General features: G+C 40.6%; 38 protein-coding genes, 2 long non-coding RNA genes and 1 other non-coding gene across 98 annotated transcripts in view; 8 read left to right on the plus strand and 33 right to left on the minus strand.

The window, feature by feature from the left end:
* nrxn2b (neurexin 2b) overlaps positions 1-39070 on the minus strand; it is a 609692-nt gene extending 570622 nt beyond the window's left edge. The window contains 1 exon segment of the mRNA XM_051075715.1: positions 38640-39070. The gene's annotated coding sequence lies outside the window, so the exon portion shown is untranslated.
* A 32779-nt stretch (positions 39071-71849) lies between these two features.
* LOC108882038 (uncharacterized) lies at positions 71850-185069 on the plus strand. Of its 2 annotated transcripts, none has more exons than XR_001960727.2 (3): positions 71850-72013; positions 72624-72795; positions 184936-185069. It is a non-coding gene; the product is annotated as an uncharacterized LOC108882038 (long non-coding RNA). The 2 variants fall into 2 exon arrangements; XR_001960726.2 differs by lacking the exon at positions 184936-185069 and adding an exon at positions 98211-98493.
* On the minus strand, positions 164936-199778 carry LOC108882034 (RAS guanyl-releasing protein 2). Of its 4 annotated transcripts, none has more exons than XM_018674263.2 (17): positions 199201-199778; positions 188193-188326; positions 187801-187903; positions 187455-187511; positions 186964-187095; positions 186354-186504; positions 184968-185141; positions 182135-182251; positions 181428-181709; positions 177760-177834; positions 177383-177505; positions 175946-176061; positions 175709-175850; positions 171176-171212; positions 168457-168615; positions 167795-167857; positions 164936-166499 (listed from the first exon to the last, which is right to left on the minus strand). In XM_018674263.2, exons 2-16 carry the CDS (start codon positions 188260-188262, stop codon positions 167799-167801), a joined length of 1797 nt encoding a protein of 598 aa, XP_018529779.1. In that variant the 5' UTR covers positions 188263-188326; positions 199201-199778; the 3' UTR covers positions 164936-166499; positions 167795-167798. The 4 variants fall into 4 exon arrangements, with proteins under 4 accessions (XP_018529779.1, XP_018529776.1, XP_018529775.1 ...); XM_018674260.2 differs by lacking the exon at positions 199201-199778 and adding an exon at positions 189969-190075 and having other exon boundaries at positions 177383-177502; XM_018674259.2 differs by lacking the exon at positions 199201-199778 and adding an exon at positions 189969-190074.
* A 470-nt stretch (positions 199779-200248) lies between these two features.
* Positions 200249-208428, plus strand: alpk1 (alpha-kinase 1). Of its 5 annotated transcripts, none has more exons than XM_018674256.2 (14): positions 200252-200403; positions 201012-201254; positions 202023-202177; positions 202268-202466; positions 202709-202768; positions 202867-202953; positions 203036-203112; positions 203223-203318; positions 203405-203509; positions 203666-205499; positions 205954-206101; positions 206182-206344; positions 207023-207209; positions 207328-208428. In XM_018674256.2, exons 2-14 carry the CDS (start codon positions 201134-201136, stop codon positions 207537-207539), a joined length of 3444 nt encoding a protein of 1147 aa, XP_018529772.1. In that variant the 5' UTR covers positions 200252-200403; positions 201012-201133; the 3' UTR covers positions 207540-208428. The 5 variants fall into 5 exon arrangements, with proteins under 5 accessions (XP_050931675.1, XP_018529772.1, XP_050931673.1 ...); XM_051075716.1 differs by having other exon boundaries at positions 200278-200407; XM_018674258.2 differs by having other exon boundaries at positions 200283-200403; positions 201015-201254.
* A 1220-nt stretch (positions 208429-209648) lies between these two features.
* LOC108882036 (ependymin-2) lies at positions 209649-211741 on the plus strand. Its single transcript, XM_018674266.2, has 6 exons — positions 209649-209816; positions 210040-210074; positions 210186-210320; positions 210553-210739; positions 210836-210923; positions 211034-211741. The coding sequence occupies exons 1-6, from the start codon at positions 209750-209752 to the stop codon at positions 211161-211163; spliced, it is 642 nt and encodes a 213-aa protein (XP_018529782.1). The 5' UTR covers positions 209649-209749; the 3' UTR covers positions 211164-211741.
* Positions 211742-212510: 769 nt separating this feature from the next.
* On the plus strand, positions 212511-214478 carry epdl1 (ependymin-like 1). The gene is made up of 6 exons (XM_018674267.2): positions 212511-212704; positions 212892-212926; positions 213110-213244; positions 213329-213521; positions 213675-213762; positions 214059-214478. Exons 1-6 carry the CDS (start codon positions 212638-212640, stop codon positions 214180-214182), a joined length of 642 nt encoding a protein of 213 aa, XP_018529783.1. The 5' UTR covers positions 212511-212637; the 3' UTR covers positions 214183-214478.
* A 940-nt stretch (positions 214479-215418) lies between these two features.
* Positions 215419-216908, minus strand: cskmt (citrate synthase lysine methyltransferase). Its single transcript, XM_018674265.2, is given in 3 exon segments — positions 215419-216080; positions 216082-216167; positions 216710-216908. Coding segments are annotated over 3 exon segments (765 nt in total). The 5' UTR covers positions 216792-216908; the 3' UTR covers positions 215419-215483.
* A 621-nt stretch (positions 216909-217529) lies between these two features.
* nectin4a (nectin cell adhesion molecule 4a) lies at positions 217530-237704 on the minus strand. Of its 3 annotated transcripts, XM_018674251.2 has the most exons (12): positions 237062-237703; positions 233366-233563; positions 232587-232754; positions 231037-231315; positions 230463-230580; positions 226952-227106; positions 226672-226831; positions 226251-226326; positions 225807-225869; positions 224459-224659; positions 221671-224308; positions 220193-220243 (listed from the first exon to the last, which is right to left on the minus strand). In XM_018674251.2, the coding sequence occupies exons 1-11, from the start codon at positions 237114-237116 to the stop codon at positions 223916-223918; spliced, it is 1866 nt and encodes a 621-aa protein (XP_018529767.1). In that variant the 5' UTR covers positions 237117-237703; the 3' UTR covers positions 220193-220243; positions 221671-223915. The 3 variants fall into 3 exon arrangements, with proteins under 3 accessions (XP_018529769.1, XP_018529767.1, XP_018529768.1); XM_018674252.2 differs by lacking the exon at positions 224459-224659 and having other exon boundaries at positions 237062-237704; XM_018674253.2 differs by lacking the exons at positions 224459-224659; positions 225807-225869; positions 226251-226326; ... (5 more) ...; positions 233366-233563; positions 237062-237703 and adding exons at positions 217530-218115; positions 218367-218561; positions 218926-219010; positions 219346-219464; positions 219634-219732 and having other exon boundaries at positions 220182-220243; positions 221671-221827.
* Positions 237705-238051: 347 nt separating this feature from the next.
* Positions 238052-245773, minus strand: fcer1g (Fc epsilon receptor IgFc epsilon receptor Ig). Its single transcript, XM_018674250.2, has 5 exons — positions 245575-245773; positions 241052-241143; positions 240390-240434; positions 239203-239226; positions 238052-239099 (listed from the first exon to the last, which is right to left on the minus strand). Exons 1-5 carry the CDS (start codon positions 245639-245641, stop codon positions 239046-239048), a joined length of 282 nt encoding a protein of 93 aa, XP_018529766.1. The 5' UTR covers positions 245642-245773; the 3' UTR covers positions 238052-239045.
* A 108-nt stretch (positions 245774-245881) lies between these two features.
* Positions 245882-254067, minus strand: ndufs2 (NADH:ubiquinone oxidoreductase core subunit S2). The gene is given in 15 exon segments (XM_018674249.2): positions 245882-246245; positions 246402-246459; positions 246864-246947; positions 247277-247372; positions 247747-247876; positions 249349-249468; positions 249554-249639; positions 249767-249844; positions 250128-250160; positions 250162-250203; positions 251081-251193; positions 251557-251677; positions 252206-252396; positions 252905-253008; positions 253912-254067. Coding segments are annotated over 15 exon segments (1401 nt in total). The 5' UTR covers positions 254019-254067; the 3' UTR covers positions 245882-246207.
* A 402-nt stretch (positions 254068-254469) lies between these two features.
* On the minus strand, positions 254470-285130 carry kirrel1a (kirre like nephrin family adhesion molecule 1a). 2 transcript variants are annotated; one of them, XM_018674247.2, is made up of 15 exons: positions 284835-285130; positions 270603-270752; positions 267098-267247; positions 266850-267007; positions 266580-266730; positions 266096-266201; positions 265723-265871; positions 265396-265523; positions 264233-264359; positions 263854-263954; positions 261598-261814; positions 260899-261006; positions 260542-260669; positions 260147-260224; positions 254470-257094 (listed from the first exon to the last, which is right to left on the minus strand). In XM_018674247.2, the coding sequence occupies exons 1-15, from the start codon at positions 284878-284880 to the stop codon at positions 256408-256410; spliced, it is 2484 nt and encodes an 827-aa protein (XP_018529763.1). In that variant the 5' UTR covers positions 284881-285130; the 3' UTR covers positions 254470-256407. The 2 variants fall into 2 exon arrangements, with proteins under 2 accessions (XP_018529763.1, XP_018529762.1); XM_018674246.2 differs by having other exon boundaries at positions 260147-260260.
* Positions 285131-287390: 2260 nt separating this feature from the next.
* trnar-ucu (transfer RNA arginine (anticodon UCU)) lies at positions 287391-287464 on the minus strand. Its single transcript has one exon. It is a non-coding gene; the product is annotated as a tRNA-Arg (tRNA).
* A 2092-nt stretch (positions 287465-289556) lies between these two features.
* On the minus strand, positions 289557-307648 carry il13ra1 (interleukin 13 receptor, alpha 1). Its single transcript, XM_018674243.2, has 19 exons — positions 307291-307648; positions 305672-305832; positions 304771-304930; positions 304498-304597; positions 303488-303636; positions 303256-303386; positions 303023-303158; positions 300393-300492; positions 299748-299832; positions 297210-299660; positions 296276-296412; positions 295924-296047; positions 295654-295753; positions 293433-293653; positions 293048-293175; positions 292570-292694; positions 292201-292297; positions 292051-292126; positions 289557-291687 (listed from the first exon to the last, which is right to left on the minus strand). Exons 1-10 carry the CDS (start codon positions 307361-307363, stop codon positions 299544-299546), a joined length of 1212 nt encoding a protein of 403 aa, XP_018529759.1. The 5' UTR covers positions 307364-307648; the 3' UTR covers positions 289557-291687; positions 292051-292126; positions 292201-292297; positions 292570-292694; positions 293048-293175; positions 293433-293653; positions 295654-295753; positions 295924-296047; positions 296276-296412; positions 297210-299543.
* Positions 307649-308926: 1278 nt separating this feature from the next.
* dock11 (dedicator of cytokinesis 11) lies at positions 308927-369371 on the minus strand. The gene is given in 54 exon segments (XM_018674242.2): positions 308927-310475; positions 314934-315072; positions 315258-315358; positions 315594-315784; positions 316553-316763; positions 317264-317410; positions 318493-318606; positions 319512-319634; positions 320074-320180; positions 321120-321177; positions 322660-322875; positions 324105-324218; positions 324682-324864; positions 326177-326314; positions 326573-326688; positions 328199-328344; positions 328722-328769; positions 329184-329250; positions 329598-329718; positions 331299-331387; positions 332667-332742; positions 333283-333396; positions 334158-334339; positions 335832-335943; positions 336397-336480; positions 336643-336789; positions 337327-337398; positions 337738-337863; positions 338000-338069; positions 338159-338280; positions 338487-338576; positions 338703-338786; positions 338998-339110; positions 339208-339331; positions 340709-340801; positions 343945-344010; positions 344190-344374; positions 345286-345362; positions 345592-345714; positions 346202-346284; positions 346424-346546; positions 350233-350511; positions 352066-352206; positions 352469-352552; positions 353843-353922; positions 354857-354896; positions 354898-355041; positions 356634-356768; positions 357295-357390; positions 359029-359095; positions 359784-359866; positions 360747-360836; positions 362602-362718; positions 369087-369371. Coding segments are annotated over 54 exon segments (6246 nt in total). The 5' UTR covers positions 369192-369371; the 3' UTR covers positions 308927-310385.
* A 1109-nt stretch (positions 369372-370480) lies between these two features.
* On the minus strand, positions 370481-373730 carry haus4 (HAUS augmin-like complex, subunit 4). Its single transcript, XM_018674241.2, has 9 exons — positions 373528-373730; positions 373127-373266; positions 372663-372794; positions 372196-372336; positions 371846-371942; positions 371558-371703; positions 371344-371474; positions 371146-371214; positions 370481-370882 (listed from the first exon to the last, which is right to left on the minus strand). The coding sequence occupies exons 1-9, from the start codon at positions 373592-373594 to the stop codon at positions 370696-370698; spliced, it is 1110 nt and encodes a 369-aa protein (XP_018529757.1). The 5' UTR covers positions 373595-373730; the 3' UTR covers positions 370481-370695.
* Positions 373731-375428: 1698 nt separating this feature from the next.
* On the plus strand, positions 375429-391517 carry fxr2 (FMR1 autosomal homolog 2). Of its 5 annotated transcripts, none has more exons than XM_018674239.2 (18): positions 375429-376149; positions 379123-379175; positions 380173-380266; positions 380929-381000; positions 382158-382175; positions 382451-382599; positions 382855-382948; positions 384098-384214; positions 384385-384555; positions 384665-384743; positions 384968-385077; positions 385643-385729; positions 387665-387884; positions 387995-388174; positions 388720-388914; positions 389095-389202; positions 389458-389546; positions 389644-391517. In XM_018674239.2, exons 1-18 carry the CDS (start codon positions 376099-376101, stop codon positions 389752-389754), a joined length of 1998 nt encoding a protein of 665 aa, XP_018529755.1. In that variant the 5' UTR covers positions 375429-376098; the 3' UTR covers positions 389755-391517. The 5 variants fall into 5 exon arrangements, with proteins under 5 accessions (XP_018529755.1, XP_018529752.1, XP_018529753.1 ...); XM_018674236.2 differs by having other exon boundaries at positions 375430-376149; positions 384968-385125; XM_018674237.2 differs by having other exon boundaries at positions 375430-376149; positions 382161-382175; positions 384968-385125.
* Positions 391518-396248: 4731 nt separating this feature from the next.
* LOC108882018 (RNA-binding protein 4.1) lies at positions 396249-402311 on the plus strand. 4 transcript variants are annotated; one of them, XR_001960723.2, is made up of 6 exons: positions 396353-396461; positions 396989-397415; positions 397532-398167; positions 399976-400053; positions 400404-400492; positions 400577-401040. XR_001960723.2 is itself a non-coding variant. In XM_018674232.2 (4 exons), the coding sequence occupies exons 2-3, from the start codon at positions 397007-397009 to the stop codon at positions 398143-398145; spliced, it is 1023 nt and encodes a 340-aa protein (XP_018529748.2). In that variant the 5' UTR covers positions 396353-396461; positions 396989-397006; the 3' UTR covers positions 398146-398167; positions 398477-399164. The 4 variants fall into 4 exon arrangements, 1 of the variants encoding a protein (XP_018529748.2); XR_001960725.2 differs by lacking the exon at positions 397532-398167 and having other exon boundaries at positions 396251-396461; positions 400577-402311; XR_001960724.2 differs by lacking the exon at positions 397532-398167 and having other exon boundaries at positions 396249-396461; positions 399976-400492; positions 400577-402311.
* A 339-nt stretch (positions 402312-402650) lies between these two features.
* Positions 402651-404233, minus strand: tifa (TRAF interacting protein with forkhead associated domain). 2 transcript variants are annotated; one of them, XM_018674234.2, is made up of 2 exons: positions 404067-404233; positions 402651-403915 (listed from the first exon to the last, which is right to left on the minus strand). In XM_018674234.2, exon 2 carries the CDS (start codon positions 403902-403904, stop codon positions 403314-403316), a length of 591 nt encoding a protein of 196 aa, XP_018529750.1. In that variant the 5' UTR covers positions 403905-403915; positions 404067-404233; the 3' UTR covers positions 402651-403313. The 2 variants fall into 2 exon arrangements, with proteins under 2 accessions (XP_018529750.1, XP_018529749.1); XM_018674233.2 differs by having other exon boundaries at positions 402651-403944; positions 404067-404228.
* Positions 404234-405188: 955 nt separating this feature from the next.
* On the plus strand, positions 405189-409045 carry LOC108882017 (RNA-binding protein 4B). The gene is made up of 4 exons (XM_018674231.2): positions 405189-405331; positions 405861-406279; positions 406402-407054; positions 407445-409045. The coding sequence occupies exons 2-3, from the start codon at positions 405871-405873 to the stop codon at positions 407031-407033; spliced, it is 1041 nt and encodes a 346-aa protein (XP_018529747.1). The 5' UTR covers positions 405189-405331; positions 405861-405870; the 3' UTR covers positions 407034-407054; positions 407445-409045.
* A 2051-nt stretch (positions 409046-411096) lies between these two features.
* Positions 411097-412771, minus strand: LOC127143265 (uncharacterized). The gene is made up of 5 exons (XM_051075609.1): positions 412446-412771; positions 411992-412333; positions 411825-411866; positions 411597-411707; positions 411097-411435 (listed from the first exon to the last, which is right to left on the minus strand). Exons 1-5 carry the CDS (start codon positions 412573-412575, stop codon positions 411278-411280), a joined length of 783 nt encoding a protein of 260 aa, XP_050931566.1. The 5' UTR covers positions 412576-412771; the 3' UTR covers positions 411097-411277.
* Positions 412772-414462: 1691 nt separating this feature from the next.
* Positions 414463-417692, minus strand: LOC108882004 (uncharacterized). Its single transcript, XM_051075737.1, has 6 exons — positions 417533-417692; positions 415358-415681; positions 415191-415232; positions 414978-415073; positions 414801-414835; positions 414463-414637 (listed from the first exon to the last, which is right to left on the minus strand). The coding sequence occupies exons 1-6, from the start codon at positions 417690-417692 to the stop codon at positions 414515-414517; spliced, it is 780 nt and encodes a 259-aa protein (XP_050931694.1). The 3' UTR covers positions 414463-414514.
* Positions 417693-428486: 10794 nt separating this feature from the next.
* LOC108881984 (uncharacterized) lies at positions 428487-429930 on the minus strand. The gene is made up of 4 exons (XR_007814552.1): positions 429244-429930; positions 428958-429068; positions 428795-428829; positions 428487-428697 (listed from the first exon to the last, which is right to left on the minus strand). It is a non-coding gene; the product is annotated as an uncharacterized LOC108881984 (long non-coding RNA).
* Positions 429931-434732: 4802 nt separating this feature from the next.
* On the minus strand, positions 434733-436157 carry LOC108882007 (uncharacterized). The gene is made up of 5 exons (XM_018674222.2): positions 435984-436157; positions 435538-435882; positions 435300-435410; positions 435140-435174; positions 434733-435037 (listed from the first exon to the last, which is right to left on the minus strand). Exons 1-5 carry the CDS (start codon positions 436021-436023, stop codon positions 434885-434887), a joined length of 684 nt encoding a protein of 227 aa, XP_018529738.1. The 5' UTR covers positions 436024-436157; the 3' UTR covers positions 434733-434884.
* Positions 436158-438087: 1930 nt separating this feature from the next.
* Positions 438088-453265, minus strand: LOC108882014 (uncharacterized). 4 transcript variants are annotated; one of them, XM_018674230.2, is made up of 7 exons: positions 453124-453265; positions 439705-439904; positions 439436-439603; positions 439259-439348; positions 438972-439079; positions 438792-438823; positions 438088-438634 (listed from the first exon to the last, which is right to left on the minus strand). In XM_018674230.2, exons 2-7 carry the CDS (start codon positions 439745-439747, stop codon positions 438512-438514), a joined length of 564 nt encoding a protein of 187 aa, XP_018529746.1. In that variant the 5' UTR covers positions 439748-439904; positions 453124-453265; the 3' UTR covers positions 438088-438511. The 4 variants fall into 4 exon arrangements, with proteins under 4 accessions (XP_018529746.1, XP_018529744.1, XP_050931591.1 ...); XM_018674228.2 differs by having other exon boundaries at positions 439259-439603; XM_051075634.1 differs by lacking the exons at positions 439259-439348; positions 439436-439603; positions 439705-439904 and adding exons at positions 445116-445460; positions 445562-445761 and having other exon boundaries at positions 453124-453262.
* On the minus strand, positions 450576-452391 carry LOC108882009 (uncharacterized). The gene is given in 6 exon segments (XM_018674225.2): positions 450576-451015; positions 451118-451152; positions 451276-451386; positions 451514-451589; positions 451591-451859; positions 452030-452391. Coding segments are annotated over 6 exon segments (684 nt in total). The 5' UTR covers positions 452070-452391; the 3' UTR covers positions 450576-450862.
* A 702-nt stretch (positions 453266-453967) lies between the features above and the next one.
* On the minus strand, positions 453968-456204 carry LOC108882013 (uncharacterized). Its single transcript, XM_018674227.2, is given in 6 exon segments — positions 453968-454651; positions 454809-454840; positions 454989-455096; positions 455360-455615; positions 455617-455705; positions 455820-456204. Coding segments are annotated over 6 exon segments (663 nt in total). The 5' UTR covers positions 455860-456204; the 3' UTR covers positions 453968-454513.
* An 861-nt stretch (positions 456205-457065) lies between these two features.
* On the minus strand, positions 457066-459855 carry LOC108882005 (uncharacterized). 2 transcript variants are annotated; one of them, XM_018674217.2, is made up of 6 exons: positions 459466-459855; positions 458951-459295; positions 458715-458750; positions 458278-458382; positions 458057-458091; positions 457066-457964 (listed from the first exon to the last, which is right to left on the minus strand). In XM_018674217.2, exons 1-6 carry the CDS (start codon positions 459623-459625, stop codon positions 457836-457838), a joined length of 810 nt encoding a protein of 269 aa, XP_018529733.1. In that variant the 5' UTR covers positions 459626-459855; the 3' UTR covers positions 457066-457835. The 2 variants fall into 2 exon arrangements, with proteins under 2 accessions (XP_018529733.1, XP_018529732.1); XM_018674216.2 differs by having other exon boundaries at positions 458278-458385.
* Positions 459856-465293: 5438 nt separating this feature from the next.
* Positions 465294-468005, minus strand: LOC127143264 (uncharacterized). The gene is made up of 6 exons (XM_051075608.1): positions 467895-468005; positions 467363-467704; positions 466736-466771; positions 466498-466605; positions 466278-466312; positions 465294-466186 (listed from the first exon to the last, which is right to left on the minus strand). Exons 1-6 carry the CDS (start codon positions 467947-467949, stop codon positions 466028-466030), a joined length of 735 nt encoding a protein of 244 aa, XP_050931565.1. The 5' UTR covers positions 467950-468005; the 3' UTR covers positions 465294-466027.
* Positions 468006-470588: 2583 nt separating this feature from the next.
* Positions 470589-472154, minus strand: LOC108882010 (uncharacterized). The gene is made up of 5 exons (XM_018674226.2): positions 471849-472154; positions 471337-471681; positions 471099-471209; positions 470940-470974; positions 470589-470837 (listed from the first exon to the last, which is right to left on the minus strand). Exons 1-5 carry the CDS (start codon positions 471886-471888, stop codon positions 470685-470687), a joined length of 684 nt encoding a protein of 227 aa, XP_018529742.1. The 5' UTR covers positions 471889-472154; the 3' UTR covers positions 470589-470684.
* A 219-nt stretch (positions 472155-472373) lies between these two features.
* On the minus strand, positions 472374-474336 carry LOC108882012 (uncharacterized). Its single transcript, XM_051075646.1, has 6 exons — positions 474219-474336; positions 473760-474101; positions 473568-473612; positions 473322-473429; positions 473147-473181; positions 472374-473032 (listed from the first exon to the last, which is right to left on the minus strand). Exons 1-6 carry the CDS (start codon positions 474262-474264, stop codon positions 472931-472933), a joined length of 678 nt encoding a protein of 225 aa, XP_050931603.1. The 5' UTR covers positions 474265-474336; the 3' UTR covers positions 472374-472930.
* Positions 474337-479307: 4971 nt separating this feature from the next.
* LOC108882006 (uncharacterized) lies at positions 479308-482542 on the minus strand. Its single transcript, XM_018674220.2, has 6 exons — positions 481820-482542; positions 481334-481675; positions 481205-481243; positions 481001-481099; positions 480834-480871; positions 479308-480713 (listed from the first exon to the last, which is right to left on the minus strand). Exons 1-6 carry the CDS (start codon positions 481872-481874, stop codon positions 480543-480545), a joined length of 744 nt encoding a protein of 247 aa, XP_018529736.1. The 5' UTR covers positions 481875-482542; the 3' UTR covers positions 479308-480542.
* A 128-nt stretch (positions 482543-482670) lies between these two features.
* LOC127143266 (uncharacterized) lies at positions 482671-484453 on the minus strand. The gene is made up of 6 exons (XM_051075647.1): positions 484230-484453; positions 483703-484047; positions 483498-483539; positions 483275-483382; positions 483144-483178; positions 482671-482919 (listed from the first exon to the last, which is right to left on the minus strand). The coding sequence occupies exons 1-6, from the start codon at positions 484273-484275 to the stop codon at positions 482818-482820; spliced, it is 678 nt and encodes a 225-aa protein (XP_050931604.1). The 5' UTR covers positions 484276-484453; the 3' UTR covers positions 482671-482817.
* A 6018-nt stretch (positions 484454-490471) lies between these two features.
* Positions 490472-493612, minus strand: LOC108881994 (uncharacterized). Of its 2 annotated transcripts, none has more exons than XM_051075615.1 (6): positions 492934-493612; positions 492448-492789; positions 492319-492357; positions 492115-492213; positions 491955-491989; positions 490472-491834 (listed from the first exon to the last, which is right to left on the minus strand). In XM_051075615.1, exons 1-6 carry the CDS (start codon positions 492986-492988, stop codon positions 491664-491666), a joined length of 741 nt encoding a protein of 246 aa, XP_050931572.1. In that variant the 5' UTR covers positions 492989-493612; the 3' UTR covers positions 490472-491663. The 2 variants fall into 2 exon arrangements, with proteins under 2 accessions (XP_050931572.1, XP_018529725.1); XM_018674209.2 differs by having other exon boundaries at positions 490473-491834; positions 491955-491992; positions 492934-493607.
* Positions 493613-493784: 172 nt separating this feature from the next.
* Positions 493785-515639, minus strand: LOC108882002 (uncharacterized). 11 transcript variants are annotated; one of them, XM_051075641.1, is made up of 9 exons: positions 515297-515444; positions 515107-515147; positions 509151-509454; positions 506416-506520; positions 505886-506233; positions 505681-505722; positions 505458-505565; positions 499761-499795; positions 493785-494033 (listed from the first exon to the last, which is right to left on the minus strand). In XM_051075641.1, the coding sequence occupies exons 4-9, from the start codon at positions 506459-506461 to the stop codon at positions 493932-493934; spliced, it is 681 nt and encodes a 226-aa protein (XP_050931598.1). In that variant the 5' UTR covers positions 506462-506520; positions 509151-509454; positions 515107-515147; positions 515297-515444; the 3' UTR covers positions 493785-493931. The 11 variants fall into 11 exon arrangements, with proteins under 11 accessions (XP_050931598.1, XP_050931596.1, XP_050931594.1 ...); XM_051075639.1 differs by lacking the exons at positions 505886-506233; positions 506416-506520; positions 509151-509454 and adding exons at positions 513132-513479; positions 513662-513766 and having other exon boundaries at positions 514803-515147; positions 515297-515631; XM_051075637.1 differs by lacking the exons at positions 499761-499795; positions 505681-505722; positions 505886-506233; positions 506416-506520; positions 509151-509454 and adding exons at positions 505266-505300; positions 512927-512968; positions 513132-513479; positions 513662-513766 and having other exon boundaries at positions 514803-515147; positions 515297-515630.
* Positions 515640-522247: 6608 nt separating this feature from the next.
* On the minus strand, positions 522248-528746 carry LOC108881983 (uncharacterized). 5 transcript variants are annotated; one of them, XM_051075613.1, is made up of 7 exons: positions 528622-528746; positions 528141-528482; positions 527946-527987; positions 527657-527698; positions 523136-523246; positions 522987-523021; positions 522248-522534 (listed from the first exon to the last, which is right to left on the minus strand). In XM_051075613.1, the coding sequence occupies exons 1-7, from the start codon at positions 528680-528682 to the stop codon at positions 522412-522414; spliced, it is 756 nt and encodes a 251-aa protein (XP_050931570.1). In that variant the 5' UTR covers positions 528683-528746; the 3' UTR covers positions 522248-522411. The 5 variants fall into 5 exon arrangements, with proteins under 5 accessions (XP_050931570.1, XP_050931569.1, XP_050931568.1 ...); XM_051075612.1 differs by lacking the exon at positions 523136-523246 and adding an exon at positions 527415-527525; XM_051075611.1 differs by lacking the exons at positions 522987-523021; positions 523136-523246 and adding exons at positions 527266-527300; positions 527415-527525.
* A 1178-nt stretch (positions 528747-529924) lies between these two features.
* LOC108881999 (uncharacterized) lies at positions 529925-555832 on the minus strand. 17 transcript variants are annotated; one of them, XM_051075616.1, is made up of 7 exons: positions 555784-555832; positions 555304-555645; positions 543472-543513; positions 543183-543224; positions 542943-543053; positions 542794-542828; positions 541971-542223 (listed from the first exon to the last, which is right to left on the minus strand). In XM_051075616.1, the coding sequence occupies exons 1-7, from the start codon at positions 555827-555829 to the stop codon at positions 542101-542103; spliced, it is 741 nt and encodes a 246-aa protein (XP_050931573.1). In that variant the 5' UTR covers positions 555830-555832; the 3' UTR covers positions 541971-542100. The 17 variants fall into 17 exon arrangements, with proteins under 17 accessions (XP_050931584.1, XP_050931585.1, XP_050931580.1 ...); XM_051075627.1 differs by lacking the exons at positions 541971-542223; positions 542794-542828; positions 542943-543053; positions 543183-543224; positions 543472-543513 and adding exons at positions 529925-530177; positions 534449-534483; positions 547594-547704; positions 555104-555142; XM_051075628.1 differs by lacking the exons at positions 541971-542223; positions 542943-543053; positions 543183-543224; positions 543472-543513 and adding exons at positions 529925-530177; positions 547594-547704; positions 555104-555142.
* Positions 550121-552191, minus strand: LOC108881998 (uncharacterized). The gene is made up of 6 exons (XM_051075633.1): positions 552140-552191; positions 551624-551965; positions 551424-551462; positions 551184-551294; positions 551035-551069; positions 550121-550373 (listed from the first exon to the last, which is right to left on the minus strand). Exons 1-6 carry the CDS (start codon positions 552183-552185, stop codon positions 550251-550253), a joined length of 696 nt encoding a protein of 231 aa, XP_050931590.1. The 5' UTR covers positions 552186-552191; the 3' UTR covers positions 550121-550250.
* Positions 555833-557099: 1267 nt separating the features above from the next.
* LOC108881982 (immunoglobulin kappa light chain) lies at positions 557100-558544 on the plus strand. The gene is made up of 3 exons (XM_018674195.2): positions 557100-557147; positions 557258-557623; positions 557988-558544. Exons 1-3 carry the CDS (start codon positions 557114-557116, stop codon positions 558425-558427), a joined length of 840 nt encoding a protein of 279 aa, XP_018529711.1. The 5' UTR covers positions 557100-557113; the 3' UTR covers positions 558428-558544.
* Positions 558545-560074: 1530 nt separating this feature from the next.
* LOC108881987 (signal-regulatory protein beta-2) lies at positions 560075-561920 on the minus strand. Of its 4 annotated transcripts, none has more exons than XM_051075531.1 (6): positions 561779-561920; positions 561334-561690; positions 560885-561229; positions 560596-560712; positions 560449-560486; positions 560075-560342 (listed from the first exon to the last, which is right to left on the minus strand). In XM_051075531.1, the coding sequence occupies exons 1-6, from the start codon at positions 561894-561896 to the stop codon at positions 560220-560222; spliced, it is 1098 nt and encodes a 365-aa protein (XP_050931488.1). In that variant the 5' UTR covers positions 561897-561920; the 3' UTR covers positions 560075-560219. The 4 variants fall into 4 exon arrangements, with proteins under 4 accessions (XP_050931488.1, XP_050931487.1, XP_018529715.1 ...); XM_051075530.1 differs by having other exon boundaries at positions 560440-560486; XM_018674199.2 differs by having other exon boundaries at positions 560449-560489.
* A 2902-nt stretch (positions 561921-564822) lies between these two features.
* Positions 564823-567131, minus strand: LOC108881992 (uncharacterized). The gene is made up of 5 exons (XM_018674205.2): positions 567016-567131; positions 566179-566865; positions 565530-565652; positions 565394-565416; positions 564823-565076 (listed from the first exon to the last, which is right to left on the minus strand). The coding sequence occupies exons 1-5, from the start codon at positions 567068-567070 to the stop codon at positions 564957-564959; spliced, it is 1008 nt and encodes a 335-aa protein (XP_018529721.1). The 5' UTR covers positions 567071-567131; the 3' UTR covers positions 564823-564956.
* Positions 567132-569551: 2420 nt separating this feature from the next.
* The window catches only part of LOC108881991 (uncharacterized), a 3106-nt gene continuing 541 nt past the window's right edge, over positions 569552-572116 (minus strand). The window contains exons 1-6 of the mRNA XM_018674204.2: position 572116; positions 571690-572034; positions 571230-571574; positions 570249-570380; positions 570118-570149; positions 569552-569997 (exon numbers count right to left, since the gene is read on the minus strand). The exon at position 572116 is cut by the window's right edge and continues 541 nt beyond it. Coding sequence (XP_018529720.1) covers positions 569878-569997; positions 570118-570149; positions 570249-570380; positions 571230-571574; positions 571690-572034; position 572116 — 975 coding nt within the window. The 3' untranslated portion in view covers positions 569552-569877. The remainder of the gene's footprint in view (positions 569998-570117; positions 570150-570248; positions 570381-571229; positions 571575-571689; positions 572035-572115) is intronic.

Genomic DNA, 572116 nt, shown 5'->3' on the forward strand with positions numbered 1-572116 from the left:
TTGGAGACACTTCGAGAGGTGTGTTTCTCCCCCATTCAACACATTTCTTTTGTAGGGTTCTGTTGTGATTATCTTACATCACATATTCAAAAATCAATTTTTGACTGACATCAAGTTAAACGACTCCTTAAATGACTTCCTTGAATGGAGGCTCAACATTTAAACATATTTACTTGTGTTTAACCACAATACAGAAAAAATAAGCATGACATCAATTTAAATTTACATTTCACTAAATGTATATTCAGTTCACGTAAATCGTGGCTGATTGTCTGAGTGTTTCTAATCAGCCTTGTGTAACAGAACTGCCAGAAGATAACTTAATAGTATTCGTATAGGCTTCCAGCATGCACAAGCCATATGTTGTTTGAAACTTGGATCTGTGAGTAGAATGTGATTTAACTGTTTGGTTTACTAAAGCATTAGTTCAGCCATGGGTATAAAAGCTAAAAATATACGCACACACACAAGGAAAAAACAACACATCTCATGCCAAGCTTCCACCCACCTGCCCACCCATATACATGCAAAACATGCCATTTATGCCACACACAATCACTGCACAGCATGACTGTGTTTGTGCCAAACACACTACTGTGCTGTCTGTGTGTTAAAACAGATAATACAGGAGAGGAACATAAGCCAAACCCAGCAGCTGTTCTCAACTCCATGCCTGGGGGCTGATAAGGGGAGGCACTGAGACCTGTGACCCCAGATGCACAGTCTCATTCTGAGCAGAGAGAGCATCACAGGGTTAGCCTCTCTGGTCATGAATTATTCCACGTCCATGCCTCCCTGAGTACCTGTAGTCGGCTCTGCGGAGACAGAGTCAAGGGGCTTTGACTGACAAAGCCTTTGATCCCACAACAGCCACGCACTCCTATGATCAACGTTTCTCCGAAGGAGGGAAGACCAGAGCTCTCGTGACACTTTCTCCCAGTGAGCTCTCTCTATTTTACTTCTTCCATCTGTATCTCTCCATCCATCTCGCAGTCTTTGTCTGAACTCTGAACTTTAGCCATCTGTGTTTCCTCCTGTTTTTCAGTCTGCTACCTCACAACATCAGCTTTGTCTTGAACTGACTATGAATTAAACAGAGACCTTTGAAATTAGAACTTAAATGCATCAAACTACCTAACCACAGTCTAAACATACTTTGTTGCCTTTATTAGCTTTAACTGTAGCACTGTGGAGGTCATAGCGCTTGAATCTCCATCCATATCTGGACACTATGCTCAGTATTTGTTAGTATATCATCTTACTGATGATCCTAAATGCATCCACAGACTACCTGTTATAATGAGGCCCTTTTCTGACCTAGTCCAACCAAATATCTATCTGTCCCCGACACTATCTGCAGTAGCCCTTTTTCAGACTCATCATTGTCCATGGATATGTCCTATGTTCATGTTGCTGGCGTATTCTAGATTATACACTCACCAAGCACTTTATCAGGAACACCATGTTAATACTGGGTAGGCCCATGTGAACTCATGTCACATTAAGTATGATATGTATATATTTCTTCATAATACAACATGAAGAGTACACTTACAATACACTGAAAAATAATTAAACCACAAAACTCAAATTATGTTTGACAGATGAGCTGCTCTGCAATAATAAAGGCTGTGTCATAGGTTTCCTTAAATGATTCCCTAGTGTTTGGCATAACATACCAGCCAGTGTATATCTGTTGTGACAGGAAAATTTGGACAGGATTTGAACAGCCTCTCTCCATCAAAAGCATTAATATACTGCATAGCAAACACCAAACATAGCCAACAGCAGCACTTTAGAGTTGTAGTACACACACAAAATACAGCAGAAATACAGGCAACGCAGCCGTTTTTTTAACCCAAAGTGACCCTGTTCAATTTGCTTGCTGTCAGTATGGCTTTCATTAACTGAAAGAACTGGCTGCTATTTATTTGTTTGTGGCTCTCTTACTCACTGTGTGTTAGAAAAAGGTTCCAGGTTTGTTCTTTTGTTAACAGAGCACAATATGTTACAGTAAACAAAGGATCAGAAAATTTACTAAATATAGCCAGTATATCCCTAGTGACAAGTGTATCTCTACTATATGAATGCAAATAAGTATATACTTGGAAATACAAACTACATATTCCCAGCAAACATATACAAATACACAATGCTTGGCCCACATGCAGTGTGTGTGTAGAGAAAACAGTCCAAAGGTATCTCCATAGGGAGGGAGAGTGGAAACGCTGCACTTGGCTAAAAATGGGGTGTGGGCGTAGTTGGCCAGGCATCAGCATTTCTCCCTGATAGTATGATACTATTACACAGTTACTATCAGCTCACAGCCCTTGGTTTCGTTCGTTCTTCACTTGCATGTTAGCCCTTATAGCTGAAGGGGCTCTGTCACAACCCCAACCCCAGCTGCATAGCAGGCAACAGGACAGGGCTAGAGGGGGTCCACTTGAGCTGCTGAATTGGAAGCGTTGCCAAACACAAAGACAAAAAGGCACTGGGTGAATGTGTGGGCATATGCTACCATTTTGGAACATTTATCTGGTGCAAGCAAAAATTACACCATCTCCTTTTGTACCTCCCTTAAACCCCTCTGCTATTCAACTTCCCATTTGCACATCATGCTGTGTCACCCTCTTCATGAGCACCACCATCCCTGGATAATCTCATCTGTGAATCAATGAGATTCTCTCATTGCAACCACTAAGGTCTATGGCAGGCCAATGATTACACAAGCCAACAGCCACCACTGATGACAACTTGATGAAGACAGTTTATTTATTATGATAAATAATATATATAAGAATAATAACAATGAAAACATTGCGTAGAGTGATTAATTGTTGATGTAATTTTGCGTGATGTAATTTAGAGATTAGGGATAGACCGATTATCAGCGCCGATATTCAGCATTTTGATGCATCTCGGCATCTGCCTTTTTTTTTTTTTTTTAATCTAAGGGCCGATAAGAGATCAATTTAAAACTGGGTTATTTTGGCTGTGATGCAGCCGCGCCTCTCTGTCTGCAGTCACTACTCTGTCTCCAGCATTGTTCCACCCACAGCACCATCTGATTGGTTACACGCAGAGCAACGGCACGTGTAACAACCAATCAGCAGTGAAAGCTGTGCATGCACAGTGCTCTCACACACACAGTGGAGAGGAGAAAAAGCTTTGACGGGTGGAGAAACTCCGAGTTGCTGCTGACCCTGGGAACTCCCTGCACTTTTTGTTTTTGTTTGAACTTAAAACAAAGATAAGTGAAAGATAAAATAACATTTCAGTGATATTGAAATTTTGGACAACTTTATTTACTGTAGAAAACTTTAGAGAGCTATTTAATTGTTTAAGTTTTCATTTAACTTTCATTTAACTTTAGTTTGTATTATTCAAAATTTTGATGCCAATATTTTCACTTTTACTGCAAATGAATATCGGCTCTAAATATCGGTTATCGGCCTCCTTGACCACTAATAATCGGTATTGGCCCTGAAAAAACCATATTGGTCTATCTCTATTAGAGATGCTTGTAATTAAATTAAGATATGAAACACAGATATATGGTCACCTTTTTGCCCTTTGTTCAATTTTAAGATATACTGTGCATTAGTGTGTGCTGAACTGTTAGGTGTGTACTTCATCCTCACACATCATAGCCAAGTTTCCATCCATTTTCTCAGCAAAAAAAAATGTGAATTAATGCACATTTGCATTCACTATCGTTATGCAAATATCATGAGTTGGTTCATCAAGATAAACAACTATGTCAATAAACAACTGTGCCAATTCTTCAGTCGGGTACCATTCAACCATTGCAGAGGAAGAGGGTGCAACGAAATGATATAATTAAAAGAGTTCCAGTCAAACCTCAAACAGTGGAAAACAATGTAGGAAACACGTTGGAACTATGGCATTTATGTTCGTTTAATGTACATATTCTAAAAAGGTTGTAGTCTCCTCATTCCTCCGCACAGATCTGGTATTTTCATCTGCCACTATATTTAGTCTCCTCGGCAGAGCATAACTCTGAGTGATGTTTAAATCACATGCTTTGTGTGTGTCCTGATTTGTTCACCAAGTCTGTTTCAATTGGATTGCATTATGCTGTTATCCACTTCAGCCTTGCATAAAAACATTTTAAAGATATTTTGAGGATTTTTCTTTTTTATGGATAAATTGAGAATGTAAAGCCTTATATAGTTTTCTCTCCCTATGTGCTGCTGCCATACATAGAAACATAATGGAGTTCTAACCAGTTAGTCTCCTAGAAGTCTTTTTGAAATCACTGTCAGTAATGTGAACATGTCAAATGAGAGGCAAAAAATTACAGACATCACACAAGCTTTCCATATTGGGTTATTATTCAAGTATGACCAAAAACAGGTGTGTCAGCTTGCGCTAGTTTGTAGTGGAGGAATAACATCATTTCACACCATGTAAACTGTGTGTTTTAGACTTCCAAGGCTGTTTTGTCTGTTTAAACTTTCATGCTGGTCTACCACCATCACTGTTTTTATTATCATTGAACCATAAACTGACCATTTCTGTGCACCGAAGACCACCTTCAGAGACCATGAAGAGGCAGACCTCTTACTATCAAACACAGTATACTAACAGTACATTTAATTCTATAAACCCAAGCCCTGCATGATGATAAAATTGCTTTAAACTGGTGTCAGATAAGATGAAAAAATTCACAAATTAATAATAAGATGAGGGGAATAACAATCCCTTCATCATATCATCATATTTTACCCCTTTTTAATGTTACAATTAACTTCAAGGTGGACACAGTTTGTTAGCATCAAGACAGTCCTTATATTAATTTCATTCGTCATCCAGACTAAAGACTTGCCACACATGAGCTGGAAATGATGGGCTCAATTTTGCAGATGAGGAAGGGTCAATTACAGTGTAATGCAGCATCCCAGTGGAGTTATTATGTTTATATTGCCAGTGATAAGTCAGGGATGATGCTGTCTGTTTTTATGACTCCACACCCAGCATCAGCAAAGCAGTAGTAAAACTTGCCCTTCCATTTGAGTGTCACAAACACACATACAGTGTGTTTGTGTTTCGTTCTCATGGGAAAACAGACAAATACAGAGGAAGATGGGTCCCTAAATGCAGAAAAGAAACATGAATAATTCATTTGCTTTAAGTCGAGTGCATATAACGTCCATGTGTGTGCTTGCATGTGTGTTCACAGATGATACACAAACAAGAGCATCTAAAGATGTCTTTCTTTTGCATTCCTTCATGAATCTCTGCCATCTGCAGCAAGTGAAGCATCTACGTCAAAGAAAAAGAAACAAGTGAAATTTTGCATGAGGCAGTTAATGAGGCAGAGAAAGAAAGTGAGAAGTGGGTGGGGGTAGAAAATGAGGCAGAGATAGACAGAGCACAGGTTGGTGTGCTGATCCGATGTGTCTGTGGCCCCCTGAGAGAGCTAAGCCTATTAGCTAATAAAGAGGAAGTGGATGAAAACAAGGCAGAGGTGGCCTAATCAGGTTGGCCTGAGGTATAAAGGCTTAAGTAGTAGTGGCTGGAGACCCCGAAACATGTAAGACAAGGACCTCGCTCACAGTCAGTCGCCCTCAACACCTCTTTCCTGAATCTGAAACCCATGCGGTGTAACAAAGTCTCTGCTTTGTGAAACCCAAAGGAGCTTCTCTTTTAATTATTGCAGTAGTCTGTAATGGTCAATTCCCATGTTTCCATTTTCTCATTTCACCAGCAGAGCAGACAGGGTAATAGAAATGAGGCTACAGCGTTGAGCATGGATACTAGCCTTAAAAAACCATGTGCTGTGACAAAGATGGAAGCAGAGACCCCACTAAGCAGTTCTTTACACTTCACTGGCATTGTGCTCACATAGACTCACTAGTCTGAAAGGTGTGAATTTTTGGCCATATCTATATGCCATTATCTGACATAAATGATGGTGGGCTCTAGTATAGATGACACTATAGATTTCTAGTGTGATCATTAAGCACCAAAGATGTGTCTGGGATTAAAATGCATTTCTGTGTTGCAGTAAATTGTGTTGAGAGATGTACTTGATAAGGCCGCCTTGCTGGGCAAAGAGACTGCTATCATGAACCAATTATACATAAACAGAGATGTCAGCCGATAAGGAAGAGGCCAATACGACTCAGCATAATTGATTTTACCATGAAGTCTTTTTCCTCACGTCATTCTGAGTATGGAAAAATAAATAACTGCTCACTATGTCACATTGAATCTATAACAATACCTTGGCTCGGGCAGTGAAAGCATACTACACCAGGAAAAATCTACCTTCATAACAGTTGTGAAAAGGCTGTGCATGTGATCCATGTGTGGTTGTGTGTGCTTTGTGTATTAGTCCAGAGACATAGGTGAGGCGACACAGACAACACCTGTCAGGGCTGGTGGGAGGTGCCAACTGACAGGCCAACAGCCTGTAAAATATGTAAGGTACAGAAACTGCAGAAACTGCAGGGCAAACCACCAGCAGGGACAGACGCTAAGGCAACTATATTTATCCAGGCCACAAACAGAGATACAAACACAGTTATGGAAAGACAAATTTGTAATAGACATAAATATAACTGCAGTATCTACACAGGCTGTGTGCATAGACATCCAGAAAAGCACATCCCACCTACTTGAAAGACTAAAGCGCACTAACATTGTGTGGACAGTTGAGTGTCACTAATTCTGTCGTGCATATATTAATATACTACTGAAGAGGAAAGAGAATTAGATCGGGCGCACAACAAAAAGAGAAGTGCATGGCACTTTTAAGTCCCAGACAGGAGAAGACACTCAGTGATCTCTGGCAACGTAATGCATATTTCAATAGTAGTAAAAAGAGAAAAAAAATAAAAAGGAAAAATGTCGTCTTTTTCGCTAGGAAGGGCTCTGTGAAGAATTTGTCCCTGCACGCCCCTTCAAAGCAGACCTTGAAAACCATTCGAGACCAACCCTCCACGCTTGGAATCTGTGAATAATTTCGATTGGATGAAATAGAGGACAGCAATAAAAAAAGAACTTTCCAACTTTTGACTTTGGGTCAATGATTGATTTGGCATAGTCACTGGAAAAGAAGCGACCATTAAAAATTGACACGGGTGTGTCTGTGGCAGACGTTTCATGTATTATTTCAAGAGGAATGAATAACTTTTATATCAGCAGAAGGAAATGAATTATTGAAGGGCCTTAACCATCTCCTTCTCCATCTTCTCCCTCCCATCTCTTCATCTGTCCCACTCCTTGGCACAAGTGGCAGTGGGGTCTATTGAGGACCTTGAGTGCATCTAGGGGGATTTGGAGGCCAGGTCAACACCCTGGGCTCTTTGTCATGTTCCTTGAGACATTCCTGAGCAGTTTCTGTGGTGTGGTGGGAGCGCCATCCTGCTGGGGGAGGCCCCTGCCGTCAGGGAGTGCGTTTGCCATGGGGAGGTGTGCTTGGTCTACAGCAATGTTAAATTGGGTGGCATGTATCAAAGCAACATCCAGATGAATATCAGGCCCCATGGTTTCTCAGCAGAACTTTGTATTGTAAAAAATTATTAATGTTATTCACTTCACCTTGCATCTATTCTTACAAAGCTCACAATGTTCAGTTTTTTGTGATAGGGAAACTTCAATCATAAGTTTATTATTGAGCCTCCTGGCCACATATATGCAAAGGACATAATAAAAAAATAGACATAATGTAATTCCTTACATCCATATTTCCATTATACTGTACAGGTGTACCAAATGACAATTGTTTTTTTGTTTTTGTTTTTTTACCTGTTGCCCTGTTGCTTGTTCCTTTATTTATAACCTCCCTCAAAATGAGACAAAACAACTAGGTACTCACACAATAGTCCTGTGCATGTTGCCAGAAAAGGATATTGATGTATTCATCCACATTACTTCCCACATTCAAATAGATTTCTCTCTTTTTAATTTGAATTTTGTCTTCCTAGGCCTCACACCATGTGTCTCAGTCAAGTAGAAACAAGTATGAGGTGTGAAGACATGGATGGCCAGAATCTGTCTTTTGCAGTTCAGTACTCATATCAAACTGTCCACACAATATTACTATGGAGACAGGGTCCAAAAGGGGCCTTCCCAGAAAGATATACAATACACAACCCAGATTCCACACAGTTTACACCTAACACTGAAGCAGTAGCATTCTTGCCATCTCCCCTTCATCACAGAGTTTTTACTTATCTCTTCAACAAGAGAAAGCACTCAGTAAGTGTATACAACGGTCTGCTGATAGTGTTCTTTTATGACAATCATTATAATTATATTTTAAAGTGCTTCCATGGCAACCACAAGCCAAAAACACTCCGGACCCTGTCATTTAAAATGCCAGCTGCAGTTTCAAACTACCTTTATGTCATGGAGACAATTCAAAACAAATGCATTCCCAAAACCTATCGTCTTAGCTGTTACAGTCTGTCTGCTGGAGAACAAGAAGGTATCAATCTGCTTTGCTTTTTTCCTAGAAGTTCAACTGCTCTTGTTTTTGGGGTCTTATTTCCCCTTTTTTTGGTCATCATCTTTCCCCTTACAGTGCTTACAGTGTGTTTTTCGGGCCTAAATCATTTGTCACCCTCCAACTGATGTGAAGCATTTGTTTCTGCAACCTGTGAGTATGTTTTCTAGGAGATCTCGGAGCTGTATTTAATTCCCATTCTGTGCTTGCCCTGTTGAGGATGAACACAAAAACCTGTCACCATTGGACATGACTCACCCCCTCATCTCATAACTGATAAATCACACACCTGCCTCACATCAGTTATGCCATTTAAAGAACCCTCAAAGAGCCATGTTGTACTTTATTTTTGTATAAACTCTGCCCTGCTCTGTACATTGATTGATTTTCTGGTAGTCCCCCCATTCATATGTTTGAGTTCAGTTTTGTTTGTCTGTTTGCTAGTATGAACATTATATATATGAGGTACATACATACATGCAATGCATCATTGGCTCAAAGATGTCTTTTGCAATTAACTGAGTTCTATCTTATCAAATTTTCAAGCTATGGCCACAGGTTGTGAATATTAATTTCTCTTTATGTACTCTCACCCTACAGATTTCAGCTAACTCTTTAGAGTTCAGATTGGATAAAATGCTGTTGGAAACTTTTTGGACATTTGGTTAAATAAACTATATTTAGCCTTTTTTATACTGTGCTTCCCAAAATCTAATCTTCCATGCTGATTTATTGTTATTGTCATTTTAATTCATAGACTGTAAAAGACTCAGAGGACCTTTAACAAATCATGTCTTCTTTTCATACTTAATTACTAATGGTGACTCAATTAATGATTCCACGACCTCTTATCTGGACTCCTCCAATTCACCTCATCCTCTGAATATTTTCAAACACAAACTGAGAGAGGGAGAGAGGGAACAGAAGAATCAACTTTCCCTATTGCCATGTTATCATAAAGCCAAACCATAATTATTACACAAGATGACAGTGATATAGGAAAAGCAAAACGTAAGATAGGTGTGTTTCTCAACCAAATATGACAGAATGCTTGCAACAAGGTGCTAATGTATTCAGTCACTGAGAGCTAATTTCCAAGAACAACTCATTTGAAATTGTACACATACAGCAGTTAGTGATACAGCAAGGTTCTCTTCAGCACAGTGTTCACATCTATTCTAATCTACTTATTGTGCATTTCTAAAAGTGGAAAATATGTCCTTGTTGCTTATTTTGTAAGCCATGTTCAAACATTAGGGTGAACTCATGATCTGGCTCTAGTCGCTATTGGTAAAGAATTAATTCTACTAATGTTTGATTATGTGGGCTTTCCAACTTTCATTAAACTGTGCTGCTGTGAGAAAACTGGGTTACTCTACAGTCCCATTCCTTGAGGAGCAATTACCATTTTCTATCCTTGTCGAGAATATTTAGCTGATTCACTCTACATTCACCATTATTCAAACTGTAAAACAGTTTTAATGGGATCAGTTGAGTAGATGTTGCAATAGCTCACTGGCTAGCTTTACAGATGAAACAACAGGACACCGTACAATCTGCAAGTGAATTCTTGTACAATGCAAAAAACTTTTTATCGTACTTCTTGAAATCTGTGTTCAAACAAATCCATATTGGTTATGTAGCCTGTAAAGCTGCTCATTCATTCATGCAAATCTTTTCTCGCTGGAGGAGAAGGATTAGGGAGGTAGATGAAGTCTGGCTGTGGGATGTGGGGGTACTAAAGATGATGTCAGCTTTGTAACCTGAGCCTCTGGCCAAAGATCCCCTAGTGGAGGAAAGCCTGGGATCAATCCAGGGGTTCTATTACCCTGCCTGCATAGGTAATGTCAGGAGATGATCCCTACTGGCAGGCTTTGTATGAAAGGCAAGGCCAACGGAGGATCAGACTGAGGAGAGGAGAGGGAAAAACTATAGAAAAGGACAGCAAGGAAAGCACTTCATTTTTGCCATCAGTTCACTTTTGAACAAGGTATTGTTGTGTCAGTAGGAGGAAGGGAAAATTAAGCCATTTCCATGCTGATTACTAAAACTTCCCTCCTAAAATAAACATCCAGACACAGCAATCGGAGTTAATACTACCTCTGTTGCCTCAGAGGAAGTACAATGCTATTTTCATCACCAATGCTATTTTCATCACCTGCCTGCTGTGGGTACAACGTCACCTTAGTAATACTCTGAAAATGCCACTGGCCTTGCCAAATAATCACGCACACTTAAATCTCAACACACACACATCTACTGACACACACTGCAGGGTGAAACATAACACTGTCTTGCCCCAATAGAGCAAGTGCAAAAGTGATAACAATGGCTGGATAATAGAAAGAGGAGTACTTACAAGTTCTTATCTCTCACTCTCCGTCTGCAGCTTTCACTCTCCCTTTCTGTCTCTTACCCCTCCTCCCCTCTGCCCTGTTGCTGCTCATGTAGATGTGTGCATTGGGGGAAACCTGAGGAGGATCCATTACACTTTCAGTCATTGATGCTGCCTTTCATGTGTGCAGGCTACAGTTCATGTATGTGTGTGCACATGCACACTTGTCTGCCTTTGTTTTTCTAATAGAGCTCAAGTAATGTATCATTTGGCTATACTGAGCCGTAAAAACATCCATACCAGTCAAACAATTGTCTAGGGACATCCAAGTCTAAGTGAAAACTAGGGGAGGAAGTAAGTAAGTACCATGTGGGTAGAAATGGATCAACCAGCGGAGGGTTCATGGTTCTGTCTGCACGCAGAGTGTGGGTTAGTGGAGACAACAGAGCTCATAAAGACAAAGACTTTCTCTAACTAGGTTACAGGATTTTTCTCTTTGCCCATTAGCCTGGTAATGACCTTTTATGACTTCTCACAGTACTACATGCTTCCCTATCAGTATTTCTCACCATGTGTTCTTCCTGTCAAGGTGAGGAGGAAATGTTTGAAAGCTTCATCTTCACAACAAAAGAAACAGGAAAGATCATTCATATTTTTTGACTGTAACAGTGTATTCTTTGGCCAAAATCACAAAAACACATTTTCTTACAAATGACTTGGTATCAAACCTTTCAACAAAAAACATAATTCCCACTGTAAACATCATGTTTCTATGAATAAAGACTGCTGCTGTATGTTTTCAGTGCACAGAGACAAAAAAATGTACTTGTTACAGACATCAGCCCATCAAACTGAAACTATCTGCATTGCTAAATTACAAGTTGGGGCATGTGGGAAAATGTTTTTGTGATTTGGGGGAAGTGACCCTTTAAGCTGATGACAAATGACTTCACCATCATTATACAGAAATCCAAAAAAAGAAACCATGATGTTGGCGCCTATGTGGGGAAAAAACAGTTTTGCCGAAAAAGTATTACTTACAGTAGTTCAAGTGATGTTACACTTTCTTTACCCAGCTGTGGTCAGTTTGATTGAATGTACCCTGTGTAGCAGTGTGGCGTTCCACAGCCCTTTTGACATGAGTGCACTACACTGGAGTCAGCAATAAGATGATCAGATCAATAGCAGGCCTGCAGATTACTTGCGTCTGTGTGTGCGTGTGTGTATGTGCACGTGTTCTCTCTCCATCAATCCACAGCTGGATAGCTGCTTATTCTGCCCTAAGGCTACATCAACTTCAGTGGCTCACCATGGGAGAGGGGCTCCAAACCAACATCGATACACAGCATGCTGAGACACAGGGAGAATGACTGATTGAATGAAACCTTAGAGTGGTATTTGAGAGCAAAGCCTCTGACAACAACAGCTCAGGCTGTCAGCCTTCCAAACAGACACAAAGCCCCTACACAAAGCTCCAAGGTTAAAAGGAAGAGGAAAAAAAGAGGATGATTTTGTTTGAATAAATGTTATTACTATTAGCTGGGAGGTGAAAAAGGCAGACAGCTCATATATCAAATACACTGCAGTGTTCTGAGGGTTTAATATTGTCAACTACAATGTTTGCTCTTTAAAGGACTAATCTGCTTGCTGTATGGTGCTGACAGCAGAAACACTGTAAATCCACTGGTGGCCATAACTCTTTCACTACTGACTAGGAGTGTAACAATTCACCAAATCCAAAGTTCAGTTCAGACATGGATTTTTGAGCTACAGTTTGTCCTATACTCCTTGAATATATGTGTGCACAATATCCACATCAAACACTATCACAAGTCTGTACATTTGCCATGTGTATTATAACAAAAATACTCGTGTACAGAATAATTTGCACAAATCTGTACAGAAACAGTGTGGTGATGATGGGGATTCAATCTTTACTCAGACCAAAAGGAGGAGATTGACTTTTTTCTTTTAGGGCAGGGCTGTTCTGGAATCACAATACTTTTCATCAGCATTCAAGCAGGCCTCCTGCAACACATTAATAAATGAGTAAAATTGATTCAACATTTTGTTTCCATCCATCCACTTTGTTGTTATCCAGTGTCCAGCTAGGCTCAGATCGAGCAATATTGGAATGCCATCATCATTTTGTAGATCGTAAACATTAAATGCAGGAATTATGAATGAGATCTGACTCTCTCCGGTCTCCATCCCTTTGCTTCTTTAAAAACTGTCTGAACCACTTCCAACGCGGCTGGAGCTAGTTAATCCAAAAGAGACTAATTGCACAATAAATATGGGACTTGCTGCACTGTATTACAGGACAGTAATACAGAGTTCAGCATTGGATTTTGCTATTCTGTCAGTTTTACCCTGAGCAGATTATTCTCTTGTACTGCTTTCTGAGGGGCAGCGCATAAAGACCATGATAATTTCACTCCCATTTAGTGTGCAAATGTCTTGTGGCTGAACAATGAATTTCCAGTACCTGTGCCAAAAATTAAGAATTAGAGGAATCAGACACTGAGAATGCATCACTAATCCTGCTTCTGCTCTATGATTATATCCTACAGGAAATAATCTGAATCTAAGGCAAAGATAGAGTATAAAAGATGAAGGACAGTATAGGCTGGAAATTGCATTTTAATTGGTAAATTTATGAACACTCCCAGAATAGTGAACTAAGTGCAAGTGCACTACAAATCTTAGAAAAAACACTTTGTATTTGAGAGTAGTTAATACTGATAGTTTGAGAAGTACTAACACTTGTGAAAGGAAAATCAGCACACATTTCAGAAGCTCTAACTTTCATGATTTCATGATATGGCTGAATGACAGTGATTATAAGACGGCACACATTATCCTTGTAAATCAATCCAGTAATTAATCATTGGTTGCTTTTTGAATTGTAAATGAATTTCCCCTATCTCTACCTGAAAAGCTGCCGCTCAGGTAGCTTGAAAAGCTCTTCAATGTAACAGCAGTGCTGAGCCTGGATATTATCCAGTCTTTTAAAGAGGTTTTGGCTGTAGAGCCAAACTACACTTTCATAATCCAATACTTATCTAATTAAAGACAAATATAGCTTCAATCCAAGTCTACTAGCCTCATTATGTTGTACTTAGCAATTACATCATCACATTTAACACATTTATGGCTTGTATTTGTCTGCAGCTTTGTCAGAATTACATTTCCAGGAAATAGAGGATCAAACTGTACCTCAGTGGTTGTTTAAGTGACCATCCTGTTCCTGATATAATGGACTCCTTTTTATCCTGCTCTCCAAAGAACTCCATTATCAGCTAATTATGACTAACAAATATGTCTGTCTGTCCTAGTGTATATGTGCATCCCAAAGGAAAACAAGAGTGGACTACTGACACTCCCTTGACCTGTTTCACTTTTCACCACATATCTGGTACTAAAGATGTTTATTGTGTACAGTTCTACATCATCTTAGAATATAAACTCAAAGTATAATACTGTGTCTGCTTTGTTTCAACTGTATCCAAAACAATCTTAAGTGAAAATACTTAATTAATCACAATAATTAGCAAGGTGTCCTGAAACACTACTATTAAGGCTAACATATACCAACAGTAGCTAACAAAATGATGACACTGGATTTAATCAAACCTAATAAATTGTGACTAATTGTTACCAAAATGTTTCAATGCAGTAAAGTGTGAAAAAAAAAAATCCTCTACTCCCAAATTTGAGCTTCCATGTAGCCTCACTGTTACACACGATGTCCTTCCAAACGTTTTTCTCAAGGCCTGACAACCCCAAAAATCTACTACATGCATCTCCTGACCAATGTCATTTTGAATACATTTTGAATACTTTGGAAATGTTACTACCACATGCCTCTCCTGTAGAGTATTTCACTAAAGTCGTCAAAGAATGCTGAGGGAACAATACCGTGGAATACCAAAAGCTAGCTCAGTACACCAACTGAGCAGTACTGTTCATTAGCAATGGAAAAATATGGATATGATGATCCGATCATCCTCTGAGAAAGGAATGCTCCCTCCCCTGGCTGTGACACTGCTAACTAAATGCCAGAATCACCTGAGGACTCCCATAGGAAGATCAGACGAAGCAGGAAGCCATCTGAGGTAACTGAGCTGGTGTAGCCCTTGTCGTCATCCTTTGTTGTTGTGCTGCCAGCTAACTGCTAGCCAGCATCACAGGGGACTGGCACTGAGAACAGACAGTGGGAGAGCGGTGATGCCCAAGTTCACGCAGAGTGACAGCTAATGCCTTTTGAAAAAGTGGCCGCGGTGCCACCAAAGGGAACTAGGGGATAGGCAGTGAAAAGTTCAGCCGTCTCATCTCAGCTTACCATCGCTCCCCCTGCACTAATCTGACAGCTGCTGTACGCGAGCCTGCCTGGGCCTGTTTCTTTCCATGCTCTCTCCCTCTTTATCTTTACATTCAAATTTACGTCCTCACTTTCTTTCCTGAATTCACATTTCCTCTTTTTTGCAGCCTCCTTCCCTTAGTCCCTCTTACAGTGTCTCTTTCCTGACACTGGATCAATACCATTTCTTCCTCCCTCTGCAAATGAATTCAAGAATAATGTCAACTGACTGCGGGGCAGAATACAAGGGAAAAAATCCCATTGCTCATTTCCTTGTATCAATAGGCTATGATGTGTTGGATGAGGTTTTAGACCGTGTTTCTTCCAAAAAACAAGTCTTCAGGGGAGAACAAGCCTGAAAGCTCATCGACATAATCTGATGAGTCCAACTACCTCTGTGGATACAAGTCTATGGTCTGTGTCAGTCATACTGAGGCAGGATAATTAAAGATCAGATTAAACAGAATGGTCTACCAGAATAATCTTCTGGTAAATCATATGACGTCATCATGCATTCTGATGAGCCTTGCATTACCTCAGTCACTGCAGTGACACACACAGCTCATTAAACTGATTGAAAGGTTACCTAAGTTAAATGGCTTGAGTATAGCACTGCTGATTGATAAATTCATTGACTGATTGATTTTAGGGAGTGGTACCACTGTTTCCAGTCTGAAAATGCTGATGCAGTGCAGTCACTTGCTCAAGCAGTCAGACCATATTGATTCATTCTTTTTTGCCTCTGATGGAAAAGCAACTTAAGTGCACACCCACATACTGTATATACAAGAGGACCAGTCATGTGCGTTGATAAAGACAAATATCAATTAATATATGATACAAATATTCTATCTCTGTTGCTATCTCTCCCTCCCTTCCTTTTCTCTTTGCTTGCATTTCAGCTCTCAGCCCATCTAGACTATCCACTGAGGGACTGCTAACAAGATGTTGCCTATTAGATCCTGGGATGGTGGAAGTCTTTAACTATGATGTGTCATCAACATGCCGCCTTTATAGCAGCTCAGCAATTGGAATATTCCCTTCCGCTTCTCCAATAGTCGGCTAATTGAGGACGAGGGACTGATGATTAATTATCCCGTCCCTGTGCACTGTTTACCTAGATGATCGCTGCTGATGAGGGGTGATTAAAATTGAACTGCCACTCATATTCAGGCTTGGTGTCAAGCATTGTGCAGATGTGTTGATATCAGCTATTTTGTAACTCCCTTTACCATGGGTGCCTGTCGTAAAACACTGCTGTGATTCTATGATGCCAGTAATATCACAAGGAATGAACAGAGAACTGCCAAGAAACTGAGCTGACAGATGATATTGACATGTTTCACTCAGATGGACACGCTGAATCCCCTCTACACAAATGTTGGCATCTGTCTTCCAGCCATTTCCACGAATAGCACAGCAGTGGGCCTACTGTATAGATTAATTAAATGCATCCTTTCTGGCATATCACACCAGGCACACACGTTTTCGTATTTAATTCTCAAACAAAAGATATCATAATTTTTTATAGATAAATCTATTTCCAGTTTCTATTACAGCATATATTACATCCATTACAGGCAAGGCTTTTCTGCAAAAAAATCATGCATTTTTAATTAATCCTTCAAATGAAGTCAAAACATAAAATAAATAAAGACTGTGGAGGGCTTCCTCATCTCAACAGTGATATGCAAATCAGTTGGTATAAGGTGCACACCAAGGACACAAACAGGGACTTAATGGATTCTAATTGGCCTTCCATCTTCTTTCCATCTGCAGACGGAAACATGTTGGCCAAAACCACAAGTCTCAAGAAGAGTGTGGCCTGGCCCCCGTTTTTGGCCATTAGGCGTGTGATGAATGTCCCCAGGAACGCCACACAGGAAGGGACATGTCGCCCAGGCGGCCATAATGACTTGCTGCATATCATATAAACAGATCAGTCATTTGCCAAACCAAACAGTGCCAAACTGTGGGTGACACAACCCAGAGAGGGGAAAGACAGCCTGTGCTTGTTGGTTGCTTGGTTTAGTTGGACCCATTATTTGAACGGTAACACTATGCATTTCATTTTTCATTACAAAAAATACCCTAGCCAAATACACAAAATACTGAGTCACTGTAGAATATCTACACAGGATCCCAGCTCCTTCATTAAGACTCCCACACACATTCGCACACAGTCATACAAATGGAGCAGATGTTTACTGTTATGATCAATTTGTTTTTTATTTTATTCTGTTGTATTTAGAAGCTCTGGCAATATTCACCTAACATTCATGGAAGAGTGAATTTAATTGACCTGAACTGGAAAAAGAAAGATGAACAAGAAAAATGGCTGGTCTTACATTCACCTGTTTTTATGTACTTTATGAAATTTCTTGAAAATATTGCAAAACCATTTCCATGCTTAGCTGAAGTTGGTTTATCAACAAAAAGAAAAAGCAACAAAGTGCAATGAATACAGACTTAGCATGCAGGCTTAGAAATCATGAGACACAACTTTTAAGTCCACTGAAGCGACTAAAAATAGCAGCAGATGAAAACATATCTGTGTGGAGCATTAATGAGACTGTTAAATAAATATGCACCAAACATAAATGCCATATTTCTATCATGTTTTCCACACTGAGTTTAACCATTTGAGGTTTGACTGGAACTTGTCTAATTCTGTCATCTTGTTGCACCCTCAACTTCTGCAATGGTGTTAATGTAGAACTGGAGCATGAGTGCCATCAGCTGTTTACCCTGACGAAGCAACTCCTGACATTCAGATAACAGCAGTGGATGGAATCTTGTATTAATGCATATTTCCTTTTCCAGGATTTCTCAAAATTCTGTCAAAATTTGCCCTACATTTGGATGAAAATCCAACTACAGACAGGGGGAAAAGAGACAGAGAGAGACAGAGTGACTAGCCTCTTGTCCCAACTGCTGGATGTAGAACAATTAAACACAAGGGCCCGTGAGAGTCAAAATGCCCCTTAAGCTGCATTTGCCTTGAAATAAGACAGCTTTAACACACTCAGTGGGTGAGGAGATACACAACAGACAGTCAGAGAAACCATGGGAAAAAGAGGAGAGAGAAGGTTGGAGAGGCCTGTTGTTGAGAGAAAGCCAGAGGGACTGTAAAGCACAAGCTTTTTATTTGAATATTTGAATATTATTTGAATATCAAATGATAGCAATTTTCTCTGCCCGTCTATCCTGCAGGACTCTGTAGCACAGAGTGCTTTTGTGGAAGTCACAGTTACCACAGTGAATTTAAGCACCACTTTACATGGCCCCTCTGACAATCAGCTCCAACCTCCTGTCTTGCCAATTTTTTCCTTGTTTCCCTTCCACTTCCTCTTCCCTTTTTGCCTCCTCCTCTTCCTGCTTCTCCCCTCTCCAGCTAAGTGTCATAATTCCTTGCTTGTTAACATAGTTGAATGAATTTGTTGTCATTAAAATGGTACTAGAGGGCTCAAAGGGAGTGAAGTATAACAGCTTCACACTACAACCAAGATCTGGTGGGATGGGAGTGTGCTGCTAGATATATTTGATAAAGTAAGTGAAGATATGTAATGATGAATTAAAATAATGCATAATTCCCATAATTCCCCTGTGACTCAACTTTCTCCATCATGTAAACCACACAAGGTTTCAATTTAGTAGCCTTCATTCTTATTAGTAATCATGCAAGATGTGCATTAATTCACAAAATGCAGCTTAACACTCCTCACACTTACATTTTTCATTTTCAGTCTATGTCATTTTTAATGGACTCGGCTGTTATATCGCTCACATATTACACATTCAGTTGCAATCCACAGGTTAGATTAGTCCAGTCATGCAGATCCATTCCATATGAGTGAACTCTCACTTGATAACAATCAAAGACATCCAATTCACACAGCTAAGTGCATGACCAACAAGGCGGCCTGTTCGTGCTAAATTATGCACAATGACATCTTACACATGCATTTGTCTGCTATGCCGTGGGGCCTTAAATGCTTGGCCTCCTCTGTGTGAGTGTGTGTGCACTAAAACCCAAACCACAGTGGTGTCTCGACACTGTTCTCGGAAATGCTCCCGACCCATCTATGATTTAATCCTCATTATACACGCCGACATCCTCCACAGTACCACCGTTTCAAACCACAGTCTACCAAACCGATTGTAGGCTATTACAAGTGAATGTATTACTGCGGCCGCATTGTGTGAGGCAAAAATGTGTCTTAAGCATATTTTGTGTGATCCGCCGCTAGGTTGGAATGCAAAAAGACAGCCGATGAAAGCAGCCAATGAGTGAATGCAAAAAGCAAGGACATGCAAATGCAGATTCCCTGACACATCCAGCAGGGCAGAGGAAATGCCTATAAGAACAAAAAATGCAGCTGAGAAGAACTGTAAAGGAATTAGATGGGTGGGTTCCAGTATATTATCTGAGTGATGTAAATCAGCAAACACAGTTGATCAGGGGAGGTAAAGTGCTGTTTAGCTGATATCTCTGGCAAATCTGCATGCATTTTTTTCAGTCCTCAGATGGCTATGCTAAACTATGCTAAACTGACAGAAGGCCAATTGAAATAAATGATGGTGCCCCAGCATTTTCAGCTGTAGCCAGCATCTGTGGGCACCCACTGTGTGTGTGTGTGTGTGTGTGTGTGTGTGTGTGCGCCTTTGTAGGACTGTGGAAGAGGGAGAGACACTGATCTGTGCGTACACACCGGCACAAACTGGTGCTAACTCTAAAAAGTGAACAAGTATGTATCTTTAATGCACCCATGGTTCTTTTAATACAACATATTTACTTGTTAATACACACAGCTACCCTCTGCTGAATGAACCACACCAGTTTTCAGCCTCCCTATGTGCCCCAAGAGCTCTGATTGATGGACGTGTCCGACAACCGCTGAATAGTCCCAGATTTACAAGGCGCCTGATGATGAAGCAATCATCACCACATCCAGAGCTCTGACGTAAATCTAACAGCCAGCCAGGCCATCACACACACACACCACATGTGGCACAGGGGCAGGGTGAGGTAACCTGGTGGGAGAATACCAAGTGGATTAATTTTGATCTCAGAAGCACAAACATCCACATTTTCTCCCACAGAAATACACTACTACCTCATCCTTAACAAGTACACACACTTCCATGTGCAATTCTTCCTGACCTCCTTTCCCAAATAATGAGCAAGTAGTGTTGCGTTTGAACTCAGCGTGCTAGGCTAGGCTAATTCAATTATAAAGCCTTCACATACAAATGGGCAGAAGCTCTGCAAAAGGCACCCTACATTCTGAGACATCCCTTCCCTGTAAACAAGAAAAGATGATGTTTCCTGCCCACAGGCTAGGATCCATGAATACTCCCTTACATATGCTCATACTCACACACAGGCAAAAAGATGAGCAAATCTACTATTGGACACACTGACTCACAAAAACCCTTAGGAGCATTAAGGTGGTGCAAACTAAGGCACAGACATACTGCAGCACAAACACCTGAGTAAGATGACCCCGAGTTCAGAGAGGAAACCAGTGAAGCATACATCCAGAAATGATTGACCTTTTAATTTGGCACCGCTGGGCATGTTTTATGTTCAAGATGCCGCCTGTCCAGTCATGACATTACCGTGGCTGAGCCACTCGGTTTGAGGCACTGATAATGCTCTCAAAACCCTGCTGTCTTTTTTTTTTTTTTTTATGGTAACTCCAAATGCACTCTACCCTTAGATCAAAAACCATAATTTATTCTGAAAATTGGCCTGTCATTTGGTCATTAGTTTGTCTGTTATTTCTGACCTTCAACACCTTACTGCAAAAAAGGATGCTGTTTGCTATCTGTTCCAATGAAATTCAATGAGGGTTTCAGGGCTAAATCATGAGACCAAAATATTGCTGTGGTAAGGACATTTCAGGTACTCATTACACTTCAATACCAATATCAATAGAATTTTTGTTTAATCTTGATCCCACTGTGAATTTGGTCTGGTCTGCTAATGAAAGCAGAGTTAATACTTTACTCAAAACTGTACTACTGTTATCTTAAATTGTGTCATATGAACCTTAAAACAAAGCACGAACAATGACTGATTCAAACCAAAGCACAGACTTGTTAGGAGCACAGCATGGCACATATGCGCACATTATGGTGCTCAAATTGATTCTTTACCTCCACTCTCTCAAGGACACTAGTGCTAGGGGGCAGTGAACTTCACACTGCAATAATGTGTGACATTAAAGTCACAAAGCTGTAAAACCCATATTGACCCCACTCCGTTACTGTAATGCAGTAAAAGTAGCATATACTACAAAGACTTTCAAAATGAGACATCCACCAGTCATACATGGAAACACCCACTCCCATTAAATGGCTGCTGGTATAAAAGTGAAGCCCATTGCAGGTGACTCAGAATATGGGTACCACTCAATGAGTGGCCTGTACAGTACTACAAACTACTAAACAAACAACCAATACATCAAACTTCCCCAAACAAATAAAATTAAAACCACATTTTTTAGTTAAACAACAGTTAAACAGTTATTAACATTTGCCTGACTTATTAAACCATTTCATTTTTCAAAATGTTATCAGAAATGACGTTTGGGTGAATAAGTGTGCCAACACATCATAGCTCCACTTTACTTCACCCTGTGCAGTGGCCTACTTAACCACAGGTGTAAATACCTATGTTTATACCAGAGAGTCAAATAGTTACTCATATTACAGGACACTGTAGTTTTTAAATCACTTTAAATATTATAGACATTATCGACAAAGACCTTAACGCCGCTTCATCAAAGAAAACAAGTAAAACAACTTGATTCTCCTCAGTATGCTGACGCTAACTGCGTCAATGTTCAACAACCCTACACCACATGCTAAAACGCTTTAATTTGATGACTTTATGAAAGAAATAATTTTATTAACTCCACAAACCATGATGTAAAGTGTCATAAAACACAAAGGCCTATTTTTTTTCTTTTTTATCGTAATGAAAACAAGATAAGACGACTTAATGAAATTAACACTCACCAGATTGACGAGTTGTTTCATATCCTCCTGCGCAGTTTTTGCAGACGTTATATTCGTGCTTGACGTTCTCAACAATTAAGCTAGGAATCTGGGCACTCGCTGCTGCTGCATTAACACCGAACATTTCGCACTTACACTGTTCACCTGAGCACAAAATACATTCTGTTAAACTCTTCGCTAAATCCTCCTCCATGGTTTCTCTTCTCTTGAATTTAGTTGTGTTTTCTTCTCCCCGCTTCCTCGCGTGCCAAATTACACCAGAAAAGTTTTTGCTTTGAGACGTAAGGTGAACTTGGACTTTACCACTCTAGGAAGTGAGGGGGGCACCCATTTCACTTGTTAATTGACAGTAGCAACTCTTGGGTCCCAGCTGTTTGAAGGCACCATTCGTTTCATGTATTGTTTTTTTGCACAATGAGAATTCAAAGGCTATTGTGCATATTTCAACAGTATTTTAGGATTACATCCTCCAGAAATTGAATCTTCTCTGTTTGTAACACTATGGTAGCTTCCTAAGTGGCTCTCTCAGGTGAAATGATCAGGTCAAATGAAATAAATCACATTGCTGGCTTTAAGTAGTTGGCAGTGGATGTTCATGGTCACTAAAAAGATAGTCAGGGAATTCTGTCTAGAATTGGTTTAATTCTCATACTCTGGCCATGCCTTTCTATCGGTCCATCATGTCAGAGTCAACCATGTCAATTCCATCACACAACCAATGCATATTTTAAGTGCTCTACTGTGCTGAAAAAGAGAACTCTGGAGGGAAAAAAATATGAAATCAGAAAATGGTTACATGCATGCCTCATGCTAACCAGGGAGAGACAGCAAGGACGACAGATCTCTTAGCAATTTCAGAAAGGCAAGCTGCCTAAAGCTAGCTCTGACATACCCAGTCCTCTGCCTCCCCTCTCCTCCCCCTCTCAGGAGTCAGAGGCAAGGAAAAGGCCTGAAGGGTTGAGAAAGCCATGCTCTGCAGTAAGCAGTAACATGTTTAGCATTTAACACTGCACAGGAGGTAAAGGTCTCTGCATTGAGATTTAGTCTCTCTCTTTCTCTCTTCATCTGTCTGAGCTCGCTATCTCTGCCTCTCATCCTTGGCATGAACACAACCATGAATGATATGCTCCTGTTCGCGTTGCATCCAGAGGTATATCCTGTGCCCTCTTGGCATCTTGTGACTGATTGTCTCTCTCCTGTCTATCCCTACTGGCCCTCATTCTTCCCCTCTCTTCTCCTCTTAATGGGAATGGATGATAGCTGCATTCTCCTCACTCCTCCACATCAGTTCCCACAATGGCCCAACTTCCCCCGCACCCTGCAGCTCACCATCCCATCTCTCTCTGGATACTTCCCCCTGAGTTTGCAGGCAGCCTATTTGATGCAGCGCAGTCAGTGGAGCATATGAATGAAGGATGGAATGGTTTGGTAGTGATGGGCTGATGGAGGAGGCAGGCAGACAGACTGGAAAGGAAAGCCTCAACTCACTTGTGGCATTCATCTGGGTATTAGTATTACCACGGGACCTTTCTCTTCACTAACCTGTGACTTGGAGCTGGAATTTCCTACAGAAATAATAGATTTGGGCTAGAAATTAAACATATTCCTAATATATTGTATAAGACAATCTAAGGAGATATACAACCTGAGGGGACACAAACCAAAGGTCATGATTTGGATTCAAACCAACAAAATGGTAACCAAATTGCATATGAGCCCCAAGCCTGAAGAACAATTTGGCTCCCCCCAGGAAATGACTGCTAGAGGTGAATTTTGCTGCCACCTGTTTTCCTGCCTCCATAAACAAGTGCATTAGCCATTCCCAAGGCCTCAGTAAATTCATTAAAGCAGCAGGGAGTGGACCGGGGGGAGACAGATAACCCCTCCCTCCAACTGACTGACAGCCAAGGTGAACCAATGTCAAACCACAGGTTGCTCTCTGCACCCTCAGCAGACTTCATTTCCTCTCTGTCTCTGTCTGTCTCTTTTTCTGGTAGGCTCTCACTGCGTTAAGTGGAAAGAGGAACATTTTTCTCTTGCCCTCTTCCTCCCCTTCTATTTCTTCCTCCCTCATGCCAAATCATCTCTCCTCCTCCTCCTCCTCCTCCTCCTCCTCCAAAAATCACTTCCATTACCTTGCCTCATTCTCTCCTCATTTCTTTTTATTGTTATCACTTCTCTTTCACCTTTACCTAATTTCCCCACTTCTTCCACTTGTCCATCTCCTCTGACTCAACATACTAGCCCAAGCTAGCATTGATTAGAAGCTGTCTGTGCTCCTGACAGCCTGCACTTTTCCCTTTGTAACGTGTGTAGCTACACATCGGCAGCATAACTAACTCACTCCATGGTAAACAGATCCACAGGCACAAACACACACACTTGGGTCACTGCAAGAGATGGTGAACTATCATATTCTTCCTCATGATAATACACTTTATCTCTTAAGAATCAGCATGCATGGATACATTCATTTTATTGCTGTTGCACAAAACCTCCAAATACTTCAAATCTTAAAGAAATTCTACAACTACTACTTTAAAAACAATTAAAAATATCAAATATACACTGCAAAGAAAGAAGTTGACATTTTGAAGCTACAAGGTTACATCTATTGGCTAGTGCCTCACACAACTGGGAGTGTAACAGTAGAATTAGTCTTGTTTCCTACATCACCTGCACAACAAAAAGTTAAGTGTAGTAATGATCAGTGTAATTGCTCTAACTTCCCTTCAGGATGTTAATGTTTAATGATCACTGATGTGTGCAAAGTGCTACGATAAGAAAGAGAAGAAGCACTAAGGCGACAGATTGCATTTGTTAGCACACACAGCGCAAACATAAATACCACCTTAAACGCTCCCTTGCCTTTACCTTCATTGCACCCTTTCACCTTTCTCTCTCTCTCTCTCTCTCTCTCTCTCTCTCTCTCTCTCTCTCATTCTCTGTCACTGTGACACCCAGCAGCTGTCCCTGTGCCGTGCCGTGGCCTATCAGGACCATCTGTAGGGGTGGGAAAGGCATCAGCTGCCACATCAGCACACTGACTTCACCCTTCCCGAGGTCACAGTTGGTGCCAGGGGACATCAACAGGGCACATGCATGCACAAAATGTATACACATATACTGATATGCATATGTATTCATATGCATATAAAACTCTCTCTAAAATGACTTGTAGGCAGTGTGAAGGATGTGATCATTCTTGCTGAAACGGGCATTGTTGAAATTGTTATGCAACTGTGCAAAATGTATTTAATCCTGCATGATTAATACTTAAGACAGCATTTTCTAATTTGATGAAATCTAATCTACTTAGATACATTCTTGCGCACTCACACACCCAGACACATATCATGGTGTACTGTTATTGCACACTGAGCATAACTGCTACGCTGTGATACTCCATAAATCACTATAGTATTTCCTTCACTGGAAAACCTCTGAAGTTGCACATGCCATCAGACAAAATTTATGCACTTCAAAAGAGCTTACTTAGATATTTCGCAGCTACCTTAAGTGCTCTAAGAGGCTTGGGCTTAACATTCCATGACCTCATCACTACATTTACACCATGACCTGTCGCAAAACCAGGAGTCCAAACATCAAAGGGCCAGTCAGCAGTTCCCGCTCTAAGCCTTGATTCTGCTGGTCTCAAGTCTGGCTTGAGTTTGTTTTTTTTAAAAAAGAGGAAGAAAAAAGCAAAGCAAAAGTACGGTGAGGAAGAAAAGAAAAGGGTGGGTAGGAAGGTGTGTGTGTTTGTGGGGCTGGGGTCGTCCTGCACAATCATTACTAGAGGGGCTGAGGACTGTAAATCAGACATAATCATAGTAGTCTTATCCCACAAGGACTGCAAGCCCTTCCCACTGGCTTCACACAAGTCAATAATGAATAAAATCAGCAGCTTAAAACTCCACAAGCACAACACAGACATACAAAAAAACAGCCTTTGTAATGTAATGTAAAAATGGGCCTGACTGGGTCGTTTCATGGCTATTTACTCTGTGAGACCTGCCATTAATTTCTACAACAGTATAAACACTGTCAGGAAGGTAAACAACAACAGGGCCAACTCAGACTCAGAATTAGAGGGAGAAAAGACAGAGAGGTGGAGGCAGAGAGGGAGAAACAGATTGGAACATAGTTCAGATGTGTGCAGTTCAAATCTGCCTTAACACACACACATACACATACTGGGACACATACATACACAGCTCTAATCCATCACAAAAAGCCAGAGCAGCAGTCCTTCTGCAGTGAGCTGTCCAGGGAGCTTTACCAACAACAAACTCAGAGTACACACTATGCCTATTGCTCATACTCACACACAAAAAGAAAGTGAGCACTGTTGGAAAGTGTGTGGAAGTAGGCGCTGAAAGAACAGCTCCTCTGTGACACTGTAGTACAAAAAAAAAATGGCAGAGGGAGAGTGAGCAGCAGTCCAGGATCTGGAGCTATCCAAGGTGCTGAAACCACCCTCACTCCCTCTGAGAAAGTTGGTTGATTTGGAGGAGAGATGGGAGAGTGGAGGGAGAGTGGGCAGAGGAGGGGAACTGTCCAAGGTAATGAATCAACAGCACGGCTCTCCTTTCAGCACTGGAGCAAGCCACTGTTAGACTGTTTACTTATACCTCTGAAACTATGTGACTGACTTTCTCATGCTGCTATGAATAAGAACTGGTGACTGAATCTTCTGTTGCAATCCTCTGTTGCAATGTTCACAAACAGAATGGACGTCTGACAATGTGCAGCTACCTACATTCTGATATTAGAGTAGAATTAATAACAGTAGAAAAAAGTATCAACAGTAAAAATAGAAATGTTGTTCACCTCATATTGGGTTAAGTGTTAAATAAGCTAGACTATAAACATATATATGGGAAAGAGACATATAAGTAGTTTTAACAATGCAATTATATTTCATGAATAAGAGATGGTTATGTTAATTCAGTCTGCAGAATGCTGAATGCTATAATGCAACCATTGCCAAGGCTAACAAGGGCTACTGAAAGTGAAGTACAGATTGCAAATGCATAGATAAAAAGGCTTAGTAGCACAGCACTATCAGAAGTGGACATACTTTATTTTCCATTAATACTGCACTGTGTATCGACTCTGTAGAAAGATTTCTATTTAAAAAGTTGGTTTCATGTTCTCCAGAGCTGCAGTGATGAAATATGAGTGCAACAATTTACACTGGACCAATCGATGTTAGGAGTTTTGTAGCACAATTAATAGTCTAAATTTAATTCATTATTGATATCTACACTCAATGAACAACCAACTATCTGTTAGACACTGCCTTTTAAAGATAGAGAAATTTCAAAGTTAAAGGTATTGACTCTGTTTTTCTACGTGAATGATGTTTTAATCCTGACCTTAACCTGCTGTGTAATGCAGCATATCTTAAATGAAGATGTGTCTGTTCCAAAGAAAAGGCAGCGTTAACCTGACTAAACTAGTAGTCTGGCTTTGTGAGACAGGCAGACCAGCGTGGGAGACATGAAACAACTCATGTGGGTAGAGAGCTGTCCGTGGTGCTGAATTGACAGCAGCTCATAATACAATGGCAGCACTGGGAGCTGTCTGTGAAGTATGTGGTGCTGAAGTATGCCAATGGACCGTGTGCACAAAGCATGTCCTTCCTTGATGGTCGTGGAGTCCTTGCGGCTTATCCCGCAGTGCATCTTGCACCCATTGTTTCTGGTTCAGCTGCACTGCTCTGAACTGGAGAGGCTGGAGGTGGCAATACACTGTAGAATGTGCCATAAGCACTTGATGACATCAAGGAAGGTCACTGAAATACTCAGAGCTGACACTCTAAGCATTTCACTGTAGGTAGTGGGCAATAGAGATCTAAACAAAAAATAAATGAATGATATTAAGAAAGGTGTGAAAAGTATTCTGGATATATTCAGTTAGGGTTGCTTTTACAGATGCACCAAATAGACAAATGAGGCTTTGTTGAGAATCTTCTTTTAGTTTCCACTTCACCCATCGTGGCCTTGCAAGGTTTCAGCCTTGAGCTAAGCATTTTCTTTTCAAGTAGGCTGATTTACACTTCTCTCTTCACTCAAATATCAATGCAAATGCCTTCTACAGTCCACTTCTACAGATTGGATGAATACACCACTTACTGACCTCCAAATGATCCTAACTTCCAAATTTTCAACTGTAAAAACTTTTTTTTAAAATTCCCCCCATTCATAAATCTGTATCTGAATAAATGTAAGGTAAAATATTGTATATTGTAATTGTATATTAGTAAAAATAGTAAATATTATGTTAGTGAATATTAATGCAGCCAAAGAATTGAGATAATAATCATTCCATTCCAAATCTCACATTCCTATTTTATGTATTCAGACATCATCAACTAGAGAACAATGATGTCTTCTACTATTAATAATGGATGATTTTTAAAGTGCTGATGTGATCATTTTGCAAATCTATGAAAACCCTTGGAAACTGTGAACAGAGCCCAGTGTGCTGTGAGAGCGCAGGGACCTCATTCCTGTTTCTTTCCTCCCCATGAACACAAAAAAGAATAAGCCAGGAAGAAGATGGAGATGTTAATGCTAGTGGAGAGAACAACACACTCACTCTCTCTCCTCATTGACTTGCTCTGGGCCACACAGGTGTGACTAAGTCTTATAGATTCATGGCTGATGGCAGAGCTGGGTTAGCGAGTGAATAGTGGGTAACTGGAGCAAAGTGCCCGCCTTGCAGATAGCGGCATCCTTGGAGAAAATGGCTTGGCAAGAGAGAAAGCTTTCGATCGATAATGGTGGGGCTGACACACAACACAGCATCTGTGTTTTGAAGGACCTCAGAGGTCTGCTGGGTTACTATGATCTGCCCGTGTTTGTCTTTTTCCCTCTCTTCTTCTCCATTCGCATTTTTCTTGTGTTCTCTGTTCGAGTATCTCTCTCTGATTCTCTGTCAGCCTAGAAGCTATTCACTGTGATAATATTGATCTTTCCTTTTACTGTATGGTGGACAGTATTACTCAACTGAATTTCAGGTGTAATATTTGTTCTGTGAAGGTAATATTGATTAGGTTTGTATTGCACTTCAACTGGGCAAGAAGGCAATCTCATACCTCAAAATTTAAATATCTGAGGTAAGTACTGACTCTGAATATTCTCTGTACCCAAATCTAGAAACCCTGTTTAAGGTATCTGCAACTAAAAGAATAATAAAAAATAATAATAAACATTTTTAGTAAGATCAGCATCACAAAACAAAAAGCAACATTATAGCTCTCAGCAATTAGGCAGAAGGAAAACAAAACATTAATAAGAAAAGGGAGGTGGCCTTATGAGTAACACTTCAAGCAACCAAACTAGCAAGAGGTCCATGAATACATAACTAAAATATTATAATTACATACATTTATACACAAAACCAGATAAAACAAAACAAAAGCACCCAGGGTTATACAGATTGTCTAGTAATGATGGAAGCAACATCTGGCCAAATATAAGTTAAGCAAGGGTCTCAGAGTTTAAAAAATATTTTTTGAATGTAATATGATGATCAAGAGACACATGCTCAAGTCCAGTACCAGTCAGTTAAACACTGTTCGTTATCTGCAAACCAGTTGCACAAAGGGATAGAATTTGAAGGAGCTTTCCTCTAGACTTACATGTAAAAACTGCAAAAAATTACTGATATACCAAATAATAATAATAATAATGATAATAACAACAACAACAATAATAATAATAATAATAATCAACCAAACATCAGTAACCAAGATCAAGCTCATGTGATACTTCATTCCAGATTTTCTCAATTTTGTAACAGTACCTCAAACAGAGAGTGAGGCTGCCAGTCTCTACTTTACATATAGGACATGATGTGTAGGAGTCAGCCTTGAAACTTACTGCACTGACTTGGGGATATATAGTATATGCACTGTAGAGTATCCTGAGCTGTGAGGCCTTGGCTCTTTTTCAGACACTTACAGATGCTGAATACAGCAGCATACTCCTGCATCTCCTTTGTTGTCTGTTCATTGAACTCTCTGTCCCAAATCTTTCTCAAATGGTCGGTGTTGGCACATGAACAGTCCCTAAGGTGACAGTGTGTCTTTAATCCTTAACTTGCTGGTATCTTAAAAAATCCTGTTCAGGGATATGGTGTCTCTCAGATATTTGACTAAAAGACATTAGAGTAAGTCTTTCAAACACATCACATAGACAGCTCAATCCACTGGAAGCTCATAAACTGTGAGGCTATGATACTTTCAAAAGTCAGGACTGTCATATATTGGACAAAGGACTGAGGTCAGTTTGCTCTACCTTGAAGATGTCTAACTACTCTCTATGCTTTCACAGCATTAATAACAATAGAACTGTCACAGGCTCTTCAAACCTGATTTAGATTTTTGAGTAATAGCACATTTTTAAAGGGTATTTTGATTGCTGAGCCGCAGCATCAGACCATACCGAATTGGGATTCACATGCATCCAGTCGGTGAGCGCTCAGTTGGTATTTTCCGACACAAGGCAGATTCAGACCACCTTCCTTGACCTGAATTTGTAGTGTAGAAATTTTCAGACGTGCTTTTTTGCTCAGCCCACATGAAAGAATGGAAACCTGCCATCCAAGGTTCTTTTTATTTTCTCTGAAAAGAGAATCTGAACTGTCTGGACAGGGTAGAACACTTTTGTCTTGGGACAAAATCCATTTTAATAGTGCAATGCAGCCATAACCAGGAAATAAGAAGGCTATTCCATATATCTGCAACTTTATGCTAACTTAACCCAAGAAAATGCCAAGAAATCTTGTAATGTGTCCTCCATTTCAGAAAACTGAAAAAGGGTAACAGACCGACAGGCCACAGGAGCGGTGAAAATCCCCAATACATTCCCAGGGATTCGCTCTGTCAAAACAGGCACAGGCATCTCTGCTGCTAATACCACTCTCTCTCTCTCTCTCTCTCTCTCACACACACACACACACACACACACACACACACACTTCCTGTCGCCCACACTCTACAGCTTGCTGTACACCAGGGGCCATGTCAAATCGCAGAGTTATTCCAGGGACTCGCTGGAGAGTGGGAGGCACAAGTCACCATACATGCCAGTCCCTGGACACCCAGGCCAAATGGTGTGTCACACCAGCTTGGAAGAGAGGGAAAACACTGATGAATCCTGGACTGCTCCATTTAGAAATGGGAAAGGGACAGAGAAAGAGTGAGACTGAGAAAGAGAGAGAGAGAGAGAGAGAGAGTGCGAGAGAGATAGAGAGAGAGAGACTTGGAAACCTGGTACGTGCTAAACCCCCACAATTAGCACCATTGATGGGAAGAGTGGCTCTGATCCCAAAACAATCAGATCTGGGCTTATTTAATTTCTGGGCCATGCTGTGAGAGGCTGCAACTTTGGACATTTTTAGATTGTTGACACCAAACTAGGAGTGTTGTACAACACTAATTAATTGAAATAGAATTGGCTATAATAATACTGTCTGCTGTACAATGATATGGCACTCTACAGCTTAGCATCTGTGATGTCACTGCTGTAGTATTTGAACTACACTTGACAATGATTCACCTGTCAATCACTAAATCTGTCCTGGAATGCAACATCATTTTGTAGGTGTTGTTATTATTATTATTATTATTAATTAACTATAGCCAGTAGTGAATGGGAGTCATGTGCTGAGTAGTGAACAAACAGTGTACATTCTGAATGGTTCGTTGATTCATAATCTAAAAGGAGTGTAAGAGAACAACTTATGCAACACTGGTGTACTGAACAGCTAAAAATGTCCAAGTACGGAGAGAAGCGCGGTCCCAACGACTAAAGAAAAGCCTGCACTGCATCAAAGCAGTTAGTCAGCAAGTCCCACTAAAGCTATCTAAATGGATGGTTGGATTGAAACGGCTGAACAGAGATGGAGAGAGGGACGGATGGTCTATGACTCTGCAATCCTTCTCTCTGCTTTCCTCCCCCTTGTTTCCTCTTACCATCATTTTGACACATTCAGCCTTCACGTCTTTACTTTTCCTCCTCAAACTGCAGCCAAAGTGGCAGATCGGTGGCAAATGTGACATGGGCCTCTTTTGTTCCTGACAAACGGGAAAATGGCAAAAAAAAAAAAAAAAACTCTGCCTCAACATTAGAGCAGCTATTAAAACCAACATTTAGAGCAGAGCATATGAAAGTTTAAATGAACACCTTAGCTGTCAGATATTCTATTCAAAAACAAAAAACAAAGGAAATACAAAGGAAGTACAGTTTGTGTTTGAAAGGAAGGTGCATAACAACTATAAAAAAACAATAAAGCTTTATGTGATTGAATTTGAGTGCCCATTTTATTCCTGTGTCTTCTTTGAATCACAAAATGGTGTCAGCAGTCATCGCTCAATTGAGCTTCTCTATTCCTGGCTCATTACAAATGAGAGAATAGCGCTGGGTAATTGTTTGACCCTGCCTGCTCAACCTACGTCCTTGGCTGCTGAGAGCGCTCGACGTGAGAGTTCTATGGGATAAATGGTGGCCGTTCCCACACTCTGCCCCGTGGCCGTCTGCAAACAGAGCACCATCGTATCGGTGACAAGAGAAGCCTGATGAAGGTACGCTGGCTGCACAAACCAAATGCAGGCCCAGGCAACAGCAGCACCACCTCTCTAAAAGGACCCATTGTGCCCCGCCAAAGCCTTTTCCTCTCTGCACTGAAGTGGTCATTGTGGCTTGCAGAATAGCCATCTCTCTCCATCTCCTGGCAAGGAAAGTGCTGTCGTGCTGGGGCTGAGTATGGCGACAGTCGCAGCAGTGGACAGTATCTCAATATCATGAACCCCATCAGCCCCCGAGTGCCCCCTGTTGCTTGGCCCATTCTTCCCACAGGTGGTGACAATCCTAGACCTAATTTCAGCCCAGTGAATAGAGCACAAGGAACAGGTGCATTCTGGTATTGGAAATAGCTACATTTCAGAATTGAGCTAGAGGTAGAGTTGTAAGCTTGGGAGTTTTTAGCATGTATAGCTCAACTTTGGACATCTCATATTGATTTGGCTGCAGGGGTGGTTCTCTGAAAATATATTCATCCATGACAGAATGGACGAAAGCCTTATGGATTTCTTGGAGAGGGGAATAAACTGTGGTGGAGCACAACAATTCTCTCAAAGTATACTTGACTGAGAGCAATGTTTATAGTTTTTCAAGGTGCTCTGCTGAGAGTCAGCTGAGGAGTTGGCAGGAATTAAAAACAAAACAAAACACAGACACTAAAATTATTGAAAGTGTGCGTAGCTCATCTAGCTGTATGTACAACTCCTGTACAAATCAGTGTGAGGGAACACAAGCACATTCAAAGAGAACTGATGGCTCTGAACTTTCCTTGCACTGTCTATATTAAGTGCATCTTTGAAAATTGCTTTGTGTTGTTCCAGTGGAAAAACAGTCTCATAATATGCTTTGTTGACCATCGGATAAATTAATTAAACTTTCCCTAAGAGAAAAATAAAATATTGCTTTTCATGGATTAGCATGCATTTTATCACATAAGTGACTGATGGTAATGTCCAGCGCTTGGCTTTGGAAGTAAATGCTATTGTGTACTTAGGTATGCAAGTGTTATGCAAACAAATTGCATGATTATGCAAAACTAGAAATAGTGTGGATGAGTGATATCCCACAGCATAAGGATTAGTTACTAACACCCACTCTTCAATTATGAGCATAAAACTCTTATGTGGGATTTTTTGTGTCCCATATCCCTGTTATGCAACCTGCTCCACTTTGAAATAGGATCCTTTCACTGCTAACCACATGTTAGCGTACCCTGGAATGGATGGGTACAGTTCATACAAAGATGGTGACAATTTTCCTGTTTACATGTTGATGATGCAAAGCTAAATGAGGCTCAGAACAGTTCTGAAAGGCTTTGCTATGCAAACAGCCACGAGCCTTTACTACTGACTCCAAGAGGAGGGACTGTCTTCAGGTTGCAGGTGAACACGATACATCATCATCAACAGTGAGGTTACATCGGTTCGTTTTGTCCAGAATGTGCCCTTCCAAATGGGGAGGTAGGGAGTCTGGAGTGGTATTTTTAAACCTGAGAAACAGCAGCTGCCTTTGCGCTGGAGTAATTTAGGTTAAACAGCTCACTGGCGGGTGCTAAAGAGATATGTCCAACACCTGAAACATAAGCCAGTCCTGAAGAATTCTCGGGCCAAGGGTTCCCTCAGGTTAGGCTGGGCGACACCTGAGGGAGATGACATTTTGAGGTGAAGCCAAAAGCAGATAGAAGGTGCAGACCTGACAAAGTAGCTTTAAATGTCTGTTTTATTTCTCTATTATTGATACTCCTCTATTCTCTTTATGAAAATTCCAGCTCAACTGTGGAAGCAGGGATCTCGCTTGAGCCTCTTAAAAGGCGAGCAATATGGTAATGCAAATATTTCAAATCAGGCTCTCACTTGAGGCTACAAAGAACATCTTCATTAATTCATTGGCAGTGGCTGCTTTTGGGGGGTTACTCAGATATGAAAAAAGGGGGCTGGGATTACATTACTTTCAACTATTTGAGGGAAGAAAAAATCCCTCATCCAAGATTCAGATATACTTGCGAGCTCTGCTGAAAGAATTCATGACCCAATCTTTATGGAATACAGTAGAGTAAGTGGCACAGAGCCAGGATTTTCAGCACCCGGGTCTCTCAACTCTTTCTCAATTAGAAAGACCAACGGCAGGTTGTTAAAAGCTGCATGGAGCTTTGAACTCAACTGGTGCCATCACTCGACAATTTTATGTCTTTTTCTCTGCAGCCGATATCACGACAAGAGATGGACTAACTCTGACATCCTCAATAATAAATGTCCTGCCAGAATGACTAATATTAGTCCCTATCCAGACACGGATATGCTACCGCCATGGCCACACAGGAGGAAAGGGCGTAACTTGATCGGATCGATAGGCCGTACTGTATCCTCTCTCCCCTCCTGTTCTTCACCGTCTACCGCCCCTTCTCTTTTTCTCGCCAATCCATCCATGCAATCACGCAGAGACAATGAAGGGTTCTTCACTCCATCTCTCCATCATAGGCTCCTCCACCAATACTCTGGCTGCTTAATCAAAAGAGAAAAGCAATAGAAGGGGTAGGGGAAAGAGCAGGCCAGGCATGTCTTCCCTGATCATGGCCCCTACAGCTAAAATGGAAGGTGTGTGGAAGAGAAGAAGAAGGAAGAAATCTTTCACTTTCCTATTGCGTTTTCTCTCCTTTTTTTATGCAAGTAAATGTGTCTGTCTTCTATATAGCTCCCCTAAGCTCCTTTAACCTCTCTTCTCTCCCAGTCTGTGGGCGAATGGTGGACGAAGGTACGGGAAGATGGATGAGGGCCAGGCGGCGAGCAGCAGAAGAGTGAGTTAATGAGGCAGATTGCTCTCTTTGCCGTCGTGCAAGGGATTACAGGAAGATTACCCATTCTGATTCTCTTCTCTTCCAATTTCACTCTGTCGGTCTCTGTGGTGGTAACCTGGAGGGGCACAGCGGGGTGGGGAGGGGGCGTGGGCTATATGTGAGCGCCCGTGTTTTAATAGAGGTGAGATAGAAGACAGTGCCTCGGCTCTCTGTCAGGGGAGAGTGACAGCTGCTCAAAACACTGACCTGCGAATGGATAGAGTTTCTGACTGATGCCTCCTATCTGACAGCTGCTTTGAGGGCTGGGCTTGGCCTGAATACACCCATCATGAGACTGAATATCTTATAACTCACAAGAGACCCGTCTCCTTCATCAAGTTTATTCTCAGAGATTAATTCAAATACACAAAAATCTATAGATTCCACCTGCAGAAATGCACATGGCGGGCGCTTTGCAATAAGTCACAATATGCATTTGAAAAGGTGTTGTTTTTGTGTGACGTTCAAATGGCATGCTGATTGCGTGTTGACCCAGAATGATGGCATTTGAGTTGAAAGGCTGGAGATTTGTATTCAGGAAAGTTGCTGGAAGCCTCATGTCAGAGGGATGAGTGAAAACAAAGAGAAGCACAGGACCTCGAAACCACTTTTTGCACTCACCGCATAACAAACACTGAAAAGGTCTGGAGACATTATTCAAATTGCAGGGGAATTTGCAATTATTATAAGTCATCTCAACCCACAAAGGCAATGTTAAGCACCCTTCATGAAGTACACTGAAAGCTCTGAGAACAAAAGTGGAATCATGTATGGGCCCATTTTCTGCCAGCAGTGTCTGCTCAATGTGTGTTATTATAAAGGAGAGAAGCTCTTTAGGTATTTCCAAAGCCATTGTCAAAACTAGTCGTTAGACTGAGTCGATGGCGGAGTCATTTTTGTGAGAGTTTCTTTCAGTCAATTGGGAATTAAGAATTGGATGCTAAATTGCGCTTGAGAAAAGCAATATTGGAGCTCTAATTCTTTGCGTGACTGATGATGAAGTTGCCTCTCCTGTAAACAAGCTGAAAAATAGACTTTTGACCCAGTGGGCCGGTGAGGTCCTTCAACGTAGCTTTATGAGTCCGCACTCGTCTGGCCTGGGAAAGTAACCAGGACATGAATCACATCATCCTGCCTGATTTCTAGCACAGGGCTTCATTTCCATTAAGAGGACAGCTGGCTCGATAAGCAGTACCTCTTCCTGTGTGTGTGGTTCAGCCAGTCATCCTTACAGTATTGTATTTTCCTTTAAGGTCTTCAAGCAATGAATCAAGGCCAATCAATCAGAGCTAGGACACCTCACTGTATTCATCAAACTTCATGTGAAAATCCCCTTTGTCACTGTTTGTAAGCAAATGCATTAAAATGAAAGACTAATTGTAGTAAACAGTACTATCTGTACTAATTACTGCCATTTTCCTGTAGTAAAGGTCTGCCCACGTTGGGATGGAGAGGTGGCTTTTAAGAGATCACCGTGCAAATAATGTGAAAAATGACAACTCGCTGGTGTTATATGTATTGTGAAAACGTAAAAAGTTCACAGAGCTTTAGTATAATAAGACAGAAAAGGTCAGCTCTCCCACTGGCGTTTACACGGACTCTCCTTATGTGGCGTCTGCTCTCATCCTCTCTCTGCTCGCGTCCTTCCCATCCGTCTCTGCCTCCGCGCGGGCGGAACTAGACAGCATGTGCTCGGTTTAATTATTGGAAGTGCAACTAAAACCCACAAACCCCCCGACTTGTGTATCTCATAATCAGGGATCCACCGGCGTGTGCCCGCTCGTTATTTATCCTCTGGGTCGGGGATTTTGTGTAGAGACACCGTTACGCACCCCAGTGGGCGTTTGGCGACACGGTGGCGCAGGAGTCACATACATACAGTCGCAGTGTAGTCGGGCTCGGTGTAGAGAGCCCCCACTCCTAAATATCCATGTACTGCACGCGCGCGGTTTCTTAACGCATCGTGGTGATCGCGTTTACTTGGGGAAAACACTTGGAAAGATAACATTAACACCACAGAGGGTCCGATCACAGCCATTCCACACCTCAGCAGCCAATTACGATGCAGCTGTTCAGTAAAGAAAGTATACCCTCCGGTGGCCTAATTTCCCGTGTCATAAAGATTTTATTTTTGGCATTTAAGAGAGAAATATAAAAATAATGACATGAAAATAATAACAAACCCACTCTACGAGGCCGAGATTGTGAATCGACTCTCTAGTAGGTGAAATTTCAGAAAAAAAAAAAACCATTTCAGGGATTTGGAGAGAAGGAGAAGTGTGTACAAGTCAGCGGGATGTGCGTGTGGAAATGAGGCTACATGTATTATCAATAGGTCACACAGCGTGGCTCACTCACTACAGTTCAGGCTCATATTTTATTCCAAACTGGAGGCAGTTGAGATGAAACCATACCTCGGGTGTAGTGAGTGTCGGAACCTGTAAGAATAATCCCTCACAAGTCGTCTGGACACTGCGTAGCCTCCACAAACACACATCCACAGCTTTAAAAAAAAAAAAGCGCATAAAACTGACTTTCTCTTTCATTGAGAGCAGTGATTTTTTTAAAATACTGAATCCTCACACTCTGACACTGCTGTCACGCGTGGTGGCTTCAAAACATATATGTCAATCATTTCCACCCCCCACCCCCCTCTTCTTACACGGATTCAACGTGTCTGCTCCCAGAGCCGCAGAAAACAAACAGCAGACCTCAAATCCACTCGCCTCTCAAATCTCCTCCAAATATTGACCCACTACGCATCGTTTGCCGCCGGCTCCCTCTCAACAGAACAAAGCCAGCAACTGCTCATCATGATTGGGCTGTGTTGGTGTATCTTTTTTCAAATTATTATTTTTCCATGTTCCCCGACATCACCTGTCATCATTCTGAGGTGTAAAAATGATGACAGGTGATAAGACAAATCCTCACAGCCGGAAAAAAAAACACACACACACACACACAGAGAGAGAGACGCATATTGTCACCACAGCAAAGAAGAGAAAAGTCCTTACTTGTGTTTTGCGGCAATCCCTCCGATATTATTCTCCAGACTTGAGGAGGTTTGTAAAAATCCCTGGGTATAGCCCGGGTGCAGTTTCTTCTTCTTCTTCTTCTTCTGTTTTTTTTTATCCAGAGCGTTGAGCAGACCAGAAAGCAGGTTTTTCTTCCCCCCTCTCTCCTTTAAGACAGATGTGAACGGTCCTGGCCGAGTCGCTCCACCTGCATCCCTGCTGTCAACGCAGCAAGAAGCCAGAAAATGCAACTTCAGCCTCTTCTTTTCAAATTAAACCTCCCTTGGTTGATACGTATCGCCGGAGCTTTTATTGTGAAGCTTCCGCCGCCGCGTTTCTGGTAGGATGCTTCTGGGCGCTTTGACGCATCTCCACCTGCATCCACTGGAAGAAAAAAAAAAAAAAAAGAGGAGACACAGCGGCATCAGCAGCAGCGGCAGCGGCACCGCACTGAGGAAGGCCGCCCACAGAGACACGCCCCGCTCCGGCTGGAGACGGCTACTTCACCCTGGGCGAGGGGAGACGGACGGGAGGGCGGTGCTGGCTGCTTTTCCGTCCAAGTACAGTCGCTCCTAATAGGCAGTAAAGATTTTAGAAATGTCTAAATAGGGTACTCAAAGAAGATGAAAGTATGTGTAATTACCAACCCAGAAAAGGAGTGATTTCAAGTGGAAAATGCCACCTTGATCAATTAAAATCATAGAAGGAGATGAATTCAAGGGGAAAAAAATCAATATTATAGGCCCATTAAAACCAACAAAATGTACCCAAATAACAACACTCATACCACATATTCTAATAGCTGTGAAGGACTGTCACAGCTGCCTCTAATAATGATATCAAAGATGCCAGCCTAGCCTATTATTTGCAAGTTGTGGACCTAATTATATAAACTACGTTGTCTGAGTCAAAATGGAGCAAATAGTAATGAGTCACGGACTTATGTTTTTTGTTTTTTTAAATGATATAACTATCAAGTGCAGTGTTGCTATTATCTGCTAATGACTGCCCAAACCCTCAAACATTCCAGCAGGCAATTATGTAAACAAAACAGTGGGTCCATGAGCTCCTTTTGATCATCATCATAAAGGAAAAAAAAAAAAAAAACAGCTTAAAAAGAGATTTTCTTCCATAGACGATTTAATAATCAGTTTATTTACTTGGATACACAGATACATTTCCCTCATTAAGATTTATGATGGCCTAAAAAGGTGAGTAAACAATATGATACAGATGAAGAGGAGGGAGTGTAGAGTTTAGCTGAACTTAAGTACATGGAGACTTATATCTGCACGTCCCTGGACTTCTCATAAGCCATTTAAGTGCCACTGTGGTATTCAAGATAGTTTATATTGAACATATATCATACTCTGTGATCTTCAGAGTTCACACAATTCAATATCTTAAGTGTTACTTCAATATTCCAAATAGTGGTATAATTTCCCAGTTCATAGTAAATGTCAGCCAGTCAAATTTCACATGCGTGCAAAGCTAAGGAACAGTTGAGAGGCAGAGCTGTGTGTTCAAGTGGAACTGGACTCATTTGCTGAGATAATCTGAATATCAAAAACTTCATAGTGTCTTTCTGTGTGCCGACTGGATTCAGCTCTGTAGCGCCAGTTCTATTCTGGGTTAAACACATTAAGTTTGCATCCTATATGTAAAACAGCCCTGAATCAATAGCTTGAATGAAAACCAGCAGGGCTTCGGACAGTGCCGGGGTTTAACAACCACTGTTGTAGCATATATATATATTTTTAGACAACAAGTGGGATCAGCTTTGATCAGCCAAGCCATTCCCTTTCTGCTGCACCATCACCTGTTACCCAGAAAGACTGGCCCATCGCTATTGCTCCTGGCAAAAACAACGTGTCACCTGCACAAGTGGGAGCATTTGATCTGGGCAGAGGAGGGGTGGGGGTGGGGGTCATTTGAGTCAGAGAGACCATTTGAGGCTGAAACTGCATTTCTCTCCTGCTCTCACTTTCTCTTCATTTCCTCCCCTCTTCGTGTCAGACACCGGGCTGACAAAGTTCCTCATTAGTAGCCTTCCATGGCCTCACTGTGGTCTGTTGCTCTGTCTTGCCTCAGTGGGAGAGCAACTGACTCGGCTCATCATGTCCCCCATCATGTCAGCAAATTGCCATGGAAAAAGTCTTCATTTCAGCCTGTTCCGTTCATTTACAGGATATATTTTCTTTAGTCAGAGTAGCATTGTCTTTCATAGGAGCACATATGGCACTGAGAATTCTACAAGTTCACCAGTTATTATATTTCCACAGAAATATACATGTTAGCATTCAAAATCATCTAAATAAAAGGCTAGTTTACGCTATGGTGGGTGATCAATCAGAAACCGTTGGGAACCATTGAACACACAACTGACACATAAGTCAATAATGTGTCTTTGGAGTACTTTTACAGTGTATCCCATCCATCCAGCCATCAGCGTGCTCTGCCTTAAAGGTTTGTCTACGTCAGAGGCGAGCTGTGTGCCAAAGGAGAAATCACAGTCCCAGTCAATGAACCTGGAGGGGGTGCATCAATCACTGGCTTATTGAGCAGCATGGTGCGAGAGAAGCCTGTCAAAAGAATATTGGCACCTCTCAGACTTAATTTCTCAGGCCAAAATATCAGATTAAAAAACAGTATTGGTAGGGGGGTAGTGGCCCATTGTCATGTTACAAAGTTGGGTCATTATAGTTTCAAGTTTTTAAAGTTCTGCCTGCATCTGTATGTTACTTCCATTTTTAGGTTTTATTTAATGTAATCTCAGTTGTTACTGTTTTGTCCAACTTAATTCACATTATATATTGCCAATCTACAAATAAATTGAACTGTTATTAAAATGAACTATTCATTTTTTATCTTGAAGCACATTAAAGCAAGTTGCACGATCTTTGGTTTTGCCCCACAACATGGTCCAATTTTGCAAATGAGCTTGTCTGGCCTTGACTGTTCATTTAGACAAGAAGTTGAGAAAATTACATTAGCGCTTCCTGGAGGATGGTTGAGGAGAAGCTGGTCTGTAGTTTTCTAAACTGTGTCTGTTACATATGTGTCCTAAAACAATCGCCTTTTCTCTATGATAACTTATGCACTATTAGAAAAAACCAGTGAATGAGATAACTGTTTTGAAACCCAGAACCAACACCAACAATAAAAGTGTTCTGTAGGATGATTGTTAGCTGTTGATTGTTAAAAGCCCTGGTGTAAAATTATCTTTAACAGCTCAAACAATTTCTAGTTTTGAATTATAAATATATGTATATATCAGTTATTTTCACTCTTGTTCACCCTCAACAGTGACTTTATATGTGATTTATATGAAATTGTTGTACCTGTGTAGTTAGTCTATTTCTTGTCCTATGCAACTCAGGAAGAGTATCTGTTACGCTGATGCCAGAAACTGAGGATACAAATCAATAAATTAATGAATCTTCTTTTGGATGTGAATGTTTACAATGCAAATGACTGGTTCACTTGGTTGTACCACAAGTTTTCATTTGCAGCAAATCCTACACAAGGTTATCTCAGTGGATGATTGTTATACTTGTTTTTATTCTTTACATAATATGGTGGTTTCTAGCCTGAGGGGGTGGAATTCTCCAAGGGGTCTTATATAAATCTGAGAGGTCACAAGCTATCTAATGGGGGAGGAGAGGAGGAGAAACACCTCAGATATTCATTGTCTGCAACTTCCTCTAATTATTATTTTTGAGAGATACTTGATAGTTTTACCATTGGAGTTATGGATTACCATGGAGTGGGACGTCAATCTCACAAACCATAGGCCTGTTGAAGGCTTTGTTTACAAAGATACCGCTCTCACAAATCCACAGTGTCTTCTGATATACATAAGTTATCATCTGAGGGTGCTCTTATGTATATGCCATTTGTTAGAGCCCTGGCTTTCACAAAACTACAGGTCTCTGCAGTGATCGTTAGATGTGCACTTCAATCAAATGTGAGTCAGTGCTGTTTGGTGAAACGAGGGTTTCCATTCAAAGGCGACATCTAAAAATAAATGAAAATATCTCACAGTAGACAGATGTCAACTGAGTGTATAACACACCAAATATCATCAAATAACCGCCAGCCTGTTATCATGATCTGATTTGAATCCAATAGAGATTTCATGGCTTTTAAATATCAGTATAACTCATTTCAGTCGTATGTCTTCCAGCGCCTTGATTTAATATTCTCTACATTTAAAGCTGGCTGATATGATAAGCTTTCACTCATGAGTAATTCATTTCATTGTTGGAGGACCCCGTGAGGTTGTTGTTTTTTCCTCTTTTTCTCCATTGCGCTAATTAAAACTAATTGAATTGAATTGATGGTACCGAGCCCCTGAATCGCAGAGCCACCATCTCAGTCCTGCTCATCCCTGAAATGAGACAAATCAAGTGTGCCGTGTAATCAGACATGAAAAAAAGTCAACGCGCCAAAGAAGCCATCTCCCTTGTTTGTTGTTATTGTTGTGAGCACATTATCGCATTTCCATCAAACTCACAAATAATAACTTGGCATAAAAGAGAAGAGGGAGCGTTGTTTGAACACAAGTAAATTTGGTTACCTTAGATGTGACAATGGTTGTTATAGTCATAAAAAGTCTCCTGGGGTGTATTTAGTCTTGGCTTGATATCAGTACTGCAAGACTTACAGATTAAGTTTGGAAAAGTCAACTTCATCACAAGGTAACATTTTAATGTAGAATGCAACTGTGTGGCTCCAACACAATTACAGAATGCAGACTTATGTAAACTGATGATATAAATTTACTTGTTTACCTGTTTAATTGTTTATTATCTCTTGAAATGCTTGTGCTGTGTAGGTGTATGCATATACAATACTAACAGACTGTATATGTAAAATGTTATAATGAAGTGCGTCTAACCTCTACATTATATTCAGGTTCACAAAGAACAGCACTAACATGATGTAAAAAGATGTCAAGTTTAGGTGACAGTTGTTAAGTAGTGACAGACAGATCTTTACACAGAAGTTAAGTAGAAGTTATATTTAATATATTCAGTTTTGATTATTACCTTCTTGCCTGAAAAGATTATGCACGGTCTCTTACTTTGACATATCTGTATGATTCTCCTTTATTTTCTCCTATTTCCTCTCTATCAGACGCACTTTCACTGTTTCTTTCCAATAAAAGCTGAACTCAGCGACCTTGGTAGACAATATAATCAGTTCAAGGCATGTATTTACATCCTGTTGTGTAATGAAGATTAATATTTTCTCTGCACCATCTTGTTTGGATAAAACAGTGAGGACAACATATGTTGTGGCATGTAAGCGTTGTAATCAATTGTAGCTTCCTTTGTCACACACTCTTTAAATCTGCAGCTCTTAATAGTTATAATATATAGTTTTTGATCACTTTATGAGCAACTCCACATGTAAAATTAACTCTACATTACAGCTGAGATGTGTGTTAAGAAATATAATGTCATTGGTGTTCATGTGTGAAAAGAGGATGGGATGGCCACAAGCAGTGTGTACATTATGTTGTCAATCAAAATCCATCAGATAGAACGAAGCTCGTGTACAATCATGCAGTTGACAGGGTCACCCCAAGCTCACAGGGAAGCTGAATCTTGAGGACAATCTACAACACAACACATCTAATCAGGTTAGAACTTTACTGGACAAGCCCATAGGCCTAGAGGATGCAGTAATGCTCAGCAGGACAGGTTTCAGGGAAGGAGCGCTCGCAGATCAATGTGTACTTACTGTAAAGTGAAAGTGTTGCTGTTATGGTGAGAAACCTAAAAGCCTCCATTCAGATCATTAACTAGCAAGGCCAGGCATGTGGGTTTGGCAACTGAGACACAACACTTGTCATGGAAATTGATCAATTTCTACAGCGTGTGGGAAGGATGTTGATTAATGGTCAACAAATGATGGAGAAAAGGCAGAGATGAGGTTTGTGCGCTGACAACATGAAGAGAAATGAGAGTTGAATATTTTAGTTACAAATGTGTATTGTTGCCTCTTAGGCAAATCTGGAGAGTGTCCTCCTGAGAAAAATGACAGCATCAGTCATTCCAGCAAATGCCTATTAACAGCTTTATGTTCAAGCCCTATAGCGACCATCATGACACTGAAGGAGAAAATAAAACAATGTTGTTATTGAGCTACAAAGTGTCACAATGGGGTCTATGGACCCAGGGGGCGAGGACCCAAATGCAGACACTGACCAGGCTTCAGCAGTTCAATGATTTATTCTGAAACAAAGAACAACAACAGACGGACTGTTGGGTAGCCAAAGGTCCACACAGGGAGAAGACAAGGAACAGATACAATAACCCAACAGCCAAACAGGGGAGAGATGGGACCATATATACACTGGAGATGATTACAGATGAGACACAGGTGAGGGATGAGAAAAGTTTAACCATGGCGATATCAGATCAGAACATTTCTATGTGTTATGAAATAGTAACTGAAAATAAGAGAGAGGAAGCGCAGGCAGAAATCACTTTAAAGTATCGATGTTACTTTACTAAGAGGATATGAAGGTGGCCTTGATGTTGGTCTAGTTTCTAACTAGATAAAATCTCCATGCTGTCTGTGCACGTTGCAAATGTTTAGCAAGTTTCATAAATGTTTGGAAGTTCTAAGATATTTATTTAATTGATTTGATGATCAGTAATGAGAAAATATTTTATATGGTGTTTTCTAAAAGAGAGAAGAGAAAAGAAAGACGAGATTGAAGACTGTAAATTGCAGATAAGGAGGAACAAGTAAAAAAGCAAATGGTTTTGGCAAACGAATTAACTGCCTCTTTAACACAAATTGTGTTACATAAAAGTTTACAGCTATCAATACTGATTCAAGTTTAGCTCCTCCTGCTGTGCACTCTAAGGATCCTTTTCCAGGAACTTTCTGCCTCTTTGTTACACTTACTACTCCACCACATGGAGAAAGGCATTGTTGTACCAAAAAGGAACACTGCTGATTGGTCCCAGGTAGACAGTCGCTGTAAATCAACAAGCATTACTGTCAGCAGGATATCTTCTGAAGTTTTGATGGCATGAGATTCTAAGAAAAGCAGAGAGGAGAATTAGATGTGTGACCATAAGCAAACTGCACTGACTCACATTTGATTGAACCATAGTCTGGATTTGTCTGAGGTAGCATGAGAAATAATAGGAGTGATGGAAAAACTCAAAACACATCAATTATCTCTGTCAAAAAAATGAAATTGGCAAAGCAGCACTTTATTCAGTCAGTCTTTGTAGCCATCTAAACTGCCTCTGAGATATGAATCTGTAGTGTTCAAGGGCATTGTGGGAGAACTGTGTGATCAGCATGTATGGTGAGGGAAAAAGCGGGCATGCTCTGCTCCCTAAAGGCCTATTCATGATTAGATGATCAGGCACGATGGCTCCAAACATATTTACCCCATGGAGCCCTTTGGACATGGTGCGTCTGTGCATGTGTGTGTGTGTGTGTGTAATGCCACAGTGACAACATCAGCATATCTGCAGATAGCAGCCCCCTACACAGGAGATACAGCAAAGAGACACCACTGGAGATGTGTATCTGTTGCATGAATTGTGTGTTTGCATGTGAAATGCATAACAGTACTTTTATATTTGCTTAGATCAGACAAAGAATGAAACATGGGATGGATTGTAGTAAAGATCACACACAAGACTGCATCCTGCAAGCATAAATCAGCATGTGTGTGGTTTATTAATGAGTGTGTCTTCAGTCCCTGTGTGTGCTTCTTTCTACATCATGTGCACAGATCTACATCAGGGGGTGCTATTTTCCAGGGGGTCCCCCTGGTGATTGCTGTTGTGGACAGCGGTGTGTTGTGTTTGTGTTTGAAGAGCTTTGGGGTTGTGGGTAGGGGGGGGAGCCTGGTGCAGGAATCGCCGCTATCGCCGCCATCACGCCTGACTGCTGATAAGGGACACACTTTACACACAGTGTGAGGGTAGGCACTTATTCCCCCTCTCTTTTATCCCCCTGAGATGGAGAGCGCCTGCCGATGGCGAACAATGCTGCTTTTGTGCTGCGCTATCAAGGCTGAGAAAATCAGCAGAGAGCTCCCTGCTGCCCCTCCTGTGAGCCAGCATGTCTACATGTACTGGTATTTGTATACATATATGCATACACACACTTTTACTCCAGCATTATTTTGGAAAATTTCCTTATTTCCCATAAGTCTTAGCAAGAGTTAGATATGAGCACTTGTGGAGGCTTTTGAAGGACGTTATTTGTTTCTCCTTGTCACAAACTTGGTATCAAGCTAGGCTAAATACCTCATGCAGCCACCTCTGTATTGAACGCGCATATGAAATTGGTATTGATCTTCTCATCTAACTCTCAGCTAGACAGCAAATAAGCAAATTTCCCCAAACTGTCTGAGTATTCCTTTAAGAGATTGGACTGGGGTTTACCCTTGAAACATATCAGCAGCTTTACTGCAAAGTGTTGATAAATTATTTTGGTTATTTGAAATCAAATGTAATTACTTTACTAATTCTAGAGGAAATAGAACAGTGGAAGTTGAATTTATAAATTCAAGTATGTCCATGATTTATATATGATTATGCCAAATAATTTATCTATATATATTTACAGTACACAGTACAGTTTAAGTCACCTGCATAACTGCTGCAATATAGGGATGCTCAGCTTCACCTTGTTTTTGTTGGTTCAGTTCAGTGTTCAGTGTCAGGGCTAACACTATGCATACAGAGTGAATGTAAGGTTTAAGCTTCACAGATAAATGAGGAATGGGGCGTACAAGTAAGTCAAACTTGTATGTGTGTATGTGTGTGTGTGGAATCAAAGAGAAACTGAGATGGCCTCCTTTACTCCTGATTGCAAGTCACTCCTTCAATCTCTTGCTCAATCTTCCTCTCCCTCTCTTTCTTTTTTTTCCTTCTCTCTCCAGGCCATCTCTCACTTAATCTCCCATTCTCTCTCTCCACCTTCAATCCAGTTTAATTTGCTTGGCTGGCACGGGAAGTATGCATTTATGTCAGCCAGGCATCTGCAGGGGTAACTGATGGCGCAATAACCATAGGGAAACAATGCTCTCAAACAGGAGGGAGTAGGTATCGCTATTGAACCATTAAATAAGGGAACGCTCAATGCTCTGTGTGACTTTCCAGGAGGGAAATGACTGTCTTTTCCCTCCAAATGACTCCACTATCTACAGTAGGACTGGCCTGGATCAAAGTGTAGAATGATGAAGTAACCTCTAATTTGTGAGGTTTTGCCATTGTACCCTGTGAAGCCCATTTATGATGGAGGATTAGTTTGAGAGTGTGTGAATATACAGCACGCATGACTGCAGCTGATGTATTGAGGGTGACTCCATTTTGACTCAGCAAAGGGATGCATGGATCCACATCTTATGTTTTCACTGTAGGTGTTGGTCAAGGAAAACGAACAAGAAAGAGAAGATGAGTTAATATGATGAACGCTTGCATTTCCACACCAAAGAGAGACTCAGGTTAGGTTAATGTAACATTTAACTTATAGCCATAGGGAAAGCTATGCTGTCAGCTATCCTCCAGTTCATCTAAATTAGACCACTTGTGAGCAGACTGCTTCACTGACTAACAGAAAAAACACATCAAAGCTACAGGTCAAAACATTTTAAATTCCACATTCACATTAGTTTAACTGTTGCTAACTGTCTGCAAGGAAACATAAAAATATATGATCTATGATATGTTTGGAACCTAATTAGAGGCAGTATTCCAGAAAAGTCACTGGTTAGTTTTCTCTCAGTCGAATCAGAGATGAGATAAACTGCACCAGACTGCAACACTTCTGTATACCATTTCACCACAGTCTTGTGTTCTTGAATTTAAACTTCAGAAACAAGTTGTGATGTAAATCAGTGCAAGCTGTTGATATGCCCTGTACTTATCGCCTGCAAGATTTCACACTTACTTCAGCCTATCTGGAAATTGGACTTGTTTGGAGCTACACACTGTAATAATATGGTTAAAGAGATAATGATATGAAACATTTTCTTTATCTCTTCTTCTAGACATGCTGCATTTCCACCCACACTTTACTTATTCCACACTGAGGCTCTAATTGAATATAATTTGTGCTGGTTTTACCACATACATGTATATGAACAACTGTTTGCTTGGATTATATTTTTATGAGAATCTAATGTGTAAGTGTTTGCAAATATTACATTTTTCTTGATACAATGTATTACCTTTAAGTTGTGAGACACTGTGTGCACAATGATTAGTCTTTTCTTCTGTCATCAATCATCCTTTTGTAACCAGTTATTGTTTTGGTATATCTCAAATGCTCTTCTTTAATAAGTACAGAGAAAAAAAAAAAAAAACCTTCAGATATGATTTGAGTGACTGCCAGTCTTTGTGAAGTATTAACTCTACCCACAAATTAGTCCTAATCGTGCCGTTTCCACCTCGGCCGGGATTCTCCTGCCAGACTTGACACTGAGCAGGAAATTCACATTGAGCCTACCTGCAAACTGACACTTAGGAAAATGTGTCTGGAAAAAGTTGTCTGTTTCACTTATTTTATTCTACACTTCTTTTAAGAAAGGGACAAATGCACCATTCACCCACAATATGATGTATTTACAGTGTGATAAATGTGAGTAAAGGTATTTTGAGAAAACTGCTAAATGAGGTGAAAAGTTGCCAGCACATTGCATCATATCTTAAGAAACAAACAAACAAACAAACAAAAAACAGATATATGGAAGCTGCAAGACTTAAAGTCCCAGGCAGGTGTAGCATCATGGTCCTGGATTTTCAAGATTTTGTCATTTCTAGGAATCAGGGTTTGTTGTTGTCTTGGAAAAAAATAAACACCTGAAATATCTGGTGCTCTTAAAACACCTCTAATACTATACTAAAAACACTCTGAGGTCACAAAATTCAATTCTGTGGCTAATATGCTTTTTAAATATTGAAACCGGAAATGAAGCAAGGATAGGATCTTAATAATCCATGCTCATTATAGTCCAAAATTAGTTATGACTTAATTACAGGTGGTCTAATCACTGAAGGAAAAACCACCCTAAAATACTATAAAAGAACTATTGGCAATGTATATTTCTTTGTTGTTGTTGTTGTTAGCTCAGTGATGTATTTTTCTTATTCTCTTTGATAACTGTAGAGATGCAGATAATGTGGACATCACGTTGACAGCAGACATGGGTCTGACAGCAGCTTTCGTAATCAAAAACATCAAGTTAATGATAGGTTCTTGTGTCAAACAGCAAAAGCTTTGTTGTAAAACATCATTTTACACTGATAGTTTTTTTTTTTTTTAACTTATCATATCATCATATTATTGCTTTTTCAGCTATGCTGAGTACATTCATACATTTTTGTCCACCGTTCGTTTTGTGGCACTGGCGATCACATCACTCCACAGTCTCTTAGTTCTCTCATTTCCTCAGTTCTCCTTTACAGGAAACTGTAAACCACAAGACTCCCTGTATGTGCAAGTAATCAATTATATGGTAATATTAAACCGGCTGGTGAATGTATTACTGCGCGCAGTTCATGTAGGATACCTTGATAATGCTTCTCTATTTCCCAATATCACTTCATTTGTCCATTATAATTGAAATGACATTTCCCATGCATCCAGTGGCTGTGAGTATCTGAGTGTTAATAAGATGATGTTTATGTATGACTACCATATCAAATCACTTCAGATGCTCATTAATGGATCCAGTAGGATTTCATATATACTGAGCCATCCCACTCCTGGCAGCCATGTGGCAGTCACAGATCGACAGTGATTTGGCCTTTGGCCTGGTGATGTACTTATACAAATAAATGTGATGCATTGTTTAGCTACAGTTATGCCCACTAGCAATAAGTATTTACTGACTTGAACTACATGCATGCAAACTGTGTCACTCACTTACATGTTTAAGGACTCACTTCACATTTGTACATGTAGTTTTTAAGTCAAATTACAGCCTCAGTCATATTGTGAGACACGCTCTGGCAGGTTCTTTTTCCATGCTCTTGTACAACGTGCTATAATTGTCTATTAAGTACTGGTGAGTATTTCTGAAAGGCATAGATGGTGGGTAAGGAAACTGAGCCAAGTGGGTTTTTAGAGTTTTATTGGATCTGGTTTGAGGTGCAGGAAAGAAATGGAGAGACGGTGCCAGAGGAGGAAGATATGGGGAGGCGATGCTGTTAGGTTTTTATCTGTCATTGTGTCATGAAATGGAATTTCAACTTAGTTAGAGAGCAGCCAATGTGCTTACAGGTACGGTGCGTCTGACACTCACATACTCACGAGTCAGAAAATCCTGGGGAAACTTCTACATCCACTTTAGTGAGCATACTTACCGTTAGTCTCTCCCTAAAATGATGTTTAATTCAGTTTCATCTCTTATTCTCCAGTGCAGTTTTGATGTGTATAGCATGCACGGCAGCAGTGCTAGTGCTGTGTGTGAATGTTAGAGTGTTTTTAAGGAAGACTCTGTGCTCATCTCCATACTTAAAAGATATTTCTTGGATGGGCCTGAGAAGCCTAAACAACAAGGCTCTCACTGAAAACATTTATTTACTTTTGGAATTACAGTATGCCATTTCTTTTTGCACAAGGCGAGGAAAAGCTGGATGCTCAGAAACAACCCTCGGTTATTTTCCTCCCTGCAACGTGTAGTGTTTTCTTCTTGCCAGCTCCTTAGAAAAGAAAAGAAAATGGCTGTGAATAACGGTAGGGGGTAGAAAATCCCCATTGAGTGTAATGGGTCTCTCCTTTCAACTACAGCAGATATAAAAATATATGTTCAGCATGTGCACAAATGTGTACAGAGGAGAATAGTCGGAGCTGCTCTCTGTGTTTTTTTGTGGTTGACTTAGGTTTGCTCCACCAGCAGGAGACAAGGTCAGTGCCCGAACCCTAGAGCATTCTGTTTCTGGAAATGAGACATCTTCACACCCCTGGCCTACTTGTGTGTGTGAGAGTGCCTCCAATCTCTCCTTCTCCTTTCCTCTGTCTCTTTCACTAAGTTTCAGTTGCAAGAATATTAGACTCATGTTTGAGTCAACCAGAACTTCCAAACTTCCATAGGATTTGCCACGTTTGTGACACATTAGAACAAATGGTGTCTGACAAACATTAATGATGACATAGAAGGAACATAGTCTTGAGTGCTGCCATACTGTGATTTATATATAGTGTATGCTATGCATATTTTCAAAGATAATGATTAGAGTTTTTTGATGCCCTCAGTTACTGTTGCCAAGATACAGTTTTCCATTCTGGCCATGGTACATATATAGTTTATATATACAGTATACAGATAATATGAGCAGAATTACCACAAGAAAACTGCAGTAATGTCTGTGACAATGTGTTTTGTCATTTCACAGAGAGGCAAACAACAGCAGGCTTCTCATTCTCGATGGCAGCTGTGGATTTTATCGGGTGAATGATGAGAATGAGAATCTGGAGAAGGAACTTAAATATGTACTTCCATCCATCCATTATCTATAGAGCTTATCAGAGGGTCACAGGGGAGCTGGAGCCAATCCTGCCCAGGGTACACCCTTGACGGATTGCCAGTCTTTCACAGGGCTGACATACAGAGACAAACAACCATTCACACCTATGGGCAATTAGAGTCACCAATTAACCTAACCTGCATGTCTGTAGACTGTGGGAGGAGGCCGGAGGGTGCCCAAGCAGGCACAGGGAGAACATGCAACTCCACACAGAAAAGCCCCAGGCGAAAACACCTGGACATGTGCTTTTATTATAGTACTGTATTATCCATAAAAATGTGACTGAAATAGTTTTTCTTCCTATACTCACTGGAATAAAGCACATTTTAATAAACAATGCAGTGATTAGATTTATCCATCCATCCATCCATCATCTATACCGCTTATCCGTTAAGGGTTGCCGGAGGGGCTGGAGCCTATCCCAGCTGTCATTGAGTGAGAGGCGGGGTACACCCTGTACAGATCGCCAGTGGATCTTAAGAATGACCTTAGATGGTGACCTACATTGTTTCAACATGTGGAGAAATCCAAAGCTTGACTGGCCTGCCATGCCTGGTTATTATTACCAAGCTATGTTCAGTAGTGGGGTTTACAAAATAGTTAATTCCCAGCCTACATCCATAATGTGTATGTATTGATAGGGTAACTGAAAATGGCAAGTCCTAATAAAAAATAATGCTTTATAATAAAACTTTTTTTTTTCTTTTGGCCTCTTCAAAGCTCAAGGATATTCTGTTGATGAAGACATCTTGTAATACACTTTAAGAATAACAGCCTTGTGGTGTTGCATTTATTAATTGCCTTTCATGGTTATTTGGTCATGCAAGACAATAAAGGAAAATGACAATGAAACAGAAAAACACATAAACCTGTCTAACTAATCGGCCTGTATAATGTAACCTTTTTTTTTCCCCACAAAGCTGATTGATGAACGGCCGACTTCCTTTCTTGCAGCGAAGATCAAAATATTTTCTTGACAGTCAGACGGCAGTGTTTCTTTTCCCTCCGCTCCTTTCTTCTTTTTCTTTTTTCTCCCTCCTGCTTTCAGACACAGTGTGGAGGCTTTCTAATAAGATCCATAAAGACTGTGGTTTTGTTCGTGTAGTGTCATGAGGGAGCGGGGTGCATTTCATGCTCCATGGCTTTAAACAGGAATAAACAGGTTAGTGTAGTACATGTTTGCATTGTTTTTCCCCAGCCCGGGTGTAACTATGACCCTGTTATTCCACTATAAGGGAGACAAAACTACAGTCAGCTGGGAGATATGAGAAGTTTGTTTTTATATCTAAAGAGAAAAAATGATAACAGCACTATACTTGTGAGGATTGCTTTAAATTCTGAGCATGTTGTTTTCAAAATATTAGTCAAAATGTATTATTTAAAAATACAACTGGTATATCAGTCAAAATTGTAAATCAGCACTGCAATCAGAGAGTGTCCCACTCTCCAAGTGAGATGATAGACTGATTCATGACTGTTGTAATTTGAAATGTACTTTGGTGTCAGATATGTCAGATCACGGCTGGGAAATCTCCACACATAGGAAGCGAAACTTTAAGCAAAACCTTTATAAATATATAATATAATGTATAAAACTGATATTAAAAGCCAAGGAACAGACACAGCTTTGACAAAATAAGATTTTTGTGTGAGTTTGGTGAACCTGTTGAGTAAAAGTGTCAAGTCATTTTTCAGTTCAAGTGACACTACAAACCCAAGTAAAAGTCTGTTGAGCCTTAGCTGAGTTGGTTTAGTTAAGAAGCGGTGACAATGACAGTAAGTGTTGACTGAGTGAATCACTGTATTTCTCTCTCTCTCTCTCTCTCTCTGTGTTTGTGCATCCACACCTGATCTTTGACTCCTCCTCAGGAGTTAAAAAGCTAACCTTTCTTCAGCAGGTTCCCCATAACAGGTTTGCATAACTGCTCATTATGCTAATTAGAAGTTATAATGAATGCAGCAAAGTGCTAACACTTCCCTCCCTCATGTTGAGCTGTATGTGTTTTCTAAAACCACCCCCATGTTCCACTTGTTTGTCACTTTTATAGAAAATGCCACTTTTTGCATCTGTGTCCAAATCACAAAGACGAGAGCAGCTTGACTTTTTGAAGTATTTACTATCTTACAATATGACGAATAAAAGAAGGCTATCCGGCCAGACTCTTTTGATGAATGTATTTATTTTGACAACAACCACATTCTGTATTCTTCTGTATTATATCACCTTTCCTCCCAGTTATTTGAACAATCCAGTTTCAAGGGGGTGTTAGGTGTCTGCACGCCAGCCACTTCCTTTAACCTGAGAATGAGGACTTTAACCTGGAGGCCATAACACAGGCGGAGGACCAACTCCAACTCCCCCCTCCCTCAAAGGCGGTGACCAGGAGTTGCTAGTGCAGCAAGATCCCCATGCCCCTACCATTTCTTAAAAGCGACAACAATTTTCATCAGTTAATCATTTAAGTCGTTAATTGAACAAAAATGCTCTGTATATGTAAATTGAACGCCTCTTGGTTTGGACTGTTGGTCAGATGAAATGAGCAATTTGAAGATGTCAGTGTGTCAGCTAATTTTGTTCCTCCCATCACATCCTGACATTTTATGGACAGCTTACCAAATTAATTGTTAATCAAATTAAGCCTTAATTAGTTGCAGCCCTACCCAGAGCTATTCCACCTAAACCCTGCTGCACAAGTAAAGTTCAGAGAATCTCCACAAAAATCAGAGATATGCTGTATATCATTATTATATTATTTATTATCATTTACTCATTTTTTGTCCTATTCCACTTGTCCTTAGTCCTGTTTACTACATATCACTACACTCTCTCTCGCTTTGAACCACTTTCATCCACCCTCAGTGTGGCTCCTACAAATAAAGAAGTATGGTTATACCACTTGCTCTGCCATCACATTAGAAAGAACAAGCACCGTAAGAATGATGAGGCTTTCAAGGCAGCCACTGTGAGAGGAAGACAGGAGTCTGGAGAGTGGGTCGGCTGGGTGATGGTGGTGGTGGTGGTGGCTCTAAGATTGGTAGCAGAGGCGAGATGAAAGGGATACTTCACTCACTCACACACACACACACACACACACTGCACTGTCAGAGAAACACCACTTGCAGCAAGCCGCAATATCCCCATGCCAAATGTTAGCCTTAAGTAAGTGAAAGTTTGTGCACTGGAAGGGTTGTGTGCATGTGCGTGTGTGTCTCTGTATACGTGTCCATTTTATTTTGACCAGTGGTGTTAGTCCAATATCATGCCTCCCACTCTCTCCTCTGTCTTAGTGAAACTGCTGATGCTCAGTGGCTGCCTGCCTGACTGCTTGCCATTGGCTCGCCTGGGCAGAAGATCTCCTTGGTGCAGCATTTTCCTGGCTCATCCAGAGGATCACTGAGGATTGGAGGTTGTGTCTCCGAGGCCGGTGAAAGACCCTCAGGGCACCTGTTCAAAGCTCCAGAGACATGGACCGCTCTATGGGCTGCTGTCCCCGGGGCCCTGGGCGCCTTTCCAGAGGATTAGCAAAGGGAGAGTTAGCCTGCCAGAACCAGAACGAAGAGAGCCTGTGTGGGCAATTGAGTCTCTGGGGATCCGTTGTCTTTAAGTGGGTCCAGTGGTAACCTTAAGCCAACGACGCTGAGCCTACATGCCAAGGTTTAAATACAGGCAGTTATGGTAGCATCAACCATAGAAATAGAACAGAAAGAAAAAGCATATAAGTACACAGCAGAATTCAGGCTCTCACACAGGCAGACTAATCGTACTAATCATACTCTTTCTTCATTATATCCCTTGGTGAGAGAATAAGGCATCAATGGTGAACTGAGGGCACTGCTACAGATCATATGTGAACCACAATCTCTCCTCTCCTCTCCTCTGTGCAATACAAACAGCCACATTATTGAAAACAACAAATATTTTTGGCAAAACAATTCCCTCCGCAGGCTGTGAGCCTTATTACCTTGGACGTCCTCTCTTGGTGGCGCAGGGGGAGTTTGACAAAAAAAAAAAAATTGATGCGAGATCCAGAGCAGAGCCTCGTTCCTCTTTGTTTCTTTAATTTCCTTCCTCAGAGCTCCTGTGCTGAAACAGAGCCAGAGAGTGTTATTGGTATGATTATTCTGTTGCACTATGTAGCAGAGAGCTGTGGCAAAATGAGCTCACAGTTGCAACTATCTCTGGCCTAACTGAGGAACAGCCGCCCCTACGGACCAACTGATAGTGGCTGCTGTATATGAGATTCACTCTGGCCTCTGGCAACTGGCCTCATAACTAAACAGGCTGGGAGGGGCACAAAGTCCAGACTGGAGTCGAGGTTGAAAAGCTGCTTATCATGCAGTTGGGTCCCCAGCCTTGGGGTGGAGGGGGGTTGGTTCAGGGTCAATGTTTCCATGGTGATTGGATATAGGTTATTTGTTTGGAGGCAGTGTTCGTCCCCTCTATGTCACACCTCTCTGAGGGATGGATGGCAGCTACAGAGCTTCATGGACTTGATGAATACCACAGAGGATTCAGTTACACACAGTATCCACTCATAGATAATCTGATACACACAATGTAATTCTATTGTTATATTTTGATTAGATAAATAGCAGTTATGCCTCACAGCACCTTTAAGTCATTGGTAGGAAGTGGAGGTTGATGTGACTTATACCATTTGAGCTGATGCTGGCAAGCGACCACACTGCTTAAAGCCCCTGTGGCATTTCTGACTTTGGGGACTCCTAGAGGTAGTATTAGTACAAACAACAACAACCTTCAACAGCACATATACTGCACCAGTTTTTCTTCAGGATTGTCTGTGTACAAATGTCCCTGACATTTTATGCACAAGTTACAGACTTGTAGCTCTTGGGCTGCTGTTCTAAATCTGAACTTGACCTCATTTCTCTGTGGAGGGGGTGAAAGAGAAAACAGAATTTACATATGAACATCAATTTAAGTACTAAATGTTTGATGTCCCACCACCAAGACGGATTCAGGATATTTTGTCGTCTAGCACTGATCTAGGACGATCTTGTGATGTGGCACAGTCTTGGCTGGCCAACATTTTAGTCAGTCTGCTGATCAGAAAATTTACTGCAGAAAGAGTGCTGGGAATGGTAGGCAATCGTCTTTGTGACTTATAGCATGGGAAAAAAGGTCAGACAGGTGTGAAGTAACAAAAGTGACTCTAACAAATTACTTCAACAGTGAAAGGTCTCCTGCATCAAAGTCAATATAAACCGTGAAAAATCAACGTCGACGCAGGATTTCACCCTTACTCACCGGCTGTAGTGCTATTGAGCAGCAGTCTACAGGCTGCATATCTCCTGGCTGCCATGAAAGCACAATATCAGCAGAACACAGAAATCTCCTCTGACTTGTATACTCTACAGAGCGAATGATTTAATGATACTGGAGCGTCAACAAGAAAATTAATGACAGTTCCAATTGCTACCACCTTTTAATGCTTTAACACCAGGAAGATTTATTAATACTCCTACGGAGAATGTGTGAAGACTAGTCTTCTAGTCATATCTAAAATATGCTAAATAATCATCTTAATTATCAGATCATTAACTTGGTGTGACCTCTGTGATTCTGTCAGAGCAAGCAGAAACTCGAGTGTTCATGGTTGCTGTGTTTGACCGTTTAGAATTGGAAAAGCAATATACAATCTCAGGGATAAATATTAGTATTAAGAAAACAAATAGCACATGTTTTATGGATGGCAACTTTATGCTTGCAGGTGCAGCTGGCCCATGAGCAGAACCTACCCTGTGAAACGATCCTATTAAGGAGAATCACAGGTGTAGGAGGAGACGACTACATGCATGAGTGGCCGGTGGAAGCCTTCAACGTGTCAGAGCTTTCACGGTCCCCCACCAGCCTGGTTATAGATCTCACCAAGGCTGTGGTTTGTGGCAGCTAGAGTTTAGCGTCAGTGCTAATAGCCTGGTGTACTGAGCCTTGGGAAATTAGCTGTGCGCTGAAGCATGCTGCAAGAAGCTTGGTGAACCTCAGTCGGAGGAAGAGCAGTCACACATAGGTCAGAGGAATCAATGTCCTTTAGGGACCCAGGGGCCAAGCTTGAGAGCACTGAACTCTATCTAACCTCAGCCAGTGGCTATGGTGTAATTTCACTGGTGCAGTTGATGGAGATGGGGTGAGAACTAGCAGGGGGGTGAATTAAAAAAAAAAAAAGAGGATAGGGAGGTGTGCTTGGCTGCAGGACACTATGGTTGAGATTTTGAAAAGATGTTAAAAGTCTTTTCTCCAATTGAAACAAACAAAAACACATGCAATCAAGCCCTTCACTTTTAAAGATCAAACTTAAGCCCTTCTCAATTTCATGTTTTATTTGATATTAATCTGACTACAGGTCAGAAGTGGCAGTAAGAAATCAAACAGCACACATTTTAACTTCTTGGTTGGAATAATAATAAAAAGAAGTAGATAGTATTTTGGAAAAGAATTGCCAAAGTACTTCATTCCAGTAGCAAACAAAAGAGACTGTTGTAGGTATGATTTTCAAAAGTCAAATTTCTCTGATCATGACTATGCACATAAAACATAGCTACATCTAAATTGGGACATTTTATTGCCCCAGAAACTGTCATCCAACTCTTAGATTAGCTCTAGGCTACTGGCTGCTCACTAGCTCAATGCAGCAAATGGCTAAAGTGTAAAGTCTTTGATTTGGAACAAAAATTCTTTGTAATTTATGTATATAAGTGTTTATACTACAGCTTTGCTTCTGTAGATTTGACCTCAGCTGTGACACTGATGGGTTATACTTAATGTAAGGAGTGACCATTTTGTCTTTGTGCTGCATTGCAGCTGACATGCTGTCCATGACAAACAGCTGACAAATGTGGCTGAATAAATGGCCAACAGTCAGCTGAATTTTCCCAGTAGAGTGTTGGTGAGCGAGTTGTCCCCCAAGCGAGTGACCTGGGTCTGGTCGAGCTCGGTCACCCGAGGAAACCCTGCGAGACTGCCTCCACTCAGCCATGAAGCACCAGGGAGGTGACTGGGGCACGGACACATCAGTAGGACTGCAGCTCCCATAGGCCACTGGGGTTAGAGATCATAGTCGCAGACAGGATGTGAGGGAGTGTTTACAGTTTGGGGAAGGAGCTGATGGAAATGAAGAATGATGGTGGCAGAGGGGAAGGATGCTCTTGTCTCACTGATGCAGAGAGACACTGTACTAGAAGCAAAGTGCACACTAGAGAGGCTTGGACTGATCCCAAGGAATTAAAAACATTCAGTGTCTTCACACAGCGCTCCACTCATGGCACATGGTGGAAAAGCCCCTGGCTCAGCATTCAGCACCGACAGTCTCCATTTATTTCAGAATAAAAGTAATTGAATCAGGGGAGACACAACAAAGGACTTAAAGCAGATGTTGTATTTTAATCATCCAAAAATTATTTGTCTGTGACCCTATCAATTACATTTTTAGTTATGTACTATATAAACTACAGAGAGTATGAGTGGTTCATATCCTCTACCTTGAAAGATTGGTTGACTGAATGAATCTCTGTAAGTTCAATGGATACTGAAGAAGAGGTTAGCTGACTTCCTGCTATAAGTTTGTAGTTGGATCTATGATAACTTCTGCATGCTGTCGTTGGAGTCAACCATATTACCTGTCAGTAATGCAAACAATAATGTGTATCAATCATATAAGCTGTCCAACAACCCCTCCCATCCATACACACATTCAAACCACTCCACTCCATATGTTTGGGCATGTCAGTCTGCCTGCGTGCATGTGCACACTTAGCATGTGCACGTGCGCTTTGCAGGAAGCAGCATGCCATAATTAGCTGTACTGAGAGCAGAGCGCGGCACTCCTCTGCTTACAGTAAATGTGCTAATTGTGTGAGGAGCGGAGGGGTTGGTTGGGTGTCTCAATCACCCTCATACTGTATATTTCAAACATGACCGCTGGGGTTTCTTGTTTGAGAAGGACATTGTGGGAAAGGTCAGTACAGTCTGAAGAAAGTGGAGCATGCTCAGAGCTATACATATCCTCGCTGAAAAATGTATCAGCTCCAGACTGGCGCCGCACTTAGCAAGATGCCTCCACCCTGCAGTGAAACTATCTGTCTATAACTTCTTCAACTGCTGTTGTTTTGAGTTCTCCTCAGGTTTAGCAAAGATTTGAAGAAGATAAAAACCTTTGGGAGATCGTCTGATTCTTTTTTCTTGGCACGTCAGCTTCAGTTATTGAATTAACATTACAGCACTTGGCATGGGAGCATGAATGAGTTTCCCCTCGTAGTCTTAGCAATCAATTACATCTTTTACCATCGCTTCTCATGAAACAAGAACCACATATGTTTCAAATCTCAATGGGAGCTATTTACCAGAGATACAAAACTAGACAGGCTCATTTGCTATGTGCATTGTTTTTGGCAGTGTGATTAATAAGCCAGACTTATCGAGCTGGCATTGCTAACAAGAAGAAAACAACAAAAAAACCCAACGAACAGATGTTAATATCCACGTGGCGAAGATTGCTTCCTGAAACAAACTTGACGAACACACAAGGAATTTTATTTTAATTCTAAATTTGTGCATTTTAAGTTTGTACATTTTAAATGTCTCATTCTTCCTGCAAGAATATTTTTTTCAACTTAAAAAACAGACAAATTACGTGGCATATTTGAAAAACAGCACTACCACAAATCATGTAGTCCAACCCTAGCTCTGCCTCTCTCTACATTTTCCCCCTCTTACTCAACTGAGAATTGGCATCAAAAAGTTCAAACATCCACCATGAAGAAACTTGAGGCGACAGCCGAGCCAAATGTCAAGAAAGCAGGTCAGAAAGATGTTAGTCAGATACTTGGGCAGATTGTAAAATCTGGGCAGAGAACAAGGATGACAAATGTTTCACTCACCCAAAACAGCAACCTTTCAGATGCCCCTGAGAAAAACATTTAACCTGCATTCTTCCAGTGCAGCTGCATTGGTGGCTCAAGTTTAAAGCAGTCGAGAATGGTGCAGGGTTATACAAAGTTTAAATCTGGAGTGGATGAGGAATTTGTCTCTTCCTGTGTGACATATTTAAGAAAGCACAATAAATCAGCAATAAAAATATACATTCAGATAATGAATCCATTGCATTACAGGCAATTTTGTTTCACTGAATTTGTGCATTTTAAAAAGTAGTTGACCCAAATAATTGTAAAACATATTTTCGCACTTTCCCCCTAGTGGTAAGTGGTAACTGACCCATAAACATCATAGTCTGAGCAAAGAAGCCTGGCAGATTTCGACATGACTCAATCCCTGTGTTCATTTCGATGACATTGTCAGCCACTGGCCTCACTGTATTCATTGAAAACACTTAGCCCACGACGGGAAATCAAACTTCTCCGCTCAGCCAAGCACATCATGTGGATGTGTCTGCCTGTGGAGGAGAGAAAAGCAACCCTCTTGTTGGGATGACAGGGGTGACATTGCTCTGAGGCTGCCATTTCTAGCAACTCTCCTGTCTGAAAGCCGCCTTTGATTGACTGATATAAATCTGATTTCTTTTTTCTTTTTTTGCGTGTGATAAAGCACAGGATTACCATGCATTCATTTGCATGTCCGTGCGCTGGAACAAACACTGCCAGCTGAGTGTGAGTACGTGTCTGTGTGGACTTTTTCTCTCCCATCTGGCCTTTGGATGATGAAACTGCTGCTCCTGCGTTCTGACACGACCTGTCCCTTCACATCAGGCCTCTGTGATGGAGACTGTCAGCGTGGCACACTCGCATTTGTCCCTGACTCATACATCTCCCTTACACACATGTACACTCTTGTCTCTATCTCCCTTACACACACACGTTGCCCCGCCCGACTGTCAATCACAGCTCCTGAAAAAGTGAGACAAACATCTCTGCCAAATCCACAGAGAGAGACAGCAGGTGTTTGACACCTTGAACAGACCTGAAATTGGACACACACATGCATGCACATGCTCACTGTACAAGCAGGGGGTCAAGGTCAGGTACGGTCAACCCCCACATTTCCTCCTGCGTTTCTTTTCCCAGCAATTACATGAGTGATCAGAGAAATGTGCGTCCATGCACAAACATAACAGATATGCCTGCAAACACATTTAATCACACATGTATGGGCACATTTCTTCTTTTGTTATGATACATGGCTCACTTGTGAATACTGCCTGATTGAAGCTGTGTGTGCTCTTAAGCTAATGGCCGATAAAAGTACCTTTTATCTCCTGGCAGCTTGCTGCTCAGAGCTTTTCCTCTTTCTCAGTAGCACTGTCTGAGAGGAGGAGCAGTGATGGCATGGAGGAGGAGGGTAGGGAGAAGATGTGGTGTCAAAGCAGAGGGAACTCTAATACAGTATTGGAGATGAGTTAACAGTAACACAGGTTTGGTCCAAAGGAGATGAGACAGAGTGATATTTAAAGAGACAATTCTTTTCTACAAATGGAAGATCAGAAAGCTCCAGTGGAGGGCTGAGGAACTGAAGGAAGAATCTGGCTTTGGTTGATATGTTTTGCTTTTCAGAAACATTTTGGATGACTAATGCTGTATCTGTTTGATCCAGTGTCTACAGATGAGGAAATCATTCTGCCAAAGCTTTGTGTCTCATGTTCTTTACATATTCTGCTCTGTTAGGGCAGATTGGGTTATTTTCTGATGCTGCTACAATATAGCACATGAGTCACGTGCTATATTACATGACTGAGATGAATGATTTAGTTCCAGCACATTTTTGTTATTCAGGGCTCACTGGCGCATTAAAGGTGCTACATGGTAGTTTTTGGCTAATAGAAAAGAAATTGCTAAATAGCCAACATGGGCCATGGTTAGCTGGTGTGCATGCTAACTTCAATAGAAGGAAAGTGATAGAAATTGAAGAGATAACACTTGTTATAGTTGGTTGTTATTCACTGCTGGAGACACCTCTTTGCAAATAATGGAGTGAAGTTTTATGCTGAAATGGCAATGTTTCCTGTTCAATGGCAAATAAACAACTGTTGCTAACGGTGGCTATGTAGCAATCGCAAAAACTTTAAAGTAATTCTAAAGTTATTTTGTAGAGAATTGAGAAGCTGGTTGCTAGCTGTCGCTCTTGTGTGTCAGAGGAACAATTTCACCACATCTTTGCATCTTTATAGGTGAACAGATGTTCAAAGCTCCTAGAAGCGAACAGTGGCTGAAAATATAGTATCTTCATTTATATAAGCTGAGTTGGCTGTTGAGGCTAGGGTTCAAATTAGGTGGCTGTTAAACACTCTGAGCTGAGGTTGTCTGAAGATTCACTGTATGATACACATTGACACAAAGGCTTGGGCTCTCTTAAGGTTACAATGATTTTTCTGTTAGTGAATAGAACCAGAAGTGATTTAAAGAACAGTCCAAATCATTACAAGTACTGTGTCTAGCCATGCCAATAGTTTGGACTTTATCTGCTGAGGTTTGGATATATCTGTCACTGAAACCACAAAAGGAAATTGGAGGCAAATGGAATTTAATCTATTGTGCAGACATTTAAAAATGCAATTTAAAAATGTTTTTACTCAGATAATCCACAGACCTTGCTGTGGACATTTTACCTTTCTATACCTTTCTCAGGCAACAGTTCCCTATAAACTCATTAAGTTTTTATCTGTTATGTTTTCTTTCAAATATAACAGCTTCAATTCAGCAGTAAAAATCTGACATGTTTACAGATGCTTCATGGCTAAGGGTTTAATTGGCACAGTAGTAGGAAAGCAATTTACGGTTCTGGTGAGTGAAGTTTAAGAGTTTTAGAATGTTGTATGAACTCTTACCCAGCAACAACTAGTGAATAAATATAGATTCAGTGGCATGCGAGTGTCATGTGAAAGATGGAGAAGCAGAGGTGAGATCTCTGCCTGTTGTAAATATCACCTCTTGTGTCCCAGCACACTTCAGATGTCACCTGCTCCTCTGATCATGTTTCCTCATTAAAAACCCTGCTAAGGTGCACCATGTTCAGGGTTCAGGATCTAAACTGCAGCGGGTTCTTTCTGTCCCTAATATCTCACCCCTCCCTTTCATTGTCAGCTATGAATAAAATATTCCCTTTTCACGCAGGTTTTGTCATCCGTTTGATGTGCCGCCTTGCTTCTCATTGGAAGACAAAGCAGCGAGCGAGAGCAGGCTTTGAGGTTTTTGATAGCTCATGTACAACCCTGATGGATCGTTCCTCGTGGTGGCAAAAGCTTTAATCAGTGCTCCTCCAATATGTTGGAAAGGGGCGGTTTTGAAAAGGAGGGAGAGACAAGAGCTTGAAATAGTTATGAAACAAACAAACACGCATGCTTGTTTATGTTATCAATGCAGACTTGCCTCAGGTTCCCACGGGCACCAGTGCATTGAAGTCAACAAGATGGCTGCCATTTGAAGTGTGTGAAAATGTGATGGGTGGATTGTCTCGCAGGAGCATGCATACACACAGTACACCTCTCTCACTGACAGTTTGAGAGGTGTCGTGGAATCAAGGATGCAGAGAGGGGGCAGGAGAAGGCAAGTTTCTGTCCAGTCCTACTAGTCTCTGTATATGACTGACATCTAACATATAACAAGAGACGTATTGTATATTTGCCCACTTTTTCTGTCAGTCAGTCCCCTTTTATTGTGGCTGAAATGTGATGTGCTATGTGTCCGGTTTGTTAGGAACCACCGAGGTGAGTGATGTCAGAGCTTTAAAATGATATATCAAAAGAAAATGGCAGGTGTATTTGTTGGAGGATGGTGTCAATCCACTTACAGTAGAGCTGTGAGTTAAGTCTACAATTTACTCCAACGTGGAGGGTGGTGAAATCTCAGCTTTGTGATCTGATATCTCCCCCTGAGTCAGACCCTCAGAGACCCAGTGAAGGCTGTGATCATCCAGGACCCCCTGTATGTCTGCAGACTCCGCTTCACAGCTTTGCTTTCCCACACTCTTTTTTGTGTAATTGCCACAAGTCTTCTGTAGTGAGGTGGTGTGTTTGTACCCGTGATATTCAAAGATACCTTGTTACTGGTAAAGAGAAGCTTCATTTCAGAATCTGATCTCAAGTGTTAGAATTTTTCAAACAGGCTCATTTGCTGCATGCTTCTAGCATTATCACAGGGCTGTCACTCACTGTTTATTCTATTGATTGACGGTAACAGTTTCCTTTGCTGACAAAATTCCTGTTATTTCACACTTTATTTGACGATTTATGGGTCAAATGCTTCACTATATTGCAGCAACCCAAGGCTAGGAATGCCCAATTCGAAAAAAAGCGTGTGCGTTAATCGGAAGAGGCACAGCTCTCCTCTTGCTCTTTGAAGAGGTGACCTTTTGGAGAAACAATGATTTCATCAAATGGAAAATGGAACACGATATTGATTAAGAGTGAGACCAGGAGAAGATAGAGACACTGATGGAGACAGACTTGATGAGCTGCATGGCTGAACATCATTTAAAAGTCATACAAAAGACATACTGTAGCAATCAACAGATTAATCATCATGACTATGGTATTGTATGCTACGAAGCAGTAATGCTGGACTTTATTTTGAGGCTTAAAGTAGCTGTATTTTTGATTTTGATTAATGAATGAGATTTTTAATATTATTCTTTATTCTGGGAAAAATGCTTATCACCATGACTACTCCACAGCCCTTCCTATTCTTTAAGCAATATCATGGCTGAGGAAAAAAAAAAAAAAGTACACGGCATCTATCTAATTTCGCATGAGCACATATCAGCCCTCCAGGCAGATCAATTTTCTGCCCGACCTCATCAGGTTTAAAGAGGTGAGACTCTGCTCTCAGTCCATTAAGCTCATTAGGAAATGAGTGAGAAATGCTATGTGAGAAGGGAGTAATCTGAGAGGGTATACGGTGTGATATCTCTGCTTTAAAACCTTGCTGCCTCTCTCTCTCCCTGCCTCGGTCCTGTCATCCATGGACACTCTTATGACACATAAATCTCTTAGATTACTACAAGCATGTACAGTGTTCTTTTCATCTGGTATGATGGAAGTTTCTGCCTGACCGCCAGCCACTCAACAGCCCCAAAAGGAGAGAAGTTATGTATTCTTTGTTTTTTCATTCATTTGATAGTAGTATTCTTGTCATTAATTATAAAGTGAAAGGCCTATTCAATTCAGAATCCCCCCTGCCACTGAATTAAATACAGTGGGTAAGCCAGATAATACAAAACCTGACAAAAATGATGCAAATTGGAGTTAATGAGAGATCTGCTGGTACGGTGCTCTTATCTGTACCTTGATCATAAAATCCCAGACACAAAGGCCCCAAAGCTTTGGCATGACCTCCCTGATCCCAGATCAGGCTTACAACTTCACTAATGACTTTCAAATCTGGGCTCGTATTATTTTTCGTGTGTTATTTTATTGGAATGTGATTTGAACTTGTTATTTCCAAAATCTAAATTCCTATTATTGTAAGACATTTTAATCTTGGTTCAATGCTCTTTGTTTTTTGTATCTTTTTTGGACTTGCCCTTTGAAAAGAGCTGCCCAAGTACTGTACACCAAGCGCTGTGTCAAGAGGATCACTGCTGATTAGGGGGCTGGCAAATACTGGCTAACTAGCATGCAAACTAGTACAGTATTATTCACTTTTGTAGCACTGTTTGCACTGGTTCCTTTATATCATTTTTAATAAAGTGCTGACATTATTTTGTCAACTCCCTGTAGCTGCAGGAACTCCCACACCCCCTTTATTACATAAATGCTGAAAGAAAAAAGTACAGGAATAAAACTAAACAACTGTGGTCTGCATGAAAATGAGAAATATTAAGATATAGGACATCGGGCAAAAATATGGTACTGTATCAGTAATATTATAACACTATGAGTAATTTCAGTCTGGAAAGATCAGCTTTCATAAACCTATTCCAGTCATGATAGGTATTTGTTTTTCTTTAAACAGCAGGCAATGAATAAGATGAAACAAAACCCTGCCCTTCATTTCACCCTGCCTATACATGAGGAATAAACACTGTCTTCTAATAATGTGCATTTGTTTAAATACCATTAACCATTTAAAGGGAATAAAGACAACAAAAAGGAGAGATAGTGAGGAAGAGGGAGGAAGATAAGAGGAAGACATATAGACGCCATGGTGAAACAAACACATAGCAATTACACTGGCTTTCTGCAAACATCCCTGTGAGTTATCTAATTATGATTCAAGGTCATATACATTACAAAGAATAAACAAAAGACATATTTACCAACTTTGAACTCATGTTGCAGTCACAGCCCTAATTGAATATAATGCATTTCTCAGTGTATTTCATTACAAGAGCCATACTCTTTCATCCATACACGTGCAAACATAATAAGTGAACTGCACAGACGCTCTGGGTCCAATTCATATGCTAAATAGGGAAATGATGGTAAAGAAAAGGTAATTAGAGAAGGAATGGAGGAAGGAGCAGGGGAGAGGTAGTGAAAATTAGAAAAGTGGAAGCACTGAAGCGGAGCAATTGAGGCATTTTAGAAAGAGCCAATTGCACGTACACACACACACACACACACACACACACACACACACACACCAGATGCAGAACAATAGCATCTCCAGGGTTGAGTCCAAGACAGATGTTCTTCTGCAAAGCAAATGCCAGCACATTCTGTAATATTATTAATGAGCAATCAAATGGTATTTCAAAAAATAACACATTATTACAACACCTTCACATTCACCCAAATTATCATAAAAAGCGTCCACATAACACACAGCCTTACCACACTCCCGGCATGTTTGCATACAGCCGGCAACACCTGATGGAAATGCCAGTCTTGATCTGGCAATCTGGTGAAAATAAATTAAGAAAGACGTCAGTCGTCTGTTGAAGGTCTGATAAGGCTGCCATCCCTCTCCACACAGGCCTGTTGCCTATTGCCATTCTCCAGCTGCATGGAAGCATCAGCACAGATAACAATATCCTCTCATGTTGCTCTACTCATCAGCTGAGTCTGTCCTTCTGTCAGGTGAGCATTGTATCTTGTGTTTTTCTGTTTTCTTTTGCAGATTAATTAAACACTCTGTGCTTGGTGTTTCCTGAGAAAAAGAACATCCTCTGGTGCATTAAGCAAAAAGTTTATCCAACCCAGAGCCGAGGTTTTGCTTAATTAAGTGGAAAAACAAAGTGCAATAAAGCTTGTGTTGGTTACATTTTAAGTCTAACAAGTGACACTTGAGTTGTCTTTTATTCACAGATGTCTAACAGATGTCTGAAGAACATCTGAACAACCACAAAGTCACTTGCTTTGCTTGATTAAAGTAGAACTTTGTAACAGAAATAAAGCCCTCTCCCATGCAGCCAAAAATGCTTTGGTGCACGTTAAGTGAAATATTTTGTGTCTCTGGTAGCAGTAGCTGTTACTTTGATAAAAAAAAAAATATGACAAGAAGTGCAAAGTTAGCATGAAGACAGCAGCTGTGGATTAACAGACAAAGAAATTTTCACTTTGTAGTTAATGGAACAGAATCTATTCAGTTTCAGCTTCCCTATTGGCTCTTTTCACTCTATCAGTGTCACCTGTGGTTTTACTTAAATGCGTATAAGCTCATCCTCTAAAACTATATACAGTACATACACAGTCCCCATTCTTATACCAGCCCAGGATCCTAGGAATTACATCCATATTAGCTGATTCCAGACCTCAGGATTGATGTTTGGTGCCAATGTTCAGTACATATACAGGATGAGGTGCATCCTTTATGTAACTTTGCAGAAAGTAAAGGTGTGTTATCTGAAGAAGTACAGTCATTCCTGAGCTCTCTCTCTACTCTGTGATGTTGATTCCTGGAGGTCATATACTGTCACAGACCTGCAATTATCACTGTGAAATACTTTTACCACACTGTAACCATATCCAAGTGTTCCAGCTGCCTCATGATCACCATACTTTAACCATCTTATTTGGAGACTAAATACCAGCATAACAAGATCTTTTTAGCAAGTACCCAATAACAAAATACATTTAGATTCCAGTGACAAAACCCCCTTGCCATCAAAGGAATTATTACTCAGTCGATTCATTTCTTCTTTCCGTCAGACTCTTACAATTTGACTGCATATAGTTTCAAATATAAATGACTCATTTGCCCATATTTGGAGTATTCTCTGAGCACTTAAAGATCACCATTACTCAAGGTGCAGATGTGAGCTTCTCTGCAGCACTTGCCCAGTGATGGATAAAAAAAAATATAGTGACACCATCTCATGAAAGCTGGCTGGAGGATGTAATGGTATACCTCAAATGCAAAGTCATACTAATCATGGCTCAGCAAGAATGTTACATAAGATCTGGCAACAATTTCTACTCTATTTTATTACTATTTTATTCTATTTTTTTTAGCCTTCCTCCAGAATTTTTTCGGCAACCCAAATCTGGTTCAGTCCTGCTATTATTCACACCCTTGAGTCTTGCGGTTCATTTCTTTTTCCTTTGGTTGAAGGTTGGAAAAACCTGGAATCTACAAGGTTCAAAACTCAGGAACATGAACAGAAATGATAAAGAGAAGAGAACTGAACAGACAAACTGACAAAGCGTGGCAATCAAACAGGTGGAAAACACACTGGGGCAGGAAGTAAAAACAAGCAATTACTACAAAATAAAACAGGAAATAATAGAGTCCTGAAAGTCACATAGGAGTAGATCTTTACAGTGTACCCTGATGGAAAATAACCACGCCAATAGGTGAGATTCTAAAATGCAGAAGAGAGAACAACTGTGACAGAGTTACTCACATATTAAGGAGAACTAATACCCCTCTCAAAAGGAAAACTGCAAACATGAAGCCAATGTCAGACCAAACGCTAAAATTGAAATCTTAATTTAGTCTAATTATCAGACTAAGTTTCATCTTCCACAGCTCATAATTGGCCTCTCCTGTATGTTGGAAAGTGTCTTTTTCACTGCCTCTCCCTGAGCCCCTTTGATGGCCTAATGATTACTTCCATTTTATTGTGAATGCTACAGGGGAGATTGTGCACCCTGCCATGATAACAATTTTCAGGCACTGTCATGCTTTGTAAGTACCAATCCAATGTTGTGAAGCATATTAAATTTTGCACATTCTGTCTTGAAAATGGGCTTTAACATGATTTTTTTTGTGGCATTTGGTACACAGAAGAAATAAAAATCTACCCACAGTAGGCTGTGTGATGCTGTGCCAAATGCATGTTCCAGGTCTATTGCACAGCATGTTTTTGGCTGGATAATCTGAACACCCTGAGAAGCTAGGTAGTCTTGTATTTTATTCAGATGAGTCAAGAATCTGCCTCATAATTAGTTTTTTCCACTTATAAGTAATTTATTTGCCAGTGTGCTGTCACTTCACGTACAAAAAGCCTACTGATAAAAATTGAGTAACTCTTCCTTCAGCATTGCAGTTGCTCCTGGTCTGAACAATTACCAGATATTTTCTTCTTCTCTCATGCACCTCACATAAATCTCCCAACACCTGGAGCACTTCTTTTAACCTTACTGCAGACAATACAGGATCCTGGAGATGAACTCTTTAATGTTTTACTGGATTTTGCATCTTTTTTTCATGTTGGTGAGCTAAATTCTCCTCAGCGAGAAGTGATTTTTGACAAATTTTCAGGGATCCTTACAGAGCTCTGTCCCAGCTGACATGTTCTTTTTCATTTCTTTCTGTGATTCTCCCCCTCTTCAAGGATATGAAATTGTTCGAGCTTTCTTGAAGCTCACTTACACCTTTATTCTCATCTTCTGATACTTTTCTCCATTATTTTTTGAGTTTCATTCTCTGGCACACTAGGACTCTCTATTTCTGTTATGACTTGAACTTCCTTAGTTCTGAGATTGCTCACTTTCTTAATAGGCTCCAAACTTTTCTGTTTCATAGCCTCATATCCTCTTTCATAGATAGAATTACCTGTTTTATCTTGTTTATTCTCGACTGCTTTCCTGATTTGTTTCATTTTTTGTAGTGTATGGGATGGCTATTAGGTGGACTTCCTGTCTATGTACTTCATTGACGCTGCTTTACGACAGAATTACATGGGGTTAAGATGTGCTGTGTGTACTAGGAGACAAGATTAAGAGTCTAGAACCATTCCAGTGCTTCCCCAGGGGAGCATGAATGGCAATCAATCAATAGAGACATTTCACACAAAACCTTATGATGATGCTAGAGTAAAATTTGGGGAATCATCAAAGTCAGTAAGCTGCATCCTCTTGAAATGTTTGTGCAAAATTTAATGGCAGTCCATGTAGTACATGCCCAGATATTTCACAGGTGCTATACAGCAAGTAAGGTGATTACCAAAGTTATTAGGATTTGTTTTTTAAGCACACCAATATTGCCATTCCCTGTAAAAATATTGCTAGTGTGGCTAAAAATAAATTAAGGTCACTGTAACCCAGGTTTATGAATCGTTATATGAAATATATCTTGAATAGAAAAGGGGAAAACAAAGACATCTGATTAGTAAAAACCGTTAAGAAAATGTAATTGTGAAAAAAAACAAGAGATTTTATATATGATGAATGCAAAAGGACAACTTAGTCTACAAATAACACAGCTATTCCTTGATTAATGTCAAATTTAATTTTTTGAAACGTGTGTGTGAATTTAATATGCTAGATCAGTCAGCCAATCAGATTAAAGCTCCGTCTGGCAATCTGACAAAGGTTATAGGTTCACTTCCTTTTTGACCTGCGGAAGAGAGTTGTTACTGTGACGAGCGATAACCATTGGCCTTGGATAAAACTGATTTGAAGTTGGACAGAACAGCTCTAACAACTTCTGAGACATAACTTACCCGTGTGATTATAACCAGAGGGACCTGTTGGCGCTGATTTTAGAGGAAGAACCTCTTTGGTGAGATACGTTTTAATTACGAAGCGCTAGCCGCTAACTGCTAATGTCATTTTCCTTTGCTATAAGTGTTAGCCTTGCTATTTTGAAGTGGGAACATCCCTTGGTTTGATGCAATATGTAAGCGTAGCTTATGTATTTAATCTTTGTGCTATTGCTGTGCTCTAAATGGTTATTTTTTGTCATCATGAGCACTTAAAGCTGTACTTCGCAGGTTGTGGGGAATGTTTGTGTGTGTGGGACTGTAAGCCGCCGCTGCACGAAGTATCAGTCTGTTATTAATATTGTGTACATGTCACCGTAGGCCGTCATTTGAAGGCGCAGGGTGTAAAGCAAACATCTTTTTCGGTGGGTTGTTGCTTTAGCTATTTTATGTCAATTGTTATGTGACTGTAGTACGGAATGTTTTTGTAATGACTGTAGTAACTTTGACTTAGAGCTAAATTTATTAAGTAGCGTTCTCTGGAAACTTGAGACAAATGTATTCTTAAATTGTTATTCTTCAGGTCATGTAGAGTACAATGAGATACTTTGGCAATGTATATTCTTAGTATTATGGTCCAGTATCCCAGAGTAGAAGCTTGAATGTGAGTTCTGACCTCACCCACTGTAGGTCAGGTTTGTTGGACCTACCTGGAGTTTGAGCCTGGATACTGCTGGATGTTTGATGGCGAGCTACAGCCCCGCAGATCGGAAACACAAACTCAATTGCATGCAGAGGATTTGAGGCCCTGGACTTTGAGGATTTCGTCTACATACACATGACCAACTCACTCTACTACACGGTAGGACAAACAATTGCCATTGCAACAGCAGCATGAACAGAACTATCAGCTAGATCTGCATAAGTGTTGGACATCGGTGACATTGGTGAATTTTGAGTTTACACACTATTTGTAAATAATAATTTAGCTGTTTTGTTTTTCCATTACCTGGGTTGATTCTGGTGTATTGTTTGGTCTATCCTGGTTCTGTGGTCGATTCCTAGCAGCTTCTGATTTTCTGGCCATATTAAGTAGCACAACCTATACAACCTTTAATGTCCTTTGCCATTTTTAGCAAATAGGGTTACATTACATTTCTTTCACCATACATACTTGCTCTTTTTTATGCTTGCATTTTTAAGCATTTTTTTTTTTTTTGGATGATTTAATCTATTGATCATTTAAATGTTTTCAAGGTGCATTAAATAATTATTGTGTATTTCCAAATTTATCAATAATTAGAATTCAGTCACTGGAAGTTATGCATATCCTTATTGTCCATTGCCAACATTCAGTTCCATTGCATAAACACACAGTATTTATGAAGCATGGCTTAAGGTAAGAATGTTGAGGAACAGAGGAATAATTCTTCTCCGGGTCATCTTTTACACAGGATGAATGCTGTAACAGAGCTTAAAGGACTCACTGTAGCTGCAGTGCTAAGCAGGAGGTAGACCACATACAGTAAAACCAGTGCTCTAAATACAGATCTCCACAGCTCCTCCAGAAATGTGAGATCCTCTTACAGTAAGCCTCTCGCACACAGTTTTCTTCTGAGTGATAACAGTCCAAAATGTTCCATCTTGTGTCAGTGGAGGACCTAACCTGTCCTCCTGTCAGATACTGTATATTGGTTGTCAATAGCATCGGGAGCTGTGACACAGTGCAGACTGGTTTGTCCATCAGTCTCGTGACATACGACATAAGATGCTGATTCTCCTCAGCTAACACAGTGGCACTGCCTTATTATTACTCTGGCCTTGATGCATTTTTGCTCTGACTTGTTAAACCAAGTGCATTATAAACACATTTAGTCAGATTTATTTTCATATCATTATGCCGTCTTAGCTGCCAGTAATTGGTACTGGCCAAACTGCAGATACACTGAATAATTATTTAGCTATAGTTCAGTTTATTTGGTCAAAAGATTATGGATGGGACTTGTAAGTGACCATATGGTTTTATTAACAAAGCTAGCCAATTAACGTTTGCTTTAAAACTCATCCCCTTATGTGTCCTTCAAACACACTGTGTATTACTGTGCTCTGAGCAGCAGACTAAGCTTATGCAGTTTACCTTTATCTTTGCGGACAAGGGTAAGACAAGGGCAGAAATATTAAAGCAAAACTGTCCGTCTGTCATAGTGGTTTACTTTATTGTTCTGCTGATCTCTTTCTGTGCCCCTTTCTATCTCTTCCTGTCTGTCTATCTTTCTGTCCTGTCTGCGTTGTGACTACCGCAGTTAGTGGATTGCTGTGAAATGCCAGCTGTCAGAGTGACAGACGCAGTGTCACCTCTGTGCAGCCACGTCACTGAGGCAACAAGCCGTCAACATGTGCACGGGTGTATGTGTGAAAGAGGGAGGGAGACAGAGGAGTGAGAGAGAGAGAGTGCGTGGGTGTTTGTATTGCTATACCTTGAGAGGACAAGTTAATGTTTGTGATGTCGGTTTTTTTAGAGGATGCAGGTTTGGATGAAATTAAAGGTAGAAATTAAACCTGTATTGGTTGAAGGGCAGAGATAAAAAGTGTGTAGTATAGTGATATCTGTGTACAGTATATAGCTGATAAAGAGGGGAAGGAGTGATACATAGAAACTAAGAGCATTGTGAGGAAGCACAGTTTGAATGACAGAGAACGAGAGTGGGAGAAATTAAAAAAAAAACAGAGGAGAAATGCAGAACAGAAGGTCAAAAGATCAAACTAAAAGAACAAGAGCTGAATAAAAAGAGAGAAATAGAATGTACTCTTGAAAAGCTAAAAGAGAGGGCAAAGTAAAGGGATTAGAGTGACTAAGTGAGAACAGGAGATAGGGATGGCAGTGAAGTAGATGGATTAAAAACAGTAGGAAAAAAGGGAGGATAGATGGTAGGATTTGTTATGGTTGAAAAAGGAACATGAGCCACTGACCAGCAGCAGAATGTGAAGGTCCTTTCCAACCCTAGCCTAAGAGTAACACCACTCTCATATATAATCAATGAAGATAATGGAGGTATGTTTATCCCGTGTTTTATCCCTATATATATATATATATATATATGTATATGGCGACTATAATCTGTCTCTGCGTTCAGTCAGACTCAGAAAAAAAGTGAAATGGATTATGAAAAAATCCCATTCATTTGGAAAACTGTAGGACACTGATTGTTCTTGTGTATCTGTATCTCTACAACCGAGGTGGTGAATGCATAGAGTTACAGCCACATTTATGGGAAATACACCAGATTGTGACATACTGGAATTATTAAGTGTGAATGACTTATTATAGAAACAAACAATACATAAATACACAAACTGGCCTCATATTTTTGGAAATGTGTCTGTTTACAGATCATAATGCTTTTCTTATCTGATCTTTCAGTCATACTCATACTTTGTTATTATTTTTTGTATTCTTTGCTTTCCTTTGTGCAGTACCTTAAAAACAATCAAAAGAAAGGTGCTACATTCAAGAAAAGATGATTAGTCTTGTTTTTATTTTCATTTGCAACAAGTAATTGCATTTTTTAGCGCCAAGCAATAGGAAATGTATTTTATCAAGTAACTACAAGTGACATCAGTATTTTTCCATTAAGTAGCAATGTTATATTTCAGCTGTAAAAGGATGAATCACAGTCTTATCAGAGTTTCTTTATAAACTACTCAAGAATGTATAATTAAAGGCACGGAGGCATCATGACCATAATAATAGACCAAACATTCAGTACACTTTTATAAAATCTCTTAATAAAGTGTTTCAATTAATCTAGGTCATACAATAATTGATGCAACAGTAATAGGATAATATACACTCACCAAGCACTTTATTAGGAACATCTGTACGCTTATTTATACACTTATGCTTATTTGTGCAGTTATCCAATCAGCCACTCATGTGGCAGTAGTGCACTGCATAAAATCATACATCTAGAAGTCAAGAGTTTCAGTTAATGTTCACAAACATCAGAATGTGTTCTGTGACTTTGACTGTGGCATGATTTTTAGTACCAGAAAAGCTGGTTTGAGTTTTTCTGAAACTGCTGATCTCCTGGGATTTTCATGCACAGCTGTCTCTAGAGTCAGAATGGCGAGGAAAAACAAAAAACATCCAGTGAGTGGCAGTTCTTAGGATGGAAACTCCTCACTGATGAGAGAGGTCAGGGGAGAATGGCCAGAGTGATTGGAGCTGACAGAAAGGCTATGGTAACTCAGATAACCACTCTTAACAACTGTGGTGAGCAGAAAAGCATCTCTGAATGCACGACACATCAGGCTTTGTGGTGGATGGGCTACAAATGCTGGAAGACAATGTCGGGCTCCAGTCCTGTCAGCAAAGAACTGAATTCTGAGGCCACAGTGGCAGCACAGGCTCACCAAAACCAGACAGCTGAAGACATGAATCCACCTTCCTTGTGTCAACAGTCCAGGCTGATGATGGTGGTGGTGTAATGTTTTCTTGTCAGTTTGGGCCCCTTAATACCAAAATTTACATCTTCTAATGGATACTTCCAGTATGAAAATACACCATGTTACCAGATCTGAATCCAATTGAACACCTTTGAGATGTGATAGAATGGGAGATTGGCAGCTTGAATTTGTAACTGACAGATCTGCTGAAATGATTTGATGCATCATATCAACATGGACCAGAATCTCAAATGAATGTGTCCAGTATCTTAGTATCTTGCCACCAAGAACTGAGGCTGTTTTGAGAGCAAAGGGAGGCCTTACCTAGTATGTGGTGTTCCTAATGAAGGGCCTAATAATAAAATGGCCATTTGCGTAAACTTGTTTTAATATTGCCTTGTTTACATATTACCTGGAATAGATGAAGAAGAGTTCATGAAGACTGATTTTGTCCTTTTATACAGCAATCATTTAGCCTGACAATGTTTGATTTACTTCTGGAACAGGCAGCCAATTTATCGAGAAGCTATTTCAAAATAAAATTCCTCCAGAGTCCATGTTAAGTGTTAACCTAATATTTTTGTATGACATTATGCCCCATCTGGGAAATCATTTCTGGGGGCAACATGATGAGAATAGAGTCAAATCAATTTTCTTCAGCAGGAAATGGAGGTGCATAAATAATGACAGAGCTCTGGGTAGGAATGGCTGATCCCACAGTGAAAATCTGACAATGATTTTAGTAATGATAAAGAATAAATAAATAACCAGCATAACCTTTTGAATAACTTCTGAGTATTACAAGCCATACACTGTGGTGTGGTGATTGTCCACTTGAGATTGAAATCTTGGACAAAACTGGAGTAACAAATTTCCTGCAAATTCTCTGGTGGCATTTGGCTTATTCATGAGCGCCAATCACTCCTGGGGTACCTGACCTGGCCCTCCATGAATACTAATGACCATAAAATGATAGGGCTGCAATCCACTTCCTTAGCAACCAAACAGAAGGGGAGAGTAGATATGAAAATAAGGCGACTGGGAAGTCAACAGAATGCCCCGACACCTCTCTGTGGTGTCAGACGACAACATTTTCCCCCGGGGTCTTGGAGAAAACCAAATAGCTTTTATTTACCTGGGAAATGCCGAGGTGCAGATACGTGCAAAATGAGGAGGAGGGGGGTGCGGGTGAGGAGACGGAAGGAGAGTTCCAGAGAGTGAGAGATAATGATGAAAAGGCTTTTTTAGCCCCAAGAAGGCAATGAGTCATCCAATCGTGCGTCCTGACTCACTGCGGCTTGGATACAGCCACAGCCTCAGGACGTCTTTGGTCACCGTGGTTACTGGGCACTTGGGTTACAACATACTGGAGAGGGAAGTAGGGTGGAAACTCATGTCTATATTTACATGTATGTTACAATACATACTTCCGCAGCATTAAGATACTAAAGCATGCTGAGGAGTATGTAGGTTACCTAAAAGCAGTAGGCAGCGTTTATAATTGCTCTGCAGCTGACTGTTATTTCAGTCTCAAGCCAGCGGGGAGATGCGCTGTCAGTATTGATGGACAGACACTGAATGACAGCCCCGCCTTCCTCTCCCTCTGTCTTTCTTTTCTCTCTCCTTCTCTCTCTCTCTCCTACTGCCATTGGCCAGCATCTCCATCTCTCTCTCTGTGTTCCAGGGCCTCATAATGAAATTCATTACTGTTACAGATAGGAGAGTAACACCCGTTTAGAGATCCGTGTAGAAAATCAATCACAAGCTGGTTCAGTGTGGGGAAAGTTCACTGAGGTTTCTCCCTGTGTAGTTGTGGTTGGTGTCTGTGGCCTCTCCAGCTTTGGTATTTGCCCTTATCAGAAGCGGGATTTCTTGCATTGGCAAGATGATACTTTCTTTGACCTTGGGCGCCTCTGGTATGTGTCTGCCCAAATAAATATAGAGAGTGTTAGGGAAACCATTTGATTTAAGAGAATGAGGAATAGTACTCAGGTTGAGTGCTCCACCTGCATTGATTTCTGAAGTAAAAAAAAAGGTAAAACATAGGCAAGGTTATGGTCTGGCTCCTTGAAATAAACTAGAGATAGAGAAGGAGATTAGAAGTCAAAAGTTTACTCATTGAATCATTTTTCATTGAGCCAAAGGGAACTGACAATGAAAGATGCACTGTTGCATGTGATGAGTGACTCATTCCCTCTTAAAATGTTATGTAAACAGTAATATACTTTTGTGTTTTCCCTGTATATTTTCCTCTTCAATCTTATGAGCTCATGATTCATCTTGTAGCTGGTTGGCTCAGTTCAAGGCTGGAATGGAGAAAATGATTATGTGCTTTCTGGGCCTCTGAGAAGGATGACAGGCATATTCAAGTTCTGCTTAGGTGGATGCTCACTGTAAGCTTTATATTAGCCATACATTGTGACCACAGGACCTTGTTTATACTGGACTCAATATTTTTTTCTGATTATTTCTTGGCTTGGTCTAACAGTAAGCAGCACTCTCCATAAGTGGTGACTCAAGTAAAATTTTAATGATTGAATGAAATATGTTTATGTATAGTTGCAAAAACTGTCCAATAATATTATTGATATTTAGATGAACAGTTAAATCCAATGTGTTTGATTCTACCTTAAAGGTTAAATGTCTGGAATATGTTATAGTTTATAGAATTGCATTCACAATGCATCTTGTCTGGATCATCAGGATATTTAGGTTAAACAAATGACGTAAGACAAAAGATGAATAAAAAACAAATGACATTTAAGTTTAGTCAGAATCAAGCAGAACAAGTTTAATAGCTTGATATTTGCAGCAAGCAAAAGTTGTCAACCTACACTGCTTGCCTTCAGTAATAGACTGAGTATATTCTAAAAGGGCTGGATATACACCATAACTGATGCAGACATACATAGATAGTAGAATTGCATATGGTTCTCAAAGTATACTTTCTGCATCCACATAGCCACAAGCATCTGTGTAATGTAAATTTGAACATCTGGCCATGTCCACGGGTGTCCGAGGGGGTCAGAATTTATGGATTTATGCACTTGTGTAACCATTTCTTTCTATGCAGACACCCAGCGTCTGTGTGTGAGTTTGCTATATGAGACCATGGCTGTTTTTGAGTACATCAGTTGCTTTATTTCAGGTCTGAAAATGCGCCACTGGTCTGGAATTCTCCACAAACATCAAATAGTCTCTGAAATACTTTTGGATCTCCTGATTTAACAGACTGACTGGAATTGAACCACAGATGGAATAGCTTGTCACAGAATAAAAAGAAGATATGCTATCAAACAGAGTTTGAGCCAAATTCATAGGTCCTTTCTTCCATTCATTTTCTGAGCAAAATAAAGTTACAGTATGTTGTATCGAAAATGACATGCTGACTTTCATTTCTCTTCCACAGCTCATTCAAGAATCACTCTTGTATCAAAGATAAACTTTCAATGCTGCAGAAAAGACTCACAAACAGGCAGGATTTTCTACATATGAATAATTTAGGCTGCAGAGTGTTCTTACTGGGGAAAGCACATTACTTAGTTTGACTAATTGTGAAATACATCTTGCTAAAACTGACACAATTGTTATCCAAACTGTCAAAAGTTACAGTAAACAGATGCCAATAGACACTGTACCACTTTGCTTTGGGTTGTTGTATCAGAATGTGTAGCCTTTTTAAACAGTTTTGAAATGTGAGAACAGAAAATATCAGCAAACAAACCATTTTTTTAGTTTCTTTTGATTTGCTATGTGATTGGCTACATATCTGTGCCACTACCTGCCTCCTATCGATTGAGATATTGCATTGAAAATCAGTCCTTTGTAGCAACCATAATTTGCAGAGAAGAAAGAGAAGAGGCAATGGTAAGCAATAATAAAAGAATGTAATTGCCACAGTAAATCAAGACTTTCTGCCTCTTTAGAATGTTAAACACTTACTGCACAAGCATGTAAATTCATAACAGTACGACAGTGTGACAGATTTTATTAAGAGTCTCTTCCTTGAATAGGATCGGCGGAAAAAGTCCTTGAAATCGTAGTCCGGCAGAGACAAAGACAGGCCATTCTTAATTCATTTCTTTTCTTCAAGCTCCCCATCTCCATCTGAAGAGCTTGTCTGAGTGAAATGACCCTGCTTTTCAATAACCATGACTGTAAATGTGTGATTCAGAATCCTGGCCTTATCAGCTCCCTAAGACTAAAATAGGGTCCATCAGTCTGTCTGCTTAATGCTCACCCCAGCACCTTCAGGGACAGTCCTGGAAGTTTGTCACCACTTGTCAGTTCTTCCATCAAATCTCCCAGAGGGTTCAGCACTCACAAGCTAAAACTATATTTCTTTTCCTTTTTAAACCCTATTGTAAGTTGATGTGATGATAAGAGAGCATGACAGGTCATGACGCTTTTTATTAGCTGTATTTTCTTGTTTAAGAGGAAGGGATAAAGACTTTTTTTTTCTGAGTGACACACCTATGACTGTGTGTGTGATTGATTCATTTGCTGCAAACACATTCTTTCAGATCAGTGCTAAAAGGAAACAGTAGAAATAAATAGTAAAAGTAGAAAATAAAAATAGAAGCAGATTGTAACAAGTATATGATGAACATATGATGACATGAATTGAACTTGAAAGTTTGTAACAGGGCTAGATGATGGGTAAGGACAGAGAAAAGGAAAACACACACAGTCACAGTGGCCTTATCATCCACGTTTTATCCATGATTGAGGATGGGAAAAAAAAACCCACAGCCCTCAGTTGAGTGGTTTGTTTATGTGCTGCTGCAGAAAGTGGCTGCATTTACTAATCTCCCTGATGTTGCCTTCTCTTTACTATTCCCCCGGTATTTTTCTGACTCAGCCTCTGCAGGTGGTAGTTAGCTGGCGTAAATAAATGACACATATTCCTTCGGCAAATGTGTCAAGACAAATTGCAAAATATGGAAAAATTCAACAGACAAGGCAAGCATTTAAAAAGTTTTCTGTAGCATAAAAAATATTCCATAAACATCAAGGTGTGAAAAACACAACCGTCTCCAAACATAATTGCCGGCTCACTACTGCATTCAAAAAAGGGTAGAGCAGAGGAAAGGTCCTTTTGAGCAAATATTTTAATGAACTATTATATCAGAGCTTTACATGCAATTTAAAAAAAGAACGCGTCTCCATAATTCACAGTAATTCTTAGACTTTAAGTAATGATAATGATGTTTTGACAAACAAAAGTGTATCCATTTAACAAGCTGAAAGTTAAATCGCTGCCTCTTTCTACTATATTTGTGTATCCTTAATGTAAGGTACTCAATATATGGTAGGAAAGCACATCTAATGCACTTGTACTGCAGGAAGTACTCATTCTCTTTCATTTCTCCTTCGTTTCCATGGAATTTGGGGAGAACAAGCACCTCAGTCATGTACCTGATCATGTATCAGTGAAATCCTGCGGGCTAACATACTCTCCATCCGTGGCTATGACTGCCCTTTGAAACTGTATCAGTCATTGCTCACATTTGCATTTGCACTCTAAGGTCATCTCGGATTTGTTAGGAAAGGTCATCTGTGTTTTGTCGTCTGCTTCAGATTTACATCTCCTCACATAATCACATATGTCGCCCTGGAATTCTCTGACGAGAGAAGTGCGGGACAAACTGAGGTGTCCGCGCTGAATATGCATGAATGTCACACATTGTGTTCCGGATGCATAGGTGTCAATGATTTCCTCCTGAGTCATTATCATAAACTGGGATTTATTGCAATAGTAGCACGGCTGCAGCACTACATGATTACCCAAAGCAGTGGCACATAATATTCTAACCTGCATAATCAGAATCTCCCTCAAGAAGCAATATTACTTGAGATGTTCTGACGCTTGGTGTTGTTTCAATTCAACACTCTACCTGAAGTCTGGAGGGGGAGAAATGCCTGTCAATTTTCATATCGCCTCTTGATTTATTTTGTGCAGTTATTAAAGTTCACCTCCCTCTGAGAATTTCCATAATGATCTCTCTTACGGTGGTGTATATGAGGCACATAGACTGCCTGGGCCTACCAGCACGTCTCTTATTAAATCTGTTGAGCTGTGAATTTACTCAAAGGCATGTATGATTAATGAAGGTAAGGATGCAATACAATATCTGTGCCTGTGTCACAACTTCACTACCCACAGCTTTGCTCGGATTGGGAGGAATGCATGGGTTTCTCTTATCTTATCAAGAGCATTTCAAGGTACAGTAGCTTGAATGCTGGATCATTCAATACACAGAATGAGATACAGTGTTGATAATTGTGCTTCTTGTTCGGAGGTGGTAAGTGGGATGACCCCTGACATGCCACCATCTGGCTCTGTGGCCGCCATAGAGGTTATATGTTTGGCCAAGATGTTAACTATCGTTTTCAGGTGTGCATTCATTGCTGACACACTTGAGAGGCAGTGATGAACAACCTCAGCATTCAGACAACATACAGAGGGCCACACACTGTGAATAATTCCCCTTTGTGTTTTCAAGGCAGAATGGTGTCTGCCACCACATACGTGCCACTATAAAATGCTGAAAACTGACTTTTTCCTCCTCCTTCTTGTCTGCCAGTCATCTCTCAGCAAGAGTTCAATCCCATGTGGAGGAGAGAAACAAATTAAGCAATACATAAACGCTCAAGAATACATATCTGCCACGGTGGGCTCTTGCTTCAAATCTGTCGGCGCGCCTTGGGAGACTGGCGGAGCTCTTGCTGGGACATAAACAGATGAAAACATCCAGACATACAGACGCGCTCTCTGCAAGATCCCTGAGCCCTCTCCCCCTCCCCCTCCTCTTCACACCCCACCCTTGATACAGGCTGCAAGTCGCAGCGACTGATGCTTTGTCACTCCCCGGTCAATAAAGCCAGAGCCCCCTGTGGCATCCCACTCTGTCACCTTTTAATTACAAACCTTTAATATTTAAACAGAATTGAGGGAAAAAGTTCAAGTCCAGATGGAAAGAAACACAAACTTTATAACGTACTCTTTTTAATCTGTCTGACTTTCTCTGGACTGGATGCGCTACTGAATCTCTGCTGCTTCATTCCTCACTCCACTCTCACCTTTATTCTTATCTTTGTCACCCTCATCTATCCTGCTGGCCCAATTTCTCATCTTTCGCTGTCTCCAACTTGCAGCTACGGGTTCATAAAGGAACGACAAACAGACAGCTCTTCGCAGATGAGTGTATGGGGAGAAAGTCAGGGCACTCACCTGCATCCATCAACGTTACTCTGCACAGTTGGCGAGCCCCCGCCAGCATCCTGACATCACAGTGGGAGTTACAAATGGATGTGACACTCTTGTTCCTTTTCTCTCAGCCTTTCTCTCTTTGCTTGCGTGCCTCCCTAGCCGCAACGTTCCCTGAAATACAGTGGGTATCTTTCACAGCTGCTGTTGTGAAGACCTATTTTCAGTCTTTAACCTACAGCATTTTAGAGATGTGAGCTTTTACCTCTGTCTTGGATATCTGCGCCTTGTTCCTGGAATTTTGGTTTCGTCAGCAAAGATGGCAATATCACATATCTCTCTCTTACAGTCTGAAGATGTTACAGTATGTGAATATTTGGATTCTGACTGACTGCGAAGGATAATGGGTTGACCTTCAGGTTTAATAAGGTTTGATTCTCATAAGAGCAAATTATTGTGCAGACAAGAGGCTTGAAGATGCTGTGTGGGAAGAGGTAGAGCTGTAGGATCCACAAAAGGTCATGATTACAGTTATTAAGGAAACATAGACAGAGGAAGTGGATAATATCACCAGCTTTCTGTTGTGAAACATATTTCTGCAAGGAAATTAACAGGTTGTTGCTGCTGTGGGTAAACTGAATCATTTAAGTATTCTTATGTAAAATGTTTTACCCTCTGCATTTGTTGGGATAGCAATAATGGTGATTATGGTGTTAACAAAAATGGAAAGGGTGTGCTGTTTTCTTTCCTTTTAAAGTCATGGATTTAAAGGGAAACATGGTTAACTCCAAAAGGATGCTGTGACTGTGATAGCTCTTTCATTAAAAAAGTGCTGCTCATGAGCATAGTGTCAAGTCTCAGAGGTTCCTGCAGCTCATGAATGCGCCACAGGAGAACAACAAGTGTCAGCTACGCATACAGAGTAGCCTGGAGTTAATTTTTTTTTTTCCGTGTCCCATTTCTTCCTTTCACTCTCACCCTTCTGCTGAGTGTGCACTCACCTGAAACATAGTGATGTGTCCCAGTTAAAAACTTGTCAGTCTTTCAACTCCCTGTCCAAATGGAGATTTTTACTTGGCAGTGAGTGTTACCTGTGACACTTTGCAATGTGCTAAAAAAAAAAAAGAGGCACTGCAAAGCAAGATTAAACATGTGATCTGCTGTGATGAACACACAAAAGGAAGGAAAAAAGATGAAGAGAACTTTTTTGAAATATCATTTTGTACTTTTATTATACTACCTTAAGCTTTTGTAAAACACTGTCATTTTGTAAAACATTGTCCATATATTTGTTGAAAGGTAGCAATTACTGGTGCAGAGTGCATAATATTTTTGTAACTGTGAATGGCAGCCACTAATTTGATATTTGTCACTGTTTAATGATGATGTCTTCTCAGATGATCTGCCACAAAACTGCAACAGGTCTTTCTTCATGATCGTTTTTATCTATACTCCTATACTAAATAATAATAATAATAATAATAATAATAATAATAATAATAATAATAATAATAATAATAATAATGATAATAATATTACCTATTCTCTAAGGGGTTATTGAAAGTAATCCTTTAATCAAGCTTGTCAATCATCAAAATTGATACAATATGACAGTGAGGTGTCAGAAAATCAATTTTCTTATGATCACACAGCAATGACAGTGCTCTGGCCTTGCATTACCTTTTTAAGTTTACCAGAATCTTATACAACTGCAGGCTTCCTAACAATTCTCCTCTCACCTCAGCCTCTTCCCTCTCTGTAGGGAGGGGGGGGTGTCCACGCTTGGGAAACCAAATCAAAAAAACATTAGGACCGACACTCAGGGCTTCAGTGGAGCCAGGTAGACACAGCAACAGTGATAATATTAGAAAAAGTTCCCAAAAGAGGCCATGGGTAATTGCAAAATACAATGTAGCACTCTTTTAATGTGAAACTCTTGTGTGTTGTCATAAGAAGCCAGATGTTTACTGTAGTTTAGCTTTTCATGGCTGCTTGTCTAATGTTTTGCTAGCTGTTATACAAACACCCCATAGACACAGATGTTGTCTGATGTAAATTATCATCTCCCTCCAGAGTTAAAAGTAATTCTGAAACAGTGGAAGAACCTTTTAGATTATGGGCTACATCCTAATTTGTGCCTCTACCTTTCCCTAGAGTTCTGTTGTTCATGATGAATGCTATAGGGGGGAATCTGGATCCCCAATGGCGCCAGATGGTTGCCAGTTTCCTGGTTGCTGTCTAGTCAGCTGTTCACAGAGCAGCCGATTGCGCATGTGGGGAGAACAGGCTAACACCCAAAGCCCCTCGCTCACTGACAGATGCAGTGGAGCATGAGTCATACAGTTTGCATCCAACTACATATTCTACTGTACTTGTTAAGATGCTAAAAAACTTCCCTTAGTATTGGCCTCTAGAATCATCACAACCTCTCACCACAGCAGCAGCACTCTCAACAAGTCCTCTTGTCATCTTAATATTGTTATAGTCCTTTCTACATGTAATATGAGATTAATAGTTTTTTTTCCTGCAGTCTGTTGATGAATGTTCTGTAGCACATTCATGTCCTGTTCCAAGTGAAGCAATCAGTTAAAGCTAGCACTGACATAAGGTAGCATACTGTTTAGGGAACAGGATGTACAGGCTGCATTTAGAAGCAATGCTCGCAATTAGAAGCATATAACCTGCTCTCTGCAGCTCATGGACACTGTTATTGAAAGCTAATAGTCTTCTCCAGTGAGTCAGATAATGCCATATTGGTCTTCTGTTTTTAGTGGTTAGTGTTTCTGACAGCAGTAAGAAAACTGAACATCACGCTGAGGTATCTGTCAACATTCATGTCCACCAAAGGAGAAAAATCCTATTTTTAGCAGAGCACAACATCTGTTTATACTCACCTTGCTCATTTGTTTATTAATTACAGAGTTAACGTTAACCTTATCTGTCCATCTGACTTCATCGCTCCCCACACTGAAGGTTGGAGTTCTTGGAGATTGGGTAGTGACAAGAACCAGTTGCCACCTCCCTCAGGGAAAATTAGAATTGCACTTAAATGAAATGGGATAAATCCTATTGTCTTTTCGCTTGCAATTTCTGATTTTCTCTCATTTGACAGATGTACAGATGCCAACACTAACATTCTGCCTGCAGCACTACAAATGGAACAAAGGGAACAAACACAAGTTTAGCACTTCTAGAAAGGCTCCTGTCCTTGAGTTCACAATGTTATTGGAACATGAAATGTCAGGAACATAGAGAGCCTGTGTAAGTGAGCCTCCTCAGACACAGCCAATTTATGATTTAAAAAAAAAAAAAAAAAAAGTTTTATCCAGCAGTCTTGCAACTACTGACTGAGCAGAGTTCAATGTGTGGGCTGTCACAACAGTAGATAGCACCAGGGTAAATCTCCAGTTCTCCAGTTTTAGCTGGTTATTGTCACTGTGGTGTTATATGTATGCAAAATTGCACTCATGTATATGCACATACTTGCAAACTTACAGGCATATACAGGAGGCAGCTCACAATCTAAAACCTTCCAGATTTGGGGCTCCTCTCAGGAGAGACAAACCAATTAAAAACGACAGTGGAGTCTTATCCGAGTTCTGTCTTTGTGTTGCTCAAAAATCTCCCCTCCTCATTTCCTTCTCCTCACCCCTCCTCTCCTTCTCGTCATTTGTGGGAGCTGGTCTAGTTTTAAGGCCAGGGTACGGCGGGGCGGGGGTAGGTAGGGGGCCGTCTTTTGTGTCTTTGTTGCTCAGGATATTTGAGTGTAATTGCTACACTTGGTGCTAATTAACGGTCTAACAGAGATAAGCTGGCAAGAGACTCAGAGCAGTATCTGTGCGGATTCACTGATAAAGGGACACTTTCAAGAGGAAGCAGAAACCCACATGACAACCTATCAGACGTGGACTAACTGAGAAGGAACACTCCTTTCATTATAATTAGGTGGGATACACAGGTTTTAAGAGAGCAACCATAAAAAGTTTTTGTTTACGCTCTATTTTGTTTGGAGGTACTTTAAAAGAACTATAAGCTGTTGGTGGACTCCAACTTTTGCTTGGTTTTGATTGTCGGAGCACTTGAAGGAGAACATATGATGTATTCCTTAATGTGAGTCATTGGTTCTTGGGTTGAAAAGGTCAAAAAGTCATCGGGAAGCTATATGACTCTGCAGAAAAACAGCTGTTGTCGCTGCTAAATGTGTTTTAAAATCCCTATCAAAGCTGCTGCTTCTTCATCTGAGAGGACTTCTGAAGTTAAATTCCTTTGAGGGCAAGAAAGAAATACACATACAGATATACAGAGACACACAAGCCACACACACACACACACACACACACACACACACACACTCCAAAGAGACATTGTGGTGGGTATGACAGCCAGGCATAGTTCAGTAGTATGTTTTAGCTCTGTATCATCCCCGAGAAGTTCAGAGGAGTTAATCCGTCAATGACGACAGAGCCTTAATATAGAGGCCAAGGAGGAGAGGGAATGTGTGCTGAGGGATTATGGGTAAGCAGATGAGCAAACATTAAACATTATAACAGTAAACACTGACGGATTGGGTCTTGCAAAAAAAAAAAAAAAAAAAAAGGACTGAAAAAACCAGAGGGATCGGAAGAGGAGCTACAGCTGAATTTGGAGGGGTGGGGGGTGGTTTGATGAAGTGGTTCCCCCTGCTGTTTGCAAATGTGAAAACATTGTTTTTCACGAGCACAATTTTTGATAACATAGCAATCTGGGAGGACTCATCCGCAGCTATTTTCAGTCATTACAAAGCAAATTATAGCTGAATGTCAAGGCAATTTCCACATAATCACTGGTGTTGCAGAGATAGACATTGGTCCCTACTCCTGTCCCTTTTTTTTCTGCTGATGGCAGTACATTTCACTCTGCAGTTGAAACCTAAAGTATAGCTCCATTCTCTCAGCCGGGGCCTATTATTCCTTGCCTCGGTCCTGTAGCGATTCAATTCCACAATCAGTCTGTTGAACTTGGCATCAACAAAGAAGGGCCCATTCCCAGTGGACTTTCTCTTTCTCCTTCCTATCTTCTGTCTTTCACTCACACGTCTTCCTCTCAACAGTGCGTCTTTCCCTCTCTCTCCACAATCGGAAATGATAATGGAAACGAGCTGTGGCACGCAGATTATTTTTGTCACATTTTATCTCCATAGGGGGTTCATTTTAGTGGCTGCGATCATTATCTAGGAATGGAGGGTCCCGTGTGCGACGTGACATGACAACCGCTGCCTAATTTGGTACTAGCTTGCCACATATCAGATAAATCTCCAGATTCTTGTGTTTGTGCTGATGAAGGAGATAGAAATTAAACATTTTACGCTACTCTGCTCATGATGTATTTACCTGCAAATAGGGCACAGGTGAGGCCATGGGCACTTGAAATGATTGAGTCCCAAACTTGGTAGAGAACCAATTACGAGGTAGCACAACAATGATGCTGTGACAGGAAAGAGAGGCGGGGGAGTGCCAATGATAGACAGGTGAATTGCCCCTGAGGCAGGGGAGGTAATATTTGTCCCCGTAGCTCACTGACAGGGTTAGGAAACAAATGTCATCGACACAGCACAGAGGAGAGCAGCCAGGCAGCTGCAGGACTCTGGCAGACAGACCGAAAAAGGAAGGGAGTGTCTGTTGTGGCAAGGCTGCATAAAAAAAAGTGTTTCTGCACCTGTTTGGAGGCATGTTAACATGTGTGATCACTGTTTTGGTGCACAGGCAGTCGTATTCTATCACACTTAAAATCCAAACGCTCAGAAAAAAAAAAAAAGATCTTACCATCTGTCTCTCTCCTACCTGCAATGCCCCCTCCTTCCCCTCCACCAAGCCACTCGTTTCACGACTGCTCTCCCTGCAGCGTTTGTGTTTACTCGTTCTGCGGCAACAGTTTCCCTTCCTCGCTCCTCTTTCCACTTCCATTCTTTCCAACCCACTGGCTGGGGCCTTTAATCGTCAGTGGCACCTGTCCCCAAGAGCCGTAATGTCCCCCATCCATCAGTTGGGGATGACGGGCTGCATGCCTCAACCCCCCGTCGCCCCCTCCGACCAAGGCAGGTGGGGAGGGTTCACACTCTACCAGACCAGAGCAGTTGCAAGGTATGTGTATTGTAGAAGCTGACGCTCATGGTCACTGGATCTGGACTCTTAATCATTGAGGCCTGATGTGTGTGTCTCACCCCTCCCACCTCAACCCTTACAGCCCTTCCTACACATCCCCAGGGGGTGAGGATGGGGGACGGTGAAGGAGGGAGGGTAGAGGACACCGAGGACTGTCCCTGTAAAGGATGATTCATCTGCAAGCTCTGTGGCATCCACTAATGCCCTGATTGATGCTGGCGGTCAGCAGGAAGTCATCCACGTTTCTGTGAGCATTGCTTGTCAAGTCATATCAATATATTGGAAATTAATTACACAAACAAATTTACTCTAGAATTGATTAATGGTAAGGTAGCTTTCATTAGGAGACTTTTAACTTGAAAAGATTCTAATGAGTTTCTAATTGTGAGATATCTTATAAAACTTACAGATTCAGTGTGTGTAAATATCATTGTATGATGTGATTGATATGAGATTAAACTACAATTTCAGCCTTTCCACTCTGTTACAGAAGGAGTTCTGAGGCTAACATTCATAGTAAAATTATGATTTATTACAACTTGGGTCATATTTTCCATTTCCACCATCAATCCCAACTGTTAATGGAGCATTGCATTAGTTTTGGCAAAGCACTGATGTTGCACTTGCAAGAGTGTTTCATTAAATCTAAATGTGTAAGCACGGCCACTTTTCAGGCGTAGGTGAGCTAAGTTGGTGTCTATATCACCACTAGCAAGAAAGAGGAAGGAGACATTTTGAAATTCATCTCAGATGTCCCGTGTACTATTAAAAGGCTGACACTGATGTCCAGTGTTTGCATTATATTGTTAACAGAGAGACAGAGGACATTATATGACAGCAAGCAGCAGGTGAACAACAGCTCTCGTGCTGCTGTTGGCTGAACAGTATGTCACATTGTTCAGCCAGTAAGTGCCTGATAAACTCTGACCGGGCCATCCTGCAACCGATCCTCACTGACATCCTCTCTGGATGGAGATGATTGAAAATCCTTTAGGACACAGTGCAAATATGCTTTGTTTGGAGGTAAACCCAAAGTTTGGCTAACTTTGGTGTTTGTTGTCTCACTTCACTGGTTTTTTGCCTTGTTGGATTTAGCTGTTGCCATGTTGCTGTGTTTCTATGCCATAAAAACTTTGTTAGTACAGGAAACATTCGACTCCAGAAGCTTAGTGTTGGTATGTAAATTGTAGATAGATCTTAAAAGTGATGTTATATATTATAGTATAAAAAATTACATTTAGTATAAACCCACAAGTACCTGTATATAGTCTACTGTCAGGCAATTCAAATGACAAAGTAATCATAAACAAAAAAAACAACAACGTGATCAAGGCTGATCGGGTGTTAAAGAATTAGATTTTATTTCATCACAATTAGAGGTGTGTGTGAAGCATTTTTCAGAGGTATCTTCACTTTCATCTGCTCTCTCACAGAAATCACATAAATAGATGATAAAAAGCTCATTAACTGCTGTCTGCAGTGAAATGAGCGCCAACACCCTCGCCATTCGCTACACTACATGTCGCTCAGCTGTAATTGGAAAATTCAGCACAAAAAAAAAGAGATAATCTGACAACATGCCAGCATGAGATGTTTCTCTTTCTCACTCTCACTCTCACCTTCTTCTCTATCTCTATATTTAGACCCAGGAGATGAACAGGAAAACGTTTGCGGTAGGAAAAGTGTTTGCTAGAGACATACTTGAAAAAACATAAGCTTGGTTGGATATACTTAGAGGCAGAGAAGCATTTTTATGTCCTTTCTTCCCTTCTCATTACCATGGGGACTCCTCACCATCAAAGGTCTTTGTCTGCAAACTGCAAACCATTTTACCATGTGCATGTACTGTAGCAGGGGTAATAATCCAAGCTGCTGTCTGATCCAACAGAGACTGTGTGACAAAAAATATATAGCCTTAATATATGAACATGAGAACTAGAGACCTGTGGGATTGTTCAAGGACATACTATAGCTCATAGAGAAATGTGACTGTCTTAAAGTTCCATCTGCCTATCAACAAAGTGGAGTCAACCTAGGAGATTTCAGTTAGACTTGTGTTTTACTGTAATTTTTTATCATGTAAAATGCCTGTGAGAAGACACTAAAGGCCCTGAAGGTGAAGTCATACTTAAAATTTGTTGGGATCACCAAACTCCAAAATGCTTGTAAAACCATAAATGTGTAAGTTGTTCCACTATGACACATGCAACAGACTGTGATTGACTATGTCAATCATCCATTGTCATCCAGAGAAAACACCTGTGTAGGTGCTGTACCAAAAGTTACTATAATTCAAAATTATCTGATGTTTGATGTAGGGCTGGGTACTGAACTTCGGTTCTGTTATGGCACCGACCCGGTATCCAAAGATGCTCTGTGTTTCGGTGCCCAGGAGTTAATTCACGTGATCAAGATCTGATAATGCTGCCGGTGATTGGCTGTAACATTACACGCGGTAGAGGCATGCAGGAAAAATAGCCCTGGTATGATGGTATATGCTATTAAGTGATATTAAGATAGGACTAGTTTTTGACTGTGGACCATGAAAAAACTTTTATTTGTGCCTCCATTGCTACTTTTACTTTACACATTAATGGCTGCAGAAAGCATGCTTAGCACTCAGGAATACATTAAATTCTGCAGGTTTGCAAATCTGGATGGAATGTTGGAAGAAAATAAGCATTATCACCATTTAAACAGATTAAAGTCAGCTTATAGAAGTATAAATCTTTTAACTCTCACAGATTTTGTAGAATTTCAGTGTTGTAGCTGCATTAAGTAGCACTAACTCTAATTATACCATGGTGCTGGCCAGTTTATTCTACATAGTGCATCATAATTTATGAACTCAGGTTATATTTTGCTTGTGGACTATTAATCTAACCAGCAACTACACAGCTGTTATATAAATGTATACAGGACATGTAATATTTCTCTCTGAAATAGAGCAGACTACTGAGCAAGAAGAAAGTCTCACAGTAAAATAAATACAATTTAAAAGTTAATAAATCCTTAAAAAATATTTTTGCTTTATAGCACATTTAAAACAAATTCATTCTTAACATGTGCTTTGGACAATGGGAAAAAAGTAGAGCATTGTTTGTGGTTTGTGCCTTTGTTTTCCAGCTGAATACATGACCTTACAGAAATATCCTTTCATCATAACATATCTTACTACTCAAATATACCCATGTGACAAAGGCTGCAGTTTATCCAGTCGATCGACTGTCCAGTCAAATTCTACACCATTATTATTATTATTTTTTTCTTGTTAAAGCTAAAAATACTGCCTTTCACAGTCTTCTGTTATCCTTGAATGCAGGGACCAACTCGTTCACAAAATTGCTCGGCACTTATCTCAAAGTGTTGGCTTCAAAAACAAGCAGCAGTTTTTAACAACAAAGGCAGTCATCAGGCAGACTGGCTTTCATAAAGTGGAATAAGAAAATGCATCAGAAATGTGTGTTCTACGCAGCCACATGTATTTGAATAATGCACTTTTACAATCAATCAAGGCCGTGTTGTGGTGTGTTTTTCTGGAAGGCACGCAGGATGGGTAAAAGAGGACTAGAGAAGTAGAATTTGACTATTGATTAGTATGTGGACAGAAAATACCAGTCAAACTTGGTGTCTAAATACCAAAACAACAAACAAACCACATGTCAATACATGCTATGCTCAAAAGGTTGTCAAAAATACAGAATCCTAGCCACCATCAGTTGTCATTTTCTGGCTGCAAGCTAGCCATCCTTTATCTGCTGCAAGTGTTGATTCTAATATATATTGCCCAAAGAGGGAAACATGGATCATGCACGCAATTTGAGAGGATTTCTCACAAATCACATGTTTAATGGTGAAAAAGGATCCCCTGAATGGCTGTGTGTGTGTGTGTGTGTGTGTGTGTGTGTGTGTGGTGACTGCTCCTCCCTGGGCACCAGCTAATGTGTTGTCAGTGGGGTTTTTAAAGGCAGGATCACTTTCCAGTGCCCTTCAGGAGCCACTCAGATGTGTGACCTTCACCACCACAGGTGCCTCGGGTCCTGACTCTCCTTTCAGATTCACTCACTGCTAGGTAGGATGACATGTGTGTCTGTGTGCTGTTGCATAATTGCCACAGCAATTTGTCCTCGAAAGGGTAACACAGTAAGAAAAATCCTAAAAGACTTTTTGATTCTTACAACATCTAAAAGAGTGTATTTTAAAATTAGTGCTCAGCTTGAAGCCTATGATTAGACCCAGCGTAAATGTAGGTTAGAGAATGTTAATAAGGGTCAAGACCAGAGTTTCTGAACCATGTTCTGAACTGTGAGGTCGCTGAACTCTTATAGATTAAATCATAGTGTTGCTATGGTGACATGTTCTTCGCGGCTGTATTACTATATACCACTGCTGATATTCTTTTTCACTCTTGGGTAACATTTTTATGAATAAAACGTACCCACAAATGGAGTGGAACACAGTATCCTTATGCAGTAATTTGGGGATTATGCTAATAATGCAATTAGCATAAGAGTATGAAAATATACTAGAATGAGACCCATAGTTTTGGGAACGACACAGCTTTTCAGCTTTTCAAACTTAAAATTTCTCTGTTTTAGCAGCACTAATGACATTCAGTTTACCTCCTTTTGTTTGTGCAGCAGCAGAAATGTCAGATACCTAAAAGCTTAAGCAAATGAATCCAAAACTATTTGCACTGTACCACTGGAGAAGGTATGTCTTTTTCTAATGCGGCTGAACTGACCTTTTATTAAATCTTGATGCTTGGCGCAGTGCCAGCAACAGTGACTTTAGTGCATACATGCAGGAAGTGTATATCAGTATTTGAAGTGTACATCTGTACACTCTCATGCATGTGTGGCTGCCTCCTGCTGACTGTTGCCTGGGGCACAGAGCATGGGAATGTGTCTGCCTGGTGTTCGCCGAGCAGCCAGAGTCAGTTAAAAGCAGCGAGCGCTCAAGGTCAACCTCCATCAAAGACCGAAGCCAATCAGGCCTGACACGACCCTGCCATTGCCACATGTCCGGGCACCGGTGCCGCAGCCAAATCCTTTCTCTTCCTCCTCCTCTACTTCCTCCTCATCCTCCGTCTCCCTGACTCTCTCGTCCCGTTCCCCTCCCTTCCACCCACGAAAGCGCTGCTTCTGCCAAAAACCTGCTGCCCTCAGCACTGGTGGAGGCATGTCTCTCAGTCTGTCTCTCACACTAACACACACACACTTGCTTACTCACTGGTTTGCTCATGCGCAAACACACAGACATACACACACCTGCACGCACACTCACAAAAGCACTCCTACATATTTCTCCACTCGCAGGTTATCCCTTTATCCTCTGTCTCGTTTTCTTTCCCTCTTCTGTTTCTTTTGGTCTCTCTTTCACTCTCTCTCTCTCTCTCACTCTGTGACCACCATTGCTCGACTGAACTGCCCACCACGTTGTCCATGAGCTTATTGTTTTTGACAGCTGAGTATAAACACAGAGCCTTTGCTTAAGTTAATCAGAGTACACACTGTGCAAGCTCCAGACAGGAGTTGAGAGTCTTTTATTCTTAAACAAACAGCTCTGCATCCTAACCACCCCAGAACCAATCAGGAGAAATTTCACTTTCTGTCAGGTGTTGGGAGGTCTCCGTACACCTCACTATCTGTTCTTTCACAATTGTTACTTCTCTTAGGCAGTATTTCTCCTTTGGAATCAGAATTTTAGATGGCAGTAAATTGGTGCCATTTGGCTTCTGGAGACATTTTCTTCCTTGGCTTTCTGTGGAGGCTTAAAAGGAGTCATTGTTAAAAGTTACCTAACCTGACTCAAGCCACACATTCATGGAGGAAAAGCTCCAGTACTCAACCGGCATGCTTTCACAGGCTGTTGGACGCTTCAAATGGAGCTCTGTCTGTCTGCTCCTGTGGGTGGAGATGATGCAGTAAATAATACCCAGTGGTGATATCCAAAACGAAGACAACACACACTCTGGCTGTGCGAACAGTTACAGCTACAGTAATATAACACCTGACTGAAAATGATTTCAAACTAGTGTTCTGACTATTTGAGCTTCTCTCTCGGGATGAGCTTCCAGTGCTCTAAAGTGAGGTAGCTCATTTTGTCAGGTGGGAAAAATCCATTGTCAGTACGTCGGCACTGTTACAGTTTTTCACAGTAAAAAAAAAAAAAAAAGAAGAAGAAAGAAAAGGAGAACAACAGAAAAGTACATGGTACATTTGTTCCCTGAACCAAACAAGGAGGCGGACTGGAGGGAGTCTTTTCTAGCATTGAATAAAAAGGATGGATGAGGAGCTGAATATGTGCAGCTGATTTAATGGTCTCCCAAATTGAGTGACCCCTTTCATTAAATTTTTTTCTCATCTATCCATCATGTTTTAAAGCAATCCATCACTTCAAAAAGAGCATTAAACAGTCAAAAATAATTAAGCTGCTGTAATTTATTTAAAACACCTAAGGGATGTTTTTCAAATGCTATAATTTTGATGCATTGTGTATTTTATTTATGGGCCATGCTTCAAGCCCAAGCACATGAGGACCAATCTGGAAGCTGCTGAATACAGCTATGGAATCAGTGTAGAATGTAGCCAATGCATACAATGATGTTTTTGTGATGATTTCTTTTCAAGTTAAAATAATAATATTAATCCTATTCTATGACAACTTGAGTGTTATTTTAATAGTTTTAGTCATCATTCTTATTGGTGATAATAACATTATGCGTACTAAATTACTGAGACTAAATTGTTGAGATGTTGACACCAGAGATGGTGGCTTCAAAAGAAATGCACTTTGTTTAAGCTTAGTGAAAGGATGTGGTTTCAGTTAAATGTTAATTAATGATACCTCCTGCCTCAAATCACTGTTGACTTTTTCCACATTTCCTACAAATATTAGACCATAATCTTATCTAAAACTAAACTAAGTGCTGTGAGTGTCTAATAAAAAACTGCAATCATACTTTAGTTGATATTAGTGGATATTATATTGCAAGACTAGATATTGTAGGCAAACCAATGAAATATGTTGACAGTGAAGATTTTACTGTTTGGTATCAGCATTTTGAAATTTGCCAGATTAGGCTCATCAACTAACTTATTTGTTTGTGTTATGTTTAAGTTTGAACTGCAAGTAAAGTGATCCCTTTCATTAAATTCTTAGCAATTCTTGTCCTGATGGGACTTTGCAATAGTATTGTATTCACTTTATTATTTTCTAATAATAAATAATATTATATTATATTTATTTCTCAGATCTCATGAATTACTTTGGTAACAATGTTATCATAACTGACAGAAATGATGAGGACTATGAAAGCAAGAATGTACCCTATGGTCACCCTGGTAGCTCACCTAGAAGAGTTCAAGGCTGAGTCCTTACTGCAGTGGCCTGGGTTTGAGTGCAGCCTGTCAACACCTCTTTCTCCCCTGCCTTTCCTGTCTCTCACTATTATCACTATCAAATATAGCAGAAATACCTTGCTAAGGTAGAAAATCCTCAAAGCACTTTGATCCAGCATAAAACATATTTAATTACATTGATAAACCATAAGCAATAATCTGGCTAAACTGTTTACATCTTACCCTGTCAGTTTTTTGAATTGCAATGTCGCTATATTCTCAGATTTCAGCAACATCCAAGTACACTGTTACTGTAGAGTTACTGAAAAGAATTGGGGCCAAAGCTAAGGAAATGATACCCAAATTGTAATAAGCCAGAATTTTTTAGACAGAAACGAACCACTCTGGCATAACAACTGGTCCATTTAAACTGGAAACGTACATCATATTGCTGTGACCACCTGCAGGCAATGGTGCAATTAGGGGTGGTGAATTTCAGCAAGTACTAACTGGAGGCCTGTGTACACTGAAGCGATCAAAGCCTAGTTTGCTGCTTTTTTAAATGTTTTATTTTTTTGGGTCACACACCCACCGTATTGCCTTTGAGAATACATTGATTTTGATTTCATTTGGACTATACTGCCGGCTTAACAGTACTTATGACTTAGGGTTTAAAACCAATTTCTGGGCAGACTATTACAGAGAGAATTCCCCCATCTCTTAGAAAAGCAGACTTATCTAAGTGTTCAGTGTTAGATTCATGTGTTAAATCTTTGCCTTGATGTGGTTAGACAAGAACAGCTGCTATGAGCTCCCTAATGAATTGAATACTGGCTTGTGATTTAGGAGATTCACTTAACCATGCTGCGTGTGTGTACGTGGGTGTGAATGTGTGTCTTACTCATTTCCTTATTTCTAAGTGTGCCTTCTTCTGCCCGCATACCGCTGAATGCGTGCCCGCATGTGCGTAGTGTGTGTGTCAATCAGTGCCCCTGTGCGTGTGTTTAATGCTGTGGTCCTCCCATGTCTGCGTGCTCGCCAATGATAACTGATAAACAAAGTGGGAGAATAATAACCCTCCCTTTCTCTCTCTCTCTCTCTCACCCTCCCACTTTGTCTCTTCCCTCTGTGATGACAGCGCTGTCTGCTGGAGTATGCTGCTTCTTGTCTCTCGGCACATTGTGTACCCATTAACAAGGCCCTGTGTGCAGCCCAACCCCCTCCTCCCCACCCCCCACCTCCCCACCCCAATCCTCATCTTCCTTGCCTCTCAGTCGTCACATCCACTGAGCGCTGACACATCCCGGGTGAAGCTAAGTGCTCTGCTGCAGCGTGCTTGCATGAGGGAGCAGCGGCCCAGCCCGGATAAGGAACGGGCAGGGGGAGTGGGACGATGGAGGCGGTGGCACTCTCTTAAGTATAAAACCTTATTAAAAGATTAAATTTGACAGAGTTTGGGTTTGTTCCTTCCTAGGCCAGACAGCAAGACCATTAGCATAGGGGAACACTGCATGGTGTGCTACTTAGTCTCTATTAATAAGCTGAGCTAGAATTGAGAAAAGGTGGTTATAGTTTGGCAGTGGGTGGAGTCCTAATAGATAGTAATGTCCTTGGCTTTGTGATGTGTAGCGTCAAAGGATTTAATTCAGTTTCCATTGTTGGATAGTGTAGTGTAATTTGCTCCAGTGACAGTGTCTGGAATCAGAAATGGTTCCTCTGTGCGGACACCTAATGCACCCAAAGAGTTTTTTATTCTTGATCTTCATCTTCATGGATTTCTCATATTTCGAAATGCATTTTTAAAGCTGCAATAGTGAGAGCACACTTCTTCCATATAAAGTTGGATTTACTGATGGTTGAACCTGCTGCACAGTAGTTGCATTTTTCTCTGCCTGCAAACCCCATCTCCACAGGATGAATACACCATTTAGGCTTGAGGAACACAGACATAAGTCATAGGTATATGAAAGTGAGAGTAGCAAGATTTACATATACAGGTAACAGCTGCAGCTAAAAATAAATAGAACCATTAGCCCCTACATCAGTGAAAGCACAAGTAAAACAATGACATTAATAAACATTGTAATGGACAAATTACACATTAGTTATTATTTATTATTATTACTTACTTACATACAAGTAATTCTACCGTTAGCTGTTGATTAACACCTGCTCCTAAATTAAAAATTTCCTTTTGCATATTACTTTGCTTGACATTTTCATTATTACTGCCGCCTTTTATTGGAATACGCTTAAGAATTCAACAGTGAAATTTTGTGTTTTGCACTGCAGCACCACAGGGAGTATGAAGCATATTCAGGAACAGATCAAGGACTGTGTATCTGGTGAAGTCTCACTGTCTTGCACAAAGACAGTTTAACAGGGTGGATGTTTGCTATTATGGTCTGCTTGTCTCATGAGCATACAGCTGAAGGACAGTTTCTCAACTAAGAATACCGCCATCTGTCCCTATTAGGTTTCTTGTATTCACATATGTTTAGGGACCTAAACACCAGCACATCATAAAAACAGCATTTCTTTGTCTAACAATGATGATATGATATTAACAGTTTGTTGCCCTGTAAGAAAACAGTTGTAATAGATACAAGAGTTAGTAACTAAGGAGGGTTCAGTGGGAAAAAAATACTGTACCTGCTTGCATACCACTAGAAATTCTCGTGTGAGTATATAGGGTCAATATGACCTGATATGAATTTGAAAAACCTGGAGTAGTGTGATCACATTATACACCAACACTAAAAGCCTCTCTCTCATACACACACCGAGACACAAACACGAGTACATAAACATAAGTACAGATACATACATACTTGTGTCTCATATGTCGATCTTGTAAATACAAGGCTTATCAAGCAGCATGGGATAATTGCATAAAAATGTAGCGTAGTTTCTCCAAGTTCCAGGATTCTTTTTAGTAAATAGGCAAACTGGAATTAAGATTTGTATGAAAGTTTTCCGTAAATGAAGCATCCACATCCACTCTACTGAGTGCAGTGAATTTGTTCAGTATCACATCATCGGAAATGGCCCAGCTATCGACTGTAATAAGAGTTTACAGAAGACTGATGGATAGAATGATGACCTTGGATGATGTCTTTTTATTTTTTTGCTGCTAATCTCCTCATATGCATTCTGTGTGACCCTCTTATTCACCTTAAACTGCCAATGACATTACTGCGCTGCTGTAGAATGTAGCATGCATCTACTACTTAACAACATGGCATACAACACCTCCCTCCAGTTGTTCACTAGTATAAACAACTACGTCAGATAGAGGCCATGGATAGAGCCACTCTTGCTGCAGATGTGTACTCAGTCAGATTGAGAGATTTGCGATTTTGGAGTACAGTCAACTTGAAAGTGACTCAGAAGAGGCATATAATCTGCAGTGTTATCTGTGACAGGATTCAAAGGCAGCAATGAGAGGGGACCCCAGGACATTATGGGGACTAAGTAGCTCTATCTGGCCTAGGATGGATCAGCACATGGTGGGGTAGAGACGCTTTGATCATACAGTACACACACACACACACACACACACACACACACATAAACTGTGCAAAGAAAGACGATGATTGCTGCTTCACTCTTCTTGTGCAGTTCATTCCAGGTCTTGAATAACTTGTTAAAGAAGCATATATGAAGCATGTAAGCTTTACATCTTATTTTGGAGTGTAATTTAACACTATTTACGTGAGCACAATAGCATATTATCTACATTTAAGGAAGAGTGGTGCTAAAAAACAAAAGAGGCTCGAGCGATTATCACTGCACTGCTGCTTGTTTAGATGCTTGCTTTCTATTCTCTGAACATTCTCATCTTACCGAAACAAAAAGACTTGTTTGTGCCTTTGATCCACTGTTTTGTGTACACCGAGAGGCACTTTAGTGCCAGCTTCTTCCTCAGCGGGAGAAACTTGATTCCTGTCACATGCAAAAAGTCACAATGTTGAGTTCATACAGTACACAGCCAATCAGCAGAGTGCTCCTTTTTTTTGAGAAAGTTTTATGCTGTTTCTGGTGCTTTTCAAGTTCTGTTGAGTGGAGTAGAAGGAGGAGAAGAAGTGAGAAAGAAATCAGGGATGGCGTTAGACAGGAGTCTGCAGCTGGACCCAGACTCATAATGACGTGAGGACATGGTCTGTGCCTTAGCCTGCAGCACCACAAAGGGACCAATGTGTTGGGTATTTTAAAAATGTATCATAAAATGACACAACTGGGGCCTCATCCATTCTGCATGAGCCACACACAGGGAGGGATTTTATAGTTTACATGAAAAATAGAGTGAGTTGTTCTAGAATGAAAGAAGAGGAAACCACCTCTGGAGGCATCTCAAGTGGAGTTTGATGCCTGAGCAGGACACTCTGCTGTGGTCCCGTGATACAGAACCATCACTTGGTTTTCAGGTTTTGGGATTTACTTATTTGCCTGTACTCTTTTGAAGCACACAAATCCCCTGCCCATGGGAATATGATGATATTTCCTCAACAATGAAGACAAACAAACAAAAAAAAAAATAAAAAAAAATGAACAAACCTTTTAAGACCTTCAGGCATCACAAAAGGGGATGTTTGTTTCAGGATACTGAGAGTGAGCAAACAATGATTAAATGTTGAGGCCAAAATGGAACAGGAACAAAATACACAGTAGGAACAGTGGGATGAACATCCAGATCTGGCTCAGGGCAACAATAGCAACTTAGTCTTTATTGTCACTGTAAACACAAGAAAAACTCAATGAAAGTGGTAAATGAGAGTAACTGTTTTTCTACAGCCACGCTAGTGGCTCTTTAAGGCTGTACAGTGGTACAGTGGCACTCATAATGACAATGCTAACATGGTGTATTGCTCACCATGTTCAACAAATCCACAAAAACACTGTTAAGAATATAATCATTATGGGGATTACTACCATAAGTGTAAAAAAGGGGTTACATTTGCCTTAATTAATCACTGATTTAATGCACCACTCGACAAGCACGTTAAGTGACCTATATCGAACACACCCACCGGTTCACGCTGGATCTACCTGACATGCACATATTGGAACTTCTACCGTCAATGAGGCATGCACAACCTTTCTGCCATTTTTGGCAATGACACTTGAGCACTCAGCAAGGAGCGCAGCAGGACAGAGGCTGAGTGGACTCGATATGCATGCATCTCATTTGCATTGAGAGTGAAAGAGCATGACCTGCATTCTGTGTGTGCGTGCCACAGCGCTGCTGTTGTGCATTAAATCAAGCCTAGGCCAAGAAAACTGAGTTACTCCAGGTCCCATGTAATGGTGATTATAACATTGACATTAATTCTAAAGAAAAACATACAGAATATACCAAACTGCAATTCGAAACAACTATGTATCATTGTTGCTAAGAATTCTGAGGTGCTTGGAAAAGACAAAAGACATGACTATGCACTTGCTCCTCCTCAGACCCCCTCGGCAAACGCCTGATAATACAAGACTCAGTGGACTGAAGTGATTGAAACTTATCTGTTTTTATCCTCTGTTCTTTCACAAATAGCACATAGCTGTGGTGTGCTATTTTGACAGCTTGATCAAAGAAGAAAGGAATGAATGTTTCAACAGCCCTCACACAACCCAGTTCCTACAAAACACAAAACAATATGGAGTGCCAATCAGTCAAGTCAATGGAGTGCATTACAAAAAAGTTTCTATCTGACATCATGTAGCCTGTAAGTTCAATTCTTAAACATAAGTAAAAGAAAATCTACATTTTCTCTAGTGCAGTGTTTCTCTTTCAGGGACCTTTCTGCTATTTTGCTCTGCATTGGCTATTTTTGTAAAACTGACTGTGCCTTCACTCACATTAAAATAGCATTTCTGTTCACCGCACACATCATCAGCTACAAAAGAAGTATTACTCTGACATACAGTGAAAAAAGACTCAGCATGATCCACTGCTGTGCCATGATGAGTGCTCCAGCCCTGCTCCTCTTCAGGCCTCTTGGAGGTGAAAGATGGTGGGTGTCTCATACAGAGCCATCTGTTATGATTATGGAGACCCTGAAGGGGTGAGCGGTGACTAAAGTGGGCTTCTAATTGAATTGGGTGTAGAGGTAATCTTGTCAGAGTGCCGGGGTGGCTGGCACCACTGCCAACAACTCCTCCACAGGCTTCTCTTTACCCCCATGCTGAAATAATGTACGACAGTACAGTTATGGTAGATATATATATATATATATATATGTGCTGTAAGGTATGTGTATGAGTGGCTGTGGAGGAGAGGTGTGTGTGGTACAGTAAATAAATAGCCAAAAGAGTCTAGATCCTTCCTGTCTGACAATTAGTTGAGGGCGAAAAACATGGATTTAGATTTAGACTTGAAATAACTCTGTACAGGCATCATTTACAATAATCTCCTCATATTTTATCAGATCATAACTTTGATGGCTGAAACTTTTTTTGACTCCAAGCCACCTGGCAGTTACAAATGAGAGGATGAAACATTAGTTTATAGTATGTAGGTTATGTGAATGGGCTCCTCAGGGTTGACTCAGATGACCTGGATTGAGGTCTGAGAGCAGTATCAGAAACAGAAAAAGATGTTCTGCTCAAGTTAGTGAGAACATTCTTCAGGTTTGGTTGTGTGTTAAAGCGGATCTTTTAGGTCAACCATGTTGGCCGCTGTTTGCAGAGAATCAAAGTGAAACCAGACAATAACATTACATGCTGTTTAAATGCCTTGATGAATGAATGGTTGGCAAAATGTCAAGGTGCTAAAATTTTACTAGCCAGGACAGTAATCAGTGTATAATCAACTACTCAACACAATTATCATCTCAATAAAATCCCAACACACAGTTATTCAACCTGTGAGTTTCAGCTTTATTTATTATTCTAAATAAGGATGAAAATATGTGCACTAATAGATCAGGGAAAAACTTTGCTGAGAAAAATACTGTCCAAGTTCACACACACACACACACACACACAGACTTCCCTCTGCAGGGCCATTTTCTTTAAGTATAAGACATTGGAGAGATTAGAATACGGAGTTATATAATATTCACTGGCCACTCAGAGAAGTTTCTTATGATTAATGTGTGTAGCTCTCCTGCACCACTGTCCATGCTTGACCTTAATGTCAGCTCATTACCAGCTTAATTGAAAGCAGAAAGTCAGACGTGTCCCATGTCCATGCACAACTTTTATGATTCGTGAACAAGGTTTTCTGTCATGCACATACACACACGCACTCATTCCCGCGGTTATTACTCTTCATCCCACAGTTGGAGGTTTGAAGAGGCCTCCTCATTAATGTCCCACAAGTGTGTGTGGGAGTGGGGTTGCAAATTGCTGACAATGATCATAAGCCAAAAGATTGTTTGTACAGCTATGGTACACACTGTGATTTTAGATAGATATCCATAAAGAATATTTCAGAATACCCAAGTCATTGTTTAAAATTAAATGTACCATTACTGCAGAACTTGTCAGAACCTGGAATATTTGGTAACCCTTTATATTTGGCTACACTTATTCACCATTAACTAGTTGTTTCACATGCATATTGGCTCTTTATTAGTCATTACTAAGCATGATCAGATTCTACAGCTGCTTTGGCCCATACAGCTACAAAGCATATTAAAATCATAATTCATGTTCAACAACTTCCTCACTTACTATCAGTAAGAAGTAATAAGGAGGTTATTGAGGGAAAACTTTTAATGGCCTAGTAGCTGTAGAATATGATCGTGCAGAGTAATGGATTAATAAGTGCTTAATAATGACTAATGAAGAGCCAATGTGCATGCTAATAAACAACTAGTTTATGGTGAATAAGTGTAGGCTAATATAAAGTGTTACCAAATCCATATTTAATTAATACTCTAAGTTGTTGGAGCCAACCAAGATGGCCCAACAGGAAGTAGGAAATTATTTTTGCTACCCCTTCTTTTTTTCCTTTATCTGTCTCCTTCTCCCATCCATTCTTACCATTTTTTATTGCCCTGACCTTTCTGTTTATTCTTTACCTCTCCATCCTAACCCCCTTTTCTTTTCAACTTCCTCTCATTCCATCTGCCTTCTGTTATCTCTCCATCTTTCTGTCCTTCATCTTCTTCCTTTCCTTTACACACTAAAAAAAATGGAGACATTATGGAGACATTGACCTATTGATGAAGAGAAAGAGAAGAAGTCAGCTTGTCAACAGAGGTCTCATATAAAGTGTCTTGGAAAGTCAAAAATTCAAATGGCACATGTGTTACTGTATATGTTAAAACATGTATCAAAGGTATGACAAAAGGGACCATGCACGGCAGCAAACAAGGCAGAGATATATAACCTGTGAAAGCTGAACATTAGGGTGATGTAAAGAAAAGTTTTTGTTTGCCAAAGACATAGTTAGATCAATATTGGAAGAAAAAGCGAACGCAATGGATAGACAGGCAACATTTTTAAATGTATGGGAGTCATTACCAGTGCCTTGCCTAACCCACTAAGAAAAAGTCCTCTCCTCTGGAGCTTTCCGTGGTGCCAACTTGTGTTTGATGCCGTCTAGATCACAAAAGCATCATATACTAAACATCCTGCATGCTCAGCAGCAGCTTACTCTGTTGTAACAACCCAATATGATCCACCTCAACCAGATAACTATCTTCAATCTAGTAATGTCATATAGCGTGTAATAATATATCAGTCAGAGCGGCATGTGTCATGATTTGATCTGGCATTTTGACTGTGGCAGTTCCACACTTCCTGATGGTGTACAGCAGGTTTGTGTACGCTGTGTTTCTACTGAGCAAGAACATACACACACAATCACTTTCATTGTCTTTGATGCCGATTGAAAAACTGAATTTGTTTTTGGTTCAGTTTGGTGGCAAAGGGTGAAATTTCAGAGACCTCAGGTGATGATGTATGCAGGCCTAAAAAACAACATGGGCTGAATGAGTGATGATCACAGTCATGAACTGCAGAAGTAACAACTGAAGTATTTAATTCAGGATATTTGATATCCTCACAACCAGTGTAGCCTAATGTAAAGTGTTACTGAATATTTTTCTTCCAAACCTTCATCATTTTATCTGACTAATGTAACTGCTTGTAATGAAGTTGGTAATTATTATGGCATAGATGGAAGCATAAATGTTTTGTACAAATGCTGAGCCCTACAAATAATTTAGTGCAGTATGATAAAAACATTTTCTGTTATTTTGGGCAAAGAAACAGAAACACCTCCAATGTACTCAGAATTTCATCTGCACTTGAATCTGACCTTCCTGGAAGTGTGCAGACTCCCGGGAGGCTGTTACCCAACTTGGGGGAACTATTTTTTTTATTTATTTTTTTTTAACAAAGTACCAATGGCCTGACTCCAAGCTGCCTCATTCATGTGGTCCAACTGGGGTCTGCAGAGGCCACACTGCATTGTACTAAGTGAATAGTGCAAGTCATCCACAGGAGCATAATGCAGCAGTAGCTGAATGAGGCGGAGGTCCTTACCCTGAACTTTCTGCAATGAAACCCTTTTCATTTCTTTTCCGTAAAGTGACCTTCATAACAATGGCTTCTGTGGGGATGTCAAGCTGGGTGTGGAGAACAATGGTCAGTGGGTTGGCCAGATAAATGTGCTATTGATAAACCCTTCAGGTTTAAATCACGGCTGGTTTCACTCTATTCAATTTATTCATCAATTTATAATATTTTCCTTTAGGTCACACCCCTTGAATGTCATTTTCACTGCCAGTCTGTATTGTCATGTTGTGTTCTCAGCTTTTGTCCCATGTCTTTTTGTTTCGTTTATAACTATCTAGTGAATAATTGTTCTTAAATTAAGACTATTTATTTGCTTCCATTGGGAAAATTAATAATTATCGCAATTTTGATACACATTCTTTGGCTGATCTTGTAATTTTTCAGTTTCTTCTTGATACTCCCACCTGTGATTAGTGAGCAGAGATGTAGAATCCACAATTAACAGAAAGCTGTTACTCCTCACAAAAGGCTGGGTTAATTTAGAATGTTTTAATAGCTTAGTTATAGTGAAAAAAAAATCAGGTTTTAACAGCACCATGGCTCATTAAACGCTGCACTGGTTTGTTTTCATTTCTGGTTAAAACAGAATCAAAGTTAGTTGTGTGTAATTGGTCTTGTGCTCTGAAAAGGCACACTTCTTTACCACCTATCTCTCCTTGCCATCATCAATATAAACGAATACTAACCTTGTTATTCAGCCAAGCCTCACTTTTTCACACTTCGTTGCTCATTATTCCCTTGCTTTATTGGACCACTTTTACAGAATGGATTCCATGGCTGACCAGCTTGGCACACTGGTCCCTCTGAGGGCAGATGTGCCTTAGACTCACCAACATCTATAAAAGATGACAGGTTGAATAACTGAGGTGTAGTTCTGCTGCCCTAAGCAATCCTTACACCACCACTAATTGATAGGAGCATTTAAAACTGAGAATAATACCACAGTCTGAATGAAGGGGGGCACCTGCGGGGGTCTGTGCCACTTATAAATGAATGCATAGTACAGAGGAATATTCTGATTGGGAGTTTGGAAGCCCTCAAGCACCGGAGTGGTGTCCCTTTTTTTCTTTTCTTTTTTTTTCTTTTACTTATTTGAAGAGAAAGGCTGAGGTTATTTCACAGTGAAGGGCACCTATTTTCCTCACATGGGTAGTTTGACATGGACAAATAGGAAGAGATACACGGAAAGAGAGCAAGAGAGGCGACTTAAAAGCAGGAGTAAAAAGGCAGTGGGAAGGGATTATGGTGATTTAAAACCTCTCCTACCTCCACATCTCCTCCCTGTGGTTTTCAGAGACGGACTGGAACGTAATGAAGACAGTCCATCAGTCCATCCAGCTCTTTATTTGAGCTTTCCATTTTACACAGTAGCAGCGATTAGGCTGGCATGTGTGAGCATGGGAAGAGAATGAAAGGAATCAATTTCTTTGTGTCTCTGTAGGTGTGTAGCCGTGTGTGTGTGTGTGTGTGCGCGCTTACAGCCCATTGTATGTTTTCTTTGTATGTACGTATGCATGTCCACATAAATCTGTTCTTCATCTCTCGGTCTCCTCACTGTTTTTCCTCCCGCCGTCCTGCCCTCCCCTCTTAATGGCTATAGGCAATCGACTGAAACGGCAGGCTTCAGCAGGAGCAGGGAGAGAAGAAGCAGGCAAATTAATGATCCTACATCACCGCTCAGATAAGAGCTGAGACATACTCCCCCCCCCAAAACAGGCGAAAAAACAAAACAAAGAAAAAAAACACATCCACCTGTCTTAGATTATCTCTCTCCAGTCTTTCACTCAATATACTTTCCTCTCTCATCCCTCTCTCTCTTCTTCCTGTGTTTAATGCATTGCTGCCCTCACCCTGAAAGTGGACATTTATTTTGTTGGGGAAAAAAAAAAAAAATCACAGGGAACTGTCCACTCTAATGGTGCTGAAACACAGGACTTACAGTCATGCCATTGGGTGACACAGTGTTTACAGGGAAAGGCAAACATTACACCGGACTGATCATCATTACAATTTCAATGACACAGTTTTTACCTTGAAAACAAAACACTTAGGGAAGATGCCAGAAGCAGTTCAGATGACCCTTTTTGATATTCACTGCCACATTCTCACATATCAAAAAACCAACTCTTCACTTTTGCTTACCTGCTCTGCACCAGCAATTACATTCCACATTACTGCAGTCACAAATGAAAGGCAGCGCATCAAACACTAATGGCTGCTTCAGTAACTCTCCTGACAAGTGCTGAAGCTGGCTGCTTATTGTCATTTGTCAGTACACTCGTAAATAAAGCACAAAGTCACTCAGTGTAATGCAAATGCTTCTTTTCAGAGTAGTTCTGCCTGTAAACATGATGAGGATAGAGCCAAGCCGGTCTGCATGCAGCCCTCTGTGGTAGTGTATTAAGCAGAGGGAGCCAAGAGAGAGCCCTGTGGCATAAATTGATTGCTAGAGACATATGTTGGCAACGCTGTATTTCACTCTGTGTGAAATCTCCCCTATGGGGCAGACAGGGTAAAACAGGGAGGGTGGGAGTGGAAGGAAGGGTGCAGCGGTTGTGGATGGAGCTGGAAATGAGGATGAGGAATGAGCTTCCAAGCAGGCAGATGTGTATGTGTAGCATTTGTGTGTACATGCATGCAGCATGTGAATGTGTGTGTATGTATGGTGGTACGCAAATGCATTGCCTTGCACAAATCCTGATCTGTGTGTTGGTGCTTTTGTGCGCAAGTGCGATGTCTACACACAGAGCAGACCTTGATGATAAGCGAGTCATCTTACCATGCTGAGTGGGCCATTTAAAAGACAGCCATTTTTCTGGCAGCTCCGTGGAGAGAAGTATGATGGAGGGGGAAGGATGGACAGGGAGGATGCAGAGAAGCGTGTGTGTGTGTGCGTGTGTGCAAGAGAGAACATAAACAGCCAGTGGGGACAGGGCAACAAGGAGTAGAATTCTTCATTTTTATGCACTTCATACATGAGCATACATATTCATACCAGCTCACACATAACCCCACAAACATGCAAATTACATATCAACACGCAGCCCCACCCACACACACACACATACAAAGACAAGCATGGAGGTAAATTACATATCCTTTTCACCCCACTTGATCCACCCACCCACCACCACAGACCACATGCTGTGCTTCCATTAGCTGCACTTTCATGCAAGCATCCTTCATCATCCACATCTTCAAGAGCTGAATTTTGAAATTTGCCATTCTGATGTTGTCTTTGATAATATACTCACGTTATAAGACATGTTTCTAGACATATTAAAATATATGGCACTGATATCTGGGTATGTTGGTAAGTCATTTAACTTTAAGGAGCAACAACAGTGACTTATCTAGGTATTTACAAAGCGCATACAAACACATACCCCTGAGCATGACTGTAACTGCAGGAAGCAGGTTGGACAGAGGCCCTGTGATTTGTAAGCACACTGCAGAGGTCATTACATGGGCTAATCACCTGTGTTTATCATGTGTGGCACTTAGAAACTAAGAGGGTCTGCGGAGTGATCTATGAGAAAGGTGGAGGGTTGTTGTGGGAGATGAATGCTGCATTCAGGTCACATGGAGTTTCCCCCTAAAAATGAGCTGTCACCGGGAACGAAAGCATTCAAGCGTCAGCCTCCTGGTGGCGGTCACAAGGGGAACATGTGAAGATGTTTTGGATGCTGCATAAACAAATGTGCTGACTTAAGCTGCAATGAGTTTAACAAATCCAACCACTTTATATTTTAGTCAGCAAGTGGTATCCCTTTTTAAATTTACTGTTGTAATAATGCAGTTAATACAAAATACATACACATGCAGGTCGTGTTTTTTATTTCTCTAATATCTGCTCATGGCAACTAAAGCATGTCTAAGTACAATTTCCAAGTACTTGTACTTTACTTCAGCTTTTCCATTTTATTCTACTTTACTTTTACTATACTTTCACTACAATGGGCTATGTTCACAGCAGACATTTTGACTTGTCATGTCTCAGTATAGACTGATAAGCCACAACACTAAAACCACTGATGGATGAAGTGAATAACATTGATCATCGTGTTACAATACAATGTTCTGCTGGGAAATCTTGGGTTCTAACATTCATCTGGATGTTACTTGGATGTGTAGCACCCAACTAAACAACAGGACAATGTTCCCACCACAGCACAAAAACTGCCCAGAAATGTCTCAAGGAACACGACAAAGACCCTGGCCTCCAGGTCAACACCTTGATGGGGGAGGCCCGTCATTGGGGAGTGTTGTTGCCATGGGCGGGGGTGGGGGTGTGCTTGGTCTGCAACAATGTTTAGGTGGGTGGTACGTGTTAAAGTTACATCCAGATGAATGTCAGAACCCAAGGTTTCCCAGCAGAACATTGGATTATAAAGAGATGATCAATGTTATTCAGTTCAGCTGTCAGTGGTTTCGATGTGGCTGATCACTGTATTATTTTCAGTGATTTTTCCTACCATAGTGACTCAGTAAAATAAGGTCTGGAGTAAAAGCAAAGTTTACCTGTTACTTGTCAGGGAAAGTAGTAAGAATAACATAAACTCTATGTTGTGAATTTCTAACAGCACCCAGTTCAAGATCAGAATTATTACTTCTGTAGACAACAAAATAGATAGGTTTAAACAGATGTGAACATTAAGTGTGGAGTGGTAAAATCCCCCAAACAACAGATGTTGGGTTTACTGCAAGAGAGATGATCCAATTACAAAAAAAAGTTGGGGCACAGTGAAGCGCAAAGACAACATATGGAACGGTGAGTCGTCGTCTTTGTTGGACAAAACACTTTCCTCTGGAGTATGAATCAGTGGATGGTGTGCGTGTGTGTGAAGGCGGAGATAAAGCAACTGGTATAAAGATGTGGAAGAGAGAGGAAAGGTAGTGTCAGGACATGGATGTGTGAGGGGGTGGGGGGTGATGAGGAAGGAGAGAGCTTGTGTTTGAGATCTAGACAAAAAAGGCATGAGGAGGTGAAAGAGAAGTACAGGTAAAAAGAACGACGCAAGGTGGTGGAAGCGAGGAGATGTTGGCAAAAGCACCAAAGCACTCAGAGGAGAGAAAGATGTTCACACCTTTTCTGTTGCTTTTTCTTTTTTATTTTTAAAACTCGCTCTCTATCAGCTGTCGCTATCATGGATCCTCACGCAAAGGGGCAATTTCAAGGGCAGGACCACACAGACAAGATTTTTCTTAGTCTTCTGTGACTAATCAGTCTTAAGCATGGTTGCCAACTTTTTTAGAAACTGTTTACAGGTGACTAAGCTCAGATCAGTAGCTGACCATGAATTTGGATGTCTCTTCTGTCTACAGAGTGTCAGTGAATATATCCCTGCAGAATTAGCTGGACTAGCTCTGTCAACGACGGGTGGAAGGTTTTTCTCCCACGGTTATAATTTCCATTTTATAAAAAAAACGCAGGCGATAAAGAGCGCTTTGTGAAATACCCCCCAATGCCCGCACCGGCATAATGAAAAGCAGAAATCAATGGGAAAGGACTTACTCTGTTCATTCCTCATTGGCCATGTGAGCATATGTGTGTACTCTCTCTGTGTGTGTGTGTGTGCATCTCAAAGCGTACAGTGCCCACATTTGAGTGTGCAGAAAACCCAATTAAAAAGCAGAATCAAAAGTGGAAATCCATAAATGAACACCATTTCAGCCAGTCTGCCTTTGTGCTACTGAAGGCAGCAGCATGTGTTGTGAGTCACTAACACTGGTTGTGACAGTATTCAGTCTGTGCACTTGCAGCTGCCAGACACAGGTTAATTTTGATCCTACTTCATCGCATTCTTCTAGCTCGAGGGAAACAAAAAATCAGGGATAACAACATTTTTTTAAATAAAGGGAACACGAAAAACAGCTTCTCTGTTGTTTCATGACAGGAAAACGCTCCCATTGTTTCCCATAAAGCTGATTGCTTGTAATGCTCTCAGCATTCACACTATAGTTCTTCAAATCTTTATTCTTATTCTTCTGTACGTTTTTCGGCATCTGACTAGTCCCGCATACTTTGTGCTATTAAAACCATTCAGGTATCAAAATGTTCAGCTCATTCAGGACATTCCTGCTTGTATACAACTTTTTTGTACTATTTATAATTTTTGTAATATTTAGCTTTTTCTGCAATATTCTTCTCATTCAAATGAATGGACCGAATGTTCAAATTCTGCAAAACTTCAGCCTCTTTAAACCTTTACTACTTCAGCATACTTTCACCTAGAAACTTCATTTAAACTTTAAACTGCTCTCAAGAAGTTCAGCTCTTAAGCTTCCATTCACCTTTTTGATATCTTGTACAGTTTTTGAATGACAGCAGTTATATTCATGCTCATTTCTGGCAATTTCTGAGTTTATAATGGGTGTGTATTGTGCACTTAATGAATATCACAAATTCCAGAGGTGGGTTGAGCCACCTCTCAGTATTGTGTGACTGGGAATGAGGGCCAGCTTACTGCAGCTGCCTGTACACAGATGATGGACATTTGGTCATTAAGACCTCGTCTGCTCTCTGTGCTGTTTACACACACACACACACACACACACACACACACACAACTGAGACCTGCACATTTACACACTGGTCATTTTGATTGGTAATTTACCCACACACACCTCTCCTTTTAACTGTTTATCCCTCACCTCCTCTCTCTCTCTCTCTCTCTCTCTCTCACTTGCGCACATACACATCATGCATACTTTCTGCTATAGAAACCATTCAATTATCAAGAGGCTTAAACTATTACCCTTTTTACATTTGTGCTTAATCAACTTTCTTCAACTCTCTACACTTTTTAAAATGTTCAGCTTTGCTATTGCAATTTTGCTATTCAACTGAATAGTTCAGCTGTTGGTTTTAACTTTCAGCTTCTGCATCTACCCTCTCTCTCTGCTAATTTCCACCACTTTAATCATTGCTTCAGAAATTACTTTTGATTTCCAACTGACTTCCAACTTCTATGTTTTTTTTTCTTCATTTCAACAATGATTTCAGCATTTCCAGCATTGTTTCCAGCATTCACACGCAATTTCCACAGGAAATGCATTTTCTAGTTGCTCTTGTCATTTTCTTTACGATAGAGCTACTTAATGTGCATCTTGCGTCCAAAAGTGGAGTTCCAAACACTCAAAGAGCATGCTTTCTTTCCACGATGCCCTATTTGATATTTGTTAAAACATTTTACTTTATTCTGTGGTTGTGTGTAAAGTGGATTTCTGGCGTGTTCACATGTTAGCAAGACAACAGCAAAACATATGAATGCTTGTAGTGAAGTAACTGAGGAGACTTTGGTTTTGAATTTTCTGCTAAATTAGAAAATTGAAAAAAACAAACATCTGTTTCTCAGTATAACAAGAACAAATGAATAATCACTAATGATCACAATTTCTAGACTCTAGAAAATGAATTTAACAATATACCATATTTTTAGCCTCAGTGGGAAATCAATGCTATTTTGTTAGTCATTCCATCTTAACAACTCTTAGATAAATTACCACAAAATTTGACACAGACATTTATGTTCTCATTCATGTTGCCTTGCTAATCAGTTCTCTTTTTCTGAGCACCATCATCAGTGTCTTGCTGATGTACAATAATGACATTTCCATCATTTTTCATTGGTTATGAGAACAGTGTACTTATCTCTGATCTAGGGTCACTGCAACATCATGCTAGAAAGTTACTTACTGAATTTGACAACTGTAGTGCATACTATGTTATATGATATAAAGTCAGTTAACGGAGGTCAGCCTTTAAATTGTGATGGATGTTTAAAACAGATAAGTTTGCTAATGTTTCTCAGTAATCTCATGAATTAAGTACAAAACTAAGAACCATGTTGTAATAAACTTGAATTATAAGCAAGAAGTTTTTAAAAAATCATAATTCCATGTTAATCAAGCTGCATTATTGTAGTACAGATAGGTGTCACCTTGCTTGCGTAGATGTGGTCTGAATGTGGAAAATATAAGAGCGCTTTAGTCTTCCTTGAAGGACATGATTCAGGTGAATTTAGTCGTTTCCCTTAGTGATTTCTCATTAAACCAGTCACAAAGGAGGAGGTGCAGACAAACAGCAGAAGATGAGTGAGAGATGGATTTTTAAGCTTTCAGACAACTGGGATATGGTTTATGCATACATATATATGTTTAGATGTGTATGAAAGTGGGTTCACATTCAGTACACAGGAGGCGGACAAATACATACGCTCCATATACCAATAGACGATCAAGGTATTGTTTCACAAGAAGGTGGTTGAAATGCAATCTAATATTTTGCACATGCATGCACATGTAGTTGCACACACGTATAAAACGTACAGTGCACTTCCCAATAGCATATTTCCCATAACACCAAACCTATATATATGCTTAACATGATACATAAATCAATTTAATGTAACTTCATGTCTGAGTGGCTGCATGCCATCCGAAGCACAGCCAGCAATCAGGCATGTGCCACCGAGCGAGCACGTCACCGTAGACATCACATGCTTCTCCTCAGCTCAGTCTTTACATCTTATGTCAACTGGACCACCATCTGAGGAGCCATCAAAATGCTGAGTGTAGATATACTCTTTCCTCACCTGCGTCACACATGAGTTGGTTGGAGGCCATTTGTCACTGATGAACCCCTCAGGCACAGAGCACACCAAGGAGAGATTCATTTGATGTACGTCTAACATGGTTCTTCCATCGGTTGAAGGCTGCAACTGTTTGACAGCGCGGCTGTAGCTTTTGTAGCAGAGATTGAAAAGACAGCCATGTCTGTTCCATTTTTACCCACATTCAACTCATTCACCTTAACATATATAATATTGTAAAAGGCTCCCTGTTGTATTATTCAACTCAGGGTTTTCAAAGCTTTTTCAGTGGAATCCTTGTGATTTAAAAAGTAATATCAAAATCATCTCTTTTATGTTTTTCCCCGTTTTCTGAGGCCTTAAATTAATTGCTGTCATTGCTGTCATAAAAGTGTAATATCTAGCATGATACCTGCTTGTGCTTTCCAAGAATCTAAAGAACACCACACGCCATTATTTTTTATACATCATGAGCTCCTGTATACTGTTGTGTACGTGTATTGAATTGTTGGCTGAAGTATTTCTAACACCCTGCTGTTTTTAACTGCAGTATATCCACACTTTGCCTGTACCCTACATGTGTGCCCCAAACCTGCATAGTACAGCCTCAGTCTTCTACTTTAAAACACTGAGCAAGCTCATTTAAGCAGCTGGTGCTGAAATGCTTTGCTCAGTGGAGCAGTGACTTCTTCAGACATGAATGAATCAGGAATAACTTCGGTTCACACTCTGAGTTCTTTCATGGTTGGTTATTTTAACTAAGTTAACCAGGCAACTTTTAAGTCTTAAAGTCTGTTCCTTCATACTATGACTAAAATAAATGATTTTTTATTCAGATATAAAGTATTCTGTTTAGCCAGCAGGCACAAAATCACTATTGGTTTGTATGAGGTTTGCGTGTGAATTTATGTATATATATATGTGTGTGTGTGACTAATATAATATTATAGTAAAATAATTACAACAGCACAAGACATCACACTGAATAGATGATGAATGTGTAGATGGATGGATGAATATCTTCTGAATCACCCCTTGAGCTAAACACATTGAACCTCTATGCAACCAAATGTTCCTCAGGGCTGAGGCATTCTATAGACAAGCATATTATATGTGGAGCATTAAGCACAATCTCATTTCCACATGATCTTTGGCATATAAAACATTGCTTTATATACAAAATTAATGTACTACTTTATAGAACCATGTGACACACTGTTGGCTGGAAATTTTGTGACCAATTAAAATCTGAGGACTGAAATCATCGATGAAAAAGCTCATCTAAAGATTGAGTTTCAAAGCAGGCCTTTGTTTTACATTATTTATTCACAGAGGGCTACTTTTTAAGGTAGCCCTCCCACCGTGTGCCATTGTGTCACACTGTGTTTCAGTCTTTTACAAATAGAACAGTTTGAGAGTGTCTGACAGTAAATACTGTGCATAGCGAAAGCATAATTGCCAAAGCACCCGTGATGCAATGTTGTGACAACATCAGTGCTGATAGGGGATGAGAAGAATCACTTGTGTGTTAAAATTGCCATTCAAACTTGGTCAATCAATCGTGGCAGCCATTTAAATGTTAATGGTTAAAAATGAACTGCTACAACGTTGGTGGACGAGTGGTGCTCCGTAGCCAATGCGGTGTTTATTCTCGAGCTGTTTAATTGCTGACAAGGGCGAGCACCTTCAAGCAAAGTGACTACAGAACAAGAGACATTGACAGCTATTTTTTCAGCTGAGAAATCACTGAATAAAAAAATCAATCTGGCTAAGAGAGGTCCTGCATTTATCATTATATGACAGAGATATATGTCACGCATGGGAACGGTGCACATAAAACTCATTATCATATGTCACGTCAGGCATGGGGTGTGAGTGCAGTTTCGATCTGGTGAAAAATATCACAGCGTGATTTCTAGTACACAGTGTTTAAAATGTCAAAGAAAGCCAAGCCCTCCTCGTGAATCGCACACCCATGCGGTATGTCAGAGTCAATTGAAATCAAACAGGAATAGGAAATCCCAACAACAAAAGCACTTCATATTAATGGCCATTTCATATTAGAAACGAACTACCATTACTTTCAGGCAGCGAGTCGTGACAAGTGTCCAGAGCTTTCAATATAAGCTGCAGTGGACGGGGATGTGTTTCAGAAAGGATGAGGGCTGAACAAGAGAAATCCATTAGCCTCACCCACTAAGAAGACTGTCATATTTTTCTTTTGTACCATAAACTACCTCTATATCCCTTCCCTCTTCTTTCACTCAGCATCTTATTCCTTCTAGCTCACCACTTTAACTTTTATACCACCTCTTTCAACTAAATGCTTTGCACCTCCCAACCTTTTCTCACTTTTCTCTTTAATCTCATCACATTCCTCTTTCTCCCATTTGTTTCCGCTGCCTGAGGAAGAAATCAACTCTGATCCCACCCGGGTTGCACCTTCACCTCCTGTGTTCATTCTATACTTATCTATGCTTCGGATTGACAAAATAAAACTGTGCCCAAACAAAAACTCAATGTTAAGGACAACTTATGGAGCTGAGTCAAGCTCTGAACTAGACTGTTGTATAGCTATACTTGTATAGTTGTGTTTGCTAGTGTTAGTTATGTGCAGGTTAAATCTTTAGAGTCCATCTTTTAGTGTGTAATGAGATGTGACATTGTCATTTAGAGACAAGTGAAGAAACCTAGGTGAAACTATTGACTGCAGACTAACAAAGAATGTCAGTTATGTCTGTAGATCAGATAGAAGCATACATGTCTTTACTAGAGTTGTGCATAAAATGTGTTTATGTGTAAAGAATTGTTTTGCAAATGAATAATATGGCAGTTCCATTATACACTCCCTGGCCACTTTATTAGGTACACCTATACAACCCAATTTAATCCAGTACAACAGCTCTGTCACATATTCTCCCTTTATCAAGGCTGAGCTGCTGGATTTCACAGGTGTCCCTAAAATTGACCACTGTGTGTGTTTGTTTGTTTTTTTAAATATCATAATATATTTTTATTATATTTATTTATATGCATTCACAATTATATTCAGTATTTAGTATATTCATATAACGAGGTTTATCCTTTTTTGCCATCATTTTTTAATCCACCTTGGGAGCCTTTTGAAAATGAGATGATACATCTCAAGGAATTTATCCTGCTGTAATAAATATGATAGAAAATAGGGAACCACCACAGTCAGCTGTGTTCATCTTGATGAATATCTGTCCATGTCACATAATTCCACTAGTAATTGTTGAGATATTTCAGTCTGGACCTAAGTGGTGGACCAACCAACATGCTGACATTAGCATCCCTTGGGTAGAAATAATACACATATATAATCATCCTTGTTATCACAGTAAGTAAAATAAACCACTCCATGTGGCCTTTAACTAATTTTTATGTGGAAGGATAATTAAGTATAAAATTGCTTTGCTCCCACTCAGTAGCAGTACATCTTGTTAGTGTGCTCAGTGCTCTTGTGGTGTAAAAGGTACGAGTTAATACAAAAAAGATTGCATTATATTTTTAACCTCACAATTTTTCTGTTTTGTTTGTCTGTTAAGCAAAACAAGAAAATGTCAAGCTGTAGTGTTTTTGTAATATATCAGTCGTAACTGATAACACACTGTGTTCCCACATCAGAGTCAGAGTTGTTCACCATGAATATGCCCTGTGCAGCTTAGACTAAAATTTTACTTAAATGTCAATACTATACCAGAGAAATATCTTTTAGTCCTCTGCTGCTGTAATATAAATATTCCAGATTTGATGCCTCTGCTTGTGCAGTCCTCTCTGGCCTCCCCTCTTTGCTCTCTCCTCCTCTGTGCCCCAGCTCTGCATGTCGCTCTCCAGTTCCATGGACACCATGGGAGAGAGAGCTAAGCTGAGACAAATAGGTGGGTGGTGGTAAAGAAAGACACAGAGAGATAGAGAGAGAACCAGGTCCTAAATCAGTGAGGGTTGGCTCGATCAGACACCTGAATCATGACTCCAAATTGATAGTTACATAATTGATAGGCTACGTGAGACAGGTAGGTTATTAAGTCCAGTTCAAAATCACAGGATTTTGCTCTTGACTGCTACAGCTCATCTGACAGGTGAACATGTGAAGGAGAAAGACTTTAATTGGAGACTCACGCAATATAAGTGTAGATGCATGTAGTTTAATTTCAAGAGAAGTACACTGGCGCTGCTGCTAGACTTTTGATTTCTGCTTTGGCCACCCATGCATTGTATGTAGAAATGCTGCTTTCTGTTTCAATGCTGTAAGCCACTTTAGATTGAAGGGAGGATTGTTTAGAATGAGATTATTTGTGTTTATTTGCTCCCCTTGTTGATGGCACTGAGAGCAGAACAACTTGCCATGTTTCATGTAGGATGGCAGAAAATAGATATTGCGATGCTTTCTCCAGGACATGATTACAACAGTCGGGCAATGCAATAGGATGCAACACGCACACAAAGAAAAGCCTGTGCTCGCAAGCAAGAACAAAAAGGGTTAACTCCACAGTAAACAAGCTGTAATGAAAGAGGTGGATTGCCAAGACAGAGAGATGGAGAGAAAGAGAGAGAGAGAGTGAAAGGGAAGAAGGGGCAGGAAGGATGTTCAAAGGGTTTGTTCTAGCATTTGAAAGGGGAATTTACAACAGGCAAGCAAGCAGCACACAACAGCGGGGCTTTGAAGTGCCTGGCTATGTGTGGTGATGCTGGTGCTTATATGCCTTGATTAGCTGGAGAGAGTTTCACACCCCCCGCTGCACATGTTGTTGCTGTGATACTCTCACCGAGCAGGGGATGTGGTGATAGTCAGGGGCTCAGCTGGAGCTGTCTTCATAGGTGTGTGTGTGTGTGTGTGCGTGTGTAGGCATGGACTGTGTGGATGTTCCTATAAATGTCTGCAGCGTTTGAGGGTGTACAAACGAGCATACGTGTGCATGAGCAACACATGTGGGTGGAGTATAGCAATGGAGTGTAATGGTGGAGAGTGCATGGACTGTATACGCGCGTGTTCGCGAGCCAGACTGTCGGCATAATTGGATTGACAGCTCCCACTGCGGAGGGTGCAGCAGAGTCAACTGGTGTGTGTTCCTAGAGAGCTCCCCTGATGCCCTCTCCTCCTTCCTCTACCTCCTCCTCGTTCCTGTTCTCCTCTTCCCTCCCACCTCCTTCTGCTGTGATCCTAATCAGGAGAGAAAGGCCGGCGAAGGAGCTTCAGCTCGTGGTCACTGGCCATCTTCCTCCCGTGGAAGTGGAAATAAGACAGCAGATGAGAGACTTCAAGTACGAACAGATATATCTTGAAAACAGAACATTTGTTTTAGATTTTGAGTTTTATGTAAAAAGTAATGTTTTATCAACTCTGAGATTAGGCCTGCAACAGAGACAGCACTACATTAAAGGGTGATTCTGCTGATTCTTATCACAGCGTGGATCTTATTTTCCATTGCTTCTGTCAAACTTCAAGGTTGTTTAAAACCATTCTGAACAGGTCCCATATTGCAGCGATTAACTTGGTAAGAGCAACTTTGCTATCAGAAATACACAAAAAAACACTTTCAAACACACTCTCCTGATATACAGTCATAGTGTTGCACTCAGTTGTACGCAAAAAGTGACAGAAATATTTCTGTAAAGAATGAATTAAGAGAGCTTTAGGGAGAAGTTCAAACCCTGCCAACTGCCTCACCTTGGCACACCTGGCCAATCGCTGCGTGAAGTGGGTGTGAATGATGGATTGCTGGTTTTGAAAAGTTCCAGAAGTTGTCTGATGCAGCCCCCTTAATCCAACGGAGGAATGGTATGGGGTAAAGAGGGTTCAGGGGAGTTTTCCTAAGTCTACTTTGAGGTCCTAGTTTGGTCCAGTCCAGCTGAAAATGCATCTTCCTCATGGTTCATTTATGACCTGACTGTGGATCAGTGACAAACCTATCGGACATATATGTGAATTCAAATGTCAAATGAAACAAATGTTCCTGATTCGTCGTTGAACTGTGTAAAACCTTCAAATGCAGTGTGCTTTGACCTACTGTCAGAAACAAGAATGTCAGTCCATGTCGCATGGCAGCTGCAAGATAGATCATTGATAATGTCCAGTGAACAAATGAACAAACTTACAGGTGTGAACGCTTCCCAAGATAGATATACACATTTCAAGTTTATATCCTGCATGCTTCAAATTGTGAGTTGGAGCATCGTCATCATGGGCAGAGAATGATCATTAGAATCTCTGACATCAACAACTTTGTAACTCGCAGCAGATTGAGCCCACACATCTCTGTGGGCTGTTGCTGCTAAGTTACATACATGAAAGAGATGAGATAACTAAATTAATAGATATACCACCAGATATAGCATCCAAATACATTGGTAAGGTCTGCTTCTATATTTATTTGTATACTTTATAGCATGAATGAGCTTGGAGAGTGTGTGTGTGTGCATGTGCATGTCAGTGTATGTTTATACATGGCTGGGTTTGTGCATATTGCTCTGTGAGTTTGTGTGCTGGTATGTGAACATGCCTGTATTTTTCTATCTGCTGAGGTCACCACCCAGCGAACAGCTGCGTATTACTCCAGCTGGATCTCCAGGGTGCAGGGTCAGCATGCTGAGAGGCAGCAGCTGAGGAGGACATGGGAGGAAAAAGGATGGTGAGTGGAAGATCAGTGGAGTTTCCTCGATAATAGACGGAATGATATCCAGTATGTTGGCTAGGTGTTGAGTGTTTTATGACGAGGCTGGTGCCATGGATGGCTGAAAGAACTCCCATAGTATTCATTTGTGATTGTCTATGTTGGTTATCTGAGCTCAGTATCTTACCATGAGGACAAGAGAGAAAGTAAGAAGTGACTTAAAAGACAGTGCTGGAGAGGAATGCAGTAGCTGTGAGAGAGCACATTTAGGCAAATAAAAATGGAAGGATCTTGTAGCCTAAATCGGATTACTAGCCTATTATGTCATATCCAAGCTGATTTTGAATTTTAATGTTTTATTTTGCCTGTGAGGAAATGAAATGACAAAAACGATTTTAAAAACTCCCAAGCAAATGCAGCCAATGGGCTTTGCTGGCAAGCATAATCATGGAATATCTTTTTATTTTTTCAGCTTGGTGATCACATTGTGTAAATGCATTGATGTGTATCTGTGTTTGCCTAACGTATTTAACGAATTTAACCATACTTTTATTTTGATAGCATCGGGTGTAGTGCAGTACATTTGCATGTATATTTCCCTTCCTCAACTGGAATACACACGTTTCTGTTTTTTTCCCTCGCATGTTGAGACCCTTGTTACTTTCTGCCCCACTATGCTGATGCTGTTAAGGACACTGTCATATTGAAAGTGGAGCTGTGGGATGCTAGTTAGCCACTCTGCGTGTGGTTGATGGTTGGGGCATAACAAGAGCCATGGGTGATCGAGACTGATGGAGGCAGGATGGAGCTTCAAATCCCTTTACAGTCAAGGTTCATTCCTACTCGTCAGAGCCTGCCAGCTCCTGCCAATTGCGCTGCAGATTTCTCCCTGCGCTTGTTTGTTTGTGAGGATCTTTGTTTGTCACTGTTCTTTTCTCTGCATCCCTTTCACTCACTCACTGCTGCTTTTACTTTTCCTGCTCCTGCGTGATGATGCCAGCCTTTCCCCATTTAGCCTTGTCCCATCTCTGACTCATTCATTTGTGGAGTTTCTGCCAAATATTGCCAACGTCTACCTTCAAGACTCTGCAAAATCTGTCTGCACAGGCCTCTTCTTGCATGGCTATTAGCTGGAGGAAGCTCCACCATGGTTTGTTCGGTCATTCAGGCGACTCCAATAGTTGTGAACCACTGTACTGACCAGAAAATGCATAAAGTCTGACAAATGTACTTGACATCCAGAATTTTTTTGGTGCTCTTTTTAGTAGGTGCTCTTTGCATTCTTGCATCTTCCACAAAAATTTGTTTCATGTAAGGCATTGCAATCGCATTATTTGTAAAATACAGAAATAGCAAAAGGTTATGTGAAAAGATATAGATCTTTTAGGGTTATTTGCAATGTAGCAGTTCTGTTAAAAGCACTGCTATCGTGGCTATATATTTAGGTAAATGACCTGTCAGTGATGTGTGTGTTCTCCAATTAGGGGATTAAAAAAGTTAAGTCAATACATGATCAATATGTTTTTGGCAGTGAGGAGTAAAGGCATACAGCACACAGTTGTCACTGCCATCAGCTTACTCATAATGGCTCTTCTGTCCCCCAGCTGTCCCTTCCGCACAGGCAGTGTGTATAAGTGTGTGTGTGCGATGCTTATTATGTTTCTCTCACATGCTCTCTCTCTGACAACCTAATTACTACTTTCAGCGATACACACTGACATACAGATCGAAAACTGCAATAGGGAATGTGGCTCATTTTTGACAGGGTGGTAGTTTATGAAATGTTTGTGTAGGAAGAGATTTTTTTTCTCTTTTTTCTGTTTTTGTTTTTCATTCTCAGGACTATGGGTAATTATTTACATTGCTAGTGTCACTGAGAAGAATGCAGGAAAAGGGACTGAGATGGGAGGGAACGGAGCGAGATTTGTGGGAAACATGAAATAAGACGAGTTTGTCTGTCTGACTTCGAAGTGAGGAACTCAAAGCATATGTTCTGCGTGCAACTTGGTAGATGGATTGATCTGTTTTCAGCCATGGTGGCAGATGTTCTTTTAATAACATTATGTCATTTTGATGATGTAACATAGAAAGCTAGTGAGGGATGACTAGGAGACATAAACTAAAAATAAGTTGTAAAAAGATCACTGACTTTATCTTCTTAGCAATTGTGACTGTATATTATTTTTGAAACGTGTACCTGTATCTTTTCAAAATAAATGTAAAGAGCAGGCAACGTTACAATATTCTTCTGTGATACCTATGTAGCATTGGTTGTTGATAGCCAGTTATTTGAATGAATTGAATTGCAGCCATTTTTTGGCTGAATGTGTTGATTTCTTTACAAAATCAGTGGACCATTGATTTGATGTAGTTTGAAGATACAGCAAAGGTTTTACGGTGGGATTCAGTGAAAGGATAACTGGTATTTTTAAACCTGAGCCTGCCATATTTTCCCAAGTTTTCAAGGCTCAGATTGTCATTATAACATTATGGATAGGATTCCCACAGTGATAGACTTCTTTTTTTTATCGATTGGTTAGTTTGTTTGTCTCACTCTCTGAGTTTCTGTGGTGGAGGAGGTATTCAGATGCTTTACAGAAGTAAAAGCACCAAAAAAAACAAAACAAAAGAAAAAAAACAAACAAACAAAACAAACTAACTAACAGATCGAGGCAGTGGTATTGCAGCAGCTCCTGAGTTCTACTCTGTAAAATCACTGTTTTTGTCAATGGAGTCTGGTAGTGATATATAGTGATGTTTCTGGTTAAACGAAAAGGATCCTACTCTGTAATAAAAAGTTGTATTTCTGTAGGAATCCTATCTATAACGTTGTCAGACACTTATAACAATCTGAGCCTGTCAGTGGCAAAAACAAGCATGATAGTGGACCTACTTTAATGTAGGCAATTGCCCATTGCATTACGTTGCAGCAGGTGTTGGCGGTGGCTGACCTTGCTCTGTCCTGCAGCAACTGCAAAGATTTTTATCCCTATCAATTATTTATACCTAAAAACATCAGAAAATAAGGCTCCGGTTCTTTAATGTGATATTTCCACATTCTCAAATAATAATAATTAAAAATCTTTGGATTTCTCTTGCCAGAATACATTCTATTTTATTTTTTGTTGCTTTTTTCCCTATAGCTCTTTTGTGTTATTGCCAAAAAAAGGGAGAAGCTGGAGAACAATAATGGCAGTAAAGACTAGGTTTTAGTTTTCAGTTTTCTTAAAGCAAAGCACAAAATTATGAAATTTATTACAAAAGTTGCAGGCGTAAAGTTGTTACAAAGTACTTCTGGGTAAGAAACTCAAGGCAATACTTTAGCCCGGCTGTTTTAATCTTTCACAGCAGCAACAACAGGACTTGGGTGACTCTTGAGTCTCTTTTTATTACCCGTTTCAAGCGATGCCCATCCACCCTGCTGTAATTTTTTTTCTACCAGTCTAAAATGTACAGGACAACTGAGAATGGGAGGGGGGAAAAAAATCAATGAGTGAGTGGATGGGTTGAATTTCTCTTTCAGGCTCAGAGTGGCAAAAGGTGTTTCAGTTGTATCAAGATGAGTTTTTGCGTGCCTGACAATACCTGCCTCAATGGAAGAACTTATTAAAAAGTGACTGTGGCCAGCCCAAACAATGGATGAATGGGTCTGTAGCTATCAGTTCAAGCGACAGAACAAAAAGAATGAGTTACTGTGAACCAGGAGGACAAGAACATACAAACAATATAGTGGAAGGGAAAGATAAGGCAGTTGTTAGAATTAAACCCTCCAACCTCAGCTTCTGAGTACCCTGGCTTTTAAACAGAATGACTGGCTAAAGAGAGCAGAACATTTAAAACCTATGAAGAGAAATCTAAGTGTTAGAAAGCTCATCTTGCACAGTGGACAAAGGCACTTCTCATAATTGCTATGCCCCATACTCAAATAATGCTCACGATCAGTAGCTGCTTCCCTCTCTCTCTACCGTTGTTTCTGTCTAAAGTGGTACTGAAGAAACAGCAATTATGGTCATACTGGTTGGTTGGAGCTTCCATCACAATGATGAGTCTGTTTTTACAGTCATTATAAAATCCAAGTAAATGCTACACAAGAGGGAGTGTTTTGTCCTCTGCAAAAGATATGCTCGGATTGACAACATATTATTACCTTTTCATCTAATCTATTACACTTACACAGGTACTGTAGAGTCAGAGTCAGATATAAGAATATATTTACTATTTTGACTTCCAAGTGTTTATTTAAAGACTGTTTCTTTATGTGTGAGTCAATAGAATTGATTCCCTTGCTCCTAAAGATTGAATTAATGCTGTGATATGATGTGTTTCTTGACTACCTAATTACTTTATATACATATCAGATAGTCTTTAGTTTGGTCTCTGTCACTGGCTGTCACACAATTTACTTTTGTGTGGAATCGTCATAATCTGTTTGGTGTGTGTGTGTGCTAGTATACTTGCATAACACCACACCAGTGCTGAACACCACAGTTAATCTGTTTGCTCTCTAGCTAAATCACTTTGACCTGTATTTAACACAGAGCTCAGTTCCAGCACATACAGCATTAATCCAAATTAACCTGTGTACTTTTCCTCATGAAGTAACTACCACAACTACAGTCTGTTGTGTCTGAATTAACATATTGCATGCTTAAGGCCATATTTCAGATATTTGCATTAATTCACTGGAGACATTACAGGAATGTGATTTTCAGTGTGCCACTCTTGGGAGTTTGACCATCTACATAAATAACTGAAGTGCAGATATACAGTATGTCTACCACAGGGAAAAAAAAAGCATTTACCTTCTGTCTCTATAAGGAGATCATTAAATTTTAAGTACTTTCAAGTAGATCAATCTACGTAAGTTGATGGATGCGAGTGATCTTTAATGGTGCTTCACAGAGAGATTTGATACAATACAAAATGCCTCATATCAATTTTAAAAAGTGGTGTTATTTTTCTGCTTTGCCTGCTTTTATTTTGAATCGTCTGAAGGAAACTTTCCTGAGCGAGTTCAAGACGAGTGCTGCAGATTAGCCACAGCAGGCTGTTTTCCATAGCAGAAACACTGACCTCTTCAAAAGTTACAGAGGTTATTGTGACTATGTGACAAGTTAAATGTACAAGATTTCACACTGTAAAGAGATGTTTAATTCCTCTGACCCACAAAGTCATCAGCTAAGAAAGAACCTATCAAGCATCGTCTTTTTCTATAGACAAAGATGATGACACAGTGATTCAGGGTTATTTCCGCAGTCTTTGCAGTACTTTATATAAGGAAACAGAATGTCCTTGTAGTTATAACCTGCTGTACATTCAAAAATAACAACATCTATGAGGTGATAACAATTTCATGGCATGCTTCACTGTTCATGTATGTGTATTTTATGTTACATATGATTTACCACAGAGATATACTACCATATGGGATGTCGATTGCTTTCCCCTACAGTCGTTCAGATGGGAAAACATCTCCTTGTCTGTGAGTCATCAGTATGAATAATGACACCTTGGGCTGAATAGTTTGTTCGCAGTCCCCCAAAAGAATGCCAATTTAAAGAAGGCAAAGTGAAGGACAGCCTGCTTCTCGCCTCGAGTGTTTGAAGGGTGGCGGGCGGCGACAATACACACATGCTGAGAGTGGAGGACTGATCAGGAAAGTAATATGTGCTGTGGGTGGAAAATATACTTGGAGGGTGCCTGTGTACTCAACCGGATTAGAAAGTTAAGGGAGAGAAAACAGAAGCAAACAGGAATATATATCAGTCTAAAGCTGTGAACTGGAATGCACAACACTGCTCCCTGCAGAACTTGCTATTTTAACCAGGGAAGCAGATTTACACATTTATCTCACTATTTTTGACTGTGTCTGTTTGTACTGTATGTGTCTGTGCTGCTGTGCACTGATTCATAAACATGTGTTGGTGTATGGTATGTATGTGTATGTGTGTGTGTGTGTGGGCATGTGTGTGTGTCTGTTTGTGTTCATTTCAGCACCACCTGCATCCCAGTCACCTCTCTGCGGCAGATTTTCCACTTAACATGATAGAAATGCCTTTGGCCATGAATAACACATTTACTCTCTACTGTACCTCGGGCGAAGTATTACATGATCGGTTTCCTCTGCTAGAATATTTTAAAACTGGGGGGGAAAAAAAATCAGTTTTCCTTCAGGAAGCAGAAAGTAGGGAAGAAGTGTGATTTTTAAGGATTGAGGAAAAAAAAATGCTGGAAGAGGCAGAAAAACAAAAAGGAGATCAACAACAAAAAAAAAAAGAGGGAAAAAACTGCAGCAGCAGTCAGTACTGATCTGCGTCCCCCCTCCAGAATCGCAGTTGCTGGGAAGGGAGAGACAGGGAGTGTGCATTTGTGCGTACATGTGTCTGACCACCCGTGTGTATGTCTGTGGGTGTCGGCGCATATGTGTGTCTGAAGGCTGAGTGTGGAGGGGCTAATGGAGTGTTGATTGCCTTGCAGTAAGCAGGCATCAGTGGGTAATTGCAGCTCTACGGTGTAAAAGCTCTGAAATGAAGACACATTTCACATTTGATCACTGAGCCTCCAGTATGGATCCACGTGCATGTGATGATGGAGGGTTAGAGGGTGCGTGTAGTCCTATATCCAGCCTATAGAACCAGATTTAGCAATTGGCAGAGTGATACTGAGCAGCAGGCCTCAAACAAAATAACGCTGACACCTTACCTGCCTGGCTTGGAGTTCATATGTGTTTCAGAGTATAATTGCAAGCTGTCCTCAGTATACTGCCAAACTGTAGATTTAGAGTGGAGTTGCCAGATTTTAAGAGAATGAAGACAGATGTTGTGTAATGCTGTATAGCCATGCAGATGAAAACCAAAAGGTGGAAAGCAAGAGGTGGAGCCAGCGCGTCCTGCCCTTTCTTTTTTCCTTATGTTTTCTCTCCCTTTGTGCCTGGCTGAAGTCTCCCCTCGGTGAACCTTGCTCGTGTTGCCAGGCGACAAGGTTGCCTGGGAGCAGGGCTTTGATGAACAGTCACACTGGATTGGAGGTAGCCCCTGCCAACACACTGAACACAGGGACGGACAGGCGGACAAACACACGCATGTGTGCAAACACATGCCAGAGTGTGGCATGTACGCAGCCAGAGCAGACAGGACACAAATGCACCCAGTGGAGCTGTGTCTGGGATTCTTTTTTAACTACAGCTCAGGCTCAAGCTAAGGCTCAAACATAGACAGTATAATTACTACTAATTTATTCTTAGAAAATTGTTCTGTTTCACAGTATCTTCAATTAATGTCTGTGATGAATAGAAACCCATGTATTTATCACAGTCAGAAGCTAGAGCCCCTCTTTTGATTTCTACTGCAGTTTTCCGTGACCTCCTGAAGTCATCATTTCCCCGTGTTTTCAAAAATCTATTAGAACATTTCACAGAAACATTCTGCTGCCGTGGCAAATGTAATCCATCATTTTAAATATGAGGACAGATTTTTTTCCCCCCTTATTACTTTTTCAACTTATCTTTCACGGGCTTTCGGTAATGGAAATAAGTATAAATATTCCCTAACAACCACAGACTGTGCAATGTTGGTTCAACTAAACCACATGTAAAAGTGACAGACAACAGGTACAATATCACTGCACGCAATCAGGAAGATGGATGAAGAACAACACAAGCACAGTGGTCAACACCATCACAGCTCAGTATCACAATCTGCCATAAACTGCCTGACTGAAGGGCCCCAGCATACTCACGATGTGGTAATTAAAGAAATGTTTGATCAATCCAAGTTATGAGTCTAACCCACACACTGCAGTGCCTGAAGCGCAGCTGTTAACATGCAATATCTCTTTGCGTTCTTAAAGCAGTAGCCTAATCTACAGCTTCTTCAAATAATTGGCCATTTTCTTACTCCCGCTCTCTCTGTGTTGAACATGATAGTGATTCAAACTCTGACTCTGGTTCATAAAAGCTTTTACAGTTGCTCTAGGAAAAGTTCCTCTGGCACACATAAGAGATGTGTTTTACATTTTCCAATGGCTCCAACAGCATTTCAATTATAGCTGCAGGCTCACTGCCTCAACTCTCTCAGCCTTTCCAGTCGGCTGCATACACAGATCCACACACCACTGTGTTTGGGGTTATGATAAGGGGCTGTTAGAGTGCTGCCTGCAAACATGCAGCTGGTGGTAGAAAAATTACACAACTGAACTAGTAAAAATATTGACACCACTATGGAACACAGCTCTGTCACCTAGAAAGAAATTATGCTTTTATATAACTAAGCTGCAACAACACATGTGTTATCTCCTCAGGGAAATATCTGGCTCTTAAGCTGCTAAATGCTCCATTATGTGTACCATCTACAAGCTAATTGGTGTTAACTGTTGTTTGGTGCTGGGGAGGTAGACTTTTAGAGCTTTTTCCACTGTGAATAGCTGCCTCATGTCATCACCCATCACAACTTTTTGCATTAAACACACCTGTGTCACCACTGATTTATATAGATGTTCAATGTATCACCAATTTGATGTATAGAATTTCCAATATTCTCAAAGTTTGCATTAAACGTCCCTGAAAATGAATAATCCTACTTCATCACACATTTCCATAAAAATTCATTCATACCACAACACCTGCCTGTGTAAAATATATAAAATTCCTACATCAGGAAGAAATCCCCTCTACCATCATTTACAAGCTCCCTAAAAAAAGAAGAATGATACATGACAGGTATCATTCATCACACATTAATGAGAGCACAGACTGAGATGAAAAATTAGATAAAACAAAAATTTTGGGAATTACCTCTTTACAGCTGCTAAATCAGACAGTCCAATCAGGTTGCACAAACATTTAAATGCCGATATTACTGAATAAATTGTCAATCTGTTGCATGCAGATGGATGGGGTGATGTGGTGTGTGTATGTAGTGTATTTATGTAGTGTGCCTATGTACATCTGTGCACAGGAGGGTGTGGGAATGTCTATATCCGTCAGTCTAATTGTGATTATGGCATTTAATTAAGCCAGATGATTTCCACTTCTGTGGTAATCATTAGATGTGTGCAGATGTGTGTGTGTGTGTGTGTGTGTGTGTGTGTGTGTGTGTTAGAAGTTTGGACTGTGCCATTCCTCTAAGACAGAGGATGAGACTCTCACTGTCTGTCTGTCTCACTGCCGGATTAGCTCCATGTCATATTTCCTAGAAAAGAAAAACTCTGTTGACACTGAAATCCTCATCAAATGATCAAATGTCCTCTTGCTAAAAAAAAAAGTCACCTCATGTCAAGCCATGAAAACATTCACATCTTCTACAGCAGCTGCAACTCAAGCAGAAGACAATGTGTTAAAATGCCATTCTCATCACTCAGAATGGCTGCAACACCTGCCTTTATAACCACATAACCTCTGCCAAAGGAGCTTTAACAGTAATACAGCCACAATAGAGTTGTTTATGGAATTTGTGAAAGCTTGACTCTTTGCTGGCAAACCCAATGACCTGTGAAAACTGGTATGAGAAACACAAAGCTGTGATGTATAAACAGATGGAACTTTTTTGCAGGCATGTACTGCTAACTAGCCAAGTGTGAATACAGCTAATTGGAATAACAGCGAGGTAAATGTCCCCACCACATATGTGTGGGTGGATTTGTGCACTTGTATGTTTGATATGCATGAGTGGAGATTTAATGGGGGGGGATTTCTTGTTTTGTTTTAGGAAGACTCCTCCGTGCCTCGTCTAATTTTCTAACAAGATCAAACAGATGTTTCACTTTTTCTTTGTTGGCTTTGATTTTGCAAAGATACAGCATGACATCAACTTATATAGTTCAAAATGTGTAACTGGTGTACTTAGTCCTTTATATAAACTAAGCTGCCTGTAAAGAACTGATAAGTGCATTTTTGTGTCTTTTTTGACTAAATCTAACCATGTGTACATACAACAAAAAATAGCATGTTGAAATTCAAAGTCTATGTATTGATCTGATTTATTTGATTTTTTGTTGATATTCCACATAAGTTATGTAAATATGTAAATAAGTAAATCTAAAATTATTTCTAAATGGGAAAATCATTTTAAAAATTGCATTGCATATATGCAAAAGGCACATTATTCCAGTCAAACTATGCTCTGTACATAGATCATTGTGTTTTATTACCCTGAAAGATCTTAAAGCAATTTAACGGTTTACAATGAAGCAGAATACTCAGTATGATGCATGATAGCTTGCTGCCTTCAGTGTGTGTGTGTGTGTGTGTGTGTGTGTGTGTATGTGAGAATGAGACGTCTGTATAGGTTGTTTGTCTTTACCCTCTGATACGACCCAGAGGCACATCTCCCATCATTAGCAATCCCTATAGTAGGAGACATGCCACAGTTAAAAACACTGTTGAAAAATTAGAAACTAACTCTTGTATAATGTGAAGTGCTATAGTAAAGGTTTGGTTAGGTTTAGGCACAAAACAACATGGCTAGGTTCAGGAAAAGATCAGTTTGGTTTAGAATTAAGGTTGAAGGACCTTCATCATTGTAGTTACAATAAACATGTGGTTAAGGTTGCACAATGATTGTGGTCGTGGTTAAAAGATTCAAGGTGGACTATCAGCTTGAGATGGGACTCAAATACTAGTCTCCCCTGTTGATGTCTGTAGTTGTTTTATTGACCCATTCATTCCTTCCTCCTTCACTAACATTATAACCACTACAGCCTCCAGAGGGCTTTGACACTTGAACATAAACATGTTGTTTTTGAGTGTTTACATGCTGTCTAATACAACTGCCAGATGTCACTCAACAATAAAATATAACTATGGGTTGTGTTAAGCTGCTTGCTTAAACGAACTATGGAAAGTCTCCTTTGTTTCTGTTATTCTTTTACACAACTATTTTTGAAGAATGAAATCATTTTGCCTTTAATACTGGCAGGATTTTGTGTCTGATATCAACAAAAAGCTTGATTAAATCAATATTTATAGGTTTCCAAAAAGCACGCGCTAATTAGGTAAAATCTCCTTTTCACATGATGAACTATGAATAACTAATTTATAATTATAATGATTGATTTTTATGAACTAATTGATATAACTCATTAAATGTTCCCTCCAACTTTAAATCCACAAGACTTTTCTCCAGGCATGAATCTGCCAAAACAAGACGAATAATACTCACACTGCATCTTTCTTCAGACAAGGTACACAGGTTTTCAAAATAATTTTTTATGCACCAAATCTGTCTCCTCTTAACAACACTGATTAGAACACAACCTTTTCTGCCTGAGACTGATTGACTCACCAATTATACGTTTGCAACAACTCTGTAGTCTGGTGACACTGAATCTTTGATTAATATTTGAGTTAAAAGTAAGTAAAGGGGATCATCTACTGAACTAACAATTCATACTGTACTCACATTAGCTGCATGTTGTCCCTGTTTAGGGGAGGTGGTTTTTTTTTTTTTTTTTTTTGGTATCCATATGTCCAGGTGCATTTCTCAGGCTTTTGAGGGTGTGTTATGCCTGAAACCATTTTGTCAGTAAACGAAACATCAAAAATAAACCAGAGCCAGTGGAAGAAGACTAAAACTGACATTTGGCTTCCTTAGCTTAAGGCAGTAACAGAGAGAGTCCAGCCTGAGAATTAGAGTGTAGAGCTGTGAGGGGTGAGGGAGGAAACCCAGTGCCTCTCACTCAGTAGTTCGTCCAACAGTGCAGTACAGTACACTGTACTCCAAACTAACACCAGTTTGGCATTTTCACAAAAGCTGGGAACTGCTGTTGAATATAGCACTTGAGCTGATGCCAGTATAGTCACTGCTGGAGGTGTTTGTTCAGTGCCCAGAGATTAAATGCCAATATTTAGAGACAAATGTGAATAATTTTGATTTAAGTCCCAGCAGCAAAAAACAGTTTCATGTAGACAGTCGTAGAAGTGCACATAAAAAGTTAATAATATCCTACTTAAACCCAAAATTCTAGATTTGATATTAAGAGTAATGAAGTATAAAGTGGAAAAAAGGATACAATGTCAACATGAAAAGATGGTTGATTAGATATAAAAAGCTTCAGTCAGACAACCTTCATCAGATATTCATCTGTGTTCAATTTTGAAACTTCAGCACTGAGACAAGGGGACATTTTGGGAGAGGTACTATTGAATGCTACAGCAAAGTCAAGGAGTACATCCTCAAGCATTTCTCCTCAATAATTTCACTTCTAATTAGGAAAACTTGTGCAAGGTGACAGCATTTCTACTTGAATAAGATCTTTCAGTAGCCTTTACAATCAGTAGTGCTGTCCTCCCTAACCTGACCCTCCCTTGTTTTTCTCTGTTTTGCTCTGTCCTGTCGTCATCTGACAGCAACAACAACAGAAGCAGCGGTGGCGGCGGTGGTGACAGTGCCAGAGGCCATGCTGCTCTGCCACACAGTGCTCTGGCAGTCTGTTGCCTCTTCACGCTCTTCCTCCCTCCCTCTCCCTCCCTTCCTCCACAAGCTCCCTCTCTGTCTCAGCTGATAGACACCTGAGCAAGACAAGGGGTCATCTTGGCCACCTTGCACGTTGGCCAACCTCCATCATTTGATGGCACTTGTGTAACTGTGTGTGTGACTGGTTGTTGCAATCGATGGGTGTTTATATTTGGCAGACCTTTTGTCTTTCTGTCCTCTTTTTATCTTGTAGTTTTGGCTCTTTCTCCAAGCTCCTGTCTCATTTATCTACATTGTGTCCATTTAGTTCCACTGGTAAATGCTAAAACATTGAAAAAAAATGCTTGGCTGAAGTGGAAAAGGTAGGTAAAACATTTTAATGGAAACATAATTATAGTTTTTTTGTTGTTTTTATTAAGGAGATTGTTAAAGGTTTAATCTTCTAAAATGTGTTTTTAGTAGCTCTATAACACTACACAGTCACATACTACAACTGCAGATCTGCAGAAAACAATACATCAATACATCATCTACTGTTAACCACCAGCAGCTCTACTGAAGCAGTTTGGGGGTGGAGGTGCTTTGCTCATGGACACACTGATGATAGTTGATGGTGCAGCGAGAGGCTTTATGTACTCAGTACCAAATTTTCTCAGACTAGCTTGGGATCTAACCCAGGTTGCCTTTAGTCACAAGCTTGCATTTCTAATCTGCTGCAGGCCCTGCTGGTTCATCACCCTCCCTCTCCCTCTTCCACTCCACCAGTATTTATTTTCCCTCCCTGGGCCAGACAGATGGGAGTGCTCAGGAATAAAAGCGTCAGTATTTACCATATTATTTACTAGCATCAGTGCTAGCCCCTTTGGCCATGGCAGCCTAAGAAAAAAACATCTAATTTTCCTCTACCTCCTACTCCCACTCTTCCTCCTCCTTGGCTTACCTGGACCATTTAGGATTTATGTGGGACAACTATCTTGTTGGAGCCATTTAGTAGCTTGATCAAAGATGTGTCAGTGCTGGGATTCACTGCACTGACCCACAGGTTAAGAGTGTGTTTCGCACACTTTGTAGCATATATATCATACTGTGACAGACGAATGGTTTTGTATCACTGTGGACAACCTGAAACCAAATACGGACATTAATGGATTTCTCTCTGCAATGTGAGTGTGACATAGCAAGTCATAACAAGTGAGTGACTGGAATGATATTGTAAAGAATGGCTGGAGATATTAATCTGTATGTAGTGCAAACACAGGTAGACAGAGAGCAGACATCATGTCATCAACATGATAGTAACTTCATACTTGCACACACACAGGGTTACTTACACAGGAGATAATCTCATAAGATTTTTGGAGTGCCTTGGTGCGTGCATTTGCATATTAATGAAAAGACATATTTTTTCTCTGGTCCACTGTAACTTCCTAAAGAAGCCAGGGCTCATACCTAAGTTTGTTACATGATGTCTCACATGCTGCAAGTGCTAATTGGTGCCTTTTTTTGATTCAGGAATTGGCTACAGTGTGTGCTTTAACAGCTTATATTAAAAATATTAATGTAATTATAGTAGTAGACACTGGTGTTGTGAAACTTTCCACAAGTACTCATATGATTTCAATAACCATGTGGACAAAACATCATCAGTATCCTTAAGTCTCAACAGGGCTGTATGTGTGTCTATTTCAGTCCATGTGTACAAGCACAGCTTTGCGTGTGTGTGTCTGTCTGATGCTAGGAGTGTGTAATTATGGGCAGATTATGGGAGAAGCGGACGGCATGAAGCAGTCTTTGATGGGATTAAGTACTCAATTACCCAGCTAAATCTGCCCCCCCACCCCCACCCAACTTTCAGGTTCAAACATTTCACACACACACATACATACACAACCATGAACAAACACCTTTGATGAGTACAAGAATACACACTAACAGAAGGCTTTCTCTTTTCCTGTCACTAAATACATGATCCATGCTCAATTTATGTGACATATCTTTACCTCTTTCTTATTAGCCCATCTGTTATGCTTAGTCATGGGTAGTTACACATGTATTTTTTGTGTTTTGGCCTTTCTTTGCAAATGGTGATTTAAGTCATTGAAAACTGACGTTTTGCAAAATGTATAGTAAAGCTTCTCTTAACTAACTTTACTATACCACAGATGTGGTAAAACCACAGAGTCATGTCTGGTGGACAAAAAATCTCTGTCTCTGCTTAATATAGTGGAGAAATGATCTGACATGATGCTCATTCATAACATTTTGTGACGCAAACTTGTGCATTTTGAATGCAAGCTAATTCCAGTGCAATATTTGAGGCAATATTACTTAAGTTACATGAGAGTGAAGTTATGCTACTCTTCATCTTCTCTGGGTTTTTGTGGGTTCTCTTTTGGATTCCCCAGATCCCAATTTGACATCCACTTCAATATGAAGCCTTCTTTATTCATTCAACTTCCTATTAAATGTTGTATTTGTCTCTTCACTGCTGGACTTCCACTCCTCTGTCCATAACATCTTTACTTTTTATAGCACTACTTCCATAACTAGGCAGATGCTCTGCCTGTCAGTGGCCTTTTACCAACAAATATGCCTGACATTTGAATGCACTAGTACAGTTCTCCATGTGTGTCCATGCCTGTGTCCATGCCTGACTATATAGACACATAGATGTAATAGTGACTCCTGGGGATGCCTATTATCTGCCTGTATGGGCCTGTGGGCTGGCAAATTGAGGGGCAGCTACTGTGGAAAGGTTAGGTCCCTAGTCAGGAAGTAGCTGTGGTTTCTGTTTATTACCCTCTCTGGGGTTGTTCAAGTACAGTAGTAAGTCTGCAAGTTATTACTGTCTTTCATACAGTCATACATATATGCCTCTAATGGTTGTAGCTGGATCAGTATATGTATTTTTAATGCTGTAACCTAAATGTGCTAACATGGGCTGACCTATCTCATCTGTGGAGCTACAACCTATCAACAGATTGAAAAAGTTAGGGCTTTATTATTACTCTGCTAATATTAGTGAACTAATCCAGTTCAACAGTTTCAACAGGGCAGTGTGACACAAATCCCCAGTGAGTGAGCTTAATTAAGATGCTAGCACCAGGTATGCAGCTACGATATTGATAGTTTTCTCTAGAGAGATCCATTACAGTATTTATTGCTAAAAATGAAAATATGTGACTTTTTGCCAGAGTTTAGCTTCAAGAAAGCATTTTTATTAATTCATTTGTTTCATTTGTCCCCAAGGTGTCATTTGCCCCGACCAATGGATTTCTAATTATTAAAGTTTTTCCATTTACTCAGAGACCAGACAGCTCTAGTCTGCATATTAAAGTTCAATAGGAAATGTCCCAGTCAGGCTCCATTATGAACTTTGTCCAATGAGTAATGGTTTTCAGCAGTTTAGTAATGTGTTTCTCCAGAGGGTAAGTGCTTTGGCAAATGATTGTAAATAAAATCATTGCTTTGCAGTAGTTGATGAACATTGCTTATTTCTCATATGTTGGGGTTTAAAAAGAATCATCCTCTAGAATGTGATCTGTACAACAAAGTTTTCAAGTACATGTACATATACTGCACTGTACTTGAGTTTTATGCCTCTTTATGCTTTATTCCACTCTATAGTTCAGAGGGAAGTATTGTACTGTTGTCACAGCTACATTTATTTGACAGCTGTGGTAACTGGTTACCTTTCAGATTGAGATTTTGCACAAGAAGATATGAAAAGTTTGTAAAATACAAACATTACTAACATTATTAAATTAGTGGTTTCCAAACCTTGTTTTCTTGTGACCTCTTATCAAAAAAGCATGTACTGGGGCTTCTTCATGTCCATGAGTTGTTAAGAGTTCCCTTCTAAATTGTTCAAGGCCTAAAGATGTAAAATTGTGCAATAGAGCACAAAAAAGCAAAGATCAAAGAAAATGACTATAAATCTGAGTTACAGAACTTTGTTGTTCCACTTGCCTGTCCCATTAACCATCTCACAACCCCTCAGATTTATCTTGTGACACTTGTGTGTGAGTGGCTGGACCTCTAAACTAGAAACCACAGGTTTAAAGTACCTAACTGTATATACAATAAAGAATTTAACTAAAGTGAAACCTCAAGCAACTACAACAGTAAAATGTTACTTACACATTGATACATCAGTATTAACAATTTAATAATGACAAATATAATGACGTATCCATCACAGCAGCCATTGTTTTTTGTTTGTTTTTTTAGAATTAATAGCTTTAATTGCTGACGTACAATGCATTTTGCATGTACAGTAGTGCTACTTCGTCCGTTTCTTAAAATCCCTGCATTTGTGTAAAAATGTACAACTTATCCTTTCAGTTCAGTTCCTGTGATTAAATATTGATGACCTCCTTTTTTCAATAGCTGTCCCAGAGAGATAATGGGCCAGGAAGGTGCAACTGGCTTCAGTCGGTTCTATTTGCTGAGCATTGGCTCTGTCAGTTGTGTGTTAGACAGCTGTGAGAAATTATGAAATTATTAAGTTCACCATAGTCTGTGGTATTCAAAAGTGCACTGTGAGATGGATGTAATCATGTGAATTGTCTCAGCAGGGAGTCCAGTGTCTGCTCCACAGCAAATGGATTCATGATTACACAGAAAACTGTAAGGTTATTGTTAAAGCCATCAGTGAGCTGTGACTTCTCTAAGTATAGTCTAATTGAGACCAAGTATAGCCTGTTGCCATTATAAAATAAGGAGGGTAATGTAGCTATACATTGGCACACAAGAACCATAGCCAGCTGAAACTCAGAGACTCAGTTTCTTTGTAATCTTACTGGAAGGGGTTTATGTTTGATGATGCGAAGAGAAGAATCCAACTTCTCCAGCTGAGCTGTTTGCATGGTGCTGGACAGGTTTACAGTAGCAGGCAAGACTAATTTCTGCACATAAAAGCAGAATGATTTGTTGGTTGTTTGCTTTAGGTTTTCTCGTCATCTGCTGAGTCTTTTCAATAACAATATGCTTTCTACATGCATCGATTATGGTTACTCTTGAGAGTGTCCATATCTGAGAAGGAAAAGAAAGAAAGAAAGAAAGAAAGAAAGAAAGAAAGAGATTGCTTGCTAAGCAGGAGTCAGTTTAAGGGTGGCCAATCATCCAATTATCTGGATAAAACAGGTGGCACCTCATTGGGAAAGCTCATTAAAATGGCGTTCAATCTTGGCTCTTGGCTGCCTCTGGAAATGAAAGCACATTTCCTGTTTGGCCTGTTCAAATTTTTCAAATAAAGTCAGGCTGGGAAGAGGAGAGGCTTTCCCTGACGCTGAATAATTGGATGTTTGGATCTCAGCCAGACAAGATTTACTCGCTATTTCTCTTGTGGAATCCACGGTGGACTGGTCATCATGATGGAGTCTGGTCTTAGGCCTTGGGCTTTGTCAGTAGAGCAGAGCATCCCATCTGTTCTGGGGTCGTCTTTTAATGCCAGAGCTGTCTTTTCTTCAATCTCGCAAGTTTACAATGTCTGCTTGATGGCTATTTATAGTGCATGAAAGTTCAAACTGAACTTGTGGATAAAGGTACCCATACCTAATACACACACACACACACACAAGCTTTACAAAGGCCTGTTCTGGCCAGTGGCTCAGAGGGCTGTTGGCTTTTTCTTCAATACCTGGTAGTTAGAGGAATCACACAATGACATTTTTTTCCATATCGCAAATGGTCCATAAAACCAAAGGTCAGGCATTTTTTTCATAGCGATTGCTCACCAATGTGGAAAAGAGAAGTCGATCAGGGGAAAAGTGGAAATTGGTTTGCAAGTGCTTGCAACTGCTTTACAGTTACCATGTCAGGGACAATAAGTCTTAATGGCTGTAAGGGCCAAACAGGAAAGAAAAGCATGCAGTCCACATACAGCTTCTTTCCACAAACCAGCTGTCCAGTGTTTTGGTAGATTAAAATTAGCTTTGAAATGCTCCATAAAATGTACAGTTATACAAATTGCATATGTGCTTATACAGTAAAGATGAATCGGCAAGCATACAGGTGAACACTCATTTATTATGGGATTCTACTCCAGTAATGCTTTGGTGTTGCCTCAAAGGCCTCATTTACACAATCATCACATGCCGCTCTGAGTCAGACCTGAGCTTTTTGTGTTGGAGACATTAACAGCAGAATTTTGGTGTGCTCACTCGCTTCATTAGCATCGCAACAAATGAGATTTTGTTACCTTCACAGGTGTTAACTTGAACCAGTGACACCTTTAATGTGGCAATGATGATGAAGTCTCATTCTCTCACTCAAATGTGTCTGAAATACCACCAAGGAATAGAAGTCCTGCGCTTGAACAATCGGCAACATATAAATAGATAGTAATACTAGTATGATACATACTAATAGTTACTTAAACATACATTCAATACATCATCCTCTGCTGTCGCTGGTGTCTAAAGCACAATATGCAAGCTGCACCATGACTGCAAGCTGCCTTTGACAAAGGTAACACTTGGCTGGTCATTTTACTTGTACCAGAACTGCTTTTAGATAACAACATCACCTCTGTTATGTGAAGCATTGACACAACCACAGATGGTTCTGTTTGTAGAGCACTGATAATCTGAATAATTATCTAAAATATCGAACTTGAAAAACAAAGCATTTAATCTGCTGCGTAAACAAGCTTTAAAATAGTTTCAAATATTTTCATAGTTTGAGCTTGCTGAGCTTTGCTAAGCATACTTTATATTTATTAATACAACAGCCTTTAGCCTATTTGGGAACAAAAAGACTTTAAAAATGTTATTAATTTAATCAATTTCTCTGTCTGGTGCTGTTTGTTGTGTCAGTACATACTGTAATCACTGATACATGACTGGATTCATAAAGCAAGGGGACACAAACCCACAAAATGCATTTCTTCAGTATTCAATATAAAAGATATTAAACTGAACAGTATGAAAGTCAACATTAAGAACATAAATTGACATACCTTGCAATAATGTTGAACTACTGTGTCAGCTTTCTTGCTGCTCTCCTGTCTGTGTATGCAATCTCTATCTCATAATCCTATCAGAGCTGTTGTTTCTCAAATTAAGCCTACATGAAACATAAACCATGTCGCTTTTTGTCCAGGAGATGTTGCCATTAGTTTTTTTTTTTTTTTTTTAAATGCATGCATGTCCAAAATGGGAACAGCAAAATCGTTCCATCTCAAACATAGTGGTGTTCTGAGTGAAGAAAATGAGCCTAAACACAGCTGAATGTGAGACACTCACCGAGTCCCTGTCAGAAAAAAGCAGCGCATTCAGCCTAAAGGTATTTTCAGTGAAAATACAAGCAAACAGAAGTGAGATCACTCGTCTGTATAATGTCTGTACTTACTCTGTTTGCTGTTTTGTGCCATTAAACAGACTGCAATGTACAGTATAATGCAGTGTGGAGAGTGGTGGAGGCTGCTATTCTTCCTGGCAATGGCCTTCTTTGCGCGCAGTAATTACACTCTGTCTCATCCTTACTGTGGTAGTTTATTTCAGTTAAAACAAGTAGATGAAGTATCTCCAGGTACATTTTGGCACTGTATTCAAACCACTCTCACAGGGCTAGCAAAGTAACATAAATGCATGCTTTAAATTTTTAAGTGTGATTAATCGCATTTATTTTTAAGATAAACAAACTTTAAACTATTCATTATTACCAGTGCATAATTTCCATTGCTCATCATATCGTACAAAGTCTATAGTGGCCCAGTCTATCCTGTTATGTGGAAAAGACCCTATAGAAGCCAGGTAAGGGGGCCAGGGAGGCATCCCCAGTCATCCTGAAGAGGGAGCGCTAATCCTCCCAGACAGCGGGGAACGGCTGCTATCCCGGGCTGTCACAACCACTCTGGGCCCTCACAGCTGAGGCCGTCACACTGAAAACCAGTGCTCCGCAGAGAAGAACAGGACATGGGGAGAGGAGGAGGGACAAGAGGTAGAAAGGAGAGGATTTACATGCGTGGCTGTTCATTTTATGCCACCCAGAGGACTTAGGTGGAGTAGGAGGATTTATGATACTACCCGAGAGGGCATGAGGCCGTGGGCGTGAAGGATATTAATAGTTTTATTATTTTGTCTTTTATATGTGATACACCCTCTGGTTCATATCGTCTTCTTATGTCCTTCCCTGTGTACATTTAGAAGAAATTTGGGAAAGAATTTTTGGTTCCCACTGAGGAATAACTAAAGCTGGTTTACTTGTTTCATGATTGAACACTTGGAACTACACTAATCAATGTTTTTATATTAACACTGGGTGAGTATTTTAGCCTCTTTCAGCTCATTGTTTTGGTTTTACAGCCCTCCACTTTTCAATCTTGTTCACTTTTATTACTCAGTGTAGTGTGATTTCAGCAGCAAGCAGGCAGCTGTTTTCAGCAAAAGACCTCTCATTAACCCACTGTACACTAACTGCCCAGCACCAAACAGCAGAGGAACACAGTTAGTGACTAGCTAGTGAACACAGTGGTCTGTTAAGCTGCTAAAAATACAAATATTTTCCCCAGGGGCTGGTGGAAAGCAAAGATAAAGACAGAGATAAAAAGGATAGTGAAAAGTAGCAGAATCAGGTGGCCTTCAAAGGGACGCTAATTTGGTTCTTTGTCTGGTAGATGTGTAAAAAGGAAACTGTTTCCTAACATATTCACTAGACAAACTTTAACTGGAAATAATGTCAGTGTTTTATTTACAGCTTGTTGCTATATATTAACACTGCTTTAAAGGCTTGTGGTTTTTCCAACACGTGTCCCACCACATAATTTACCAAATCTCCTGTAAAAAGCTTTCATACACCCACAGCCAATGTATAGACTGCACTCATTTAATCCAAAATATATTATTGTTTTTTTTTTTTTTTTAAACTTCCCTTGAATTTAGTATTTTTAGTTATTTTCAATCCCAGTTTGTAGTTGTATTTGGGCCGCAGACAAGGGCACATTACCGGAGGACTTATCACATCCAGACTGAAATCAGATGAGTGACATGTGAGTAATAAAGATGGTGGAGGACAGGAGACAGGATCAGGATGCAAGATTTTCTGGTTATCAGCCAGGAGCAAAATCCATTGAATTCCCAAATCAAGAAAGGAATGCACTCATAAATTTCTGCTTCTACATTTTCTTTTGACTAAATTTGTGGAGGAACACCAAAATTACACATATTATACTTAATTACAAATGCAAATGATATGTGAGTTCTTGTCTCTCTACAAGATCACAGGTACCACAACACAACTGAAACTCAAATATAAACAAACTGTGATTAATATAGTATAAATTAGTGTTAAACATACATACATTCATATGTGAATTTACAGCTTTGTCTTCATGTGAGAGATACATAAGCTCATTTTGATCTCCTTGAATGCCTCCTTTCTATTACAGACACACATAGAGTGTGGCCATGCTCTTGTAAGCAAGCAAGGTGTAGCAGCAAGCTTTCACTGCCTTGAACAGAGCGCAGTAAAAAGCACAAACCATTGCATGAATGGACTTAAAGGGACTCCAGGAGAGTGGTTTTGTCATATGTGAAAGCTCCCCAACACAGGTTTCTCCTGACCAGTCACATTTGAAATTCCATCAGTAGTGGTCTTTTCTATATAAAAAAAGAAGTAGAATAAAAAAAATAGAGGATGGAGGTTAGAATGAAGAGAGAAAAATAGATCAATATTTAATTTTCTCCCCAGGAGATATGTTCAGGCACTAATCAGCAGCGACTGGAAAAGATGACACCTGGAATAGTAAGCAGCAGAGCCGAGCTGTCCTCTCCTCTCCTTCCACCACATCTTTTGCCTCCCAGGGCAGTCTCTCACTTTAGCACTGCTGTCTCTGTCAGCCCCACATTTCTCATTTATTCAGTCAAATCCATCTCTCCATCTCTCTCTGTGCTTCCTATTAGCTCTACAGCTTCTTTCTCTCACACGCCTGCCTCCTCTGTCATCCTCTCATCCTCCCCTCATTCATTCTCCGCCCTCACTGTCTCACTTCTCCCCTCTGTCTCCCACCCTCACTCCCTTCCCTCCCTTTCACCAGCCTCTTCACCCAATCCCTTCTTTCTCACTTTCAATCTTTTGCTCACTAACTACTTGTCCAGCATGACAGACCAGCAGAGATTGGTCTTTCAGGCGAAGGCAGAGATTCACTTAACAAAATCACTGTATGTACAGCAGGTATCATTCACAACAGGCATTCCAGCTGTGTGTGGAATTGGTAATCCTGCATTGTGTGCTCTTTCTTGATCACAAAGCTCACCGACTAAGCTTTCTGCACATGAATCTTGCCTCATACGCGCATACAGTATCCTTGTTGGAGATATATAGTGCTTTAGGATAAAATAAACCGTCACACTTGGGTGGTATTTCCTGGAGAGAAGAATTATAACACAGCGCTGAAGTGATTTCACCAGACTAGTTGTGATTTGATTTGCAAGGCTTTCACATTTTCATTTAGCAAAATGGAGCAACCCATCTGTATTTCAAAAGCATTTCAAATTCATGTTCCTTCTCTCACTCTGGGTTTAACAAGACCTCAAGCGTAATGAGCTTCATTTCCAACTTGAACAAATTCATACAAATTGGGTCTTATCGCTTCAAATTACTGCTCTGATTTCTGTGCCAGAGATGCCTGCCTTGATAGCAACAGTAGCATTGTTTTTAATACACCAGACCAGTGGTGGAGGAAGTATTCAGGTCCATACTTATCCATATGTGTATGTGTAAAAATACTACATTACAAGGAAACGTCCTGCATGTCTACTCAGTAAGAAATATAAAGAAGTGTTTTCAGCAAAATTTACAGTAGTTCATGTGTCAAATAAAAGACACAAAACAAAATGTCGTTGAGCTGTCAACATATTTATATGTGACAGTATAATTGTACTCTGTGTTTTCAGCAATACAGTTAAACACTAAATGTCCTGCTTCGGAAATGTAACTGCTGCTGCAAAGCTGATAATGATGCCTTATTGTGGATTTTGAGGTAGTTTGATCTTAAAGTAGACGCAGCGAGTCTGTCTGGAACCACCTACACTCAGCCACCTGGAGCAGATCAGTCATGCTGTCCGTGCAGTTTCCTGCTTGTTTCTGCTGTTGTTGGTGTACACTCATGGTAATGATACAGATTTGCCCAAGTGTTGGATGTTGTTTGAGGGTTATTTCAGGGAATAAAAAGCTGCTATTTTCATTCATTTACAATGAATATACAACTGATATTAGTTGATGGATTTCAGCACCACAACTTTCCTCAGTTTCCAGGTCTCAGCTTATTTATTTCAACTTCTATAATTGCCTCTCTGTCAGTACTCTTTATCTCACTAGTGGTCCTCATCGAGGGACTCTTTGCATAGAAGATGAGTGGGTGCTGGCAGCTCCACCAAGCATTAAATTTCACCAGTTGATTCCACAACATCACTAGAGGGGTTTATTACATGATCAAGCCATATCATTGTTACACCCCACCCTTGGGTGTCCCTATGGGGCACACAACACTCCACCATTGACCCAAATCAGCCACAGAAACCATCTTACAAACAGCCAAATTCATGGCATTTATTAACACAAAAACAAACATATCAAACCACAAAGATGAAACCAAGACTATAAAAGACACAACAGCAACACAAAAAGAAAAAAGCTTGTCCTGCAGTGCCACACTAGGAGCCTCTGCTGTGACCCTAACAAATCACATGATGTCAGGGGTGGGGTCTGGGGTGGTCGGGGTGAGTACTTAAGACCACTTTTGTGCAATCATCATGTTTATGTTCTTTCTTTCACTGCCACAGAGAGCGGCAATCATGTTGAGGGTTTGCAGTATATGGCTTTGCTAGATGTGCGTCACTGAAACAGAGCAGATCTCTGCACCTTGCTTAATGTTGTCTTCCTGTCAACAATTACCAACTGGAAACTTGTAGAGGAAGAGCACAAGCTGACCTATCACACCACTCATTGAACATTTCAGTTACAGTGTAGCCAAGCTATAAAATAAGTCTTCCAGCTGAAGTGGGCATTTAATGTTTCCACTCCAAACTTCTAGAAGGCAGGTTCAGCTCTCTGAGCCTAATACCAGCTGCTCCATACTTGCTTTAATGCCTTCTTTAATCTATAACAATGCATATTTTAGCATCTTATCCTGTGTTTCATGCAATAACACCATCTGCAGTAACTTGTAAACTATAGCTGTGAATTTCCCCTCGTAAAATGTCATGTGTTAGTACAAGGCAGCACAAAATAAAAATAGTCAAGTAAATTACAAGCACCCTGAACTGTGCTTAGGTATAAATTATTACTTATAAGTGTGTTCAGTTCTTCCCACCGCTGTAATATACTGTTTTTAATATACCAAATTTTCAAACCCAAGTCGTTCTGCAATATCTCTGCTCAGTTTCTTCACTGCAGCAAATGAGTGAATGAGATAAGAGCTTTTGGAGGTAAGAGGACCTTATCAAGTGGACGGAAAGGTTGTTCAAGGTCGATCTGTTGTGGGCAAGTCTGACATCAGACAGTTAGCCAATCAAGCTGTCCTGCAGTTACCCTGAAAAGCATGCACAGCCACACACACACACACACACACACACACACACACACATACACATATGTAACCAAAACAAAACTGAAACTCAAGAGACAGAATTACCATACTGGACTTCCCTTTCAATATTTCATCTTACAGTGTATTTCTTCTGACACTCAGACAACCATCTGTGCCCTGTTGGTGGGTGTAGTACTGGTTGGTGATGGAGGGAGAGTATCTGCGTTAGTGTGTGGATGGAGGTCTCCTCTGTCTACACAAAGCCTCTGGGGGGAGAAGAAAGAGAGGAAAAGAGATAGACAGAGATGCAGGAAACCTTTGGCCCCAGTGGGAAGTCCCAATACAACTGCTGCCTGCCCGCCTGACTCCCCCTCTCTGACTCTCTGCATGCACTGTCAACCTGTCTGCCCCGCCCCACACACACACGCATAAATATATTACAATTACAACAGATGACCACCTTTACAAGGTTTTGAGTGTGTGTGTGTGTGTGTGTGTGATGGCAGAAGGTGCAGTTACAATTCAGAAATAGTCAATTTCATATTTAAACCCTCTACTTGGCCCATGACACAGAAGGTGACTGATATCTCCCTCTCTCTCTCTCTTTCTCTCACACACATACTCCCCTAGTGGGAGACAATGTGTTTAATTAATACTGACACCATACTCATAGCAGGAAACTGTGCAGGAGTTGGTGTGTGTGATTCTGTATATGTGTGTGTGTGTGTGTGAGATAGTATGAGCCCAGAAGTCGCCACAGCCGCACTATGTGGAGCACGAGTGGCCATTAAATATTATGCAAAGCTCATTCCCACACATAGTGAAGCCAATCTCCCTCTCAATGTCACCTACAAAGTCTTAAGAAGCCCTCAATTAACTTATTAGCAATTCTGCAGAGCTTAACATGGGTGCTAATGAAGGAAGTATGGCGAGGAAATGAACTTAATGGTAGGAAATAGGAATCTGGGGCACTGCATTTTGCTGTGCTCTCCCTTATTTTCGATGGGGTCAGAAGTAATAAGTTGTTGATATCTTTTGAGATGTTTGCTGGCATATTTCAGGCTAAGCCAATAAAGCTTGTGCTGTGTTGGACGTGAGTGTGGGTGAATTTGACGCTGTGCCGTCTCAGCATGTTATGGAAACTGAAAAGTCAGCCTGTCTTTCTTTTTATTTATTTGTCTACCACCTGTGGTTTTCTGATAACCCAGCTGTAATAAATCTGATACCCCTGCCTATCACATCAAGTTTATTACAGCTTCTTCTAGAAGTTATGATAAAATGTACTCAGCGAGTTAAATGCTGGGACATCACCAGTAACAAGGGTCTCAATGTGGTAATCTAATGCTAACAGCTATGTGTGTTCTCCCATTAACATCGGTTCTCATTGCTAATCTTAATGTGACAATTCTACATGGTCCCTATAATACTGTACTGACACTCTGGCTGATCTAATAACAGCAGAGACCAGCCATGTAAATGATGTGACTGATGACCTGAGGAATGATGTGTAGGTATTATTTGGTATTTCAGTTAAGGTTATTCTTACTTATATTCTTATTCTTGTGACTATTACAAAATTATATTAACTAATAGAGATGAACCACAAAGCAACAAAAATAAGCCTCCAAAGTTTTGAAAAGCTGAATTGTCCTTTACATAATCACCCTCCCTCATTCCTGCCCTCTCTCCTTTGCTCTGTCATCTCCTCCTGCACCCCTCTCCTTCTGTCTCTAAACTCTTTGTCATCTCCTCTTTCTCCTTTTCTGCCTCTTAACTCTATCCATTTTTCCATCCCTTCCTCAGTTTGCTCCCCCTCTCTCTTCTTCCCTCCCTCATTCCCTCCCTCTCTCCCCCTGCAGGCAGTAACCGCCTTGCACAAAGTGACGCGATGGTTGTAATTGGCTGCCCTCTGCCACAAATCAGATCACAGCTGGCGCTGGGAGTGCTCTGGCTGATTACCCATACAGCCCCACCCCCCACCCCCACCCCCCTGATCAGGGACTAACTCCAGAGGGAGAGGAAGACAGGCAAGAGGGAAAGAGTTAGAGACTAATTTTGTTCATCTACTGTGGTTTTTCCTCTCATCAGCCCCCCCGCCATCTCACAACAGTGATAGTGGTCATCCATCGATTGAAGGTATTACAAACAACAGCTCATTCTTAAGTGGCTCCTTTTCAGATTAGCGCCGAGCAGATGGGATGAACCACTGAAAGGATGAACGATGATAAAGACCTACTCTGTTTTAAAAACATCAGCAGTCAGTTACCTTTCTCCTCCCTCTCTCTCTTTTTCTCATTCCCTCTGCCATCACTTTCTTTCTGTAAAGAGAAAGGAACCTGATGAGATCTTTGGGCCTGTGAGCAATTGACTTGAGATTGCATGGGCTTCCCAGACACTCCATCGACCCACCGTTCTCAGCGAGGGGTCACGCTTGATGTGGTCCTTTATTAGCTCAAATTAGGCCTCTGTGTCTCCAAGAAGGGAACATCCATCTCCTTATTCATTTGTTCTTCTTGTCCCATTTATTTACTTAGTTGGCTAGGCAGTGGGCTGTTTGGACAGAGAGCATTGGTCGCCTCAGGCAGGGACACAAATAACATCTTATGCACATTAGTTACAAATCACCAATGCAGGGTGAAGGTCAGAAAAAAGGAAATAGGTGAGGCTAAAAGAAGAATGTGAGGATGTGAAATACAGTCGGCAGGAGCTAAGACAGCACTCTGCAATCTTACTGCATTAATGCACAATACAGTTTGATCATTTTTCAGACTGTTTTCCTTTTTTGCATTCAGCCACTTGTTTCTGATATAAAAATTAATCACAGTGAAATTAAAAGTAATTTTTGTCAAAGTTGCCATCATTTTGTAATATTTCAGTTAAGATCAGGGGCTGGTCTTAAACCTCTTCATGGTGTCGCCTTCAAGGATGGTTGGTCATTCATTATTTGAGAGCCAGCTGCAGAAAAGATTACACTCATGAGCTGAAGACAGCAGCGGTGGTGGAAAAAAAGGAATTTTACAAATGTAGCACCATGTGAAAGAAATACTCCATCACAAGGCCTGCATTAAACATTTACTTGAACAGAAATACAAATGTTTTGGATCTTAATCTACAGAGTACAACAGAGTAACAACTAATAGCAGCTGTTACGTACTTGTAGTAACTACAGTACTTGAGTAAAGATATACAGTTACAAAATAGACAAACAACAAACCAAAGTGAACATTGTCATAAAAGTTACTATGATGTTTTACATATTCTTTCTTTAATTATGAGCTACAGCGCTTGCTGTGAAGTCTGAGCTGTCCTTGAACACAACAAATGTACAGTATATGACTCCCAGTAAGGGGGTCTAAATGCAAAACCCCTTGTGAAGCCTTAAACTGCTTCTCTAAAAGGAATGTAACTGATACTTCTTGGCAATCACATGTAAATCATGTGTACCAGAAATTCACTGTCTAGGTTTTGAATGAGCTGAATTCAAATCCTAAATGAGTAAACCAGATCCCACAGTAGAATGTTGATTGTTTCCTTTGCTTTTAGCCAAGGGGTGCAAAGCACAGATCTTCCATCAACGACTTGCCATTGCCCATTTCCACTGCTGATTCACGACTCAATTATTAGCTCATTAACACACCATATCAATTTATAGATTGATGGCCATGAAAAGCAGTGGACCCAGAGGTGCTGGGGGATCAGGCTAAAGAAACACTGTTAAACATGAGCAATTTGGTAGATAGTGGAGCATTTCTTGTAAATGGAGGTTTAAGGTACCTCCTGGCTGCATCTGCATCTGTATAATGAAGCAGGAGGGCAGTGATCACAGGGACATTTCTACTACAAAGATGGATGTTTTTTTATGTGGAAAAGTCATTGAGTGCAGGTTTTGCATGTTTCAAACTCACACACACATACACATTAACAAGCTCCCAGCAGTAATTCATGGGAACTGTAATGACACACTTAACCCTGACCTCTTTGATCATTACAATAGCAAAAGAAATTCACTCTTTCTCTTCTTCTTTTATAAGGCCCTGCCTCCATTTGCAGGATGCAGAATGTCACCTGGCTGACTCCACTCTGGCCTCGTGTCGCTTTCAACACAGCAGGCAAGACTGGGCTGAGTGATGAAAGGCGAAGAAGAAATGAACAAGTGTTGTTGGTGTTTTTCTGCGAGCAGTGATTTTTGTTTGTGGTCGTGCTACGGTCATCTCCAGAGGCCAGGTCTGTGTTTTCTCCCACCGCTTTGGCTCTTTTAACAGTCACTGTTTGAGTTTAGGCGGAGTGAAAGAGAGGTGGAGGGAGCGCCTGCTGGGGGCTGATGGGAGCAGACAGAGAGTGCAGGGGTTACTGTCAGACAGAGAGCCTCTCTCCTCTGCTTATCTCAAATTCTCTCTCTGTCTGATCACGAATCATAGCCCTGACTCAACTCGAGCAAAAAGGAGAGAAGCTGAACCCCCTCAGCCATCTTCATTGCCTACACCCCCTCTTTTCTGTTTCTCTCCTTTCGTCCTCTCCCTCTCTTCCCAGCCATCCGACTCGGGGCGGCGTGCTGGCCTTTAAAAAGGCAAACTTGTAATCTGATAATTAACAATCTGCTAAATTTCTCAAAAGGAAAACAGTCATGAGAAATGTCTGCCTCATGCCTGTGAGTAGGATGACCTTTTGCTGAGGCTGGAATGGCAGGCGAGGCGAGGCGACTCACTTAGAAGCATTTAATTAGCTCTGCTCACGGCTGTGTGCGCTGCCAATGGACAGAGGAGGGAGGACGAGAGGGGAGGAGAGGGAGGAGAGGGGAGGAGATAGCTGGGGAGGGATGGAGGCACGAGGAGGGAGAAACATTCTAATTCCTGATGTCTCTGATTTAATACTTTATGCAACACTATGTAACAGAGTGTGGAGTGAAGGTGGAAGCAGGAGCAGGATGGAGAAAGGGAGCAGTAATGACTAGGCCTGGCTGGGTTCTGCGATATTTTCTGTTTTTCTTGTTGTTATTATTGTCGACTCTGCAGGGAGTTGTCTCTCGTAGCCTCGAGGTGAGCCTCTGAGGTCATGAAGAACGCCTTTAAAGTGTGACTCAAAAAAAAAGAAAGGAGAAAAAAAAAAGGATCAGGTCTCTCACCACCAAACACTCTCTCTCTGTCCTCCAACCCAGGCTCACTTGCCTATCTACACACTAACCTCAGCAGCACTATAGGAACATGTCAGCCCTTTGGCATATTCAGTGTCTCTCCCCTGTATGTCACTGTTGACCTGCTGTAAATACAACAAACCTTACAAAGCAGTAAGTAATGCTTTCAGTGCTCATTCTCCTCATTTGAGGAATCGCTTCCGCTGTTTTTCATTCACCATGTAACTCTCCTGTTGGAGTATGAGTTGAAGAACCCTACGACTCTATTCTGTTCTTTATATATACTTTACATCCTGTTTCCTATTAGTATTCGCACTGTAATAACACAGTACCCCCAAGTGGGATAATTTTTTTGCTTGACTGCCTTATTGCTTTATGAGACACAATATGGAAATGTATTTCTTAAATCAAACAGAGCACACTGTCATGATGTCAAATGCAAACTGAAAATTCACTGTGATTTATTGGCACAGAGAAGGAATAATGTATCTCAGAAATCCATAAACAAAACAGCCAGAGGAAACCAATGGAAGTCAATTCAACAAAGTCAATAAAGCATCATTATTCCACCTCATTTCAAGCACACGTAGACAAACGGTGAGTGAGATATTAGCACTGAAGCTCCGAGAAGCAGCCAGAGCTAATGCACTTAGAGGGTTAATCACTGCATTTGTATGCAAATATGTATTTAAGTGTGTCTGCCCTTATGGGAGGGTTTAATGAAGGAATTGGGCCCAGGCAGTAGGTGACATTCAGTGCCTGTGTAACCTCAGTGGATAGCTTCCCTGATGCTATTTGTGAATGTTAATTGCTTTTTGGCTGTCGCCACCTCCCCAGTCTACACCTGTCCCTCAGTCACGAGCAACATGGGACTCCTCCTGTCCTTTAAGCCGAAGCTGTTGTTTAAAAGATGGAAAATCCTCCGGGGAATAATGTTTGTTGTGTTGGAGCATCACGCCAAAACTGACACATGTATGATAAAAGTGTCCCAGTGCGGGAGAATAAAACACCAGAAACTTCAATTACCAGAGGGCTGACCTCTCTGCTGTTTGGCTCTGTACCTGTTGGAAAGGATGGCGTGAAATCTTCCTTTTCTGCCTCCTCTGTATGAAGGAAATGCAGTGTAAGATTTGCATATCCAGTTGAACAAAAAGCTAATCCATCTGAATATAATGGATTTCTTTTTCTTTTTTGGCCTTGCACAAGACAAAAGAAACAGCCTCTCTATATATTCATTTTCCCAGTTCTTTTCGTCCACAAGTGCACACAACAACAAGAGAGAGGAGAGGAGGTGAGATGAGGAGAGAGAGGCAAAGGGGAGTCAAGATAGAGATCTTTCCATTTCTGACAGGGAGCTTTGAATTGAGGTAATCCACAGAACTGTGAAAATTAAAACCTCATCTGTTAAAAAAAATGCAAATAGACCTTTTGATTCAGCTGCAGAAGGAAATTTGCCCAAATCAAAAGATTAGCACCAATAGTTATGGATTATGGTTCACTTTTATGCTCAGTCTCCTCGCTCCCCCTCTTTTTTAATACTGTTTCTCCTCCCTCTTTCTCTCTCTCTCTCTCTCTCTCTCTCTCTCTCTCACTTCATCCAGATTTCAGTCAGGATATTAAAATCCTACTGTTTCACAGGGATGTGGAGAAGAAAGAGGAATGGATACAGACATAGAAAGAACACGAATTTGATACAGACTCTGAAATCTACCTGTGATCTAAATTTGGCCTGTAACACTGCTATCAGGTACAATCCATAAGTACTTTCCTGGGCCTATTAGCAGGATTCACATGGCAAATGAAATATCTAACATGGTAAATCAGGATTCATCATCTTGTCTTATTCCTATGGAGTGATGCTCAATCAGCATCTATATTTGTCACACTCAATGTTTGCTCATAAATAAATAATGCATAAATCCTGAAATTACCCTGGCTTGTGATTGGTTGAAAGTGACACTAAACATTAATGAGTGCCATGAATCTGTTGAAACACCAACCATTTAGTCTGGAGTGGTGTTTAATGGGCTTCGTTAAGTGGGCAACATTGCAAGTCTGTTTCATGGCTATCACCTTGCCACAGCTAACAACCTGTCTTTTTAAAATTTTGTTTCTGTTGCTTGCAGGCTCCTACTTAGCTGACGATATTCAAGCAACAAAGGGGCATTGATTTTCCCTGTGTGTCTGTATGTGTGTGTGTGGTCATATCTGAAACACCAATCTCATTACATGGGATGCTTACAGTGGAGGCCTCAGCTTGGAACAATGAAAGATGTAAATTCAGTCTGTTGCACAAAATAATGCAGTAGAGAACAATGGTGTCCACAATCTGCATTTATTTGAACCCATTAAAGCAGTAAACCTAAACACTGGTAAACAGAGGAGAGAGGGGGCGGGAAGATGGACGTCAGTTTATCTCTACATATCAAGCTTAACAATGTGAAGAGCTGAGAAGTATGTGTTAGTAAAAAAGCAGGGTGCTGCAAGTTGTCACCACGGCACAGTGACATTAGAAAGAAAGGGCAAAGAGATCACAGTGTGTGTACTGTATTCGTTTGTGTGTGTGCGCATAGATGTGAATGTGAAAACATTGTCCTGACAACAACCCTTTCACACATTATTGAGCCCAGAGAAGTATGTAGCTCCAGTGCGTTGTCAGGCGAGATACAGCTCACAACAAAGGGAGGTCAGATAAGGGGACGTGATCTTGTAGTTTGTGGAAAACAGTCCCAATAACATTTGTAAATGATGCACCACGAAGCAGCTGTGGGATCTTAAAAGTATGGTAGGCTGTAATGATTTAACAGCATTTGTGGACAGTTTTTATTTATATAATATTTGATCAAAGAATTATATTTTAAACTTAAAACTAACCTTGTTGTCAGGCGCCTCTGAAACAGAAGTAGTACCCAATCAGGAATCAGGAATCAGGAATCAGGAAGTGGTAGAGCAAAATTCATTCAGATGTCCTTGTGAAATAGTTGGTGGAGGCCTGGTGATGTAATGGCTACTTGCAGGTCATGGGTACTGATGTTGTTTGCTTACATAAATATTGTGCATCATATATCTTATTACACCATCAGATCACCATGTTACTTTATGTCTCCATTAAAACTATTAAAACAAGTGATTTGTCTAAAGGTAATTAATAAATTAACTGTGTTGCAATGCCAAAATGAAGAGCCAAAAGCATGTTCATCCTCATATTAACAACTTTTAAAGACCAGTAGTTCAATAGAAGCAGATTTTCCTTCAGCCAAAATACAGCATGTCTCTCTGGTTCTCTTAAAGGGATAGCATGGTCCTCCTAAAGGGTAAGTGCGACAGTAAAAGTCTTGTTTTCAATCTAGGGTCAAACTGTAGAAAATTCAGTTTTGAGGCATGTCAGACAGTGTCCACGATGCTAGATGCAAGATGCAAGATGCATCGGGGCACTGCAATGCAAAGAAAGGGGGGAAAAAAAAAAAGATTTAAGCACAGAGACATGTCATCAACTTGCGTCATCCATCTGTGTTGCTCTGATGGTTTGAAAAAGTATCATAACAATACACAAGCATGGGCTGTAGAACTTGCAATTCTGTGTGCCCAAATACCTCAAAAGAAGAAGAGAGGAGTGTGAAGTCAGTTGCAGTCAGGGAAGAGAAGGCCACATGAAATGCAGATTTTGGAAAGCGTGTTTGAGGTAAACATATTTTTAGCTGTAGCATCACACTAGCTTACCAGTGTAATTTGCATCATTGCGTTTTGTCGGTTGGTTTGATCCACCACAGATTTCAGTTGCATAAGATACTATGGCAGCATAGATAGTCACAGAGACTCTTCCTTGTCCAGCCAGTCCAGAAATCCTTTCTTATTTCTATCACAAGCAAACCAGGCAGCTAATATGCTTTTTTTCACATTGTGATCACCAGGTATGGTATCAAATCAGGGAGTTTAAATGTCTCTCACTGTGCGTGTCTGAAATCCCACAGGATGGGTCGTAAAATCTGAATTTGTAACTGACTTCTGGCTTCATCACTGTCCTCTCTATCTCTCCCCTTCCCCCCCATTCCCGCTGATTGTGGAGGACAAACGCGTCACGGCGCTCATAAGCCTTTTTAATCAGCGTGAGAGATTGCCCACATATCTGTTAACTCTGTCACTAATGGCTATTCTTCCTCATTAGGGAATGCTATCGCTCCTCTCCCTCCACCACGTGCAGGCGTGATCAATTCCTCTATCATTTAGGACCAAATCAATCTCACAGCCCTTCTTCCCTTTTAAACTTCAATATCTACCTCTTCCATCATGATGCATTACAGCTTCTAATTAGTCACATAGCCTGGAGAGAGGAACTGGAGCAGGGGAGCAGGTCTGTACATTCAAGGTGGGCTCCTGTAGTATAGATAAGTCTTCATTAAAGAAAAATACCCACATATACCCACACAAAGTATAAAGGACAGATAGTTAGGGAAAGTCTTTGGCTGAGAAGTTTAAAAAAATATCAGGGTATTAACAGTTTGTGAGATCCAGTGTATTGCAGCAGTAGCTACTGTATGTGTCTTACTTCACATTAGTGCCTCTGGTGGTCTGTATTGCATTGTTGATCTACTGAGGTTACAAATGAGCATATCTGCTGCTTCCACACTGCATCCTCAACTTATCACTGACTCACTAATTTTCCATTTTTTATGAGTTATTGAGTTCTTAATTTGGTGAACTTTTTCTCACAGTTTCAAATCGCTGCAAATATGGTGTGATTATTTCACCTTGCCAATACAAATGAACTTTCTTAGGAGCTCAAATGAGATATCTGTCTTGTTTTAATATATCGACAATAGTTTGCACTAGGAAACAACTACAACTGTCTTGTCCCACTGGCTTGTAGCCAATAAACCCCTGAAACAACAAAATGGGTCAAGATAAGAAGAGCAGTTGTGTTGATATTATTACAGTTTTAAAGTGGATGTTTCCTTGAAGAGATACAGTAGATAAAGTCTTATCCTTTGGGTGGAAGTGAATGAAAGTATGGATGGGCAGGTTTTTAGTGAGGGCATTTGGGAGCCATTGTTTCCTCAGCGTTTATCTCTGTTATAAGGTCAATACAGCTATGAAAGCTTTAGAGACACATAACACACTTATAAAACCTGAGTGTAAAGTCGTGCCTTGCAGCGCAACAACAAAGCAAAAGCTCAAATCTCTGTATGGTAAGAAAGCCACTGTAAGTAAGAACAAAGCGAGAAAGGAATGAAAAGATTTACTGAAAGGTTTTTCTTCAGGAGGTGATGCCAATTTCATTTGGAATGATAATTAGACATACTGTTTTGATGATGGTTTAATCAGACTGATGTGATTATAACTTTCTCTCTTGCAGCGCAGAATCTATTAACTGGCAGCACAAGGTTAAAAAACAATACTCAACTTTATGATATGCAATACGCAGGGCACAGTTCTTTGAAATATTACACCTGATAAGGGTGGATTTAATTACTATGTGTATTTCATGGCCAATGCACAACGTTGCTGAATTGACTACAAAGTTGGCAGCTGGTACCAGAAGAACAGCAAGCAATTTATTTTTTTCCCCTCACTGTTTTGGAATTATGTTGTTGGCTTAACCCGTCTACCTCTACCCCCTAACCTTCAGTGGGAGAGCATTGTAAGTTACCAAAAGCTGTTTTTACCTCTCTGCCATGCTCCCCTCCATCCAACTGTGGTGTAGAGAAGGAGGTGAAGAAAGAGGACAGGGGAGGTATTATTTATTAATAGTCAGTCTCCCCAAAGCTCTGTAAAACATCCTGTTGAGCTCCCTGAGGTGAGCGCACAGCTTCAAAGCAATTAAAACCGAGGCTATAAGAGTGGGAAGAGAGCAAAGGAAAAATGGATGGAGGGGAAGAAAGAGGGAGAGGGAGAGAGAGAGGCCTGGCGAGCCACAAGGCCACTGGGTTTGGCTGGCTGAGCAGTCACATACTGTACATTCAGCTTTCATGCCTGGGAGGACAGGGGCCCTGAGCGGAATCACCTCCCCGGGTCAGGGATCCTTTGTCTGGGTTTAAAGCCCCAGTGAGCCTGGGGACAGGCTAAAACCTCTCTGGAGGATGATATAAGTAGAATAAGTGAATGTAGCGATCCTCTGCCTTTCTGTCCCTCTGAGTTAAGAAGTTGCAGAGGAAGGGCCTAAGAAAGAAAGGTGAAGTCTTCTTTAAAATCTTTAAAATTCTCTGTGACTGTAACTCTGTTAAAAGCCCTTCACACCCTGGAAAAATGTTTAAATCAGGTGGTTTGGAGATACTAAAGTGGCCTCAGGTGTGAATGTGAGGTTAAAGGATTATCTACTGTATGTTTGCCCTATGATAGACTAATAACCCCTGCAGGGTGTTTACCTGCCCACTGCTGCATGCTGGGATATGCTCCAGCCCCCAACAGACTCCAAATGGGAATGATGGGTGTAACAAACAGATGAGTATCCGGCAACATGTTGTCCAAAAGGCAGCCAATATCTATGGCTTCTCAGTATATCTCCAACTTCTGAAGCATACATTCTTAGATGGAACATTCACACGCTTCCTAACACTGTGTCCAAAGCCATCCTACTCATAAACCATAAACCTCATAAACCAGTATGAAGCAAGGTTATGCCTATATCCATCACCAAGTGCTGTTAGGCATCATAAAAAAGCTTAAGTGGTCTTTAATAAAGGTAGGTTTTACATGCCTCTCAGGCATTTTCTCATAAAAACCTGAAAGGCTTTGGCGAGTCATTCTCTCTTATGGGCTTATAAAGTCTTAGCATCCTCCTCTAACCACATTGACAATATGAATGTTTTTAGCAGAGGTTCTTTGTGCCTCCAAGAGCCTCATAACCCTTGCATAATTGCCCTCAGATGATGCTCTGTCCTAGTATTCTCAGTTGCCCCTGCATTGTCTTCTTATTTCTCTTTCCATTCCTCTCTTGTCACTCCCCATCTATGATTATATTAGTCGTGAGCCTGATTTGATCAGAGGGGAAAAACAGGAGAAAGAGAGGATCTGTGAATAACTTATGAGTGCTCCCTCCTCGAAATTGAGGCTTTATGATACGTATATTAGTTCCACTGCTTTGCCATTCTGTGCCCATCGTCAAGGTGCATTATGCAACTGAACAGGCTGAGACAAAGCAACTATTTTGGGCAGTGAGACTGTGTTTTCCTCAGAGGCATGAAGGAGGAGGTGCCTTGCCTCCAGGACAAAAAGAAAATAAAAAGACAAAAAAAACTGAAGTAGCAGAGGAATTGGCAACCACATTTGTACAGGAGGCATTAAAGAAAACAACAATTTACAAGTACAAATACTAATTGGGGGCGTGGGGGGCGGAGTACATCTGTTTTCTCTTCATTCAGGTCCAGGTTTCAGTGGCAAGCTAAGTAAGGTAGCCCAGAAATCCTTCTCTACATCCTCCAGCTCTTCTTGGGGGATCCCACAGGGTTCACAAGCCAGACAGGATATGTAATCCCGCCAGTGTGCTCTGAGTCTGCCCCAGGTCTCCTCCCACTTGCCTGACCATACTCCCACGGGAAGGCATTCAGAAGAAAGCCAGTCATTTTCCTGAACCACCTCAATGGGCAGCAGTCTTTCTCTGGGCTCTTTCCAAATATGCCTTAAGGGTGACCTGAGTTAGCCTATGTAGGAAGCTTGTTTTGACTTCTTGATTCCACAGTTTTTTTCTGTCATTCGTGACCAAGGCATTGTCCTAAACCACAACCTTGACCATTTAAACCAAGACAACCCACCAATATCCAGATCTCGTCCACTGCCATCCCATTGCCTTCTAAGATTAACTACTGCACTGACCTCTGCCAGAAAGACAGGCAAATTTTCCACTTAGACCTCCAGTTCTGCCTCCTCCGCAGAGTGTATGATAGTTGGGTCTGAAGTTCTTCAAAGTGTTCCTTCCACCTCCTTACTGTATCCTCACTCTCAGGTCAGCAGTTCTCAACAGCCTGGGGAAGGCTCTGCCTCCACTTATTGAGTGGTCTGACAGTTTACCAAAAAAAAAGGTCTGTCTCCATAGTACCCACCAAACTTTATCTACACTAAAGTTTTTGCTTCCAAGACCACAGAGGCTGCAGTCTTGTGGGTCTCATGGTGCCTGGGGACCTCCCTAGGCTATCCAAGCCCAAAAGGCTGACTTTTTCAGCTTGATGGCTTCTTCCACCAGCAGGTTATTGGGGTTTGGCAACTGGGTACAAAGATGAGCCTCTGGCTAAAGCTCTGAGTAGCTCTGGCCAGAAGGTATCATAACGCTCAGAGATGTGGTTAGAAATATTTATAATGCAATTTTCTGCAGTTTACTTGAAAAGCACATGAGGCAGAGTGTTAACATATTTTCATTTGAAATCATATGCTTGGGGTCCACCAGACAGTATACACCATACATAATTTAGAGACTAATTATTACATTTAATAATCCATGATTAAATTGAGTTTCTACTGGGTTTATTGAAGTAGCTTGTTGGAACTGACCATTAGGGTAGACAGGGTAGTAGCAGCTGATCTGAGATATTTACATATTTGGACTTCACATGTTGACGCTTGACCGGTAACTGCTGATCATGCATCATTAAAGTCTGGAACTGAATAATTTCCACCACATCTTTGCTTAATGAGTACCAAAGGGATGGTCATGGGATGGTCAGAACTGCCTCAGAATTACACATTTGCCATTTGTATTTAGTAAAAACTAAATATGGTTTGTACTGAATACTATGATTTGTATGTACTGATATCTGTATCTGTGGATCTGTGTATTAACTGAAATAATAGCAGTCCTCTCACATCTTCATGTCAGTGTTCTCTGTGTTTTGTGTAAAGAAAAAATCACATTACACTATTTAATTCACTCAAAAGGTACCAAAGATGGTAAATATTAAAACTAATTCCTGTCCTTCAGTCATAAATCAACTGCGTAACCACCATTACACACATAAGCAAATGAATGAATGACAAAAAGACATAAAAGCCACAAAAGGCTAAAAATCAGGGGATTATTGAGGTGCTCTGGACTGAAAGCCGACAATTTGATGCATTCAGTGATGAAATCTAACTCACCTTTCAGAGAAGTGATAGCCCACATTTAGAGAAAGCTCTGCATTGGAGTCATTTATGCATGCACACTTTTATAGCCCATCATATCTGTGCTTTCATGAATACCTCAAAGCTGGAATGTTATTTGCACCAAAGCACAGGTTTTAATCTTTAAAAAAAACAACAAGGGAATGAAAGGCACTGGGACTGTAAAGTATGCATAGGGATAAGCTTGTTGTCTTTTTTTTTGGGAACTCCTGACAACAGTAGCAACCTGGCCACGCAGGCTGTACGTAGATAAGTCTGAGGTACATTGCTATCGCTGATGCCCGGGTCACTAGATACAATCTACAGGTCCATCAGTCAAAACACACTTGCCCACTGCCGAGGTTTATTTCCCTCCCTCCTCGTCTCCCCCATAGATTCCTCACCCTGTCCTGCAGCCTCAGGAATATTAAATATGTGAGCCGTCCCCAGCTGCAGATGCAGTGCCATTGATTTCATGTCCATCCTTAGGCCGCAGTAACTTGATTTGGTATCAGTGATGGCTAAATGAGACTTCTCCAAACAGGAGAGGAGAGAATGGAAGAAGAGTGTTGGCAGTTTTTTCACTCTGATTATCTTCATATTTGCAAGTAGGGTCAAATTTATCAATAACAATGTGGCTAAAGATTCCAGCACGCTTCCTGCCTTTGCCTAAGCTTCACTAGGTGCCTGTTCTTCCCCTTAAAATATCAGAGACTGGTTTTACAAGGCATTTAAAAAGTGTAACACATGACCTTGGTTATTGTCTTGTGTTCTCTCTAATTCAGAAAGACATTTAAAAGCCTTAGAGTATTGAACCTGCTGTATTCAACCTGACGATAGAAGTGCTTCTTTAATTTTTTAATGTTGCACAGTAGAGCTAACAGGTCTGGGCTATATCCCACTGGCTTCTTTGGCATGAGTAAAATTTTCTTAAAGCAATATTCATCATAACTGATTCTATTCTAATGAGGATTCCAGTCCCCCACAGTGCTGAGCGCTTCACCAGAGTCAGCAATGAGCTTAATGCAATTAAGGCTGCAGCCGTCTCGTAGAGCGCCTTCGACTTTGTGAGAGACTGTTTGCCCAGCTGCTTCTCAAATGTGGACAAAGCCAGATAAGCAGAGCTGGAGTGCTGGGGGCACTCTCACTGGAGCCTATTTAACTTATTTTACTTGCCATCAACTTTGTTTATCCAGCTGAATTTAAAGATTACTTTGAATCAGAGACGTGGATGTAAATTCATTACTATTATCACCTTTTCTTTAGGAAAAGGGACAGACTTTTTTTTCCTGCAAAGTTGAGACAAAATACTGATGAAACGTTCATAACACAGGTGAGAATGTGAATGCAAAGTGTGGAGGGTGCTCCTCAGTTCGTGTGTGTGTGAGTGTGTGGGTGAAAGAGACACTGTAAGAGAATTGTCAGCTTATAGAAAAACAAGCATGAAGCATTTGATTTGCAATGTGTATCTGCTTGTGCTTCTGCATAGGTTTGATTTTATGGGAAGTAACATATAAACGAAAGAGAATTGTAGTGCTGTTATCTGCATTGTGATGCTGCATTGTGATTCACCACAAACCCTGACAGCGGCTCTGTTTTTTGCCACATCACTGGCAGCGATCCCAACTTCCTCATAGGAGCCCTTCCTCGTCACACACGCTCCATTAAACGGCTCAACATTGCCACCAAGTGGAGAGTAACAGCCATGACCCCGCTTTGGCATGAGGTTAACAGCTCCAGATGCTTGCAGTCAGTGCACCACAAGGGAAATGGCATTGCAGATGCAGGTGTCATGGCGGGTTCAAAAAGATGAGCAGACATCAACTCATCGCAGGGCTTGGCCACCGTCCCAGTTTTTGATGAGCGGATGTCAAATCAATAATCTGTTCATTAGTCTTACAAGAGGAAATCTAAGAGTGATCTGCTGCTCAAACAAATCAATACTGCATGTTGTTACTCATGGTGCCAAATCCTTTTCTCCATCCATGATAACCTTTTATGTGTATCTATAGCTGCTAAAATGCCTACCTGCCAATATCGCTAGCAGAAATAGCCTTCTTTACAGCCTATCAGGGTGCAATGCATTGCAATCTCTTTCTAATTGCGCACAACTATAAACCTTTACCATCTGTTGAAGCGCCAAATGACATCTTATCCCAAATGTGTTTCAACTATCAGGCCTCAAATCTTTCCTTTCCTTGCAATCAAGGTCGCAGTGTGAGCGTGCTAACAATGTGTGAGGTTATTTCCTTCCTTCCTTCATTACTATGTAATTAGCTGCGGTGCTATTCAGTTTCCCTCATTTCAGACTTTTCAGATCAATATCACTCAGGCTGCTGGCTAAATGGCTGTGCTGCTAGGAGGGCTTTTCTATAGCTGAATGGCGGTATCAATCACTGAGCTAAAAGAGACGTTCAATGCCGTAGTAGGCAATGACCGCACACACTTGAAGGCGCAATCGCACATGCTCTGGAGATACAGTGGTGGTGGAGACACGAGGAGAGTCTGTGATATTTCAAGGAGGATATTACATTACATTGTCAGGTTTACGACATGGCTCCTGCTCCTTTTTTTTTTTTTTTTTTTTACCCTGTATCGACCACGATCAAGGTAAAGACACAAATCTGGATGTTTCAAAATTGATTTTTCTTATTTGCAGGGACATTGCCTCAGCATGTCACCTCGCAGTGAGAAGGGGCTTTGATTCTACGCCCTGGTCAATTCTATACGGAGTCTGTATAGTCTTCCTTTCCATCGCCATCCTTTTGTGGGGTTCTTTTGGTGCTTCATGAATGTCAAGTCAATTGAAAACCAAACAAAATTATTGTGATTTTCTTTGCCTATTCATCAGTGATTGACCTGGCATTTCATTCCTGGTAGAATTGGCAGCAGGAAATGAATGAATCGCAGTTGCATAATCATGCGGTTAACACTGAGTACGTCTATGTGCACGACCAAGGTCGATAGGCCAAGTTATAAACACATCACCTCTGCAGTTCATCAGCTCATTGTTAGCAGACGCAGTCCCACATGAGAGCATTTAGTGGTATCATAGCACTGAATGAGATATGAGCCGACTCAAAGGCTGGATATAGCCAGATCAATGTCCCCCCATTGAACAGAACATACAGAGTGGGAGTCAGGCAATCAGAGGCGCAGACTGACTTCATCTCTGAGAATAATTAGATGTGGCATCGACTCCAAGGCTCATTCGTGGCTGGTTATTAATGTCTACAATAGAGTGCCAGAGGACAGTGTATCATGGTCATATGGATGGAAGAAGTGTGTGGTGGTAGTTGTAGAATCAGTTTCAACATGGATGAGTGTGTTTTGGGGAGTGGATGTGGTTAGAGATGTTTTTTGTTTTCAGTGTTGTGTTGTAATTGCTGTGAAATTATCTTCTGTTGGAAAGGATGGAGCTTGAAAAAGTAGTTGCATCAATAAGTCACAATGTGCTAGGAGCTATTGCAGCAGTATTCTAATGGACTTTTTTGTGTGGAAACTTTCTGGTGTTCAACCAAATCCCCTCACACCTGCCACAGCGTTGGCCTTCCTTGTCTATGTTACTATTTGGCTCTTGCTTTCAATGCAGGGACAGATTCAGGCTGTATGACAATTACATTATCACTGTTGTTAAGTGAGCCTTATACCCAAAATGTCACCTTTATATGAAATGAGAGAAATAGCTTTGATTTTGACAGCTGTAATTTGCACAGTTTTCCAGAGAGAGTTACTCCTCCATGTTAATGCCTCAAGTTAAAACAAGAAAATCGCTAAAATTGCCAGCTCTCACCAGAGAGTACCTCTATTAATGGTAATGGATATGTAATTTGACGTAGGTTTAGATCAAAGCAGCTGAAAAAAAAAATCAAGGGAAAGTGGAAGGACATCTATGTGAATACACCTTTGACTCTTAATGTAAAAGCAGGAATACGGGCCAATTCCCATTTCACAAAGACAAGACAAAACCTTGTTTTTTTCAGTATCATTCTTATTAGTCACAGAAATTCTTAACCAGAACACATATTAGAAATATGCCTGCATTTAATACTGAAGAATCATCTGGGAATCACAAAGAGTAGCATCAGTAACATCAGTCTGAAAGATTCATTCACAGAATAACAACAAACATCCTTTGTCAGGCAGGGAGTGACACAGAGGGACCGGCAGCTATTTAGCTATTTATACAGGAAAATAAATACCAGCAACGTGATGAGTCTCATTCAATGACAAAACAGCAGTTAACAATATGGCACTCGAAGTTTGAATTCATCTCCGTACAGGCACAGAGCAGAAACATTTACTCTGTCTGGAATTTCAAGACTTCATGTTTCCTAAATAAATGATAACTTGGCATGCTACTAAAAAATAAGAAATCCTCAGCAAGAGAGGAGTCTGGCCGGAGAATAGAGGCGAGAAGGGAGAAGCATGCAGGATAAAAACAGCAAAATACAACTTGCATCAAAACAGATTCTCAGGGAAATGTTTTTATTAGCTGCTGTCAAATGAGAAGCCTCATTACTCCAGTTTTTGGTATTATTCTTTTGATTATTGTATTTCAACTAATAGTTTAAGAACTTCAGAGAACATTCAAAACCTAATAGAGGAACCAGTGCGGAGTTAGCCAGTTCCCTGCTCTCTGCTGTCAGTGCATTTATTGGAAAAAGATGGGTTCTTCATCTGACAGCAGCGTCTCACCGTTTCTGCTACATTCACAGCACTGCAAGAGGATAGATCATCTATCAGTGCACTGGGACAAGACAGTACTGTATACTGAAAACATCACAACAGCAATAACTATAGGACAGTTACTGATATTCAGGAAAACATGACAAAAATATAACACTGATCAAAGACCATCCTAATTATAACTGTCCACACAGTCATTTCAGCTGTTTTCTTTTGTTTGCAAAATGGTTGCTTTTATCATCACGCTTCAGACGGGGCACCACAAATCGACAATATTTTATCTGACATCAAAATTGGTCCACTGAAATGTATTTCAAAACAAGATGATAAACAATAGAAAGCAGAGTTTCTCAGGTAAAGGAGACAGTAGCTTAGTCTGGGTGGCAGGTTTACATTCTTGGAAATAACAGCACCTCTATTATGTTTTAAAGAAAAAGTAGACAGCCATTCCAATCTGCAGCAAAGTGTGCTCAAATTATAAACTCCACTGACTTTAACATTCCACCGAGAAAATACAATTTTGTGGATTTTTTTTTAGAATACATAGTAAGTTTTTACAGGAACACTTGGACCAACATGGAATCAAAATGTAGAGATTTTACATAGAAATCATACAAAGACGTTCCATTCACATTGGTCATCACATTCATGTGAGTTAGCTGGAGTGGAGTTGCCGTTGCAGTATGTGTCCACTGTGTGGCACTGTGTAGGTATCCTGGCTTGTGTTCAGTGCAATTTCTCCTCAGTGTAGAGGGCTGTAAAACTGACATACTGTAGCACATTCTGTGTCTGGCTCCCCAACAGTCGCTGATTTGGCTTCTTGCACACCAACCGTAGGAGGGATTCTAAAATAGAGAGCTGGAGACTGTCACTGGCCTGTTCATCAAAACCTTTCAGTTCAAGGCTCCTGCAACAGTGACTGAGACATCTAGTGATACAGGTTTAAATGCTAAAGGAAAATATCTACATGAAAACACATCAGCACTGTGATGACTGTTTATAACAGTAGTAGTCTCTTGCACTGCTGATTCAGCCAAGTGGGAAAACAGGCAACAGCCCTGGGACCCCAAACCTCCAGCAGCCCCTGAAAGCCCTGCATTCACTGTATCAGCTGGTTTGCAGTGATCTGACTAAGAATAAGTTAGACTGGGAATATGCACTAGTTGATTACAAACCAACCAAGAAGCCATCTTTAGGCTATATGCCTTGATCTGGGCATGGTCTCTTGCATTTTCAGACCAGTTTTGTTGTTCCGTTGGTTATTTGCCAAGTTATGCATAACTGGTAAATCAGTGGTTCCCAGCCTGGAGGTCAGGACCCAATAAGGTCCCAAGATAAATCTCAGGAAGCGCAAGATATGAGGAAAGACTGTTTAGTTTTAACTCTGCAAGCCTGTGAAATTTCTTCAAGTCAAATGATCTGAAAAGAGAAAATTGTTCTTTGACTGAATTGCTCACATACTGTGATGAAAGCTTGCAAGGAGGCATTGCCAAAAATGTTGGTAGATGACATCGCATCATGATATTTCCTGAGCAGCTACTTTTTATTTGTTACTATTATGCTACGATTATATGGATAGTAGTTTGACATTTCAGGAAATATGGTTATTTGTTGTCTTAGAGAGTTAGATCAGCACATTGATAGCACTCTCATGTCTGTTAGCTTAGCTTAGCTTAGCTTAGTATTAATACTGGAAAGAGAGGGAAGCAGTTAGTCTGGCTCTGTCCAAAGCTCTCTACTTATGTGCCAGGCTCAGGGTTATATGCATCTACAAGCTGTGTGTTCTTTGACCTGATCAACTAATGCTTACTCCATGATCATAATTAACTGCACACAATACATAAAAGTTCTCATACTGCTGTTTAACTGGACACCTCAGGTTCTGTAATATTGAAGTGATGGCAGGTGTACAGCTCCTGACACTTTAACAGAGCAAATAGTATCACAGCCACAAGTCATGCAGCATTATGAAAATGGTTATGGCTGTAATGAAACAGTAAAATCCACAGTAATGTGTTTCATGCAAAACTGTTAACATTCACAAAGGTGAGTAGGCACACCGAAAAAATGTTAATCATTAAGAACAATCATAGTGACAGGAGGAGTTTTCTTCAGCAGCCAAAGTGATCATCTCTCTCACCTGGTTATAGGTGGACATCAAACACTCCTTCCTCCACTGATTCTATATCTTCTTCAGCAATTACTGATGGAAACAGAGAGGATGAAGGTAAATGAGGAGTGGCTTTATCGAGCAAATATAAACACAAAACACTGACTAAATCTAATGAAAAGTGTGAACCCTGTCTGTTTACCACACCACTGATCCACTGAAGCGGGTTCACACTGATATAAAACAGAGCCAGACAGGGCACCCACTTTTGCTGATATTTGATGAAAATACTGCATAGGTGAGTCACTGGCCTCGCTGTGGTGGACCAATCACATTTCCATTGCAAATTATACTCTATTGTTTGAGAATATGTTCCAAATGTCAGTGCACCATATGCTCGGAGGAAGACAAAAGCACCCTTCAAAAAGTGGAGGTGTTGCAGTGGTGACAAGAAGTGCAGAAAATGTGCTATAAAAATTCCTCTAGGCTATACTTTTCTAAAAGGATGACTACATTAGACTGTGTTTTGGAAAAGGGAATTATATTTTCCTGCTAGTGTGTTTGTACATCTAAGGATGTGAGAGTGTTTATTCAAATCAAGATAATTAAACTATTTGAAGCTGCATTTACACCATATGGAAGAAATTTAGTGTGTGATTTGTTGTAAAATCACACACTAAAGCGTCCCTCACCTGTGTTCTGCAAGCTGGGTGGGGTGTTGGCAGGTGGAGGGAAGCTGAAGGATCTGGCCTGGAGAGCCGGAGGCGTCTCATGGCTGATGCTCTTGGTCCTCTTCCTGCACTCGACAGCCAGGCGGCTCCGGCAGGCCTTGTGACAGTTCACCCCGCAGGCTGCCCCCACGGCGTCCATGCGGAGGGAGAAGGACGGCGGCAGGGAGAGGTGCCGGGAGAGGAGGAGAGGACGGGGTCGTCGGAGGAGAGGGAGGGAGAGGCGTCGCGAGAGGAGGCGAGACGGGGAGAAGGGAGGGGAAGGCCAGGAGTGAGGGGAGGACGGGGAAGAGGGTGGAGAGAGAGGGAGACGGTCAGACAGAGGGATGGGCGCAAACAGAAACATCGGGGCGAACGGGAGAGCTAGCGGTGACCGGATTGTGTTTTTACACGCCATGCAGACACATGAACACTGGCACATGCACACAGTGAGGCCGACCGTGCCTGACAACAACTCTGTCAACCAGGGGGAGTCTAAGAGGAGAGTAACAATGGGCCAGCCAGCAACATAGCAAGGACACATGTGAGAGTCAAAGAACCTGAATACACAAACACAAACACTTTACAAGTATTGTCACAATAACCAAAATTTCACTTTTCCTTGACACCACAACAAAATATTTTCTTTACTACATTTAAGAAACATCTCACACTTTTTGTTCTATTTTTTTTTGTCCTTCATTCAGGAACTGTATTACCCTGGTTAGCATAGAGGGCAGTATTCTGTATAGCAGTGTCATATTTAATCATCAGTTATGAAAGTAAGATTGATTATCTCACCCAACTCTCAAGACAGTGAATGAGAACTATTGCCTGAAAATACTGAGCTATAACAGAATGGGCCAAAGACATGAGCACCTGTTGCTGAGATATCATGGCCTTAGTGTGTTAATATGAAACTGGTATTGTGACAACACTACACCTATTAAAAGACACTGGGATGCTTCTCATATCTAAGTCCAAATATCTGAAGTCCACTGCCACAAAACACACAACCAACCACACATACACACACATTCTTTCTCAACGTGGGTGATTCATTTCAATTATGCCCCTGCCGCTCTCTCTACCTCCCTGAGCAGGGGCTAACAATGGTAATGGGGATGAATGGCTGTGGGGCTCTTTCATTGACTTCCTCTGGACTCATTAATGCACTGGAACAAGCCAGAACACTCACACACTCCCAGTCAGACACTCCACTGGAGTGGAGGGGGGGGGGGGGTGAGAGAGTGCGAGTGGGTTCTGTGTTTACACATGATGCAAAGTAATGCATGAATCTGTTTTTGTGTGTCTGCTTGTGTTCTCTCTCGCTCTTTTCACCTCTCTGCCATTTTTCCCTGCTTTTGTTTCAACAGTACCAATCATGTTCCAGGCATTGTGTATATAAGCTACAATTACAGAGTTGTTTTTAACACTTCAGTATCATCAAAAATTGTTACACTTGCTTAGAATAGAATATGTCTTGCTAATTAAGAAATTAGGCAGCGATCAGAGAGGTGCAAGATGCACGGTGCTGTGAACATTGCTAGTAATAGACCACAGGACCTCAAAGGCCCCAAGGAGCATTAATTACTCTAGTTGCTATGCAACTCCAATGTTTGATGATAACTTGCAAGCTATTTTAATAAGTGTTAGTAAGCTAACCTGAGATGAACCTGAATGAATGAGGGAGCAGTTTATATTGAGAATAAGGATGGACAAGAGAGTTGGTAATTGAAATGCTTGCTTTTCAAGCAGAGAATGTGGAGAACATGAATATATTACTTTGTCTGACACAAGAAGAGTCTGCATGCATACATATAAGTCCTGTTTCTCAGGCTGTTGTTGAAAGAAAAATTGAATTAATACTACTAGAAAATGAAAGTGCTTTTACATTGACATAATTGAAGGTTCAAGGGGCATTCACTGACACTCAGCCTTGTGCTGTAAACAGCAATGCAAAATTATTTGTTGAATAACTGACAGAGAATTGAAATGTTGTCTGTAAAATATCTTCCCACTTTAACTTCTCCCGTTCATAAGGCCGAGCTGTAATCAATCACTTCTCGTGCGACTCCAGCAGATGGAAACTTGCATAATTTGCATTTTAGATTTGGCATCGTTTTCAAAGTCGCTGCTTGACATCTGGATGGGAACATATGTAGTCTAAGTTAGTTAGAGTGCTGAACGTCTGCAGATTATCACTACTTAATTTCTAGCATCAGCATAGACCACCGCTGACACATCCATAGATGGAGAAGAAGGCAGCGAGGTATGTGTTTTTGAAGCTAATGATCCATGAGGATGGGAGGAGCTGGAGGTCCCTCGCCTGTGTGTATGTACATTTGTGAAATGAACCAGCTTCCTCAAACACTGGTCTACTGGGAGCCCTGAGAGGGAAAATAATTGTGTATTGTGGTCTCAGCTGATGGAACTTACCCAGCTGTTAGTGAACAAAGCATTGTGTGTGGACATACAGTGAAGAAGTGTAATATATTTGCCATGGTTTCTGTGTTGATGACATTTACTCAGCACTTGAACTCTGTCAATCTTTATCTATGGAGGGTGTGTGTGCCTGTGTGTGTGATGGCTGGGCAATCGATGCCGTCAAAAAGAATCATTAATTCTTTGAAGGCTGTACCCTTCTGGGTGGAACACACACATCTGTGCAGCAGATGCAGAACCAAAAGAATTGCTCTCTTACCTTTACACTTGTAGCCTTGCTTGTAGAAGCCCCATATCTAAAGAGAGAGAGAGAGAGAGAAAAGGGCAGAGGGATTGGGTGTTGATTATGATGAGTTTTCATTTGGTTGCCATCTAAGTAAGAGGCAACAAGAAATAATCACGGTGATGCAGTAATTACAGTTAAAGACGAGGAAAAAGTAGAGGCTGAATGATAGGTCATTGTAGGAATTCACCTGCCTCTCTCTACTGTATGGCCAAAGAGTTTCACACATGGTCAGGAGGTGGATGTAAAACAGATAATAGATACCTAATAATAGATAATAATAGTTCCTAAAATCACTGGGAAGCCAGGGCACCACATAACCGCTCTAAGTCTCTCTATAACATCATCTGTCAAATGAAGGCAAAATGCAAAGGAACACGCACACACAGTTTACATCAATGTCATCTATTAAGTATGCCACATAATGTAAGATTACTTACATTAAATTAGTCGCTTGCTATACTTACTTCTCAGACAGCTATTAGTTTCTGTTCATTCTGCTACAGTGTGAAAATCAGCCTGCAGAGACTTGTTTAAGATCCTGCTGCCTCATTCCTTGTCGATGATAAGTCAAAGCTAATTAACAACATAATGTGGCGAACAGGGACTGTTTTGGAAAAAAAAAAAAAAAAAATCAACAAACAAATGCAGGTTTGTTTAGGAACCCTCCAACATTTTTTAGTGTTTTTTTTTTTAGTGCATGTTGTGCATGCGCCTTTTTTTGTCAGTCACCCTTGAATGAGCTACAGAGGAAATAGCACCTGCTCATAACTCTATTACCAAATAACTTTGACACTGTTGTGTATTAGCTTTTCAAAGTAAGTTTCATGTCTCTAAGCTGTGGTGAGCTGTGAACTGAAATGAATGGAAACCAATAAGTACCTGAAATGTAGGAAATTAATCTAAAAATTTATGCCTTGAGAAATGGTTGGCAGTAAAGAGAAAGTACACACAATTAGCAGTTAATGGGCTAAAACATGTTAAAACACCCATATACTTCACATCTTGATATACCCCATTGATGCCAAGGAAGGTTGGAAAAAAGCGAATGAAGAAAGGAGCACAATGGAACAGAGAGATGTAGGGTGAGAGAGAGAGAGAGAGACAGAGAGAAAGAAAGGGGGAGAGAGAGGAGGTTGGTGGGACAGAGGGGGTGGAGGGGCACCGAGATCAAGCGGGATGCGGGGAGTGCACAGACAGTGGGGGAACAATGACATGAAAGAGCCGAGCTGGAGATCACACACTGCACTGGCACATCTGAGGAGGCACAAAATATCCTGACCTCTTTGCACACACACACACACACACACACACACACACACACGCCACAAATGCACACACACACACCTACATGCATGCATGCAAACACATACACTCGCAAGAGGCGCATATACTAAACACAAACAAGGACACACACGCACACACAGCGGGAAACTGAGAGCACAGCCAGAAGCTCTACAACAAAGAGAAGTTGGTTACGAGCAGAACATCTAAACACAACTATCATCACAGCTCTGCCTACACTGACTGACCTTTACTCTGTAGACGGCAAAACACAATGCACTACAAACATGAGCAGCGAACGCACCGACTTGTTACTTTCATTTGACAGTTCTCTGAAAGCTTTTAGAAGACAGCTATTTTTACAGCCAGCAGTTACATATTTAATATTAGAGATACACCCTGTGAGATATGCTTGTATTTTTGCTTTGCTTAAGCTTGAATCAGCATGTTGAATGTGACTTGAGTATGAAACTTGAGCTGACTGACGAGCAGTATGTATTTAATTACTGTGGGTACATTCAGAATATTGGATGTTTCCTAACTCTGACAAGGGATTTCCAGTGAAGAATAATAATTTCAGTTCAGCTGAAAGTCAAGTAAAGAACTTACGTGTTGGTGTTAAAGCTACAAAAAATATTTCTAAACCAAACAACCTCTATCTTTTCCTGCCAGACATTAAGAGTGACAATGGCAATGCATGCCATTCTGTTCCTGCTTTCCTGAATTGTTTGATATTACAGCAAGTACAGGCAGATAAAAAGAAAACACTTTTATTACAGAGTGAAGCAGCTTTTTTTATCTGTTATTTCCCTCTACTTTTCCACACAAATTGCCACATAACACTAACTATTGTTGTACTAAACTGCTTCAACCAAACAATTACTGACCATTGCTTTATTGCATAGTCATCCTCTACAATTGCTAAGGTTTATTTAAGAATAGTTCAACATTATTCACTTTTTTGTTGTGACTAATTCTTGGAAGGGAGCAGTGACTTCCTGGAGTCTCTTAGTCACCATGAGGTTCCTAGGGAACCAGCAAGGGCAGGGCACTGTTTCCTGGGTGTACTGTAGTTTTGTACTGAGTGGACATGTACATATGAGAGTGACTGTATCAGTCTTCTCTTCTAACTCTCAGCAAGAAAGTGATTAAGTCTTAAAATATTGAACTGTTCCTTTAACTTCAGTCATGTGCTCATTGTTGTCCCTGACTCCTCGAGTCAAAATCAAATCCCCCCCTTCCACTGCATGCACGACTTAAACAGGAATGAACCTGAATGTGCATGTTGCAGACAAGATGCTGACTTGACTACTATCAACCTAATGATATAGCTGTTGATTGAGTCTCGTAAAGCGTGCAGTCTCCAGCTGGTTCGTACACCAAAGAAGGAAAAAACTGTTGTGAAGAGAACAGACAATTCCATCGTGTTTAGCCGTAGTCACGGGGACTGGAAAGAGATTTGTTTGGGTACTCCCCTCTCCACTGCCAAAATCTGCAAGCCAGGAAGATAAGGTCACCCAAACATGTCCATGTCAGGTTTCTTTACAAGGCCTGGTTTGCAACCTAAATGCTCCAAAAGAAAGCTTTCTGCAGTTTGTGCTAGGAAGCTAAAAGAATAATAAATGAATTTTGTTGCTTTATTATTGAACAGACTGCCTAGGCAGACAGCCTGAGGAGAATTTGTGACTGGAATAAGACATTTTTCCTTGTAAGAAAATTTTTAAATGTTCTAACTTTTTCAATCACGTTGAATCTTTTTGTCACACTGTAAGAAAACTCCAGCAGTAAGAGACGAAACAAGAGATTTGTGTCGATTCATTCCTGCTTTTCTTATTCCATGAAGCTTAAGTGTGAAAAGCCCAAAGAGGTTTGTGCATTGCACTCTGCAATCACTCATATAAAAAAAGCTCTAAGCCTCTACCTAAACATTCGCTGTATCCTCCTGAGATGCAGAAACTTGCGCTCGGTACTGTGTCTCCTCGCTCTGCGCATTTAGTAAAACTCATGTGTGCCATTAATTAGGGTGTAAGGCCAAAAGGTGGCTGCGGGCGAAGCGGCGCAAGATTATGAAGATCCATGTGAGACACTGGAGGTGAGTGAACTCTGCAGTGTTTACAGGAGGCCCCGGCTTGGCTTGTACGGCATGTTTGAGACAAGTGCTGAAAAATGGGCTGCGGGAAAATATTGTTTTTGCACAGGAGCCAAGAGGAAAGCGCAAAGTGGGAAAATGAGGAAGTGGCTGGTGTATCTACATCTGCCACACACATACACACACACAACACACAAAGGCATATTCAAAGGAAGAAGCACGCTGTCAGAGTCCTTATCTTTCCCTGCTCTCTATTCTGAGTTTCCCCTCCTTGGTTTGAAAATGGCTGAGTGTCCCCTGGAGAATGTATGTTTGTGTACAAGACAATAGCATGTGTCTAAATGTGTGCTCCTTTGAGTGTTAATGAAAGTCTATACATATGCATACTTCTCTTTTGAGTATTACAGTCTCTCTCTAGCTTGTTTGAAGTGTGGAGAAATGAATGGAGTGTCATCTCATTGTCTCCAGTTCAGTGTGAGGGCCCTGTTCCTGCTCTCATTACAGCTGAGTGCTGACTCACTGTCTGCGTCTAAATAACACAGAGCTTCTTTGGGGACTTGGGGGAATGTTAAGGGCCAGAGGACACACACACACACACACACAGATATAACACCGCAACAGAGGAGGGTTATCATCTCACCCAATTACCTTCCTCCCATATTTCCCAGAATGCAGCTTCAGCAGTGTGTGACTGTAGCTCAAAGTAATTGGCATTGCCCTGACCTGACAGGAGGAACCTCTGAGAGATGGGGCTATCACCCGCTGCCGGTGACTGCCGAGACAAGTAATGAAGTACGCACAGTCTGTAGGGCTATGTGGCTGTGGAATGGCCAAAGTGAGCACAGTCGACCTCTGACCTTTCTAAACAAAGTACGACACGTGCCCATTGATTGGGTTCATGAAGAAATCAATGCATTTGAAAACACAAAAGCAAATTAAACTGAGATCAATATTTGTTTAAGACCTTCAGAGGAGTCTGAAGGGTTTGTAAATCATTCAGTTGACATAGGTTTTAAAATGATCTATAAAGTGCAGTGTTTTGTGTAATTTTACTACCAGCTGTGGCTGTAAGTGAGAAAAAACAGAAGCTCAAAATAGGATTAGCGTTCACATGTGAGTATTAGATGTGTACTCACAAAGCCGGCGCAGTGCTCACAGAACGTGGGCTTGACGTAGGTGGTCTCAGTGAAAGTGTGGATGAAACCCATCTTGCAGTTAAGCAGAGAGCTGGCTTTCATAAAGTAGTCTATCATCTCCTCTCTGCTGATCTTCCCATCTCTGTGAGAGGAAGCAAAAAGGCAGGGGAGAGTGATGTGAGTTAGTCGTGTAAACTGCACAGATTTGTCTGTGTGAACAAATGTGTAAATGCTCACTGGTTCTTGTCCAGTTCTCCAAACTTGCTGAGGTAAGGGAAGTTGTTCCTGATCGCTTCGAATTCATCTCTGGAGATGTGGCCGTCGCCGTCTGTGTCAAAGTTCTTGAAGACTGACTGTAAGCGAAAGGTTTCTGTAGGTTAGTTTCAACATGTATTCAACTATAAAGTACTGGTTACTGACAATTTCACTTCATTTTGACTTCACCCGCTTAAAGAATAAGGCTCGGGAAGGCTATTTTCTCACTTAAGTTACCTTACCCACAAAATTGGCATATTTTGGGTAAAGTTGAAATAATCATGCTGATAAAATGATTTTGAAGATAATCTACAAACACATCATTTGCGTAAACAAATAACAATTTAGTCAGTGAATTTGCCCATGCAGTAATTGCTTATGCGCTATTTAAAAAAAAAAAAAAAAACTATATAACATTTGTCACCACAGCAACCACTTTAGCCAAAGAATTACAGTCTAATGTTACCTGGACCATAATATGAAAACCACTGGTACAAACAGATTAGTTATTGAGTGGCACATGAAGGTGATAAAAGGCAAACTGCTGTATTCACCAGTATTCTCATTGGTCCAGACCTGTCGACCAGTCATGTATAGACAGCCTGCATCTCTCCACAAGGGGTGGGTACCAAAATTAATTACAACAAAAACAACAGTTTTTGTGCTCAGGTTGCTACGTTTTTGTCTGCTGGTTTCCAACAGCAAAACCAACAGCAAAAATTCTCCTTTCTCACTCTTGGGAATCCTTTTTGTGAATGAAAAGCCACAAACAGAGCGACACAGGAGAAAGAATGTTGGGCCACTGATTATGCTAATAACAAAATCTTACAAACGCACTCCCTCTAATTAGTAGGTTTCATTCATCAGGTGTGCAGCTAAGTGTTCATATGAGAGAGTCTCAGGGCAGAAAGCACAAGATGTTTAGGATAAGAATACAAAATGAGACTCGCTTAATTCCCTTTTATTTCTTACAATTCTTTGCAGTTTAATTCATCTTCATTACTCATCTGACTGAAAACAATTGGAATGTGACCACAAGCAGGAAACGACAAACATTTAAAGCTCTTGCTGTCAAATGTACCAAAAATACACTTGAAAAAAGGAATACCCTGTATAATTGAAATCTTCCCATGGGTTTTAGAAGGATTTCAGCAGTCCAGGCTGAAATACCCCACAGAGAACCATGTAATCCTCCAGTTCCAGGAGAAAAAAAAACAAACATGAAAAATGTCCAAAATATGTTGCATGGTCCGAGCGTTGGTAATTATGGTGAAGAGATTAATGGCAATTTGACCAAAGAGTCAAGAGTGATGGAGATGACAACAGATAATTCATCCTTAGCTCTCCAGTTTAATGACACTGGACCCCCAGGTTACAATTAGCCCTGAGAGGGGAATGTGAAGTAGCTGAAAAACTCACCTCCACCATCTTCTCTATGTGTTTCTTGATGATCGTCGGGTCGGCGTTGGGCTTCACCGACACAGCCCACTCATCGATCATCGTGGGCTTGGGGTCAGGCGCGGGGGCAGGGCTGGAGTTCTGCTATAAAGAGATGAGATCAATATCAACGCAGGGAAGAAAAAGAAGGAAAAGATATCTGCAGAATTCAAGGCTTACTGAAAATGTCTACAACATTCACAGCATCATAGGATTTTCTGCTTATAGGGGCTAACAACTTCATAAAGCAGATGACACCTCTCAAATGGTGCAGTAACATCCATCTTTTCAAGACAGGAGCAGAGTGGGAGATACCAAATATGGGATACTGAGATATGGGACAAACAGTGTACACTCACCACTGGCTTTCGTGGCTCTCTCTGTAGAGACATCTGGTAGATCTCCTCCTCTGTATGATACTGGTCCAGAGATACCTGCATAGAACAGGGCACATCAAATCAGATATTCACAGAAGCATTCATTTCATCACGCTGTCCTTAAATGTCTCTGTCTTTATATAACTCACCTCTGTGAGAAGATGTTGTAGTACTGACACTATTCAGACTAACTGATACACACTCTCTGTTCTTTCACTCTTTGATTTTCTTTTAACATTCCCAGTGAAAATGAGTTCATTTATATGTCACTTGTGAAAAGTTGTATTTCATGGCTGTGAGTGACATTATCAAAAGGTAGCTCCCACTTTACCAGAAAAGGAGTCAGACTGAGGACAGTCAGATGTGGTTGAATTCCAAAAGTTAGTAAGCATGGAGTTCAGTAATCAATATTCATGCTCAGCTACAACAATACTGTCTTTTATACAGTAAACATGAAGAGAGGAGTCTGGAACTGTTTTGTTTGTAAAGTTTAAACAGGATTTAGACAGCCTCTCTTACTCCTCAGCATTCATCTTCACCACAAAGTAAACACATTCCTGGACACATTTCAGGCAAAAGCAACTGCAAATGTTACTGAAACAGACTAAATAAGGGTGATACACAAAATCCACTCACCCAGGTTGTGGTGGAGCAGCTGCACAAATCACAAGGGCTGAAATCTAAAAATCTGGCCAAATAAAACCAAAACACTCTGCATGGCTGGATACTATAGAGAGAAAATATCTTTTTATACTTCTATACTGTGAACCGACCCTTTAGGGGTCTGCATCTGCACTAAGGAGCTGCACTCCATTAAACTCCATACTAACTAGACAAAAGCTGCTATTGCAGTGAAATGAAAAATATCTCAACCACAAAAAAACCCTAAATGCTTCTGGTTGAAAAGATGCTCATGACCCAACACATACGAAGTAAAATCCAAATCAGAATATGCAGATATGTTTTATATGCATGAAAGTTATTCATGGTCTCCGCATCTATTTTCTGCAGACTGAAGCGGAGGTGAGTCCAGACCTCACCATTTAACCAGGTATTTAACAAAAAGGGGCTGCTCACACACAGAACTGCTCATTATAGGGGTTGTTAAGTAGGGATGTCTTTTACATTAACGCAGCCGCTATGGCAACAGGTGAGAGAGCGGCATCTATTTTTTCCTCCAGTTAACACGTCGTAACTGCCACATGTAATCACCCACTGCATCCACTGTGGGCCTCAAATTGTTTTTCCCTCAGAGCTATTCTCTTACTGTAATTGTGTTTCCTGGTTTTCATTGAATTGAAGATGTAAGTACGGAAGGAATTTTTTTTTTTTTTTTTTTTTTTTTTCCTTGTTGAGGGCAAAAGTTAACTGTAACCACATTCACATTCAGGATGATATAATAAAATCTCCTTCATTTGAAAGGCTGTTGAAAATAACTAAAGGAGGAGGACATTAGTGTTTTAAACTTATGTGGTTTGCTTATTTTAGCTCCCTACACAGGCATGCCTTCCCCTTTTCATTATTTTTGAAGGATTTATTGACTTTCTTTCCTTCTCCTTACTCTGAGCTAGATCAACTACAATAAGCACCAGCATAAGATAATTGGGTATTGACTCTGTCCAGCAAACTTCCCCGGTGCCCCTCAGCTCCAAAACCTGTCAAGCTGTTTTCTTTCATTATCGCAGTAAAAAGGGGAAACCAGCTGCAATCTCACACAAACACCTGCAGCCACATTGAGTAATTGATCTCTTGGGATTGTTTAAACTCAGAAAGCTCCCTGTCTCAAATTCAGGAAACCCTTATCTGCATCTGCCAAAAAAAAAAAAAATAAAAAAAAAATACTGATGCGTGCACACACCTCAGCTTTCTTGCTGAAGTGAAGGCAGCGACAAAGCCGAGATCAGTCTCACTTCAGTCTTTCCACTTTCACTCCAACCAAATATAAGCATCCTGTGACTCTGCCATAGAATATCCTGATTTATTTGAGCTGTAGCTGCACTAAACTGTTTGCTCAAATACGGATAACTCTCACATAAAATATGAGAAGTGTGATTTTTTTATTATTAGTGGTATACTTTTATACTTTATGCCTTTTACTGCTTGACACTCATTTTGAGTTTAAGCCAAAGTACTGCTTCATTTATCTGGTTTAAATTTCATACTATCACTTCACATTTCAAGATGAATGTATTTCATGAGGCAACAACATGTTTATGAGGGATTACATCCTGGTGGAGGCTTCCATTTCTTCCTGTTGGTGTTTGGTGACTGACAGGGGAGCGATACAAGGAGTGAGAGAGCATGTTTTGTCAAGCTCAGACAAAGAGTCTTGTCCTGAAGAAACGCTTTTATCATTTAACAGTACTGATATTCTACTGATTTCCTTTATTTAAATAGCTCTTTTTATAAAGCGCTTCACAAATAAGAGAAAAAAGAAAACACAGAACAAATCAGTAAAACTGAACTATCACAATGTAGTAATGCGTTCTCTTTGGCAAAAAGGCTTTACTGCAAAAGAGTTGAGATTTAAAAGGCAGCACTGATCCTACTGAGATCCTCCTTCAGGTTATTTCAAAGCCAAAAAGCCCTTTAGTCTTTAATCGGCATACAGGATCAGACAGGGGGTTTCAGTGCAGGTTAACAGTTTAAAGTTCAGTGAGGTTCAGGGAAGAGATGCTGAAACAGGGACTGTGACCCTTTGTCCTGGATGAAAGCACGATTCTAAACAACTGAATTTGGCTAGCAGATAACAATGTCAGAACAGTTACCAAGATGCAGAAGTGAATTCATTGTTTAACCCTCTTTTTATTACTGAATGTTAGTGTTAATTTCTTATTCATGCACCCATCTTACACATGAAGTTCAGTTTACGTGAAGGGTTATCTTGAATTGGGCTCGAGACTTAAAATGTTTACAGAAAGACTGCATAACAAGCTGAAGGTGTGGGGTTTAAAACAAGTGGGTAGGGAGCATAACAGATGGCAGAGAGCTGCATTATGGGAGATGTAGGCTCCAGGACATCTCATACCCCTTAAAATGTGTTAATAATTTATTAGTTAATTTATCTATTTAGTCTGAGTTCATCTTATTTCAAAAATGATCAATGTATTATCATATACCTACATAATTTGAACCAGTGTTTATTGATAAAATAAGTTGAAAGAAGATAAGAAGTCAGTATGGCATCTTTCTTGTCATTTTCAACATGGCCAATGTTTTTCTAGCAGCATATTGTTTATATCTACAGTGATGTATTGGCTGTTGTGACCATCATTCAGGACATCTGAATGCTTTGAGCTTGGATGTTCGTGCTTTGAATACGTTAGTTACATTTAATCTCCAGGCTTTGTCTGTACACAGATTTTGTCCATGCTGGCTACAGTACAGTCTGTCTGAGTGTAACAGGCTGTCTGTTACACTGCCTGGACACAAAGTGTTCATCCCTCTCAAAGTTTTCCCTCCTACTTCACTGCTGTCTGGGTGGTTAATGAATGCTTTTGTATTCTGATGAATAGCAAACTCACAGCACCTGATGAAGGACCTGATTTTGCCTGGCACACACTGTTCTTTGTGGGGAACATCTTTAATTCAAGCCAAACATTTAGCTTGGATTCTGCACATACACAAATCTTTTCAGTCTCTGCACCCACCGTAAGCAAGTTGAGCAGGTCTGTGTTGGCATCCACGTGAGGCGGTGTGGTCTGAATGAGCGCCAGCTCTTGAAGGATGGCGTACAGCTGCTGGGTCTTCGCCAGGTTGACCCGTGTCTTCTCTTTGTCTGCCCAGTCTGGAAGCGCCACGTGCACGGCTATCAGGTCTTTCAGGTGCACGCCGAGAATGGGGAAACGGAAGCCAGAGCACTCGGAGAAGCGCTTGCGGTATTGGCTGTAGTTCCCACATGATGTCACCAGTTCAATAAGGTTGTTAAAAACCTGTAGATGTGTGAATGCAGGAGGATGAAAAAAAAGAAAGGATGGACATGGGATGAGAGTTGGCAGGAAATACAGACACTGTCAAAAGAGAGATTTGTTTAGAATGATCAGAAGCATTCAGGAAAACTTTGCTCCAGATGGACTTACATAACTGACAAGACACTGTAACTCTCCCAACTGTTGCATTCAACTTTGCAGTCACATGGCTCAAATTCATAGTTTTAAAAAGCCACTGTGTAGGAGTAATGGGCAGAGATAAGGAGCTTGGCAGCTCGCACAGCAGAGATGTGGATTAGTGAATCAAGATTAAAAATCACTTGTTAGCTAAAATGCATTGCATGCAATTGAATTTGTCTGGTTGTGTCTGAATGTGGATGCCAGAAATAGATCAGTGACGGCTGAGAGGACAGAAGCAACTGCTGCACCTTGTTGGTCTCTGCGCTGATGTGGGCCTGCGTGTCTTTGAGGCGAGAGATGGAGCTGTTGCTGAGGCCGCCCACCACCGCCATCAGTGTGTTGAAGTTCTGCAACTGCAGCAGCTTCTGGAAAAGGAGAGAGGGGAAATATTAAGGGTTGAGGGGGGAAGATAGTGAGTAAACGTGTATGCCACTACCAAACAGGATTTTATGGAGAGTGAAAGAGAGAGGGTGGTGTAGGTTAAAAATATTTAGAATGAGTCAGAGAGATACAGCAATGGAAAATAAAATCCTTAGGAGGTGAAGCCAGAGACTGGAGACTTTGGAGTAAGTAGGGAAAGTCTGCAAAGTCTTCAGCCCACATACCTGATCTGAATATGCCAAGATATGACTGACTGTTCTGACCTGTCTGTGTCAAAGTAAAGCTAACACTTTGTGAATGGCGCTCTGCGGGGCTCCACGCTGCCCTTCAGCCTGCTTGGCATCTCGGTGAAAATCAATGGGGGCTGAGTGGGAGGGCCGCCAGAGGGGATCATTTGATTCAGCTCAAACACCCTTTGGGATCAATTGGTAAATCAGTGTGGAAGGCAGCGCAGGATTTTCAGAGTGGGTTTTGGCTACACTGCACGTGCATGTGGCCGTGAGCGAGGCCTGGGAAAAGTTTCGCTGGGTGTATAACGAATGTGTGTATGATAGGGCTGGTAGATGCAGTTCATCCTTTTGTCAACCAACTGTTATCACGCAGCTGACTGGTGATGTGGGGCATTTATCAAAACCAGATGGCACAGGACACATACACTGAGAACATACTGTGAAAAGAACTGGATTAGAGCTTATCAGTGTGCATGAAAGGGGCATTTATGCATTTTAAGTTATAGCACAAGTCCTTGCAGTCAAAAAAAAAAAACCCCAGATAAATATGAATCATTTGTCCCATTTCAGCTTTCTACTGGGGAACTGAAATGGAACACAACCAGCACACCCTGAGGGGGGCTTTGGGAAATGTCAAGTATGTCAAGGCTACCTTCTGTGCTGCCTCTGAATACATTTGAAATCGGCATGAACATGATTTTTGTCCCTGCATGTGCCCACAATTGGGCTGTGTTTCTGAATGCCAAAGGTCTGAGGCATTTCAAATTGGCAAAGAATTAACGAGGGCATTTCCAGCTGGGATGATGTATGTGCCTGGGCGGTCACCCATTCTGTGTGAATGACCGAAATGACTTCTGGACACTCCGTTCAGTGCTCAGTAACAAGGGGTGCGAAACACTTAATAGAGCTCTGCTGGGCTCCCCCCTGACAAGAGCCCTGCTGAGGCGTTGGTGCACTGGTGTATTCTGACAGAGAGGGGTGAAGAAACCTGCTGAGACGCTGCCAAATAAATTATGAGCGACTGAAGTTTGCTCTGCAGATGAAGAGAAGGATAAATAAATGGAAAACAGGAGCAGACATCTCATAATGAGCAAAACAATCCCAAAGTAGACTCGCAATTAGTAATGAGGATGCATCCGCAGAGCACTACAGGCTATTAGGATGAAAATTCATCTTCTGCACTTTCTATGGTCGACTGAAGCAGAGTGGAGATGAGTGGATTGTCACAGAGAGAGAAAACCCAGCCCATCTGGCAGACAGGCGCAAATGATAACATCAAGCTGAAATGATATCAATTACTGTGAAGCCCAGGACGCCATTTAAAGGGATGTTTTTGCGGTGAAAGGATGTCAGTCTCCAGACATATGGTCAGAAAACCATATAAATCAGTGAGCTGGCAGCTTTGTTTGGGAATTGGCGAGGAGAGATCAGATTAAGTTAAGATTAGGATTAGAGGCATCTTGACCTCTGGATGACCAAAGATGATTTCAGTCAAAACGTGTAGAAATGAAGGGATATGCGGGTAAATGGAGATTTAAAGTAATATACAGTTTAATCTTTCTTATGGCGAGAAATAAACAAAAATTCTACAGATCTCTCCTGTTTCAAAAAGTCGAATAAATGGAACATTTTGTCCAAAATGAACCACACTTTTTTTTATTTCTCTCTGTATCAGAGATTTCATATGCAGCTGTGACTCATGTCACCTGCAGAAATTCACCAGTGATTCTATTGTAAGATGCATCATTGAATTTTTAGCCGACAGGAAGTCTACACCCTGTATAATGAATTTATGATACACTGTATCTTAATTTCATATTCTAACTCTGCAGCAAAGAGCAAATTTTCCTGTTGGGAATTATTATTTTTTATTGTTTAACTGTGAAAGCCTTGCATATCAAATTTAGGTGATTTTCATTCTTTCAAATAAATTGAAGCTTTACATGCTCCTCCCTTGTTTCAGGCAATTTTACAACCCCTTAGGCCCATTAAAGCATTTGGATAAAGCCAAAAAAGCATCACCAACCAGCTAAAACAGGACTGTTTTTCTTTATTGCTGTTGGAAATGGAGCAAGCTGACAGCAGCATTATCTTAAAGAGCTCTCAGTAGTCATCTTAACACGTTAATACCTCCAAAGCCTTTTTAAATTAAATTCACTTTTTCCCACAATATGCACCACCTGATTGGAAATGATGGTGTCTTATGTATGTGTGTGTGTGTGTGTGTGTGTGTGTGTGAGTGTGTGTGTGCAAGTCATCAAAGCCATTGTGACTTTCCCCCTTCTCTCCACATCTCTTGGTTTAATCTTTAATTCACCTTTTAACTTTCTTTCTTTCTCTTTGGTCCCAGGCACTCATCTCCTATCAGTCTGCTACATCATGCACCCTGAGCCCCGCAACAGCCACCCTAACACTGCCCTGTCTTAAAACTTTCACAGTAAACAGCCGCACCGGGCCCGGGCAGACAGACCTGTGCCACTCTGATGAAGTGGGAGATGACGACAGATCTCTGTTGGGCGGTGGGCTTGCTGAGCACCATAAGCTGGATCCACTGGGACACGCTGTTGAAGAGTGTGATGAACCGCTCCAGGATGGGGTTATCCACCGTACAGCCGTGCATCACAAAGCTGTGGTAGTCCTGAAACTAAAAAGGAGAAGTAGAGCATTCAACTTTACATACATACATACAACTTTGAGTTCATCTATTTGAAATAAAACTACAACTTGGGCACATCCCAGTATTTTTATAAATTCTGATGACTCTGATGCTGTATGGCAGTCATATCCCCAGAGAGGGACATGTCCTAATTTTAGATATGAGGGACAAAAGAAAAAAAAAAAAACTGAAATCCACTTTCAGACGAATCAACACAACTAAAGAGGCAGATCTAACAAAAGAGAGAAAATCCCAGATATCTCAGGCTGCTGCTTTGATTTTTTTTAGATATGTCTCAGCAGTTTTATGGAAGTGCAACACTTCTGTAAATAAATGCCTAGAGGCATAGCATAAAGACTACAGGGAAAAAGCAGGGGAAAAGAGAGAGCCTGGCTCTATCCAGGTACCAGCATCGCTAAAGCTAACTGATTAACATGTTTAGTCCATAGAAAAACCAAAGTGTAAAAATGACAATTCATCATTCTATGCGGGGCTACACCCTGAGCTATTTCTTGTTTGGATAGGCTCTCTGTTTCCCCCTCTCTCCACTCTCTGTGCTAAACTAAGCTGTCACATACATTACATTAGAGTTGTATAAGGCTTATTATCTAACTCTCTGCAAGAAAGTGAAAAAGCATAGTCCCCAAAATGTTGAATTATTCCTTGAAGGCAGCAGTGTGGATAACAAAGCATTCAATTGGCTGATTCACTGACTGATTAATCATTAAGCTGAGAAATACAGTAAAAACAGATTTTGTTTTCACCTCTAAAAGCAGGAATCTGTCATTATAGCACATTTGGACCAGTAGGCTATGCTTCATTTATTTCTATTTATTGTTGTCTTCTGTTTTACACTGAGTCAGAATTCCTTTTAGAAAAGAAACAAATAGCAATCCAAGACAAATCACTACCACTGCCCCCATCTTGCCACCAACACCACCACAGTTGAATAAATTATCTAAAAAAGTCTACCATTTAAATCAGCACAAACACAGTCATTGCCTTTGCTTCCCAAAATAACAAATGTTTCCAGACGATAAATATAATTACTGCCAGTAAAAGTCCATTTTAACCTCTATTGCTTAGCAACTACAGTGTGCTTCCAGCATGTAAACACTGAATTTCTTAAGAATTCAAGGAATTTCAGAGCTGTAAACTTCACACTAGATACACAGCAACAACCGCTGTGGTCAAACTGACCAGGATCTTGCAGAAGGATTTGTACTCCAGGTAGGTCAGGTGTTCTGCCAGTTCACAGGAGTCGAGGTGGTCGAAGAGCAGGGACATTTTCCTCTTTTTGGACACTGATGGGACACGCTGAGTCACCTGCCGCTTCCATTTATATGACGGCCTGACAGGGACAAAAAGGCACATAAAAAAAAATCTAGCATATTTTATAAGAAGTTTTCTCCTCGTTAGGTGTTTTGGAATGATACCATGACAGATTATGAGGATCAGCTTTACAAGCCTTGCTCAGGTTAGAGCTGCACTTATAGTGGTGTTGGATATCAAAGCAAAGCTATGACAAAAAATAGCATCACATAGTTCACAGAATAATAAAAACACACAAGCCCTGTAAAACATGAAGTAACTAAATCTTTCCAACTTTCTATAGAATTAATTTCCCTATTCCCTGTATATCACAGAGAAATGGTCTTTATGGGAAAAGGAGAAGTCACTGACCCTGCACAGCTCAGCAAATGTCTGAGAACAAGCAATAAAAGGGCACGCTGACATAAACACCCACAGACAGAAACATTCATTCACGCTGTCAACAGTCCACACAGCTTTCAGCAGCCGAGTCACTCACACACTGTCGAGGTCAATGAGCTGACTCTGGCTCGCGTTGCCCTCGGTGGTCAAGAGGTCTTTATAGTCTTTGATCTGGTCTGCCAGCTCCGGGTTCAGATTGAACTCTGCTGGAAACTCAGAGATCCAGTACCTAGAAAGCAGAACAAAGGGTTTTAGAGGGAAAGAGAGAGGATGAAAAATACGGAGAAAACTAGAGGAAGAGAGACTTGTTTACATCTACACGATAATGTGACTGTTGCCAACACTAAGTTTAAACCCAATCTTTTAACATGGTGTTACAGAGTGACTTTCTCTCCAAAAATACAGCTTCCATGAGACACGCTACTGTCACTATTCAACTGGAAACAGTAAAATCCATAATTAGGAAGACATGGCTAGAGAAAAACAAGGAGGGGTAGAAAGAATAAGAGATGACAGTTGGAAAGACCAAAGTTCAGACGGGAGAAGCACTGGAGGGATAAAAGTCAGACAGACAAGAGAGTTTATTACTTAACAAGGTGGCATATTCTTGTTCGGCGCTCAGCGGTGCAGCTCTCCTCTTGAGATCTGAACCACAAATCAAGGAGAAACTTTGCTGCAAATTTTCTGGGAAAACGCTTCACAAAAAGTTTCCAGACTACAACAACTCTGTCTTACATCTTATTCAGATTAAGAGCAAAGACATACACAACATGGTGTGCTAAAAAATCATTTCTATCCCCAAGCCCTACAAAGGATCTGGCTTTGATTCAGTGTCTCTGTGAGCATGTGCATATAAAGTACATATACATATATATATAAGTATATAAGGGAATATTCATGGACAAACACAGAATATATTCCTAGTGAAGGATACTTGAGCACCAGCTTCTTAGCCATGTCTGCTGAAGGGATGTACCATGGGTGCATCATGAGGAACATGCGGACCAAGGAAGTATCCTTCAAAGTGCCCTTCTCATCTGAAACATAAAAATAGGGTGCCTGTCATCAACAAGAAGCTATGTAGTGCAACTATCACCTGCTATCAGTTAGTGTGGATCTATTGTGGTAGTCAGTCTGTAAGTCGTTGCCTGATCACCAACATGCATATCACAATACATTTCTTCAGAAGACATTTCCTAAATTTCAGATAATTCAGATAAAAATTCTGAAAATATGATGTAAAAATGAACTGAGACTAGTTTTATTGAGTCACTCTGGAATAGAACTAATTATTTATAACAAAGAAACGATGTTCAAATGACCAACCGAAGGCTTTGATGCACGCTTCCACCAGCTCGTCCACTGTGGCCGACTGCTCCGATAATATGGACTCCATCGCTCCTGTCCTCTCTGTCTTTCCCCTGGTTTCCCTCTGTCTGGTTTGACTCTCGTGCCTCTCACTGAACACAGAAGAAGATGAAAAGAAAGGATCAAAGGGGAGCAAAACAGAGTCATTATGAAGCAAAGAGAGAGAAAATGAAATTCATAGTGTCTGTCGCTGCATGTTTGGAATAGTTGTGCGGTCAGTTGCTTTGCATGCTGCTCCACACTGTGAGTGAGAGTGAGATAGTCCGTGGCTCTTTACACATAGAGAGTGATGGTATTTTCTGCTAAATTTAATTGGGGTGTCAGTGTGTGCATATCCTGCACTGAAACTCGTTCTGCTTGAGGGAGCACAATTTAATTGGTCCGGCTCTCGGTGGAGAGTTTAAATGTTTTTGTTGTGTCCTAAGATGCTGAGAAATATAGGGTCAGGCATTGTTTAGACACTGTATACAGCTGATATGATAACTGAATAATGATTACAAAACAATGCCTTTCTGGCTTCCTAATGTTGACACATGCAGCCATACAGAATATAATTGGCAAAGTTATGGCTTAGATAAGTTAGCACTTATAAGGGTCAATACCCAGCCCTAAAATCTGGCATGAAAGTCAGCAGTGTAATGTAACTAAGTATATTTACACAATTTAAAGGTACCTCTGCTTGAGTATTTCTTCACTTCTACTTCACTACATCTCAGAAGGAAATAATGTTACTCCACTCCATGTTTGTGACAGCTACAGTTACTAGTTACTTTGCAGATTAAGATTTAACATATAAAACATATTATCAGTTTATAAAATTTGATGCAGTACATAACAGTACATAAACTTAGCTCCTCTTCAGTTACATTTAAATGCTGCTTACTACATCAGTAATGAAAACCTGCTGCATTCTGACTGCTTTTACTTTTTACATTTTGCTGATAATACCAGCATGCGTGACCTGTAATTGCGTATTTTCATATTGCACTCCTGCTACTTAACCTCAAGTATGAACACCTTTTACATCACTCAGTCAAATTTAAAACACTGGCAGTTTCAGTTCAAGTGATATCGTTACCTGTGTTGGTCTTCAGACTTCAGGAGCCTAATTTACATTTACACATCCATCCCTGCTTTATGACTGTGAACTTTGGAGCCCTTAGACAGATGTGGCTAACATGCGTGCACCGATGCAAAGTTAGCATACAAATAAGCTCATACTGACAATTTGACAACATTCAGACAATAGCTTTGACCTCAATATGGTTTGCCTGAACAACTGATAAAAAAAAGCCACAAACACACACCAGGAAACCACAATGTATTATCAGTTGCTGACATGGTCCAATGAAAATAAAAAAGTACACTGGTATTTTTCTTGATGATTGAGGAAGTTGTCACAACAGGGAACCATAGAAGCAGCTCACTGGACGGCTTAATGTGCAATCACACTTTCAAAACATATATATTTACGTCTCTACACGCAGCGCACGTGCACAGAATAGATAAGTGTGGTTTAAGAATAAGGGTGGCCTGAGGGGAACGATTTTTTGCTCTAATCCTAAATGCGTTCATTGTGGTTAAAGAGGTAAAATACACTAATCCTATCATCTATATAGGCTACAGCTTGATCAAGTGGTAAAATAGGAGATAAAAGACACCAGTGGATATTTTGGTAACAATGACGTTATGCTCGTTTGACCAAGTTAGGCCATAAAATCCAAAACAACCCACCCCGCTGTTGCATCGACTAACGGCTCTTCAGTGTTGTGGTTCTGTGGCAGAGTGTGAGAAGGGTGTGATGAGTGTGTGTATGTATCCATTGTCCCTGACACAATGAAGCCTTCCACTGCGTTGTCTCTGCTGCAACGCGGTGGGCGGACACACTCAATTACAGGCTTCACAAGCTGTCTCAGCCTCACACACACACACACACACACACACACATGCGCACACACACATTTCTAAAGAGATGGAGGGAAAGGAAAAGAAGGGGGAAGAGGGGGAAGTATAAACCTACAGCTTCAATCATCATAAATCATAATCAGTGGAGCAAGAGTGAGTGAAAGCCACTATGGTGAGGAGGAGAAAGGAGTGAAATACTAAACTTCAAATCTGTGCCTATATGGTCAGATCATTGAGTAATGAAGTGTTAAGAAATAGCAGAGTGCCACAATCAAAATGATGTGCTATTTCTATAGATAGACATGAAAGTTCCTGAGGGGGTGCTAAGGTCACCACAGGAAGTTAGTCAGAGCCATAGAGCTGCGCTTCAACTATGAAACCTCAAAGATGAAAAAACCCAGACCTGTGACTCTTAGCTCAGCAATAATTCTAATGCAACATCTCAGCATAGATTCTCCCAGAACAGATACCACTGCTCAGTTCACATCTCATAAATATGATAGGAAGGGAAGTGGCCTTGGAGTCTATTATTGCCAAACTCATTATTATTGATGAGAGTTGTAGATCTGAGCTGCTCAGCATCTGTTTCAGTTCGTCATTTTTACCGTTCAGGTCAGAACAGTCTGTCCACAAGAGCCGAATGAGGATATAAAACCTACTTTCTCCGAAGATGCAAGGCCCTACTGTATCCATCCCTCAGAGGGCATTACCCTGGACAACAAAAAAATGAAAAAAATGAAAGGCAGGGGTGTTTTTCTGTGCCACCTGTGCAAAGGATGAGCCTGCATTTAACTGAGTCTAGTCTGGCACTGCGGCGTGATGATACCGTCTCACCATCCAGTCGAATACACCATTCATCATCCCGCTGACAGGAGCTCTTTGTCGTGACCCGGAGAACAATTCTATCTGGGCTTTCAGAAGAATTCAGAGACAGATTTATCCTTAATAAGTTGTTGCCCGCCCCCCCTCTGTCTCTCTAGCCATTCTTTAAGTACTTTACCCAGTCCGATTTTTGATACTCTGTCTATAGCTGTGAAGCAGTAGATTGATTGTTAGGTAGCACACACTGTGAGAGCTTTGGTGTCATCCTTGGTTGCCTGGTGACGACGATCCAGGGCCATCGATCAGGCAGATTAGGGGGTGGGATGGGGCGCAGCAGGGATAAAGGGAAGTTGACGGGTGCCTGGTCAATCCTGGCCATGCAGAATCTGCAGTGTGCTGCTGGTTTAGTGGGCAATGAAAATGTCACATCCTCTGGCTAAACAAAGACCGACACCTTCTCACTGTCCCTTTTTATTTCCACTATTACAGCCACGAAGAAACATGAAAACTGTTTATGACTCTATAATGTAACAGCGCTTATATACACATACATATTCAAGGAAGTGTATTAAATTGACCACAGCTGGTGACATGGGGCAGTTAAACACAGGGCTACAACTAACAATTACTTACATTATCTGTTATCTTGTCATGAGAAGCACTACCCAGCTGTTTAATATCATCTGTGGCTCTGGAGGGAACAGTCCAACGCTTGAAAAAAATAACCTAGATGATGTTATAAGACGCTATCAAGTTGTGCTGTGGGAAATGTAGGAACTTGTGACTCTATGACCTCTACATGGGACTAAAACCCAGGGTATCTTAGCCTCTTTTTGTCTGACAGAATGATAAAACATTGTACAGCATGATATAAATCACAGAATAGCAGCAAGTCTTCTATACAGATTTACTTCAAATATTTTACTATAAGATTTCTTAAATACCTATCTACCTCTATACAGTAAAGTCAACCATTTTGTGGACACATGCCTTTTCTTTTCATGTTAAATATAGCTTCTCACAAAGCCCACACATTATAGGGAAGCCAGCTTCTTATATAAATCTTCATTGCCTTTTCATGTCTTAAAATCGACACTGGCATTGATTGATGATAAGACACTGACAAGCAGATAACGATATCTATCCTCTTATTGATATTCCCATAATGGGCTCATTTCCATGCTAGTAAATACCCCAAGCTAATGCACAATCTCCATACAGCCATTGATTTAGTTTCACACCCTCCCAACTGACATTTGGGTAAAACAAGCTTGATTGATGTTTTCATAGCTAATGGTCATGAGCAAAAAGGTGTAGGTGCATTCATTCTCTCTGTTAACTCTGCAACGCAAACATGTTAAAAGCTCCTACCACCAGCATTGTGGCAGTGCTCTAGGGATGGCAGTTAAGATACATGTAATGGCCACCCAGAGGAAAAGTTAAGGGATCACTGCAGTTTAGAGTGAGATGTTTGGACGACTATTGGATGGATTGCCTTGAAATCTGCTAGATATTCATCTTCCCATGGAGATGAATTGTAATAACATTTGTGATCCCCTTACTTTTTATCTGGAGCCACCATCAGGTCAAAACAATTTGTCCAATACCTCAGGAGTAAGTGTTAAGTACTAATTACCAAACATTAGGATGCTTACACCCTAAAATAAGATGATGGACATGATAAACACATGTTAGCTAAAAATCAGCATGTTGGCGCTGTCACTTAACCATGTCATGATATACACTTGACTAAAATACTCTTAATAGTGAAAACACATTTGGCCTCGTTCTCACACCAGTGGTAGAGTTGGTGCTTGTGTTTCCAAAAATGACAAATGAAAGACCACATCTGTCACACATCTCTTTGCTTCCTGTCACAGAGGAAGTTTGTTTTCTAACTGCCCATTCCCTGCTGTTACCCCATTTTACCATGGATTTCACTTTTCATTTTAGTTGTGAAGCAGCAAACAGCCACAAGTAGCAACTCAAAACGCTTTACATTTCCCACAAGAAATCCAACCTGGTGGCACATGGTATAAAATGCAGTTTAAAGTCTTGGAGAGGCAGACCGTCTTTGCATGGCAAATATTATTATTATTCTTGAGAGCGATTGAAAATGATTATCATATAAAGTTTAACCCCAGGTTCTCAAGTGAGGAGCGGTAATCCTGATTCTGGAGCTTTATCTTATCTTTCTGTCCTTGTGAGGCCATGTGGCTAGAATTACAAGACTGCGAAACATATACAAACACCAGTTCTTCACATTATACACACACCACCCTTATCTCTTGCCCAACACCCCCTAGTTTGTTTCCGGAAGTTGTAGCAAGGGTGCTGCATGATGGGACAGATATAGTTCTCCAGAGGGGCCTACAGAGCGGCTGGTGGCAGGCTCTATTTACAGACTGCAGGGTACTGAGAGCAGGAAGGGAAACATTTCCTTTTCCCTGGACACGCAGAATGCCACATCGGTGGGGAGGCACCGGCTGCAAACTGAGATTAGCAGCTACAGTGCTCCTTAGGGAGGGAAGGGGAGGAGGGGGGGATAAAGAGAGAGACTGGGAGGCAGAAAGAGAGTGTACTCTACCTCGCTTCAGCTCAAATATTAAAAAGATTGTTGGCTGAAGAGGGGGGAGATCAAATAGGCAGGGTTAATAATGATGGAACACACAACATGGAAACTAATTCGGCTAGGATGTGTCTCAAAGCAAATGGAAGCAGTCCTGCTAATACTGTGTAAGGGGGGGCAAGCAGCACTTTTCTTAATCTTGAAATAACAGAAGGAAGCAAGGGAGAGAAATATGTAGATTTCACAATGTCTTGCTGGGATACAGCAGCTGCCAGAGTGTAACGTTTCATTATGTCCTCCAAAACGAAAAAAGTCACGCATCCTGTTCCACATCTGGCACAATCTCATATCTCACATCTCAACTTTCTGACTTCAAATGAAAAGTGTCATGTGTGAAACAGAGAAGGGCATTCCTGCAGATCCCATGTGCCGTTATAATATCTGCCTCCCGCCCCCCCAACCCCCACCCCCACCCCACCCTCAAACACAACAATGTATCATTGTGTCACACTGTTTTTACTGCTTTGTTTTGGGGCTTCCTGCTCAAACTTATGTCCTTTTACCAGATGTGAAAGTTTGCTTCATAACAAATACCGGAAGGGTGTGTTGGTATCCGTGTGTGAAATGTGGCAAGTGTACTCTTGTTACAGATTATCTCATATGCAGCAAATTTGTTTTTTAAGTGTTATTAGTACTGATTCTTAGATAAGTTTTGTCGGTTATTTCACTGACACACACACATAACCTGCTGTGTGATGAGTGAAAGATGAGGCCACATGGTGGATTGTTTAAAAGAGGAAATGATGATACATCATCTTTTGCAATAGCACATTAGGGTTTGTGTATTGCAGTGAACACCCTGGCAGTTTCTACCAACCGTCTATTAATTTCTGAACATGCCTCGGTCAGAGTTCATGTTCTGGTTTTGTGTAATGCTGATGTCAGGAATCTCACTTCCTGTTGTTACAGGGTATTTCATTTCGGGTGAACAATTCCATGTAATGACAGTACTGTAATCTGAAATATTAGTCTTTGTCAAAAGACTGTATTATCAGACATCAGCTTTATGAAAAAAAATGATAAAATGAGGAAAGAATTAGGAAGTCCTATTACCACAAACTTAAGCAATACTCTTACATTTTAAGAAATATGCTTATTCACAAATTTGTGGAGAGCTTTAGGTGAGGACATACCACTCTTATGCCTGTAAACTAAATAGAAAGCTACTTCCAGCAGCCAGTTAGTTCAAAATAATTTAGTGTAGACTAGAGTATCTACTCACTAGGCTAGCTGTTTCCACTTTTTTCCAGGTTCAAAGGAAAAGCTTGACGTTCTGGTATATGCTAAATTCACTTTCTTGTCACGAGATAGCAAAGAGGATTAATATTATTCTCGTGTTTACAGAAAATTTGTAGCTAGAGCCAACCAGCAGTTAGCATAGCTTAGCATAAAGACTGGAAACAAAGGGAAACTGCTAGCCTGGCCCTATCCAAATGCAACAAAATCTAACAACCAGAAACTCTAAAGCTAACCAGTTTACAAATTGTGTGTTTAATCTGTACAAAAACCAAGACTTAAAAACAACAACTCAAAACAACAATTGGGACCAGTATCTTCCTGGAGTCCCCACTGGGTGCATGGTAAAAGTATTTCAGGTTTTTATGCTAAGCTAAGATAACTGGAGGCTGGCTGCAGCTTCATGTTTACCATACATACATGAGAGTGATATCCATCTTCTAATCAAAATGGACAACAAAGCAAATGACTGAAATTTCCAACAATTTCTTCTAAGTCAAGCAAATCAAACTGCAGTTATTTAAAGAAACCATGACATGGAAGTCACCAAAAGAAAATACAATCTACATTGAAGATCCAAATTATTTTGTCTAGTGCCAATTAGGAGGCAGAGGCCAGAGACAGCGGACATACGACTGTGGAGCTGCAGCTAACATCCACCCAAAAACAGCCTCTGGTTAGGCTGTAATGTGATGTGGAATCTTTTGATTTTCACAAATTCTAGATTTCTAAGTAATGCTTGTGGCTTGCAGAACAGGGCATTGTACGTCTGGTGACGAATTTGTTCTCTGCACAGTGTTTATCTGCTTCATTTCCTCCTGCCTGTCAGAGTTTTGCTCACTGAGCTATACAGTGGTTTTAAAGATCAGTCATTCTGAACTACTTTCATGTCATGTGTGAATGCAGGCAGTTTCACATTTCCCCAACCAGCCTCTTCATTACCCCCACAGGCTTTTTTAACAGCATTAGCTCTGGCTAGTTCCTGTTTATGTTGAATTTCCTCCCTAAAACAGCTCACATCCCTGAGGAGACCACAAACCCCACAATTTCCTGTCATAATACACCATTCATCATGCAAATTCAGATAAAAAGTGTGGGAGATTATAGACTGCAAACAGACGGAGTATGAAAACAAAGGTAAAGAAATGAATATACTTTTTTTGATTGCAGGTGCAGGGACACCACAAGCGTTGCACTCAGTCATTTTTTGATTCCCTTTCTGGAAATAAGCCACACCTAACACCTGTTACACAGAGTGATCAGTCAACTGAAACCTTAACTAATCGCAATCATGCAATCACCACCTGCTAATTCACTGCCTTTAGTAATCACTGGCTAAGATACAGCACCAGCGAGTTTCGATCCTCCTTCCCACCAGGCTCACCCACTACTGTGTTTCGCCTTGACTGATTTAATTCCAGCCACAGCTTGATTTATAGCTTTTCAGGTCCGACACTTTCCCTCCCCAACCATCCCCTCCTGTGTCTCCCCCTTGGGTTCTGCATCTCCCTTCTGCACTCCAGCTATGCCTTTAAAGGTGAGGAGAGCAGAGTGCATTGACAGACTGATATTTTACAGGGTCTGTGCCCTTTCATGAGACTTGAAGTGGTGTCTGTCCCATGTCTTCTGCGACGGAACAACAGGGGGGAACTGACGAAGAGTAATTCTTATTTTTCTCAACGGAACCACTGTAGAATGTTTATTTTTTGCAATTTTGAAATAGTTAATAGAGGCAAAATCAGCAATGATCCTGTCTGCATATAGAGATGTCACATCCACTCAAAATTAGATCCTTTATTGTCAGAGTTTTAAGATTATTGTCATCCAAGTTAGTGGGAGTCAAACCAAAGCTGATTCCAGCTCTGCCTACGCTGTGTGTCTTTAAATTCTTTTCCATGTTAAAAACACACTCCTAACAAATAGTTCTGAGGAAAACTTTCCTGCGAATTCAGGAGGGCCTGGATGCAGTTTTTGCCCACGATGCGTCACAGTTTAAACGAATGACTCCAAACGTGCTCAGTGTGAATGCGACCCTAGCAGGTAAAGCGTGAAAGGATGACACAGGTTATTAGCAGTGTAGTGCATGGGGCTCTGGAGGAATAGATGGGATTAGCTAATGAAAAGTGAGATAGGGAGGGCAGGCGGAGGCAGAAAGTGCATTGGACTGTGCAACCCAATGATGGCGAACATCCAGCACATGTGTCTGCTCTGCTGCTCTTGTCTGCTCTCTGTAATTATTTTCTTCTTTGCTTGATTTTCCTCTTGTGTAGATCGATTTTTGCTTCCCTCTTCCTCACTCTGTCCCTCTGTTCTGCTTGATAGTTTATTCCTTCTTCTCCTCCGCCTCTTCCTCCTCCCAGATTTGTTGCTGTTGGTCTTTTGGCATAAAGCAGCAGCCCCTCACAATGGATCCAATTATGGATGGCTTTCCTGATAAGTGCAACACCGCTACAGGTTGAGGTGGGGGAGGCGGCTGGAAGTAATGCTAAATATCAAGGGTGGCCACTCCAGAGGCCTGAAGTAATTGCACTGCGGCAGCAGAGGAGAGAAAGGAGGAATAGAGATGCAGAGGCTTTTTCTGAATCTCCTCTACTTGATTTTACCTGATTCTATATATGCTTTGAATCCTTGAAATCCTTTGTCTTTTAAAGCGATATATCTTACAAGTCAAGCATCACTTCACTTGTTGGGTACATGAGATCACAGAGGCTGGGTTACTTTGAGGTATCTGGTGATCAAATAAGCCAGAGTCTGATTAAATGGACTTCAAATTAATTGTTTTATTGATTTGTTCTTCGGTGGCAGATTTATGTGAGTGGGCGCTGCACATACTGTATGATGGCTGATGTTGATGTGTGCCTCATTTGCATCGCCTGAATCAGATGCCTGATCTGGATGAGCAAGTGCGCACCCTGCACACAAAGCAAGCTTGTCTGGTATTCAAAATAAAAAAAAGTTAATCAGCAACACGCAGCCAAATCAGCCACACTCTAAACACTGAAGTGACTTTTCTGCCCCCTGCTCGACTCCAGCTGCTAAGACTTTCAAATGTCCAGACAGGCAGCCAGTCACAGCTTACAAGTCAAATCCCACTGGTCTGACACCAAAACACGGCTGGATGAGGCAGGAGTGAAGTCAGCAAAGGAGCTGCAGAGCAAGTAATCAGCAGCCCCGACGCTCAAAGATGCCTCGTAATCCCTGCTGGTCTGAGGGCGGTGGGGGAAAAAATTCAACTTGAACCTTGAACAGTAAAAGACAACTGCAGCCTGTATAAGAGAGCATATAATGAGAGGACTGATTGAATGAAAATAAAATGAGCAAGGTAAGCCTGAACTCTCCTTTGTTTAAATCAGCAGCCTAGGCTGAATCACAATAAGCTGCGATGTGGCCTTGGGTGTTACTTTCCAGTCACTGCAAATTCTCACCAACACATAGGTGTTCATTGGTTGTTAGCAGAGCCGCCATGGGTCCTGAAAGTCAGTGTGAGTGTAATTTGGGGGACAGCTCGGCAAGCTCTGAGCCATGAAAGACGTGTCAGGGTTGAAGCCACAGGTTTCAAATTGAGTTTTCCCTCCTCCCGGACTGGTCAAGCAATAACTTTGGATGTCAACAGACTTCTGTTTGCCATCATTCCCACAACTGAAAGCAGGATCGAGACCCTGCCACTCCCTCGGTCTAATTTTAGGAACAGGCGTTCTGTCCTCCTCTGCTCTGCTCCTCCTTCCTGAAAAATGTTAATTCTATTTGTGATGGATCCAGATCAGTGCTGCTGCAGCTCTGAGCACCTGAGGATCTTGTTACGCTAATTATGCCTGGACTATGTGGCCTATTAATGAAGCTAATGTATTCTTGCATTCATTCCACTGCACAGCCACCAAGTCATTTGGTTGTTTATGAGCTGGGTAGACAAACTGACAGTGAACCTGCCTCACCAACAATGAGCTGGTGTCTGTGCTCTGTAAGCATCATTAACACTGTTCAACTAGTGGATGTAGCTGACAACTGTAGGATCCTACACATAGCTTCTTCAAGTCCAGCTTTCACAACAGCTGTGAGTAATTTGTACTTAAAGTACAAAGCCCATCCATGAACCACAACCCCTAATGAGTCAACATGAAATAATCAGACTGCTGTGATTGATGCAAGCAGGCAAGTCCATGCATAATCCTCCCCACTGTTGCAATACATCACACTGATGTGTATCAGTTGATCAAGTGATTACATTTTTAACACAAAACAGGCAAGTACCACTTCGCTGTGGCAGATTTAAATTTTAAAAAAAGTATATCTGAGACCCGTCATGCGTAAAAATGAAAAATGAACTCAAGCTGCCTCAGTTTCTTCCCAACATACGACTTATGACATATTTCTTACCTTCAGAGTTTGAAGGGCCCCATGCTCTGAGAGGAGAGGCTACAGTGATATCAGTTGTGGAGTGAGCGCCGAGATGAAAAGCGTTACATCACCAGCTCCGCCGAACTCTTAAACGCCCGTTAGGGTTACCAAGTGGGAACACCAGGTCCTGCGGTGAGAGGCGGCAACGATCGAAACCCGCAGGAACTCATCAGAAGAGAGACACTCCGATCCTTCTTCGGAGTTAACGCTGGCGCTCCCCTCGTTTAGGCTAAGCGGGAATTCTACGGCTCATTAACCCTACAACACGCTATAAGTCCTCTCAGTTGTGGATGTGTGTGTGCCGGAGCGGCGGACGCAGCTGAGCTCAGTCATCTGGTCGCGGTCGGCCCCGCGTGCCAGCCTCCTGTTCACGTTCCAGCTGTGCAGCTCGCAATCACACTGCAGAGCCACAGTCCCGCCTATTGGTAGTATCACAGCAACACCTCAGTCTGTCCACATGCTTGTTGTGTACGAGCTGCTACGCACCGTTAGACACCACAACAGTCTTTCCGTTTGTGAGCTGCTCAGCGCGTCCATCAGTCAGAATCATCAGGCTCACACATGACAGCAGCTCGGTAACTTCATCAACTTCAAAAATGATCACATTTTGTCCAGTGGTCACGTGTTGTGAATGACAGAAGCTTTGTGCGTCTTTTTTTTTAATTAAGTACACAAGAGACAAACTGCTGCTGCAGTGAATGCAATGATTTATTTATTTATTTATAAATCTAGTATAATATTCTAATTAGACTACATTACATAACAAATGGGGAAACAGATAATTATATATGCCACCATATGTCAACATGTGTCAAGAACTTGAGAAGAAAGAACTTGACTCGTGTCATTTTGTGTCTAAACTCTGGCATCTTGGACAAAGTTTTCAAACATTTTTAAACTTGTTTAGCGTTCACGTCAACATTCTCAGTAACATTCACTTCAACTCGTTTTGCCACTAATTTTCTAATTTGTTGATTTGAATGATAGTTTGCAAAGGAGTTGGGAGGACTTGACATTTTTCCTACTTAAAAAAAAAAAAAAAAGTTTGAGAACCACCGAGTCAGATCTGCAGTGCTTAGTCAGTGGACTCAAATTGTAATTGCGGTATTTCCGACAGCACATGAAAGCAGCACATCATATAGTCCTGCCCTACCAGGAAGTCGAGAAGGACCTGAGGACACGGTAGGTAATTCTTATTTAATCACGGAGTATGAAACTGATGTATGGGACATTATAACAAAAGCGATCATCCTCTAATGTTCTCCTTAACTAACTAACCGGGCGGTCTTGTGTTTGGCATGATATTCCTCAGTCTTTAATGTAGTAACTGTCCTGTACCTCATCATCACACTCCACAATAGATCTATTGTGTGTTTTCTCTGGGTCACTTCACGTGCAAGTTGTCTTTAGACTGAGAGTAAATTCATACAAGTCCATTAACTTTTGCAGATATTTTGTACATATATGATTAGTCTGGAAATTTAACAAACAATATCATATTATTCTGTCTGAATTAATTGGTTGATTGACAGCATAGGTCACAAATTCACTGTTAAATGTTATGGACACTTACTTGTCATTACCTGCTGTGTAGCATATCAGCAAAGGTGTGTTGTCCATACAGTTGTAAGAAATGATATACACACATATGTAGATTTAAGGTGGGAAAAACGCCAGGACTGTTTTTTACATTTTTGTCAGGTTAAATGTTCATTTACATTGGTTGATTCATTGATTTTCATGTTTTGAAACTTTGAAACACACTTGATGGTGCAAATATTTCTCAACAGCAGTCTGGTCATTCCATGGGATTTCCCTTTCTTGCGTCATTCTAATACACAAACAGAGGTGAAGAGGCCAAGAGAGGAGGATATCTTTTCACCTCAGTCAACAGCTACATCTGTTCAGCAGAATGGACAGTCAGGAGGTGGGGGAGCTACTGGGGGAGTGCCTTAAAGCAGCAGCAGCAGCAGCAGCTCAACAATCCATCCAGCCCACTGAGGCAGACAGGCAGAACTACTGCAGCTGCAGAGGTCAGACACAAGATGGTGCTATTTGGTCAGTTTTCATTGGAGCATGGGAGAGAGTCAGATTGGGGTTTGGGTGGGGATCAAAGACATGGAGGTGGAATTATTCTCACATAAGCTCCACACTTGTGGTTTGTGTTTAGAATTAGGGACAAAGACACTCTTTACAAATGGTCAATGAATCCAACATGGAGTTGAAATAAATTTTAGGGGGTTTCCTTTTGTTTAGCTTTTCAGTGGAGCAAGCAGGGACCCCCTTTTAAACTCAGTATAGCCCAGTCATTCCTGTCCTCTCAGTGCCCATGTGTCTCTCACAGAGGAACAACAGAAAAGCTGAACACCAAATAGAGTAGTTGTTTTAATCTGACTTGACATGAATCATGTCCTGTGATTAATCCTAAAATAACACAGAGGCAATTCTACAGCACAACGCATACTTTAAACAAAACCTACTTCACAAAACATGTGAAATCTACATGTTAGAAATCAGTTCCATCCCCACTATTAGAGGCTCTGTTCTCAGTATTTTGCTAATTATGTTGTCAAGTAAGGAGACTTTGCTGCCCACTGGGAGCAAGGTGCAATGAGAGCCAAAACAATTTCCTCAACAGCAATCTGTCCAGCTTTTTCTATTGTACAGAGTGCTCTAGTGTAGCTTTAAGTATTGAAACACTGCAGAAGTATTTGTTCAGGCTTGGGACTTTAAGGTATTTTATGTCAATTAATCTGTCATCAAAAGGTTTTGTTGGAAAATTCCACTCTTATCTCCTGTAGATTCACTGTGTGCAGAACTGGCCTCTCTCCTGCAGGAGGCAATGGAGATGAAGTGGCCCTTTGTACCGGAGAAATGGCAGTACAAGCTGTCAGTCAGTGCCAATGACAAAACCAACCTCAGTGACCTCATCAGCAAGCACCTAACTCAGCTACTGGTAATAATCACACAGCTAAGTGAGGGGTGTTATTTCCTTGTGTGACAACAAATTACATGTCTTCACTAGATATGTTTATTTTCTTGCCAGGCTGTTTTAAAGGCTTCCATCTTGGCTCAAGAAGCGTGCACAGCACTGGCAGTGATCTTCTTAGTGGACCGTTTCCTCTACTGGACGGACAAGTCCAGCCAGCTGCTAAAAATCACCAAGCTGCTCCACAGATGCCACCCTGACACCCCTGTGGCCCCCCAGCTGGTCATACGACAGGCCAGGGTTTACCTTAACTCAGGTACAGTGTGGTGGAGGAGTGGAGTTAAGTTTATGGTACTGGTGATGATATTTCATTACTAGTTCTAGTCACCATTTTTTGAAGTCATAAGGACTGATGGAAAGTCATTACTTGGAAAACACATGTGAAAAGGCTTTTATTACTTTGCCATTATAAGACATTTTCATTATAGAGGTATTTGGAGAGTTGTTGGGTTATACAGAGCTGATTAAATGTGAACATAATCGTCATCATTCCTACAGGCAAACTGCAGAAGGCAGAATACATCCTTAGCAGTCTGATTAACAACAGTGGGGCCACAGGTAAGGTTCTTGTTATGTTATTTTAATCACCTTTAATGATGGATTATATTGTATATGACCAGCTAAATGAATAGCAAATATTTATTTCTAATATACAGGTTGTTGGGTGTACAACTCTGAAAGTGACAGGGCTCTTGTGCAGGCAGTTAGTGTTCAAGTGCGTGGAATGATTTTGCAGAAGCTAGGTAAGATCATTTTTACTAAATGAAAGAATATTGACTGATAACTGTTTTGCACCTTATTTACTATCTTTGTGCTTTGTTTCAGGCCTGTGGCTAGAGGCTGCAGAGTTAATCTGGGCCTCTCTGGTCGGCTACTACTCACTTCCTCAACCTGATAAAAAGGTAACTTAGACACAGCCACAATATTGTTGCTGCATTAAGAGCTTGTAAACATGCATGACCCAGTTTAAACAGTTAGAAACCTTTGCTCTGCATGTTTGTTTACCTTATAGGGCATTGGAACTTCTCTTGGCATACTGGCCAACATATTGATCTCTATGAATGATGAGGACTTCCATGCTTTTAGGACTAATCCAGATATTGAATTGGTAGGTCTAACTGAAAAACTATTGTTCTACATATTTTTGGCTTTGTATGATTTCTTGTAATTTATTTATTCATTTATTTTTGGCAGTCCTTACTTGGGGACAGGAGTCATCGTCTTCTCTCTGCAGCCCAGGCAGCAAAGATGGCAGTGGTATACAGCCAGTACACTTCACTCTATGTGTTGACTAATGTGGTAAGTCATTCAGTTGACTGGTTTCTGGCATGTCTCATGGTTGCCTACACTGACAGAAATGAATGGTGATAGTTTCACAACAGAGACAAGTGAGGTAACTAGTAACAGGACAGATGCAATAGAAATTTCTACTGACAGACTCTTCTCTTTCTTTAGGCAACTCAAGGGACCTGCTTGTTATCTTATGGTTTTTCAGTGGAGTGCCCAGACTCTCAAAAACAGTCTTCCCTCCTGGAGGCTAGAGAGGCATTTGAAATCGGCTTGCTCACCAAAGCAGAGGGTGAGCAGGTCACTAGCAAGCAGGAGCTTCACACCTTCCTCAAGGCTGCCTACTCCCTTACCGTTGTTCACAAATGGCTTGGTACTCTTCAGGAGATTGTGAAACAGGCAACACAAGCTTGCCATAAAGCTTTCGCCAAGTTCCATGATTACTGTCATGCAGATAACCAAGACAAAGATAGCCTCTGTGCTGAGATCATGCATCTGGTTGCCCAAGTCAAGCAACTGTTGCAAGTGGAGCCTTTCCTTAATTCTGACAAGCAGTCTTTTATTCCTGACAGCTACAGAAACATAATAAACACATCCGTAAATTTCACTCTGGAAGGTTTCTCTAAGATGATGCAGAGACTCCAGAAGTATCATGCATCACTGTGCGAGACCACCCACTCAAACTGTAAGGGAACTAAAGATGAGATAGATGGGGCAAGGCTGTGTATAACTGCACTGGGGACAACCATTGGTACACTCAACACAGCATGTAACACTGAGGCCTGCAGTGTGTCAAACGATACACCCAAAAGAGAGGAGCCATATAACAGAGGTTCAGATTCATCGGCTGTACATCCACTTCAAAAGTCTGACCTGTGTACCACTCAAAGAAGCACAGACAACCTTGGCTCTTCATGGCAGAATGTCTCCTTAAGTAATTCAGGGTCTTCTTGGCGCAGCAGCAGTGGCTACACAGGAAGCAGTGCTATTGAAGTTGGAGCAAATGCAAGGAATCAGAGCTGTCTGACCACTGAGGTTAATGATGAAAGGTCAGACAGCATTCTACAACTCACTGATAAAAACAAGAAGCGAAACTTGGATGGTTGTAACTCTATTGTCAGTTCAGATACAGTCCCAAGATTTGCAATATCTGCCACTTCCTCCTCCAATGTGAGTAGTGATTCAGAAAAGTTTGAAGTGATACAAGCTGGAATAGAGACAATGGTTACTGAGGAGGACTGGATGATTGCTGCTGCTGGTGCAGCACAGAAACCATCAGGAGCTGAAGGAGCACCGCAGTCCTTATCCCAGCTAACTCTCAAAACATCCTCCAGCTCCCTCAGTGATAGTTTCAGTTCCCAGTCATCATGGGAGAAAATCTCAGCTGACCTGAATTCTCCCACAGACAGAAAACCTCAACCATCTAGCCTATCAAAAGCAGGAACCAACCAAAGCAGCAAGTCATCAGAGTCTGATGGGAGCTTCTTCCTCATGGAAACACTTGATTCTGCAACCAGTGATTTAGCTCATGATCCCATGTACAAAAACCACACATCTAGAGGGGAATTCAGAGCTTCATCCAAGCCACAACCCCTGGAGAGTCTTAATATTGATCCAAATGCGGACACTGAGATTGACTCTGTATCTGTAAAACCTGCTGCCAAGAGTCCTTTAGCAACCCCACACCCAAACCTTTCCCAGTATGCCTCCACCAAAACCTCCACAGAGAGTTCATTTGAGATGCTGGAGGAGAATCAGAGTGAACACCAACACAATGAAGTCTCTATTACAGAAAAAGTGAATGTCTCTCATAGGAAGAACCCCCTGTGCTACAGCTGCCTAAACCACAGCACTGTAGGTAGTGTTGTCCCTAAAAGACAGTATTTGTTGTCACAGCAGGATTACCAAGCCCTGTTGGCTGGAGTTTGCAATGAATGTCTGCTGAAGAGGTTGCACAGTGATAAGACACAATTCAAACTCAAGGAACACAAAACGGTCCACAGTAAGTGTGAAGTCTTGTTGAAATTCTCTTCATCATCTGTACATCTTTTCAGGCATGATTAGCAGTGTGGCTTGAAGGCTGCCAATGCTAGTCAGTCAGAACTCTACATTGGTCAACTATCTCTCTAACTATTAACTAACTATTGGATGGATTGCCATGAACTTTAATACAAACATTCATGGTCCCCAAAGGATGAAGCCTGTTTACTTTGGTGATCCTTTGGCTAGCATGCTAACATTTGCTTTCAGATCAAAGCAATGCTGTGCTTAAGTATAGCCTCACAAAGTTATTAGCATGGCTGTAGACTCTGAGTTTTCTTGTATCTCTATCTCAGTGTTTTCTTGACGGAGCAGATAGACGCTTGCATCAAAACCAGCACAAATGGGATCAATGGGCTAGAAGCTCTTACATTGATTGTAACTGTCTGCTAATCTCTGAGTGTCATATCCACTAGGTGCTCTTCATTTAAAGTTCTCCAGAGCTAATGGACTGTGGACAGCCAGGGAGACCTGTGTTTATATCGGAGAGCCAATGGGGATGAAGGGCAAGCAGAGAAGAGCAATATGGTTACAGTTTTTACACCAGGAGGAAAGGTTAAGCAGGTATGCAGCTACTCATTCTAGGCACAGCTTCTATATGATGAACTCTAAGTCTCATTTTGTCTGTGTATTAATATCCTTAGTTATGTGGGGAAGGATTACTTGGAGCCAAAGCAGATTCAGTTTCACCTAAAAGATGTGGAGAGACAGATGACAGCCCAGTACTATGTGACTGAATTCAATAAGAGTCTCTACGATAAAGATGTCATGGCTCAGATCTTCTTCATTCCCTCAGAAGCACTGTTGGTGAGGCCAAATAATAAAGTTGAAATTAACAAAAGGCACATGCTAAGCATAAAACAGATGCATATGTTTTATTTCATTTAGAAGGAGTAGAGATAGCAGATGTTGCATTAAATTAAAATTACCTCATTCATAAATAGGACCCCTTACACATGTACATGACTTTAGAGACAGTAGAATGCCTGCAGCAGCCTTGAAGCAGTTTTGGTTGAAACTCTAATGTAATACCTCAGTACACCCTCCAGTTGTCAGTTTACAGTTAGAAATATCCTCTCGTGACAGGAGCAGAGCCAATATTTTCTTAGTGATTAATCTAGAAGGTACTATGAGCTGTTAAAAAGGGGAAAGGGGAAATTACGATACAAATAAAAGCTTAGTGTTGAGTACTCCCTGATATGCTCTTCCCCGAATGAATCAGATTATATAATAAAATAATTTGTGCTCTTGATTGAGGACATAACACTATTTCATTGATTTATCAATTAAGCATACATACTAGTTGTGAATATAACTCCATATAGTGCTTTCTAACATAACATTTAATCACTTCGAGAAATAAAATTAACACTCATTTGTACACTGTACAATAGCACAAATATAATTCTAATGTCATTGCAGTAGTAAAGAGTTGTGTACAAGTCAGTGGACTTACTCTTTATCTTAATTTCCTCTTGTGAATAGATTTTGAATGGAAATGAGATAGTGGGCTGTGTAACAGTGGAGCCCTACATGCTCGGAGACTTTGTCAAACTGACCAACAACACTTGGAAGAAAGACAATAATTTCCAGGCTACAGAATATGGCCTTGCCTTTGGACACTTCACCTACTTGTTCTCCAACCACCAGGAAGTTGTTGTCGACCTGCAAGGTGTGTGTGTGTCACTGATCACTGAAACCACCAATGTGTGTGATGATTTTCCACAGCTTGTGCATTCTTGTCTGGAAATCATGATACTATCATCCTTCTTCCTATTTTTTTCCCACAGGATGGGTGACAGCCAATGGCAAAGGGCTGACCTACCTCACTGACCCACAGATCCACTCCACCAAGACTCCAAGAGGTCCCTCCAACTTTGCAGCCAGAGGCCTCAGGTACTTCCTGGAAGAGCAACATGGACCAGAGTGCAATGGTATTTGCCAGCTGCTTAAACTACCTCCAGTGGTCAGACAGCCACATGCTCTTCCTTCGGTACTTTGAGAAGTTGCAAACGTTGAGTGTTTGCACATGAGTGTTTTTATTCCTAATTAAGTGAAAAATTAATGTTTTCATCTCATAAAATATGAGTAACATGCCTTTGATGAGAGATTCTCAAATTTAGAGATTTATAATTTAGCGTAGATGACTCCATTTACAAACATTGTGCTGAATTTTTCATATATTTTTTAATCAGATAACCGAAACAGATATAAAGAAACAGATATAAACAGATAATCCTGGTAACCTTATACACACTACTTCAGGGACTAATAGATACCTCTTTTGAAAACAGCAGTTTTAATTTTGTTTTAGTAGCCGCAGGATTGAGAGTTGTGGGTTTATAGTATGAATCTGCAGTGAAATGAAGAGCTTTTGTTAAATGGGTCAACATGTCTGTGGAACTGAAAGAATACAGAGTTTACAAAAAAGGCATGGGTGGGGGAAATGCAGATTCCAAAAATCAATGTGTTGTTTTTTGTACGCAATGGATTATTTGCCCCAAAAAGCTTAATCCCCTGTCATTGGAGGTTGGTGTTTAAAAATGCAACATTTTGTAATGTAGCCACCAAATTGATTGTTGTTGTGTTTGAGTATTTACTGTTTATTGCAGTTTATTGCATGTGATAGTTTTTTACTTTTGGTAACCCACATTTACCTACACTCTATAGCTCAGCACAACATTTATTCTCACATCCAAAATGCACTGATGATTTGGTGCAATTTGAAGTGAAGAGGGACTAATGGATGGAGAGTAATGTAGCGGAGTATAGCAAATGTCTTATTTTAATTTTGACCACAATATTGAGAGAAAGAGAGAGAAATATATGTTAACAATTGTTTACTGTTAATCATTAGGAAACATGACTATAATAAGGTACATATGTTGTTTGTCATTTCTGTCTCTTCTGTGTAACTGGATTGCTGTCTAACTGGACTGGACAGTAGGAATCACCTGATACTTTCTTTCCATCATTAGCAGTGTGTAGATCTGTCCTTTCACCCTATTAACACTTGTGTTTGGTATTCAGCAGCATTACAAACATTTTTTTCAACTTAACTATTAACTATTGAGTAACCCTCTGATTTTTTTTTTAACGTCAAAAAATAACCTTGAAGGCATACCCACATTTGTGGAAGAAATTAAGTAAACTAAGAAGATTAAGAGATATGGTTCACTTTAACCAAATATAATGGGGATATGAATTGGTGAAAGTGAAGTGAACTATGTCAACTTTGTGGAAACAATGTAAAATCTCTGAGTCAGATGACTTAGGTTACATTTTCTTGAGCTACTGTACGTCAGTCAGTCAGGTGACTGGTGTGGTGCGATAACCTTATTATTTTAAAGGGTTTTTTGTCACTGGAAAACATTCTTACTCTGCCCAGATTAATGTAACCATTGCTTTACTTCCTGATGATAATGATAATGTTATCGCCTCATTATACATACAGTGAAATTGCACATATATATATATATATATGTGTGTGTGTGTGTGTGTGTGTGTGTAAGAAGATTCCCATGGCATCCAGGTGAAGTCTAATGACTGCAGTCACACACCTCTACCATCACATGACAGTGATGTCATTCATGAGGCTATTAGCACACGTAAGCCTCCTCTCTGTTAAACCAAAATCCAGTTCTGGGTTTATGGCCTCCCACTTTTCTGAACACTAACAGCATTCTTTACCCCTGACCCACTCAGCACAGGGCACCGTGTTTACAAGCACGATACGTAATGTAGTTTTTCTTCACATATGTAAGTGTACATAAGTTAGTGTATTTCTGCATTCTGTGCTCATTGAAGTACTGCAGTACTATTGTGTATTTTAGGTGAATATGTTCTAAGTTTGGTTGTATAATTTGTGTAGACATAATATTCCTTAACAAATACACACACACACTGCTTTACAATTGTCTCTTCCATGAAAAGCATTAACTAGCCTATAGTGTACCTAAAGTAGTGCACATGTTGTGTAGGCAGAGATACTGGCTTTTATGGCCTTTTAACATAGATGTGGGCCTGATAACAGAAGCTTTTCACTCAGGCCATGAGGACCTGACTTCCATGAGGCTCATAGGGTTACAAATAAAACCTGGAGGCTGGACTTTCTCCTGAAGCCTTCGCGTCAGTGTTCATAAGGAAGTGTCTCCTCTCTCGAGCACCAGAGTGTTTGCGGCTGCCTGCTAGCAGGAGTGGAAAACCGAAGACATGAGACTCTTTGCTTTACTAACATGCTTGTTGGTGGGCTGCCTGGCCGAGAAGCCTCACCCATGCAGTAAGTAAAATGCTGGAAAAATACCAGTACATGAACATGTTTGGAGGAAAATAATTTTGCTTATGTATACTACCACACTATACTATTTGTTTTAATATTTGTATTTGTATTGACAAAGTTTTCCATTGCTGATTTACAGGCTCATTTAATGCCATTTTACTGTGTTGAGTGTATACTTTTTGTTAAATAATGCAGCAATATTTCACACATCTTCTTTACACAGCAAGTCCTGCTCTTCTGAGTGGAGCTCTCACTGTGGTGAGTGTTTGTTTCAAAATGTTCTGTGAGCACAATAAAGCAGGACCCAATCATAATGACTTAACATACACAATAACTACATGTAAACTCACTTATATAATCTCTCTCCAGTCCACACAGAATGAAAAGCTGTGGACCTATTCCCAGTACATGTATGATGCACTGGGACAGCGGATAAGGCTCAAGGAGATGGGCACTTATGAGAATAAGAGCTTCACCTATGATGCTCTTCTGCTCTTCAGAGAGGTGACGGCAGCAATGACATGATCATTCCAGTGTAAATTCTGTCTAAGAAATCATTATTAGCTTCAATTTCAATGGAAAGAAATAAGATTTGCTGTTAAAATAAGTTCATGTTGCTGAGGGAATCCAGACTTTCTCCAAGTGTGGTCCTCTAGGTGTCACAATAACAAAATCAAAAGTCAAATGAATCAAAACAAGCAATCATCATTCTCATTCCACAACTTTCACTCCTCAGGCCACCATGTTTGAGATTAACAATCATGACCGTACATGCAAGAAAAAGCCTCTGAAGGTGGACTTCCAGCCTTTGGAAATCCCAAAAACAGCATCTCTGCTGGGTCAGGCTGTTATTGGCAGCTCATCTGGACCTGGACAAGGACTCCTGGTCAACACCTGGATAGGTGATCTGCCCAAAAAAGCAGGTGAGAGACCAAGTAATGGTTACATGTTACTGTCTTAACTGTCATTTCATCCATGCCACTTTATTTACACTGTTATTTTAATCTCTGCCCCTCCAGGAAAGTTCATGAGCACAGTCACTGAGTTCGGATGCATCCCTGTCAGCAATGTGTACCACACTGACCAGTTTGGATGGGTGCTGACAAGGTAAGATTAAAATCAACACTGTAAAAAAAAAACCACTCTATATGGCAGAAAAGGTAAAATAATGGTGGTGGTATTCTAAATCATTATGACACCGTCTCTCTGTTCATCAGCTTCTTTAACAACGTCATTGGGTTGTCGGACCCTAGTCAGCTCAACCCTCCAGACTTCTGCCCAGATGCAGAGATGGAGAGCACAGAGGAGCCAACAGACTTCCTCAGCTTGTTCCTTAGTAACCATTAAGGACCTCCTTTAACTAATGCCATTAACCTTCTTTGAGATTTGAAATAAAAATAAGTGGGGCCATTGAATCATAATCATTAAAAAAGCATCTTAGACTAAAAATTGCAGGATTTTACATGATTTCACAATTTTTTTTGTTTTGTTTTGTTTTGTTTTGTTCATAGTAACTACACAGAGCTTGACTCTTCTTCTCAGCTTGTTTTAGCATCTTTAATCTTTAGTGTAATTGTCCTTTTACAGGCTCTGGACTCCAAATTAATGCTAATGTCACTCAGTAGATATGTTAGTCAGTCATTTTTACTACCTTCAACTGTTTTTTAAAAATCAGTTAATGCAGCTTTAAATTGAATGCCAGTATACACAGTAAAGGTGGGGAGAAGTATTCTCTCAGATGCAAAATAAACAAGCATCTGCAGTCAGTTGTCTTTGATAACATCATCATTATGATTGTATTTACATTACTGTTACATACACAGGACATTATCTCATATTTACATACTTGCACACTACCATTTTCTAACAATATACTGTGTGACTACATGCAATTTTTATCAATAAAAATATAAGAATACAAAACATTTCATTATTTCACCTTGTCTCTGTGTGTAATGACAACATGCAATACATGAACTGTACATTTTCATAATATACTGTTTCGATTGATTATGTTTTAATGTGATACAAAGATTTACAGCAGTGAAGACACAACAAGTCGTATTTCATGGATACTGATAGAGACAAACACACACTCACCATCAAAACTCTTTCATAATTATATTCAGCACTTCTTGTCTCCTGATGCCTTGATACTCTTCTCCCTCTAACAGTTCATGTTTACCACATTAAAACAATGGTAACACAACAAATGTTTCCCTAAGACAAGCATGCAGGCTCTCATCAGCAACTTTACCAAAACCTTAAGATTCTTCACAGGAGTTTCGTTTTATTTTAGTTCTATATTATCCTGACACTTCATTAATACCTCATTGTGTAGCATTTTAAGATTTTTTTCTACTGAGGTGCAATGAAACAAGAGTGATGTAATATAATGCCCACAGGGCCACCAAAGTGTCTTGTTGTCACTTTGATGATGGTGGCAATGACAATGATTATTATACAATTAGTACAATAGTAATTGTTCTACGTTAAGTAGCTTATTTGCATAAAATGATAGTGAGAGTATAGGAGGGAAATGAAAGGTATTATAGTTTAGCCTCTTGAATTTCTCTCTTCTACATTCCTTGTAAAAGAAACTGCAATTTGCCTTTTTGCAATACAGCTTTTACTACTGTATAATATTAGTCACGATGTCTGTGTTACCTTTACTTTGGTAGGAGAGGCATGTAAGCTAAGAAAACTGGCAGTGGATGCAGGCTGGGAACGTCACCAACTGGTTTATAAGGAAGTAAGCACCGTGAAGCAGCCACATATTTGCCTCCCTGTGCAGAGGACAGTGTTTCTCTCATTAGACAGCATGAGAGCCCTCGTCCTGTTAGCGTGCCTGTCAGTGGGCTGCCTCGCTCAGAGACCACAGAAATGCAGTAAGTACGATATACAGACGTTGAAGTAACTTGTGTATCTGATTTTCTTCTGAGGGATGCCTTCAATCTCAGCAATTCACTTTACAGTTCCCTTTTTGTTTCAGCATTTATGATTAAATTGCCAGCTTAGCACAAATGTGATGTAAATGTTCTATTTAGATTAAAACCACTTCTTTAATTTTGTCAGCTTCCCCACCGCTGCTGACTGGAAGCCTTTCTGTGGTAAGTCTTCAACTCTCACCCATGTAATTCTGTCTCTAACTGATTAATGTATTTGAAAGTTTTCATTCACCTTTGATAATTTATTGGATTATTGTTATTCAAAAGTAATCTCATTTGGAGCAGTATGGTCTTGGACTTGAATAAAGTGATGAATAATTGAAAAAACATTTCTTCATTTCAAAGTCCACCGCAAGTGAAAAGCTGACGGCCTTCGCCAAGTACAGCTATGATGCACTGGGACAGCGCATCCGCCTCAGACAGTTTGGATCTTATAATAATAAGACTTTCCACCTTGATCTGCTTCTACTCTACAGACAGGTAATGATAACACTGTGGTGATGTCTATATTAGGATTTGTCATGTACAACACAAATTACTGTATAATGCCACTCTGTCCTACAGGGTGTTATGTATAAGATTAACTACAGGAACCAGACATGCTGCAAGAAGCCACTGGATGTGGCCTTCCACCCACTGGCCATCCCACAGAATGCTTCCCTGCTGGGACAGGTGGTGCTGGGCAGCTCCTCTGGCCCAGGACAGGGAGTCCTGGTCAACAGCTGGGCAGGAGAGCTGCAGATGAGGAAGGGAAAAGGTACAGTAAGACGAAACTAGGCAAAAGAAAAGTTACAAAGTCATGTGTTGCACTGCAGCACATGACTGTGATTCTTTCCTGTTGTTCTATGCTCATGAACCTGCTTGTCCAGTTATGCTGCCTCAGCTTCCTCATGATCTTCTCTTTCTGCAGCAAAATACATGAGCACTGTCACTGAGTTTGGATGCGTTCCTGTCAGCACTCTGTTTCATACCAGCAGAAGTGGATGGGTGGTGACCAGGTCAGTGCAATACAACAATATCAAAACAAAAAATTGTGGTTTTTACATGTGGTTATGTGCTGGACCAGGCTAAGCTAACCATCTCCTTTGCAAAGAAGGTGAATACAGGAACGATTCAGTGCACATACCAAATACCAAAAGCAGTTTTTACTCTCGCATTACTTTCATTTCCTCCTGAACTGGGAGCTCTCATACTGACATTTTCTCTCCTCACACTTGTCATTATTTTTGGAGCTTCTGGAGTTCCCCTGCAGGTTTTACCTGGTTTCATCATGTGTTCTGTTTTTCACCTTCAGCTTCTTTAACAATGTTATCGGACTCTTGGACCCTGGACAGCTCATCCCTCCAGCTTTCTGCAAGGGCGCACAGCTGGAGGCAATGGACGGGGAGGATCCAGTAAACTTCTATAGTTTGTTTTAAAGCACATTGCTGAAATGTGGTGCACTGTGATGACGACTACATGACTCTTTGCACTGCATGATTACTTTTTTGGTGAATAAGCTGTCTGTGGGTTAAATTGATGCCATTTTTCAATCAACATTTATCACTACATTTACCGTGGGTTTAATATTCTCCTATTTCTTATGTATAAACAACAGATTGAGTGTCTTCACATTAAGTCATGTACTACAAATACATCTGAAGTGATCAATTATACATGCTATATCATTTCACTTATACTCTAACAATAAAATAATCACACAGTGGATGTCAAATTTTTCCATCTTTGATTTTTTTTAACTATATTGTTCCAGATATTAAAACCTGTTTAATGAGATTCTTTCAATCCTCCTCTCATTTACATATAATCAGACCAAGTTATTGGTAAAGACAAAAACTTACTTCAGAGTATTAGATTAGATATTAAACAGAGGTCACAGCAGTGCTCTGGGCTCAGCAGCAGAGCAATGTGTTAGCATGGTAACAATTGCTAATTAACCCTAAACACAACATACAGCTGACGCTGATGGGAACATCATTAGATTTGCAAGGTTTTTTTTGTTTGTTTGTTTGTTTTGCCAAAGCATTGGACAAATTGAAATACGTGTAAGTTTACAACAAGTGACACATTGACCAGGACACCTTATTAGTGACGTGGGGAGAATGAAGTAAAACCGTTTATCCAACTTGAAATATTTATGTAATAACAATGATAAAAAAAAATTATTTAACTCTCACAACACATTAACTTAGTATGATCTCAGTTCTGCTGGACAAAACCTCCATAAACCTTGCACCTTATCCTTCAGCTGTGTGTTTTACCAGCACCTGTCAGCTAATTTAGTCTTTGTGGTTTAGGATATAGCAAAATAAGTTCAATAAATAAATATGAAGAATACCTAATGTTAAAGCACACACAGCATTCTAGAGTCCAGTCATATCTCAGTCAGACAGGCCAGTCACCAGACACATAAAAAACTAAATGAAAAAGGCAGGAAGAAGGAAAGAATATCTTCATCAAGGATCCGCGGCCAAGAGGCCGACTAGCTCTCAGGGAAAAGGTATGTAGTCTAGTGGCATGCTGGATGAGACTATATGATGGCCACTAGATGGCAGTGGATAACAAGTAATGAGAGGCACTGAGTAAGAATGCACTTCCAACTCTAACTGGATTTACAGTTGAGTATAACGGACTCAAGAATAAAACATAAATCCTTTTTTTTAACAATAATTTTCTATAATTTATTAATTTGGTGTTATGATCATCCACAGGGAGAGAGTCACTGTTTTACAGTACAGCGAGGAGTCACTTGGTAGCAGTAGTAACACACTCCCCTTAATTCCCCAACCTCCTGCACCAAGACATCTGCTGCCATCACTCCCGGCTCCCGTGCTTCAGTCTCCAGCCACAGCAGTCTGGCATCGGGGTCCTCATCAGAGAACTGGAGCAGAGATCCTGAGCTCCGCAGCACCTTCAAACACTGCTTCAGCACCAGGCCGGCCTTCCCTTTTCCTTCTTTAGACCTCAACAAAGCGTCTATGGTGCCTTTGTCAACTATCAGGTCCACACTACTAGAACTATAGTGCTTGTGCAGATGTGTGCAATCTAGCTCTACAAATTCAAGCTGAGAAGAAACATTGTGAGGTTGAATGGCTTTAGCTCGAACATGTTCCTGCATTAGTCGCACAGCTATGGGGGAAATGTCAGCGCAAGTGATCCGCACCGGGAGAGAGGAATGTCTGTAAATACAGGGCCCCAGAGCTGAAGTGCCACAGCCCACATCCAGGACATGGAGCAGGGAATCTGGATGAGAATTAGTCTGCAAGTGGGGCATGATGAACTCCTGAACAGAATCAAAGCCAAAGAACCACTCGAAAGTTTTTGAAGGTGGGTGTCCTGCTGCTGTTCTCAGTGTAGAAACGGTCCCAGATTGCTTTCTTATCCATGTTTTCCATCAGTTCACCTAGGCAGAAACACAGATAGATTAAATCATGTAATTGGACTTAGTGGACACTAGCAGTCGAACACAGATGCATCCAGTCTTGGTGCTAACATGGTTCTGTCATATTGACTGAATCCGGTAGTTGAATGTGTCCTTGCTTTTGTTATAACTCGGGATTTAAGACCTTTTGTTAGAGCCAATTACTGAATTTGGCATGAAATCAATCTTTAATGTGACTTTATTAGTGTTTATCCAATGATTCACGTATCTTGTGGAAACAAACAAAAGCAACATACTTTTAAACTTCGGAGGAAAAGTAATGCTTTATGGTACATATCCAAATAAAGCTCGCGACTGAACCGTAGGTTTAGCTCAACTTGCACAGCACTTACAGATTTTCTTTACAAATCACCTTGAGGGATGTATTTAACTGCATAATGTTACAGCTAACCTACTGTAGCTGTGAGCTAGCTTAGTTAGCCGCAGCGACGCTGCCATGTGTTAGCTACAGGAACATTAAAGTCAGTATAAGCTAGCTAAATTTAGACAATGATTCTACTTACTTATAAGAGAAGAGTGATGCCTTACACAAGCTGAGAATATTCGCCTGCTTGACATTGTCATGTGTTTTAAAAGCAGAGACATCTTCCCTCAAGGACTTCGCCTGTCTTCACTCGTTTAACGAAAGAGTTCTCACTCTGCTCATATTTCCTAGTACCACAGACAGCGACTAATAATGGCGTCTACCAAAGATTTAAGGAGACAGCGTCTGTTGTCGATGGCGACGATCTTTGATTAGGTTGCGCAGTAATGACGCGACTGCGCATGTGTGATTGCAGTTGTAAATAAAGCTCACGAATATAACTATGCTCGTAAACAAAAAGCAGGTGCTCATTTTAGTGTGCATGACAGCTGCATTATACTTGTGATTAAAACTATGTATCAATGATAACCGGAGTAACCAAATAAATCTTTTTAGGCGAATGTTCTGGTTGGTAGACCTATGAAACTGATCTCAGTCAACATTAAACACTATTTTCTGAGGCTTTAATGTACAGCAGCTTGTATGATTTAGATGGTAATTCTACTGCCTGTCGATTGATTAAATGCTGCTTTAGAGTCATACTCGTACATTTTCACAGCTGAAGATAAATAAATAAAAAATAAAATTGAACAAGCAAAAATATTGTCATTTTCCTCTGCTTCTAAACCATAGTAAATTTAGCATTATAGTACAATGAGTCAATTGATTGTTAGTAATGTTTCAGAGAAATTGTAATTTTCCATTTTTCTCAATTAAAAAAGGCCATGAATTGATGAGGTAACCAGTCATATGTTGCAGCCCTAAACCCAACCTGACTCTTTAAAAAATGACACACGAAATAAGATGTAAATCCCTTTAATAAAACTCAATGAAACGCAGTGTAACAAAGGAAAAGAATCCAACATAAAGCAAGTAGATAACATTTACAACCACAAAAGAAAAAAAAACCTGTACAACTCTAAATGCCTGGAGTCACTTCTATTTTTCCAAAGATTTTTTTTTTTAATTAACCATTTTGTGATGACTGAGGGAAAACTCAGGAGTTTGGGGCGAAAAGGGGTAAGGGAGGCATGTAATGTGATTTAAATTTTATTCTTTTCAAATACATGAGTGTAATGTCATACACAGATGTATGCTTCATCAACGTGGCTGCTGAAGTTATTTTTTTAAACCGCCCTGCAGTAGCATACAGCAGGAGGAGGATGAGGTGGGCTGTGGCCAGGAGTGTTATTTGTACAAGATGTCATAATGGCCAGGTCTATAGAGGAGGAAGATGCGTGGGTCGCCACCTTCAGGGAAGACGTGGTGATTGACTGTTCCTCCCTCTCCTCTATCCATGTACTCCACCAGGATGGATACGTTCAGGGCCTGGGCTAAGGCGATGATGTGAATGTGGTCACTTTCTTTAGACATTGGCTCTACCTCCTTGGAAAAGAGAGAGCATGCGAGATGGTTTTAGTGTAATACATAAACGTCAAAGACACAGATATATTAAACATTATGATAACACACTTTTCCATCCTTTTATCCAAACAAACAGGCAACTGCGTACTCTCTTAAGCAGCAACCTCCTACATAATATTTTGACTATGTATGTATATGCACTTAAAACCAACCCCTCTCTTATTCAGGAACCAGTAGTTGAAGTTTTTCACAATGATAATGATAGAACCCACCTGCTGACAGAACTCCTTGACAGAGCGTCCCCCTTCTATGAAATGCTGGAAGAAGCTATGCTCTCGCTGCAGGTAGCCTGAGGTGAGCAGCCGCAGGTACACGACCACGTAGTCTGACACGTTCTGGTCGTTGAAGGAGCTCAGCAGCTCCTGCAGGCTCGGCTGTTTCTCACACAGTTCGATCAGGTCCATGAACTTGGAGGGAAAACAATATTTACATCATTAGACTGATGTGTATGTGTCAAGCTTGCAGACTTCCTATCGAAATACCCAAGACCAGTGTGTCTGTCTGCTTAAGCTGACTGGGCAGACGGCCATTCAGATGTGGCAGAGAAATTCTCAAACTGTAGTAAACTCAGAAAACATAATTCAGACACTTTAAAAGGAAGCAAGACATACTGCACAACCACAATAAAACATCAAATAAAGCATTTTTGAAAGCTACTTTACAAAAAGCACCATTCTATATACTGTTAATATACACATTAATAATGTACTACTAGGTTTGGCAGTTAGCAATACACAATTGATGCATTTTTTCTTCTTCCAGGAAACTCACAGTGTTGTGGAAGTCTTCAATGGTGAATTCAGTGAAGCCTTCATTAACCAGGTCCAGTTTACTTTTAGCTGCAACTGCTTTGAACCTCAAGAAACAAAAAAAAAACATGTATTCAGTAATATTGCAGCCTCCATGTTGCTTGTTAGATTAAAAATATTTCAGAAGAGAGTGCAGCACAAACTTGAAAAGAAGTGCATACTTTTCTTTTGATCCGTACACCTAAAAGTTAGCTGACTGCTCTTTATGTATTTGTCAGATTTGTGCAAAACTATCAATTTATCCAATCAGTACCCAGTGCAGCCGTGAGAAGACAAAACTGTGCCAGAACAGACTTTAACAGTCCAAGATGACAGAGGTGTGAATCTCAGTCTGGAGACTGATAGTTCCTACAGCCCAAACAGTAATCACTGTGACACTCACTTCTGAAGTTCTTTGCTGTCATCTAGCAGGGACTCGAGATGTGCGAAACCAAAGGCTCTGTAGAAACAGTTCCCATCTGGTCGCGTCTTACGAATGTACGAGTATTTTTTGTATAGGTCCTGGAACAAAACAAAAAGAATTTTACCATACATAAACTGTGTTTAGAGTATGTAAGCAACAGACAGTTTTGTTTCGTGACTTTAGTGAAAATGCTGCCATCGACTGTGGGGGAAATGCACCACGATGTGGGTGCAGTAACTTGAGAGCAGGTGGTGTGGTTTGACTGACCTTGATCTTGAGCTGATAAACTGTGTCATCCTCAGCATACTCCCTCTGCAGCACTGACAGGTCCTGTCTGTCCGACACTAAAGGGTTACTGTTGGCTATCTACACACCCACACACAGAAAAAGAAAATGAATACATGCACTGTAAACAACTTGTGAGTGACTGTCCTGACTGGTTGAGTGGTGTGTTTATAGTATTGTCAAGAGTTATGAGTTTGAAACAGCTGTGTAGTACACATCATTAAACAGAGCTTCCACTAAAATCTTTTTTTTTTTAAAATATATTTATTGACATCAAATGTTAATTAAGTAAGGCAAATCATTAGGGAAACAAAGAAATCCATGTTATTTGGTGCTAACAGCTGCATGAAGGGTTCAGCTGTGTCCACACATCAACTGATCTTTCTGTGTGTTAAACTGTATTAAAAAATGAGTGGAATCTGGAAGCTTGTTAATCCTGTTTCTCTGAGGAAGAATCAGGACAAGTCATCTTTGTTTATGTTATCTTTCAAACCGAAAGTCACCCTTGCTAATGAAAAGGAATTTCTCACCTCTTGCTGAATTCTGTCCTGTTGAGCGATTATGGCCTCATCATATGCGAGGCAGTTCACTCCTGTGAGGGAAAAGGTGATTTATTAACTGGGGTTCAGGAGGAGATACTCAAAAGGGAGACTGATGACCCAAGATGATGGCAAAGATTGTGCAAGGCCAATGTTTATGTGGCATATCAGAATGAAAAACTGGGCAGGTCAAAACTTCCATCTCTAAGTAAAGTGTCACATTGTTGCAATGTCACAATAAAGTGAGTGAGTAGAGACACTGCTAAAGTGTTGCAGTGTTAGAATATTGAAGGATCAGTGCTGCAGATTTATAACAAAGCAATTATGGAAGTTAGGGATGCAAGTGTACATAAAACCTGACCTGCTTTGCTACCTGCATACACACACTATAGTATATACAGAATACAATTTGCAGCCTAAATAATCCAGTTCGATTATTTTGTAATGCTATCCAAGCACAATGCACCTGCAATGCGTTTTGACCATGTCTGTGAAAAACAAGCAACAATATAACGCTGACTGATAATAATTTGATTCATCTTGCATATTACACATCTCTCTGAAACTACGCTAGTCGCTTGTTTGTGAAGGAGAGCACCAAAAGCTGTTGTGAGTGTACCTCGCATGTACATGCAAATACGTCTGGCTGTATTGTGTCGTTCGGTTATACAAACCAGGTAGAGGAACAAGCTGCAGACAAATTAAGCAGCTCCCACAGAAATTGCTTCCTCCGTGGAACAACTGGTTAATGTTCCAAGTGACACTTTATTTAAGTAATTGTATCAAATCTTGTGTATTCGTTTCTCATTTGTCTTCTTGATTTCACAAAGCGATAGGTGAGTTTTTGCTGGTTGGTGAAACCACTGCACTCAAGTAAATCATAAAACAATCACAGGGTTAAGATACGTATTAAAAATTTAATAAAATGAGGACAACATTAAGCATTCATGATTGCAGCTACATGCCTTCTTCCCGATTTCAACATCTGCCGTCGCCACAAGCAACCACAGACGCATCCAGCCCATAGTCAGCAGCTAACATAAAAACAAGTTAATCCACAACACCGGCTAACGTCACTCAGCTAAACTTAGCTAGCTCGACCTGTGCGAAAACAAAACAAATTCTAGTCACGACGAATAACGTCGTTTTAGCATACGGAAATGGGATGTCCCGTCTTTAACATCAAGCCTACACTTTCAACATTTTCTTAGGTAAAAAACTCTGGGACTGTCATTTACTGCTGCCGTGTCAGTTACTAAACAAGCGTTTTTTTTCTTTGTGTAGCAGCGGTAGCTAGCTAACGCTAGCCAACAAGCTCTGGCCTCTGTCTGCCAAGCATCGCTGCATGTCAGCCCCCTTTATTACTGAGAGGGCAACGGCTCAAACACCGAGCAGGCACTCATACGGGTATGCGGTGCACTAGCATGAGAAATGACCGCGCTGTTTGTTGGATATTTTGTGTCGTAACGGTTTCTCTCACCCTCCATCTCTCCCTGTGATGATTCCTGCTGCTCCTCCGCCATCTTAGCTGTCGAAATCTGTTTCCTCCGTCTGCATGACCTCATCCATTACACACTTCCGGGCGGTGGCAAACAGAGAGTAAAGTTTCTTCTTATTTGTTTGCTTATTTATTTATTCATTCATTCATGTGACTTAAAAAGTGTCATGTCAAGGAGACTATAAACACAATGCTTAGCCCATTGCTTAGGCCATACTCTACACTGTCTGATCTGTGTTGGTGGATGAAATAGTTGAACTACCCCACTGGCCCCTCATTTTCATAGGAGGTCCCGGGACTGAGGTCCAGAGCCTGGTTGTCAACTACACAAAGTGGGCTAACATCCCATTTGTTTGGTTATCGTTTGTTTGGTAAAACATAAGTCTAATCACAATATAAATACAATATATAAAGGTCTCCTGCATTGTTACCAATTATGTCAAGTTGGGTAATTTTGGGGCCCTGCATCAAAATCTAGCTTTAGCACCTTTTATTTTGTAGTTGATACTTACATAGGGCTTATTCTTGAATGAACTTATGTTTGATTAAAAAAAAAAAAAATACCACCAACCACACTGCACACCAGGGGGAAGCAGTACTCCAGCTTACCTGATAAGGCAACAGGATGCATTACATAGACTACGCACCTAGAGTGGGAGGAATAGGTGGTCAATGGGGACCAAAGCCTGTGTTAGCAGGTTTTTGTGTACTTTTAGAAAAACCATGCACATTTATTTCAATCCATCAATACAAGCTGACACCCATATATAACCCTCAAAATACATGAAAATCCAGGCACTTGACCAGGAAGATCATTGTCCAAGATCACAGTGTGCAGAGTCTTTCATAGTTCTGTAGTTTAGCAGTTTGTAGGCTCATTCAAGTCCACTTTCCAGCAGTATACATCAAGGGGCACTGTCTGCCACAAATACAGCCTACATTGAACATAACACCATTTATCTTGTACCTTTACTTGCTGGGTCCCACTGGATAATATAGCACACTGCTTTTGCTACAGACTGTTCCAGCATACATTTAACCCAACATTTCTGCCTCAGTTTTTTAAAAAAAATTGTATTTACAGAAGGAAATATAAGACAATACCAATACATGATAAAATAATACTTCATATTGGCCAAAAAAGTGTTTGTTTTATATATATATATATATATATATATATATATAAATCTATACACACCATTTGGCACATTGTCTGATTTGGATCAGAGCCAGTACAAAACCCAATACTCAACACAACACAAACACATACAAAAACAAAAACAACAACAACAAAAAAGTCGTCCACAAAAGTAAAATACATGCTTGGTTTTGGTATTAAAAATCTGTAACAGTTCATGTCAAATTCCTCTTAGAGAGGCATCGACCTGTCTTGAATGTTGAAAAACTTTGCAAAGCACAAACGTATTTTTCAGAAAGATGGAAATAAATTGTATATTTGTGTATATTTACAGATTGCCAGATCACTACATGTATATAACCCATTAGTTATGCTTTGGTTGTGTGAAGTCCGATCCAGACTGTGTCATGAAAAGGCACAAGGACAGTAAGATAATATGGAGTAATGCATGTTGCAGGTGTCGCAAGAGAGTAACAGCCCCATGGTTTAGATCAGATTCCAAACTGTGTTGTGTAAAAGGAACCTGACACAGGCACAGGTAGTAAATACCACTAAAGCAAAAATCCTCCCTCAGTGCAGAGGTGTTGCAATCGACTTCTCCGATGTACCAACATTCCCACAGCCTTCCCCTACATTTCCTGATTTCCTACTGTACGTCCTCTTGCATGTTTTCAACATCCCGTACAGAAGGTATGTCTGCTGGTAGAGCAACAGATAATATATTGCGAAAAGATGAGCAAAGAATATTGTCTGCAATTAAAGCTGTAGTAGCTGCACAGGAAATATTGTGACATTGTCTTTTTGTGCCAGTAAACTGGAGGAATACACAGCACACTGTTGATCTGTTGATGCAGATATGAGAGATCCAGTAGATGCTTTAAAGTAGAGCTTTCCTTTGTTTTATTGCACCGTGTTCCCAAACAGTAAAGAAGATGCAGCATTATAGTCAAGGTGCAAGTCTTTCATAACTGACCACAAACTGGTTTTCTGGGTTATGATCAACTTTTGCCTGTGTATCCTCATTTTAACCATCTCCAAGACCAGAGCTAGTCAGTTCTGTAGTTCCATGTGTTATTCTCCAGCAGTCTGCTAAACTATCTGAGCCTTGTGGATGAGGGAGGCATGGGGACTGATCCCAGAGGGGCTTGGTCTGGGTTTGGGTCTAAACATGCCATTAGTCTGCTGATAGCGTGTACTGTGAGCCTCAGACACCTGGGAGCTGTTGGTCTCACTGTCCTGGTCGTCGGGATGCTCCTGGCTGGCAGGACCCCCCAAACCTTCATCCACCTCATCCTCATCATCTGTTACTGGTGGGTAGGTGCAGCTCATAGGCGGGTGCTGGTGATTTTTGGTGACACTTCCTGGCCGTGAACCCCCATCTGTTGGGATAATGACGCTGCCATTTAGCTGTCTCACAATCTCAGTGGACTGGATGGTGGGAAAGGGTGATGGCGTGAGAGGAGGGTGGAAACGAGTTTCCTGCTGCAAAGACACACAGCAGACACACTTAGTCATTGCATCATCATCAGCCAAGTATGCAGAGGTTAATAAGCTGGGTGAGATGCGTTCCACAATTTGGCGAAATCAGGCTTTGACATGCCCGCAAATGCACATGCACAAAGACACACTTACCAAAGACATACTGCTGTTTCTTACATATGTCTCCACTCGGAGTCGATTCTCCTCATCTCTATCCAGAATCCTGTCTCTACCCCTCCGCGAGTTGTTGTGTAGGACTGGTCTACCCAGGTAGTCAAATGCACCCCCTCCTCCTCCTCCTCCTCCCCGTCCCCCTGAGATAGTAGATCTGCTGTCACGGCAGTGAGCCTGTTCCTGTCAGTGCAGGAAAGGACACTTATCAGTATTTACAGATAAACTGATTGGGTCGTCTGATTGTAATGTGTCCTTCTTTTGCACCCTTCATTTAAACATAAGTGTTTTTATTGATAGATCACTATTTATATAAAGTAGGCCCACTGAGTCATAGATAAGCTCATTTATTTCTAATGTAAATGGTTTTACAGCAATAGTTCACCATCTTGGGAAATATGCGCATTTGTTTTCCTTCTGATGAGAAGATGGATAACACTCATGTCTGTGTGCTGAATTTAAAGCTACAGCAAGTAGGCTGTAAGCTTAGCATAAAGACTGAGAGGGGAAACATTTAGACGACCTGTCCGAAGGTAACAAAATCTGCCTACTAGCATCTATTAAACTCACAAATGAACATGTTAGATCTGGTTTGTATAATCAGTAAAAAAAAAAGCAGAACTGTAAACATGATGATGCAGTTTCAGCATTTAACACAGTAACTTTCTGGCATCAATTTTGTAATCTCACCCTCAGCAAAAAACCAACTAAGCGCACCTTCCGAAAAGGCTGAACTATTGCTTCAAGCATTTTCTGAAACTGATGGCTAACTTGATACTAGTGGCAAAATCCTTAGTTAAGAATATTATCTCTGTTATTTAGTTATTTTAAGAAACACAGGACACTTAAGAAGAAAATTAATAGGAAATGAACTTGTAAAATGAAGCATTATATGAGAGTCCCAAATTCCTAGCTACATTCCTCCTGTAAAACAGTGCTAGAATAAGAGCTGTTTAAAGTCAAAATGTTTACGCAAATGTCTAAATGTGGATATGAAGGGCTAACAATGGTTGTGAGTATAAAACAGTGAACTGGAGTAACCTTGTGCAGACCACCATGGCTCAGCTCGGAATTAATACATGATACCACCAATGAACTTAAGCACCATTAGCAACTATAGAGAGGAATAAAGGGTCCAAGGAGAAAGAGAATAAAAATAACCAGAGGTCTTCAGCAATATAATGTTAGTATTATTATCAATATCTGAGATGCACTACATTCAGATTTGAAATGCTGACGCTCAGAACTTAGCCGCCTGGCATCTGGACAGTAAAGCCTCAGTCCCCGGCCCTGGCCCTGCATGCAGAGTTAGATAGATACGTAGACTGACCCCGAGGGAAGACAGGCTGGTCCTCAGGGTTCCCTCCACCCTCAGAGGGATGTTTTCTTCTGTCTGCAAGTGAAAGAAACAGAGGGCAGGATTAGCTGTGGGACTCAAGATAAGGACCGGCTCAAACTTTGCCAAAATCCTAAACCCTAAGGACAAGTCTGTGCATAAAACATCGTGCCCTTTCAAAACCTCCAAACCCACTCACTCATTTGCTTGGAGAGACACAACTAGTGACATCCATGGTTACAGAGCACAGTATTAAGTATTCATCACAGTTGACAAACAAAAAATGTTTGAATAAATTTTTGTGTGAAAATATTCCACTGATTCTCATCAATGTTTAACAGCCTGAATCAGGTCATACAGAAAACAGAAGAAAACACAAACATAATGCTGCAGCAGGGCAGTGCGTTCAGAATGAAAAGAATAATTCAGTAATAGTACCGCTCCTCTGGTATCTGTGCTGATAGAGTTCACTCTCCTGAAAGAAGCTTGCCTGGAGAGAGTGCTTATTTCCTCCCTGTGAGAAACAAGAGAGAAAGATATGTAAATGATTAAAGAAGCGTTCCACTCTGAATTGTGTGTATTTTTGAGCACTTTAACTTTTAATGTACTCCATACTGCTTATTTTTCATTTTTAGTTTCTTTTTTCTGCATATTTTTTTCATTTGTTTCTTTTCTTTGTCACTTTTTCCTCCTCTAATTCTACATTAACATACATACTACTGTTTTAGCTGTCAGCTGTATTATGCTTAATAGCCCTGATTTGCTTCATTCTTTTTTGCTCAGTCTGCCCTGCGGAGATTATTAAAGTTTCATCTCATTTTATCTCATCTTAATTAAACATAGTGTTATGTCCACATACTTCTTCTCTGTCAGCTCCTTCTCCAGTTTCGTGTTCTTGCGTTTGTGGTGGCATGTGACAGTGATGACAATGATAAGCATCAAGATTAGCAACCCGCCTGCCACGCCCCCCACGATGAGCATAAGCATGTTTTCAGGGAATATCTGCCTCTCAGAAGAATCTATAGAGAGGGAGTAGAGAGGCAGGCAGGATTAGATGGATATATACATATTTTCTCACAATATACTGTACGTTATTACGACAAGTCTCAATCTGTCGTGTTAACATTACTGTCATCTACCTGTCACAACAATCTCCATCTCTGCGTTTGCTTCTCCTACTTCATTCTTTGCCACGCACTTGTAGATGCCTCTGTCTGACAGGCTCAGGGGTCGCCCAAAAATTAGTGTTCCATTAGGGTGGGGGATCACACCCTCTGGCAACTCACTATCCTTCCTGCAAACACAACAAAATACAAGACAAAGTTTCATTGCAGTGCATTTAGAACACATGGAACTCTATCTTTATAATGTGGTTTATGTGCTAATCTGACCTCTTTCTCATTATCAAAAAATGTGTCAACATCTTCAGATGTATAATCGGGTGAGGGCTTGAACATAATTATTTACTAGTTTAAAGGTGTCATATGTAAGTTTTTGATATCACTTCATAGTTAACATAAACTTACCAAAAGCCTCAGTCATCGTAGTGTTTACAAGACAAGAGCTTATTTGAAATGTTTCTTTTAGACTCATAAGTAAACAACTGCTAATGCTGAACAACTTGCAGATTGATACAATACAGTTAGCTGAAAGTTAACAAAATTTAAGATGTGTATTATAATTTAAATCATTTTATATGTTCATGGAATAATAATTTTCATATAGCCTATATAGTCTTTACTGATTTTTTTTTTTTCATTTTGAATGAAGAAATGTCACTGCCACTTTACATTTACATTTTGACATATTCCACTTTAATGTAGTGTAAGATGCAGAGATAAATTAAGTAAGCTAGTGAAGACACGTTACTCAGTCCCAAAAGGACCCTCTCCCTCTCTCCCAAAAATTTTAGAATACCATCCCTTCAGCAAAATTCATACACTCCCCTATAAAGTTGAATTTTCTGTAGGTGGTGCATTCTGACTGCTCCTGCTAACCATCCATCTCTGATTTTTATATCAAATGAACTGTAAACATAAAACACCTCACCCATTAATCAGTGAGAGAGAAAGCAGAAGCAAAATTGACATTTATTTCTACTAAAATATCACTTTTTATTATGAGTTTTGAATTTAGTGTTATAGTAATGTTTCAATAATTGTTTGGAACCACCATATATATCCTGGCAGTATGACTCAAGGTAAGGAAACGCTACCCAGGGTGTTGCCTCAAAATTGTTGTTTTGATTTACTCAGTCTGAACAGACATGAACTTAATGTCTGCCTGTTGCTGTGAGCATTTTCAGGCCACATTGCCCAAGAACTACCTGCTGTGTTTTCACCATTACAGGAACTATGCTCTGAAACAAACCTGAGTCTCTACTCACAGAGGTTACACCAGCTTCTAAATAGAGCACAGTGCAAGCCCCTATCACTAGCAGGAAAGAGGAACTGTCTGTTTTTACATATGCCATAGACACGCACCACTGTGATAACAGCTAACACAAATCTACACATTGCGCTTCCTCTTCCTCCTCTCGGCACCCCTCGCCTCATCCCAACCCTTCACTGTACCTCCCCTCTCTAGTTCACACTCTCTCCCTTATTTTGGGCTGCTCATTCCTTTCCCTTTCTTGTTTCATCCCCCTCTTCCTCCCTCCTTCGTGTGAAACTGGCTCATCTGTCTGCTTTTGGCACAAGCCGCAACATGACACTGTGACACCAGCTATTACTTCACCTGCCGCCTTTACTGACAAATCCAACAGGTTTTCCCACTGCTCGAGCTGTGAGTAAGGAGAGGTTGATTGTAACTGGAGATTTGGGGTGCTGACTTGGTTTTATTTGTGTGTGTGTGTGTGTGTGTGTGTGTGTGTGCGTGCTCATTCATGAGTGGGATATGCTTGAATGCATGGCGTGTGTCTGGTGAGCCTTACTCACAAAACCTCTTTTCCCAAGGTGTGTTTCTGTGACTAACGACAAGTAATATGTACATCATCAAATGGCATAAACAACTCAAATGAAAGGAGATTTTTCTTTACATTTTTTAAGGGCAAGTACCCCATCTGTGCGTATGTAATTTTTCCCTTGGGGCCTAACTGTCATTTCTCATAATTCTATGAGAGCCATTCCACTTCTAGTCACTTATCATGTCTCACATTTTTCTGGCTAAACTCTAAGTCACACCCTGAGAATATATTAATGCACCAAAGGAAATGACTTAAAGATGACACCAGGTGGCTCAAGCAGAAGAAGTCAGGCATCTGAGTCCAACCCTTATCCGAGTTTAAAGCATTTTAAATGACACACGCAACATTTGAATCTGTCAGTTTCCACTCAGGCAGCAGAATCGGGAGGCGACAATGCCAGGACTTGTTTGGTTAAGTCATGTGGAAAGGGTGGAGATCCTTCTGCACTACACTCTAAAAGGTTATTTCAGTCAAGTGTATGAGTTGTAAGTTTTAAGTTACATTATAAAATACTAAATACTTTGTTCAGAAAGTCTATATTAATGTAGGACTTACTAACTAATATAACTTCAGAACTATAGAAATAAATTTGATACACAAAAGACATTAAAGGTGCACTCTGCATTTTTCTTTTAAACAAACAAATGTATGTTTACAGTTCAGAGCTTCTCACCAGTAGACATTGTATGAATAATTGAAGTCTAACAAATGTTTTGGGTGTATTTTCCTCTTCATAAAACATATTCAAAGCCGATTTTTTGAATTTTTCCAGTCTTTCAGTCTTAATCTCTCTCTTCACTGCCATTTTTGGGTGCATTGCTACATTATTTTCCCACTACCACTGCCAGCTGTCAAGCATCAACAGGACTGGACTGGAACATAAGGTATGTGGTAGTCTTCAACATGATTAGCTCATACTTTATTTTGAGTCTACCCCACATACACAGTCTAGTTGCTGTAAATACTTAATGAACTAAATGTGTATTAATAGAGTCCCCAAAAAATTCACTAATTCTTCTTTGATTGATATTTGCTTAAAACCACAGTGCCCAGATGTTTTTAGAAATAAATTCATTGTATAATCATATAATACCTATAAAATCATACCATCTTCAGGAGGAAAGACTGGGTCAAAGGCTGAAACCTACAAAGCAAGTTTGTTGCTTTTGGCTTTTTCATGGAATTTGGTGACAGTAAGAGAAATAGAGAATATGACCTATTGCTTTATTGCTTCTACTGTCTAAGTAGATTTATTCTACTTAATCTCATAATTACAGGATTACATTAAAATTTTAAATGCCACTGAAAGCAAAATGTAATATGTTAAAATTACTTTTTATGAAACTGGTAAATTTGTTTATTTGAATTTAGTTCAAATAAAGTGATAATAAGTATTGAAAGTGTATGTTATTATTGTTTTTGAATTATTGAAAAAGAACCACAACATCCTAGTCTGTTACTTTTACAGTGCAAAAGTAATTGTAATTTGTTACTTTGGCCCATGAGGATGACCTGAATGTAACCTCACGGAAAATCCCATTAAAACGCTTCACAGGTGAAATCACAGCAAAATAATTGCCATGATCACTCTGGAAGTTACAAGAAAAATAACAATGATCAGACACATCAGACAGTTAGTCACATGAGTGCCAGACAGCCAGAGAGGGAGGCGGCTCCTACGGTACCTGATCCAGGTGAAACTCTGTGGTTTGGGGTTTCCTCCACTCACGCAACTCAAGGCAGCATTCTCCAGACCCACGGACCAGTCTTTATTGTTGCTAGACACCTCTACATGTGGAGGGACTGTGAGGAAGAACAAAGATTTACCAGCTTTGCTCAGCTGTAGCAAGTGAGGGAAAAAGGAGGCACTGTTTATCAAAGGAATATTTTAGGCTATATATTTAAGGCTTTTAGCTGACACAGTTATGAAAGACAACATTTTACACTCTGACAATACCCTCAATGATCATGTTTTAGGTTTTAAGAAAAGAAGACAATTCAAGGAGATAAATCCAGATTGTGTTTTCAGATTTTTCACAGGTGACAACTTCAGTGAAAGGGAACTTAATATGAGAAAGAAATATAGGTATTGCAAGTCAAAATGAGTAATACAGAGAGGAATGTGCAATGTGGAAGTGATCCAGTACTTATGAAGTCTCTTCCTAATTTGAAGTGATGTTCACAGTGATAAAAACAGGAAGTGAAGCTGTGAAGGGGCAGTAACACCACCACCTCTGTGTGATTTTGATGAATACTCACAGTGCACTACCAGGCGGTTGCGGAGCCTGCGGGGGGTCGGTGAGGTCACATGCCACACCAGACAGTCCAGCTTCTTGCCATTCATGCTCCTCAGGGGGTGCAGGGAGTAGTGCGAGGAGACCGCCCCGTTGTCGGAAGAGCGGTTGATGGACTGGCCATTCAGGTCGGTGTCCCAGGAGATGCGGGGAGATGGGCGGGCTATGGATCGACAGGAAGCAGCCTGTCGGTAGGACTGGCCCTCCACCAGAATCACAGGCTCCAGGGAGGAGATAGGGATGGCTGGAGGGAGCATTGTTACAGTGTTTGATCAGAGTGAGGATGATGATAAGTCAACACACTTAGCACTTGAATGTACACAGAGCCTACAGAATAAAGACCTGTAAAAATATTTTCTCAGTCAACAGTTGGACTTGTTGTGGTTATTTTTATTTTTTGATCTGTGCTATTTTCACTGGTTTCAAGTGGGCTGGGCTCAGTCGGAAAAAGCTGATGTCACCTATTTATATGCACCAATAACAATTTAGAAACATTTGAATCAAAGTCTGATGACATTTGTGGGCACTACCAATCAAATGTCATCAAACCACACACACAGCCCTGATGAAGCTAAGTTTTTCAGTATTAAATAATAACTTTTTAATGATAACATTTAGTTAGTTGTTGTTTATTTGTCTTAAATATTTAACACTACAGTGAATTACTAAAGATCTTAAAGTTTTAAGAGCCTTTTACTACTTAGAATAAATAATCAAGTACATTCAACTAGTTACTGATAAAATTATCAAGAAGTTTTGGCACTGTAGCATTCTGTTAACAACTAACTACTAACCAGTAATCATAACTTTTATCAGCACTTAAGCATCTGTGATAGAAGTGCCAAAGACTGTCACCATGTCACATGTCAACATGTTTAGCCATCACAATTTACGCTTGCAGGGCAGCAAACCCACAGTTTTTAATTAGTTTTCATGCTAGCTTGTTACATAGTCTAATTTTAATAAGAGATAAACAAAAATAAATAGAGTAATGAATCAATTTTAAAAGTGTACAAATATAAATAAAATTTAATTGGAGTTTGGTAACAATCTTAACATAGTGGGATAATAATGTAAGAATATAGTAAACTGTGTCTCTAAAAGGTAAATAGATTGAGAAGCTACTGAAATATTGTCAGGAATTATTATAATGAATAATATACAGTCACATCATGTTTCCTGTGTTAATGCTTATTGCCTTATAAGGAATGAGTGAGCTTAATAAGAAATACTGACAAATAAAGCCACGAGTGAGTATGTTGTTATTATTATGTGTCAGTACATCATTAGTCATGTAGTGAAACTCAATATTCCCAAGAAGACACGAGAATGAAGTTGTGCAACAAACTAACAAACAGCCCACATATCAATTCCCTTTGTGACTGGGTTGACTTTTGTGATTACCATCAGTTTTCATCCCTGTACTACATGTTATTGCTCCTGCCGCTGTAGTAACAAACTTGACAAAGCTTATCTTTTTCTACTGTATGGCAGAGCCATTAGGAAGGGACTTACTCCACACGATGAGTGACATCTCATTTTCAAAGTTGCCAGAGGGGAAGGTGCTGATGTGGCAGATATACTTCCCCTCATCAGAGACCTCTGTGCTCATGATGACCAGTGACGAGTCCACTGTGGGTTCGCTGCTTCTAAAGCGCACGCGTCGAGACCATGGCCCGAATGCTGCAGACAGAGGCGGGCAGAAAAAGTGGGAGAGAAAAAGAGAAATGAGAAATGAGAAGGGACAGAGTCAAAGGAGCGTGTGAGGAAGGATGAGACACAAAAAATTAAGTCTAGCTTGTTCAAAATAGACTTCAGAGTTCATTTAGTCACTTTCAGTAGTCAGTTTTCAGCACACATGCCTACACTCATGCTTGAAATTAGATTTATATTCTGGGAATTCAGCTCACAGTCCTATCCAGCATGCATCACACTCACAATGAGTGTAAACTTCACCACAGTACTACAAATTAAGAGAAACCAAAAATACAGTACAGTTCAGAGTCTTGGCACCCAGTGTCCCTCGCAGTCCACAGTTATTTTAGATGGTTGTGAGTGCTTGCTTTATAGAGCTATTAGTTCTATGAGAAGATTTTAAAAAGCCTCCAACCAACACTTATCAACTGAAATTGACAAATCTCCAAGCCATTTCTCACTGTGAGGAAAGGGGAAGTTATTCAGTGTGAAGATATGCTTAGATATAAGTTATGCTTTTTAATGTGTGGCTGAGGATGAAGCTGTAGAGTGACCATAGTTTGAACACAAATGCCACAGGAGCCACAGTGTCAACTGACCTGTCTGTCCATTAATATGGTGTGCAAGGATGATCTGTTCCTTGGTGCCATCAGATTTCTCCTTATACCAAGTCACCTGCACCACCACATCGTTGCCACTTGGCTGGTAATGACAGGGCAGGACAGTCTCCTCCTCTGCCAAGGAGCGCATGGAACCATTTGGAGGGAGATCCACAAACTCTCCTTGTATCACTGTAACTGGAAGAGGAGAAGAGTATGTAGTTAAATCCATCTACTCAGCAATAAAGCACATGAGGCAAATTGGTTGGATGGATGAGTTATGTTTCAATCTGCAGTAAAACTGAGCTCAACCATTATCTTTGACCCACAACCTAAACTTGTAGCTACTTCCTCTTACAATTTGAAGAGAAAAAGCAGCTCAGGAAATCATCTCATTTTCTATATGCTTGCTATACACTATGGCTTGAAGAGGAAGCCGCTAACATCAAATACACTTGTGCACTTGTCACTGAGGAATGTGGTCTAGCCTTACTAATTTGTCTTTGCTGACCCTTCAAGCAGCCATTTCCTACTTTTCTATTGCTATCTAGGTAAGCCGGGTAGCAGTTACTAACACTGTGATTATGTAGCACAGCCAAGATTATTAGATTCAAATTACTCTCTGTCTGTCTGTTAACATATTTGGTGAAACTGCTAGCCTTCCCTCCTATCAGCACTCTAAAGTGTAAAATGGCCTAGTTGTGGTGTTATGTGAGGTTATGTGCTGGACTACTTTTTTGGTAAGTGCAGAGAGATGCTCAAGAATTAATCAGGTGGAAATATGACACTGTGTATGAAAAGACAACTTAAGATTCCTATGATTGAAACTGAAGGGAAAGAGGAGCACAACTGGGGTGTTAGAGTTCACACAGTACAGAAATAAATAAGGGAGGAGAGAGAAAACAGGTTGTCTATCTGAGGAGCTGAGTACAAGTGAAGATATGTCGCTTGACTAGTCGCTCGAGATAAGCTTAAACGCAAACTCACAGAGAGTTTACCTCAGTGTCTGGAGAGAGCGAGACATTTAACAAGGCCCCAGGGAACATACAGTACAAGGACAACATATATCACAATGTCTGTACACACTATGTAATGCCTGTCTCACAATGAGAGACAAACACCTAATTAATTTCTCTTGTTTTTCTACTTTTCTCTCACATTTGCCAATCTGATGTAGACAAACTAATGCGACTGCTTTTTTTTTCCTCCTGTGCTCCAGCGATCTCATAATGCACACACACAGTCTCATGTGTCACGACATATGGGTCCCTGCAACCTGCGTTTAATGATTAAATATGAAATTATAGGTATGACACGTTTGTTTGCATCTTTCTCTTAGCATAGCGCTTAAATATAATTGAACTAAGTTACGTGAAAGTGCTGCTAATGGAAACAAAGGTGATGTTTTCCTGTGCCACCTGAAAGCCAGAACAGGTGATTCATCATCACAGTATATTATTATATTGTTTCTCTTGGCGTTGAGCTAATGTTGCTGTTGACTGATTTACTTTCAGAAGGTGCAGTTTCCTACCCTGTTGGGACCAAAGGAAAACAGCTTCCACAGAAAATGAATTTCATCGAAAGGATTACTCCCAAACACTAATGATATATCCATTCACAACATGACTCTGTGTGTGTGTGTCTAAGCTGAAATAAAATCGGGCTAGCCTCTTCATCAGTCATCTTCATCTGTCCCTAAAATGAACTCTTAAGTCAACATTTATCTCTGATCACAACTGCTGTTACAAACAATATAGTCACTGTGGTGCAGACAGTAGTTCTAACTTGTTAAGGATCGCTAACAGTATCAGTTTACACAGGCTTACCTTTTTAGTTTCACTATTGTATGATCAACATCTAGTTCTGACTTGTTAATGTGTAGAATTAGCTTGTATTTGAAAGCATCAATATACAGTCACTTTTCAGTTGAAAGGATGAATGACAGAATATACAAAAAAAACAAAAAACCTTGGGGCTACCCCTAGGCAAAGCAATGATTTGAGCTAAATGCTAACAGCACGCCATGTGGAACGATGTTCACCATCTTTGTTTAGTGTGTTAGCATGCTAGGCTAGCACAGCTGAGGCTCACAGGGTCATCATTGGTTTTAGGTCATAACCCAAAGAAGTGGACATAGTGAAACAGGACTACAGCTATGTTAGCAGCTCTGGAGGTACTATTAGTTCAATAGCACAAAATAAAGCTGAGGTGGTGCTGATGTGAATGCTGTTATTTTTGCGTGTATCTAGTCCTAAACCAGAGTTTTTTTTTTGATTGAAACGTTGACCAGATAGTGGCACTATATGAAAACTGAGCATCACCAAAGTTATTACAATTACATTGATGTCTGGGCCAGATTTTAATGGCAAGCCATCCAATACTTGTTGAAACATTTCACTCAAACCCACAAATGTCAACCTCATAATAGCACTAGAGAAATCAACAAAGTCAGTAGGATTCATCCTCTGGGGTCATGACTGTCAAATGGGATGGCAATCTATTCAAAAGTTGTTGAGTCCGGACTGAAGTGGTGGGAAACTGAGCAGAAGACTGTCCAGCACTGCAAAGTTCTACTGCCAGCGTGTCTATTAAAAGCCCAGAACAATGACTGAATTAAAAAATGTTCTGTTACAGTACTTTTCTTTGGTACCACCAATATGCTGCTTGTATAGTTTTTATAATAATGTCATGTTAAAGAAAGTACTGAGCACTTCTTACAGGTGTTGATTCAATGCCTGCTGTGGGAGAATCTGTTCAGATACGTTAGGATGTGATTCATCCATTTACCATCAGACCTGATGAGTGTACTCTGTAGACAGGTGTGTTTTTTTCCATGGACGTGCCTGTGTGTTTGTCACCCTGAACTTTAAGCCTACTGTGGAATCTGCCTGTGCTGCATTACAGGAATAACACACAGCCTGTGCTGCCTTTGTGTGTAGAAATGAAAGGTTTTTTATGCTGCTACTCTTGTCTATCAGCATCTGACATAGTGAATATTTTTTATGTGGCAACTATGACTTAACCAGATTAATAAGTAGTAGGCTGACACATTCTGTAATACATAATACAGTGCATTGTGTTGTACTGTTTAGCTTTCTGATGCTGACATGCATAGACCTATAGCATTTATCACATGTAGACATATATTTAGGCTTAAACAACACACACACTCACACACACTAGGAAGGTCCTCTAAATCAGACAGAAGGAGCAGAATTGATCAACAGCAACCTGTTTTTCCTGAAATATCAGACAGCAACTCAAGTGTTTTCTTTAACAGCACTGCTACAGCTAAGTCTGTTCTTGAGAAAACTTGGCCATCTGCTCAGCATATACAGAGTTTATGAATATACATGAGATACTGTAGGGCAGTCATTGGTCAGCTTTCATAAACAAGAAGACCAAAGGTCACTTCTACAGCATTTTGATTATCTATTTTTGCTTAATTTCTAATGCAGAGCCTCTGTCACCTCATACACTAGGCCTGCTAGGCAGTACATGAGTATTTTGGAATATTATAAGAGTTACACATGAAATAGCCTACAGTAAGACCACTATGTAGGATACTAATTGTTGAATAATACCTTGAAGGAATACTACATCTGTCACCAGACAACATAAAGACAAAGCACAGACAAATACCATAGATTTTTACATGATAACACTTTGGACATGTTCCATGTAGAGCTGTCTTACCAAAGATCCGGAGGACAAAGAGACACAGGCAGAGTCTGCTCAGCAGAGATGTCATTCTCCCTGGCTGTTACTGTTAACTGAGCACAAGCTGGGGCTATTTCAGTGCTGGGATAAAGCTCACCAGTCCAGGTAATAGTATCCTAAATGACAGGTGTACATGAAGCACTGAAGCTGAGTCTCATGCCTCGTGCTGGATCATCCTCAGTGATGGTTTTTTTGGACAAAATCCTCTCCAGAGTCCTGTTCTGGCCAAAAAAAAAAAAAAAAAAAGGTATAGCAATCTTGAAGTTGTATACACTGAGTCCTTTGGAAAAATGATAATCCTTTCAGTTTTGATACGTGGTGGTTTGTCAGGCACACGCCACAATGTTTGTCCTTTAGAAAAAAAGGTGCAGCTTTACCTGTTTGGGATACACCTGTTTGCCCTACCTGCAGCTCCCCCCACCTCTCTCTCTCTCTCTCTCTCTCTCTCTCTCTCTCTCTCTCTCTCTCATACATACACACACACACACACACTCACAAACACACACGCCAGAAGTCACCTTTCCGGTTTGGTTAAGGCAACATGACAGTTATTTTCTCGTCTTTACTTGCTCTGCTCAGAGGAGAGGCAGGTGAAAGGCAGGCATGGACAATCAGTTTGAACTGTGTGCAAATGACGCAGACTGAATATTATTATAGCCAGACTGATGCCAAAACTGAAGGTGTCCCCTCCCATAGGAGAAAAACAAATTAATCCTTTAATTTTAAAGGGATAATCACAAACAGGCTATCAGACATGACGAGCTCCACAGAGACACTATTGTGCTATTATAAAATAAGAAGATAAAGGACTAAAGAAAGAAACTAATCTACCCTCACTTGGTATATTTAACCTCAAAAATACTAATATTTAATGAAGACATTCGATTATTTGATCATCTACAACCACCTCATAAATCAGACTGTATGTGTTCTGCTTCAGTGTTTTTCCATGCGATCACACAGGTGCAGTCTTTTTCACTTTTATTGATTACACATTAAAGATACAAATACAATCTTTATCAGACTAACATACAGTAAATCTTTATGAGCTTCATAGTAGTCAAACCACAGAAAAGTATTACTGTTAATTATCTGTGTGGTTGTATATGGAGTTTCACCACTCCCTATATACATAAGTACTAGGACACATGGTTGTCTTAATTTACCACTTCAGTTCTGAGAGAGACAGTCATTTAATAAGTACATGAAAAACGTAATAGATTGTGTGTATAATATCTCTAAGCTTCCTACAGGCAGCAGTTCACATACAAAGTAGCTTTTACAGCAGTCTGTGCAATTTCCTTCATTTCTTTTAGGGTGTCCCTGCCGTGTGTTTTGTGAATGTGGACAATTATGGACCACGCCAAAGGCACCATCACTGCCATCCTGTGGTGTATAGGAAATACTGCTCAAGACCTCCGAGGCTTTACTGGAGGGGATAAGCATGTTGAATTTTTACCCCCCCAGTACCCCAATACTTTGTCTACATCCATAATCAGCCATCTTTCCCCAAATCTATGAGACTTTTAGAGCTATATCCGCAGGAAAATGAATCGTTTTTACCTGTTTTGTGCTGTAAAGCAATCAGGATGATTTTAACCCCTGCAAGAAATAAAACTTAAATGTACATAATAAAGGTGCATTCATGTGTTACTCACACATATTCAAAAATGCTGAAACTTTTCAAAAATTAAATATGACAGAGCAGTAAAAAGAATCTTATATAACGAGGGTGAGCATTTCTGAGAAACGCCTGTCTTGCGCTCAACTTCCCTGTTTCTGTCTTGTCTGTTTTTAACATAACCCCCCACCAATTGTACAAAAGCAAAAGGGAAATGAACACTGGTACACACAGACGCACATTCTCTCAAAACCTATGCAGAGTATAAAATGTGATACTTAAATACAAATGAAAAGGAATGAAGGAGAAACTGTTTCTCTTGGACTTGAATTCAACACGTCACTTCTTCATGCCGATGGTTTCATATGTGTCCTGGGCGTGAGGGGTCAAACCCTGACAGGAAGACAGAGAAGGAGAAAATGAGACATTCAAGCGTCACATATAATTTTATTATTACTATTATTATTATTATTTAACACACAGTATAGAAACTCACCGTATAGATGCCCTCTTCAACATTCTGCCAGGGTGAAAAAACATATCATTAGGTATATTATTAGGTACAGTATAACTGTAAGCAAACACACTGCCACATAAAACTGCTTCTCTCAGCCTTTCTTGGCCATAACAGGATACATGTGTGAATGTATGTATGAACACTGTGTGAAGAGGAAAAATAAGAACAAGCTATATGAGAAGCGGTGGAAGAAAGAAAGCCCCACCCCAGATCTGTACACTTACGAGTGTGTAGTTGTAGTGTGTGTCAGCGTGGGTTAGGCTATGCACAATTTGTGGCTAGTAGTAGGAAATAATAGACTAAAAAAGGCAAAGCAGTAAAAGCACACAGGTTAGGGGTTAGAGCTCCTGTAACGAAAAGAAGACGTCTGTCTTTGACAAGTTAGCTTTAAAACCAAGTCCTCAAATACCATGATCATGAACGAGTGAACACTGTATTAAGTTCCATCCTCGCTGTTCAACTGTGGCAATTAAAGGGTTTACAGAGTTTTAGCATTCCACTTCCCTAAAGTTGTGGGATTTATGAAAGATAACAGTCATGAAAATAAAAACCCCAGAGGCAGGTGTTTTTTGTTTAGGCTGTTGTATTGGCCAAGCTCCAAAATACTTGTTCCTGTTTTTCCCATAATGCAACCAATATTAATTAAATCCTGTTACTGGCTGGTTGATGGACTGTGCTGCGTGTCAGATCAGATCTTTCTCATACTAACCTGTCAGGTTTTTTTTTCTGAAAATGTAGCTGCCGCAGAGAGAAAGGAACATATATATTTAGAGGAGTTTCACTGGTCTGTGATGACACAGCCGCTGGTGACTACGTCTTGGTCATCTCAGGAAATTGAAACTTTTTCAGAGCCGAGTCTAACTCGCCACAAACAGCTGCCAGTGCAGGGCTGCTGATTAAATAAACAATGCATGTATGTGGACGTGAAGTATTGTGTGTGCCAGTTTAATTCTTTATATTTCCTGTCAATGTTTGCCCACTGAGGTTTGACCTGACCAGTGAGAATATTTTTGCCTGCAGAGGAGCACTGCCTCTGGTTTGTTCACTGAAACCCCAGATTGTGTTGATGTGTGTGTGTGTCTCTCTCTCTTTGTTCTAACCCATCAACATACATTTTAGACTATTCTTTAAGTTAATATGTACAGTGTATATGCATTCTTTCTTACCTGCTTTGGCTTTCCTTTCCCTTCTGCCTCCCTTGCATTTTGGATCTGCAAAAGACAGGGACAACTGAAATACCAACACACAAGCAGGCTATAGTATTACCACCTATTTGTATTATTTTACATCATTTTCATATTACAACAGTTCAATTTACTGGCCATGAGGACACTGATACGGTAGTACATTGGTCTCTGCACAGTAAATAGCTCACTTCAGTTTTATCCAATGCACATTTTCCTTTCCTATTGTAACTTTCATTTTAGTTATCTAGAGTACACCACCCTGGCTTTACATATGCATTCATTCTACGTTCACAGACAGAGGAAATGTAGCAGAGGATGGTGGCAGCCAAATATAACTACTGAAGTACATCAGAATATGACAATACTACATTCAAGTAGTATATTTTTAAGGCTTTAATTCTTTTTTCTTGTCCTTTTCTGGTGCATACCATGCTTTATTTTGCTGATGACACCCTATTTTACACTCAGACATTAATGCATCAGATTACTTTTTATAACCAGTTGGGCAATGTTTCCCTTTAAAATTACTCTTTTCTTGTATATATTTGTGATATAAAATACAGTATAAACTGTGTGTAGAACGTTCAGTTCTTGCCCATGTACTTTTCTGTGAAGGCATACAGTATGTGTAACATGCAAACCTTGATTCTGCAGTAGAGAGCTGTCAGGATAATGCCGTACAAAAACAGGATACCATCCAGCACATAACAGATCTCAGGTTCTTTAAGAGCAGCTGAAGAGACACAGGAGAACAATTGGTTAGGAGCAAAACCATAATAACAGCTCTTGGTACAGTTCTCTAACAAGGGATTACATACAACTCTTGGCACTGGAATGGCACAGCAATGACTTAAAATCAGGGCTCTTCCACCTTAAACTTTGCCTAATTGCTGCATCAGTGTAATGTATCTGTTGTTTCTGGTGTTCTTCAGGCAACACACATTTGGTGGACACCCATGTCACATTGTGTCATGTGATGATTACCTCTGTCAGTCACGATAAGGCTACTGAGTTATGATTTACAAAATACTGTTATTGAGTTGTGGTGGTGTCACCATTTCAGATTGTGAAACAAACAGCAACAGCTGCCATTACATAGTAATCCAAAGAGTAGAAAGCAAACAGTGTGTATTACCTTGATTAGAACTGAAGGAGAAGATATAAATGTGCCCCTTTGTGTAGAGCTGAAAATTTTAAAGAATACTTTGTCCAAAAATCTAGTCAGATGAGGCTTCTCTTGCTGAGAAATGACTCATGGACAGATCTTTATATTTCGAAAAGCAGTACTTCCGGCCAAAAATGAGACAGCGGTGGGTTAGGGTTGGGGTGAATGAGAAAATTCACCATTGTTTCAGTGAAGACAGTGTCAGCAATTACTGACTGTGGGATACTTGACGTTTATTATATCCTGCATGTGGAGCTCTGTTGATCATTCTGCTGATCAACTTTGTTGTGTATACATAACCCCATTAGCGCAGCATGTCTCAGTGTTTAAATTTGCACCCATGTTGAATGGATATTAAAGAAATAAAGAAGATGGACATTGTCACCACTGTCCATCTTCATTTGGAAAAAGAGGAAGCCCTTAATGAGAAAGACCTGAGTTTACTGTAAGAGGCTGTTGGTTTGTGTACGCAAGAGTTTTCTAAAAAACAGAAAGGTGTAACTGGAGTAATCGCCCATTAATATGCTACTCAATCTATCTATATGTACATCAGAACAACAAAAACGGATCTTATCTTTGGAAACACAACCAACAAAAGTGCAACACTAACTTCTCCCGTGAGTCCCCTGTCAATGGAGAGTTTGAGTTCTATTATCATTAAATCAACTTTTCAAAGAAATGTTGCTCACATAAACCTGATTGGAAAGCCACAAGCTTTTTGCACTAGGCCTGCCTATCATACACTGAAAGACTTCCACTGCAGAAGTGTTTCATGTATATTTAACTTTCTGTACAATGAAGAATGTAGAATACAGAATTTCAAACAAACCCTTCAAAAGCACGTTGACATGAGCTTATACTTTCACTCATAAATATCTGACACTGAGTTCTAGTGCGCATTTCTAAAGACATTTGCTGCAAAGTTTCATGGTGTGTGAGACTGTCTCTGCACTGTATTTCACAGGTATATCTCATCATTGACACTGTTAAGAAAACTGTTAAGAAAACTCTTAACAGGATACTGTGGATATATATATAGTGTATAGGATAGTATATCTTCAGTTTTCTTCTCTAACCTGTTTAATTGTAATTTGTAAAGGAACTGATTATTAAAAACTGTTGTGAATATAAGTAATTGGTGAAATGTACGTGTACATTTACAAACACTGTTACATTAATTACTGATGTTTCAGTCCAGAGATAATCAGATAAAAATGATAAATGTTATACAGTGATCATCCTAATTAATAATTATGAGTCTTAGGAAGTACAATTTTTTAAAATGTCACTTCTTTGTTAAATTTGCAAATTTGTCTACCTGGCATATATTATCTCACAATTAATTTTCTTCCACAGTCATTACGTTTCCATGTCATGATAACATACTACTCTCTGGCTTGAAAATACTGGGCCATTATGCAATGCGATAAATCTCGCAATACCCGAAAACAGCACCACAGCAACAAAACTGGCCAATCAGAGCTTGAATTGCTTTGAACTGGATTTCCTTACATTTGTTTAATTCAAATTTAAAGCAATGACATAATGAAATACTGACGTTGAAAAGGGTTTCGAAAAGTTCGGGGGAAGATAAAGAAAAACTATGGGATAATATATAACTGTGAGGTATATTAGTAAAGTGAATAAAATGTTTACTAAAAAATGTTTACTTTGAAAATCTATCTGAAAATTAATAACTATACATTACATTTTCTTTAAATTATTATTGATTATAAAATAATATACTGATTAAATAGTAGAATAAACAATTATTGGTCCATTTCATAATTTTTTAATAATATTTCTTCAAATAGTTCTGAGTATATGTTGCAAATATGTTAACATTTATGTTAAATTAATCACATTGAAAAGTTATTTCTAATGCATTATTAAACTGAAAATAATTCCTGTGGCCTGACTCTATAGATCTAAAACAAATTTCAGCTGTAATATTAAGTTGACAATGTGCACTGTGTGTTTAGATATATCATAGTTTAACAGAATGGAAATGTGATCAGTTAAACCTTAACCATAACTTTACTAAGTTCACAAAAACCACATACATTGTTTCAAGTTAACAGTGTTTTTGACCCAGTACTGTAACATACAGTAAATGTGACTAAACTAATATATAAACTCCAAAGTTTATTTTACCACCTGTTGACACAATAACTATGACAACTTTTCTATGATGAAATTCCTAAACGTCATATTCTGTCACATTCCTTCCTTCCCATTTTCTCTCTGCTTCATCACAAATTCAAGGAAATTAATCACTTCTCAGTAATCAGTGATCAATCATTTCTATAGTAATAATAAGAATAATAATTGTCTCCATTTCAGGCTGATGAGAAAATTACGCCTCCATTTGCTTTCTGTCACACTTAACAGAAATCCTGACATTGTGGGACAGTTTTGTCTTGCAGGTTCTGAAAAGACACTTATCCTGTAGAATCAACAGATTCTAGGCTCAGACAGAATTTCAAATAAAAATGTGTTAAACTGAGTTTTGAATGCCTCTATTTAGCTGTACGTGTTAATCTTGCCTGGGAGCCACAGAGACGTGGTGTGATATCTGCATCAACATCTCATTTGGTTTCCGCAACTCACATGTGAGGGTAAAAGGAAACAGCAAAAACTGTACACCCCCACTAATAGCCTGATATTGACACATGACTAACATGTCACTGTGCCAAAACGCACAGAGTCTAACAGGGTCACAACTAACAAACTAAGTAGCTTCATTTGTAAAAAGGCGCATTTGTCCCTCATGTCTCCAGACACACTCACCACTTGTGATCACTTGGCAGTGACTTTGCCGTATACTGTAGACCACAGACACTAGAAGTAGGCCAGGGTCAGCTGAGGTTTGGAATTAAAACTGAAATATGTCTCTTACAGACTGAACGAACCAGTTTCATTTGATTAAAGACTACATCTAAATATTTTCTTCACTGCTTTATCTGCCAGTTATTTTCTTGATTAATTGATTTATCATGTACACCATTTTGTACATTGGTGTACAAATGGTGAATGGTGTTTTGTCAAACCAACAGTTTATAAGACCAAAATATTTTGTTTAATATAATGTGAAAACAAAAGCAAATATCCACATTTGAGGAGTTGGGACCATTAAATATTTAGCATAACTAATTATTAAAGAAATTGACAATTTATATTCTGTGAACCTTTTAATTAATTATTTTCAGCTCTATGACTGTACCTGCCTTACTTAATGTGTTCTGACATGTCTGTTACAGTGTAAATATACTGTATGTCTCTACCCATGTATAGAAATGTATAAACAGTTGTAAAATGACATCTTTTCCTTATTTATTACTTATTACTTCTAACATTTTAGTCTGTTTTGCTGCAGTTTAACTGGTACCTGCTAAAGCTGCATATTACAGAAATGTTTGTTTGTTTTTTGTTTTTTTGTATTTTAGAATAAAGGAAGATAGGCAGCAAATCATATAATAGTAAAGGCAGTGTAGATCAACTTTGGTGGCAGCTGAAATGATTAGGGACCTGATACTATTCTAGTAAACTGTCAAAACTGCAAAAGGCAGAGTGTGTGTGAGAGCGGGTGTGAGTTAAAAAAGTGGCCATGCACACCCAGTGTCAGTGGCCGTTGCCACAAGAAACAAGAAGCAGCGGGTCAGCTTCTCTTTTCACAGGAACTGTAATGCGGTGACTACATTTCTGCAGCCTACACTGAGAGAAATAAGGCCAAACGTCAGGAAACCTCATCGTTCTAAAATATCATTTTGGCTGGGTATGTTCTAAACAGCAAGTGTTCTAGATCATCTTGTCAAACCTCCGTTATCTTCACTGGTTAAACTCTCAACAGCACAGCTTCAGTCCCATCATACTATCTGAATTCTTCTCTTAAGTAGTTGTTCTTCCCATAAGTTAAGTCACTGTTGTGAGGTGTTTAGACATTAAACCAGAGCAGAATAAACATTAAATTACAGTACAACCCAAAGTGTTACAACTCACCAGCTCTCCCAAAACACATCCACAGGGGAATAGCCACAAGTAACGGGCTCCTGCCCCAAACAGCCATGGTAACACGGGCTCAACACGGACAAGCGGGCTCCTTCAGCAAACAACAAACAGAACTAGTTGTGAGTGGTTTTTTTTTTTTCCTACGCGTTCGGGTGAAGACTCGAGTATTGCATACCTCACAGCCAAGAGGGGAAGTTGTGGTCTGAGCTCTAAGTCCATTCGTCTCAGATCTCATCAGACCACTCCCCCTTTTAACACCAAACCAAAGGAAGGACCGTCGAGGCTTTGGTCTCTGCTCTCATGTTTTAAATACTTTATTTCAGCTCATGTTTTCAGAGAAGTCGAGGAAATGGCGAGTTTTAAAATAAAAGTAGTGTTTAAGATGTTAGAAATCTGTCCATCCTTTTCCAGTTTGGACGGTGAAAAAACCTAACCCACAACTTTATTGTTCGGTCATAAAATATTTAATAGGTTTATTTGGGCATTGTACAACACTTGATTATAAGTAGAGTCATCATCTGTCTGAAGTCTCACTACAGCGAACAGTGAACAGGAAGAGAACCTGACTAACAGATGTGTGAAGGGGAACTCTCTTCAGGTAACCAACGCGTTAGCAGCATCACGCTAACGGTCAACCTCGCCAAACACTATGTCCTGTGTACCTGAAAGAAGAGGAAGAAAAGACTAATTATGATACAGCCTCATAAATACACTCATTTTTGCAGCTGTTTCTCCTTTTGAAGCTTGATTCTTGTACTTTAGTTTGGAATTTTAGGAGTCTGATATAGAAAGAAGTTAAACAATAATCACTTTCTTACCAATAATGGCCACTACATCAGCTAGCATGTGTCCTTGGGCCATTTTATCCAGACCAGCCTAAAAAGAAGAAAACAGTTATTAACACTCAGTTAAACTGAAGACCAGCTACCACTATTCAGGGCAGATGAGCTCATATTAAAGTGAATATTCATAATTCATGAGATTATAGCCTGAAGTTAATGCACTAACTACTCTAATAGTTTGTTTATGCAACTTTAAAGACATTTTTAGCCTTGAAGACCAAAATTCAAACGACTACGTTCAACAGCGTAGAGATGGGCAGGAAGGAGGGAGGAGAAGGGGGGTGTGTGTGTGCTTTTAAAAAGGGTTCTATAGTACATCATAAAATGTCCTTAATGAACGAAAAGTAGCCTTAAGGACGAGATGTTAAATGTGCTGAATAATAGATACCCGGTGTGTTTAATATTTCACAGTGTCTTATGAAGTTTTTAAGTGCGCACCAAGTGAGCGAATCCAGGAGCTTTGATCTTGCAGCGATAGGGTCTGCTGGAGCCGTCCGATACCAAATAAACACCAAACTCTCCCTGCAAGCGACACACACACACACACACACACACACAAATACACTCTAGTAAGCACATTACATCACAACAAATCCCTAGTGGCCTATGAAGGCTTCCCAATTAATTAAGACTCAAAAACCCCTCTGTATACTAACGATCTACAGAGTCAGACACTTAAAAAAGTAGGGTTTTTGTTTGTTGTGCTAAAAAGGAGAACTTGATCTATGGGAGTCTATTAGAGCATCTACAAGTTATTTTGCTCATGGGGCTAGTCAGAGGAGAAAAGCTAAAAGGTAATTTCACACAGGACTGTGCACATTTTCCACATATAACATTATGGTTAGTCTCACCTTTGGTGCCTCCACAGCTGTGTATGTGGCCCCTGGGGGGACCTGGTAGCCCTCTGTGTACAGTTTAAAGTGGTGGATCAGAGACTCCATGGACATCTAGGACAAGGAGCACACAAAATATGATGCGTCTGAGCAGCTGTTTTGATAACGATGCACACAAAAGTTGAAGGAAGTTGAGTCTCTATGTTGAAAAATTGTTAAATTGTAACATTGAGGTGAAGTAGAGGTGATCTCCTGCCTTGAGGGCAGCCACATTAAAGTGGATTTTACAGCAGAACTGGCCTAATTCTGTAAATAGGGTAGTGTGAAGATAAATTAGTGAGACCGCAGAAATTTAATTAACACAGAGAAGTGCTAAAGCACAGGGGAAAACCCAGAAAGGAAAAAAGTGCAACATTTTCAAGATTAAATAGCCTGTGGCTGCACATGAAAAAAAAAAAAAACATCCTAGAGAATGAAGCTGCGCTCACCTTCATCTCAGATCTCTTTGGTGGGGCCACCTTGGCGTCATCCACCTTAATCTCTCCTTCTGGCATCTTGTTGAGCGCCTGGTGCATGATCCTCAGGGACTGCCTCATCTCCTCTACTCTGCACAGATACCTGAACCACACACACACACACACACACACACACAGAGAGAGAGAGAAAGAAAAAAACAGCTGTAAGGTACTTTTCAGATGATGATAACACTGTACATCAGTATATCAGCCAAAGCCCATAATTCACCATTAGTCATAGAGGTTACTGGTGAGGTGTGAACAGAAAATCATTCCTCTTCATTTTCTCTGGATAAAACACTCTGGATTACTGTGTTGTGTTCTACACTGATAGCTCACTTATATTCATTTTCAGACTGTGTGAAAAGCCACAATGACAATCATTACACAGCTGCATTACAGTCACACCAACAGCTGTCTGCATACAGGCAATGATTTCTTTACACATGGCTGGCCAGGACTGTAACTAGGTTGTATTCCTCCACCAACCAGTCAAGTTGCAGTTTACATCATCAAGAGAAACAAGAGACAAATTCCTTCTATGTGTTTGCATGCTTGGCCAATAAAGCTGATTCTGATAGAAGACAAAGTTGTATCCATGCAAAGTCACTGCAAAGAAGCTACAAACTCTAAGGCGTGGATGCTTCACACACACATCGTCAACCTGGCACCACAGAAAATCTATCACCACAGTTTCAAGGTGAGCATCCAAGATTAGTGTCACCAATTAAGCACCTGACAAAATGTGAAATATGATCACAATCTCTCCTTCTGTTTCTGAGTCATGGTGTTGAATTCTAACCAGGAAAGTGTTTTTGCCAAGTGTTTTTTGTGATGTCACAGAGAAGTTGACTTTTGACCTTATGGATAGAAAATAGCATCACTTCATCATTTTATCCTACGAGACATTTGTGTGAAATTTTGTCATAATTACCATGCATTCTTGAGTTATGACCAAAAAACCTCTGACCACCAAAATCTAATCGGCTCATCTCTGAACACAAGTGAATGTTTGTGCCAAATTTGACAAAATGCCCTCAATGCATTCCTGAGATACTGCGTTCACGAGAATGGGACGGATGGACGGACAACCTGAAAATTATTTTACACACTGATATGGTTTTACAACACAGCAATAACACACCACTGCAATTCAAATGTGTGAAAAATTGCTTGTTTTTCACTTGAATGTTTAATGTGTAATAGATGTGTTTTCGACATAACAAATCGGTAGTGGCATGATGATGATTTTAACTGTACTAAACAGTATTTGAATTATCTGTTTCATGCCAAGACTCATTTCAATCAGCCACAGACTGCATCTATCTCAAAATAAAGAGTAAACTCTTAGTTGTAGTTGATTTAAAAATAATAATAATAATAATTCCTCAGTTTGGCAATTCTGTTATGCAGCATAAAAATATAAAAACAAAACTTTCAATCAACAAATAAAATATCTGTTTCAGTCAGTGACAAATTGCAACATGGAAACTCAGGCAGAAAAGTGGAAAGAAAAAATAAATAAAATAAAAATATAATAATATAAGAACTACAATTATTTGCAAATCTTCATACCTGTCATAGCAGTCTCCATTGCTTCCAATAGGGACGTCAAACTCCACCTCGTCATACTTGTCGTATGGCTGTGACTTCCTCAGGTCCCATTTGATGCCGGACCCTCGCAGCATTACTCCACTGGTAGAAGGATAAGGTTGGAGGATATTAAATACCAGGTAAAAAAATAGTAACAAGAGTCTTTTCAGATTCATTAGGGAGTTACCTGAAGCCATAGTTGAGGGCGTCCTCAGCAGAAACCACCCCGATGTTGACAGTACGATTCTTCCAGATACGATTGTTGGTCAGCATCTGCACAGAAGGAAACCACCACATTTGAACATTTACTGCTTGGATCTTCACCACATCCTTAACAAGCTTTATCATGTTCACAGCTTGTGCAGCGATGGAGAAAATGATATCAGGTGAAGTCACTCACCTCTTCTACTTCATCGATTCTAATGGAGAAATTCTTGCACCACTCGTAGATGTCGTCCATCAGGCCCAGTGGCAAATCCTGGAACACATTTAAGACCATTAACACTTTATGGATGATGCAAATTTTTTTCCTGACTGTGGAAGTGATCTACATATGTCATTTACTTGATATATCTTTTGTAATTGCATGTTTACTGACTGTATTTTATTTGCCTGATTTCATTTTTGCTCTTTGCAGCTGTTGCAACAACACAACTTCCCCAAAGAGATGACTTTATTTTGTTATGAAAAAAATGAATCATTGACCAGAGAAGACAGAACCACATCATCAGGTCTCACTGTGAAACAATGAACTCTCCTACCTGATGAACACCACCAGGTCTGATGTAGGCGGCGATGCATTCTGGCTCCAGAAACCCGCTCATAAAACTCGAACATCTGAGAGGAAACGCGGGTCAGACAGATAGACGACTTCAAAAGATAAACAGATAAAATAATCTACTCAAGAGTTCAGAAAAAAATAACTGTTCCAAGAACCGTCTAGTTTACATGTTCTGCCTTAAAATTAGTTACAAAGCTGTAATACATACACACAGCTGACATGTATGGAACCATGCTGTTAAAGTAAGATCTGTCAATTTAATTATGCAATAAAAAGCATTTCAGTGGTAGTTTTGATAAGATAATAAAGAGTATGATAAGAAGCATTTGCTAACACACACGCAAACCCAGAGAAGAAGAAGTTGCTTGTGAATGATAAAAATCTCAAATGCAAAAGTGAAAATGTCTTAAAGGTTAAAAAAAAAAAAAAAGGCAGGATGCATAGTTTTCTCTAATTCTCTGTGTGAAACTGGTAAATTGGTCATTCTCATGTGACTTCTCCAGTGAAACTGTACATTAGGCAACAGATTTAGACTGGCATTATAGTCATTTTAATGTCCACAACTGATTCACACACACCTTGTGTCACAAGTTTTCCGTTTACACCAATGTGGTTGCATCATTTCCAGAGGCTCATCTATTACTTATTTTTAGGAACTTTAACGTCATGTATGACTCACATGTTGTGTGATACGGTGGGAGCAGCTCTAGAGTCACAGAGGCTCACAGCACAGTATTTTACAGGGGTATGAGAAAATACCAGACTGAACATACAATTTTTTTTTTTCTGTGGATTCTAGAGCAAACCAAACCTGTTGCTGTGGAACGATGAACATCTGAAAACAGCACCATCCCCGGATAAACACAGTTTTCAAAACAATGTAAAACTCGGGCTAAGCCGTGTGATCAAGGTTTGAGCAGCAGCGCTCCTGACCTTCTCTCTCTCCTCGAACATCCAGAAGAACGGGGTCATGGCCCCGATGTCGAGGGCGTGTGTGGTGATGGCCATGATGTGGTTCAGGATGCGAGTCAACTCTCCGTACAGCACTACAAACGCAACACAGAGCACACTCAGCCATTTAGAGCTGAAACAATGGTCAAATAATAAGTTAGTCTATTGAGTAATTTTTCAACCTAAAGTAACAACATTTCCCCAGCTCCAGTATCTCTGATGTGAAGATTTACTGGATATCTTTGGGTTCTGGACTGACTGTTAGACAAGAAAAGATATCAAATATGTCAACTTGCATTCTGAGAAATGTAGAACTGGCTTGGATTTGCATATCACTATAAAATCAAATGGAACAGACCTCTATCTTAACATATTTAAGACATTTTGGGGCCTTAAACTATTTAATATCAAACACCCCTGAGGAATTTGCACACACTCAGACCATTTCTAGTCTGTACCTCTGATCCACTGTGCACGGAGTGGAGCCTGGATGTTGAGCAGCTTCTCCACAGCCAGAGAGTAGGCCTCCTCATTACACATCATGGAAACATAGTCCAGACGGTCAAAGTAGGGCAGAGCCTGTACAAGACAAAGAAGAGGAACTGTAGCGTTCAGGAGATGGGACTTAAAAGAATTAAGTAACACATGACACTTGATAAAGGTATTTTAAAATGATCTTAAATCAAAGTCTGTTCATGAGTTTTTTAAGTTTATTTTCTAGTGAGGGGTTGAGGTGTTCTTCCTTGCTCCACTGTTTCTGTGGTTCCTGACTTCATGGCCTTTGTTGCTAGTATATATATCAGCTACTTTAACCATGATCACACAGATGTGAGTTAGAAATCAAGGTAAGGTAGAAGGAGAGACGTTTAACAGTTCTTGTTACATGTATGTGCAGTTTTTTGACATTAATAACTTTTGTGGTATTTCTGTTTCAGATAATTGGAAATTGCAAGTCAGTGCTGTCTGAGAAAATGGTCCACAGCGGCAATGACATCATCGTCACCATCAACATGGCAACCGCTGAGCTCTCATCTTGGGAGAGAGGTAGTGTTCTGACGGTGCCAAACCAAATGAACAGGGGCTGGTGTAGTGTAAGTGGTTCAATACCTGCAGGTAGGTCTTGTACTCGATGAGCTTCTCTGTGCCGCGGTGAAGCAGGCCAATGTGCGGGTCACATTTCTTGACGGACTCTCCACTGAGCTCCATCACTAGACGCAGCACACCGTGAGCTGCAGGATGCTGGGGCCCAAAGTTGATGGTCAGGTTGGACACATCCTTCTCAGCAGGAGGATCCTTGTCTGAAAGAAGAAAACAGTATAGAGGAAGATGAGAAAAAAATCAATTAATGTCTACTGCTTAAAGATTTTAGTTTTTTTTTTTTGTCCAACTAAGCTATGTCCATGTCATGGGGAAAAATCCTTTACAACTGAGACACTTTAAAATGCAGCATGAACAAATGTTAAGTGCTAATTTGGAACCCAATGTAGCACCAAAGGCCAGATTCCAAAAACAAAAACAGTTCTGGTGTGTCAAACCTATAAACATAAAACCATAGAAAAGCTGCCCAAGATATTGGGAAATAACCAAGTATTAAATCCAGTACACTGTGAAAATATTGTTTAAAATATGTTTTGTTAGACACTGAATGTTTGAGTGTTGTCAGCTTTGACACACTCTGAGAATGCAACAGTTTATATTTCCCTTTTTTAAATCACAGCATTAAAATAAGTAGTTAGAGGAGAACAGAAATCTTTGAGCTAGTGGCCTTAAAAATGTGACACTGTGTGTGTGTGTGGATGGTGGTACCATTCCATGGGGGTGGGCTCCATTTCTCATTAAAGGCAGTGGGGTACATCACAGCCCCAGCAAACTGCTCTGTCCACTCCACATCTGGCTGCCATTGTTTCTGCCTGTGAATAATATGAAGATCATCAAAGAGATGCAAGAGACTGATGATCAGACTACCTGCATGTTGTGTGTTCAAGAGGCTTCAATCTAATTTAGTTAAGGCAGGATTTGGAACAGGCGATGGTCTGGGCCAACCTGCCAACTGATTCTCAGATCTGGCTGAGGAGGGAAACGCACAGAGCACTAGCAACACTGCAATGCATGGCTACAAAAACAGTCAGCAGCTCAAGTAAATTTTGACCTTCTGGATCACATTCCATCAATAACAAACCTGTGTTCAGCCATCTTGACTATGGTGCTGCACAGAAAGGGGCAAACACATTTCAGATACCTCTAATCTTTGGTCATTTTTTTTTAGTTACATGCTTTCCTTACTTGTGTACCGTTAGCATTAAGGGTCTTGAGGTTGGCTAGAATGGTCGCAGACAGACACTGTTTACTCTTCCACATTGGTCAAATACACTGCGATTTCATTTACAGCCTCTTTAAATTAAATTAAAAAATAATTCGTTTAGTTTGATTGTTCTCTTGAATACACGAATACCTTATACAGAGCGCGTTAGGTGCATCGTATGTGTGGTAAACACTGACACACACTGGCTAATCAGACAGCTAACAGTTCCAGCTTAGGTAAGGACTGGACAGCAGGCATGCTAACAAATCATGCTACGTATGCCAACTGTTACGGAAGACGTGATTATTATAGTTATTTGTGTGCATCATACAGAAATTTTCCATTCACAAAGAACGTAGTAGCAGACGACTCATGTTAATCTGAAGACACAGAGTCGGCTTATTTAGCATTATGCTAGCATTAGCCTTTCGTTTTTGTAGGAGCTCAGCTAAGACGGTTGGCAATACAACGGTCACATGAAACGCCACAGTTTTCCTTTTTGTAACCTTACCTGTTTTGCAGAACAGTACAGCCAGGACTCAGCAAACTATTGTTTAATATTAATTTTGTTGAAGGACGTCCTAGTTTGGTAAGCGACCTCAACATTGTGGCCGCCATCTTGGCTGTCACGCAACCTCTGGCCAGTGACGTAGAGGGGTTTCTTCACTTGTTGCTTTGGAGGTGCATTAGGTGTGTGTCTGCCACCTATCGGCATGAGTGCTATCTATCTATCTATCTATCTATCTATCTATCTATCTATCTATCTATCTTCTAGAGTTTGATAACAGCAGAATTAAGAAAAAAGAAATAAATGAACACTCTTTCAAAGTACCTGCATTCATATACCTGACATCATTTTTAATGCTTTCTACTTGTAGCCCATGCTGTAACTTTGTTATGAACAATCAGTATAAATGATGTAAAAGGTATATTTAAAAATATTTATTTCATTTTAATAAACTCTGTTGTGTGTTAGAATATAACACAGGTTTAAAACTGAAGTTCACCCTGAATTTGGGCTCCAATACATGTTCAAATACCCATCTGCTGAAAGACGACAAACTCTGCATTTTATAAAAAACAGTGCTTTTATTTATGTAATACTGTGGAAAAATAATTACATACCATTTTTAAAAAATATTGAAGATAATGAAATTAAAAAATGAGAGTTTAACGTTCGTTGTACATCTTTTGAACAGTTTTCTCTGCTACGAAGAACAGTACAATAAGATAAACATTGGATTTTTCTAAATTCAAAGACACAATAATACAGGATACAGTCCTACCAGAGGTATAAAAGTACTGTAACAGGATTGTGAGAGAAATGATATGGACATATACTGAAACACACACCCGCACACTTGGACACAGACATGCACACACACACACATACTGTATACACACTGACATGCATACAATAGTCGCGCGCACACTCGAGTCGGGCACTGCGTGTTTACAGTATCCTTCCCATACACACGCAGTCATTCACACGTCTATACAAACACACTGTACAAATCGATGTGCGCGCCAACGCCCACACACTCCCTCTTGATCTCTCTCTCACACTCACACACACACACACACTCGCAGTCATACACTACTACATGTCAATATTGTGGACAAGCCTTCATTGAACCTCTCCGTACACATTCTCCTCTGGCCGTTTTGGCAGACAGACGATGAGGAATGATTCAAAATGGAAATGTATGACATGTTCCCCTATAAGGCCACTCAGTTCTAAACCCAACATCTGTGTTTTTCTCTCTGTCTGCACCAGGCTTGTAGTTTAAGAGCTCAGAGAAAAAGGCTCCAGCCTACCAAAATGTCCTGGAATGACTCAAGGCCCCCCGAGCCTGGTTTGTAAAGCAACAGTCGCCGATAGAAGGAGCTTCTACTGCATATACATGGTCTAAGGTGAAGAACAACATGAACACTTGGCACTAGGTTTCGTTCATACACTGATATACCCTTCGGGTGTGAAATACGTCCTGATTTCAGGCTCTGTTGTTGGCACAACTCTTCGCTCTGTCTCAGTGGATTTCACTCAGGAAAACGCCCGAGCTATGTGCGCTCACGTTCAAACTTTTGGTCCATACATACACATTACATGTTTTACATTGACAAAAATAATTCTGTAATGTTAAAAAATAGAATACAAAGCTCTAGTCTGGTGTGCAAATAAAAAGACATTACACAGATATAGATAAGGGACGTCCAAGCACGAATACTGTAGATGCAGTGCAAAATGATGACAACCCTCCCAACCCCACCCCAGCCCCAACACACTCCCACCATGCTGCCACAGGCATGATGGCATGTACCACTGTACAGAAGGGCATTCTGGGATACTATATATATATGTGCTCTATGATCATTGAATAAGACAACCAGCAAAAAAAAACAAAAAAAAACAAAAAACAAAAGTTTAAAAAAAGTAAAAATGGCGGCCAGAAATGACTTCCACTGGTTGAGGTTTTTTCCGATCAGCGTGTACCATATTTGACAGTCAGTCAGTTTGCCTTAAGACGTTTCTCATCATTTACAAAGTCAAATCATAGCATAGGCTATGGGCTCCAAAGATCTGTGATCTCTCCTCCACTCTCTGGTTCTTGCTTCCTTTCCCAGTCTTGATTGTGACTTGCGCTGTCCGCTCTTTCAGAGCTCAGATATACAAACACATCGGGATTGAGGGAATTCAAAATTGTGTGGAATTTCCCTTCCCTGTCTCACTAAAACTCCTCCTTTTCCACTCGTCTCTTTTTCTCTCTCTATGCCTCTGTGTTTCTCATACCCTCCCTGTCTCATGGGCATGGTCTTCTGACTGTGTGCATGGTTGTGTGTGATGGGGTTTTTTTTTTGTGTGTTTTGTAGTTGTGTTTGTGTTCAGTAGGGTGTGTTAGTGTGTGACAATGTGTGCGTGTAAAATCTGTGATTGTGTGTGTGACACTATTTATAAGATGCTTCCTCATGCTCAGCTAAGACTGTGAGGTGGTTATGCGTCTCTGTCTCACACGTGAGTCTGCATCCTCTGTGTGTGTCGGCTGTGGGAGTAGTCAGAGTGTTGCGAGGTGTAGGAGAAGCGAGTGGAGCTGCCGTACTTCCCTAGTCCAGTCTCTGATCCCGAGGGAGCCGGGCCCCCGGGACCGACCCCGACACCGGGGCCCCCCACCCCAGATCCCACCCCAGATCCCACCCCAGATCCCACCCCGTACATCTCATAGGATGGGCCAGCCTCCAGCGGGGCCAAGCTGGACGGGGCGAAACCCATGCGGTAGGTCTGGTAATGTGAGGGGTATCCGTAGTTGTCGTAGGCCAGCTGAGAAGTAGAGTCCAGGAGGCTGCAGTCGCCTGGGAAGTCGCTGGCTGTGGGCGCGGGGTTGGCCGGGGGCTGCTGGCTCTGGCCCCCACGGGTGAAGGTGTTGAACTGGGCGTAGCTGATGTGGGACAGTCTGGATGGGGGCCGGGGGTCGTAGCAGGCCTGGGGTCGGCCAGGGGAGGTGAGGGGTCCGGGGGGACCGGGAGCTCCTCCGCTGGCCGTGGCTCCCGACCCGCCGGCACTGCTGCTAATAGATGCAGCTCCCCCTGGTGTTCCCGCAGGGGAGCGGTAGTCGGAGTAGTGCATGGTGGAGCGGGACGCAGGGCGGCCTTCATCGTGGGTGGAGGCTCGCACGTTGTAGTAGCCATTGGTGGGGTCCTGGAGAGAGAGAGAGACAGGAAAGGAGCAAGAAATACAAGACAGAGAGGGCTTTAAGAAAATGTATGATGAGGCTCATGAAAATAATCTTTTATATGCCAGTGTTCTTAAGGTCAAAAGGATTCTATAATAATAATATTATGCTCTCCTCTGCTCCCCACAGAGACATTCTCTCTCTTGTAGAAGGTCAGAGGTCAGGGTGAACCGCGCGCCTCCAGCTGGTCAGCACCCAGGCCTGGATTCATTAAGACTGTGCTGTGAGGGCAGCTGGCTCCTTTTTTGTGACTCAGCTGCCTGAGATCAGAGTCTTAGTCCTTTTCAGAAATAAATGCAAATCAAGTCGTGAAGCAAACTGGCTCTGAAAAACCGCAGTGGCACCAACTGTGTGGGCAAACTGCAATTATGATGTCAGGTGTTGGTTAAGATTAGCAGGGCACAATTTTTATCTCTAGCGTTTGTCATTACCTTTAAATACCTGGAGAACAATGATGGAGATTTGAATAAAAGTTACAGAAGCATGACGTGGAAAAAAAATCTGCTGTGTTCTAATTCTATTCATACATATTTACAGTGCAAATGTAGTATATACACATTTTTATAGCATACTGTTGCAGTCAATACACAAGAAATCAATATACTTTATCATTTGGTACTTCGAGGAAATAATACAAGTGCTCCTCAGTCAAACTGAATATTTGGAGGAGGACTGTCAAAGAAGTCTCACTAAGGGAAAGTGAAAAAAAAAAAATGTAGTAGTCATGTTTTTGTTTTCTGACATGTTCAAGGACTTGTTTCACCAAAATCTACATCTGTTTTAGTTTTCTCTGGCTGTGAGCAGCTCTTCTATTTCCTTTAAAAAATGGGGTCCAACACCAGCACACTCAAAAATCATTCCTTGGTATGTATACAGACTTTTCAGTAAAACTTGAGTATACTCGAGTCTGTCACGTTTCCAGTGTGAGCAAACTACATATTCAAAACCTGCTTTGAGTGAATCTCTGCGAAACAAGCAGGGTCGACCCCGGCTTGTCTGGGTGAAGTTAAAGATGCTCTCCCTGCTCACTACACCCCCACCCCCCCCTCACGCTTCCTGACACCCCCCCCACCCCCACCCACGCACCGAACGCTGCTTCCGTGCTTCAGGCGGCGGGAAGAGAGGGAGAGAGGGAAAAAAAAAAAAAGAAGCAGCAGTCTGGCTGAGGCTGTTGTCGGGGTGAGCTAACCACCTCCTGGGGTGGATTCATGTCTGTATTTCTTCAAAGTGATCCAAGGCAACACTCCAGCTAGAGGAGTGGTGTGTTTGCCCTCACAAAATATTCATGTGTGTGTGTGTGTGTGTGTGGGGGGGGGTGTTTCAGCAGAACATTTTGGCAGCTTTACGCGTGAAAATACATTCATCACCTTAGCCCTACCCCACGGTGTCAAAATGTATAAATGATTCATGCCAGCTGAATGGGCAGATTATGCCTGAACTTCCTTTGTTCTTTTTCAATTTTCTTTTCAATTTGAGTTTTGTATGTGTGTGTGTGTGTGTGTGTGCGTCTGTTTTGTCTTTAAATATCATCGAGATGAGCGGGCCAACTTTCTAAGTAATCAGAGAAGCTAGTTGCCTCACAGTTGGACTGAGAGTGAAGGGCAGAGAGGTGCAGAGGAGATCCGGCAATTAAAGGAAGGCCGACTGCACTGCAAAATGTTTTTGTCTTAAATATCCCACTCTATTATTCTCACAGATATTGAGTGATCTCTTACAAACATACCACCAGCACATGAAACAGAGCACATCTCTGGTGAGGATATTCTAAACTCTTCATCAGCTGTTACGGTTGATTGGTCCAAAAGAGGAGCTGGCTTCAAATCAGAATAATCATTACACTTAAGTTTTCTTCCCTGCTGGTCACAGCCAACAACATGTTGCCCAGAGAAAACAAGGCAGCTAATGCCCAATAAAACTCATCCAACACAGACCTAACACACTGTAGCATGAAGAGAACTACAGGACAGGAAGAGGTCGAAGACAGCTGTACTAACTTTGACTGAATTCTACAGAATTCTGAATCACGATGGGGGAATAGTTGTAATAAGTCGTATGTGTTTGCTCACAACAGACTCACTGTACATAACAACCGAAAAACATTCAAGCTAGTTTCATCATAAACAGGATAATAACAACTCAGTTATAAAATGTTGCAATGAAAGAATTATGAAATCTAAATGTTTGAGGTATTTCATGTGGTTGCCATTGTGAAAAAATAAAAGCAAGTTGTCAATGGAGACAATCCTACTGTATGTGTTTCATTAGAAATTGGGTAATTGTTACAAACTTTGCTCCTGACACCAAACCCCTCTCCCCCTGTGCTCCCTCCAGAGGGTTTCAAATGGATTTTTGAAAATGGAATTTTTGATTGTCAAATATATCTTCAGCTTTCAGAAATCATTAGGTATAAGCATAAACCCTTTCAAAAATGGCAGCGAATCTGCAGTGAACTTTCACTTATCATGGTAACACTTGTTTTCCAAAAAGAAAAAATCCATACTTCTTAGCACCACTACCACTGGTGGGTGATTGATCAGCTTCATTATGGCAGCAGTGATGATACGAAATGCTGCAATCAATCAGTGGGATCGTATATTTATAAATGAGGGTTTGTTTCATTTTAGTGTGCAGTTCTTCTGAGTGTCTTTTAGCAGATACTCTCTGTGTCATCCCAGGTGACACTGGCCCCCACTGTACATCACCGGATGAAAGTCATCACTCAAGAGTCACCATGTCAGTAATGATTAGGGTATTTTCAGCCCTTTGAGGTATAATTAGAATGAAACCTTGCTCCGAAATGAACTCCATAAGACCTCACTCTGACTGCAGGACAATTCCATGACAATGCTTAGTTTATTTTGACTCCATATGATTTGTGTGTGTTTTCTACCTATACATGTACCTGTGGTTGTAACCCTTCACAGCACATCATGAGCGTTTTGTTTAGATTTCTTTTGACCATCTGCTTCCTGAGGGAGTTGAGAGAAATGAGTGTTTCTGGCATCTGTGTGATCTCACCTTTAGGTCATACTCCTGGCGGGTGTCCAGGGTGTCACTGCGGAGGTCGGACTTGAGCTCTATGTCATCTTTAAAGGGCTGATTGGAGGGAGAGAAGGACACAGAGGGGAGAAACTAAACCGTCAAACGACAAAACAAAACAAAAAAAGGAGGAGAGAAGGTGCCATAACAAAACAGAAGAGGGAAGGAGGCAACAGAGTATGACAGGAAAAGAGAAAATGGAATTAAAAGTGTTAAAAAAGGAGCGATTACAAGGGGGAAAGCATTGAGTTTGTTTTTAGTCAAAAGGTGTAGCGCAGGGAGAGGTTACTGAGTTAATCTGAGGTTTTTTCTACAACTACAGGCTGTGTAAACAGTGTCCGGCACAAGCACACACATATCCCGCTGCTGCTCACCGAGTACATGGCCTTGACCATGCGCGAAGCCGTGGACACGCTGCCGGAGTCCTCCTCCAAGCTGTGGGTCTCCTTGTTTATCGTCTCCACCTTGATGTCGGGCTTACCCAGCGTGACCCCGCGCCGACCTGGAAGCAAAACATGGAGAGGCTGAATACAGCTGGACGCAGCGCGTGTTTTCACGAGCTGAAGGAGCGAGTTCAGAGGGGACCTATGTCCATATGGTGGAGAGGAAGTTGTAGGTGTTTGGTTTTCTTTGGTTTGCTGCGAGGTCTAGTGATGCGAATGACATTATACTTGCAGAGAGCTGACTGTCTTTACATTGTATGTGTATAGCACACGGAGAGGACGACTCACTGCCTTTGCGCTGCCGGTAGAAGATAAGAACAAGGACCAGCAGAAAGATGAACAAGAGGATTGTGGAGCCCACTGTCCCACCAGCTATTATTCCCACTGGGACCTCCTCTGAAAGAGACACACAGATAGTGAGAGAAATGGTGAATTCGGGATTGCAAAGTCTGTCAGTAGCTGCACAAGCAAGGATTTAGATTTGTTCTGTTTGTCCAAATCAGATTCTGGTGTTAGGTACATACAGATTTCAAGGTCCATTTGACATGCAAAGAGCAAAACATTTTCTTGTCTTTTTGGTGTCTCAAAGTACAAAGCATTGTGTACTTTATTGACCAATTAATACGAGTGAGACATTGCATGTCACCTGTTACAGAGTCAAATCACCTGAGATTATACTGTAATTCTCAGGTTTGAGAATGTGGCACATTGTCTCTAAATGTGCATGCAATGATTGAATTTTAACTACTTTTCCCCACTTCCGCACCTTAATTTTCCTCTGTTCTTATATATCACAGAGTATGTAACATAAAATAAACAAAAGGCACCATACATATGAAGGTGCATATAGCCAAAGCCTTTCTTTTACATTTAGAAGATGCTAAATATGTTGTTTTTAAGTTTCAGTAGCATTTCCCTCTGCTGTCTTCCAGATGACACCACTGCGTGTTGTCTCGTCCCATCAGTGGAATAGTATTCAGAACATACCAGTCTCCTCCAGTGTGATGATCATGGTGCCGGGGCCGAATGAGTTCCAAGCCGTGCAGTTGTAGGTGGACAGGAAGTCGGACTCCATCACGTTGTTGATGGTGAGGGTAGAGAGGACTCCGCCGCCTTCGGCCGACAGTTTGCTCTGCTCCACCGTGTACCTCTCCAGGAGCGTCCCCTTCTCCTTCTCCCACACGTTCTCCTTCCACGCCCACACCTGCAGCACACACACACACACACACACACACACACACAAGAGGCCATGTTAGATTATATCACAATTAGTTAAAACCTATTCGGAATACATTTGTCACTAGTCACTTGCTGCCAAACATGTTTTTCAGGATTTCACTCTGCTCACTTCCCTCTACCAGAAAACCCATCCACTTCAAACAGAGCTAAAATGACTGCATGCACAAATACTGCACACAGTAAATTATCAACCACCACAGTCAAGTCATATGCACCCAGTAATGCACTCACGCGTAAACACACATGAAAACATTAACAGTCTATATTCATCATGTCTGTGTTTCTCCTAGAATGTTATGCTTGTCATGTTATATAAGCACACACACCAAGCACACATTATATCACACTACATGCTGCTGCTCAAACCCTTCTGGGTGAGTCTATTAGGAACTGAAAGATCTTAACTTGAAAATTGATGATTAATTAGTGTTAGCAGGCAAAAAAAATGCACGTAGATAAAGCACATACAGTGATTACCACTTAATTAGATTTTTTTTAATTAGTGCAGTCTAAGAATTTTTAGGGCTGTCCCAGATACAATGTGGAAGTGCGAAGTTTTATGCTTTGGAGATGCAGGTATGTAAAATAGTCATTGGAATCCTTGGTGACAATAAGTAAAGCAAACACACCAATGGAAGCCGGGCTGTGCCTGTAGGGGATACCTCCAAACTTTAAGCCCTTACTAAAAATATTTTTAAAAAAGGTTTTAAAGGAATAGTTCAGCATTTTAGGAAATATGCCTTTTAGCCTTCTCGCTGTGTGAGTGTTAGATAAGAAGATTGACACTGCTGTCATGTCTGTTTGCTACAACAGCTGGTTAGCTTAGCCCAGCACAAAGACTTGAAAAAGTTGGAAACAGCTAGCCTGGCTCTGTCTGTAGCTTCATATTTACCACACAGGACAAAGAGTAGTATTAATCTTTTTATGACTCTTGGCAAGAAAGTGAATATGTTTATTACCTAGAATGATGAACTATTCCTTTAAGAACAGGCATAACAGCAGTGAATTGAACTCTTTGTGAAAAACAGTAATCCCTCTCTGTATTGTGTAGTTTAATGGTTTGTTATCTTGTGTCCAATATGAAGAAAGCCATTATAGGCTATATGTAACTGTCTAACTGGAACAAAATATAGGAGTGCATGATAGAAAAAGACTACATAAATTTACATCACACTCACATGTGAACACACACATTGCATGACTTCCTAGTACCAGCAACAGTTTGTATGTTTCTGAAGACAGAGGTGGAGACGGGTGGGGGTGACTGGGCCGGCGAGAATCTTGCACATTCTCCAACTTTAAAGCCACTAAAAGCAGCTCTATTATTCAGCATTGAAGCACGGTACTGAGGCAAAGTTAATTATGCATAAGCCCACATGTTCCCATAATCTGCCCACTTATTCCAGAGAAGGAGAATCTCCTGGCTGAGGCGTTTACTGGGACAACTGTTCCTCTCCAGTCCTTTATATTTTATAAATCTTTTTCTGTCCCAACCTCTGCCACTTGCATTAGGAGCGCGCACTGCGAGTCAGGATGGATCAGTCACAGAGGCCGGGGAGCCAAGGAACTACTACTACTGCGTCTATTTGATACAGGCGAGCGGAGAAAGCATGCAAGCTGATTTCTGACGCAGGAGCTAAAAGCAGACCGGCTTAGTGTTAGTGTTGGTTTGTTTATGTGATGGGATGGAGGAACATTCTGGGAGAGTTTCAGGGTGAGTCACCACTCAAAAAGAAAAGGGGACAGTGCCTAAAAGCATTTAACCGTGCAGGAGTGGAGCCATTTAGGAACAGGAAGTTACAGTAACAGTAAAATACAAATCGCTGTAGGACTAAAAGGTACAACCTTGTGCTCTTTGTGACCAAAGCTTTTCCTTGTTTGGCGTTTTTGGTCTGAATAATTGATGCTGGGTTAAAATTTTGAAATTTTAATTGTGGGTTTGGTGCCTGAGATGTTTCATAGCACTGTAATTTTTTCCACATTTTTAAAAATCTTTTCACTTACAATCTTATCTGGAGGAGGTGTACTGGCTATGTAGCACTTCACCTCTCCTCTCTCCCCTCTTACTGCATACTGGACTGAATCACTGGAGATGATGGGAGGACCTGCATTGGTCAAAATGACAGGAAATGAAAGTGTTTGAGTAATTATGCTTAAAATTCTGCACACATCATATTAAAACCATGTGGATTTTCTCTTTTTTTTAACAATGTTATCCTTACAAGGCCTGTGCAAGAGGAAATTGTCTGATTTTAAAAATAAACAGCCTCCACTTTGGCCATACAACTTTTTTTTCCCAATTGCTGACAAGCTGACCTTTCTGAAAGCACAAGATTTTCATCTACAAGCACTGATACATTAAATTATGTGGATGTTTTCTGACCGTTGACTGTGAGCGTGACCTCAGTCTCTCCTACTCCAATCCGTGGGACGATGGCCTTACATACATACTGGCCGGCATCCGCCTGGCTCACCGACTTCAGATACAGCTGGTTGCTGTTACTCAGAACCTGTGGGGGAGTGAAAAAATTGACACAAATATAAACAAGGCAAATCTGCTACAACAGCAGGAGGGGATAAACAAAATAAAAGCCCACATGTACATAAGCAGAGGAGAGGCTAATGCACTGGTATACCTCCACCTGTACACCGTATTATTTTATGTAGCATATTTGGATGTCTGGACTTATTTCAGTAGATGTGTTCTACTACTCTGACCCAAACTGGCTAACAATGCAAACTGGCACATCTGCTTTTAACCCACCACAAAGGTTTTGCAGTTGCCTAGCAACCACATCCATCAGAAAATTAGCTGTGTGAAAATTATGGCTAAATATGTAACCACCTAGTGAGACAGAGAAATACCTGCACAAGACTGAACACAGAGATGTAGGTGAAGGCTAAATCAGTCCATAGTTTGATTTACAGATTTAATTAACTTTGCTGCAACTGTCTGTTGTCTTTAGCCCTGGTTTCTGCTCCAAAATACTCTGAACTTAAGCTTAAGATAAGTCAATCCACTTCACCTGAACAGACTGTTTACTACCCAGCCAGTGAGTCATTAGCAACCTGTGCTAATATTTACATACACCCACTCGCTGCTGGCTGGTGTAACACAATAGATGTTATCAACAAAACAGTGATAGTAACTAATAAAACTCCAAAAATAGAATGGGGAGTTTGTGTCTGCCTTGTGGGTAAAGGAAAATTATGACATTCTGAGATGAAATGAGAACAGTGTATGATGTTAAATCTTAAATCCTTATATACGTTTCCCTCTGTTCATTACATTTCACGCATTATAATACAGAAAAGAAGGACTGCTGTTAAAGTCAGTGAATTCAAATCCAATCCTAACCTTTTAGTGGTATAAAGATCATGAGAGAAAAAATGAAAAAGAGAGATCATGACAGGTATGAAGAGATGAGAGATAACGCTCTGGCTGCTGCTTTTGTAAACACAGGAGAAGAAAGTGTGAACTGTAAAAATAGTGCGAATACGAGAATAGAGGAGACATGTGCAAAGCGTGGGCTCTTAGCTTCTTACCATGTTTGAACCCTTTTTGAACCAGGTGAGCGTGAGCGGAGGGTTTCCAGCCCATTTGCAGTTGAGGGTGACATCAGAGTCGACATCAACTGTTTTTGGCTGCGGCTCCACCAACAGGATTGGACCGACTGGAGACAAAAAGACAGGAAGAGAGGGTTGTTCTCGTTGTTGTGTTTGAGTGATGATACAGTAGTGCTAAAGGGGAGACGCTGCTCTGAGAAAAAGAAACACTACAATGGTGTGTTTTATCCCTCTGACTCCAGACTGTAGTGAGTGAAGTGGGCCACAGGTGATTGAACCAGGTGAGATGAGTGTAGTATGACTCACAGTGAACGTCCACCAGGATGCTGACGTTGGTCTTTCCCACGGCGTTGAAAACCAGACAGGAGACGGGCTCGGTGAAGAAGGAGTGGTCGGCCTTTGTGGTGAACACGCTCTCCCTGGCACCCTGCAGCACCACACCACCCTTAGCCCACCTAGGATTTAAATACACTACATTATACACACCAAAAAAAACCCATCTATTTACATACACTGGAACCACAACAATTAAATGTCTTGTTTTACTGATATGTTACAGACAATTCTCTCAAAACCAAAATGCAATACCTCATTTATGTCAAATTTGCTAACAGGTAACTGTTACTTTAAGAGGCCCTGCCTGATGAAAATGAGAATGTGCTTGTATGTGGAAGCAGACCTGTAGCCCATAATAGGAGGGTTGGCGTGAGCCTGGCAGGTGAAGGTGACTCTTTCCCCCTCCAGGACAGAGCGAGGCTCAATGGACAAGGTCACTGTCGGTGGATCTGGAAGGAAGAGAGAGAGAGAGAGAGAGGGAGGGAGGGAGAGTCACATTAAACAGCCTTATTGCATCTAATTTATGCAGCAATCTGGAGGATAGTCTGATGCAAAATGGCTGCCATGCATTACTTAGTGATAACTATAAAAACATTTAGGCTTTTAATTACTCAGACATGGGATAATGACAATTTATGTAGTTGTAGGAAGGATAATAGAATTGTGAATTGCTTCTGTATTAAGTCATTTTTTTTCTGTATTTCAATGTGGCATATGCAAAGAGTGGTATAATATATTGAAAAGAAACAATATTAGTTCTTATGTTAAAACCAGTTTTTCCTCAATTTGTTGACTGTGTTTTCCAGATAGAGAGCAGCATCACTTACGGTGGACGTTGAGGGTGACGGTTGTGCTTTTGCCGGTGGGGATAGCCAGGTTGGTGGCCACACAGCTGTAGTTCCTCCCAGTGTCAGTATCGACCGGCTGGATGGGCAGGTAGCTACGTGTGGTCACTCGCTTCCTGTCTGGAAGCACCTCCTGATAATGGTTAGAGAAAACGAGGAAAGAGAAGAAGAGAAAAAGTGTAAGTATAGATCATGAATCTGTGCGGTTAGTGTGTCTGGGTACATGTGTGGCTTTCTGCTTTTTAGACTTACAGTGGTACTGGCAGCCCCGTCCACAGGCAGACCATCTTTAAGCCACTCGATCATAGAAGGCGGTTTAGCCCCTCGAGACACACAGCTGAGGTTGTAGGACTCCCCCGCATTCAGCAACACCTCCGGACCCCCATCAATCACCGGGTCGTCTGGGGGGACTGGAGCAGGAGAGAGAAGGGGCAGCGTTAGAGACGCAGACGCCGCCTCAGATACTGTTTGTAGACATGTGCGCATACACACAAACATACTGAGGACGGTGAGTTTGGCCCTCCTGGACCTCAGCGCGGCATCGGGGGCCTGACACTCGTACAGGGAGTCATCAGACAGATCGGCTGACAAGATCTCCAGGTTGTATTGCCCCAGTTCCTGCACACGCAGCACACGGTACCTGGGCCAGGCTGGTATGCACAGAGAGACATAGTAGATTAAGAGATAAATAATCACAATGCCTTTCAGGAGGCACAAACAGAAGCTAGATTCCCACCTCATGCCTTAATGATGAATTTTGTATCAGCTTTATATCAGTTTAAAGTTATATTTCCTATGTACTTTTATTTTTTCCTACTGTTAAGGTGTTAATGCAGGCTTATGGTGAATTTATGTCACTGTACCTTTAATATTTAAAATTGCAAATACAAACTGCTAGTTCCCTCACACGTCTCAGGATCCCCACACACCCATGTGACCGCAGCTTGTTGCAGTTTATGTTGATAAGGAAACATCAGGTCTGTGTCATACATGAAGCATAAATCACTTTTTTTTTTTTCCTCGGGGCAAACAACACCAGAGAGATGTGAGGCCACATGATGCGATAGATGTGCACAAACACAGACGCATAAGCAAACATACACATTCAGACCGCACAGTGCACACAGCCTCTCCAATCCTCTCATTTCCCTTCCCCCATCCGCCACACAGCACAGCTGTGTCACTGCTGTACATTCTCGCCATTAGGTGGCATCCATGCTCTCTTTCACCAGCAGGGGGAAAAGATGAATGCATTATGACAACAACGTTTTAGAGGACTCAAATCGACTCCAGTCCATGGTGCAGAATTCATGTTTGCTGCCCAGACGTAGATCGCATGTGAAATCCTCTGCTGCTGCTTCCACGTGCAGCCTCCGAACTGAGCTGTGCTGCTGGCCTAACCTTGCGTGTCCTTGTTTCTGCATGCATGTGTGCATGTGTGTGCGTACCCCTTGTATATACGTGCATTTGCATGTGAAATGTCGAGAGCGAGAAAGCGTATGAAAAGCCCAGAGACTGGGGTGGGGGTGTAGAGGGACAGGGCCTCATACACAAACATACACACGCACCCACTGAGTGTATGTGTGCATGAAGCAGGCCAGTGTTCATTCACATGTTTTTATTTAAAAGCTTTGGCTTGAAGCACTGGACCATTACAGCAACAATATGATTAAAAGAAGGGAGGGAGAGACGGAAAGAATGGAGAAGGGACAGACGAGGACAGAGGGAAGGAGAGAGAAAAGGGAGAGTAGGGCTGACAGAAAGAGCCTGAACCAAGAGTGTGTCAAGTGAGATGAAGGTATGGAGAGAGAGAAAGAGAGAGAGAGAGAGAGAGAGAGGGAGAGACGAGGTAGAGAAGTTAAATGAAGAATAGGAAAGAGGGCTCAGTACAACAGAGGCACGAGAAAGAAGGAGAGCAAGAGGGAGAGAGGGGAACGAGGGATCTTAGATGAGGAGGTCACAAAGGAATACCATGACAGACAGTGAAGGAGAGGAGAGGAGAGGCAGTGAAGAATGGAAAGAAATGATGAAAAGATAGTAACAGAAAGCAGAAGAACAGAAACAGAATTTAAATAAAAAACTGAATATTAAGGGACAAAGGGTGAGGAAGATAACAACAAATACAAGGCAACAGCATGTCACAAATTATGCAGTCCCCTTCAGGACCAATTGCTTAAAAATGCCCCCTTGTTTTGACCGGTAACTGCACAGCCCCCTTTGGGCTAATCAGTGCAATTCTGAAAATGCTGCAACACAGTGATGAGATGCATCATTCCCCCAAGTTTTGTCAAAGTCAGAGAAGCTGTGTCTTAAATTACTGTTGTTGACAGACGGAAAAGCGGGAGACTTAATAAATCAAACTCAAAATTTCATCACTCGGGACCAGAATACAAAGAGAAGGACCAGAGAGGAGTGAGGACACAGAGCTGCATAGTAGGATGAGGGCTATATATTAGCTGATGAATGTGCCGTTCAGTACAAATCAGATATTAGCCAGCCAGTATCAGCCACTGCTTGTATGACAAAGGTGATGATGTGATGCTCCTCAACCAAGTTGAAGGGTGTCTGTAAAATGTGCCTGAGGCAGCTTAGAATTTCCCATCAAACGTTTGATATATGTGCAGAAGGTAGCCAAATTTAACATCAACCTCAATAAGTGTGCAGTGTGTCACAATCTGATGTGATGGGGTAGCTGCTGTAGTAGTTAAGCTGTCTTTCAATAGCATGACAGCCTCTATCATCTCTTGGGAAAAAATGCTCTGCTGGCTCAATCTAGCTGTAACTAAAACAATCAGCAGCAAAAATATTTTGTCAGCATACATTAGCCACCACAGTTATAAACACACAATGTCATACACACAGTGGGTGAGAGTGCATCGCTCAAAACGCTGTGAGAGTTTTGCTTTTGAGTTAGCGTTTGGGAAAACAAAATTCCACACCAGAAATACAAGAAATAACTCAGTCTTAAGTGAAACCTCTTTCTCTTATCGACTGATAATGTGCTTTGTTATACTGTGGGTCAAATGTTAGGCGACTGAGGTGCAAAGTCTAAAATGATGGGGGTAATAAAAAACATCAGTGGAAAGTAACTATTCACATTGCATAGATTGAGTTATGCAGCTTCCATTCTGATAATTTCACACCCCAGTCTCTTAAAAAGGCTATTTGTAAGAGCTACAGCCATTGTTAAGTTTCCCATACAAGAGGTTAGAGTATGCCCTCTCACTTCTTCAGCGCAGTTTGAACACTACAGTGAGATGCTATCAGAAAGTGATGTGACTGGCTGGCTAGCTGGTAAGCATGCTAACTTCAGTAGAAGAAAAGAAGTGATAGAACTAAAAGCAAAACATTGTTGCTGCTTTCAATCACTAGAGACAGCTCTAGTAAAGGGGTAAATGAATTAAGCTTGATGCTGAACTTGCAGCCAGACTGGTAAGTAAACAGCTATCAATGCCAACGTTGGCTTAATAGCAAAACTTACAAATAAGTCCTTTAAGGCTGATTTATACATGATTATTTAAACCAGTGGTTCCAGCATACCTGCACAACCCTGCCAGATGAACTTGAGTACCTCTTGAGTCACCACCATGTAGATGTTTCATTTGTGGCTCTCTCAACTTGTCCTAGTCTTCATGCACTCTCAGTTACAGCACATGGTGTCAGGATATTACAACTAACTCACAGTAGTGGGAAGTGTGTCCTGTGTGGTTAATATACTGCCAAGGTTAGCATTAAGCTCAAAGCATCAGTGTTTCAAACATGAAAAAGGCATTACATATTATATATATCTTCCCTTTGCATTCTGAAATGTGGTATAACAAGTTTAATGAGTAAATCCTGAGCAGTCTTCAAAATTTCAACTTTTCTCGCTTTTAAACATGCAGCATATAATTTTGCCTATCAGCTGCTCAAATCCAAAGATATCAAACTCATCTTAGAATAACCCATCTTAGTCGCATTCTGAACACAGTGAAGGAAGCCTGGGGAGGCTTTATGATGTCTCACCCCGCAGGTCTTCTCCAATGCCCAGAGCCAGGCCATCTTTGGTCCACTGAACAATGCCCGAGTAGTTGAAGACAACACAGGACAGGATCACCCTCTGGCCCCGCACCACCGACTGGTCTGCTGGCTCCTGAGAGAACCTCGCTGTCCACACTGGAGGTTGAGAGAGAGAGATAGAGGGGATCGGGAAAGAAAGAGAGGGATAAGTTAGGGACTCTCTCATTTTTGCTGTGTACACACTGCAGGCAAGCTGCTGTAAAATCACCCCAACCACAATCGTAGCATGTTATTGTATCTGTGGTTTTATGGTTAATTGATTAGAGACTGCGTTCCCCCAGCAGCAATGGAATGCCACGATTGCCATCTTTGATCATACAATGGCTTGCGGCCATTAGCTGAGCGCCGAGGAGTAAAGAACGGTGTGGAAAGACGGAGGTGTCAAAGAAGAGGAAATCAGAACAGAGTTAAAGAAGAAGAAAGAGAAAGAACGAAGAGGAAGAGGCAGTTAATGCTGACTCAGGAGATAGGAGCTAGGAGATCAAACACGCCAACTTCAGCCATAGGGTCTCTCACACCCCTTTTCTTCTCGCTCCCGACTTTTATTTCTTCAAAACTCTCCAGCCCTCCCTCTCGGCTCTCTCTCTGATTCTCCCCTCTTCATTCCTCCCTATGAGTCATCTCCCAGGCTTCCACTCCCCAACCAAAACTACAGTGGCTGTCATTGTCTACTAGAATCTCTCCCTCCAGTCTGTAGTCCACTGCCACAGCAGATAGACCAGCGCCGTGCTGGCCCACCGACCAACTGTCTGATATGGAGGAAAAAAACAAGAACCCCCCCCCCCGCTATTGTTCCACACTGTATGATGACAAGTTGTAATTAGCTGTCCCTTGAAGACATGACACCCGTATAATAGAGAAGAGGCACTCACTGTGGAGGATTTGCATCTCGCTTTAAATTTTCATTCTTTCCATTCTGTCTCTCGCTTTCATTTTTCTCCTCTCTCCCACTTGTTATTTCGAAGAATCTCGTACAGTAGATCATTAACCCAATGCTGCATCGTACACCCCCTGCCTCCACCCTCCTCCCTCCCCCTCCTCTGCCATTACCTCTCTCCTTCTGTTCTCTCTCTATAATGTTGTATGTCCTTTACCCAAATTGCTTTCCTTCACTCTCTGCTTTCCCCTCTATATGTATGCATCCCCACTCGCCTCTTTCACTTTGTACATCTATAATGCTGTCTATGAATGTCCTTTTGCCTGCACTGATTTCCCTGTACCTCTCCCTCTCTATAGTATGTGCGCACCTTCTTCTTTCTATATACATATATAATGCTGTATATGTCCTTTTACCCATAATGCTTTCTATTTCTGTGTTCCTCCTCCTCGCTGGTTGGAAGGGGGTTAGAGGCGGACTGTCACAACTCATTTATCACATTAAATATCAGCCCTCGAGCACTTTTCTCTCTCCCTCTCTTTTTCATTTCCCTGTTCACCCGTCTCTCTCTTCTCTCACTTTTTCCCTCACTCCATTTTCTTCACCTCCTACCATTTACATCTCTCCTTCTCACTTGTCCTCTCTACTTTTTTTATCACTTGTTTTCCCCTTCTCTTTCCCGTTACCCTCCCTCTCTCATTCCCTCACACTTCTCCCTCAGAGCCCTCCAGCGCTTTTTTGAAGGTTCCCATCTCTCTCACTTTTTTTTTTTTTTTTAACAACTGCCATATGCCTCTGTACCCCACCTCCCGCCTCCCCCATCATGACCCTCGGTCCCTATCTCTCACGTTTCCCCTCCCCTTTCATATACATAGCCATGCACTCTCCCCTTATCATGTCAGATTTGGTGTGATTTGCAGAGGTACAAATAGGCCTGATAACACAAAAGAACCCAGTCATGCAAAAAGATTTCCATACCAATCTCAACAATGGCTTCTGACATTAATATTCTGAAGATAAAGGAGATATGTGAGGATACGCGGTGAAAAGGGAATCAGATGCAGATGGAGCTCTGCAGCATGCATACCTCGAATAATTCAGCAATGAACCAAAAAGAAAAACAATAGCGGCCCTTAATTTGCTCCCTGAGGAACGCCCAAATCAACAGGATTAATGAATTAAGATAAACAAAGCAAACAACATAGCAACAGAGATTGGCTATGAAAAGTTGGGAGGTAAAATCATGTCAAATACGTCACAAAGCCTCTAACTGGGAACACTGTGAAAAGGCACCACAAGAGTGCATGTTTTCACCAGCCGGCAACCACATTGGCTCAGAGTTATATGGTTCTTTTAATGGCTACAAGAAGCTTTCTTGACTGAGTGTGTGGAGGTAAATAAGAAACTACCAAAAAACCAAGTCAGTATATTTATTAGGATCTGGTTTGTTTATTTGACTTTTAACGTGTTTCTTTGTGATTTTGAATGGAAGAGCCCCTGAAAACCTAGTTTCTCAAACAGCCTCTTATTATGAGTGATAGGGTCTTACATGTAATTTTCTGTCAAAAATTTTTTTTTCCTCCAGGCTCCTGTCTATGGTTTAAATTCTTAATAAAGAGTGCTTAACATTTAAGTATATTTTTACTGATGTTTAAATTTCATTGTTGCTAATTCCATCTGTAATATTTCATACTGTAGAGAAACACTTAAGATTCAACCAAGTTCTGTCAGGGGTTGACCTGGTTTGCCCCCCTCTCAGCTGGCCCAATACTGCATTTCCTGGCTTCAACAAAATCAAAAGTCAGAGCCTGAGGTGACTTCAGCAAATTTCTTCTTTGTTCAACCAATAAACAAAACTCAAAGATATTTAATTTGCTTCAATTTGTTTTAATGACTAATAGTTTTACACAGCATTTTTTCAAGACCTAAGTAAAGCTGCAATAACTTATTTTATTTATTTTTTCTGATATGTATCATTATAAGACAATACAACAAAGTTGTTAACAAGCAGCTGCTTATTAACAACATTCAGCAAATCCGAAGAGTGTGGATTTGTTATTACGAGCGTCCCCTTTCATTTAAACAGAATCATGTGATCCCTTGTAAATACAGAAATATTGATTATAGCTACTTAAAGAGGCGTGTGATGTTCCACTTGATCCAGACAAATCAAAGGGCTCCATTAATTTAGATTTTTATTAGCATTCTGGAGTGAAGGAACAGTAAAAATGCATGTGATTTAGATAGACAGATAGATAGATAGATTCTCTTTTTTTTTCTTTATCAATCCTTTGGGGAGGTTCCCTTCAGGAAATTCAGGTTGATTTGAGCTGACTGTAGCACATAGGACAACCATGAAGTGGTAATTGAGTTGGAGAATGCCTAATTACGGAGATATTTTGGAAAAACCACCACAAAGGGTAATTCTAGAGAGTGTATAGATTTTTTCTTTAATTTCCTGTATGCACCCTAATTTGATAAAACTTGCATTTGTCTAAAGCTAATTACTGGAAAGTACAGTGTGGATTTATACCATCTTACAAAGCATGAAAAGCTTTTTCTCAGATATACATGGGTGTAAAGAGAGTTTAGCTGGGTTTAAACTACCCCGCAACCTCAAAAGTAGCCTGAGGGCAAGCAAATCCTTTCCTCCACCACCTCAGATATGCTAGCTGGAGGTATTCCCTCAACTGCTTCAGTAAACCACAAACATAATCCAAACTGAATACTCCTGAGTGGAGGCTACACAATCTGCGGAGAAAACACCCATGCAAAAGGCTGAGGACTGAAAACAGTGACTCATTTAAACATGTGCTCATCGCCTTCTGATTTCCATATTACCCAGTTAACACTTGTCAACATGAGTGTATGTGCTTGTGTGTGTGTGTGTGTGTGTGTGTGTGTGTGTGTGTGTGTTTAAACAAGGAAATCTACATGCAGAGAGCAGCCAGAGTAAAGGCAAGACGGAGTATATGCAAGGGAGCTTGTATTCTTTCATTATGTGGGTTATGCTGCAGTGACAAATTTAGAGTGTGTCCTGATTTCCTTGAGTCACTGATCCCCAAGATACCACCGGGAGACTCCAAGCACCCTGTCCACACAAAGACCACGGTCACAAAGAGCTGTGACCATGACCACATGCACATGGAAGCACACGCACACACAAAAACAGGCAGCACAGATGATCTAACCCTCACCGCACGGGCTAACCATTTCCTGTCAACACACACACAAACATAACCAGTCTAAACCCCAAACATATAATCGACACGTAGAGGCGGTTTCCGGAACATAGATTATACCACGACTCGGACTAAAACGTCAAGCCAGCGGAGCATCTCCATCTCTATTGGGAGCGGGTCTCAGTTTAGTCTAGGATTAAGTACAGCCCTAGTCAAAGTTTGCAAAGGGATTAGGATTAATCTGGGGCCGAGGACAACAGCCCCTGCAGACACTGTGACACCAACCTCGGCTTGTCAAAGCAGACACAAAGCCAAAGGCAAGCACGCACTGCCTCGCCGGGTGACTCACCAAAAGCATGGCCACACGCCGCCATAGTGTGAACCACCAAAGCAATTTAGCCCGAGAGCACCTCTCGCACCATGCGATGGTGTTTTAATAGCAAGGTAATGAACCGTCAATTTGTTGCTGAAAATTACTGAAAGGGTATATGCATGCAAAGATGTTTGGGCTATTTTTAGTAAGTGTGCTGCTCATATGCCCTGCATTCCTTAATTTGCCACACACCCCGCTGTTCGGTGGTGAATGTCAAAGCTTGCTTTTCAGCATTTAAATACAGGCTTGCCTCGCCTCTCTGAATGGGACAGGAGACGAGGTTGGAAGTGATGCCACGCAATAGAGACTTCTGGGAAAGGTTCACTGGTGGCATTCAGCCTCATTGAATCAGATGCTATTAAATAAAATGCCATTTGTATGGATTGTTATGCATCGATCTAATTATCTTTGTGTCTGGCCCCCTCCCCGTACCCCTCCAACAAAGTCCCCCTGCCTTCCTCTCCCTCGCTCCTATCCAGCCAATCCCGCGCCTCGGCTGGATCACAGACTTGCGTCACCATAGCAACAGCTGACGTGTAAAGTAACTGCCCAAAAAAAGTTTTCTGTACGAGCATGTCTGCGAGCGCACACGCGTATGTGCATCTGTGTGTCTGATGAAACCCTCCCTTGTGCTCGGTACACCCATTTTTCTGAAAAAACATTTTTCAATGACCTCATCCTCCCTCCATCTATCCAATTAATAGTCAGGCGGCCGCACTGGTCTCTCATTATTTCTCTCTTTCACCCCCCCCACCCAGTGTCTTCACTGTTAGTCAATCTGCTCCAAATTGATTTTGTTATCTGTCTAATTCCATATCGCCGCTGCGTGTGGCCGATGTGTTGGTGTTACGGAGGGGCTGCCTGAAAATGAGATGCAGGAATAGGGAGAACAAAGAGACGGCGAGGTCCACAGACACAGAACTGTGAAGTGTGATGGAGGAGGATGACATCATTGTTTCAGGACAAAGTTGCAGCCATAGGAGTCATGCGGCACTGACTCACTCTTTTGCTGTATGTGCCTGTACGTATATCTAGCTGTCAATCCATCAGTCAGTCGGTGCACTGACAGATCTGTCTGTGCATCTCGTCAGTGTGTGCAGTGAGCGCGCTGGACTTTACCACGGCAGCTCTCTCTTTAAAAGTTCTCTTTTAATTTAGAAAACTTATTCTAAACACAGATTAAGTTGTTTGTTTTAGCTCCTAAAAAGCTGACTTGTGGGATATGTGGGAACTGTGCATTTTAAGTGTATACATGCACTACATCTATGCACCTTGTATGTACATGCTGTGTGCAATGTATGCAGATTAATATGTTCATCACTGATTGATCTCCAGTAAGTCAATAAAATGTCAGTAAATAGTGTAAAAAATCCCATCATGCTCTCCCACAGCTTCTCCAGAAGATATCTTTAAATTACTTATCATGGATTTTCAGTTTACAATGATATAAAAGTGAGAGAGGCACCAAATCCTCATGTTTTAGAAGCTGGAGGCAGTAACTGTTATCATTTTTTGCTTGACAAAGGATTTAAACAATTACTCAACTATAAAAACTGTTTTCAGTCACTCTTCTGTCAACTGACTGATCAATAAATCGATCGTTTCAGCTCTAAACCGTGTCCATGAACTACATGAGCACGTGCAGTTTCTCCATCTATCTATCTGGCCGTGGGAACTCTACCACCTGTGCCTGTCTTCTCTCAACAACATGGCTGCCTGGCAGGATGGCCATAATAACTCGTCACCATGGTGACGGCGCTATAGGAACAAGCAAGAGACATAGATGGAGAGGAGCGGGGAGTGAAAGGAGGCGACCTGCTGAGCCTGCTGACACCGTGTCAGTCAAACACAAAGGTGACTCCCGGAGGTGGGGACAGAGCGGAGGGAAGATTAGGGCAGGAGGGGAAAAAGAGCCGGGGAGTGAAAGACTCCGAGACTCCTTCCTTTGTTTGCCGCATTGTCTGCCTGCTCGCTCCCTTCCTCTGTCATCTTACCTTGCCATCCTCCCCCTTACTAGCAGTCGGCGACCTCTCTCTTTCTTCCTCTCTTTTGTGGCCTTGCCCCCTTTCTCATTCCCTATTCACTTCCCTTTGTCTGGCAGGCATCTACTTAGAAAGTATCACTCCTCCTCCCTCCCTCCAGCTAGAGCCTTGCTCCCTTCTGGGGCTACCTTTCCACCTTCAAGTATATCTGCTTCTCTTTCCCTCCATCAGTCCTCCCTCTCATTCCCTCTCTCTATTACTATCAAAATGGTTGCTGTGGAAACAGGTTTATTTGGAAATGGCAGGAGGAAAATTAGTGCCGCGCTTTGTCTGTCCATTTTGATACTGCCAAGTGCATGAGAGTGCTGCTGGGGAGGTGTGCACTTTAATTTTCTGTGAATGTGTGTTTGCGCAGTGTGTGTGTGTGTGTGTGTGTGTGTGTGTGTGTGCACGCGTGCCACCCTTCCATTCTCCAGGGTTCCTCTCATACACGCATTTCACATCTGAAGAGCTTTATTTGTACCAAACCTCTGTTACAGACATTGTTACCATGGCTACAGCCAGTGAGGACCACTGACACAATGATAGACACCGTGGCCATGGCAACCCCGGGATCAGTGGTGGCTAATATGATAATTCATGGACGAGGTATGTGACACATTACGCGCACATGAATATGCTCGAGCGCCGGAAAGCCGGCCGGCCGCTGGTAATCCACGAGCCTTTGTGCAGCCAACATGCCGAGTGGCTGACAAAGAATACTCTGCTGTAACCAAGGGTGACCAGAACTAACAATAGCTGTCCTCTGGATAAGCCTGAACAAGGGGATACATACATATCACACTGCTACTCTGCAGCAGTGTGCCGTGTAGCTTGTAGCACAGGGGCCACCGAATTCAACTGGCACAATCGATATCATAATGAATCAATAATTCACAGCAGCAGTTCCCCATTGATTTCGGGCAGCGACCTATTCCTCAGGCCGCCCCACCTCCAAAAGCCACGTGACCCAGTGAGTAAACATCCCGCAAACCATCAGCTGTGACAGCTCTCAGATGGTCCGACGATTCACCTCACGTTACAGTACGGCGCGGTGATGGAATCCAAGCGGGACTATTTTACAAGCGGCGCCCCATCGATAAATCACCCCCCCCACCAACCCCCTCCAAGGTCTGCCTTAATTCAATCCAGTGCAATCTAATTTTATTGGTATGTACTGTAGCTTCTTGCAATGTCATCTGTCACAAACCATCCAATAAAAAGCCCGGGGCCTTGACCTCAGAGAGTGAAGTAATATTCATGCAGAGCCCCTCGCTAATATCAGCACAAGTGCATACTGTCACTTTGAAGAGGAGGCTTCTTTGTTGATAGAAAGAACACACTACAAGACGAGAAAACAAAGTGAGAGGGGTGATAATAAAGCTGGGCTTTAAACTTTAAAGCCTTTGGATAGCATGAGAAAAGTACAGCTTGTTAAATGAATGAAGACCAATAGGGACCATGTCTTTTCAGAAGAGCAATGATTTCTGCTTTTGGCATTTGAAAATACCCTCACATGATATTCTTTATATGACCAACAGCATGTTCACATACTGTACATGTATGGACTCAGTCTGAGCTTGGCCTCTTAGTTCCAATTATGTGAAATCTTAATGCTACAGTGGCACTGGCTGATATTTTAACCATCAGTGTGTTTCCTAATTTCTGGCAACAGGTTATGGAAGGCTCCTCTCTGTTTCATCGTGTCAGTCCCCCTGTGCGTAAAGCTAAGTTTATTAAAAATGGCTTTCCACAGAGCCCTGACCTCAACCCCATCAAGCACCTTTGGAATGGACTGAATTGCCGACTATGAGCCAGGTCCCATCGCCCAACATGAAGGGGAGCAAATCCCTGCAGCCAGGCTCCGAAGTCTTGCGGAAAACCTTCCCTGAAGATATAGCAGCGGATTCACACCCACAGTCCACAGACTTTTGGCCATGAAGCGTATATATCGTCCATGAACTTGAGATGTCTCGCTACAATGTAAATCAGATAAAGTCTAATCTGGATCTAAGATACATGGGTAAACAGGGTTAAGGTAAGCTTTGCCTAGAGGGTGGTAGTATTAAGCTGGCAGTGGCAGTCTTGGACAAAATAATTGCATTTGCACAACATTGTTTTAATGACTGGACTTCAGAGCCATTGATGATTATTACTACCAAGAGACAGCTCACTCATTATGTGTAGTCCGCAACAATTTAGCCTGCAGGCTGTTATATTACATGACGGGGAGACGGCGAGCGTTGCAGTGCAGTGGTAACCGATTTAGTTAGACGACTGACCCTAATGTTGTTATTGTAAAAGGAAGATGGATGGAGAAAAGTCGAATATCTCTCTCTCTCTCTCTCTCTCTCCTCTCCCCCTCTCCCTCGGCCCTGTCCCTGTTGAGGAGCAGAAACTGGGAGAGCGGAGAAATGAAGTGACATCATCAGCGTCAGCCACATTCCTGCGGAGGGAGGGGGTGAGGAGGAGGGGAGAGGTGGGTGGGTTGGGGGCAAGGGAAGAGGAGGAGGAGGAGGAGGAGATTGTCCCAAAACTTTTGAGGTTACAGGACCGACCCCCCCCCCCCCCAACACTCGAGTGCACACACACACGCACACACACACAAATGCATCTATTATCCTTCCCTCTACTTGTGCGTGTTCCAGCGCACGTTTGTGTGTGTGTGTGTTACAGTACATGGGCTCTTCCTCATCATGTGCTCCCTGTTTTAATTCATGTGCTTCTACTCCTGTCCCCTCCCCCACCACCCCCCGCCCCCCCAAACTCATACCACTACCCCCACCCCCCCACCCCCTCTCCTCTTTCTCTCTCCACCGACCAGAGGAATGCAAGAACCACATCTGGAACTTATTAGAGAGCAAGAGAGAGAGAGAAAGGGAGGGAGAGAGAGAGAGAGAGAGAGAGGGGTAGATGGAAAGAGAAGGAGAAGTAATGGTGGGGGGGTGGGGGGGTGGGCGATTGAAAAAAAAGAGAGAAAAGAAAGACGTCCAGGAGGGGACAGAAAGAGAGAAAGAATGAACTTTGGTAAGCAGAAAAAGGGCTCATGTTGCGAGAGAAAGCTAAAAGAAACGAATAGGAAAGTTAACAGCAACACCCATTAATGCCAATTAACCTCAACGGGGACGGGCCAGGGGAAGAGCTCAGCTGGCACCTCAGATGCGGGTTCAATCACTCCCGATTCCAGCGCAAATGTCGCCTTTGAACCGGCCTCGACCATATTCTGTCTGAATGAGCAGCTTCACTGTCCCCACTGAGGGAGCAGTCAAGCCTGAGTAATAGTCCCTTTCTCTCTGCCGCTGGCCTCCCGACCACTCCTCCTCCTCCTCCGTCCTCGTCCCTCTCTCCTCTCTCTCCCGGCTCGCTTTTTCTTTTCATCCAGCACGCCTTCCTCCTGCACTACAATGCAACCCCCCCCCCATCTCACTAACTCTAAAATAAACAAAAAAAAAAGTCTAATCACTCTCAATCAGGCTCTGCCCACCTGCACACAAGACTACCCCCCTCTTTGCCCCCCTCCCTTGTCTTCCACCTCTCCTCCCAAACAACTTTTTCTCTAATCTGCCCCCCCCCCCCCAAACACCATCACCCCAAAATGGTCCTCGCTGCAGAATGTGGCCGCGCAGTTTGGGAAAACAAGGCCAATAGATTCAGTCAGATGTGATAAAGTGTTCCTCTCTTGCTCAGGGGACTCTGCATAAAGAAACATTTTTAAGGGGATGTTTTTTTTTTTTTTTCATTTTTCTTTTTATAACTTGGATGCCCCCGGCCTGTCAAACACAATCAGATTATGGGGCCTTTAAATCCTAGGGCTTCACTTGAGAAACATTCACGCAGCAAGTTGAGGATGCTCAAAGGAAATTCATGCAATTTTGATTTAATTTCTCTCTGACCACAAGTTTGTTAATGAATTATCCAACTAAATACTTCTGTACCCTATCAGGTTTTTCACTGGATCATCCGAAAACATGCATGCAAGCCTCTTTGTTCTCCCAAGCACCACTTCAAAAAGCATTATAGGACACTCGTGTCCAGAGGAATGCCCTTAAACAAACATATCAACTGGGAGAAGCAATCAACATGTCACACACTGACAAACACCCGCCGGGACAGAAATGCCAAGAATTTGTTGATTGAATGGAACCCAATGGGGAACAACAGGCGTGGATGTACATTATAACATTACGGGCTCCATTCCCAGATTGAGCCTTACAGCTGGTTCAGTGATTGCTTTCAGTGGCTGATGTCAATTAGAGATGCCTTTTCAGTAAATAGGCTTCATTCAGATCCCGTAAAAACCATGACCCGAATTCGCATATTAACGGTAGGATGCTCCGGAGTCATATCTCGCTCGCTGGGAATCAAAATTAAAAACAGACTTCTGCCTCGCTACATATGTCACTCCAGATCTACACTCTGAGCCTGTGAGGGTTCAGTATAGCACCGCAAAATGGTTCATTAGCCTTGAAAACATGGCCGAAAAAGCATCACGTCGCTATAAATAGTTCTGTAAGTGGTAATCCACAAGATATCCATACGAATTTGTGTTTCTGTAGGTGGAACTTTTTCATTTATCAGCTTCAGCTGCTCATGTATAATCTCTCCTAGCCATAATCTGAGCAGAAACAAGTCCTCCCAATGAGGTTTTAGTGGTTATTACAGCCCACTGTGTCCCCATCCTTTTGTGACGAACTTTAGAGGTTAAATTTCTCCAGATCTCCATGAGCTTAATGAGACAGAGGACTGGCTATGTGAGATTAGCTCAGGCTAACTACTCAGTTCTTCTTTTATTTATCGTGAGAACATAAAACAAATCCCTTGCTACGTGATAGAGGATTTTTTTTTCCTCCCCTAGTAAATGGAAAATATTTCATGTACCAGCAGTACCTCGAGTCAACGTGTACGACTCAGTAATGGGCTGGAAAAATGGAATTTATTTAAATGAAAATGTCGCAGATTATTACAGGCAAGAATGCGTGAAATGTTGTAAATCAGCAGTTTTAACAGGGTGTTTTAGTACCACACTGGAGACTTTCCGAATCCTCTGGTTTTTATTTGAACTATTAGAGCCCACTTTGAGTCATTAACATTACACATAGTAGTAGAACCACTGCTTCCCTGATCAAACAACCCTCGAGGAACCCTTCTTTCTCTGGGTGTAAAAGCCCCCTGAATGTGTCTGACTCTTCCAACATCTGAATATTTTCTTTGCTGAGTACAACACAGGAATCCGTCTGAGGTCTATGATTCACAGCTCAGTCGTGTGATTCAGAGCGTACAGTAAGGGTTAGCAGCAGCAGCAGCAGCAGCAGCAGCAGCCAGCGGCGGCTCATGGCCTCAGTCCACACAAAAGGACAGAGGCTGACAAATGGTACACCTGCACTGGAGCCTTTGTCCGAGTCAGCACTTCAGACCACCGTCTGGGCTATAGGTGCAGTGCTGCAAGTCCAACCTCAAGGATCTCACACTCATTAGGAAGTTAAAGGAGTGTGTTTGCAGTGATTGATTATGCAGTAACATTTAACAGCTGCGTTAATGGTGGCGCTTGCTTGGGACTTATTACCAGGTTGGTATGTAGATACAAGGCCAGGATACTAAATCAATCACTCCAGTGGTGCTGCTAGTAGAGATTTACTATAGTTAAACCCAGGTTGAAGCTGTATCACTGAATCTAAATAACTTTAAAAAACATTCTGTTTCACCACAGCTTTAATTAGCTGCTCGACTAATAACCATGCAATCATTAGCACTAGCAGGCAATTACATGTGTGCAAATTGCAGGCCATGAAATACTGTTTTACTAGTCTAATGAAGAGATAAAAGTCTGGGTGCTCTTAAGAAAAAAAAACTGCTCCTGAAACCTACAGTAAGTGTTATCTCTTGTGAGGTGATATTCGCCCCGGCTCTCTGTGGATTATGCCGACTCCTGTTGTGTTTTCATAGCCAAATGCAAAAGCCACAAAGCAACATTTGGGACCTTACATCTATTACACCATTTTAAATCTTACAGCCTGCTAATCTTGTCTTCAGGAAAGCCTTTGAAAGCAAATATATTTGTGCTTGGGCGTCCAACATGGAGCAATAATGGGTCATACAGTTGTAACAGTGCAACAGCAGACAATAGGACACATGGCTTCACATATGTGTGTGCGTGTGTGTCTCTGTGTGCGTATGTACATCTGTATGTGTCACGAGTGGACAAACAGGGCAACAGCATGTGCCAGAAACAAGGGGTGTCGTTGGAGAGCGAGGGCAGGGGCTGTGTGTTTGTGTGTTGCAGCCGTTGCCAGATCATGTCATACGTGGATTCATGAAGCGGCCGATCCGTTGATGAAAAGGAATCGGCTCCTGACTGCATGGAGACTGTCGTGTGCCTGTGTGAAACCCCCCAGCAACACATCTATGGGTGGATGCTGAGCACGGCGAGCTAGGCTGAGCGATACAAAGCCTGGCAGACAGGGTGACATCATCCCTTTCTATACCTTCCCTTCCTCGAACACGCCCCCTACCTATGATGAAGTGGCTGACTGGCCGGCCAGCGAGCAAGCAGCCGGCCGTGCACACAAGGTAGACAATGGGGGGGGGGGGACAAAATAAAAAAAAGGGAGGTTTGCTGTGGCTGCGCCTCCACGACAACACACAGATATGCCTCGATCAAACAGGTAGCTTAGAGAAATTACAACCATCCTCTCCTCCTCCTCCTCCCTCAGCCTCCTGTCTCCTAGCAACTCGGCTACAGCTGTGATTATCATAAGCCAACAGCCTACCTGGCACCCCACAGGTATGGAGGGGGAACAGATGCATGGGCACTGCTGCTGCTGCACATGCCTCATTGTGCTGTTGAAATGCACAGAGAAAGGCAACAGAGACGATATAATATACATTTAAAATGGGCTTTGTGTGAGGCACTCAGGTAGGACACCAGGACAGGAGCAGAAGAGGGGTGGTGTGTGTGTGTGTGTGTGTGAGATGGGTGAGACAAGGGGGGAGAGAGGGCTGTATAAGCTGCCTTTCACTACAGGATCACTACAGGGGCTGGTAGCAGTGGTCTCACTGACTGACAAGCCATTCAGATGCGATAGCAGAGTGGAGGTGCTGCTGGCATGTAGAGCAGCGCTGGTCAATCACTGTCATTCCCGTCACGTCCTCAGCGCCTCACCACGGCCCGTCTGAATAACGCCACCGGGTTGGGGTTCATCATATGCAAAAGGTCATTTAGGCCGGTGGGCGCGCGCGCGTGCGTTCACCTGGGTTCACGTTCAAGTTGAACGCACGAACGTGCACAAATCGACCGCCTGTAATTCGCACGCGTTTAGAGGCGCGCGACAATGATCATTAAAAAAAGTGTGGTGATCCATTGCTGCGGTGCGGACACGCAGTCACACACACGCGCGCGCGCGCGCGCTTCGTCTCTCTCACTCTCCCTTTCTCACGCAGCCGCACGTGCACGCACACGCGCACACACGCGTCTAAGGTGATCCACCGCTGCGGTTCATATGGGAATGCTATGAAATCATGTTATACGTCTTTCTCCTTTTCTCTCCCCAACACGCACACACACACACACACTCACACACACACACACACACACACACACACACACTTGTAAATGATCATCGACGGTTAGCTCTGTTTGTTTTTAAGCCTCTGTAGCTTCACACAATTTTATATTTAAACATTACTCGTCGTCATTTAGGCGCTTAAAAAGAGAGAATACATTCTTACCAGTTTGAAAACTCAACACCAAACTCAGGAGCAGCAGCCTCTGCATGGTTCAGCCGACCAATAAGTCCGTTATTGGCTCAAACCTCCGTGAGGACAGCATCAAAAAGCGGGAGTTTACTGACTTTAACAATAATTATACAAAGAACAATAATCCTCCTGCGTCGGTCCTCCTCGTTGCTCCCCTGACTCGGGTTGGACTCGCTCAGCTTTTACACCATTTCACTGATTTTTTTTCACCTCGCTCCTCTTCTGTGCTCTCCAGCGACAGTCCGTTTTCTACTCTACTCTGAGGCGGTAAGCTAGCAACGACGACACGCCAGACTTCCGGTTATTGTCTTCAAAATAAAATCCAAATTAAAGAGGGCGGTTATACGTTGACAGAGACAAATTGCTTTCATGGAAATAAAACCAGTTAATAATAATTAGTATATAACACATGTATTGTTAATGTTTATTAGGTTTCTAAACGTTTGGCAGAAATCAACCAAAGAATGCTTATAATTTATCAATTACATTTGGTAAATTACTATATCCAGATTCACATTATAATAATGAAATTAATCGATGCATTGCCATCTTCTTTTCTAAAAATGAAAAGTTCCTTTTGACACCCCTGACAAAGAAAAGAAAAGAATATTTCACCCAGTGTGATCACGCTCTACTTCCGGTCCTCGCTGTAGTCTCTCTGACTTGACGTCATATTCTCATTAGCGGCGCATTCCTCTCTCTCTCTCTCTCTCTCTCTCTCTCTCTCTCTCTCCTCTCTCTCTCTCACGTCAGCAGCGCCACAGCACTGCCCCCTTTTTTCTCTCTCTGGATCTTGCACAGTCCACCACCGGCAAAAATAAATAAATAAATAAAAAATTATGAAATAAAATAAAAAAATAAAATAAACCAGCTTAGAGAGGCATAATCATTTTGACACATTTGCTGTGGTCCAGACTGCTGCTTGGTTCCTGCTCTTCGCAGTGTGCAATTAGGTAATGAAGTAATTTTAGATGGGCTTACCTTAACTTACCTCTACACCTGTATATACCTCATTCATATGCGGCTAGACACTGTAAATATATAAATATCTACAAGAATCTAATAAGAAATATATCTGAAGTGGCGGAGTGTGCGCGAGGGCTGTTGTTTAAACAGACACATCCAATCTGAATACTACAGATATGAATTTGCAGTAATATTAGCCTGATAATTTCATGGTAATATTATGTCCCACTGAGCTAAAATAAGAGCACTGTATTATTAAAATATTAGAGGAGCTACTGTGATCTGAAAGTCAGGAGTTAGGCCTATAGCAGAAATAAATAATTCACTCTACTACTTCAAATAATATTGACTATTTAGTGGAATGAAGCAGTGATGTCATCCTGGTGAAATAGTCCGACCAGCTGATGAATAAACAAAGCCCGTCCTCATTCCTGTCACATAATGTAGGCTACAGATTTTGGGGCTGGTTCCCCGTGATACTGTAGCTGTCACAGCTCAGTAGGTCTCCACAGTGAGCCGGTTCCTCCCCGTCTCAGAACCAGAGGAGAGCGACTTGCGCTGGTGTTGGAGCGCCCCCTTGTGTCGTCGACCCGGAGCGACCCCTGCGTGCGCTCCTGAGCACAACTGGAGCAAAGGAGCCCAAAATAATCCGCGCGCGCACGGACCGCACGCACGTTTTACATGGCACCGTTATTGGCGGGATTCAGATGGAATGCTGAGGGGAGACGTGAACCATTCCGATCATCTTTTTATTTTCAAAAGAAATAGTCTACGTCCATCTTTACTGGCTGACAGAAACGTTTGGGAGGGGCTTTACATACAGAAAATACAAGTAATAACTCCTATGACTGAAGAGTCATAGGTTCATTACTAACCTACAATACAGAGTATTTTGAGGGAAAGAAATGAATTATACATTTTCAATAATTTGACATATTCAGTGATTACTTTCTTAGCTGCAGCGCAAATAGTGTAATATATGACATTATGCTCACAAAGAAAAAAACATCTACAACAATGACAAATTTAAGGTTTTTGTATAAGATAGGCCTATATGCTAAATTAACCCATGCTACTGCTGTTAAGAGAGAGAGACAGAGAGAAAAAAAAAAGCAGAATTAGGATTTTAAAAATTCAGTGCAAAGGATCACGAGGAATATAAAGTCAGGCTGCAGGAAACATAAATGAAAAATGTGTGAAATAAAACAAATATGTGAAGGAATGTACATTCTCCTGTGTAAATGCCCCATCAGTAACAGTGTCCCTATAGAATAAGCATGCTCCTATGAGTAAAGCTATTTCAGTCTGAACCGACTTTCATTACTGAATTTATATTCAATATTGTTTCTCACTATTAGTTTGAAATTAGCAGAAAAGAGCAAGTTATTCAGAGCGTGCACAGAGGAGTGGTGATGGGGCTGTGTTTCATTCTCTTCACTGTGGTTCTCATTGTTGCCACATTAACGAGCCTATAACAGCATTATAACCTGCTACTAAAACATCATCGCTGCGTCCAGCTGGTAAAAATGACCGCAGGTCTGCCGTGTGGCACACAGAGTGACTCATCTCTGCCGGGACTCGAACCCGGAGCCTCTGGATTAGAAGTCCAGCGCGCTATTCCATTGCGCCACAGAGACTGCGCCAGCATCCACCCGGTCTGGCACGGTTTACATACCTCACATCCTCTCATATCGCTTCTCTCTGCATCCCCGCAGCATCAGGACCAGTCTGAGCCGACATGTTGGCAGTGTCGGGAGCCGACCACCAGAGGGCGCTGTTGCTACGCGCTGAAGCGGGAATGCGTCAGGTCAGCGGCTGCATAACAGGAAGTTGAGAGTTAGCGCGTTAAAAGATAAAAGTCTCACCGACTGTGGATGCCTTGGTGGTATGTTTTTAACTGAGGCTTTAATTTTGAAAGTGCGTCAACTGGAATGTTGTTTTTAATCAAGCTAGCTTAGCCCTTGTCCGTCTCAACAGAGCCAAATGTCTGTCGGAGCGTTTTGTTCCCCGTTTTAACTGTGAAATGTTATGTTCAGGTTGTGTGTGGGTGAGTTAACGGATTTAAGAAAAAAAAAAAAGAGAATAGGCCATATAATGGTTTAACGTATACGGACATTTTGAACCAATTGGCCGAAAAATAATACGTGTTTCCTAATAACAGAAGTAACGGTGGATGGTGCTGGGTATCCCTGTTAAAAAATAACGTAGTGAAACACGTCAGGTTATGTACGGTATAATCATGGTTTCTTTAACATGTAGGACACTGGGGGTCCGTTAATATAGAAATGATGTGGAACTCTCACTGTATGGAATAACACTGGTGGGGTTACACCAAGATTGCATCAGATAACCAGTCACACTCCTCCCTCCACAGTGTGACACCTTAATTAATTTGATGTCATCCACGCTGTCTCTCTGCTTTTCATGTCAAGGACACCCAAGTAGAACATGCCAGGTTTTTCGTTCTGGGTATGTGGAGATATTTGTCACTGTAAGGGGGATGAGAGTCAAAGAGAAAGTAGAATTTGTTCTATCCCAAGTGACTTTGGACAGAGGATCTCCACAACAGTCATATCACTCAATAAGCTTGAAATATGAGCATTAAGACCTGAATCTAACACATCATTACTTGACTCTTCAGGGAGTTATCCTCTGATGCTGAATCACAAATGACACACAAAATGGGTTCAAAGAGTTGCGTGAAAAAATGACACCAAAATGAGTTTCATGTTACTGCAACACAGCTGTATCTAGAGTGCAGTAAAGGCTTGTCCACACAGCAGGAAAAAAAAAAAAACTGCTTGGTGACTGTAATACCTCGGCCCGAAATTTTCAGAAATTCATCTGTACAACAGTTCTTGCAAAAGTCACAAAACCCACAAAATGGAGCAATTTCAAACCAATTTCAAAACCTGTGTGTCTGGCTGCAACGTTACCAAATAAAGACTTGTTTTCTGTGAACCACACTCGGCCTTCAAAACTGAGGAAGAGAAGAGAAGTGAAACTCCTCTGTATAAGTGAGTAATCATTTCCTTAACCTGTTAGACACAGGGAAATCTGCTGGTGATCAATTCCTTAGACCTCCGTTTTGCTTTCGATTTTGCTGATCACATGACTCCTCTCAGCTTTGATCTGCCTTAAAATTGGTTTGTTTAAGACTGGAGGTGTGATTTTATCAGAATGTCCAGGTACAGGACATGACATTGTGCTGGGCGACCTGTGAGACAATGTTATTCTCCATTCATTAATTATCTTTAGGATACTTAATACACAGACGTAATGTACAGTATAGGTTGTTTCTGTTTTGTCAGAAATGTTGCTCAGCAGTAGATCCAGGAAAATGACACCAACATGAGACTTAATCCTGTCAAAATTTGCAGTAGATATTGTGAAATTCTCACTTGCAACAGTTTCAGATCATTTGAATACCTTCGTTATCAATCAGCTGGTTTGCATGTTCTCCCTTTTCCTCCCACAGCCCAAAGACATGCAGGTTAGGTTAACTGGTGACTCTGAATTGCCTGTAAGTGTGAATGGTTGTTTGTCTCTATATGTCAGACCGGTGATCTGACCCCGCCTCTCAACCTGTCAACTGGGATCGGGTCTTTCATAGAATAAGCAGCACAGATAATGGATGGAAGCTAAAATTACTTAATCTCTGGATTTGGAAGTGTGAAGTAAAAGGACAAAAACACGAGGAAGAAGAAAGGATACTGAACATTACAAATGTGAATTCATTGTTAGTTTTTATTTCTTAAAAAAAAATTAAAAAAAATAAACAGCAATTGTGGCATGTGAAAAAGTTTGGTTGCCCTACTAAGTCAACATATATAGACGTTGGAGTGATCAATCTTAAATCTAACTCTTGGCCAGAAGGCAAAACTGAACGCTTGATATATTTAAAAGCAGGTATGTGACATTAAAAAGTGGAACATTTTCATTTCTTCTGTGCAGAAATTGCTGCTTCAATTATTCGCTGAACAGCTACCCAAGAACATAGAATAAAAATGAATGAGAACCATTCTTAATTGGCACCCAGCATTATAAAGCCTGAGCGCTCCACCACAACATTCAAACTGGACACTGTTTCAAACTGTCAAGCACCAATGTCGGTACTTTGTTTCATTCATTTCACATTTGTGGTACAAAAGAAAGGAAGGTAATAGCTACAGTAGAAAGAAACTTCAGCTCCTTCGCTGTCCTCATTCCATAAAGAACAAAGTTCTAGATTTTCAGACTCCTTCAAACACTGTACATTCAGTGTGCTCTCAACAAAGCAGCAAAAATACCACTGAAATACGCCTCAGATGAGTTTGAGCTCTGCATACTGAAAACAGGAAATCACTGGAGAAGTTAAACCACATCTTTTTAGAGCTTTGCTATTCCAGCAGATAATGAACTACCAATGCTACTGTATATCAAAATCTTTTATTAAGCTGTAATTATGGCAGTTATAACCTCCGAACTTCTGCATGCTCGCCAACAATGTAGTTCTTAGCATTGCCAATGTTATCTGAACAGAGGTGGTTTGTTGCTGGTCAAGGAGGTAACCATCGCAGGTAGATCAGAGCAGATAAGTAAGTTGGTCTTAAGACATAATTAAACAAATGTGTTTGTATACAGCTGAGTCAGGTTTAACTGACTGGGATAATTTGCATTGATCAACAGAAAAACAGAGCAGTAAATGAGCTAGAGAAAGATGCTAATGTGTGATCCCTGTAATAACTGAATCATTCTAAATATATTTATATTTAAAAACAAACTATAAGTCAAAAAAAAAAAATCATAAACAAAAACATTTCAGCAGTGATAGTGACATAATGGGACTCAAGTGACAGACTGAATTTCCAGGAACAAAGACTAATGATTTATTTTTTTCATTATCAGTTATATTTTAAATCGATATTTCATTTAAAAATGATCATATAAAACAAAGAAAAGCAGGAAATTGTCACATTCTTGCACGAGCTGGGACCAGCAAATGTCAAGTATTTATGTATTTAGTGCTTGAGTAGATAGCAAAGCTATCAACTCATTTCCAAATCAGTAAATTTCTGTCTGAAAATGGACACACGGTCGTCTGTCTCCACTGATACTTTGCTGCTGTGGTTACGACAACATGCGCATGAATGTGTCCAGGGAGTCTTCCAAAAATAGTGCCCAAAGCAGAGCAGCGCAATGGGAGGAGGGGTTCTTCAGATAAAACAAAGTATGGTCATGTAAAGTAGTAGGCATGAGGGTGATTACATTTCCAAAAAAGGAGTTGCTGGTGTGTGCAAACATGAGAAGTGATAAGAAATGGAAGAAATTTCTAGAATAATGATTACAAGTCAACTTAATGCTGTGGCATATTTGGTGGTGTCCTGATAAGGACCTTCAGTCATTCAGTGTAACCTACTCCTACATCACACTGTCTAAATAACAGTGAGTGTGTGCTGTGAAGTTGGATTTCAGCTGCATCAATTTGTGAACAACATTGCACGGGAATGTGGTAGCTGCCACTGTTTTTTGTTCAATGGAGGTTTGAGTTGCCGTTAACACACCTGGCTACTCAACATGCCTTAGAGAAGGGCCCAGAGTTTTAACAAGCAGAAGGGCCCCGTCACAAAAGCATCATCCTATGAATCTCTTGGATTCATTAAACAGTAAAGTCCCCCTTCTTCTTTTGTTGTTGTTGAGTTAGTTCAACAACAATTTGGGTTTTGTTTTTTTTTTGTTTTTTTTTTTCGTTCCAGATACAAGTTGTCACCACTGTAGAGATGTGTCAACAGCCTGGTTTGTTGATTTGGGGATCCATCAGCAGAGTGATTTTACAGTTCTCTTCCTCCTCTGCCGGGATGTACAGATTGTAGACGTTGCTCTGAGAAAAAGAAGAAAAAAATGTTAGTGTATGAGAGCAAGGCAAACTCAGTGTGGGATTTTAAAAACGCCACCATTTTATAAATTCACGCTGCTGCTGTTGCTAAAGGAATAGTTAGACATTTTTGGGATTTTTTTTTTTTTTTTTTTTTCCGCTGAGGGTTAGACGTGAAAATTGCTACCACCAATGTCTGTCCACAAAATATCAAGACAATATCAGACTACAGGGCGTTACTTTGCCCGGCACAAAAATACGATGTGTCGCTGATGGCAAATGACCTTACTTCCCAAAATGTCATACTATTTCTTTGTTAGGAGACATGACGATTAGGGAATACACCCTTACTTAAGAAAAAAGAGTCACCTTATTATTGTTGTCAGAAATATCGCTGAGGAGGTCCCGAGGTTGTGGTACTTTGGGGAATATGTGCTCCTTATTCCTGCACAGTGAGAGTTAAATATCAGAGGCAAACAAGAGAAAGGAGCCAAGTGAAAAGATGCAGACGGTACGTACCTCTTGCAACACACAAAAGTCAGGGCTGCCAGGCCAGCAAACATCAGTGGGATGATAACAGCAGCATACACCAACGCAGCATGATCTGTTTCTGCATCTGCATGCAAAAACATCAGCAACATTATGATCAGCTGACAGTGACTTACAGTGTAAAGCTACAGCGTTTTTACAGAGAATCTAGAACCCAATCTCAACTCCAGGGGGACAGAGTGCATCCCTCTGTGCCACAGTATCATTTTTAAAACAACCTCTAGATGGCAGCAACATTTTTTAAGTTCTACATAGTGCCTTTAAACTGCTGGACAGCTCACTTTGCAACAACATTTTCCAACAAGATAAAAACAGAGAAAAGGAGGACGATGAACATACCAAAACACTTCTTGTCACTCAATGGCGTACTTCCTTTATTAGATTTTGCTGTAATAGTCATGCAGTATGTACAGTGAGGGATCACGTCCAACCTGCATTGACGCATGATTAAGCTCGTCTCTCTCCTGAAAATGAAAGCACAATTGTAATAGTGACTAATCACTCAGATGTCTCATTGTCTCAGCTCTATGCTGGATATGGCAAAATGACTGAATTAAAAAAAAAAAAAAGTTTTGTACAATTCATTCATAAATTCATAAGGATGGTTTTCAAAAGAAAATATTAAATGCTAGAACATAAGTGATGATTTAATTTCAATATTTCATATTCAGTAGTGACATTTATTTGGTTGCTTCTAAGATTAAAATGATCCCAGTTACTGTTTGTGTCCATTGAATCCTTAAAATAAATGGACTACAGAAGACACAGCATGGATTTAAAATACATCAGAGACAAACATGCAAATATTGTACTGTACCAGGTGTTTATTACACTCAGTGTAATTAAGTTTGTATGTCCACGGCAGATCGATGTCAGGACGAGTCCAGCTGATATGGAATTTACCCCCAGTCTTAATGACTGTCCAGTTAAGTGCAGGTGGTCTCACTGTGCAGAGAGAGGTATTACAGAGGAATAGTAACTGTAATCCAGTCATCAAAATCATAAAACACTATAAGGCAAGCAAGCACACACACACACACACAAACACACAGAGCAAACTGCTAAAACATTTCTAAGAAATAACAGAGAGCAACTTCTCTTCTAAGAGACTGAACAGGGAAGTGCAACAAATTTCAACAGAACCTTTCCTCCATAGAACTCTCACTACCAAATTAGCACTGGTCACTCTGCTAGATACATACCATCTTCCTTAAGATATTTCTTGAAGGCGTTCCTGAAAAATGTGCTGTTCGCTGTTCCGTTAAACAGGATGATGATGCCATTGCTGATGTTCGCCTGCAGACTACAGCCAGTAATGATGTCAGGATCTAGTGATGATGTGTGAAGGTAGTTTGAGCACTCTTGCAAGCGGGGTAAAAAGGAGCTGTTTCTAGAAGATCGGCTCAGATCCTCAATCGTTAATCTTGGAAAGATAGAGGTGAAGGTGATTGACTTTCATGCTGCACGTTAAGAAGTCGGTTAATAAAACAATGAATTATTAAAATGAACATACAGTTAAATAAGCCCAGTTTTTCCCAAATGTCACCACTCAAACCTGCCCCCCACTAAAATTAGAAACAGTCTAAGACACAGTTCAAGCTAAAGAAGTAGTTCAACACTTTGGGTAATATGCTTATTCATTTTCTTGTCAAGTGTTTGATGAGAACATTGATATCAGTTTACCTTATCATTAAGACAGGAAATAAGGGGCGACAATTACTCTGGCTCTATCCAAAAGCTTACGCATTTCACCTACCAGCACCTCCCCAGTTTGTTTAATCCATACAAAAAACAAACCACCTAACTGTTCTTAGTGGTGTAACTTTATCTTGGCAGGGTGCAGTGACTTCCTGGAGTTTCGACTGGTTGCCTGGCAGCCTCATATTAATCACAAGAGTCCAGGAGGTCAGTGCAGCCAGCCAAGAAATAGTTACACTAGCTTTATAGACACTGTAAACACTTTAACTTATGTTTTAGCAGCATAAGGGAGCTCTTTTTAGTGAAAAAGCTTCAAAACCCACTGTACACAACCTGCTCAGCACCAATAAAAAGAGTGACACAGCTAGAGACTAGCTGGCAAGCACAGTGGAGCACCTAGCAGCTAAAGAGCCAGATATTTCCTTTAGGGGTTGGTAGAAACCAAAAACGGGCTGAATAATGAATGAATGAATTAATTAACACATATAATCTTTCTTACAGTATATTAGCTTACCTTCTTATTGTCCCAAACAAATCATCTGTTACTCTGTTTCTGTGTCTCAACATGGCTTTCAGCTTACCCTGCTATCTGTGGCTCTCAGCCATCAAGCCCAACCCACTCCTCCTGCATATGCAAGTCATTAAAATCAGGTCACTAATGCATTTTTAAAAGAGGATTGCTAACTATCTGATTAACTGTATTAATATTATCTATATTTGTCAGTAAGTAAGTAATCACATGGACAGGTGAGATGTGAATTGAGGCTGTGAGCCAGGGGAAAAAAAAACACACAAAAACTAGATGGAATATGGTAAGACCCATATTCACTAGATTAGATAAGGTTATTCATACAGCAGTAGATTGTAAGGATTCATTATGATGGACTCAGTCTAAACTGCAGCTACACTAGTCCTTTAACAAACATTGCTTTCTGTTAGGGGCTATTTTCAGACATGGATTAAAGCACATTTGATATACTGCAGCAAAGGGACTCAAAATAAATTACAGTAGCCATGTTAATGGTAGTGAAGGAACATGTCACTTGGTAGTTTTGGACAACAGTGAATGCTCTACAGTACAGAGAGATTCAAATATATCATGCTTTGGATACACAGATAATTCTTGTGAAGAGAATGAATTCATTGTTGGTTTTTGTCTTTGTTGACATCAGGAAAACTACTTGCCAGATTTTTCTTTTAATTTCCTGGTTTGCATTAACTTAACCTTGTAAATTCCAAAAATACACACATATGTATGTAAATATAAAAATACATTTGAACTTAAAATATGCTGCTCAACTTTGGATTTCTGGATATGTTAATGATTGTTTAGTTATGGCCGGCTGGAGAGAACAGTCCACCCTCTTTATCTGACACTACATTACCAAACATGGCTTGGACCTCGACAAATACAAGCCTCACACAGTCAATAAACAATGCCTGAACTTAACTGACACTGACTGATAAAACACTGGGCCATTACATGTAAGGGATTCTGCCTTAATTGAAGCCCAGCTCATGAATTTCATTTGGTCTCACGCTGGCTGTTAGGTTATGAAACCAAGGTTAGCTGTTGTGTATAAGGAACTATTGCAATACAGCTTACTCACATATATTGTGTAACTGAGTTTCAGTTTACTAATTTCTACTACAGTGCTTCTTCCCAGTGTCATTTTCTTGTGAAAGTACAAAATGCTAATGCTGACAAAAAACAAAAACACATACCGATAGAAAAATTTGAACGATGAAACAGAATTGTCTGGCTCCCAGGTGCAGTTGGCTTCTTTGGAAGTATAGAGGTAGCACTGCAAATTTTTCACCACGACTAGAAGTAAGAGAGATGCACGCACACATCGGAATTAACAAGTACACACACATTAATCCAGTCCATTTATGGCTCAAAGAGCTTTAGCTCACATCTCTTTGTCTACTCAAAAGCATTCAAACTTTGAAAACAAAACTCGTCAGGGAGTAATGGAGAGCAAAATAAGTTACCTGAGTAATCAACACTGAGGGCTTCTGGCAAACTTTCTTGCTCGCCACAGACAGTTTTAACAGACAGATTCACAAATCCTCCTTCTATCACCATTTCACCTTTCCAGGGAGGCAAGATGTGTGACTGTATCCACCATAAGAGAAAGATTTTGTTAAAAAAAAAAAAAAAGCACCATCAAAGCTGAGACTACATGCACTGGTCAGCAGTGGGGTGGATCCTCTCAGTGTTGTTGATAGATTTTTTGGCAGAAATGTACGTACTTCAGTACAAATCTGAGGTATGTGTGCTGAATTCATAAAACCTTTAAACAGAATGACATTTTACTGAACAGAGAAGTATATGTACACTTACTTCCTCCTTAAGGCTGTATTCTTCGCTGGTTTTTGAAGTCACTGTATATGTGCAGTTTGACACTGGGTGCCAGGTCAACTGTGGCTGAAAGTCATCCAGCCACCAGAGGGACAAATTTTGCGGTGGTGAGATTTGGCCTTAGGTGAAGAAAGAGACAAGACAGGAATCTGATAACAAAGAATTCAAGTGTGCCATTAATTACCCTCCGATCTGGGAACACCTCCAATTTATAGGGAATAAGCCAAGTCGGAGAATGACAAGAAGCTCACTGAGATCATTTGGAGCAGCTGTGCTTCAAGGAAAGCAGCCATGTAAATGGACACAAACAAACTGCAGGCAAACATCAGCAATGTTGAGAACCAATCCGGGGAGTTGGGGGATAAAGCGTTCCCATGTGGCTTGAGAAATGAGCTGGTCATACGTGGGGGGTTAAGGGTATCATTTGATGTCATTTCCTCCGACACAGGGCAGGGACCACTTCCTACAGCTCACAATTGTTACTTTCTCTATCTTTGACCTCTCTATCAGGTCTGATCATTGTCCTGTATCACATTTGTAATAAGTATACCCTTGCATTGAAACACTTCCATGCCAACTCTGATTTACACCTCATAAATACACTCAGAACACACTTCACATTCATCCTACACTTAACTATCTAACCACCAACCTAAACACATGACCTTAGAGATAAAGGATTTTAGGAGTAAGACTTTAACTTTCCATGTATGACTTGTACTCAAGCACATTTCTATCCTCTGTCCTGAGTTTCGATATTTTACGTGTGTTGGATGTCAGACGTGACGTCATTGTTGGGAAACACCGTTACGTAGGCTAGACGCAGGCAAAGCGGAAAAAATTCCTGCAGGGAAGAAGTTAGTAACAACACGGCGGGGATACAAGACACTGTTGTGTGTATGATATATATCCTTACCTGGTATGGTTTCAACCGTCAGCAAGAAGCAACCTAAAACAACGAAGTCTAAACTTTGAAACATCCTGGTCGGCCCCCCTCTTTTTTTTTTTTTAGAGTCCTCCTCCTCAAGTTCCCTTTTCCCACAACCGTCGGTGAGAGGATAAAATGTTTTTTTTTCTTTAGGTCTGCTCCCGCTCCTGAGGAGGTGTCAGCTCCGACTGGCGTCCCGCTTCGCTGTAGTCGTTAGTTAAAGAAGAAGACAGTGAGGTATTGCTCATCCACTTCAGCGTCCACTAACTTCGCAGGAAAGCTTAAAAACTGTAGGAGGTTGGAGCTGGGCGGAGTGTTTCCTTTTTTTCTTCTTTCTTTTTTTGATAAGGACACGCGCGTGTAATACACGCACGCACTTCCAGTAAGTGAGACGGATGAGGTACAGTGTATGAATCCCTGTTCGGACTGTAATGATATTTAAAAGGAGTCGGAGTATTATCACTAAACTAAAGTCTCCTTAACTACAAAGCTTTACATTAGTATGGGGTTTATTTTAAGCTAGGCTTTTTAACATTATATTAAGTTTATAACTAATAGTTGATCAGCTGGTCTATAGACATGTCAAAACAGTGACACTCCAAGTGGAACCCACTTCCAATAATAAATGACTTTTTGGTGTCGCGCTCTAATAAGGCAGCTTTGAATATGAATGTGATAATATTTGTGTGTTTTTCAATAATCCATCAATAACCATGTATCTTGACAAGTTGTTGATAAACCTATTTGCTCAGCATCTGGACAGGAAACTCCCAGATAAAGTGGAAAAAACCAACCCAAAAGTTTCATAATGTTTTAGTAGATTATTCATTATTAATAACAGGTGCTTTTTGTTGTTCATTTGTGAGGATTTATGGTGGATATCTTCCCATCTTCTACTGGAGGAGAAATGTTGAAAACAACATATTCCACTGCTTCCAGTAGCAGCCTTTCCACTGGCAGTTAAATTCACAAACAAGCTGCGACATGTCCATCCGTAAGCAGCGGCATGCAATCACACCGACACAACACACATTTTCAATCTCTGTCTTTATTAAAGCAGCAAAAACAGTCAAGAACCACCCAATAAATAGTGCTAGTAATTCAAACAACAGAATAAAAGGCAAAAAAAAGCTTCCCCCAACTTTAAGGAAGTAAGAGTGTCTTACCAATGATGATATGGCATTTTGGATTTGGGTATGTAGTGAATGAGAAAGCAGAAAATCAACAGACCTGACAGCCAGATTGTAATCTGTTTAATGTATTATCAGATGCCTTTACACATAATCCTCTATCATTGTGATTCTGCTGTACAAAGTTTGGAAAAGCATTTCGACACTACAGACATATCACATTAACTCGTGTGAGAAAACTATTATTACCGACTAAAAATATGCAAGACATTTGGCATCTAGAGGCTGATGATAAAAATATCAGCATCTGTCGGTAACGGTCATGCAGGTCAATGCATTTCCTGGCTGACAACAAAGTGGAATTCCTGATGAGATGCACTGATGAAGGGATTAACAGAGGAAACAAAGTGAAAGTGGAGATATTTTGAATTTCAACGCAGCCATACCGCTTCATTATATTTCACATGAGAGATGAAGTTTGGGGGTGGGCGGGTATGAAAAAGGCCACTGGCCCAGCACTCTTCCATGCACCACCCCCTCAGTTCCTTATACTGCAGTGTCTGTTTAAGTGCCAAGACACAACAAGCTTCCTTCCTCATTTGGGGGGAGGGGGGCTGATGCAGCATAGCGGAGTCTTTGGATCACTCTCAGTGGAAAGAAATGACTACTTTCCCACCACTTAGGTTATTGCTTCCTGTCTATTGTCAAGCTACTGGCATTTGCCAGTCATTCCCTTGTGAGCTCGTAAATCTCTACAGCAGATATCCAGGTAAACACCAGTTCCTCTCACTGGTGGGACAGTGCCCAGTAAATGTAGCTTCCAGTCCCCCCGCAAGCGCTGCTGAGCCTGCCCCTCCATCCTCGTCTTCTTCCTCCTCCGTGCTCAAACAGGAGGATGTCAGCAGAGTGAAGGCGTGGCAGCCTTTCTTGTCCTTTCCACGTCACGCCTCCGCAGCTTACATCGGCGCTACCCTCACAGAGTAACTTAAGAGCGGCTGAAAATCTTGCTTTTGCTGCCCTCTAGCAGTTCAAGTTCTCACCTGGCTGCAGTGGTAACAGAACTGTAGCCAGGTCAGTGCAGTAGACGTGCAACAGAGCGCCCTCCTGGGGGTAAGGGGTGTTTGGCAGTCAGTGAAACAAAGCTTTTTGGCCAGGTGTTAAGTTACTCTGTAAATGCTCCTGATGAATTCCCTCAGAGTGGAAGTCCAGCTGTCCAGGAGTTTTGGTGGGAGACATTGTCTTCAGTGACAAGGATTTTGCAGGGTTCAATGGGCTCTGGCACCGGTGTGTACAGACTCCCCGTCATGGGCTGAAAAACAGAACAGTGTATTGAGCGTCGAGCAGAGATCAGGGGAGCGGAGCATTTGTATTTTTTTTTTTTTCTTCCTAAACATACCTTCAGTTCTTTGTTTCCATTCATCATCATCTCCTTGAAGATTGCTGAAGGATCGGGTATGATGGGGCAAATAATGTCACTGTGCCTGCAACCACACGACAATGAGCACGTCAGTGAGAGAAAGCAACAACCAGCGCACAATGTTTCAAACGTGCCTCACACTGTATTTTACACAACTGTTTTCCACTGAAGCGGGAGAATTTCTCTTCAATCACTAACATTATCTCAACTCATTTGGAGGCCAGTTGTGTGAGGCGGAAACATCTCTGAGAAAGGCATTTTGTTTTGTGTCCAGCACTTGAGCTTTTGGAGCATAACAAAGATTCTTTCTTTAAATCTGTGGAAAATGTGGAGAAACCATCTGCCACGACAACAGAGTTTTTTTTTATATTTTAAATGTATCTGCAGGGGCAGAGTTAAAACCCCATGACTCTTCAATTTATTGTAGCTCTTTGGTGACACAAATACATCGTCTGGTGTTATCAAAGGCACCCAGTCAACCTTAATACAAGGTTTAGGACTTGAAATGATCTCGGTGACCTTGCTTTCATTGTTGCAGATCTCGAATACTGTTTCCCAAAGGTATAAATAACAACATGGACTCTTGAAAGTGTTGAAAGTGACAGTTGTGTTTCCCAAACATACTTCCTGAAGCAGTAGCAGGACAGGATGACGCAGACAAACAGAGCGATGGGGATGAGAATGGCAGCCACAGTCAGCGTCCTGTTGGGAAGCTTGTTGGTACCTGTGAGGAACAGTGGACAAAGTGTTAGTCAGTTAGTTAGTTTTTTTCAAGTCGCAAATTTGATACCCAAAACTCGACACATCAAACACATCCCAAACTCCGACCCACTCATTTAGATCCTGAGGAGTCATGTGGCTTGATCAAATCAAATTCAGATGTTCTGTGTGATAACTGAAACTGCAACATGCAAGGGAATGAAGAAATTCCTCAGCCCCGCTACAGTAGTTACAATCTAAACCATAACAAGAATTAATTAGTATTTTTTTTCTATTTCCCATTGTGAATGTATCAGTGTTAATATTATAATATTAACATCAATGAGTAAAAATACTGATGGTGGCGACTACCTCTACAAAATAGATGCTATGTATTTGCAGTGTCTGCTATAGTGTATTTTATGATACTGTCAATGGAGGGCTTCAAATTTAATGAAAGCCTTGATAAGAGCGAATGTGCTGACACTGCATAGAGAAAACTGAGTTCATTATCTGAGACTGACATGTGCAGAGACACATCTGGTGTCTGCTAAACTGTCAGCGATTCCTTTAAGCCTTTAGCTCTTAATCTGGGATCCTTTTTTTTTTTTTTTAAACCGCACTGGGCCTTTGGAGTCATCTCAGCTGGACGACCCCTTCTAGGGAGGCTAGCAATGGTGCTAGATTGTCTCCATTTATAGACAATTTGTCTGAGTGTGGACTGATGATTATCTAAACTCTGAGACTCTGCTGCATAACTGCACAGAATAATCTTTGGACAATCCAATTTACACTCGTTGAATGGCACACAGCCGTCCAGTTTGGGACGGAAATTTTGATCAGTCTGATAGTAAATGAAGAGTGATCTGGTGGAGGCAAATTGTTATAGTCTGTAACTATAATCTATTTGTACCGAATGTTTGAGATATCTATCAACGCAAAAAATACTCATTTTATCATCAACCCTTGTCACGAGCAGAATGTTAAGACCGGCCTACTGTGAGTTGCTGCAGCTGCAGATTTGGTTGTGGTGGTAACCATGGAAATGCAGGATCCAGGTGGATTCTCCCGGAGGCCGCATCTCTGGTTAACACAGTGACAGATTCTGCCGGTATCTCCGCAGTTCAGCTTTAGCTGAGTTTACTCTCAGACTTTCTGTCTCGGCAAACTTAGTGTCCTGCAGGTGTCTTTGCAGGCGGTCATGTGACCTGTGGGCCTCTTCTGCGGGTTGAGGAAAAATAAGCTCTTACATAGCCGACTTAACGTTTTCTGGATAACTTTAGAGGAGGCTGGTGTTGGTCCAGACGACTCCAAAGTGTCAAAGACCTTCAGAATAAAAACGTAGGATTATCAAAAATAAGTATTCAGATGCTTTTGTTCCTTTGGCTTAACTTGACGTTGTTTGGCTTAAAGAAATAGAGAAAGTCACTTGCGCGTATAGATAAAAGAAAAAGGCGAGTGGTTGTGTAGCTTGGAGCTGATTTCAACCAAAGACGTTGTAGTTTGCACGCCAGAGTTTTTTTCTCTTGAGGATAGAGTGAGGTGGTCTCAGCCAATCATGGTTCGCTGTCCTCACTTTCTTTGTCTCAGTCAGAATGAAATATGATCTCTTAATAAACTCTTAATTATTAATCTGAAATACTTGTGCGCATATCACATATTCGCCTTCCACCATGATCAACTAAGAAAATTAAGCTGATTACGTGATAAAGCTGTTAAAGAATAAATTGTGTTCGTCATTAGTAATAAATGAGTGGCATTACAAGACATGAAGAATAATCAATAATCAATGTCAGGCATTTTTCACATCAGCAGAGCACCAAACACAAAATGTCTGAGTGTTAAATCAGAGTGGCTCGAAATTATACCTCAAGCCTCAGGCATCCCTGTTCCACCCCACACTCTGATATTCTTTGAATGATGATGATTCAAGAAGACTGTGTTTGATCATAATTATAAGTTAGATAAAGATCAGACAATATTTTAAGCCAAATTTCTAAATAAGTGCAGGTAATTCAAAAGGGTTTTTGTCACTGTATACTCTGATGTACTGTAATGTTTTAAACAAAAGTCTTAAATTTGAAGGGAAAGTAATTGTTCCTTGAGCTTAAACTGCCTTATTTAAATAAGATATGAAAAACATAATGCAGGCGGCACAGTGGTGCAGTGGTTAGCACTGTCGCCTCTGGCTTTTCTTTCTGGAGTTTGCATGTTCTCCCTGTGTCTGCCTGTTTTCTCTCCGGGTACTCTGGCATCCTCCCACAGTACAAAGACATGCATGTTAGGTTAATTGATGACTCTAAATTGTAAGTGTGAGTGGTTGTTTGTCTATATATGCAACGGACTGGTGATCTGTCCAGGGTGTACCCTGCCCTTCGCCCAATGTCAGCTAGCAGTGGCTCCAGCCCCCTTTGTGACCCTTGACGGATAAGCGGTATAGATAATGGATGAAAATGTGATGCAAAACTAAGTCACTTCATATAAATCTTGTTTTAGTGTGCTTGGTAAAAGCGCCTTGAGAAATCAGTGTAAGTGAAAACTGAATGGACACTTACCGTAAGTCACAGCTTTACTCCAGTCGCTGATCATTGTCTGGCAGTTTGTGTCAACGAGGACTCTGGATCTGAACTCGTAACGGCAGTTTTCATTGTAGGATATTCGATGCTTTGGCTTAAACACGATGAGGCATTGCTAGAAAACAGTAAGCACACAGAACCACAATGTAGCACTTCACTGTAGCACTGTCAGGTATAGAGAAACTAAGGTATCCTTGATGAATTCAACTTACTTCACGCTCCTTGCACTGTGTGAAGCAGAGGTTATATTTCCACTCGCAATTGACTCCAACCTCTGGAGTTGTCCAGTTGAAGTGGAGGTTGTGTTTGTCTTCTCTGATGCTCATCTTTGGTGAGGGTATCACTGAGGAGATTGTAGGACAATATCCAATATTTCACTAAGCATTATTCATTTTACAATTTTTGAAATGACATCTATACTTAATTATTAGAGGTGACACCAACCTATTGAAGGTTTAAAGGTGCTTTGTCCAAGTTCGGTGACTGCAAGAAAGCAGAGCTCAGTTCCATTTGCGTACAAGTAACAACCATTCTTGTAAGGATGTACACACTCTTTTAAACCGTTTCTACGTTCCTCGGAAGATCCACAATACCTGCAATGAGAAAATGGAGAGGGAATAAGAAAAGTAGGGAGTGGTGGCACATACCTCACCAAAATGAAAACAACACAGAATTGCTTTGGTTTGCTCCAATTAGTTCAGTCTTCACTGCTTTGAACATGCTGCAGTTCCTTCAGTCGCCACTAGATGCTCTCACAGACAAATATCTGTGTTTCTATCCTCTGTCAATATGGGAAATGTGAGGACCCTGGTGACTAAAATGGATGAGCAGGGTGTTCTGACAGAGACCGAGCTGGAATATCAGGAATACAGTATTATGTGTGTTACTGAGACATCGCTGCGGGAAGATATTCCAGGCTCAATCTCCACCATCAGCGACAGAGCTGCTGACATAACATTCAACGCCATCAGTTCCATCAACGCTAGATTACAAGCTCAACACTCAAATGCGTTCAGAATCACTGCAGGAGACTTCAACCACACTTCTCTTTTTGCCACACCAGAGAAAATAAAACTCTAGATTTACTGTACACACTGTATACACACTGTATTTATTGTGGATTCACGTTGACTCACGAGTCGTCTGCAGGTGAAGGTTCAGGGTGCTATAGAAGACATCTAGATGCCAAAGAAGTCATCTCCATCTGAATCAACGACCACAGACCAGTTGCCTTCATAGTACAAATAATCAAAGTCCTGGAGAGACTGGTTCACCAATTGCCCCTCAGGTTGGAGTCAATGATAAATGACTCCCTTGAAAGGAACTATGGGGCTACGCTGACCACCATGGTGCCCAGTACAGTTAAATGTGCATTAACTTTGGATAATAATATCCCAGCACACACTCTAGACATAGTGCATCTAGTTTAATTTCACTGTTGCTGTAACTCTCACCTATAGAAGAGCTTCATGTCAAGAGATGAATTCACTGGGATCCAGGAGCAGTTCATTCCTTTGCGGTCAAGGACACATGTGAAGTTGTTCACCACTTTAGCTGTACAGGACAAAAACAGGTGTCACATACACATACATACATGTAGCAAGATTTAAGTCTGACTCTGAAGCATCATAAATGATAAACGGATGGAGAAGACCTCAGAGGACGATCTGAATACAAAACCTCAGGATGTTGCTGTATTCTCGTCCTTTTAGCTTTCTGGTTCTTACCTCGTGACACTGGACTAACGACGACGTTCACAGCTGTGCTGTCATTCCAACTGTCACAGGGTTCACAGACTGTACGAATGGTGTAATTGCAAGGAGCAGAATCCTTTCCTTCTAGGAGACAGCTGTCTGTGAAATTTTTCCATTCTGTGCGCCTCAGACACTAGAAAAAAACAACAACATGGGCTTTTATGATGATAACTCCGACACATCCTGAAACATGTCTTCTTCCTCCAAGCACCTAGAGCTGGAGGTCCACTGTTAAAAATTCTGTTTTTTTTTTTTTTTGGCATATTTTTTGTCCTCCTCATATACAAACACCATCTATTATATTAGACATAACATTCAATTTTTAAACAATGATAATTATTATTATTACGGTTTTCAACAGCCGACAGATGATCAAGATTTTCAAAAGCGATTTTTCAAGCAATTTTTTCAGCAATTGCGAGATAGAAATAATGATTCAGACTGAGGTAAGATATCCTGATTTTTAGCTCCAAAAACACTGGCTCCTCCATTATGCAACTTGACGGTAGCTACCAGTGGAAACCTGCCTGTTGGATGAATACCCTTGTCTTTCAAACACACTGCACAAACATTGGTTTGTAACACAGAAAAACCATGGCTCCGATGACTTCAGTATGATGCAGTCATATGGTTTCAGACTTATGACTCTACAACATTTGAGCAGTAGTCATAATGAGTAAATTGATGAGACGCTTTGCCAGGAATCGATATAAAAAACTGTTATTGCTGGTTGGCTGTAATGTCATTTAGTACAATACATGTGATCTGTAGCTAATTTCCTACATCAATATAACAGTGAAATGGAGCTGACTGACTGATGTTGCTGCATGGGGACCCCAGGACTTCCCACCCATACCCTACCCAAGATACCCACTTTTTCCCTGTCTCCTTGATCCACTTCATGCTCCAGGCACAATTCATATTTGATTTTACAATTGACTGACAGGTTTCTGGGCTTCATCCAGGACCAGGACACGTTCACGGTGAAGTCGTCGAGCCAAATATGCTTGGGATTTGAAGGAGGAGGAAGCTGATCTGCGGGAGAGGAATTTTTACAGTTATTATTTTTAATCATACGTGCCACTCCTGTTTTTTTTTCCTTCTTATTCTTCTTTTTAAAAGTCAAAATCTGAAAGTCCTTTCACAACACATTGCTGGGTTGAAGCTGACACGGTGCTCATGCTCAATATATGATTAATCATTGATACAAAGTTACAAAAAATAGGAAGTAATATTTCCGTTGTGTACAACGCGGTTTATCAACAAAGTCGCGACAGCTCAGCGCGGCCAAGGTGGTCACCGCACTCGCCGTTTAGATTTTTGTGGCGCGTCTATTGTACAATCACGGTAGTCGATCAGTAACCAAAAAGAGGGATAAGACGCCTTACCTTTCCTTATCAGGGTCAGCAAAAGCCGCAGTAGATTCCTGTTAAACTCCTATAACAGTATCATTTTCTGTGACCACATTAACCGTGAAATCATCTCACTGAGCCAATTCTGAGGAAGGTAAAATCACCTGTAAGCTCAATGCTGTTTATAGGAACTGTAAGTTTTAACGTACAGAAAAACTCTGAACGAGACGTCAAATAAAATGAAAGTTGAATCTTGATATTTCTGTGATAAAGTGAGTTCACCGTACACGGTACACTGAATGTGAACCCATATTTCTTATGGCTTCATGGGAGATTAAACATGATGAAAATGTGAAGGTGCGTTCACTTTCTAGGATGTTCTCAATAATTGTGTGTTTATGGCAAAAATGTAAAAATAAACAATTATTATTGTTATTGTTGTTGTTGTTTAATTAATTAACTGTTGTTGTTTTTTTTAATCATTTCCTGGAAAGAAATTCGAGAAGGATCAGATTAGAAATGAGGTGTGACCTCTTGTGAAACACCTTTTATTGAAGTGACTCACTGCGTTCTGGTACCGCGTACAGAGCAGCCGCTCCAGGCTTTTGGTTGCGCGCGGCACATTTACCGTAATTGCAAAATAGAGGTGACACCAAATCTAAACGAGGGCCAGAGCGCTGTTTGTTAAAACAAGGAAGAAAATTGCGTTATTGAGCCGCTAAATTCATAGTGTAAATCTTAACTTGACAGAAAACACTTGGAAGAATTTGGACAGGGCTTTGAAATAATGTTTGTGCTCGTAATACGACTTTTTCACTCGAAATGAGTCCAGATCTTTGCTAAAAAAAAAAAAATGTCTCACTCATTAGCATCTGAACCTCGGGATAAACAGCGATAGATAGAGAATGGCTGCTGTAAAATTAGAATGAATAGTCTGAAATAGTGGAAGTTAATGTGCCTGAAGTGGACAGTCAACAACCAATTCATCATTTTGATGACATGTTGAGTTTAAAGGTTAAAGGAGTCTGCCAGCTGAACTTTGGTTTCCAGGTTATAACCTTACTGATGACTAAGAGCCTTATCGCCTTATCACATAAGGTAACAATTCTTAACACAGCAAGAGAAATGAAGGAGTCTTTACCTGCATTACAGTGGAGAAACATTATCATGGCGGCGCATGTTAAAAAGGCAAAAGTCTCTCGAGTAAAAGCCATGTTGTCCTCGAGCGTCAGAGCGGTTCTTCTGTCTGGAAGACAGTCAACTCCCTGGATGTTCTTGTACTCCCAGCTTTAAAAAAAAAAAAAAACGAAAAACAAAAACACAGTTGTGACAGTTATGTTACTGCACGGTACGCAAATACAGGCGACAGAGTGTCTAGAACCAAAAGAAGAAGAAGAAGAAGAGGAGAAATCTGAGGTGGGATCAAAAGGTAAACGGTCAATAAAGGGACCTCGACAGTCTCAGTGAGTCTGCGGTGTCCACTGTAGTGTACCGGGAACAGCGGGGCGGAGTCGGTGTCAGAGAGTGGGAGGGAAGCTGTGATGACAGCACGGGTTTGACAGTAACTCGGAGGGAATGTTAAACCGGTTTCGGCCACAGTGCAACAGTGTCTCAACAGCAGACACCCAGCCAGCCGCAAAACACGGAGCGTTAGCAGAACTGAGAGTCAGAGTGCCCGTGTGGCTCTCAGGCAGGGATCACGCATGCGTGTTTGTCCTAAGTGCCATATCGCAAACCACAAGTGTCCATCCATCCCTCCAGGAAGTCGTCAGGATCTAAATGAGTCTGTGAATCATTAAGCTGATTATGTGTATGGTAATGGCTTTGTGCAGCAACAAACAACAGAGAGTGGACACACTGATGGTACAGGGCCAGGAAAACATTCAGTGCTCTACTGTAGGTCTTTATCACAGCTAAAACAGTGGATCCAAGTCTTCTCATAATGCAACTCAGTTACACGTTTCATTAGACTCTGCCTGTCTCCTAAATGCCCACTTCTTTCAATCTCCAGTCTGTGATACAGGAATGAATGAAATTTCAAGCCAAAACTATGGAGTTGTTTTTTTTTTTTCAGACTTTGGAGAGCTCCCCCTGTGCTAGCTAATAAATGATACAACATTACACAACTGCTTTCATAGGTTGAGTAGTACTCATCCTGGCAGGTACCTGAGCCTTTAATGCTACAGAATACAGTGTTGTTTTAGAAACAAGTGTGGTTACAGCCCTGAGGCGAAAGCTTTTTTTTTTTTTTTCGTGACAGCGGCAACACACACAAAATCCGGGCCCGTAAAGAAACTGTTTTCCTGGTATGGTGTAGAAGAGTTCGACTGGCACAGAGCCCTGATCTCAACCCCATCCAACACCTTTAGGATGATGTGGAATGGAGACTGAATTGAGTCGAAACCCACAATCAGTGTCCAATTTCACACACATTCTTGTGGTTGAATTGGAACAAATACCTGCAGCAAGGTTATAAAAACAGTGGGTATAGGGTGTGTTTTGTAATATGCACATGAGGTGTGTATGTGTAAGTTTTACCAGTTGACAAAATGATGCAAAGTCCATTTTAGCAGCTGCTGTGGAGCTGTCAGTTGTGACACACAGCCTTCCTCTGCAGATGGAGTTGCTCAGGCGTCAGAGGTCATCAGAGAGCATTTTAAGGACTCCTCCTTCAACTTGGCATCATCTGCAAAGGAAGATCTTGTGAAAACTCTGGAAGAGCTACTAAGTGGACCTCACAGTGTGATTGTTTTGTCAGTTACTGTCCTCAAGCTCAGTAGCTTTTCCAGGTTTTATTGGAAAAAGGCTTTACAAAGTAAGTTTGACAGGCAGCAGCAGTTCAGTATACAACGCAGTAAAAATGGGGGGGGGGGAAAAAAAATCTCTCTGCTAGGACATACTCTGGACCGGACAAGAGTCCAAAATGTTACAAATATAAATACATACATACAGTACGTACAAACATACATGGATACAGAATTCAATTTACAGCATGAGAACAAACTATGTACATCTGCTTAAATATTATTCATCTATCTGCTAATTTCAGTGTAGCACTTGTGAAATACTGTGAATAACCAGCACGTGATGGTTCGTATCGATTGAGATAAAGGAGTCTTTTCAGAAGGCAGAGCATGAAGGCACTGGATCTAAACCAGAGGAACTCGTCACTTACTCACTGTTGAAGTAAATATTATCACACTGCCGTGATCAGTGTTTGATAAGCCCGCACAGAATACAGTTTTTAATGATTGTTACAAAGCTCTGATAGAATTTGTAATCATAATCTTTTCTGGTTTGACATTATTCATCACCTTAAACAGATTGTTATAACCAATAGATTTTTTTTCTTACATATACAACATAATTGAGCTACTTTGAAACTACGCACACCCCTCTTAAGAGCAGCGTTGTGACACAGCTTTAATACCCTGAGGTCTGTCTCTTCCTCTATTTAACTTTGGAACAGACTGAGGAGGATTTTACATTTGTCCTTAAACAAACAGGGATGTAACTTTGGCCCAGCGCTCACTCTAAGCTGCTGCTCTATGGACGTGACTTATCTGTTTATCACATTCTGTCAACCTGGCTGGAATGTGCTGCCGTCCTATAAACACTAACTCTTGGCTTATATCTCAATGCTTTTGGTTTGAACGTCTCTTACAACAGAACCGGTTGAGTTGGGGTATTGATTGCCCTGCTAGAAACACACTAAACAACATGGAGAGATGCTATTGTCTTCTAAAAGTTGACTCAAGTCGTAAAATGTTTGGAGAGAGTGTTGTGTCCTGCATAGTTCTGAGGTGAAACATTGCAGAGAGAGGAGGAAAAAGAAAATGCTCTACAGTATCTCTCTCTAGAGGAACAACAGTCAATCCTGCAGTTTGTCAACAAGGCAGATTAAAAAAAAAAAAAGTGCAATGCAACCTAGCATGACTCAGCATAACACCTGAACCTGACATGCTGACATTCAGTTGGTGTTGCTGTGATACATTCTAAAAAACACTGCTGCTGTGGTTTGAATATTATATCCAAATGCTCTGCTGCGATCCTTCACCCCGGCCGCTCCGCAGAGGTGCAGAAGACAGCCGGACAGTGGTGTGGGTGGGGGGGGGGTATGCAAGCGTAGACTTAGAGCCTCCCCTGTTATCATCAGGTCTAGGTCCTTGAGGGGGAAATGAGAGGATATACGTAAGGGGTGGGGGCTGGGGCAGAGGGAGGCTTTCGGGACAGAGGTCAGCCCAGGTCGGTGGACGTCCCGCTGATGGCACGAAACACATGAAGCGAGTTTTGTAGCAGCGAGCGCATCATATCCTCCTGGTAGATCTGAGGTCGAAGCAAAACACAGACAGGATGAGTGTCAGCTCTCATGTTAAGACAAAGGTTGGACACACACACACACACACACACACACACATACCAAACTCAAATAACACACATTGAACTGCACGGGCTGATAACATGTGACACACTATGAGATTCACATCTAAGCTGGAGACACAGTAAATGAGAAAACATCATTTAAGATCATTTTAAAAAGTTATTGATAAGGTAAAATACAAGCAACAAAGCTACAAAAATATCAAGTCTACATGCACCTAACACACAAATATGATCATGCACAAAGTTTCCTCACTGTATTCCTTGTTGCTGTGTGAGTAGTCATGTTGTCCTTGCACCATTTACCAATTTGTCTTTTAAACAATCATTAAACTCTCATCTCCTATGTCTCTGATCTCTGATTACTTGTGTCGGTCGGCACAGGCTCTTTCTTCGCATGTTCAGCTACTCTGAGGTTGTGGGTGGCGAATCAGGGGCGTCTGGAGCTAGATTACTTGCAGCTAGTTGTGTTTACTCTAGCAGTTACTAAACAGTTGTGTTTTGTCCAATCAAGCAGCTGTGTGACCAAAAGTGTCTGTGCAGCAGAGCAGATACAAGGTGAATGACATTTGTGTGTATTATTTCTGCAGGAAATTAATACAGGTGTGTTCATTTATTTAGGTTAGGACAGTTGTTGACATTCCCGTCTATATACTCACACACTCGGTTACAATCATTATTGGATGTGTGTTGTCGTTGTGTGATGTATCATGCCACAGAGTGTTATGTTGTCATTCTGTGGTCAGAACATTTCTGTATGTACTTCAGTGATATCTAAGTAATGTTTAAGCTCAGTGAACTCTACCCCTACAGTAAACAGAGTTCAACTAAACATATCCGAGGAGGTTTGCAGTAACAATGGAGAAGGCCAAATATTCTATAATGTTTCAAGACGCTCTTCAAAAAGATCTAATGAAAAACTAGAATCATATTCAAACTGGACTCATCAGTTAAGTGTTTACATGCAGCCCTGTGTCCCATCCAAGTCTTATATGAGATATTATATAATATACATCCTTTCTGCTATTCAAGTCTTTTCTCAGTCACTTCAGTTTGTGGCTGACTTGTGGTTGAATAGTAGCAGTATCAGTAAGAGATAAATGCATTTTCCATTTGATCTACACAAAGCATTAAGCTCTTTTATCGAAGAGATTTCTGTAAAAGACAAAAGTAGATTTCTACTCTGCTCCAGAGGAGATATGTTTTAGTTCTACTACAACCACACCTATGTGATTTGAGATTAAGAGGTAATCGCAGAAATTTGATGGACTTTTTTTTTTTTCCAGTGTCTGGGTTTGTTTTGGAAAAACCATAGTAGTGTGTAGACCTGCTAACAGGATATAGTTTTTACATGTGTGGACATGCAAATGTTCCTTCCCCGACCCGGACGCTGGTATGTAGGCTGCATGTAAACATCATTTGATTAAGGGCATCTCTTTTTCACGTCCCGGAGTGGTTCGACAAGTTTGTCAAAGGAGGAAATCAATTGTGCCAAATGTTTGTCATGTCTGCCAAACACATTTTCAACCTCTGATCTTTGAAGGTGCAGATTTACACTTTATGTGTATAGGAAAAAAAGAACAAAAAGGACAATCTAATACACTTAATGATCACATTACCTGTGTTTTCCTTAAAGCTAAAGGCCAGCACGTTGGAGAGAAAAAGTCAGACCAGTTAATTTGGTAAAATCAGAGCAGGTAAACTAATAGCAGTTGTCAGCAGGCAAAGTCACACAGCAAAACCCAACCTGACTGTAGTTGTGCTGCAATACAGCCATGACACATTGCACTGATGGGAAGAGAACAGTCTTGTTGAGCAACAGTGAAGCTGCATGCCTTCCCCTAAATGCCAAATGACTGCAACTTGATATCAAGATTACAGATTACAAGTTCTGTCTGTCCTGAGCTGACTGGCCGGCCCAGCTCTTCACACAGTACTGTTACAGGAGTTTCCAATGTGCACACATCACCATATTTAACCAGTGAAGCTAATCCATTTTTTCCTCATTCACCTCCCTCTTGGTAGAATCAGCTTAATTCTGCTTATATGGATTTTAAGAACAGGGACAGGATGAGTGCGTGAGGCCATCTTTTGTGACACTGGGGATTATTTTTCCAGGAAACGTCCAAGAGAAAATTCAGTTTTCAGTGATGCTAAATTAACACAAGCTTCCTGTTGCAGCTCATTATGACTCAGTTCAAGTCCGATCATGACCAGTTTAAACACCAAGAGTTCTTCTACTTTTTCCTCTGTGGCAGAACTGTACAATTAATGGCCGAGTGTTACTGAAAGAGTCAAACATTAAGCAATTCCAAAGTCAGTGTGAAATCAGGCCTACATTAATGACACATAGGCAGCAGGGTTAATGCATTGATAATAGCTCTGTCTGTGCCAGTGACGTTCCTCCAAAAGAGCATATTCCTGTTGCTGTTTATTGCCCCATCACCCTATTCTCATCATCTTCACTGTACTTACTCATAAAATTAAACCGCAATGCAATGAACTTCAACTCTGCTGCAGCCCATGGTAATAATGGTTACAATAAAGTAATAGTCACTCATAAAAATTATTCAAAAATAGATCATATTTGCATGGTTAGAGAAAACACAGCATGGACACAATGCCACCAGAATTAGAAGTGTAAATAATGATTTCTATGTACTGAGAATACAGTTTGATTTGGCTCTGTTTACACTGTTAATGCATTACTGATTCCACACATGGCTCACATCTGGATGATTTACATGCCCTTTATCATGGAGCGTGTCTCACTATAATGCAGCAGTAATGGGACTCTACAGTGCTATAATAACTATAAATCAACTTGAAGGGTCAGTTCATCCACATTAAGAAAAAAACAGATTTTGTCACTTAACTCTAATGGCATCTAAGCATGTAGGTAGTTTTGGTTTTATTTCCGTTCATCAAAAACCTTACCTCTTTCCTCTTACTAAGATTAAGTCACACTGCACACACACAGAGTGATTTTCGAAGGGACTATTTCTTTGGAAGTTCCACTGAAAACTGTTTTACGGTGACGTCTAAGGTAACATTCATGTTACTGTTGACTTTTCTGAATGTAATTTTTTAATCCAGTGTGCACAACTTACAAAATTATATTTGTGACCATTTTATTTGAATGAAGACAGAAAACTCTGACACACAAATATCTCAACATGGACACATAAAACCAAATGGTAACACTATATATTAGAGTACACTTATTCATGCTTAACTAGTAGCCCGTTAGCATGCTCCTTATTAGTCATTATAAAGCAGAATTTGTAGCATATGATTGTGCAGAGTAATGGATTAATAGGTGCTTAATAATGACTAATGAAGAGCCAATGTGCATGCTAATAAGCAACTAGTTAATGGTGAATAAGTGTAGGCTAATATAAAGTGTTACCAACAAAATCTAAAAATACCACTAGAGGTAAGGGAAAAAAGACATTTGTATGGAACTTGGGTGAACTGACCATTAGTGTGCCACAAGCTTCTAATGGTGTTGTGTTATCTCTGAATTTTATGAACATGAGCTATTAGGTCTTAAAAGACAAACTTAAATGTGAGATCACTTAGAAATTCTGATTCTTTTCATAGGATTATTAGAATTTTAAGCTGTGGTGTGTTGAGTGAATGTCAAGAACATTGATCATCTTGTTACAACGTTCTGCTGGGAAACCACGGGACCTTAATCAATGAACGAACACGACAAACAGCTGAAAGCGCTGGCCCGGCCTCCAAATTCTCCTGATCTGAATCAGTAAATCCAAATCTCATCTGATCAATAAACTTTGTGTTTTATCTGCAACAGTGTTTAGGTGGGTGGTACAAGGGTACCCAAGGTCTGTCAGCAGAACACTGTATTCTAATGAGGTTATCAGTTATTCACTTCATCTGTCAGTGGTTTTAATGTTATGATGAGTGTAAAGGAAAGTATCAACCCTTAACCACAATATAGGACCATGAAGAATCACTCCCACTCACTTCCCACCCAACACATTGCAACAGTTTCTAATATGTATCCAGGGAAAATTTACTCATTCCTTTATTATTGTGACTGGTTGGAAAATTTACTCATTCCTTTATTATTGTGACTGGTTGGAAAATTTACTCATTCCTTTATTATTGTGATTGGTTGGAAAATTTACTCATTCCTTTATTATTGTGATTGGTTGAGTGACAGTGATTTGCCACATAGCGTGCCCGTGTTTATTTTCCAGGCCATTGCAACAATCTCTCTGGCCAACAGCACATCAAAGGATACCAAAAGATGTCTGTATAAAAGGGCGTGAGGTCTGGGTGTGGTGAGGTTTGGGGATGGTCCAAAAAGAACAAAAAACTCTACCAGAGTGTTTTTTTTATTAACTTGACTGGGCCCAGGAAAAAAAAATAAATTACCTGTTCATGGATGATGTCTGATAGTTCCTTAACCATCTCTTTGAAGTTAGCCTTCAGGCCCTCGTGGTACTCAAACTGGTCTTCTTTGATTAGGCGTTCGTTTATGTCCAGAGCCATGCTGCAAGCCTCGACAAAACGCCTGCAATTATTAACAATACAATGACAAACCTAAATTAGAACTTAATAGCTAACTGTTGTGCTGCTATAAACTGTTGTAACAATGCTTTATCCCCACAGAAAGGGACTGTTAACAAGAAGTGAGGAAGATGCAGAATAATTAAAATGAGGATCAACCAGTTATTTAATTATAAGGAGAAAAGTTACCTGAAAATGTCCTTCAGGTCTTTTACTTTCTTGTTACCAGACTGGTTGGTTTTACTGTCATCTAGGAATGCTCTGGCATAGGCCATAGGACCTGCATTCACCTGCAGCAAAACATGCCTGAAAGTGTTAAGCATTCTCATACCGTGATCAGTGCCAAAACAGATAACATCGGTATGTACTGTTCATGCTTTCTTATGACACTCAACAAATGACTACAGCCTGTTTTTGCGCAACGACATCAGTCAACCACTGAACCGCATCATGTAAGTGCAGCAGGAACAAGATTTTTTTTGTTTTGTCATATAGCTGTGTCTCTGTGTCACGTAAACCTTGTACCTGCACAGAGACGCAGCCCTGCAATTTGAGCTGCAGTTGGATCATGTCCACTTCCTGGCTGGAGCAGAGTTTAGTCAGTTCCGCTGTCCGCGCCTTCATCTCATCTATGGCCACGTCCACTGGCTTAAGCTCCACCTGCTTCTCCCCCACCACCTCCACGCGCTTCTTCACGTATGGGAAGGAGTTGGCAGCTGGAGATAAAAGGGCAGGTGAAACCGGTTGGGTCATGCATGCATCACAAACTGCGAGACAAAGTGCTGCATTACAGGGTCATATTTATGTAATCCCTGAGTTGATTGTTGCGTGAGATCAAATGCAAAGATAGAAGCACACTGTATGAAGGTTTTTGCAGCTTACTGTATCAACATAATATTTGTTTTGATGGTAAACAAGCCGCAAAATGAGCGAAAGCATCTGTTGTTTTTTCCCCCCCTCTATTAGAACATACAATAAGGCTCAGTCAACGAGACGCTGCATGTATATGCATTAGGTTAACGAGAGAAAAGCATTGTTTGAGCATGTTATGAATAGTATGAGATAAGCCAGAGATACTTGAATAGGGTGTAGCTGGAGGGATCCTAATATCCAGCTGCCACTTGCTACAATAAGCAGCTGTTTTCATGTTTACTCCCATTTAGGAGGTCAGTGCCCTGCACGCATGTACAATAGAATGTCAAAAGTTATGAAACACAGAGCAACACATCTGCTTTGTAGGAAAAGATTCAGGGTTTTGACCTCAGCAACAGAACAATGACAAGACTGCTTTTAAATTTTTTTTGCTTTGATGTCTCTGAGAGATGCGTCATCATGATAATAAAGATGCCTGCATTATTAATGTTGTGTGTTTGCTGATATGAGAAACCATCTCTGCCTTTCTGTCTCATCACACAGAAACTTGTGGCTGTATGAGGTTGAGTGACAGCAGATGTGCGTTACGGTTAAGTGTGTGTTTCATGTACTTGTGAGCACGATCCTCCTCTTGCACTGCTCCTCCACCCCGCCGTGCTTTTTGCCCGACAGCGTGTACGGCGTCTCGAACACAAAGCGGTTGATGTTGTGGCACTTCTCGAAGTCAGTTTTCTTCTCCGGCGCCTCCTTCTCCTCAAAGTAAGGCTTGACGAACGTCACCTGGACGTAGGCGAATTTGTGGTCCAGGTCTTTGGGGTTTACCTGTGGACAAACAATCGCCTTTATTAAATATAGATATGACGTGCGTGTCAGATACAGACAGGAGTTTAACACTGGTGAGACTTCAGTCAGACTTGTCAAAAGTGAACTGCTGAGGAATAATAAAAAAAAGTCATCCAAAAGCAACTCAAATTTTCCTACTATCTCCATGGTGATACTATAGCCCCAATTTCAAACACTTGGTTACCACAACACATGCTGCAGCATCTATCGACTCTTCAGGAGGCAAAAGGTTGAAGTTAATGAAGCGAACGTCAAACAAAACCCTTTTCAACATGTCAGCTGAGACTTACCATCAGCCCCATGGAAAAGAAACAGAATATTTCCCATGTAATGTTGGAAAAGTGATATTTTCTAAATAAACACAAGAGAGACTTCTTATTTCTGTCTGCATTTCAACCTCATTCAAAGAGAGAAACCACACATCAAGACTATTTATTCAAAATGTCTCACTCTTTCCCTCCTCCGCTTATCTACCGCACCTTGTTGGAGTCCTGAATTATCTTGACATTTTCCTGCCCAAACTTCTCCCCGTAGAGCGTCAGCAGCCGCTGAGAGATTTCGGACAGGCCAGTCAGCTTGGGCTCTTTGTAAATGTACTCCTTCCCGTCCTCCTCCTCAAAGAAACCCTGTGCAAAATACACATCTTTGTTCAGTTATAAATACAAGGAGAGACAGTCAAGTGTTTAAGCAACCCATTTGGTTTAGTAATAAGTCTTAAATTATTATTGTTTCTTCTGTGTTTTCAATACAACTTAAGTGCTGATATCATTTTAATGATAACATAGTATGATTTACTCTGGCCTTTGAAGATACTAGAAAAACAAATATGCCTTGCTTTTGTTATCTTAACCCTTGGTTATAATTCCTCTTGTCAAAAATGCAACACATCAATCAGTTTGCTTTATTGGCCAATGTTAAAAACATGGCACAACATTTCCTGAAAATGTTTATTAATGTCACTGTAGCTATTCATTTAAATTTATTACTTGTCTTGAATTTTCTTTCATATTTTTTTTTTTCAAATTCAGAAACTTCTGCATGGGAAAAAATGGACTGAGACATGTCAAGACAGAAAAGGACACAAGCCCTCAAAGGCTTCCCACCTACAAACAATGCCTAGCTGACTTTTCAGTGGTTTTCTCCACAAGCCACAGCCTAAATGAAAAGCTTAATCCAATTCTAGCCAACATTTCAGTCAAAAACAAAACACAAAAACACAATGCTGAGATAAACATGGTGATTCTTACCATTACTTGTCATGCAACTTTATACTGTATAAAACTGCTCAATTTCAGTTAGTCAAGTCCCAACAACCATCTGAAGGCAGCAGGCAGATCTCCTTACAACTAAAGATAGACTAAGAAGAAGACTATTTTTCTTTTCGTAAAGCTTTCTAGCAAGGGTGGGAGTCTATTTTTAGTTCCCGAAATGCTTTGTCAGCATTATATGCGTCAGCATTATTTGTCAGCAATATAAAGTCATACAGTAGAATTATGAATAATATTTTAATGTAATCATAAAAAAATCATAGCTGGAAAGAGAGGAGACTGAGACATCACCACACCCATTTGATTTATTCTGCAGTTTGCCCAAACCTTTAGCATGCAACATAGTGCTTACAAGTGCATTCGAAAATGCTCTTGCTGCTTTGTGCACTGCGACTGCACCTTCAGAAAAAACACCACTTGAAGCTGCCTCTTGGCCTCACCTGGCCATAAAAAGCCACTCTGAAGTATGTCCCCAGCAGCCTGCGGCCTGATTGCATCACCTCCATTATCTTGTTGTACGCTCTGTGCAGAGTGTCGTACAGCCGGCTTAGTTTCTGGAAAGATAGGACATTTAGGATCAGAATTGGCCCACTTGGTGACTGTTGGATTGAGCGGCTGGGCAGTGTGTGCAAAGACCTGCATTAGACAACATAGTAAACCACTGGGTGAGGAGCAAAAGTCAACATACAACAACAAGATGTAAATTCAAGCTATCAAAGAGTCACATTAGTCATCACAGTTTCATATAATGGTTTCATAATTATATGTCTTTTTTCTGGGGAAGGTAACACACTCAACAGAAGGGGTGTCACACAGAGCACTTTGTGTTTCCCCAAAACTATATTTCCTATCAGTGGGAGGAGGCTCAGTGTTGTTCATGTCACAGCAACAAGATCCTGGGTTCAGATCTCACTTCCTGCCCCGTGTGTGCACAGACAGGTTCAAGGACTGTGATAAGCAGCTATAGAAAAAGGTTTCAATGGATGTTCAAGCTACAGCTTCCACCACCCTGATGTCGCAGTAAGAGTAAAAAGCTCTTGAACAAACAACCTGCTTTCCCCAGGTGAGAAAGTGAAACAGAAAATATTCCGTTTGAAAGAACAAACGGGAATCATGTCGTGTAAGTGAAGTGGCTGCTTTTACACGGTGTCAAGCAATCCAGCATCTCGACCTTGGCAAACAGTACAGGGATGATATGAAGAGACGCTAAGGTCCTTTGAGTACAAGTCAACAGAGCTAAGAAGCCAAGAAATTCAGTGATGAATGGAAAATTAATGGTGTAAACTTTACACAAAAATATTTATATTGAGAACATGTTTATACAAACCAAAACCCCTTACATAGATGTGATTACTTGACCTTCATAAGCATAAAGATGTCTTTGCAAGGAAAGGCCAGAAACACTGGCTGCAGGTTTGTGTGTGGCATCAGTGTGACTGTCAGGACGTTGCTACGGTACCTCATATTCGTGGCGCTTCTCATAAATGGGGATAATGAGTTTGGCAATGTGAGTGATGAGCTCATAGCGTTCGGCTTTCCACAGTGCCTCCACACAGACCTCGAGGTGTTCCACCAAGACTTCCTAAAATGGGGCAGGGAAAGGAATAAGAGAACTCCACAGACAACAGATATCCACATACACTGTGTCGACAAATGAGATTTTACATGATGGGATTAGAGCCGGGTATCATTTTTTACGCTTTTCTGTACTAGTGCCGACCCAAGTTACGGTGCAGAATACCAACACAACAGTATTTCTATTACTCTGGTAAATAAGTGCACAAGCGGCTGCACATGGACTTGCCTTTAAAAATAACCTAAAGCAAGAAGTGAGTGCAAAATATTTTTGATATTCAGTGACATGTTTTCATCACTACCAGAATAAAGAAAATATTTACTAACATTCATGCCAGATGTTGTTAGTGAGTTCAACCCAGGATCACTGGATTGCCTAAGCATTGCATAAACTATGCATCTTCAGAGTATCTTATGCAAGAAAGCAAATGTGCACATGTTCACACCTCAGTATAATAGACATCTTGCATTCCAGTGTCTTCCTTCATGGCGGCCTCCTCGTCAATATTTAGGGTGATCCTCTTGAAAGCTGCAAGGCCGCTGGGGAACAGCTCTGATGAATGAACGCCACACACGAGTTCAAAAACTGCCTTAAATATGCCAAATATCATATTTCATTATGGATGTTTTGAGGTTGCAACAGGTGCAGCATTTCAGCACCTTGGCTCTAAAAGCAACGAAAATTCACAAGGATCCAATGCAATCGGTGCCAGTCATGTCAAAAGACATGTCACATCAACAAATTTTTCAACTGTAAAACCATGTCACACACAGAGAGCTATAATATCATGCTTTGCTTGGTGGTTTATGTAACCTAATAATAAATCACTTGATGAAAGCAGAGGCACTGTATACATGCTCCTCTGGTATGGGTGCCAAACAAAATTTTTTATAAGTGTTAGTGGCCACAAACTGTTGCACCTCATAAATTATCTATGTCCGTTGACATTCCTCAGAGATAAACACTACCTCACATTTGTTTAGGGGAATTATGTGACAGCAGGTTTTGCATAAGATAAAAATAATCATGAAAAAAAAAAAAAAACGAACAGCAATATGTGGCTTTGTTTTTGCTAGATGTCACTGTGTTGGTCTAATAGTAGAAGTCGGTGAAGTGTTTGCATGCTGTATCTAACAACAGTCAGCTGAACAAACTGGCATGTCTTTTATCACCTGGCGCAGGCAGATTTTCCTGGATGACCACAATACTCTGTAAAGAGCGTGGATGTTTCCTGGTGAAGGTTAGGCGCATTGTATGGCTGTGTGTACTATCTGTAGTCACACCCTCACAAGTCAGTTAAATATGTAATTTAACTCCTGCAGTGGAGCCACGGTTTGACATTAAGCAAATATTTTTCTTAAGCACTTCCTCATAAAACTATAATTTTGCTTGATGATGCACACAATCCTTGGTGCACAAAAGGGGTTAAAGCATTGTTTATATGTGTGTGTGTGTGTGTGTGTGTGTGTGTGTGTAGATGCAGGGCCTTACTTTTCCTGTGCAGGTATTCTGCAACCAGAGCAGCCACATGAACGTAGCACATGGCCGCCTGTGGAGAAAAACAACAACAAACACAGGCAGGATTAGGCAAATGTTGCAAAAACACAAGACCAGAAGTGGAAACATGTAGCTTTATATGAATGGGTAAACAAAGTCATTGAGCAGCTCCAGTGGTGATATAAAGTATAATAATGCAGCTATTGTACCATAACTGCACGGCATTGTGGTCAATGATATCGTGTGATGAATGACTTGTTATGCTCAACTGTAAATTTAGGACACTGTGACTCACACTAACCAGCCACACCTGTCATTAACCCACAGCTTATCACCTGTGAGACAACAACACGCACGAAGCCCTGCAAGGTGCTAAGTAAAAAGGTCACCTGCTTTTATTCCTGCTGTTGCTCTTGAGCTTCACTTACACCACAATCATATCTAATATCTAATATCTAATTATGTTTTTACTGAGGAGTGATAGGGAGACCATTCTGGTTATTTAGACTGACTGTTGACATGTGTTTTATGAGTTTAAAATTTAAATGAATTTACTTTTTTTTTTTTTTTTACAGTTTTCTCCTTTTGTGTACAAGAATTGTGCACAATAAATCAAACAACATAAAAAACTAATGAAATAAAATTTAATAAAATAAAATGATAAAAAAAAAAAAAGCTTGATTGATTGAGTTAGATCAGCCTGTCAACTTGTCTTTCCTGTTTATGAAAAGCACTCTCAGCCATGCTTGCATTACACTTGAACTAAAGGCTAACAGTACATAAACTGGACCACCCAGGTCCTAGTTCTGCATCGACCTCGACCTTCGACCTCCCTGTGGAGAGGAACAAAAGAATCACGTAGTAGATTAGAGCATTATGTTAACCTACATTTTGACCAGTCACTGTGACTGGACCTAGTGTTTATAAGATAATAATAGAAACTTCCACATTTAACTCAGTGTTATGTCAGTCTCCCTTATGTTGCACTGAAACAGGATGAAACAGCAAATGTTTATTTTCAAAAAAGAAACTTTTGACCAAAAATAAACTACTGCAGAAAAACGAAAAAGAAAACCTTGACCTAACCTCTCTCTTTAATGTTTTCTATTATAAATACATTGTACATGCTGTAAAAACACATCAAAATACTGCAGGCTGTTACTACACTTTACTGTATGTTACATTGTTACAGTCCTTTGGCTATGACGCTGGTCCCAGGAGTGATGCAGGGTGAGTAATGTTTCCTGAAAACTTGTGGGTTTCTTGTTAGTTACAATCATTGGAAATGTGCTCAGCTCTTTATATGTCTGAGCCATCACTGATATTGTGAGTGATAGAGAAAGGAGAAACATTACAAGCAGAGAAAATGATTTTAAAAAAATGATTAAGCTGTCAAAAAAATCTGGACTTGCTTGTCCTGTTTCACACAGACCATTATCTGGACACAAGAAAAAACAAACAAAACAATAACAGATATAGAGACAGATAGATATATCTGACATAAAGTGAAACAGATATTAGTTGAAGTTGTTACCTCAGAGAGATCTCCATTCTTGAGGTGCGCTCGGGCCATGCTGTCCAGCCATGTCCGTCTCAGTTCAGGGGTGCTGGCGTAGGACCGGGCCAGGCTGTACTGGAGGTCCAGCAGCATCTCTGGGTCTTTCTCATGCTCTCTCATCTGGGCTGTGGCCATCAGCACTGTACGGATCCGCTTGGTAAGTCCCTTCACCTCCGAGGGGAATGCCGTGCTCTGTTTCATGCAGAGATGGGCAAATAAACACACTCTTGTGAAAACATGATCAAAGCTTTTAGAAAAATACACACTGGGCTCTGTCCTTTAAATGTGGCATGGCCAATATAACACATAGTTGGCTGACATGATCCTGTTAATTCTGATCCAGCTAATTTTAGCTCTTTGAGCACAGATAATAACAACATGAAGAGAGAATTATATGTTTGCCTGATTAAGTGATTACAGTTACATGAGGCAGACATGTAGTGAAACCTCCCAGCATGCAGTGGGGCAACAGACTTATGTGCACAAGTCTCATTTTATGCATCATTAGTGATGATATTGTGTTTTACACAGTGATCTGCAGTGTTTCCACTGATCCCACACTTCCATTACTGTTAAACAATTAGATAAAATCATGACTGTGGTCAGACTGCAAGTGATGTTGGTTGGACGACTGGTGAGGCTCTTCCTAATGGAAGTACAAGAGATTATGAGGTGATAACTGCTGCAGCCAATAATGCTTCTGTGTGCTGTGGCTTATTAAATGCCATGTGTTCAGTGTCCTTGTCTCAAACTAAATTTTGATTTTTGTTCTATTTTTTATCATGTAACATTTTATTTTGAAAAACCATAGTGAAAAACAAATGGTGATAATTACACCAACAGTTCCTAATTGTTTTTCAACGTGCATGCTCACGGCTCTGACAAACTGAAAGATCCAGACTCATGTCAAATTGACTATATTCTAATCTGGATAACTGAGTTATCCATGTGTTTTCTTCTTAATAAAATCTAGATATTCCACCTGGATATTTGATGGGTTTCATACATCACACCTTTTGATGTTACATGATATTACCACAATGGCATGTGTGAATATACTTACCAACCCAAAACAGGGTTATTCATCACTTCATACATATTTACAATCTAAACAAACCACATCAGTGGTATTATATAGCTACATATCTAATTTCACACTGGAAGCTGAATGATTCAGTGGCTGGTCTACATACAGAATAAACACAGGAACAAAGATCACAGACAGGCTGCCCACAGTTCTTGCCTTGCATGGCATGCTGTGATCTTAAACAGAAAGATTTAATGATAAGAATTGCATGAGATGTAAAAGCAGCCACTTTATTTTCTCTAAAGTGTCATTTTTATGCTTTCTCTGTTTTATATTAGATTCATTGTAAGACGCGCTGGTTTTCCTACATTAGTCTTGTTGACTTCAATCGTACCTTCATGGCCTTATCGCTGTTTGCAAAGTTGTTGATGATGGAGAGAGACTCCTGGAAGCGCGAACTGCCGGTCAGCGCCACATCAGAGATGAGCTGGCTTACCGCTATGATAATCTGGAAAGAAAAGGGAGCATAGGGATGATGGGGTTTGGATGGAGAGGAGAAGGAGAGGAGGAAGAAGAAAATGAGAAGAGGAAAAACAAACTCAACATTCCACGTATTGACAGAGTCCAGTGAGAGATGAAGAAATCCTGGACAGCTTTCTGCTACTGTGTTATCAGAGGAGCCGGAAATCCAAAAACTGAACACGTTGTCTGTGTTTGAACTGTTTAAACACCGCCTTCGCATACTTCATCTCTGTTATGAAAGCTGCTGAAGTACTCGGTGGAGTGTGTGCAGAGAAAAGGACTAAAGGTCAAAGATGAACATCAGGTTGAATAAGTACTGAGATCACGAAAGACCTGGACAACCAACCGAGCTCAATATTGACTTTATGGTTGATGTTCACTGAGCAGTTAACGTATACGAACAGAGGTCAGACGTTTAGAGGGATGACAAACTCTCGGGTCACATCTACCTGCAGGTGTGTGCGTAGGAAGGTCTTCCTCTTGGTGTACTCGTAGTTGTTTCTCATCAGCAGGTAGAGCAGGGCGGAGGCCTCGGCCCTCAGAGAGCCCAGCTTGGAGACACAGCACTTGAGCACCTCGCAGCACAGAGCCTCGCACAGTGTCACACGGCCCTTGAACAACACTGACGGGAACTGACAGGGAACAATGTGTTAGTGTATTAAAGGCAGATTTTGGACAGGGAGGAGATTAGAAGAAAAAAAAAAAAAACACCTGCACAATATGTTGTATTGTGATGAGACTTCCTCCACAGTTTCAAACAGCATGTGCTGGGCCTTAAAACATGCACTCACAATGAATTACAGCACTTTTCAGACTAGAAGCTTCTCATGCTTCTTTGTCCTCTCACCATTTAATTTCTAAGCTTTTATTTGTAGATTTGGTCTTTAACATCGAAGTGTTTATTGTCTTGTGTAAACAGGGTGTCTATGCACTGCTCTCAGCAGGCCACCCTGTCTAAATTAAGTTTGAATGAATGAACAGTGCATTTGCTGGGGGGGGGGGGACAATTTCCAGCTGTGGATTGATCCACATTTCATGCTCTAGTGAGTATTATTTTGGTCTTTTCACAGGATTTGTTGACTATAGAAATAGGCAGAATATCCCAAGCCAATGTGCAGACTTTTCTGTAAACAAACTATTGTAGTGAATTCACGGCGCATTTCTTCCTCATTCTGTCAGGTATCTCACAGAGCGAGGCTGTCTTGCATTTGGCAATGGTTCTGTTCATTATCCCGGGGAGCAAGTTACTGTCTGTGACGCTCTCACATTCTAACTGTAACCGAAAAGGCATGCCAGAACAGAGTCTCCCCTGCTGCTCTCCTCTGATTCATCATACAAGCAGCTGATACCACTGATACTATCAAAGGATACCACTAGGAAGTGGGTGGTCCTGTCCCTGTGGGAAGTACGTGTTCCCTCACTAGCCTGAGATTGAGTCTTGTTGAGAAATGCTTCTACTCCCTAAGTGAATGTGTATATAAAAAATCTAAAAATACATACGATAAAGAGTAATAATGCAACATGTGAAGACCATGCAGCAGTGATGCCAACAAACACAGGAAATAACAAATATTTACTCAATGCAACATCAGTTTTGTCAACAGTCACTTCCCTTCAACGGGGCGGTGTGACTGTTCTGTTCTGGATCTTATTAATAGCAGAATGAGAGAAAATGGCCGCATAAATGCTGGGCGCTGGATGAGTGACAGCATAAATATGTTTTGTTTGTTTTCTAGTTGGGGGGGGGGGAGTGGTTGTCCAAACAACAGAAACATATCAGCGTTCATCATCAGAAACACAGCCGCTTATCTCAGTCAGCTACCGTCTTGGTCACGTCAGTTTCACAACTTGCAGTGGTGTGCCTGGCTGTGTGTGTGTGTGTGTGTGTGTGTGTGTGTGTGTGTGTGTGTGTGTGTGTGTGTGTGTGTGTGTGTGCCAAGGTACCTTGTTGATGAAAGCCCTGAGAGCTGCGAATACATGTCTGAGGGCGGCTTCTGATTGGCCAACTTTGAGGAAGGTCAGGTAAACGTCGAAGACCTTCTTCATCAGGGGGTTGTGACCTTCGCTGTCCAGGAGCTGGGTCTGACACATACACATACAAACACAGTAATTTAGGTGGACGCTACATTGGCTTATATTATTCCCTGAAGACACTACACATCTACTAACACTAACCAAATCTATCTTCAGTGTAAATGTAAATGTAAATGTAAATGATAATAAAATTAAATGTAAATATGTGCTACAGTGCACATTCACATACATATAAACACATTTATTTATGGGTCACAGTGTGGTTTGTGTGTGTGTGTGTGTGTGTGTGTGTGTGTGTGCGCTGACCTTGAAGCACTGAGTGAAAAGAGCCAGGACATCCAGAACGCTCAGGCAGACCTCAGTGGAGATGTTGCCCTCAAGCAGAGCCTGATGGTGGATTTCTGCCTCTGATGGCCCCGTCCCTACAAACACACACACACACACACACACAGGAACAAAAGAACATAAGGACACAGTGTGTGGTAATTGCTGACACTGCATTGAAGGACATATTCATTACTCATGTCTGTGTAGAAAAAGCTGATTATTACCATGTTGTATCAGTATCAGCACTGATCTTGCTGATGTCTGGCCTTTAATTTGCTAATTTCAATATAGTTCTTTGTTTACTTACTTGATTGCACATGAATAAAACAGGAGTAAGGAGTTATTTAATATACCCTTAGTGGGGACACAGTGTAACCCAGGAACATCTTGCACCATTCAACTTTTTGATTAAGCTTTCCATCATCATATGTTGTCAGGAACATCAATAATTTGCCATTTCTCATTAAAGAGGAATAAAAAAACACTTGAATCTATAGTGGATGCAAAGAAGTTGGATTTATCATCATTTCACAGGCAAGTTGAGCAACAGACAAGTTTCCCAAAACCAAAATGTGTCTCTTTAAGCAAACAGCAGCAAAACACTAACATAAAATAAACAGATGAAGATGCCAGCCAAGCTTTACAGTGGTTTTAATCCTTTGTTTACTGGCAGAGATCCACAGTCTGGGCCTCTCATAGTCTTGTTATATTTAGGGTCATGGTTCTGCTGCAAAGTGAATCCCCTTGCAAACAACTTAAAGTCTGAATGTACAGTGCACCTACGCAGAATTGGTCAACACTGTACGCTGTATGCATCCAGTTTCAGTGTGGCTTTAAGGTGCTGTTGGTCAGAGCTCACAGATGCACTGGAGCTGAATAAAATAAATCTAAAGACTGAGACAGCCACTCTGTTGGCTGTTATCCCGATTACAGGGGATCCAGGAACTATTTCTGGCTAGTTTCCATTCAGCTACAAACTTGGTGTTGTACTTTGGTGTAGGTTTATTTGTTCTAGTCATTACAAGAGCTCAAGGTGACCTAGAACAAATAGATGCGTCTCTGCCAACATTTCTTTTCCACAGATGGTAGTGGGGCACAGGTCTGACTTATGAGATTAACTTTGCGTTAGTAACTCGTGCAGTCGCCTCCTCACCTAAGCTCTCCAACTGTCACATTCAAACCTTCACTGCTTTGTTTAAATGAGTTTTCCAGGTCTCAACACTGATATAATTCATGTAATCCTGGCTGACTTGTGGAAAGAGTGGCTTAGAAACTACTGCTCTGCCACAAAGCTTTTCTAATTAAACAGTACATTTACTAGAGGAACATAGTTGACACAAAAGTCGTCATTCATTTAATTATTGTATGTTTTTACTTGCATTTACTGTTAAGTTTGCCTATGTAAGGTTTAATAGTTTTTTTTTTTTTTTTTGGTCCTGTAATTTCTTGATAATTTTCTGAACAACATTTACTATGTAATTTGACACTAATCAAACAGACAATATAAATTATACAATATGTACCAACTGTAGGCTTGATTGAAAATAAACCCATGAGATAAAGAGTCACCTGAAGTTTAAAATATGAACTTGTGCTTGTGGTTACCTATATTGAGAGTGAGGGAGGCTTCCATAGTGCTGAACTGGTGTATCTTAGTCTGCATGAGACTGGCTCGGTTGCAGCGCATGGCCGGCATCGTCTGAGACTTCCTCTCTGAAGAGAACAGCTTGGATACACAAACATCCTGACTCCTATATGAATAATACATCCACAGAAAGAGAAAGTGAGTGTGAGAGAGAGAGAGAGAGAGAGAGAGAGAGCATTTATTTCTTGTAAAGACACAGAAAGGAAATGCGGCCCTGCATCAGCTGCCGAAACTTTATAACTAGGCTGCAGATATCTAACCTGTTATTAACGATTAATGCAGAATAACTCGTGGGACTTATTAAAAGTCGAGCAACAAGATAAATCACTTCCAAACAGAGGATATTTTCTCCTTCAGACACGTAATAATTAACCATCATGTCTGTGAAATCAGTGGAGACTACCTGGAATCATAGCTCTCCTGAGCTGAACTAAATTTAGCTGCGTTTCAAATTTCAGATATGGCAGGTATAACAGGCCTTACCTGCCAATGCTCCTCTTTCCAATGTAACGAAACTGAACCAGGCAAGTCCTGCAGGGAGAGTTAAAATAACAGAAAATATGAAAGTGTGTCTTGCTCTATCTATTTCTGCTTTTCAGCCTTGGCATTTTTCCAAGAATCATCTGTCCACTCACGGTACACACAGTAAAAAGGAAATTAATTTATTGTTGTTTTTTTAAATGATTTAGCTCTAGATGGCTCCTTTTTTTCCATTATCCATGCCCCGTGGATTCAGTATAATGTCAGTTGCATAAACCAACATTGGCCAAACAACAGCTGACCGAGGGCGCTCGGCAGGTGAAGAGTGCAACATGACTGCAATGTAAATTTGCTGATCTTAACGGTGTTAAACATGGTAAAGAAAAAGACTCACTGTATAGTAAGTCACTGTGTTACAATGGGCCATTATGTGGTGAGGAATTGTTTCTCTCATACACTACTCACTCAAGCATACTGAGGAAGTTCATGATGTCTTGTGGGCTGACTTTATTCCAGTAGGCTGTGAGTGTGTCTGTGGACAAAAAAAAAGAAAAAGTCTTTAATGCATGTTGTTTTTCTTTTTGTTTTGTTTTGTTGTGTTTTTTTTTTTTTACCAACAAGGTGTAGTCAACATTCAATAACTACTTCAAACAGTTCCTGTTGATTTAGAGAGGTTGTATAGCTAAATCAAATACACATCCTGGAGGGGAGAAGCCTGGCTGACAATTAGTCACTTCTTAAGATGGTTATTCATCTAGAAGCCAAGCCAGGTTCCTGCATATCCCAAAATAGCAGGAGGGGTGGTTACGTCATATCCTGTGTATGGTAAACACAGGCCTGGTCGCGCAGCACGGGTATAGATCATAAATCATCACTGACCCTCTGACAAGGTCTTGATGATGTGCAGGAAAGAGAGCAGGAGGCCTTTGATTTCGTACTGTCCCAGTCGGCCGATGGGGGGCATAGGGCTGCTGCTCATGGTGGAGCCACGCCTCTGCAGCTGCAACGAGATTCAACACAAACAAAAACACACACACTGGTTACTAAAATCTGACAACAAGTTTTACAGTCAAAATGGGCCGAGGCTGCATAGGATGATGAAGATACAGCACATGTTTATCTAGACAAGGCCTCAGTCTGAGGATGAATTGCACCGCCTCACTGTTTGCATTTATTCTTTAGCACTGATACTACAGTATGTTTAATATCTCACTGGACTCTTATAATGAGACAATAAGCTGTTTTGGTTATTTAGTACCAAATATGACTCTGACTCACAAGTATGTAGTCTCATTTTCAAAAGGGGCTCAGTAATTTTCTACAATAGCTGGACACATTAGGCAAATAGAAGTTAAAAATGTATTTGATGGCCACAGATTAATACACATTTGATGCACTGGTGAGTATTCACAGTACAAGATGCACAGTATGTGGAACAGACTAAAATTAATGTAATGAAAGAAAGTGCCATCCAGTGCAACAGCGTGTCTCTCTGTGTACAACAACAGAGCTCTAAGGCACAGAGAAATGAGATATGTTGGACGCCGGCTACACAAACAATACTGGGTTACAGGATTAGGAGGGCACATGGGATTTATCAACTGTAAGAATAATATGGAATTTATCAAGCCAGGATGTTTCTACGGATTCAGCAATTCCATCAAGGGAGAAGAATTTCTAAACATTAGTAAATTTACTGCTGCACTACTTATGTTGCGTTAAGTTTATGAAAAAAGACTTCCCAGAACAAGAGATACTTTTGTCAAATTGACCAGTGGTTGGATTAAGTTGTTTATATTATGCTATCTGGAGTTTGAAAGCAGACAAGTGAGCACATCTGCACAGTAGTTTATGTAAGATCTACAGCTGCATCAGTATGTTTAAATAGGCTGTTGAATTTGAAATCACCAGCTGCGATAAACCAAAGACAATATGCTGATATGTGCTACAAGTAGTATTTACACAGATGATGAATAATCCACTCCGGTCCATCCCCTGTATTCAACATCAGGGTGCCTGACCATACAGTGGAAACACAAACAGTCCCATGTTCACATGAAGTTAGTGTGATTGCCAGTGTAAAGCTATTAACATGTCTCCCTCAGTACTTAACATGTGGTGCCACTTAGCACAGGGGTCCCAGATCAAAAGAAGTATTTAATTCAAAATAATGGTAGGAAATGAGGATTAATATGATGCAAATGCTATTCCGGCTCATTTACGATCAAGGGTTTGTTATGTTGGCCCTGTATTCACAGACAGCAACAGTTTCACACTGCGGGGGGTTCTGTAACACTGGTCAAAAGCAACATGGAGGAGCCAATGTGACTAACATTAGTTTTATGAGGGTTTGTTGTTTGAAAAATATACAGCTGTGACCTCAAACTTGGGCCCAAAACAGTGAGTGTACGTGGCATGTGCTTCAATCCACTTATTATTCAATTAACTGTACAAACATGACACAGAGCGACTGACAAAACACATCAAATCTAATTTCTCAAACTCTCTGTGTCAGGCTGTAGCAGGGATAACAATAATAAAGTCTTCAGCAGCGGATCAGCTGGTGTGAAATGTTCTCACCTCGATGCTGTCCGGTGTCCCCGGGTCCATAAACAGAGAGCCTCTGGAGTCCTCTCTCCTCACAACATGGCCATTCTGAGCAAGCAGACCTGGAGCCAACACAGTGCTGTATTATTAATGTCAACTGAAAGCAGCACAATGAAATGTACTCACTGACTCAATCCTCACAAGCTCATTGGCAGTAACATTTGTAGATTTAGAGCACATAGTGGCACTGTCTCAAGCACAACAATGGATTTAGACTGATCTTGGATACAAAAATAGATAACAGATGCACTGACACACCCTTAAGTGCTTTATATTTATCTGGCAATTCCTATTGTTATCATGATATCTGGGTTCAAAAAGGGGTTTTCAAGCATTTTCAAGCATCGAGGAAAAAAAAATGGGTGACTTAAAATGTTGCCTTTTTTGTATCCTGTTTCATTTTAATATTTTCTGAGCATGAACTGAAGTATGCACCATTACACTGAATGACAATTTTGCAGTTTGGAACATAATTTGACTCATATCTTATTTTCCCCAAAGTTATTTAAAACATTAAAGTAGATAACATGCTTTTTTTTTTGTGTGTATAAAATCATATTTGTAAATGTAATTCTTCCTCACATCTTTGACCCTCTGGCAGACACAGCTCTTAATAAACCATCCATTAAACACTGATTTTATACAGCAAGATTAGATGAGCCAGTGAAACCAACTTTATAAAGTCTTTTGTGGCCATAAAGAAGCTTTTTGAAGTATGAGAACTTAACCCTAGTTATGTCACCAGGGAAAAGAAGATACTGACTTGCATTATGGGAAGTGTGTGTAGGGTCAGAATATTTTAGCTTCTTCATCATGTTCTTGATTATTGTTTATTTCAAATGTGACCCTTGTGAACTTGTGGACTATGTTGAGTTATTCTTCCTCTCACAATAAGGGTCAACAACAGTGTTTAATGAAAAGCCGCTACAGACATTGAAGAACATCTGAAATTTGAAAAGATGACAAATTACAATGCCCATATTCACTGTCACGCTGTGTGTTTTTTTCTAACTTCCTTTGGCCATTATTAATGCTGCTTTATCCCTGTCAGTCCATGCTACTTTCATTAACACCATCAACAGACATTTTTTGATGTGTATCATACTGAATCCCAAGAACAAATAAACAACAATGCACACTCTTAGTGGCACATGTCTGGCACACAGCTGCTGCCGCTGCTTTCAGACAGAGTGCTCCTAATGGATCAAGTTGTGTGTTACATAACAAATGCTGCGCAGCCCCGGTGCTAAGGGCCTCTGCGGCGATGATAATGGACAATGTGTAAACAGGAAGAGGCCTGATGCCGTACATGTTATACGGTATCTGCGGTTCTGAACTAACCGTGGTCTTTCTCAATTGCAGTGCTGATTCTCCTGCTGTCTGCAGAGCTGGTTGATATAAGGTCATCTCTGGAGCCCTGGACAACCACAAGAGAGAAGAATTGAAAACTGTGTTGCTGTTATGATATTAAGTGTTACATACTGAACACTTACTTCAAGTTTTAGTCAAGTAAACTGGAAGAATGCTCAGACTTTATCACAAACAACACAGAATATGAAGGAGTTTAACTCTCATTGAATGAAAGTCAGTTTATGGAGTTGCAGACTGCACAGTCCTGATGGACACAATTTCAAGTTTGCATTACAACTGACAGTCACTGTGAAAACACATACAGATCTGTCTTTTCCTGGTGCAGACTCCAAGAAACAGCAACTGTGAATTTTCCCATAAACTAATGAGCTAATTGGTTCCTGCTAAAATTTCTTCTTCATTACATCAAGTACAAAGTTTCAGACTAAAATTGGCTCCTCGTCAAGGAGAGATGATCCGAAGTTCCTCTGAAACTGGATCAAGCTTCTTTAGTGCCTGATTAAGAGCCAATCGTCATCTTTTTCATAATGTAATGAACAGTGCAAGTCTTCATTAGATGACAGTAACAGAGTGCAAAGTGACTCACGTTGAGGCCGAGCCCGGGGCTGGAGGTGTGCGGCTGGGCAGATAGCTGCTTCAGGTTCTGGTAGAGCAGCTCAAAAAGAGGAAGGTACAGCAAACAAATCCTGGCCTGCTGATTCTGAAACATTAAACATGACAAGACAAGCTTTTTAATAATAAATGCGCTGACAAAACTGTGAAACCTTTGTCTGAATTCTGATGAGTGACAAGACACAAAGTTATAGAGGCAGAGAAAATGCATACACATGTAATGAGAGATGGCCATTCTAGGTTCATGTCAAATACATAATTACTGTCTGCTCGTAACACTCTACTCAAAAGCATATCTGTCCTCAGCTGCTCTCGATGGTGCCAGCACTCTAAACACTAGCTTGTTTGCATAACAGACATCAGTATCATGTTGGGGGGTGAATACACCGTTAAACTACAGTTTAGCATATTTACACAATGTGCCTCATCAAACATGAGCTTTTGGCCTGCAAAGAGTGAAGTTTGGATTCAAACAGATTGCACAGTGGAGGGAGTGGAGACATTGTGTACATTTGCTTGAATAAGATTTTAGGGTTTTGAAATGGATCCAACAAACAATTAACATTTTAGTTATGTTAGTTTGATATAACAGGTGCAAAAAGAAGCAGGTTGACAGATTTTGCATTCGCTGTGCATGTTAAGTAGACAGCATGGAATCCAGTCCTTCCTGCACAAACTTTTTTTTTTTTTTTTGGCTCAAACTGGTCAGACAGAATTATTCTGAACAATGAATTACTGTTCCACCCTCCCTCTTGTTGAGCATTCTCTTAATTTCTTCTCCTGTTGTCCCTCCTTGTTTCCTTTTTCTCCCTATGATCAAGTGTCACGCTCAGCCCCACCCTCTCTCACCTTAAAGGCCGTGTAGCGGTCGTCCATGGCGTGTTTGATAAGAAGATTCTTGAGAACGCTCACGGACAGCTGCCTGACCTCCGGCCCCTGCTGCAGGGCCTCAGCCACTTCCCTCAGCAGCAGACCCACCAGGAAGTGGTTGCGACAGTATTCCTCCGTCAGGCTGAACTCCAGACTCTGCTCTGTGTGGTTGTGCCAAACAGCATGTGTTAGTATGCTAGTTTAAGTGGTGGTGATACCGGTGTGGTCAAATCAAGACTGTGGTGCTGAGCACAGAAGATCTCAGAAAAATGTAAAATAAGATCAGATCACACAATCAGAGTGCAAAGACCAATGTCTCAGGTCTCATTATAAGTTAAACACTGCAAAACAATATGCAACAGAATACCAACAAAGCACATAACACATTCATTCAGACGTTACTGTTTCCACATCACACAAAAAAGAGAGAAATTAAGACAATCTGTTACACATTGCCTACTAGAGGTGTAACGATTCCCAAAATCCACAGTCAGCGGTATAGCAGGTCTGCTTTCCCATGTCATGATGCAACACTGTGGATGTAATCATTACACCCCTATGGCCTAGAGTAGGAAATGCATAATATGATGTGGAAATTTTCAGTTGTATTTTATGGTGAGAAAAGAGCAGTCAATCAACAGCAAACAGAGAGACGTGCTGCTGGAAATGACAAGTTGTCTGTTTCAACATAAACAATGACATACAGTCTCGCAATAATGCTGTGTTAATATCAAAACAGGCAATGTAGCCTGAGAATGGAGTAACCATCTGCAAATTTTTCCTCTAATGACAAAGGCAGATTGAGAAAGAGGGGAAGAAAGAAGACAGACACAAACAGCAAGAGACAGAAACACAGTTCCATGAGAGATGTTCCTGTCTAGTGTTTACAAATATCAAGTCAATTAAGCATTAAGAGAAGAGGGTCAGTTGATTCCCACAGCAGCCAAGCTCCTCTCGTCTACAATACACAGGCTCAGGCCCCGGCAGGCACACGATAGCATTAGCCTTGCATTAGCATTCTGCCAAGAGACTGGGAGTGAATGAGTGCCTCATGAGAAAAAGGGAGTGGGGCTGACAGGACGGCGGGTTAGTGCAGGTCAGAACAAGGAGCAGACATGTGCTGTGAGGCGTTTGCGTACGGCAGCAAACGTGGTTGGCGATGGTATGGTGCGGTGAGCTTCACCTACCTACAGGGCCAAAAAGCTCCGTCGCATACGGAATAAAATCTGACCACAAGCAAAACACACACACACAAACAAAAAAAAAAACACAGAGGGGGGTAGTAAAAATAAAGAAATTGGGGGTAAAACTGTAAACAATACATGCAGCATTTCCACGGCACACGGCTGTCTGCTTTCACTTGTGGTTGTGTAAATTAAGTGTTGGGCAAACTTGTTAAGCTGGTACAGATCAGTGTAATGTCACGCAGGTAGGATTTGCCACTCACTTAATAATAGACTACTGTATGAGTGGGTCTGACAATTAGGCAGGGTAATAGACGGGATCAGTGTGGTGGATGCAGGTCAGAGCAAGGTCAGTGAGAGGGTGGGGCTGAGAGGGTGGGGTCATTTGAGAGCTAGTCAGTGGTTATATGTGTGGTAAGAAGCATAATGCATTCAGTGGAGGACAGAATAGATAATGTCCGACTCTCACCTTGCACCCTCTGCAGCTTGGTGCGCCCAAAAGCCATGGGCAGGTTAAGAGGGATGAAGTGCTCGTGGTTACACACAGTCATCAGGAAATCGAATTTCATTTCATTCAGCACCTGTGGCAAATACAGAGCACGTACATGAGTATTAACACACGCACACACACACACAAAAAATTCTGTCAACTGCCTCGGTGCAAAAATATAGTTCTCATTATTCAAATTTAATCCTCTCAAAGCTTCTCAAACAACACATGCTGGGTGTCTGCGTTTAATTTGTTAGTCAAATGTCCTGTCTCTGTCTGTGATACATACAGAGATAGGACAGGAGGAACTGTGTGTTTTTCTGTGATGTCCAGATTAAATACACAACTTTGCCTTTCAGGGAACATAACAGGTAATGTTAGTCATACCTTGGTAAGCACCTTATCAGCTGAAAATGTGTTTACAGTTTACAGTGGTCCTCATATATTCGAGCAGTTCCCTTACACTTTACTCTTCACAAATTATACATTTTTACTAAGTGGTCGTCGTCTTTTGCACGATGGGCTGCTGAGTCGAGGCACGTACCTTGGGATCTTTGAGGCCGAAATGACACATGTAATGATTGACCAGGCCGAAGGCAAAGCCCCTGTTCATGAAAGTCAGGCACCTCTGCAGAGAGAAGAAGCTTGGTTAGCAGGCATGCAGCTCAGATGCGTGCATTAAGTGTGATCCCAGATGAAACAAACACATTTTTGCGCAGAATCAACATTTGTAAGTCAAACAGCCTTCAGTAAGTTCAGCAAACTTGGTTTTTGCATGTGGGGCTCAGACCTTGATGAAACTGGCCAGGCTGAGGTTGATGCAGCGAGCTTCCTCTGGGATTTCCATGTGGCGGATGGTGATGTGGGGCATGACCGACAACACCAAGGACTGGAGCGCCTGGTGGAAACTGTCGGGGAAGCGTTGGGCCCGAGGCATCTAAAGAGATAGACAAGGCGAATATGTAATGATAGATTACTTAAGTGGAGGGCATTTAAAAGTGAAAATGTCAAAGAGCTGGAAGGAACATGATGATGAATTACCAGTATATATGTAGATAAACTTTAAAGAACACACTCCTCTAAACAGATTTCAACATCCTCTTAACGGCAGCATACAGCTACAGCCATTACTTAATTTACTGCTGAGTCTGGCATTGTTGGTTGGGACCCAGATGAAATGCAGACCAATGGCACAAGAATGAGAAATATACACATGGCTTTATGACTCACTCTTTGTCTCCTGCTCTTTCTTGTGAGTGTGTGAGATTTGTTTAAATCTGTTGACATCCACTGGGACATAACACGTGGTATAAATTTGTTTGTGAGATCAATGCCAGAACTAGACATGCAGACTTTGGGTACTGTCACAAGTAAAGACTCATGATGCTTAACACACAGATGTGGAAAACATGTCTTGATAAACTGCTCAATCTTAATTGTGCAAAAGAGGAGAGAGAAACCACTTCATGCCGACCTTCATGCGGTTCCCGTCTTGCAAGTACTGGGCCATGGATTTGGCCATGGTTTCAAAAAAGAACCAGGAGTACTAGAGAGAGGGATAAAAGAGGATTGGAGTTAGACAAATGTTGCCCCATATGGAAGGAACAACAAAATAAACAGAATTCACCGCAAACAGCCAGAGTGACGTAAGGGAATATATGACTCTAAAAGTCACAGAGATAACACCTGCAAACAGGGGAAATATGGAACAAGCAGCTGCATGTTTAAGGATGTCTTCTTCAGAAGTGGTTCCAACAGACTTGAGAGGAATTCACTCTCTGTTTGGAGGACATGAGGATCCATTTTTATGGACAAGTACTCCATCTGCTGTTCAGTGCTGGTACTGCAACTAACTTGAGCGACGGAAACTGATGAAAACGCAAACCTTGAGCAGTTTATTGCTGGTGTTGAAATCGGCAGTTTGCTTGAGGATGGCTGTGACGGCGGTGGCCAGCACCTCGTGTGTGGTCGCTGAGTTTCCTGACGCAGGGTTGTTGGTCACAAACACATACTGAGAACAGAATTTTAAAAAAAAAGAAAACACAAAGCCATACACAGAAGATGGATTTTAAGCTCCTACATTATTCTCTCTTGGAATTATTTGGATCTTTTAAACCCCTACAACAGTGATTGTGTTGGTAGGTTACCTTGACAAAAGAGCGCAGGTAGTGCTCCAGTCCTTCCTCGTGACATCTGGAGACTATATGTATGATCACACTGAGGATACAGAGAAGGGATACAATCTACTGTAAGCATTTTTGATCAGACGTTGATAGAAGGTCAAGCCACGCAAGTCAACAACTAACCGCAGAGAGTTGACAGCAATCTCATGGGCTTCTTTATTGGCTGCTGTGAGCACCTCAAACAGCTGCATCAGCACTGTTGGTAGGAAGTTTATGATGACATGAGTCTCCATGGCATGCAGGCACTGTGGGAACGAGGAGGAAAGGAGAGGAAGAAATGGGTGAGTCAGAGGTAAGAAATTAAAAACTACAGAAGTGAACAGAGAAGAGGATCAAAGTAGGAAGAAGGTTATCCTAAATCAGTACATGATCTGGAGCTATATCTATATCTATAACTGATCGATATCTGTAAACTGATCCCTGCTCTGTGTACTGCCAAGCAGCATCTCACCTTCAGGTATTTGATCAGTTCTGCTGGGTTGCCCTCTGACGTCGTCCTCATCAGCTGGCAGTGCTGGAAGAATTTGTGTAGATGCAGGTCCTGTGGATGAAACAGTCAAATATCAGTCTCACCCACACACACTCACACACTCCTATCCATGCCAGCTGGCCTTATGCGAACAGGTACGAGAAAGAACAGAAGAATAAAAGAAGATTCAAGTTGTACCTGAGCATATATTGTTGATGCTACATGGGTCCTCACTTTGAACAGTGTCTTGGCATTTTCCACCCACTTGATGTCTGGTTGGGACTATTCAAAGGAGACAGTGAAACAAAGTATAGAAGATGATGTAGTCCTTGTTGGAACACTGTTATCCTACAAAGTCATATGTCCACATTTTTCTAACGCGCTGGCACTTTGAATACAAATAGCTGACAAAAGACTCCAAACATTTTTTTCTGAGGAATTTATTGGTGTTACATCAGTGTTTGAGTTTCGGTGTAAGACGATATGGCTCTACCTTTCTGGTATCCTGACACAGGTATCCAGCAGGCAGGGTGGCGGCTACAGATAGCTGAGGTTCTAATGACTGCATTCTCCCATCTTTTAGCAAAGGCATCCAGGAGTAACCCACTGGGAAAGATGAAAACAGAGGCTTTTTTTTTTTAATAATGCTGCATTCAAGGACACATATGAAAAACAATAAGAAACTATTTTACCACAGCCTTACCCAGTGACTCCACTCCCTCCCTCTTCTTGCTACTGGCCTTGCTGCTGGACTCACAGCTGATATGGTAAAAGGTGAAGAGGATGTGGTGTTTCTCATGCACATGGACTGGCAGCTCAATCTTTACCTGTACACAGAGAAGGTCACTGTTTTAAGCTTAATATATCAACACCATTTTTATACCTTATACTGAGACCTGAGGGGGAACATATAGATACCAATAATGGACATATAGTTAAGATACAGTACTACTAAGCAAATGATATCTGAGGCTGTCCTCAGTGCATCAAAACAATGTTGATTTCATGCTTTACTGGTCACACTGAGGAGGGTGTAACAGAAAAATTAATTTTTCGTCATGTGCCTATCATTCCTCTCTTTTGACATTAAATCAATAAAGGCAAAACTAACGAAAACATAAATTCCCATAGAGAATTGTAGTTTGTATTTCACTTCTAGAACCATTATAGGACATGTGATGCAGCATCTTATACTGAAACGTACTAAAATCATCTTATCCACAAGGGGGCAGCAAAAGCAAGGAAATGTATTTTCCCTGTTTGTCTGCACATGCTGACTTTCTCACAGGAAATGACACATACTATGCAGAACAGCTAAATTGATTCTCCGCAAGGACAGATATTCCTCACAGCAAGTTTCTTAAGAAACCTCATAAATGAATATGACTGTCCAGTTTATGACATGGATGTGTGTCACTCAGTTAGGATGTGGAAATTGCTCCCTTAGGTGAGTCAGATAAAACTTATGGAAGACAACCATTACACTGGGGCAGCCTAATAAGGCAGTCTATGTCCTGGTTCTCTGAAATGTCAGAATCCTTGGTACATTAATACTACTACTACTAATAATAATAATAAACAATCTTATATAGTACATTTCAGTGTAGTCAGACACGTTACAGGATAACAAAATGAAGGCAAAATATGCAAAAATACAAAGATAACTGTTGTCCTGTTAAAGCAGAAATTCTTCATCATGTGACTGGAACCTGAGGCATGTGGGGGTAAATCCCAGTGAGCGTGCCACTGTGTGTGCATGCCTGTATGCGGGTGTATGTGGGGACTCGTAAGATCCTTATCTGCCATATGGACCCCCCTCTCTAACAGTGTCCTGACCATACCTCTTTTGTTGAGCTCAGGGCTTCGTGTGTGTGTGTACTCAGGGGTCAGTAACTGTTTGACCAGCCTAGTGTGAGATCACAGCTCTACCCTGAGACAGATTTATGGGATTAACTCAGTGCTGGCTGCGGAATTTGAAGAACTGAACACGCACTGTACAAAAATACGAGGTTCCAGGGTGTTTTGAGAAAAAGAGCAGTCAGAGTTTCTTCGCCAGATGCACTTCTTGGTGTAAACTCAGTAAGTAAAAGTAACTTCAGGTTTTATTCAACAGACTGAATGAGTTACATACTGTTGAACTGCAGAGGAACTGTTTTATACTGATGCGTTTAAATGGGGTCAATATTACGAGGAAGTCATCTCACCTCGTCGTAGAACTCTGGGCTCTGGTTGTGGTGCAGGACGGCTGCATAGGTGCTGCTGGTGAAGAGTGAGTCTCCCGGCTTGCCGTAGATGCACTGTAAGGCAAGCAAGCACATCAGTCATCCAACCCTGGCACTTTGATGTTGGGGCACAGCGGTGAGTAAGTGCTCAGCAATCTGTGGTTACTGACAATATTTGGAGAAAACGACTATGCGGGTGTAGAAGCCCTTCATCACACGCATCTCTTGAGGCACCAACAGTTCAAACAAAGGATCCAGAAACTAGAGAGGGGAACCTGAGATCATCAAACGCATGGGTGGTGACTAGATAAAACGGGCCTCATCATGAAAAATTATATGAATTTTGAGGCCTCGCACAGCAGTGTTTAGTATATGTTAACTAAGCAGCATTGCCTTCCCTCCTCTACTGGATGTTGATGACAGAAAACCAACAAACAGGACAATTACAGCACTTTGACTCCACATGTGGTGACATAAATATTCATTTTTCTTTCCAAATGGCAACTAGAGCCATTAGCAGTTGTAAATGTGGGATCCTTTTATGGATGCAGCCTCAAACTCCAGGGAAAAGACAGCATAGCCAATATGTTTCGTATCAGAGCAACAGCCACTGTGAGAAGAAGTTCTGTGGGAAAAAAAAAATAAACCTGTGAGACAATCTCAAGCTCGACCAGGTCAGGATATGTCTAATGAGGCATGACAGTGGGGAAGAAGAAAATTCAGATTCTGATGGCTGGTTTGATACTGTAATTAGGATGTTAACAATTGTAGTCACATCTAATGAACAATAATGAGCAGTGCTGGCCAGAGGAAGGACAGAGTTCTGGAGCCAAAGTGATTAAAATTGAGACTGATAGGAGCCAGGATCGGAAAAAACAGCTGGAGCCTCTGCAAGAGGACCTGGACGAGCCTGGAGGACGGGAGAGGCTCGGAGCGAGAGAGAGGACAGGGTTCAGATTCTCAGCTAAAACCAGAGGAAGAAGCTAGAGGTGGAGGTGAAGGAGGAGGAGAAAAGGGTGGGAGGTGGGGGTGGGGGGTTACATAGATTTCAGCAAAGATCTTTTGTGGCAGATCACATGGCACAGTAGGACTGCAGGCGATTCACAGTTGATGAATGGTTTTCCCACCACGATGGAAAAATAACACATTCGGGGCCCTTCACTGCAACCGCAAGTGGAGGGCTGATAGGAGTCTTGATTACCTGGCACAGGATGGGGGCTGAGGCGAAGGTGGGGGAGATGCCTGAAATCTTATCTGTCAGAGCTGTCCTGTTCATACATGAACTGTGCCACACAGGACTGGAAATCATTTCAACATTTTCCACTGGCTGCACTGGTAGAACTACTAATTGTTTTAGGGCATTAACAGATTAAAATACACAAATAAATCAAACCTGAGCTCATGTAGGTTTGACTGGCCAATTTAAGGATAATTGGATTAAGATAGCAGCTTGGAGGCAGCACTAATCAATGTATTTTCAATTTGCAGTCTTGGGAAATCTCATTTCTTTTCTACTTTGATGTCCCCATTCCCCAAAGCATCAAAAGAATTTCCTCTCAGGCAGATTTGTGTCTTGCATAAAACCCAGAACCTCCCTGAGCTTCCGCCAACTCTGATTACATCTCCTCAGAGGTGTGCTGCTGGCTCCGGCTCACTGTTTGTAAACATCTTTCTGCCTCACTGTACCTCAAGCATTGTTTGAGACCAGCCTGTGGCTGTGGATGTGTGTGTGTGTGTGTGTGTGAGAGTGTGTGTGCACTCTATCTATGAGATATAATACGCTTGACTGCATGCTGATCTGTCTGTCCGGGCCATCTTAATCAAGAGCATCAAGTGTAACTGTTTTGGCGGTTGAAGTCAAAGAATTTCTGTTTTCCTCCCTCTGTCTGGAAAAGTGAAAAGAAAAACAATCCACGGTGCTTTGATGACTGTTTCCACCCACAAATATTTGAAATGTGTGGCCAGAGAGAAATAGAGAGGAAGAGAGGAGAAAAAAAAAAAGAGTGACCATTCATTATCTTCTCCTGCCAGCTATAATAACCAGCTTCTGTAAGCTTTTCCTCTCTCCTTTTCTGGCCTCTCAGCTGCACTGTGACTTCCACTTTGTGAAAAGCAATAAAAAGGAGAGTTCATCATGTTTGAGGCTTCTGCTTCTGATCAAATCTCACTTAGGACATTCCACAAGTTTTCACAACAGTATTATTGTTTTTGAGACATTTGCACCAGGCCCCTGCTAATCTGTTGAGAATAAAGTGAAGTGACTGTTCCATCACCCCCAACCATCTTGTCTTTGTCTGTCCTCTATCTGTGTACTTTATTCCCTTTGATCATTATAAGCCTAATCTAGTCTATATTATCCATCTTTTTTCCCTTTTGTCTGTATGTTATGCTGTGAGTGTATATATGTTGTCCTGCAATTTGACAAAAACATCATATCTCTCTGGATCATGTTGTTCCTAACAGTCTATAGACTCCTTGTTCAAGCTTTGCATCTTTTCATTACAAAATCTGCAGGAGCTTACATTATATTAGTCCATGTATGTGACTTGTTTGTAGCTCTACACACATGAAGTAGTAAATTTTCTTTTACTCTGTATCAATGATAATATTAGGTCATCCTAAAATCTTTGATAATAAGGTATTTATTGATAAAACCTACAACTTTAGCTCATCTACATCCTTTATCTGGCACATAAAAGTAGACTGACTGATGGACAGAGAATCAAAATCTCATAATATTCAGATTTTCTTCTAAATTCATGAGTCCTTTTTTCTTGTAGATTCTACTATTTCTCAGTCATTGCTGCGTTAACAATACAAGAGGTTAGAATATGCCCTCTTCCTCAAGGCAGTGAGTTGTCATCGGAAAGTGATGAGATGTGCAGGAGCTAGCTGGTTAGCATGCTAATTTTAGTAGAAGAAGTGATAGAACTAGGAACAAAACATTGAGCTCTACACCGCTGGAGTCAGCTCTTGGCAAGTAAAGGAATGAGGTTTAATGCTGAAATCACAGCTAACTTCTAGACTAGTAGTAAACAGCTGCTAATGCTAAAGTTGGCTATGTAGCGATAGCAAAACTTACATATAGCTCCTTTAATCTCTAAATTTCAAATTAGGCTTGGATGGCAACTCAGCACCTGTGAATATATTCCTAAAACTCAAAATAAAATGTGTGTATCACTAACATATATTCAATATATACAGTTAACACAACTCACCTTTAAAGGGACTGCACCTTCCTCATCTGAATCTCTGAACTGGATGCAGACTGCAATGTTTCTTGCCTGGTGTGGAGGAAACATTACATCAGTGAGTCAATGCACATAGTATAGCTGAGCTAGTAATCAGTGAGAGTGACCCACTCAGTCCAATCAGTGGCATGTGCGTCATTCCCTGATTTCCATCACTCATTCCCATCATCACCACTCTCATCTAGTCTCCAGCTTCAGTCTGAGTCACACACCTTGGTGAAGGTCTTCTGGTTGTCGTACTTGAGCTGCAGGGGGTAGATGTAGAGTTGGTTCTTGTAGGTGGTGAAGGGGTAGTTGTATTTAGCCTCCTCAGGGAGGAACTCTTCGATCTCCACTGACACCCGCTCACAGCCGTCTTCGAAGGGCTTGACAGGAATGTAAGAGGAAGTCACCGTATCTGGGGAGGGGGGAGCGCATGACTTAGGGAACCAAACCTTCACTGCTGATTTCCTGTTTCTTGTGCCAACTCAGGGTTATTACCTCTGAGCTAAGTACAAACAAACATCCAAATGCTTGTCAGTCCAAGCTCACATATTGATATTGATTTCAAAAACAGCTGATACCTTGCTACAGATCCATCTCATTTGCAATTATCTTAACTGCTTCCCTGCAAGGCATCTAAGTAGTTTCTTCAGCTGCTGTGGTTTTCCCTTTATTGTACCTTCTATAATATTACCACATCATGTTCTTTCCTCCATGTGGATACAATCCATCACCCAAAATACTTGCTCCTTTTCTTCACTCCTTTTCATTGTGACCCTGAAAACTGACTTTCAGTGACTGCCAGTCTTTAGCTGTCAACTTATCTCATCAAAATAAAAGTGTTTTCTCCACCATCAACTTTCTGTCATTTACTTCTTTCCATGTGATTCCTTACTGTATTGTTTGCAGGAATATTTGGTTTCATGTTTTGGTCTTTGCAATTGTTTGTTTAATCATAATCGTGGTGATCAAGAAATTCAAGCTTATTCTTTTGGTTTTGACATATCACACTCTAGATAAGATCAGCAGCAGCTACATGTGAATATGGTGAAACTGTAGATGATATCACAGGAAGTCTACTTTCTTGTTTACTTTAATGAATGAATGTACTGGAAAATTTGCTGTTAGCCTTTCCAATTTAACTATGACAGGCTCACAAACTGTATTATTTTGCAATGTAAAGATATGTGCACAGCTCCCTCATATCTACATTGTGCAGTGGTTAGTGTGTTTTAAAGATAGGCACTTGACTTCAAAGTGTGGCCACTGTTACAGACAGAGAGACAAATGTTAGGATAAGGGGAGTGTGCAGAAATGACAACATACTTGAGAAGTCAGGTGGGACACACTCAATGGTGACATTCAGCTGTCCAGGGATTGTCTGTAGTTTGCTCTTCTCGGGTCTGATGAGGAAAAAAAGAGATTCAAAATAAGAGGAGGATGCAACTGAATAAGGGGCATTTCTAAATTTACAAAGTGCTGTTTGTTTATGGGATGACCTCCAGAGATAGCAGCAAAGTTGTACGACACTCCCGTGCGATTCAATTTGAAGTACGGGCTTTAAAGGCATAAATATGAAAGCGCATCAGTGTTTTCAGTAACTATGTACTGGCTAAAATAGCGATGACTCACTTCCTGATCTCGGCCAGCAGCTTGATGATGTCATCAGTGGAGATTTTGCCGCTGTCCTGGCGGTAGAGAGGGGAAAACTTCCCATCCATGTCCAGGCTGCCCTGAGCATCTTTGAACACCTGCCTGGAAACACATACACACATGGCTACAGTGCCTGCCTTATGCAAACAACTTTTTTTTTTTTTTTAAATCTAGGGCTAATATAATGCAGAATGTAGTCCCACCCGTTTTTATTTGGATGATTTTGGGGTAAGTATGCTGCTTAAATATTTACTGTAATATGTTTTGCAGTAGTACTAAACTCGTGGAAAATCCTGAACTACTAACACCTCAGAATTTGTTCAACAATTCAATAGAATAATGAAGTGAAACACGATGGCATTTCAGTGTTATTATCAGGCTGTGAGCAGATTCCCACACGTCCTGGGTTGAGGATTTTTTCTCACTATGGAATCTGTTAAACCTTTTGGAGACCTGTTGACGCATGTAGAGGATGCATAAAATCCAATGAATTATCTTTTTTGCTGGTCTTTCACTGCAGTTGTATTGGGACATTCCAAAGATGAATCCAGACAGATTTATTACTGGGTAATATTTATTCCTGTCTTACTTGGCAGCCCAGGCAAATGGCATCCTGTACTGGCCCAAGCGCTGGCATGTCTGCTTGGCAGCTTTGAGCACCTTCTGAGCAGTCTGCAGACATGGGAGAGGACAAACAGAAAACACAAAATCAATATGTAAGAGAGGAGAAAAAATGAGGAAGGAAAAGAGAAGAAAGCTCACTGCCTCACGTGCATATATTTAAATGAGGTGGAAAGCAAAGACAATGGACCTTGTTGATGTCTGATGTCTTGATGTACGGCTCGGCACAGTGGGTGATGCCGTTCTGTAACACCTTCTCCACACGGGCCACCAGGAAGATATCTGCATGAGGGTTGGTTACTGAAAAGATACCCTGGAAGACAGAGGGAGAGATGGAGTGAAGAGAGTAATTAGCGTAGAAACAAGATGATACAGTATTCAACATCATCTGTGGTTGTAATTCGATTTGGCAGACTTTTAGCGTCTCCCTCTTCAACCCTCCTTCTAGGATTTGCCCACAGGGAATATGAAGAGGAGACACTGATCACTTGATGGGTGCATGGATCTGATGAGAAACCACTTTATCAAAACTGCTGGTTACTCAAATAAATAGTCAATCATCAGAAATTTAAACTTGAAATATCTTCTCACTCTTAAATCCATCCACTGCTGCAAGTGCAGGGGAAGTGGCTGCTGTTAGCTGAAGTTATACAGGAAAACCACATGGGGCTCACATCTATTTTTGGTCTGGTGAAACGGTGTTGTCTTTGAGCTTGTAGTGTCAGTTCACACAAACAATCTCAAGGGGCAAAGAAATTACATTCGGACAGAGCCACGCTACTTGTATTAATATACACACATGCAAATAAAAAAAAACCTCCATGGAGATTTCTGGGAAGAGAAATAAAAATACAGACAGAAGCAGCAGGAAATCATTTTGGAAATCATAAAAGTTTCAGCGTAAGTAATGAAACTCAGTGGCACTACCAAGGGAGTAGTTACACTATTTTAGCGGCTAATGAAGCTTTAAATCAAAATACATGCAGACATCACAGACTGCACATTAATAATACACGTCCTAGAAGAGACTAGTATGGTGCCAGTCAGACCCTGGTCCCAATCCAAGCCATCCTCTCCCATCTGCCCTCATTCACTGATCTTCACAAGTTTTACACAACCACACACAGCTGCTTCTGGTTTCAATTTTCGACATGATGATTTGTTGCTTACTACTCATCACCATATATTTTGCACGCTGTGGGGAAAGAAAGCTACTAAATTCAACATTTTGCTTCCCAGAATAGCTAGCAAACAGTGTCACGGCTCCTTTCTGCAGACATAAACCATCGAACCACCCCTGGTTGGAGACGGGGGGAGAAAACTGCTGAAACTACTTAATACTTGCACTCGGGCAAATGCATCAGATTTGTGAATTATATAATGCACTGGAGCAGAGGCCGCGGCCTCCGGAGAGCTGCTGATGTAGTGGAGAGATATAACAAGTGGAGGCCTGTCCTTGGACCACACCCAGTGCACCTAAATTAAACTGTGGTCAACCAAGCTATAATAGCACACTAATCACAGAGGTAGAGCCTGCTATGTTTGTATGCATGTGTTTGTATATGTGTGTGTGTGTGTCTGTGTGTAGGACTTTCACAGATGTCGGCTGACAGAACGTAACATTAAGTCCATAAATGAGACGTATGGAAGTTTGGAATGGTTTTTTAATTTTATATCTGAAGCTTTCAAACTGTATATAAGATAGAAGTGGCCTGCTACTGGCTGCTTCTCTATTAGAAACACTGTTTGTACTTGGTGGTGGTGAGTCTGACTCTGTAGCCCAGTCATGTTGCTTGTCATGGAAATAGAAAGTGAATATCTGACCACGTTTTATAACCTAACTGCTGCTAATTTACAGCAGGCACTGGTCTTGCGGAGTGACTTAATCACATTAATGGGCCGAGCAGCCAGAGGTGAGGAACTCCACCACGTGTGTGTGTGTGTGTGCTGATCTCACAGCACCTGCAGGAGTTTGCACAAGGCCCGAGCCAAGAGTAACACTCACACATGGGCATTATTCTTTCCTAAATAAACTCTCGGCTTAAAATACAGGGAGGAAAAGTGACAAGACATAAAGCTTACATCACCAAGCACCGAGCGCACATCAGGCAAAAACTGGCAAACCACAGAGAGCTGAAATCACTTGCAAATGCTAGCTGAATGAGCTAAACTGAGGACTCATGTGGATCCTCTTGAAGTTTTTAAAGGCTGGACATGGACCAAGCATTGTCTGGAGGCACACTCACCATCTGGAAATACTACAATGACATGAGAATGGAAAGCACAGCACTTTGATCAGGAAAGAGAAATCAATACAAAGAGCGCTATTATCATGTATTTGGGTAAAGGGCTCCATTGCTCACGGTGTCCCCAGAGGTCTCTGATGTAAGAGGAGGGAATCCATCAAGTGGATCACTTATCCCTTGTCCCACACCCTGGCCGGATCACTTATCCCTTGTCCCACACCCTGGCCGGTTGCAGTCAGCGTGGGAATGCTGAGCAGAGTTATTGAAATAAATGACGAGTCAGCAGTCAGCCACCTCACTGAGCTATGTAAGGGAACACACGGCAGGACTGGGGACAGCATCCAACCATGACCTGACGCAGCTTGGAAAACATAGGGCATCAACAAAGTTCCACTGACGATGCTGATGAGGCAATTCTAAATCCTCTTAGTGTGTTTCTTGTAAACTGTAGTTATTAATAGCTTACATTTACATGTATTCGAATTACTTTACCCTTTGTGGTTATGTTTTTATGTGCTTTGTTTCAGAAAACCTCTGAGGACACTTCTGAGAGGTGTTTCCTGTAAAAAAAAAAAAAAAACCTTTGAAATACACAGAAACATTTCCTGTGTTTCAAGCTGTCAATTTGGTGTCTAAGTTTCAAAGTACCGTAGGCTGTATTACTTACTGTATGTGGAAAGGCATTTTTTTTTAAATTATTTTTTGTTGAAGAGTAAGATCCTTTTTGTTTAACCAAAAACAGCTGTTTAATTTCTCTGTTCAAAGCCACAAGACTCCATTAAAAAAACAGTAATTTTACCTTGCAGAACATGGGAGCAGCTAATCTACTGCTGCACTGATTGGTTAGTTTATTTGTGTTATTGTGTTATTGTGTTATTTGCTTAAGTAAAGGATCTGAGTACTTATACCGCTGCAAAAAGTCACACAGTAACACAAACAAACTATCCTATCGAGGCAGTAACTCCAGTCTTAAGCAAGGTAAAATTATTGTTTTTGTCAGTGGAGTCTGGCAGCAATAAAAATGCTGTTTATGGTTAAACAAAAATCATCTTATTCCTTTACAAAAAGGTCCAGAAAATAACGTCCTTGTTCAAAAGCCCTGCAGTTTTCCTTAAATTCACTGTTTTTGAAGCAAACTTCAGAGAGGTTTGTCAGAAGTAAGAACACAGTCTGAACTAATGAGCACAAAGTTAGTGACACTGTATCTGACGCCCAAAAGTTCATTATGTTTGGAAACAACCTAAACAAAACAAAGAAAGAGAAAGCCACAGACTGAACTAACGCTCATTTTCAGCTATTTCTTCATGTGGTCTAATTGCCATGAACACCAGAGTGAAGAACCACTCTAAAAAATTAAGAATCAGCAAAACCCACATCAGCAAAACCTCTAACCCAACAGGATGGCAGGGCTGCCAAATCTCTAATACGCCAGCTACAGCACCAGAGCCCATGTGACCTTTGTTCATAATTGAGCATTATAAAACTAAACAAACCAATCCCAGAAAACAACAAAGTTAACTTCTCTAGCATTGTTGAGACTATAGGAATTGTATTTTTTTCGTAAGACACGAATTTCAAAATGTGTTTCACAAAAAGGAAACACTGTGTTTTTCACACCTAGATCTGTACGAATAACACAACGGTGACTCAGGTTTCACACCCCGTCCTGAACAGCAGCTGTACAGTACATCAGTGATTCAGATCAAGTCATTTCCTTAATTAGACAGCTGTGTCAATACAATCAAGTTTCTACCTGTGTAGGGAAGCGCAGCAGAGCCTCCGACACCCTCTGAAGAACAGGCAGGCCGTTCCCTTTCCCAGAGTCTCCGTTCACCATCACTCCTCCTCCTCCCCCTCCGACTCCTCCTCCACCTCCACCACCGTCTGAGTCTGACAAAGGGGAGAGCTGGCCCGAGGCGTCGGTCAGCATCTCCCTGACGCAGGGCGGGTTGAGGTCGATGTGGAAGTCGGCCGATATCTTGCAACTCTTGGAGACGTCAAAGAGGGCGAGGCTGATGAAGAACGGTTCCACCTGGGGGTTCAGCAGGGAGATGGTTATAGGCTTCTCACAATACATCTACCAGGGTTTATAATATCACTACTTAGCTCGATCCCTCCATCAAGAATTCACCCTAATTATTCATATTTTCAGAAATTTCAGGGCGACATACTGAATGACCCCAAGCTAACATGTTGATTGCTGGGGTATTGAGAATTCTAATTTTAACCCTATAATGTCTGACAGTTGTTTTTACACTGTTCTTTCATGATTAGCACAAACAGGGCAGTTTTAACTCTCTTAACTTAATACTACTGTGACATGTTACAAGTTATAGCCCAGAGTTTTAAAAAAATCCTAATGTTGTACCTAATGTTTAGATGCATTAACTTGTTTTAAAAGTGGGGTTTATTACAATCTGTATAAAACCAGTTTCAGCCTGAATTTAAGAAGCTGGCAACTATGACTTTTAATCTGCCATGCAACTAAAAATTGTAGCTTTGTACATTTTTAGAAATGTTTGTTTTACGGTAAATTTAGCTTAAATAGAGAGGAATAAATATTGTCATAAAATACTGGACTTCAGTATCAGTCCCAAAACGTATTGGTTCTGCAGTACCACAGCCCACATATTTTTGAATGACTGTGCACTTATGCCAGGAAGGTTGGTTCCCGCATGATGGACAAGCCTCCCTCTATCCAATAAACATTAAAACCTATCAGAGCCTGTGGGAGAGAAGGGAGGGGAGGAAGAAGGGGAGGGAAGAACGAGAGAGAGAGAGAGAGAGCGCATGCCGCTTCCAAACCACAAATATGAGTCGGTTCAATCCTCCTACCAACCTCTCTAATGCACCAGCAAACAGGAGGAGGACGTCCAACTCAATGTTTTATGACTATGGCAATCCACTCTGACAAAGACAGAGCTCACACATGCTCCAAACTTGCTGCCTCATGCTCTCAGGAGCTCGTCATGTATTAGAAATGAGGAATTTACGCATTAATCAGACAGAATTCTTACATAACCTTAAGTTCAAACTGATTTAGTCACAAACAACATGAGAAGATATTAGAGCAATATGGACTTGTGTTATCCCTCTTTTGGTCTGGTTACTTTAAATTGCTTCCAGACAGGGCTTCACATGAATTATGGAGGTATATTATCTGGGGCAGCACGGCAGAGGGTGAGGAGAGCGGAAGATCTGTGGTGTGAAAGGGAAAGCTGTGTGTTGTGGTTAGATGTGCTTAAGTGCATACAATCAAAATCAGAGGGAGGATACAGTATCTTCATTGTTCACAAGTTCTGTTTCGAATTGGTTGCAATGTTTTCCTGATCACTTTTTAAGTATTCTTTAAGGTTTGGCCTCAGCCTCGATGACAGGTAGACAGATGGTATAATCTTAAGTCATTTAATCAAATCTGAAACAGTTTCATTTCTGGGATGAATACCAAGACAACAGAGTGATTTGGTCATCTACTTGACTGAAAAGTAGCAGTATAAGGTGAAACATTAAGAGTAGTAGAGGCAGTGGTAGAGTAAAAGCAGAATATAAGATGAATCTGTGTTGTGGAAATAAGTTAATGACATACATTGGTGAGGACGCCGTCACCCTTCTCACTAACGCAGCCCTGGAGACTGAAGGTCAGGTCGTGGCAGCTGACCACAATTCGTCGGCCAAAACGCTCCTCGAATGGCTTCACGTCTGGCTCGATGCCTGAGAAGTCCAGCCTCTGGATATCGGACAGGAGGGGAGGAGGAGAGAAGAGGAGGAAGTGGGAGGCATGGAGGCAGGAGATAAAACAACAAGGAGGAAAAAAAAAAAAAGATTGATCCAGTGGAGAGGAGAGAGACAGAGCAGGGGGATGTGTAAAGGAGAAAGAGGAGGAAACAGTGTAAATGGTAGACAGGAGAGGAGAGATGAAACAGTCTGAATCAATGCTGAAATAAATAAATCATAGAACAACTAAGTGTTCAAAGAGGCATCTGCTGTACCTGCGTTTCAGGATCCAGAGAGAAAAGCTTTTGTCTTCCCTCATTCCTGTTGATCTTATTGAGCTGGTCTGTCTCCCTGGCGTACTGCAGACAAAGAGTGGAGGAATGTCAGTGAAAATGTTTCAGGTATTTACTTTTTAGGAGTTAATCAGTCACCTTGATCTATATCATTTTAACTTGTATTCTTGCGATCTGAATTTAATGGCACCTTTTAGTTTTAAATAATGCTTCTTACTACTGTATCTATATAAAATATATATAATATATAAAATCAAATTGCCGATAAATGCTCAATATAATCAATTTCCTTATGCATTGTACAAGTCAGGTTTTAGATTAATAGGTAAGATTTTATCATTATTATTGTTTCTCTACCACAGATTTGTGGATTGTTCCACTGTTTAACAAGTATTTGTCATGTTCTGACCATGGAGAATAGTTTAAAACCACGATTAATCATCAGGATTCTTCAACTTTCACTTGAGAGCAAAAATCTAATTAGCCTTTAAATGTGAAAGAAATAATGATTTCACATTTATCGTGATAATTATCGATATCACCTGAAACTCTTATCAGAATAACATTTTTGGTCATATTGCCCAGTCCTAGTACAGCCATTATTTTCATTATTTATTTATATTCTCAACCAAACAATTTGTATCAATATTAAAGAAACAGGAAAACAGCACTGTGGTTTCAAAACAAAACTGGTAGCTCATACTATAATGAGACAATAAAGTGTTAGCTGAGTTGCCCGCTAGCGTTTTCTCTGCTGGTAAACCAACACAGTGAAGGAGAGACGAGCAGCCAAACAGACCCAGACAGCAGGAGAGAGAAGGGCGTCTCATGGAGACAAACAAATCAAACCCTCAGGTCACGGTAAGAGCCCTAATCCATCTCCCCTTCCCCACTTCTCCTTCCCCCTTGTTTCTGCTTTCACTGTGTCCAGCCTGCAGACAAACTCAAGTGATCTTTTGCATGGAGAGGGAAAAGCTGTGCTGGAGTAGCCCAGAGCAAACAGAGTGAAACAGCAGCACAGAGCACACAGGGCTTTGTTGTCTGCGTGTAGCTCTGGGTTTATAGACGTATTAAAGCAGCGCGGTCTGTGTGGAAGAAATACCACTGTTCTTAGGCTTAGAAAAACTGACTCAGATACAGTGAGTACAACAAAAAAGCTGCTCCTCTAGGGCTCTTCCATCACCAAGATAATTAGAAACAATATAATGTAGTTCATGGACAAACTTATTTTTGAGATATGTCTTTTCTTACTGTCCTCTGCACTCATTGTGTAGTAATAGACACACCAAAACTCATCTGAAATCATCCAAATTAACCAATTAATCAATAAACCACCCTCCCATCCATCCCTCATACCTTCATAAGTTCAGGGTGTAAGCTCCTCCCCAGACTCTCCAGCAGGCTCTCACCTTTACCTTGGCTGGAAGTGTCGTCATCTGATTGGACAGGACAGCGATCACACATGAATAAAAGACATTAGAAAGAGCAGAGACCCAGTCTGACAACAAATACCGCTTTCGCAAATCAGACCCAATAATGCTCCGCTCAACCAGTGTTTCCCTAATGGCTCCCATTGTGTCCGTCTGCAAGTTTGTCTTCCCAAACTAATATCTTTCAGTCTACTGGCCAAATAAAAAAGGGGCCATTCACTATTCTGCTGACTCCCAGGTGACAGATAATGGGCTGAGTGAACTCTGCCTGCCCTTCCATCTTTCTGGATGGCCTCCTGGCGTCTCATCAGCATCTTTTGAGATTTGTGACCAAGCTTGGTCCTATTGGGTTTCACTGGAATTTTCTACAGAGGGTATATCATTATATAAGAAAAAAGGGTCTATAGACGTTGGCAAGAAATATGCAAACTGCATAAAACTGCTGGCAGTCTTCCACAGCACAGAACAAGCATCAAGTTCAACAATTCAACTGCCTCCTAAAGAGACACACACTTGAGAGAATTTGGGAGTGAAACTAAAGAGCGAATCAAATGAATAGGACAGTATTCATATTGTTGAGCCTTGATTTACTTGTATTAGAACAGTTGAACATCTTTTAAAAGGATTTACAGCTGATGTGCAAGCATATCACTTCTGCCTGCCTACTGACAGCAACTATAGGTGCAGTGTTAAGACTATTTACTGCCTCTGTATGTGTAATATGGAACAGGGCCCTCCATTGCCAAGGAGAGGGTTTACTGTAACCCCTGGTACCATTACAACAAGCTCAGAGGTTATGCTCAGACCTGCTATTACTATTATCATAGCTAACTGACTTTATAGAAACTTTTCTGTAAATAATAGGTTTACTGAAAGAGGACCTGGGTATGTGTATTTCCCAAATATGCTAGTTTTCAGATGTAGTTACAATATAACTCACCCAAGGCACAGTCCAGTGACTCTGTACCGTTCCTCCTGTCCTTGGCCGGCCTCAGTGCTGCTCTGCAGAGCCTGTTTCAACGTGGCCACCCACTCCTCCATCTCTGCTTCGCTGTCTGCAGCCAGGAAGTGGCTGTAGCGGTCTTGCATCTTCAGTTCGAAGCCATTACGGCGCATCTTAGGACTCTGATGAAAGAATCGTTATTTTATTTTAGATTGTTTTCATTTATTCTATAGAAAACAATGGATAAAAGACAAACCCTTATTTCTGGTAATAAGCAAAGCACTGCAGGACATTTACCACAGTTTTGGGGCAACATAACATTTCCCCTTTGTATGCATGTTATTTATCTGCCAAGCAATAATTTGAGGATATATCCACACACTACAGTCCAGAAAAAACAATCCTATAATGAGCTTTTGGCTTGGTGTCTGTTTGTCTGTCTTTGTGTTGCCTGCCCCTCCCCCTTGCTCTCTGTCTCTCCTGCTGGGTCTGCCTCTCCACACCTGCCGTGCCTCTACAATCAAGCTCACCTGTTTCCTATCAGCTCATCACCCAGGATGTACTTAATCCCTGCTACTGCCTTCAGTCCCTGGTGGTGTCACTCCTGTCATGGTTTGTCTTGAGAGAAGTTCGGCTCTTCTAGTTTTACGCCAGCTACTGCTGAAGTACTAGTCTGCTCATTTCTTACCCTGTGTTCTCTGTTCTGTTTTTGCCTGCCTGCCTGCAGCACTATCCTGACCCCTTTTCACTACCTATTCCTAAATAAACGTTGTTTGTCTTGCAGTCTGTGTTCTGCTTCTGGGGTTCCAAGCTCAGTCGTGACAAAAAGTCCTTAGTAAAGATATTTATATATGTTATCTATGAAAGCAAAGGCTGATGTCTTTTAAGTAAGGAAGCAAACTTATTTCTATAGCACCTTTAAGAACCTTCAAAAGTGCTTCTCAGATGCACAGAAAATACAAAACCATAAAACACAACAAGAGGGCAGCTGTAGAGGAACAAAACATACAAAGAACAACATGACACTGGACTAGAAATTATTGAAAGATTACAAATATGTGGGGTTTTGTGTTGTTGAAGCTACAGAACAGTTGAAGCATGATCCCCTTTTGTCTTAAGCACAGACAGTGGAACTTTGAACAGCATTCAGTTTTCAGATCTGAGGGGTCTCAGGGCAGAACAAGGATTTAAAGGATTTAAAAGTAATTAATAGAAAATTAGACTGAATTCTGAAACAAATAGGGGGCCAGTGTAATTCAGCCAGCCCTGGACAGGTGCAGAACCTGGTTTGCATGTCAAATACAAGCTTTCATATTAAACCCACTGGCCAGAATGAGTCGCCTCACTCTGCCCATTCATCTCCTGAGTGTGCTCATCAAACTGAAAGCTTCCTGGCAGCCTCGTCAGCCAGCGCGGACCTGAATGAGGTACCAGCCTGTGCCATGAGCCAGCAGCAGCAGCAACCCCTCATAATCTGCTAGAGCCGGACTTTTCTGCCCGAGTCAATGGAATGCAGTAATTCTCTCCAGTCAAAGCAGCTAAAAGCCCCTGGAGCAGCGGCGAGACTAGGAAACACACTGACTTTCACGAGGGTGCGAGTCGATGCCAAGATGTGAAAGCTCACAGTGGGCACAGAGGGAAGTACGCCAAGAGAGCAGCATGGTATATTGAAAAGCTTAAGAAATGGTAAAACTGGGGGAAAAAAACTTATTGCAGCACTCTCAACTGTGCATTTGATGTTTGATTGATTTTTTTTTTTTTTTTTTTTTTTTACCTGAACCACTTCTATGCAGGAGTCCAGGTAGATGGAACCTTTGGTTTCCTTGCAGTTCTTCTCATCCTTGTAGGAGTTGAGGATGTAGGAGCCGTCAGGGAGCTGAGACAAGTAGAAGTACCTCCTTTTGAACACCTGCAATTCACAGCAACAGAGAACAAGTCAGGGAGATTTATATCCTAACAGCTTCTGACAACTCATTACAGACAAACGCAGTATGAAATATGGCTTCTAAACACATCTGTTATTGCCTAAATTTATGTTGCTCTGCTAATGTGATTTACATTCCTGATTGAAGAGATGAAGCTGCAGATGCTGCTCTGTTAAACATATTTTTTTACAGTAGACATTATTTCATCTATTGTCTTTCACTGGGTCTTTTATCAGTTATGTTTACGTCTCCTTCCTTGTTTTATATTTACAACTGCTTATACTTTACAGATGTAAATGCTGATGTTAGTGCAGTTGTGGACACTGATGTAAACATTCTTGATTATGATATATAGTATAGTTTTAATGGTGTATCAGGCCTTGAGGGAAGGCAGAGATTGGCACGTCTCCCTGGCTCTGACGTGAAGCCTACATGCTGTTGCTGTTGTTGTTTCATTTGTTGCTGTTATGTCGTATGAATAACAGGCAGGGGGATCTGGTGGTGACTCACCCTCATGGAGACAGACAGGCTGCTGTTGATGTTGGCTTTCTGCAGCCAGCCCTGCTTCATGATGCCTCCCCTCTGGGAGCAAATCGATGATGAGTCCTGAGAAAACACAAATACTGGAAATCAATCAAGACAGACTTTATTGTGCAGATTAATTCAGGTTAATGCTTCTTACATAAACATCACAATCACATCATTGTACTTGTAGACAGTATACAGTCTTAAACGCTTAATGTTATTGGGATTGTTTACAGTATGTAGTGCCACGACACGCTATTAGTACCTGGTTTTGAGAAATATTCACTGATCACAGTTGCAGTTTATTAACATAGTTTAGTTATGCTATCAATTCTAGTCACATACTGTCCAGCCAAATCAATTTATCACAAGAATTTCTTTGGTTTCCCATTAAGGAGTCGTCATAATTCAGCCTCAGTCCCGTCAGTGCAGCCTGCCGATCTCATAACTATCATGGGACTGTTCATCAGCACCACAGAAAATATAAACATTCATCACAAGGGATTGGCCTCTTAGCAAGCACTCTCACGCGCATGCACAAACACACCCTACACACACACACACACACACACACACACACACACACACACACACACACACACACACACACACACACACACACACATCCCTGGGAGTAATGCATCCGGGCGCTTAGAGGAATTCACGGCCCAAGGAGGCCTGATTAACTTAATGTAAGGCTGGAACATGACACACATATTATGACACTGAGTGAAAAGGGTCGAGGCGTGTGTGTGTGTGTGTGTATGTGTGTATGTGCACAATGGAGATGAGTCTAATCACATTGAAGTGGCATTTTGTCCTCTGTGTGGCACGCTTCCCTCTCTCTCTCCCTCTAGCTTCGTCCTGTAATCTAATTGGCTGTTGGTTCTCCTCCCACAGCTCGCTCTAGTCTACCCATCTCTCAGACATACACACCTCCCCACACCCTATATCATATGTATTAAATATTGTCACCTAATGCCTCTGACTGCGTTATTATTGATTTATTCTTATGGCTCGGCCAGGGGATAAAACAGGTTATATAAGGAACACAGAGAAGCAAAGACTTTTACTGGCAGACACTCCCCTGTCGTTTGTATTGGTGCTACTTGACTGGACATCTCAGACAGAAACGATCACGGAGAGGTAATGTAACAGCAACATGGGCCGTTTAGAGAAGTAATAGAGCCATCTCCCTGCCCTCTCCATCCTGGCAGCACAGCAGCATTCATTTTCCTTCAATTAAACCCTTTCTCCGTCTAAGTTTATCTGCTTCCGGCCCTAGGGTAGGGGGAAGAGGATCGATGAGAGCTATTTATAGGACGTATAAGGCTTCTGGTTTCACTGCCCTGCACTCAGTCTCTGTGGGGTTACACTGCTGGGTGGACGAACGGACCGACAGACCATAAGTCACCGGGACGCCTCCTGGCACAGTTACCAGTTCAGTGCATGTCCCCTGTCCCATGTCCTCTTTTCTGTATATTTCCAGACTGGTCAGTCATATTGAACGAGCCAAATTTGCATCTTTATCTCTCTGATTGAAAGGGATTAAAGGGATCATTGTGATTTCCAAGCAGGGTTTATAGCACATCACTCAAAGCTGCGTGTATATGCATGGTGCAATCTGTCCATAAAGGGCCCTGTGAGTCCTCAGCAGACCACTCATCCTCCCCGCAGTGATCAATGCCTGTGATCTAACGCTCAGGCCCCTCTACTCACCTCGTCTTTGGCGTCTTCATCGATCTCAAACACGTGAGCTGGCAGCTTGTCTGTCTTCAGGCCTTTGCTTTGAAAAAGACAGTGAGAGAGGGTCAGCAGTCAATAAATCAGCCCCCTCCCTACTCTTCTTTCCCTGCAATGAGGTCAGCTACCTCCCTCTCTAATATCTGGGTTCTTTATGTCTTTACCTTTGATGAAGCATGCAACAAATTACTGCCTGACACGTGACTTGGACTGCCTCCTTTGATATGTATGTCCTGTGTTGCTCAGTAAATCTTGTGCCACCCATGACTCTTATTGGAATATGTTTGGTTTTTTTTTCCAGAGGGTATTTGGAGAATGTTGTTCCACATATGTCTCTTTCACTCTAATTTATGGTTCAAGTGCAGGTTGCAGTGATAAAAATAATTTCCTTATGAAGCCTTATCACCATTGAAATATGAATTGAAAACATCTGGGCTGCACCTGTTGTGCTGTAGAGGGAAAATCTGGCTGAACTCTGCACAGTATGTAGTATTTTCCTCTATTCTGCTGAAGCATCAGAGCTACAGCCACATACAGGACTGAGTGATTTGTAGCATGTCGTCATCAAGCAGATCCATGTGAGTAAATCCCTTGTACATGTTACATGTTTGGCAGAAAAGAACTCTGATGTTGTTCTGCACACACTCTGAGCCCTGAATTTTCTACATATCCAAACTGCATTTCTAATTTATTTGCATTCGTTTTCCTTTTTTTTCCCTTATCTTCCTTACCTCGGCAACATGCGGAAGTCACCAGAGTAAGCCTCATATTTGTAGTTGATTACGTGCCAGTCGGTGTTGTACATCTTGATGCACTGCCAAACAGGTCAACACAGAGAGCTGGATTAGGAGCAGCAGACACACTCAAATATAACAACCACATCACGGCAGGAAGTGACCTAACCGAGCACACAGTCCTCTCCTCTCACTGTGCAGGAAGACTGTGTTCTTGGTTCCCTATTTTGGGGAGAAAACTCAAGCTCGATATCATTCATTTATGAGCTCAAAAAAGTCTACAAAGCAGCAGAAGAAATCTTTACCCCTGCCGTGACTCCTGTTTATTACTGCTCAAGATGGTTTTCATTGTGCATATTACTTTATTCGGTGTGAAACTGCAAGCAGAAATTCTCAATTAAGCCAAATGAATGGATCTTTGTTCAGCAGATGCTGAGTAAGCCAAGGTCTGTTTTAACAATTCCAGTGACAGTTGTTTCCATGCTATATCATGGTCATGAGCACTGGCTGAGGAACACAGCTTTAGAGCCTGGCAGAGCAGCAGAGTGTATCCACTTCATGCCAGAGAAGTCTGTTTTTCATTCTTAATGAAATATATCGTCAGTATAGCATGTGTTTACTGCTGGCCTGTGTTCTCTGTGTTTCTTTATGAGCTTCAAGTGACTGCGTTGGGGCTGAATGTCATGAAGGCTGTTGTGAAGTCATCAAGTTTGTTAAGAGTTGAATTTTGAGTTCTGCTTAGTGCATTTAATGTCTGCTCTTTATTGGGCAGATTCAAATTAATAAAAGGAAATTGAAGTCATAGAGAGAGATTTAATGTCGACTGTGAATAGCTTCAGCTCTTTCACTGTAAAACCTCCTTTGTTATTCTTAGTAAAGACGGGACTTTATTGCTACAAATGTGCAGTTTGACACAAAGTGGGGCCAGGCCGTACACATGGGACTGCTGTGTTAGAGTACCTCTTTGGCAAATAGACTCCTGGCCTCTCGCTCAGCATTCTGGGGCACCGAGGGTACAACAGTCCTCCTCTGACGGGAAATCTGGGACTCCTGTATGCACACACACACACACACACACACGCACACAAGCAGAAACAGACGTATACTTGAAATGTTGTAATGACAGTTCTTTATCTTCTCATCAAATAGTAGCACAGCAGAAAACCAGAAACAACAGGCAACTGGTGAAAAGGAGAGGCAGACAGAGAGAGCCTGGGAGAAAACAGAAGGCAGCAATACAAAGAAACAGATGAGCGTCAAAAGAGTCTTTGAGGACAGGGCTAAAAAACTAGACTCAGAGTGAAACGTGTTTCTAAACAAAACCACATGTGTCTGAAGCAGCTCCAACATATACAGAATAGACGTACCTGGCTGGATTGTATTTGACTGGTCAGGCCCTTTGGACTGACCCGTAAATAACTGAGCCTGGTGTGCTGAGGATGAACTGTGATTAATGATGGGAAACCTTTCTTTAGGAGGGGATATTTTACAGCTTTTTGTTCCTGTTTGACCCAGACAGTTTTACAAGACAAAAGCTGCTGATTTGGCTGTTTACTGTGAAGATCTAAGCACAGGTGTCTTGAGTAGAAGATTTGTACTTGAACTACAAATTACAGGCAGTGGAGAGAATTCCAGTGGTGGAGGAGACACACGCACAAAAGTGTGGATCCAGCACTGATTCATAGTCCAAATAAACAGCACATCTGTTTGACAAGTTTACAAACTGAAAACAGACACAGAATGTTGATTGTTATATGGATAATATAAAGGATATATTTAGTTTATTATAACTTGGGTCTTATCTTATGATAACACTACACTTGACAAGGTAATTGCTGAGATCTGAGCGGGTGCAAGAAAAATGCATTTAGAAGATCAAGCAGGTTGTAAACAAGCTAACCAGTTTACCACATTTTTTTTTTATCTGAAGGTAAAACCAAAATGGGAAGCACCTGAAATGTCTGTGTGAAATGCCAGATCTGTGTGTGTTCACATGTAAAGAAAGCATGTCAGGTCTAAGTTGAACCCAGAGGTCAGTCTGAAAATTGTTCCCTTTCGTTTTCTCTTCAAAACAAGTTTGGCTAACCATAAGGTTTATTTAGAATTTGTGCCTTACTCTATCTGACATGATTTTAATGATGTTACAGTGCTCCCAGATCTTAGATTGGTGAGTACAATGTAAATATAACTGATCAAAACAGAAGGCAAATCTAGATCCATGATGTAGGAAATTGGATTTGTTCTTTAAGGTTTGTCAGTGTCAGGTCTTTAATATGTGATGTCAAGGTTTTCTGCTTTATGTCTTGGGGCTGCTCTTGCCCTACACAGCACAGCCCATCTGCTAAATTTGGCTAGGCTAGTGTCTCATCATTATCATTATTAGCTTATTAATTTAAAAACACTGTCCCCATTTCACAGTTTTTACATAGGAGAGCACTGAGAAGGTGATTTTTACACTGTAAAATGTGTGTTGTTCTGTTTATGTAAAAAGAATAAAATTGGCTGATTTGTCATTATCTGGTATTTAAACACTGGGTACTGGCCTCAGTCATTGTATTGGTCAGGTGCTATAATGTAGCTTACTGCACAGCAAAATGCAACTACATATGACAAATTTATCAAAATAGTTTTCAATCAGTCAGCAAATTACAATTACAACAAACAAAAAATCTGAATTAAGGAACCTGAACTATCGCAACAGTTTACTGTTAGAAAGTAGGAAACTGCTCGGTTATGACCTCATGCTGAGGACAGAGGCAGCCTGGGTTAGAGCCAGTCCCAGGGGGAACAGTGGTGAAGGATGAGGGGGACTTACCGAGACATCGTCCACAGGGCAGAGCAGCAGGTCTCTGTGGGGGTCACTGTGTATCTGGGCCTTTCTCTGAAACACCACAGCCTCATAGTCCAGTGGCTCGATAATCTTTGGCTGCTCCTGAGAGGAGAAGATAGGCAGAACACAAATACATGTAGTTTCAAATAAACACAACTAGTTCCTTTTGATGTCGTGTTCTGATAATTTTGTCTTTACTGTGGCTCTGGCAGGCTCCACATGCCCCTGCTATTTGAAAACAGTTAACAAGGGCTCACCCCAAGAACTTTTCACCACCCATGTAACAGTAGAGCCACATGAGATCGGAGACAACCACAAAGTTCAGAGGACTGTCACGGTGCAGGGAAACAGTTGCTCAGAAAATTGTGGGTGGGAGAAAAAAAGGCAGAGGATGACGAAAAGGAAGCATCTGAGAGCAAATACGTAGGCAAAGACCGAAAGGGCAAAGAAGGTGAGACCAAACACACAAATTGTAACAGCTGACTTGATGGATGTGTTGAAGCCTTTTTTCTTTACAAAGGTACGTCTAATAACGAAACATAACACGTGAGATATACAAGAAATACACAAGAAATGCATCACATGCTACAAGGACATTGGATAAACATCATAACTTCCTGTTTTGAGTTTCATAGAGAAGTGGCTGATATGAAATCAGCCTCCCCCCATTATGTCTCAAAGAGGCCTACAGGCCTCCCCACAACTAGGTCAAGATGTAATCACAAGTATAAACCTAAACCACTTGGAAAGATTCAGAATTAATTCCAAGAAAGTGTTACTTTAAGCTCAAACTAAGCAGAGAAGATGGTGATGAATAGCTTAGCCAATAAGCCTTGGCTGAGCGACACCAGGCCTTGCAGAGGAAATCAGACTGTATGGATTCAATCAGCTTCTGTGCCACATTACTGAGCGACTGCCACCGAGTCTGTAGGGCAATACATCCAGGGCCGGCCGACGCGCTGCTTAGCGAACAAGAACCCTGACTGCGCCCTACAGCTGGGAAAATGTGACTGAGTGATTCTCTACCTTCTACTCCGTCATATTTCCATTTGAGCGTCGAGCAGCTGGGATGCAGAGCTGTGTTTTCCTACTGCTGGAGTGGGCAGAGTGAAAACGCCAGTAATAAAATTCTGCAGTAGTTTGGCTGCTGGGTTCTTTTTCCTGCTGCTCGCTGCTCTCCCCTCCCATCTACTGCCTTCACTGGGTATGTTTACATGTGAAGTTAGTCTGGATATAAGCTGTTGCCTAGGGTTGAGGTCATTTTGAGATATTCAGCTTAATGGTTTGTGCCCAACTGATCCCATAAAATATGTTAATATGCTGTTTACCCCGTTTACCGCTTAAGGCTCTGAGAACATAATCAATCGCCTTCTTACTAAGCGTGACAGGGTCAGACATGAGCGCACACATTTCCTGCCACAGTCTGAACAGTTTAGGGTTATTTCACGACGAAATAATACAAAATTATGTTTTTTTTTAAAAAAAACTTTTTTGCTTATTTTGTCAAGAATGTTAATGTTAGAGAGAAATGCCTTAGATTTGAAATCAAGTTCTGGAATAGTTGTAAAGTTGGGAAAAAAAGATTCCACACTGTGTGACAGAATCACATGTTTGAATAGTGTATCAGCTTGTTCCAACTTCTCATTAAAGCTAATAATATTTACATTATATCAGATCAGATAGGAATATCAACATTCAAACCCAAGACTCCATGTTTTTATGCTTCATCAAACAGAAATATACAAGTTGCTCTCAGGCTGGGCAATGAAACATAAATGATGATAGAATTTTCTTTGATAGAAATATAATAAATGGTCCATAAATGTTCAATATAACCCATTTCCATACTTAGAGAGCATGCGCAGAAATGAATCAAGAAAATCATGTCACAGGAAAGTCAGATTTTTAAATTAGTTGGGTTAGATTTCTGAAATGTTCCACTGTTTGGTAAGTGTTTGTGGTGGTCTGACCATATAGAGTAGTTTAAAACCACAACTAACCGTCTGGTTTCTTTAACTCTCATTCAGGAGCAAACATCAGCCTTTAAACTTGAAAGAAATACTGAGTTGGTATTCTATTGTGATAACATTTTTGGTCATATCACCCAGGCCTGAGTTGTCCTGTGCATCATTTAATTCGCATTTCCTCAATTTTTAGCCTGTCATGTTTGGTATCTTTGGAAACTTTGGGATTTCCCCTGGAAGTTGAAAATAAAGTTTTTGTGGGTTTGAAAAATGTTTGGGTGCACAGGATGAGTTCAGGGGAGGTTTAAGGAGTTAAAAAATCTCCTTCTTGAATATCCTGGTATTTGCGCACAAGCCAGTAAGGGAAAGAAATTTCTCCCTTTTCCGTGTTCTCTAACCAGTAATTTTGCCCGTGAAGTAAGTTGGTTACATGTTCATGTTCTCTGCAAATCTTTCCACCAGACCCCAGCTCCCTTGGTTGTCCACATAAACCTTACGTCTCACATTTTTTTGAACCACTAATCTAAATAGAAACTTCCTAACCCTAATGATACTTGTGAAATGTGAAATTTAGTATTTGTCAATTGCTGTGTTATTCAGCATTACTGGTATATTTTTTACATACACTGCACAATGGACAACCAGCTGCAAAACATAACACCTACAAGTCTGTTGAAAGCATTACATATGGCTGTGCCGCCCCTGCACCCAAAGCAGCAGTTCTGCTTCCTGTCATGTGCAACATGCTCAACCGCAGCGCTACAAGTCAGAGGCAAGCGCTCGGCAGCATGCAGTGACTGTAACACTGATCATATTACAGAGAGGGAGAGAGAGAGTGAGAGAGAAAGAGAGAGAGAAAGAGAGGGGAAGCAAGTTAAGAGAGAAGGTAAGGCAATGACAAAAAGTTCTGCTTTCATAGAAAAGGAAAGAAGTTCAAGAATCACAAACAAGCAGCTGTGAAGCCACAGACTCACTGATTAAGAAACAAACAGTCAGAGAGATGCTAAAACAGTGAAGGACGTGGCCTAACACTTGGGTGTAACTGAATGATGCAAGCAATCAAGGCACTTTCCCATCTTATTTATGTCACAATCTGCCATTTCGTCTCGCACTTTCTCCTCTCCAACTATCAACCTGGCCCGAGAACACTCAACCACCAATCACTGAGGACAAAGCACAACCCCCAGTCTGCCTTCAGGGGGCTATGGTGATGATGATGATGTTAGCGAGGGTGCATTTCCAGATGTCTGTGTCCCATTACAGTTCAGCAGATGTAAGGCACTCACAAGTCCAACACAACCAGGTGGATTTTATCACATTGGCTAGAGAATCTTACACTTATACACAGTGGATGAGTGCACACACACACACACTGACATGCGAGTCAGCATACAGTACGAAGCAGCTCAACTGTCCCACAGCTGACCCCAGTAAATGCTCCAATCTGTGTGTGTATATGAGCAGCACAGCCACACAGCTACACAGTTACTAGCAAATGGGTGACTAGAAGTTTGGTGTTGTTTTTTTTTTTTTTTTTAGCCTTAACAATAAGAGACTTTTCTCCACACCCCCCCCAAACCGCCCCACTACTTCACCCACCCCTGTATCGCCTTAATCCTTTTGTTTAGGTACAAACGTCACCAAAAATTGACCATATATAGAGATGTATGGGTTTGCCAGACAGTGGTGTGGCAGTGAAGCTCGCACTCAACCTGTCGGCCACAGTCAGTGCAATACTTGGATCGCATTTCATCCACAGTGACAGAGGGTGACATTTCTACTAACAGCATACTGACATGCTTGGTTGAGCGTAGAATCACACAGAGGCTGATGTGTCGGTGTCCTCTAGACTCACAGCTTACATTTTTATCCACAGAGTGGTGGTTTACAAACCTTCTCTGTCATGACTGCATTTTGGAAGCCCACCCCACCCCACCCCCCGAAACTTAATAGCTTTACTGGCATCATGTTTTTTTTTTTTTTTAATATTCCCAAATTAATTAGATTCACAGCAGGTATTTAACTTTTCACAGAAGAAAAAGCACCCATGGAACTAATGACTTAAACGACAGCTCTCTTCCAGCAATTACTGCAATGCGATGCAGCACTTCATCATGTTGTGTTTGTCAGAATGTCTGCTGTGAAAAAGGTCTATTTAGTTTCACTCCACATTTTTAACCCTAATCGTGTTCATACCCAACGGGTCTGTGCCCCCTTCAGGGTGCTTCACCCTCCAAGTTTGGGACCCATTTAGGGCTGCAACTTATGATTTGTTTTCAAAATTGCTGCTGATTATTTTCTTGATTGACTGATTAATGGCTTGGTCTATAAAAGTTTTGAGAATTCTGAAAATCACAAGATATTCGGTTTACTATCATACCAGACAAAGAAAATCATCTAATCTTCACATTTGAAAAGCTGAAGCCTTCGAGAGTTTGGCTCATCATCAAAAGAGTTGCCCATTATTTATCTGTTGATTGGCAATTTGATTAATTAGTTAATCATTGCAACTCTGCAGGGTAGGGTTAAATTATCAACTCCTCATTAGCTCACATTTTGCATTTCTGCAATACCAATACAAGTCAATAACTGGTCCTACTCTTCCTTATGTGTACCTGCTGATTACCTATCCTGAGACCTATTATCGATGTTTAGACTAGAATCAAGTCTTTGTTCTGTGAGGTACTGGAGGGCTTCCTCATGTAGAAACACCAGAGAGACACTAGGAAGTACTGACCCACATGACAGTCATCATCTGTGCACCAGGGCTTTCACCGAATTCATCTTTTTAGAATCAAGTATGAGGACTATCTGGTCTCTACCACTGATCTGGCTGATGATTTTTCAACAGGACTTTCTATGAACTCCACAACGACCGGAAATCACTGACACATCAGCAGATGGAATTTCCCATGAAGCAGCTTAATACTAATTGGCCTAAGGGTGGTCTCCATCATTTAGAGAAAAAGAGAGATCCATGTTATGAAGCTTTATTCGACTCTCTGCTTGGAAGCATGTTAAACCCATTTGTTCACTGAGAAGTCTAAAAACAGGCGTGGAAGGGCAGACGTAGAAACAGGACTGGACTGACTTTACAGAGATGAAGAAGTCAACAATGAACACACAATACAACACATACACACAGGAAGCACGGTCACAGCATGCCTGAGGGAATCCCCATGTGAGAGGAACGCAGGCCATGCACCCTCCACAGAACAGCGTTTGTTCTCAGTTACCAAGCCAACCATTTACTCCATAAAACGAGCTGCCAAAACCTGCTACTCCGAGACAGAAAGGGAAACACATAACACACATGGCTACACACTCCAATCAGAACCTTATCACAAGATTATTATGCTGGGAAACTCTTTGCGTCACACTCCTCAAGATGATCATCATAAGACCACGGACTAATCCCAAAGGAGCAGGAGTTTATCTCTAATACAAACTCATCCAGCTCTCTCTCCACTCTCTAAACAGCCAGAGATGTATGACTGCTGTGTTTTGGGTTCAAGTTGCAGTTATAATAAGCAACTGTTTGAGTTTATCAGATGGTTTTCATTAAACCATAAAGAAAGCAAGATATCAGCAGGCATGCGCCGATCTGCAATGACATCACTGAAGTTTCAAGACAAATGTTATGCCTTTGACTTACTGACATGAAAATGATTACACACACAAATGGGCGTGCGTACACGCACACAAATGCTGTATCAGCAGGATCCTAAATGCTATTCATCTCAAGCTACTGCGCCTAATCCCTTCTCATTATTGCAGTCTGTCCCAAGCCACTATATCAGCCACCAGCACTGCCATTCATTCAAAGGGAGGAAAAATAAAAGCATTCAAAATCTTTAGTTTTGCACAGCCGTCATCATCAATCAGTACACATCACTTAAGAAGACATGCATGAACTGCCTTCTTTTGCACAATGTGGCCATTTCCAGCAGAAATAAAGAGGCACACAGACACACAGCTCCAAGGCAAGGACAGGGAAGCCATGCTGCAGCTGTCCAACTGGCACTGCTCCTCATCCGCCAGCACACAAAAGGAGCCGCACAAGACTGAAAAACCATGTGTTCCTGTAGACAATGTCACACTATTTTCTAATGCTGGCAGTTTATAAAACCAAGCCAACATATGGGAATTGAATTCGCGGCATGTAGTCGCGCAAAAATGACCTGTCCTTTAACATTACACAGTATGTATAACGCTGTGAAATTGTTTCAGGGCATTCAGAGACAGAGCAGAGCTTCACAGTAGCTTTGAGGTTAATGGGACACACGTAGTGAATGAAAACGCGAAAAACAGAAATAAAAGAGTCTGAGGACTGTGTGAATAAACCAGAGAGAACAGTAGCTATTTAGAAAACAGGAGTGGAAATGCTTGTTCTCCCCAAGGAGGACAGAGAGGAGGGGGGTTAGCAAGCTAACCAGTTAGTTACATTATCCCAGTGGGCTAAAATGACCGCCGCCGGTCCACAGACAGCATTAAAGCTCGGCTCACCACAAGGTCCACGGTGCTCCTCACAGCCTCCGACACGCTCTGCCTGACTTCCGCGGCCGTCCCGGGTTTGCTGAGCCTCTTTGTGAATTTTCGCACTTCAGACATAGTGCTCCTCTGGTTAAAGTCCACTCCGTGTGTCCCGGTGTGAATATGAGCATGCCGCGGCGGCACCGGACGGAGCGGGAGCGGTGTTGTGTGACAGCCAGATGCGGGTTGTGTTGGAGGTGAACCAGCCAGCGGTTCGCGAGGCGGGGCTGCTGCTGCTGATGAGAGAGCAGAGAGGGTTTAATGACGCGAGATGCTTCACTCTGACCTACTTCCGTTTCTCTTTATTGCCGGAGCGCCGTTGTCAAAGATCGTTTATATAGGAGGATAACGCAGTAGGTGCTAACAGTGACATTATGTATTTCACCAATAATCTTTATCAAAATCGAAATATTTGACTCAAGCTAATTTAGATGGCTAGTTGCATTCGTTTTGTGGCGAAAACTGTCTTGAATTAATGGAGTTTTTGGCACTTTGTTACAATATTTCCAAAAGAAAACACACAGAATCAATTCTAACGTGTTTTAAAATAGTTTTACAGTGAACTGGATAAGGGTAAATGTCTCATTAGGTATCAGTGAATGGTAACCTCATTTCTGTGTAACATATATTTTATTGACACAATTTAATTGCTGATTAGAAGCTAAATACTGCATGAATAAAATCAACACATCTACTCTAGAATGAGTTGTGATGAAGATTAATATGATCAGTGACAAAAACCTTTGTTATTGTAAAACTATTGTGACATGTAAAGGGTTGGTGAACAGGAAATAAGCATTTAAGAAGGATAAAAATAACACACATCCTTTACTGCCACAGATGCTTCGTCCTGTGCAAGTTTTAAATTGTTTAATTTGGAAAAATAGTTGTATGTTGTATTAATTGTTAAATCTCATCTCAAAATAATGGGAAAGCAAAACAAGGATGCCTGCTAAAGGTTCACAATGTCCAGAAAAGTTGAGAAAGTGCACAGTGCAGGACACGATGGCATGAAAGTATGGCTACGTCAGTCAAAATTTAAAGTATACTACCCTCTTGTGGAAGACGTTGCATACTACAAGTAAATAAAAAAAACTGCTTTCTGAGTAGTCTATAAAAACTAAGTGCTTTGCTAACCATTCTCTGTCTCATTTTCATGATATTGATGTTACTGGCCTACATATTCAGCATAAACACCAAACATATTGCATATGTCGGCTTGGGACAAGAAGAGTGTTTTGCAAAGTGCATCCTTTGCACTGAACAAATGTTTCACTGCTGCTTCAGGTCAAAGAGGAAGTAAAATTTAGGGCAGAGGTGATTTGCACAGTTGGTGTTTTGAATATAGTGATTCTCACAAGCCAATATAGAAAACAAAAGTGACCATATAAAACTTTATTTATTGAAGTGGACTGAACAGAACTATAATCGGAGCCTTCAGTTAGCGCACTCACTGCTGTACATGCTACATAGTTACCCGAAGCCAAAACTCCACACAGGGTTCTGTGTCAAGCGTCCAAAAGCCAGCACGTCATTGGGAAAAGGGAATGGCTGGCTGTTATCCCAGAATCAGATATGCTCTTCACTTGTCATTGTACTGGGTGAACTCCTTCAGAGCCCAGTTTTTCATCTCTATCTCCTGCTGTAATCTGCAGTACTCCTCAGCCAGGGTCTCAAACTCTTTGCCCAAGATCTCAAAGGAGGCCAGTTTTAACTCCACAGACTGCTTCTCCACCTGACAGGCCTTCAGCTCCAACTCCAGCTTCTCTCTGAGATTGAGGTGTAACAGAAAAATTAAGTTTGATTTTTTAGAAAAATGTCAGCCACATGGTAGCTCCTACAGTATACTAACTTTTCTGTGGCCTTGGATAAGAATAAATTAAGAGAACATGACAAACACTGGTGATAAACAGTAAGAATTTCTTCTACTACTTCTCACATAGCAAAGACCAAAGTGCAGAAATGTGTATAATAATGGCATTACATGACAAAACTTAGAAATAAACCTTATAGATAACAAAATGTCTCTTGCCTCATCTTTCTATGAGCAGATATTGAGTCAGCTGTGTATGTGTCCAACTGGATTTCTATCATCTCTGCCCTGTGAAGGAAGAGGAAAACATACTTGAAAAGCAGAAATGCATGTATGGTTTATATAAGCATTCAGAGTAAGGACAAGGTCTACAATATCAAATGTATTTCTGTTGGTGAAGCATTAAAATTTCCGTACTTTATTTTCTGTAAGACTAATTCACATTTTCCCTCAAAGTAGTCTAACTTCTTCCTGTCCAAATCTGTCTGGATCTTCAGCCTGTGATCCAAGATGAGGGACTGGAGAAGCTGAATGGATTTAATCAGCTCCTGGTCAGGGAAAGAAAAGGGAGAGAAATTTAGGCTTGGTTTGGTTCCTTTACTTGACTAAACAGACTGACAGGAGTACTTACAGAGAGGTAGAGTTGAGTCTGTCTCTGCAGGAGAATTGTGTTTTCCCTGCAGGTCTCCCTCAGACTCTCCGCTCTTTTCTTCTCTTTGTCCATCTGGACTGACAGATGAGACAACTTGGTGTTCTTTAGACCCTCACTCTCATTCTCTAGAAGAGATTACAAACCAACAAACTTGTGTGTGATGTCCATGCAGAACAACTACATGATAAAAAAAAAAAGGTTGTGAAGGTGAATGAGAAGTTAAGTTTTACTGGTAACCACTGATAGATCAGCATTAAGCAACTGTACCCCATTCAGGCTGATAGTACGAGAGGAGGTTCAGGCACTTTTTCTTGAGATGTTTCTCCAGCTCTCTGGGCAGACTCTGTTTCATTCTTTGTACATTCTGTTAACGATAAATAAAGCATGGGCATAGGGAAAAACTCTCATGGCCTGAACTAATAATTAGAAGTAGTAGAAGTGGTGTTATTTGAAACGTGTTTCCCTGAACAATATGACATGTTTTGCTGAGAAATCACACCAGGGCCAAACACTATTTTTTCTTATTTAGGATACACAAAATCAGAAACAACACATGTACATACCAAAATCAAGATTTTTAACTGTGTAGTTGAATGTACTGTATTTTTATTACTCACCTTCTCTAATGGCATGAGCTCCATCACTTGTTGGGTGTTCAGGCCCAGAACAGAGGGCTGGTCCTGGCCGGTAGTGCTGCTAGCATCCAGCTGTCTGACACACTGAGCCACCAGCAGGCACTTCTCCATTGTCTCATAGAACTACACACACACACACAACCAAAGCAAGTGATATATTACAGTTGTAATTTTATAATTACATAAGTACCATCCTACTCAATAAAACACTGCTGGTGTCTGTCGCAGCTTGTCACTTTGGTAAACATGAACATAAACTGTGTATGTATGTTATATGGTAGATTTTTGGGCACTGAAGTTAAAAGTTTCAGACGGTTGCTGGGGTTCAACCTGGCAAAGTAAGTTGTGGAGTGCAGCTTTAATGCCCAAAAATAAATACATTTTGCTGATTCACTGCAGCTGATTGTGCATTTGTAGACTGTGCAGTATAATAAGTAAAAGAAAAGTACCATGTTCTGGTCAGGGGGTACAACGGCATGGTGCTTCCTGACACAGTGGTCCTGGATCATCTCCTGCAGTCCTCTGTGGAGGCTCTCAGAGCGCAGCCAGTGACACCTTTGGGTCTGCAGCTTCTGCTCAGCCTGGGAAAAAAGCATTTGTAACCACTCACAGATAAATAAAATCTAACAAATTCAGATGTGTGTAGGTAGAGAAATGGTTCATCTATGTGACTGCAATTCTTACTGGTTACCAGTAGAGGTCAGTAAGTCATAAACCACTGACTGAGTCATTAAATAGGAATAACGTCTCCTCACTAAGTGGCAAACTATGCATATACCAGTTTGGTATAACTTGAGTTAAGTCTGAATTATATTATAATACTTCACTTTGCAAAAGCAAGTCGCTTGTATGTTAGCAAATGTGTAACATGACTGAGGGTTTTGTCCTAGTGTGAGCACAGTGCTGCTGATACCTTTTCCAGCTCTGCTTTCAGTGACACAGTGAGTCCAGTTTGGTCTACATGTTGAGCTAGGGTGGCCAGGAGTTTACAGAACTGGGGGTTCTGGGTCAGATCCTCCTCGGTCATGTCACACAGAGGGAAGGAGGCGAGAACTGGGTGAGGGTATAGAAAATACAGTAAACGTCAAACTAAATCAGATTCCCACTAGCACAACACTAACTAAATGCTATAGCTTCTTCAGCCTACTCTCGCACTGTAAAAACATCATGTTACGTATTATTTTTTGGTTATAAAGTATGAATAAACAATATAGTACGACGTTAATCTTTCATCTCTTAACTTCTCTCTAATCAATCACCATACGTGTATTTAACAGTCTTTGCAGCAGTTAACGGAGTAATCTTGTTCCTTACCCTGTTGATGCAAATTGTCGCCCTTCCCAAGCGATGACACATGTGTAGACTCGGGACCAGCGGACATTTTCGTCTCAGCTGTGTTGTTTTTTAAACAAGCCACCTCTATATTTCTGGATTTCAGATGACTTTCCTTGCTAGCACGAAAACGACATGAAAATAAAATGTATACTTCCTGAGTCAAGTTGCGCGCGTCTGCAAGAAGCGTTCCTATTGGCTAACCGACCCATGTGACCAATACAATCAGAGCGCTACGCTGAGCTCTGCCCACCTGCGGGGACTGCACGCCACTCAGCGCGAGCGCGCGCATTTTTCACAGGTTTTGTGATATGACAGAGATGACGGGGGCAGTGGCATTCCTCATGGTTGAACTGACAAATACAACACAATGATCCTGCATATCACACTACCTGACGTAAGATGGTACACGATATATACAGTCTTCTAACAGTGATTCTCACGTGCAGGCCTGGAGCACGACAAGGCACCTCCTTCAGAATCAGGTGAAATAACAGCAGCAAGAACTGGATTCAGAAAAGTGCTTCTCATGGTAGCTCCCTGCCTTTCTCAGTGTGGTCTGTGTCAAACAGTGTCTGCTTGGGGTCTGCACCATAGCAGCTCCATTCATGGTCAAAGTTATCTAAACGTGGCTTGATGAGCACTTCAAGTCATTCCACCATAGGCCACAATGAAAGCTCTTTCTCTGCCAGAGAGGTCATCATCTCTGCCATCCACGATATGGACCACAAATGGGCTGGAAGATGGACTTCTTCAGAAGTGTCTCTGCTTACACTGATACTGCATCCTCTGCGCTGATAGTCAAAGGACACATCCTCTTTCAGATTGGAGACTTGGGTCATTTGGTGATGGCCTGGAAGAATGGCAGCAGGAAGAAGTGAAGGATTCTGCAGAATCTCCTTCAGCATGCCTTATGAGTGGAAAAGCAATAAATAGACCCCAACAATGATTTCTGACAATAATTCCAAATAACTCAATTAGAGGTTTAATGGTGGATTTAATGGTGGAAAGAAGAATCATAACAATATTGTTTGTGGTAACACTTTACACATTAACTACAGAAATAAAGTACACATGATATGGATGCATGTTGGGCTTAATTTAGAACTGACAGAACTACAGACGCTGTATCTTCACACACAGAGCGAGTGTCTCATGTTATTATCAAAGACTTTCCACAAGGGTGATTAGATATATAAAACAATTCATTTAGTCTGTCACACCGCCCTCTGTACATTTTGAATCTAGGGTTCCACAAGTGTGGGTATTCCCGTACTGTGTGCCTTTCCATCATGACCTCTGACCTCTCGTGGGCTTCTCACAGCTGTTTCCTTGCAACAGTCCTTGCCCATATCTGGTCTTCTTGGTGTTGCATTCCTGGGGTTTTGTAACCATGCCCTTACCTAACGCACACTTTTTTTACTTATTCTACCACAATAAGGTGAAACCACCCACAGTTTTGTGGATTCAGAATGGATGTGTCAATAAGCATAAAAGAAATCTGCAATCCAGTGTGTGTTTTTGAATATCGCTGTTTCCAACATGTGATGGAACTTTTGCTCGGTACATAATATGTATAGTAACTTCATGTAGTGCTGTTTACACAATGGCTGGTGATCCTCACTCATCAATGAGTGGGCAAAATTAGATGTGAGAGCCAGTCAATTTGAGTAACATTGTAATTGACACGGAATAAAGCCAATGGATTGTGTTAGGATGCGACTCTCTGTATTTTATTGGCTACGGTCATGGACCAACCCTTATTTGCTAAACCAATTAATGAAAGCTAGAATTGATTGCCGAGGTCTTCGACCAATCACAAGCCTGATTTTCCTAATGGGTGGTTCTCTGCCATTGAGGGGTGGGGTGTTCGAGGTCATTCAGTCCCTCTCTGATTCACTCTATCGGCGTGTGTTTGAGGGGACGGGTAGTTGGAGTAAGGAGTCGCCGGGCGGTAGTGCATCTCAAACGCTTTTTGGGACAGAAACGCCGCTGAAAATTGCACCACATACTGAAGAAAGGACCCCCGGTGACGACTTCTGTGAAATTATTCAACGCGACGACTGCGCCACACGCACAACCATCAAACGCAGCCAGGCTATCAAATGCTAGCCAGCTAGCATCCCTGAAAACTGAGGGGATCAAGGTGTTGATAGCTAGCCTCCCAGCTAATTATCCATCAGCTAGCATCCTCCTGCCGTAGCATCATTAGCTTGCTTTTCCTCCTCGCGCACGTCGAGACTTCACCACTGCTTGTGGCGGTGCCTTTCAGCTCGCGAGCACCAAATTCCACATTCAGACAAAAACAGACAACGGAGCTTCCTAACTGGCTACCGCTGGAGAGAGCGTCTGCGTTGCATTAGTTGACACCATCACACCCATCTCCCCAACCCCTTCACCTCTGCCCCTCTCCCTCCACCCGAAACACTGGAAATCCACAAGCGGCCGGATAGCGGCGAAGGGCCGGCGAAGCTGGGGGTGGTAACGTTACCGGACTCACAGGGAGTCGTAGCGGCTACAGACAAGCACAGCCGTGGGGATCTACCGACAAGTATGGACGGACTGGCCGTGGAAGTTCGCGGCTCGAACGGGGCCTTCTACAAGGTAACCTGGTTTACAGTCGCAGTTTTTAGTTGTCGCAGTTAAAAGTTTTGTTTTAAGAAAAGCTGTGAGGTTTCGTTCTTCTGAGGCCAGCCTTAGCTAACCGTCACTTGGCTAATGTTAGCTTAGGTTCAGTCCTGACAAACAGGGATGGTTTTGCGTTCCATTACGGTTGGCCATTGTGGGGTGGGTAGCTAGCTCCAGCTAGCAGTTGAGCTAAGTACACTTGTCATCACCAAATGTGGCCTATATTTGGTCATTTTTTGTTAATGTCATTATGTTTACACGCTGTACCACTAGAAACAGATTTTTGTAGTTTTTAAATTGCATATAGTATTACCCATATCACATTGCTTTGTCTTGAAATGTGGGATGCAAACATTTAAAACAGAAGCGAGCAGCTAATCAGACAGCTGCTGTGCAGTTCCTACGCACAAGTATGATGAGATGCTACATCAAAGCTCACATACTTCATATTTGTTTTGTAGCCCAACCCACGTCCCAGCTACATTACACATGTTTATTGCTCTAACGAGGAAGAACTAGAGGGTCGGTTTCTGTTTCAATTCTGTCTCATTTTTAAAGGAAAGTATACTTTCATACCCAGACACATGACTTGAAGTCTTTATTGCTGCTGTGACACAGCTTGTTTGCCTATTTAAAAACATGAGACTAAGATGGCAACTTGGTGGCTTTAAATTGAACTCTACGCATTAATTTTGTTAAAAGAGAGCTAAAATATCAATGTGTTTATTCAGTAAGTCAGCCATACAGGTTTGGGTCTTGGTGTACACTGTAGGTTCTGACATACTTTTGGATTTTGTGGGATTTTAGCCAAAACTCTTGTGGTGGTAATCCCAGTCTGAGATGTTAACCATGATGGTTGGGGATAGACAAATGAACCTATTCATTCTCTCCCTGATTTCTAGCCTTAAGTCTTTGTGGCATCACCTGTTTTCATTTCTCTCAGTTTAAGTACATTGTTTTCTCCTTGTGCTCCTCTTCTCCATTCTGTCTTCGAGCTTTCAGCTGGTCAGCCTGCCACATGGTGGTTTAGGGATGAGCCTATATTTACTCTCCTCGTGCTGCTTCACCTGTCGTTCTGTTTTACAGGGTGACAGTTCAGCTCTGGCATGAATTAACACTTTCCACTCATCTCTATTACGTCCATTATCTCACAGCTCTCATTTTGTGGACGAAATGGTCGCTTAACCGTGTTAGTGACATTTGAAATGTCATATTCGAGTAGATATGTTGTCCTTGATTGTTGAGAGTGGGGCAAAAGCTTAACTGCATTTTTCTTATTCTGATTGACACAATGGGTAAAAGGATTTTGCCTTTTCAATGCACCCCATCCACCTTGGTGTCACATTGAGTCAGTTATTTTTTTTCTTTTTAACTATGAATCAGGATCATATTTATGAACCTGTCAAGCCAATACAGCACCTGTCAGGGAAGTGGCGCTTTGTCCTGTTTAAGGCCTGCACTTTTTGCAGCAGCAAACACCTACCAGGCAAGCCAATAAAAGACTAAATCTGAGGACATCTTAGAAAGATCTCTTGTTTTACATCTTTATATTTTGTTATAAGTGGGTCAGTCAGATGAATACACCCAAACACACTGGCTTCTTAGTGGAAAAGATGCAACCATCTAATCTATTTTCATGAGAAAGGACAGTTGCAAACCTGACTCCACTGGTCCAAACGGTCTTGGTCACCACATGGACTTGCATGTGGCCGCTGGCCTGAGGATGAAGCGCTGTCATGATGAAGCTCCCTGTGACCCCTGTCTGCCCCCATCTTTTCACTAGTCATGCTAGAAAGAGGGCTTGCCTGCTCTTTGACCTGATAGTACTTGACCTGGTAATACTTGGTAGTACTTGGTGGAAGCAGTACTTAACAGGCACACACGGCTGTCTCCTAATGTGACCCCTGGAAATTGGAGGATGATGAGCGCTTTTTCAGTCAGACCTGTTGTAATTGCTGGCTTCTTTTCTAGAATTTAGCCAGCTCTAGTGCCACTGGGACACGGACAGTGTGAGCAGCAAACAGTAACCATTTGTGTAGATACTGTTAACAAGGACCTTGTTTGCACAGCAGGTAGTAGTGATTGATAATCAGAGTTGTCAGAGTGGACTGGTCAAAGAGTGTAAAAATCTCAGTGTGTTTTCTCACACGTTGCCCCTGATCCAGGGTAAAACCCTAGCCAGTTCTCCTAGTGCAAAGGCAGCTCCTCCTCAGCAGGTGAATCCACACCCCCACTCTAGACTCTCACACATGATTGCAATTGAAGATACTGCCTAACCTCTCTGTCCCATATAGGGTAGTGTCACACTGAGAGACATGCCACACCCACCACTTTCCCCCCCTGTCTTGTCATTGCTTCGCGCTGGGGGTGTTGGTCAAAGTTTATGACGTGCTGTGACAGATTTGTGGATGGTCATGATGGAACAAGTAACATGTTTAAATGGTCTATGTTGTAAGAGTTGTCTCTGGGATGTCGCATAATCTGTCCATATAAGATATGAGTGTCAGCCTTCCCTATACATGTGCCCTCATGAACATGCTTTGTTTAAGATCCTCCAACTTGCACACAAAAAGAAAGCTCTTGTATTTTTATTCTGTTTGTGTATGAATTAGTGTAAGCGTGTGTGTGAGTGTGAGCGCGTGTGTGTGTGAGACAGAGATTTCCAGGCTGTCTGTGCTGTCAGGAGGAGTCAGTGTTCCTCGTCACTTTATCCAGCACAGAATTCGCAGCCAGAGAATTGTGTCAGCGATGTGATGTCTTGGCTTCCAAAAAGCCCTAGATGCTCTTTTTCAGCAACAGTCACAGTATTGGTCTAGCGTGGCTTACAAGCCAGCTGTCTATGTTGTTTACATGCAAAATCAAACGCTCACCGCCCCACCCCTCATCGTTCTCTCGCTGTCTTTTGGGTTCATGGGAATAAAATTCTCTCTCTCTCTGCTTTTCTTTTAGGGTTACATCAAAGATGTCCACGAAGACTCACTCACAATTGTATTTGAAAATAAGTAAGTTTGCTCTCTTCTGTGTGTCTGCTTTACGATAAATAGTCTTTACATGGGGAAATGAGGCTTGAACTGTAGTAATTGAGCGTTAGGATGACTGCTCCAGGCGGGTGCTTTACCCAGACATTCAAAATTGTCCTCTTCAGCACCTGTGCTTGGCATGCAGCTGTCCATACACGTCTCTAACAGTTTTTTTACCTCTTGCTCTGACCCTTCCTGCCCCTGCCATCCTGATAGCATGCTGCCCTGTACTCCTAGCCCCACCACCCGTCCCTCTCGTCCCTCTTTATCTACTTGGCTCGGAGTGTAGATTAGGGTGCCCCTAAAAATAGTGACCCAAGGTATGCAGGGTGGGAGGAGTGGCAGTATGGTGGGCTGTGTCATTTTTGGGATGGTTTCTTACCCCCTCCTTCTCCATTTACTTTCTCTGAGCACATGGAGATGTTGGAGTAGCTGGTTCTATAAGATAGGGAATGAATGAAACACCTTTTTTGGTCTATGATGATAGTAATAAGGCTCTTAAATGAAAAAATGTTTTGAGACTATTTGATTCAGATTGAGTTTGAGAGGCTTTATCAGATTTCAGTACAGAATGAACATAGAAATCTGCCAGTTTTCATTTTATGTCTGGAGTAATGATATCAAGTTTCACCTTTTGAAAGTCATTTAGTGAACTTTATTGCACCCTGTTGAGCTATTTTCAAGTTCTTATTTGATGTAAAAGGACATCATACAATGAACATAGTCACTCAGTGTCCAGACACAGTTCCTTGAACTTCCTCATTAAACTTAATGAGCCATTTAAATTTTTATTTTCATTATGTCTGTTAATGTGCTGTACAGCAGTGAGTGGGTGATACGCTCATGCCCGCTGCAATCTCAGTATGACATGAGAGACTAAGTGCATGAATTTAGACCGCTGCTGTGACTGAATTCAGTTTTGATACCTGTGATTGTTGATAAGCTGACAAATGTTTGTGTTTTATCTCCTCCGCCATAGCTGGCAGCCAGAGAGACAGTTGCCCTTCAGCGACGTGCGGTTGCCTCCTCCAGCCGACTACCACAAGGAAATTGGTGAAGGAGAGGAGGTGGAGGTGAGACGTGCTACCTTGCATTTCTCTGACTCAGCCCGTACACCTGTGTTTTCACTAACCTCATGTCTCAAGGCCTTGGTGTCTTTGCAGTTTATCAGCCTAGTACTGACTTTTAACTGTTATTTCTAGGGCATCTGCGTGGCCTCAAAATCTAAATGAAACTATATACAGTTATTTGCATATTGTCTGGTGCTTTTGGGAAGCTGATTAAAACAGGATATTATTATATGCATAATGATGATGTAAAATGTTATTGTCTGGTGTGAAATTTGAATATATCGCTGAGATTGAATCTACACAGGCTGTACACTCAAGTTTTTGTTTGCGGTGTCTCGTATTGTTATTACAACGTCCAACAAGTTTACCTCACATAGTACACATTTTCTTCATAGCTTGCAGCACTAGATAGTTGTACACTATGTATCCTGTCTGTTTTACTAATCACTACACAGGGGATTCGTAGGATTCCATTCATGTTGCGGTCAAGGTGACACAAATGGCATAGGTCTGCCATTTGCTTGCAGAATATGCAGCCAAGGCCATGTTCACTGTTGTTGCTTCTTGCTTTCCACAGCTAACTCTTCGAAGCACCTGTAATGAGTCTAACAGCTGTAGTTTTTTGTCTCTGACTCAGCTGTCATTTACTGTGCGTCTCCTTACAGGTGTACTCCAGGGCCAACGAACAGGAGCCATGTGGCTGGTGGCTGGCGCGGGTCAGAATGATGAAGGGAGAGGTAAGTGATTGTTAAGACCCAAGGAACATTATCTTGAAATGATGTGAAAGTGAGTAAGAATTGAAACTTTGTTTACAGTTCATGGCTGATATCTTTTAAAGCAGAGGACTGACCAGGGAAAAAACAGAAGCTTCTTTATTGTGATTTCAAATCCTCTTTCTATTTCCGCATGTCTCCATTAATTCCAACACCACAGTCACAAAACAGAAAATTACAAAGAACAACACGATGCTGTTTTGTTGTCTTGTCATGCATAAAAATACATTTTAAGCCACACAATGTTTGTTTTTTAATCCTGTCTAATTTGCCTAATCTTCACAGTGCCTTGGATGCTGTGGAAACACCAAAGTGCTGAAGGAATTGTTAGTTCCTGAGTTTTAGTGCATGAGGCTTAAATTTCCTGGGGTTGTTTCATTGAAAAGGATTAATACTATTGAGAAGATGATACTGTGTCAGTGATAAAAATCCAGCTAGGCTAGCTTCCTGTGTGTGTCAGTATTTAATAATCAGTAATAGAGGCAAAGCAATTATCTTTCACTTTGCCTCAGCGTTCTGTTGTATTGCCAGTAACTGCTTATTGAGCCCTGAGTACTGCAGTATGCTGTATGTAGAGTGAATACAGACCTGTAGTAAGATAAGTACTGCTGGGTAATGAGCTCAAAGAGTCAGTATGTCCTGATGTGGTCTGACATTGTACCTTCAAATTACATTTCCCATACACCCTGTGCTGCTTCTTCACACAGACTTGTGTCAAAATGGATTTGCACCAGACTCTGTGTAACAGGCACACTTGGCTTATATTTTGAGGTGTTGGTCAAATTTTCAGATAATTTGAACCAGTACTGGCTCTTAGTCACCAGCACGAGCTGCAGGTTGAATAGTGGGTCAGTGGGATATGGAAAGGACAGCTTTGCAGTGCTACTGTGCCAAGGGAGTTGCTGCTGGTGTAGTGCTGTTATTTGGAGCAGTTTGATAAGAGCCTGCAGGAATGTCTAGCATTGACTGATGGCTTTAATACTGTCCTTTGAGCATGGAGTGTGCAGTGTTCATCTCATTGCCTCACTCTTTCATGGTGCCCTTTTTCTTTGTCTACAATTTTTCCATCTTTCTCTGTATCTCACTCTGGCACACCGTTTCATCTTATGTTTTCTCTGAAGCAGAAGAAACTGGGAAAGGTGTGTAGCTTTATTAAGTAAATGAATAAAACTATGCATTTTTGATGTGAGTTATAATTTCTTTCAGCCTGAGAGATGACATCAATTAATTTTTAACTTGACAGCTGTATGGCTTGAATACAGCACTTCTGCACTGTATATCTCTTAGCATGGTGTTTTGTTTTGTTTTTTTTTTACAATTCACATTGGATTATCTGAGCTGTCAGACTGTCTTGTGTCTGATATTTCTGGCTATAATATTAAAATCTCTTGTATCTCTTGTGCTTTTTCCCCAGTTCTACGTGATTGAATACGCAGCGTGCGACGCCACATACAACGAGATTGTCACATCAGAGCGCATCAGGCCCCTCAACCCCAACAGCCCCTCCTCCCGGAACTCCTTCCACAAAGTCCCCATCCCTGTCCCAGAAGACCTGAGGGACATGTGAGTGTCTTTACATTGTCACTTTACATATTGTAGAAAGTTATTCAATTGATACACATATTAAAACTTGCATAGAAATTTAGAATTTTGGTGCTCTTGTGTATATGAATGGAGGATGTTACATGTCTAAACCCATTTCTTTTAATAAGTTCTCACTTCACAAGTCGTCTCAGTGAGCAGTGTTGTTACAATGGCCCACTGCTGCCAAATGAATAACAAGGCCTACTCTCATGTGGATTGTTTTCTTATCAACAGCTGTGCAAATGACAACATTCACAAAGACTTCAGGAAAGCTATCGGAGCCAACTGCATCTTCTACAGTGCCCAAACACACGAACTCATTGTGCTGGTTAGTACTTTGAATACACACTCGAGCTGGGTCTCACCTCTTGAACAAGTTAATGGTCTTATTAGCCATGGATGAGGTGATAGTACAAATGAGCCATAGTCACTCCTGCATAGCACTTTATTAAGAACACCATACTCATAGTGGGTAGGGCCTCCCTTTGTTCTCAAAACAGCCTCAATTCTTTGTGCTTGGATTCCACAAGATGTTGGATACATTCCTTTGAGATGCTGGTTAATGTTTATGTGATTACGTCAGATAACTTTCTGCAGATTTGATTTTCGTGCTCTCAATTTCCTGTTCTACCACATATCAAAGGTGTTCTATTGGATTCAGGTGTAGTAATTTTGAGACTTTTACTTTGTGACATGGTGCATTATCATACTGGAAATAGCCATTACAAGGTGCACATGGTCAGGAGCACTACTCAGATAAGCAGTGACATTCAAACAATGACTGATTGTTATTAAAGGGCCCAAAATGTGCCAAGAAGACATTCCCAACACAATTACACCAGCACCACAGATTTGACACAAAGCAGTTTGGATCCATGGATTCATGATGCAGACACCAAATTCTGACCCTACCATCTGCGTGCCTCAGCACAAATCCAGATTCATCAGACCAGGCTACAACTGTTCAGAGATGCTCTTCTGCTCACCACATTTGTAAAGAGCATTTGTCTGAGTTACTGTAGCCTTTCTGTCAGTCTAGCCATTCTCCTCTGAACTCTCTCATCAAAAAGGATTTTCCATCCACAGAGCTGCTGCTTATTTTTTTGTTTTTCACACCATTTTGAGTAAACTCTACAGAATGTTGTGAGAGAAAATCACAGGAGATCAGCAATTTCTTAAATACTAAAACCGGCGAGTCTGGCACCAGAAATCATTTCACAGTCAAAGTCACTGAGAACACATTTTGTCCTCATTCTGATGTTTGCTGTGAACATTAACAGAGGCTCCTGACCTGTATCTGCATGATTTTATGTGTTGGTGCAACATGATTGGCTAATTGGATAATTACATGAAAAAGCAGGTGAACTGGTGTTCCTAATAAAGTGCTCTGTGATGACAAAATTATTAATCAACATTTTTAACAACTTAAAAGTAAAGTTTAAATTGTATCTTAATCCCTTTCTTATTATCTTCACAGTCAACAAATGAAACCACAGTAAAGCGTGCCACTCTTCTGAGTGACATGCATTTTCGCAGCATTCGCACTAAGCTCATGCTAATGTCCCGCAACGAAGAAGCCACCAAACATTTGGAGGTAAATGTGTGTAAATGCCCTTTTGATACACATACACTGATAAATACAATTATTATTTTTTTATTTTGACAGCCTTGTTAACATTGTCAGCGTTAATTTAGTGCCTAGCTGTCCATTTTGGCTTATTTTACACTTTTGCACTCAAGCCAAGTTTGTGTTTCCCTTCCCAGACAAGTAAGCAGTTAGCGTCAGCATACCAGGAGGAGGTTAGGGTCAGGGAGGACCTGATGGGCCTCGCCATTGGCTCCCACGGTGCCAACATCCAGCAGGCAAGGAAGGTGCCCGGGGTCACAGCTATCGAGCTGGAGGAGGAAAGCTGCACATTCAGGATCTACGGAGAGGTACGCTGCTTAATGAACTTATTATGTTCTGGGAACGTCTGTTTTTTCCCCAGTATTTGGAGAGATATACTGTGTTGTAATATGGCTGAATATTTGTGTGGTGTTACAGACCCCAGAGGCAGTGAAGCAGGCTAGAGAGTATCTTGAGTTCAAAGAAGACTACTTTCAGGTACCCAGGAACCTTGTAGGTGAGTGAGCAGCGTAACATTCCTCAGGGAGCTAATTATGTTGGTGACACCGTCCCACTTCATTACCATAACATATTCCTTATTACCACACAGTTATTTTATATATATATATATATATATATATGTATATATATACACACACACACCACACACACACACACACATACACACACTGTTATTATTATGACATTCTTTTACCGTTCCTTTTCTTCTTTCTCCGACAGGCAAAGTCATCGGCAAGAATGGCAAAGTCATCCAGGAGATTGTGGACAAGTCGGGTGTGGTCCGTGTCAGGATTGAAGGAGACAACGACAAAAAGCTTCCCCGGGAGGAGGTAGGCAGGCAGGGGGCTGGCAGGGACGACACTGCCAGCAGCAAAGAGGTGAATGGACCGTTCGGCTGGGCTCCCAGTCCCCTACAATTGCCCCAGTCCCCCTCTCCCTCAACCCACCCCCACCCTCTGTGCTCCCCCCAAAAGCAAAGCTACTTAACTGCAGCAGGGTGTAGACGTCTCATGTGCTGTCTGCTTTGACACTCTTCCATTCTGCTGCCTTGTCTCTTGTTTTGTCACTAGTACTTATGTTTTCATTGCTTTCAGTACACACAGCCCACTGCACAGCGTATGTCAGTTATGTTAGGCGTGTGTGGGCACTTAGCTGTGCGTTGTCTCTGATGGTTTGATACAGTATGTTTCTGTTGAGTGTGCTACATGTGATTTTTGAGCATACTAATCATTCAAAAAATGGTCTGTAATTCACCACTTAAAATGTTCTCCTTGAGCAAGGTAGAAACTTCTTTCCATGTCAGTGAGGTCTCCCAGTGTTTAAAGTGATGATCATCCATTAACCTAAAAAGCACATCACTCAATTCTTCATCTTCCCCTCTTTGTGTTTTATCAGGGCATGGTTCCCTTTGTGTTTGTGGGAACTAAAGAGAACATCAGCAATGCTCAGGCTCTGCTGGAATACCATGTGTCCTATCTCCAGGTAAGTTGATTCTCCATGTTCACCAGCAGATGGCAGCACTCACTTTTTCTCTGTTACTGTCACTCAGAAAACTTAGATAAAATAGAACTGCATGTTGACAGTATTTCTGTCTTCTGTATATTGCAGCCATTTGTTACTTTGAATTTGAACCCATATATAAATATTCTGCTCATCTGGGCATGTGGTGGAGGAAATATGTTTCTTAGAAGCACAGTTCCTTTATGTGACATGTGGGATAGGGACAGGGAGCTGTTGGGAATTATGGGTGTATGTGCAGGGTCATTTCACACTGATCACCTGTCTCCCTCCTACCCAGCACCACATGAGGAAAGCTGCTGAGAGCACCTCATTTTGCCCTTACCTCATGTTCTTTTATAAATAGCCCCTCTCTCTGGGATGGGGTGAAGGGTACGCTGGAGTTTAGATTACCAGCTATCTGGACCCCGAGCTTCCAAAAATAACATCAGACCCCCCGCCCTGCCTCACTTCCTTCACACCTCCCATGAGGTTCAGCTGTCGTTGGTGGAGGCAGCTGTCACGCTGTGAAGTGAGACCCCCTCCTCCAAATCACCCACCACTGAAACGCCATAAAAACTGCTGTCAGTGCACTGCTGCCAAAAGACACAAATGCCCACCCCCCTCGTCTATAAAGATGGCTCACGTGGCTCAGCTGAAAAATGAGAAATTGTAGCTGTAGCTTTTTGTTGAAAGACGTCTTTTAAATATCATCAAAGTTAAACTGATAACCTTGGCTTTATCCTGGCTGTTGGTCAGGACCTTGGTTGTCAGCATGGGTGGTGTGGTGGTGCAGGGGATCCCAAGCAAAGTGATATTGCCCCAGTTGGAGAATTCAGACATTTAATCTATTTGATCCTTAATGGTCTCTCATCATTATTATTTTCCCTGATCAACAACAGCTGTACCCATTACTAGGGTACTTGAGACAAATCTTAACCAAACAGGCTAATATGTCCCATCTATTTTAGCATTTGTGACTCAGATCGACTAACAACATTTGAGCCAGTAAACAGCTTTAGCTATTCTTAAACCGCACTATGTGATACTCATTTTGTCTCTGTCCAAAAAGATTAAAAAGTGAGGAGACAGTTTCACTTGACACAGTGTGATTTCACATCTGCCTTGTCACTCAGGGCAAATCTAGAAAATGTATGACAACTCTACCTTTTCCTCGTGTTAAATTTGGCAATGGTCTGGAGAAGTAGGAATCCAAAAGATAGCAGTTGAGTAATGGTTGTGCTGACAGATGTGGCTGCTTATCCTAACCTTAGCCTTTATAAACTATGGGTGGTTGGCCATTGGGGTTTTTTTGAGGGCCACGATTCATCAGGTAGAACGACTGGCATTACTGCCACTTAGTGGTAGAGTGATCAAAAACAAGCCCAAAACCGCACCAGGCCCACAGCAGTCTACCATGATCACAGTCCATCAAATTGAAAAAAACAGACATAAAATCTGAAGGGTTAGCGTTTGCAGATTTTAAAATAATGTTTTTAATCATTACAGAATTTAAAATGTTAAGTCAGGACAATCCTTTATTTAGTCCCTACACCTCTTATTTAAATGGTAACATGCATGCTTTGTTTGTAGTTCAACCTGCTAATGCCTGTTGGTCAGATGATCTGTTTACAGTGGTAGCACTTACACTTTTGGCACATCGCATTATTTTGTCAAACTAGAAGGGGCTCAGGGGCCCACTTTGTCGTGCTAGATGCTCAGGGATCTTATGTTTCAGCAAAGGCCACAGAAGCTACAATGAATTTTCCACATGGTAATAACAGCAACAACAGGGTATTGCTGCCATTCATGACTCACTTTGACAGCAGGTTCTGTAGGTACTTTTTCTTTTTCGATGCATTTTATTTCAGACTATGACATGTACACTGTCTATACTGTTTCCCTCTCCCTGCTTTGTAGGAGGTGGAGCAGCTGCGTCTAGAGCGTCTCCAGATTGACGAACAGCTCCGTCAGATCGGGGTGGGCTATCGTGCACCTCCCAGTCGAACTGGGGGCCCAGGTGTTGACCGGGAGAAAGGCTACCTGACAGATGAGAGCAGCAACTCACTCCACACCTCTCGCACCTATGGAGGCCGCGGCAGAGGACGCAGGGCCTCCAACAGCCAGTACTCTGGATATGGTGAGATCTGTTACATTGGTGTTTTTTGAAAGTAATAGAGAGTAAAAAGTCATTTACATGTATTTGTAATTGCTTTTTTTTGCTACATTACGTGTGTCTGTGTGTCTCAGGCACAAACTCTGAACTGTCCAACGCCTCTGAGTCGGAGGATGTCATTGAGCGAGACCAGCGGCCCCGTGGCTTAGGCGGAGAGGAGAGAGGCTCCCGACGGGGCGGCAGGGGCAGAGGCTCCAACTCAGGACGAGGCCGTGGAGGGCCAGGGTCCAAGCCTTCCAACTCAATCAGCTCAGGTAATTTAGGTTCCTGGTCATATGTTGTGTGTCAGTGTTTCATCGTCTTAGTTAGTAGTCATTGCAGCAGTGTAATGGCATGGCGCGGGTATGGGCTTAGAATATTTTAAGTCAGTTAAAGCAGCATTTTCACATCCCATTTTATTTATTCTTACTAGTTTTACAGTAAGTTAATGATACTTTGAGTATGGTGCAGCTTAACAGGTGTCCAAGTGTTTTCATGAAACAGCTGGCAGGTGCCTTTTGTATCTGAGGCTGACAGGTGTGCTCCTCTTACACGTTGAAGTGAGGAGAGGTCACCTGAGAGCCAGCAGGAGATAAGTTGGAGATTGTGCAGCAGTGAATGTAAGCATGTAGTACTGAAAAATCAGCCTATATAAATCAGCCTTTAAGCCACCATGCAGTAGAACTGTCTTTACAATCAGTTATAGAAGGATATTGGATTTTTAAGACGACGATCTGTGTTAACACTACAACATATAAATAAAAATGAGAGAGGATTAAGGAGGTGTGGTTGCAATGCTAATTTTCTGTGGCATCTTCAGTGCTGAGGGACCCCGACAGTAACCCATACTCCCTGCTGGAGGGTGAGGGAGAGCTTGCCGACGCAGACATCAGTGAGGGCATGGGAGGAGACCGCCGCAGACGTTCCCGCCGCCGCCGCAACGACCAGGAACCCAGCGTAATGGACGCAGCTGCAGAGTCGGACAGCCAGGCCGGCCCCAGCGAGAACGGACTGGGTGAGCACTTCTGTGCCGCTCTCTCATCTGTTGTGTTATCGTTTGCAAAGATTTGTTGCGGGGGACTCTTAAAAGGGACGCCCACTGTAAATCTCTGAAATGCTTGTTGATGAAAGTAGAAATTCTGAGCTGTGACATTATCAGAGAAAGTAACTCATACTTTTCTCATTTGGCTTTTAGATGAAGAGGCCCGACCTCAGCGCCGCAACCGAAGCCGCCGCCGCCGTAACCGTGGCAACCGCCCAGAGGGAGGTTCAGCCAGCCGTGACAGACAGCCAGGTGAAAGTGGTGAGTCACAGTGTTTTACTTCACATTTTCCCTCTCAGAATGAACAGTATGTTCTGCTTTGATTATTTCCATTTAAACTGATACTTTGCAGGCAGCTTGATTGTCTTTGGTATTTATTGTATAATGATGCTGCTACGGTGGTGCTGGTAGTCTTCCTTTAAGCAATACCAGGGCATTTTGAGTATGTATCTACAGTACAATGTACAATGGTAGGCCCCAGCAATTGTACTAGCTAACAGTTTTCAATGTTTCCAGTGACTGTTGCTGACTACATATCCCGTGCTGACTCCCAAAGCAGACAGAACTTGCCCCAGAAGGAAAACCACGCTGGCTCTGAGCCCAAGGTACAGAGGCACACACTTTGACCTCGCCCCGTAGTCTAATCAACATAAATCAGATTATTGGATCATTCTCACCTCGTCCCACCTTTTGTACCCCCAGGAAAACGGGACCAGCGCCAAAAAGGATGAGCGAACACCCTCCAAACGTTCCCCCAGCAAAGGCATGACCTCGCCCAGCGAGACTCTGACCTTGGTCAACGGGGTCTCGTAAAGAGGCGGCCCTGCCCCCTGGCGAACCCAAGTCTAGAGCAAGACTCCATGGCAAACTCTGTCCCTGCTTGCATTAACTTAAACCTTAAACAGATGAGTGAAAAGTACCTGACAAAATACCTGAATTCATACTATGAGAGTGAAAAAGTACAAAAAAACGACAAACGCATCTACTTAAAAACACACGTTAACGGTGTATGCTATCCTATCTATCAGTACGTAGTGCTTATTTAAAAAAACAACTAGCTTGCCAAAAAAGAGCTGGTGGATATGACTTGATTTTTAAAAATACTGAAACACGAGAAACAGGACGAGACTTTTTTTGTTTGTTTTTGAAACGGTTGTCTTTATTTGTGTCCTTTTTTTTGTTTTGTTAAGTTGATTTTGTTCATTGTTTATCACTGGTTTGGACTTGGCGGTCGCTCTCTCAACCAAAACAGACGCGTCTCTTAACAGTGTTAAAGTTACAGACAAGAGAGATGTAAGCTGTAGGGAGTGGCGTACGAGCAGACAGTCCAATAGCTTATGTGACGCGATGTTCGCACACTGAACCTGGGACTGGAGACAGACAGATTGGAATATTGATAGACATTGTGCCTTGAATTTGAAAAAAAAGAAAAATAATAAAAAAAAAACTTGAGTTTTTCCATTAAGTTTGCTTTTGTTGCCCGAGAGGAAGAAAAGAGGGAGAGGTGTTCTTCCAGGTTTTGTTTTTCTTTTTTTCTTTTTGGTTCCAAGGAGAGAACAAACCTGTGAGGGAGTGATGAGTAAAACAAGGGAAAAAGAGAGAGAGGGAGTGGCTGGCCAACGCGAGAGAGGAAAAAAAAAAAAAAGAAGTCTGGTGCCAAACACGAAATTCAAGGCGCTTGTCCTCATTCCGAGTAGAATGGACAGCGTTGGGGGTCAGTGCGTGCGTGTATGTGCGTGCGCGCGTATGTGTGTGTTTGTGTGTGCAGAGTTGAGATTTGGCAACCACAAAACTAAACTTGGGGAGGGGGTGAGGTAACAAACGGTAACGTAGCCCTGGGCGGGTCGCATTGGTGAGGCATCTCTGTTTATCAGCAGGCCTGAGGGGGGTGTCAGGTGATGTGTCACTTCCTCCTCTCACCTGTTATAGGTCTTTTGAGGGTCCAGGGGGGCACCCGTACAGCCTAGTAAACAGGACAGGCTGAGACCAGACGAGACGGCAGACTTGAACTATAGATTTAGACTCAAAGAGAACTATACCGTGCCTCTTTTCTCTGTGTCGGAGGGGGCGGCGGTGCTAGCTTCCAGCCACACTAGTGTCTTGATAAACCACTGCAGCGCACAGCTCCGGATGCACACGAGGGCGACCACCTTTTCTGGGACGGGTGCTGCTAAGTGGGGTGGGAGGGCGGGAGGGGGGGAGGCGGGGTGGGGCCTGGAAAACTGCGGACTGTGGGATTTGGGACAGCTTCAAATGACATGAGAGCCACATGACACACAGGGCCCACACTTACAGGTACACACACACACGAGGCGTACACACCAGGTGCGTGCAAAGCTGAAGTGGTCGCCCACGTGGCACAAAGTAAGAGGACTGAAAAGGCAAACTTCAAACGAGCGAGGTGTCTGTCTCGTACCTGGCAGTTTGGGTTGGCAAATGGAGTAAGAGAGGGACTTGAAACCTCAGTGGCTCTCTGCTCATGTTGTTACTGTTGTCTTGGTTACCGCTCTCAAGTTTTTTTTGTTGCTATTTCCACATCTTAGAAAATATGAAATAAAAAATTGAAGTGAAATCAACTTCTTCTCTGGAGACGAACTTTGATTTCTCTGTCTTGTGAGTTTGCAGTCTATTTTTCTAACTTGCATGGCATTTAGTTAACGAGTAGTAGGTGGTGCCTGTCCTGTGCATGAGGAAAGGGTGTTATTAATCTGACTTACAAAGCCATTGTTTCATTCACTAGAATTGCTGCTAATGTACACATTGAATGTCCAACTAACGTAGGAACTCTACCTTGAAGGGAGACAAACTTTAAAAAAAGAAGAAAAAAAAGAAAAAAAACAAAACACCCCCCCTCCCCAACGCTCATCTGCCCAGAACGTCCCAGTTTCTAATCGGTGGATATGAGTCAGGAAGGGACCCCATTCTCATGAAGTATTAAATTACAAGGGCAACATTGTGCATGACAAGCAAGCGTCCACATGACCAAAGGTTTTGAGAGACAGATGAAATGGGGGAGTGTGGTTGAATCGAGATGACCCAGATGCTGCTGTTATACATTTCTGCTCACCTGTATGTTGTGTTTTTAGAGAATGAACGAGCACTTGAGTATTTGTACCTTGGTTCAGTTGCATGTGCGCGAGTGGAGGACGAAGCCCTACTGGTATGTTTGCGTTTACCTTTATACCTCATTGTGTGAGTACTGTATTCCCTTACGTATCTGTATCCCTCACGTCCTGTTGGAAGACTGCTGGCCGCTGTGTGTGTGCGCACGTGCGAGTGTGTGAATGTGTGTGTGTGAGTGTGCGTCCGTGGATGCTGGTTGTACAGTTGACTCCTCACTCTGTCAGATTTTGTCTCTGGTTTTCTCACTCATGTTCTGATGGCAATAAAGGACTTTTCATTGTTTGGTATACATTTTTTCAAAACAGTTTGTTCTTTTTACCACAAGCCCAAACTCTTAACACAGCAGCCTGAGATGTCAAGTGATGTCAACTGAAACCTAATTTAAGGATTGAATATATATCACTGCAGTAATTTCACTTATTCATAATGACTTCTTGCAATGTAATAAAAACAAATGGGAGTTAACTGTCACTACAGTGATAAATTTGTCTCAAGCTATTTTAAGTAATCCTAATTTTGTATAAAGGCATCAGTGATGTCCAGCTATTATTGTCATTTTTTAGCATTTAGAAGAGCTTTAGCTCATCCACATTACCCTTGTTTAACAACAGTAGATGTGAATAGGCCTTTGCCAAATGATGCTTTTTCATCTTCTTTCATCATTTTTTCAAAGGACACCTCCCTTGTCACTGTCTGATGCAATTCTACTTTTGATATGAATCTCAGGAACTTTCCACAGCAGAGTGATTCAGCAGTGTATTTACAGGATCCTGGCTGCTGTTTTGGTGTTTGTGGAGCCCCTGGAGAGGGTGCATCATTTCCTCTTTAGTGAAGGTGTCAGCCTGTAAGAGGTGGAACTTGGACTCCCCATTGGACATAATGTTTCATTCATTTATGAGATGTATTTTTAAACACTGATCAACAAAAAACTGATCAAGATTAAGCACAGATATAAAACACCAGGAGAAGGATACTAGAGGCCTGTGATGCAAACTGAAAGGTTCTGTGTTTCTTTGCCATCATATTCAACATTGACAGTTGGCAAGGATGGCAACAGAGAGAGATCATCCTCGCTATGACGCATGGTGATGGCTCCATCATGCTCAGGGGGTATGCCACTCTACAAGCAAGCCCTGGAAGGCCTGCAAAGGTTGGGGGTACAAGACATGAACATAGCTAAATACTGGTAGGTGTTAATGTTCTCGAATCTTCTCAGATCTCAGTCAGCAAATACTTCATGCCATTAGTTTATTTGTGTTTCTCTTTGTTTAGATTAGTTCAGTTTAGATAGTTGACTTCTTTTCTGAGTTAAGTCTTGTGTACAGAGGACTGGAAGTGTCACAGAAATTGTAATTACATATTTTAATAATTAATAACCAACTGTTTAAAATAGAAATAGCCATTGAAAAACAAATATATTAATCAATCAATAAATAAATTAAATTACAAAGTAATTCATTATTTGATATATTAATGGGTAATAATAATAATAAAAACAGGGCTTATAGAAAAGAATTAAATACTACATATTAATCTGACAAAAACAACAAAATAAAGTACATCATTTAAAAATACATTAAAGAATTTATTAATAAATATTAGGATTTAAAAATCTATTTAACAATACAGTTTAAAGAGAAATAACTGAATTCACAAATTGAATTAAGAATGCTGATTTGAATCAGGCATTTAAAAGGACAATTTCCTATCCCATTTGCATTTCCATTTCCCTGTGCTTTTCCTTTTATCATTAGCTGTTGAGATTTGCTTAGTCATAGCAACAAAGTAAAGCAGATCAAATTAGCCATGGGATGTAACAAGCTCTGTGTTTGATAGAGAGCCTCAGCCGCCTCACACCCTATAGCTATCTTCTCCAATACTGTTTAGGCCATAATAAGACCTTTTCAGGATCATAGGTGGGTGTGCCTGGCCTTGCTGTTTTGCCAATTTATTTATAGATGATAAATGCCCATTTTATTTTACAATTAATTTTCAATTAATGAAATGTTTTATTACTATTACTGTTTGTGACAGTTGTGGTCCTCCATAAACAGATACTACAATTCATTCCAACAAAATAGATGATTCTGTTTAGAGCAGCGTTCACCCTTAATTTATTGATTGAAAAGTTACAAGAAAGCTGGAGAGGAACTTGACACTCAAAATTGTCAGTGTGCTGATCCCTGAATAATTTATTAGGATGATGCAGTAAAACAAAATCCCATCATTCTTATAGTTTGCTCTGTGACTTCACTTCTATCAGCCTGTGTCTCCCTCTGCTGGAGATTCACTGTCATAGACAGATCCGCTACACTGGTGGTTGACTGCTGAAAAATATGAAATGTCTTTTACAAAATGTATTTTAGCTGCATCTTGATTCATACAGCTATAGCAGTTCATTACAGTATTTTTGAGTTTACATTGACCTATTATAATCTTTTTCCCATCCTCTATGGTAATATTAATATTTACAGACTTTTTTTTTCCTTTTTAAGGTATGTTAATAGCATTCTACTAGAATTTAATGGAGCACAAATATACTGTAATTCCACTGTATGTTGTGCAAGAGGGCATTTATAGACTGCATAAAGGAGCAGAAAACGGATTCACTGTGCCACATAGGTCATTTTCACTTTCATTGTGTTCTGGTATGGCTTACACTGTTGCTAGGTAAGTTCAGTTTTCTTCCCCATGAGAGCTATGCCCTCATCCTTTGCCAGCACCCATAATGACAAATCAGCCCAGCATGACCAGGTCCGCGATTGAGACAAAGACCTTTTCATTCAGCTGTGAGCACCATTTGTTTAGGTGAGATTATGACCACTTGTAGAACAAAGTAGTTATGTTTTTATAAGTGTGTCCCCATTTTGTTTTGTATCCGGCGTATGCATTAGCACACAGGCAGTGTGATTTGTGTCTGGCCTTACGTCTCACTCTATCCTGCTGACCAACAGCTGGTGGCAGTAATGCACCAACAAACCTAAGGACGTGCACACGAGCATAACTTTTGTTTGTTTACAAGGAAAATCCACATGGCACCTTTAATTTGCCATGTGAATCTGAGTTAGGCCCCATTACTCTTTTCTTCTTCTTCTTCTTGTTTTCAGCTTTCAACAGCATGGATGGAATCTTGTGATGATTGTGTACAAACTAAATATACTAAAAACTATCAAACCTTATTAAAAAATGCATTTTTAAACACACATCTTTGTTTTTCTCAAAGACAAGGAGACTTGTTCAAGTGTTACACTACATTTTACACTCATTACATACATAATTTCTGATGCTAAGACTCCTTGTCTTCTGCCAACTAATATAGGGTTCCATATTTGAAGACTGGTTGTTGATGATTTTCTGACCTCCTCTCCTGGTATCAGTTGCCCTGGGAGATGAACCTTCATAACCCCCAGTCCTCCCTAAGTCCCTATCACCTGTGGGAACCTCACACTGCCAGATCATACCTGTTATCATCCATTTAAATTCAGAGATCTCTAACTATCTCTATTCCAACCAAGATGTGCGATACTGAACTATTAGAAATCTAACCACAGATAACATTTTAATCACAAAAATGTAGTACATACATAGAGACGATTAGTTTTAAAGCTTTTACACCAGTTTATTCTTCTTCTTAGGCTCCAGTCTGAAAAGGTGTTATGTCACATATCAGCCCACATGCATTTGAAGCTGCCCCATTTATGTAATGGGGCAGTCCCACAGTTCATTGTTCTGGTGTTATGGCTCCTTTACTGTCACTGCTCTCATCAGCTGTCTCTTGTTTTCAGGCTCTCTAAATGGGATAGTGACAGCACAGTTCATCAATTTTCCACTGATACTAAATTGGGATTTCTTGGATAATGGGTGTAACATCTGACTAACATAACCTGACTAACAATGGCCACATGAGCTGTGAGGAAAGAGCTCAGAAAACACATGCTGGCTCACAGGGGAAATATGTAATGAATAAGGATAGTCCCTTCAGGAAGTTTTCCAAAGATTGTCACTGCTGACTCATGAAAGAGTTTTTTTTTTTTTTTCTTACATGGTGGTTCACTCTTGTCAAATGTTAGATACAGTCTGGATATAAATATGTTTACATGTAACTAAAGAAAGATGTAGAAAAATATGGGATAAATATCAATACATATTACAATTATAAACCATAGAAGAAGACACAAGGAAACTTTTGACACTACACGCCCTCACATACCGTTACACGATATTAAATGAAATTGCCTTTTGAAGAAAACTTTCCTTCACCCAATCGCAGTCCATACTTTTTGAGTGACACATCAATCCACCAATCAGATTCATATCTGTGCGCATATCGTCAGCCGGTATTTACTGTTTGTCATACTGGAGTTTCGACTTCGTGGTGGCGCCGCCGTCCACAAGCAGTGAGTACCTTTCGTGTCTTTTTCTATTCATTCCCGTTGCTTTTATCACCACTGTAGTTTTTTCAGGTCTTCAAACGTATCTGTGTATAGTGTCAGTAGTTGAGCTGAAGTTTATTTGGTTCTGTCACAGACGACAAAATGGCTAACGCCAGGTAGCTATCGTTGGCTTGCTAATAGACACCATTCAAATTAAACGAGGCTGCTAGCCACTCACTGGCCAGGAAGTACAAACGCGGAAACTTATTCGACTCCAGCATTATCTCTGTTAGCTGTATTTGAAGCTGCACAGTTTTTTTGAGACTAATGACAAAATTCAAGCGTTAGTAACAACGACGCTAAGTAAACCATCTGGTGACAGATAAGAAATGTTTCGCTCTGGTGCCGCCTTAGATAGCAGTCGCCTCAATTACAAGCTTTCTATTTCCTGATAATGACGTTATCTACTCACCATTTGCTCCCTCAGTGGTTACTCTCTGGTACTGCATGGTGTCCTCTTTTAACTCATCCTGTCTGTACCACTTTTACAGAAGTGCACTGGCGCAACAATGGTGAAGATTTTCATTGGGAACCTGTCTCAGCACGCTGGGAAGGATGAAGTTGAGGCTCTGTTTACTCAGTACGGCACAGTGACCGAATGTGCCAAATACAAAAACTATGCTTTTGTCCACATGGACGACCGCAAGTCAGCCACCAAAGCCATCCGAGAGCTCCATCTCTATAAGCTGAACGGTAGGCCCATCAACGTGGAGCTCAGCAGAGGGAAGAACCAGGTCCCTGTGAAGCTCCACGTTGCCAATGTAGAAAAGGGGTCTGATGAGGAGCTCCGTGCTCTCTTTGAAGAGTATGGCACAGTCACAGAGTGTTCCATTGTCAAGGACTTTGCCTTTGTGCACATGGCCAATTCTGATGAGGCCATGGATGCCATAAAAGAACTGGATAACACAGAGTTTCAGGGTAAGTAGATTTGATTTTCTACTCTTATGAATGAAAGGCTGAGAAGTTTTTGGGGTTTCCTCACTGTTAGTATTTAGCCCTTTAGATTTGAGGGACAATGTTTTTCTCTCTCTCAGGAAAGCGCATACATGTTCAGATATCAAAAAGCAGACCCAGAGGGGCGCCCCAGGAGGAGGCCTATCCGCCTCCGCCAGGCAGAGGAGGCTACTATCCTCCTCGCTACCCGGGGGAGAGGCCTGAGCCTCCCTACAGAGGCCGCATGTCCGCTTACCCTCCTCCGCCTCCGCCTCCACCACTGCCTCCTCAGAGACGAGCAGCTTATCCCGACCGTGGCTATGGGGAGCGAGACGGCTTTGGGGTGGTTGATTACTATGAGAAATTCAGAGCCCGGCCTTATGGCACCGCAGGCTATGACGACAGGCGTGCCATCCCCCCTCCTCCGCCTCCTCCCTCGGCACTGGTTAGAGACCGTCTCGGAATGGGGTCCCTTGACCCGTATGAGCGGCGCCCGCTCCCGCCTGCTCCTCCGTCCTACATGACCAGGGACCGAAGCCCCATCAGACGAACTCCCCTCCCGCCTGCTCCGTCAGCTGGTAACGGGTACTCCTACGAGCGGTCCCGGCTCTCTCCAATGTCCAGAACTCCAATGTATGCAGCTCCCCGGCCCAGGGACTCCTTTACGGAGAGAGCGCCGCCACCGCCACCTCCACCTCGCTATGCAGGCTATTAGGCACCTAAGAGTGTAATACAAGGTGAGAACCGAGAGTGGATGTGTCATGGCATCGTAAATTACACTGATAGGCATGATTTAAAAAATATTCAAATGAAAGTGTACCGAACTAAATAAGAGCTGAACCCGTAAGTTTGGGCAGAATCACGCTTTAAATCATCATCATCAGTCAGAGCTTTTAATTCCTGCAGGTCTAGCACAGCCAATAGTTCAGTAAAAAAACATTATTGGTAAAATCCTAAAACATTGTTGCTTTAACATCAAAGATCAGTCTTGCGCGCTTCCTCAGTAAAACGCGCTCCTTGACATGTGTGGTGTGCTCTCTTTTCAGGTTTAGAATATGACAAGATCGTCGTTGTCTGCTGATGCACGTGGCGCTATACATCCCCCTCGCCTATGGCGGATTGCGTTGCGTTCGCCTGAGACTTACTGGAAGATACTGTATTGCGGACAGCCTCGTACTTAAAAACATACGATTCCATGTCTACAGTTCACGTATTCTTCTGAGCTGTTTCTGCCTTTTCTGTTCCTCTGCCTGTTTTACTGTTCAAACCCTTCAAAGTGTTTTTCAGAGTAGGATGCTGGGTTAGGTGCTTAGTCTACTCCAGTGTGATGCAGTACTGCAAAAACTGCACACTGTTTTTCAGTCTTTCTAAATGAAATAAGGCCTCTGGGAAACTGATATAATTATAATAATATATAATATATAACAAGGGAAGATTATTGTATCCAGACTAGGGTTGGTGGTTGATCACAAAATACCCATCAAAATCAGTCAGTTTTAAAAGATTCAGTGTAGAAGTGCTTTAATATAATACTTGGTGTGGGAGGTTGTACAGTAATCTAAGATTTGCGACACATGTTAGCATGACAAATCAAAAGTTTCAGTGTGGTTTTGTTCTTTTTACACTTTGTGTTATCTTTTCTTGCGAAAATAGAATCTATAGCACCGTCATGTATGATTTTATTTACAAATTGCTTTTCATTTGAAGGCTTTTTAATAAACAACTGAAACCAAACACGACGTTTTAACTGTCAAATTATTCCACGATGGGTAGGCCTTTTAGCCTAATGACTTGGCTGATTGCCTCTGTCCACCAGACCATATACATTTAGCAAATACTCAGGCGTTTAACTCCTAACACGCTTTCAGTTTCATTCTCCACACCCTTGAGTTATCAGCTTGACACATGGTAGGTGATGTCTTGTTCATTCCTCAGTGATAGTGATGGAAAGAATGTGTGGACTTTAAAGTTATTTGTTTGCGAAGCAGCACTTGATCTGCTTTCCATTTAAATCTTGTGTTGATGCGTGTTACCTGAGAAACCGGGCTTGTAATGCGAAGTGAGAATGCAGTCTGATTTTTATGTTCAGCTGTTCTCTGATATTAATTACAGAGGTTAAATTAATCACTTCCCCTCTAAGACTCTCAAAGTTAATACAGCTAATTAAATCTGTAGCTGTCCATAAACCCAGGAGTGTGAAAAATGGCCAAATAAATTTACTATAACCTTCGTTTCCTGTATTCTCTTGTGGCTCCACTGAAGTTTTTAAGCTGCGTCCATCGGCTTGTGTGCGATGTCCCTGGAACACGGGGCTGCATATCCTCGATCAGTGTCTGCCATTGCCTACCTTGTGTCGAGCCAATCAGAGTGGTTTCCAAGAAACAGAACAATAATTAACTGAGCTTTGCGCTGGCCCGTATTTCTACCCTCTTGCGACAATTTTCACTCTTTCACTGTCTTTAACTCTCAACATTTGTAGCTTCTGTATATATGTACCACAAATTGCATGCAGTCTTGGTATTCTTAGTATTTGTGCTCTTTGTAGGTTGTTAGACTCTATGCAGGAGATGCCAGCTCATGGTAAGTCATCCTTGGAAGATGTCCAGCATCCTGAAGACAAGAGGTAGATATTGTTTAAACAATATTACATAACACCTGTTAATAATGCAATAAATAGTTTTGTGGCTCCCTCTTGTGTACTTGGATTCATACTGCAGTTTTTCACACCCGTGATAAAGACTGAATTTTAAATTTGTAATTTCTAAATCTGGAAAATGTGATTTAAAGATTTATAAAGATACTCTGATTTTACATCTTGTCAAAACATTTATAAAGTGCTCACTAGAAAAAATAATTTTTAGTCACTGACTTTTTTTATTACATCTAATGCTATCCTATGACATTTTTCTTTTTTTTTCTTCTTTTTTTTTTTCCATCAGTGTGATGTCTGACCCTTCCTGTCTCTGTTCACAGGCTTGTTTCTGCTCTGGAGACTATAATGGGCCTGGAATGAATTCACAGGAACAGGAACATTACAGGATGAGATGGTCCCGTGGTTAAAGGTAAGGCAGTGCAAGTTCACAATGAAGTCTATAAGAGACTTTTCTGTTTTGTGAACCTTGACCAAGTGTCTGTTGTTTTTACAGGAAGTTGATTTGGTCCTGTTTGGTCCATTGAGGGCTGATCTGGAGTGAATGTCCCAGTTGAGTCCTCAGAAAACCTGCATGGTTCCATCTTTGTGCCGTACAGCTGATGGACACAGATCTACAGGTTACATTTTGGACTGATTCTTACTGATTCAGATCCCAGCTCTAACACACACTCACCACCTAACTGAGATATGACCAAAACCATACAGTGTTACAACTGTGACTGAGTTTTGGCACAGTCCATAAAGCCTTGAATGTTTACTTGAAACCTAAGCAAGACTTTTTATACACAACATTTGTGACCTACAATTATTTTATACACTGTGTAGGACTGTGTGTAGACAGCTCTTGTGTTGTCAAAATATTGTCTAAAGTATAAATCATATTTTGATTTTATTTTGAATGTGGATAGACTTTTCTTTCTGTTCAAACATGAGCAAATAAACACATTTTTGATAGGAGTTTGTAAATGTATGGTCAGTAGTTTGAGTCTGTTGTTAATCCCAGGTAGTTTATTGTAATTGTAGAAGATCTTGTTTTCATCTACCTTGCAGCCTCAAGCATTTATTGACTGTGTAACTTCTACCTCCAGTGGTTAATCTGACCGAGACACTTCTCCAAGTTTCACACAAGCTCTGCTGTAGTTTACAGTCTCACTGTAACAGTAGAGTCTAAAATAAGTGAACAAGAGATTCCCCTCAGTGTACAGGATGCGGGATATAAATACAAACAGAGGTATTACAGCATCTGCAGTCTTTACTCTGTTCAGCTGTAATGTCACACCCTGTCTGATTTTGTTACATGGCAGTGACAAACTTTCTATCACCATTAGTCACTGTCACCTGATTTAATGCAATGACCTTTTTCCACATAAAACTTGAAAAACTGAATGACGTTACTTTACTGTAGAGCAAAAATATGTTTTCTGTATTAACTGTAGAGGTCACAGCTGGCTGAAACTGATGGCAGCATGCACATGGTGAGAGGCAGGATACATCCTGGACAGGTAGCCAGCCATAGATGGTTAGATACTGTAGTTGCTCTACTTGGGTAAAAACAACAAAACAGAGCAATCTGTTAAAAGTCAAATTAAAAGTTAACCCACTGCATCCGCTTAAGAAGGAGAAGTGTCATTTTTTCTATTCCCTTTTTTGGATGTTTGTTCTCTGAAGTCATGTAATTTCAAACCAGGTTCCCTTTACACACACTCCCTTCTTGCTGGGATGGAGCATCGAGAAACTGTGGGTGGTGGTTAGAGTCTCTGTAGTGTGTTGACCTCACATTGTTTGGACAGGTCCAACTGCTGCCTGCATGACCGTGATCACGCTCCAAACTTTTATGGCTGTTCTTCCCGTCATTCCTAAAGCCTGCTGTTTGTTAACAGCTCCGGTAAACAGCCACTAACACTGTGATCTCTGCCTCCAGAGGTAGATAAAGATCTGAAATCACACCTCTTGCTCATAAATTCAGTTTAGTAGAGATTCTCCAACCAGACTGGACTTTGTTTGAAGACTATTAGAAAATAACACCGGTTTCTGGAGTCAACTCAAACACAACACCTGACGTGTGTATCTCTACCATTGCCATTGCCTTGTGCTGATATTAGCTGGAGGACCAGCTGAAGGAAAAACTGCTGCGGTTCCATAAATCTAGTTTTGAGGTGATGCAACTTTGCATCTGCATTTCTTGTTTTTCCCTGATCATATCACACTGATTAAAACTGATAAACCTGTCTGCTCTTCAAATGTACTTACTCCACTACGTCAGTTCACGATTGAGATACTTGTACATATTGTAGATATTTATCTTATGCTACTTTATACTCTACATTATTACCAGTTCAGATAAAATCATTCATCTAGAGTGTATCATCAGCTTATATGAAGTAGTTAAATTAGCTCTACCTGGACTATTAATGATATTAAAATACTCTATTACATAATTATACATGAGTCAGAAAGAGGCCAGTACACAAAACAAGTACTTTTATCCAAAGCCACTTAGAAAACCTTTATATAGGTGCTAAATCTGTTCAGTAAGTGCAAAGTGATCATGTAAAAAAAGTGCACAGTAAGGGCTAGATAGGCATTTTTATTGATAATAACATTATATTACTGGTTGGAGAACTTATATTAAAGGGGTAATTTTACACAGTGGTATTGATACTTGTACTTGCTGTAAATAAAAGAATACTTGTATACTTCTGCCACCACTGAATGATGAATGAATGATGCCAAGAAGATAAGTACATTGTTTTTTTTTTGTTTGTTTGTTTGTTTTTAACCTATCTTATCACTGTAACCTGAGAGCTATTTTATCCCAAGCAAATCTGGAAAAACCTGCTTCTAATAGTCAAGATGTTAAGCCAGTCTGAGAGGGTGCTGTATGAATGAAACACTGAATGGGTTGTCAACCCTATGGCTGATGTACAGTAAATAACAAAAACATTTTACTAAGAAGACTATTTAATGTACTCGAGTTGAACATGTAAAAACAAATAGCTTTAAGACTTCTTAACATTTACATTTCAACAGTAGGAGTTGTTAAGTTATTGAGAAACAGCTTTTGTAATATATAGACAAAGAGTAATAGATATAAAGAAAAAATAAAACTATGATTTCACATTAAAAACAGGGATTTTATCTAAGCCTGCATGAACTAATGTAACAACTACACAGCAATTTGTAACGCCTTCAACTGCAAGTCAATATGAAAGTAAAAGCAAATCACTGCATCATGACTGACACATCAGAGTCTCATCATTTTCCAGAGGGCCAATTGCTCTGAGCTCCCCTGGGAAACCATTTGTCACACATGAGCCTGTGTCCATGACAGGAATCATACTGGGCACGCATGTGCACGTCTCCCTGGATGGAGGCACTGCCAGCACCTCAAACTCCACCTCAAAGCTCCCCTTGGCCTCGCCGGACTCGCGGATGATGAGCATCTCGTACTCTCCAAACCGGATCAGGGCCTTGTCCGGGAGATCCATCCTCTCCAGGTAGTCCAGAGCAGAGCTGTTCACCGGCAGCTGTCCTCTCTGGCTCAGGTTCTGGATGGTGAACAGCATGTCTGGGCTCTGGGGCGTGCGGTAGGCGAAGAGGACCAGCTGTTTACGGGACACCCTGGGGTCACCCAGGGAGTAGGTGCAGGCCTGGGCGTCACGGCCAAGCCTGAGAGGGTCATCTGCTGAGTGTCTGCTCCTCTTCCCCAGGGGGAGCAGCCCGTAAAGGCCCCTGCTACTCTGCTGAGGGTGGTAAAGCTTGATGTGGAGACAGGTCAGGAGATCCTCCTCCGTCTCCATTGTCTGGGACACATTCATCATGAATGAAGCTCCTGATGAGATCAGTCAAGGGGGAAAGGCTCTTAGGACAGAAGTGAAAAAACACATTAGGAACACAGTGGAATGAGGTGATTTACCAGTCAAACTAAAGTAAAGTAATAAAGTAAATATATAAATTGTTGCTCTTAGAGTTTTGTGCCTTACCTGTATGTTGATGCAGGTCCTTTAACAGAATCAAAGGCAGAATCAAAGGCAGCTCTCTCTTCAGCTCTCAGAGGGAACTAACTAACGGTGTCGCTGCTGGCAGTGAAAACAGGAAGACTAACACCACCCTCTCTCTGCAGGCTGTTGTCTTCTTTTCTCCTGGGTTTCGTCATTCTCACAAGACACCAGTAACAACAATGCTGCTTTCACGTGCAGGGTCGAACTGTTGTACATTTTAGGATAAGGTAAATATTTATTTATATGGGCAATATGAGCAAGCTGAAGATTCAGCCATTCCCAAGATTTGGGAAATTGTAATAGGCATGTTTCACCGTTCTTTCAAGTTAAACAAACTAGTAGTTTATTGAAAAAAATAACCCACAAATTCTTGAATAATAAATATGATTATTGTTGCATGGCTCCTCTATATCATTGTGCTGCATTTGCCAGTAGCCTAATAATAATAATATAGAAGAAGAAGAAGAAACTCCACTCTACTCAGTGCTAACTTTATCACAATGTTTATTTTTTGACTTTTCTGATGAAATGTTTCACGATCGCTGTACCCTAATATACAATTTTAGGATGAGCACCTGAACGTCTCATTAAAGCCTTGGAAATTCCCACAATGACGCAACGTGAAACAGAGAGGAAGTCTCTGCATGCTTTCACATTTACCCCTAACCCTGCAGTATTTACAGCTGTGGCGGGAAGTAAAGCCGTATAACTGAACCGTTACACATTAATCCGAGATGTAGCATTCCTTTAGTTCCCTGCCCTGTGTGAATCAAGGAGTGAGACGTGATGTTGTCGGTCAGGGATGACTTTTTAACTAAAACAAATTTAGACAAGGGGGAGTGGCAGGAACAAAACATGATAATGCAGTGTGACCCATATGGCGTGACCTCATTTTGAACTTTCTCAGGTATACGGAACCATATCATATCATATACAGTAATATGCGCTCATATAGTCGCTCATATAGTCATCACAAGGTAGAAAATATATCAGGTAATTATTTACGCAGACTTAAAACAAAACGAATACGGTAGCTAAATGTTTGTTGATATTATGTATAAACCTGCGGTGATCCCCCCCCCACGCGCTCCTGTCCACTGGGCGGCGCTGTGGTGGTGACCTGGCAAAAGCGCAGGCGAGGAAGACGAAGGGCAAAAGGCAGGGAAAAACCAAACGGAAGCTAGCTGGCTGGAGGAAATTACTCGTAAAGTGGGTTGAATTCTTTGTAGAGGGCGCCCAGCATTCAGGTAACCCTAACACTCACACAGCGGTGTTTCGATATGTACAACTGAAGGCATTTTAAATTCCGTAAACATCAGTTAACGTCTGACTGTTCGCCTTCTCGCTGCTTAGCGCTCGGACTGTGGCGCTTTGTGTAGTAGCGTAGCTCGACTGGCGAGCTAACCGACTGGCTAACAGCTAGCATAAGAAAATCTGCAAAACCATGACCTGGAGTTGTGTTTAGACTTGACCAGTTACACACACTGTGGAGTTTAAATGGCAACAAATAGGATAATATGTTCTAGTGTTAGATAAGTTCGGTAATTTATATTAGTTGACTTGCCGCGTCGGTTGAGCTGTCGTCAGCCATTTTGCAGTGAATGGGCCTATATTCACAGCCGTGACAATAGTAGTACAGCAAATGATGTAAACTGATTTCTCCTAATACTATAAAACTGTGCATACGAAGGTAACAGCGAGTAATTTTAATTAAGAGTTTTTTTTCCTGTCTCCACCCCTGCAATGTCCCGTTTGCTCTAAATTGCCTTTGAACAGGTCGTTAACAATGGTGAAAATTTTTGTGGGAAATCTGCCCCGAGAGGCAGACCAGGATGAAATCAAGGCACTCTTTACCCAGTACGGCACAGTCACAGAGTGTGCCATCATCAAGAACTACGCCTTCGTCCATATGGATGACCGCAAGGCCGCCACCAAAGCCATCAAAAACCTGCACCTCTTCAAGCTTCACGGCACACCAATCAACGTGGAGGCCAGCCACGGGAAGAACCAGGGCTCAGTCAAACTGCATGTAGCCAATGTAGAGAAGGGATCCGATGAAGAGCTCCGCGCTCTCTTCGAGGAGTATGGCACGGTCACAGAGTGTGCTGTTGTCAAGAATTTTGCTTTTGTACATATGTCCAACTCTGATGAGGCCATGGATGCCATCAAGGGACTGGACAACACTGAATTTCAAGGTAAGTAAGGGTCATCATGTGAAGCAAGTATTCGTGAGGTTTGTGTGCTTACTTTGAACCTGGTTATGTAATATGTATTTTTTTCTGTTATGTGTGTTTGTTTGCTTTGTTTTCGTCTGTAGGCAAGCGCATCCATGTCCAGATTTCCAAGAGCCGCCCCAGACATGACGAACGGGACGACTACCCCCCTCCTCCCCCAGACAGAGGTGGCTACTGGCCCCCACGCTATCCAGGAGAGAGGCACGAGCCTCCCCCTCCCAGCTACCTGAGAGGCCGCCTCAGTCATATTCCCCCAGGTTACCCAGCCCCTCCTCTGCCGCCCCCTCCCCCTAGACGAGCTGTTTATCCTGACCGTCCCTATGAGGGTGAGAGGGACAGATATGGCGTGGTAGATTACTATGAGAAGTACAGAGCCCGTCCGTACGGCATGGCCTCCTACGAGGATCAGCGTGCCGGCGTCCCCCCTCCTCCCCCTCCCCCCTCAGCCGTCGTCCGAGACCGTCTCATGACGTCGTCGCTTGACCCGTATGATCGTCGCCCCCTCCCACCTCCCCCGTCCTCGTACTACGCCCGAGATCGCAGCCCCCTCAGGAGAGCTCCTAGCACGCCAATGCCCCCCGCCAGTAACGGCTACTCCTACGAGCGCTCTCGACTCTCTCCGGTTTCCCGGGTCCCGGCATACGGAGTTCCACGTGCCAGGGACCCCTACGCAGACCGGCTGCCCCCGCCACCGCCTGCACGCTACGCTTATTAAGCGAGGCCCCGACATGTGAAGGTGAGAATAGGTCTGAGGTAGATTGGTGTTCAGTATCTTTTCTCAAAATTTCCCTTCGACCCAGTGAAGACAGAGGCAGCTTGTGACAAGTGACGCACGCACTAGATCTTGTGGAAAAACAAAGTTTGAAAAAGCATGCGTACGCAGTGTTATTCAACAAGTTGGTAATGCACGTCTGTGCACTAACCTAGATTTTAGCCAATACCATTTTTTAAATTGAGGCTAAATCCGATAAAGGCAGACGGTCCAGTCTGGGATCAGTGTGACTGAAGAACGTGTTTCGAGATGCAGAACTTGGACAAAAGTCAACATGGAGGTCATTGCGATGGAACAACGTGCTTGTATCAACAGTTGCAGACAGTTCATTTGTGTCATTTGCTCTTCTTTCAGGATCGTCGTCCGACTGCGTCGCCGCTCGCCGCCTCCTGATGCACGTGACACTATCCACTTCCTGTCTGCGGCTGAGCGCGTTAAGTTCCCCTGAGATGCTCACAGGAGGAACCGAATTGCCGACGTCCACGTCTGTTTTTGTTTTTATTATTTTGGGACAGTTTTTACTCTCGTATTTTTTTGCCCTGATTGTTTTAGTTTGTTATTGTGGTGTAGTATTTTTAATGCTTGACGTCAAGAGTTAGGCGTTTTTTGTTTTTTTTTTAAATTGTACTTTTACGTTTGAAAACTTAGTGTTCTGATGTGGTGTGTAACCTTAGAAAGCTGAATCATTTCAGCAGCAGTTTCTAGGCGATACTTGTGACTGTAGATTTAACTGAACTGAATCATGTTTGGTATTAAATCTAGTCTGCACGTTGGTTCCATCATGTTAAACTTTTCCATCGAAAAACTAAACCTCCATGTGGCGTTGCTGTGAAAATTTAAACTGCTAAGACGCAAGAGTTTGACACATGTAGAAAGTAACTGCTAGGTACTGCAGTTACCTTAAAGCGTTCATGTACCTGTCCATTGTCGATCTTTTTTTTCTTTTTTTTTTTTTTTTAAATAAATCGAAATTGTGCAGTAATGTTGTTCACAGATGTGCTGAAAAACATGCCCAGCGCTGAAACACCTCATCACTGCAACCGCTTGAATTGATTCGAATCCTCTCCTAGGATCCTTCGAAAATATAAATTTAATGAATATGCGTTTATATAAGATGAAATCACGAATAACAAACTTGTGAAAATCGTCACGCTGATTAAAGAAATATATCTCTTCTCTGAAATACTACAGCTTTTATCATTCATCAGCGAACCTTTTTTCCCTCAGTGCCAAAACTGAAAACCTCTTCACTTTATAGCTTAGGTGAGTAGAGGCGTTAACACTCAAGCAGGTGAGACTTCATAGATGAGACTAGTTTACCTTGAATCTGGGGGAGATGACATCAGAGGCTACTGGAGACCTTCAGAATCAACAGGTAAGTCCAGGGCTTTAAGCACCACTGGGACTGCACATGCTCACATTGAACTGTTTTATTGGTAAATATGAATAGTTCTGTACCACAGAGGTTTGTAACAGTGGAAATTATATTTTGTTTTTCACTCATTACCTGTTGGCAAAACTCCATTCAGCTGTAAATCTGCTGCTCTTTATTGCCAGTGTTTGTAATTCAAAATTATATACATTCAGGAGCTGGCAGCCCTGTATACAGCACTGACGGCACATTTAATACCAGACTTGAAGACCATGGTTAGATTTAGGTCCAATGTTTTTGAAACTGGAAATTAGCAAAGCATTTAGGTTAGTTAGGTTCAGTTAAACTGGACAAGAGTGAAGGTTTTGACTGAATGGACTTAATCAGAAAGTGCACATTTTTGTTTTACAGATGTTATCAGTATAACCTTTGTACAAAAGGGCAAAAAGTCAACAATACTGGGAGATTGCTATATTAGTCAATTTTACACAGAATTTTGATGGAGGTGAGAAGTTTACAGTACTCTGCTTTGTATTGCCATTTTGGATTCTGACCTGCATGAATAAAATATTTAAAACAATGACATGGCCTCCCTGTTAACTAATATACATTAATACTGTGTTCATGTTTCCAAATCACATTATTGTTGCTTCTAATAATGTGTCCTAATATATACAACTGAAGTTGTTTTTTAAAACACAGACCTTATTTTCCCATGTTTTTGGGTGTAAATGGTCGATGCAGTATTGAACAGAAATGGCTGCAATTAAATCCACTGGAATATCTGTTCAGTGGCCTGGTATGATGGTTTTGCTCAATATTGCAGCGATTCCAAAAAGTTTTATCCTTTTTAATCATTTACACCTAAAAGCATGGAAAATGAGGCCCAGGTTTAAAATATACTGGTTATCCTTTAATTGCATAATGGTCTTACTAGTGATAATTAGGATCAGTTGTAATTATGCAAGTCCTGAGTTCAGAGTTTCAGTACTGAAACCACACCATTATTTTTTTTCATACTTTTGAGTTATATAAAAAAAATTCTGCAAAACCTGTTTGTTTTTTTTAACAAAGCAAAATCATTCCCACAAGCAGCTGTAAAAGAGCCTGTAGCCTGAATGAAATACAGACAAAACGGGCAAAATAATGTCAACACTCTCCTAATGATATTGTAGTTCAGAAAATGTCGGTTTTCAACACTACAAAGTGCAAGGTTTAGCTTTGTGGTCATGGTACAACAGATTCCACAACAAAGAAACATTTTGGTTGCTACCACAAAAAGACTGAGGTTTGACACCCAGCTGTGGTTGTCATGAAACGAAGCTCTGCTGGTCTTGTGTTGAAAGTCGAACATTTTAATCACATGAAAACATTTAAAGTCTCCTTAGGTATAAAAAAAACGTGATTGTTGTTTGTTAGATTTGATTATATGTAGACTTTATTGTAGAAATTAAAGTTCTACTTTTTATGCAGCGATACTCTAGAATAACAAATGCCTTTCACATTGATTCAGACTTTAGTGTTTCATGTATGTTGTTACATCATCAGTGGGTGTGGGACTGTCTCCCTTCCAAACGTTTTAGTTTCATTTTTCTTCATCTATAGATCCCACTGATGGCCAGCAGGGGGAACACGCTCATAATAAAAAATTAATTTCATCCATCACCCTAGCAGCAGTTTGGTTGTGCTGTTTGGTCAAGATGTTTAAAGGTCCAGTAAAATATGTTTATTGAGTAGCTAAGGTGTGTTCAGTCTTCAGAACCATAACTGCACTCAGAAAAGAATCACCTGGTTCATAGAGATGATGAATATTACACATTTTCATACTGTAAATTTATACTATATCTGCAAGTATAAAAATGAATGAATCACTAAAAGTGACAGGTGATGGATCTAATCTTCAAATGTGCTTATTTCTGATCATCACTGTAGTGTAGTGCTTCAGTACTATAAACATACACGTCAATGATGTTTCCCTGTGCTTAAATTCCCCCCATTATGTCAAGAACTCTGGAAGTTTGATAACTACGTCTATCAAGTCTTCAAACTATACAGCATGGAGGAAAACACATACGTTCATTTCTATCTCAACTATTTTAATTACTTTTATAGTCCACTTCAACCAGAGAATGAACAATTTTTCCATGAGTATTTTCAGGTGTGTGACATCACAGTTTCCCTCTTAAACACGTGGTTTAGCAAATGTAAGGTCACGATAAAAGACATGATGAGAAGATACACAGGAAGTTTAGATTAGATCTCTAATTTAAAAACAAAATACCTCCTGTTTTTTGATAAAATGGAGTTGTTTCAAAAAATCATTAGGCCTTTGTTGTGTGTGGTTGTGATGCAGAGAGCCGAGGGCCTGACTTCCTGTGGTTGAAACTTCATTTTTAGCTGTTACTGTTTATCACCACAGTGGAAAATAACAAGCACGGCATCAGTGGTTCTGCATGCCCATGCAAGCACATGTATCAGTTGTAGTCAGACCACACTGTGCTGTCTCTCTTCCTGCCAAACAAGTGATGTGACCCTCTCTCACTCCTCCACTGCTGCATCTAACTCTCACTATAAGAGACTCTGGACAGTCACCAGTGTCCTCCATTAAACACCAATAAGATAGTGACAAGAAAGTTATTGTAATTTGAAAATGAAGCTAGATCTTTATTAAAAAAGTAGATTTGTGGACAAAGGAAAGGCATCAGATATGGCAAATGTGTAAATTCCTCTAATATACAAGTTGCACAAAATCCACAGGTTTCCATGATAAAGCATCAGTTCCACTCTGAGCTGCTGTTCCAGTGGTTTCCTGAGTCTATCTGGTGGCAGCGTACACAACATTTGGCTCCAGCTCTCTCTCTGATGGAGGCCTGCGCTTTCTCTTTGCTTTTGACTGGAAACTTAGAGCTGCGTAGTTCAGGTCATCTGAGACTGGATTCTGCTTTTGTGGACTGTGTTCCTCTTCATTATGAGCTACAGAGACAAAGGCCTGGTCAACTCATTTCAACATCATCATCATTTATCACTACTGTTAATTGTATTTTGGCACAAAGGAAGTTTGGGATTATTCCATCATATTGACACAATTTAAAGTGAACAAAACCAAAGATAGATTCTGTAGGTGTCAGAAGTACCTGTCTCACGTTTCCTGTATTTAACAGCCAGACCAATGACGACCATGACAAGGAAAACAGTCACAGCACCGAGGATCATACTTGTCAGCTTTGCTATTCCATCAAGTTCTTCTACAAGAAAGATCATTAGATTAAACTCTTCAGCTCCTTCATGGCTAACATTACAGAACCAAAGCTGCTTTACATCAACACTCTGTGCAATCAAAGAAATATTTAGGAGAATCTTACTCGTACACTTGCCGTCAACATGGTCACAAGGTTCATCACTGCCTTTAATGAGATGTGAGAATCATTTTATGTTGAATTTCTTTCCATTATTCAATTATGAGTTTCAACATATTGAAGCACAGATCAGAAGAACAGGCGCCAAAAGAAAGACAAGACTTCAATCTTACCTTGAACATTTAAATCTGTCACAGTAAGTCTTGTGTGTCCACTCATGTAAAATCCACAGAGATACAGTCCAGAGTCAGATACATCCACTTGTTTGATTTTAAGAGAGATTGTGGTGATGTTGGAGCTCATTTCATATTTGCCATTTTGAAATCCATCACAGAATGAAGCTTTGCCTTCAGAGCCGTACATAGAGGAGATACAGCTGATCTTGGTTTTGTTATAAAGTTTGGACCAAAATGTGTGAGTTGGAGCTGTGGAGGTGCTGGAGCACAGCAGAGTGACGTCTTCACCAGACTGGACCTCCACAGTCTGAGACTCAGACACTGAGACAGAGATCCAGGCTGAAACACAGCAGAGACAACAAGAGAGCTGATAACGCAGCAGCACTACAACTTTAAAATATAACAACAATTAACAATGCAGTGGAAATTGAAGAAGTCAGTCAGTACTTACAGCAGAGAAGTAAAGCTGGTATCAAGGTGAAGCTCCTCATTGTGCGTCTGATCGTCTCACTGCAATGACACTTTATATCTGTGAGCTCTTGTACAGGGGGTTTGTTGGAAAGAGGCGGGCTGTTGTACATGTCTGTCTGTTCGTTCAATCTGGCCACATAAATGACTTCCGAACAAGAAGTGTTAAAACAAAAGCCAGAGGCTCAGCTGTCTCTTCTAAAGACCATTACCCTTCAAAGATGTATCAAAGTTTGATTATTAAAGTCAACTGTTCTCATCTCATCTGATAAAAAAAAAAAGCTATTTGTAAAAGACTGACTTAAAAAAAAAAAATCATACTACAACTGAAAGGACATTTAACAGTGAAATGTGTGTTTGAGCTGCAGCAAACCAAACAATAGTTCAATGCAGAGAGAAAGTTAATGAACACAGTGAAGTATTTTTGTGCTAAAAAGCCACATAGACTGTATGTTTGAGGAGTTAGAGGAGAAAACAGCTAAAATGACAGTTAATGTTGGACATTGATCAAGTGGGCACAGTAATATAGACTGTGTTGGATGTGTATTTTGCCTGTTATTTGCCGTTTCAACTTTATAAAGTGATTATATGTAAATGTTGTGCTAAACTAGCACAATAGATGGTTAATAAACACACAGTGTGACTTGTCACAGCAGGAAACGTTGGCTCTGCTCAGTTCAAGTGTCTCAGTGAGTCATGACCTGTGTGTCAGTGAGACAGCACGAACAACACCAGGACCCTGAATAAGCAGCTGAATGATTCATCATTCAAGGATCATTCATTGTATTATTTACACCTGTGCTTGTTGTACTCTGACAGTCACAGTCTGACCCTCAGTCCCCCTCAGCTGCTGTCTCCAGCCGCTGCTCATTTTCCTCCATGTCCATGTTCTCCCCCTCAGACCTGCAATTCCCCTTTGGCCCACAGGATGTCCCCAGACTTTTTCCCTGCTCCACTTGCTCACCAGTTTTTTTGTAGTGAATTAGTCCCCCCCCCCAACTCACACACCTGATCCCAGTTTTCTCATCACCCTGTCTACACATACACATGCCTGGATACCTGCCTGTCGTCTCGTCCTCCTGTCTGACTGTGAGTCTGTTTTTCCCTTGTTAAAAGCTGCTTCACTGCATCAGCCTGCCTGTGTGTTAGCATTAGGGTCCTGCCTGTGCTGCTGTCAACAATCCCTGACAATCACATGACAAAATGTCTTCCATTAAAAAGGCCTATGTGCTGTGTGGTGGTCAAAGGTCTCCTTGGCTTCAGCAGGAGGACCATGTGGTCTCTCTGGCATGAGCACAGTCCATCAAGACGAGCACTAGATTCATTGTTATTAGTCGTTTTGTGGCTGTTGCAGCTGACACTGTGAAGGATACACGCTGGAGGAGATAGCATGTAGCTGAAGGTTAGTCCTCCTGTGGTTGAGACTTCACTATAGGCTGATACACACAGGACTGTTCGCTACAGGGGGCTGTTCTTTGTATTTTTCAGCTGAATATTTATCCGCTACAGGCTGCCAGGCTGTGGGTTCTGCTGCTAAAATAATCTAGTTTCTATTAAGAAATGTAATTATATATAATAATGATTTTGTGTAAGTGTGAAGACAGTCAGCACTCACTGCCCATTTTAGATTTTACTGTTACAGAGATTTGAGTGAACAGGCCTCATGACTTTCACCTCAGTTGTAGTCAGACCACACTGTGCTGTCTCTTCCTGTGAAGTGTACCTCTCTCACCCCCCCCCCCCCCCCACTGCTGCAGACCCACATCTAACATCAGTGTAAGACAATGTGGGAGGTCATAAATGTCCTGTCTCCTCCTACATCAACCACTAATCATATTCTTTAGACAGAGAGAGAGAGAGACACAGAGAGAGAGAGAGAGAGAGAGAGAGAGAGAGAGCGGGTGAGAATTAAAAACACAGCATCTTCAGATATTTGCGTGAATAGAAGCTCTTTATTGTAAAATCAGACTTTTTGTCCAGGCACCAGGTAACCAGGCACACAAAACCACAGCAGCACATGAACATGATAAAAGCATCAGTTCCACTCTGAGTCTATCTGCTGGCAGTGTAAATAACATGAGTCTCCTCTTCTCTCTCTGATGCAGGCCTCCTGTTTCTTATTGTTGGTGAATACAAACTCAGTGCTGCATCCTTCAAGTCACCAGAGTCCAGGTTCTGTAAATAAGAGGTAGGCCACTCTCATTTATAGGACTTAATAAACAGTATCAGATAATGTCAGATATAATAAAGCCATCTTAAATATACAGCGAAGAAATAATCCTGAAAGAAAGTGATTCTGGCATCTTTTAAACCTCAGACCAAACAAAAGTAAACTCACCTTGTTTCTCTGTGGATTCTGGTTTTCATCAGCGGCTGAATGAGAGGAAATAAATCTGATCAGCTCATTAATATGAATTGTTTTTGAAATAATAGGATTTGTTTGATAAGGAGGTTTAAACTTAACTTACTTAAAGTGAACCAAACCAAATATAGATTCTGTAGCTCTGAAAAGTACCTGTCTTAACAGCCAGACCAATGACGACCATGACAAGGAAAACAGTCACAGCACCGAGGATCATACTTGTCAGCTTTGCTATTCCATCAGGTTCTTCTACAAGAAAGATCATTAGATTAAACTCTTCAGCTCCTTCATGGCTAACATTACAGAACCAAAGCTGCTTTACATCAACACTCTGTGCAATCAAAGAAATATTTAGGAGAATCTTACTCGTACACTCGCCGTCAACATGGTCACGAGGTTCATCACTGCCTTTAATGAGATATGAGAATCATTTTATGTTGAATTTCTTTCCATTATTCAATTATGAGTTTCAACATATTGAAGCACAGATCAGAAGAACAGGCGCCAAAAGAAAGACAAGACTTCAATCTTACCTTGAACATTTAAATCTGTCACAGTAAGTCTTGTGTGTCTACTCATGTAAAATCCACAGAGATACAGTCCAGAGTCAGATACATCCACTTGTTTGATTTTAAGAGAGATTGTGGAGATGTTGGAGCTCATTTCATATTTGCCATTTTGAAATCCATCACAGAATGAAGCCTCGCCTTCAGAGCCGTACATAGAAGAGATACAGCTGATCTTGGTTTTGTTATAAAGTTTGGACCAAAATGTGTGAGTTGGAGCTGTGGAGGTGCTGGAGCACAGCAGAGTGACGTCTTCACCAGACTGGACCTCCACAGTCTGAGACTCAGACACTGAGACAGAGATCCAGGCTGAAACACAGCAGAGACAACAAGAGAGCTGATAACGCAGCAGCACTACAACTTTAAAATATAACAACAATTAACAATGCAGTGGAAATTGAAGAAGTCAGTCAGTACTTACAGCAGAGAAGTAAAGCTGGTATCAAGGTGAAGCTCCTCATTGTGCGTCTGATCGTCTCACTGCAATGACACTTTATATCTGTGAGCTCTTGTACAGGGGGTTTGTTGGAAAGAGGCGGGCTGTTGTACATGTCTGTCTGTTCGCTCAATCTGGCCACATAAATGACTTCCGAACAAGAAGTCAGGACCTCAGAAAGTGATTTATGATCTTTATAATTAACATGTTTAATTTAATTTAACATGTAAGTAGTTGCTCTCAATATATGCATTGTAAAATGTTGGAAGTGGCATAATAGATGATTTAAAAAGCAGTAAGGAATTAAAAACGGTTATCATCTTTAAATCAAAGTACAAAGATCAGTAAAAAGCATAGACCCTGTCCCTGAGACACCTGCGGGACATCAACAGAGAGGACATGTAGACTCACTCAGAAGAGCTGATGAGGGGAACCTGCAGCCTATAGAGGCTCTAAATGATCAGGGCCTGAACTAAAGGGGCCATGTAATGTCTGAAACACAACAGAAGGTCAAACCCTTTTCTGTGTTTACATTTATTAGAATACAAAATAGAAAAAGACAAATACAGGCAGTTTTAAAGGACGACACATTCTTTTTTGAGGTCTCTTCTCTAAAAATCAATTCACTCAGCAGTTACACATATTAGAAAAGTTCTGCAGTAGACTGAGACTGTAACTTAAAAATAACAGAAAAAACAAAATCTTTGTATCTCTGGTCTTGTTTGTCCTTTCAGTGTTACATTAAGTCTGTGGTAACACAGTCCTTCAGGAGTGAGGTAAAGACATCGGGTTTATTTTTGATTCCTTGTGTTTTGTGGCAGCTGCAGCTTATATTGTGAAAGTTACAGACTGGAGAAAATAGCGTGCGGCTGGAGGCCGGTCTTCCTGTGGTGTAGATTTCACCCAAGTTACACCCAGCCACACAGAGAGAGGAACTAATATAGAAGCTGATTTTCTCTGCTTGACAGAAGGAAGACGTCCATTTACTGCTTCACCTTTATTTCTTTATTCGTACGGCTTCGATCTGACAGGCCTCGTGATTTTCACCTCAGATCATACTGTGCTGTGTCTTCCTGCCAGAGAAGTGATGTGTACCTCCACTGCTGCAGACCTCCATCTAACTCTCACTACAAGAGACAACCATCAAACAAAACCTTACTGGCTCCTCATACATCAAACACCAGTCATATATTCTTTTGTACTCAGACTAAGATCTAAGGCTGACAAAACAGGCAAGAGAGAGAAAGGAAGAAACAGGTTACAAGTGAAGCGATAGAGCCTCCTCCCAGCCACCCGCACCCAGCACCAGAGCAGACTGACATGACGAAGCGTCAGGTCCACATCGAACCGCAGTCCCAGTTTCTCCCTAAATCAGTCAGGTGGCAGCAGAAATAGCATCAGGATCCACTCTGCTCTCTGATGCAGGTGTCCTGATGCTGTTTGCCGTTGGACGGAAAAGCAGCGTCGCGTAGTTCAGGTCGTCACTCTGAAAGTAAAAGCACCCCCAGTTACTCTTTTCCTCACAGCCACATTTAAGTTCACTTTAAAGCTTCATAGACTTAAATCATCACCTGCTTCCGCTGTGAGTTCTGTCCTTCATGAGCTAAAAGACAAACAAGACTTCTGGTCAGTTCACTGAATATTAAAAACCCTGCGCAGCTTGTAAAAGGATATAAAAATAAAATAAAATAGCTTTCATCAAATACCTCTCTGAAGCTGTTTGATTCGAACAACTAGACCAATAATGACCATGATGAGGAAAAGAGTCACACCACCCAGGATCACACTCGTCAGCTTTGTTAATCCGTCAGGCTCTTCTGTAAAGAAGATCACTGAGTTAGGCTCTCTGTACACTTCAACACTCATGGCTTGAGATCTGATTAACATTTAAATGCACAGAGGTGACTCTGTGGATGAGCTGTTTCCAACAACTGACAAAAAATCAAAATCTAGAATAACGAATAAAGACAATTTGTCAGTTGTTGATATTATTTTGACAGGAATCCAATGCAGTAGCAGGCGACATTCTTACCTTGAACCTTTAAATATGTTGCGCTAACAATAACGGGGTGTCTGCTTATATAATATCCACAGAAATACAGTCCAGAGTCAGATGAATCCACATCCTTCATTTTGAGAAAGACAGTAGAGATGTTGGATCTCATTTCATATTTTCCCTCTTGGACTCCACTACAGAGTGAGGCAGGGTCAGTGGCTGTGTAGATGGAGGAAATGCAGCGGGGCTGGGTTCTGTTGGTCAGTCTGAACCAGATTATCTGAGAGGGAGAAGTGGTAAAGTTGGAGCACAGCAGTGTGGCTTCTTCACCAGACTGGACCTCCACAGTCTGAGACTCAGAAACTGAGATGCAGCCTGAAACACACAGCAGAGATGTTAATCCTTTGGCTGATACAGCAACAAGAACCTGCTTGATTTGATAATAGTCAGCGGCGCAGTTGATGCCGTGGTGTGTTTCAGTGCCAGTACTTACTGAGGCTGCAGACAAGTAAAGCTGCTATCAAAGCGAGGATCATCACTGTGCGTGTGACAGTGTCACAGCTATGGCTCTTTACAGCAGTGTAAAGGGGTTTATAGAGGTGGGCTGGTTCTGATGCTTATCTTGTTGTTTACACTGATTCATAACACACCGTGAGATTGAAACACTGCAGTAAATAGTGAGTAAAAGTGACAGTGGAGATGGGTGGAAGCTGCACCTGCTGTAGTTCTGCTGTGATCCTACCTGTTTCTACAGACACCTGTGCAGTTCCTCTGGTGATGGATGTTTTTCAGACACTATACAAACATAGAGGCGTCTTTTGGTCTGCTGCCCACTGTTTATTTATAGATCTTATTCTTAGCGAGCTCTGTGTTAACAGGCCTCATGATTTTTCGCCTCAGTCGTGTTCAGACCACACTGTGCTGTCTCTTCCTGTCAAAGCGGCGATGTGTTGCTGATGGTTAGTCAGTTGTTATAAGCTGGTCCTCGGAAAAACACAGCCTCATTCAGCTCTATGCGTTATGGTCAAATCAGCTAAACAGCTAAACTTCCTCAGTCATCAAACAGTGTGTTTACTGGATCCTCTATCAAACACCATAATATCATAATATTCTGCTCTCAGACTGAGATACAAGACAATTACAAGTATACACACAGAAATAAAGACACAGATGAGGAATAAGAATCAGCAGCACCAAGAATATTGTGCATTTTGCATGAATTTCAGTCACAGGGTCAGACCTTTTGAACAACATGACAGTAATACACCAGTGGTTTAATAATAAAACATCAGTTCCACTTTGAGCTGCAGTCCCAGGTGCTTCCTTGGTCTATCTGGTGGCAGAATAAATAGCATTTAACTCCAGCTCGCTCTCTGATGCAGGCCCACTGTTTCTGCTTTTCTTTGGACGAAAAGTCACTGTTGCATAGTTCAGCTCATCTGAGCCCAGATTCTGTGAATAACAAGAGTTTCAGTCACTCATCTCACACAGCTGCATGTGTGGGGAAAAGACAGTATCAAAATTAAAAACTTAATAATCATCACCTCTGCCTGTTGTGGATTCTTTTCTCCAACATGAGCTACAAGACAGAGAGATGTATCTGCTTAATTGACTTGCAGCTTAAACACAGGATGTGAAAATAGAATAATACAGAGTAGAAATACCTTTCTGAAGCTTTTTGATCTTGACAATAAGACCAACAATGACCAAAGCAAGAAAAACTGTCAGACCACCCAGGATCACACTCATCTTTGTAACTCCTACGAGGAAGACTGTTACATTAGAATTTGTACAATTTCTAACTCTGGTGGCATGAGACCTGATTAATATTAAAAACTGACACTGACAGTAGAGAAATGTTAACGTGAGCAAGGGAGAATTTAGAATATGACTGTGCTGTTGACAATAGTCCCTCAAAATCCTTATTTTGACAAGCAGCAAATGGCCACATCGACCAAAAGACAGACAAGCCTGAACAACAATCTTACCTTGAACCTCTAAATATGTTGCACCGACAATAACTGGGTTGCTGGTTATGTGATATCCACAGAAATACAGTCCAGAGTCAGACGAATCCACTTTTCTGATTTTGAGGAAGACAGTAGAGCTGTTGGATGTCACTTCAAATCTGTCATTTTGAAAACCATCACAGAATGAGGCAGGCCTAGAGGACGTGTATATAGTGGAAATACAGCTGGGCTTCAATAGCTTGACCACTCTGAACCAGATTATCAGAGTAGGAGAACTGGTAAAGTTAGTACACAGCAGAGTGACCTCTTCGCCAGGCTGTACCTCCACAGTGTGAAACTCAGAAATCTGAGATGGAGATCCAGCCTGAAACACACACACAACTGAAAAAGCTGCAGGAACACAAACAATAACTTATAATTGTAGGTGATGTTTCTTCAATGTCAGTACTCACTGAGGCTGAGGAGAAGTAAACCTGACATCAAGGTAAAGTTCCTCATTGTGCGTACGATTGTGTCGCTGTAATGACACTTTACAACTCTGTTCTGCAACGCAGTCTGAAGGAGGCGGAGGGTTTTTTGGGGGTGGGGGTTTGCAGTTGCTGTAGTTTAGCTGTCTGATAGTCTGTCATGTGTTCAATATGTTCAGTCTGGAGCAGAGTGAATGGTTTCAGAGGAGTGTCCTGCTACTTTTTCTCACACTTTCAGAGGAGATGGACAGGAAACAACAGGAAGTTCACTAAAAACTTCCAGAAATCAAACACAAAAACATCAGATTTCAAAATCTGTGATGCAGGTTTATTGTTCTCTTGCTTGGTACATCAAGACCAATGCTGTGTGTAGTTATGATGCAGAGAGCTGAAAGCTGAGCTTCCTCTGGTCAACACCTCTATCATGATACAGACACAAATACCTCACTGATACAGACAGAGCTGTTTGTCACCACAGTGTAAAGTGCTTCAAATGAGCAGCTGGGAGGTCTCATTCATCTGTATTCTTTATTCCAAATAGCAAACATAGCATGTTGAACAGTTTCCACTCTGAGCTGCAGTTCCAGTCGCTTCCTGAGTCTCTGTGGTGGCAGCATACTTAACATTTAGCACCAGCTCTCTCTGTGATACACACCTGTTCCACTTTACTCTGGGACATAGTCTCTGCTGTGTGAGTGCAGGTCATCAGAGCCCAGACTCAATAAGAGTATTTACACTCACCCATCTCACATAGTTGGGCATGAAGGAAAAACAATGACCCAGTGTGCAATTACACAACACATATACAGTGGTGGAAAAAAGTTTTCGGACACCACATGCATTTGTGAAATACTGCATTAAGAATCACTCTTCAAGTGATTCAAGTGGGTCTTCAGGTGCAATTTCTTTTAGTACAGTCACAGCGAAAATACTAAACAAATCCTAAAAATTACATTACAAACTTAAAATTGATTGGTTCCATAAAAATACATACAATTTTTGTTGCCTTGCTTCGTGTCTATATAAAGCCAGCACATTTGAAAGTTCTTCAGAGACAAAAATGGCTAAAACAAGGAACCTAATGCAGGAAACAGGCCTGAAGATACAGATTCTCAGCCAGGAAGGGTACAGCTGCTGCCAGATAGCCAGGAAATGCAGTGCAGTCCTTCAGCAGTTGGATACACTCTGCAGAAATACAGACGAACCAACAGCTTGGAAGACAAACCAAGATCTGGGTGTCCAAGGGTTTCTTCAGCAAGAAATGACCGCATCCTGATCTGCATGTGCAGGGAAAACCTCCGAATGACATCCCAGGAGCCCCTGATCAATGAGAGACAGAGGTTAGCTTGGCATCGTTGGGCCCAAGCACACAAGAACTGGACAGCCAGGAACTGGAAGAAGATTTTGTGGTCAGATGAGTCCAGTTTCCAGCTTTATCCTCCTCCTGATAATGTGAGGGTACACAGAAGGCCAGGCGAAGCTTTATCTCCAGCATGTACAGTACCTACTGTCCAGCATGGTGGAGACAGTATCATGGTTTGGGGATGCATGAGTGCTGCTGGTGTTGGTCATCTCACTGTCTGTGATGGCACGTTGAACTCTGCCAAGTATTGTGCCATTCTCGAAACCCACATGCTCCCTTCTGCACGTGCACTGTTCCATCGAGGTCAAAACTGGATGTTTGATAGTGCCTCTTGCCACACATCCAGCGCCAGTCAAACTAAACCAAAGAATTTAGAGGAATTAAAAGCAGTAATTCAAGAAGAATGGGACAAGCTTACCCCTCAACAGCGTGAAAAGCTCGTGGGGAACACACCAGACAGGATTAGAGCTCTACTGCGTGCTAATGGCAGGACTACTAAATATTCATTTGATGATATGATGGTTTATTTATTTTTGTTCAGTGTTGAACACATTCTCTGTTATTTGTTGACTTTGATACTGACAATGTTGAGAACTGACATATTGAAACATACTGAAATTTAGTTTTGTTAGTTTTTCTTGTAAACAATAAACAAAAAAATATCATTTGTATTTGTTGGTGTCTGTCTAATGCAGCCACACCTTTTGGAAACACAAAAAAGATTTTCCCCCAAATATTTCATGATAATATTTGAGATTGTGTAAAATTTTAAGGGTGTCTGAAAACTTTTTTCCACCACTGCATATATAAAATACAAATTACTTCACTCTGGTGGGGATTCTCTCTTGTTCGACTGAGGACATACTGGACTCTACACTGACAAAGTGGTGTTACAAGACAGGACAGGCCAGGGCTAGCTGGTTAGATAGAAAAAAAGTACATTTAAATTTCAGGAAAAAAGAGTGTTGATGCACTCTCAAACAAACAAAGTCAAGAAATATACCAATGGTCTGTCAACGTATACTTACCAGTCAATAAATGCTGCAAGTCAAAGTTAACACAGTCCTCTTAACATTAGTTTCTGTTAAACCTGGCCATTAAAATGAGCTCATCAGACAGGTGAGGTCTCTGTTTCTGAACACCAGCACGTAGAAGCTAATGTAATACTAATGTTACTTTTAACACAGAACTATGTGCTTCATGTGCAGTTATACATCAAATACAGTTGATGTACATACACACACACACACACCTACACCTTAGTGGAGTCCTTCTTTCGTTATCTAGTCGTTTTACTTTTACTTTTACTTTACTTTATTTCTTTAAGTTAAGTAGCATCCGTTGGGCCTTTGTTATTTTTTGTCTTTTATTGGTGTATTTTGAGAGAGCCGTGTTTTTGGTTCTACTCTGTGGATGGCAAAGTCACAAATAAAGACACGGCTGTTTGTTGACTTTGTAAAATGCAGCTGCCGTACTCTCCAACCACAATATATCTCCAGACTCTCCTGCTAACGTACCATCCCACTGACACCAGAGGCAGCACAGATGAGCAGAGCAGCACAGAGTGTACAGCCTAATGTGACTGCAGATTATTCTGCACACTCAGCCTCACCAGGCCCCTCGCCTGAAACTCGTATCTGCAGCTGTCAAAACTGGCTCGGAAATACCTATGTGTGTCAGGAACGCGCTCTGAGTGTGTGTTCTCGTGTAATGGTTAGATAATATAGTTAATAAAAAGAGAGCCACACCTGATCCACAACACCTTGATAAACTTGTGTTTCTGGAAATAATATGTGAAATTAGTTTGGACTGTTTGTCTTAACTGTTGGTCCCATGTTTAACTTGCTACATTTTCACTTTAAAACTGTCAGAGTTATTAGTAAGCATGCTAATATTTCAGAAAAACTACTTGTTGGTTAGAATTCATCCCATAAAATACTGTCGTACTATCATGTATAACATCAGAAAAGCTGCAGCCTTCCACAGGTGCAGCAGAGCAGTGTTCATTTCATTAACCAAAACTATGATTAAAACTTTTCATTGACAACCTTTTTCCAGGAATGAAAAGGAAAAACTAGTAACCTTTGAAAACGAGATCTAGAACTTCACAACATGGTTTACTGTGAGGTTTTGTGTTTTCCAGCCTGGTGCTTTTATATTTAGATGTTATTAGCAGACAGCTCTGTAGTGGACCTCCATGATGACACCAGCTGTGATAAACAATTAGTAATATATTTTTTAATTTATGTGGCTTTAAAATATATTAGTCATTACAACCTTTCTCTCTGGTACTCAGTTTGAAAACGTTAAACCCTTTTTTTCTCATGTTTACAGCTTCTATAGTTGCTGCCCTCAGCCATTGGGAGACAGTGTTTGTAATGAACTGTTTTGTCAGTTAGTGTGAAAGAATCATTCACATTACTATTTTCAACTAACATGAAAAGATAGAAGATGAGTCCATACAGATCAAATCAACTGAAGCTGAAACTGTAGTGTTCATTTTAAATTTGAAAACTGTTTTTCTGAGGTTTTGTTACTCTGTTTAGTCCCTAAACATTTTATCACTGTCACATTTTACTTTTTGAAATTTTTTTTTTTTAATTGAAATTTTTTTTTTTTTTTTTTTTTTTTTGGATTGTGGGATGCAGCTGAAATACCTAAGCACAGGGAGGACAGGAAGTCAAATGTTTTTTTTGGAAGGGATTACTGAAGGATCTTCTTTAGGGCAGCCTGGATGTTTGAAAGGAAGATTCTGTTCCCTTCCTTGGTGAAGTGCACGCCATCTGGTAGAAACAGACTGTTGTTGAAAAACCTCAGGAGGGGATGTTCAATAACTCCTCCACCAAAGTTGCTAACAGCATTTCTCACCAGTGTGTTGACAGTCTTCCTGTCCTTATTGATCTTCCCTGGCGGTCCATTTCTCCACACTTTCCGTTCGTTGATGCAGGAATATGCGATTGTCATTGAGGGAAAATGCTGATGGAGCTGCAACATATCCCTCTTTATGTCAAGTGCAAGCTCCTGGGCGGACATCAGTCCCAGATCATTGCCACCGGCGTGGACAAGCAAAATGTCAGGGGGACGCTGTGTGGACAGCTCTTCATAAAAACGTTGAAAGACACCACTCCAGCGCATGCCTCCTTTGCCAAACCACTTGACTTTGGCATTTAGGCCAAAATTCTCCCCAAAACTCTCATTCGCTGCTTTCTCTCCTCGAAGAATGTAACTCGATCCGATGATCCATATCTCTGGTACTTTTTCTGTCTCCTCTCTCCTCTCTGACTGGACTTGGATTGCAGGGGAAGAATCCTCTCTAGAGGTGCTTGGCAGCTCTATGTCTTCCTCCTCTGCACTTGTCATCATCCTCATCCTTTTCCTTTCGGGGGAGCAGATGTCTTCGATGTCCGTTGAAATTTCGCTATAGGGCCTTTTTACCGGATACCTTTGTCTACAGATCCTCCTCCTCTTCCTTTCAGGGGAGGAGATCTCTAGGAGTCTTTTGCTGCCCTTTGAAACTTCACTGTAGGGTCTTTTTAGTGAAGATCTTCCTCTACTGATCTTCCTTCTCTTCCTCTCTGGGGAGGTATTTTCTGGTCTTCTTTTGCATCGATTGAAAGATTTCACCATAGGCCCTCTTTCTTCTCTCTCTGATGTGAGCCATGGTAGGCTTCTCCTCCTCAGACTGTGTCGGTGGCTTTTGTTGACTCCTTTTTAGCCACACTGGACATTGTTGTTGTTTCAGAAAAGCTGTGTTGTTTTTCCAAAACTATTTGAAACGTTGAAATTCCAAAAACTACAGTTATGTTATGTTCACACAAGAACAGAGGTTAACTGGTATAAACCTGGTGTCTGAGTCTGGTATATAAAGTCTTGAGTTCTAGAATGTCAACATGTCATAGATTATGACATCACAGATCTACGGAACTATAGATCAAAAGTGATCTATGATCAAAGGTACTGTCAGGTTGGCATGGTGATGGAACCATTGGGGCAGAATGCAGCTTTATGCTGATCTAAATGATAAATACATGTGGCACATCATGTTAATGTGTCCTGCACTCATGTGGCCTGAAAGGTTCACCAAATACCACCAAACTCTAAATACTCAACACATACAGAAGTCTGCACTCGGTGCAGACCACGAGAAAACACACTATAAAATCCCAGCACTGATGACAACAGGACTTACTGATGAATGTCTTTATTACTGCAGAGGAAAGTCACAAGCATAATGTGTGTATTAACAATTAAACACTGTCTTTTCCAATAAGCTCGATGACAAAAACAGGAAACAGTTGTAGCCTCAAAGAGGATGTAAGCATTAAAACATGGCAAAAATTAGACAAACATCTCACTGACAAAATCTACACATTAATATAAATTTTCACACTGTCAAAAGACTTCAATTAAATCAGAATAAGGTAGCAAAGTTTACACTGCTGCAGAGGCTGTTTCTTTAATGTCAGTACTCACTGAGGCTGCAGAGCATTAAACCTGTTGTCAAGGTAAAGTTCCTCATTGTGCGTACGATCGTGTTGCTGTAATGACACTTTACAACACTGAGGTTCTGTAAGTGAGTCTGAAGAGGCGGGGATTTTTGGGGTGGGGGGAGCTGCAGCTGCTGTAGTTCAGCTGTGGTCTGTCATGTCTTCAGTGAGTTCAGTCTGGAGCAGAGTGAATGGTTTCACTTTTAGAACAGGAAGGTCGCTAAAAATACATTTTATTGTTGTCTTGCTTGGAACACGTAGGCCTGTGTGTGGTTATGATGCAGAGAGATGAAGGCCGAGCTTCCTCTGGTCATGACTTTACTCATGATTCAGACACAGATACCTCATGTTTGTCATCACAGTGTAAAGTGCATCAAATGAGCAGCTGGGGATCATACACATCATTTGATATATTGTGTTTTCAACAAAAGTATTAGCAGTTGAATTATTATTTGTGCCATAGCTGTTGTTTACACTGTGAAAGTAACACAGTGGGAAAAAATAGCATTCAGCTGAAGGCCTGTCTTCCTGTGGCTGAGACTTCTCTTTAGGCTGACACAGACAATACTGAAAACATATGACCAAAATGTGATACACTGTTATAGATCTAACTACCTATATATATGGTGTACATACAGTAACTGAGCTCATAACAAGACATTCTGCTTCACACTTGTGCTGCTTTTAGTACAGGTCAGCAAACATAGCATGTTGAACAGTTTCCACTCTGAGCTGCAGTTCCAGTCGCTTCCTGAGTCTCTGTGGTGGCAGCATACTTAACATTTAGCACCAGCTCTCTCTGTGATACACACCTGTTCCACTTTACTCTGGGACATAGTCTCTGCTGTGTGAGTGCAGGTCATCAGAGCCAACTAGGTGCGCACCGCCACATACTTTATTGGACTAGCTCGCTGTAGTGTTGCTGTGGTCTGTCAATATGTTCAGTCTGGAGCAGAGTGCATGGTTTCAGAGGAGGCTGTGCAAGTGTCACGTTCCATTTTCTCACACTTTCAGAGGAGGTGGATAGGAAACAACTGGAAGGTCATCAGAACTCAAACAGAAATATCTTTATATTTCAAAGTTGTGATGAAGTATTATTGTTCTGTTGCTGGGAACATGAAGACCTTCGTTGTGTGTGGTTATGATGCACAAAGGCCAAGCTCCTTCTGGTCAACACTGTACTCATGATACAGAGAATTAAAGTAGTATCATGGTAAAGACCATTTCGTGCATGACTGGGAAAGGGGCTGTTCTTTTTTGTTCCTTCAACTGACCACATAAATGCTTCTGGGAAGGCCTGCCTTTCAGAGTTGTACACAAAAAGTGGCTGCTTTGAAGAGGTTATTAAGGACAAGTAAGGTAATGTTTTAAGGTCCAGAGACGTACAAAAGACACACCAAAGTCTAAAGGAAAGTCAAAACTAATCTTCTCATTCAAAATAAAAGATTCATGTAAATAGAATTGACCTAATTGCTACAGAATTCATTCAAAGACATTCATGCATTCAAATGTGTAAATCAAGGTTTTTATTTTAACTGTGTCTCTTTAAGATCCATCAAGTTAGTTTAATCAACTTAAACTGCAAAGACAGGGTAGATGTCACAGTGAAGGTGGATGGGAGCTGCTGCTGCTGTAGCTTTGCTGTGATCTGTCATGAACACATGTGCAGAAGTGCGAGTGAAGAGTGAACATCCTCGTACGAGGCTGAGCAGATGTCCAGCAGCAACAAATGCTGATTATTACTGACAATGAAATTAGCATTAATTGAAACAAGACAATACTAGTAAAGCTACAAAAACATAATAGTACATACAGCAAGGCCTGGTTTTGCTGTAGTCCTACTAAACAGTTGAATAGAAGTTAGCCCTTTGTTGTGTGTGGTTATAATGCAGAGGAGGCCCACCTCACTCACGCCACAGACACAGATATGTCACTGATACAGACAGAGCTGTTTGTCACCACAGTGCAACAATAGTCAGGTGGGGCTGTGTGTTGTTGCACTGAGTAATGAATAATTTTAAGTACATTTTATTAAATACTAACTACTATTTTAGACATTTAGCATATGTTGACACACATTTTCCTCACAGTTTAACACTGGTATAGTTGATGTTTTTTAAAACCCTCTGTTTGAATGTGGCTAAACTTTGTCTTCACAGGCCTCATGACTTTCACCTCAGTTGTAGTCAGACCACACTGTGCTGTCTCTTTCTGTCAGACAAGTGAAGTGTTCCTCTCTCACTCCTCCACTGCTGCTGATAAACATCTAACTCTCTCTATAACAGACCCTGGACATTCATCAGTGTCTGTACTGGCTCCTCCTCCATCAAACACCAGTCCTCTTCTCAGGACAGGACAGAAAAACTGACTGTAATTATCTCAAAGGCTGCAGATTTCACATCTATATATGATATTCACTTTTACATAAAAATCACTATGGCAAATGAACATGACAAAGCATCAGTTCCACTCTGAGTCTATCTGCTGGCAGTGTAAATAACATGAGTCTCCTCTTCTCTCTCTGATGCAGGCCTCCTGTTTCTTATTGTTGGTGAATACAATCTCATCAGGTAATCAGAGCTCATGTTCTATAAAGAAGAATCAGATTTCATCAGAAGCAGTAAAATAAAAATGAAACAAGTTATTCAAACTGCTATTACGTAACATCTGATAAATCTTAATCACCTCTCTCCACTGTGGATTCAACCCGTTATCTCCAGCTAAATGACAGAGATTATATTTCTGATTAGTTATTTAACATCTTGGTGCTTTTAATGCAAACACAATCGCACAATTTTAAAAGAAATACTGTGCAAAAACAATAAATTAATCAGCTGGCAACAAATACCTGTCCAAAACTTTGTGATTTTAACAACCAGACCAGTGACGACCATGGAAACAAAGACAGTCAGACTGCCCAGGATCCCACTCCTCAGGCTTGTTATTCCCCTAGGCTTTTCTACATGACAGATTAGAATGGAATTTTAAATTGGGACTCAGTACGTTACCACATCTGCTTAATGTTAAAATCAGCAGAATGGACATTTTGGATGAACTGTATCCAGCAATCTGGAGATGACACAAATCTGTTTCTTCGCAATCAACAGACAAACAGGACTTATCCCCAATCTCACCTGTAACATTTAAATATGTTGCATTGACAATGACTGGGTGTCTGTTCATGTAAAATCCGCAGAAATACAGTCCAGAGTCAGACAAATCCACTTGTTTGATTTTGAGAAAGACGGTGGAGACGTTGGATGTCGTTTTAAATTTGGCTCGAAAGGCTTGAACAAAGAATTAATGCAGCGGGGCTGGGTTCTGTTGATGAATCTGAACCAGATTATCTGTGTAGGAGAACTGGAAAAGTTGGAGCACAGCAGCGTAACTTTTTCACCCTGCTGGACCTCCACCGTCTGAGACTCAGGAAGAGAGTCAGCGATCCAGCCTGAAACACACAGCAGAGATATTAATCCTTTGGCTGATAAAGCAACAGGAACCAAACCAATGCATTGATATAAACTGCTGTGGAGTAGTTTAAAGTCAGTACTTACTGAAGCTGCAGAGCAGTAAAGCTGTTATCAAGGTAAAGATCATCACTGCGTGTGTGATCCTACCACTGCAATGGCTCTTTGCACGACTGAGCTTCTGTAGGTGGTTTTCACTGGTAAGAGGTTCACCCTGTGTTCATACTGATGGCCAAGTGTCAGAGCAAATTCATAATCAGTTAAGGTGTGATTTATGAAGTTGACAACATCTATTATTCCCTTAATTATCAAAAAATAAAAAATAAAAAAATTAAAATAAAAAATAAATCAAAGAATCACACTATTTTTAACCCCAAACCCTTACTGTGGGGGTTTTCACTGAATCTTTTGCAATGTCCTGCAAATTTGAAGATGAAGGATGAAGACCTTAAAGAGAGAAGTGACTGTTATTCAGAGGAGCAGTGAGTCAAACCAATAGCACCTTATTTGTGAATTACCAGTATGAAACTGAAAGACAATGAATGAGTGGGTCAGAGACTGATTCTGGATCAGGTCACATGGAGGAAAACTCACGAATGATACTGAACATGAATGATATTCAAACATTAATATTATTTATTGCTGTGGATACTGACTCTTATAAAACTGTAACTAAAACTAAAAAGATACTAACAAACAATATTGTATGGCTTGAGATCACCATTGAGAGGCCACACTCAAACTTTTATCCTGATTTACCCGGTGACTTCAGTCCTTCAGTTCTTCAGTGTAAAAATCAGAATTCCCAGTAAGACTAAAATATATCTGCAGGAGATTGGTTCCTGAAGGTGAGTTATGATAATGAGGTGATGTCAATGGTGCTTGACAGCAAAGTGCTTGGAGGGTCAAAGGTGGCAGGATCAGTGTGTTGTGTTGAAGCTGCCATGCAGGAGATGAGGGCTCCATTATCTTGCTGCTTGATGTTTCTGAACATCAGGGTGGAGGTGTGGTTGGATGCAGGACAGTATGGCTGAGGGCTTTTGGGGGAAGTGCTGGTTCTGTTGGACTGTCTGCTCTCAAAACTTACAGGTGGATTTCCATACAACATTAACTGTATTTTTTGGCATCAAAGTTAGGTCATTTTTCTGTGTTTATGTTTAGTGGAGGTAAAACAGGGTGCATATGTCAAAGCATTGCATGACATTGGTTGGTAAGTCTGAGTGGTAAGATGAAAAAAGACACCCCCGCCCCTCTAAACCCTCTATAAGAGCTCAGTCGTTCAAACTAGCCTCGCAGTGACACGACTAAACGCACAATGAGGAGCTTTACCTTGATAACAGCTTTGATTCTCTGCTGCATCAGTAAGTACTTTGTCATTATTGATTATTCTCAGTCCCAAGTAACATAACAAGTAACCTATCAGACTCTTAATGTGCTTATTAGAGTAAATCTCTTTTTGTCTCTGCTGTGTTTCAGACTGGATCTCTGTCTCAGTGTCTGAGACTGTGGAGGTCCAGCTTGGTCAAGAAGTCACACTGCTGTGCCCCAACATTTCCAGTGAGCAGACAGAGGCAGAGTGGTTCAGACTGGTCAACAGAACAACAATCAGCTGTGTCTCCTCTATGTACAAATCTGATAGCAAAGCTTTATTCTGTGATGGATTTCAAAACAGATTTGAAATGAGCTCCAACATCACCACTGTCTTTCTCCAAATCAAGCGAGTGGATTTCTCTGACTCTGGACTGTATTTCTGTGGATTTTACATCAACGCACACACAGTCATTGCCAATACAGTACATTTAAATGTTCAAGGTAAGATTGTATTTAAGTCTTTTTATATAAACTGAACCTCAAATGTACTGTCACAGTAGCATGAAAATGGCACAAAGATGAACTAAATACTGATACGTGTGAAATACTTTCATTCATGTATTTTAAAGGTAATGGTGAATCTGGCGATAAAGTGAATCTTAAGACTGAAAGTAAGGTTCTCCTTTAATCTCTTCCCATATTCTTCATTGTATGTGTTACGATAAGGTGTGTAATTTCATAATTAACCATGTTTAAAGACACCAGATGGGAAAACAGAGCCTAAACTATTAGTTATATCATAGTAAAGACAGCACAAACTTAAGTGTGTGTCAGATAACTGAACCCATGTATTTTAAAGGTAATGGTGAATCTTGCAATGAAGTGGATTTTAAGACTCAAGGTAAAGTTCTCCTTCAGTCTCTTACCTTATTCATCAATGTACATTTTACAATAGGGCATGTAGTTTTAATTAACCATGTCTAAACCCACCAGTTAAAAACAGATCCTAATCCATCAGTTTTATCACAGAAACCCCTGATGGAATAACAAACCTGATGACTGTGGTCCTGGGTGGTCTGACTGTTTTCCTCACTATAGTCATCATTGTTCTGGCTGTTAAAATCAGGAAACTTCAGACAGGTACAGCTGATTTATAATCTGTAACTCATCCTCTTGTCAATGATGGACAAATCCAAATCAGAGTATATGCTCAGTAATAATGAACTGATCAGACTTTTGTCTTTTGTCACGTAGCTGTGAATGAAGAACCACAGACAGAAAGAAACAAGGTAAAGCCATTGTTTGACTCATATAAACTGAACCTTATGATCTAAAAGTTTCAACTGATGATTAGTCTGTTAATGATCTTTGTCCCATAGAGCTGCAAGTGGCATCAAACAGCACGTTCAGACAAGCAGGCAGTCATGATAGTCCTCTGTAAGATGAATACATATTAGTCCTGTTAATTCACATTAATAAACTCTAACTTCAACTGTGATCTTCAAACTTTAAACGTAGCGACTCTGAGAGGTTTTAGTTTTACTCAGAATGTGACAAAATGATGCTTGTAGCTGCTCTTGTTGTCTTCTTCACAAACATGAAAATGTCCATCAAACCAGAATTTATTCTTGTTAACAAAGAGAAAATTGAGTTCTTCTGCCATGCTGTTATAACCATTCTAGCTGGTTGCGTATAGTTTCTGACCTACAGTTACAAACAATAAACATTTGCAAAAGAACAAGTTTAAAGAACACACGTCTTTGCTCAAATTATCCTGTTCTGGTTTTTGGGGTTAGGTTTAGGTTTTGGCTAAATCAGCTACAGTGTGTGTTTTACAGTGTGTGACTCTAAATACTCTGATTGACAGAACCTGGGCTCAGATGATCTGAACTACGCAGCTCTAAGTTTCCAGTCAAAAGCAAAGAGAAAGCGCAGGCCTCCATCAGAGAGAGAGCTGGAGACAAATGTTGTGTACGCTGCCACCAGATAGACTCAGGAAACCACTGGAACAGCAGCTCAGAGTGGAACTGATGCTTTATCATATTTATCTGCTGGAGTGTTTGTGTGTGTGGGTGGTGTGTGGAAGGACTCAATGCTACTAAATAAAAGTTTGATCAATGTTTCTGTGTTCAGGTTGTGTTGTTGTTCATGTTTCTCTCTCTCTCTCAGTCAAAGTCTCTGTCGTTCTTATTTTCTCGGTCATTTGTTTGAGAGGAAAAAGAGCATGATTGATGTGTGATGGAGGAGGAGTCAGAGAGGACACTGATAACTGTCAAATTTACTTATAGGGAGAATGAAATGGTCTGTGGGGGGTGGAGTGAGTGAGATACACACCACATGTTTGACAGGAAGAGACAGCTCAGTGTGGTCTGAGCACAACTGAGAAAATCATGAGGCCTTCAAAGTCAAAGCTCTGAAGGAAAGTATCAAAGGAAGCAGTGAAAACTAACCTGTTGTTCAAGACAAATTAAACTTGCTGCTGTATTTGACAATAAGATAACCAGCACCCTGTGGTGACAAACATTTTATGAGACCACAGGAAGACTTCAGCCATGAGTATTATATTCAGATCAAATAAAATACATTCATTTGGGATTCCTCCTCTGGGGACCATGAATATCTGTACAAAATTAACTGCAATTGTATTGTGCTGTCAGTACAGGTTCATTTCCTCAGTCACATTACCTGCTAACCATAACCATTCTAACCATTACAACTGCCTAACCCTAACCTAAACTCAAACAGCTATTAAAAGTTGTGGGGTCCAGCATATTGGTCCCCACAAAGCTGTCTGACCCCATAAGTGTAGTGGAACTACACGTACACATAAAGCTGCTATCAGCAATGCTTACATTACTAATGGTGCTAGTGCTAACAACCTGTCATTTAGTTTGGCTTCAGTTACTTGTGTAGGAACTGTCAAGTTTGTAGCTCAGCACTACACTACAACAATCAGAAGTTGGCCTGATGTCAAAGCTGGCTCAGTTCCTCGTCTTGTTTCTTGTTTTTAATCTCACAGTATTTTAAATTCTTACATCCAAAAGTTGAAGCAGTCCATAAAAGCTGACACTGAAAGGTCTGATTACACCTGAGTATGTGCATTTGAGGACTCAAGTTTCTACATCTACAGTGTTCGCTTTGCATGTATTTGTTCATTTGATCATGACTGGACTTTCACATTAGTTGTACTTTAAAAAGAGAAAGACACTCACTGATAACATTCAGCACCCTAAATATCTTCCCACAGAGAGAGAATTATCTCTTGGTATCATTCTTCAGAAACAACGAGGCCTTGTTGTCTGTGGTTTTGATGCAGAGAGCTGAAGGTTTTTCTTACTACAGTGGAAAGCATCAGTGTGGGTATGTAGGTGAGCACTGATAGTTGTTACCAACAGTGGGTTGCATCTTTATCTTTGCATTTTTCATCCAGATATGTGACAAACGAATACAGACACACAGGTGATTAACAGTTACTTCACTTTCATGCTTCTTGATGTTTCGTGGAGACTGCTCCTACAGAGGCTGACTGTTTACTGTGTTTGTCAGAATGTGGTCAGTCAGCTTTCAGTTTTAGAAACCTTTGACTGAACAGAGCTCATGACTTTTACCTCAGGTGTTCTCAGACCACACTGTGCTGTGTCTTCCTGTCAGACAAATGAAGTGTATCTCACTCACTCTGTCACGCTGCTGTAGACCTCCAACGCTGAACAGTCGTCAGTGTCTCTACTGGCTCCTCCTCCATCACACCCCAGTCATATTCTTTTGCTCTCACATATAGATGTAGAATGAGATGATAAAGACTTTGGATCACTTTAATAATAATTTAATAATAATAACAATTAAAATTGTAGCAGAGATAAACATAAAATCTTTATTACATTTTTTCAACAGTGATGATAAATCCTCCTATCCATCAACTGTACAAAACCCCAAAAGCAGATTGATATGACAAAGCATCAGTTCCACTCTGAGCTGCTGTTCCAGTGGTTTCCTGAGTCTATCTGGAGGTAGCGTAGACAACATTTGGCTCCAGCTCTCTCTCTGATGGAGGCCTTCTGCTCCTTTTGGCTTTTGGAAGGAAACTCAGCGCTGCATAGTTCAGATCATCAGAGCCCAGATTCTGTAAATGACTCCTCTCACACAGCTGAGTCTGTGAGAAAACATGAAACCATTACTTAATAACTGAACTGAACCAGACAACATATAAAAACAGACTTTGATCAGTCTTAATCTAAGGTTATATTTTGATTACCTCACTGTGTTGTGGATTGTGTCCCTCTTTATGTGCTAAATGACAGAAACATCTGGTCAGTTCACTGTTAGAAAATATTCTTTTCATATCTTTTGTCAACCAGGAAGATTTGCATTTGTAAAGTTCTGCACTTACAACTCAAATACAAAGATAGAAGTACCTGTATGAAGTTTCCTGATTTTGAAAACCAGAACAATGATGATTATAAAGAGGAAAATAATCAGACCACCCAGGATCACCCTCATCAGATCTGCTAGTTCATCAGACTTTTCTACAAGAAAGATGATTCAGTTTCACTTTTTATATCGAGATCAGCTGTTATTTTGACAGAGACTAAAAAGAGCACATGTTTATCTCTTTCCAATCAGAACACAGATGAGACTTAATAACAATCTTACCTTGAACCTTTAAATATGTTGCACTGGAAATTACTGAGTTTCCAGTTGTGGGAAGTCCACAGAAATAAAGTCCAGAGTCAGATAAATCCACTGGTTTGATGTTGAGAAAGAGAGTAGTGCTGTTGGATGTCATGTTAAATTTTCCATTTTGAAATCCATCAGAGTAAGAAGCATTACCATCAGAGGTGAACATGGAGGAGATCTGGCTGGCGTTGGGCTCATTGCCCAGTCTGAACCAGAGTATGTGAGCAACAGAACTGGTAAAGTTAGTACACAGCAGAGTGACCTCTTCACCAGGCTGTACCTCCACAGTGTGAAACTCAGAAACTGAGACAGAGATCCAGCCTGAAACACACAAGTAAATCATCCAGTAACTTATAATTCAACAGGAACCAAAGAGGAATGTAAATGATGTTATTAATGAACAATATTTTGGTTGTACTTACTGAAGGTACAGAGTAAAGCTGTTATCAAGGTAAAGTTCATCGTTGCGTGAACAGTACGACTGCACCACTTCAATGTTAGTGACTGAACTGTGTTCCAGTAAGAGTGGTGTCAGCGTAAAGAGGCGGGCTGTTCTTTGGTTGGTCCAGCTGCTCAAACTGACAATGTAAAAGCTCTCAGGAAAATGGGTGTAAAATAACAGCTGCAGTGAGAACAATACAAAGTTAAAATCCTGTGTGATAACGATTTAGATAATGTTGGAAATGTCAGAATCAGAAGTGATTCAGGAATCAGTTTGTATAGGTCTGTGCAGTGTAATTGTTGATGATCTTTGCCTTCATCAACTGTTCTTTCCTATATCAGGATACTTCATACACCTGTTCTATTAATGCCATATCCAACACATTTTAACTGAAAGCTTATGTGTTCACTGGACTAGTTGTTGAGACATCACTTCACAGAGGTTTAACCTTACTGTGTGAATTAAGTTGAGAACAATATACAGCAATAGGAAAGCATCAGGAAACTTCAGTGTCTCATCATGCTTGGATATACCATGTCCACCTGTCGTCCATTTAACCCACAGTTAGCCAAGTTTCATCTGTGAGAGTTTGATGACTGGTAAGTTAGCGTAACACAGACTGTTGTGACCTACAGTTTATACACCTTCAGTAATGGTAAACCATAAGAAAGGAGGAGACCTGTTTTACAAGTGTAAGCCATTCAGCAATTAGTATTTTCTGCTGTCATGTTACGAGAAGTTTACAGTTGAACACAAAGTCAGATGTTAGCACATTTGATCTAATGCTCAAACTAATCTCTAAAAATATATCAAAGTCAGTAAATTTAAATCCTATTAAACTTACAAGGAAACAATATTCATACCTTGTTATAACCCTAACCTTTAATGCAACATGCTGTAGTTTCTTCATTCATTCATTCATTCACACAGTGCAGGGAAACATGTTTGAATGTATTAGAATTGTAATTCCTGCAGTTAAAGATAAAGCATCAGTGATGCTAATGTTAGTCATAAATGTTAGAATAACCTACCAGAGAACAAAAAGACATGGGTATGGTCTCTCAGTAGAAGTTGATAAGATGACTGTATGAGTAATAGCAGGTTAAATCTTACCTGAACAATGGTAATTATTGAATTAATGTTTGCAGGGCTTAGTTGGTTCAAATACAAATATCACAGTGGAGATGGATGGGACCTTCATCTGCTGTGGTTTTGATGTGATCTGACATGTCTTAAAAACATGCAGCCTTTTGCAGTGTAAATGTGTCGATTTGAAAGGTGTGTAAGTGTCACAGTGCTGCAGGCATCTTTTCACAAGAACATGTGAGATGTGTGTGTGAGTGCTGATATAAGTGTGACTTGTGATGAGGGGAGCAGTGACACGGTTTGAGATCATTTTACCACCAACAGGATGCTCACTGATCTGAAGGTGCTCAGTACATGTATAAAGTGACTAAACTGAATCTAGAGTCTCTTTTAGCAGTGCAGCTCCTCACTGGTCACTGAAAGTTGTCAGCACAGCTGACAGCAAAGCATAGCGTGGTACTTCCTCATTAAAAACATATTATCAATCATAATCCAATGAATCAGTTGTAAATGACAGGCTGCTGAGCCATTAACATTATGTGTTGTGCTGTAATGAGCCAGTTTTGTATTGAACTGAATGAGACTGATTGGACCAGCAACTGACTGAACATACTACTGAAGACAGTCTGAGTCAGTGCTGAACATCAGGCTGTATGAATGGTGACGCATTCACTTACTGTTGTAGGTACTGAAGTCCTTTGAACTTGATGCGTTCACTTACTGTAGTACAAACTTAAGTGCATTTGAACAGTGCTGCAGTGCTGAGCATTGCTGAGCAGTGCTACAGCTTCATCTGGTTGAGAGCTCATTAATGATACAGATATAGATCCCTCAGTGATACAGACAGTGCTGTTTGTCACCACAGTGGCATGACGAGGGAGATGCTGAATTTTTTTTTTCATAGATTTACCATATCATCATACACACTTACAGTGACATCATAATTAAAGTGTACAGTTGTTAATTTGATGGCCTGTGTGTTTTTGAAAGGCTTTTCTACAAACATAGAGAAGCTGATTCATTTTGTCTTCCTGACAGAAGAAAGTCAGCCAGAATTCACAACTTTTTTTCACACTTTATTCTGTAAACGTGGAGTGAACAGGTTACTGTGAACAGATTTTCACCTCAGCTGTGCTCAGACCACACTGTGCTGCCTCTTCCTGTCAAACATGTGATGTGCACCTCACTCACTCCTCCACTGCTGCAGACAGTGGAGCAGCAAACACTCTTCCTCCATCAGACACCTTTACATCCTTCAGATAACATCAATAAAACACTTCAGATGAGACAGAGAGAGGGAGGATGCAAACTGATCTCACATCAGTTATTAATAAAGAATCTATGACAAACCCTGATGTTTTCTGACACAGTGATGTTAACTCCAGCTCCAGCATGAGCTGTAGTTTAATCAGATTCTCGTGTCTATCTGCTGGCAGCGTAAATAACATGAGTCTCCACTTGTCTCTCTGATGCAGGCCTCCTGTTTCTTATTGTTGGTGAACACAAACTCAGTGCTGCATCCTTCAGGTCATCAGAGTCCAGGTTCTGTGGATGAAAGTATTTACAGTCATACATCTTACACAGCTGAGGTGGTGAGATGAAATACAATCATTCTCTGAAAAACTACCCAAAGTGATTCCAGCACGTTTTAAACCACAAAACAAACAACTTAATTTAACTGTAACCTTACAATAAGACTCACCTCACTCTGTGGATTCTGTTCCTGTTCATCAGCTGAAATATAAAAACAATATCTGATCAGTTAATAGTTATTTTTGAAAAACTTTGCCATTAATAATTTTCCAAAAAGGAAGTTTTAGCTTTGTTCATCATGTTGACACAACTCAATAAATCAAAGTAGAAACCAGTTTTCAACAAGTACCTGTGTGACGTTTGCTGATTGTGACGGCCATAGCAGTGACAGCTGTGATGAGGAAAGTTCCAGCGCCCAGGATCACACTCAGGCTCGTTTCTCCATGAGGATTTCTCTCTACAGGAGGTGGATTATTATTGAATTAGACTCTGTACAGATGTTTAAATGGACTGACTGGACTTTTTTGGAAACAGCTCTTTACAGTATCATCATAGTACTTAGTTTGTTTTTTCTTACAGGAGACACATCTGTTTCTTTCTAAGAAAAAGGTAGAAGTTGCTTTGCAACAATCTTACCTTGAACCTTTAAATATGTTGCACTGGAAATTACTGAGTTTCCAGTTGTGGGAAGTCCACAGAAATAAAGTCCAGAGTCAGATAAATCCACTGGTTTGATGTTGAGAAAGAGAGTAGTGCTGTTGGATGTCATGTTAAATTTTCCATTTTGAAATCCATCAGAGTAAGAAGCATTACCATCAGAGGTGAACATGGAGGAGATCTGGCTGGCGTTGGGCTCATTGCTCAGTCTGAACCAGAGTATGTGAGCGACAGAACTGGTAAAGTTAGTACACAGCAGAGTGACCTCTTCACCAGGCTGTACCTCCACAGTGTGAAACTCAGAAACTGAGACAGAGATCCAGCCTGAAACACACAAGTAAATCATCCAGTAACTTATAATTCAACAGGAACCAAAGAGGAATGTAAATGATGTTATTGATGTACAATATTTTGGTTGTACTTACTGAAGGTACAGAGTAAAGCTGTTATCAAGGTAAAGTTCATCATTGCGTGAACAGTACGACTGCACCACTTCAATGTTAGTGACTGAACTGTGTTCCAGTAAGAGTGGTGTCAGCGTAAAGAGGCGGGCTGTTCTTTGGTTGGTCCAGCTGCTCAAACTGACAATGTAAAAGCTCTCAGGAAAATGGGTGTTAAATAACAGCTGCAGTGAGAACAATACAAAGTTCTCATCTTGTTTGATAACACTCATGATAATGTAGGAAATGTTTGTAAGATATGAAACTGGTAAAGCTGGTACACAGCAGTGTGACGGCACTCTGCTGTGAGTCTGAGTGTTCTGTTGTCTGTCCAGTTGCTCAAAGTAACAACATGAATACTGTCAGATAAGTGATCCAAATGTGCAAAAGTCAAACCTTGTTTGATGTTCCCAGTCTTAATCATAACTTTACTCTTTTATCAGAGTATCTCATGCATTAGTAGAAAATACCTAAACATAAGCTGTTGTAATGTGAGGCTGATTTATTTGACAGTGAGTGAAGAGTGAACGTCCTCGTACGAGGCTGAGCAGATGTCTCACTGCTGCAGGCATCTTTTCACAGGTTTTCTGAGACACTGATGAACCATTTCTAGATAAAGAAGTGTGAATCTGAAGTGTTATGTCTGATTTGGGATGAGGAGTGAGGTGACACAGTTTGAGAAGAGACAGATTTTTGGTTTTCTCAGCAGAAGACAGCACACCCATGAAGCTTTGTCTTCACAGGCCTCATGACTTTCACCTCAGTTGTAGTCAGACCACACTGTGCTGTCTCTTCCTGTCAGACAAGTGAAGTGTTCCTCTCTCACTCCTCCACTGCTGCTGATAAACATCTAACTGTCTCTATAACAGACCCTGGACATTCATCAGTGTCTGTACTGGCTCCTCCATCAAACACCAGTCCTCTTCTCAGGACAGGACAGAACCAAAACAATGTGTGTGTGTGTGTGTGTGTGTGTGTGTGTGTGTGTGTGTGTGTGTGTGTGTGTATGAATTTAATAATAGAAACCATTAGAGTCAGTGCAGTGCAGTAATTCAGTGACAGTACTTACTGAGCTTGCAGAGGAGTAAACATTGGCCTTTGAAAAACAAGCATCAGAGAAAGTTTGTAATTTTAAGGCATTGTTTATGGATAGCTCTGCAACAAGTAAACCAGTACATATATAATAATTATTTCTAATCTTCTCAGCCAGGGAACTTTGACCATACAGTTGTTTTCATGGGACAGATGAGAGGAAATTAAAAATAATTTTGTCAAATTTAAATTTCTTTGTCCACTCTACACTTTTGACACAACCTCGACTACACAGTACACCGTATTTTACTCCACATATTACTTGTGTGACGAATATACTTTTTGAATCTTGAACCAAACTGGACTCTGGAAATGTATGATATGCATTTTCATCAGATTAATCAATATTGAAAATAGTCGTTGGTTGACGCTCTAACTTGTATTGTGTCATATTCAATTGAGTGAAACAGCGCCCCCTGGACTACAATGTGTTGTAAACGTCAAATCATTGGTGACGCGCAGAGTATGTGTAAGAGTCATGGTTGCCAGGTCCGCTGTTTTCCTGAGGAATTTGGCTTCTTTTGAATTGTTTGCAACTTTATATTTAGGATGTTACTTTGTAGATATTACAATGTATTTGGTAATGAAACTAATGCTATTGGACTGAAGTAGTGTATATGGTCTGGCAGCGGTTTATAAGTTCTGGTATTGATCTGGTTTTTGGGTTTAGGTTGGTTTAAATTGGCAGTTGCGTTTGTCACACAGACCTGGCAACCCTGATTAGAGGCGATCACGTCAAGTGAGACCAGGTAAAGTAATAGCTCTTGATTGGTAACCTACTGCAACTCTGCTAAACTTCAAATTGTAAGACTCTGGGAAACACTTGTGGAGTAAAGTCATGGCACTGTGACACAACTTTAATGAAACCTCAGAAAAGTGTCATTCCAGTGAAAGAACCGGGAGCACGGTTTTCCTCAATGTAGTTAATGATATCTCATGTTGTGCTTTTGCACTGCTAGCTTACTTTGCTACAAGCTAAGCGGACTCGTGTGAAGAACCGAGAGAAATGGTGGACTGAGAGAAGAAACACTTCGAAGGCCTCGCTGAAACTGGACCTTTGCCTGGATAGACAGAGAGGTGGAAGTCAACAACACATGGACTGACGAGAGCTGGACGTTATCCACTGCGTTTTTTTGGAGTCTCTGTGATGGAGGACATCAACTCCAGTGGGAAATCTGACGCAGTTGTTGGACGCTTCGCCATTATGAAGGACAGCGGACTTCAAATAGTGGTAAGTGAAACAGACGCTCCTCCTCTGCTCTGTGCTTGTTCTGTGGTTTTCCTGACGACACAATGACTGTCTGTGTGAACATGAGGGTATTTAACAGTTGTTTAAGCAGTAGCAGTAGTAGTTGGTTGTGTTGTGTTAGTGTCTGAAGTTTGTCATTACAAACTGTTGACACTCAGCACCATGGACAGAGCTCGCCAAGGTTTAAATCAGTTTGGGTGTTACATTATGAATGAGTTGTTTGTGTGCTATGCAGAGATTGTGATTTAATTATGTTTTTTAATGAATTAACTAAATGCATCGATAAGAGGAGTGAAAGTAATTGTTCTTTTCCACTGTCTACAGATTCTGAAAGTCATGTATCCATGTGATAAAAGCAATATTTTATTTTCATAACTCTGTTGTCTAGTTGTTATTGTTGCTATTGTTGTAGAGTCTGTCTCTTGTAGAGGACCTGTCTCACTTTGTTTCCTCTCATTGTTTTCCCACCACATCATAAATAATTCTGCTGCCTCCTGTGGTTCAGACTTCACTTCACACTGATACTGACTGTACAGTTTTCTTACCACAGCAGAGAGCAGACACACAGCAGACAGACCAGTAGGGGCAGAAATATCTGTGACATGTTCATTTAAAAACTCACAAACGAGGTGTAAAACTAGATGGCTGTGTTTCCTCCTTAAAACACAAAAATTGGTTAAACAATTGAAGTATTTATGTTCTGAGCTTGTTGACCTGCAGGTTTAGACTCACTTAAGGGACTTATTTTGATTTTTTTTTTAAATACTTTTCATACATGTACTAATGTTCCAAATATTCTGTGTTTTTTTTTTTTAAAAAAGGACTGTATTCAATGGAGGAAAAACTTCTCTTACCAGGCCTTTCAAAAACTCATTTTGGAGCTGATTATGACAGAGAACAGTTGAGAGAGGATGGAGGACAGCCCTCCAACTGTACCTGTGTGACGCCTCATTTTGACAACAAGGCTAATGATGACCTTAGTGAGAACAACAGTCACTCCGCTCAGAATCACACTCAGCAGACTTGTTATTTCACAGAGCTCCTCTACAAGAGAGACGATTCAATGAGACACTGATTTTCTGTTGAACAGTGATCAAATAACATCTGTTATGTATGTTTTTGAGGGAACTACTTTATTTATCCCACTTACATGGACAGAGGACTTTAATCCATCAACTGACTCATTTTAATGTGCATAGTAAATGTCGATGACTAAATTCTTTTTCATCTTATTTACAGTTTTCCATCATAATCTGTCTTTGATAATGTTAATATAAGACTGTGTCTGTTTCCTTTGTGTTAGCAGCTGAATGACACTTTACAATATTCTTACCTTGAACTTTTCCTCAACTTTTTTTGGTGCTGGGAGAGTCATCGTATTATGAGACCATGTCATGGTGTGTGTGTGGCCCCCTGATTCTGCCAATTCACCTGCACAGCTGAGACTCATCTGTTAGTCATCTGTCATCTGTGCTATGTCTTGCCAGTTTACCTGTTTGCTCTGGACTAACGCACAGTAATACACAGATAATGGTCTGTATTCAAAGAGACCAGTCAAAGGAGTGGAGACATCACACACTGTCCCCGCCTCTAAAGTCTCAAAAGATAGAGAAAGAAACTCAGAGATAATATTCAGCACCCTAAACATCTTCCCACAGAGAGAGAATTATCTCTTGGTGTCATTGTTCGGCAGCAATGAGGCCTTGTTGTTTGTTGTTATGATACGGAGAGCTGAATGCTAGTCTTCTTGTGGTTGAGATGTTGCTTTAGTTTTGAGCTTTGTTACCACAGTGGAAAGTGTCTAGGTGAACACATAGTAGGTTGCATCTGTATCTTTGTATTTTTCATCCAGATATGTGACAAACAAATACAGACACACAGGTGATTAACAGTTACTTCACTTTCATGCTTCTTGATGTTTTGTGGAGACTGCTCCTACAGAGGCTGACTGTTTACTGTGTTTGTCAGAATGTGGTCAGTCAGCTTTCAGTTTTAGAAACCTTTGACTGAACAGAGCTCATGACTTTTACCTCAGGTGTTCTCAGACCACACTGTGCTGTGTCTTCCTGTCAGACAAGTGAAGTGTATCTCACTCACTCTGTCACGCTGCTGTAGACCTCCATCAAACTCTGAACAGTCGTCAGTGTCTCTACTGGCTCCTCACATCAGTCATATTCTTTTTCCCTCAGATGCAGATGTAGAATGAGATGAGACTTTGGCTTACTTAAAGTAAGAATTAAAATTCTTGCAGAGGTTGAACAATTTGGTCGGACACAAAATCTTTATTACAAATATTTTGACAGTGATGATAAATCCTCCTATCCATCAACCATAGAAAACACCAAAAGCAGATTGATATGAGCATCAGTTCCACTCTGAGCTGCTGTTCCAGTGGTTTCCTGAGTCTATCTGGTGGCAGCGTACACAACATTTGTCTCCAGCTCTCTCTCTGATGGAGGCCTTCTGCTCCTTTTGGCTTTTGGAAGGAAACTCAGCGCTGCATAGTTCAGATCATCAGAGCCTAGATTCTGTAAATGACTCCTCTCACACAGCTGAGTCTGTGAGAAAACATGAAACCATTATTTAATAACTGAACTGAACCAGACAACATATAAAAACAGACTTTGATCAGTCTTAATCTAAGGTTTTTTGATTACCTCACTGTGTTGTGGATTGTGTCCCTCTTTATGTGCTAAATGACAGAAACATCTTGTTCAGTTCACTGTTAGAGAAGAGCTTTTCATATCTTTTGTCAACCAGGAAGATTTGCATTTGTAAAGTTGTGCACTTACAACTCAAATACAAAGATAGAAGTACCTGTATGAAGTTTCCTGATTTTGAAAACCAGAACAATGATGATTATAAAGAGGAAAATAATCAGACCACCCAGGATCACACTCGTCAGATCTGCTAGTTCATCAGACTTTTCTACAAGAAAGATGATTCAGTTTTTACTTTTATATCAAGATCAGTTGTTATTTTGACAGAGACTAAAAAGAGCACATGTTTATCTCTTTCCAATCAGAACACAGATGAGACTTAATAACAATCTTACCTTGAACCTTTAAATATGTTGCACTGGAAATTACTGGGTTTCCGTTTGAGGGAAGTCCACAGAAATAAAGTCCAGAGTCAGATAAATCCACTGGTTTGATGTTGAGAAAGAGAGTAGTGCTGTTGGATGTCATGTTAAATTTTCCATTTTGAAATCCATCAGAGTAAGAAGCATTGCCATCAGAGATGAACATGTAGGAGATAGAGCTGGTGTTGGGCTCATTGCCCAGTCTGAACCAGAATATGTGAGTGGGATGAGTTGTAAAGTTAGTACACAGCAGAGTGACCTCTTCACCAGGCTGTACCTCCACAGTGTGAAACTCAGAAACTGAGACAGAGATCCAGCCTGAAACACACAAGTAAATCATCCAGTAACTTATAATTCAACAGGAACCAAAGAGGAATGTAAATGATGTTATTAATGAACAATATTTTGGTTGTACTTACTGAAGGTACAGAGTAAAGCTGTTATCAAGGTAAAGTTCATCGTTGCGTGAACAGTACGACTGCACCACTTCAATGTTAGTGACTGAACTGTGTTCCAGTAAGAGTGGTGTCAGCGTAAAGAGGCGGGCTGTTCTTTGGTTGGTCCAGCTGCTCAGACTGACAATGTAAAAGCTCTCAGGAAAATGGGTGTAAAATAACAGCTGCAGTGAGAACAATACAAAGTTCTCATCTTGTTTGATAACACTCATGATAATGTAGGAAATGTTTGTAAGATATGAAACTGGTAAAGCTGGTACACAGCAGTGTGACGGCACTCTGCTGTGAGTCTGAGTGTTCTGTTGTCTGTCCAGTTGCTCAAAGTAACAACATGAATACTGTCAGAGCCACAGGGAGAATGAGACAAAGTTAACAGTGGAAATATTGTATAATGTTCTAATAAGTGATCCAAATGTGCAAAAGTCAAACCTTGTTTGATGTTCCCAGTCTTAATCATAACTTTACTCTTTTATCAGAGTATCTCATGCATTAGTAGAAAATACCTAAACATAAGCTGTTGTAATGTGAGGCTGATTTATTTGACAGTGAGTGAAGAGTGAACGTCCTCGTACGAGGCTGAGCAGATGTCTCACTGCTGCAGGCATCTTTTCACAGGTTTTCTGAGACACTGATGAACCATTTCTAGATAAAGAAGTGTGAATCTGAAGTGTTATGTCTGACTTGGGATGAGGAGTGAGGCGACACAGTTTGAGAAGAGACAGATTTTTGGTTTTCTCAGCAGAAGACAGCACACCCATGAAGCTTTGTCTTCACAGGCCTCATGACTTTCACCTCAGTTGTAGTCAGACCACACTGTGCTGTCTCTTCCTGTCAGACAAGTGGACGAGTTTATAAAAAGGTAACACAGATCTGTGGGCGGGCATTCTAGAACAAATGTGTAAATCAAGGTTTTTATTTTAACTGTGTCTCTTTAAGATCCATCAAGTTAGTTTAATCAACTTAAACTGCAAAGACAGGGTAGATGTCACAGTGGAGGTGGATGGGAGCTGCTGCTGCTGTAGCTTTGCTGTGATCTGTCATGAACACATGCAGAAGTGTGAGTGAAGAGTGAACATCCTCGTACGAGGCTGAGCAGATGTCTCACTGCTGCAGGCATCTTTTCACAGGTTTTCTGAGACACTGATGAACCATTTCTAGATAAAGAAGTGTGAATCTGAAGTGTTATGTCTGACTTGGGATGAGGAGTGAGGCGACACAGTTTGAGAAGAGACAGATTTTTGGTTTTCTCAGCAGAAGACAGCACACCCATGAAGCTTTGTCTTCACAGGCCTCATGACTTTCACCTCAGTTGTAGTCAGACCACACTGTGCTGTCTCTTCCTGTCAGACAAGTGAAGTGTTCCTCTCTCACTCCTCCACTGCTGCTGATAAACATCTAACTCTCTCTATAACAGACCCTGGACATTCATCAGTGTCTGTACTGGCTCCTCCTCCATCAAACACCAGTCCTCTTCTCAGGACAGGACAGAACCAAAACAATGTGTGTGTGTGTGTGTGTGTGTGTATGAATTTAATAATAGAAACCATTAGAGTCAGTGCAGTGCAGTAATTCAGTGACAGTACTTACTGAGCTTGCAGAGGAGTAAACATTGGCCTTTGAAAAACAAGCATCAGAGAAAGTTTGTAATTTTAAGGCATTGTTTATGGATAGCTCTGCAACAAGTAAACCAGTACATATATAATAATTATTTCTAATCTTCTCAGCCAGGGAACTTTGACCATACAGTTGTTTTCATGGGACAGATGAGAGGAAATTAAAAATAATTTTGTCAAATTTAAATTTCTTTGTCCACTCTACACTTTTGACACAACCTCGACTACACAGTACACCGTATTTTACTCCACATATTACTTGTGTGACGAATATACTTTTTGAATCTTGAACCAAACTGGACTCTGGAAATGTATGATATGCATTTTCATCAGATTAATCAATATTGAAAATAGTCGTTGGTTGACGCTCTAACTTGTATTGTGTCATATTCAATTGAGTGAAACAGCGCCCCCTGGACTACAATGTGTTGTAAACGGCAAATCATTGGTGACGCGCAGAGTATGTGTAAGAGTCATGGTTGCCAGGTCCGCTGTTTTCCTGAGGAATTTGGCTTCTTTTGAATTGTTTGCAACTTTATATTTAGGATGTTACTTTGTAGATATTACAATGTATTTGGTAATGAAACTAATGCTATTGGACTGAAGCAGTGTATATGGTCTGGCAGCGGTTTATAAGTTCTGGTATTGATCTGGTTTTTGGGTTTAGGTTGGTTTAAATTGGCAGTTGCGTTTGTCACACAGACCTGGCAACCCTGATTAGAGGCGATCACGTCAAGTGAGACCAGGTAAAGTAATAGCTCTTGATTGGTAACCTACTGCAACTCTGCTAAACTTCAAATTGTAAGACTCTGGGAAACACTTGTGGAGTAAAGTCATGGCACTGTGACACAACTTTAATGAAACCTCAGAAAAGTGTCATTCCAGTGAAAGAACCGGGAGCACGGTTTTCCTCAATGTAGTTAATGATATCTCATGTTGTGCTTTTGCACTGCTAGCTTACTTTGCTACAAGCTAAGCGGACTCGTGTGAAGAACCGAGAGAAATGGTGGACTGAGAGAAGAAACACTTCGAAGGCCTCGCTGAAACTGGACCTTTGCCTGGATAGACAGAGAGGTGGAAGTCAACAACACATGGACTGACGAGAGCTGGACGTTATCCACTGCGTTTTTTTGGAGTCTCTGTGATGGAGGACATCAACTCCAGTGGGAAATCTGACGCAGTTGTTGGACGCTTCGCCATTATGAAGGACAGCGGACTTCAAATAGTGGTAAGTGAAACAGACGCTCCTCCTCTGCTCTGTGCTTGTTCTGTGGTTTTCCTGACGACACAGTGACTGTCTGTGTGAACATGAGGGTATTTAACAGTTGTTTAAGCAGTAGCAGTAGTAGTTGGTTGTGTTGTGTTAGTGTCTGAAGTTTGTCATTACAAACTGTTGACACTCAGCACCATGGACAGAGCTCGCCAAGGTTTAAATCAGTTTGGGTGTTACATTATGAATGAGTTGTTTGTGTGCTATGCAGAGATTGTGATTTAATTATGTTTTTTAATGAATTAACTAAATGCATCGATAAGAGGAGTGAAAGTAATTGTTCTTTTCCACTGTCTACAGATTCTGAAAGTCATGTATCCATGTGATAAAAGCAATATTTTATTTTCATAACTCTGTTGTCTAGTTGTTATTGTTGCTATTGTTGTAGAGTCTGTCTCTTGTAGAGGACCTGTCTCACTTTGTTTCCTCTCATTGTTTTCCCACCACATCATAAATAATTCTGCTGCCTCCTGTGGTTCAGACTTCACTTCACACTGATACTGACTGTACAGTTTTCTTACCACAGCAGAGAGCAGACACACAGCAGACAGACCAGTAGGGGCAGAAATATCTGTGACATGTTCATTTAAAAACTCACAAACGAGGTGTAAAACTAGATGGCTGTATTTCCTCCTTAAAACACAAAAATTGGTTAAACAATTGAAGTATTTATGTTCTGAGCTTGTTGACCTGCAGGTTTAGACTCACTTAAGGGACTTATTTTGATTTTTTTTTTTTTTTACATACATGTACTAATGTTCCAAATATTCTGTGTTTTTTTTTTTTTTAAAAAGGACTGTATTCAATGGAGGAAAAACTTCTCTTACCAGGCCTTTCAAAAACTCATTTTGGAGCTGATTATGACAGAGAACAGTTGAGAGAGGATGGAGGACAGCCCTCCAACTGTACCTGTGTGACGCCTCATTTTGACAACAAGGCTAATGATGACCTTAGTGAGAACAACAGTCACTCCGCTCAGAATCACACTCAGCAGACTTGTTATTTCACAGAGCTCCTCTACAAGAGAGACGATTCAATGAGACACTGATTTTCTGTTGAACAGTGATCAAATAACATCTGTTATGTATGTTTTTGAGGGAACTACTTTATTTATCCCACTTACATGGACAGAGGACTTTAATCCATCAACTGACTCATTTTAATGTGCATAGTAAATGTCGATGACTAAATTCTTTTTCATCTTATTTACAGTTTTCCATCATAATCTGTCTTTGATAATGTTAATATAAGACTGTGTCTGTTTCCTTTGTGTTAGCAGCTGAATGACACTTTACAATATTCTTACCTTGAACTTTTCCTCAACTTTTTTTGGTGCTGGGAGAGTCATCGTATTATGAGACCATGTCATGGTGTGTGTGTGGCCCCCTGATTCTGCCAATTCACCTGCACAGCTGAGACTCATCTGTTAGTCATCTGTCATCTGTGCCTATGTCTTGCCAGTTTACCTGTTTGCTCTGGACTAACGCACAGTAATACACAGATAATGGTCTGTATTCAAAGAGACCAGTCAAAGGAGTGGAGACATCACACACTGTCCCCGCCTCTAAAGTCTCAAAAGATAGAGAAAGAAACTCAGAGATAATATTCAGCACCCTAAACATCTTCCCACAGAGAGAGAATTATCTCTTGGTGTCATTGTTCGGCAGCAATGAGGCCTTGTTGTTTGTTGTTATGATACGGAGAGCTGAATGCTAGTCTTCTTGTGGTTGAGATGTTGCTTTAGTTTTGAGCTTTGTTACCACAGTGGAAAGTGTCTAGGTGAACACATAGTAGGTTGCATCTGTATCTTTGTATTTTTCATCCAGATATGTGACAAACAAATACAGACACACAGGTGATTAACAGTTACTTCACTTTCATGCTTCTTGATGTTTCGTGGAGACTGCTCCTACAGAGGCTGACTGTTTACTGTGTTTGTCAGAATGTGGTCAGTCAGCTTTCAGTTTTAGAAACCTTTGACTGAACAGAGCTCATGACTTTTACCTCAGGTGTTCTCAGACCACACTGTGCTGTGTCTTCCTGTCAGACAAGTGAAGTGTATCTCACTCACTCTGTCACGCTGCTGTAGACCTCCATCAACGCTGAACAGTCGTCAGTGTCTCTACTGGCTCCTCACATCAGTCATATTCTTTTTCCCTCAGATGCAGATGTAGAATGAGATGAGACTTTGGCTTACTTAAAGTAAGAATTAAAATTCTTGCAGAGGTTGAACAATTTGGTCGGACACAAAATCTTTATTACAAATATTTTGACATTGATGATAAATCCTCCTATCCATCAACTGTACAAAACCCCAAAAGCAGATTGATATGACAAAGCATCAGTTCCACTCTGAGCTGCTGTTCCAGTTGTTTCCTGAGTCTATCTGGTGGCAGCGTACACAACATTTGGCTCCAGCTCTCTCTCTGATGGAGGCCTTCTGCTCCTTTTGGCTTTTGGAAGGAAACTCAGCGCTGCATAGTTCAGATCATCAGAGCCCAGATTCTGTAAATGACTCCTCTCACACAGCTGAGTCTGTGAGAAAACATGAAACCATTACTTAATAACTGAACTGAACCAGACAACATATAAAAACAGACTTTGATCAGTCTTAATCTAAGGTTATATTTTGATTACCTCACTGTGTTGTGGATTGTGTCCCTCTTTATGTGCTAAATGACAGAAAAATCTGGTCAGTTCACTATTAGAGAAGAGCTTTTCATATCTTTGACAACCAGGAAGATTTGCATTTGTAAAGTTGTGCACTTACAACTCAAATACAAAGATAGAAGTACCTGTATGAAGTTTCCTGATTTTGAAAACCAGAACAATGATGATTATAAAGAGGAAAATAATCAGACCACCCAGGATCACACTCGTCAGATCTGCTAGTTCATCAGACTTTTCTACAAGAAAGATGATTCAATTTCACTTTTTATATCGAGATCAGTTGTTATTTTGACAGAGACTAAAAAGAGCACATGTTTATCTCTTTCCAATCAGAACACAGATGAGACTTAATAACAATCTTACCTTGAACCTTTAAATATGTTGCACTGGAAATTACTGAGTTTCCATTTGAGGGAAATCCACAGAAATAAAGTCCAGTAGTCAGATAAATCCACTGGTTTGATGTTGAGAAAGAGAGTAGTGCTGTTGGATGTCATGTTAAATTTTCCATTTTGAAATCCATCAAAATAAGAAACATTGCCATTAGAGTTGGACATGTAGCAGATAGAGCTGGCGTTGGGCTCGTTGCTCAGTCTGAACCAGAATATGTGAGTGGGATGAGTTGTAAAGTTAGTACACAGCAGAGTGACCTCTTCACCAGGCTGTACCTCCACAGTGTGAAACTCAGAAACTGAGACAGAGATCCAGCCTGAAACACACAAGTAAATCATCCAGTAACTTATAATTCAACAGGAACCAAAGAGGAATGTAAATTGATGTTATTGATGGACACTTAGTAAGTTTCACTTCTGGCAGATTACTGTACTGAAGAAAGGTTAGCAATTGATGTAATGAGAAAAAATAGGTCAGTGTACTTACTGAAGGTACAGAGTAAAGCTGTTATCAAAGTAAAGTTCATTGTTGCGTGAACAGTACGACTGCACCACTTCAATGTTAGTGACTGAACTGCTGTTCTAGTAAGAGTGGTGTCAGCGTAAAGAGGCGGGCTGTTCTTTGGTTGGTCCAGCTGCTCAGACTGACAATGTAAAAGCTCTCAGGAAAATGGGTGTAAAATAACAGCTGCAGTGAGAACAATACAAAGTTAAAATCCTGTGTGATAATGTTTTAGATAATGTAGGAAATGTTTTATCAGAAGTGATTCAGGAATCAGTTTGTATAGGTCTGTGCAGTGTAATTGTTGATGATCTTTGCCTTCATCAACTGTTCTTTCCTATATCAGGATACTTTAGGCGAGGTACACCCTGTACGCCAGTTCGCCAGTCCATCGCAGGGCCAACATATACAGACAAACAACCACTCACACTCACACCTACGGTCAATTTAGAGTTACCAGTTAACCTAAAGACAGTGAGAGAAAGCCGGAGTACCTGGAGAGAACCCACGCAGGCACAGGGAGAACATGCAAACTCCGCTCAAACCAGGGCTTGAACCCAGAGCCTTCTTGCTGTAAGGTGACAGTGCTAACCACTGCACCACCGTGCCACTGAGAACAATATACAGCAATAAGAGGTGATTTTCCACATCAGGAAACTTCAGTGTCTCATCATGCTTGGATATACCATGTCCACCTGTCGTCCATTTAACCCACAGTTAGCCAAGTTTCATCTGTGAGAGTTTGATGACTGGTAAGTTAGCGTAACACAGACTGTTGTGACCTACAGTTTATACACCTTTAGTAATGGTAAACCAAAAGAACCAAAAGAAAGGAGGAGACCTGAGTACCACCCCACAGGTGGATGAACCAATCGATACTGGCACAACGACTGAGAGAGGCTGACTCTGCAGGACGGGGGTTGTCTAAAGACCATCAGCCATCAATGATAAAGCATCAGTGATGCTGATGTTAGTCATAAATGTTAGAATAACCTACCAGAGAACAAAAAGACATGGGTATGGTCACTCAGTAGAAGTTGATAAGATGACTGTATGAGTAATAGCAGGTTAAATCTTACCTGAACAATGGTAATTATTGAATTAATGTTTGCAGGGCTTAGTTGGTTCAAATACAAATATCACAGTGGAGATGGATGGGACCTTCACCTGCTGTGGTTTTGATGTGCTCTGACATGTCTTAAAAACATGCAGCCTTTTGCAGTGTAAATGTGTCGATTTGAAAGGTGTGTAAGTGTCACAGTGCTGCAGGCATCTTTTCACAAGAACATGTGAGATGTGTGTGTGAGTGCTGATATAAGTGTGACTTGTGATGAGGGGAGCAGTGACACAGTTTGAGATCATTTTTACCACCAACAGGATGCTCACTGATCTGAAGGTGCTCAGTACATGTATAAAGTGACTAAACTGAATCTAGAGTCTCTTTTAGCAGTGCAGCTCCTCACTGGTCACTGAAAGTTGTCAGCACAGCTGACAGCAAAGCATAGCGTGGTACTTCCTCATTAAAAACATATTATCAATCATAATCCAATGAATCAGTTGTAAATGACAGGCTGCTGAGCCATTAACATTATGTGTTGTGCTGTAATGAGCCAGTTTTGTATTGAACTGAATGAGACTGATTGGACCAGCAACTGACTGAACATACTACTGAAGACAGTCTGAGTCAGTGCTGAACATCAGGCTGTATGAATGGTGACGCATTCACTTACTGTTGTAGGTACTGAAGTCCTTTGAACTTGATGCGTTCACTTACTGTAGTACAAACTTAAGTGCATTTGAACAGTGCTGCAGTGCTGAGCATTGCTGAGCAGTGCTACAGCTTCATCTGGTTGAGAGCTCATTAATGATACAGATATAGATCCCTCAGTGATACAGACAGTGCTGTTTGTCACCACAGTGGCATGATGGGTAACGAGGGAGATGCTGAATTTTTTTTTCGTAGATTTACCATATCATCATACACACTTACAGTGACATCATAATTAAAGTGTACAGTTGTTAATTTGATGGCCTGTGTGTTTTTGAAAGGCTTTTCTACAAACATAGAGAAGCTGATTCATTTTGTCTTCCTGACAGAAGAAAGTCAGCCAGAATTCACAACTTTTTTTCACACTTTATTCTGTAAACGTGGAGTGAACAGGTTACTGTGAACAGATTTTCACCTCAGCTGTGCTCAGACCACACTGTGCTGCCTCTTCCTGTCAAACATGTGATGTGCACCTCACTCACTCCTCCACTGCTGCAGACAGTGGAGCAGCAAACACTCTTCCTCCATCAGACACCTTCACATCCTTCAGACAACATCAATAAAACAGACTTCAGATGAGACAGAGAGAGGGAGGATGCAAACTGATCTCACATCAGTTATTAATAAAGAATCTATGACAAACCCTGATGTTTTCTGACACAGTGATGTTAACTCCAGCTCCAGCATGAGCTGTAGTTTAATCAGATTCTCGTGTCTATCTGCTGGCAGCGTAAATAACATGAGTCTCCACTTGTCTCTCCTGATGCAGGCCTCCTGTTTCTTATTGTTGGTGAACACAAACTCAGTGCTGCATCCTTCAGGTCATCAGAGTCCAGGTTCTGTGGATGAAAGTATTTACAGTCATACATCTTACACAGCTGAGGTGGTGAGATGAAATACAATCATTCTCTGAAAAACTACCCAAAGTGATTCCAGCACGTTTTAAACCACAAAACAAACAACTTAATGTAACTGTAACCTTACAATAAGACTCACCTCACTCTGTGGATTCTGTTCCTGTTCATCAGCTGAAATATAAAAACAATATCTGATCAGTTAATAGTTATTTTTGAAAAACTTTGCCATTAATAATTTTCCAAACAGGAAGTTTTGGCTTTGTTCATCATGTTGACACAACTCAATAAATCAAAGTAGAAACCAGTTTTCAACAAGTACCTGTGTGACGTTTGCTGATTGTGACGGCCATAGCAGTGACAGCTGTGATGAGGAAAGTTCCAGCGCCCAGGATCACACTCAGGCTCGTTTCTCCATGAGGATTTCTCTCTACAGGAGGTGGATTATTATTGAATTAGACTCTGTACAGATGTTTAAATGGACTGACTGGACTTTGTTTCTGGAAACATCTCATCTATAAAAGACACGGTTAAAGTGAAATGAGTTAACATTTTAATGAGACGAAGGACGGCTCTAAAATTTAGACTAAAAATTTGTACAATGTGTTTTCTGTCATAGCATGTTATTACAGTAGTTTTTACAGTATCATCATAGTACTTAGTTTCGTAGAAGTTGCTTTGCAACAATCTTACCTTGAACCTTTAAATGTGTTGCAATGGAAATTACTGGGTTTCCGTTTGAGGGAAATCCACAGAAATAAAGTCCAGAGTCAGATAAATCCACTGGTTTGATGTTGAGAAAGAGAGTAGTGCTGTTGGATGTCATGTTAAATTTTCCATTTTGAAATCCATCAGAGTAAGAAGCATTGCCATCAGAGTTGGACATGTAGCAGATAGAGGTGGCGTTGGGCTTGTTGCTCAGTCTGAACCAGAATATGTGAGTGGAGATGAGTTGTAAAGTTAGTACACAGCAGAGTGACCTCTTCACCAGGCTGTACCTCCACAGTGTGAAACTCAGAAACTGAGACAGAGATCCAGCCTGAAACACACAAGTAAATCATCCAGTAACTTATAATTCAACAGGAACCAAAGAGGAATGTAAATGATGTTATTGAGAACTTAGAAGTACAATGATTATTGGTAGTGTACTTACTGAAGGTACAGAGTAAAGCTGTTATCAAGGTAAAGTTCATCGTTGCATGAACAGTACGACTGCACCACTTCAATGTTAGTGACTGAACTGTGTTCCAGTAAGAGTGGTGTCAGCGTAAAGAGGTGGGCTGTTCTTTGGTTGGTCCAGCTGCTCAGACTGACAATGTAAAAGCTCTCAGGAAAATGGGTGTAAAATAACAGCTGCAGTGAGAACAGTACAAAGTTAAAATCCTGTGTGATAACGTTTTAGATAATGTAGTGTAATGTCGTCTTTATACCACGAACAGATCTCTTACAAGCTCAACTCCAGGTGCAGGACAAAATGCCTCTTACAGTTCAGCCAGAGGTAATATGAGGCTTCAGCATTCAGAATTAGCCACATCAAGCAGGTCATATAGTCAGTTTAGTATGAAATTTTGACTTTGTGTTATTTCATGTTACTTTGCCTTTGCTGTGGCTCAGTAAGAAAAAAGACTACAACCAACAAAGTAGTCTTTGTGTTTTTACTCCAAATAGAGACACAGTCTATTAAAACAGAATTTCAAATGTTTACTTTCAAATATCTAAATTAAAATTTTAATTTAACAAAATTTTATATGATAAAACAATAAAAGGCCTCATGCTGTTGCGGATTCTGCCCTTGTTTAGCAGCTGAATGACAGAGACGATATGTCTGATCAGGTAATTGAAAATTATACTGTTTTTGTCTTCATTCAACATCTTTACACAACTTTAATGTCATGTTTTATTTTGAAAACATCCTTGTGTTTCTTTCTGTTTGCTTTTACTTCCTGTCTGTGTCTCTTTCGCACCTGTTTTCAGTCCCACCTGTGCTTGCATCTGGTCTTGTCTCTCCCTGTTGAGTCAGTGTATTGAGTGAGTTGTGTTATGTGTTGTTCTCCTTGCTGTTCCTTATGGGACCCTCTTATGTAATCCTAAGTTTTGGATTTCTACTGTTCTGGAGTATTTTCAGTTTGTGTTTCTTTGGACTTGGCTCTTCATTGGATTTGATTTGTTTTGGACTCTTGCCTATTTTAAGTCAGAAAATGTTTTTGTTGTTTCTCTGAGATGTTTGAGACTTGTTCCAGTGTCTGCATCTGGGACAAGCCTCAGCCTCACTGTTCCAGTTTCCAGCCCAAACCTCAGCTCCATGGTCCCGGTTGACACTCCAGGCTTCAACTCCAGGTTCCCAGCTACTCATCCCAGCCTCAGGTTCAGAGTTCCTAAGCTGACCATCATGGCTGACGTGTCTCCTGTGTCAGTTCCTGTGGCGAGCCACCTGGTTTCACCTGTTTCAGTGTCTGGGGGTCCAGTCAAAGTCTCTTCTGCTCCTGAGTTGACTGTCCTGGCTGATAATGCACCTGTTCCAGTGTTGGGGGGTCCGGTCGAGGTCTCATCAGTTTCTGTGACTGTTCCTAAGTCGAATATCCTGGCTGACATCTCATCTGTTTAGTGTCAGCTTTCCTTGTCGAGGTCCAGACAGTCAAACAGTTACTGTGCTTTAATTAACAATGTGTGTGTGAAAGTTGCTTTATTATTATGATAGCTGTGTTCCCTAGTCATTAAATACAACAGGTGTGATATGTGAGTTGCTTCTGCTGTAGTTTTGCTGTGATCTGTCGTGTGTTCAACATGTACAGTCTTGGGCAGAGTGGTTTCATATGAGGATATTAAAGTGTCACGCTGCTTCAGGTGTCTTATTCATGTTTATACACAGTGAAGATAAACTAGTGTTGTGAGTCTGTCAGAAGTGTGAAGATACATATATCTCACTAATGCCACACAGTGCTATTTGTAACCACAGAGCAGAGTGGAACACTGAACACATGGGTGTCATAAATATTTATAAATACAACTATCATTCTTCTAAGATAAATTGTATTTTTAATTGACACATTAAACATATTTACATCACAGTTATAATGTCCAGTCTTTACACTGATGTTGTGTTTATACAAATGTAGAACTTGATCAGAAGTATCTGCTTAAACAGAGAAAGTCAGCCACTATTCATGGATTAGTTCCACTCTGAGTCTCTCTGCTGGCAGTGTAAATAACATGAGTCTCCTCTTCTCTCTCTGATGCAGGCCTCCTGTTTCTTATTGTTGGTGAATACAATCTCATCAGCGTAATCAGAGCTCATGTTCTGTAAATAAGAGGACAGACAGTTAGACATGCTGACTAGCTGAGTTCAATGCTGTGAAAAGTTGTAACAGTAAATGGTGAAACTTGTTTCACCTCAGGCTGTTGTGGATTCTTTTCCTCATTGGCAGCTGAATGAAAGAGACAATGTGTCTGATCAAGTTGATTGACAATATTTTTCCTTTAACTTTGATGTTCTTACATTAAGGCTTAAAGCAGTCTGTTAGTTTTCATCACACTGACACACAGTTTTGCAGAATGTACAGTATAAAAACAATGAACCATGAATCAGATATCCAGTAGCTTTTGTAAAGTACCTGCTGGAAGTTTCATGATGGTAACAACAAGGCCAATGACGATTACAAGGAAAGCAGTTAAACCACCCAGGATCATGTTCATCAGCTTTGTTATTCCATCAGCCTCTGCTAAAAGGAAGGTCATATAGTTTGCTTCTATTTTTCCTTTACATGCACCAACATTAAACTGATAAGAGTTAAGTTAGCTGTACTGTTCTTATCTTACAATCAGTGAAAGAGAATTTAATTTAACTTCCTTTCAGAGATTCATCACTGCTCCTCAACAAAGAAATGATACATGTTGATTTAGAACATTTGTAAATCTAATAGAGGGATAGACACGACAGGATTTTGTAAAAATCTTACCTTCACACACATTTAAAGATTGATTTTACTTTTCAAAATGAAAGATCCTTCATTAACTTACACAATGGTAGAAATATTCATGAAACTCTTACCTGTAGAGTCTAAGGCCTCAGTGATTCCATCACCTTCTTTTAATGAAATGAAGGAAAATTTAGTCTTGATTTTGTTTTGACAAATGCCATATTTATATTTTCACAGCTTTTAAACAGACATTTTGTTGCTTGTGTTCTCAAGAGATAGCAATGAAATAACAGAATATTAGAATCATAAACATAAATGATCAAAGAAAAGGCACCAATTGAAGGTCAAGACTTTGCAATAATCTTACCTCCAACCTTTAAATACTGAAACTCAGTGAAAGTTATACGTCCACTTGTGTAAAATCCACAGAAATACTGTCCAGAGTCAGATACATCCACTCGTTTGATTTTGAGATAGACAGTGGAGATGTTGGATCTCATTTCAAAATTTCCAGTTTTATATCCATCACAGAAATCAGCTTTACTGTCAGACCGGGGCATAACTGAGATACAGCTGACCTTGGTCTTGTTGACCAGTCTGAACCAGAACGTCACAGTTTCATGTTTAGAAATGTTGGAGATCAGCAGTGTGACTTCTTGACCAGGCTGAGCCTTCACAATCTGAGACTCAGACACTGAGACAGAGATCCAGCCTGAGACAAACAATAGATTGAGTTTTTTAAAGCTAACATGAAGGTAAACAATAGCTCTTGATAAAAGTCAGCAAGAACGTAACAAAGAAATAAGTTTCATTTCCGACTGGTTAAACATACAATAATAAAATGAAGAATGAAGTTGAGAGTAATTCAGTTCCAGTACTTACTGAGGCTGCAGAGCATTAAAGCTGTTATCATGGTAAAGTTCATCATTGTGTGCATGACTGCAGCTCTGCAATGTCTGTAAGTGAAATGTACCCAGGAAGGATGCACCTTCAACATGAAGAGGAGGGGTGTTCTTATTTTTGTTCCTTTAACTGACCACATCAACGCTTCTAAGAAAATGAAAAGAAAATAAGGAATCAGCTTATTTTATTTTGACCGTGTCACCTTCAGTGTTGTATTCATCAAGCAGCTGCATGGACGAGTTTATAAAAAGGTAACACAGATCTGTGGGCGGGCATTCTAGAACAAATGTGTAAATCAAGGTTTTTATTTTAACTGTGTCTCTTTAAGATCCATCAAGTTAGTTTAATCAACTTAAACTGCAAAGACAGGGTAGATGTCACAGTGGAGGTGGATGGGAGCTGCTGCTGCTGTAGCTTTTGCTGTGATCTGTCATGAACACATGCAGAAGTGCGAATGAAGAGTGAACGTCCTCGTACGAGGCTGAGCAGATGTCTCACTGCTGCAGGCATCTTTTCACAGGTTTTCTGAGACACTGATGAACCATTTCTAGATAAAGAAGTGTGAATCTGAAGTGTTATGTCTGACTTGGGATGAGGAGTGAGGCGACACAGTTTGAGAAGAGATAGATTTTTGGTTTTCTCAGCAGAAGACAGCACACCCATGAAGCTTTGTCTTCACAGGCCTCATGACTTTCACCTCAGTTGTAGTCAGACCACACTGTGCTGTCTCTTCCTGTCAGACAAGTGAAGTGTTCCTCTCTCACTCCTCCACTGCTTCTGATAAACATCTAACTCTCTCTATAACAGACCCTGGACATTCATCAGTGTCTGTACTGGCTCCTCCTCCATCAAACACCAGTCCTCTTCTCAGGACAGGACAGAACCAAAACAATGTGTGTGTGTGTGTGTGTGTGTATGAATTTAATAATAGAAACCATTAGAGTCAGTGCAGTGCAGTAATTCAGTGAGAGTACTTACTGAGCTTGCAGAGGAGTAAAGCTGTTTTCAAGGTAAAGGTTACCACCGACCTCTGAAAAACAGGCATCTGAGCAAATTTTAAAGCATTGTTTATGAAGTTTAAAGTCATCTCTCATTAAATCTTCAACAAATAAATCAGTGCAGATATAATATTTTTTTCTAATCTTCACATCTAGTGAACCTTGACCATCCAAATGTTTTCATGGGACATTTGATAGGAAATTTAACATGTGTTACCTTTAATTTTTTCCCTTTATATTTCATTGGCCACTCTACACAATTTGTGGTGCACAGTACACTGCATTTCACTCTACATATTGTTTGTATGTGACAAATAAACCATTTTAATATTGAACCAAACTGGACTCTGGAAATGTATGAATTTTCATCAGTATCTAACATTATATAAACAAAATAACCTTGAATATTCAGTTAATCTTTAACTACAACAGATTAATCAGTAATGAAGATAATCATTGGTTGAAGCTCTAATTTGTATTGTCTTAGTTCCAATGGAGTGAAACAGCGCCCCCTGGATTGCAATATGTAGCAAAACCAGTCTGCGATCACTCTGCATTAGAGCCTGGGTTGCCAGGTCCACTGTTACTTTTTTTTGTATTGCTATTTTTGAATTGTCGGCACACCTAACATTTATGGTGTTACTTTGTAGATATGACAATGTATTTGCTATTGAAAGCAATGCAGTTTGATTTGAAAAAGCAGTGTATATGGTCTGTATGTAAGTTTCTGGTATTGGGCTGGTTTTCACTGGCCATTGCACTGCTTTTGTCACACAGACCTGGCAACCCTGATTAGGGGACTCACGTCACGTGAGACCAGGTGAAAGTAATAGCCCTTGATTAGTAAACTACTGCAACTTTCCTTAACTTGTAAGGACGTGTGAGGACTTCTTGGTTGTGGAGTAAAGTAATGGCACTGTGGCACAACTTCACAACCTGTGGCACAACCTCAGAAAAGTGTCATTCCAGTGAAAGTACCGGGAGCACGGTTTTCATCAATGTAGTTAATGATATCTCATGTGCTTTTGCACTGCTAGCTTACTTTGCTACAAGCTAAGCGGACTCGTGTGAAGAACCGAGAGAAATGGTGGACTGAGAGAAGAAACACTTCGAAGGCCTCGCTGAAACTGGACCTTTGCCTGGATAGACAGAGAGCTGGAAGTCAACAACACATGGACTGATGAGAGCTGGACGTTATCCACTGCGTTTTTTTGGAGTCTCTGTGATGGAGGACATCAACTCCAGTGGGAAATCTGACGCGGTTGTTGACGCTTCACCATTATGAAGGACAGCGGACTTCAAATAGTGGTAAGTGAAACAGACGCTCCTCCTCTGCTCTGTGCTTGTTCTGTGGTTTTCCTGACGACACAATGACTGTCTGTGTGAACATGAGGGTATTTAACAGTTGCTGAAGTAGTTATTGTTACTTGTCATGTTTTCCTGAATAGAGCTAGGTTGTATTGTGTCATTGTCAGTGGAGCTGAAGTTTGTTATTTCATGCTTTTTACACTCAGCACCATGGACAGAGCTCGCCAAGGTTTAAATCAAGTTACCTTATGAATGCATTGTATGTGTGGGTCTTAATGTTGCTTTGTTTGTGTGTTGTTTTAAAAGTACTCTACTTCATTACATAACTTCCTCTGGATACTGCAGACTAATTCAGTAATGCATAGATAAGAAGAGTGTGAAAGTAATAGTTCTTTTCCACTACCTACTGTTGTTGCATTTTGAGACCCTGCTAAGTCACATATCTGCGTGATATGTGCAGTATTATATTTTCATTACTCTGTTTGATGTTTATGTTACTCAATCTGTCACTGTTGCAGACCTCCATCTATCTCTAACTCTCCATGCCTAGTATGAGAGACTGCACTGCCATCATTGCCATTTATTGGCCCCTCCTCCATCAAACACCAGTTTTTCCCTCAGATGCAGAAGTAGAGTGAGGATGATAAAGACTTTGGCTCTGTATAAGAAAGAATTAAAAGTGTAGCAGAAATTGCAAAATGTTGTTGAACATAGAATCTTTATTACAATTTTATTTTGACAGTGATAGTAACTCCCCCCATTCACCAACTGTACAAAACCCCAAAAGCAGAATGATATGTCCACCTTCGACAGTTTCACAGAAATGCAGTCCAGAGTGTTTGATTTTGGAGAAAGAAAGTAGATTCATCACAGTTCGAAGGATTGCCCCTAGAGATAACAACAGAGATACAACTGGCCTTGGTTCTGTTGACCAGTCTGAACCAGGATGTTACAGCTTGGCTATGAGAAATGTTGGCAGCACAGCAGAGTGACATCGTGACCAGGCTGAGCCTTCATGGTCTGAAACTCGTTCACACCAAAGTAATAAATGCCTTCATCTGAGACAGTCACATCAAATCCTATTTTATATAAAAGATTCACATAACCTTGGTTATATTCATAAAGTTCAAAGAAATGTGATGCTTCAAAGAGATGTTATTACCATTTTCTTTTTTTTTTTTGGTAAGTGAGGAACTTCTAGTTCTAGTAGTTTTCTTCATGTTATCCCCAGTAGCAGACAGTTCTGTTGTGCTGGGTGTGGTACTGAGGTTTTATCCGTTGACAAATGACAGAGACAGTGTTCTCACTGAGTGTTATAACCAGAGTTCGGTACATTGCAATAACTGTGATTAATTTTTCAGTAACAAGTTTCAGTTTCAGGACTCTTACAAGTAGTGTAAAGGACGATGAATTGAGTAGTCTCACTAATGCTCTGTCACTCCCATGTTTTGGGATGAGAGGGAGGTCTGTTTTGCTATATTCGTGGGGTCCAAAAACAGGGAGCCCATTATGCTTGTGGGGTCTGACAGATTTATGGGGACCAAAATGCTTCATCCCTTAAGATGGAATGGCTGGTTGAGGGTTAAGACTTGGTTTTAGGGTCAGATTTAGAATTAGGTTTAGGTTAGGCATTCAGTTGTGATGGTTAAAGTTAAGGTAAGCTGCTAGGCAATTGACAATATCAATGACAGGTCCCTGCAAAGATAGATGTACAAGGATATGAGAGTGTGTGTGAGTGTGTGTGAAGCTGGGCTGGGCACTTCACTGTGATCTGTGTAGAGTTGTGCATCTTTAATGGCGCTGTGCTGAGTCACACAAATGAATGTAGCGCCTTTCTGTCTGTGGCTTGGAGTAATTCCTCCAGTAATGTGGTTACTTTTTCACTGAGTAATGAGTATCTGATATTTATAAGGAACGTGCTGACAGCTGCATTGAAAAGACAGAGTACATGTGACAATGGAGATGGAGGGAAGCTGCACCTGCTGTAGTTTTGCTGTGCTCTGTCGTGTGTTCAACATGTACAGTCTTGGGCAGAGTGGTTTCATATGAGAATCTAAAAGTGTCACACTGCTTCAAGTGTCATCACAAGTTTTATACATGTTTATACACTGTGAGGATAAACTAGTGTTGTGAGTCTGTCAGAAGTGTGAAGATACAGATATCTCACTAATGCACACAGCGCTGTTTGTAACCACAGAGCAGAGTGGAACACTGAACACATGGGTGTCATAAATATTTATAAATACAACTATCATTCTTCGAAGATAAATTTCCTTTTTGATTCAGACATGTAGCACATTGACGTCACAGTTAAAATGTTCCATTTCTACACTGATATTGTATTTATACAAATGTAGAACTTGATCATTGTGTCTGCTTGAAAGAAGAAAGTCAGCCACTATTCATTGCTTCCTTTCAGGCTTTATTCTTACAAAGCTTTAACTTTACAGGCCTCGTGATTTTCACTCTAGCTGTTCTAGGACCACGCTGTGCTTTCTCTTCCTGTCAAACAAATGATGTGTCCCTCCCTCTATGTGGAGCAGTGAACCAAAGTCAGATCAAATAAGGAAGACAAAATGTGAGGGAGAGACCCGAGAAGAAAAGCATGTTTAAAAGCATCAGTTCCTGAGTCTATCTGCTTTGTTTCATCACAGTATGAAGGACTGCCATTAGATCTAATCATAACTGATATACAGCTGGCCTTGGTTCTGTTGACCAGTCTGAACCAGGATGTTGTAGTTTCATGTTTAGAAATGTTGGAGCACTGCAGAGTGACTTCTTGACCAGGCTGAGCATTCATGGTCTCAGACTCTGACACTGAGATGGAGATCCAGCCTGAAACACACAACACACACAAGAAGAGATGGAGTTGTTATTGGAAAGAAAACGACCCCTGTTAATAATTTGAAAAATAAGTTGTGAAGTTGATAGAAATGTAGTGACCGTACTTACTGAAGCTGCAGATAAGTAAAGCTGTTATCAAAGTGAAGTTCATCATAGTGTGTATGACCGTAGCTCTGCAATGTCTGTAATTATCTGTGCTCCAGGAAGGCTGCTCTCAACTTAAGAGGTGGGCTTTTTTTTTTTTTTGCTTATCTAGTTGGTTAAACTGACCTCAGACATGCTGTCAGTGAAATGAGAGATGACGCCATATGATCGCCTTAAGAGATATGAGACCAAGTCATTCATGAGGCTATTTTATATTAAGTTACCATGGTAATGTTCATACCAAAATAGAAAATATACATCAGATATATTAAGACCTTTATGTGAGATGGTCACATTGACTGGTTATGGCCACAAAAAGAGAGTGCCAGGAGATTTGATGCTTCAAACAGTTCTTGTGCTTTAGCTACCTCTGTTACTAACCCCTGTTAATTACTCTGTTTTATTCTTTGTAAGTGAGGAACTTCCAGTTTTCTTTGTTATCTCTAGCAGCAGACAATTGACTTTCTACAGTGCTGGGTGTGGTCTGCATCCTGGACAAATGATAGTCAGTCGCAGTGCTTATTGCAGGTTTTATTGGTTTACAGCTGACAGAACAAATGCAATAGGTATTGAGTTGTGATGGTTAAAGTTAAGGTAAGGGGTTAGGGATGCATTATGTTAAGGACAGGTCCTCACAAACATAGATGTACAAGGATGTGTGTGTGTTGTGTGTGTGTGTGTGTGTGTGAGAGAAGTTGCTTTACTATCATCATAGCTGCGTTATCTACTTATTAAATACAACAAATGCAACATGTGAGATGTGTTCAACATGTACAGTCTTGAGCAGAGTGAATGGGTTCATATAAGGATGTAAAAGTGTCACACTGCTTCAGGCGTCTTTTCACAAGTTTTATACACTGTGAAAATAAACTAGTGTTGTGAGTCTGTCAGAAGTGTGAAGACACAGATATCTCACTAATGCACACAGCGTTTGTTTTGTAACCACAACACTGGACATGTAGGTGTCATAAACCTTTATAAATACAACTATCATTCTTCTAAGATTCATTTTTAATCCAGACACATAACACATCGACACCACAGATAAAATATCCAGTTTTTACATTGATGTTGTATTTATACAAATGTAGAACTAATTCACTGTGTGCACTTGAAAGAAGTCAGCCTCTATTCACTGCTTCATTTCAGACTTTATTCCTACAAAACTGACTTCACTGGCCTCATTTTCACTTCAGCTGTGCTTAGACCATATTGTATGTCTTCCTGTCAAACAAGTGATGTGTCCTTCACTCTAAAAAATCAGCATGTTTAACATCATCAGTTCCACTCTGAGTCTCTCTGCTGGCAGTGTAAATAACATGAGTCTCCTCTTCTCTCTCTGATGCAGGCCTCCTGTTTCTTATTGTTGGTGAACACAGTCTCATCACGTAATCAGAGCTCATGTTCTGTAAATAAGAGGACACACAGTTAGACATGCTGACTAGCTGAGTTCAATGCGTGAAAAGTTGTAACAGTAAATGGTGAAACTTGTTTCACCTCAGGCTGTTGTGGATTCTTTTCCTCATTGGCAGCTGAATGAAAGAGACAATGTGTCTGATCAAGTTGATTGACAATATTTTTCCTTTAACTTTGATGTTCTTACATTAAGGCTTAAAACAGTCTGTTAGTTTTTCATCACACTGACACAGTTTTGCAGAATGTACAGTATAAAAACAATGAACCATGAATCAGATATCCAGTAGCTTTTGTAAAGTACCTGCTGGAAGTTTCATGATGGTAACAACAAGGCCAATGACGATTACAAGGAAAGCAGTTAAACCACCCAGGATCATGTTCATCAGCTTTGTTATTCCATCAGCCTCTGCTAAAAGGAAGGTCATACAGTTTGCTTCTATTTTTCCCTCACTGGCATGAGAACATAAAGTGACAAAACATAAAACTGACAATCTGCGCAGTGAAAGAAATCTTAAAGAGAATTTTACTTCTAGACTTACCATGAGTGTCAGGTGGAGGGCCATTACTGCCATTAACTAAAATAACAATAAATGTTACTTTAGGACAAATATTAAATGTATAAATTTAACAGATGGATAGATATCACAATAATAATGATATAATAACGTCACCATCACACACTAAAAAACTGATCTTATTCCTCTAAAAGAAAGGTCATGCCAAATGCAGACAAAGACAGAGAAGGGTAAGGTTTGAAGATGAATGTATTTTAACAGGAAAGTTTAGGCAGAGGGATGGCTGCTGGAGAAGGCAGAGAACAGGCTGAAAACAATGGTGTTGGAGATGGCTGGAGAAGACGACAGCTGAATGCTGAACAGTAGCAGGCAGGCCAGCACAGCCAGCACAGGAATCCTAGGCACAGAAAATAACTATTAGCAAAGCAAGAGAGAGAGCATGAGAGAATAACTGAAGTCACAAAAGAACTTAAGCAGCCTAGCCACTACTGAGAGAGCTGTGATGATCTGGCAGCGGATGGTAGGGGCGCCAGGGTACTTCAACTGCAGGTGATGAGTAGGTTGAGAGACGGTGTGAGGTGAGAAGAGCAAGGAGTGAAATGACCAAAGAATAGGTACCACTTGAAAGACAAGACTTTATAATAATCTTACCTCCAACCTTTAAATTAATCACACTGAAAATTGGACGCCCGCTTGTGTAAAATCCACAGAAATACTGTCCAGAGTCAGATACATCCACTCGTTTGATTTTGAGATAGACAGTGGAGATGTTGGATCTCATTTCAAAATTTCCAGCTTCATATCCATCACAGAATTCAGCTTTACTGTCAGACCTGTACATAACTGAGATACAGCTGACCTTGGTCCTGTTGACCAGTCTGAACCAGAACGTCACAGTTTCATGTTTAGAAATGTTGGAGATCAGCAGTTTAACTTCTTGACCAGGCTGAGCCTTCACAGTCTGAGACTCAGACACTGAGACAGAGATCCAGCCTGAGACAAACAACAGACACAACAAGAGATTGAGTTTTTTTTTTTTAAAGTAACATGACCGTAAACAATAGCTCTTCATAAAAGTCAGCAAGAAGGTTATAAGTAAATAAGTTAACATAGTGAATAAGAGTTGAACATACAGAAATAAAATTAATAATGAAGTTGAGGGTATTTCTGTTCCAGTACTTACTGAAGCTGCAGAGAATTAAAGCTGTTATGAAGGTAAAGTTCATTATTGCGTGCATGACTACAGCTCTGCAATGTCTGTAAATGAAGTGTGACCAGGAAGAGTTTTTCAACATTAGAGAAGGGGTGTTGTTCTTTTGGTTCCTTATAATGACCACAAATGGTTCCATTAAAAATTGTTGTCACAAGAGGTACAGAAGAATTTATTATTGGTAGCAGTATGTTTGCAGTGTCACTGTCAGGGTTGTACACATAAAAAAAAAAAAAAAAAAGGTAAGGGTAATGGTATAAAATGGTAATCTAGGTGCCAGAATATTGAAGCTTAATAAACTACGTCAGATCCATCAAGTCAGTTGCTGCTTTTGATGACTGCACTAAACTGGCTAAAGACCTATCTCTCCAATAGACTTAAGTCTGTACGTTAATGACAACTCCTCCATACACAAAAGTTAGTCATGGAGCTCCACAAGTGCTTGGACCACTTCTATTCACATTGTATATGCTTCCTTTATACAACATTATCAGGAATCCCTCCATAAACTTGCATTGTTATGCAGATGATACACAACTATATTCAATGTCAATTTAGCCTGATGGAACCAATCAGTTAGCTAAACTTCAGGATTGTCGTAGGGAAATTAGGACAGGATCCGAAAATGTCTGGTTTTGGATGCAGAAAAACTAGTCCATGTATTTGTTACTTCCATATTGGACTATTACTTTACTCTCAACTACTATAACTCCTCATCAGGGTACCCCAACAAGTCTCTAGTTGATCCCAAGTGTTGCAGTACGATTATTGATAGGAAGTGTTAGCTTCTCTACATTGGCTCTTGTAAAGTAAAATGTATAATCAAAATCTGTTCATGTTGAGGAGCAATTTGCTCTCAAAATTAAAAGGTTTTGGCGAGTGTTTTTCCCGTTTCCATGGAAATACATGGGGTCTGACTAATAGCTGTCAGTCATGTCACGACTCCTATGTGTAATGGAACCGAGTTTACCACTACAGCAAATAATCAGACCCTTAGTAACAACCTAGCAACAGAAATGATTTTCTAGTCCCAGATGAGTGAACTCTGATCTGACGTTAATGTTTTATCGAGGTCTCTGAACTTACCGAACTAAATCAATAGCCTACTGCACAAATAAATGCAACCGCAAACTTTTACGTGAATTTTAAGTTATAGCGCCGTGTCACCAACACAGCTGACAAAGAAAGCAGAGGCGCTTGCACCGAGGTCCACAAGCATCACTGAGGTGCTCAAATGATGTTAAAGCACACACTTGAGTGTAATATTGCAATTATACAACTATTACCAACAAAGCAAAATGTATATGGCGGAGTAATATTTTTAGTGATGAGTAAGGTGTGCTGTCATGCTTGAGCACATTCTAAATGTCTTGTTGACCAATCGGATTGCTTGGTCGGAACTACTTGTTGTATAATATACCTTGTCTTACTGACTACACTGAAAAGGCAACCGAGACCGAAACATTGTCACAAGCAACGTATGTGGTCAGGTGTTGAATTGGATTTCACAAAGTTTTGGATTTGATTCTGTCTGAACTGAGCAGGAGGTTCGACCAAGATGGAACGACAGTAGTGGGAGTCATAGAGAAGACTGTCCAATAAAATGGGTCCAGTTCGGGTCCCATCCTACTAACTTTGTTTGGTAATTCAGAAAGTTTTGTTTTGACAACTTGTAAATAAACATTAATTTGTTAACAGCAGTGAGCTGTGAAATCAGTGTTAACTGGGTTTTTGGCTTCCAGACAGTTTCGGGTCTTCTTGATTTTGTTTTCAAATAATAGGTTGGTCTGGTTTGGTATCAAGTTGTACATTCTGAGTCTTTTTGTGTTTGGACACACCTTTTTGGACCTGTGAAGACCTTCTAAGCCTACCTATATCAGTTGCTCAGTTGACCTTAAAATCTGCTCGAGGAACAGCATGTCCCATGTGCACAGAGCCATCTCTGAATAATTGGATATACACGTCACAGTGAAAAGTTTCATTAGTGTGAATCCCAAGTGCAGGAACACTTTTAGACAGTAAGCCTGCATGTTCATTAGCATTTCAACTGTTTTATTAGCCTATATCTTGTGTATGTTTTCTTACATTATTACTATTCCTTTCATAGACAAATACTGTATGTATTACTGTATGTAAGTATACAACTTATTCATATTCATCTAAGAAAAGTTGTTTGCAACAGTGGATGGTTTCTGTATCCCTGTATTTTTCTTCTAGATATGTGACATACACATATAGACACCAGTGATTTTATCAACAGTTACTTTACTATTATGCTTCTTGATGTTTTCCAGAAACATGTAGAGGCGTTTGTTTAGAAACCTTTGACCTAACAGCTCATGACTTTCACCTCAGTTATGCTCCAACCACACTGTGCTTTCTCTTCCTGTCAAACACGTGATGTGTATGCCACTTTCTCTGTTGCTGCTGCAGATCTCCATCTAACTCTCAGTACAAGAGAGTCTGAACAGTCATCAGTGTCTTTACTGACTCCTCCTCCATCAAACACCAATCATATTCTTCTTCTCTCAGATACCGCTGTAGAATGAGATCATGAGGATTTTAACTCTTTTTAAGTAAGAAAATTGTAGCAGAGATTGCACAGTTTGGCTGTACATAAAATCTTTATTACAGATATATTTTTTCTTTTTTGCAATTGATGATAAATCCTCCTATCCATCAACCATAGAAAACACCAAAAGCAGATGAATATGATAAAGCATCAGTTCCACTCTGAGCTGCTGTTCCAGTGGTTTCCTGAGTCTATCTGGAGGTAGCGTAGACAACATTTGGCTCCAGCTCTCTCTCTGATGGAGGCCTTCTGCTCCTTTTGGCTTTTGGAAGGAAACTCAGCGCTGCATAGTTCAGATCATCAGAGCCCAGTTTCTGTAAATGACTCCTCTCACACAGCTGAGTCTGTGAGAAAACATGAAACCATTATTTAATAACTGAACTGAACCAGACAACATATAAAAACAGACTTTGATCAGTCTTAATCTAAGGTTATATTTTGATTACCTCACTGTGTTGTGGATTGTGTCCCTCTTTATGTGCTAAATGACAGAAAAATCTGGTCAGTTCACTGTTAGAGAAGAGCTTTTCATATCTTTTGTCAACCAGGAAGATTTGCATTTGTAAAGTTGTGCACTTACAACTCAAATACAAAGATAGAAGTACCTGTATGAAGTTTCCTGATTTTGAAAACCAGAACAATGATGATTATAAAGAGGAAAATAATCAGACCACCCAGGATCACACTCGTCAGATCTGCTAGTTCATCAGACTTTTCTACAAGAAAGATGATTCAGTTTCACTTTTTATATCGAGATCAGTTGTTATTTTGACAGAGACTAAAAAGAGCACATGTTTATCTCTTTCCAATCAGAACACAGATGAGACTTAATAACAATCTTACCTTGAACCTTTAAATATGTTGCACTGGAAATTACTGAGTTTCCAGTTGTGGGAAGTCCACAGAAATAAAGTCCATAGTCAGATAAATCCACTGGTTTGATGTTGAGAAAGAGAGTAGTGATGTTGGATGTCATGTTAAATTTTCCATTTTGAAATCCATCAAAGTAAGAAGCATTGCCATCAGAGGTGAACATGGAGGAGATCCGGCTGGCGTTGGGCTCATTGCTCAGTCTGAACCAGTGTATGTGAGCGACAGAACTGGTAAAGTTAGTACACAGCAGAGTGACCTCTTCACCAGGCTGTACCTCCACAGTGTGAAACTCAGAAACTGAGACAGAGATCCAGCCTGAAACACACAAGTAAATCATCCAGTAACTTATAATTCAACAGGAACCAAAGAGGAATGTAATTTGTGTTAATGGACAGTTAAGAAGTTTCACTTCTGGCAGATTACTGTACTGAAGAAAGGTTAGCAATTGATGTAATGATGAAAAAATAGGTCAGTGTACTTACTGAAGGTACAGAGTAAAGCTGTTATCAAGGTAAAGTTCATCGTTGTGCGTACAGTACGACTGCACCACTTCAATGTTAGTGACTGAACTGCTGTTCCAGTGTGGTGTCAATGCAAAGAGGCGGGCTGTGTTTGGTTAATTCTGTTGCTCAGACTGACAATGTGGCGACCCAGTCTGAATCAAACAACATGAAATCTATTTCTAAACTGTCTTTAAGAGGAAACAATTCATGTCAATTACATTAACAGACAAATTTCAGTAGTTGTTTTTGTTCTTTAAAAAAAATACATTAACAATTACATTAAAAATAAACTGGTAGACAAACTTACAGAGTAAAGCTTAAGAAGGTAAGGTTTCACCATAATGCATACAGTGAGACTGCAGCATTGAACTGTGCTCCAGTAAGACTGGTCAGGTTCCAACTTGACCTTTTAATGTCTCTGTTCTGTGCACAGTCTAAGTCCACCTCAGAGTGTGTTATTGTGCTTATGGCCACTTACCACAGGAAAAACAAACACATTTCTGCTTCATTTCAGACTTTATTCAGATATTCAGACTTGACAGATTTTATGATTCCTATCTCAGATGTGCTCAGACCACACTCTGCCACCCTCCTTTCCAACAAGTGATGTTTACTTCATAGAATTCACTGCCTGCAGGGGGCAGTGTGTTAAAGCTGCAGCAGCAGTTTTTTTTTTTTTTTTTTTTTGGGTGGGCACCATCAGCATTACCACATCATGTCTAAGGGCATCTTAAAATATAAAATGTTAGAGGTGATATTTTTGTTGTATGTGAAAGTAACACACTGTGGAGAAGATAGAACCCAGATGAGGGTCAGCTGTGTGCCTCCTGTGGTTCAAACTTCACTTCACACTGATATAGACTGTACTGTTTTCCCAGCAGACAGACCAGTAGGGGCAGAAATATTTGTCACATGTTCATTTAAAAACTCACAAACGAGGTGTAAATCTGGTTGGCTGCTGCCAACTTTGTATTTTCCTTCCTCATAAAAATATAGACACGTTCATTTATAAATGAAACATCAGCTCCACTCTGAACTGCATTTATTTTTGCACCCTGAGCCTATCTAGTAGCAGAATACACCACATTCGGCTCCACTTCTCCTCTTCTTTGTTTTGGACAGAAAGTCACTGCTGCGTAGTTCAAATCATCAGAGCCCAGGTTCTGTAGAAACAACACTTAGAGTCACTTTTCTTACCAAGCTGCAGTTTAGAGGCAAACAAAATGAGTGGACGTGGTTCTATATGTTAAAAGAATAAAAGTAAAGGCTTGATTCACCTCATGCCGTGGTGAATTCTTTTCCTCTTTAGCAGCTGAATGACAGAGACAATACGTGTAATCAGGTATTTGACAAGTTATTCTGTTTTTGTCTTCATTCAACATATTAATACAACTTGAGTGAAGATGAGAAATAAAAGATAATAAGATAGAAACAGTAGCTTTCTAAAATTACCCATCTGAAGTTTCCTGCAAGCAACTAGACCAATGATGACCATCACAAGGAGAATGGTCAGACCACCCAGGATCACACTCGTCAGCTTTGTTATTCCATCACACTCTGCTACAATAAAGATCATATACGTAGACTGTTTTCCCTTTATTGGTTTGAGATTTGCAAAAATTGAATTGTAAAATGTAAGTTAGCCATACTTATCCTTTCCATTCTTATCTTAAAATGAAATGTGAAAGAGAATCTTACCTTCAGACTTTCTGTCTTTTTCCTGTCTATGAGATTCATCACCTCCTTTTAACAAGATGAAGATAATTGAAAATAAAGACTTTGTGACGATGATTTAAAAGTTACTTATATTCTTTTAATGCAGATATTAAATCTGCAAGTATAGAAAGAAGAGACAGAGGAACAGAAAAAAATAATAGGTAATAATCATACCTCCAACATTTAATTGTATCACACTGTAGATTATGTGTCCGTCGATGCGAAATCCACAGAAATACAGTCCAGAGTCAGATACATCCACATGTGATATTTTTAGAGAGACAGTAGAGATGTTGGTGCTCATTTCAAATTTTCCAGTTTTAATTTCATTACAGTATGAAGGACTGCCATTAGATCTAATCATAACTGATATACAGCTGGCCTTGGTTCTGTTGACCAGTCTGAACCAGGATGTTGTAGTTTCATGTTTAGAAATGTTGGAGCACTGCAGAGTGACTTCTTGACCAGGCTGAGCATTCATGGTCTCAGACTCTGACACTGAGACGGAGATCCAGCCTGAAACACACAACACACACAAGAAGAGATGGAGTTGTTATTGGAAAGAAAACGACCCCTGTTAATAATTTGAAAAATAAGTTGTGAAGTTGATAGAAATGTAGTGACCGTACTTACTGAAGCTGCAGATAAGTAAAGCTGTTATCAAAGTGAAGTTCATCATAGTGTGTATGACCGTAGCTCTGCAATGTCTGTAATTATCTGTGCTCCAGGAAGGCTGCTCTCAACTTAAGAGGTGGGCTTTTTTTTTTTTTGCTTATCTAATTGGTTAAACTGACCTCAGACATGCTGTCAGTGAAATGAGAGATGACGCCATATGATCGCCTTAAGAGATATGAGACCAAGTCATTCATGAGGCTATTTTATATTAAGTTACCATGGTAATGTTCAAAATGAATACTGTAAATCACATATATTAAGGCCTTTATTAGGGAGACAGTTACATCAAATCTTCAGATTCACTTTACTTTGGTTATGACCATAAAAATGTCTACACCAGACAGTTGAGAATGTCAGGAAATATGACTCTCCAAAGAGTTGTTGGAGGCTATTTGAATACCAGTGTGTTTGTGCCTCTGGATTACAGATAATGGTCTACTGTAGTCTGCTGTACTAACTCTAACCCTAAGTGCTTTATGATGGGTTTCACATTGAAACCACCGAGAAACAAACAGACCCTGTTAGAACCAACATAAAGACCAGTGGAATTTGAAATCATCTAATGAATTCAGGATTGATGTTTTAATGTGTCTGTATCAGAAACCTTCATATACATTCTCACTTTTTGTGAGTGGGGAACTCTCTTTTCTTTATTTGTTGACTTCCTATAGTGTGGGGTGTAGTTTACATCCTGGACAGATCACAGGAGTTGGCCATAAATGTGAAATTCAGTTTAATTCAGACTTTGTTGTGTGTGGGTGTGTGTGGTGACCGGGCAAGCTGCAGTGAATTGTTATGTGTGTCATTTCTGTCCCTACTCATTAAATACAACAGATGTGACATACGATTGTCACAACTGTAGAGTTGTTAGAAAGCACTCTAAATGTTGCTGTGCTGAACCCACAAATGAACGACATTTATAAAGAACACGCTGACAGCAGTAATGAAGCACCTGCTGTAGTTTTGCTGTGCTCTGTCGTGTGTTCAACATGTACAGTCTTGGGCAGAGTGGTTTCATATGAGAATATAAAAGTGTCACACTGCTTCAAGTGTCATCACAAGTTTTATACATGTTTATACACTGTGAAGATAAACTAGTGTTGTGAGTCTGTCAGAAGTGTGAAGATACAGATATCTCACTAATGCACACAGTGCTGTTTGTAACCACAGAGCAGAGTGGAACACTGGACACATGGGTGTCATAAATATTTATAAATACAACTATCATTCTTCGAAGATAAATTTCCTTTTTGATTCAGACATGTAGCACATTGACGTCACAGTTAAAATGTTCCATTTCTACACTGATATTGTATTTATACAAATGTAGAACTTGATCATTGTGTCTGCTTGAAAGAAGAAAGTCAGCCACTATTCATTGCTTCATTTCAAGGCTTTATTCTTACAAAGCTTTAACTTTACAGGCCTCGTGATTTTCACTTCAACACACTTCATAGTGTGTGTCTTCCTGTCCAATGTGTGATGTGTCCCTCACTCTATCTGGAGCAGCCATCAAAAAGTCAGATCATAAATAAGCAAAACAGAGGTGAGAGAGACTGTATTATTTTATTTTGAATTGAATGTTCTAAAGCACAGATCCTCAGGGACCAAAAAAGTTTCCTTTTCCAAATGCTCACAGTCTGGTTTTTAATCAGGTTATTTTTGTCCATTAAAATGATTTCATCAGATTCCAGGATATTTCACACTTAGAGCAAATGTTTGGATATTCTTTGACTTAATAACAGCAAACTGCATCAGCCGAGTTAATTCTCATGTTTTTCAATACATAATGTTAAGCAGCAGAGTACTTTATGTGTAGTTGTGTATTATATACAGTTGCAGGCCCAGGGAGAGACGATATAAAGTGTAATCTTAGACCGTCTGATGCATAAAACACAGATATTTTGTCACAGCCTTCCTCAGTGCCATTCTGCGACATCTTTTTCAAACACACTATATGTCATTTTCTGTTGCGAGGAGTCTCTCAATCAAAACCGTAAAACAAAAGACGGACTTCACATTGAATCATGGGGTCATGGGAGTAGTTATCTTCACCATCACTGATGTCACCGCAGTTAGCTTCTCCCAGTTACAATTTCTGGAGTCAGTCATTCGGGAGGATTTTACTGTGAGCGAAAATATCCATAGAGGTTTCCTGCTCAGCTTGTTTCTCTGAAAACTTCATATCCATACGTCTGATGACTGAAATCCTTCATCAGCTCCAGTCGTTTTTAGATATTTAAATGCAGAAAAGTTGCATATTATACCTTTAAGTTTGGAAGATGCTGATGCAGCATGTGAAGATAAAGTAGTGGTGTGAGTTTCAGATAGCTCAGTTACACAGAAAGTGTTGTCTGTTGCTCTAGTGGAAGGTACAGTAATGGGATGCTCATACAGCATTTAGAGAATTTTAAATGGATTTTATTCTTAATTCAGACATTCAGCATTAATAATCACAGTTCATCCTGTCACTATAGTGGTGTCATATGTTGTTCAGTGTGGAGAAAACAGGGTTGTAGTCAAAACATGAGCATTACTGAAGAAAGGCAGACAGTGTTCACTGTGTTCCTTCAGTTTTTTTTTTCCAACAATTTTGATGTAACATGCGGACAGTTGTCAGTATCTTCACTCCTCCTCCTACAAACACCAATCATATTCTATAGACATAAGACAGTCATCTGAGGACCTTCTCTGTAAAATGAATTCTTTGTCACTGCAGTAGTGGTAACCCCTCACCCACCCACTTGTCTCATACAAACAGCAGAATAATGAGGCATCAGTTCCAGTTGCCTCCTGACTATCTGGTGGCAGCATACACAACATTTGGCTCCAGCTCTCTTCTTCTTGCTGCTGAAGCAAAGGTCACTGTTGCGTAGTTCAAGTCGTCAGAGCTCAGATTCTGTAAATATAATCTAGATTTAAACTCAGTCATCTGGGAGAGAAATAAAGTCATGATTTGACTTGTTCAATAAAAAAGTAGAAATATAAAGTGAGTTCACCTCGCTCTGTTTAGAATCTTTTTTGTCATCATCAGCTTAGAGACGGAGATAAGACATCAGGTCAGATAATTGTCATTCATTGCAAAATATTGAGGAGGACTTCTGATTAGTAAAGAGTTGATGTCAAAGTTTCAAGTATACAGTGACACATATAGTTGATGGATTGGTACAAATACCTGCAAAACAGCGTACTTCCAACCAGTACTTACTATATGATTGTCACCTGTGAGTCCCCCAAGTACGAAATTAACTCGCTCGTGAATAGGGGGTCATAGGTTTCTTACTTAATAAAAAGTCAGCAACAAAAGTTGGTGAATCATCACCATTTCTGATCTGACTTTTTAACCATAATAAAGCTGGTTGTTAACCTTTGCAAAGGGCATTATTATGAAAACTGGGCCCGTACAGAAATAGATGCAGAGAATAGATACAGAAGCTTTGGAAAAAAAAATACCTTTCTGAAGTTTCCTGATTTTAAGAAGCAGACCAGCGATGACCATCATGAGGAAAACAGTCAGACCGCCCAGGATCACAGTCGCCAGCGTTAGTTTTACATTAGACATTTCTGAAACAAAAATCATTACGTTAAACTAAACTTTCCATTTGCTGGCTTGAGACGAGGCTAACAATCTGCACAATGAGAGCAGTCTTACTTTGAGACTCGCTGTCCACAGCATCATCAAATTCACCGTCGCCTTTTAATGAAATGAAGAAAAATGTAGTTGTTTTGGCAGATTTTCATCATAATCATATTTTGATATTTAAATAGTCACATTTTGCACAGGTATCAATAAAACTTTGAAAATATATTTGCATTGTGGGAGGAATTAACCAAATAATTTACAGTGATCTTACCGTCAACATTTAAATAAATCACTCTGAAAATTAAAGGTCCACTCATGTAAAATGCACAGAAATACTGTCCAGAGTCAGATACATTCACTTGATTGATGTTGAGAAAGAGGGTAGAGATGTTGGAGCTCATTTCAAAATTTCCAGTTTGATATCCATCGCAGAAGCGAACTGGGCTGTTAGAGTCAAACATAACAGAGATACAGCTGACCTCGGTCCTGTTGACCAGTCTGAACCAGAAAGTCAAACTGTTATGTTTAGAAATGTTTGGGCACAGCAGTTTGACGTCTTCACCAGACTGGACCTTCACAGTCTGAGACTTAGACGCTGAGCCAGAGATCCAGGCTGAAACACAGCAGAGACATTACTATAATTAGTTAATGATGAAGTAGTTACTGATGCAGCAGAGAAATAAAGCTGTTATCAAGGTAAAGTTTCTCATTTCAGTTTCAGTTAAACCAATGGAAATTTAAACTTTAAACAACCTTTTAATTAGATGAATAGTTTTAGTGAGTTTTGACGAGTTATAGAAACCATAGCTGTGAATGTAGTTAATTAATTCAATGCTAGTACTTACTAAAGCTGCAGAGGAATAAAGCTGTTACCAAGGTAGAAGTCATCATGGAGTGTACGAGTGCAGCGCTGCAGTGTCCGTAACTGAACTGTGCTCCAGTAAGAGTCCTTTCAAAGTAAAGGGGTGGAGTGTGTGTGTTTTTTTTTTTTTTTTTTGTTTTGCTCAAACTGACAACGGAAAAAACATTCAGAGAAAAAACAGTTGGGCAAAATGTTAGCCTTAAGTAATTATTCAGACCATGTTATTTAACAAAAATGTAATAGTGTATGTTTAGATTTGAAGTGGCTGTTATGTAGAAATGGAAAACTTTATGTGAGATTGTCAGATCTAACCTCTTCATCCAAACTAAATGAAACACATAACTTTTATTAGTGTGTATTGACCATAAAAACGACCTCAGTCAGTCAGCTCTCAGGTTGTCTGTAGGTGTAATGCTTGATAATATTTTCTTGACCTGCCACTGATACAGCACACAAGCTACCAGATGTTGAGATAATAGTCGATGTGCTGAGGTGAGACTGAATAAAATTTCTTACAAGAAAGACATAATTCACTCTTAGTTAATTTAAAGCATAGAACAAATAAAGAAAAGAAACAATAAAAAACAAGGAATCATGGGATCTTTTTGTTGAACTAAATTTAATCCAAAGTTTTTGACTCATTCAGCAGCTGAACACACTTGTGACATTCTGTCTATTGTACAATGGAAATGACACATTGTTTGGACAGTTGTCCCAACACCGTTACAAATGTGTTGCATTGTAGGCTGCTTTGCTTTCAGCTTCTGTCCAGTTCTGTCCAGCTCCACAGGGTCCACAGAGTCTTGAGACTATGGTCTTCCATCATGTGAGGCCTCAGTCTCAGTCTTTTCCTTTACTAGGTTTTGGACAGACCAGTCTGTCCTCCATTGTTACTTGACTTTTTCTGATGATTTTGAAGGCAATGTACAGCAGGTAGTTTACCACTGACCTTTGTACTGTTTAAGGTTTCTCTAGAAAGCCAGCCAGCATTTGCTGCTTCCTTTCAGATTTTATTTTTAGATGTAATAGGCCTCCAGCTTAGTACGCAAACCACACTGTGCTGTCTCTTCCTGTCAAACAAGTGATGTTTACCAAACTGTCCTCTGCTGCTGCAGACTTACATCTCCAGTGTCTCTCAGTATGAGAGACTGGGAACAGTTTCTGGTGTCCTCATGCTTTCTCGTCCAAACACCTGTCATATTCTTTAGACAGACAATGAATTCTTTTTGTCTAGAATAGTGGTAACCCTCCTCCACCCTCTTGTCTCATACAAACAGGATCTTAATGAGGCATCAGTTCCACTCTGAGCTGCTACTTGCTTAATACTGTGTAGGCTTGTGCCGCCAACAGCCCTGACTCAGTGGACCATGGACATGGGATCTCTGGTGGTGTTCTGTGGCACCTGGACATTGGCAGTGGATCTTTTGGGTCCTGTGGGTTGTGGGATGGGGCCTCTATGGATCTGATTTGTTTGAGTACATCCAACAAGCTGGATCAGGTTGGGATCTGGGGAATTTTGGGGCTCTGCCCCAGGCCTTTGAGCAGTTTTATGTGTGTGTGTGTGTGTGTGTGGTGTGTGTGTGTGTGTGGTGGGTATACTTTCCTGCTGGGGGAGGCCCCTGCCATTGCAGAGTGCTGTTGCCATGAGGAGGTGTGCTTGGTCTACAACAGTGTTTAGGTGGGTGGTACATGTCAAAGTAAGATCCTGGTGAATGTCAGGACCCAAAGTTTCCCAGCAGAACATTGTAATGAGATAACCAATGCTATTCAGTTCACCTGTTGGTGGTTTTAATGTTGAGACTCAGTCATTTTACAGGTGTTCTTACTGACTCATCCATCAAACACCAGTCAAAGAGAAACTATGATAATAAGATAAAGCATCAGTTCCACTCTGAGTCTCTCTGCTGGCAGTGTAAATAACATGAGTCTCCACTTCTCTCTCTGATGCAGGCCTCCTGTTTCTTATTGTTGGTGAATACAGTCTCATCAGGTACTCAGAGTCCACATTCTGTAAATGACAGTATTTCCAGTCACACATCTTACACAGCTGAGCTGGTAAGAAAAACAGAATCATGACTTGTCTCTTAAATAATTAAATCAGATGATAGTATTAATAAAATGAATTCACCTCACGCTGTCGCAAATTCTGATGTTCCTCTTTAGCTGCTAATTAACAGAGACAGTAAATCTGATCAGTTAATTCACTCTCATTTAAAATGAACTCACAGAACTAAAACTATGCCAGTACTTAATGCCTCATGACCAAATATAAGACAGATAAGTAAGCTCAAGTACCTGTCTGAAGCTTCCTTATTTTGACAACCAGACCAAAGCTGAACATTAAGTGCAGAACCGTCACAGTGGTCAGAATCTCACTCGTCAGCTTTGACTCTTCTACAAGAAAGGTTCATGTATCAGATTCTATGACTGAGTGTCTGGAGACCTGGATAGCTTTAAATGCACAGAACCGTTGAAAGTAATCTGTAGGAAGGGTCTTACTTTTTCCATCCATGTCATCACGAGGTTCATCATGACCCTCTAATGAAATAAAGATCAGCGTGGTCTTATTTTGACAGTAATTACATAGGCATATAAAAACACAGTAAATAAAGACTGTGGTAATCTTACCTTGAACTCTTAAATTGATCACTCTGAAAACTGTCTGTCCGTCAATGTAGAATCCACAGAGGTACAGCCCCGCGTCGTAGAAGTCCACTTGGTTGATGTTGAGAAAGACAATGGACATATTTGATGTCATTTCAAATTTTCCTCTTTGAAATCCATCGCAGTATGAAGCATTGCTATTCGAGCCGTACATAGAGGAGACGCAGCCAGCCTCGGTTCTGTTGACCACTCTTGACCAGGTCGTCGTCGTTGGATATGTAGAAATGTTGGAGCACAGCAGTGTGACATGGAGACCAGGCTGGCTCTCCACGGTCTGAGTCTCAGACACTGAGACAGAGATCCAGCCTGATCCAACAAGAGATTTAGTTGCTTTACAGTAACATCACATGATGTTTTAATAATGGTAACAAGCAAATAAGTTTTAATTGTGGCTGATTGAAGAAGTTAGCAGAGTTGCAGTGCAGATGGTGGAGTAATTCAGTTACTTACTGAGGCTGCAGAGAATTAAAGCTGTTATGAAAGTAAAGGTCTTCATTGTGTTCATGACTGAGGCTCTTCAGTGTCCGTAACTGAGCTGTTCTCTCTTCACATATAGAGGCAGGGTGCTATTTTGTGACATATCCTGTTGCTCAGACTTACCACATAAAGGCTTTCAGGAAAATGTGTGTTGATGCAAAATGTTCATGTCAAGGAGTGTGAGACAAAGCAGTGCTCTGTCTATGTTTTAAACAAAGTCTAGAAATGAAGACATGAATATCAGATGTGGTATTCCCATTCAAAAACCTTGGCAAAACACAAAAATCATGTTTGTTGATACATTTTGAAGAAGTGCTGTTTTTCTTTGGAAACGTTAGGTCTTTGTTGTGTGTGGTTGTGATGCAGAGAGCTGAAGGCCAAGCTTCCTCTGGTTGACACCTCCCTCATGACAGCCATATGTCACTGATACAGGCAGAGCTGTTTGTTACTGCAGTGGAATGATGGGCAGGTGGGCTTCACTCTTAAAATACAGTTTGTTTGTGATTCAGACATTTAACAGATGACTACACAAAGGCATGCTGGGATACGACAGAGGAAAGTCTGTGTGCTGCCTCCTTTCAGATTTTTACTAGAAAGCTTTAGATTCACAGACCTCGTGATTTTCAGCTCAGATGTTCTCAGACCACACTGTGCTGTCTCTTCCTGTCAAACAAGTGATGTGTATCTCACTCACTCCTGCTCTGCTGCAGACCCACATCTAACTCCCACTATAAGAAGGTGTCCTTACCCCTCCATCAGACACCAATCAGACTTAGACTGAGAGAAAGAAAAAGAATCCCTGCAGAAGAAAGACACTCAAAGTTGCTCAACATCAGCTCTTTATTGCAAACTTCCATATATTATTTTAAGAGTAGTTATTCCTGTCACCAACAAGCCGTACAAAGCCCAGAGCATAATATAATGTATAATGTGTAATATGATGCAGCATCAGTTCCAGTTGCCTCCTGAGTCTATCTGGTGGCAGCATAAACAACATTTGTCTCCAGCTCTCTTCTCTTGGTTTTTGTTTGAAAAGTCACAGCTGCGTAGTTCACATCATCAGAGACACGAGTCTGTGAAAAGAATATTTCCACTCTTAATGAGATGAGATGAGACTCTTAAACTTGTTCTCTATAGGATTGTTTTCTTGTTACTTATCAGCCTATACACACAAATGACTAATATTTAAAAGATACATTACAAACATAGATAAAATATCAGCCTATATACAGTACAGTCTCAGCTGTTGTTTGGTTGAGCTCTATGAAAACAGATATAAAATGAAAGTTGGATTCACCTCACTTTGCTGTGGATTCTGTTCTTCTTTATCAGCTGAGTGACAGAAACAAGACATCAGGTCAGTTAGTTGATCATTGTCTTTGCTAAACCAGGAGTTTGACATTTTTCAAGCATTTTTACTCAAAGTACCTGTCTGAAGTTTCCTGTTTTGAACAAGCAGACCAGTGTTGACCATTACAAGGAGAACACTCAGAGCACCCAGGATCACACATGTCAGCTTTATCACACCACTCTCTTCTACAGGAAAAATCATTAAGTCAGACTCTGTTTCCCTTCAGAGACCTGGTCATAATCAAAAAGACAAACTGAATTCAGCTAAACAGTTTAATCTGCACAATCAAAGAAATCTTACCTTTACATTTGCTGTCCTCGTCATCATGTGGCTCATCATTGCCTTGTAAAGAAATGAAGATATTTTTAGTCTTGAGTTTATTTTGGCAGACGTACATCATAACCATTTCTTACCTGCTGTCAAAATCTATTTATCATATAAGCAGAAAAAGACATGACAGAACAATGGGAATGAAAAGACAGAAAAGATTTTACAATAATCTTACCTCCAACCTTTAAATACTGAGACTCAGTGAAATTTACACGTCCATTTGTGTAAAATCCACAGAAATACTGTCCAGAGTCAGATACATCCACTCGTTTGATTTTGAGATAGACAGTAGAGCTGCTGGAGCTCATTTCAAAATTTCCAGCTTCATATCCATCACAGTATTCAGCTTTACTGTCAGACCCGGACATAACTGAGATACAGCTCATATTGGTCCTGTTGACCACTCTGAGCCAGAACGTCACAGTTTTATATGTGAAAATCTTTGGGCACAGCAGTTTGACTTCTTGACCAGGCTGAGCCTTCACAGTCTGAGACTCAGACACTGAGACAGAGATCCAGCCTGAAACAAACAACAGACACAGCAAGAGATTGAGTTGTTTTAAAGTAACATGAGGGTAAACAATAACTGTTGATAAAAGTCAGCAAGAACGTAACAAAGAAATAAGTTTCATTTCCGACTGGTTAAACATACAATAATAAAATGAAGAATGAAGTTGAGAGTAATTCAGTTCCAGTACTTACTGAGGCTGCAGAGCATTAAAGCTGTTCTCATAGTGAAGTTCATCATTGTGTTGATGACTGCAGCTCTTCAGTGTCCGTAACTGAAGTGTGACCAGGAAGGGAGCGCTTTCAATATAAAGAGGAGGGGTGTTGTTCTTTTTGTTCCTTAAATTAACCACATAAATGCTTCCAGGAAAATAAGTGTTGATGCAAACGTATAAGAATACCAGTTAACAAATAGTCTTCAAACCAAATTATATACAGAACAACGAACAAAGATACACAAGTAGAGATAAAAGTGGACATCACAGTGATAACACAGGACAATGTTGTTATTTGTAGCTGCTCATCAGAGTGGGACACATTGTGACACATTGTGTTTGAGGCTTATCAACAAACCAATGTGTCACTTTTTGGTAGTGATATATAGCAATATTTCTGGTTTAAGACAAAGCATCTTTCTCTTTGATACAAAGGTTTATCTGTGTAAGAATCCTATCCATAATGTGGTCAGACACTGAGAAACCATTTATTTTATCCCTGTAAATCATTTACACCCAAAAACATGGGCAAATAAATCTCAGGTTAAAAAGTACCACAGTTATCCATCCAGCTGTCAACAAATGTTATAGCTCACACAATATTAGTTGATTTATTTGACATATTTTCCACAAGACCATTTGGCATTTGGTAATATTTTGATCTGATGGACAGCTACACATGATAGTGTCTAAAAGCCAGCATATACAGGCTAACAGGCTCTGATCCCACTGTCATGCTTTACCAGTGGATGCTGGTCTTTATGAATGTTTGGTTTGGATGCTGATGTGAATGTTCCTGGAAACATTTGTGGAAGGTTCTTGTACTACTACAGTGACTGTGACATTGCTGAAAGGACCCTTCTTCTATGTGGAGATCCTCTAAGGCCCACATGACAATAATGACCACGCCTCTCTGAGTTTTTGTTGGATCATGATTCAGCTCCACTCATGAAGATCCCTCAATAGTACAGATGTTTTATGCCAAGTAAATGTCTTCAGTGTTTAAAACAAAGACAGCCACATCAGTATTGATGTAGTGTAACCTGGACGACTTCCTGTGGTCTAAACATTGTCAGTCATGTTCCCATGAAACAGAAGATGCACAAAGTAGATGCTCTCATACATGGATGTGGTTGTGTTAGTGTGAGTTTGTCCCTTTTTGTGAATCTGAAAGCAGATGGTGCAAAATGAAGAAGCTTGTCATTAACAACATTTAATAATATTTTGTATTAGTACAAAATCACATGTCATCTGGTGATGAGGAAGATGGTAACACTGAAAAAGTATGTGAACCCTTGAATTAATGACCTCAAAAAAGCTAATTGGAGTCAGGTGTTAGCATACCTGGAGTCTTGTTAAGAAAGGAGGAGGTGGAGGTGTAGACTAGAGCTACTTTGACTGTTAAAAACCACTCAAACTTTTTGAGTTTGCTCTGCACAAGAAGAATACACTTATGTGAGCCATGCCTCGCCAAAAAGAGCTTTCAGAGGATCTATGATCAAGAATTGTTGATTTACATGAAGCCAGAAAGGGTTATAAAGTCATTTCAAAGACTTTAGAAATTCACCAGTCTACAGATAGGCAAACAATCTACAAATGGAGACACTTTGGGACTGTGGCTACTCTACCGAGAAGTGGGCGCCCAGTCAGAATGACCCCATGAGCACAATCAAGACTCATCAATGAGGTAAAGAAACACCCCCAGTGACAGCCAAAGGTTTGAAGGCGTCATTGGAGCTAGCTAACATCTGTGTTCATGAGTCTACAGTACGTAAAACATTGAACAAGCAGGGTGTCTATGGCAGGACACCACGAACGAAGCCGCTGCTTACTAAAAAGAACAGTTTTAGTTCTTTTGAGATCGAGCACATTGACACTCCACAGCGGTATTGGCAAAATGTTTTGTGGACTGATGAAACTAAGATTGAACTATTTGGAAAGAACATTGCTGCACTACATCTGGAGTAAAAAGGGCACTGCATATCATCATGAAAACATCATCCCAACCGTAAAGTATGGTGGAGGAAACATAATGATTTGGGCCTGCTTTGCTGCATCAGGGCCTGGCCAGCTTGCAATCATTGAGGGGAAGATGAATTCCCAAGTGTATCAAAAAATTCTTCAGGATAATGTGAGAATGTCTATACATCAGCTGAAACTCTGTAGAAGTTGGGTGATGCAACAGGACAATGATCCAAAACACCGGAGCAAGTCCACAACAGAATGGCTTCAGAAAAACAAAATCTGCCTTTTGGAGTGGCCAAGTCAGAGCCCAGACCTCAATCCAATAGAGATGCTATGGAATGACTTGAAGAGAGCCGTACACATGAGACGTCCAAAGAAAATGACAGAGGTAAAGCAGTTCTGCCAGGAAGAATGGGCTAAAATTCCTCCTGAACGATGTGCAGGTCTGATCCACAGCTACAGGAAGTGCCTGGTTGAGGTTATTGCTGCCAAGGGGGGGTCAACTAGCTATTAATTCCAAGGGTTCACTTACTTTTTCCACTACCATTTTGAATGTTGAGTGTGTTCAATAAAGAACAGAGAATACACCTCACAACTCCTCCCTCCCTGGAGCCTGTATTCATTGTTTCATGTCAGATTTTATTAACTGAGGTTTGACTGTAGAGGCTTCAGGATTTTCACCTCTGTCATCCTCAGACCAAACAGCAAACAAACAGCATATGAACAGACACTGAGAGCAAGAGAAAGATGTGTGAGAATCAAAAGTAAACACTATCAAGAAAATAATAGATTTACCTTAATACTGATGTTTAGACAAAGTGATCTTAATTCCTCCTGTATGATGTTCTGTTTATTAACCTGGATATTAGCTGTAGCTTTAACAGGAAGAAAACATAATAAGGTAAACGGCCATAATTTGCCTTTCCCAAACACATTGTTGAGATGTGGGACAAAACTCCTCATGTTAATATGGAATCTGGCTCTTACAAATGGCAACGACTATGAAGTTAGTCACTGAGTCAACACTGGTCTTTACCTTGTGGCTCTCCCTGGACTGTTATCTTTTGCCGTGTGACTCTACAAAGGTCAAACACAGAGGGATGTTTTAGTCTTGGTCTTAACCATCACCTTTTACCTGCTGGTTGATTGATCATATTGTTGATAGATACCAGGACTCAGAAACTGTTGTGCTGATATATTAGGGCATAACAGTTGTTAGTCATGACTGTACTATATATTAATTCAGTGATCAGCATTAGAAACCTGACACATGAGAGTGTGGCCTGAAACTGTGGCCTTGCATGTAAATGTTGCTGTGTACTCTGAAATGTTGAATGCAGATGTTAATGTAGGTTCTGTAAAGTAGTTTGGTAAGTTTGTTCAAAGCAGATGCACTGTATTTGCAATTTGTAAAAGTAGTTTTAGTCTTAGTCTTTGAAAACAGCGAATCATGTGATGTTTGTGATCATGGCTGAAGTCTTCCTGTGGTGAACTTTATTTTTAGACTCGTTCAGTGTTTGTCACCAACAATGTTAGTTTTTTTTCTTCACTGTCTTTTTTTAATCTATACAAGTACAGAGGCTGATCCAAGAACAAGAGCTCAGACCACACTGAGCTGCTCAGATGAAGAGATGTGTATCTCTCTCACCCCTCCCTCCCCCACAGACCATTGACTCTGCCTATGAGTCAGTTTGACAGTTATCAGTGTCTCTTGTGGCTCCTCCTCATCAAACATAAAATATGTCCTTGTCCCTCTCAGATGAAGATGTGATGTAGACAAACTAAGAAAGACAGAGACTTTGACCAGGAAATGTTGACTCTCCATTTATACAGGAACTTGATTACAAAAACTATTTCTGCCACCACACACACAGAAAAGCAAAATAGCAGATTAATATGATGAAACTCCTGGTTGCAGTTCCACTTGTGTCCTGAGTCTATCTGCTGGCAGTATAAATAACATGAGTTTCCACCTGTGTCTCTGCAGGCCTCCTGTTTCTGAGTGTTTTTGGAAGGAGCCTCAGTGCTGCAGAGTTCAGGTCATCAGAGCCCAGATTCTGTAAATCAGAGCATTTAGAGTCACACACTGTTTTTCACAATCCAGCTCAGAATCTGAAAGGCCCATGATTCCTAGAGGGAAAATAGTTTTTTCAGGACATTAAAACAGTGAGTATTTCAGTCTTTAAGTTGTATCGCAGCAGTTAAACACATGCTGAAACACAGCACATCCATTGCTACGGTTATTTATAAAAAGATGCTTCACCTTGTTTCTTTCAGGTTGCAGTAATTCATCCACAACTAAATGACAAAAAGCAAAAATCTGATTAGTCACTGACCAGATACACTGCTGTGGACGTTTGTTCTAACTTCATACAACATGTAACAAGATGTGTAACAAATAACACGTCAGCTGTACCTTTCAGAAGTCTGCTGATTTTAACAGCCAAACCAGTGGTCACCATCATGAAGACAAGAGTCAGACCGCCCAGGATCACAGTCGCCAGCGTTAGTTTGACATCAGGCTTTTCTAAAACAAAAATCATTACGTTAAACTAAACTTTCCATTTGCTGGCTTGAGATGAGGCTAACAATCTGCACAATGAGAGCAGTCTTACTTTGAGACTCGCTGTCCACATCATCATCAAATTCACCGTCACCTTTTAATGAAATGAAGAAAAATGTAGTTGTTTTGGCAGATTTTCATCATAATCATATTTTGATGTTTAAATAGTCACATTTTGCACAGGTATCAATAAAACTGTGAAAATATATTTGCATTGTGTGAGGAATTAACCAAATAATTTACAGTGATCTTACCGTCAACATTTAAATAAATCACTCTGAAAATTAGACGCCCCCTTGTGTAAAATGCACAGAAATACTGTCCAGAGTCAGATACATTCACTTGATTGATGTTGAGAAAGAGGGTAGAGATGTTGGAGCTCATTTCAAAATTTCCAGTTTGATATCCATCGCAGAAGTGAACTGGGCTGTTAGAGGTCAACATAACAGAGATACAGCTGACCTCGGTCCTGTTGACCAGTCTGAACCAGAAAGTCACAGTTTCATCTTTGAAAATCTTTGGGCACAGCAGTGTGACTTCTTGACCAGACTGGACCTTCACAGTCTGAGACTCAGACACTGAGACAGAGATCCAGCCTGAAACAAACAACAGACACAGCAAGAGATTGAGTTGTTTTAAAGTAACATGAGGGTAAACAATAACTGTTGATAAAAGTCAGCAAGAACGTAACAAAGAAATAAGTTTCATTTCCGACTGGTTAAACATACAATAATAAAATGAAGAATGAAGTTGAGAGTAATTCAGTTCCAGTACTTACTGAGGCTGCCGAGCAGTAAAGCTGTTCTCATAGTGAAGTTCATCATTGTGTTGATGACTGCAGCTCTTCAGTGTCCGTAACTGAAGTGTGACCAGGAAGGGAGCGCTTTCAATATAAAGAGGAGGGGTGTTGTTCTTTTTGTTCCTTAAATTAACCACATAAATGCTTCCAGGAAAATAAGTGTTGATGCAAACGTATAAGAATACCAGTTAACAAATAGTCTTCAAACCAAATTATATACAGTACGACGAACAAAGATACACAAGTAGAGATAAAAGTGGACATCACAGTGATAACACAGGACACAGGACAATGTTGTTATTTGTAGCTGCTCATCAGAGTGGGACACATTGTGACACATTGTGTTTGAGGCTTATAGAAACGGGGTTATAGAAACTGTAGTTGTGAATGTAGTTAATTAATTCAATGCTAGTACTTAATAAAGCTACAGAGGAGTAGGAGGAGGCTCAAACCGACAACAGAAATACTTTCAGAGAAAAACCAGTTGGGCAAAATGTTAGCCTTAAGTAATTATTCAACAAAAATGTAATAGTGTATGTTTAGATTTGAAGTGGCTGTTATGTTGAAATGGAAAACTTTATGTGAGATTGTCGGATCTAACCTCTTCATCCAAACTAAATGATACACACAACTTTTATTAGTGTGTATTGACCATAAAAACGACCTCAGTCAGTCAGCTCTCAGGTTGTCTGTAGGTGTAATGCTTGATAATATTTTCTTGACCTGCCACTGATACAGCACACAAGCTACCGATGTTGAGATAATAGTCAATGTGCTGAGGTGAGACTGAATAAAATTTCTTACAAGAAAGACATAATTCACTCTTAGTTAATTTAAAGCATAGAACAAATAAAGAAAAGAAACAATAAAAAACAAGGAATCATGGGATCTTTTTGTTGAACTAAATTTAATCAAAAGTTTTTGACTCATTCAGCAGCTGAACACACTTGTGACATTCTGTCTATTGTACAATGGAAATGACACATTGTTTGGACAGTTGTCCCAACACCGTTACAAATGTGTTGCATTGTAGGCTGCTTTGCTTTCAGCTTCTGTCCAGTTCTGTCCAGCTCCACAGGGTCCACAGAGTCTTGAGACTATGGTCTTCCATCATGTGAGGCCTCAGTCTCAGTCTTTTCCTTTACTAGGTTTTGGACAGACCAGTCTGTCCTCCATTGTTACTTGACTTTTTCTGATGATTTTGAAGGCAATGTACAGCAGGTAGTTTACCACTGACCTTTGTACTGTTTAAGGTTTCTCTAGAAAGCCAGCCAGCATTTGCTGCTTCCTTTCAGATTTTATTTTTAGATGTAATAGGCCTCCAGCTTAGTACGCAAACCACACTGTGATGTCTCTTCCTGTCAAACAAGTGATGTTTACCAAACTGTCCTCTGCTGCTGCAGACTTACATCTCCAGTGTCTCTCAGTATGAGAGACTGGGAACAGTTTCTGGTGTCCTCATGCTTTCTCGTCCAAACACCTGTCATATTCTTTAGACAGACAATGAATTCTTTTTGTCTAGAATAGTGGTAACCCTCCTCCACCCTCTTGTCTCATACAAACAGGATCTTAATGAGGCATCAGTTCCACTCTGAGCTGCTACTTGCTTAATACTGTGTAGGCTTGTGCCGCCAACAGCCCTGACTCAGTGGACCATGGACATGGGATCTCTGGTGGTGTTCTGTGGCACCTGGACATTGGCAGTGGATCTTTTGGGTCCTGTGGGTTGTGGGATGGGGCCTCTATGGATCTGGTTTGTTTGAGTACATCCAACAAGCTGGATCAGGTTGGGATCTGGGGAATTTTGAGCAGTTTTATGTGTGTGTGTGTGTGTGTGTGGTGGGTACACTGGCCTGCTGGGGGAGGCCTCTGCCATTGCAGAGTGCTGTTGCCATGAGGAGGTGTGCTTGGTCTACAACAGTGTTTCGGTGGGTGGTACATGTCAAAGTAAGATCCTGGTGAATGTCAGGACCCAAAGTTTCCCAGCAGAACATTGTAATGAGATAACCAATGCTATTCAATTCACCTGTTGGTGGTTTTAATGTTGAGACTCAGTCATTTTACAGGTGTTCTTACTGACTCATCCATCAAACACCAGTCAAAGAGAAACTATGATAATAAGATAAAGCATCAGTTCCACTCTGAGTCTCTCTGCTGGCAGTGTAAATAACATGAGTCTCCACTTCTCTCTCTGATGCAGGCCTCCTGTTTCTTATTGTTGGTGAATACAGTCTCATCAGGTACTCAGAGTCCACATTCTGTAAATGACAGTATTTCCAGTCACACATCTTACACAGCTGAGCTGGTGAGAAAAACAAAATCATGACTTGTCTCTTAAATAATTAAATCAGATGATAGTATTAATAAAATGAATTCACCTCACGCTGTCGCAAATTCTGATGTTCCTCTTTAGCTGCTAATTAACAGAGACAGTAAATCTGATCAGTTAATTCACTCTCATTTAAAATGAACTCACAGAACTAAAACTATGCCAGTACTTAATGACCAAATATAAGACAGATAAGGTGGCTCAAGTACCTGTCTGAAGCTTCCTTATTTTGACAACCAGACCAAAGCTGAACATTAAGTGCAGAACCGTCACAGTGGTCAGAATCTCACTCGTCAGCTTTGACTCTTCTACAAGAAAGGTTCATGTATCAGATTCTATGACTGAGTGTCTGGAGACCTGGATAGCTTTAAATGCACAGAACTGTTGAAAGTAATCTGTAGGGAGGGTCTTACTTTTTCCATCCATGTCATCACGAGGTTCATCATGACCCTCTAATGAAATAAAGATCAGCGTGGTCTCATTTTGACAGTAATTACATAGGCATATAAAAACACAGTAAATAAAGACTGTGGTAATCTTACCTTGAACTCTTAAATTGATCACTCTGAAAACTGTCTGTCCGTCAATGTAGAATCCACAGAGGTACAGCCCCGCGTCGTAGAAGTCCACTTGGTTGATGTTGAGAAAGACAATGGACATATTTGATGTCATTTCAAATTTTCCTCTTTGAAATCCATCGCAGTATGAAGCATTGCTATTCGAGCCGTACATAGAGGAGACGCAGCCAGCCTCGGTTCTGTTGACCACTCTTGACCAGGTCGTCGTCGTTGGATATGTAGAAATGTTGGAGCACAGCAGTGTGACATGGAGACCAGGCTGGCTCTCCACGGTCTGAGTCTCAGACACTGAGACAGAGATCCAGCCTGATCCAACAAGAGATTTAGTTGCTTTACAGTAACATCACATGATGTTTTAATAATGGTAACAAGCAAATAAGTTTTAATTGTGGCTGATTGAAGAAGTTAGCAGAGTTGCAGTGCAGATGGTGGAGTAATTCAGTTACTTACTGAGGCTGCAGAGAATTAAAGCTGTTATGAAAGTAAAGGTCTTCATTGTGTTCATGACTGAGGCTCTTCAGTGTCCGTAACTGAGCTGTTCTCTCTTCACATATAGAGGCAGCGTGCTATTTTGTGACATATCCTGTTGCTCAAACTTACCACATAAAGGCTTTCAGGAAAATGTGTGTTGATGCAAAATGTTCATGTCAAGGAGTGTGAGACAAAGCAGTGCTCTGTCTATGTTTTAAACAAAGTCTAGAAATGAAGACATGAATATCAGATGTGGTATTCCCATTCAAAAACCTTGGCAAAACACAAAAATCATGTTTGTTGATACATTTTGAAGAAGTGCTGTTTTTCTTTGGAAACGTTAGGTCTTTGTTGTGTGTGGTTGTGATGCAGAGAGCTGAAGGCCAAGCTTCCTCTGGTTGACACCTCCCTCATGACAGCCATACGTCACTGATACAGGCAGAGCTGTTTGTTACTGCAGTGGAATGATGGGCAGGTGGGCTTCACTCTTAAAATACAGTTTGTTTGTGATTCAGACATTTAACAGATGACTACACAAAGGCATGCTGGGATACGACAGAGGAAAGTCTGTGTGCTGCCTCCTTTCAGATTTTTACTAGAAAGCTTTAGATTCACAGACCTCGTGATTTTCAGCTCAGATGTTCTCAGACCACACTGTGCTGTCTCTTCCTGTCAAACAAGTGATGTGTATCTCACTCACACCTGCTCTGATGCAGACCCACATCTAACTCCCACTATAAGAAGGTGTCCTTACCCCTCCATCAGACACCAATCAGACTTAGACTGAGAGAAAGAAAATGAATCCCTGCAGAAGAAAGACACTCGAAGTTGCTCAACATCAGCTCTTTATTGCAAACTTCCATATATTATTTTAAGAGTAGTTATTCCTGTCACCAACAAGCCGTACAAAGCCCAGAGCATAATATAATGTATAATGTGTAATATGATGCAGCATCAGTTCCAGTTGCCTCCTGAGTCTATCTGGTGGCAGCATAAACAACATTTGTCTCCAGCTCTCTTCTCTTGGTTTTTGTTTGAAAAGTCACAGCTGCGTAGTTCACATCATCAGAGACACGAGTCTGTGAAAAGAATATTTCCACTCTTAATGAGATGAGATGAGACTCTTAAACTTGTTCTCTATAGGATTGTTTTCTTGTTACTTATCAGCCTATACACACAAATGACTAATATTTAAAAGATACATTACAAACATAGATAAAATATCAGCCTATATACAGTACAGTCTCAGCTGTTGTTTGGTTGAGCTCTATGAAAACAGATATAAAATGAAAGTTGGATTCACCTCACTTTGCTGTGGATTCTGTTCTTCTTTATCAGCTGAGTGACAGAAACAAGACATCAGGTCAGTTAGTTGATCATTGTCTTTGCTAAACCAGGAGTTTGACATTTTTCAAGCATTTTTACTCAAATTTAAGAGAATTTTCAACAACAACAAAATCAAATACATGATAGACCCAGTAACTGAACAAAGTACCTGTCTAAAGTTTACTGGTTCGAACAAGCAGACCAGTGTTGACCATTACAAGGAGAACACTCAGACCACGCAGGATCACACACGTCAGCTTTATCACACCACTCTCTTCTACAGGAAAAATCATTAAGTCAGACTCTGTTTCCCTTCAGAGACCTGGTCATAATCAAAAAGACAAACTGAATTCAGCTAAACAGTTTAATCTGCACAATCAAAGAAATCTTACCTTTACATTTGCTGTCCTCGACATCATGTGGCTCATCATTGCCTTGTAAAGAAATGAAGATATTTTTAGACTTGAGTTTATTTTGGCAGACGTACATCATAACCATTTCTTACCTGCTGTCAAAATCTATTTATCATATAAGCAGAAAAAGACATGACAGAACAATGGGAATGAAAAGACAGAAAAGATTTTACAATAATCTTACCTCCAACCTTTAAATACTGAGACTCAGTGAAAGTTATACGTCCATTTGTGTAAAATCCACAGAAATACTGTCCAGAGTCAGATACATCCACTCGTTTGATTTTGAGAAAGACAGTAGAGCTGTTGGATCTCATTTCAAAATTTCCAGTTTCATATCCATCACAGTATTCAGCTTTACTGTCAGACCCGGACATAACTGAGATACAGCTCATATTGATCCTGTTGACCACTCTGAGCCAGAACGTCACAGTTTTATATGTGAAAATCTTTGGGCACAGCAGTGTGACTTCTTGACCAGACTGGACCTTCACAGTCTGAGACTCAGACACTGAGACAGAGATCCAGCCTGAAACAAACAACAGACACAACAAGAGATTGAGTTGTTTTAAAGTAACATGAGGGTAAACAATAACTGTTGATAAAAGTCAGCAAGAACGTAACAAAGAAATAAGTTTCATTTCCGACTGGTTAAACATACAATAATAAAATGAAGAATGAAGTTGAGAGTAATTCAGTTCCAGTACTTACTGAGGCTGCAGAGCAGTAAAGCTGTTATCATGGTAAAGTTCATCATTGTGTTGATGACTGCAGCTCTTCAGTGTCCGTAACTGAAGTGTGACCAGGAAGGGAGCGCTTTCAATATAAAGAGGAGGGGTGTTGTTCTTTTTGTTCCTTAAATTAACCACATAAATGCTTCCAGGAAAATAAGTGTTGATGCAAACGTATAAGAATACCAGTTAACAAATAGTCTTCAAACCAAATTATATACAGTACGACGAACAAAGATACAGAGATAGAGATAAAAGTGGACATCACAGTGATAACACAGGACACAGGACAATGTTGTTATTTGTAGCTGCTCATCAGAGTGGGACACATTGTGACACATTGTGTTTGAGGCTTAACAACAAACCAATGTGTCACTTTTTGAGTTGTGTAATGCAAATGTGATGTTCCAACAAATGTATTTTATTAAAAGTAGTTAACGTGACTGAACTTTCTGATGGTGTCTGCTGTGAAATGTCAGAGTCCAGTCTCAGGTGCTCAGTCACATGACCAAACACTCAGTGAATCTCATTGTTGAAACAGTGTAAGCAAAACCAAACTCTTTCATGATGTAAATTTCTATTTTAAAAAGGACTAACTCTGTTGTTTTTGAACCTGGACTTTACTAACAGATCACAGCAACCATGTTTCAGTAACTCCTGTGTTGTGCTGTTTATCAGTGGCGTCTGGTAGTGATATATAGCAATATTTCTGGTTTAAGACAAAGCATCTTTCTCTTTGATACAAAGGTTTATCTGTGTAAGAATCCTATCCATAATGTGGTCAGACACTGAGAAACCATTTATTTTATCCCTGTAAATCATTTACACCCAAAAACATGGGCAAATAAATCTCAGGTTAAAAAGTACCACAGTTATCCATCCAGCTGTCAACAAATGTTATAGCTCACACAATATTAGTTGATTTATTTGACATATTTATTTGACTTATTCTCCATGTTGTCATGAGGTTTACCTCTGCCTTTACACATGATGTCGATGACTAAATTCTTTCTCATCTTATTTACAGTTTTCCATCATAATCTGTCTTTGACCATGTTAAAATAAGACTGTGTCTGTTTCCTTTGTGTTAGCAGCTGAATGACACTTGGCAACATTCTTACCTTGAACCTTTAAATATGTTGCCCTAACAATAACGGGGTGTCTGCTTATATAATATCCACAGAAATACAGTCCAGAGTCAGATGAATCCACATCCTTCATTTTGAGAAAGACAGTAGAGATGTTGGATCTCATTTCATATTTTCCCTCTTGGACTCCACTACAGAGTGAGGCAGGGTCAGTGGCTGTGTAGATGGAGGAAATGCAGCGGGGCTGGGTTCTGTTGGTCAGTCTGAACCAGATTATCTGAGAAGGAGAAGTGGTAAAGTTGGAGCACAGCAGTGTGGCTTCTTCACCAGACTGGACCTCCACAGTCTGAGACTCAGAAACTGAGATGGAGATCCAGCCTGAAACACACAGCACAGAGATTTAGTTAACAAACAGATAACAATGCCCATAAACAATTGTATTAGCAAGTAAATTCAGTTTTACAAGTTATTAAATCAGACACAAGCCATGCAGTACATTTAGAGAGTAACTGAGTGGCAGCACTTACTGAAGCTGGAGAGAAGTAAAGCTGTTACTATAGTAAAGCTCATCTTTGTGCGTCTGATCGTCTCACTGTAACAGAGCTCAAAATCACTGAGCTTCAGGAAGGAGGTTTCATTAAACAGCAAAGAGGTTTTTTCTATATTCTATTTATTTATTTATTAACAGGATAGAGACATTCCTTTGTTCCTGATTTCCTATATTCTCCCTTTTTAAATTTGATGTGTTGATGCTGTTTGTTGTATTGCCTACTGAAATCAGTCCATGTTGATAAATTCAGGAGAGTATATATTTCCACAGCACTAATTCTGTCAGTGCAACAGTCATGTCATACTCTTCAATGGCAGCACTGTGTTGTCACTGATACAGTAAAATTGGCTCTGCTTTCCTACCACAAAATGGCCCCCAGTAGCTGTATGTGTTAAGCTGTGCTATATGTTTGTGCTGTAGGTGTCTCAGTGAAATGAGGAAGACGCTGTCATCCGGCTGTGTGAATATGAGGCTGCACAAGGCTTTCTGATGTAGTGTATGAAGATAAAAGAGGGAAATGAATTAGAGAAAATTGCTTAGTGTTGTCTGTAAAGAAGGGGACCATGAAGAGATGGATTTAGTGCTGATGAGATTCTTTCAACATATACATTTATTTTAAAGAGACGTAGTACAGCTTTTGTTGCATGTGGTTTTATGGCAGAGAGCTAAGGGCCAGTCTTCTTGTGGCTTTCGTTTTGGCTGATACACACAGGGTTCTCACCACAGTGGAAAATAACAGGGGGAGGGGGCACAAGACTTGTTGCTTGGCCACATATGCAGACTCAGCCAGGGCAGAGAGCTATACCTTTATCTATTTCATACACACATTCACCATGTCAGCATACAAGACAGACAACTCTTACATTTCAAAAAGTCATTCAGTCAAACCAGAGAGAAGTACAGTCTCATGGAAACAGGCTTCAGGATTTTCACCTCTGTCGTCCTCAGACCAAACAGCAAACAAACAGCATATGAACAGACACTGAGAGCAAGAGAAAGATGTGTGAGAATCAAAAGTAAACACTATCAAGAAAATAATAGATTTACCTTAATACTGATGTTTAGACAAAGTGATCTTAATTCCTCCTGTATGATGTTCTGTTTATTAACCTGGATATTAGCTGTAGCTTTAACAGGAAGAAAACATAATAAGGTAAACAGCCATAATTTGCCTTTCCCAAACACATTGTTGAGATGTGGGACAAAACTCCTCATGTTAACATGAAACTCCTCATGTTAATATAGAATCTAGCTCAAACTTACCAAATTATAGTAGTTTGGTAAGTTTGTTCAAAGCAGATGCACTGTATATGCAATTTGTAAAAGTAGTTTTACTCTTAGTCTTTGAAAACAGCGAATCATGTGATGTTTGTGATCATGGCTGAAGTCTTCCTGTGGTGAACTTTATTTTTAGACTCGTTCAGTGTTTGTCACCAAGAATGTTAGTTTTTTTCTTCACTGTCTTTTTTTAATCTATACAAGTACAGAGGCTGATCCAAGAACAAGAGCTCAGACCACACTGAGCTGCTCAGATGAAGAGATGTGTATCTCTCTCACCCCTCCTTCCCCCACAGACCATTGACTCTGCCTATGAGTCAGTTTGACAGTTATCAGTGTCTCTTGTGGCTCCTCCTCATCAAACATAAAATACGTCCTTGTCCCTCTCAGATAAAGATGTGATGTAGACAAACTAAGAAAGACAGAGACTTTGACCAGGAAATGTTGACTCTCCATTTATACAGGAACTTGATTACAAAAACTATTTCTGCCACCACACACACAGAAAAGCAAAATAGCAGATTAATATGATGAAACTCCTGGCTGCAGTTCCACTTGTGTCCTGAGTCTATCTGCTGGCAGTATAAATAACATGAGTTTCCACCTGTGTCTCTGATGCAGACCCACATCTAACTCCCACTATAAGAAGGTGTCCTTACCCCTCCATCAGACACCAATCAGACTTAGACTGAGAGAAAGAAAAAGAATCCCTGCAGAAGAAAGACACTTGAAGTTGCTCAACATCAGCTCTTTATTGCAAACTTCCATATATTATTTTAAGAGTAGTTATTCCTGTCACCAACAAGCCGTACAAAGCCCAGAGCATAATATAATGTATAATGTGTAATATGATGCAGCATCAGTTCCAGTTGCCTCCTGAGTCTATCTGGTGGCAGCATAAACAACATTTGTCTCCAGCTCTCTTCTCTTGGTTTTTGTTTGAAAAGTCACAGCTGCGTAGTTCACATCATCAGAGACACGAGCCTGTGAAAAGAATATTTCCACTCTTAATGAGGTGACTTGATGTCATTTTAATTCTCAGACTGAGACTGTATCTTGGAGGCTGATACCAATGTTGATTTTTGTTTAATATGAATTCATACATATGATTGACACAAGTTTCTGATGAGACTCTTAAACTTGTTCTTTAAAGGATTGTTTTACAGTTCTACAGTTGGAAAATGAACTTGTAAAACAGGAGACACTGTTTCTAAAGTATCAGAAACATCATTATGGCATTTCTTTAATGCTCTTTTCTTGTTATTTATCAGCCTATATACACAAATGACTAATATTTAAAAGATACATTATACATATACATTACAAACATAGATAAAATATCAGCCTATATACAGTACAGTCTCAGCTGTTGTTTGGTTGAGCTCTATGAAAACAGATATAAAATGAAAGTTGGATTCACCTCACTTTGCTGTGGATTCTGTTCTTCTTTATCAGCTGAGTGACAGAAACAAGACATCAGGTCAGTTAGTTGATCATTGTCTTTGCTAAACCAGGAGTTTGACATTTTTCAAGCATTTTTACTCAAATTTAAGAGAATTTTCAACAACAACAAAATCAAATACATGATAGACACAGTAACTGAACAAAGTACCTGTCTAAAGTTTACTGGTTCGAACAAGCAGACCAGTGTTGACCATTACAAGGAGAACACTCAGACCACGCAGGATCACACACGTCAGCTTTATCACACCACTCTCTTCTACAGGAAAAATCATTAAGTCAGACTCTGTTTCCCTTCAGAGACCTGGTCATAATCAAAAAGACAAACTGAATTCAGCTAAACAGTTTAATCTGCACAATCAAAGAAATCTTACCTTTACATTTGCTGTCCTTGACATCATGTGGCTCATCATTGCCTTGTAAAGAAATGAAGATATTTTTAGTCTTGAGTTTATTTTGGCAGACGTACATCATAACCATTTCTTACCTGCTGTCAAAATCTATTTATCATATAAGCAGAAAAAGACATGACAGAACAATGGGAGTGAAAAGACAGAAAAGATTTTACAATAATCTTACTGGAGGTAAAATTTAAATTCTGAAACTCAGTGAAAGTTATACGTCCATCTGTGTAAAATCCACAGAAATACTGTCCAGAGTCAGATACATCCACTTGTTTGATTTTGAGATAGACAGTAGAGCTGTTGGATCTCATTTGAAAATTTCCAGCTTCATATCCATCGCAGTATTCAGCTTTACTGTCAGACCAGGACATAACTGAGATACAGCTCATATTGATCCTGTTGACCACTCTGAGCCAGAACGTCACAGTTTTATATGTGAAAATCTTTGGGCACAGCAGTGTGACTTCTTGACCAGACTGGACCTTCACAGTCTGAGACTCAGACACTGAGACAGAGATCCAGCCTGAAACAAACAACAGACACAACAAGAGATTGAGTTGTTTTAAAGTAACATGAGGGTAAACAATAACTGTTGATAAAAGTCAGCAAGAACGTAACAAAGAAATAAGTTTCATTTCCGACTGGTTAAACATACAATAATAAAATGAAGAATGAAGTTGAGAGTAATTCAGTTCCAGTACTTACTGAGGCTGCAGAGCAGTAAAGCTGTTCTCATAGTGAAGTTCATCATTGTGTTGATGACTGCAGCTCTTCAGTGTCCGTAACTGAAGTGTGACCAGGAAGGGAGCGCTTTCAATATAAAGAGGAGGGGTGTTGTTCTTTTTGTTCCTTAAATTAACCACATAAATGCTTCCAGGAAAATAAGTGTTGATGCAAACGTATAAGAATACCAGTTAACAAATAGTCTTCAAACCAAATTATATACAGTACGACGAACAAAGATACACAAGTAGAGATAAAAGTGGACATCACAGTGATAACACAGGACACAGGACAATGTTGTTATTTGTAGCTGCTCATCAGAGTGGGACACATTGTGACACATTGTGTTTGAGGCTTAACAACAAACCAATGTGTCACTTTTTGAGTTGTGTAATGCAAATGTGATGTTCCAACAAATGTATTTTATTAAAGGTAGTTAACGTGACTGAACTTTCTGATGGTGTCTGCTGTGAAATGTCAGAGTCCAGTCTCAGGTGCTCAGTCACATGACCAGACACTCAGTGAATCTCATTGTTGAAACAGTGTAAGCAAAACCAAACTTTTTCATGATGTAAATTTCTATTTTAAAAAGGACTAACTCTGTTGTTTTTGAACCTGGACTTTACTAACAGATCACAGCAACCATGTTTCAGTAACTCCTGTGTTGTGCTGTTTATCAGTGGAGTCTGGTAGTGATATATAGCAATATTTCTGGTTTAAGACAAAGCATCTTTCTCTTTGATACAAAGGTTTATCTGTGTAAGAATCCTATCCATAATGTGGTCAGACACTGAGAAACCATTTATTTTATCCCTGTAAATCATTTACACCCAAAAACATGGGCAAATAAATCTCAGGTTAAAAAGTACCACAGTTATCCATCCAGCTGTCAACAAATGTTATAGCTCACACAATATTAGTTGATTTATTTGACATATTTATTTGACTTATTCTCCATGTTGTCATGAGGTTTACCTCTGCCTTTACAGATGATGTCGATGACTAAATTCTTTCTCATCTTATTTACAGTTTTCCATCATAATCTGTCTTTGACCATGTTAAAATAAGACTGTGTCTGTTTCCTTTGTGTTAGCAGCTGAATGACACTTGACAACATTCTTACCTTGAACCTTTAAATATGTTGCGCTAACAATAACGGGGTGTCTGCTTATATCCACAGAAATACAGTCCAGAGTCAGATGAATCCACATCCTTCATTTTGAGAAAGACAGTAGAGATGTTGGATCTCATTTCATATTTTCCCTCTTGGACTCCACTACAGAGTGAGGCAGGGTCAGTGGCTGTGTAGATGGAGGAAATGCAGCGGGGCTGGGTTCTGTTGGTCAGTCTGAACCAGATTATCTGAGAGGGAGAAGTGGTAAAGTTGGAGCACAGCAGTGTGGCTTCTTCACCAGACTGGACCTCCACAGTCTGAGACTCAGAAACTGAGATGGAGATCCAGCCTGAAACACACAGCACAGAGATTTAGTTAACAAACAGATAACAATGCCCATAAACAATTGTATTAGCAAGTAAATTCAGTTTTACAAGTTATTAAATCAGACACAAGTCATGCAGTACATTTAGAGAGTAACTGAGTGGCAGCACTTACTGAAGCTGGAGAGAAGTAAAGCTGTTACTATAGTAAAGCTCATCTTTGTGCGTCTGATCGTCTCACTGTAACAGAGCTCAAAATCACTGAGCTTCAGGAAGGAGGTTTCATTAAACAGCAAAGAGGTTTTTTCTATATTCTATTTATTTATTTATTTATTAACAGGATAGAGACATTCCTTTGTTCCTGATTTCCTATATTCTCCCTTTTTAAATTTGATGTGTTGATGCTGTTTGTTGTATTGCCTACTGAAATCAGTCCATGTTGATAAATTCAGGAGAGTATATATTTCCACAGCACTAATTCTGTCAGTGCAACAGTCATGTCATACTCTTCAATGGCAGCACTGTGTTGTCACTGATACAGTAAAATTGGCTCTGCTTTCCTACCACAAAATGGCCCCCAGTAGCTGTATGTGTTAAGCTGTGCTATATGTTTGTGCTGTAGGTGTCTCAGTGAAATGAGGAAGACGCTGTCATCCGGCTGTGTGAATATGAGGCTGCACAAGACTTTCTGATGTAGCGTATGAAGATAAAAGAGGGAAATGAATTAGAGAAAATTGCTTAGTGTTGTCTGTAAAGAAGGGGACCATGAAGAGATGGATTTAGTGCTGATGAGATTCTTTCAACATATACATTTATTTTAAAGAGACGTAGTACAGCTTTTGTTGCATGTGGTTTTATCGCAGAGAGCTAAGGGCCAGTCTTCTTGTGGCTTTCGTTTTGGCTGATACACACAGGGTTCTCACCACAGTGGAAAATAACAGGGGGAGGGGGCACAAGACTTGTTGCTTGGCCACATATGCAGACTCAGCCAGGGCAGAGAGCTATACCTTTATCTATTTCATACGCACATTCACCATGTCAGCATACAAGACAGACAACTCTTACATTTCAAAAAGTCATTCAGTCAAACCAGAGAGAAGTACAGTCTCATGGAAACAGGCTTCAGGATTTTCACCTCTGTCGTCCTCAGACCAAACAGCAAACAAACAGCATATGAACAGACACTGAGAGCAAGAGAAAGATGTGTGAGAATCAAAAGTAAACACTATCAAGAAAATAATAGATTTACCTTAATACTGATGTTTAGACAAAGTGATCTTAATTCCTCCTGTATGATGTTCTGTTTATTAACCTGGATATTAGCTGTAGCTTTAACAGGAAGAAAACATAATAAGGTAAACGGCCATAATTTGCCTTTCCCAAACACATTGTTGAGATGTGGGACAAAACTCCTCATGTTAACATGAAACTCCTCATGTTAATATAGAATCTAGCTCAAACTTACCAAATTATAGTAGTTTGGTAAGTTTGTTCAAAGCAGATGCACTGTATATGCAATTTGTAAAAGTAGTTTTACTCTTAGTCTTTGAAAACAGCGAATCATGTGATGTTTGTGATCATGGCTGAAGTCTTCCTGTGGTGAACTTTATTTTTAGACTCGTTCAGTGTTTGTCACCAAGAATGTTAGTTTTTTTCTTCACTGTCTTTTTTTAATCTATACAAGTACAGAGGCTGATCCAAGAACAAGAGCTCAGACCACACTGAGCTGCTCAGATGAAGAGATGTGTATCTCTCTCACCCCTCCTTCCCCCACAGACCATTGACTCTGCCTATGAGTCAGTTTGACAGTTATCAGTGTCTCTTGTGGCTCCTCCTCATCAAACATAAAATACGTCCTTGTCCCTCTCAGATGAAGATGTGATGTAGACAAACTAAGAAAGACAGAGACTTTGACCAGGAAATGTTGACTCTCCATTTATACAGGAACTTGATTACAAAAACTATTTCTGCCACCACACACACAGAAAAGCAAAATAGCAGATTAATATGATGAAACTCCTGGTTGCAGTTCCACTTGTGTCCTGAGTCTATCTGCTGGCAGTATAAATAACATGAGTTTCCACCTGTGTCTCTGATGCAGACCCACATCTAACTCCCACTATAAGAAGGTGTCCTTACCCCTCCATCAGACACCAATCAGACTTAGACTGAGAGAAAGAAAAAGAATCCCTGCAGAAGAAAGACACTTGAAGTTGCTCAACATCAGCTCTTTATTGCAAACTTCCATATATTATTTTAAGAGTAGTTATTCCTGTCACCAACAAGCCGTACAAAGCCCAGAGCATAATATAATGTATAATGTGTAATATGATGCAGCATCAGTTCCAGTTGCCTCCTGAGTCTATCTGGTGGCAGCATAAACAACATTTGTCTCCAGCTCTCTTCTCTTGGTTTTTGTTTGAAAAGTCACAGCTGCGTAGTTCACATCATCAGAGACACGAGCCTGTGAAAAGAATATTTCCACTCTTAATGAGGTGACTTGATGTCATTTTAATTCTCAGACTGAGACTGTATCTTGGAGGCTGATACCAATGTTGATTTTTGTTTAATATGAATTCATACATATGATTGACACAAGTTTCTGATGAGACTCTTAAACTTGTTCTTTAAAGGATTGTTTTACAGTTCTACAGTTGGAAAATGAACTTGTAAAACAGGAGACACTGTTTCTAAAGTATCAGAAACATCATTATGGCATTTCTTTAATGCTCTTTTCTTGTTATTTATCAGCCTATATACACAAATGACTAATATTTAAAAGATACATTATACATATACATTACAAACATAGATAAAATATCAGCCTATATACAGTACAGTCTCAGCTGTTGTTTGGTTGAGCTCTATGAAAACAGATATAAAATGAAAGTTGGATTCACCTCACTTTGCTGTGGATTCTGTTCTTCTTTATCAGCTGAGTGACAGAAACAAGACATCAGGTCAGTTAGTTGATCATTGTCTTTGCTAAACCAGGAGTTCGACATTTTTCAAGCATTTTTACTCAAATTTAAGAGAATTTTCAACAACAACAAAATCAAATACATGATAGACACAGTAACTGAACAAGATACCTGTCTGAAGTTTCCTGTTTTGAAGAACCAGACCAATGATGACCATTACAAGGAGAACACTCAGACCACCCAGGATCACACATGTCAGCTTTATCACACCACTCTCTTCTACAGGAAAAATCATTAAGTCAGACTCTGTTTCCCTTCAGAGACCTGGTCATAATCAAAAAGACAAACTGAATTCAGCTAAACAGTTTAATCTGCACAATCAAAGGAATCTTACCTTTACATTTGCTGTCCTCGTCATCATGTGGCTCATCATTGCCTTGTAAAGAAATGAAGATATTTTTAGTCTTGAGTTGATTTTGGCAGACGTACATCATAACCATTTCTTACCTGCTGTCAAAATCTATTTATCATATAAGCAGAAAAAGACATGACAGAACAATGGGAATGAAAAGACAGAAAAGATTTTACAATAATCTTACTGGAGGTAAGATTTAAATACTGAATCTCAGTGAAAGTTATACGTCCATCTGTGTAAAATCCACAGAAATACAGTCCAGAGTCAGATACATTCACTCGTTTGATTTTGAGATAGACAGTAGAGCTGCTGGAGCTCATTTCAAAATTTCCAGTTTTATATCCATCACAGTATTCAGCTTTACTGTCAGACCGGGACATAACTGAGATACAGCTCATATTGGTCCTGTTGACCACTCTGAGCCAGAACGTTGCAGCTGGTTTTTTGATTGTCTTTGGGCACAGCAGTGTGACTTCTTGACCAGACTGAGCCTTCACAGTCTGAGACTCAGACACTGAGACAGAGATCCAGCCTGAAACAAACAACAGACACAGCAAGAGATTGAGTTGTTTTAAAGTAACATGAGGGTAAACAATAACTGTTGATAAAAGTCAGCAAGAACGTAACAAAGAAATAAGTTTCATTTCCGACTGGTTAAACATACAATAATAAAATGAAGAATGAAGTTGAGAGTAATTCAGTTCCAGTACTTACTGAGGCTGCAGAGCAGTAAACCTGTTATCATAGTGAAGTTCATCATTGTGTTGATGACTGCAGCTCTTCAGTGTCCGTAACTGAAGTGTGACCAGGAAGGGAGCGCTTTCAATATAAAGAGGAGGGGTGTTGTTCTTTTTGTTCCTTAAATTAACCACATAAATGCTTCCAGGAAAATAAGTGTTGATGCAAACGTATAAGAATACCAGTTAACAAATAGTCTTCAAACCAAATTATATACAGTACGACGAACAAAGATACAGAGATAGAGATAAAAGTGGACATCACAGTGATAACACAGGACACAGGACAATGTTGTTATTTGTGTTTGAGGCTTATCAACAAACCAATGTGTCACTTTTTGAGTTGTGTAATGCAAATGTGATGTTCCAACAAATGTATTTTATTAAAAGTAGTTAACGTGACTGAACTTTCTGATGGTGTCTGCTGTGAAATGTCAGAGTCCAGTCTCAGGTGCTCAGTCACATGACCAGACACTCAGTGAATCTCATTGTTGAAACAGTGTAAGCAAAACCAAACTCTTTCATGATGTAAATTTCTATTTTAAAAAGGACTAACTCTGTTGTTTTGAACCTGGACTTTACTAACAGATCACAGCAACCATGTTTCAGTAACTCCTGTGTTGTGCTGTTTATCAGTGGAGTCTGGTAGTGATATATAGCAATATTTCTGGTTTAAGACAAAGGATCTTTCTCTTTGATAAAAAGGTTTATCTGTGTAAGAATCCTATCCATAATGTGGTCAGACACTGAGAAACCATTTATTTTATCCCTATAAATCATTTACACCCAAAAACATGGGCAAATAAATCTCAGGTTAAAAAGTACCACAGTTATCCATCCAGCTGTCAACAAATGTTATAGCTCACACAATATTAGTTGATTTATTTGACATATTTTCCACAAGACCATTTGGCATTTGGTAATATTTTGATCTGATGGACAGCTACACATGATAGTGTCTAAAAGCCAGCATATACAGGCTAACAGGCTCTGATCCCACTGTCATGCTTTATCAGTGGATGCTGGTCTTTATGAATGTTTGGTTTGGATGCTGATGTGAATGTTCCTGGAAACATTTGTGGAAGGTTCTTGTACTACTACAGTGACTGTGACATTGCTGAAAGGACCCTTCTTCTATGTGGAGATCCTCTAAGGCCCACATGACAATAATGACCACGCCTCTCTGAGTTTTTGTTGGATCATGATTCAGCTCCACTCATGAAGATCCCTCAATAGTACAGATGTTTTATGCCAAGTAAATGTCTTCAGTGTTTAAAACAAAGACAGCCACATCAGTATTGATGTAGTGTAACCTGGACGACTTCCTGTGGTCTAAACATTGTCAGTCATGTTCCCATGAAACAGAAGATGCACAAAGTAGATGCTCTCATACATGGATGTGGTTGTGTTAGTGTGAGTTTGTCCCTTTTTGTGAATCTGAAAGCAGATGGTGCAAAATGAAGAAGCTTGTCATTAACAACATTTAATAATATTTTGTATGAATACGGGAAAATTGTTCCAAAATCACATGTCATCTGGTGATGAGGAAGATGGTAACACTGAAAACTTGTTTCAGTGTGAGCTGCATTTGAAGTTGCCCTGATTCAGGACTGGCAGATAAAAACAAACATTAGGTTTGTACAAAGTAATAAGAAACACAATACACACAGACTGAGAAAAGTTTCCTCCATTAAAGTCTATATAGACCATGTACAGTCAAAGATAGCACTGGGTTTCCTCCCCACTCCCCGTCTGTGATGCTGCTCAGCAGCCTCTCTCTCTCTGAAAAGAAAACATGCAGTGATTTTGTATTTCTAACATTCCTTCTGTAACATCCTCTCTGAGCCTCTTCAGTGTTGCCATCTGAGCCAGTGTAGTCACAGCACAAATAAGGAGGAGCTTCTTCTTCTGTTTTAGTTGATGGATGGAAAATCAGTGTTTCATCTTTCAGGTCAGAGTCCAGATTCTGCAAGAAAATGTCTGACAGTTTTCACACAGATGAGCTAACCAGAGGCACTTTCTGTTATTTCTCAGCTGAAGTGATTGAACTAACATGAACACTAATGAACTCCAAATCTTAAAAATGGACACAGCTCATGGATTTTCTTCTTCATCAGCAGCTCAGTGACAGAGGAAATCTGCTGTGATATTTGTTGAAACTGACTCTTGCTGCATTCTGACTAATGGTTAGGACAGAGAACAGTTGAGAGAGGATGGAGGACAGCCCTCCAACTGTACCTGTGTGACGCCTCATTTTGACAACAAGGCTAATGATGACCTTAGTGAGAACAACAGTCACTCCGCTCAGAATCACACTCAGCAGACTTGTTATTTCACAGAGCTCCTCTACAAGAGAGACGATTCAATGAGACACTGATTTTCTGTTGAACAGTGATCAAATAACATCTGTTATGTATGTTTTTGAGGGAACTACTTTATTTATCCCACTTACATGGACAGAGGACTTTAATCCATCAACTGACTCATTTTAATGTGCATAGTAAATCTTAATGAGAGGCAGGCAGAACACTGTAGTCAGCCCTCCATGTTGTCATGAGGTTTACCTCTGCCTTTACACATGATGTCGATGACTAAATTCTTTTTCATCTTATTTACAGTTTTCCATCATAATCTGTCTTTGACCATGTTAAAATAAGACTGTGTCTGTTTCCTTTGTGTTAGCAGCTGAATGACACTTGACAACATTCTTACCTTGAACCTTTAAATATGTTGCGCTAACAATAACGGGGTGTCTGCTTATATAATATCCACAGAAATACAGTCCAGAGTCAGATGAATCCACATCCTTCATTTTGAGAAAGACAGTAGAGATGTTGGATCTCATTTCATATTTTCCCTCTTGGACTCCACTACAGAGTGAGGCAGGGTCAGTGGCTGTGTAGATGGAGGAAATGCAGCGGGGCTGGGTTCTGTTGGTCAGTCTGAACCAGATTATCTGAGAAGGAGAAGTGGTAAAGTTGGAGCACAGCAGTGTGGCTTCTTCACCAGACTGGACCTCCACAGTCTGAGACTCAGAAACTGAGATGCAGCCTGAAACACACAGCACAGAGATTTAGTTAACAAACAGATAACAATGCCCATAAACAATTGTATTAGCAAGTAAATTCAGTTTTACAAGTTATTAAATCAGACACAAGTCATGCAGTACATTTAGAGAGTAACTGAGTGGCAGCACTTACTGAAGCTGGAGAGAAGTAAAGCTGTTACTATAGTAAAGCTCATCTTTGTGCGTCTGATCGTCTCACTGTAACAGAGCTCAAAATCACTGAGCTTCAGGAAGGAGGTTTCATTAAACAGCAAAGAGGTTTTTTCTATATTTGTCTTGTCAAGCACTGACCACACAGTAACTACCACACACACCTCACAGACAAACTACTCCTCCTCATCACAGACTGCTCTATTTTAGCGGCAGCTCAAAGGTCAGCACAAACAGCAACAATTAATTTGGTTGAAAACTGTGCCTTAGACAAGTTGCTGAGAACAGACAACTGAGAAGCAAGTCTTTTACCGGGGCACACATTTGGATCTCTACTCCCTTGCTTTCAGTCTTTATCCTAAATACATCGTCGACTAAACTCTGAGCTGAATTCACACTGAAATAAAATGTACCTTTTCATTAACTTCTGGTAAGACAGCTAACAAGCATATATCTAGAATACAGGAAGAAGTAAGGAAATCTGTGTCGTAGTAACATTCCAAACAGGATAGAGACATTCCTTTGTTCCTGATTTCCTATATTCTCCCTTTTTAAATTTGATGTGTTGATGCTGTTTGTTGTATTGCCTACTGAAATCAGTCCATGTTGATAAATTCAGGAGAGTATATATTTCCACAGCACTAATTCTGTCAGTGCAACAGTCATGTCATACTCTTCAATGGCAGCACTGTGTTGTCACTGATACAGTAAAATTGGCTCTGCTTTCCTACCACAAAATGGCCCCCAGTAGCTGTATGTGTTAAGCTGTGCTATATGTTTGTGCTGTAGGTGTCTCAGTGAAATGAGGAAGACGCTGTCATCCGGCTGTGTGAATATGAGGCTGCACAAGGCTTTCTGATGTAGTGTATGAAGATAAAAGAGGGAAATGAATTAGAGAAAATTGCTTAGTGTTGTCTGTAAAGAAGGGGACCATGAAGAGATGGATTTAGTGCTGATGAGATTCTTTCAACATATACATTTATTTTAAAGAGACGTAGTACAGCTTTTGTTGCATGTGGTTTTATCGCAGAGAGCTAAGGGCCAGTCTTCTTGTGGCTTTCGTTTTGGCTGATACACACAGGGTTCTCACCACAGTGGAAAATAACAGGGGGAGGGGGCACAAGACTTGTTGCTTGGCCACATATGCAGACTCAGCCAGGGCAGAGAGCTATACCTTTATCTATTTCATACGCACATTCACCATGTCAGCATACAAGACAGACAACTCTTACATTTCAAAAAGTCATTCAGTCAAACCAGAGAGAAGTACAGTCTCATGGAAACAGGCTTCAGGATTTTCACCTCTGTCGTCCTCAGACCAAACAGCAAACAAACAGCATATGAACAGACACTGAGAGCAAGAGAAAGATGTGTGAGAATCAAAAGTAAACACTATCAAGAAAATAATAGATTTACCTTAATACTGATGTTTAGACAAAGTGATCTTAATTCCTCCTGTATGATGTTCTGTTTATTAACCTGGATATTAGCTGTAGCTTTAACAGGAAGAAAACATAATAAGGTAAACAGCCATAATTTGCCTTTCCCAAACACATTGTTGAGATGTGGGACAAAACTCCTCATGTTAACATGAAACTCCTCATGTTAATATAGAATCTAGCTCAAACTTACCAAACTATAGTAGTTTGGTAAGTTTGTTCAAAGCAGATGTACTGTATATGCAATTTGTAAAAGTAGTTTTACTCTTAGTCTTTGAAAACAGCGAATCATGTGATGTTTGTGATCATGGCTGAAGTCTTCCTGTGGTGAACTTTATTTTTAGACTCGTTCAGTGTTTGTCACCAAGAATGTTAGTTTTTTTTCTTCACTGTCTTTTTTTAATCTATACAAGTACAGAGGCTGATCCAAGAACAAGAGCTCAGACCACACTGAGCTGCTCAGATGAAGAGATGTGTATCTCTCTCACCCCTCCTTCCCCCACAGACCATTGACTCTGCCTATGAGTCAGTTTGACAGTTATCAGTGTCTCTTGTGGCTCCTCCTCATCAAACATAAAATACGTCCTTGTCCCTCTCAGATGAAGATGTGATGTAGACAAACTAAGAAAGACAGAGACTTTGACCAGGAAATGTTGACTCTCCATTTATACAGGAACTTGATTACAAAAACTATTTTTGCCACCACACACACAGAAAAGCAAAATAGCAGATTAATATGATGAAACTCCTGGTTGCAGTTCCACTTGTGTCCTGAGTCTATCTGCTGGCAGTATAAATAACATGAGTTTCCACCTGTGTCTCTGATGCAGACCCACATCTGACTCCCACTATAAGAAGGTGTCCTTACCCCTCCATCAGACACCAATCAGACTTAGACTGAGAGAAAGAAAATGAATCCCTGCAGAAGAAAGACACTTGAAGTAGCTTAACATCAGCTCTTTATTGCAAACTTCCATATATTATTTTAAGAGTAGTTATTCCTGTCACCAACAAGCCGTACAAAGCCCAGAGCTGAATATAATGTATAATGTGTAATATGATGCAGCATCAGTTCCAGTTGCCTCCTGAGTCTATCTGGTGGCAGCATAAACAACATTTGTCTCCAGCTCTCTTCTCTTGGTTTTTGTTTGAAAAGTCACAGCTGCGTAGTTCACATCATCAGAGACACGAGTCTGTGAAAAGAATATTTCCACTCTTAATGAGATGAGATGAGACTCTTAAACCTGTTCTTTATAGGATTGTTTTCTTGTTACTTATCAGCCTATACACACAAATGACTAATATTTAAAAGATACATTACAAACATAGATAAAATATCAGCCTATATACAGTACAGTCTCAGCTGTTGTTTGGTTGAGCTCTATGAAAACAGATATAAAATGAAAGTTGGATTCACCTCACTTTGCTGTGGATTCTGTTCTTCTTTATCAGCTGAGTGACAGAAACAAGACATCAGGTCAGTTAGTTGATCATTGTCTTTGCTAAACCAGGAGTTCGACATTTTTCAAGCATTTTAACTCAAATTTAAGAGAATTTTCAACAACAACAAAATCAAATACATGATAGACACAGTAACTGAACAAAGTACCTGTCTAAAGTTTACTGGTTCGAACAAGCAGACCAGTGTTGACCATTACAAGGAGAACACTCAGACCACGCAGGATCACACACGTCAGCTTTATCACACCACTCTCTTCTACAGGAAAAATCATTAAGTCAGACTCTGTTTCCCTTCAGAGACCTGGTCATAATCAAAAAGACAAACTGAATTCAGCTAAACAGTTTAATCTGCACAATCAAAGAAATCTTACCTTTACATTTGCTGTCCTCGACATCATGTGGCTCATCATTGCCTTGTAAAGAAATGAAGATATTTTTAGTCTTGAGTTTATTTTGGCAGACGTACATCATAACCATTTCTTACCTGCTGTCAAAATCTATTTATCATATAAGCAGAAAAAGACATGACAGAACAATGGGAGTGAAAAGACAGAAAAGATTTTACAATAATCTTACTGGAGGTAAGATTTAAATTCTGAAACTCAGTGAAAGTTATACGTCCATCTGTGTAAAATCCACAGAAATACTGTCCAGAGTCAGATACATCCACTTGTTTGATTTTGAGAAAGACAGTAGAGCTGTTGGATCTCATTTGAAAATTTCCAGCTTCATATCCATCACAGTATTCAGCTTTACTGTCAGACCAGGACATAACTGAGATACAGCTCATATTGGTCCTGTTGACCACTCTGAGCCAGAACGTCACAGCTGGATCTTTGATTGTCTTTGGGCACAGCAGTGTGACTTCTTGACCAGACTGAGCCTTCACAGTCTGAGACTCAGACACTGAGACAGAGATCCAGCCTGAAACAAACAACAGACACAGCAAGAGATTGAGTTGTTTTAAAGTAACATGAGGGTAAACAATAACTGTTGATAAAAGTCAGCAAGAACGTAACAAAGAAATAAGTTTCATTTCCGACTGGTTAAACATACAATAATAAAATGAAGAATGAAGTTGAGAGTAATTCAGTTCCAGTACTTACTGAGGCTGCAGAGCAGTAAAGCTGTTCTCATAGTGAAGTTCATCATTGTGTTGATGACTGCAGCTCTTCAGTGTCCGTAACTGAAGTGTGACCAGGAAGGGAGCGCTTTCAATATAAAGAGGAGGGGTGTTGTTCTTTTTGTTCCTTAAATTAACCACATAAATGCTTCCAGGAAAATAAGTGTTGATGCAAACGTATAAGAATACCAGTTAACAAATAGTCTTCAAACCAAATTATATACAGTACGACGAACAAAGATACACAAGTAGAGATAAAAGTGGACATCACAGTGATAACACAGGACACAGGACAATGTTGTTATTTGTAGCTGCTCATCAGAGTGGGACACATTGTGACACATTGTGTTTGAGGCTTATCAACAAACCAATGTGTCACTTTTTGAGTTGTGTAATGCAAATGTGATGTTCCAACAAATGTATTTTATTAAAGGTAGTTAACGTGACTGAACTTTCTGATGGTGTCTGCTGTGAAATGTCAGAGTCCAGTCTCAGGCGCTCAGTCACATGACCAGACACTCAGTGAATCTCATTGTTGAAACAGTGTAAGCAAAACCAAACTTTTTCATGATGTAAATTTCTATTTTAAAAAGGACTAACTCTGTTGTTTTTGAACCTGGACTTTACTAACAGATCACAGCAACCATGTTTCAGTAACTCCTGTGTTGTGCTGTTTATCAGTGGAGTCTGGTAGTGATATATAGCAATATTTCTGGTTTAAGACAAAGCATCTTTCTCTTTGATACAAAGGTTTATCTGTGTAAGAATCCTATCCATAATGTGGTCAGACACTGAGAAACCATTTATTTTATCCCTGTAAATCATTTACACCCAAAAACATGGGCAAATAAATCTCAGGTTAAAAAGTACCACAGTTATCCATCCAGCTGTCAACAAATGTTATAGCTCACACAATATTAGTTGATTTATTTGACATATTTATTTGACTTATTCTCCATGTTGTCATGAGCTTTACCTCTGCCTTTACACATGATGTCGATGACTAAATTCTTTCTCAACTTATTTACAGTTTTCCATCATAATCTGTCTTTGACCATGTTAAAATAAGACTGTGTCTGTTTCCTTTGTGTTAGCAGCTGAATGACACTTGACAACATTCTTACCTTGAACCTTTAAATATGTTGCGCTAACAATAACGGGGTGTCTGCTTATATAATATCCACAGAAATACAGTCCAGAGTCAGATGAATCCACATCCTTCATTTTGAGAAAGACAGTAGAGATGTTGGATCTCATTTCATATTTTCCCTCTTGGACTCCACTACAGAGTGAGGCAGGGTCAGTGGCTGTGTAGATGGAGGAAATGCAGCGGGGCTGGGTTCTGTTGGTCAGTCTGAACCAGATTATCTGAGAGGGAGAAGTGGTAAAGTTGGAGCACAGCAGTGTGGCTTCTTCACCAGACTGGACCTCCACAGTCTGAGACTCAGAAACTGAGATGGAGATCCAGCCTGAAACACACAGCACAGAGATTTAGTTAACAAACAGATAACAATGCCCATAAACAATTGTATTAGCAAGTAAATTCAGTTTTACAAGTTATTAAATCAGACACAAGTCATGCAGTACATTTAGAGAGTAACTGAGTGGCAGCACTTACTGAAGCTGGAGAGAAGTAAAGCTGTTACTATAGTAAAGCTCATCTTTGTGCGTCTGATCGTCTCACTGTAACAGAGCTCAAAATCACTGAGCTTCAGGAAGGAGGTTTCATTAAACAGCAAAGAGGTTTTTTCTATATTCTATTTATTTATTTATTAACAGGATAGAGACATTCCTTTGTTCCTGATTTCCTATATTCTCCCTTTTTAAATTTGATGTGTTGATGCTGTTTGTTGTATTGCCTACTGAAATCAGTCCATGTTGATAAATTCAGGAGAGTATATATTTCCACAGCACTAATTCTGTCAGTGCAACAGTCATGTCATACTCTTCAACGGCAGCACTGTGTTGTCACTGATACAGTAAAATTGGCTCTGCTTTCCTACCACAAAATGGCCCCCAGTAGCTGTATGTGTTAAGCTGTGCTATATGTTTGTGCTGTCGGTGTCTCAGTGAAATGAGGAAGACGCTGTCATCCGGCTGTGTGAATATGAGGCTGCACAAGGCTTTCTGATGTAGCGTATAAAAGAGGGAAATGAATTAGAGACAAAATTGCTTAGTGTTGTCTGTAAAGAAGGGGACCATGAAGAGATGGATTTAGTGCTGATGAGATTCTTTCAACATATACATTTATTTTAAAGAGACGTAGTACAGCTTTTGTTGCATGTGGTTTTATCGCAGAGAGCTAAGGGCCAGTCTTCTTGTGGCTTTCGTTTTGGCTGATACACACAGGGTTCTCACCACAGTGGAAAATAACAGGGGGAGGGGGCACAAGACTTGTTGCTTGGCCACATATGCAGACTCAGCCAGGGCAGAGAGCTATACCTTTATCTATTTCATACGCACATTCACCATGTCAGCATACAAGACAGACAACTCTTACATTTCAAAAAGTCATTCAGTCAAACCAGAGAGAAGTACAGTCTCATGGAAACATTCCCTACATGTATGTTGAACACATTTAGTGTTCCGACACATGAGAGCTGAGCTGTGCTCAGACCACACTGTGCTGTCTGGCTCTGTCAAAGATGTGACGTGCACCTCACAACTCCTCCCTCCCTGGAGCCTGTATTCATCGTTTCATATCAGATTTTATTAACTGAGGTTTGACTGTAGAGGCTTCAGGATTTTCACCTCTGTCGTCCTCAGACCAAACAACAAGTGATGCATACCTCACTCACTCACTCTTCCTTTCTTGCAGAGACTCGGTATAAGGACATTTGTCGTCAGTGACGCTTTTCTGTCTCCTCCTCCGTCAAACCTCAAACATGATCCTTTTCCTCTTTAGATTCTGATCAGAGACAAACAGCATATGAACAGACACTGAGAGCAAGAGAAAGATGTGTGAGAATCAAAAGTAAACACTATCAAGAAAATAATAGATTTACCTTAATACTGATGTTTAGACAAAGTGATCTTAATTCCTCCTGTATAATGTTCTGTTTATTAACCTGGATATTAGCTGTAGCTTTAACAGGAAGAAAACATAATAAGGTAAACGGCCATAATTTGCCTTTCCCAAACACATTGTTGAGATCTGGGACAAAACTCCTCATGTTAATATAGAATCTAGCTCAAACTTACCAAACTATAGTAGTTTGGTTCAAAGCAGATGTACTGTATATGCAATTTGTAAAAGTAGTTTTACTCTTAGTCTTTGAAAACAGCGAATCATGTGATGTTTGTGATCATGGCTGAAGTCTTCTTGTGGTGAACTTTATTTTTAGACTCGTTCAGTGTTTGTCACCAAGAATGTTAGTTTTTTTCTTCACTGTCTTTTTTTAATCTATACAAGTACAGAGGCTGATCCAAGAACAAGAGCTCAGACCACACTGAGCTGCTCAGATGAAGAGATGTGTATCTCTCTCACCCCTCCCTCCCCCACAGACCATTGACTCTGCCTATGAGTCAGTTTGACAGTTATCAGTGTCTCTTGTGGCTCCTCCTCATCAAACATAAAATACGTCCTTGTCCCTCTCAGATGAAGATGTGATGTAGACAAACTAAGAAAGACAGAGACTTTGACCAGGAAATGTTGACTCTCCATTTATACAGGAACTTGATTACAAAAACTATTTTTGCCACCACACACACAGAAAAGCAAAATAGCAGATTAATATGATGAAACTCCTGGCTGCAGTTCCACTTGTGTCCTGAGTCTATCTGCTGGCAGTATAAATAACATGAGTTTCCACCTGTGTCTCTGCAGGCCTCCTGTTTCTGAGTGTTTTTGGAAGGAGCCTCAGTGCTGCAGAGTTCAGGTCATCAGAGTCCAGATTCTGTAAATCAGAGCATATAGAGTCACACACTGTTTTTCACAATCCAGCTCAGAATCTGAAAGGCCCATGATTCCTAGAGGGAAAATAGTTTTTTCAGGACATTAAAACAGTGAGTATTTCAGTCTTTAAGTTGTATCGCAGCAGTTAAACACATGCTGAAACACAGCACATCCATTGCTACGGTTATTTATAAAAAGATGCTTCACCTTGTTTCTTTCAGGTTGCAGTAATTCATCCACAACTAAATGACAAAAAACAAAAATCTGATTAGTCACTGACCAGATACACTGCTGTGGACGTTTGTTCTAACTTCATACAACATGTAACAAGATGTGTAACAAATAACACGTCAGCTGTACCTTTCAGAAGTCTGCTGATTTTAACAGCCAAACCAGTGGTCACCATCATGAAGACAAGAGTCAGACCGCCCAGGATCACAGCCATGAAGTTTATTGTTGTGTCACACTGGTCTACAACATTTAGGTATTGTTAATTTTCCAAATGAAATTATTGTTGATCATGGAAATATGCACAATTAAACAAAACCTTTACAAAAGTAAAGATGAACCTTACCTTTAGTCTTAAAATCCATTTCATATACACATGTAAACTTGCAAAAAAGATGACAAAAAACAATCTGTATATCCAATTAGAGAAAAATACAGTCTTGTTGAAATATTCCTCACGTGTGTTTTTTTATTTAAGCCTTAATACAAATGTAGCTTTAACGAATTTAGTTCTAGGACACGTCAGAGCTCAGCTGTGCTCAGACCACACTGTGCTGTCTCGCTCTGTTAAAGATGTGACGAGTACCCCACAACATCCTCCTCCTTGCAGACTCTCCCTCAAGTATTTCTATCAGCATTACAAGGAGACGGCATGATTTTCACCCCACTTGTGCTCAGACCACACTGTGGTCTTCTTTTTGTCAAAAAATGTATGTGTACCTCACTCACTCACTCGTTCTTCCCTTTTTGCAGAAACTCGCTTTAAGAAAGAGACTTTGACCAAGAAAGTGAAAGATAGAAACATGTGCCAAAGAATGCAGAGTCTCCATTTATACAGGAACTTCATCACAGGAAATATTTTTGCCACCACACACACAGAAAAGCAAAAAAACAGATTAATATGATGAAACTCCTGGTTGCAGTTCCACTTGCGTCCTGAGTCTATCTGCTGGCAGTATAAATAACATGAGTTTCCACCTGTGTCTCTGCTGCAGGCCTCCTGTTTCTGAGTGTTTTTGGAAGGAGCCTCAGTGCTGTAGAGTTCAGGTCATTAGATCCCAGATTCTGTAAATCAGAGCATATAGAGTCACACACTGTATAACACACACTGTAGCTGATTTAGCCAAAACCTAAACCCAAACTGCTAAAACTGAACTGTTTTAGCATAGACATTTAGAGTCCTAATCATAGTTTATTCATCCATCCGTTGTCTATACTGAGTATCCTTTGAGGGTCGTGGGGGTCTGGAGCCAATCTCAGCTGACACAGGTCGAGAGGCCAGTTACACCTTGGACAGACCACCATACTATCACAGGGTTGACACACAACCATTCACACCTATGGGTAATTTAGAGTCACTAATTAATCTACATGTCTTTGGACAGTGCGAGGAAACCAGAGTACCCAGATAGAACCCATGCAGGCACAGGGAGAACTCCACATTAAAACTCCACACAAAAAAGCCCCAGGCGAATCAGGGTTACATCTATTCCTCTAAAAGTCACTAGTTTTTCAACATGCAGAGATTCCTCAAGTTAATGAGCCTCAGCTGTCAGTTTAAAGTTTGAAGATCACAGTTGAAGTTAGAGTTTATTAATGTGAATTAACAGGACTAATATGTATTCATCTTGCAGAGGACTATCATGACTGCCTGCTTGTCTGAACGTGCTGTTTGATGCCACTTGCAGCTCTATGGGACAAAGATCATTAACAGACTAATCATCAGTTGAAACTTTTAGATCATAAGGTTCAGTTTATATGAGTCAAACAATGGCTTTACCTTGTTTCTTTCTGTCTGTGGTTCTTCATTCACAGCTACGTGACAAAAGACAAAAGTCTGATCAGTTCATTATTACTGAGCATATACTCTGATTTGGATTTGTCCATCATTGACAAGAGGATGAGTTACAGGTTATAAATCAGCTGTACCTGTCTGAAGTTTCTTGATTTCAACAGCCAGAACAATGATGACTATAGTGAGGAAAACAGTCAGACCACCCAGGACCACAGTCATCAGGTTTGTTATTCCATCAGGGGTTTCTGTGATAAAACTGATAGATTAGGATCTGTTTTTAACTGGTGGGTTTAGACATGGTTCATATTGAAATAACACTTCCTATTGTAATATGTACAATGAAAAAATCTTAAGAGATAGCAGGAGACCCTTACTTTCAGTCTTAAAATCCACTTCATTGTCAAAGTCACCATCTGTAAAAATGCATAGATTAAATTATTTGACACGGTGTCAGTCGTTAGTTTGTCTTTGTGCTGTTTTTGACACAACCGTGACAATAAATATGAGATAGTTTACTGTAAATATGATGAGATAAAGACATCTCTGAAAGAGTTTAGCTTAAATACAATCTTACCTTGAACATTTAAATGTATTGTATTGGAAATGACTGTGTGTGCGTTGATGTAAAATCCACAGAAATACAGTCCAGAGTCAGAGAAATCCACTCGCTTGATTTGAAGAAAGACAGTGGTGATGTTGGAGCTCATTTCAAATCTGTTTTGAAATCCATCACAGAATGAAGCTTCACCATCAGACTTGTACATAGCGGAGACACAGCTGACCTCAGTTCTGTTGACCAGTCTGAACCAGTCTGTCTGAGTTGGATGTTTGGAAATGTTGGGGCACAGCAGTGTGACTTCTTGACCAAGCTGGACCTCCACAGTCTGAGTCTCAGACACTGAGACAGAGATCCAGTCTGAAACACAGCAGAGACAACAAGAGATTTTCCTCTGAGTTTATAATGTCACAGTTACTGTAATAAGGCAACAACAACAATTACTTCAGCTCTGATTAGCACATTTAGAGTTTGATGGGTTACTTGTTACATCACTTGGTGCTGAGAATAATCAGTTAATAATACAGTACTTACTGATGCAGCAGAGAATCAAAGCTGTTATCAAGGTAAAGCTCCTCATTGTGCGTTTCGTCGTGTCACTGCGAGGATTGTTTAAACTGAGCTCTTATAAAGAGGTTAGAGGGGCGGGGTGTCTTTTGTTTTTTATCTTTCCGCTCAGACTTACCAGCCAGTGTAAAGCAGTGTCTTTTCCAAATGCACTCTAGTTCAGCTTCAGGAAATGTGCAATAACATTAACACTGAAAAAAGACCTCATTGGAAAGTTTGCCACAAAGAACAGCAGATGCATGAAGAATGTCAACAGTATTGATTCTTTGTTATATTAATGGTTAAATCAGTCATGGGTTGTATTAGCCAAGTATTTTCCATCAGTGACTGATGTTTTTTAACAATGACAGAAAAATCTGAAGGCTGTCCATCATTTTGACAGATTAGAACATTCAGGGTGATCTGTCGTTACGTTGAATAATTCACACAAAACACGGTCAATAAATGTTCCCTGACTCCAAACCTCTGACTGATGTGGTGCTGGTAACTCCAGTCTCCGGTGTGGCAGTGGAGTGTGGGTTCAGCCTTTAGAACAAAATGAAGATGGCCATGAGAAATCATCTGTCTGAGGCAAAGACACAAACCTAATGACAATCTGCAGCAAACTCCCTTGATGTGGTTGGTTACACTCAGCGAGCACCCAGTTTGAGTCCATACACATCAGACTGAAACATGTCGACAACAATGGATTGCATCCACAATGGATTACAGTTTATTTTGTTCAGACATTCATGGTCCTCAGAGGAGGAATCCAAACGACACAGTGGTGCTGACTTTTCCTCCAGCACCACCATGAGATTAACTTTCATGGTTTTGAGTGCGATGTCTCAGCAAGTATTGGATGGATTTCTGTGAGACTGTATGACCATAATGTTGATGTTGTGTGATATGAGCATGTTGATGTTAGCACTGAGCTCAAAGTATCACTGTGTTCAGCCTCACAGAGTCAGTGACATGACTGTAGACTCATTTTATTTGATCTTTTTGAGTATGATCTTGATTGTGAGAATACTTGTTAACTTATTCCAACTTACTGATGTAGTGTGTGATGATAAAGTAGATAAGTTTGTGTGAGGTGAGGAGTGGGGTGTTAACAATGTCAGGAGAGACTGATAAATCTGGTTTAAAGCAGCAGTATTCCTCCTCTGTGAGAACAGCAAGTCCTCTGATGTTTGTGGTCATGGCTGAAGTCTTCCTGTAGTGGACTCATAAAATGTCTGTCACCACAGGGTGCTGGTTTATCTTATTGTCAAATACAGCAGCAAGTTTAATTTGTCTTGAACAACAGGTTAGTTTTCACTGCTTCCTTTGATACTTTCCTTCAGAGCTTTGACTTTAAAGGCCTCATGATCTTCACCTCAGTTGTGCTCAGACCACACTGAGCTGTCTCTTCCTGTTAAACATGTGGTGTGTATCTCACTCGCTCCAACCCCCACAGACCATTTCATTCTCCCTATAAGTAAATTTGACAGTTATCAGTGTCCTCTCTGACTCCTCCTCCATCACACATCAATCGAGAGAGAGAGAAACATGAAGAACAACACAGCCTGAACACAGAAACATTGATCAAACTTTTATTTAGTAGCATTGAGTCCTTCCACACACCACCCACACACACACAAACACTCCAGCAGATGAATATGATAAAGCATCAGTTCCACTCTGAGCTGCTGTTCCAGTGGTTTCCTGAGTCTATCTGGTGGCAGCGTACACAACATTTGGCTCCAGCTCTCTCTCTGATGGAGGCCTGCGCTTTCTCTTTGGTTTTGACTGGAAACTTAGAGCTGCGTAGTTCAGGTCATCTGAGCCCAGGTTCTGTCAATCAGAGTATTTAGAGTCACACACTGTAAAAATATACGCAGCTAGCTTATATGGTTAGAACAGCATGGCAGAAGAGCTGAATTTTCTCTTCATTGGCAAGAAAATCATCTGGTTGAGCTGATGGACATTTTCATGTTTGGGAAGACGGGAACAGGAGTGATTACAAGTAGCATTTTCCATTCTGAGTAAAACTTCCTCAAGTTAATGAGCCTCAGCTGTCAGTTTAAAGTTTGAAGATCACAGTTGAAGTTAGAGTTTATTAATGTGAATTAACAGGACTAATATGTATTCATCTTACAGAGGACTATCATGACTGCCTGCTTGTCTGAACGTGCTGTTTGATGCCACTTGCAGCTCTATGGGACAAAGATCATTAACAGACTAATCATCAGTTGAAACTTTTAGATCATAAGGTTCAGTTTATATGAGTCAAACAATGGCTTTACCTTGTTTCTTTCTGTCTGTGGTTCTTCATTCACAGCTACGTGACAAAAGACAAAAGTCTGATCAGTTCATTATTACTGAGCATATACTCTGATTTGGATTTGTCCATCATTGACAAGAGGATGAGTTACAGATTATAAATCAGCTGTACCTGTCTGAAGTTTCCTGATTTTAACAGCCAGAACAATGATGACTATAGTGAGGAAAACAGTCAGACCACCCAGGACCACAGTCATCAGGTTTGTTATTCCATCAGGGGTTTCTGTGATAAAACTGATAGATTAGGATCTGTTTTTAACTGGTGGGTTTAGACATGGTTCATATTGAAACTAACACGCTCCATGGTATCACGTACAGTAAAAAACCCTGAGAGATTGAAGGAGAACCTTGCCTTCAGTTTTAAAATCCACTTCATTGCAAGATTCACCATTACCTTTAAAATACATGGGTTCAGTTATGACACACATTGGATTTTAGTTGGTGCTTTCTTAAACATGGTTAATTATGAAATTACACACCATATTGTAACACATAGAATGAAGAATATAGGAAGAGATTGAAGGGGAACCTAGATTAGGCTCTGTTTTCAATCTGGTATCTCTAGACATGGCTGGTTTGAAATTATACACCCTTTGGTATCACAGAGTAAAAAATCCTGAGAGATTGAAGGAGAACCTTACTTTCATTCTTAAAATCCACTTCATTGCCAGATTCACGATCACCTTTAAAATACATGGGTTAAATAATTTGACACAAACTGGATTCTAGTTGGTGCTGCTTTCACTGCTGTGATATTACATTTGAGATGCAGTTTACTGTAAATATGATGAGATAAAGACATGTCTGAAAGAGTTTAGACTTAAATACAATCTTACCTTGAACATTTAAATGTATTGTTTTGGCAATAACTGTGTAAAGTGTGTAAATGTAAAATCCACAGAAATACAGTCCAGAGTCAGAGAAATCCACTCGCTTGATTTTGAGAAAGACAGTGGTGATGTTGGAGCTCATTTCAAATCTGTTTTGAAATCCATCACAGTATGAAACTTTGCCATCAGACCAGCGCATAGCGGAGACACAGCTGACCTCAGTTCTGTTGACCAGTCTGAACCAGTCTGTCAGAGTTCGACTTTTAGAAATGTTGGGGCACAGCAGTGTGACTTCTTGACCAAGCTGGACCTCCACAGTCAGAGTCTCAGACACTGAGACAGAGATCCAGTCTGAAACACAGCAGAGACAACAAGAGATTTTCCTCTGAGTTTATAATGTCACAGTTGCTGTAATAAGGCAACAGCAACAATTACTTCAGCTCTGATTAGCACATTTAGAGTTTGATGGGTTACTTGTTACATCACTTGGTGCTGAGAATAATCAGTTAATAATACAGTACTTACTGATGCAGCAGAGAATCAAAGCTGTTATCAAGGTAAAGCTCCTCATTGTGCGTTTCGTCGTGTCACTGCGAGGATTGTTTGAACTGAGCTCTTATAAAGAGGTTAGAGGGGCGGGGTGTCTTTTGTTTTTTTATCTTGCAGCTCAGACTTACCAGCCAGTATGAAGCAGTGTCTTTTCCAAATGCACTCTAGTTCAGCTTCAGCAAATGTGCAATAACATTACTTAATTGGAAAGTTTGCCACAAAGAACTGCAGATGCATGAAGAACACCTCATATTGATAATGTCATTACATTGAACCATTGAATACATTGAACCAAATCGATACAATACAGTGACAAAAGTTAACCAGCCCTGTGCTTGGCCGTGCTACACCAGGCAGGGTATAAGCTTGGTTACTTTCCCACTGAAGGGGAAAAAGAAGATGCTTTCTGATGTGCTGTAGTGTTTAAAGCCCATTAAGCTGCAGTTGTCCTGGCTGTGTGGCTTCAGTGTTGCTGAGGGAATCAGTGGTTGCTGCTTTGTTCTCCTTGCATAGTTGGACACTTGACACTAACTCTTCTTTGTGGCTCTGATTGCCTGTAAGATCAGCTGGCAGACTTTGTGTTGCACCTGCTGGTGTTGTTACTCAACTGGTGTTAAATTGGGTGTAAAACCTTTGGTAGTCTCTTGCGTTGCTACCAAGGTTCAGTGCAGGCCTTTACTTCGGGCAGGCCTCATGGAAGTCGGAGAGCAGCAGCTCCTGTTGAAGAGCAGGCCGAGAAGCTTTGTTCCTACCCTTGAGGCAGGATGACGAGAAGGAGAGCAACTCCTGCTCTCTGTTGAGCAGAGAGGCAGAGACGAGTGGAGGACATCTGAGTTTTGTTGGTGTGGTGACATCATTGGTCGTAGGCCATACAATAAGTTAAGTGATGGTAGTTGGAGTTGAGAGGATTTTACACCTAGGTGTGTCAGTTTCCTAAATAAAAAGGTGACAATATTCAATTTTGGCACTCTACATCTCTGAAATGTCCATCATTTTGTTTATCAGCAAACCCAGTGCTGCATTATTCATCATATACCCACTTAAGATTAGGAATTCTTCTCCAACTCTCTAAAACTAGTCGTATCTTTGTACTATCCAAGTTGTCCTTGGGTGATTTGAGTCCACATAGGCTCAACACTGTTGAGTCTGGCTGTGCTGCTCCTGTAATGAGATGTTATAAAGTTTGTGTACAATCACCTGTTTTTATGCACATAAATTTGTGCATAAAAATCAGAGTGGAATCAGCAAGTGGTCGTAAAAAAAAATTCAAAATATCACTTGGCTGAGGTGGACAAGTTGGTGTAGCGATAAAGACATGATGCACATGAAGCAAGTGACGTAAAGGTTCTGCATGGAGAAATCTGAAAAATCTTGTTATTACTGACACCTGTGGCCGAGTGAACTGCAGCCTGTGTCCTGTTGCTTGCGCTCACGCTCATACTGCATTCGCACTCTGTTCTTACCGACCCTGTTAGTCTCTTTACCAGCCCTCACTGTATGTTTGCTGGGAGTGTCTGAATCACTGTCCAACCATGGCAATAATGTTACCGAGGAAACAAGCTAGGGTTAGCTTAGCTACACTGCAGGGATGTAGCTAAAACACAGTATCACAATGTCATAGGCTTTGCAGTAATGTTAGCTCACCTGTCCAATAGGACGAGAGCCAGCTCTTGGTTGGTTTTGATCCTCAAAACTGAATGAAGGTGCCTCTATAAATCAAATAGGTCAAATCCCCGTAATGTTGTTATTGTGTGAGTATGTTGATGTTAGTTCTAAGCTTGCTGTGTGTGATTTTGATTGTGAGAATGTGTTCCTTACCTCTGATCTTGTGGTCATGGCTGAGGTCTTGCTGTGGTGGACTCGTACAGTGTTTGTGCTGGTTTATCTTACTGTTAATTTTTTCCCTCCACTATTTTTCCAAAAAGTCTAAATACAGCAGCAAGTTAAATTTGTCTTGAACAACAGTTTAGTTTTCACTGCTTCCTTTGATACTTTCCTTCAGAGCTTTGACTTTAAAGGCCTCATGATTTTCACCTCAGTTGTGTTCAGACTTAACTATAAGTGCACAGTCATCAGTGTCATTTCTCACTCCTCCTCCATCACACATCAATCGAGAGAGAGAGAAACATGAACAACAACACAACCTGAACACAGAAATGTTGATCAAACTTTTATTTAGTAGCATTGAGTCCTTCCACACACCACCCACACACACAAACACTCCAGCAGATGAATATGATAAAGCATCAGTTCCACTCTGAGCTGCTGTTCCAGTGGTTTCCTGAGTCTATCTGGTGGCAGCGTACACAACATTTGGCTCCAGCTCTCTCTCTGATGGAGGCCTGCGCTTTCTCTTTGCTTTTGACTGGAAACTTAGAGCTGCGTAGTTCAGGTCATCTGAGCCCAGGTTCTGTCAATCAGAGTATTTAGAGTCACATACTGTAAAACTATATGCAACTAGCTTATATGGTTAGAACAGCATGGAAGAAGAGCTGAATTTTCTCTTCATTGACAAGAAAATCTTCTGGTTGAGCTGATGGACATTTTCATGTTTGGGAAGACGGGAACACGGAGTGATTACAAGTAGCATTTTCCATTCTGAGTAAAACTTCCTCAAGTTAATGAGCCTCAGCTGTCAGTTTAAAGTTTGAAGATCACAGTTGAAGTTAGAGTTTATTAATGTGAATTAACAGGACTAATATGTATTCATCTTACAGAGGACTATCATGACTGCCTGCTTGTCTGAACGTGCTGTTTGATGCCACTTGCAGCTCTATGGGACAAAGATCATTAACAGACTAATCATCAGTTGAAACTTTTAGATCATAAGGTTCAGTTTATATGAGTCAAACAATGGCTTTACCTTGTTTCTTTCTGTCTGTGGTTCTTCATTCACAGCTACGTGACAAAAGACAAAAGTCTGATCAGTTCATTATTACTGAGCATATACTCTGATTTGGATTTGTCCATCATTGACAAGAGGATGAGTTACAGATTATAAATCAGCTGTACCTGTCTGAAGTTTCCTGATTTTAACAGCCAGAACAATGATGACTATAGTGAGGAAAACAGTCAGAGCACCCAGGACCACAGTCATCAGGTTTGTTATTCCATCAGGGGTTTCTGTGATAAAACCTGATAGATTAGGATCTGTTTTTAACTGGTGGGTTTAGACATGGTTCATATTGAAACTACACGCTCCATGGTATCACGTACAGTAAAAAAAACCCTGAGAGATTGAAGGGGAACCTTACCTTCAGTTTTAAAATCCACTTCACTGCAAGATTCACCATTACCTTTAAAATACATGGGTTCAGTTATGACACACATTGGATTTTAGTTGGTGCTTTCTTAAACATGGTTAATTATGAAATTACACACCATATTGTAACACATAGAATGAAGAATATAGGAAGAGATTGAAGGGGAACCTAGATTAGGCTCTGTTTTCAATCTGGTATCTCTAGACATGGCTGGTTTGAAATTATACACCCTTTGGTATCACAGAGTAAAAAATCCTGAGAGATTGAAGGAGAACCTTACTTTCATTCTTAAAATCCACTTCATTGCCAGATTCACGATCACCTTTAAAATACATGGGTTAAATAATTTGACACAAACTGGATTTTTGTTTGTGCTGCTTTCACTGCTGTGATATTACATTTGAGATGCAGTTTACTGTAAATATGATGAGATAAAGACATGTCTGAAAGAGTTTAGACTTAAATACAATCTTACCTTGAACATTTAAATGTATTGTATTGGCAATGACTGTGTGTGCATAAATGTAAAATCCACAGAAATACAGTCCAGAGTCAGAGAAATCCACTCGCTTGATTTGAAGAAAGACAGTGGTGATGTTGGAGCTCATTTCAAATCTGTTTTGAAATCCATCACAGAATGAAACTTTGCCATCAGACCAGCGCATAGCGGAGACACAGCTGACCTCAGTTCTACTGACCAGTCTGAACCACTCTGTCTGAGTTCGACGTTTAGAAATGTTGGGGCACAGCAGTGTGACTTCTTGACCAAGCTGGACCTCCACAGTCTGAGTCTCAGACACTGAGACAGAGATCCAGTCTGAAACACAGCAGAGACAACAAGAGATTTTCCTCTGGGTTTATAACAGCAACAATGAACTCAGCTCTGATTTGCCAGTGGAAACTCTAGTGGTGCTAACCTGGTGCTGAGAATAATCAGTTAATAATACAGTACTTACTGATGCAGCAGAGAATCAAAGCTGTTATCAAGGTAAAGCTCCTCATTGTGCGTTTAATCATGTCACTGCCAGAATCATTTGAACCACTGAGCTCTTATAAAGGGGTTAGTGGGGCGGGGTGTCTTTTGTTTTTCATCTTTCCGCTCAGACTTACCAGCCAGTGTGAAGCAGTGTCCTCTCCAAACGCATTCTGGTTTAGCTCCAGGAAACATTCAGCTAACAAACACTGTATCTGAGGGTAGGAACAACTACTTGTATGGTCATTTAGCTTGTAGGACTTGTTGATTTATTCACTCTACAGTCTCAGGAATGAAGAAAAATCCCAGAAACTTTATGGAGTTTTCTTGACAAAGCTCAAATCTGTCCTGGTGACACCCAGTAATGTGCCCTTTTTGAATTTTTGTACCATTCTCCTTTGAATGGTCTATACTTGTACAGTCCTTTTAGCTGGTTTTCCATTTCCATGAAAAACACTTGTGGAAACTTGCAGTTACATGCACCTGTTTTATGTTGCAACATATTAACAGAAAGGGAGGCACATGGTTTTTCATTCTCTAGTCACTGGATTTGCCAATCACATCAACTGTACCGATGCTTTATAATATTCAAAGGGTTAAAATCAGTATTGTCAATATCCTAAAGAGGAAGATGGCAATATTCATTTTTGGCATCATGAAACCCAGTGCTGCATTATCGCTCACATACCAACAGAAGATTGGAAACCTGTTGTATGTTAACTGGTTGTATCTTTGTGCCTTCCAGGTTGTGTTTGAACTGTTATTGATAACCTTTGAGTCCTCAGAGACTCAGCACTGTTGAGTCTGTCTGCAGCGTTCCTGTTATGAGATGTGACAGGACTGTAGACTCTTTCTTGTTTAACATTTTATTTGATCTTGCTGTTTGTGATCTTGATTATGATAAAACTCGTTGCTTGTTTCAGTTTTCTTTCCTTTGCTCCAGTGAAACTGTTTCAGTTAACACCTCTCACCATCAGACCGAATAGTTGAGTGTAACCTGAGACTGTGGCTGAATATTCTCTAAATGGACGACTGTTCAATGGCAGAAATGAACTCCGACCACACTGAGCCGTCTCATCCTGTCAAACATGTGGTGTGTATCTCACTCGCTCCACCCCCCCCAGACCATTTCATTCTCCCTATAAGTAAATTTGACAGTTATCAGTGTCCTCTCTGACTCCTCCTCCATCACACATCAATCATTCTCTTTTTCCTCTCAGACAAACAGAGACTTTGACTGAGAGAGAGAGAGAAACATGAACAACAACACAACCAGAACACAGAAACATTGATCAAACTTTTATTTAGTAGCATTGAGTCCTTCCACACACCACCCACACACACAAACACTCCAGCAGATGAATATGATAAAGCATCAGTTCCACTCTGAGCTGCTGTTCCAGTGGTTTCCTGAGTCTATCTGGTGGCAGCGTACACAACATTTGGCTCCAGCTCTCTCTCTGATGGAGGCCTGCGCTTTCTCTTTGCTTTTGACTGGAAACTTAGAGCTGCGTAGTTCAGGTCATCTGAGCCCAGGTTCTGTCAATCAGAGTATTTAGAGTCACACACTGTAAAACACACTGTAGCTGATTTACCCTGAACAGGTCACCAGTCTATCACAGGGTTAATCATAGTCTAGTTAAATGTAATTTAAATGATAAAACCTTTTAATGGAATTGTTGAAACGTCATTATGATATAGAACAGATTGAGTGACACAAGACCATTAACAGAACCAACACTGCTACAACAGTTAATGTGAATTTTAAAATGGTTGTAACTGTACTTCAGAAACTATACGCAGCTAGCTTATATGGTTAGAACAGCATGGCAGAAGAGCTAAATTTTCTCTTCATTGACAAGAAAATCTTCTGGTTGAGCTGATGGACATTTTCATGTTTGGGAAGACGGGAACACGAGTGATTACAAGTAGCATTTTCCATTCTGAGTAAAACTTCCTCAAGTTAATGAGCCTCAGCTGTCAGTTTAAAGTTTGAAGATCACAGTTGAAGTTAGAGTTTATTAATGTGAATTAACAGGACTAATATGTATTCATCTTACAGAGGACTATCATGACTGCCTGCTTGTCTGAACGTGCTGTTTGATGCCACTTGCAGCTCTATGGGACAAAGATCATTAACAGACTAATCATCAGTTGAAACTTTTAGATCATAAGGTTCAGTTTATATGAGTCAAACAATGGCTTTACCTTGTTTCTTTCTGTCTGTGGTTCTTCATTCACAGCTACGTGACAAAAGACAAAAGTCTGATCAGTTCATTATTACTGAGCATATACTCTGATTTGGATTTGTCCATCATTGACAAGAGGATGAGTTACAGATTATAAATCAGCTGTACCTGTCTGAAGTTTCCTGATTTTAACAGCCAGAACAATGATGACTATAGTGAGGAAAACAGTCAGACCACCCAGGACCACAGTCATCAGGTTTGTTATTCCATCAGGGGTTTCTGTGATAAAACTGATAGATTAGGATCTGTTTTTAACTGGTGGGTTTAGACATGGTTCACATTGAAATAACACGTCCTATTGTAATATGTACAATGAAAGAATCTTAAGAGATAGCAGGAGACCCTTACTTTCAGTCTTAAAATCCACTTCATTGTCAAAGTCACCATCTGTAAAAATGCATGGATGAAATTATTTGACACAGTGTCAGTCGTTAGTTTGTCTTTGTGCTGTTTTTGACACAACCGTGACAATAAATATGAGAGAGTTTACTGTAAATATGATGAGATAAAGACATCTCTGAAAGAGTTTAGACTTAAATACAATCTTAGCTTGAACATTTAAATGTATTGTTTTGGCAAAGACTGTGTGTGTGTAAATGTAAAATCCACAGAAATACAGTCCAGAGTCAGAGAAATCCACTCGCTTGATTTGGAGAAAGACAGTGGAGATGTTGGAGCTCATTTCAAATCTGTTTTGAAATCCATCACAGAATGAAGCTTCACCATCAGATCCATGCATAGCGGAGACACAGCTGACCTCAGTTCTGTTGACCAGTCTGAACCACTCTGTCAGAGTTCGACGTTTAGAAATGTTGGGGCACAGCAGTGTGACTTCTTGACCAAGCTGGACCTCCACAGTCTGAGTCTCAGACACTGAGACAGAGATCCAGTCTGAAACACAGCAGAGACAACAAGAGATTTTCCTCTGAGTTTATAACAGCAACAATGAACTCAGCTCTGATTTGCCAGTGGAAACTCTAGTGGTGCTAACCTGGTGCTGAGAATAATCAGTTAATAATACAGTACTTACTGATGCAGCAGAGAATCAAAGCTGTTATCAAGGTAAAGCTCCTCATTGTGCGTTTAATCATGTCACTGCCAGAATCATTTGAACCACTGAGCTCTTATAAAGGGGTTAGTGGGGCGGGGTGTCTTTTGTTTTTCATCTTTCCGCTCAGACTTACCAGCCAGTGTGAAGCAGTGTCCTCTCCAAACGCACTCTGGTTTAGCTCCAGGAAACATTCAGCAACAAACACTGTATCTGAGGGTAGGAACAACTACTTGTATGGTCATTTAGCTTGTAGGACTTGTTGATTCATTCACTCTACAGTCTCAGGAATGAAGAAAAATCCCAGGAACTTTATGGAGTTTTCTTGACAAAGCTCAAATCTGTCCTGGTGACACCCAGTAATGTGCCCTTTTTGAATTTTTGTACCATTCTCCTTTGAATGGTCTATACTTGTACAGTCCTTTTAGCTGGTTTTCCATTTCCATGAAAAACACTTGTGGAAACTTGCAGTTACATGCACCTGTTTTATGTTGCAACATATTAACAGAAAGGGAGGCACATGGTTTTTCATTCTCCAGTCACTGGATTTGCCAATCACATCAACTGTACCGATGCTTTATAATATTCAAAGGGTTAAAATCAGTATTGTCAATATCCTAAAGAGGAAGATGGCAATATTCATTTTTGGCATCATGAAACCCAGTGCTGCATTATCGCTCACATACCAACAGAAGATTGGAAACCTGTTGTATGTTAACTGGTTGTATTTTTGTGCCTTCCAGGTTGTGTTTGAACTGTTATTGATAACCTTTGAGTCCTCAGAGACTCAGCACTGTTGAGTCTGTCTGCAGTGTTCCTGTTATGAGATGTAGGATGATGGAGTGCGTTATCTTGATGCCCCCAACTCCTAATATTCACATCACAGGAGTGAATGGAAATGTACATTAAACAGCAATTTTTTCAGATTTTCTGGAACTTTGTTTGAAATTTGAGCTTCATTTGCACGGTCACTTGACTATAGAGAGTTTTTTATTAGAATGACAACAATGAAGGTCGGTTGGTGGGATCAGCAACTATAGGATGGATCACTGTGAAACTATGAGCCTTAATGTTGATGTTAGCACTGAGCTCAAAGGATCAGTGTGTCTAAGTTCAGCCTCACAGAGTCCGTGACATGACTGTAGACTCTTTGTCTTGTTTAACATTTTATTTGATCTTGCTGTTTGTGATCTTGATTATGATAAAACTCGTTGCTTGTTTCAGTTTTCTTTCCTTTGCTCCAGTGAAACTGTTTCAGTTAACACCTCTCACCATCAGACCGAATAGTTGAGTGTAACCTGAGACTGTGGCTGAATATTCTCTAAATGGACGACTGTTCAATGGCAGAAATAAACTCCGACCACACTGAGCTGTCTCTTCCTGTCAAACATGTGGTGTGTATCTCACTCGCTCCACCCCCCACAGACCATTTCATTCTCCCTATAAGTAAATTTGACAGTTATCAGTGTCCTCTCTGACTCCTCCTCCATCACACATCAATCATTCTCTTTTTCCTCTCAGACAAACAGAGACTTTGACTGAGAGAGAGAGAGAGAAACATGAAGAACAACACAACCAGAACACAGAAACATTGATCAAACTTTTATTTAGTAGCATTGAGTCCTTCCACACACCACCCACACACACAAACACTCCAGCAGATGAATATGATAAAGCATCAGTTCCACTCTGAGCTGCTGTTCCAGTGGTTTCCTGAGTCTATCTGGTGGCAGCGTACACAACATTTGTCTCCAGCTCTCTCTCTGATGAAGGCCTGTGCTTTCTCTTTGCTTTTGACTGGAGACTTAGAGCTGCGTAGTTCAGGTCATCTGAGCCCAGGTTCTGTCAATCAGAGTATTTAGAGTCACACACTGTAAAACACACACTGTAGCTGATTTAGCCTGAACAGGTCACCAGTCTATCACAGGGTTAATCATAGTCTAGTTGCATTTAATTTAAATGATAAAACCTTTTAATGGAATTGTTGAAACGTCATTATGATATAGAACAGATTGAGTGACACAAGACCATTAACAGAACCAACACTGCTACAACAGTTAATGTGAATTTTAAAATGGTTGTAACTGTACTTCAGAAACTATATGCAGCTAGCTTATATGGTTAGAACAGCATGGCAGAAGAGCTGAATTTTCTCTTCATTGACAAGAAAATCTTCTGGTTGAGCTGATGGACATTTTCATGTTTGGGAAGACGGGAACACGAGTGATTACAAGTAGCATTTTCCATTCTGAGTAAAACTTCCTCAAGTTAATGAGCCTCAGCTGTCAGTTTAAAGTTTGAAGATCACAGTTGAAGTTAGAGTTTATTAATGTGAATTAACAGGACTAATATGTATTCATCTTACAGAGGACTATCATGACTGCCTGCTTGTCTGAACCTGCTGTTTGATGCCACTTGCAGCTCTATGGGACAAAGATCATTAACAGACTAATCATCAGTTTAAACCTTTAGATCATAACGTTCAGTTTATATGAGTCAAACAATGGCTTTACCTTGTTTCTTTCTGTCTGTGGTTCTTCATTCACAGCTATGTGACAAAAGACAAAAGTCTGATCAGTTCATTATTACTGAGCATATACTCTGATTTGGATTTGTCCATCATTGACAAGAGGATGAGTTACAGGTTATAAATCAGCTGTACCTGTCTGAAGTTTCTTGATTTCAACAGCCAGAACAATGACAAGTATAGTGAGGAAAACAGTCAGAGCACCCAGGACCACACTCATCAGGTTTGTTATTCCATCAGGGATTACTAAAATACAAAGGTAGATTAGGCTCTGTTGTTTTATCTGCTGGCATTAGGTGACAGGTTGATGCTGAAATTACTCACCCTATGGTAACATGCACAATGAAGAAATCAAAAAAAGAGATAGAGATTAAAGGAGAATCTTACTTTTAGTCTTAAAATCCATCACATCAGATTCAGTTTTACCTTTAAAAAAAACATGGATGAAATTATTTGACACACATAAAGTTTTAGCCTTAGATTGTTTTTACTGTAAATATTATTAAATGAAAACATCTCTGAAAGAGTTTAGACTTTCAGTTTTAAAATCCACTTCATTGCCAGATTCACGATCACCTTTAAAACACATGGGTTAAATAATTTGACACAAACTGGATTTTAGTTGGTGCTGCTTTCACTGCTGTGATATTCCATTTGAGATGCGGTTTACTGTAAATATGATGAGATAAAGACATCTCTGAAAGAGTTTAGACTTAAATACAATCTTACCTTGAACATTTAAATGTATTGTATTGGCAAAGACTGTGTGTGCGTTGATGTAAAATCCACAGAAATACAGTCCAGAGTCAGAGAAATCCACTCGCTTGATTTGAAGAAAGACAGTGGTGATGTTGGAGCTCATTTCAAATCTGTTTTGAAATCCATCACAGTATGAAGCTTTTTCATTAGACTTGTACATAGAGGAGACACAGCTGATCTTGGTTTTGCTGATCAGTCTGAACCACTCTGTCACACTCTCTTGTTTAGAAATGTTGGGGCACAGCAGTGTGATTTCTTCACCAGGCTGGACCTCTACAATGTGAGTCTCTGAGACAGAGATCCAGTCTGAAACAAACAGTGACAAAAAGAGATTTTGTTGATATGGGAAGGCAAACAACACCCGTTAATAATTGGAAAAATAAATTGTGAATTTAGCAACGTGCAGGTCAATGACAAAAGTAAAATCAGTAATAAAGTTGAGAGTAATTTAGTTCCAGTACTTAATGAGGCTGCAGAGCTATTATCCCCAAAAAAAAAAAAAAAAAAAAAAAAAAAAAATGACTGCAGCTCTGCAATGTCTGTAACTGAAGTGTGACCAGGTAGAGAGCGCTTTCAATATAAAGTTATTTTTGTTCCTTTAACCACGTAAATGCTTATTTCTAACTGCTTATTTAATAGAGTGGGACACTAGTGCTTCCAAACGCCCAGAGAGACAGAATATAAAGACATGTAACATGTTACTGTAATAGGGCAACAACAACAATTACTTCAGCTCTGATTAGCACATTTAGAGTTTGATGGGTTACTTGTTACATCACTTGGTGCTGAGAATAATCAGTTAATAATACAGTACTTACTGATGCAGCAGAGAATCAAAGCTGTTATCCAGGTAAAGCTCCTCATTGTGCGTTTCGTCGTGTCACTGCGAGGATTGTTTGAACTGAGCTCTTATAAAGAGGTTAGAGGGGCGGGGTGTCTTTTGTTTTTTTATCTTGCAGCTCAGACTTACCAGCCAGTGTGAAGCAGTGTCTTTTCCAAATGCACTCTAGTTCAGCTTCAGCAAATGTGCAATAACATTACTTAATTGGAAAGTTTGCCACAAAGAACTGCAGATGCATGAAGAACACCTCATATTGATAATGTCATTACATTGAACCATTGAATACATTGAACCAAATCGATACAATACAGTGACAAAAGTTAACCAGCCCTGTGCTTGGCCGTGCTACACCAGGCAGGGTAAAGCTTGGTTACTTTCCCACTGAAGGGGAAAAAGAAGATGCTTTCTGATGTGCTGTAGTGTTTAAAGCCCATTAAGCTGCAGTTGTCCTGGCTGTGTGGCTTCAGTGTTGCTGAGGGAATCAGTGGTTGCTGCTTTGTTCTCCTTGCATAGTTGGACACTTGACACTAACTCTTCTTTGTGGCTCTGATTGCCTGTAAGATCAGCTGGCAGACTTTGTGTTGCACCTGCTGGTGTTGTTACTCAACTGGTGTTAAATTGGGTGTAAAACCTTTGGTAGTCTCTTGTGTTGCTACCAAGGTTCAGTGCAGGCCTTTACTTCGGGCTCATGGAAGTCGGAGAGCAGCAGCTCCTGTTGAAGAGCAGGCCGAGAAGCTTTGTTCCTACCCTTGAGGCAGGATGACGAGAAGGAGAGCAACTCCTGCTCTCTGTTGAGCAGGGAGGCAGAGAAGAGTGGAGGACATCTGAGTTTTGTTGGTGTGGTGACATCATTGGTCGTAGGCCATACAATAAGTTAAGTGATGGTAGTTGGAGTTGAGAGGATTTTACACCTAGGTGTGTCAGTTTCCTAAATAAAAAGGTGACAATATTCAATTTTGGCACTCTACATCTCTGAAATGTCCATCATTTTGTTTATCAGCAAACCCAGTGCTGCATTATTCATCATATACCCACTGAAGATTAGGAATTCTTCTCCAACTCTCTAAAACTAGTCGTATCTTTGTACTATCCAAGTTGTCCTTGGGTGATTTGAGTCCACATAGGCTCAACACTGTTGAGTCTGGCTGTGCTGCTCCTGTAATGAGATGTTATAAAGTTTGTGTACAACCACCTGTTTTTATGCACATAAATTTGTGCATAAAAATCAGAGTGGAATCAGCAAGTGGTCGTAAAAAAAAATTCAAAATATCACTTGGCTGAGGTGGACAAGTTGGTGTAGCGATAAAGACATGATGCACATGAAGCAAGTGACGTAAAGGTTCTGCATGGAGAAATCTGAAAAATCTTGTTATTACTGACACCTGTGGCCGAGTGAACTGCAGCCTGTGTCCTGTTGCTTGCGCTCACGCTCATACTGCTCTCGCACTGTGTAAGTAGGCGGGCGCTAGGATCCATAAAGTTCTTACCGACCCTGTTAGTCTCTTTACCAGCCCTCACTGTATGTTTGCTGGGAGTGTCTGAATCACTGTCCAACCATGGCAATAATGTTACCGAGGAAACAAGCAAGGGTTAGCTTAGCTACACTGCAGGGATGTAGCTAAAACACAGTATCACAATGTCATAGGCTTTGCAGTAATGTTAGCTCACCTGTCCAATAGGACGAGAGCCAGCTCTTGGTTGGTTTTGATCCTCAAAACTGAATGAAGGTGCCTCTATAAATCAAATAGGTCAAATCCCCGTAATGTTGTTATTGTGTGAGTATGTTGATGTTAGTTCTAAGCTTGCTGTGTGTGATTTTGATTGTGAGAATGTGTTACTTACCTCTGATCTTGTGGTCATGGCTGAGGTCTTGCTGTGGTGGACTCGTACAGTGTTTGTGCTGGTTTATCTTACTGTTAATTTTTTCCCTCCACTATTTTTCCAAAAAGTCTAAATACAGCAGCAAGTTAAATTTGTCTTGAACAACAGGTTAGTTTTCACTGCTTCCTTTGATACTTTCCTTCAGAGCTTTGACTTTAAAGGCCTCATGATCTTCACCTCAGTTGTGCTCAGACTTAACTATAAGTGACAGTCATCAGTGTCATTTCTCACTCCTCCTCCATCACACATCAATCATTCTCTTTTTCCTCTCAGACAAACAGAGGCTTTGACTGAGAGAGAGAGAGAAACATGAAGAACAACACAACCTGAATACAGACACATTGATCAAACTTTTATTTAGTAGCATTGAGTCCTGCCACACACCACCCACACACACACAGACACTCCAGCAGATGAATATGATAAAGCATCAGTTCCACTCTGAGCTGCTGTTCCAGTGGTTTCCTGAGTCTATCTGGTGGCAGCGTACACAACATTTGGCTCCAGCTCTCTCTCTGATGGAGGCCTGCGCTTTCTCTTTGCTTTTGACTGGAAACTTAGAGCTGCGTAGTTCAGGTCATCTGAGCCCAGGTTCTGTCAATCAGAGTATTTAGAGTCACACACTGTAAAAATATACGCAGCTAGCTTATATGGTTAGAACAGCATGGCAGAAGAGCTGAATTTTCTCTTCGTTGGCAAGAAAATCTTCTGGTTGAGCTGATGGACATTTTCATGTTTGGGAAGAAGGGAACACGAGTGATTACAAGTAGCATTTTCCATTCTGAGTAAAACTTCCTCAAGTTAATGAGCCTCAGCTGTCAGTTTAAAGTTTGAAGATCACAGTTGAAGTTAGAGTTTATTAATGTGAATTAACAGGACTAATATGTATTCATCTTACAGAGGACTATCATGACTGCCTGCTTGTCTGAACGTGCTGTTTGATGCCACTTGCAGCTCTATGGGACAAAGATCATTAACAGACTAATCATCAGTTGAAACTTTTAGATCATAAGGTTCAGTTTATATGAGTCAAACAATGGCTTTACCTTGTTTCTTTCTGTCTGTGGTTCTTCATTCACAGCTACGTGACAAAAGACAAAAGTCTGATCAGTTCATTATTACTGAGCATATACTCTGATTTGGATTTGTCCATCATTGACAAGAGGATGAGTTACAGATTATAAATCAGCTGTACCTGTCTGAAGTTTCCTGATTTTAACAGCCAGAACAATGATGACTATAGTGAGGAAAACAGTCAGACCACCCAGGACCACAGTCATCAGGTTTGTTATTCCATCAGGGGTTTCTGTGATAAAACTGATAGATTAGGATCTGTTTTTAACTGGTGGGTTTAGACATGGTTCATATTGAAATAACACGCTCCATGGTATCACGTACAGTAAAAAAAACCCTGAGAGATTGAAGGAGAACCTTACCTTCAGTTTTAAAATCCACTTCACTGCAAGATTCACCATTACCTTTAAAATACATGGGTTCAGTTATGACACACATTGGATTTTAGTTGGTGCTTTCTTAAACATGGTTAATTATGAAATTACACACCATATTGTAACACATAGAATGAAGAATATAGGAAGAGATTGAAGGGGAACCTAGATTAGGCTCTGTTTTCAATCTGGTATCTCTAGACATGGCTGGTTTGAAATTATACACCCTTTGGTATCACAGAGTAAAAAATCCTGAGAGATTGAAGGAGAACCTTACTTTCATTCTTAAAATCCACTTCATTGCCAGATTCACGATCACCTTTAAAATACATGGGTTAAATAATTTGACACAAACTGGATTTTTGTTTGTGCTGCTTTCACTGCTGTGATATTATATTAGAGATGCAGTTTACTGTAAATATGATGAGATAAAGACATGTCTGAAAGAGTTTAGACTTAAATACAATCTTACCTTGAACATTTAAATGTATTGTATTGGAAATGACTGTGTGTGCGTAAATGTAAAATCCACAGAAATACAGTCCAGAGTCAGAGAAATCCACTCGCTTGATTTTAAGAAAGACAGTGGTGATGTTGGAGCTCATTTCAAATCTGTTTTGAAATCCATCACAGAATGAAACTCCACCAGACCAGCGCATAGAGGAAACACAGCTGACCTCAGTTCTGTTGACCAGTCTGAACCACTCTGTTGTAGTTGAAAATTTAGAAATGTTGGGGCACAGCAGTGTGACTTCTTGACCAAGCTGGACCTCCACAGTCTGAGTCTCAGACACTGAGACAGAGATCCAGTCTGAAACACAGCAGAGACAACAAGAGATTTTCTTCTGAGTTTATAATGTCACAGTTACTGTAATAAGGCAACAACAACAATTACTTCAGCTCTGATTAGCACATTTAGAGTTTGATGGGTTACTTGTTACATCACTTGGTGCTGAGAATAATCAGTTAATAATACAGTACTTACTGATGCAGCAGAGAATCAAAGCTGTTATCAAGGTAAAGCTCCTCATTGTGCGTTTCGTCGTGTCACTGCGAGGATTGTTTGAACTGAGCTCTTATAAAGAGGTTAGAGGGGCGGGGTGTCTTTTGTTTTTTATCTTTCCGCTCAGACTTACCAGCCAGTGTAAAGCAGTGTCTTTTCCAAATGCACTCTAGTTCAGCTTCAGGAAATGTGCAATAACATTAACACTGAAAAAAGAGCTCATTGGAAAGTTTGCCACAAAGAACTGCAGATGCATGAAGAATGTCAACAGTATTGATTCTTTGTTATATTAATGGTTAAATCAGTCATGGGTTGTATTAACCAAGTATTTTCCATCAGTGACTGATGTTTTTTTAACAATGACAGAAAAATCTGAAGGCTGTCCATCATTTTGACAGATTAGAACATTCAGGGTGATCTGTCGTTACGTTGAATAATTCACACAAAACACGGTCAATAAATGTTCCCTGACTCCAAACCTCTGACTGATGTGGTGCTGGTAACTCCAGTCTCCGGTGTGGCAGTGGAGTGTGGGTTCAGCCTTTAGAACAAAATGAAGATGGCCATGAGAAATCATCTGTCCGAGGCAAAGACACAAACCTAATGACAATCTGCAGCAATCTCCCTTGATGTGGTTGGTTACACTCAGCGAGCACCCAGTTTGAGTCCATACACATCAGAGTGAAACATGTCGACAATAATGGATTGCATCCACAATGGATTACAGTTTATTTTGTTCAGACATTCATGGTCCTCAGAGGAGGAATCCAAATGACACAGTGGTGCTGACTTTTCCTCCAGCACCACCATGAGATTAACTTTCATGGTTTTGAGTGCGATGTCTCAGCAAGTATTGGATGGATTTCTGTGAGACTGTATGACCATAATGTTGATGTTGTGTGATATGAGCATGTTGATGTTAGCACTGAGCTCAAAGTATCACTGTGTTCAGCCTCACAGAGTCAGTGACATGACTGTAGACTCATTTTATTTGATCTTTTTGAGTGTGATCTTGATTGTGAGAATACTTGTTAACTTATTCCAACTTACTGATGTAGTGTGTGATGATAAAGTAGATAAGTTTGTGTGAGGTGAGGAGTGGAGTGTTAACAATGTCAGGAGAGACTGATAAATCTGGTTTAAAGCAGCATTATTCCTCCTCTGTGAGAACAGCAAGTCCTCTGATGTTTGTGGTCATGGCTGAAGTCTTCCTGTGGTGGACTCATAAAATGTCTGTCACCACAGGGTGCTGGTTTATCTTATTGTCAAATACAGCAGCAAGTTTAATTTGTCTTGAACAACAGGTTAGTTTTTACTGCTTCCTTTGATACTTTCCTTCAGAGCTTTGACTTTAAAGGCCTCATGATCTTCACCTCAGTTGTGCTCAGACCACACTGAGCTGTCTCTTCCTGTCAAACATGTGGTGTGTATCTCACTCGCTCCACCCCCCACAGACCATTTCATTCTCCCTATAAGTAAATTTGACAGTTATCAGTGTCCTCTCTGACTCCTCCTCCATCACACATCAATCGAGAGAGAGAGAAACATGAAGAACAACACAACCTGAACACAGAAACATTGATCAAACTTTTATTTAGTAGCATTGAGTCCTTCCACACACCACCCACACACACAAACACTCCAGCAGATGAATATGATAAAGCATCAGTTCCACTCTGAGCTGCTGTTCCAGTGGTTTCCTGAGTCTATCTGGTGGCAGCATACACAACATTTGTCTCCAGCTCTCTCTCTGATGGAGGCCTGCGCTTTCTCTTTGCTTTTGACTGGAAACTTAGAGCTGCGTAGTTCAGGTCATCTGAGCCCAGGTTCTGTCAATCAGAGTATTTAGAGTCACACACTGTAAAACACACACTGTAGCTGATTTAGCCAAAACCTAACCCCAAAAACCAGAACAGGATAATTTGAGCAAAGACGTGTGTTCTTTAAACTTGTTCTTTTGCAAATGTTTATTGTTTGTAACTGTAGGTCAGAAACTATATGCAACCAGCTAGAATGGTTATAACAGCATGGCAGAAGAACTCAATTTTCTCTTTGTAACAAGAATAAATTCTAGTTTGATGGACATTTTCATGTTTGTGAAGAAGACAACAAGAGCAGCTACAAGCATCATTTTGTCACATTCTGAGTAAAACTAAAACCTCTCAGAGTCGCTACGTTAAAGTTTGAAGATCACAGTTGAAGTTAGAGTTTATTAATGTGAATTAACAGGACTAATATGTATTCATCTTACAGAGGACTATCATGACTGCCTGCTTGTCTGAACGTGCTGTTTGATGCCACTTGCAGCTCTATGGGACAAAGATCATTAACAGACTAATCATCAGTTTAAACTTTTAGATCATAAGGTTCAGTTTATATGAGTCAAACAATGGCTTTACCTTGTTTCTTTCTGTCTGTGGTTCTTCATTCACAGCTACGTGACAAAAGACAAAAGTCTGATCAGTTCATTATTACTGAGCATATACTCTGATTTGGATTTGTCCATCATTGACAAGAGGATGAGTTACAGATTATAAATCAGCTGTACCTGTCTGAAGTTTCCTGATTTCAACAGCCAGAACAATGATGACTATAGTGAGGAAAACAGTCAGACCACCCAGGACCACAGTCATCAGGTTTGTTATTCCATCAGGGGTTTCTGTGATAAAACTGATAGATTAGGATCTGTTTTTAACTGGTGGGTTTAGATATGGTTCATATTGAAACTACACGCTCCATGGTATCACGTACAGTAAAAAAACCCTGAGAGATTGAAGGAAAACCTTACCTTCAGTTTTAAAATCCACTTCACTGCAAGATTCACCATTACCTTTAAAATACATGGGTTCAGTTATGACACACATTGGATTTTAGTTGGTGCTTTCTTAAACATGGTTAATTATGAAATTACACACCATATTGTAACACATAGAATGAAGAATATAGGAAGAGATTGAAGGGGAACCTAGATTAGGCTCTGTTTTCAATCTGGTGTCTCTAGACATGGCTGGTTTGAAATTATACACCCTTTGGTATCACAGAGTAAAAAATCCTGAGAGATTGAAGGAGAACCTTACTTTCATTCTTAAAATCCACTTCATTGCCAGATTCACGATCACCTTTAAAATACATGGGTTAAATAATTTGACACAAACTGGATTTTAGTTGGTGCTGCTTTCACTGCTGTGACATTACATTTGAGATGCAGTTTACTGTAAATATGATGAGATAAAGACATGTCTGAAAGAGTTTAGCTTAAATACAATCTTACCTTGAACGTTTAAATGTATTGTATTGGCAATGACTGTGTGTGCGTTGATGTAAAATCCACAGAAATACAGTCCAGAGTCAGAGAAATCCACTCGCTTGATTTTAAGAAAGACAGCGGTGATGTTGGAGCTCATTTCAAATCTGTTTTGAAATCCATCACAGTATGAAGCTTTGTCATTAGACTTGTACATAGAGGAGACACAGCTGATCTTGGTTTTGCTGATCAGTCTGAACCACTCTGTCACACTCTCTTGTTTAGAAATGTTGGGGCACAGCAGTGTGATTTCTTCACCAGGCTGGACCTCTACAATGTGAGTCTCTGAGACAGAGATCCAGTCTGAAACAAACAGTGACAAAAAGAGATTTTGTTGATATGGGAAGGCAAACAACACCCGTTAATAATTGGAAAAATAAATTGTGAATTTAGCAACATGAAGGTCAATGATAAAAGTAAAATCAGTAATGAAGTTGAGAGTAATTTAGTTCCAGTACTTAATGAGGCTGCAGAGCTATTATCCCAAAAAAAAAAAAAAAAAAAAAAAAAAAAAAATGACTGCAGCTCTGCAATGTCTGTAACTGAAGTGTGACCAGGTAGAGAGTGCTTTCAATATAAAGTTATTTTTGTTCCTTTAACCACGTAAATGCTTATTTCTAACTGCTTATTTAATAGAGTGGGACACTAGTGCTTCCAAACGCCCAGAGAGACAGAATATAAAGACATGTAACATGTTACTGTAATAGGGCAACAACAACAATTACTTCAGCTCTGATTAGCACATTTAGAGTTTGATGGGTTACTTGTTACATCACTTGGTGCTGAGAATAATCAGTTAATAATACAGTACTTACTGATGCAGCAGAGAATCAAAGCTGTTATCAAGGTAAAGCTCCTCATTGTGCGTTTCGTCGTGTCACTGCGAGGATTGTTTGAACTGAGCTCTTATAAAGAGGTTAGAGGGGCGGGGTGTCTTTTGTTTTTTATCTTGCAGCTCAGACTTACCAGCCAGTGTGAAGCAGTGTCTTTTCCAAATGCACTCTAGTTCAGCTTCAGCAAATGTGCAATAACATTACTTAATTGGAAAGTTTGCTACAAAGAACTGCAGATGCATGAAGAACACCTTATATTGATAATGTCATTACATTGAACCATTGAATACATTGAACCAAATCGATACAATACAGTGACAAAAGTTAACCAGCCCTGTGCTTGGCCGTGCTACACCAGGCAGGGTAAAGCTTGGTTACTTTCCCACTGAAGGGGAAAAAGAAGATGCTTTCTGATGTGCTGTAGTGTTTAAAGCCCATTAAGCTGCAGTTGTCCTGGCTGTGTGGCTTCAGTGTTGCTGAGGGAATCAGTGGTTGCTGCTTTGTTCTCCTTGCATAGTTGGACACTTGACACTAACTCTTCTTTGTGGCTCTGATTGCCTGTAAGATCAGCTGGCAGACTTTGTGTTGCACCTGCTGGTGTTGTTACTCAACTGGTGTTAAATTGGGTGTAAAACCTTTGGTAGTCTCTTGCGTTGCTACCAAGGTTCAGTGCAGGCCTTTACTTCGGGCAGGCCTCATGGAAGTCGGAGAGCAGCAGCTCCTGTTGAAGAGCAGGCCGAGAAGCTTTGTTCCTACCCTTGAGGCAGGATGACGAGAAGGAGAGCAACTCCTGCTCTCTGTTGAGCAGGGAGGCAGAGAAGAGTGGAGGACATCTGAGTTTTGTTGGTGTGGTGACATCATTGGTCGTAGGCCATACAATAAGTTAAGTGATGGTAGTTGGAGTTGAGAGGATTTTACACCTAGGTGTGTCAGTTTCCTAAATAAAAAGGTGACAATATTCAATTTTGGCACTCTACATCTCTGAAATGTCCATCATTTTGTTTATCAGCAAACCCAGTGCTGCATTATTCATCATATACCCACTGAAGATTAGGAATTCTTCTCCAACTCTCTAAAACTAGTCGTATCTTTGTACTATCCAAGTTGTCCTTGGGTGATTTGAGTCCACATAGGCTCAACACTGTTGAGTCTGGCTGTGCTGCTCCTGTAATGAGATGTTATAAAGTTTGTGTACAACCACCTGTTTTTATGCACATAAATTTGTGCATAAAAATCAGAGTGGAATCAACAAGTGGTCGTAAAAAAAAATTCTAAATATCACTTGGCTGAGGTGGACAAGTTGGTGTAGCGATAAAGACATGATGCACATGAAGCAAGTGACGTAAAGGTTCTGCATGGAGAAATCTGAAAAATCTTGTTATTACTGACACCTGTGGCCGAGTGAACTGCAGCCTGTGTCCTGTTGCTTGCGCTCGCGCTCATACTGCATTCGCACTCTGTTCTTACCGACCCTGTCAGTCTCTTTACCAACCCTCACTGTATGTTTGCTGGGAGTGTCTGAATCACTGTCCAACCATGGCAATAATGTTACCGAGGAAACAAGAAACGGTTAGCTTAGCTACACTGCAGGGATGTAGCTAAAACACAGTATCACAATGTCATAGGCTTTGCAGTAATGTTAGCTCACCTGTCCAATAGGACGAGAGCCAGCTCTTGGTTGGTTTTGATCCTCAAAACTGAATGAAGGTGCCTCTATAAATCAAATAGGTCAAATCCCCGTAATGTTGTTATTGTGTGAGTATGTTGATGTTAGTTCTAAGCTTGCTGTGTGTGATTTTGATTGTGAGAATGTGTTACTTACCTCTGATCTTGTGGTCATGGCTGAGGTCTTGCTGTGGTGGACTCGTACAGTGTTTGTGCTGGTTTATCTTACTGTTAATTTTTTCCCTCCACTATTTTTCCAAAAAGTCTAAATACAGCAGCAAGTTAAATTTGTCTTGAACAACAGGTTAGTTTTCACTGCTTCCTTTGATACTTTCCTTCAGAGCTTTGACTTTAAAGGCCTCATGATTTTCACCTCAGTTGTGTTCAGACTTAACCATAAGTGACAGTCATCAGTGTCATTTCTCACTCCTCCTCCATCACACATCAATCATTCTCTTTTTCCTCTCAGACAAACAGAGGCTTTGACTGAGAGAGAGAGAGAGAGAGAGAAACATGAAGAACAACACAACCTGAACACAGAAACATTGATCAAACTTTTATTTAGTAGCATTGAGTCCTTCCACACACCACCCACACACACAAACACTCCAGCAGATGAATATGATAAAGCATCAGTTCCACTCTGAGCTGCTGTTCCAGTGGTTTCCTGAGTCTATCTGGTGGCAGCGTACACAACATTTGGCTCCAGCTCTCTCTCTGATGGAGGCCTGCGCTTTCTCTTTGCTTTTGACTGGAAACTTAGAGCTGCATAGTTCAGGTCATCTGAGCCCAGGTTCTGTCAATCAGAGTATTTAGAGTCACACACTGTAAAACTATATGCAACTAGCTTATATGGTTAGAACAGCATGGCAGAAGAGCTGAATTTTCTCTTCATTGACAAGAAAATCTTCTGGTTGAGCTGATGGACATTTTCATGTTTGGGAAGACGGGAACAGGAGTGATTACAAGTAGCATTTTCCATTCTGAGTAAAACTTCCTCAAGTTAATGAGCCTCAGCTGTCAGTTTAAAGTTTGAAGATCACAGTTGAAGTTAGAGTTTATTAATGTGAATTAACAGGACTAATATGTATTCATCTTACAGAGGACTATCATGACTGCCTGCTTGTCTGAACGTGCTGTTTGATGCCACTTGCAGCTCTATGGGACAAAGATCATTAACAGACTAATCATCAGTTTAAACTTTTAGATCATAAGGTTCAGTTTATATGAGTCAAACAATGGCTTTACCTTGTTTCTTTCTGTCTGTGGTTCTTCATTCACAGCTACGTGACAAAAGACAAAAGTCTGATCAGTTCATTATTACTGAGCATATACTCTGATTTGGATTTGTCCATCATTGACAAGAGGATGAGTTACAGATTATAAATCAGCTGTACCTGTCTGAAGTTTCCTGATTTCAACAGCCAGAACAATGATGACTATAGTGAGGAAAACAGTCAGACCACCCAGGACCACAGTCATCAGGTTTGTTATTCCATCAGGGGTTTCTGTGATAAAACTGATAGATTAGGATCTGTTTTTAACTGGTGGGTTTAGACATGGTTCATATTGAAATAACACGCTCCATGGTATCACGTACAGTAAAAAACCCTGAGAGATTGAAGGAGAACCTTACCTTCAGTTTTAAAATCCACTTCACTGCAAGATTCACCATTACCTTTAAAATACATGGGTTCAGTTATGACACACATTGGATTTTAGTTGGTGCTTTCTTAAACATGGTTAATTATGAAATTACACACCATATTGTAACACATAGAATGAAGAATATAGGAAGAGATTGAAGGGGAACCTAGATTAGGCTCTGTTTTCAATCTGGTGTCTCTAGACATGGCTGGTTTGAAATTATACACCCTTTGGTATCACAGAGTAAAAAATCCTGAGAGATTGAAGGAGAACCTTACATTCATTCTTAAAATCCACTTCATTGCCAGATTCACGATCACCTTTAAAATACATGGGTTAAATAATTTGACACAAATTGGATTTTAGTTGGTGCTGCTTTCACTGCTGTGATATTATATTTGAGATGCAGTTTACTGTAAATATGATGAGATAAAGACATGTCTGAAAGAGTTTAGACTTAAATACAATCTTACCTTGAACATTTACATGTATTGTATTGGAAATGACTGTGTGTGCGTAAATGTAAAATCCACAGAAATACAGTCCAGAGTCAGAGAAATCCACTCGCTTGATTTTAAGAAAGACAGTGGTGATGTTGGAGCTCATTTCAAATCTGTTTTGAAATCCATCACAGAATGAAACTTTGCCATCAGACCAGCGCATAGAGGAGACACAGCTGACCTCAGTTCTCTTGACCAGTCTGAACCACTCTGTCTGAGTTCGATGTTTAGAAATGTTGGGGCACAGCAGTGTGACTTCTTGACCAAGCTGGACCTCCACAGTTTGAGTCTCAGACACTGAGACAGAGATCCAGTCTGAAACACAGCAGAGACAACAAGAGATTTTCCTCTGAGTTTATAACAGCAACAATGAACTCAGCTCTGATTTGCCAGTGGAAACTCTAGTGGTGCTAACCTGGTACTGAGAATAATCAGTTAATAATACAGTACTTACTGATGCAGCAGAGAATCAAAGCTGTTATCAAGGTAAAGCTCCTCATTGTGCGTTTAATCATGTCACTGCCAGAATCATTTGAACCACTGAGCTCTTATAAAGGGGTTAGTGGGGCGGGGTGTCTTTTGTTTTTCATCTTTCCGCTCAGACTTACCAGCCAGTGTGAAGCAGTGTCCTCTCCAATCGCACTCTAGTTTAGCTCCAGGAAACATTCAGTAACAAACACTGTATCTGAGGGTAGGAACAACTACTTGTATGGTCATTTAGCTTGTAGGACTTGTTGATTCATTCACTCTACAGTCTCAGGAATGAAGAAAAATCCCAGAAACTTTATGGAGTTTTCTTGACAAAGCTCAAATCTGTCCTGGTGACACCCAGTAATGTGCCCTTTTTGAATTTTTGTACCATTCTCCTTTGAATGGTCTATACTTGTACAGTCCTTTTAGCTGGTTTTCCATTTCCATGAAAAACACTTGTGGAAACTTGCAGTTACATGCACCTGTTTTATGTTGCAACATATTAACAGAAAGGGAGGCACATGGTTTTTCATTCTCCAGTCACTGGATTTGCCAATCACATCAACTGTACCGATGCTTTATAATACACGAGGGCTTAAAATCAGTATTGTCAGTATCCTAAAGAGGAAGATGGCAATATTCATTTTTGGCATCGTGAAACCCAGTGCTGCATTTTCGCTCACATACCAACAGAAGATTGGAAACCTGTTGTATGTTAACTGGTTGTATCTTTGTGCCTTCCAGGTTGTGTTTGAACTGTTATTGATAACCTTTGAGTCCTCAGAGACTCAGCACTGTTGAGTCTGTCTGCAGCATTCCTGTTATGAGATGTGACAGGACTGTAGACTCTTTCTTGTTTAACATTTTATTTGATCTTGCTGTTTGTGATCTTGATTATGATAAAACTTGTTGCTTGTTTCAGTTTTCTTTCCTTTGCTCCAGTGAAACTGTTTCAGTTAACAACTCTCACCATCAGACCGAATAGTTGAGTGTAACCTGAGACTGTGGCTGAATATTCTCTAAATGGACGACTGTTCAATGGCAGAAATAAACTCCGACCACACTGAGCTGTCTCTTCCTGTCAAACATGTGGTGTGTATCTCACTCGCTCCACCCCCCCCAGACCATTTCATTCTCCCTATAAGTAAATTTGACAGTTATCAGTGTCATTTCTCACTCCTCCTCCATCACACATCAATCATTCTCTTTTTCTTCTCAAACAAATGACAGAGAAAATAAGAACGACAGAGACTTTGACTGAGAGAGAGAGAGAAACATGAAGAACAACACAGCCTGAACACAGAAACATTGATCAAACTTTTATTTAGTAGCATTGAGTCCTTCCACACACCACCCACACACACAAACACTCCAGCAGATGAATATGATAAAGCATCAGTTCCACTCTGAGCTGCTGTTCCAGTGGTTTCCTGAGTCTATCTGGTGGCAGCGTACACAACATTTGGCTCCAGCTCTCTCTCTGATGGAGGCCTGCGCTTTCTCTTTGCTTTTGACTGGAAACTTAGAGCTGCGTAGTTCAGGTCATCTGAGCCCAGGTTCTGTCAATCAGAGTATTTAGACTGTAAAACACACTGTAGCTGATTTACCCTGAACAGGTCACCAGTCTATCACAGGGTTAATCATAGTCTAGTTAAATGGAATTTAAATGATAAAACCCTTTAATGGAATTGTTGAAACGTCATTATGATATAGAACAGATTGAGTGACACAAGACCATTAACAGAACCAACACTGCTACAACAGTTAATGTGAATTTTAAAATGGTTGTAACTGTACTTCAGAAACTATACGCAGCTAGCTTGTATGGTTAGAACAGCATGGCAGAAGAGCTGAATTTTCTCTTCATTGACAAGAAAATCTTCTGGTTGAGCTGATGGACATTTTCATGTTTGGGAAGACGGGAACAGGAGTGATTACAAGTAGCATTTTCCATTCTGAGTAAAACTTCCTCAAGTTAATGAGCCTCAGCTGTCAGTTTAAAGTTTGAAGATCACAGTTGAAGTTAGAGTTTATTAATGTGAATTAACAGGACTAATATGTATTCATCTTACAGAGGACTATCATGACTGCCTGCTTGTCTGAACCTGCTGTTTGATGCCACTTGCAGCTCTATGGGACAAAGATCATTAACAGACTAATCATCAGTTTAAACTTTTAGATCATAAGGTTCAGTTTATATGAGTCAAACAATGGCTTTACCTTGTTTCTTTCTGTCTGTGGTTCTTCATTCACAGCTACGTGACAAAAGACAAAAGTCTGATCAGTTCATTATTACTGAGCATATACTCTAATTTGGATTTGTCCATCATTGACAAGAGGATGAGTTACAGATTATAAATCAGCTGTACCTGTCTGAAGTTTCCTGATTTTAACAGCCAGAACAATGATGACTATAGTGAGGAAAACAGTCAGACCACCCAGGACCACAGTCATCAGGTTTGTTATTCCATCAGGGGTTTCTGTGATAAAACTGATAGATTAGGATCTGTTTTTAACTGGTGGGTTTAGACATGGTTCATATTGAAATAACACGTCCTATTGTAAAATGTACAATGAAAAAATCTTAAGAGATAGCAGGAGACCCTTACTTTCAGTCTTAAAATCCACTTCATTGTCAAAGTCACCATCTGTAAAAATGCATGGATGAAATTATTTGACACAGTGTCAGTCGTTAGTTTGTCTTTGTGCTGTTTTTGATACAACCGTGACAATAAATATGAGATAGTTTACTGTAAATATGATGAGATAAAGACATCTCTGAAAGAGTTTAGCTTAAATACAATCTTACCTTGAACATTTAAATGTGTTGTATTGGAAATGACTGTGTGTTTGTAAATGTAAAATCCACAGAAATACAGTCCAGAGTCAGAGAAATCCACTTGCTTGATTTGAAGAAAGACAGTGGTGATGTTGGAGCTCATTTCAAATCTGTTTTGAAATCCATCACAGAATGAAGCTTTGTCATTAGACCAGTGCATAGAGGAGACACAGCTGACCTCAGTTCTGTTGATCAGTCTGAACCACTCTATCACACTCTCTTGTTTGGAAATGTTGGGGCACAGCAGTGTGACTTCTTGACCAAGCTGGACCTCCACAGTCTGAGTCTCAGACACTGAGACAGAGATCCAGTCTGAAACACAGCAGAGACAACAAGAGATTTTCCTCTGAGTTTATAATGTCACAGTTACTGTAATAAGGCAACAACAACAATTACTTCAGCTCTGATTAGCACATTTAGAGTTTGATGGGTTACTTGTTACATCACTTGGTGCTGAGAATAATCAGTTAATAATACAGTACTTACTGATGCAGCAGAGAATCAAAGCTGTTATCAAGGTAAAGCTCCTCATTGTGCATTTTGTTGTGTCACTGCGAGGATTGTTTGAACTGAGCTCTTATAAAGAGGTTAGAGGGGCGGGGTGTCTTTTGTTTTTTATCTTTCCGCTCAGACTTACCAGCCAGTGTAAAGCAGTGTCTTTTCCAAATGCACTCTAGTTCAGCTTTAGCAAATGTGCAATAACATTAACACTGAAAAAAGAGCTCATTGGAAAGTTTGCCACAAAGAACTGCAGATGCATGAAGAATGTCAACAGTATTGATTCTTTGTTATATTAATGGTTAAATCAGTCATGGGTTGTATTAGCCAAGTATTTTCCATCAGTGACTGATGTTTTTTTAAACAATGACAGAAAAATCTGAAGGCTGTCCATCATTTTGACAGATTAGAACATTCAGGGTGATCAGTTGTTACGTTGAATAATTCACACAAAACACGGTCAATAAATGTTCCCTGACTCCAAACCTCTGACTGATGTGGTGCTGGTAACTCCAGTCTCCGGTGTGGCAGTGGAGTGTGGGTTCAGCCTTTAGAACAAAATGAAGATGGCCATGAGAAATCATCTGTCCGAGGCAAAGACACAAACCTAATGACAATCTGCAGCAATCTCCCTTGATGTGGTTGGTTACGCTCAGCGAGCACCCAGTTTGAGTCCATACACATCAGACCGAAACATGTCGACAACAATGGATTGCATCCACAATGGATTACAGTTTATTTTGTTCAGACATTCATGGTCCTCAGAGGAGGAATCCAAATGACACAGTGGTGCTGACTTTTCCTCCAGCACCACCATGAGATTAACTTTCATGGTTTTGAGTGCGATGTCTCAGCAAGTATTGGATGGATTTCTGTGAGACTGTATGACCCATAATGTTGATGTTGTGTGATATGAGCATGTTGATGTTAGCACTGAGCTCAAAGTATCACTGTGTTCAGCCTCACAGAGTCAGTGACATGACTGTAGACTCATTTTATTTGATCTTTTTGAGTGTGATCTTGATTGTGAGAATACTTGTTAACTTATTCCAACTTACTGATGTAGTGTGTGATGATAAAGTAGATAAGTTTGTGTGAGGTGAGGAGTGGAGTGTTAACGATGTCAGGAGAGACTGATAAATCTGGTTTAAAGCAGCAGTATTCCTCCTCTGAGAACAGCAAGTCCTCTGATGTTTGTGGTCATGGCTGAAGTCTTCCTGTAGTGGACTCATAAAATGTTTGTCACCACAGGGTGCAGGTTTATCTTATTGTCAAATACAGCAGCAAGTTTAATTTGTCTTGAACAACAGGTTAGTTTTCACTGCTTCCTTTGATACTTTCCTTCAGAGCTTTGACTTTAAAGGCCTCATGATCTTCACCTCAGTTGTGCTCAGACCACACTGAGCTGTCTCTTCCTGTCAAACATGTGGTGTGTATCTCACTCGCTCCACCCCCCACAGACCATTTCATTCTCCCTATAAGTAAATTTGACAGTTATCAGTGTCCTCTCTGACTCCTCCTCCATCACACATCAATCATTCTCTTTTTCCTCTCAGACAAATGACCGAGAAAATAGGAACGACAGAGACTTTGACTGAGAGAGAGAGAAACATGAAGAACAACACAACCTGAACACAGAAACATTGATCAAACTTTTATTTAGTAGCATTGAGTCCTTCCACACACCACCCACACACACAAACACTCCAGCAGATGAATATGATAAAGCATCAGTTCCACTCTGAGCTGCTGTTCCAGTGGTTTCCTGAGTCTATCTGGTGGCAGCATACACAACATTTGGCTCCAGCTCTCTCTCTGATGGAGGCCTGCGCTTTCTCTTTGCTTTTGACTGGAAACTTAGAGCTGCGTAGTTCAGGTCATCTGAGCCCAGGTTCTGTCAATCAGAGTATTTAGAGTCACACACTGTAAAACACACTGTAGCTGATTTAGCCTGAACAGGTCACCAGTCTATCACAGGGTTAATCATAGTCTAGTTAAATGTAATTTAAATGATGAAACCTTTTAATGGAATTGTTGAAACGTCATTATGATATAGAACAGATTGAGTGACACAAGACCATTAACAGAACCAACACTGCTACAACAGTTAATGTGAATTTTAAAATGGTTGTAACTGTACTTCAGAAACTATACGCAGCTAGCTTGTATGGTTAGAACAGCATGGCAGAAGAGCTGAATTTTCTCTTCATTGACAAGAAAATCTTCTGGTTGAGCTGATGGACATTTTCATGTTTGGGAAGACGGGAACAGGAGTGATTACAAGTAGCATTTTCCATTCTGAGTAAAACTTCCTCAAGTTAATGAGCCTCAGCTGTCAGTTTAAAGTTTGAAGATCACAGTTGAAGTTAGAGTTTATTAATGTGAATTAACAGGACTAATATGTATTCATCTTACAGAGGACTATCATGACTGCCTGCTTGTCTGAACGTGCTGTTTGATGCCACTTGCAGCTCTATGGGACAAAGATCATTAACAGACTAATCATCAGTTGAAACCTTTAGATCATAAGGTTCAGTTTATATGAGTCAAACAATGGCTTTACCTTGTTTCTTTCTGTCTGTGGTTCTTCATTCACAGCTACGTGACAAAAGACAAAAGTCTGATCAGTTCATTATTACTGAGCATATACTCTGATTTGGATTTGTCCATCATTGACAAGAGGATGAGTTACAGATTATAAATCAGCTGTACCTGTCTGAAGTTTCCTGATTTTAACAGCCAGAACAATGATGACTATAGTGAGGAAAACAGTCAGAGCACCCAGGACCACAGTCATCAGGTTTGTTATTCCATCAGGGGTTTCTGTGATAAAACTGATAGATTAGGATCTGTTTTTAACTGGTGGGTTTAGACATGGTTCATATTGAAATAACACGTCCTATTGTAATATGTACAATGAAAAAATCTTAAGAGATAGCAGGAGACCCTTACTTTCAGTCTTAAAATCCACTTCATTGTCAAAGTCACCATCTGTAAAAATGCATGGATGAAATTATTTGACACGGTGTCAGTCGTTAGTTTGTCTTTGTGCTGTTTTTGACACAACCGTGACAATAAATATGAGAGAGTTTACTGTAAATATGATGAGATAAAGACATCTCTGAAAGAGTTTAGCTTAAATACAATCTTACCTTGAACATTTAAATGTACTGTATTGGAAATGACTGTGTGTGCGTTGATGTAAAATCCACAGAAATACAGTCCAGAGTCAGAGAAATCCACTCGCTTGATTTTAAGAAAGACAGTGGTGATGTTGGAGCTCATTTCAAATCTGTTTTGAAATCCATCACAGAATGAAGCTTCACCATCAGACTTGTACATAGCGGAGACACAGCTGACCTCAGTTCTGTTGACCAGTCTGAACCAGTCTGTCTGAGTTGGATGTTTAGAAATGTTGGGGCACAGCAGTGTGACTTCTTGACCAAGCTGGACCTCCACAGTCTGAGTCTCAGACACTGAGACAGAGATCCAGTCTGAAACACGGCAGAATCAGCAAAGAATTCCTTCTCATTGGATCAAACAGACACATTTTTATGAATTCAGTACTAATTAGTCTTCAAGTATTTAAGCATTTAATTTGGTGCGGAGAATAATTGAATGCCAGTACTCACTGTAGCTGTAGAGAAATAAAGCTGTTATCAAGATAAAGCTCCCCATTGTGCGCATAACCGTGTCACAGCAAGGACACTTTATATTGTGTCAGGGGTGTGCTTTACAAAGGGGCGTGGTATTTAATAGTTCACGCTAGGTGGCTCTAACCTCTCAACACTTTTTTTTCTATACCAGATGCAATTTGAGACAAAATATACTTCAAAGAATTTCAGACCACGGTTCTTCAGAGATTTTATCAGATTTGTACAGCCGTCGTGCAAGGTATCCTCACCTCCTTTGTGACTAGTACAGCAGGTCAGGCAGTCACACATGCAAAATCAAGTTCAGGTTTATTGTCATTTACCCTTGTACAAGCATAGAGTTGGACTCAATTTTGTTCTTCTGTGGGCTGGAGGTACAAAAATAAATGGATGACACAGCAATACAGACAGAACAATGGACAAACCAGCATGGGCTTGAGAAGCCAATATATATTTAGAAAAACAATAAGCATGACTGCACATTACAGATACTGTATTTGATAATAATATAAACACTGCTAAATAAATGAGGGACAAAACTTAGAGACATATGATTGCGACCAGCAGCAGGGCAGGGACTGGGACTGCTTACTGCAGGGTATGGTCAGTCTGCCTCTCCCTGTAGTCCACAACCACCTCTTTTGTCTTGTACACACTGATGGTCAGGTTGTTATTGCTGTACCTCTGCAGCCACTTAACTTCTTTCCTCATTCATTATTGTTGCTGATACAGTCTACCACCACAGTATCATTAACAAACCTAATGATGGAAGCTGCTGTGTGTGAACAGTGTGAATGGCAGCAGGCCGAGCACATAGCCCCGAGGGACACATTTGGTCAGTATGTAGGAGACAGATATGTATTGCCACAGACTCTCTGTGGTGTCCCTGTCAAAAGCGTAGTGACAGGGGGAGCCGTTGATCTCATTTTCACAGACACTGCTTTAACTACCCACAGCTTCTATTTCCAAACCCACAGCAGCCACTGTTCATGTGCACCTAACCATTCTATGTGACCAATTGATTCTCCAAGATCATAGTCCCCACCCCCCAGTCAGCTGAATACCTGTAGTATAAAACAACCAAATAACAACCAAATACATATGATAATTGAAACTGGTGTAAATAAATATTTTATGAAGCCCTACAGCAGCTCTGTAGAGCCAAAGTAATTCATTTCCTACTGAGGCTAAGACGGATGTTTCAAATGTCACACAGATTGACCCTCTTAGCAGCCAATCAAATGTAACCTCATTTTTAAGCTGTTGCTAGCTCTTCGGCTCAAAACATTCAGTTCCCAAGACCTCAGAGATGATGCACCTGTATATGATCCTCTGTGGAGTATGTAAGTCTGATATGAAACTGATATAAAATATAATCTGTCTGTGGTTCTAATTGAGGTTAAAAACTGAATGTCAACTTATGTTTCTATAACATTATGTATTTTCGGCACAGTTCATCTGTCAGCTGTGATCCACTCGGCAACAGTCAAACAAGACACTGGTGTTGTATCAGCCAGTGTTGGGGACAATGTGACTTTACGTTGCTTCTATGACAGCCAAGTGGCCATGCACTTCTCCTGGTATCGACAGACCTTAGGAGGCAGACCTGAACTCATGTCTACTATTTACAAGTACGATCAACCATCCAAAGTCTTCCACTGGTTGGAGAAGAACCCTCGTTTCTCTGTGCACAGGGAGCAAGGGATGAATCATTTACACATCGCTGACATTCACCTCTCCGATTCAGCTACTTATTTCTGTGGAAGCTCACACTCCAACATGTTGGAATTTGGAGAGGGGGTCTTTCTAAGTGTCGAAGGTATTGTGCTTTTATATTTCATCGGCTTTGACTTATAGTGAAACTTTTTTCTAGATTGCTAGAGATTTATATCCCAAATAATCTGATTTAAGTTTGTCTTGAATCACCTGAGGTATCAGTAAAATTGGTAGTGTTTCTTTGCTAAGAGTAAGATCACCATTGTAGTGTTTAAACAAGTAAATATGCACTAGATATTGCATAACACGATCATAAATTGTTTGTAAGGTTTATCATCAGCATTCAGGTTTCATAAATTGCAGAAAAAAATAATGTTAAATAAAGAGGCGAATTCTCATATTAAATACACAAAAAATTCCCAGGTTTAAAAATAACCTTTTAAATTTTTTTTTTGTTTTGGCTTTAGAATCCAGACTCCAGGAAATTATCCAAGGGCCAGCATCTGAGACCATCCAGCCAGGAGGCTCTGTGACTTTCAACTGTACAGTGAACACGGGGACCTGTGATAGAGAACGCAGTGTTTACTGGTTCAGGCATGGATCTCGTCATGGAATCATTCACACACACGGGGATCAGTGTACACGTGTCTCCACACCAGGGGTTCCTTCACAGGGCTGTGTGTACCACTTGCAGAGGACGAACCTGAGCGCCTCTGATGGTGGGACCTACTACTGTGCTGTGGCCTCCTGTGGGGAGATACTGTTTGGTAATGGAAGCAAGCTGCTCATTACAGATGATGAGGACCAAAAACTAAGAATATTAGTTTGGCTCTCCATCATTAGAGCTGGGATTCTCTTCTTCTTTCTAGCCGTTTGTCTCTTGATGTACATCACTAAAAGAAAGTGAAGTCCTTAACACTCAGTTTAACTCTCTTTGTTTAAAATATTATCTCATCTTAATACTTCTGTTACAGTTCAAAAGTATCATACAAGTGAAATGCCACTGGTAGATACAGATGATTTATTTTTTGGCTGCATTAATCTCTCTGCTTAATTAAACTGTGCATTTGGCTAAAGTGTTGTACTGCTTGTTTCATTCAGTGTCATTATTTCGTAAGAGGATGAATACCAGTTCAGATCTATGGAAATGTAATCTCTGCATTAGCATTAGTCTTTCTGTACAAGCCCAATGTCAAGTAATTTCAGTGACTCCACCTCGTGCTGGGGCAGGACCACAAGGGGTTGACACACTAAACCCCTTTCTGACACATGTGCATGTCAGAAAAATGCTGCTTTGTTGGTTAAGAGACCAAAAATAATTGAAAAAGAAACACCGCATCAAAAAAATAAATCCAACTGCTGAAGCTGTGAGAATACCTCAGCGCTATGCTCGCCTCAAATCTTTTGTCTGATCAACCTATAACCATGAATTTAGGTTTTGCTAACCACACTGCTACATAACATCTGTGATTTATGGCCACAAGCTGAGTGTGAACAGAGAGACACACAAAAATAAACACACTGTGTTGTGGAACATCAATGAGCTTCTGAACACAGAGTTCGATCACAAAAATAACTTCCTGTTTCTACTGAAAGTTGTACAGGCGGAGTTACATTTTTCTTTGCAGAAAAATGAGGCCATCCTGCTTCTCTACCAATGTGCAGGAAGGTCGCTGCTTTTACCTCTGACCACAAGAATGCTGTTAAAAAAAATGCTGTTCTGTGATGAAGCTGAAATGTCAGTGGAACATGTGACTCACGGAAGAAATGCACCGATACAATCCTGCTGTTTTTAGGTCATATTTGTGTTTCTGGATATACTGAAATCCTGGTCACTACACACAGTAGTCAACGCAATCACCACATTTTAAGTTAGAATGTCAAAATTCAGAAAGTACAGTAAATCATTTACAAATCTAACAAAACATGTTTCATTATTACACATTGAGTTTAGTTTGTGGTTAGTAGTGTAGTGATTTGTAGTGAATAATATGCTGTCTGAAGAATTGTATTTTTTTTCTGTAACAAATACAACACTTATTTTATATCTCTAATTTATCAGTTTAATGTAGGTGTTTAATTAAGTTGTCCTTTTCAATGTAATGAACATTCTGCTTATCCTGAATCCAGCTCATCTCTACTACATTTACACATAATGACAAAGTGTTAAATATGAGTCATTTTAAATCAGTTATTACTCGTGTCCATTGTTTCCCTTAAGACAAAGTTATTTTTGCTGTGGACGATTCAGGATTTATAGGCTTTTGTTTGGACTTCCTTCCTTAAAGCAGCGGTGCTGCATGAACTGAAATTTGGCACGAACCTTAATTTACATTTACGTACAAAAGTAATGGTCGAACACCTTCAGAAACCTAGTCCACATACTACAAACACAGTCTGCTCAAAGGAAAATGTAAGTTCAAAAATGAAATATGACCTTGAGAAAGGTCTAATTACACATGAGGATAATACCATTAGAAAAATATAGTTGCATCGTACTCAAGGATTTGTTTGATATGGATATGTATCAGACCAGTGTAACAATGACGCTGAACACGACTTCAGGATTTTATTTAATTTAAAAGTTAATCCAAATTTTGGAAAATGACTCACAACAAAATGCACAGCCAACTAGAAAGTGATGCTATACCTACAGTATATCCCTACCAAAACACACTGCCAGAAAAAGTCTGTCAGACCTATTGACAGTACCTGACATCAGAATAAACTATTGAGTCTGTACTGTATTTCACTGAGGCTGATCTGCAGGATAAGCCTGTGGGAGCTGAATTCACTGCTGTGTAGACAACTGCATCTCCAGCCTGAAAGACATGGAAATGCAAATATTTTATATCATGCCAGTATACAGTATATACTATACCACACTTAGATCTTATTAAGTTACATTACAAGAAGCACCTGTATCACCTGATTGCCTTCAGGAGATCCGTCACTGGATCTGGATGCTGCTGAAAACGAAAAGACAGCTACTGTCATTACTACAGAATATATCAGAACATATCACTCTGCTTTTGCTGCAGATACATACAGATATTCACTATAATGCATAGTTACCTGTGGAGTTTTTCTTGCTGTTTTTGCAAAGTGTCCATACTAGAAGAAGTGTCACTATCCCAAGAAGGATATTTGACAGCATCAGTGCAATGACAGTTGGACTCAGATCAGCTGATCCTTTTAGACAGAAGATAATGAAGAAACCATTTAATTTAGATTTTGAAAAACTAACTTTTTTTGTAGTTTTGTATCATGTATCAACACATATCTTTTACTTATATGAGTGTAAAACTTATTGATACATTGACTTTCCAGGACTGAAACGTTGCACATACTGTTACTGTCTTACTGTTAATTATCCTGGTGCCGTTTCCCAACAGTGTCTGTCCATATGAAGTCACGACACAGTAGTAGGTCCCAGCATCATCAGAGCTGAGGTTCCTCAGGAGCAGGTTGTAGACACAGGTAGTTTCTTCAGAGTCTTTCTTAGTCCTCTGACAGGTGTTGTTTTTATTTCCAGAGGAGTAAATGGTTTCTGGAGCAGCGTGATCAGAGTGTTTGAGCCACATGACACTAGTGTGTTCTGCTGCACAATGACCAGTGTGAACAGAACAGCTGAGAGTCACAGAGTCTCCTGGCTGGACAGATGTAGACTCTGGCTGCTGGACGATAGAATCACTGATCATCTTTAGACCTTAGGAAAAAAACAAATGAACTGTAGTCGTCAGCGTTATGCTCATATTCAGCAGCAATGATGTTGAGGTGCAATTAAGAAGATAAACTACAGAGAATGAATACCTTTGACCATTAGAAAGGTTCCTGATCCAAACTGAATGTCCTTTACGTTCAACAGCCCACAGTAATACGTTCCAACGTCTTCCCCTGTTGTTGCAGATATACTCAGGTGATTGTTGATTGTGTCAGATTTTACTGAATAACGGTGAGGTTCCTTATTAAATGTTGTCAGATTATAAAACCTATCTGTTGTGGCCACTGGCTCAACAGATATGGGCTGTAGTCTCTTCCCAGTGGTCAGCTTGTACCACATTATGTGCCTTGCAGGACTATGAATGTGACATGTAATAGTAACTGTGTCTCCTAGCTCCACTGCTTTGAAAGAATCAGGCTGGGAGATGTCACTTAACTGTGCTTGACCTGAAAGAAGCAGAAAAACAAAGAACATGAATAAGACACTTTGATGTATGTAAATCCACATTAAGACTATCAGTTTTTTGTTACTTACACACAGACCACAGCAGGGAAATATTTAGAAGGCACACCACCATCTTCTCTGCTTGTAGCTCCATCTTGTACAGAGCAGTTCTGACGGGTAAACTGACAGCAGTCAACAGATTTACCATGCAGGACCAGCTGTTGCAAAAGCATGTTAAACATGTCATGTGATTGGTTCATTGTATTCCAGCCTTACCTGATTGGCTGCTTAGTAAATCAGATAGGTTTGATGAGAAAAAAAAGCCTAACACTTTTTTTTTTTGTCTTGCGTCACCATGTGACTACATTTGTCTTCAGCATTTCCATGTGCTCGACCAAACAAAAGCTAAGTATGATAGTCAAGAACATGTAACACAAGATTATGGATAAGATTAGAAACAGAAAACAGTGTTATACAGTTCACTAAAATTTATGTCAGTTTAAGCAAACTCCAAATGCAGTGGAAACATAGCAGAGGGTGAGCAGAACAGTGTCATACCATTAAAGTAGATGACTTGGGGTTTGTGTTTCCTTGGGTGTGGGTGTCTTTGTGAGAAACTGCAAGATTGTTTCCCCTCATCTCCACAAGGAGACAGTACATGTGGTTCAGCATACTTGCGGTGGTACCACCCACTTTATAAATAGAAGCCTGGATAAGGACTTCCTCCTCTTTGTCTCCAAACACCTTCACCTTGACTCTTTCTAGGTGTCACGTGTCTTTACAATAACCTTTAATATAAGCAGCAGTTTCTTTTGACTGATTGGGATTATCTTGTGTTGTAGAACTGACAGGAATCCTTGATCTAATTTGTTAAATCATATTTTGAAGATGTACACATTTGGTCACAATTATTATTTTAAATATTTATGGTACTTCAGTGTGCAAATGTTATCATTTAAAGGATGGATTCAGAATTTGTTACAACCAATGGCAGCCACTATGGCAATTAACATTTACATCATTATTTGGACGAATAAACTGGACAGTCTATTGCACCTCTTTCTTCCTGACCAGGAAAGATGATGACCAAATGGTTCTCTGTTCAGTAATTCAACACTGGATTTTGTTTTTTAATTGCTGAAGACACATTTTTTGGAAAAGTTAACATTGTGTCAATATCACTGAGCGAGGTTCAGTAAATGTAGAAAGTATGCTGGCTGTGTCAGAAGCGTGTGCAGCTCTTCATCCTCTTGCCCTTTGTAATGTGTAACAGGAAGGGGGAGAGTTTGGTAAATAACCACATCCTTTTCATGCATGTGAAAACATGCTTGGCCATTTGTACATTCAACCTTAAAGATCTTTAGTGCATTCAGAAGCTGGATTTAGAGATTTTCATGGGTCCAAAATGTTGGATCCAATCTGAATTTGACCCCAGAAAAACCTGAACTAGTGTTATTATTATTATTTTTTTTAAAAGAAGAAGGTAATATAGATCCCACTCATCAACAAACTTATTTTACTTTGATGAAGATAAGACAGTAATGGGCAATTAAAGTGGCTTCATTCAACCATACCTGTCACTAAACCCCCGTACAGTATTGTTGATACAAAAGGGGTGACCAAATTACATAGACTATAGTTTTTCTTCTGACAATAACATAATTAAAATGTTGGTCTTGTCAGTAGATGGCTGTGCATTTATCTTCCTGCATGCCCTGCATGTCCAGGAGTTACCTGGAGTTTTTGCACACCAGTAGTTCACTGCCAACAGCACTAAAGCCTGAACTTATCTACACCCTCAGTTCTTCAAGACATAGTGGACCTTTTGAAAACATCTAACTGGAAGTCCCTACAGCTTAATTGTGGCTTTCCTGATTATTTTGTCCAGGAGTGGAGATGCTTGAAAGTGTTCTTTAGCAGATCTCATTATTGCTCTGCATGAAAATATCTTCAACGTAGGGTCAGGGAGACTCTTAACTACTTGTTGCATAAACTTCTGGATGGAAGACAAACCTCAACATACAGACCAGTTAACCTGCAAATGAATTATTGGCCCTGGACGATCTTAAGAGTTGGTAAGTCCAACATAGAGTGGTAAACTAACAGCTGAGGAGGATCAATTAACACTACATGGATTTGAAACTAAACTGTGGATCAAGCATGAGTATAGTGCGTCTGGTCATGCAGCCCATGTGGATGACTAAAAACTCAGCCTCTGCAAAGACAAGATGTTAGTATCCAGTATGGTGCTTATCAAGCTCTTACACCTCCCACAATGCACCAAATCCAAGTTGAGAAAACCTAAATGTCATCATCAGGGTTATTCTCTCAGACTGGACAAAACTTCTCCAGAGGCACAGAAGACATTACATAGCTGGTTTAGTAGTCCTGCACATGGCTGGTAAACTGATGTTGATGTATAAAATTGGTTTGCTTTTAAATGAAATTTTCAATGCAGGACAAACTAACCAAAAAATGATCAAAATACATCCTCTGTTAGTGCTTTCCGTTATGTCTGTATCTGTTTATAAAGGATCCATAGCTTAACTCTATTTTTAAATGTTATGCTGAATTTATTACACAACTTAAATATCATCATTGCTGCTTAAGACTTGATGCATGAATCCATCTAGCAATATCATGCCATGGAAAGAGAAACCACAGTAGTCATTGTGAAGCAGTGCTTCTCGTGACTGGTTCTCATGAACCGAGCCCTCATGTTTTTTTGTTGTTTTCCCTCTGATGTCTTAACACTTTATTCACCTGATTGTGTAGAGTTGTGCGCGACTGGTAGCACAGACAACAAACCGACCTCAGTCTACTGATGTAGCCACTGATGTAGTGACATCCTGTTTGAAACCGCAGAGACAAAGACAAAAACACGAGAGGGTCTGAGATCTTCTCTCTTTACTGTTAACTGCAGAGAGCTTATAAAGAGCTTCTTGAACCTCAGGCGTTGTGGCAGCATGTAGAATAAACAACCTACAAAGAATGTTCTGTGATTACTGTGATGACTTTAGCTCTACTTAGGTACATACTGTACGTGTGATGTCAATGATGGAGGGTTGGCTAAAAATGTAGCTAACCTGACCACAGTGTAGTGGAAATCAGTGTGTGTTATGCAACCAATGTCACTTCAAAGAAACCCTCGAACAGACGACAGGTGTTCTTACACGGAGGAGCTTAGTTTATTGTAAGGCAAGCATTTATATTCATTAGATTGACATAAGTGTTGGTGTTTCAGGGGAATGGATAAACATGTCCAGCTCTACTGCTTTACACTGGAGTACACACATTCACTCAGGTGGTCATCCCTCTGTCTTCTTGATTTGTTGACCTTGTGCTCCCTTAAAGCAGCATAATGAAGATTGTCTGCATCTTGACATAACTGGTAACAAAAGATTTAAATGGTTAATCACTGTAATACAGTAAAAGATGTAGCACATGCATGAAACCTGGCAGGTGTCATGGAGAGAAAAAAACAAATTCACGCTAACTAATACCTTGTGTGCAGTACTAATGTTGCTAGCATTGTTTAAGGGATGTCAGAGATAACATAGTGTTGTTTAACAGCCATCAGCCCATGCAAGTATACCCATGTATCTTTGACTGGTGTTGCTTAAGCAATGTGTGACAACCCAAATAACTCTTCTTCGACATGTTGGGCTACAACAGAGACCAACAGGAAAAAAAAAAGATACTTACCTCTGTATTAGGAGCAGAGGACGCTGTAAATATACATTGGAGTGTGATTATGACAAATAGAGTGAATGAATGTCCTTTTTATTCAAATGCAATCTGCTCTTAATACTTACTTTTAGCTTCAAAGAGTAACAGTTACCTGTACAATGGCACTTTCTTTTATACATCTTGTACACTGAGAAAGCCATTACAATAACCAGGATGGTGGTGAATGCCAAAGCTCCAGTCATGAAATACACCAAGACAACAGAGGTCACATCATCTGTAGAGAGCCAGACACCAGGAGACATGACAGAGCTTTTAGCTAGCAACATTATGCAACTATTTTACCTTAGAATAACAGCTTCAAATCATTTTGATGGTACACTGCCTTGTAATCGGGAGAATGGCGCCTCTTTCATTTACATTCCATGCCAGTTCTTGCTTTATGAAACTTGGGCTTAGTGGGTGCAATCTCCCATTTGAAGTGCGTAAAGCTTTATGGCACTCCATCACACACAGAAAAAGCTAGCTCAGTAATTCTTTCCTTCATGTATCAATCGATTAATTTTGTGTTTGTTGCCTGAGTGATCTATAGGCATTGTTTTCTGTACATGAGCTGTTAACTTTGAAGGGTAAAGTGCTTCCACTGGCCGTTACCACTCATACTGGGAGCCCAAGACAGTTTAATTCACCAGTGTCCTGTGATTAACACTTCTGGCTGCATGTATTCTTTAAGGAGCTATTATTACAATTTACCAAACAGGACAACCTCTGCTAGAAACTACTTACTACTTACAGCTACTTACGTTTGAAGTCCAGGTTGGTCCCATTTCCAAACAGTATGTGTCCACATGAGGCAACAGCACAGTAGTAGGTTCCAGTATGAGAAAGATTTAGACTTTCCATTGGCAAGTTGTAGACACAGGTGTGTGTTTGTGTGTTGGGTTTCCTCTCACACTGATCATTCCTGTCTCCATGGGTGTAAATGAGTCCTGGATGAGATTCTTCAGAGCTTTTGAACCAGTAAACACTGTGTTCTCCATCACAGGTCCCAGTGTGTACTGTACAGTTGAGAGTCACAGAGCCTCCTGGCTGGATGGTCTCCGATTCTGACTGATGGACCAAAGCCTGGATGTTCAAACTTGAGTCCTTTACGTTGAGAGTGACACCCTCACAAAATTCAAAGTCATATAAATTGCTGCTTACACAGTAGTAAGTAGCAGAGTCTGAAGTCTGCAAATCTGTTATCCTCAGGTTATATTTACCATTTTCAGTGTCCAGTGAGAGACGTTGATTGCTTTTGAATTCATCATTGAAGGTGGCGTTATTATTATGCTTATAGAAGGTAGACATCATCCTTGGCTTCTGTCCCAGAGTTTGCTTATACCAGTAAAACATCACAGCTACAGTATCTTGACAGAGGCACGGTAAAGTCACACTTTCCCCAACTGATTGAGAATATAATGTTGATCGTTTCAAATATGTCAGATGAGCTGAGGGAGAAGAGACAAAGCAAACACACAGGTAATGTAATGCTCGCATGCTGTAGTGCTCTGTATTACAAAATGCATGAGATAAATGTTACAAGCAAACATGGTTATGGTTTTAAGCAAACAACAAGCAGTCACAAAGACACAGCTTACCCATATTCGCCACGAACAGACATGTGAAATACAAAGCAAAGGTTGGAGGTGTCATCGTGCTTCAGATGCTGTGTTGAATGGATTGAATCTCTATTCGTTCTCCACTCTTCACTGAGATGACTGTGTTTGATTGGCCAATCAGATTGAATGTCCTATTTTGGAAACAGTGAACACATGATCAGTGCCCCCTACCTTGGCAGTGCTGGTCCTTGAGAAGAGCTTGATCATAATGAAGCTTATGAACACTTCCAATGGGGCTTATATACAAAATGTTGACTGAATTACTTACATGTCTGCAGAATTCTACTTAACCTTTAAGATAGAGGTGACTTTAGTTTGAGTAGTCAATATTTGATCAGTGGTTTGCGACATAAGTGGCTTTTCTTTCAATGTAGTGTACAATTTCTAGTGTTTATTGGGTACATATTGGCAATAAATGAAAGGCTTTATGGTCTCATACAACTTAAATAGACATCAATTTAATAACTTACATCATGCTACGAGCAATATTACCTACTAACGTCTCTGCACACGTAGAGTATGCAGGATGTGTTATGTCCACATAGTTGCAAACCTTTCCTGTCCTAAACTGGATAATTTTGTGATTTTGCAACACGTAGCACCAAAAAAAATCAGATACAACTAAAGATAAAAAATAAAAGTGAGCAGAATCTGACTTTAAACTCACAACAACTGTTGGCCTGACAACTGCATATATAAGTGTGTGCAGTGGCTGCCTTGGTGATCGGAAAATCTTACCATCCAGACCATCCCGAGTTGTTGACAGATGACAGGTTGTTTGCAATATCTGTATTTTCTGTGTGTACTTCCAAAGGCAGCCTTTTATTTCAGTGCTGTCTGAGCTTAGGAAGAATAATAATTAGGGTGGTCCATACTTTCTAATTTAAAATCATTTTCACTTTCTTACTTCCCATTTCATTGTTACATTTCATTACATAACCACTCAGTTCTTTAAGGGGTTTGTGTGTCTTCTTGCTGTACACAACATGTTATCTGCACTTAAGACATGACCCTCATGTCACACAGCTGCTTTTGAAAAATAGTTTGTCTTTGCTCGCAACTGAATTACTGTACCGTGTGGCCCAAGGCCACAGGCCAGTCTTCCTGTGTTCAGGCTAGGGCTTAAGTTTCCACCAGCGGAAACCTGTTCACAGTAGCTCACACCTTATTCACCACAAGAGTCAAAACAAAAGTCAAATGCTGAGAGCTTAAAGAGTTTAAAGACTGCAACCTTTGCTTATGTCTCTGGTTAGAGGAAGGTATTAATAGATCAGAGGGGACTTTTCAGCATGATCTGTCAATGTCTGATCAGTGTTGTACAGTATAGCTTTTGTGCAGTGGCTTTCAGCACACACAAGTTTTACTTATTTGATGACAAAGTTTTCAGCTGAACCTTTTATTAACAAACTGTTTGCTGTTGATGAAGTAGAAAGGGATAATATGCTGCTGTCTTTTTTTCTAAAACGCTAGAAGTGCTCAATGATATTCTTGTTATTCATGGTGTTGAGCAATGTCACTTTTGTAACTCTGTTCAGATAATTTTGTAACCAGCCAACAGTAACTGTTTACTTCAGTCTTCGACAACAAACTTTTTCTGTTAATGATGACGTCATTCCATCTGCTGTCATACTCATTACCTTTCATTTTCTTTTGTCTGCTGCTGCTCGCACCATACACGCAATACATGAGTACCATACACACTCAAATGACTCAGCCACCCTTATGTAGTCTTTGTTTTAACTACTGAGGTTTTGAGATATGCATCTCTGAAATTTGTGGTGGAACTGCACATTCATGCAGTGGAGATAGTCAATTTGTTTGCCTTGAAGAAATATTTCTCACTGAAAATATTCACAGTGAGGTCTGTGAAGTGTTTTAAGAGCCTAATATATAACACATATAGCTGATTTTTAAAAAGCATATACTTTTTCCATTAATTTCCTGTATTTCTTGCTGCATTGAAGCATATCTTTGCGTGTTTCTGTATGTGTATTGCATCACATGAGCAAGCTTGCATTCATGTGCTTACTTGTGCTCATGCTCAAGATAATCTATTATCTTGACCTATTCTCAGAAAAACAGCCTCATAGCGCTAGTAGATGTCCAAAATTCCACAAGGAACCTTTCAAGGATACTTAAAGGTGCAAAATTTAAGTTTTTCTATTGCGACACAGCTGATAGCATTAACAGCTGGCTGAAATTTCAACCAAGTTCAAATAAGTGGACTGTGGAATTACCTCTTTCATTAAATGAGCTCATGTCCACTCTCCCAAAATCCGGCCCAACATGTTGACAGTATGACGGCCACATTCATTCTGCAGCAACACCAGACCACAGCTAAGATCAATTCAACTGGGTTGTCAACCAGTTATCGCTTGACTTGTAAACTAGCACACGAACGAGCACAGAAAAAGAACTAGTGGATCAGAGAATAGGTCATAGGTCATAAGAGATGTGAGAAAAAATGATAGAATATTTAAAGAGAACAATAGTAACACATGCCAAACAAAAAAAGACTTAGCAAATGCATTTGTTTATTATATTGCACACAATAACTGTTTACTGAAGTATAACAGCTTGTTATTTCCATGTTGCAGTAGCACAGTAAAACCAGAGATACAGCACTCCAGAGATTAGTTTGTCAGCAGGAGGGAATTTAATGTCAGAAATCAAATTAAATTGGAAGGTTCTAGTTGGTTTATAAATATGACCATTACTGACACTCAGTATTAAAGCACACCATTTGAGCTGCTAAGATCTGACATTACTGACTTCAGCTTTAATTACACTCCCAAAGAAGGCGGGAGACTCCAGTGGCTGACTTGTTCATATTCCCGGAGATTAAACTTGATTCTGTTGACAGTGTCTGATGGCAGAGTAAACTACAGAGTCTCCACTGTATTTCACTGTGGTTTGTCTGGGGGACAGACACACAGCTGAGTAGGTAACTGCATCACTAGCCTGTGAGAAATGGAAAATGAAATATTAAAACCTGTTCTCAACGTTGGCAAAAGGGATTTAGTCAAATCAAACAGAGAGGTCATGTACAGCTAACATATGACATATGAGACAAACTCTTACCTGAAAACCTTCAGGAGATCTATCAGTCGCCTCTGAAGAAAAGATGAAAGATAACTACAGTCATTTCTGATTGTTGCAGAATATGACAGAATGTGGATCTGACAGATAGACAGCCGATTAGTTTTACATACCTGTGGATTCTTTCCTCCAACTCTTACAAAGTATCCAAACAAGAATAAGCATCATAATCCCAAGACTGATATTAGACAACATCAGTGCAATAACGGTTAGACTTGGTACAACTGATTTGGTGATGGCTGAGTCTGTTTTAAACAGAGGAGACAAACACTGGTTAATTTGGATATTTTTAAAATATATTTTAAGTATGCACACATCATTAAGGCCACTCACAGATCAACAACGGCACATGTCAAGGTCGGGGGTATATTCGGCAGCAAGTGAACAGTTGGCTCTCGTAGTCAGTGTGTTGGATGTGAGAGAAATGACATGGCAATCTAAATTGGCAGACAACTAGGTTGCAGCATGTGACCTGATCCTGACCTTGTTAAGTGTTTTTGTTCTCTATTCCTTACCAGATTTCAACCATATTTTATTTTCCAAGACCACTGTTTTTCCCTAACATTGACCATATCATAGTTTCCAAGTTCAGATATTGAACAAAGCACAGACTTGATAAGTGTTGGCTTTAGGGCTTTAAATAATGATTATTTTTATTATTGATAGAGCTGGTAGTTATTTTCTTGATGAATTGTTTGGTCTGTAAAATGTCAGGAAACAGTGACAAAGGTCAGTCCCAGTTTCTCAAAGTCCAATATGACTGTCTTAAGATGTTTGGTATCAAGCAAAACTCAAAAAACAGAGAGTTGGAGAAGCCAGAAATGTTAGTGTTTTTGCCTGACAGACAACCTCTGATTGATTATCAGAAAAGTTTGCTGATCATTTTTCTGTTGATCAGTTTTGCAGCATCATTTGATACCAACATCCCTGTCTGGTTGATAGTGTTACAGGAAAGTGAATAGCAATTTGTGGGACTTAGTTCCCTGTTGACTCCACAAATGTTACTGAGAAATCAACACTTGTTTATGTTGGAAAATTCATTTCAAGATCTGTGGCCTTAAGACAGATGGTCTTACTGTCTGTTACTGTCTTACTGTTAATTATCCTGGTGCCATTTCCCAACAGTGTCTGTCCACATGAAGTCACAACACAGTAGTAGGTCCCAGCATCATCAGAGCTGAGGTTCCTCAGGAGCAGGTTGTAGACACAGGTAGTTTCTTCAGAGTCTTTCTTAGTCCTCTGACAGGTGTTGTTTTTATTTCCAGAGGAGTAAATGGTTTCTGGAGCAGCGTGATCAGAGTGTTTGAGCCACATGACACTAGTGTGTTCTGCTGCACAATGACCAGTGTGAACAGAACAGCTGAGAGTCACAGAGTCTCCTGGCTGGACAGATGTAGACTCTGGCTGCTGGATGATAGAATCACTGATCATCTTTAGACCTTAGGAAAAAAACAAATGAACTGTAGTTGTCAGCGCTATGCTCATATTCAGCAGCAATTATGTTGAGGTGCAATTAGGGAGATGTTTTAACAATGAGTTACAGAGAATGAATACCTTTAAACATCAAGAAGGTTCCTGATCCAAACTGAACATCATTTAAGTGAATTACTCCACAGTGGTATGTTCCAACATCTTCCCATGTTGTTGCAGATATACTCAGATGATTGTTGATTGTGTCAGAGTTTACTGAGTAACGGTCATTAAATTCATCAGCAATTGCACTCCAACTATAGAGAGAATTGAATGATGCCACAAACTGCAGTCTTTTCCCTGTAGTAAATTTGTACCACACTCTCCTTTCCAGTTCACTCTTTATGTAACATTCAATAGTAGCTGGATCTCCGAGCTTCACTGTTCGGAAATAAACTGGCTGAGAGATTTCACTCCTCTGTGCCACACCTGAAATAAACAGACAGGATATAATCAGCTGTGTGTGACACTCATGGAAAGATTCCACAAACATATTTTTGCTTTACTTACA

The sequence above is a fragment of the Lates calcarifer genome, linkage group LG14 (genome assembly GCF_001640805.2).
Source record: "Lates calcarifer isolate ASB-BC8 linkage group LG14, TLL_Latcal_v3, whole genome shotgun sequence".
Taxonomy (NCBI): Eukaryota; Metazoa; Chordata; class Actinopteri; family Centropomidae; genus Lates; species Lates calcarifer.

Bases quoted from the DNA above. Each gene is read 5' to 3' on its own strand.
- LOC108882007 (XM_018674222.2), bottom strand. From the start codon at position 436,023: ATGAACTTTACCTTGATAACAGCTTTACTCTGTACCTTCA. The intron at 435,883-435,983 runs GTAAGTACAACC...TGTGTGTTTCAG, and splicing joins AGCTTTACTCTGTACCTTCA to GCTGGATCTCTGTCTCAGTT. The intron at 435,411-435,537 runs GTAAGATTGTTA...TCTTTCTTGTAG, and splicing joins AACATATTTAAAGGTTCAAG to AAAAGTCTGATGAACTAGCA.
- LOC108882036 (XM_018674266.2), top strand. From the start codon at position 209,750: ATGAGACTCTTTGCTTTACTAACATGCTTGTTGGTGGGCTGCCTGGCC. The intron at 209,817-210,039 runs GTAAGTAAAATG...TTCTTTACACAG, and splicing joins CGAGAAGCCTCACCCATGCA to CAAGTCCTGCTCTTCTGAGT. The intron at 210,075-210,185 runs GTGAGTGTTTGT...ATCTCTCTCCAG, and splicing joins TGAGTGGAGCTCTCACTGTG to TCCACACAGAATGAAAAGCT.
- LOC108882017 (XM_018674231.2), top strand. From the start codon at position 405,871: ATGGTGAAAATTTTTGTGGGAAATCTGCCCCGAGAGGCAGACCAGGAT. The intron at 406,280-406,401 runs GTAAGTAAGGGT...TTTCGTCTGTAG, and splicing joins GGACAACACTGAATTTCAAG to GCAAGCGCATCCATGTCCAG.
- LOC127143264 (XM_051075608.1), bottom strand. From the start codon at position 467,949: ATGCACGCAATAATGAACTTTACCTTCATAACAGCTTTAATTCTCTGC. The intron at 466,772-467,362 runs GTAAGATTATTA...TTGTTATTTTAG, and splicing joins GATTAATTTAAAGGTTGGAG to TTAATGGCAGTAATGGCCCT. The intron at 466,187-466,277 runs GTGAAACAAGTT...TCTTATTTACAG, and splicing joins AGAATCCACAACAGCCTGAG to AACATGAGCTCTGATTACGT.
- LOC108882005 (XM_018674216.2), bottom strand. From the start codon at position 459,625: ATGTGGTCAGTTAAAGGAACAAAAATAAGAACACCCCTCCTCTTCATG. The intron at 458,751-458,950 runs GTAAGATTATTG...TTTCATTAAAAG, and splicing joins TCAGTATTTAAAGGTTGGAG to AAGGTGATGGAATCACTGAG. The intron at 457,965-458,056 runs GTGAAACAAGTT...TCTTATTTACAG, and splicing joins AGAATCCACAACAGCCTGAG to AACATGAGCTCTGATTACGC.
- LOC108882010 (XM_018674226.2), bottom strand. From the start codon at position 471,888: ATGAACTTTACCTTGATAACAGCTTTACTCTGTACCTTCA. The intron at 471,210-471,336 runs GTAAGATTGTTA...TCTTTCTTGTAG, and splicing joins AACATATTTAAAGGTTCAAG to AAAAGTCTGATGAACTAGCA. The intron at 470,838-470,939 runs GTAATCAAAATA...GTTTTCTCACAG, and splicing joins ACAATCCACAACACAGTGAG to ACTCAGCTGTGTGAGAGGAG.
- LOC108881992 (XM_018674205.2), bottom strand. From the start codon at position 567,070: ATGACACCTCCAACCTTTGCTTTGTATTTCACATGTCTGTTCGTGGCG. The intron at 565,417-565,529 runs GTAACTGTTACT...GTATATTTACAG, and splicing joins AAGAAAGTGCCATTGTACAG to CGTCCTCTGCTCCTAATACA. The intron at 565,077-565,393 runs GTAAGTATCTTT...TTTTGTTACCAG, and splicing joins CCTCTGCTCCTAATACAGAG to TTATGTCAAGATGCAGACAA.
- LOC127143265 (XM_051075609.1), bottom strand. From the start codon at position 412,575: ATGTACAACAGCCCGCCTCTTTCCAACAAACCCCCTGTACAAGAGCTC. The intron at 411,867-411,991 runs GTAAGATTGAAG...ATCTCATTAAAG, and splicing joins GACAGATTTAAATGTTCAAG to GCAGTGATGAACCTTGTGAC. The intron at 411,436-411,596 runs GTACTTCTGACA...TTGTCTCTGTAG, and splicing joins ATACAGGAAACGTGAGACAG to CTCATAATGAAGAGGAACAC.
- LOC108882018 (XM_018674232.2), top strand. From the start codon at position 397,007: ATGGTGAAGATTTTCATTGGGAACCTGTCTCAGCACGCTGGGAAGGAT. The intron at 397,416-397,531 runs GTAAGTAGATTT...TCTCTCTCTCAG, and splicing joins GGATAACACAGAGTTTCAGG to GAAAGCGCATACATGTTCAG.
- LOC108881982 (XM_018674195.2), top strand. From the start codon at position 557,114: ATGATGCACCTGTATATGATCCTCTGTGGAGTAT. The intron at 557,148-557,257 runs GTAAGTCTGATA...TTTTCGGCACAG, and splicing joins TATGATCCTCTGTGGAGTAT to TTCATCTGTCAGCTGTGATC. The intron at 557,624-557,987 runs GTATTGTGCTTT...TTTTGGCTTTAG, and splicing joins GGTCTTTCTAAGTGTCGAAG to AATCCAGACTCCAGGAAATT.
- tifa (XM_018674234.2), bottom strand. From the start codon at position 403,904: ATGATGAATGTGTCCCAGACAATGGAGACGGAGGAGGATCTCCTGACC.
- LOC127143266 (XM_051075647.1), bottom strand. From the start codon at position 484,275: ATGATGAACTTCACTATGAGAACAGCTTTAATGCTCTGCAGCCTCA. The intron at 483,540-483,702 runs GTAAGATTATTG...TTTCTTTACAAG, and splicing joins TCAGTATTTAAAGGTTGGAG to GCAATGATGAGCCACATGAT. The intron at 483,383-483,497 runs GTAAGATTTCTT...TTTTTCCTGTAG, and splicing joins CGAGGACAGCAAATGTAAAG to AAGAGAGTGGTGTGATAAAG.
- LOC108882034 (XM_018674259.2), bottom strand. From the start codon at position 190,057: ATGGATACATACACACACTCATCACACCCTTCTCACACTCTGCCACAG. The intron at 175,851-175,945 runs GTGAGCATTTAC...TTCCTCTCACAG, and splicing joins GGAGAACTGGACAAGAACCA to AGATGGGAAGATCAGCAGAG. The intron at 168,616-171,175 runs GTAAGAGAGCAA...CCGTGGGGGCAG, and splicing joins GCAAGGCTACAAGTGTAAAG to CCTGCGGGGTGAACTGTCAC.
- LOC108881987 (XM_051075529.1), bottom strand. From the start codon at position 561,896: ATGGTAAATCTGTTGACTGCTGTCAGTTTACCCGTCAGAACTGCTCTG. The intron at 561,230-561,333 runs GTATTCATTCTC...TTTTTTCCTAAG, and splicing joins AACCTTTCTAATGGTCAAAG to GTCTAAAGATGATCAGTGAT. The intron at 560,343-560,439 runs GTGCTTCTTGTA...CATGTCTTTCAG, and splicing joins AAGGCAATCAGGTGATACAG to GCTGGAGATGCAGTTGTCTA.
- LOC108882004 (XM_051075737.1), bottom strand. From the start codon at position 417,692: ATGAGTGTTGAAGTGTACAGAGAGCCTAACTCAGTGATCTTCTTTACA. The intron at 415,074-415,190 runs GTAAGATTCTCC...TCTTTCTTGTAG, and splicing joins TGTTGACGGCGAGTGTACGA to AAGAACCTGATGGAATAGCA. The intron at 414,638-414,800 runs GTGAGTTTACTT...TCTTATTTACAG, and splicing joins AGAATCCACAGAGAAACAAG to AACCTGGACTCTGGTGACTT.
- LOC108881983 (XM_051075613.1), bottom strand. From the start codon at position 528,682: ATGATTAAACGCACAATGAGGAGCTTTACCTTGATAACAGCTTTGATT. The intron at 527,699-527,945 runs GTAAGGTTCTCC...TGTATTTTAAAG, and splicing joins AGTGGATTTTAAGAATGAAA to GTAATGGTGAATCTTGCAGT. The intron at 522,535-522,986 runs GTAAAGCCATTG...TCTGATTGACAG, and splicing joins CACAGACAGAAAGAAACAAG to AACCTGGGCTCAGATGACCT.
- LOC108881998 (XM_051075633.1), bottom strand. From the start codon at position 552,185: ATGAGGAGCTTTACCTTGATAACAGCTTTGATTCTCTGCTGCATCA. The intron at 551,966-552,139 runs GTAAGTACTGTA...GCTGTGTTTCAG, and splicing joins TTTGATTCTCTGCTGCATCA to ACTGGATCTCTGTCTCAGTG. The intron at 551,295-551,423 runs GTAAGGGTCTCC...GTTTTATCACAG, and splicing joins AGTGGATTTTAAGACTGAAA to AAACCCCTGATGGAATAACA.
- LOC108882006 (XM_018674220.2), bottom strand. From the start codon at position 481,874: ATGAACACAATGAAGACCTTTACTTTCATAACAGCTTTAATTCTCTGC. The intron at 481,676-481,819 runs GTAAGTAACTGA...TTGTTGGATCAG, and splicing joins TTTAATTCTCTGCAGCCTCA to GCTGGATCTCTGTCTCAGTG. The intron at 480,714-480,833 runs GTGAATTCATTT...TGTCATTTACAG, and splicing joins AGAATTTGCGACAGCGTGAG to AATGTGGACTCTGAGTACCT.
- alpk1 (XM_018674256.2), top strand. From the start codon at position 201,134: ATGGACAGTCAGGAGGTGGGGGAGCTACTGGGGGAGTGCCTTAAAGCA. The intron at 201,255-202,022 runs GTCAGACACAAG...TATCTCCTGTAG, and splicing joins GAACTACTGCAGCTGCAGAG to ATTCACTGTGTGCAGAACTG. The intron at 203,510-203,665 runs GTAAGTCATTCA...CTCTTTCTTTAG, and splicing joins TCTATGTGTTGACTAATGTG to GCAACTCAAGGGACCTGCTT.
- epdl1 (XM_018674267.2), top strand. From the start codon at position 212,638: ATGAGAGCCCTCGTCCTGTTAGCGTGCCTGTCAGTGGGCTGCCTCGCT. The intron at 212,705-212,891 runs GTAAGTACGATA...TAATTTTGTCAG, and splicing joins TCAGAGACCACAGAAATGCA to CTTCCCCACCGCTGCTGACT. The intron at 212,927-213,109 runs GTAAGTCTTCAA...TTCATTTCAAAG, and splicing joins TGACTGGAAGCCTTTCTGTG to TCCACCGCAAGTGAAAAGCT.
- LOC108882012 (XM_051075646.1), bottom strand. From the start codon at position 474,264: ATGATGAACTTCACTTTGATAACAGCTTTACTTATCTGCAGCTTCA. The intron at 474,102-474,218 runs GTAAGTACGGTC...TGTGTGTTTCAG, and splicing joins TTTACTTATCTGCAGCTTCA to GCTGGATCTCCGTCTCAGTG. The intron at 473,430-473,567 runs GTAAGATTCTCT...TCTTTATTGTAG, and splicing joins AAAAGACAGAAAGTCTGAAG to CAGAGTGTGATGGAATAACA.
- LOC108882014 (XM_018674224.2), bottom strand. From the start codon at position 445,601: ATGAACTTTACCTTGATAACAGCTTTACTCTGTACCTTCA. The intron at 445,461-445,561 runs GTAAGTACAACC...TGTGTGTTTCAG, and splicing joins AGCTTTACTCTGTACCTTCA to GCTGGATCTCTGTCTCAGTT. The intron at 444,989-445,115 runs GTAAGATTGTTA...TCTTTCTTGTAG, and splicing joins AACATATTTAAAGGTTCAAG to AAAAGTCTGATGAACTAGCA.
- LOC108881999 (XM_051075616.1), bottom strand. From the start codon at position 555,829: ATGGGGAGCTTTATCTTGATAACAGCTTTATTTCTCTACAGCTACA. The intron at 555,646-555,783 runs GTGAGTACTGGC...GCCGTGTTTCAG, and splicing joins TTTATTTCTCTACAGCTACA to ACTGGATCTCTGTCTCAGTG. The intron at 542,224-542,793 runs GTAAAGCCATTG...TCTGATTGACAG, and splicing joins CACAGACAGAAAGAAACAAG to AACCTGGGCTCAGATGACCT.
- haus4 (XM_018674241.2), bottom strand. From the start codon at position 373,594: ATGTCCGCTGGTCCCGAGTCTACACATGTGTCATCGCTTGGGAAGGGC. The intron at 373,267-373,527 runs GTAAGGAACAAG...ACCCTCACCCAG, and splicing joins CGACAATTTGCATCAACAGG to TTCTCGCCTCCTTCCCTCTG. The intron at 370,883-371,145 runs GCAAGAGACATT...CCTCAATCTCAG, and splicing joins TCTGCTCATAGAAAGATGAG to AGAGAAGCTGGAGTTGGAGC.
- nectin4a (XM_018674251.2), bottom strand. From the start codon at position 237,116: ATGACATCTCTGCTGAGCAGACTCTGCCTGTGTCTCTTTGTCCTCCGG. The intron at 232,755-233,365 runs GTCAGTTGACAC...CTCTGTCTGCAG, and splicing joins CCATATTAATGGACAGACAG to CATTCGGGCCATGGTCTCGA. The intron at 231,316-232,586 runs GTAAGTCCCTTC...TGCTCCCTCCAG, and splicing joins GATGTCACTCATCGTGTGGA to CCATCCCTATCTCCTCCCTG.
- LOC108882002 (XM_051075639.1), bottom strand. From the start codon at position 513,707: ATGATGAACTTCACTATGAGAACAGCTTTACTGCTCTGCAGCCTCA. The intron at 505,723-513,131 runs GTAAGATTATTG...TTTCTTTACAAG, and splicing joins GAATTTAAATCTTACCTCCA to GCAATGATGAGCCACATGAT. The intron at 494,034-499,760 runs GTGAATCCAACT...TTCTTTTCACAG, and splicing joins AGAATCCACAGCAAAGTGAG to ACTCGTGTCTCTGATGATGT.
- il13ra1 (XM_018674243.2), bottom strand. From the start codon at position 307,363: ATGGCTTTTACTCGAGAGACTTTTGCCTTTTTAACATGCGCCGCCATG. The intron at 305,833-307,290 runs GTAAAGACTCCT...CCTCTCCCGCAG, and splicing joins GTTTCTCCACTGTAATGCAG to ATCAGCTTCCTCCTCCTTCA. The intron at 303,637-304,497 runs GTGAGAGTTACA...TTCTCATTGCAG, and splicing joins GACATGAAGCTCTTCTATAG to GTATTGTGGATCTTCCGAGG.
- kirrel1a (XM_018674246.2), bottom strand. From the start codon at position 284,880: ATGCAGAGGCTGCTGCTCCTGAGTTTGGTGTTGAGTTTTCAAACTG. The intron at 267,008-267,097 runs GTATGTTTGTGT...CTCCTGCTCCAG, and splicing joins GGCCAAACTCACCGTCCTCA to TCCCCCCAGACGACCCGGTG. The intron at 266,202-266,579 runs GTAAGTGATGCT...TCTTCCTTCCAG, and splicing joins CGTCACCCTCAACGTCCACC to ATCCACCGACAGTGACCTTG.
- LOC108881994 (XM_018674209.2), bottom strand. From the start codon at position 492,988: ATGAACACAATGAAGACCTTTACTTTCATAACAGCTTTAATTCTCTGC. The intron at 492,790-492,933 runs GTAAGTAACTGA...TTGTTGGATCAG, and splicing joins TTTAATTCTCTGCAGCCTCA to GCTGGATCTCTGTCTCAGTG. The intron at 491,993-492,114 runs GTACTTGAGCCA...TCTGTTAATTAG, and splicing joins AATAAGGAAGCTTCAGACAG to CAGCTAAAGAGGAACATCAG.
- fcer1g (XM_018674250.2), bottom strand. From the start codon at position 245,641: ATGGCTGTTTGGGGCAGGAGCCCGTTACTTGTGGCTATTCCCCTGTGG. The intron at 240,435-241,051 runs GTTTGCATGTTA...TGTCTTTTGCAG, and splicing joins CTCTCTACTGCAGAATCAAG to ATCCAAAATGCAAGGGAGGC. The intron at 239,227-240,389 runs GTAAGAAAGAAT...TCACCCTGGCAG, and splicing joins GGAAAGGAAAGCCAAAGCAG to AATGTTGAAGAGGGCATCTA.
- fxr2 (XM_018674236.2), top strand. From the start codon at position 376,099: ATGGACGGACTGGCCGTGGAAGTTCGCGGCTCGAACGGGGCCTTCTAC. The intron at 384,556-384,664 runs GTACGCTGCTTA...GTGGTGTTACAG, and splicing joins CATTCAGGATCTACGGAGAG to ACCCCAGAGGCAGTGAAGCA. The intron at 388,175-388,719 runs GTAATTTAGGTT...TGGCATCTTCAG, and splicing joins TTCCAACTCAATCAGCTCAG to TGCTGAGGGACCCCGACAGT.